We start from the raw sequence: 472,464 nt of genomic DNA, 5'->3' as shown, positions 1-472,464 counted from the left end.
CCCTAGAGATATTCCATTTGCTGTTGAGTTCACAGATAACCCAGTAGGCAAGACACAATCATAGCACTCAGCAAGGGTTACTCTGAGTAAACTGGAGAATGAGTAACTAGGCTGCTTCCTTAGATATCCTACTACATCTTAGAAGCCAGAGTCTCCATGAGTTAAAGACCAGAATCTCAGTCAGTTATAAAGTTCACCACTTTTAGGTTGTTTAAAATGAATTAAATCATCACAGACAAGTGCTTTTCAGCAGCTTAGATGAAAGATCCAGAAAATGTCAGTGCTTAAAGATCTTATTTGTTTTTAATCTTAAATATGCAAGGACATGTATTAATAGGCAAGATGCTAATAGTTCTTTTCTTGAGATTTTGCCAGAAAGGAGATTTTTCACTAAGGACAAATTGCACTATTTTGATAATATTGATTGGTCTCAGTTTAAGACTAAGTTGAAGCTCCTTTGTTCCTTTCAATTAAGCTGACTGCACTGTTCCATGACTACAAAAGCCAGACATGAAGTGTAAAATTAAGGAAAAAGCTGAGAAGTTATAAAAAGATGTAAGTAGTGTAGACAGAATTAACACAAATAGTGCAGGCCTACATAATGTAACCTGCCTTTAATGGCTTCTATTTTCCTTGAGTTATTTGGCTAACTACAGAAGATAAACCTGATCTCATAAACCTCACAAGTAAGATCCACTGACTCATTCCATGGCATCAAAAGGTCACTTTTTAGGAGGATTATGTCAAGTTCTGTTTTTTTCTATTTTGGAAAAAGTACTGCAGAGTAAAATGAAAACTCATAATGCAAATTAAAGCAATCAAATAAGCAACCTCTCCCTAAGTTTATGGGAAAAGTGTTTTATTTTTTCATAATAGATTGATTTAATTTATTCATTAAATTCATAAGATAATTGCTCAGTTCTTTTGGAAAGAAGTCAAACAAAAAGGTATAAAGAGGTTAAGTAAGTATAATCTAATAATTCGATAACATAACATGCAGGGGAAGACTGGATTGAGAAATAATCCCTATTATAAAATAATGCTATTTTCTTATAAGTGGAAAATATGCCTAAGTAACTCTCAGGAGAATATTATATATATATATATATATATATATATATATATATTATACATATATATATATATTATACATATATATATAATTATACATATAATATATATTATACATATATATATAATATATATATATATATTATACCTCAAACACCAACAGAAAAACTGGGTTCTTAGTTTAGATTGGTTCTTTTATACATAAATCATTAAAATCCCCATTTTAGCTAGCTAGATTCATAAGTTATTTCCCAAACAGGTGCAAGATGATGTAGGAGAAAGACCACTTAATCAGAACGTTGCAGGTCTGTCACTATGAAACAGCCTTACAATAAGTGAATTGGGGCACAGTTTATTGGGCAGGAGAGTAGTGAACAAGATAAACATAAACACTTAAATGATATTCTTATCTGTTGCCAAATTGTTTTTGTTTCCACAACTGTGAGAATTGCAGCATGGTGTTTTGCACACTGCCTATAACATGAATGGACAAAAAAGTTGAAGACTATGTGAGTATAAAAACAAGAGTTATTAAGTCTACGATGGTGGTATGATGGAAAAATAACTGTTGATCACATTTAGTTAAAGAGATATGAACAGTATGAAACTACTGTATATTCTGAGCCTCCAGCTAAGAGATCATCAATGCCAATAAATCCATGTTTCTTAATAATTTTGATGCTATTCTCAGTCATATTAAAATTGCATTTTACCTACAGCCATATTTATATTATTTTGAATATTCCAATACCATTTCACAATTTCTTGTTTAGTCTGTATTTGTTAAGGTAACAGAAAATGGCAGTTATCTCTTTGTATCCATGAGAAAACTAGGCATAGGGGTCATGAAGGAGATTACATTAAAGCTGAACTAATTTGATGCAGTTTTTTTCCTAGCCATTAACCAATTTGGTAACCTAAAGAAGATGTTTAATTTCTCCCAATTTCGACTTCCTAAAATTCCAGGTGGGAATAATGCCAAATGTATCTGTCTCTAGAAGGTATCCTGAGTATACTGGGATATACTATTTAAACTTTCATAGAAAGAGTAAAGTGTTACACAACAGATGATCAAATTTATGTGAAGAAAATTAGCAAGGAAATCAGGACAAAACCATCAGGTTTTGACACTTAAATATCTTCAAGGTTACTAATCTTTTGATCAGAATCTTATCAAGTCAACACAAAAACCAGACTTTAAAGTGAAGCTATTTTGTAGACATGTAATTTGCGTACACAGCTTTTGGACAGCCAGATAGGGTTCTTCGCATGCATTTGTAGCAGTGAGTACTCAACCAATTGGAGTACTGGATGGCAACTTTGAGAAAAAAAAAACAGTATGTACTTAAGATAAACATGGCTTTCTCTCTTGTCCTCACAATGTCCTGCTGGTTATTTCTATATAGCTGTCGTGATAGAGATGATGCCAGTGAAAACAAGGTTGCTTTTGAAATATCAAGGTAATGCTGGATCATTGCCAGTTCTTAATAACATATGTGAAACAGGCTCTACTATAATTAATATTTACTCTTGGAGATTTAATAAGACAAAAAAGTAGACTCTGAGTGTTTAAGAGGGGACAAAATTACCACAAAACAGTAGTATTTAAGAGATTGATTGATATATGTGCTTGATGGAGAGCAAATTGTGATTATTTAAAAAATAATATGTTTATTATGTTTTTGTATATATGCTTCTTCTTATGAATGTGAAATAAGACTAACTGGCTAACAGCTTGGTAAAGCCATTGATAATTTATTATTGCTCATTAAGTACAATTCTCAAAGGATTTTAATACAATTTGTTCAAAGCTCCATGTGGATTCTGTAACCATTTAAAATGCCTTCATACTAACAGTTCAGTTGAAAATAGAAATGCAACAGTTGATTAATATGAGTAAGCCTGCTGTTTTAACTGGAGTCCTACTAAGAATGTCTGATGAAGTAGACAGTTTTCTTTGAAATTGGGTTTACCCATAACGCTTTTAGTTTTCAAAGAGAGAAAAATTTTTAGTAATTTATTTAATTATAAATATTTCCTTATATTACCTTAACAAGCACACATTTAAATATGTAATAGTATTTGTGAATTCTTTTTTTTACAATATGTCTTTTACTGCCTTGGGAAGGAGACTCTCCCAGACATTTTATTATTTTTCCTCATTTTATTATTATTATGCCTCAGACTGTGTCATCCTGTTACTTTATCATTTATCATACTTTGTTGTAATATTGGGGAAAGGTTGTGTATTTGTCTCTTTAGATTCTAAGCTACTTTAAAGCGAAACTGTTTTATTCCTTGCTTACTCTTAGTAATTTGCCTAGTACAGAGGAATTGGAAGATGCTAAGTAATCTTTGAAATGTATGCATGAATAAATCTATCAGGTATGTATCTTTAACTTTGATAATAAATTAAACCTGTTAACTGTTTTTCAAACCTATTCTGTTTTTCAAAAATGATATTTCCCGAATGGTAGAAGTTATTCAATGTCTTTTACAGAACCAACATCCAATGATGTTATATAAAATATCCCTCCTTTCTCTTCCCCCACTGTCCCTCTCTGGTTTTCATGTGGGAGGTATTTTTAAATGTCTGCTGTTTTTTTGGACGTCCATTAATAATTAAGACTGGGACACAGAGGCCCTGTATGCTGGGTTGTAACTACCCAAAAATGGACTTCATTAAAATTGATGGGTTGTTGGGCTATATATGCCATGGAAAGAGAATCTGTTTCCTGGAGCTGTTCAATTACTACAGAGAGGACTCTTCCAGTCTGTTTTCTGAAGGCATTCTGGGGATAGTAGGTCATAAGGGAACTAGAACCAGGGATTCCGCTCTTTATTATGTAAATATTCGCTTACTCTTCCTGCACTGTGCCTTGCATCGCTTGTTTCCTATACAGAACATCTCTGGTGTAATTTTCCTGGAGAATAAATCTCCAGTCTCTGTCCTGCAATGAAGACAGAGAAATTATTGCCCGGCTACAGTGGCTAGGTTTGTGGGACCTAACCATACCTTTCTGTTACACTTACAAGACTTACAACCAACACAACTTTTTCAGAACACCTCTAAGATCCTTTGTGCTTTCCAGTTCCGAGCCTCTCATGGGTGTGGAGGGGCCAGCTCCCACTATCTATCTCCACTTCCAGTTTTACCATCTCCTAGTAAAATATTGGAATTTCATGTCTGTTCTCCTGTTGTTTCATTCCTTATGGCTTATCGCCATTTTATTTCTTAACTGCCATTTCAGTGGGGATGTCATGGATAAATGTACAAATACATGTGTTTAATTAACTTCTCAAAGTTAAATGAGATCTCTCTAAAAATAGGCAGATCTTTGGCTCTAATTATTTTGTATTATTATATACTATGGTACTTTACAATATGGTATTGCAATGTACAAAATGTGTATGTCATGGGGCGCCTGGGTGGCTCAGTCAGTTAAGCGTCCAACTTCAGCTCAGGTCACGGTCTCATGGCTTGTGAGCTCAGGCCCTCATCGGGCTCCCTGCTGTCAGTGCAGAGCCCACTTCAGATCCTCTGCCTCACTCTCTCTCTGCCCCTCCCCCACTTGTTCTCTCTCGAAAATAAATAAAAACATTTTTCAATATCTACAAAATTTATGTCATTTTGCCTTTTCTATGTTATTGTCATAACTGAAACTGTCCTTTTTGGTTTTTTGAGAGAGAAAGAGTGCATGTGAGCAGGGAAGGAACAGAGGGGGAAGGAGAGAGAGAATCTTAAGTAGGCTCCATGCCCAGTTTAGAGAATAATGCAGGACTCGATCCCACGACCATGAGATCATGACCTGAGCCCAAATCAAAAGTCAGGTACTTGACTGACTGAGCCCCTAAAACTGTCCATTTTTAAGTTGATGGAATAATAATAAAGAAATATTTGCCCTCAACTGCATATATTTTTCTTGTTTTTCCTCTCCTTTTTGAGACTCCAATTTCTATATGTCTCCTATTTTCTATACCTCTAGCTCCTTTCACTTTAATTTTCCTTTCTAAACGGTGATACCATGATGAGAGAATTATATTATTTTGTAATAATATGGTTGGGTTTCAGACCACTTATTTATGTTTATTCTCTTTTCCCCTATGTTTTCTTCTATACAATGAATAGTATTTGCTTTTCTATAACTTGGATATGAAATAGAAAAGAAAAGAGTTTTTTTTTGCTACATCCTCCTATCAAACATAGAGACAATATTAAGTAACAAAGTTTGGACTATCCTATCACTAAAACTTTGAGTAGAATATGGGAAGCTGGTAGTAATTGTCACTGAATGATAATGATTATACTAGTAATTCTACTAAAAGCCACCATGTATGGAATCCAACACCATGCCAAGCAGAAGTACATTACATGCATTGTAGTATTAAGAGAAATACATTGGTGTAACTATTTTACAAATAGGGAAACTGAGGCTTAGAGAAGCTAAATAACTTTAATAGGCTTAATCATCTGCTAAGTGGCATATGTTGGATTGAATCCATCTGATGACTAATTCCAACGTATGCTTTTCCTCTCAAAACACCATTATTAAAGCACAGTTGTATATATTGATTTAATTTTAAAGTCAAAGGTATTAAGAATAATAGTGTGCTGCTATACAGAAAATATTTTAAGGTCTGATTTTTTTGTTATTTTATTGATTTTTGGTTATTATATTGTTCTTTTTTTCTTCTTTTTTTTTGAGAGAAAGAGAGCGTGTGTGCAAGTGGGGGAGGGGCAGAAGGCGAGGGGGAGCGAGTATCTAAAGCAGGCTCCACATTCAGCACAGAGCCTGATGTGGGGGCTCGATCATGAGATCATGACCTAAGCCAAAATCAAAAGTTGGTTGTTTAACTGACTGAGCCACCCAGATGCCCCTCTTTTTTTTTTAAGGTTTTATTTTTAAGTAATCTTTGCACTCAACATGGGGCTCGAATTTACAACCACAAGATCAAGAATCATACTGTACCAACTGAGCCAGCCAGGCATCCCTATTTGTTCTTATATATAATACATATATTATAACATACTTTATATTATCATAAAGTATGAGTTACTGTTATTATTTCATTATCTCTGAGGCAATCCTACCAGCTTCAATTCCATCCCTTACCTTATGGCTCAGCCCTGTCCCTAGGCCTCCTCCCTTCCTTTTACGCCTTCCTTGCTTCTTTGCTCTTTTACTAACACAAGATTATACCTTATAGTATTTTTGTTTCACATTTTTATTGAGATGTAATTAATATACCATAAAATTCACCCATTAAAAGTCTATATTCAAGGGTTTTCAGTATATTCAGAGTCATGCAACCAGCACTATAATCAATCTTAGAACATATTCATCATCCCCCAAAGAAATGCCATGCCCATTAACTCTTACTCCTTATTTCCCCACCCCATTCCCTTGTCCTAGGTAACCACTGATTTACTTTCTATCTCTGTAGATTTGCCTATTCTAAACATTAAATGTAAACGAATGTGCAACATGTGGTCTTTTGTGACTGGCTTCTTTCACTTAATATGTTTTCAAAGTGCATCCATGTTGAAACATGTATCAGTGCTTCATTCTTTTTGATTGCAGAAAAGCATTCCATTGTATGAATTCACTACATATATGTAGGAATGGAATTGCTGGTCATATGGTAATTTTACATTAACCTTTTCAGGACGTTCCAGATTGTTTTCCAAGGCCCTACAGCATTTTCATTCAATATGAGGGTTCTAATTTCTCCATATCCTTGTCAACCCTATTTACTATTTGCCTTTTTGATTATAACCTTCCTACTGGGTACAATGTGGTACTTCATTGGTGTTTTGATTTGTATTTTCTCAATGATCAATGGTTCTGAGCATATTTTCATGTGCTTATTAGTCATTTGTATATCTTTGGAGAATTATCTATTCAGATCTTTTGCAAATTAAAAAAAAATTTAATGTTCATTTATTTTGAGAGAGAGAGAGACAGAGCATGAGCAGGGGAAGGGCAGAGAGAGAGAGGGAGACATAGAATCCAAAGCAGTCTCAGGCCTCTGAGCTGTCAGCCCAAAGCCTATGCGGGGCTCAAACCCAGGAGCGAGATCATGACCTGAGCCTAAGTTGGATGCTCAACCAACTGAGCCATCCAGGCACCCCCTTTGCCAATTTTTAGTTGTATTATTTGTTCTTTTATTACTGAGTTTTAAGAGTTTTTATGTATTTTAGATACAAGTTTCTTATTTGATATGTGATTTCCAAATATTTTCTCCCATTTTTGGGGGGTTGTTTTTTAACTTTCTTGGTTGGTATTATCTAAAGTTTCAAATTTGATAAAGTTCAAATTGTCTGTTTTTTCTTTTGTCTCTTGCTTTTGGTATCATATCTAAGAAGGCTTTATCTAATCCATGATCAATGAGATTCCTCCACTATTTTCTTCTACGAGTTTTGCAGTTTTAGCTCTTATATTTAGGTATTTAATCCATTTTGATTAGTCTTCGTATATGGTATTAGAGCAGAGTATGCCTTCCTGTCTCCTCATTCAAAATGAATATTTAATTTTTGAAGCAACAAAGGATTTGAAATAAGTATGTTGTTTAAATATTAATCATTTAAGAAATTTTAGAACAGGATACAGGAGAATATAAAAGTATCTAATGTTGAGGGGTGCCTGGGTGGCTCAGTCAGTTAAGCCTCCAAATGTTGATTTCAGCTCAGGTCATGATCTCACAGTTCTTGGGGTCAAGCCCCGTGTCAGGCTCTGTGCTGACAGTCAGAGTCTGCTTGGGATTCTTTCTCTCCCTGTCTCTGCCCCTCTCCCCCACTCGTATGTGCTCTTTCTCTCTCAAAACAAATAAACATTAAAAAAAGAAAGTATCTAATGTTGAATTTTAAGAAAACACATTTATAACTTCACAAATGAAATAGCTAATAGTTTCATTAGAATGAACTATATGAGACTTACTTTGATATGTTCATTAACATAACATTCAGCTAATTTTCTGAATAAAACATAGAGTTACTCTTCTAAAGAGCAAAAAGCCCACTAAGTTCCAGTATGTTGCATATTACTAATTAAATAAAAACATGGCCATAATATTCATTGTGTCATCCTTCATATAATACTATATAATTAAGAAAACATTTGTTACACAATTAGGGAATTTGGCATTGTAGGACAATTTGTGATTAGCATATACCATTTCAGATGATTAGCACATACCCTTTCGATGGAAATATTAACTTTTTTATCTAGTCTGTGGCAGCTACATATGCAGTTTGGACTGATTTTAAATGAATGCAAAACTGCAGCAATGCTTTTCTATTTTAGACAAAAGTTATTTGCAATTAAGGCAAATAGCCCTGTCTTTGATATTCGCCAGCTGCAGCATAGCTCTGACAGACTTCACCCCAGGTTTAATGTCTATATTATGCATATCAGAATTTAATAGGCAAGTATGTACATAAACTTCCACACATTAATTTTTTATATGCATAATAATTTATGCATAATAAAAGCCAATAACAACCCATGTAATACGGACAGTTTTAAAATTCATAATCATGTTAGCCATTAAGCAAATCAGAGTGGTCAATGAAAATCTGTCAAAATTTGGATTCAGTACACAATTTACATATAAATTTGTGTATATATCTGATGATCATAATCATAAACTCAGGGATAGTCATATTCTTTGCAAAAATTTACAGTATGATGAAATGCATTAATCGCATGCCAGTGGATACCTGAGTTTAGTTTGACCTCTGTCATTTAGTTATATAGCTTTAAATATTTCTTGATTCTTCATTAAAATGAGGAGAGTAGCTTCATTGTTCTCTAAGGTCTTATTGTGCTTTAAATTTTTGTGATCCCATTGAATTTGCCATTACTTGGCTGGTTCGTATTTGTGTAGAATTACAATATTTGTGGTGCCATTTGTTTCCTTTTAGTATTTGCCTTGCAGTTAAAACAGTGGCATACTAGGATGGCGATGTTCCACCAGTATAGCAAGTCTTTTCATGTGTGGTTGAGAATAATAGATTATGGGACACGTTTCAACTTTCTTTTTATGCCCCACTACTGAAATTAAAATCTCTGAAAAATAACTACAAAAAAAGCTTCTCATTTGCACTGTCGACAAGGTTGTGGAACACTTATTTTTATCTATCATAGGCTCATCTAGAGGTCAGCAGAGGATGTGAAACTTTCTTTACTTTTCCTATTAAGATTTTCTTAGTTTGATAGTAGGCAATCTAGGGGCCTTATCTCAGCCTAATAAATGACTCCCTTTTGCCAAACCTGGAAGGTTGAGAAGGAGATTGGGCAATAAAGAAGAGGATTTACAGGAAAAAGAAAATGCTTGCCTGCTTCATGCTATTTAGTACTGCCTAAAAAGATAGAAATATCATTCTGAGTATTATTTAAAGAGCTTCTAATGCCCCTATATAATTAAGATCCTTTTCCATTATACTTTAACTATTATCAAAGAGTATTTAATTGAATTCTGGTTTTATTTTTAAACTTGAGAAGATACACTTAAATCAACAACTTTTTTTCCCCCCCAGGACTTTGGATGATGTTGCATTTCACTCTTGGACCTCTGGTTGCCATTCAAACCCTGACAATATTTTGATATTGATTTCCTTTCTGTTCCTTTCCTTCCCCACCCCCACCCCCCTTGTATGCTTACCCTTTCCCTTTCTTCACCTCTTTCCATTTACTGTGAACATTACTCTGTGGTTCATCCTTAATATACTTGATATCTAAAGAACTCAGCTTCTCCCGTTTGAGAAAGGAAACTGCCTTTAAATATCACATGGCTTTGCAGAAGTCAAAAATATGTAAGAAGAACAAGCTAAGCCCAAAGTTAGTAAAAGGAAGAAAACGAAGATATTAATTTACGATGGGCCAAGAACGTAAAATGGGGAAAAGATGGTCTCTTCACTAAACAGTGTTTGAAAAACAAGACAGCATCATGCAAAAGAATGAAACTGGACCCCTATTTTACAACATATACGTAACTCAACTCAAAATGGATTAGACTTGAATGTAAGACTTGAAACCATAAAACTCCTAGAAGAAAACATAGGGGCTGAGTTCCTTGATATGGCTCTTGGCGATGATTTTTTTTGGGGGGGGGGGGGTTGGCACCAAAAGCAAAGGCACAAAAGCAAAAATAAATAAATGAGACAACATCAAACTAAAAGGTTCTGCATAGTAAAGAAAAGAAAACCATCAACAAAATGAAAAGGAATCTATAGAATGAGACAAAATATTTGCACATCATATATCTGATAAAGGGTTAATGTCCAAAATATATAAAGAACTTATATAATTCAATGAAAAAAAAACCCAAATATGTGATTAAAAAATGGACAGAGGAAATGAATAGACATTTTTCCTGAGAATATATACAGATTGTCAACAGGTACATGGAAAGATGCTCAATATCACTAATTGTCAGGGAAATGCAAATCAAAACCACAATGAGATATAACCTCACACCTGTTAGAATGGTATAAAAAGACAAGAAATAAAGTGTTGACGAGAATGTGGAACAAAGGGAAAATGACAATGTTGGTAAGAATGTAAATTATTGCAGACACTATGGAAAATAGTGTGGAGGTTCCTCAAAAAATCCAAAATAAAACTATGATATGATTCAACAATCCCACTTCTGGGTATACATCTAAAGGAAATGAAAATAGGATCCCAAAGGGATATCTTCACTCTTATGTTTATTGCAACACTTTTCACAACAGCGAGATACGGAAAGAACCAATTGTCTGTGGGTGGATGAATGGATAAAGAAATTGTGACATATATACACAATATTGTTTAGCCATAAAAAGAAGAAAATCCTGACATATGTGACAACATGGTTAGACCTTGATGGCATTATGCTAAGTGGAATGAGTCAAAGAGAGAAAGGCAAATATCACATAATTTAATTTATATGTGGAATCTAAAAAAGCTGAACTCATAGAAACAGACTAGAATGGTGGTTACCAGAGGCTGAAGTGTGGAGGGAAATGGAGAGATGTTGTTCAAAGAGTACAACCTTTTGAATAACTTAAGTTCTGGGGATCTAATGTGCAACACAGTTATTATGCATATACATATATATTATATATTTGAAAGTTGCTACCAGAGTAAGTCTTAAAAAAAGAAATAGTAGCTATGAGGTGTTAGTTAATATGATAGTAGCAATCACCTTGCCATATATAAGTGAATCAAATCAGTATGTTGCACACCTTAAATTTACACAATGTTACATCAAAATCAAGCTGGAAAAATATATTAAATTAAAAGGTTAAAAACATGAAAAGATCATGACTATACAATATATCATAAAATATTCAATATAATTTTAGTATTGAATGATGCTATGGTACTCAAGTTTTTGAAAATCAATAATTCACACATGGGTTTGCTCATCCATTCATTTGTTTATGCATCTAATCAGAATTGTGTATTGGATATCTGCTATGTCAGTTATTGTATCTGTGTCACAGCAAAGTAGAGGAAATCACAGTCCCTGCTCTTGAGATTATAGTAGATTTGTTGCTACCTAAACTCTTTTTTTAACTAGAGAAAGTAAGAAAAAGTAAAATTGTGTTGTCCAAACATTCTAGGCAATAGACTTTATTATGTACTGTGGCAGACATGTCTATCCCAACTCCATATTCTCCTTTTTTTCTGTGATTGTTCTTTTATTTTGTTCAAGATCACAGTGAGCACAGCCCTTGGCAATGCATAATGTTTGGTTTAATTCAATTTCTAGAATCCTGTTCTCTGCTTTCCTGGTTTTTCTTTCAGCTAAGAGTGGCTGATGAGACCAAAATGATAGTATATGGAGGAATTTCTGCAAAGGCTCTTCCTTTCTTGAAGTAAGGAACAGTGGTAGCCCACATCTTTTGTCCCTATTTTTTTCCACCTTAAAATGGACAGGTATGCAGACCTGCAACAAACATATTGTTGTCATAATCTGGTATTCATGAGAAACAAGTTAACACACTAAAGATGGCACAGCAGACAGATAGAAAGAGCAATTCCCTGACAATGTTATTGAGGAGATGAAGCAACTATAGCCACTTCCTACTTTCAAGATTCTTATGTGAGAAAAATAAACCCTTATTAGTATAAGTCATCATAAATTGGGTTTTCTGCCATAGTGGAACAAATTCCTAATAGATACACATTTACAAAAGGATAAATAGGGCTGTCACAGAGTAACATATATTAGAACCAAGACTTACAGAGCAAGTTTTTGTATTCTTAACAACCATTGAATTAAGTGAATCATCGGTTAAGGGCTTAGAAATCATTACCACATTAATTTTTGGTTGTAATTGGATTTGAGATGTTGTACAAAATGTCGAGAATTTATTCTTAACAGAGGATGTAATCTCTTCAGTAGAGGGCAGTGATAGTGGTTGCATATTCATATTTTATTTCTTACTGTCCTGTCTTTCAGAACCAAAAACAAGTTTATCAACTATGGTTGAAGAAAGTTCACTCACTTCAACTTTGAAGGTGTTTGAAATCTTTCTGAAATGGGATTTTTGAAAGTAAGGCATTTTATCCTTATTCACTGGGTCATGAACTATTTGTTGTTCACATGATTAGAGACATTTGGGGAAGAAAGACAGGGCAGGAATGGTGATTGCAGTAGTGTGCTTAGTTGTATGAAGGGAGACCCAATTTTGATTTTAATTATTCTTTCCTAAAGAACTATCTGAGTCATTAGAGAACCCTTACTTAACTAAAAAAACAGTTCTGATTTTATCATCAATACCAATTACTCTATGGGATTTCTGTTTATTTATGCTTTGGGTAGAACAGTGGTCTATAGTACTAAGTTATAGTGTTAATTCTGAAGTCTCATGACATAAGTACTTTCACATTTTTAAAAGAGTTAACTGCAGATAAGCCGTTTCCATTTGAAGGACCTTTAGTCAGTGAAGATAGATGACAGTGTCATGGGTCATTGAATGCATATGGAGTTGTTTATATATTTATTTACAGCTATGATGGCAGAAAGTTTAGTAAGAATCAGAAAGAAAACCCCACTATAAACTTGAAGCGTTTTATTTTATTTACTGACTCACGAGGACTAATGGAAATAAAGTGAGAACTAATTGAAGTTATTTGGAAATTCCTTTACCTTTAAGTAAATATATAGTCCTTTAAGTCAAGAATGCTCACTCCCGATCTAGGAGCATTCTGTTAACACACACATTTGTTAGGCATGTGCTACATTCCAGGCACTGCTCTCATTATTGAATAGATGATACACACCATTGACATTTGCACAGAGCTCAAGCTCATCAGGGAGAAAAGCACTTAAAAAGAATCACAACAGTAAAATAGAGGTGTGTGCATGACTCTGCAAGACAATGGAGCAGAGCCCCATACGCCATCTGGAGAGGTCAAAAATGGCCAAGCACCACCTTGCTTTTGCATCTTCTTTTTATTCGAGCCTGATTTTGCCATCTGTGCTCTTGATTCAAACTCATCCCGCCTCTTCTAGGACCTTGTAAGCAATAATTACTGTTTCCTTTCTTATCTTTATACCACAACCTAAACATGCTCATTGTCATCTTACAAATCAAAGATGGACTGTGATTGGACACTCCAGAACTAGTTATTCTTTCTGATCCCTGCTTCATGACCATGCTTCTCAACATTTCAGACTACAATGGAGGGATTTGATTCTTTTCATTCCACTCAGTTTTCCACATGTGTAATTTGAATTTTGCCCTGACCACTGCTCTGAAATCGCTTTGTCCAAGGTGAGAAATGACTCACAGAGATTGTAAACTCAATGAGAGTGTGTGTTTTATCTGCCTGTTGAATTGTGTATTTCAGCACTCAGAACTCCATCTGGCACAAAGGCAGAGTGTGATAACATTTGTAAATGAATGAGTGATATTTTTTCTTACTTACTGTGGTATTTCTAACACCTCTGACCTTCTCTTTTGGTCATTTTTTCCCTCTCTGGTTCCTGTCCCTTCTTTCCTTCCTTCCTTCCTTCCTTCCTTCCTTCCTTCCTTCCTTCCTTCCTTCCTTCCTTCCTTCTTTATTTCCTTTGTTCTTTCCCCCTCATTGTTATTATTATCTCCTATCTATCTATCATCTATCTATCTATCTATTTATCTATCTTTCATCTATCTATCATCTATCTACAATCTATCTTTCAGTATAGTTAGTATCAGTATTATATTAGTTCCAGGTATACAGTATAGTGATTCCAAAATTTTATACATTGCTAAGTGCTCAACATGATAAGTGTACCCTTCACCTGTATTACCTATCCCCAGCACCGCCCCCCCCCCCCACCTCTCCTCTGGTAACTATCGGTTTTTTCTCTATAGATAAGAGTCTGTTTTTGTTTGTCTCTTGCTTTGTTCACTTGTTTTGTTTCTCTTTTTTCTTTCCTTTCCTTTCCTTTCCTTTCCTTTCCTTTCCTTTCCTTTCCTTTCCTTTCCTTTCCTTTCCTTTCCTTTCCTTTCCTTTTCTTGTCTTTTTTGAGAGAAAGAGAGAGGGTGCAAGTGACCAAGGGGCAGAGAGAGAGAGAATCCCAGGAGGGGCTCACCCAAAGTGGGGCTCGTGTTCACCCTAAGCGGGCCTGGAGCTCACCTGACACAGGGCTCATGCTCACTTGAAACAGAGCATGAGCTCACCCAATGCAGGGCTTGAGCTCATGAGCTCACCCAAAGCCAGGCATGAGCTCACCTGAAGTGGGGCATGGACTCACTCTCATCCTATGTGGGACTCAAACTCATAAACCTGTGAAATCATGACCTGAGCCAAAATCAGATGCTTCATGACTGAGCCACCCAGGAGCCCCCATTTGTTTTGTTTCTTAAATTCCACATATACATGAAAAACTATGGTATTTGTTTTTCTCTGATTGACTTACTTTGCTTAGCATAATACACTCTAGCTACATCCATGTTGTTGCAAATGGCAAGATTTCATTCCTTTTTATGACTGAATTATATTCCATTGTATGTATATGTACCATTTCTTCTTTATCCATTCATCTATCAATGCATCTATCAAAGCACTTGAAGGCTTCCATAATACAGCTTTTGTAAATAATGATGCAGTAAACATAAGCATACATTTATCTTTTTGAATTAGTGTTTTCATTTTCTTTAGGTATATACCCAGTAATGGAATTACTGGATCATATGGTAATGCTATTTTTAATTTTTTGAGGACCATCATATTGTTTGCCAGTGTCTGCACTAGTTTGCCTTCCCACCAATAGTGCATGAGGATTCCTTTTTCTTCTCATCCTCCCCAGCACCTATTGTCTCTTGTGTTCTTGATTTTAACTTTTCTGACAGGTCTGTGGTGAGATCTAATTGTGGTTTTGATTTGCATTTCCCTGCTGATGAATGATGTTGAGAATATTTTCATATGTCTGTTGGCTATCTGTATGTCTTCTTTGGAAAAATATCTATTTAAGTCCTCTGCCCATTTTTTAATTGGATTATTTGTGTTTTTGGTATTGAGTTGTATACGTTCTTTATATATTTGGAATAATAACCATTTATCAGATGTGTCATTTGCAAATATCTTCTCCCGTTCAGTAGGTTTTGGTTGTTTCCTTTGCTGTGTAGAACTTTTTTATTTTGATGTAGTCCCTATAGTTGATTTTTGCTTTTATTTCCCTTGCCTCAGGAAACATGTCTAGAAAAATGTTGCTATGGCCAATGTCAGAGAAATGATTGCCTGCTCCCTTGTCTAGGATTTTTATGTTTTCAGTTTTCACATTTAAGTTCTTAATTTATTTTGAGTTTATTTTGTATATGGTATAAGAAAGTGGTCTAGTTTCCTTCTTTTGCTTGTAACTGTACAGTTTCCCCAACACAGTTTGTTGAAGAGACTTTTCCCCATTGCATATTCTTGCCTCTTTTGTCATAGATTAATTGACCATGTAATTGCGGTGTATTTCTGGGTTTTCTACTCTGTTCTATTGATCCATGTCTATTTTTTTGCCAGTACCATACAGCTTTGTAGTATATCTTGAAATCTGGGATTGTGACACCTCCAGCTTTGTTCTTTTTTTTTTTTTTTCAAGGCAACTTTGCCTTTCGGGGTCTTTTTGGTTCCATACAAAGTTTAGGATTATTTTTTCTAGTTCTGTGAAAAATGCTATCAGTATTTTGATAGAGATTGCACTGAATCTATAGATTTGTTTGGATGGTATGAACATTTTAGCAATATATGTTTTTCCAATCCATAAGCATGGCATATCTTTCTATTTGTTTGTGTTGTCTTCAATTTCTCTTAGCAATGTTTTATAATTTTCAAAGTACAGGTTTTTCACCTATGTGGGTAAGTTTATTCCTAGGTGTCTTTGTGTGTGTGTGTGTGTGTGTGTGTGTGTGTGTGTGTGTTTTGATGTAATTGCAAATGGGATTGTTTTCTTATTTCTCTTTCTGTTTCTTATTTCTTATTAGTGTATAGAAATCCAACAGATTTTGTATATTGATTTTGTGGCCTGTATTCTGCAACTTTAACTGAATTCGTTTATCAGTTCTAGTAGTTTTTTAGTGGAGTCTATGGTTTTCTGTGTAGAGTATCATGTCATCTGCAAATAGTGAAAGTTTGACTTCTTCCTTACCAATTTGGATGCCTTTTATTTATTTTTCTTACCTGATTGCTATAGCTAGGACTTCCAGTACTATGTTGAATAAAAGTGGTGAGAGCAGACATCCTTGTCTTGTTCTTGACCTTGGAAGAAAAGATCTCAATTTTTTGCCATTAAGTGTGATGTTAGCTGTGGGTTTTTCACATATGGCCTTTATTATGTTAGGGTATGATCCCTCTAAAGCTACCTTTGAGGGCTTTTATCATGGGAAGATGCTGTACTTTGTCAAATGCTTTTTGTGCACCTATTGAAATGATCATATGGGTTTTATCCTTTCTCTTGTTGATGTGATGTATTACACTGATTGATTTGCAAATACTGAACCACACTTGCATGCCTGGAATAAATCCCAATTGATCATGGTCAATAATTTTATTAATGTTTCATTGGATTTGGCTTTCTAATATTTTGTTGATATTTTGTTGAGCATCTATATTCATCAGAGATGTTGGCCTATAGTTTTATTTTTCTATTTTTTTGTGGTGTTTTTTTTTTACTGTGTGTTGTGTTTTTGTTTGTTTGTTTGTTTGTTTGTTTGTTTTTTATCAGGGCAATGCTGGCCACATAGAATGAATTTGATGCTTTCTTTCCTTTTCTATACTTTGGAATAGTTTGAGAAGAGTAAGTATTAACCCTTCTTTAAATGATTGGTAGAATTCACCTGTGAAGTTGTTTGGTCCTGGAGTTTTGTTTTTTGGGACTTTTTGATTACTGATTCAATTTTATTGCTGTTAATTTTTCTGCTCAAATTTCTTATTCCTTCCTGATTTAGTTTGGGAGGTTATATATTTCTAGAAATTCATCCATTTCTTCTTAGTTGCCCAATTTGTTGGCATATAATTTTTCATAGCATTCTCTTATAATCCTTTATATTTCTGTAATGTCAGTTGTTATTTCTCCTCTCTCATTTGTAATTTTTATTTGAATCCTCCCTTTTTTTGTTTGTTGTTATGAGTCTGGCTAAAGGTTTATCAGTTTTGTCCATCTTTTCAAAGAACCAGCTCTTGGTTTCATTGATCTCTTCTATTGTTTTTGTTGTTGTTTCTGTTTGTTTATTTCTGCCCTAATCTTTACTATTATTTTTTTTTTCTTCTACTGGTTTTGGGATTTCTTTGTTTTCCTTTCTCTAGCTCCTTTAGTTGTAAGGTTACATTGTTTATTTGAGATTTTTTTATTTTTATTTTTTTGCTTTTGATTCAGGCTTGTATGGCTATAAACTTCCCTCTTAGAACAACGTTTGTTACATCTAAATATTTTGGATCATTGTGTTTTAATTTCCATTTGTCTCCATTAAAAAAAATGTCCCCTTTGATTTCTCGGTTGAATCATTCATTGTTTAGTAGCGTGTTACTTAACCTCCACGTATTTGTGTACTTTCCCTATTTTTTCTTGTGATTTATTTCTAGTTTCATAATATTGTGGTTGAAAAGATGCATGGTATAACTTCAATCTTTTTGAATTTATTGTGACTTGTTTTGTGGCCTAATATGTGATCGGTTCTGGAGGATGTTCCATGTGGACTTGCAAACAATGTGTATTCTGTTTTAGGATGGGATATTCTAGATATATCTGTTAGATCCATCTGGTTCCATGTGACATTCAAAGATATTATTTTCTTGTTGATTTTCTGTTTATATGATCTATCCATTGATATAGCAGGTGTTAAAGTCCTTTATTGTTATTGTATTACTATTGATTACTTCATTTGTATTTGTTAATAGCTGCTTTATATATTTGGGTGTTCCATGTTGGGTGCATTATATCTTCTTGTTGGATTGTTCACGTTATGATTATATAGTGTTCTTCTTTGTCTCTTGTTATAGTCTTTGTTCTAATGTCTATTTGGTCTGATATAAGTATAGCACCCAGCTTTCTTTTTACTTCCATTTGCAGGATAAATGCTTTTCCATCTTTTCAGTTTTAGTCTGCTTGTGTCTTTAGGTCTGAAATGAATCTTTTGTAAGCAGCACATAGATGGGTCTTGCTTTTTTATTCATTCCACCACCCTATGTCCTTTTACTGGAATGTTTAGTCTGTTTATACTCAAAGTAGTTATTGATATGTATGTACTTATTGCTATTTTGTTACTTGTTTGCAGTTGTTTTTGAATTTCCTCTCTGTTCCTTTCTTTTCTTGCTCTTTTCTCTCAGGGTTTGCTGGCTTTCTTTAGTGGCATACTTGGATTCTTTTCTTTTTATCATTTGTGTATCTATTACTGGTTTGTGGTTACCATTGGGTTAACATGTACCCTCTTCTGCATACAGCAGTTTATACCAAGCTGATGGTCGCTTAAGTTTGAACCCATTCTTTACTTCTCTCCCCCTCACATTTTAGGTATATGGTGTCATACTTTACATCTTTTCATTTTGTGAAACTCTTAATAATTTTTATAGATATACTTTGAGCTTCCTACTTTATTTACTCTTATTAATGGTCTTTTGTTTCCACTTAAAGAGTCCCTTTTAACACTTATTGTAGAACTGGTTGAGTGATCATGAATTCCTTTTGTCTGAGAAACTCTTTATCTCTCCTTTTATTGTGAATGAGAACCTTGAAAAAATCTTCAGGTTTTTTTCCTCTCATCACTTTAAATATATGATACCACTCCCTTCTGTCCTGAAATATTTCTGCTGAAAAATCAGCTCACAGCTTTATGGGGTTTCCTTTGTATATAACTATTTTCTGTTCTTTTGCTGCTTTAAAATTTCTTTCTTTGTCATTACTTTTTGCCATATTAATTACTATGTGTCCTGGTGTAGACCTCCCTGGGTTGATTTGTTGGGGGCTCTCTGTGCCTCCTGGATCTGGATTTTTGTTTATTTACCCAGATTTGGGAAGTTTCCAGCTATTATTTCTTGAAATAAATTTTCTGCCCCTTCTCTCTCTCTTTTTCTGAGATCCCTATAATGTGAATGTTATTACACTTGATGATGTCTCTGAGTTCCCTTAATATATTTTCATTTTTAGTTTTTTTTTTTCTTTTTTCTCCTCTTATGTTCAGCTTGATTGCTTTTCATTATTCTGTCCTCCAGGTTGCTAATTCATTCTTTTGTTTCTTCTAGTCTATGATTGATTCTCTCTAGTATTTTTTTATTGTTATCCATCTGTTGCTTTTATTGAAATAAGAAAACTAGCATTCTCATTACAGTAGAGCCACTTTAGTTTATATTTACTATTTATTTATTTATTTATTTATTTATTTATTTATTTATTTAAATTATTTATTTAAATTCCAGTTAGCTAACATATAGTGTGATATTAATTTCAGGTGCAGAAGTTAGTGATTCATCACTTACATACAACACCAAATGCTCATCACAATAAGTGCCCTCCTTAATTCCCATCACCCATTTAACCTATGTCCCCCCACTTCCCCTCCAGCAATTCTCTGTTTGTTCTCTATAGTTAAGAGTCTGTTTTCTGGTTTGCATCTTTCTTTTCCTCCTACATTCATTTGTTTTGTTTCTTAAATTCCACATATGAGTGAAATCATATGGTATTTGTCTTTCTCTGACTGACTTATTTCACATAGCATAATACACTCTAGTTTTATCCATGCCATTGCAAAATGGCAAGATTTTATTCTTTTTGATGGCTGAGTAATATTATATTGTATCTCTATCTCTATCTATCTATCTATCTATCTATCCATCCATCCATCCATCTACCACATCTTCTTTATCCATTCATCAGTCAATGGGCATTTGGGCTCTTTCCACAATTTGGCTATTGTTGATAATGCTACTATAAACATTGGGGTGCATGTATCCTTTTAAATCATCATTTTTTATCCTTGGGATAAATACCTAGTAGTGCAATTGCTGAATCATCGGCAGTTCTATTTTTAACTTTTTGAGAAATGTCCATGCTGTTTTCCAGAGTGGCTGCACCAGTTTGCATTCCCACCCACAGTGTAAGAAGGTCTTTCTTTCTCCTAATCCTTGCCAACATTTGTTGTTTCCTGTGTTGTTAATTTTAGCCATTCTGACAGGTGTGAGGTGATATCCCATTGTAGTTTTGATTTGTATTTCCCTGATGATGAGCGATGTTGAGCATCTTTTCATGTGTCTGTTAGTCATCTGTATGTTTTCTTTGAAAAAAATGTCTATTCATGTCTTCTGCTTCTTTTGTTCTTTCTTTCTTTTTTTTTTCTCTTTCTTTCTTTCTTTCTTTCTTTCTTTCTTTCTTTCTTTCTTCCTTCCTTCCTTCCTTCCTTCCTTCCTTCCTTCCTTCCTTCCTTTCTTTTTTTATCTTAGGTAGAGATAGTGAGAGTGGGGGAGAAGGGCAGAGGGAGAGGGAGAGAGACTCTTAAGCAGGCTCCACACTCATCATGGAGCCCAACACAAGGCTCAATCATGACCCTGGGATCATGATTTGAGCCAAAACCAAGAGTCAGATGCTCAATTGACTGAGCCACCCAGGCACTCCTTCTGCCCATTTCTTAACTGGATTATTTTTTGGCTGTTGAGTTTGATAAATTATTTATACATTTTGGATACTAACCCTTTATCAGATATGTCATTTGCAAATATTTTCCCCCATTCTGAAGGTTGCCTTTTAATTTTGTTGATTGTTTCCTTCTCTGTGCAGAAGATTTTTATTTCAATGAAACCCCAATAATTTGTTTTTGCTTCTGTTCTCCTCTAGTGTATTTTTAATTTCAGTTATTGAGTTCTTCATCTCTGATTAGTTTTTTTAATGTTTTTTTATCTCTCTGATGAGAGTCTCACTGAGGTCCTACACACTTTTTGCAAATCCAGCAAGTATCTTTATGACAATTACTTTAAATTCTCTATCAGGCATATTATTTATCTATGTTTCATTTACCTTTCTTGCTATGATTTTGTTCTGTTCTTTCATTTGGAACATATTCCTCTGTATCCTCATTTTATCTAACTCTCTGTGTCTGTTACTATGTGTTAGGAGAGTCAGCTACACTTCCTGCTCTTGAAAGTGGGGGTCTTATGAAGAAGAGTACCTATAGTGCCCTGCAGTGCCATATCCCCAGTTCACAAGAACTTGGAGCTTTAGGGGTGTCTCCTATGTGTGTTGTGTGTGCCCTATTGTTGTTGCTGAGTTGCTTTTGCCTTAAGTCCAGTCATTTATAATGGTTTTCTGTCTGTTGTGGGCAGAGTTTGGTCCCCATGTTGTTAGTGGGCCATTCTGGGGGCTGCCTTGGGCTTCAGTTGAATCAGACCAGGCATTTGCTAGACATGCAGTAGCACCACACTTCTGGGCACTTTCCCTGATTGTCTTTTGAGATGCTTTCATTAGTGGGCAGGGCCTGCAGTCAGACCAGATGTCTGCCTCCAGCCCACTGCTGGGGCTTCAGATTGGTGTGTGTGGTTATCTTACCCTTTCCGCATGGTAGGAGTTCTTGTTGGGGCTGCTTGCCAGGCTTGTGGTACCACTTTGGATAAGGTCTGGCCAAGGGCATTTTGAAGGGGGAAGATCTACAGAAGCAGGTGGCATTAGCAAGGTTTGCCTGGGTCTGCTGTAGGAGAGAACCTAAAGCTGAGGCTGGGCTGGAGAGCATGTGTCTGTAGGAGAGCTTAGGGGTAGGGCATGCTGTTAGCAAGTTAGGTTGCCAGTGTTATGGCTTGTGCTTTTCAAATTATTTCTACACACATGGCTTGAATGGTCTCTCTAAAACATAAAACTGGTGATATTATATCTGTAACTAAAATGTTCTAATGGCTCCTAAAGTGTGGTGTATTAGAAATTTAACACTAATTCTGTCTCAATGATAAAGTCAATTGACTTTTATTGACTGGATCATCTCACTAAAATTAAGGCTGTGCCTCATGCACATTTTTTCCACTTTTCTTTTGATCCTCTCTTCCACTCATTAGCTTCATTTGTTTAGCTGCAAATGGGACAAGGAGCTTCCTTCTTCAGAGAAAGGGCAGTTGCAATCAATTCTCACAAACATTAAAAAAATAAAAAAAGCTTTTAGCTTTGTGCTGATTGGATGTTCTTTGAACAAATCCCTTGGGAAATTGTAGTGCAGTGACTTATTTAGGTCTTGGTTAGTGTCTTTCAGTGTGGATGGGGTGTGGAATTACCTTGATGGTTGAGACTGATCATGGCCCACCTCTGAACTTGCACTGGTGCAAATCCTATTCAAACTGCATAGCTTCCACATAATAGAGATTGGGGGTAGGTGGGTGTAGGACAGACAATCACAAAGCCCCTAGAAATGTCATATGTCTTCTATAAAGGGCATCCTGCCTGCCTATCCATTTTTTTTTTATCTCTTATAGAATACTTGTCTGCACAGTTGTTTTATACATGCTGATCTGTTTGACATTCTTTGAGCACATGAGTTTGTTTGCTGCTTCTATACTTACACTCACCTACTCTCTCTGCATGGAATGCAAACTCCTATTATTTGTTCAAAAGTAGGTAGATGTATCACCTCTGTGAAGCCATTTGTGATGCTTCATTTCCTAGGTAGAATTTGTTGATTCATTGCATTCTTCTCCCTTCCTCTTTACCATATACCTGCCATATTGTATGGCATTAATTGTTTTGCATGTTTAAATTGTAAGCTTTTGGAGGCAGAGAGGTTTTCTTGGTTGGTTGGTTTGAATGCACCCCCCTCCCCCCCATACTAGTACAATGTCTGGCATCATAGTGGATAGAGTTTATCAGAGTCATGAACAAGAAATGCCATTTCCTTGAACACTTTGGGCATAAACACATTTCAAAAAAGAATATGTTTTCAAGGGAGAAGCTTTCAAGTTTCGAGTTTCAAGTATATAAGATAATATCTTAAGAAAAATCTACCTTTAGGTGAGGTAGCACGAACAGAAAAACATCTAAACTATCTTGGAAAATAATGAAGAAAGTACTCTAAAATAGATGGAACTTGGAATGGGTCATTAAGAAAGTGCTGATTTATCACTTTCAGTTTCTCTATTGTTGGGGAAGAACAACAGAAACCCCAATATGTTCCAGAACTCAAGCTGGCAACAAACTTTTCAGTTTGTGCAGCAAACTCTTCAGAAATTGTGCAGCAGATGATCCTTACTTGTAGAAATAAATAAATATACTACCTCCATTTCTGCTGGTAACCAAAGTCTCCTCATTCTTCTTATCTTAATACTGTCATCTCCCTTGCCCCCAATATCAAATAAGTCATTAGGTCCCATTCACTCTTCCTTAGAACTGTCTCTCATATTTGTACTCGACAAACAAGGCTCTCTGAAGGAATAGTGAAGGCAGTAAGTAAACTTTATGCAGAGAAAGTAAATTATAAAAGGAGGAAAATTCATAGAAATATCTTGGGAGTCACAGGTGGAGAAAGTAGCCAGGATTGTAAGTAGTAGTTAGAGTTTAAAGGGAAGAAATGTAATAAATGCCTTATCAATAACTTCCTCAATTCACAGAAACTCTTTTACTATTTATATTAAGAAAATAAGACTTTAGAATTTTTCCTAGAGAAAGTAATGTACCTATTTTCCAGGGTATTTGAGACATTTGGAAATATTATATTAGGAAGTCTAGAGCACTTCCTTCAAATTCTTATTGATGGTCTGCTGCTTACTAAAATGTAATTTCTATGCAAAACAAAGCCACCACTACCAATACAACTGGCTTGTAGCCCACTCTCCAAGTGTCCTTTAGTGAGCGTTCACAAATAAAAACAAAGAAGTGATCCATTAAAGAAATGCTTTTGATTACATGCCTGCTTTGTTATTTTAAGTGGACATCTTTCAGCAAAATGATTCAAATAATTTGAGGTTCTAGAATTAAATTGTGTACTCTTTAATGAAAGAGTGACACATAATTTCACCACTTTAGATGAAGAAAATTTTCTGTTTCATACAGTTAGGGAGTTAGGAAGATACAATTATAGTTTTTATTAATGAGGACCAAATAAACCACTAAAATAGGTGATTCCCACAGTGACTGACTGACTAAGGAGGTGTGAGTGAAAAAATGCCTTCAGCTCCATAAGAAAAGATACTACATAGAGATTATCAATAAGCACTTATCCTGCCACATATGTTTAATAAAATAGTATTAGTTTCCAATTTCAACATTGAAAATTTCCATCTAAAAATTAATTTTCTTTGTGCTGCTCAGCGTGTGTCCAGGGTGTGTCATTGAAATCTTTGTATTTTCCCTTTACCAAATCCATTTCCCTTTATCATGTCAGGGCTCAATCCTATCAGTATACCCTGATATAGGCAGAAAAGCAGAGTTTAGGTCACTGTGATCTGAAAAAGGTTTTGCCATCCTGGACAGTCTCTCAGATGTCACCCTCATGGCAATTAGATGTTCTATTTTAAGAAACGTGATTATTAGCTTCTAAATGAACCTGAATAATCAGGAAGTAAAAATGAGGTAATGGACTCAAATGATGTGGCATACAATATCCATCTTTTCTTCCTCCTCACCAACCCCCCATTCAAAGCTCCAACACAGCCCCTAGATGCTAATTTCATTCTTTGGCCATGTGTCTAAAAAGAACTGGCAGAATACCCTTCAATTGGAGGAATTAATTTTTGAAAATCTATGTATGGAGCCTGAACTGGCAGTGAGCTGCAGTAACGCTTAGACCACATTCACTTCGCCGTCAGGGACCTAACACTGTCCAGAATCTCATCTAGTGCTCATGTTGTAGAGCTCTGTCACCAGGAATCCCATTGTTGTTTTCTGCAGATACTTTAAAACACCAAGGATAGTGCCTAATAATGAGTTGGGATGCAAATTGTTTCTATGAATAAATTTAATAATGTGGGAAATCTTTTTTTTAATGTTTATTTTGAAAGAGAGAGAGAGAGTGGGGGAGGGGCAAAGAGAGGGAGAAAGAGAATCCCAAACAGGCTCCACGTTGTCAGTGCAGATCCCAACATGGGGCTCGATCCCATGAACCATGAGATCATGACCTGACCCGAAATCAGGAGTCAGATGCTTACCCAACTGAGCCACCCAGGATCCCCAATAAGGCAGGAAATCTTACTGATATTGTTAACCCTTGAACAATACAGGTTTGAACTGTGCAGTTCCACTTAATGTGGATTTTTTTTTTTTGATAAATCCAACATGGTACTGTAAATGCATTTTCTCTTTCTTGCGCTTTTTAAAATTACATTTTCTTTTCTCTAGCTTACTTTATTGTATGAATACAGTATAAAATACATACAACACACAATATGTATATTAATTGACTGTTTATGTTGTCAATAAGTCTTCTAGTCAACAGTAGGCTATTAATTGTTAAGTTTTGGGGGGAGCTAAAAATTATACATAGTTTTTGACTGTGTAGGGGTCAGTGCCCCTAACCCTTGTGTTGTTCAAGGGTCAACCATATATTCAGATAGAGTCTTTACCTAGGATAAACACATAGCCTGTCTTATTTATTTTTCACTTGAAAGGAAAAACAAAATTTGACTATTTTTCTGACTTTGTTTTTAAAGATAAGAGTTTCTGTTTTTCAGATTTTGGAAGGGTATTGCCATATATCTGAAGCTCTAAATCTAAAAATCATGAGGCATGAATATTTTTACTGTTCAGTGTAACAGCACATTGTGATATTTAATAATCTTAATAGTAATCTTGATAAGTCAAGATTTATCAATACATGATTAAATGTATTCTGAATACTTTTTTAAAGAAGGTAGAACATATGGAATGCATTTTTAAAAGATGACCCTTCCAAATCCTTAAAACATAAGTTTCAATGGTCTTAAAAGATATTTTAGTAATTTCACACAGTATTCAAAAAGACATTATTCTCTTAGAAATTTGTAGCACAGTAGTGATAATTAGTTTAAATCTCTAATTTTTTAGGTCCAGGAATTTAAAGTGACTTTCTGAAGCTTACACTGATAAAGACTGATAGCATCTCAATTTATATCTAGATTTATAGATTCTGAAGTCCAATTTATTTTCAGCACTTCATATAGTATAGGCAAATCGTTTTTTTTTCTTAAAGACAGTCAGTAACTTAAAGTCTCAAATAATAAATGACTGAAGAAAAGTAATAAAAAATTTCAATTTTATCATTAAAGATTTTACATGAAACAAGAAAAAGAAGAGAACCTTCATTTATCTGAGTCTCTATTATATGGCAGTAACTGTGCCAGACAAATTTATGTAATTTGTCAATTTTGGTCATATCATCCATATTTCCAGAGATAAAATGAATCCAAAACCCTGAAGTGTCCTAATTTTCTCAAGGTCACTCCATTCCTAAGTGGCACATGTGGAATTTGGAACCATGTGTTTCAGAGAGACTGAGTGCCAAGCCCATATTCATGAATGGACACAATTAATGGTGACTTGCATTACGAAGAGTTTATGAGGAGATATAAACAACCCTACACACAGTAGTTTAATTTTACAAATTTGTATCCTATTTTCTGTATCATATTTACCTCTCATTCTAGGTAAAGCTGCCCACTTAGTACTTATAAATCATGAGTCAGCTCTCTTTCTGGGAAGTTCCCATAGGGAATTGAGAGTAGCCATTCTGAAGAGATCTCCACATCATCTGTGGGCTATAACAACTATTGGTTGAGCTTCCTCAAATACTTGTAGGAGTGAGGAAAGTTAATGGTGGCTTCTGTATGAAAGATCCATCCGGTACATGTGAATCTTCAGACTAAAGTATTGTTTACACTTGTATCAATTCCCCAAGTGGAAACAAAAAGATTAAGCTATTGAGAGTACACCAAAATAAAAGGCTTTTGGACAGTGAAGGAAACCATCAACAAAACAAAAAGACAGCCTACCAGATGGGAGAAGATACTTGCAAATGACATATCCAATAAGGGGTTAATATCCAAAATATGTAAAGGACTTATACAACTCTAACACAAAAACCACAAATAATCCAATTAAAAATGGGCATAAGACACGAATAGACATTTTTCCAAAGAAAACATACAGATGGCCAACAGACATATGAAAAGATGTTCAACGTCACTAATCATCAGAGAAATGCAAATCAAAACCATATTGAGATATCACCTCACACTTGTCAAAATGGCTAGAGTCAAACAAACAAACAAAAATAACAGGTATGGCAATGATGTGGAAAAACAACAACTCTCATGCACTGTTGGTGGGAATGCAAGGTAGTATAGTCACTATGGAAAACAGTATGGACATTCCTCAAAAAATTAAAGGTAGAATTCCATATGATCCAATAATGACACTACTGGGTATTTAGCCAAAGAAAATAAAAAGACTAATTTGAAAAGATGCATGCACCCCTATGTTTATTGTAGCATTATTTACAATAGCCAAATTATGGAAGCAACCCAAATGTCCATTGACAGATGAATGGATAAAGAAGTAGTACATATATAAAATGGAATATCACTCAGCCATAAAAAAAGAATGAAATCTTGCCATTTGAGACAACATAAATGGACCTAGAGGGTATAATGTTAAGTGAAATAAGTCAGTCTGAGAAAGACAAATACCATATGATTTCACACATATGTGGACTTTAAGAACAAAATCAATGAACAAAATAAAAAGAGACAACCAAAAACAGGCTCTTAACTATAGAGAACAAACTAGAGGTTGCCAGAAGGGAAGTAGGTGGGGGATGGGTGAGATAGGTAAAGGGGATTAGGAGTACATTTACCATGATGAGCACTGAGTAATATATAGAATTGTTGAATCATTATATTGTACACCTGAAACTAATATAACACTATGTTAGTTATACTTGAATTTTAAAAAATAAAAATTTTAAAGTTAACTTAAAAGAAATAATAATAATAATTAAGGAAAAGAATCCCCCAAGTGGGACCTATATTGGTCAGGAGACAAAAGTTTACAGTGTCTCTAACAGCATCTCTCAGACAGCTGGTGTAGTTCCCTGTTCAGTCTGAATAGTTGAATCTAATTCTTGTTTTTAGAAAGATTGCCTGAAGGCAGTTTGGCTGATCTGTCTGGTTCTCACATGCCACCAGCTGGGGGATATTTGTCTGTCCAGTGGAGCAGCAAAGCAACAGCTATGAGAATAAGGGTGGGAAAGACATCCAGAAGTATTGACAAGTGTCTTATTAGATGTGAGAAATGGGGCCTTCCTTTTCTATTTCCAAAAGACTTCTTGGCTGGTTAAGACGAATGGTGATCAAATCATTGTCTGGGCCCTCTTATAGGGGATAGAGAATTCAGCAGCCAGGTAAATTCGAGGTGCCTGCAACCATCTGGGAGCATTATGGCAGGACTTTTCTTTCACAGAGAAGGCTTCCAGGGAAATTCTAAAATGTGAAAGTCATTAAGATCCCTCCCTCTCTTGCACCTCCTGAGTCTAAGGTATGTATTTCTTCTAAGGTGTCAGTGTTGTTGCTCTCTCTCCACTACTACAAAACCTGTAGGTCCTATTACAGTACTTATAACGTCACCTTTTCCCAACTATCCTCTGCTGTCATCTAAACCTTTCATCCAGAAGGTGCAAGAGGGATAAGGACATTCTTATGAAATCTTCAGAGACTTAGTGTATCCCCTATTTTGACAAGGTAGATTACTGTAGGGAGTTTGTTGTAAAGTATATCAAAGAGTCTTTATTCTTACATTCTAATGCCATGTGTATTCAACCAGAGAACTCAGGTGGCTGGGCCAGAATGACGTTTGAATCCCCTAAACCCCTTTTGGTTCAGTTGCCACTCAGAGAACATACTAACTCATCAAGCCTGGGATTACTGTTAAGGGAAAGAAAGGACCACAAGACTCAGGATTGGTCAAGTTGGAATACCAAATTTTCAAAATATCCCCCCCACCCCACCTTTTTCATCCTGATCCTTAGGTGCTCTTTGAATGAGCAACCTCCCTTACTTGGGTGTGTGGATTAGGAGGGAGTGAGGGAAGTGGAATAAAAAATCTTTTTGAGTTGATTTTTAGGACACCTTTCCAATGCTCAAAAATACTAGATGCCTGAAGATGGTAAGGATGGTAGGCAGTGTGGACGATCCATCAAATACCTATCAGGACATTGTCAAAATTGTTGAATGACTTTTGTGATAAAAGGAGCACCAATGTCAGACTACAAATGATTCAGAAAGTCAAACACATAATAAAGATTAATTTCAGGTGCCCCAATAGTATGACTGGAGTCAGCTATCTGGATTGGGACAGCAATTGCAGAACCTAAAAATGAGCCCAAGGTACTGAGGGACCATTACCCTCAATGGTAATGGCCTCGATAAGAGTATCAGGGGCTAGAGGCACCAGGGTGGCTCAGTCAGTTGAGCATATGACTCTTGATTTTGGCTCAGGTCATGATCTTATGATTCATGAGATTGAGCCCCACATTGGGCTCTGCTCTGACAGCGTGGAGCCTGTCTGGAATTCTCTTTCTCCTCTCTCTGTGCCTCCCCCTCTCACACTCTTTCTGTCTGTCTGTCTCTCTCAAAATGGATAAACATTGTTTACCTTTTGTGGGTTTTGTTTTTTTGTTTTTTTTTTAAGGAGTGTCAGGGGCTAATATAATCAATCTGTAAGCACTGAGTGGGGGCCAAGTCCCTTAATTTGGTTCCTCCCCCCTTGAGACAACAGGCCAACTTTTGGTAGGAGTCTGGCATCTAGTGGGAGCCTCTGCATCAGGAATACAGAGTCCTTTACCCTGTGCCCAGCCTATGATGTTGGATAGATTGCCATTTCCTATAATGGTGATGAATCTATACAGTGACTGTGGCAATCTGTGCAATGGCAGGCTCAATCAGCAGTGTGATTCTAGCTGGCCTCGTCAGAGAATAAATGTTTATCATGGCCATCTGGACAAGTGGCTCAGATAGTTTGGTTAGTAGCCTCATTTTCACCCTCCACGGCCCCAAAGAAAGGTGTCTTTAATCTAATAGTCCATAGCTTTCCATGTGGCTGACCAAACCTCTAGGCCTTTTGCAACAACTCGAGAGTCAGGGAAAACATAACAAAGTTCATCAAGAGGAATATTTGTCTAAGTTAGGAGAACAGTTTGAGATCTGCCCACGCAGTAGAGTAAACACAGTGCTGAGGCCGAACCTGCAGGAGCCCTGCGCACACCATCAGGGTTCAGTTTAGCAGAGCGTCAGTAAGGCGGGCCCTTCTGGGAGAATCTCTGTGACCTGATGGGAGGACTCATTGAGCAGACAGTTCTGCTTCAGGCAGTGGAGTGGGGAATGAAGTGTCCTTCACAGGTACAGATGCCCCTTTCTCAGGTAAAGCTAAGATGCTGCTGGGGCCAAAATGCACATGCTGTTTCTACTTGAAAAGTGAGCCTTGTGCACATGCTTTGTCTCGTTAGGTCTGGTCTTCATTTGTTTTTCATCTTATCAGACTGTAACTAAACTGCCCTCTTTATATTCCCTGCCCATAAATACAGCCCATCCCAAACCCATAGCAGGCTTGCTTGTAGCTTGCTGCAGTTTGCTTGTCCCAAATTGCAATTCCTCTGCTATTCCTGAATAAATTCTTTTCTTTTCTTTCCTTTTTTCTTTTTTTTTTTTTTTTTTAGCTTTACTCAATTAACCTCCTTATTTAGGTTGGCAAGTCTCACAAGTCTCCCCACTTCGGATACAAATCCATGTTGCCACCCGTGCTTCTTCTGACTATATGATCAGAGGTTTCTGTGATCCACCCCTCCTTGATTTTGATTAATTTGCTCAAGTGGCTCACAGAACTCAGGAAACCTGTTTACTGACTGAATTACCAGTTTATTATAAAAGCTTATAACTCGGGAACAGCTAGATGGAGAGGTGCATAGGATAGGTATGCGGAAGGGGAGTGGAACTTCCATTGCACTCAACAAAAGCACCACTCTCTCGCATCTCCGAGTGTTCACCAACCCAGAAGCTCTCCAAACCCCATCCTTCTGGGTTTTGTGGAGGCTTCATTTCATAGGCATGATTGATTAAATCATTGGTCACTGTTGATTGATTCAACCTTTAGCCTCTCCCTCCCTGGACTCAGGGGGTGGGATGGAAAGATCCAGCCTTCCAAGCACAGGGTTGGTTTCCTTGGTGACCAGCCCCCACCCTTAGAGGCTTCCCAAAGGCACTGCATTAACATAATAAAAGGCACTTTTTTGTGGGTCTCATCACTTAGAAAATTCCAAGCTTTTTAGGAGTACTGCAAAGACCAAATATATGTTCCTTATTATAAATCACAATATTACACTGCCCCTGGGCCCTGACCCTAGGCTGCTCCTTGCTTTCCCCAGGATAACTGCTCTCACTCCTGAACTTACCCATCCCGGGAGGTAACAGTGGGAAAGGCAGGTGATAAGAGTTAGACTCCTAGCTGCACTATTAATTGCTTTGCCAACTTGAGCACTGCCCTGGTCCTCTCTGGGCCCAAATCTCCAAAATTTATTACCCTCCAGGAGGGTAATAAAGGAGGCATACAGTCAGCCTGTTCCAAGCCCCTTTTGCTTGTGCTATTCAGAATCCAAGGCACCAGTAGTATATGGCCTAGGTGAATAAGCCAACACATACCTTGTGACCCAAGATCACCCTACAGTGTTGATTTATTTTAAAAATCATGCTTATAACAGGGATGCCTAGGTGGCTCAGTAGATTAAGCTTCCAACTCTTGATTTCTGCTCAGATCATGATATCACGGTTTATGAAATTGAGTCCTGCCTTGAGCTCTAAATCAGGGGCTCAGTGAGGACAGCACAGAGCCTGCTTGGGATGCTTTTTCTCCCTCTCTCTCTCTGCCCCTTTACTGCTTGTGCTGGTGCTCTCTCTCAGAATAAATAAATAAACATTTTTAAAACAATTATTCTTGCAACAAAAATTATAAGCAGCATTTATAATAGAATTTTTAAAGTTTATTTATTTATTTTGAAAGAGAGAGAGAGAGGGGGGAGAGAGCATGAGTGGGGTTGGGAGTTGAGAGGCAAGGCACAAAGAAGAGATGTAGAAAATCCCAAGCAGGTTCCATGCTGTCAGCATGGAGCCTAATGCACTGCTCAATCTCAGAACTTCAAGATCATGACCTGAGCTAAGATCAAGAGTCAGACATTTAACCAACTGAGTCACCCAAGGCTCCCCTTACTAAGAATAAGTTTTCAAAAAATGTCTTCTCACATATTGACTAGCAATTTAGCTTCTAAGATTATGAAAATAAAGTATTACTGAGCCCATAATTAATGTTTGACCATGTAAATTAGACATAATTGTTATTGCCATTGATTTCTTTATGAGCAAATCATGAGGGCTTTTTTTTTTATGTCTTCTGGGGCTTTGATTTTATGGAAATAATGTATTCATATTATTCTATAATGACTAAAACCTAAAATAGGGTTTTGGCACAAAATTGCAGTATTATAATAACCTGGCCACATTTGGAATTTTGTCATTTAAATGATTTCAGTTCAACACAGTTGAAAACTCTGTATGTGACTCTGATGTTTGATTTAGTTATTTTCAAATCCTATCAAGAGGGGAGAATACCTGCTTTGCTATCACATATAGAGTTATTCTCCACATCTGCTAGCTTGAAGTCTGGCTTTTGCTGTTGGATATCACAGTTTCCAGGGGGGAAAACAAATCTTTGAAGAGGAAAGTATTTTTTCTAGGAAGACCTCCAAAGATGATGGCAAGGATTATCTCCTGATATCATACTCCTAACTATGATCTTTCTGTCACAGTCATAGAGCTGTGGCACAGTTGTCATATATATGTGACATATATATCGCATGCCGTAAGTCATATATGTATATCACATAGGAATATATGTACATTAATGTGTGTATGACATTTATGTGTATATATGCCATATATATATGACAACTATGACAGCTCCATGAGTTACTCACACACAGACACACATAGGCACACACATACACATAGCTTTCAAGATAAAATTAATACACAATGAACTGCACGTTTTCAAAGGGTACAGAGTGGTCAGTTTTGACATATGTATATATCTGTGAAATTCACAATCAAGGTAATGAACTCATCCCTAATCCCTAAAAATTTCCTCCTGTTCCTTGGTAATTTTTCCCTGATCCTCCTCTCCACTCCTTTCCCTGGCTTATCGTGAATTTGCTTTCTATCACTATATTCACTTCCATTTCCCAGAAATTAATAGAATGTTTTGTCTGGCATCTTTCACTCAGCATAATTATTTCAAGGTGTATCATGTTGCATTGCGTATGAATAGTTTATTCACTTTAATGCTGAGTAGCATTCTATTATATGAAATTACTACAATTTGTTATTCTTTGCTTATTCAAATGTTGATAGATGGTTTAAATTGTTTCCAGTTTTTGACTATCAAAAATAAAGCTGCCATGAACATTCATGTAAAAGACTTTATATGGCCACATGATGCTTTCATTTCTCTTCTAGGATAATACCTAAATGACTTAATCATAAGGTTAGGTATGTTTTTGAACTTTTTAAAGAAACTGCCATATTGTTTTTCAAAGTGGGTATATCGTTTTCTTCTAAGAGCGGTGTATGAAAGTTCCTGTTGTTCCATATCCGCATGACAATTGATAGAGCAGGACTTTTTAGTAGCTGTGCAGTAGGGTCTCACTATGGTTTCACTTTGCATTTATTTATTTGATATAGCTCTGGTCAGTTTATCTATTTCTTCTTCAGTTAGCTTTGGGATTTTTTTTCTTTTAAGGAATTGTTCCATTTCATCTGAAGTGTCAAATTTATTGACATAAAGATGTTCATAATATTTCTTTTATCACTTTAATCCCTGTAGATTCTGAAGTAATAAGGAGTCTTCCATTTCTGGTATTGCTGTGTCCTTTTATTCCTGACAAATCTGTTGAATGAATAGTTTATCCATTACATTTATCTTTTCAAAGAACCAGTTTTGGGTTCAAAACTGGTTCAAATCATTGATTTCTATATTGTTTTGCTGTTTACTATTTCACTGATTTCTGCTTTAATGTTCATTATTTCTATTCTTCTTACGTTGGATATTTGCTCTTTATTTTCTACTTTCCTAAAGTGGTTGCTGTGGTCACTGATATGTAATCTTCCTTCTTCTCTAATATATCATTTAGTGCTACAAATTCCCCCTCCCCAAGTACTGCTTTAGTAGCATTTCACATATTTTGGTATATTGTGCTTTCATTCTCATTCAGTTCAACATACTTTCTATTTTACCTTTGATATCTCCTCTACCCAAGGGTTATTTCTAAGTATATTATTTAGTTTTCAAATATTTGGGGATTTTCCAGACATATTTGTGCTATTGATTTTAATGTAATTCCATTGTTATTAGATAACATTTGCATAATTTGAATCTCTTTACATTTTTTAGACAAATTTATGGCCTAGAATATGGTCTATCTTGGTAAATGTTCCATACACACTTGAAAAAAAAAGATGTATTCTGCCATTGTTGGGTGGAATATTCTATAGACATCACTAAGTTAGGTTCATTATTAATATTGTTCAAGTCTTCTGTAACTTATTGATTTTCTGTCTACTTATTTCAATTATTGAGAAAGGAGTATTGACATCTCTGACTACAGTTATGGATTAATCTATTTTTCCTTGAAGTTTTGACAGTTTTTGCTTCATGTATTTTGAAGCATTATTATTAGGCATGTAAATGTATGCAAATATTATATACTACTGATAAATTGATATCTTAGGATTCTGAAATGACTCCCTTGATTCTGGTAATATTCTTTGCTCTGAATCAGCCTTGATATTTATATTACTCTAAATACAAAATAAAGTTCTTCTTCCAAAATTATCTTGTTATAAGCCCATAATATTGCCTAGAATGACTGTGATACAATTTATAATAATTATTCTTTAATCGTTAGGCTTTCAAGATTTTTTTTTCACCACAGAACTAGTTCTGCAAATATGCTTGTAGATATATTCTGAAGCATGTGTTTTTATTTCTGAGTTGTTTGATTAAAAGATAATACATATTCTCCAAAAAAAGTGTATCACTTTGGAGTCCCACCAGTGAGGTATGAGAAAGCAATTTTCATCCCACACATTTGTCAGCATTAAATGCAATTGTACTTCCATTTTTCTAAATTGATAACTGAAATATGATATACATATGTTGCTTTAATTTGCATTTCCCTGAATAATACCAATGTGGAGCATCTTGCCCTATTTTTATTATTAGTTGTTTGGGTTTCTATTTCTTGAGTGGCCTATTCTCTTTATAGATAAATCATAATATCAGTTTGATTTTTTTTCTTTTTAAGGTTGGTTTCTAAGCTAGTGTTCCTTTAAAAAAAAAGATAGTGTTCCTTAATGTCTAAGTATTTTGCTAATATTTTGCTATTTTTTCCTTAATAAGTGAAACAAAATGTAGTCCATCCACATACAATGGAATACTATTGTCTGGATAAATAAATACTGAGAAGTAGGATTGCCACATCACGTGGCAAATCTATAATTTTTTAATATAATTTATTGTCAAGTTAGCTAATATACAGTGTATATAGTGTGCTCTTGGCTTCAGGAATAGATTACCGTGATTCATAGCTTACATACAACACCCAGTGCTCATTCCAACAAGTGCCCTCCTCAATGCCCATCATCCATTTTCCCCATTCCACCACCCTTCCACCCCCATCCACCCTCAGTTTGTTCTCTGTATTTAAAATTCTCTTATGGTTTGCCTCCCTCTCTGTTTGGAACTATTTTTTTTCTTTCCCTTCCCCCATAGTCTTATGTTAAGAAGTGAAACATGAATGAAACATATGAGTGAAAACATGTGTTATCTGTGTTTCTCTGATTGACTTATTTCTCTTAGCATAATACACTCCAGTTCCACCCACTGTTTTTAATTTTTTGAGGAAACACCATACTGTTTTCCATAATGGCTGCACCAGTTTACATTCCCACCAATAGAACACACAGGATTCCAATTTATCCACATCCTTGCCAACACTTGTTATCTTTTAGTTTTCAGATAATAGCCATTATTGAGAAACCTAGTTCTAAGAAATATAGATGAAAAATTTGTTGGAAATTCTCCATACATGCCTTTTTAGGTCTTTTCTTTTGAGTTTATCAGATTTCCCAGAGAAGAATTTCCCAATATTCTATGTAGAGACTGTTTAAATATCAGACTTTTGAGAGTCAAGTTGTAGAAAGGATATAGGGTCAAATGTCATATGTTCGCTAGTTCTATTTTTGGTATAGAATGCAGATCCTCAACTGTATCTAGCATAATTTACCACAGAAACTCTTCATTATATCTTCTCTAATGAATATATTTCCAGAAAAAATAGTGGGGGTGAAGGAATGGGGGGGGGTCTCATCTAAGAGTATGAAATGGCAATCTGAATGCTACTCGAACAACTTTCACTTATTTTGCTTCTCTGCCTCCCCAGTTATAGAGGTATCTGGTGCTATTGATACATGAAATTTTTGAGCATTCTGTGGTGTAAACTTTTTCACTTGCTGAATTAAGGTTTGGTTTTCTTAGATATTCTGTATCAACCATCTGTTTTCACCTTTGTCTTCTGTTGTATCCTTTGCTGTCCCTCTATGTTTAGCAGGTTATGTCTTTAAAATCTCTTTACTGTAAATTTATTGGATTTTCAGGAGAAAGTGCCATTATATTGCCATTTAGTGCAAAATTCAAAGTTCAATTTAAATGCCAGAGTGTTATCCAAGGAAATCTAGAGGACATTAGTTCCCTCCAATTTGCTCTGAAAAATGTCTGCTGCATGTTTCACAGTGTTGACTTTATCTCTGTTTATGCATATCAAGAGTGCTGTCTTTTCCCTTTATCTAAGCACTCAGTGACCCTTGTACTGCCTCTGCATTCTGCCCATGTTGGGGAGTTGAGCAGAACTGTGTTCTACCAGCATGCAGGAAGAGTCTCCTGACTTAGCTTTGAAGAGCAAAAGAATTTCTCTTTGAACTAACACATGGCTGACATCACTCTTTCTGTGTAAGTCCTGGCCACAGTAGCTCAGGGTATTGTTAATCAATCACTTCCTGTCCATGTAACATGAATGCACAAGCTTAGGACACATAAGTCTAAATGCCAATGCCTTCAGACATTGGTTTGAGGGGAAATTGTGGTTTGAAAGTCATAGCAATTTCTAGCAACTTATGGAATACAAGTGACAATGAAGTCTTTTTATAAGAACATCTGTCTGACAAGTGTGTGTTTGTGTGTGTGTGTGTGTGTGTGTGTGTGTGTGTGTGTGTGCAGGTGTGTACATTTCTGCCTAAGTGAGAAGGTTTCCCTTTCTACTTGTATGAGCTTTTGGATATCAATACAAATTTGTTAATTAAAAACATTCTGCTATAGTAGTTTCATGAAATACCATGTCTCATACACACATACATAACATATATCATATATAATATCACGTATATTTATATATAATCTGCCTATTCAACTGGACATACATAGGGAAAATTGTGGGTGATTATCAAGATGTATCACAATAGTTAACTGAGATATTGGTTTCTATTATTTAGATTTGTTTTCAGACTCATCCCCAACTGAGTCCTATAAAGCACAGAAGAGTTATAACTAATCCTCTCAAAACTTTTGATGCATAACCATCAAAGTTTTGAGATCTTAGCGGAGTGGAAAACAGAGGTCAGAGAGGAGTTCTTCCATGATTGAGCACAAGGTCTTCCTGGTGTCTCTGGAAGTGCCTTTGCAGAATTGGGGCACAGCTTGGGAGAGTAATGGCAGCACCTAGCAGGACTGTATAATGATTGTGATGTCTCTGTTCACTGACAGAATAATTGAGCTGGTGGAGGGAATGGGGATGAGACATTTTCAAATTGCTGAAATTCTCATATTACCGGGTAAGGGTAAGAACCAGTGAAATTTGAATTACAGTTAGAAGTGTAATATCATCTATATGAGTAGGTTGAGGAAGTTTTAGTTATGCTAAAGGAAAATAAGTTTATTAGTTGTAAGAACCTTTTTCCTTGGATGACAATACTTCTATCAATAGGGGAGCTCTTACATGATAAGGTATCATTCTATAGGGTTACAAACAATTTTTTTCCCTATTGAGGGGGAGTTCTTTTTACCTTACTTTTATCACTACATAAGAATGATTATTAGAAGATTCTTCTAGCATTATCCTTTTTAACCTGCATCAACTGCCATGGGATCTTTGATATACTTCTCTCTTGAATGCAACTCAGAAACATTATCACATTTGCCATGTATATAGTAACCCAGGTGCTTATACTAGATCCATATTTGCTTTGAATATTTTTGTAATAGTAGATCTTTTAATTTTTATAAAATGGAATGTAGCTTAAAAACAAGCAATTTGTAGTGATTTATCTACCTGGATTCTTCTATTATGAGAAATTATGAACGCCACATGTGATTAATTTGTTTGGGAAATTTTGTAGACTGTCTAATGGCATACATTATTTGACAATTCAAACAAGAGGAATTTACAACATATGTGGTAAGGTTTGATTTTTAATAACGAGACACATTATTTGCTGTTCAGCTCAGTTCTTCAGCCTAATAAACACATCCTTTCCCCAGCAGTTTCCAAACTAACTGCCCATGAGCACCAGGACAGAAGTGATTAGTAATTGTTTTCTTTCTTTGTTTTAAAATTAAAGAAAAATGTTTATTCATTTTTGAAAAAGAGAGAGAGTGAGAGAGAGAGAGAGAGAGAGAGCAGGGGAGGGGCAGAGAGAGAGAGGGAGACAGAGAATAGGAAGCAGGCTCCTCAATGTCAGCCCAAAGCCCTACACGGGGCTCAAACCTAGGAACCTTGAGATCATGACTGGAGTCGAAGTCAGTCACTCAACTTATAGCTACCCAGGGACCACATCTTTCTTTTTATTTTTTTAAGATTATTTATTTTGAGAGGGAGAGAGCGAGAGTGAGAGCAAGAGAGAGAGAGAGAGAGAGAGAGAGAGAGAGAGAGACTGGAAGGGGCAGAGAGAGAGGGAGAGAGAGAATCCCAAGCAGGCTCTGCACTGTCAACCAAAATCAAGAGTCAGATGCTTAACCAACTGAGCCACCCAGGAGCCCCAGCAATTGTTTTCTTTCCATATGGGATTATGAATGTTTTCTTTATTTCTTGATTCAAATGTTGACAGTTTATTTACTCTTGATGCTTTGCCCTAACTCCTCCAAATAAGTGTTTACATTACTTTGGGGATGAGAAAAAGATTATCTAAAAAAGAAACAAAATGAAAAATTCCACTGACAGTTAAATTCGTAACACATAATTTCTTTGGTTGGTTGGGATTCTGGAAGTTGTATTTTCTTTCAGGAATACTTTATCAACAAGGAAGAAAATACTATTTAAAAAGTATTGATTCATTACTCAAACTTGAGAGAGAAAACACAAGAGGGAATAGGAAATATGTTATTCAATCATTATATTCTGTATCAATTCTCTTACACTATATAATTGTACTTAATTTTACTTGGTAAACAAATTCATATTCTGGCTATTTCATTTAGATGACTCACCATGCTATACTGTTATATTATTAGTATCAACATCTGTGGCCATTGTAATCCCACCAGACAAATTAAGCATCCAGGTTTTTTTTTCTCTTTAGGTCCTAGAATAAACAAATAGTGAGGATTACAAATTGTCATATTGTGAAGAATATCTCATAAATGGAAAACAATAGCATTTAATACTTTCGGTTTTAAATGCTTTTAGTTTTTTGAGGGATGAATTTGGAGGAATTGATGTTCTTTAAAGGGAATTATATAGGAAAGGCAATTACATATTTTTATTACAGATAGGTATTTTTTATTATTATAAAGGAAGTAAACATTGAGGAAACCTTCCTGTGTGTGAGTATAAGTACACAAGGCATGCTAAGTACATTGCAAATCTCATATTTGGTGACTGGTGATTAACAAATCTTCACTTTAAAAAGTGAGGAATACATATATAGAATACATTGTTTTCCAGCAGAGACAAAATGGATCATAGATAACTTATATGAGTTTTTACTATATTTGTAGAAAAATAAGGTTATAATTGGTATCTGTTAAACTTTATTTTTTTAAAGTTTATTTTGAGACAGCAAGAGAGTGGGGGGTGGGCAGAGAGATGGAGAGAGGGAATCCCAAGCAGGCTGCACACTGTCAGCACAGAGTCAACATGGGGCTTGATCTCACGAACCATTAGACCATGACGTGAGCTGAAATCAAGAGTTAGATGCCTAACTGAATAAGTCACCCAGGTGCTCCGGTATCTATTAAACTTTCTAGCAAATGTATGTTAAACTTGGCTTTATGTAGCAGACATCAGAGTACAGAACAGTGCATCTTACATTTTATCCTCCTTTCAGCTCAGTCCAGCATGTTGTAAGGACCTTGTTGATTTAAAGTTCCTATTCTAGATGAGAACTATGAAACTATCTCTGATGAACTCAAGCCCTCTCTTATGAAAGTCAGTCATCCCATCCCCAAACACAGTAAGAGGATATAGTTCTTCCCTCAAATATAGATAGAGGAAGTCCCCGATAATTTGGATTATTTCTGTTTTGTAAATCTGAGCTGTTGTAACCATAGCCTTTTAGTATCATATAATTCTTTCCAGAAACACACATGACACAACAACCAGACTAGAAGTATTTGATTGTAAAACTTCACAGAAGTATAACTACTTGTCCCAGCTATTTAAACCAAATGAATCTTTTTCTGTCAAGTTTTTGGTATGACCCAGTTTTAGTCTCTCTCTCATGAGGTCATTCGTTAGAACACTCTTCCTGTTTCTATCCCTATCTAATACCTCCAGCCTCTAATTCCCAGTCCCCTCATTGTCTGCTCCAGTCATGGCACCAATTTAAATTTCACTTTGCCACTCTCTCTGGATTTCTTTGCTAAGATAATTTATTAGAGGATACGATGTGGCACTTGTTTATATATATATTTTTCAATCAGTCTGATGTGTCTGGCAGAGATATTTCATCTGTGGTGGCAATGTGGATCATTTGGAAAGCTGCTAAAAATCTTAGACATATTTTTGGATGACAAAGCTATATGTCATCTAACCAAACTCCCAGTTCCTATTAGGTGAGGTCCTAGAGACTTGTTTCTGATCTGCAGGTGTTAGGTTGACATTCCTGCATTCATTTAGTCCCATTTCTTCATTTCTCAAAGAACATGATATGGGGGGGGTATTTGGTTGTGGTTGTGTTGGCAATTTTTTAGTGGAAATATTAGAAGCGCTGCACAACTTTTCCTTGAAAAGAAGTGGGTGATATACAGAGATAAGTGATGTCTGTGACAATTTCTTCTCTCTATAAATGTAATGAAATGAGTTTAGTTCCACTCCTCAATTGTGGGTTCTCAGCTAATTGAGATGACTATAATTTGTAGAGAAATGAATTATTTTTGAATAAAGAGAGATTTGAAGAAGTTCTATTTTAAGTATTTATCTACAGTTCACTAAATGTAAAGTAAAAGCTTTTAATATCACTGACCTTCAAAACTGGAAGGTTAACTGAGTAATGTAATACTCTCTGTAATACTATCTGAGCCCGACTTTATAGATACATGATATCTGTCTTCAACAAACTCAACAAGTAGTCAACTAGTTTTGTCCTGAGTACCTTCAGCAGAGGGAGACTTGTGAAATACATGCTTTGTATAGAATATTATTTATCACATAGGTACAACAATTACTTTTAGTGTAAGCTGTCAGGCGCTATTGTCATGGTAAAGCCATGGTTTTCAAACCATAGCTTGCCGCAGATCACCTACACGCAACTTAGCCAAAAGGCTAAAAAGCAATTGGAAATCGCTAAAAGATTTCCTAAAACATACAGAACTCCGGTGTTTTTGATTTTTGTAGTCCTCAGGTGTGGCTGATAATTTGAATTTCTAACAAGTGCCCAAGTGATGCTGATCCTGCTGGCTCTGGACTACACTTTGAGAACCCCTACTCTGAAAGTAACTTCCATGTCTATACTCTTCTAGTATCTCTTACCTGACTCCCATGTCAGGCTTTTCTATGACAGATCTGTTGGGCTTTAAGTAATTTACCCAGTTTCTTCTACTCCACCTCATCTCCCTGCTTCCCCCCTCCTTATTCTTCATCTCCTCCTCCCCCTCCTCCTTCTTTTTTGTTTGTTTTTTGTTTTTGCTTTAATCACACTCTATTGGACTATCCCAATCTTCAACTTTTGAGAATGGTTTATTAGGATGAAGAAATAACATTTATTCATTTAACAAGTATAGCATGTACTAAACATTGTTTTGCGAACGGTGGTGGGAAAGATAGACAAGGTATCTACTCTCCTAAATTATATAAATTAGTGATGTTGGAGAGATAGGAAACAAGTGAATTAACCAGATAATTTCAAATATAGAGTGGGATAAAATAGGGCAATGGTCAGGGAGATGGGGTGGTGAGTATGGAATATGCCACTTTAGCGTGTGGTATTTTATTTTTTTTTTTAATTTTTTTTCAACGTTTATTTATTTTTGGGACAGAGAGAGACAGAGCTTGAACGGGGGAGGGGCAGAGAGAGAGGGAGACACAGAATCGGAAACAGGCTCCAGGCTCCAAGCCATCAGCCCAGAGCCCGACGCGGGGCTCGAACTCACGGACCGCCCGGTCGTGACCTGGCTGAAGTTGGACGCTTAACCGACTGCGCCACCCAGGCGCCCCTAGCGTGTGATATTTTAAACTAGTACCTGAATTATAGGAACATAATGTCTTTTTTGGAGTAGAAAAAATAATGCAAATGAATCACAATTGGCCTCTCCTATTGCAAACATCTCTATTTCAAATTCTCTAAATTCCTCAATCTTGTAATGTTTACATTTTTATCTTTATCCTTTCCAGGTGTCCTCCCGTTGTACTTTGTTAAGAATCTGTGAACCTATTTATCTGCCTATCCATCTAGTATTTCTATCCATCCTGCCTTTGAACTTGTTACATTTGGTTACCACGGTATCACCCTTTCCCCCCTTCCTCTAAAGCATTTGGGAAGTGGAAGAATAGAAAGAGAAAATTTTGGAGTCAGGAGGACCAGTGTTTAGAATCCCCCCTCTGGCACAGATTAGCAGTAGGAATTCAGGCAAGATAGTTTCTAGATTAAACTTCCCTAAAACATGGACATTATTATATTTCTCCTCTGTTAACTATTAATTAGCACTCCATGTCTTATAATAAATGTCCAGTGCACTCAGTTACACCCTTCACTATTTATCTGAACATTTTTCCCATCTTACTTTCTTCTTTCCCATTTTCAAAATCTATGATGGAGCAATCAACTATTCTGTTTTCTAGTCTTCTAATTCTCTTAGTTTATAGTCAATGATTCTTTCCCCCAAGAATGCCTTTTCCCCCAAATTCTTGTAATCCAAATTCTATGAGCAGTTTGTTACAAGCACATTGGCTCCTCTCCAAATTCCACTTCTATTTTTCAGCTGGAAGTGAGTATGCCCCTGTTCTGAATACTGGTAGTATTTATTTTGTAACTCATTTTGGATGATCACTTTGTACTTTACACATATTTGTGTAGTTATTGTAGCTGTCCTACATAAGTTTAGGTGTCTAAGAAAGAAACAGTATCTCATCATCATTATAATCATCCAAATACCTAGTATAATGCCTAGCATCTCCAAAGCCAGTGGTTCTCAAAGTGCAGGCCTTGGACTAGAAGCATCAGCATCACCTCAGTACTTGTTAGAAATGTACAGCAACAGAAACTCTAGGGGTGGGGGCTAGCAATTTGTTTTTAACAAGCCCTCCAGGTGATTCTGATGCTGGTGAAATTTGGGACCCATTCTTGTATGCATTCAGTAGATACTTGTTGAGTGGGCGAATGAATAAACAAATGTGAATATATTTAGTTTTTTTTTAAATAAAACATCCTACAGTTATTTTAATTATTTCTGCTGGAAAATGCATTCAGCTGAGATTTGTGGACACTACATTATGAAACACTTTTGAATTTTGACTAGGACTGATCTGATATGCCTTTCTTCCTAGCCATGTTCTCCAACATGCTGCTTCTCTCGAACACTTTCTTTTAATTTTTACATTACTTATACACCTGAAAGTGTGAATGCTGAAATATTTTTTAAAATGTTTTCAAGTAAGTCACTGATTTTAATTCACTGGAAAGATAAAGGATTTCCAAAAGGGTCTCTCGAATTGTTTTCAATGACATAGAATGTTGTGTAGAGCTTTGTGAATAGAATGTGCATACGACTCCTATGAGAAGCTTGTTAAAATGAAGATTTGATCCAGTAGGTCTAGGGTGGTGTGTGACATTTACAAGCTCCCAAATGAAGTCATTACTGCTGGTCCAGGGATCATCTTACAAGGAGAAGGGTTGGAGTGTAACGTGATTTCCCATTTAGCAGACCAATTCAAATCACAGTGTAGATGGAAAAGGGCTTGAGGATTTGGGTAGATTATTTATCTCCTATCAGCTTCACTTTATTCATCTATGAATCATAAATAACATATAAAACCTATAGTATGATGCCTGACACACAGTAAGACCTCGATAAAAGGAAACTATTGTTATTTAAATAAAATTAATGCCAAAAATGAAAAGGAGTATCAAAATATTATGCCTCCATCTGGTAGTAGTGTCTACATCATGGGATGCAATCGGTTAACCCTATTCCTGTTATGCTCGCTCTGGAATGTGAAGGCAATAAAATTGAGTTCTGCTGTCAACAGCTTTATAGCTTCTGCAATTTCAGCTGGAGTGTCTGCCATTGACCTGCAGCAGCTGAAATCACAGGTGCAACTTCCTGAATATTGAATCCTCCTTCTGGCACCACCCTGATTATCAGTTATTCCTAATAATAATAAAGAAAGCTGCAACCCACTGAAAAAAACATTTTGATCTCTTTGTTGTATACTTGAGGACTTTTTCCCCCCACACTGGTATCTATATTGTTGCACATGAAGGTTAGCAAGTGAGATTGAAATAACAGATCTATTGTTAAGAAATTTCTCATTAGCATCAGGCATTAGTCAAGAGTTTGGCACACTTATCACATACTAATTAGCATACTATTGAAAAACTGGTTCTTTAAATTATATAGCTTAATAGGACAGACTTTTCAGTTTGTAGAATCAAAAGCAATAAATCCAACAGATTATTTTATTGTTCACTGAAGGAGAGTTACGACTCATAATGATGAATTTCTGAGTGGTTGTCAAGTTAGATCATATCCTAAGGAGCTCTTTGGAACTTCTTTAGGAAATTATAGACATTTAAATACACCAGCTAAATACTCAGTTTAAGCTAAAGTGATTCATCAGAAAAATATATGCTTCAGATCCAAAGAAGAATAGATTTATCCCCAAAGGCTAATTGGAAAGACATTGTGTTAAATATTTAAGGAAAGATGCATCATCTAATGCCATCTTATTATCTTATGAAAATGGAGAAAGAATAGAAAAACAAATACAGTCTTCTGGATTTGGGATGGGGATGGGGGATTTAGAAACAGAAGCAGAGGATAAATAGAATGTTAAAGATGATTTTAGGTTTGATACTCATAGTCAAAGTAGTACCGATTATTATGGAATGCTTTGGCTGTGTATTGAATTTTACAGATTTTTATTTTGAGATTTTAAATTTGTTTTTCCATTAAAATATTATTATTAATATAATTATTATTATATTATTATTATACCTCCTCATGTTAGGTATAATTAAAGGTGGCTTTGATAATGATAAGTGTTCAGTTGAAATTCAGCAACAATTTCATAAGTAGTCAGTGCCCACCATGTCTAGATTAATAAGAGCTAATTTGCCACATTGGTGGCAAATTGGTGGCAAATTGGTTTCCACCTTCAGATGTCAGCAGACAATGGTTTTCTGATAGTAGGGCAATTGGTGGTATTAAAAAAAAATAGGGCACATTTCACCTCTCTGTATAACTTACTGAAAAAGAAAAAGGAAAATCAAAGAAGACAGGTTTTTTTCTTCACTTTCACTACCTTCACTTGACTTCAGCAACATGAGGATTAAAATGAGAGTTCAAAGTTTTTCTTTGGTCATTGCATCTCCATAACTCTGTGTCATTCATACTGAGAATATTTTCATTCTTTAGTTTTCAGGTAGTTCCAACATACTTTTAAATTAATTCTTTGAGTTTTCAGAAAGGGGGTGCATTTCGAAAGGCAGTGAGAGTTTAAAAGCTCATTATGGTGTCTCTAAGATAAACTTTATTCTTGTACTTCGATTGATTTCTCCCTTAAAAAAAAAGTCTTATCCCAAATCATTTCCTTACTTTTTATACTTTTCCTGACTCTCTCCCCTAATCAATCCTCTGTATCCTCAATTCAACTTTTCTGACATATTCTTCCTGTTTAGCAGAAGTGAAGAGGGAAATATGGCTGGCTAAATTCCCAAGGGAAAGAATATGTGGTCTCAGTGCCAGACAACTTTTAATGTCATCATAGAGTTACTGGCCATGTCTAGGCAAGTGCTTGACGAATTGGCACTTCTGTTAGATCTCTGTCACCGATGAGTAAGCCCATCAGCTATTTAATGGGCCAAGATTTAGTGTAGCTCAGTTAGGTTCTGCACCTCATCTCCCTGAAGCTACAAACCAGGAAGCTCTAAGCCCTCATTTTTGACAGAAAGTATGAATGCTGCTGTCTGGGAGGCAGAGAGAGTTTCAGAAGCTTATAAAATTTCAAGGGCCTTCTTTAAGAAAAAATAATACAATTTTTCCCCCAAAATATTACAAAAAACATTTGACCAAAAGAACACATTGTTAGGGTCTCTTCTATGGGGCTGTTGCAAATAAGGAGCCCTGAGTCATTGTAAGCTTTGTTAGCTTCATTGTAAATGATTCTGGAGGAAGTGGATAGAAAATAAAACTCCTGGGGTGCCTGGGTGCCTCAGTCGATTAACCATCCGACTCTTGATTTCAGCTCAGGTCATGGTCTCACTGTGAGTTCATCTCTGTGCTGACAGTGTGGAACCTGCTTGGGATTCTCTCCCCCACCTCCTCTCTTCCCCTCTCCTGCTCATGTGCGTGCTCTCTCTCAAAATAAATAAATAAACAAAAATAAAATTCCTCATTCTATCTCAAAAAGAATACCCAAATATTTTCTGATGGTCTATCGTTGGCCAGCCTGATTCCATAAATACAATTTATAGTTTGGCATTTGCTCATTCACCCACTTATTTACCCATTAGTTCAATGTTTAGTCAATGAGGAGGCAAATGCCTCTTCTAGGATTAAGTTGAATAATTGTGTAAATTCCTTACAACCAGTTACAGTTGTGCTTTTTGAAATTGCTCAGCAAAAGCCAATACAAGGCAATGTGACTAGTGAATTTTGGTTTCCCTTTTACTTACTCTCTAATGATATGTTTACCAGTTAGTTCTCAAATGTGCTTTCAGTGGTATTGAGGCGATTGAGTGGATTGAGGTATTGAGATGGAAAGTTTAAAGTGGTGCAGAGGACTATCTAAATACCAACTACTTCGGTTGTATAGTCTTTGCAGTTGCTATTCTACCATTTCTAATTATAAACGAACACTGTCAGCTAATGGAAGGGAAGCTGGAGAAAAGAGGAACTAATAATAGTCCTTATTTTGAATTATTGAGAAACTTCACACATGCTCACTTTTTTTTTTTCCTCCTAGAATACTAATGTCTCCTCTGGCTCCATTTTTGTGTATTAGATTCAGCACTCAATTTCAGAATCTGCTTCCATGGACTATCAGCAGCAAAGCCTGCTTTGCAATAAATGTCCTTCTAATAGAAAGATGACAACAAGTTAAATTTTGTGAGTGTTTCTGTTTGCTATGGCTGCTGTAACAAAGTACCAAAACCAAGTGGCTTAAGCAGCAGAAATTTGTTGCCTCAGAGTTCTGGAGGCTATATCTGAGATCAAAGTGCCACAAAGTTATTCTTTCTAAGGACTGTGCCTCTCTACTAGCTTCTGGTGGTTCCTTGGCTTGTGGCAGCATAACTGCACATGGCTTTTTTTTCCGTGAGGAAGATTTTCACACGTCTTTCTCCATATGTGTGTTTTTCTGTGCCCAATTTCCCTTTTTATGTTGGATAGAGGCCTACCCATCTCCACTATGACCTCATCTTAACTAATTATATCTGCCATGGCCCTATTTCCACATAAGGTCACATTCTAAGGTACTGAGGGTTGGGACTTTAACATATGAATTTGGGGTGGAGGGACAATTCAACCCATAAGAGTGAGATTAGATGAAATGCTTTTTATAAGATTCATTCATTTAATATCTTTCATTTAAGTATATTGACTACTTTTGTAGACCTATGGAAATGTGATGCATATTAGTGATGTGATTTAGATGTGTATTAGTTTGCTACAGCTTCCATAACAAAGTACCACAGATTGGGTGGCTTAAACAACAGAAATTTACTGTCTCACTTCTGTAGGCCAGAAGTCCAAGGTTGAGGTGCCAACAGGATTAGTTTCCTCTAAGGCCTCTTCTCTTGGCTTGCAGATAGCTGCCCTCTAACTACTTTGTCCTCACATGGTTATCCCTTTGTGTGCACACATCACTCTTTCACTTATAAAAACACCAGTCATATTGGATTAGGGGTCACCCATGTGACTTCATTTAACCTTAATTATCTCTTTAAAGGCCCTACCTTGAAACAAGATCCCACTCTGAGGCATTGAGGAATAGGACTTCAACATGTGAATTTTGGGGGAACACAATTCAGTCCATAACAGAGGCCTGACACGTTTTTTTCCTTATTAAAACCTGCTCCCTACCAGTGAAAATTTGGTTCCACTATTGTTTTCACTTACTATTCCTTAAAGTCAAGTGTTTTAATTATACTAAGCATAAAATCCTCCTACTGAGCACCTTCAGTGGACAAAATTTTGTTCATTAAATGACAACTCATTATTATAAGAAATACAAAAATGAGATAGGAGGTAATTGTTGACCCCAGAGAATTGTCTAATCAAGTTAGGAGAAAAAAGGGAAGAGAAAAATGAATGAAACCATTGAGTGAATATATTTTTTTTCCTAATGGTTAGGAATGACATCGTGCTACTGATGGTGGTTGGGGTGGGTGTTGGAGTTGAAAGCATAAAGGACTCATGGAAGAGGTAGCATTTAGGTGCACCTAGAAGGGTGTGGAGATTTTAAATATGCAAAGATCATGTGTTCGTGAAACCAAACATCATAGAAATACTCATAGCATTGAAAGCAAAGCAAAAATTCTGTCTGTTAAACTGATAGACCACAAAATAATTACAAATATTTCAATGAAAATTCTATACAATTACTTATATGCATATCGTAATGTAGAAGTTTGGGATCTATTTAATCAGCATTTGATGCACCATCATAAATTGTAGCTACTTCTTATGGAAAGAGTTACTACGTGTCCAAAACTGCTTTGAACACTTCATAGTTATTAACTTACTTAATCCTTATAATAAATATATGAAGTAGGTACTGTAATTGTTCCTCTTTTGCAGAATGTACACACACACACACACACACACACACACAGACACACACACACACAATTTCTTTTGGATCCCAGTGAACAGCTTCCTGCATATAGAGTGATGTTCATAACTTAGGTTATATAAATAATTCTTAACTACTCATTTATGAAGAAAATAAGTGCTTGTCTGTGGGCTGGAATTAAAAGTATTTACACTTCTATTTGTTGTGGATTTAAGTTTAGTCCCAATAACTTCTTTTCTTTTGGTGTCTATTGATCTTTTTCTCAATTATATACCATTTCTGAAACATTATAACATGATGTTATTACTTTTGCTAATTATGGTGGTAAAGTCTACTTAGGGGAAAATTCTAATCTATGGAATTAATCAGCGTATTCTACAATATTGTCTGGCTGTAGCAGAATATTCTCTTCTTAATTGAAACACTTTGCTGCTTTCAAAATGTTTTCTTGGGTTTTTGCATATGTCTGAAATCCTCTTTCCCAAATCTGACTTTTGCTATTGCCACCACAAGCATCATCATCCCAATACCTTTAATGCATTGGTCTTAGGGACAAATGGGCCAGACAGTGAGCAAAGTACTCCACAGATATTATATTGTTTTAATCCTCAAGCAAGTCTATGATGTACGTATTATCATCTTCATTTTACGAAACAAATGCTTTAAACACTATACATACCATTTCTGTTCCCACCTCCTCGTAAAGCTTTCCTAATTCTTTTTTATGCTTCCATAATTTTTTGATTACATAGTTAAAAATATTTTTTATTTGAGTATAGTTGACATACAATGTTACATTAGTTTCAGGTGTACACCATAATGATTCAACATATACATTATGCTATGCTCATCACAAGTGTAGCTACCATCTGTCACTATACAATGCTATTATCATATCATTGATTATGTCCCCTATGCTGTGCCTTTTATTCCCATGGCTCATCATCCTATAACTTGAAGGCAATATTTTCCATTCCTTTTCACACAATTTTGCCCATCTCACCCCCTTCCCTTTGGCAACCATCAGTTTGTTCTCTGTATTTATAGGTCTGTTTCTACTTTTTGTTTGTTTATTTGTTTGTTTTGTTTTGTTTTTAGATTCTACATATGAGGTGAAATCTTATAATATTTATCTTTTCAGTGTAACTTATTCCACTTACCATAAAACCCTCTAGGTCCATCCTATTGTTGCAAATCGCAAGATCTCTAGATATGTGTCCTAAGGCAAGTCCCAAAAATAAACTATTGGAACTACATAGAAATAAAAAAGTTTCTGCACATCAAAGGAAACAATCAAGAAAACAAAAGGACAACCTACTAAATGGGAGATGATATTCTCAAATGACCTGTCTGATAAAGGGTTATGTTCTAAAATATATAAAGAACTTATACAACTCAACACCAAAAAAACTATCTGATTAAAAAATGGACAGAGGACCTGGATAGACATTTTTCCAAAGATGACCTACAGATGGCCAACAGACACATGAAAAGAGGCTCAACATCACTCATCATCAGAGAAATACAAGTCAAAACCACAACGAGATATCACCTCACACCTATCAGAATGGCTAAAGTGAAAAACACAAGAGATAATAAGTGTAAGTGAGAATGTGGAGAAAAAGGAACCCTCATGCACTGTTCGTGGGAATATACATTGGTGCAGCTGCTGTGGAAAACAGTATGGGTGTTCCTCAAAAAGTTACAAATCGAAATACCATACAGCCCAATAATTCCACTGTTGGGTATTTACCTAAGGAAAATGAAAATAATAATTCATATATATATATGTACATAATGAAATTAATACATAGGTTTAAAAACTAGATTCACATTGCAATTTTTATTAGATACATTGATATGTGTGATTCCACAACAATATGGGAATAATGAAGAAGGATATTAAAACAAAAAGAAATTTATCACCTACTTTTTATTAAAAATATAGTTTATTTTTCCCAGAATATATATTGGTAGCAAAGTAATGCCAGAGAAGGGAAAATAAGAATAACTGGTTTGGAGAAGGGATTGCTATAAGCTTGTAAATGACTAACAAGGAATCCTTCATTTAGAATAAGAGTCATGAAAGGTATATTAAAAACAAAACAAAACAAAACAAAACAAAACAGGGGCGCCTGGGTGGCGCAGTCGGTTAAGCGTCCGACTTCAGCCAGGTCACGATCTCGCGGTCCGTGAGTTCGAGCCCCGCGTCGGGCTCTGGGCTGATGGCTTGGAGCCTGGAGCCTGTTTCCGATTCTGTGTCTCCCTCTCTCTCTGCCCCTCCCCCGTTCATGCTCTGTCTCTCTCTGTCCCAAAAATAAATAAACATTGAAAAAAAAATTAAAAAAAAACCCAAAAAACAAAACACCTCTAAGAAGAATAAACCTAAGCTCTAAATAGTAGAATGAAGGTTTCATTCAGCTTTCAAAGGCAAGTTAACCAACTAAAATGGGAGTGTAAACTGATGGAATGGGTTAATAAACTTTTTTCCTAAAAAGTGGAATACAGAAAGAATAACTTGACTTTAAAAGGATAGCAATCAAGAGAAACTGGGATATGCATGACTCAAAATGTTGATTTCAGAGAGGACAGCTAGCCAGTCTTCTACTTCCAACAGTGTTAAAAGATAGCAAGAATATTTCAATTATTATGAAAGGTAATATTATGAAAGGCAAAGATACAAATAATAAATGATAAAAGACCCTTGCTTTCAAGAAAATTATGCTCTAGGGATAGATATATGAGAGTAAATCAATATGACGATTTCCCTAGTTGGATAGAGAACTTACATTCATTTGTTATTTTTCTAAACCAACACTGAAACAAAATTTTCAAAACATTGATTAGCTTAGTCATTAGTGTTATTTAAATTAATTATTTTTGAACTTTTCTGAATGCATTCTTGGTGTTCTTTAGGAGAATGTTTTTTACTGTTTAGTATTATATTCTTAAATATTTTGTTTGACATCTTTTTAACTGTACCTCTTAATATAAATGTTTAAACATAGTCATTAATTTTAGCTTAATTTTATTCTTTTTTAATGATTATGTTACAAAACTTTTTATCTTTGTCCAACAACTGAATTAATAGTTTAATGTTACAATTTTTCTTCAGCAACATAGTTATTAATTCCAAACTCATTTGTCTGTTCAAACTCCTATTTTGTAGACTTTCATTAGATTATTTCTGTATTTATCATCAGAAAGACTGCTACTAGACTTTTATGTGCATTTACTGATAAGAATATGGATTTAAAATACATTAATGTACATAAAATTTTAGACATTTCAACCTATTTCAGTCTTTAGATCCAAAAGCATATGATGAGTACACAGAGATGACAAAAATGGAATGAACATCAACCACAGTCAGCAAATACATTCTGCTCTTACCGTGTAGTTATTCAAGGGATGATTTATAAGTGCCTGAATGAGGGGCACCTGGGTGGCTCAGTCAGTTAAGCTCCCGACTTCGGCTCAGGTCATGATCTCACAGCCCGTGGGTTAGAGCTCCTCATTGGGCTCTGTGCTGACAGCTCAGAACCTGGAGCCTGCTGCAGATTCTGTGTCTCCCTCTCTCTGCTCCTCCCCTGTTCATGCTTTGTCTCTCAAAAACAAACAAACATTAAAAATTAAAAAGATGCCTGAATTAAATGATCTCATGTTTACATTAGTATGATCAGTGTCTTCTTTTCAGTTTAATTACTTTTATGAGGTCTCATAATTAGATTTATGTAGAATGGGAAACAAAATTTATAGCAAAATACACAGTATCAGCACAAGAACCAAATATTAAATCCCAGAAGAGGGAAATACTGCTCATTCCAGTAATCTAAAATACAAATTTGAGGACAGCACACTGCTGTTACTGTTGTCAGCTCACTTAGAGTCCATAGGACCACTTCTATTAAAAATAATTATCTGTTCATGGGGGTGACCATCCAAACAAGTTAGAGACTCTTTCGTGTGATGAGTGGATAAATCTTAGAACTACTTATTACCTTGATCCTTATTAGCCTTCAACTTATGTCATGATATTTAAGACATTAGTGTTCTAAATCTTTAAATATTAGGCATCTTTCATACTTTTTTGGGCAATTATCTAAATGTATGAGCAAACTTCTGAAAATTATATTGCTAAGCCTCAAAATAATACCCTGTTCCAAGAATAAATCTTGGAAACATAAAGGTTTTTTTTAAATGTAGGAAACTGGATTTTTCATGTAGGGAAGATATTTGATTAATATTCAACATTTGTAACAATGTTTTGGTTTACATGTTTATAGCAATGTTTAAACATAAGATAAATGGCCTGTTGTATTTAAGTGTGTGTGAGTGTGTATAGCTTATATTTTCCCAAGTTTACTTGTTGTTATATAATGTCTGAACTTCTTTGACCACGACAGATAGGATGTCAATAAAAAAAAAATAAATTACATCATTACAAGGTGGTGCCAGTTGGCTCAAACAATCAAATGTTCATTCCACTTCTTAACAGTAGAACAACAAAAGACATAGGATAGTAATAGCTCAATAGCCACATCAAATACATGTTTTTGTCATTTTATTGGGGTATACAGGCTGGCATATTGACTAGCTACTTCCTATATCATGTTCAATCTGAAACTTTAATTAACTTTACTGTAGAAATCCACGCTTGAGGCTTAATACCTTAGTTCTTCAGTGTCCATCATATTCACCGACAACCACCCACCCAACCAACCAATCAAATAAATAAACACACGGTATAACTTTTGGTATCAAGTAACAAGATAAAACAGGCCTAGGAAAATTGTGGGCACAGTCTGAGGAAGTAACAGAAATTTGCAGTATAAAGTCAAAACTACTTCTACCTACTATTAGAAATTATGGCAGGATTCCTTTTACACACGGTTATCACTAGGAAGCAGGACCCTATACTAATGAAAACTGGTTCCTGTGCCATTTCAGGATATTTATAGCCAATGTCTTAAGAAGCGCATATTCTCGGGGCGCCTGGGTGGCGCAGTCGGTTAAGCGTCCGACTTCAGCCAGGTCACGATCTCGCGGTCCGTGAGTTCGAGCCCCGCGTCAGGCTCTGGGCTGATGGCTCAGAGCCTGGAGCCTGCTTCCGATTCTGTGTCTCCCTCTCTCTCTGCCCCTCCCCCGTTCATGCTCTGTCTCTCTCTGTCCCAAAAATAAATAAACGTTGAAAAAAAAATTAAAAAAAAAAAAAAAAGAAGCACATATTCTTTTGAAATGGCTACATCTTATATCTGGAACAATCAATCTCTAAGTGCACAGAAAAAAAAAAAACAGATCTTAGATTAATTTCCAGTACATAATTAGTATTTTCTTAGTTAATAAGTTGAAAGACATAAATAATTTTTTGTCAAGGTATTTGAATTTTAGTTTTAAACTCTTTTGTGCTAAGACTAAGTCCTTATTTATTGTTTGGTACTAAATGAGCTTTTAAAAGGAATTGAAAGTAGTAATAATGGTTAGTTTGTAAAAATTTCTGAGCAGAAATGAGGTGATGTTTAGAAATTATATTTTAGCTCTCTGAAGAAGTGATATTTAAACTGGACTGTGGAAAAATGTGGCAAAAGAAGGGAAGAACATTTTCATGTGGAGGACTCGTCATGTGCACAGATCTTGAGCAGAAGTGACGAGAACAATGGTGTGTGGATGGAGATAGTCTGGGATGCCAGCCTGGGGGCCAGACTCTACAGGGCCTATGAGACCATATTAAGTATTTGAGACTTCATCTTGAGAGGACTGGATGCCAGTGAGCAGGACAGTTAAATGACAAACATGCATTCTTGAAAATAAAATATCTCAATTGGCAAAATAAAAAATTAACCAAATCTATGCTTCTTCTCCATATTTTCTCCTCCCAGCAATCTCATTCCAAGACTCTGCATTCCAAATGTCTTGAACTATATTCTGATACCACAGAGAGCTTTCAGAAGCAAAGACTGAGTCATCAAGGATGTTCCTACCTTAATGATCTACAGCCATATAAGCATTCATTTCATGATAGAAAGGTCCCACTGGGGATCCGATGGTCTCCTTGGGTCACATAGATCCAAAAAATCCAATGATATATGACATTTTCTAGGAATCAGTTTTATCAACCCAGTGGTGTCAGAGGCAGTGGAGTGGCTTACAGTGTAACAGTATTGGGGGTTACAACAAATTAAAAGTTGGGGAGGGTTTATTGGGCTCCTGAGCTTGATGAATGGTAATCAATGAAGAACATATGAGCACTTTTGGCCAAGCAGGAAACAAGAGAATCTCAAGAAAAAAATGTCTGGACTTGGAAATCAAAGTAATCTGGCCTAGAGTCAGGACATGTTGGGTGACATGAGAAGGAAACCAGGCTTCTTTGATGGACATGGGTAAGAAGATCAGTAGCTCCTCTTGCATCTATAAACCCACCCTGGCCCGGATACCTGGGAGAATCATGATTTTCCTTGTGGTGGTGTTTATTTTTCTCTCCTCAAACACGGCTGTCTTCCAAAGACCCTCTATATCTAGTTCTTTTTCCCTCCAGTCATCTGATTATTTCCTGTCACTCATTTTCTTTTCTCTTTTTAATCTCTTATGCTTCATTTTTAAATTTAATCTCCCCATCTGTCATCCCCATTACTCCTTCCTTTCCTTTCTTTTTCTTAACTGACCATGATATAGAACAGAGGTGAGTGCTTGCAATATTTGCTATAGTTTTTAAAAACAAGTTTCATAGTTTCTATACATCACTTGTAATTTATCAAAAACTGTCCTTCCACATAACTAACATCAATTACAAATTTCTATACTTGGGTATAATTTATTTTTCTTGTAAGTCAGAGTTCCTTGATAGAAAACATAGAAGGTTCTTTCCTGGAACAGTGATATTCTGCTGAAATCTAAAGAACAGGAGATGCTCTGTGATGCCATCTTCCAATAACAAAAACTTGGATCAACACTGTCTTTTATTTAGAGTGGGGAGTTTTAGTTGTTATCCAGGTAGTAGATGAATGATAATGCTGATTGATGAATCCTTAGAAGAAACAAGTTGACCGAGGATTGGTGGGAAACTATACTGATTATACTAATAGTAGTGCATACCTAAAAAGTACTGGGTTTAGGGTTTTGCGCGGGTTAATCTCATTAATGTTTCACAGTAATCTTACAAGAGAGGAACTGGCATGTTACAATTTACAAGCTGTCAAACTAAAGTTTAAAAAGTTTAAGTCAATTATCTAAGTTTCTGGATAGGCCAATGGGGAGCTAGGATTCAAACCCAGGTAGTCTTACTCCAGGACTGGAGCCAAATTTCTTTGCTAATCTGGCTCAACTGCCTCTTACTACTATTATACCTGTAACGTTGCATCAACTCTGCAAAATAGTGATTATTAGGAATTTGCAGATAAAAAATTCTCAAGTTATAAATTACATCGCACTTTCTTTGGAATAACTACCATGTTCATTCTTAAACAATCTTTCTCTTTTTATGTTTTTAGCAAAAATATCTTTGTACATTATACAAAACTTGTGAAACATGAAATTCTAGCCAAAAACAGTGTTTTAAATTAAATAAATAATTTGAGAATAAATACCAAAAGCAAAGCAACATTCAAATTTGATGTTCGTTGTCACATTTCTTTAGAATTTCCTAAAGTATACGAAGGGGTTGTAAATATTTTTTGTATGTATTCGTAGTAAGCACAACATATATTTGCAGAAACAGTACCTGCTCTTGGTGATGTACTTGCTCATTTATTTATTATTGTCTGGCTTTTAGCATAAGGTGTACTATTAGTTTACATGATTGGTAAATTGTCAGGAGTGAGCCAGTTCTCACTCAGAACTTGCCAAAACATCTAAACTGGCAATGGGGTTTCAGGTTTCTAAAAGCTTCAATACCTTGCAGATTGGCTGTTGTCCAATACCCCTGCAGAGCTTGAATTAAAAGAACCAATATGCCTGAAAAGAAACATAGGGTCTGTTGTGGGAGAAATTTTAGGAGCCTGCAGGCCAAAAAAGGTAGGGGGTCTTTGATCTCTTACTCCAGTACAGCAGGCATGCTGGCCCAGATGGGTCATGCTGTTGTAGAGAGTGAACTCTCATTTGCCATTCTGCTTTGGGTTCTTTCTCATCTCTAGATATCATTTATTCTATGGGTTTTCATATATCTATCATATTGTGGAGGAAGCATCAAGAAGTAAAGAGAACTGGGGTGCCTGGGTGGCTTAGTCATTTAAGTGACTGACTCTTAATTTTGGCACAGATTACGATCTCAGGGTCTTGGGATTGAGCCCTGTGTCAGACTCCATGCTGAGTATGAAGCCTGCTTAGGATTCTTTCTCTCCCTCTGTCCCTCTCCCCTGCTTGAGTGCGCGCTCTCTCTCTCTCTCTCTCTCTCTCTCTCTCAAATTAAAAAAAAAAGTAAAAAGAAACAATTAAACCCAAGATAAGAGTACTTTGAGTCTAATTCCACTTCAGTTTACTAATATTGATGAGCTAGTATTATAATCTCTCTGATTCTCAGCTAGCACATTTATAAAATAGGGCCTGTAGGTGGTTCAGGAGCAAAAAAACATATGAAATATACCTTACTATGAATCCATTTGTCACTCAAAAAAAAGTATCTGGGACATGTTTAAGATAAACACATAAGATATCAGAATAGCAATTGACAGTCATCTTACGAAAACTGAATGCTTCTCAGGATAAAGACCCACCTGAAATATCAAGTAACCTATAGAAGTAACATGTCATCAGTAAGGAGTGTCGACAGCTGTAGAATACAAGAAAAGGAAAAGATCACAGAGGCACACTTTTTCAAGGTGTGCATTTTTACAGGTGGGTGGGCCAATGACTTAAAGTGGATGCATCAGACATTCCCTATTTTCCCACCCCAAATGTGTGGTTTGAAAGAAGTAATTTTAGCTTGAAATAAAGAGTCTGTATGTAGCTCTGTCCCATGATAAACAGGAAGAGTTTCTCTGACAGGCTATAGCAGAAAGTTTTGGGTCTACTTGATTGAACTTTGTAAACTTGCCTATCTAGGAAGTGCTAACAGGGCAGCATGAATGCATGGTCTTTCATCTCATTTTAAATTATTGATTGAAAATTTGGATTTATCTATCAATCTATGATTAGATGGGTCAGCCCCAATCAGCATCTTGAAGCCCAATAATACAGCATTAAATTGTCAGCAAAAGGATAATACCAGGCACATAGTAGACGATATGTAAATATTTGTTGAATGAATAAATGAGTTAATCTAAATTCTTGGATTGAATCAAGGCTATAGAATATGGCTGCTAAAAAATCTTAATAGTTATGGTTTGTCTCAAAGTATTTGAAAAGATAAGGTATTTTAAAGTAAGGAATTAATGCCTTATAGGTTAGAATTGTTCATACAAATATATTCTTTTTTTCTGTGTGAATAATCTAAAAAACGTATCCATTCTTGAGGAAATTTTCTTGGAACAATGTACAGCTGGAAAATAATTTTTATAAAATGGGCACTTCTAAAATGAACTTATTTCTTCTTTATGTCTTTCTTCTTTAAAAATAAAATATTGTTTATCTATTTCCCCCCGTATTTTCTCATAGAAGAAGGAAGCAGTACATATTAGCACTGAACTTCAAATGTGCTATTAAATAACTCTTCACATCTAAATGTGTCCCAAGGTTTTGCTCTCATATTCTTATACTTGTGCTTTCGTTTTTGATGAAAACATGAGTTCAGAGCACAACACATTTTGTTAATGAGCTCAGAATGTCAATATATTAAAATGGAAGAAATAATTTCTGCCTAAACATTATATTTTATTAATAGGAAAAATAAATCACAATTTAACTACTAGTGTAGTAAAATCATAAGTTGTTTATGATATATCTATATTTATCTGACTCCTTGGAATGTGCATTATCTCAATTCATGACATGAGTTGAAATGTGTTAGACTATTTCATTATTTATTGTGTTCTAACAAAAATAAATGGGTAAATGATTGAATCCTATGTTTTATGTAGCAGGCCAGGGTTTTTTATCTTGCTTTGCAGGTCTGGGCACTAACTAAGCTAGGATAAAAGAAGGGACTTGTTTTTAATTCACCTCACACTGGAGAAATGAAATAATAATTTATAGTAATTCTGCAAGAAAGGGTCATCTTATACAGGGCAAAACAGATTCTGTAGATATTGAACTTAGAACCAAGCTGATGAATGTGGCCACTGTTGCTTTTCCTCATCTCTTGAAACTAGAAACCATGGAATAACAGTAGGGAGCTGGAGGTAACCCGTGGGAAACGGGTGCAAAGGAGGGATATTCACCAGATGGACTTAGCCCTGGAGAGTAGGGATCTGTGTTGTAAGGAATAATTATGCTACTTAACCATGGGGTTGTTTGATCAGCAGTCTTGTGCAGACATGAAATAACACCATAGAAAAGCAATGAAAATGAAAAGATTTATTATACATACTCCTTAGAAGAGGGAGGTGCAGCACATCATGTAGGGGGCCATTTGGGGGGAGCTTCAAGGAACTCAAGAGATAGTACAGACCCATGGGCAAGTGCTGTTGTGGGGGTCAGGGTGGAGTACAAAAGCAAAATGCACGAGGGTGTTTTATTGGTATATTTGAATGTCACTAGGATGCAGGAGAGGGCAAGAAGGGGAACTTCTGGCAAGGTAAAGCCTTATCACATTGCTGTCTCTGGTCACCTGGTGGGGGGGGGGTCCTCACAGCCTGTTTTGGGGGATGTTGAGATATCACATAATAGGAAGTTTTAAAAATTTGCAATACAGAATCATGCAACTAGATTCCTGAGCTTTTATTCTCAGATTTTAAGAAGAAGGCCCATGTGCCTGTGAGGGGTGGATGATAGTTTTGCACCCAAAGTAGATCTATACAAATTGAAATAGGCCATTTGAGCTTGAAGGACAGAATGTTCTGCATGTACCTCAGATCACCAGGTGTGACTGATAGGCAAACCGTACGATTTTTTTCATAATTAAAAATCCTCCCATATGTCTGATTGCTTTCTTAGTTTGAGCAAAATAAGGTGATAGTTCTTCTTCTATCTATAATATATTCCTTATATATTTACTCGAAGATATAGACAATTCTGTGATTAGACACTAAAGACTGAACCTGTATTTTTTTTTCCTAAAAAATAATAAAACCTGAACATATACTCTCTAAGAACCCTGACTATAGAAAAAACAACCACAGCATTCAAAGTGTCTTTAATGCCTTGGAGTCATGAATTGAGCAATAGCTTATGAAATTTTAAACTTATTAGCATTTTTTTGTTTTATTTCTTATTTGATTTTTGGTCTTTTTATTCCCAAGAAAGGAATAGACTTAGAGACATATTCAAGATAATAAAAGGAGATTGGAGCTATGTCTTTATACCACTTTAATCCTCAGATATTCTTAAATTTTAAAACTTTATTTGTGTAGAAATAACAGGAGGTAGGTCTATTATTTCCCTCACTTAACAGATAAGGGATAAGTTAAAATGAGTTGAAAGAAAGAAAGAAAGAAAGAAAGAAAGAAAGAAAGAAAGAAAGAACGAACGAGCAGTTCTGGAATTCAAATTCAGATATTCTGGACTCCAGAGATTGCACTCTTAGGTTCTACATTATTCTGCTGCATAAATGGCCAAAACTACAAAGAAGTCAAGGCTGTGTTTTTAGGGGAATTCTTCAATCCTCTGGATTTTATTCTAGTTGTGGATTCCTCCACTGCAGACAATACCATTTTTTTAAATGTTTTATTTATTTTTTTAATGTTTACTTATTTTTGAGAGAGAGAGAGACAGATGTGAGTGAGGAAGGAACAGAGAGAGAGAGGGAGACACAAAGTCTGAAGCAGGCTCCAGGCTCTCAGCTGTTAGCACAGAGGCCCCACATGGGGCTCAAACCCATGAGCTGTGAGATCGCGACTTGAACCGAAGTCAGACACTTAACCGACTGAGCCTCCCAGGCACCCTTTATTTATTTATTTATTTATTTATTTATTTATTTATTTACTTGAGAGAGAGAGGGAGAGAAAGAGGGAGATAGAGAGGGAGAGAGAGACAGTATGTGCAGGCACACAAGTGGGGGAAGGGCAGAGGAGATAGAGGCTCTATGCTCACAGGCTGACAGCAGTGAGCCCACTGTGGGGCTCAATCTTGAACTGTTAAACCATGACATCAGCCAAAGTCAGACACTCAACCGACTGAGCCACCCAGTGCCCTGACAATACCATTTTCTAATTAACATGCTGCTCTGCCTCAAATCTATCTCTTTGCCTACTTTGAAGGTCTATTTTAGTAATCCTTCTCCTATAGAATGAATTCCTGCAACCCACCCCTTGTCTTATGTAGACCTGGTAGCTTGGTTTCTGCTATATATACATACAATTTCCATAATTAACTGTCTGTTTTGAATTACAAATATCACACTCAGAAATCCCTCATCATTCTTTTTGTACTTCTTTTGTTCTGCTGTCACAATAGCTCATCTTTATACCTTATTTGCTTCCTACCAAATATGCATTTGGAGAGTTTTTACTTTAGACTTTTCCAGATATCCTTGTCTGGTTGGATTTCCACTGTTATCCCAACCTTGAGGTCTCATTGTACATTGTCTGTCATACAATGTTTATGATTTTGCCATAAGTTGTCTAAATTATGAATTGGGGATATAATGGTATCCTCTCTTATTAGTTTTCATTCTAGAAAATGCTAGAAAATATACTCAGGAAATGGGATGGTCAAAAAAAAAGTCAAAAAGGATCCACTATGTTTTTTAAATGTAGCACTGTATAGTCAGCTGAAATATTGAAAGAGAAAGGCCAGTCTCACCTTAGAACAATTAAGAAAGCCTAAAACCTACAACTCCAGGTCAAAGTTTACTTCTCTGAGAGACAAGGCAATCCTAATCTAAAGAGATGAGGACACAATTCTTTGAATTTTCTAGTGGTAGCTGTCATTTGTTGCACTTAATCTGTCAAGGACAAATCTATGAGGGTAAAATGATCAGAACAGAGCTCAGGAGGTCTTAAGTCAAGGTGTACTTTAGGTTCTCTTCCAAAGATCCTGATTTAATTTGTCTGTGAGATGGGACACAGACAATGGTATTGTTTTTAAAAGCCTCCCAGGTGACTGTATTATACAATTATAGTTGAAAACGTGTAATGAGCCCTTGGCTAACTTACTGAAGAAATCCAGTGTGTTTCATTTCCCATACTCTTCCCCGTGCTCCTCTCTGATGTGTAGCAATCTGTCTGCTGGAGTCATGTTGCTCCAAGAGCCCCTGGCCTCAGTCCTTCGTGTGTCTGGCCACTTTTCTTTTCTTTTTCTTTTTTTTAATTTTTTTTAATGTTTATTTATTTTTGAGACAGAGGGAGACAGAGCATGAGTGGGGGAGGGGCAGAGAGAGAGGGAGACACAGAATCCGAAACAGGCTCCAGGCTCTGAGCTGTCAGCACAGATCCCGACGTGGGGCTCGAGCCCATGAACCATGAGAGCATGACCTGAGCTGAAGCCGGACACTTAACCAACTGAGCCACCCAGGCGCCCCTGTCTGGCCATTTTTCAATCTCAGCCTCTCTCAAGTCATGAACGCTTGTCTCTCTGCACTTGCAAATGGCAGGAAAACTGGTTCCTGAACCAAGATGTTTAAGATGTGAATAATAATTATGATCTCACATGGTTAGTAGTGTTGTAGGATATTCTTCTCTTCATCCCAAATAAAAGCCCCTTTATGGGGATTTGAGTAAATTTGGAGACAGGAGTGATTATCTAGTGCTTCTCTACCTCTTGTGTCATGGATAACTTCTTCTTTGTTCAACAGTCTGTCTCTGAAACCTGGGAGTGGGTTGCCTGTTTCTCCCAAAGAGCTCACTTACTTCTACTGATATTAGCTGTGGAAAAGCAGCCATATTTTCTATCCCCTTGATGCTTCTGGGGTTGCATTTATTAGGAAGGAATATAAAAACAACGACACCAACAATGTAACAGTTCAACTATGATTTGGAAAAATACCAAATAGAAATATATTCTCCATAATAAAACTTTTCCCTTATGTCAAAGAAAGCAAGATAAGATTTACAATTTTAGGACACCTGGATGAATTTTTAAAGCATGTGTCATTAGATAAGAGACTTAATTTTTTGAGATTCTAAAGATTAATGCTTTAGCTATTCTTTTATTCTGATTACACTTCTCAGAACCTAACAAAACTTGCAATTCAATAGAGTATTTATGTTAAGAATCAGTACTCTTGAAACATCTAAAAGAAAAGAAAATGAGGGGAAGCTGTTTGCTGTTTGTTTTTAAGCAAATAGAATTACTTTTGACAAAGCTTTGTGTTCTTAGGATGAATCTGCTATGAGTGAGTATGTATGTCTATAGTTGTGGGGGAAGATATCTTTTTAAAACTATCAATTCAACATTGATCTCATGGGTGATAGTTGTAATATTAATATTGTAGAAGATAATATTCATAAAATAGGCATTTAACTGGGAAATTGGAAGGTAGGCAAAACCTAACTGTTAAGAATACATGATATAAGAAACAGAAAAATACCCTGCAGTTGAGTCAAAAATACAAAGACCTAGAAATTCAAAGGTTTGGTATAAGCTGGCTTTATGACCTTTAGCAAAATGACTTCTTTGTCCTCTATTCCTTTAAAAGTGGCACTGAAAGAAATCATGCATTAAAAAAAAATGAAGCTCTTTTAAGAAGTAAAGAGTATGAAAATTCTTTGAGGAGTTATAATATGTTTTATAACATTTCTTGTTAAATGGAAACTTAAAACTGAAACAACAATATATTTAGAAACCTGTTTTATTTAGCTTGAATTGGAGATCAAGTCTTAAACTTTTTAAAACAAATAAAAAATAGAAACACAAACTAAATGATTTCAAGATTAGAAACAAAAAAAGCAGCAAAATCAACCAAAGATAGGAGAAATTAACCTAGAAGCAGAACTTATGAGACAGAATTGTAAACACCACACAACAAAGTAACTGTCTCTCACTCTGGTAGAATTTATAAATATAAGAATGGATTCATTCAAGAGTATCATACAGGGGCTCCTGGGTGGCTCAGTCGGTTAAGTGACCAACTTCAGCTCAGGTCATGATCTTGCAATCTGTGAGTTGCAGCCCCACATTGGGCTCTCTGCTGTCAGCTCTGAGCCCACTTCGGATTCTCTGTCTCCCTCTCTCTCTGTCCCTCCCTACCACCTCTCCCTCTCTCACAAAAATAAATAAATATTAAAAAAAAGAGTATCATACAGAAAAACCTCTGAAAACTTTGATCAAGGCTTGGTAAAGGATAAGTCCTACCATTAGGAAGGAGAGAGGGGGAAGAAAGGAGATATCACCCTAGAATGTAGGTGAGTACAACAACAAAGGGATAACAAACGAGATAAAGAAATATTGTAGAAGTAGAACAACAACAACAAAAAAAGGAAATAAATGGCAAGGGTAATAGTGCATATCAAAATGTATGAGTCTAAAGCAATATCAAGAGGGAAACCAGTAACATGAACATCTGTGTTAAATCTGAACAAGGAGGACAAACACAAACAAATAATTTTAAAAATAAAGAACATGCTCACACTTAGCATATTCAATTAAACAAGAATGAATCATGTACAAAAATTAAAATTCTAAGTAGAATAGAATGTGAGTTTTTCTAGGAAATGAGTAAAGAATGTTGGAACATTAATCAAATGGAACTAAGAACTGAAATTGAACATTTTATGCTCCATTACACCTGGGACGGGGGGGTCTCTTTCCCTTGTTGATAGCATTGCAAATGAAGTTAGCTTGAAATTAGAAGCTTACCCATATTTAATCTAATTAACTCTACTTTGGGGGAAAAAAAACTATGGAGGACTTGGGAGGGGTTTGAATATTGACCAAGGAAAAGAGTTTTAATCAGATAGGAAAGGATTGGCTTGGGTCTATCACTCACAGCTGCTAGACCCTACAGTTCTGGTGCTCTGAAATCTCTGATCAGGTGGGTTTTGGAAATAAACTGGTATGATGTTTCACCCACTCTACTCGTTAAAAGTTCTGCTTTGAAAAAACAGAAAACAAGCAGGAAACAACAGAATTTCACTTTTCAGGTATCCTCTGTAAGAAGGCTTGGGTTCAGAGAAATCTAGGTTATGTGTAATACAGATTGCTCTCTGTACATTACTGTCACTTCAGTCCTTGAGAATGATACTGATTATTGAAATCCCTTAAGAAATATAGTAGGGGCACCTAGATGGCTCAGTTAATTAATCATCCAACTCTCCATTGCGGCTCAGGTCATGATCTCACAGTTCTTGAGTCTGAACTAGCAGTGAGGAACCTGCTTGGGATTCTTTCACTCTCTCTCTCTCTCTCTGGCCCCTCCCCCCAGTTTGTGCTCGCACATACTCTCTCTTTCTCTCTAAATATATATACACACACACACACACACACACACACACTATATATATTTATATATACATATATATACATATATATATATGTATATATGTATATGTATATTTATATATACATATATATACACACACTATATATACTATAGTACACACACTATATATACTATATATATATATATATGTATATATATAGTATATATAGTATATATATAGTATGCTTATTCCAATTTTGTATTCCAAATCAGAAGAGATCACCACATGATGGTTTTGAGGACACACTGGGCTTATTGAACCATAACTCCATTGATGTCTTGACCTCCTAGTCCTTATTCTGACTGTTGGACCACAGTAGTGTTTTGAGTCTCCAGGAAATTAGTGTCAGTTCAGAATCAGTGGCCAACAGGCTGAAAATGTTGATTATTCCATCTCTCTAATGTGCAGCTACCCCAGTGACTTTGGGAGAGTTAAAAAAAAAATTTACAGTACAAATTTTTGGCATTGTAGTAGAATATCCTCAAGTGGACCCTGGATCCCTTTCACTTATAGGGCTCTAGATCTGTAAACTGCTAACGTCTATGGGAATTGGGGAAGGACTGTGACTTTCTAGTGTGGTGATACAAATCTCTTCACAAGATGTAGGCCTTTCTCTCTCAACATATATATATATATATATATATATATATATATATATATATATATTATATATACATACTGTGTATGTATATATATGTATATATATATAATAAGACTTTATTAGATTGCCTGTCTATTTCAGTTCTAGAGAAATTATGATCAATTGGTCAAAGCTAAAGATCTATGACGGTCAAAATATTCTGATACTGACCTCAATTTTGGTGCTGTTATGATAACCATGTTCATCTTTTTAGGCAATTAAGTGTTGCCATACAGTTCTTGCCACTTTTGAATCCCATCATCCCCAATGAGTTCAAGGAGGCTATTTTGATGACACCAGCTTCCTGTCATTTCTGGCATACAGAGAATAAATGGCTACCATGGAGCTTTGCAAGGTATCCCCTCACAAATGTATTTCTCATAGTTGTATGTAGCAAAGAGAGTTTCTTCTGGACCTTTCCAGGGCATAGACTTAGTGATTGGGTGAACGGTCCTTCCATGATAAATCTAATGTCTAACATTCTAATCTTAAGCCTTTGAATAATTTCCATTACAGCAGAGTTTCCTCAAATTTAAACTATTGGAATTTTGGATTCTTAAGATTTAAGATTCCTAAATTCTTTATTCGCACAGAAGCTGTATCTGTGGGACACAACTTTGGGAAAGAATAAAGTGGAACAGTTTCCTATGCTGAAGCAAGTTACTAAAAATAAAATGGTAGTCTGAACTTATGTCCAAATGATGCCTAGTAGACTGAATTAAAAAAAATACTTCGATTTTTTTAATTATGTGCAAAAAAAATAACATTATTCAATTAATCCTTTTACTCTTATTTACTATTTAATGTGTACATAGAGCTTCAAAGAAGTTATTGGACAAAGTCGGAATCCTAGAATTCTACAGATATCTCCAGGATGGCTCTTAAAATTTTATTAGATTTACATTTGTTTATAATTGTGAACAAATATCTTCTATAACTAAACTGAATAACATTAAATACTGTATATTTATATATGCACAAATATGCATATATTTAGGACATAAGGATTTAAAAGAAAATATAAAATTGTCTCTGTCACATGAGATTGTTTACATGGCAACCAAAAAATTAACTACAAACAATTTTTAGAACTAATAAATATTTAGCAAGGTCTCAAGATATAAGGTGTGTATTTAAAATCAAATGTATTTCTATATACAAGTAGGAAACAATTGAAAATGAAAATTATAAAAGCTAAAATGATAAAGCTTTTAGGGAGAAACCTAGGATAATTTTCTGTTTTAATTTGCTAAAGATTTCTTAAACAGTGCACAGAAAAAGAAAAACTTCCTTATAGTTGTTTGTTTGATTGTCAAAAGACACCATTAAGAGAAAAATGAATAGGCTAGTCAAAGACTGAAAGAAAATGTTTGCAAAACATATCTGACAAAGGACTTGTATCCACAGTATATATATTAAAAACTTCCTTAGCGAAATGATAGTGTAATAGAAAAATGCAAATAAAAATTGGCAAATATTTGAACAGATATTTCCCAAAGGAAATAAAAATGGCCAAAATGCATGAGAAAAATTGTGTATCATTTGCTAAGAAAATGCAAACTAAGATCACAATGAGATACCACTATACACCTATCAAAATGGCTAAAAATAAAAAGACTAACCACATTAAATGTCGGTGAAAAAGTGGAAAACCCAGTATCTCATTGATTACAAATAAAATGACATAATAACATGAAAGAAAAATTTGATAGTTTCATAATAAGTTAAATATACCCCTACTTTTGACCCAATAATTCCAGTTTTAATTATCTATCCAAGAAAAATAAAAACGTGTTCACAAAAAGACTTGTTCATAAATGTTCATAGTAGTTTTATACACAGCTGAAAACTGGAAACACCCCAAATAGCTACCAATAAAAGAGATAATTAAATTTATTTTTGTGTACTTATAAAATGGAATACTACTCAGCAATAACAAAGAATGAACTACTGATGCACATCAACATAGATGAATCTCACAGACAAAATGCTAGAGAAAAAAGCCATATGCAAAAGAGTACATAATGTATAATTCCATTTATGTGGACAATATCCATTATCTAGACAATAATAATCTGATTTGAAGAAAATTTGAAGAGTGGCTACCTCTGATGGCTCTATTGACTGAGAAAGGATACTGGAGAAATTTCTGGAAAGAAATATGATAGAGGTATGTTCTTTATGGTGGGACCCAGTTTTCAAAATTGTACATTTAAGATTTGTGCATTTCGATGGATGTAAATGCTATCCCTCCCCCTCAAGATCACTGTAATCATCATCATTATTATCAGTGTTGCCATGTTAGGATTGCAAGGTGGGAGGAGTTACAGATGAACAAGAACAGTAGAACAGAGACAATTTTTGCATTTAGGGGAAGGAACTTGTTATGTTATTTAATTTACTCTATACCTGTTTAAGTCCTCTGTAATAGAATATAAAATACAAGGCCAAATAATATAAATCCATAAGACAGGTACAAAGAAGCTTGGAAGCAATCTCAATGGTGAAAGAAATATGCTTGAGGAAATAATGGAAAAATACCAGGGCAAAACATTAATTTGAAAAATAATTTTGATTGTATTCTTGTTTTCTCATTTTGTCATTAAGAAAGAAATTCTTTTTTATTTTATTTTTTTTATTATATATGAAATTTATTGACAAATTGGTTTCCATACAACACCCAGTGCTCATCCCAAAAGGTGCCCTCCTCAATACCCATCACCCACCCTCTCCTCCCTCCCACCCCCCCATCAACCCTCAGTTTGTTCTCAGTTTTTAACAGTCTCTTATGCTTTGGCTCTCTCCCACTCTAACCTCTTTTTTTTTTTTTTTTCCTTCCCCTCCCCCATGGGTTCCTGTTAAGTTTCTCAGGATCCACATAAGAGTGAAAACATATGGTATCTGTCTTTCTCTGTATGGCTTATTTCACTTAGCATCACACTCTCCAGTTCCATCCACGTTGCTACAAAATGCCATATTTCGTTCTTTCTCATTGCCACGTAATATTCCATTGTGTATATAAACCACAATTTCTTTATCCATTCATCAGTTGATGGACATTTAGGCTCTTTCCATAATTTGGCTATTGTTGAGAGTGCTGCTATGAACATTGGGGTACAAGTGGCCCTATGCATCAGTACTCCTGTATCCCTTGGATAAATTCCTAGCAGTGCTATTGCTGGGTCATAGGGTAGGTCTATTTTTAATTTTCTGAGGAACCTCCACACTGCTTTCCAGAGCGGCTACACCAATTTGCATTCCCACCAACAGTGCAAGAGGGTTCCCGTTTCTCCACATCCTCTCCAGCATCTATAGTCTCCTGATTTGTTCATTTTGGCCACTCTGACTGGCGTGAGGTGATATCTGAGTGTGGTTTTGATTTGTATTTCCCTGATAAGGAGCGACGCTGAACATCTTTTCATGTGCCTGTTGGCCATCCGGATGTCTTCTTTAGAGAAGTGTCTATTCATGTTTTCTGCCCATTTCTTCACTGGGTTATTTGTTTTTCGGGTGTGGAGTTTGGTGAGCTCTTTATAGATTTTGGAAACTAGCCCTTTGTCCGATATGTCATTTGCGAATATCTTTTCCCATTCCGTTGGTTGCCTTTTAGTTTTGTTGGTTGTTTCCTTTGCTGTGCAGAAGCTTTTTATCTTCATAAGGTCCCAGTAATTCACTTTTGCTTTTAATTCCCTTGCCTTTGGGGATGTGTCGAGTAAGAGATTGCTACGGCTGAGGTCAGAGAGGTCTTTTCCTGCTTTCTCCTCTAAGGTTTTGATGGTTTCCTGTCTCACATTTAGGTCCTTTATCCATTGGGAGTTTATTTTTGTGAATGGTGTGAGAAAGTGGTCTAGTTTCAACCTTCTGCATGTTGCTGTCCAGTTCTCCCAGCACCATTTGTTAAAGAGGCTGTCTTTTTTCCATTGGATGTTCTTTCCTGCTTTGTCAAAGATGAGTTGGCCATACGTTTGTGGGTCTAGTTCTGGGGTTTCTATTCTATTCCATTGGTCCATGTGTCTGTTTTTGTGCCAATACCATGCTGTCTTGATGATGACAGCTTTGTAGTAGAGGCTAAAGTCTGGGATTGTGATGCCTCCTGCTTTGGTCTTCTTCAAAATTCCTTTGGCTATTCGGGGCCTTTTGTGGTTCCATATGAATTGTAGGATTGCTTGTTCTAGTTTCGAGAAGAATGCTGGTGTAATTTTGATTGGGATTGCATTGAATGTGTAGATAGCTTTGGGTAGTATTGACATTTTGACAACATTTATTCTTCCAATCCATGAGCAGGGAATGTCTTTCCATTTCTTTAAATCTTCTTCAATTTCTTTCATAAGCTTTCTATAGTTTTCAGCATACAGATCCTTTACCTCTTTGGTTAGATTTATTCCTAGGTATTTTATGCTTCTTGGTGCAATTGTGAATGGGATCAGTTTCTTTATTTGTCTTTCTGTTGCTTCATTGTTAGTGTATAAGAATGCAACTGATTTCTGTACATTGATTTTGTATCCTGCAACTTTGCTGAATTCCTGTATCAGTTCTAGCAGACTTTTGGTGGAGTCTATCGGATTTTCCATGTATAATATCATGTCATCTGCAAAAAGCGAAAGCTTGACTTCATCTTTGCCAATTTTGATGCCTTTGATTTCCTTTTGTTGTCTGATTGCTGATGCTAGAACTTCCAGCACTATGTTAAACAGCAGCGGTGAGAGTGGGCATCCTTGTCGTGTTCCTGATCTCAGGGAAAAAGCTCTCAGTTTTTCCCCGTTGAGGATGATGTTAGCTGTGGCCTTTTCATAAATGGCTTTGATGATCTTTAAGTATGTTCCTTCTATCCCGACTTTCTCAAGGGTTTTTATTAAGAAAGGGTGCTGGATTTTGTCAAAGGCCTTTTCTGCATCGATTGACAGGATCATATGGTTCTTCTCTTTTTTTTTGTTAATGTGATGTATCACGTTGATTGATTTGCGAATGTTGAACCAGCCCTGCACCCCAGGAATGAATCCCACTTGATCATGGTGAATAATTCTTTTTATATGCCGTTGAATTCGATTTGCTAGTATCTTATTGAGAATTTTTGCATCCATATTCATCAGGGATATTGGCCTGTAGTTCTCTTTTTTTACTGGGTCTCTGTCTGGTTTAGGAATCAAAGTAATACTGGCTTCATAGAATGAGTCTGGAAGTTTTCCTTCCCTTTCTATTTCTTGGAATGGCTTGAGAAGGATCGGTATTATCTCTGCTTTAAATGTCTGGTAGAACTCCCCTGGGAAGCCATCTGGTCCTGGACTCTTATTTGTTGGGAGATTTTTGATAACCGATTCAATTTCTTCGCTGGTTATGGGTCTGTTCAAGCTTTCTATTTCCTCCTGATTGAGTTTTGGAAGAGTGTGGGTGTTCAGGAATTTGTCCATTTCTTCCAGTTTGTCCAATTTGTTGGCATATAATTTTTCATAGTATTCCCTGATAATTGTTTGTATCTCTGAGGGATTGGTTGTAATCATTCCATTTTCATTCATGATTTTATCTATTTGGGTCATCTCCCTTTTCTTTTTGAGAAGCCTGGCTAGAGGTTTGTCAATTTTGTTTATTTTTTTCAAAAAACCAACTCTTGGTTTCGTTGATCTGCTCTACAGTTTTTTTAGATTCTATATTGTTTATTTCTGCTCTGATCTTTATTATTTCTCTTCTTCTGCTGGGTTTAGGCTGCCTTTGCTGTTCTGCTTCTAGTTCCTTTAGGTGTGCTGTTAGATTTTGTATTTGGGATTTTTCTTGTTTCTTGAGATAGGCCTGGATTGCAATGTATTTTCCTCTCAGGACTGCCTTCGCTGCGTCCCAAAGCGTTTGGATGGTTGTATTTTCATTTTCGTTTGTTTCCATATATTTTTTAATTTCTTCTCTAATTGCCTGGTTGACCCACTCATTCGTTAGTAGGGTGTTCTTTAACCTCCATGCTTTTGGAGGTTTTCCAGACTTTTTCCTGTGGTTGATTTCAAGCTTCATAGCATTGTGGTCTGAAAGTATGCATGGTATAATTTCAATCCTTGTAAACTTATGAAGGGCTGTTTTGTGACCCAGTATATGATCTATCTTGGAGAATGTTCCATGTGCACTCGAGAAGAAAGTATATTCTGTTGCTTTGTGATGCAGAGTTCTAAATATATCTGTCAAGTCCATCTGATCCAATGTCTCATTCAGGGCCCTTGTTTCTTTATTGACCGTGTGTCTAGATGATCTGTCCATTTCTGTAAGTGGGGTGTTAAAGTCCCCTGCCATTACCACATTCTTACCAATAAGTTTGCTTATGTTTATGAGTAATTGTTTTATATATTTGGGGGCTCCGGTATTCGGCGCATAGGCATTTGTAATTGTTAGCTCTTCCTGATGGATAGACCCTGTAACTATTATATAATGTCCTTCTTCATCTCTTGTTACAGCCTTTACTTTAAAGTCTAGTTTGTCTGATATAAGTATGGCTACTCCAGCTTTCTTTTGGCTTCCAGTAGCATGATAAATAGTTCTCCATCCCCTCACTCTCAATCTAAAGGTGTCCTCAGGTCTAAAATGAGTCTCTTGTAGACAGCAAATAGATGGGTCTTGGTTTTTTATCCATTCTGATACCCTATGTCTTTTGGTTGGCGCATTTAATCCATTTACATTCAGTGTTATTATAGAAAGATATGGGTTTAGAGTCATTGTGATGTCTGTATGCTTTATGCTTGTAGTGATGTCTCTTTGTCTCACAGGGTCCCCCTTAGGATCTCTTGTAGGGCTGGTTTAGTGGTGACAAATTCCTTCAGTTTTTGTTTGTTTGGGAAGACCTTTATCTCTCCTTCTATTCTAAATGACAGACTTGCTGGATAAAGGATTCTTGGCTGCATATTTTTTCTGTCTAGCACCCTGAAAATCTCGTGCCAATTCTTTCTGGCCTGCCATGTTTCAAAAGAGAGATCAGTCACGAGTCTTATAGGTCTCCCTTTATATGTGAGGGCACGTTTACCCCTTGCTGCTTTCAGAATTTTCTCTTTATCCTTGTATTTTGCCAGTTTCACTATGATATGTCGTGCAGAAGATCGATTCAAGTTACGTCTGAAGGGAGTTCTCTGTGCCTCTTGGATTTCAATGCCTTTTTCCTTCCCCAGTTCAGCGAAGTTCTCAGCTATTATTTCTTCAAGTACCCCTTCAGCACCTTTCCCTCTCTCTTCCTCCTCTGGGATACCAATTATGCGTATATTATTTCTTTTTAGTGTATCGCTTAGTTCTCTAATTTTCCCTCCTACTCCTGGATTTTTTTATCTCTCTTTTTCTCAGCTTCCTCTTTTTCCATAACTTTATCTTCTAGTTCACCTATTCTCTCCTCTACCTCTTCAAGCCGAGCTGTGGTGGTTTCCATTTTGTTATGCATTTCGTTTGAAGCATTTTTCAGCTCCTCGTGACTGTTCTTTAGTCCCTTGATCTCTGTAGCAAGAGATTCTCTGCTGTCCTGTATACTGTTTTCAAGCCCAGCGATTAATTTTATGACTATTATTCTAAATTCACTTTCTGTTATATTATTTAAATCCTTTTTGATCAGCTCATTAGCTGTTGTTATTTCCTGGAGATTCTTCTGAGGGGAATTCTTCCGCTTGGTCATTTTGGATAGTCCCTGGTATGGTGAGGACCTGCAGGGCACTTCCCCTGTGCTGTGGTGTATAACTGGAGTTGGTGGGTGGGGCCGCAGTCAGACCTGATGTCTGCCCCCAGCCCACCGCTGGGGCCACAGTCAGACTGGTGTGTGCCTTCTCTTCCCCTCTCCTAGGGGCGGGATTCACTGTGGGGTGGTGTGGCCCGTCTGGGCTACTTGCACACTGCGAGGCTTGTGATGCTGGGGATCTGGCGTATTAGCTAGGGTGGGTAGGCAAGGTGCACGGGGGCAGGAGGGGCAGGCTTAGCTCGCTTCTCCTTAGGTGATCCACTTCAGGAGGGGCCCTGTGGCAGCGGGAGGGAGTCAGATCCGCTGCAGGAGCACAGAGTTGGGTGTTTATGGGGAGCGAGCAATTTCCCTGGCAGGAACCGGTTCTCTTTGGGATTTTGGCTGGGGGATGGGTGGGGGAGATGGCGCTGGCGAGCGCCTTTGTTCCCCACCAAACTGAGCTCTGTTGTCAGGGGGATCAGCAGCTCTCCCTCCCTTTGTCTTCCAGCCTTCCCGCTTTCCGAGCAGAGCTGTTAACTTATGACCTCCCAGACGCTAAGTCGCGCTTGTTGTGGGAACACAGTCCGTCAGGCCCCTCCGCTTTTGCAAGCCAGACTCGGTGGCTCTGTTTGGCCGGCGAGCCGCCCCTCTGCCCCGGTTCCCTCCCGCCAGTCCGTGGAGCGCGCACCGCCTCGCCACCCTTCCTACTCTCTTCCGTGGGCCTCTCGTCTGCGTTTGGCTCCGGCGACTCCATTCTGCTAATCCTCTGGCGGTTTTCTGGGTTATTTAGGCAGGTGTAGGTGGAATCTAAGTGATCAGCAGGAGGTGTGGTGAGCCCCGCGTCCTCCTAAGCCGCCATCTTGCCGAATCCAGAAATTCTTTTTTTTAATGTTTTATTTTATTTTTGAGAGAGAGAGAGAAAGAGTGTGAGTGGGGAAGGGGCAGAGAGAGAAGGAGACAGAATCTGAAGCAGGCTCCAGGCTCTGAGCTGTTAGCACAGAGCCTGATGTGGTGCCACACATAAGGTGTGAGATCATGATCTGAGCTGAAGTCAGATGCCTAACCAACTGAGCCACCCTGGCACCCTGAAAGTGATTCTTAATTACTAAATTAAGAATTTATTAATTACAAAATTAATAAAGTAATTCTTTGTTTTTAAATTTTTTCTTAATGTTTATTCATTTCTGAGAGAGAGACAGTACGAGTCAGGGAGATTCAGAGAGAGAGAGAGCAGGGGGAGACACAGAATCCAAAGCAAGCTCCAGGCTCTAAGCTGTCAGCACAGAGCCTGATGTGGGGCTCGAACTCACGAACCATGTGATCATGACCTGAGACGAAGTTGGATGTTTAATGACTGAGCCACCCAGACATCCCAATAAAGTAATTCTTAATTTAGAATTTAATTCCAAAAAATTAAGAATAATTATTTCATACAATTAACTTATTCCTGAGGCATATGTTGTTTCTTAGCATAGGTATTTATGGCAAAATAAGGTTTCTTTCCTAACTATCAAGCCAAAAAGATACCATTCATTGTCTAAAATATAGAGGAAGTTTAGAAGTAGAATATCCCAGAAACAAATATTCATGTTTCACAGAAAATATTAATGTTTACATGAAAGACGAATTGCTAATTATTCTCTAGTAAAATATTAATAGAGTTTAGCAATGATGCAAACAGATCCACTTGTATTTTGAAAAGAAACTGAATTAGATCTTATGTATACCAATTTTCTATAGGTTCCTATTAAATAATACATTGTTTTTAATTTATAAGGCAGCTGGATCTTACCTACTGTTTAAATTTGGTTATGAATAGTGAGCCAATATAAAGACTATGATATGAGAAACATCTTGTCAATACTCTTTAACGTAATTGCCTTGAACATTATCATGACACCTAGATGACATTAATTGTTAAATAAGATGAACTATGTACATTTTGTGATACCAGACAGGGAAATAATCATTTTGGTGTAAAGATCAATAAAATGCAATTAAAGTTAAATCACATCTTCTATTTTTTTTTGAAAATTTATCCCCATATCATAACAATAAAATCATGGTACACTCCCCATGTGTTGAAATGGGTCTTTGTGTGTGTAGGTGTGTATGTTTGTTTTAGACATTCTGCTTATATATGCCTTTTTGTACTTTAAGAATATTGAATTGTAACATGAATATCAATGTTATTGGCAAGTTGGAAAATAATGCTAAAATGTTCTAATGACAATTTGCTGGAATTTGTTGGTGAATTCAGCATAGGGAATATAGCATTGTGATTTTCTTCTTACCAACTTTTCTTTCTTCTTCTTGGGTTGTGTTCTTATGTTCTTATTTCTTATTTCTTGTTTTATTATCCTTCATTATACTTTTTGTACTTTCTTTAAATCATGGACTCATGTTGTAGAGAAATGATTCTCCTCATGGTTCCACTTTCAAGTGAATGCTTTTCATTCAAATTAATTTAAGTCAGTTTAATAAAGACATACCATGAGGCAGGCATTTCACTGTTTGGAAAAGGAGGGTAAACCTTTAGACCCACACTTTACTTTAAGAGCTTACAGTCTTGCAGGAAAGACAGATTTTTAAATAGTAAATATTGCAGAAAGTACAATAAAAGCATATTGCAAAAGAAAGGGACTAATCAAATAGATTAGGGATGATCACCCTAAAAAGATGTTTTTCAAACTGATTTACAATTTGCTGGAGGAGAAGGAGGAAAGCTGATTTAGATGTGTTTGTGTAACTTCAGGTGCCTCTGTGACATCTATGTGGAGATGTTAGCAGATAAGTACACATGTGTTTTGAGATCAGGAGAGAGGCCTTAACTAAAGATATGAATGTACTGAGCAAGAGAAGAAAATTTGGTTAAAAGGAAGATGTTAAACATGATGGCTGTCCAAGTCTTAACTCAGTCTTTTGTTCATTGCTTATTTTCCTGTATAGTCTCAAATATCTTCATATTTTGCCTAGTTTTCGTACGTCTAGCCAGACACATAAACTTCTGGCTTAATATGTTTCATTTTTGTTAATGATACACACAAAAGATCTCCAAAATATTGTGTCACACCCTGATGTCTCTTACAAACACACTTCATAGTTTAATAATTTCTCTTTTTTTTTTTTACTACATTTTCCTTCTGGTTGGCACTAGCCATTATACATTAGAAAGACAACAAAATGGTTCAAATAAAAAAATGTAAGAGTTAAAATTGGTTGATTTAGATTTTCTAGAAAATTAATGCTATTTAATATTTCATTTACTTGAAAAAAATAGACTAAAATGGTATTCTACTTAGAAGGATGAAATAAGAAGAAATACATTCCTGAAACAATTGGGTGACAGATTTAGCACTCAAAATCTGATGATTTGTTAAGTATCTTTTTCTAATATGGGCAAGTGTCTTAGAAATTTTTTTTGCTATTTCTCCATTTCACAAAAGGTAGTCATTTTGTATCTAATAGAGAAGAAAAAAAATCACATTGTTGTAACCCTCAATGCTGTTATTATCTATTTTAAAATTCCAGCCAAACCAGCTGAAAGATATTAAAAATAAATCACCAGCATGCAATTACCATAGGTAGATATTGGGTTGTCACCAAAAAATAATGGGTGAATGGCAGATGAAATGCCTGGTTGATGAGGTACTTTTCGTAAACCAGAACGTGGTTCCTGATATATTGTAAACTGTATAATTAAGACAACAGGAATACACACATTGAGAGGTAGGCTTGTCTAATATTCATCACATGAGGATGGAAATTATTTGGTTTAACATGCCTTTACTAAATAATTGAACTATTTCAGTTTTAAATAATGCTTGTACCTTTCGATGAAGGCAATGGAGTATATTGCTATGCTTCCAGTTGTGAAAGCAGCTATGGGATTGTGTGCAGAGGGTAGTGGCTGAGGCTTTAGGCTGTATCAGCCCAACTTCTCTGACATCTCCACCACCTATCTTTACCTTCTCGGCCCTGTGCATCACATTCCTTTCTTAGATATCATTTCTGTGCCTCTGTAGGAGTCAACCTGGAAGTTTTCCAGCTTTGTTTTTAATTTGTTTAACTTTTTAAAAAATTTATTTTTGAGAGAGAGAGAGAGAGAGAGAGAGCACGCACAGGTGGAAGAGGGTAGAGATAAAGTGAGACATAGAATCTGAAGCAGGCTCCAGGCTCTGAGCTGTTAGCACAGAACCTCAAGTGGGGCTTGAACTCACAAGCCAAGCGATCATAATCTACTGAGCCACTCAGGCACCCCAGCTTTGTTTTTAAAACCCAAATTCTGATAGAATTATTTTTCTAAAATTTTTCTCTCTCAAGTCTCATTAGACATAATACAGTTTCATAAAACACTTCATGTCTCTTTTCTCAAAGCTGGATTCTTGGGGGCAATTCTTATTCAGACCAGAATAATTTAACATCAGATCCTAGTAGTCTTCCTACTTTTAAGTTTGCAACCAAAAATAGAGTGAATCATATGAAGTATTTTTCAGTCCACTTGTCTGCCTAAGAATTTTGACCCAACAGGAATGGTGATACAATGCTATTCCTGTCCTCTACCTTCTCTGTGTCTTCTCCCCACTGAAACTAACTAATCTCATGTTCCCATGAGTATATTATCAGCCACATACAAGGGTGAAAAAATGTGTGGGAAGGAAGTCTGAGTATCCCAGCTTTCTTATGCATGTAGTCTTTTGAAAGATACGGTGTTGGTAGACATTGGTCAGTTCAGGCTTTTAATGTATGATTCCCATCTTTCTACTAGGTTGAGATTCCAACCTAATGGAACAGGGCAATAGTCAGTTCTTAGTATTAAACTTCCTAGAAAACAGAAGTCTTATATTTTGTTTAAAAGTATCTATATTTTTTCTTAATTATTGAAATTTATTTTGAACATAACATCTGAGAATAATTTAAATTCACTGCAAAGGATACACACACACACACACACACACACACACACACACACACACACAATGTCAAAGTTGGGTAAGGCCAACACATTTTAGTTGAATATATCTGACATCTACTCTGTTCTTTATTAAAATGATGAGCAGTGTAGTATAGTCCCTTTGTACAAATCTTTGGTTTTGATTACGTTGAAAATGACCTCGAAGCTATATGGGACTATTGTTAAAAATGCACATATTTTATTACCTCTTCTGTCTTACTGAATCTTAAAAGCTCAGGGTGGAACATAGGCATCTACTTTATTTTTAGTAAGATCTGTCTGTAATTTTCTAGTATTTCTTAGTATTTCCAAGTCTTTAGTCCCCCTCTGCAAAGTCCAAAATTGCATCACCATTTGTACACTAATCAATATGTAGTGTTGATCAGAATTTTTCCTAGTCACCCAGTTCATTCAGCACAAATAATAGATGTCTTCTAATTGTGGCCATTATACTAAATCCTGTACACATGATCAAATGAAGGTCTCAGCTCTTGGGGTGAGATAGTAACTTAGATGTATAGAATAGAAGGGCATTAATGAGTTATTCTGGCAATTTAACATGATTTATATAAGCGAATTAATTAAGTACTCCATTGTGTACTTTATGAAGTTCTGAAAAATGAGATAATGCATATCCACAAGAATTACAAATTCATATACTTCTAAAGCTCTAGGTTACACAGGTAAAAATTGCTGTTCTTTAGATTGAAACCCTAGCTGAACAAATAGTGCATTTTTATCTGCTTTGTACACTTTCCAGGTCAACTCAGAAGGCCAAATCTCACTAATGAGTGAGCATTTTTTTTTTTTTTTAATTTTTTTTTCAACTTTTTTTTTTTTTATTTATTTTTGGGACAGAGAGAGACAGAGCATGAACGGGGGAGGGGCAGAGAGAGAGGGAGACACAGAACCGGAAACAGGCTCCAGGCTCCGAGCCATCAGCCCAGAGCCTGACGCGGGGCTCGAACTCACGGACCGCGAGATCGTGACCTGGCTGAAGTCAGACGTTTAACCGACTGCGCCACCCAGGCGCCCCATCATTTTTTATTATTCATATGTAAGGCTACCAATATATTCCATTTTATTTTGATGACAAAGCAATTTGATTCCAACTACCGAACTGATAAATTTGCCTCTGCCATTTTCATTTCCTCTGCAATTTAGGGATTGTGAATAATAATTAGCAAAGTTGAAGAGGCCCTTGAAAGGGCCCACAGGTACTGTTCAGTCAGATATATTTTTTTCCTTATTTCTGGAGATAGAGTTTCTCTATCATAGCAAAACGTACCTTAGGTATTTCTGATTTTAAATACTTTCTTTTAGAGGAAAAATAAAAAGTAAAGCAAAGTAAAACATACTTTTTTCTATGTTGTCTTGTACATGTGAAGTTCTTTGTGAAAACAATAAATTTTCACTGTACAACTATTTCTTGATTGTAATATCTATGTGTATTCATATGCACATATACATATGTATAAAAGCTGAAATGAACTACGTATCTATATCTATTCATACTACAACTTTTATTAAAGAATATTCAAAGTAGAATGTTTCTTTGAATAGAAAAGTTTGGCAAATTCCATCACTTTCAAATCCTCTCTCTCTCTTTTTTTTTCTGATTTCCTTTTTAAGCTTACCTCTTAAATAGCTATTTGCTGTGGAGACTGTTTTAGAATCAGTTCAGCATTACCTATTTACTGCCAACCAGTCAGTTCCATGAATACCAAGAAAAGTAAACGCCTTTTTATTTATATGTGTACTATGTGATATTTACTAATATCTGATATTAGTATACAATTGATGGTTTCTTAAAAAAAAAAAGAAAGAAAGAAGACTGGGGCCCTGTTAGTGGCTTAGTCAGTTAAATCCGGCTTTGGCTCAGGTCATGATCTAACAGTTCATGGGTTCCAGCCCTGCCTTGGGCTCTGTGCTGACAGCTCAGAGCCTGGAGCCTGTTTCAGATTCTGTGTCTCCATCTCTCTCTGGCCTCCCATGCTTGCTCTCTGTCTCTTTCTTTCTTAAAAATAAATAAATATTTTAAAAGTTAAAAAAAATAAAAAAGCAAACCAAATTAAATAAAACTTAAAAAAAGTGTTGCTTGTTCCTATAGTTTAATTTATGTCTTTCAGAAATGTTTTTGATGATGAAGAGTTTTTATTAGGTCACACATTTCAATAAATATTGTACCATTTAGTATCAACCTAAAAGAATTGATAATTCATTCTTTTATATGAACTGCATTATTATAACATCTACTACAAGGAGAGTTAATATATTTTGTAAGTGTTAAAGTTTGCATTGTTGATTACTGTGGGAATAATTTCATAATAAAAATTCAGAAAATTGATCTGGTTAGAACATTTTAGCTTATATAAATCAACCTGGTTTTTATTTTTTTAATTAATTTATTTTTTTTTAACGTTTATTTATTTTTGAGACAGGGAGAGACAGAGCATGAACGGGGGAGGGTCAGAGAGAGAGGGAGACACAGAATCTGAAACAGGCTCCAGGCTCTGAGCTGTCAGCACAGAGCCCGACGCGGGGCTTGAACTCATGGACCGCGAGATCATGACCTGAGCCGAAGCCAATGCGACTGAGCCACCCACGATTGAGCCACCCACGACTGAGCCACCCAGGTGCCCCTCAACCTTGGTTTTTAGAACTCAGTAAATGAATATGTCTTGTGTATTCATTATATGTATTCAAAATATATGTATACTTATGTCTTATATAAATATATTTAATAAACATATAACATAAATAAATAGAATTGGATGTATATATATCATTATTTTTAACCCAAAAGGTAACTTTTTCTTTCATCTTTAAATATATCAGTTATTATCTTTTGAATTTAAAATTGAGTTTAAAATTATATATAGAAAATTTGATCATAATATTAAACACAGCCTACTGGCTTTAGAATATATGAACACATCTTATTCTAATTTCATTATTCTTACATGACTATATAAGAAAAAAGAACTGGCTTTATCTTTTTTAAGTGATAAAATATTAAATTTCCAGTTTTTTGGGATTTTACCAAACAAACTTAAGTTCCTCTGGTTTCTTTTTTAAACTTGAAGTCAAAGAATGAAATATTTTTCATAAAAAATGTTTTCAGTGTACTTGGTATGCCTTTGAAGTACTCTCTGGGTCTGTGGACTCTAGTCATTACTCAGCAGGTGTTTGCATTTGTCTTTAACAGGTAACAGCGACTTGACAAGGGCTTTGAGGCAAAAGGGGGGAAGAAAAAACCTTTTCTATTGAAAATAGTCTTGAATAAAACAATAAAATGCACCAAATAATTCTGTATGGATCTTGATATCAAAAGATACTGTTTTTTTTCCACTTTGGACCTCTAAGTATTCTTGGGGTGAGGGGATGGGGTTTTTTCAGTCTTCAAACTCTCCGTCAAATCTCTCCCCCTTTTTTTTCTTTTTTGGTAGAGGGGCATATATTCTTTAAAATGGGGTCTGTTGGGAAGCATTGAAGAAACAGTTCAATTTGTGGCATAAATTCCACTGAAGAATATTTTTATTTTCAATTGTTTCTTGCAGAGATGTCTTATTGGAGAACTGGCAGTTTATTTAACACATCCTTTATATTCTGGTTTTGAAAAGCTCTTTCTCCAGGAAGCAAATGACTATGGAAGTAATTTTCTGTGTTTCTAGAAAAGTTTAAGAGAAGCCACTAAATCATTTTGAGTAAGCAGGAAATGACTTTTATGTTTACAAATTGGTTTCTCTCCTCTAAAATCAGTATCAGTTGGAAAAACTCTTAAACTTTCTTGATAAAAATTAGAATAAAAATATACAATACTAAAATTAATAAAAAGCAGACACTTCTCTGCTTGTTTGCAATCTTATTGGGAGCATCCCAGGTGAAATCTGAAACCAGTCCCATACTCAGAAGACAGGAAGAGACCTAAGAAAGAAGGAAGCTGCTCCAGATTTTTTTATTAATAAAATTTTTAAAGTTTATTTTTACTTATTTTGAGAGATAAAGAGCAAACAGGGGAGGGACAGAGAGAGAGAGAGAGAGAGAGAGAGAGAGAGAGAGAGAGAGAGAATCCCAAGCAGGCTCCATGCTATCAGAAACTGAGCCTGACGTGGGGCTCGATCCCATGACCCTGGGACCATAACCTGAGCCAAAATCAAGAGTCAGAGGCTTAACCGACTGAGCATCCAGGCACCCCAAACCCCCTCATATTTTTAGGTGGCAGTTTTCATAAGCAAGGGAACTTAGGAGGCTTGTTTTGAGCAGCCGCAAGACAGGTAGATCTCGTCTGCCTGTAAAATCTTAAACGTTTATATAGAGGCTTTAACTGAGTTCAGTCACATGCAGCCTCTAGATGTTCTCAGCACCATATCACTATGTCAAGGCTATGTCCTTGGGACAGGTCCTGGAGTAGGGAAAGCAAGCAGAATGTACATTCCAAAGACAGGGGAGGAAGTGAGGATCCTCCCGCTGTAGCAAGGTCCTTCTTATTGGGTGGGTAGGAGGTCACGTCCTCTCCATGACCTCCCCCAACATTCTCAAATTTTGAAACTTCTTCAGTGAATGTCTTATGGATTTAAAAAATGATCTGCACAAAAGCAGGTCCTATCATGATTCCTATGGTTAAATACCGTTGTTTGCTCTTTCTTTCTTTCTTTCTTTCTTTCTTTCTTTCTTTCTTTCTTTCCTTCTTTCTTTTTCTTTCTTTCTTTCTTTTTTTTGTCCTGTAAATGTTCTCCTGGAGTTGCCAGGAGAGCTATAGAATGCAGATTATTTTAATTGTCCTTTTCAGCCTTATGAAGCATAACATTTATAAAATGATTTTTTATGGTGAACATGGTTTTCTTTTTATTAGCTTCCAAAATTTCTCCAAGAAGTTACGGATACTTTTGTGGTTAAAAGAGAGATAAGAAAGAGAGAGGAAAAAGAGAGTAATGACTCTATGGCTTGCTTTTATAACTTAATATGTCTTTGTGGTTTTTTTTTCTTGTCAGTACATACAGTTCTATCTCATGTGTCTCAAAATTCGATAGCATGGCTGTATCATGTTTTAACCACTGATCTATTAATGGACAAAAAGCTACTTTTGTTTTTTCTCCACAATTTTCAAAGAGTATTGCAATAAATATTCTCCTCTTGGATAAATGCACATTTCTTAGTCTTCCATTCAAGTTTTTTCATGCTTGCCACCATACCTTTACTGACTTAATTATCCCTGTTCACTTATATACACCAAATGTTCTAGTTAAGCTGATTTAATCATCATCACGATGCACATTCTATTATCCCAGGTCACTGCTTGCACCCAATACTCCATTGATCTGGAATTGCCTCCCCATATACCTCTCTGCATTTACTCTATGCGACTAACTCTGAAAACAACCTGAAGACTGGCAGAACGGATCTTCCACAGCTAGTCATAGAGAAAAGACATCAGAAAGAGTAGGAGGAGTGGAGATGCCTTGGGATCGAAACCCTCAGTACAACTAACCACAAACAGGAGGGACACCACAAGCACAGAGAATTTGATCTCATTTCTTTTGGCCAGCGGTTATTCATTGCTACCTTTTCTATAACACATAGTTCTTTGTACCATGCTTGGCTCAGTTATATAAGACACCTTGTTTTACTTTATGGGCATAAATGTGTTATTTTGCCTGCTAGATACATACACTTTAAAAACATCTGATTATACCCTGAATTTCTAGCATAATTGCGTAGTTTCTTATGCATGGGCAACACTCTATAAAAACTTGAGAGATTATCAATTCCTAGCTTTCCTTTTTAGTCAGAAGTAATATTAAAGAAAACTTAAAAGGTGAAACATCACACAGGCACCAACAAATCAGAATCAATGGTGCCCCATAGTGTTGGGGCAAATTCTTGCAACTCCCCTGGGATATCAGGTACTTCTCTTTTAAGAAGAACCTTGGCATCTGTGATCATTGGGAAGATTCTGGAGGATTCATGGCACTGGTTAAATAATTTCCAGCCAGAAAGAAACTATTTTAACACTATTAACTATTTTAACAAGAGGCCATACAGGTGTTAGAGGAGGTCATCCAGAGGACATGACCACCAGCTGACCTGGGAGCTGGAATGAGGCAATCAGGGACCCGTTTCCCCTCACCATCCTTGGAATGTACCTTTCTGCCCACCATTTCCACAGCGAGGCCACTTTAAGGAGGATGTAGCCTTGAGAGAGTAATGCGTTATTGAGATCATCTGGACTAAGCCCCATTAAGGCCTCTATATAAAGCCAAGATTCTGAGGGAGGGGTGTGTGTGTGGGTTTGCTGGTCTTGCAGTTATCGGAGAAAAGCCGTACATGTAAGTTCTCATGCTCTTTAAAACTGCCACTTTCTTTGGCTTCTCCTTGCCCTCTGAGTGCAAGTGCAGTAACCGAGTTTAGGCTTTCACCTGCAGAACTCTCAAAATTAAGAACCAGCAATAGGTGACATTTTATCGTTAACCCTATTTTTGTATGTAAAAAATCACCATTGCCGATAAGTACTGATGGAGTAGATATCATTGAGTAAGAGGTATTCGAATTGTTTACTGAAAGACGAACAGGAGCTTATCCTTAAACGAGAAGAACAAATAGCAGATAGTGTTGTGTGTTCCAAGTTGGAAATCCATGAACGAGACAGTCTGGAATTCTTAGGCAATAGTGTAAGCCCCTGTTTTGCTGGAGGTGGTGGGTGGCAGGGGGAGTTGGAGGTTTTGAATGTTGTAAGGAATAATTTGGATTTTGGCCGATGCATGTGGAATCCTTCTAAGTCAGGGAATGGAATGAGTGGCTCTGTATTTTGGAAAGGGGTCCGTAATCACTGGCTGTGTTCAGGAAGTCCTGGGTCCTTCTGGGAGCTAGGAATCTCAGGTTGTCTTTGGCATTTGGGTAAGAGGTGATGGGTATCTGAAGAAGCCATGGGGGAAATAAGGGTGACAGCTGGGGAGAATGTAATGGATTCAAGGGACGTTTAAAAGGTAAAATGCATAGGATTCTATAAATGGATGCTGAGCAGGGGAAAGTAGGGGAATGAAACGGCGGATTTGCAGTTTTTAAGGATGATGTCCTTAACCAAGGTAAGGAATATGAGAGGAACAGATTTGAACCCCAGCAGCATTTAGTACTCTTTGATGAAAGAAGAAAAGAAAATTGATAGGATATAGTTATAAAGACACATAAATAAAAACAGGAAAAAATCATCGTTTGTGTATATATAGAGGTATGTGTTTCTATGTGGATTTTTTTTACAACGTGGGAATGTTTTAATTTCAGTTGCTTATCGACTTACTGTATAAAATAATGTTCATATGGTAATTACTATGCTGAAGGTGTATTTTATTTTGGTCTCAACTTATTTGTCTGATAAAAGCTGTTTCTGCCCGTTTCCTAATTAGTTAAAACAACTGCTGCTAACTAAGTAGGCGTCAAATAACAGGTGCAAACTATTTTCATTCAAGAGAACTCCTGTAAGATGAATACAGGGTTACCTGGTCTGATTGGCAAAGAGAAATTCATGACAACAAATCAGTGTAGTGGGCTACACTGTGGACCTCCCCCAAATCTAGCCATATCCTCTCTGGGGAGAGCCTGTGAATGGGGAAAAGTCTGCGCTTGCAATTATGTTAAGGATTTTGAGATGATGTGAGAAGACCCTGTGTTATGCAGGTGGCCCTAATTCCAATAGCAGGGTCCCTCTATGAGATGGAAGAGGTGGTAATGCTATCAGGGAGGAAGAGATCAGGGAGATGTGACCACGAGTCTGTGAATACGGACAGCCACCAGAAAGAGGGAAGAACTCGATTCTCCCCTGTATTCTAGGAGATAGGACAGCCCTGCTGAGTCCTTAATTTCTGACTTTTGGCCTCCACAGCTGTGAGAATAAATTTGTTATTGTAAGTGACCAAGTTGATTGTAATTAACCAGTTACAGGGACCTTATACCTCAACCTTTCTGGGTAAAGATCTGAATATCTAATATCAAGATAAAATTAGAACAATTATCCTGTGGCCAATAGAAAAACCAGAGTTACTTCAACAAATCAGAGGTTCATTGCATGTTATCCAAAGAATTACTTTGACAAATGCATAATTGTCTTACGATCTCACTTTGCTTAAGCTGGCTCTGAATGAAAGTTTCTGTTTGGGATTTTTCTATTAGACCCTAAGAATGTGGTTCCTCTAATGCTGAGTGGTCATGAGGGATTTTCATGAGCAGGAGTTCTGTAAAATAAACAAGATTGTGCTGAAATATTCATGAAAGTTTGGCTTTAGAAAAGCACATGAATAATTAGAATAAAAAACAGGTCTAAAAAGCAAAGCAAAGAAAAATACATCTTACATGCGTTTCTTGTTTTCTTTCTTTTTAAGTCCTTGGTGCCAATACAATAACTTAAAGAATAGAGCCTAATGAGTTACACATATTACCTTTGGACCTGATCTTTTCACTTCCAAATTAAGCTCTATTCCTCTTTTTTCTTTACTTTTTTTTTTTTTTTGTGCTTGCTGTTCAGAGTACATCATAATATTTTCTTTTGAAACATTTTTTTAAACATCTCGTATTAGTTTCCTAGGGCTACTGTAACCAAGTACCACAAACCAGATGGCTAAAACAGAAATGTATTCTTTCACAGTTCTGGTGGCTACAAGTCTGAAATGATGGTGTTAACAGGGTTGGTTTTTCCCTGACTTTCTGATGAGAAATATTTGCCTTTCCTTGGCTCATAGATGGATCACTCCAATCTCTGCCTCAACCTCCATATCCCATGGCCTTCTCCCTGTTTTCTCTGTGTGCAAATTTCCTGCTTTTTATCAAAATACCAGTCATTAGATGAGGGCTCACTTTAATCTAGTATATCATTTTAACTTGATTACATCTGCAAAGACCGTATTTACAAATGTATTTGGGTTCTCTAGAAGAACAGAACCAATAGAATGTGTATATATAGGGACAAGATTTATTTTAAAGACTTGGCTCATGAAATCCTACCTGGAAATCTAAAACCTACAGGGTAAACCAGCAGGCTGGAGATCCAGGGAAAAGCCAATACTACTGTTCAAGTTAGAAGGTTGTCTGGTAAAATTTCTTCTTGCTCAGGGAGAGTTTACTCTTCCCCATACCCCCAACTGCCTCTGCCCCCAATCCAAGCCGTCAGCTCACCAGATTAGGCATATACCCTAAGTACTGAGTACAGTTTACTCAGTGGTCACCAATTTAAATGATGAGCTTATCCAAAAACACCTTCACAGAAACATTCAAAATGTATGGCCACCTATCTGGGCCTGTGCCACAGCCAAGCTGACACGTAAAATGAACCAGAACAAATAAGGTCCTATTCCTAAATCCTGTGGAATTATGACTTGACTCTATTTTTGGAAGGATGTAATTCAACCCATAACACTTCCTGTATATTTATATGTAAGGTCAATAACCTTTTCTTTAATCTTGTTATAAAATATTCCTTCACAGTTGGAAATAGAGATAAAAGTAAACTGTAACACTTCTGGATTTTAAAAGAAAAGGAATTTAAAGATTCTGATTATTTTCAGATAAGCAATCAAGTTGTAGTTCTTAGTGTGGGAAGAAAATATTCACTTGCTGTGTCAGTGTCCTCATGATAGCCTTATTTGGAGTTTGTATCAGTTCTGCTATTTTCTCCCTACTGATGTCCACACTGCTTCTACTCAAAATCAGTTTGTGTTTTGTGTTTCTAATCCTTTTATTTATTGATTAAATGATTATTTTTTACTTGGGGAAAAGGAAGGTAGGTAAGCCTTGATCTCATGGAACTTCTGTCCTCCTAGAGGTAGATGATAAACAGAAGATAAATTCATAGTGTAATTTCTGATAGCCATCAAGAACTAGGGAAGAACAAAAAGTGTGGGTTGATAAGAGTGCATTGAGTGGGAGTCTTTAGATCAATATTACATTGTGATACCTGCAGAAGGTTTTCTGAACTGGAGACTGACCTGTCAGTCAAAAGATGAATGACAGGAAAGAGCACTGATCTAATGTTTAAGGGCAGTGTCTTTGAATTAGATACTGGCAACTACTTTCATCCTAAGGGGTGAAAGAACTTGGTGAGCATGGGGAACAGAAGGACCACAAATAGGGCTGGGACATAGTGAGTGAAGGGGGGAGGGGGCGTTGATAGGAAGACAAATTCAGGCAAAGGTGAGAATTAGCAGGGTTTTTTTTTCCCCCTACATTCATTAGGATTTTATTTGGAAGCTTAAAGCAGAAGAAACAGCATTATTTGATTTATGTTCTAAAATATGTGCTCTAAAAAATCCTACCCTTTTGGATAGAGACAGGAGTGAAGGGACAACGATATCTACAGAAAGATTAGTGCAAATTTGCATTAACTTGGGAATGTGCTGATGATACAAAATAAGGTGGTTACAATAGAAGTGTTTGGTCACCTTAAGGTAATGAAAACTCAGGAGAAAGAACGTGGATCCAGGTAGGTGAAAGTCTTTCCCACAACAAACTCTATACACTTAATGACCTCTTAGCTGTAACTCTTGTGGAAATCCCAATACAGGCTTTGTTTTTCCTATTAAAAAGATAAAAATGTAACCAATATTGGAGGTAGTTACCTGCATTTCATTGTATGATCATTACATGCCATTTGCCAATATTTAACCTATGGATTTGATTAAAAGTATACTTGGAACTGCTTTTCTTGATAGAAAATTATAAAATGTGTAATTTACTCTAAAGGGCAAACTTAGAATAATCACTTTATTTCCCCAAGTGTCATATTGGGCAAGAATCCTCTTGCCCAGTAGGTTGGGTATAAACTGCTTGAAAGTTAAAAATGGTAATCAGGTTGGAATATGTTGACCCTTCCCAAATGTCTCTTATGCTGATTGTTTTTTACCCATTTTTTTAAAATTATTCTGAGAGGAACTTACAGAATGATGGGTTTTACAATAAAATATAAAATTGGGTGTGGGACATTTTCTCAGGAGTATTTTTAATATGCATCCCCCACCCCCATACTTGAGTACAAGGCCATAAATGCAACAGCAGTGTTTACAGTAATAAAGTTTATTAGAAATACCTTGTATGGTTTGTAGTTCATTAGAAACCACTAAGCATTCTTGACACATTGATAAAATTGGATTAATCGAAGTTAAAAGTTGAGACTTTAAAAAGCTACTACCTCTGTTCCAGTTATTGCCATGGAACAAATTCCTCACACTTCACAGTTTATTTTTTTATTTTTATTTTTGGGACAGAGAGAGACAGAGCATGAACGGGGGAGGGGCAGAGAGAGAGGGAGACACAGAATCGGAAACAGGCTCCAGGCTCTGAGCCATCAGCACAGAGTCTGACGCGGGGCTCAAACTCACGGACCGCGAGATCGTGACCTGGCTGAAGTCGGACGCTTAACCGACTGCGCCACCCAGGCGCCCCATCACACTTCAGTTTAAAACAACATTGTTATGCTCACAGATCCAGTGGCCAGGAGTTAGAACACAGCATGGCAGGAGAGACCTGTTTGCCTCACAAACAGCGGCTGAGGAGACTCAGGAGAGGAATCCATAATGAAGGGTGGACTCCTCTGTAAAGACCTACTCACTCACATACCTGGCACCTTGAGCTGGGTGACTAGAAGTCTAGGCAATATTGTGTTAGGTTGAAAATAAACCTATTCCATGCCACAGGGAAACTACTTCAAGCTGTGTCTTCAGTAAGTCCTGTAAAGAACCCATATGTAGGGATGCTTACTGCTTCATTGCTTATAATAAGAGGAAGAAGTGGAGACCAAGTTCTCCAGGGATTATATTTTTAAAAATCCTAGTATACTCATTTGATGTTGAATATATAAAATATGGAATTAAAGCTATTTGCAGAAAAATATTAGCAATAAAATGTATATTTTGTATTACAGCCTAACATAGAAGCATACATGTAACATACATACAAAACCTACTTGAGCACAAGTCTAAGTCTTAGTGCTTAAGAAACGGAAGGAATAGACTATTGAAGGAAATTTGGGGTTATATCTGTGTCTAATTATAGCAACATTTTGAAGTATGACAAAGAGTAATCTCTAACTTGTCCAGCACATCACTACTTGTTATCATAGTTGTCTGTATTAAAAGTGAAAATGGTATTGGTTCAGGGGGAAAATAACACATAAATTGTTTTCTTATTCTGACATAATTGTAATTAAGATGGAGAACTTCTGACACCTAATTTTTAATCCTTTGTTTTAAGGGTATTGAAGATTTCTTTACTTTGGGAGAGCAGGGGAGGGACAGTGAGGGGGGAGAGGGCGAGCAAGCAAGAGAGAATGAGGAGGAGAGAGGTAGAGAAAGAGAATCCCAAGCAGGTTCCATACTGTCAGCACAGAGCCCAATGTGGGGCTTGAACTCATGAACCATGAGATCATGACCTGTGATGAAACTCCGAGCCTGCTTAAATGAATGAGCCACCCAGACACCCTGTATTGATGTGTTTTGTTTTTGTTTATGATTTTACTAGGAGTATTTTAACTGTTAAGAAACTTGAATGGGGGTAAACTAGCACTGCCTTATTCTTTTTAATCGTGGCCTGAAGGATTCTATGTGACTGTATGCCAAATTTGTATACTTCACAATTCTAAAGGCTGTAGGATACCTACTACAAAAAGTTTATCCCTGGAGACCCATGGTAAGCAGAATAGAAAAAAATTCCTGGAAAATTGAAAGAGCTTGTGAAATACTAAGCGATAGATACAAAATGTCACGTGGTTTTTAAATGATTAGTGTGAAATATTAATCTTCTTTATATAAGTCATGTAAATATGGAATTTCTCCAGTAAAGCTACTTCTGCTTTGCACTTGATCTAAGTCCAAAAGCTGAGAAGCAATATTCTGCTTTGCTATTAGTTGGGCAAGGTATGGTGTATTTTGTGTGTCCTTCAGCCTTTGTCCTTTGAAAAAAAATCCTAATCAAAGGGTAAGACACAGACTGTTAGCCACTTGACCACCACTGTACAACAGGATGAGGAATTGCTACCAGAATCTAAATCATGACCCTGAGCACATGGTTTATGCTTTTTTTAAGAAAATCTTTTAAAGAAGGAAGCATTGCATTGAATATTTTTTTTTCATTCTGATATGGATTATGAACAAACACTTGGAGTAGAAAAAGAAAAGAGGAACTTGAGACCAGGATAAAATTCCCCTCCATTATTTGGGAAGAGCATGTTCAGGGCAGTGAGAAGTGTAAAGGAAGAAGTAACCTAACTTAATGTATGTTATTATGTTTGACACTCACAAGGAGCCCCAAAGAGCTACAGCAGTTCACTTTGCACTTGGTCATAGTACCTTCCTGGAAGACCTGCAAGGGGGTACTGCCCCTTAAAATGACCTCCCTGGGGCAAGAGTGGAAGAATTGATCTTTCCAGGTTGTTCCCATCTTGCATTAATCAAAGATTACCCCCACGGATAGCTAAAACTACCTTCCCCTTCCATTTCTCGTCGAATCTCTTGGTGGTGTGTGGGGAAACCCCAAAAGGTTTGCATCCAAACCAGCTTATGTGCATGTGTGCTTGTTTAAATATGCATGTAAGCATGTATACATGTAGGTGTTTGAGCTATGCAAATAAAACCTTGATCTGAAAAATCAGAATTCAGACAGTAACTTGTCCTGCACTATGACCTCCAAAATAGCACTATAAAGTTACTTATGGTTGTAGCTGACATTTCAGCACAGTGCGGGCAGGAAAACAGATATTTACAAATACTTGACATTTCATGAACTAGGAAGAACATCAGGAGAACTCTCCTCTAAACCCATTACTAATCTTCCCAGTTTCTTCCATACTAATAAAGGACAAGGTCTCCTGAGTCAAGTATATTAGGATATATCCAAAAGTTGTACTTGAGCACAATAATGGACACTGGTGCCCCATCCGAATGTAAGTTACTGCGTGGAAGCACTCGTCCCCGACCAGTGTGTTGGCTGCCAATGACCCACAGCTGCTGCCTTCTCAGAATTGTTCTTAGTGGAATAGAAGCTTCCTTGCCAAGAGCTTATGTGCCCTTCCATATGACCAGTGACTGATCTAGGAGATCGAAGGCAGGCCCTTTGCTTTAAGCTGGGGCCAATTCTGTGCCTCCACACCTGCTCCAGAGGTGACCTGGGATCAGGGTTGAAGCTAGACCTTAGAAATCTTCTTTAGCTCCTTCCCCAGCTTTTTGGGCTTCCTTTGCTGCCTTTGTCCTGAGAGTGCTGCCAGCATAAATCATGTGTGACCAAATGTCTCTGGTTCTGCTTCCAGGGAAACCAACCTAAGACAGGTAGTTGGGAGAGGGCTTTTGAATGAGCAGTAATGGTTTATTGGCTGGATACTGAGAAGTGGATTGATTTATAAGTGAGCCTGAAGTTTAAATTTTGGTAACAAGAGCATGTTTGATACCTCTGTGGAGAGAAACACTACAATAGGTTGCAATGTTAGGTATCCTGCATTTGAGATAATGAAACCTCAAATGGAAAAGATTGAACAGAATACTTAGCATTTAGGTTTCCAGGACTTTTAGATCTGTGAATAGGACTGAACATTATCAGCAAGAAAGTGACTTTTGAAGACCTAAGAATGCACAGTGCTAAGAGGAAAAATTCTTAACATAGGACAAATGAATATTCCTTTAAAAATAGAAAAGGTCAAAAGTTTTTACTGAAATAATTCCTGTGAAATCCATATGTCCTTTGGATTGTGAGTCTTATTTGGACTTTGAATTGGAAGCCTATTTTCTGTTGGTAAACTCTGAGTTCAGCTTTCAAATCTGTAATATCGTGGATCTGGATCCTGTATTAACCAGAAAGCCTTGAAGACATCTTGAGTTTTAAAATCTTGATAAGTTTAATTGCCGCTTTTGTTTTTTTGAATAAAATCTTGCTTTTGAGGTTTAACTGAGGATGGATGAAAGACTCAGTAGTGGGAGGGAGTCTTCGTGGCCTCATCCACTTTATTGAATAGTGTTCACAGCACAGTTTGGCTCCGCAAACATCAGAATTCTCTCAAGATGTCCGCTCCGCACAAAGGTTCTGATCTTTCTCAAGGGCTGCATGAGTGTTTAGTTTGTCAGGAAAAAAAATACTAGCTGAAAAAACTTGATACGTGTCCATTTCCTTAAATGTTTCTAGTCAGCTTTCATATTTAGAGATCTCCTCCATAGATGATGCTTTTTAAACATAGCATGGAAAAGACACAAGTGTAATAACGATGATGTGAAATTAGGGTATAATTGGATACCCTAAGGGAAATGATTAATGGACAAATTTGCCCTGCACTAACAAGTGGCATGACATGGTGAATAAGAGCTGTGATCGATCACAAAACTATCTTTCATAAATGTCTTAACAAATTCTACAATAAGAGCTATTAAACACGAAGAGTCAAGGGGAGAAATCTGAATTACAGAAAGGTCAAATCTAAGACCTTCATACTTTGCTTACTTTGTTGATTCTTTGTTAAATATCACACACAGAAAGCTTCACAGAATAAAGTCGTTACATGAACAATTTAGGTAAGATCCTCTACCCTTCTACTAGGTGATTAGAAAGAAATGAGTTACAGGTGGTTCTTAGAACCAGTAGAACAGGGCAGCCTTAGAATGGGAAATAGGAAAAGAACTCCAGGATCTGGAAAAAGAAGGAAATGTGGTATAATGCAGTATATGAATTTTTAGTCTTCGAAGATCATGGTTTTACTTTATGTGGATTGTTAAGATGACAAGCAAATCATAAATTTTAGAATAAAATATATTCTGAAACCACAATACCTAGGACCTCCTAAATTTCCCTTTCAGAGGAATAGACTTGATGGAAGAAAAATGCTCAGAATTCCTGTGAGCTAACTTGGCGATTGAACTTTTTACCCTGGCTCACAGGGCAAAAGATTTCTTTCAGTCCTTTAGTAAACCATATTTAAGCAAGGATCCACCTTTTGATATCCTTGTTCCTTTTTGAGACTACTGTGGCCTGACAAAAAACCCAACTGTGCTTCATGCGCAGTCTGTGCAAACCAGCTATATTCTTGATGTTTTAAAGAATTGCATGCTTCAAGAGCAATTTTTCATCATGGGCATTTATGACTTTTGATGCAAGCGGAAACTCATTACTGACCATAGAATCAACATAAATTGTTTGCTTGCTTAAATGTGGTTTACTAAAGGACTGAAAGAAATTTTGTTAACCACAGATGGCTGAAAACTGTTCTTATTGTCTTGGGTGGGATGACCTATAGTTAAGACTTCCCTAATTAGATGTTAAAGTGGAATTTGAGCAGAAAGGATTTAAATGAGTCACTGAAGAAGTTTTAGGACCACATTACAAGTTAACCAAGGTCATAGCATGTGTGGAAGTTCTGTTTTTTTTGTGGGATTTTTTCTTGGGGGGCGTTAGATGAAATATCTAAAATTATTAAACTGAAGGAATTTGCAGTCAGGAAAACTGTATTTTAATAAAGTGAGTCACACTTCATTGATCATGCCCTTTATATGCCCCTAGGAAGTCATGTAATGAATTAGTGGTCTAGGATAACCGATGAGAATGTGAAAGTTTTTGAGTGCCCAGGTGGCTCAGTCCATTGAGCGTCCAACTCTTGAATTCGGCTCAGGTCACGATCTCAGGGTTCGTGGGTTTGAGCCCTGCGTTCGCCTCCACACTGGAAGTGTGTGTCCGCTTGGGAACCTTGCCACCCCCTGCTCCTTCCATGCATGATTTCTCTCAAAATGAATAAACTTAAAATTTTTTCTTCTATAGGAAGAGCCGTATATGAACCCATAAGAGATTTATTCTCCTTTTCTTTAAATTAGCATGCTAGACAGTGTTAGCAAGCATATGCCTGATAAGACACTGCAGTTATTCTAGCTGTAGGGTCAGAAGTGCCAGATACCTAGCAAGTTAGATGAATATCTTTCACCTTAGATCCTATTTCAACATTTAATTAGGAAATGTTATCTAAGAGGCAGCTATCAGGGTTTTGTCTGATACTTTCTAAAGTGAATATATGTCACGGATAAAAATGGGATAGTCAGGAGAAATGACAGGTGAACTCACAGGTAGACAAGGAGAGCTCTTACAATTTGTAAGTTCAAAAAGAAAATGAGTTTTTATAAGGCCATGGTGATCTAATTCGGGCAGAAATGGAGTCTTAAAACATATGTCCTATGGTAACTAAAAGTAGTTATCAAGGGAAGGCTATTGGATCATGTCTTTTCAACAGTTCGATGTTTTTTGTATTTGTGCAATGCCAGCTTCATTGAGGGCTCATGTATTCAACTTTTAAGTCTTATTTTTTTAAAAATATTTGACAGGATATATTGTGAAAGTAAAGTGTGCCCAAAAATATGCATTCAGTATATGCATTATATATGCAAAAATATGCATCATAAGAATGAAATTTTAATGTTTTTTAATCTGTTTTTTTCCACAATGAAAATACCTTTAAGGATAATAATCCATTGTTGTATACATAGACCTGTCTTGGATTTTACTTTTATTGAAGTCTAGTTGATATACAAAGTTAAACGAGTTTCGGGTGTACAATGTAGTAGTAATCTGAGAAGTCTATATGTTATGCTCTACTCCCCGTGAGTACAGTTACTATGTCACCATGCAACTCTATTAGAATATCATTGGTTACATTCTCCATGCTGTACCTTTCATTCCCATGACTGACTTGTTCTGAGGTTGGAAGCCTGTGCCTCCCAGTCCTTCACCCATTTTGCCCATCCCCCTTCCGCTGAATCCTATATTTCTGTGAAGGAATCTTATTTTCAATAGGGACCAATTTTTTATTCTCCTGGCAGGAGGAAAGTTCTGATAACTTTGGAAATTATCTCTTCCATTCTAACTTCTATTAACACCTAACAGAAATAGACTATTAAATGTAAAAGAACAGCAAATGCCTGGCTAATGCCTTTGTCCTCTCCTTTCCTCCAGAGGCCTCTCTGATCTCCCTCTGCTCCGTGGTTGCAAGGGGGAAATCAGTTTTTGCACAGATTGTAGTTAATCGCTTAACTACAAACCCCAATGAAGCTTTGCAGTTATGGTTTTATTTATAATATATAAATACATTCTCACATGGGACTAAAATAATGGCTCAAGAATATTTTCTGCTTTGTGAGGTGATATTTCCAAAAGTTATTGGCTGGTTGAGTATAAATACTATAAATAGTAAAAATTTTCCCCATTCCAGTGAACAACACCTGTAATATTCATAGATAGATTCATCCATAAAAGAATAACTACACAAATCAAAGCCACACTGAGATACCACCTCACATTGGTCAGAATGGCTAAAATTAACAACTCAGGAAACTACAGATGTTGGTGAGGATGTGGAGAAATGGGAACCCTCTTGCACTGTTGGTGGCAATGCAAACTGTTGCAGCCGAACTGGAAAAGAGTATGGAGATTCCTCAACAAATTAAAAGTAGAACTATCCTGTGACCCAGCAATAGCACTACCAGGAATTTATCCAAGGATACAGGAGTGCTGATTGATAGGGGCACATGTACTCTAATATTTATAGCAGCACTTTCAACAATAGCCAAATTATGGAAAGAGCCTAAATGCCATCAACTGATGAATGGGTAAAGAAGATGTGGTTTATATATACAATGGAATACTACTTGGCAATGAGGAAGAATGAAATCCTGCCATTTGCAGCAACTGTATTACTTGATGCACTGTATGTTAACCAGTTTGACAATAAATTTATATTTAAAAAATGGTCTGTGCAAAAAAATAACAATTAGTATAGCATCAAAGGGAAGAAAAATATTTTTCCACCAAATAGATTTTTGAGCAACTGATATATGCAAGCGCTGTTATAGGCTCTGGAAATTAACAAAACATAAAAAATTACCACGAACACATGAAGCTTAAAATCAATGTTACATACGGTTTGGGTACTACATACTTCCAGTGGACCCTGTCCAGACCAAGTTCTCCTGAAACAAACACTGGATTAGGAATCTTTCTTCCTCATTCTCAAGGCATCTTGGATTCTACTCCTTGAATTTGTCAAGTTGGTCTCAAATGGTTATCTCCTATACTATGTAGGTAAGAGTCCTTTCCAAATCTCCATTAGTATTCCTTAGTGTAGCACCTAGAATAAAGGGTTCCATATTTTTAAAGTTGAGTAAGTGTTACTACTTTAAGTGCTTATGGTTACTGCTCAATTATATGACCTTTTAAAAACAACTAAAAATCAGGGCACCTTGGGTGGCCTCAGTCAGTTGAGCATCTGACTTTGGCTCAGCTTAAGATCTTGGGGTTTGTGAGTTGGAGCCCTGTAACAGGCTGTCTGCTGTCAGCACATGCTCCATTTCAGATCTTCTGTTCTCTCTCTCTCTGCCCCATCAAAGCTTGTGTGCGTGCTCTCTCTCTCAAAAATAATGAACATTTAAAAATGATTGTTTTTGGTTAAACTTGAGTGTGTGCAAGTGGGGGAGGAGACAGGGAAAGAGAATCCCAAGCAGGCTCCACCCTGTCTTGGCAGAGCCCAATGCAGGGTCCATTGCCACGAATTGCTCATGACCTAAAATCAAGAGTTGATCAACTGACTGAGCTACCCAGGGGTCATGAAACAGCTAAAATTCTAATGCCTCTTCAAGAAACTTTGCCACCCCCAGTCACTGTTGCCATGTGAAACCCAGTCTGCTATCCACTCTTTTACCTTAGGGAGAGTTCTTACATAACTAATGATTTTAGGTATCTTTGGGACTTTTTAGAAAACATAAATACTGTTGCTGTAGGTTATTAGAACTATCATTTTCATGAGCTATCAGTGATAATGAATCTTTAGGTAAACTACATTTTTCTTTGAATAATTCATCTAACTTACATTTGTGACTTTGAAAGCATGGAATGTTAATATTACAAGCTAAGTAAAATATAAAATAGCAATGAACAACTTAGACTCTATGCTTAATAAAAAGTGAAGATTAAAAAGGTTTTTGTAATATTTACCTGTTACTGTGGAAACCAATGTATTAGTAAGTTATAGTATTCTTTTGCTGGGGCTTGCATTTTCATGTAACAAGAGACTCAAATGCTCTTATAATTTTACATTAAGCAGAAAAGCTAGAAAGAAATTTGTAAAATATCGTAAAACTTTAAGGTAAAAAAACATTAAGCTTCACAAACAGGAACAATCTTCCAGACAGTAAGTCTGAGGAGAAGATCACTGATTTGAACCTCATTTTGAAGACCTGCTAACCTCTAATCCATCCATATAAAGAATTCTATTCTGTACATGACTCCAGGATCCACAAATGGAAGTATAAAACTAATTTTAGAGAACACTGGCTGGACCAACTCTAAGCCAATATTTGAAGGATATTTTTTGTTAGTAATCCCAAAGGCCCTGATCCCTTAGGCCCTTATTTTTATTCATCTATTGTTGACCATCTCTTCCGAAGGTTTTGTGTTCTTTATCTTGATGCCTTTGTTTTCTACTTTTGACTCTTAGTGTCTCATTTTAGAAGCATTAACAAACAAAAAGCACATCAGAAGCAGACTTGCTGAAGGGTAAGAAATCTCATTCTAAGAGAGGAATGGGGAGGATTGGTCTCAAGATTTACAATGCCTGCAAATAAAGGGCTTTTCATGGAAAAGGAAAGTTAGTGTGATTTAGAGTGGTCTCTAAGGACTGGAACCAGATTAAACCTGGGAGGAAACTACAGGTGTACAATACTGGGCCTTCATAACTGGCAAAACTTTAGAAATACCTGATCATTTCTTGGAATTTCAGTATTGAATATTTGAATCCAAAATACTACGCTGAAAAGACCACTGTGTCCTCAGCTTCACCTCTTAAGAGTTGTTGGCTAGGTCTCTGAAAAGAGATCTTGGATAAGTTATTTACTCTTTAAAAAAAATCTCCCTGTCCCCATATATAAAATAATGTAATGATAGCTATATCAGACAACTGAGTAAATGAAAACATTATTTTTTTGCACAGTGAATAGTATATAGAGACTATAAATACTTTATGATCATTGTTATAACTTTTCTAAGGAAAAAATTCTGTCACACAGGTCTGAGATAGTTAAACCTGGTGACTAAGATTCTTTTAATGTCTTTAAATGTTTTATTATTTTTGTGTTTTTTTTAAAGGTTTTATTTTTTTGATTTACATCCAAGGTACTTAGAATATAGTGCAACAATGATTTCAGGAGTAGATTCCCTAATGCCCCTTACTCATCTAGCCCATATCTCCTCCCACAATCCCTCCAGTAACCCTCTGTGTTCATATTTAAGAGTCTCTTATGTTTTGTCCCCCTCCCTGTTTTTATATTCTTGCTTCCCTTATGTTCATTTGTCTTGTATCTTAAATTCCACATGAGTGAAGTCATATGATATTTGTCTTTCTCTAATTTCGCTTAGCATAATACTCTGTAGTTCCATCTATGTAGTTGCAAATGGCAAGCTTTCATTCTTTGGGATTGCCAAGTAAAACTCCATTGTGTATATATATACCACATCGTCTTTATCCACATCCATTCATCCATTGATGGACATTTGGGCTCTTTCCATACTTTGGCTACTGTTGATAGTGCTGCTGTAAACATTGGGGTGCATGTGCCCCTTTGAAACAGCACACCTGTATCCCTTGGATAAATACCTAGTAGTGCTATTGCTGGGTCGCAGGGTAGTCCTATTTTTAATTTGTTGAGGAACCTCCATACTGTTTTCCAGAGTGGCTGTACCAGTTTGCATTCCCACCAGCAGTGCAAAAGAGATCCCTTTCTCCTCATCCTCGCCAACATCTGTTGCCTGAGTTGCTAATGTTAGCCATTCTGACAGGTGTGAGGTGGTAACTCATTGTGGTTTTGATTTGTATTTCCCTGATGAGTGATGTTGAGAATTTTATATGCTGGTTGGCCATCTGGATGTCTTCTTTGGAGAAGTGTCTATTCATGTCTTTTGCCCATTGCTTCGCTGGATTATTTGGGGTTTTTTGGGTGTTGAATTTGGTAACTTCTTTATAGATTTCGGATACTAACCCTTTATCTGCTACGTCGTTTGCAACTACCTTCTCCCATTCTGTCGGTTGCCTTTTAGTTTTTCTGATTGTTTCCTTCACTGTGCAGAAGCTTTTTATTTTGATGAAGTCCCAATAGTTCTTTTTTGCTTTTATTTCCCTTGCCTTTGGAGACGTGTTAAGTTGCTGTGGCCTAGGTCAAAGAGGTTTTTGCCTGCTTTCTCATCGAGGATTTTGATGGCTTCCTGTCTTACCTTGAGGTCTTTCATCCATTTTGAGTTTATTTTTGTGTATGGTGTAAGAAAGTGGTCCAGGTTCATTCTTCATGTCGCTGTCCAGTTTTCCCAGCACCACTTGCTGAAGAGACGGTCTTTATTCCTTTGTATATTCTTTTCTGCTTTGTCAAAGATTAGTTGCCCATATGTTTGTGGGTCCATTTCTGGGTTCTCTATTCTGTTCCATTGATCTGAGTGTTCTTGTGCCAGTACCATACTGTCTTTGTTTTATAGCTTTGTGATAAAGCTTGAAGTCTGGGATTGTGATGCCTCCTGCTTTGGTTTTCTTTTACACAATTGCTTTGGCTATTCAGGGTCTTTTCCGGTTCCATACAAATTTTAGAATTGTTTGTTCTAGCTCTGTGAAGAATGCTGGTGTTATTTTGATAGGGATTACATTGACTGTGTAGATTGCTTTGGGTAGTATTGACACTTTAACAATATTTGTTCTTCCTATCCAGGAGCATGGATTGCTTTTCCTTGTGTGTGTGTGTGTGTGTGTGTGTGTGTGTGTGTGTGTGTGTGTGTTCAATTTTCTTTCATAAGGTTTCTATAGTTTTTAGTGTATAGATTTTTCAGCTATTTGGTTAGATTTATTCCTAGGTATTTCATGGTTTTTGGTCCAATTGTAAATGGGATCGATTCCTTGATTTCTTTCTGTTGCTTCATTGTTGGTGTATAAGAATGCAACCGATTTCTGTGCATTGATTTCATATCCTGCAACTTTGATGAATTCATGAGTCAGTTCTAGCAGTTGTTTGGAATCTTCTGGGTTTTCCATATAGAGTATCATGTCATCTGCAAAGAATGAGCTCCTCTTGGCTGATTTGGATGTCTTTTCTTTGTTTTCTTATTGCTCAGGCTAAGATTTCTGATAATAGGTCAAATGACACTGGTGAGAGTGGACATCCCTGTCTTATTCCTGACCTTAAGGGAAAAGCTCTTTTTTTTTTTCATTGAGGATGATATTAGTGTTGAGTCTTTCATATATATGGCTTTTATGATCTCTAGGCATTGTCCTTCTATCCCTACTTTATTAAGAGTTTTTATCAAAAAAGGATGCTGTATTTTGTCAAATGCTTTCTCTGCATCTATTGAGAAGATTATGTGTCTTGTCCTTTCTTTTATTGATGTGATGAATCACATCGATTGCTTTGCAGATAGTGAAGCAGCCCTGCATCCCAGGTATAAATCCCACTTGGTCGTAGTGAATAATTTTTTTAATGTATTATTGGACCTGGTTGGATAGTATCTTGAGGATTTTAGCATCCATGTTCATTGGGGAAAATTGGTCTATAGTTCTTTTTAGTGGAGTCTCAGTCTGGTTTTGGAAGCAAGGTAATGCTGGCTTCATATAAAGAGTTTGGTAGTTTTCCTTCCATTTCTATTTTTTTGGAACAGCTTCAAGAGAATAGGTGTTAACTCTTCTTTTAAATGTTGGGTAGAATTCCCTTGGAAAGCCATCTGGCCCTGGACTCTTGTTTTTGTTTACTAATTCGATTTCTTTACTGGTTATGGGTCTGTTCAAATTTTCTATTTGATGTTTCAGTTTTGGTAGTGTATATCTTTCTAGGAATTTGTCTATTTCTTCCAGATTGCCCATTTTATTGGTGTATAATTGCTGCTAATATTCTCTTAATGTTTTTATTTCTGCTGTATTTCTTGTGATCTCTGCTCTTTCATTCTTGATTTTATTTATTTGGGTCTTTTTTCTTTTTGATCAAACTGGCTAGTGGTTTATCAATTTTGTTAATTCTTTCAAAGAACCAACTTTTGGTTTCATTGATCTGTAATACTGTTTTCTTGGTTTTGATAGCATTAATTTCTGCTCTAATCTTTATTATTTCCTGTCTTCTGCTGGGTTTGGGTTTTATTTGCTGTTCTTTTTCCAGCTCTTTAAGGTGTAAGGTTAGGTTGTGTATCTGAGGTCTTTCTTCCTTTAGAAAGGCCTGGATTGCTATATACTTTCCTCTTATGACTGCCTTTCCTGTGTCCCAGAGGTTTTGGGTTATGGTGTTATCATTTTCACTGGCTTCCATGTACTTTTTAATTTCCTCTTTAACTTCTTGGTTAGCCCACTCATTCTTTAGTAGGATGTTCTTTAGTCTCCAAGTATTTGTTACCTTTCCAAATTTTTTCTTGTGGTTGATTTCGAGTTTCATAGTGTTGTGGTCTGAAAATATGCACGGTATGATCTGGATCTTCTTGTCGAGGGCTGATTTGTGTCCCAATATCTGGTCTATTCTGGAGAATGTTCCATGTGCACTGGAGAATAAAGTATGTTTCATTGCTTTAGAATGAAATGTTCTGAATATATCTGTTAAGTCCATCTGGTCCAGTGTGTCATTCAAAGCCATTGTTTTCTTGTTGATCTTCTGTTTAGATGATCTGTTCATTGCTATAAGTGAGATGTTGAAGTTCCCTACTATTATGGTATTATTAGTAATGAACTTCTTTGTGATTAATTTATATATTTGGGTGCTTCTACATTTGGTGCATAAATGTTTACAATTGTTAGGTCTTCTTGGTGGAAAGACCCCTTAATTATGATATAATGCCCTTCATCTCTTGTTACAGTCTTTATTTTAAAGTCTAGATTATCTGAGATAAGTAAGGCTACTCTGGCCTTCTTTTATCAACCATTAGCAATGATAGATGGTTCTCCACCCCCTTTCAATCTGAAGGTGACTTTAGGTCTAAAGTGGGTCTCTTGTAAACAGCATATAGGTGGGTCTTGTTTTCTCATCCATTCTGTTACCCTATGTCTTTTGATTGGAGCATTGAGTCCATTGATGTAGAGTGAGTGCTGAAAGATACCAATTTATTGCCATTATGTTGCCTGTAGTGTTGGACTTTCTGGTGGCCTCTGGTCCTTTCTGGTCTTTATTGCTTTTGGTCTTTTTTTTTTTTTTTTTTTTTTGAGTACTCCTTAAAATTTCTTGCAGGGCTGCTTTAGGGCTCACAAACTCCTTTAATTTTTTGTTTGGGAAACTTTTTATCTCTCCTATTTTGAATGACAGATTTGATGGATAAAGAATTCTTGGACACATATTTTTCTGATTCAGCACATTGAATATATTCTGCCACTCCTTTCTGGCCTGTCAAGTTTCTGTGGATAGGTCTGCTGCAAACCTGATCTGTCTTCCCTTGTAGGTTAAGGACTTTTTTCCCTTGCTGCTTTCATGATTCTTTCCTTGCCTGAGTATTTTGTGAATTTGACTATGATATGCCTTGTTGATGGTCAGCTTTTGTTGACTCTAATGGGAGTCCTCTGTGCTTTCTGTATTTTTGATGTCTGTGTCTTTCCCCAGGTTAGGAAAGTTTTCTATGATTTGCTCACATAACCCTTCTACCCCTTTCTCTCTTCCTCTTCTGGGACCCCTATGATTCTGATGTTTCTTTCAAATGAGTCACTGATGTCTCTAATTCTTAAATTGTGCTCTTTTGCCTTAGTCTCCCTTTTTTTTCTGCTTCATTGTCCATAAGTTTATCCTCTGTATCACTGATTTGCTGCTCTGCCTCATCCATCCTTTCTGCCATGACTAATATTCAAGTTTGCTTCTCAGTTATAGCATGTTTTATTTCATCGTGACTAGCTTTAACTTCTTTTATCTCCTCAGAGAGGAATTCTAATCTATTTTCGACCCCATGTTTTATTAAAAAAAATTTAATGTTTATTTACTTTGGAGAGACTGAGAAACAGTGAGTTGGGGAGATGCAAAGAGAGAAGGATACACAGAATCTGAAGCAGGCTCCAGTTTCTGAGCTGTCAGCACAGAGCCTGACATGGGGCTTGAACCTCCTGAACTGTCACATCATGACCTGAGCCGAAGTTGGACACTTAACCGACTGAGTCAGCCAGGGGCCCCCAATTTTTTTATTTTTGAGAGAGTACAAGCAGGGGAAGGGTAGGGAGGTTGGGGGGAGGTGGGGAGGGAAAGGACAGAGGACCTGAAACAGCTCTGTGCTGACAGCAGTAAGCCTGATGTGGGGCTTGAACTCATGAACCAAGAGATCATGACCTGAGCCACCCAGGAGCCCTTGATGACTAAGATTCTTTAAGATACCTCACTTATACAATGCCTAATATGCTAAGTCTTCACAATTTACCAAACCTGGAAACAAGAGCTTACAAAGATTTTGGTGAAAACTTTTGTTCTCTGGATCTTAGTATGCAAAGCTGAAGACCTTTCTATACAATCTAAACTGTCTAACTTATGGTTATGTCTAAACCTAGAAATAAATATGAACAATTTTACTTTTGGATCTTACATTAAAATTAAATACTAACTTAATATCAAAATTATTACATATATGGAGTTTAAAAGCTTATGTGCTATTTTCTGCAATTGCATTAACATCAGAAAACAAAATTGTGAAGTGGAAATTCTGTGGGAATGTAAAGTTTACACATAAGAATGGTAAAATATAAAAAAGGTATTCTAGATGCTTACAAAAGTATAAAATATCTTAAGTTGTGTATATATACAAGGAAACCAAAATCCAGGTAAATAATACCTATAGTATTCCTTTTTAGGAAGTATTTGTTAGTCATAAATAACAGTAATCTTGAAGGAAGACTTTGAAACTTCAACTACTGAACACACAGTCCCGGGTAGATTTTTACCTCTCATTGGCTGGGTTTCTACCTACCATAGGTAAATAGATTAAAGGAAGAAAGGCAATATTCTAACAAAGTTGTATATTTGAGAAAAGCTATTTTTACACACAAATAATTTGTTCTCTAATTTTCCCGTAGTATTATTAGTATTTAGTATTACTAGCACATGGGAAATTCTAAAAATATCGAGGACAATTAAATGAAGGTATAATCTGAACCATTTCTTGTAAATGCAGTATTGATCCTTTAAATAGACCTTATTTATGGCTGCAGTACATTTACTGGTATAAGCACTTAACATGAGATCTAGGTTTGTTTTTTGAAGTATAATTATATAATATTATATAGTTTCAGGCATATAACCTGATTTTTGTATAAAATCACCCAAAATCACCACTATTAAGTGTAGTTACTATCATCATCATACAAAGTAACTTTTTTAAATTTATGAGAACTTTTAAGATTTACTCTTAACTTTAAATTTGCAGTAAAGCATTGTTGACTGCAGTTGTCCTGCTGTACATTACATCCCCATGACTTACTCCTTTTATAACTGCAAGTTTATGCCTCTTGATATCTTTTACCCATTGTGCCCATCTCTTAATCTCTCAACCTCTGGCAATTACCATTCTATTAACTGTATTCAAGTTTGGCTTTGTTTACTTGTTTTGCTTTTTAAATTTCACTTAAAAATGAAATCTTATGGTATTCGTCTCCATCTGATTTACTTCATTCAACATAATACTTGCTAGGTCCATCCATGTTGTCACAAATGACAAAATTTCTTTTTTTTATGGCTGAATAATTGTGTGTGTACCACATATCCATTTATTCATTTATGAACACTTAGGTTGTTTTCATATCTTGGCTACCATAAATAATGCTACAATAAATATGGGGGTGCAGGTATCTTTTTGAGTAGGTGTTTTTGTTGTGTTTTTGTTTTGTTTTTCAGATAAATATCCCAAAGTGGAATTTCTGGATCATCTGGTAATTTCATTTAATTTTTTGAGGAACCTCCATACTATTTTCCATCATGGTCATTCCAAGTTACATGCCATCAACACTGTACAAAGTTTCTCTTTTCTCTGTAACCTCATCAATTATTTCTTCTTGATAATAGCCGTTCTAATATGTGTGAGGTGATATCTTAGTGTTTCAAAGTTTATTTTGAGGGAGAGCACATATGACCTGGGGAGGGGCAGAAAGAGATGGAAAGAGAATCTCAAGCAGGCCCCATGCTGTCAGCACAGAGTCCCATATAGGGCTTGATCTCCTGAACCATGAGGTGATGAAGAGGCTGAAACCAAGAGTCAGACACTTAACCAGCTGAGTCACCCAGGTGCCCCTCATTGTGTTTTGATTTGCATTTCCCTCCTCAGTGATGTTGAGTACTTTTTAGGTATCTGGCCATCTGTATGTCTTTGGAGAAATATTGAGTCAGGTTTTCTGACTATTTTTTTGGATTGAATTGTAGGTCTTTGGTCTTGTTTTCTTTAATCGATTTTGTGTGAGTTTTTCATATATTTTGGGATCCCTTATCAGATATGATAATGCTTCATGCATTATCATGAGTATTATCTCATTGTGGTTTTGATTTGCATTTCCCTAATGATTGAAGCTCAGCATTTTTTTTCATGTATCCGTCAGCATTTGTATGTCTTTTTTTGAAGAATGTCTCTTCAGTCCTTTCTCCACCTTTTAATTGGATTATTTGTGTTTTTACTATTGAGTTGTGGGAATTTTTTTACGTGCTTTAGATGTTTATCACTTATCAGACATATGGTTTGCAAATGTTTTATTCTGCAGGTTGCTGCTTGGGATTCTTTGTCTCCCTCTCTCTCTGCCCCTCCCCTGCTCACACTGTCTCTCTAGCTCTAAAAAATAAACAATAAAAATTAAAAAATCAGTTGGCCATATATGTATGGATTGACTGCTGGGCTCTCTAATGTTCTATACATGTTTGGTCATATATATACTCTACATGTTTTTCTGCCAGTATCATTCTGTATTAATTTATGGCTTTGAAATATAATTTGAAATAGAAGTGTGATGACTCTAGATTTGTTTCTAAGATTACTTTGGCAATTTGGGGTCTTCTATTGTTCCATATGAATTTTGCTGTTTTTACTATTTCTATAAAAAATACCATTGGTACTTTAACAGGGATTGCATTGAATCTGTAGATTGCTTGTGTAGTATGGACATTCTAACAATACTAAGTCTTACAATTCACAAATGCAAGAGGTCTTTCCAGGTATTTCTGTCTTTAACTTCTTTCACCAATGATTTGTAGTTCTCAGTGTAGCATTCTTTCACCTCCTTAGGCTAATTCATTCTTAAGGGCTTTTTTTGATGCTATTGTGATGGGATTGTTTTCTTTATCTCCTTGCTGAATAGTTAGCATGTATAAGTAGATCTGGGTCCACATCCCCAGTAAATGCACCCAACAAACAATGACGGATCAAGGCAGAACAACTGCAATAAACCTTTTTATCCAGAAAAGGGAAGAATGGTCATGGCATTGGATAAATAATGTGAGAAGAACCTCTTACCCTGATGCTGGCAGATATTCTTTAATTAAGCTAGATTCTTTTCCTTGAGAAGAACTCCCTAGTTCATTAAAGTCCTTGGCTCCTGGATCCACTCTGAAAAGCACTCTGTTTGCAGTTTCTTTTCTGGCCACAACTGGCAAAGACTTTGGGCAATAGATTCTCTGAGGGAATAAGGAACTTTCCCAGCCTGCTTCCTGCCCCAGAAAAATGCCAAAGATCATTTTACAAGCCTAGCAATCAGTTTTTCACCTAGGCTGATAGCAATGGAAATCTCTAAAAAGAGATTTTTTTTAAAAGTCTCTTTGATCCCATAGAACTATGTGCCCATAGCCATAATAATTTTGAGAATCATGTTACTCTGAAGACATAATTAGATATATTTTGAACTTTAACTTCTGACATTGCCTCCTGTGGGACTAGGCACTTTGTTTCTCTTCCCTGAGCTATTTTAGCCAACGGGAAGCTTTCACTAGAGCCACCTTAAAACAGATTTTGACAGTCTTTTTTTTTTTTTTTGATTGTTTTTAATGTTTATTTTTGAGAGAGAGTAGTGGAGTGGCAGAGAGTGAGGGAGACAGAATCTGAAGCAAGCTCTAGGCTCTGAGCTGGCAGCACAGAGCCTAACGCAGGGCTCGAACTCATGAACTATGAGATTATAGTCCCATCAATTATGGAAATGACCAATTTATGCTAGGAACATTCTGTTTCAAACCTGTGTGCCCAAAGTCAAAATTTCATTTAAGTCTGCCTTCCAGATTAGCATAGGAAAGAGTTAAACACTGAATAGTAACGTTTGCCTTTTTTCTTGTAACCTACAGCCAGCACCACTTTCTGTGTTTTGTGTTTAATAGTAAAATTCCAGTGTTACATACCAATTCTAATGGTTTTGCTCTGGTAATGACTGTAAAATCTCCATGGCTTACAAGAGTGGAATATCTCTTTAAAAAAACTTTTTTCAAATATTTGAGACAGATCATGAGAGGGGGAGGGGCAGAGAGAGAGAGATACAGAATCTGAAGCAGGCTGCAGGCTCCAGTCTCTGAGCTGTCAGCACAGAGCCTGATGCGGGGGCTCCAACTCACGAACCACAAGATCACGACCTGAAGTTGGTCGCTCAACCGACCCAGCCACGCAGGTGCCCCAAGAATGGAGAATTTCTTGCCTTTCTAGGAGGGCTCCAGTCAGGTCCACTGGTCTTCAAGAATCCAGCCTGAGGCAACAGCTCTTCTTTACCCTCATGAAAGAAGGAAGAAGCCAGGGAGCAAGCTGAACTATAAAGTTCTAGTCAAAAGTTCAAGTTTAGGGGACACCTGGGTGGTTCAGTCAGTTGAGTGTCTGACTCGAGCTTAGTCATGAACTGGCAGTTGGTGAGTTCGAGCCCGGTTCACTACTGTCAGCCTGTCAGCACAGAGTCCTCTTCAGATCCTCTGTCTCCCGCTGCCTGCCCCTCCCCCACTTGCACTCCTTCAAAAATAAATATTAAAAAGTTCAATTTAGAAACATGTGGCATTATATATTTGTGCACATTTCATCAGTCAAAGCAATTGATGTGGCCAAGCCTGACACTGGTAGGGGAAGTTTATGCAAAGGCAAGAGCAGAGGTGAATATTTGGGAACTGTTATGCCCAGAATTCATGATCCCCAAAGACCACTAGGGAGCCAAGTCCGATGCAAAAGCAAGAGAGCCTTTATTCGAGCTAGCTCCAGCTCAATCCCCTACCTGCACCAAAGCAGCGGTGAGATACCAGGGAGAGAGAGCGAGTCTCAAAAGGACAAAGGTTTTATTGGGGCCTAGGGGCAGTTGGTGAGGTAATGGCTGTGGCCTCAGCCGTGGCTGGGGAAGGGTCCTAGTCCTGTTAGGCAGGTGAGCGGGAGGTTACTCAAGGGGAGGAGGCGTGGTCAAGGTGAAGGACACAGAACAAGATGGAGTCCACAGGCATAGGCCTACCCTTTCAGGAACAGTAGTACAATCATAACTCCATTATGTTAACTTGCATTGTGAGAAATGTTTTTGTAGACCTGCAGACAGGAATGTTGTCGAGAGACCAATATATTGAGTGGGAAGAAGGCTATTCAGATCTGTAAGATCCAGTTTGAAATACTTTATATTGGTATCTGTGTTGCTAAATAGGTTAGGTAGTTTAAACTTGGCAATGGCCTGGGTGCTTTTTTTTTTAACCACCTTTTTTCAGATTGATACTAGAGAAAAATCTTTACAAGCAATTCTGTTGGCTTTCAGAGTTTTGGCAGACTAAGGATTGTCTCCTATGGGAGAAAGAGGAGAGAATTTGTCTTTTTTTTTTTTTTTCCTCCAGGAGTTGAAAGATTTTTCTTAAAAATCCCAACTATAGTCTTTTGGGCACCAAAAACAAAAAACCCAGGAGAGGATAAAGAATAAAATATTAATAACTAAAGGATTTGTGATATGCACCAAAATACAGTTACTGTACCAGTGACCATATATGTGTTAAAATACGTGATATTGGTTTTCTAACACTATAGGCTGTTCTTGTTGAAGGAAGAAAATTCTAGGACACTATACAAACATGTACAGGAAGAAGTGAATATACTTGTTCTTCGGATTTAGAGATGGGGAGCTCAATCATTTCTGCAGCTCCTACTGTTCCTTTCAACTTCTAGTTAGTACTGCTTCCATTATATGAAAAGAATGGCATTTTCCCTGTTTTTTAAGGGACTATTAATGCTTAATGCTCTGTATGGAAACACCATCTTGACTCTGAAGATAAATTAAGAAAATAGATAAATGAATGTATATAATAAATTCATTGATGCTAAAAGCTGTTTCCTAGGAAAATGAATATTTGTGCCTGCTTAATGAGATTTTGATTGAAAAACATTATGATCACCAGTTATCACCCAAATTAGATGAACTGATTTTTGTCATTAAGACACTATCCAATTTTATACGTTATGCTTTCTATACTCTTTTTCTGTATTAATAACTATTTTTGGAATGTTGCTTGCTCTAATCAAGAAAACAAAAAAACTTTAGAAACAAATGGCAGATCTTTCAGGAACTGGTTGGGGGGGGGATGTAGCAATTCCTTTCTTAATTTGCTTTTATTTTTTTAATATCTTATTTGAGAGAGAACACGAGTGGGGGAGGGGGGAAGACAGACGCACGCACAGACACGCACGCACAGACACGCACGCACAGACACGCACGCACAGACACGCACGCACAGACACGCACGCACAGACACGCACGCACAGACACGCACGCACAGACCCACACACAGACACGCACAATCTGAAGCAGGCTTCAGGCTCCAAGCTGTCAGCACAGAGCCCAACGCAGGGCTTGAACTCAAGCTGTGAGATGACCTGAGCCAAAGTCTGATGCTTAACTGAGCCACCCAAGCACTCCAACTATTTTATTCTTGATATAGGTGAATGGATTTCATCTGCCATTTCTTGTGGGAAAGAATTACAGACTCACAATACTTTGAGGATAGATCTTAATTTTCTATCTTTGTAAATGGTCTTTTGATAACATGAGAACAGAAATGGTACCAAATTACCCCCCCCCCCCTTTTTTTTTGACAAGCTAAAGACTATAATAACATGATTCTACTTTGTTCCTGGTTCAGAGTTTATTATCCAACCCCTCCAAACATCAGAAAAGTAAAGGCTGTACTGTAATTATGTTGTAATTTATTTAAATCATAAGAAAAACAGGCTTAAACACTGTTAGATCAAAAGCTGATCTCAACATCTCCAGTAAAAATTGAATAATCTCTTAATTTTCTTAAAAAAATGAGATCATAACGAGATCTTAACCTAATTAGATTACATTGGAAAAGTTATTGTTAAGACATTTCCAGTATGTGGATGATTTCTAGTTGAAGGTATTTAGGTTTTCGTAGCAAATTAAAGGAAATGCCAAACTATGATGCAAGTTTCATTTCATAGCCAGTATGGATGGGAGATTTATTAAGAGAAGGTTAAAAAAAAATGCAGACATGAGTTTAGAACTCAAATTAGATCCCATGTAATTATTCCTTAATGAGCCAGATTCTGTCAAAGCCTGGTTGCTTTCTAGTAGAAAAGGAGAAGCTTATTAACCACTACAATAATTCTCTCAGGCTTGTGAGAAGGATCTATTTTAAAATGCATGACTTGGGTTCAATTCAGAAAACATTAAGAATCTGGGACACCTGTTATTCGGTAGAAGAGTGCCCTTTTCAGTTTCATTTCTTATAATGCCAGTGGGAACTCTAAATGTAATTTTATCTCCATGACTGACCAACTCCATAATTTATGTGGAATCAAGCTGGAGTTCTATGTTTAACTTGCACTGACTTTATAGGAAAATGCTTTGAAAACATGGTCTTCAGAATGTCACAATAATAGTCTTCTGACATCATACACACAACTTGTAATTATCCAACGCTTATTGTATCTCCATATATATAATGTTGCACAGAGATTCATGTGGAGATGGAAACATTTAGTGTCATTTGGGCTTCTATAAAAGCATTGCTTTTTACCAGCTTGGTGAAGATAACTATAAGGCGGAAGTCCAAATGAAATGTCTTCTAGATGGGGGTAGGAAGAGAGGACATATGTATGCAGAAAATTGGCTGTAAAATTTGATGTAATTGATATATGATCTAGTCAGGGCAGTGTACTCTGTTCCTTGAGATCAATCTCCTTTGTCAGTAGATGAGACCTACTAAAGCCATTAAATTGGGTCTAATTTGGAATTTTGTTGATGTGAAGTTTTAGAACTACAAATATTCTGATAAAATTTGAGTACATCTTTTTTTTTTTTTTTTTAAATCTCTACCTTTATAGAATGTTTAAAGAAGGGAAAGGGCAAAGAAGTCAGGTGTCTAAAATCTCACGGCCAGTGAGTGAGTGAACCTGGATGGAAGCCTGGGGTAGTGAGAATGAGAATTCGCTTTCCCTCTGTCACTTATTCTTTGATTTACTGAATTCAGAGTCTTGATTTTTTTTTTTTCCTCCAACTCGTGATGTTCAAAATCACGTGATTATTAGTACCTTGAATTTGCCCATGCTGTTTTTATTTACCTTTCAGCTCCAGGTATTCTAATCTATCCACCTCCCCAACCCCTCCCTCAATTCCACCCTGCCCCCACCCCAGTCCTATGAAAAGTCCCAGATCTCTACCAGGAAAACTTCATTATTTTGAGTGAGCTCTAGAGTCCGATTAGTCCCATTGAATCACCTCCCATTTAATAGCTGTGGGGCCTTGGTATGTTAATAAACCACTCTGTGGCTCCGTTTTTCTCCTATAAATTGTTAATAATTATCCTATGCTAAGGATGTGGCAATTAATATATGTAAAATGTTCATAATAGTGCTTGGTGCATAGTAAGTGCTTGTACTAATATGAACTATCAACCCGAATAACTATTAGCTTCTTCATCTATTGGAAATTACCTGCTAAACATAGAATACACAGTAGTTACTCCTACTATTCTATTCATGCAGAAATAAATTCTGTTGGAATTTAAAAATATTTTTTCCACACAATTTATCATGTACTTGGTGCCTTCATTAGGTTATTGTCGTATACTATTAAATATTGTCAAAATTTCAATAGATTTGTCATAATTAGATCTATAATTCTTAGAATAGAAGTTTCTTGGTACATCTTAATATATTTAAAAGAATTCTAGATCATTATCATCCCCAAAGCCCAGCTTAACACATTGCTCATTTCAAGTGCTGAACATCCATTTTGTTAACCCTGAACTATACAATTAAAAGTTTTTAATACAAATATCGTAAAGTATTAAGAAAAAATTGAAGAGAATCCACTGAATAACTTATTCATTCTTCCAGAAAATTATACAGTTTCTTCCAGATGTGCAGGTGTAAGGTTAAAAACCATGAATAACTGAGAATTTTTTTTTCTCATGAAATTTAGAATAAGAATAGGGCTTCCTTAATGTGCTCGTGAATCACCTGGGGATCTTGTTAAAATGCAGATTCGGGTTCAGTATTCCTGAGTTGGAGCTTGAGTATCTGTATTATTAACAAGCTCTTGGGGAGCGTTGATACTGCTGGTCCTAGGAACGCATAATGAACAGCAAGCACTTCAACTCTCCCTAGCTAAATATCTTCTGGAATACTCTACATTGGACCATTTTGAATTCCTCCTAGAAACAGGAGAATGTGATTTGAAACACTCTTAACATATCCTCCCAGTATAAGTCAACACCTCAATATGAGGACTGGCCAAGTGAGGTGTGTGAGAAAGGCTTGTGTGAGAAAGGGTGACTCCAGTTACTAAGAAGGACGTGGCTCACTTTGGACAGTTCTGTTGTAAGCTAAGTGTTAACAGTCATGCTTATGCAAAGGATTTCACTGAGAAGAGTTTAGTCAGAATACCATAGTTTTGCCTCTTGACTAATGCCTCTTTTACATTGGTGAGTTTTAGTTTTAGTCCCATTACTTCCTCCATTCTGGTTGTGTGATTAAAAGCCTGTTGTGGGGGCACCTGGGTGGCTCAGTCGGCTAAGTGTCCGACTTCAGCTCAGGTCAGGATCTCGCAGTTCGTGGGTTCGAGCCCCGTGTCGGGCTCTGTGCTGACAGCTCAGAGCCTGGAGCCTGTTTCAGATTCTGTGTCTCCCTCTCTCTCTGACCCTCCCCCGTTCATGCTCTATCTTTCTCTGTCTCAAAAATAAATAAACGTTAAAAAAAAATTTAAAACCCTGTTGTGCAGTCACACCAGCTTCTGATATTCTAGGGCCTAGGCCCTGATAGAATATAAGCACTGATGCTTTACTGTTCTAGCTCAGCTTTTGATTTCTCTACCATTCAGAAAGCACAAGAATGTGAGTCATCAATAGAATGACATGAAGTGATTTTTCATTTGTCCAATTTTATACAATTTATTTGTCTAATTTAGATTGGCCACAGCTGACTGATAATTTTAAGGTACATCAAGCATACATAGAATCCTATTTAACATACAGTGTTCACACCTAATCTTAAGAGCTGACTCTGCTCTCCTAGTCATGCTCTGAGTTTTCACATGAAGTGCCAATCCCACACAGTCCTCTTAAGCCATTACCAATTTTTCCCATTTCCCATTGTTGGAGAGAAAATGTTCCTTTACCCCTCTGTTTTTCTGGCTGATCGAATAAACAAATGTAATTATATATATTATATACATATATAATATATGTATTATATATTATATAAAATACATGCACAAAATACATGCACAAAATACATGCACAAAATACATACATATATATATATATATATATATATATATATATATATATATATATATATATATATGGGCCATAAGACTGGGAGACCCCCCAGGTAGTCAGGAAAATGAGGCATATATGTTACCCTGAGCTAAGGAGAGGGGTAGGGGTTTAGGACTTTAAAGGGAAGGAAGACCTTTCACAAGATGCTGGGAAGAGCAAATGTTTGGTGGTGCCATGCAGAGAAACATTTCTTTGTTTTATGTAAGAGTTATCTTTGGTAGGGACCCTGCACCAAAAAGAGCTATCTAAATTCTTTCAGGACGTAAAAAAAAAAAAAAAATCAGTCTTCTGTTTCTTAAAAATAACCAGCCTAAATGGATTCTCATGCCAAAGAGACACAATTTGTGTTGACAAATTTTGCTTCCCTATACCACTTGTTATTAACTTTGGAATATTCCTTAAGTTCCATCTTTCTATTTCTCCTATAGGAACTTCTCAGTAAGATTTTCTCAGTAATTCCTTATTATCATGGTTACTGTTTCAAATTGCCCCTGCCCTACCATGCCCTTGAGAAGTGATTGTTTTAGAGCAGATTCCTCTTTGTATATTTTTTTTAGTCTTATAATATTCTCCATATCAAGATTAAAAGAAAAATTATACTGCTATCATAGTCTTGAGTTGCTTTTGGCAGCTAGCTCCTAGTGACTCATGCTCAGTAAGTAGCAACATGACCATGAAATACGCATGGTTTCTTCATTAAAATGCAGAATGAGAAACGAACTATGCTATGTGAGGACACAAAACACATAATTGTGATGATGTTCTGAGTGGGATTTTGAAATATGGTAGTGGGTCTCCTCACAGGGGCTGTGACTTAACAATTCAGGGGACAAAAAAATATAGGCGATTCCTCTTGTATTGAAGACCCATGAGTATTGAAGACCCATGTGTAAGTAAACTAGAAAACTCCGTTAACCTCTTTTTATCCTTATCAGAATTTCTGTGAAGTTCAATTGCTGTTCATTTTCCATTTATTTTTTTCTTACCCTTTAAAAATTAGTCTTTTAAAATTACCATACCTTTAATATATAAAAGTAATAATTGAATCTTCCCTCCCTCCCTCAACCTTGGTTTGGAATTTGAGATTGTCATGTTTAGACACATGATAGGTTTAGGTGTTAATGAGTGCATATGGTAACTAAATTTATAGATGTATTGTGAGTTTTGAATTAAAACTTGTATATTTGTCCCATTGGCAGTCCCATTAGCCACCTCATTTCTGGGAGAATAACTGTCACTGTCATAGGCCTACTGTCCCCAAAACTTGATCAAGAGCACTTTACACCCAGAAAATCCTTATTTTAGACTAAAGCAAATGAACCACCCAATTTCTGTATCTAGCCACATTTGTTTGTAATCTATTCAAATTTTTACACCTGAGTGCAGTTGCTTCTACTGCAACTTTTTTTTTTTTTTTTTTTTTTTTTTTTTGGTTCAGCTTTAGGGTCAGTGTATCTAATGACTATTGAACTAAAGGTAAAGCTTGTTAACTTCTTTCAGTCTAGTTGGGAATTAAAGTTATAATACAGTTGTCAGGTGAACTGGAAATCTTTCTATCACTTTATAATGCTCTGGGAAGAAGAAACAGAAAACAACATTTCTGGGGCACCTGGGTGACTCAGTCGTTTAAGTGTCCAACTCTTGGTTTTGGCTCAGGTCATGATCTCACAGTTTGTGGGTTCAAGAACCATGTTGGGCTCTGCACTGGCAGCACGGAGTCTGCTTGGGATTCTGTTTTCCTCTCTGTTTGCACATGTGTGTGCTCTGTCTCTCAAAATAGACATTTTAAGAAACATTTCTATTGGAGATTTGGTAAAATCCATTGTTATAACTACAGGTACCTTTTGAATATTGTTTACATTTCTTGTATATTGAGTTTTTCATGTTTTCTATCACTGCTTGAGTCCATTCTGGCAACTTTAATTTCAATAGATAAATTCTCTTTTGCATCGAGACTTTTGCTTCTAGAACATTTACCTGTCTACAGTTAAGCACCCTTTTCCTTCCTAATGCTGTCTGAATGCCGTCTGTTTTCCTTGATCACACTTTTTTTTGATCCAAGATTGTGCATATCATTCACTTCTTAAAGATCAGATTTAAAAACTTACCTTTAAATTGCTATTGTGGTAAGTCCTGTCCCTCTTTTTTTTTTTATCTTTTATACTTTTCAAATATTTTTTGCTTCTTTAATTAAGGACTTCATTCTTTCCCCCAACTTTTCTAACGTACCAATTAGAAAATGCTTATACTTAAGTAAACTCTAAACAGTGTTGTAGTGCTGCTTTGGTGGCATTCTTTTAGGGATTGATTTATGTTCACAGTTAATTTCTAGACAATTAGTGAATTTGTTTCATAGAGCTGCAATAACAAAGTGTCACAAACTGGGTGGCTTAACCAAGAGATATATATTTTCCCATAGTTGCAGAGGCTAGAAGTCCAAAATCAAGGTGCTAGCAAGGTTGATTTCTTCTGATTCTGTGAACAAAGGATCTGTTGCAGGCCTCTCTCCTTGGTTTGTAAATGGCCATTTCCCCATGTCTTTTCACGAAGTATTTGTATACATGTCTGTCTCTAAATTTCTTCTTTTTGTAGGGAATTTTGTTAGATTGGATTAGGGACCTACCCTATTTCAGTATGGGCTCCTCTAGCTTAACGAGTTGCATCTCCAATGACCCTCTTTCCAGAGTCACAAAAAATCTAAGGTACTGGGGGTTACGACTACTGCATAGGAATTTTGAGGAACACCATTCTACCCACAACAGTTATTTAACCCTAAATTGTTCAGCATATTCTTTACTTTTTAACAGGAAAATTTTTGTGTACTTGTGGGTTTTTGCCATCGTTTTTCTGATCAGCAAATGTAGCCTGAATAAATGATATAAAATTTCTTCTTGAAACTCTAACTGGTTTTGGTTTATATATGTCAAATCCCACTTGTTGGTTAAATCTTATAGTTGAATCCTTGTCAGGAAGCGGATATTTTTAGTTTATCCACAGGTAAGGCTTTCTGAGCCAAAAAAAATGAGAACCTTGGTTCTTAGGAGGAGGCTTAGAAGTTTAAGGATGAATGGATATAGGGCCAGAAGATCTCCTGAGAGACCTAGAGATTCATGTCAAATATGTTTATATTTCAACTGAGAAAGAAACCCTGGGGTGGCATTTACATTCCAAAGAATTATAAACCACTAGGGGAATGGGTTTCTGTTTGGCTCTCAGGAGGGGAGAGGTGCAGCACTAAACTCCTTAATTCATAATTTTAGGGTTCCTCTTCTGTTATACAAGAACCCTGTGTTTGTGCATGTGCTTAAGTCAAATTACTCCAGAAAAGGAAAGAATTTAAGGCATAGGGCATTAATGTTGCTGTTGTAGAGGATAATGAAAATCTGCCTTAACCTAAGACAAGACAGTATAAACATCAATTTTTAAAACTTACCAATTGTACGTTTTACAAGTACTACTTTGTCAGGAGATTTCTTAGAAGGAATATCAGATTAACCAGGTTTTTAATATTAAAATACTAAAAATCCCATTTTTTCATAAATGTTCTGAATATTCCTTTTTATGGTTTTTACATATTTTGCTCTGTTGTCTAATTAAGCAGTTACCTGCTGACATAGTTTATTGAGTTTTTTCCCCCTTGCATGCTACCTTCTACCAACTCCATATATTTTTGTCATGACTGTGTCAAAAGGCAAGTATATAAATGGTTTTGCTTTTGAAGATTGAGTGCCAATACTTATAGATTCCCTTGCCAACCCAGAACCTAATCTCTTTAATGATATTTTTCTCTATGCCTGAAAGGTTGCAATATTTTAAATAAAGAACAAATCTTTAACGTTTTCCTATTGCAGGTCAGCATAACGCAACCATGTCGGTATCCAGGCTAACAGTTTTGGCATCATGATTACGGTTTTCCTGGACATTTTCCCCACTGGTTTCCAAGACCTGGCATTTAGGGGACTTGTTTCTCTTTATCTAAGGATTGGGCTGCCTGACATGGAACACAAACCTTTCACTCCTCAGGGAAAAGTTTTGTGTTTTTGAGATCCTTTCTGATTGTATATTGCTATGTTTGGGTTGGGGTGGGGTTGTTTGTTTTTTGGCTAGATGATGTCTTTGCCTCTCCTACAAACCTGATGTCCATTTTTGTCCTTTGTTTTAGTTGATCATCCTATTTTTCAGATTTTTTTTTACCCAGAAAAATTATTCCATATGTAGTTGTATATTGTATCTGTGGGAGGGAGTGAGTACAGGATCTTCCCATGCTGCCATCTTGAACCCAACCCCAACTTCATTTTTGAAGTGAGATACAATCCAATTTATTCCACCTGTTCTGTGTTCTTGGACAGATGAATCTTCCTAAACCAGTTTCCTCATTTTGTTTTAAATTGAAGTAGAGTTGACATACATTAGTCTCAGGTGTACCTCAGTGATTTGACAACTGTATATGTTAGGAGGTGCTCATCAGAAGTGTAGTTACCCTCTGTCATCAGTTATTACAATATTTCCTATGCTTCAGTTTTTTTCATCTTCAAAACGCAAATATCTGTTTGCCTCAGGATATTTAATTTACATGTATTACCTCATTTAAACTTATGTAGTCCAGTGCCTGATACTAAGCATTCAGGGAATCAGTATTGTTATTACTAATTTAAAATGGAAAAAGTTATCCTAAAGATCTAAAAGTCCTCTACATGCTAATCTATCTGTCTTTGTTGTGGACTAGGCATTATTACAGGTGCTTGAGAGAAATTGGTAAACAAGACAGACAGGATCCCTGTTTTCAAGGAATTCATGTATTGTGGATATGAGCATTCTAGGTATAGAGAAACACCATAAACATGTAAACTAATAAAAGTAAAATTTATATCCTGAAAAAAATATAATTGGGTAAAGAACTAGGGACTAGGGTGATAAAGTCCACCTTAAAAGGTGACATTTGATTTGAAAATGGCAAGAAAGTAAGTGCAAAGTAAGGTGCTAAGAAGCTTGTTATTTCAAGAGGCAGCAAGGCCAGTTACATGGAGGAGTAAATGGGAGGTGAGGGGGTCATGAAAAGTGTGTGTGATAATACATAGGCAGGAATGGATCATGGAAAACTTTAGAGACCATAGTTAAAGAATTTGGAAATGGTTTTTTATAATGGGAAGTCACTGAAAGGTTTTAAGCAAGGAAGTGACATGGCCTCGTTTATATTTTAGAAAGATATTTTTGGCTTCTTTGTGGGTATTGGATTTAGAAACGCAAGAGTTAAAGCTGGCAGAACAATTAGGAGGTTACTAGAGTAATCACCCATGGTGGGGAGGTAGACTTGAATTCAGCTTTTGCAGTGAGGATACTGAAAAACTGTTGGATTTGGAATATATCTTGAGTCAGAGGCCACAGAATGATGTGGATGGGAGGTCTGAACAAAAAAAAGAGGGTATAATGACCTTAGAGTTTTGTCTGTTGAAGCGAACCGAGTGATGTATTCATGTTTTCTTCCTTGATTAAGCAGAATAGGTACTAGACTATAAGGACATAATACTCTGCACACAGAGAGAAGGAACCAACTCTAAAACAAGAAGGAACCAACCAGATTATTAATGTAGAAACTCTGCCATCTAAGAAGTCCTTGAAATATTTGCTTTCTCTCCTACCATTGTGAGTGGCTTTCTTAAGCAAATGCATCTCTATTTCTTAGCATTCTAGACAACATTCCCATCTCCTCTTGAAAAAAATGGATAAGATGAAGGATGTTTTTGCCTTATCTATTCTGCTTATGAAATGTTTGCCTTAATTATTTGTATAACTTATGAAAAGTTATAGTGAAAAGGTGAGATAAAAATATAACTTTATAGTGTTGAATTTCAGAATATTATAAAATCTGTCAGTGTACTATTGGGTTATGTTTTATCCCCTCTTTTATGAGCTTTCTTATAATTAATGCCCCTCCCCAAATAGGAACAAAAACTTAAGATAGCTTTCAATTTAGATTGAGCAGATCTATTCAAAGGGCAAAAATTACAAACTCATGTTTCCTTTGGCTGGAGTCAGAGATTCTGAAGCTTGAGAGACACTCAACTCCGTTCAGGGAGGGATGGCCACATGGAAGATGAAAGAAGGAATTCAGGGAAACTCTAGGACCAATCCCTGTCCCCAGTTGACAGCCAGTAAAGAAACAAGGCCTAGGTCATAGCAACACAAAGAATGAATCCAGAGAACAACCTGAAAGAATTTGGAAACAAATATCTCCTCAGAGCCTCTGGCAAGGAATGCAGTCTTGCTGACACTTTGATTTTTGGCCTCATGAGACTCTAAACAGAAGGGATAATTAAATTACAGTGTAGTTGGATTTCTGATGAACAAAATCGTGAGATAAATGGATGTTGATGTAAGCTGCTAAATATGTGGTAATTTGTTATGGTCAGAACAGAAAATCCAACTGATGAACGGAGGAGGTAGAGTAAAACACAAAAAAGACCATTCTTTTAAAATATTTGTTTATATAAAATCACTGTCTATTCTGTATACTCTTGATTGTGTGAAGTAATTTGCCTTTATTTTGATATTAAGATACTTTCGAAGTGAGGAAAAAGAAAATTCTTCCTGGAGAGCAATCTTATTTCAAAATAAATTTCATTTATTTCCTGAGTAACTTTAACCTGGAAAGCTTAATTATATTTTCTACTTATACTCTACTATTGACTAAAGCTGAAACTAGTAAAACTAAAAGATTTTTAATAGTAAGAAACCAAAGAAACGTTAGAAATGGTTTTGTTGATCTTTAAAGATAATAGGATTTTTACCTAGATGGAATATAAAATGTTTCTGTAATATTTCAGTTATTTTATATGACCCTGGACAAGTCCCTAAACCTCACTGTGACATATCTTCCTTATCTTCTAATATGAATATTAATAAAAACTACCTCCTAAGGTTGTTGGAACAAAATTTTTGTATTTCATTTCTGTATGAAAGGTGGAATATTAGATATGCATCTATAGCTCTATATTTATATTTTAAAAACCTATCTGCATAAGAGAAACTCACCTGTTTGATTATTTGTAGCTACTAGTCAAGATAAATGACCTGTCTTTTCTATTTTCTCCAACTCTATCATTAGATCTATTGCCCATCATTAGGATAAGTTAAGTTTCACAAAGCTGCTGTGTTGCAAGATAACCAACAGAAGTCCATACATAACAATATTGGAACCCTAGTCTACTGCATTGCAGGAGAAATGCCTGCATTGAAGTCAATCACCTTGCAAGCTTGGGGTGCAAGAACTACAGCCTATTCAGCTGAAAAGATGTTGATTGCAGTTCCTGGCATATAGTACAGGCATACATTTTTTTTTCAAATTGTACTTTGATTTATTGTGTGTGTGTTTCACAAATTGAAGGGTTGTAGCAGAAGTGTGTTGAGCCAATTAATTGGCATTTTTCTGACAGCATTTATTCACTCTGTGTCTGTGTCACATTTCAGTAATTCTCACAATAGTTCCATCTTTTTCATTATATTCACTGTAGTGATCAACGATCTTTGTTCCTATTATAATTATTTTGGGGTTCACAAACCACACCAATATAAGACCATGAACTTAACCCATAAATGCTGTATGTTGTGACTGTCCCATGGTCAGCTGTTTCTTTCCCTCTCTGTGGGCCACCCTATTCCCTGAGACATAAGAATATTGAAATAAGGCCAATTAAGAACCCTACAATGGCCTGTTAGTGCTCAAGCAGAAGGAAGAGGGACACATTTCTCACTTGAAATTAAGAACTAAAAATGACTAAACTTAATGAGAAAGTATGTCAAAAACCAAGAATGGCTGAAAGCTAATCCTCTTGTGCCAGTTAGCCAAATTATTAATGCAAACAAAATGTCTAGAAAGAAATTAAAAGGGCTACTCTAGTGAACACATGATAGGAAAGGAAAACAGCCTTATTGCTGAGATGAATACTTTAATGGTCTGGATAGAAGATCAAACCAGTCATGAAGTTCCCTTAGTCCAAAGCCTGATCCAAAGCAAGGCTCTAACTCGTTTCATTTCTATGAAGGCTGAGAGAGGTGAGAAAGCTGCAGAAGAAAAGTTTGAAGCCAGAAGAGGTTGTTTCATAAGGTTTCAGAATCAATCTCCATAACACAGAAGTGCAAAGTGAAGCAGCAAGTTCTCCAGAAGATCTAAGCTAAACTGATTTTCAGTGTAGATGAAACAACCTTCTATTGGAAGAAGATGCCACCTAGGACTTCCACAGATAGAAAGCAGTCCATGCCTAGATTCAAAGCATTAAAGGACAGGCTGACTCTTGTTAGGGCCCAGTGTAGCTTGTGACTTTCAGTTGAAGCCATTTACCATTTCAAAATATCTGAGGGCCCTTAAGAATTATAATAAATCTGTTCAATGGAACAGCAAAGCCCAGATGATAGCATATCTGTCCACCACATGATTTACTGAGTACTTTTAGGCCAGTGTTGAGACATGCTGTACAAAAAAGGGTTTCTTTCAAAATATTACTGCCCATTGACAACACAGCTGTCACCCAAGAACCCTGATGTAAATGTACAATGCGATTCATGTTCTTCTCATGCCTGCTAACACAGCATCCATTCTATAGCCCATGGATCAAGGAGTAATTTTGACTTTCAAGCCTTATTATTCAGGAAGTACATTTCGTTAGATTGTAGCTTCCATAGTGAGTGATTCCTACGATGGATCTGAGCGAAGTAAATTGAAAACCTTCTGGAAAGGATTCACCATTCTAGATGCCATTAAAGACGTTCATGATTCATGGGAAGAGGTCAAAATACCACCTCTCCAAAATATTAATAGGATTTTAGAAGAAGTCTAATCCTCATGGATGATTTTGAGGAGTTCAAGACCTCAGTGAGGAGGTAGCTGCAGATGTGGTGGAAATAGTATGAGAACTAGAGTTAGAAGTGGAGCCTGAAGATAAGACTGAATTGCAGCAATCTCATGATAAAACTGGAGTAGATAGGGAGTTGCTGCTTATGAATGGGCAAGGAAAGTGGTTTCTTGATACAGAATCTACTCCCTGTGAAGATGCTGTGAAAATTGTTGAAATGACAACAAAGGATTTAGAATATTGCGTAAACATAATTGATAAAGCAGTGGCAGTGTTTGAAAGGATTGACTCCATTTTTGAAGTTCTATGGGTAAAATGCTATCAAACAGCATTGCATGCCACAGAGGAATTGTAAATGAAAGGATGAATCAACCAATGTGACAAACTTCATTGTTTTAAGAAATTGCCACAGGCACCCTATCCTTCAGCAACTGCCACCCTAGGTCAGTCAGCAGCCATGAACATTGAGGCAATGACCCTCCACCCGCAGAAAGACGGACTCTGAAAGGTCAGGAGATGGTTAGCATTTTTTATCAAAGTATTTTTAAATTAAGTCCTGTAGTTTTTTGTAGACCTAATACTATTGCACACTTAATAAACTATAGAAAAACAGAAAAATAACTCTTATGTGTACTGGGAAACCAAAAATTTCACTTGACCAATTTCATTACAATATTCCCTTCATTGTGGTGGTCTGGAAATGAACCCACGATATCTCTGAAGTATGCCAAAAGTACTAAACAGACACTTAATAAATACATGATGTTAGACCTTGTTAATATTAGAATTCATTGTTATCAACAGAATTTAACTTTATTACACTGGTAGAGCCAGAAAGAACTGGAAAAATCAAAGTACGTAAATCTAGGTACTATTTTTTGGCTCTTGATTACCCTTATCTTAATTCAGAGCACCTCTCATGTTGACTTTAAGATACTCGAGCTGTTTACCAGTTATGTGCTTTCCTTATAACCTTTAAAATTTGTTTCTTAACCCTGAGCATTCCCTGCTTTGCAGTTTTTGCTAGGACAAAAAGCTTTTCATCTTTGATAGTTCATTATCTCTTGAACTTAGAGCCTCTGCTCTAATGCTATCAGATTTGTTATTAGCCTTGTAATGACCTTTCTCCTACTAGCAGAGACAGGATTCAATGAATTCCTTCTCTTTTTAAATGTGAGTTTACTAGAGAAGAAAATGAGAAGAGCCAAGTAAAGAGATACAATGCAATCAACATCATTGTCTATCTGAAGAGATACCACCTAAGTTGTTGTCTTAGATGTGACTTGAAGATGAACATCTGTGTCAGGAATCTCTTTATAACACTAAGTGGTGTCTTTTGAAAGCACTAAATGTACTTCCTTCTGACCAAGAAGGAAAGTTGAAACCACTGACTCCTGAAACCCCAGACAATTACTCCACATCTCTATAGTTCCACAACCTTGTCTGAAATAAGGGAGTGCTAAATTTCTAGCTTAATGCAGCTTCTGCCCCCTCCCTTCTCCCACCCCTGTTGATTTCAGAGCAAGGTAATATGTAACCTCAGTTACTACAAGTGCTATTCTGGGTCTGTAAAGTCAGTGTTGCAAAAAAGTCAAATTACAGTTATGGTTCATTAAAGTGGACTCTTTCACATCAATTTGGCTGGACAAATAGATGCCATTGATGATCTGTGTTTTCATTTTTTCCCCTAACGTTTTTCTTGGGGAGTTAAACAAAGGCATTCTTTTAAACTTGGTATTGGGTTTCTTTAGGCAGTAGAAACTAGGCCACTATTCACCAAAAGAATGTCACTATAGATTCCTTGCATCAAATGCCTCCTTGCTTTTGACCACTTTATTTTTGTTAATAACTGATCTCTTTATTTGTCTTTTTTTTTTCCCCTAAGATCAAGCAAAGGTAGATAAGTGTCCTAGTGAGGCAGAGATGACCAATTGCCTCTGTCTCCTCTCACAATTCCCTTCTTTCTGAACTGCTAAGAACTACCCTGTGCCCAGGCAGCATTTGAATTCGGCAGGTGACCATTCTGTTGGAGACTGTTTTCCAGGCTCTCTTGCATCTAGGTATGTTTTCTTGGGTTTAGCCAATGAAAGTAAACAAGCAATGTGACCATTTCTAGTTCTTGACCTTAAGATACTGGGTATGTGCTTGTTTTGCCCTTTCCACAGGCTATAATAAAGATGTGGTAGCCTCCCTGCTGTAAGTAAGATTTTCCCTTGCTTGGTAGAGTAATGAGATGAAGGATCCTGAGTTTCTCAATGCATAGTAGAGGCACGTGAACTTTTTTTTAAGATTATTTTGAGACAGCATGCATGAGAGCCAGTGGGGGGGGGGCAGAGAGAATCCCAAACAGGCTTCTCACTATCTGAGCACACCCACAGAGCCAGACTGCATGACTCACTGCGGAGCTGTAAGTCAACAACTGTGAGATCATTACCTGAGCCGAAATCAAGAGTTGGTTGCTTAACTGACCGAGCCTCCCAGGTGCCCTACATTGTGAACTGTCTTGGGGGAAATTCTATCTTAACTAAGCCACTGTACGTTTGGCCCATACTTGTTATAGAAACGGAACAATTTACCTTCACCTATAGACTGTTGCCCAATGGCAACCCTGATTAATAACTTTAGTTCTGTAAAAATATAACTTGACTTAGAGATAGGAATATAACTACTAATACTGGACTGAGACCCAAGAAGCCACCGCTCAAGTTCATCCCTGCAACTAGTATGAACTTGAGTGATTATTTGAAATGATCTTATAATTATCACTATCCTGAGCTCTTACTTGTTTGTTCCCCTCCCAGAATGTAAGCTGTGCAAATACAATTAATACAAGTACTTTTTAACAAATCCTCTATCTCTGGCACAAATAATAGGTCTTGACATTTGGTACGTATGCCATAAATATTTGTTGAATCAGTAGAACTTTTCTGGCCTTTTATTTATGTAAACTATAAAAATTAGATAAAATTCAAAAGGACCTTTGAGAATATCTTAACATGACCAGTTTTTAAAACAAAAATAGGGAAATTCTGCTACTCATGATGGCCTTATTAGTATAAAAATTGGATCTATACTAACATCGAGTTAATAGCTAATATGTAATAGGTTCTCAACTAAGCCATGGGAATGAAAAGGCATTGGGGATAATACTGTTGGTCAAGGGAATGAGTGGAGCAGGGAAATGGTGGTGATAGACTACAAAACACTTCATCTCTTGGAATTAAGATGCAACATACTATCATAAATTATTAGAAACATGTAAAAAGTACTGTAAGAACAGAAAGGAGTGGATCTTTTTTGCCCTTTGGGAATGAGAATCAGGAAACTTGGTCATATTTAAGCTATCCTATGACTTGAAAGAAGAATTCCCTGGACAAAGATATTAAAAAAGGTATTTTGGTATTTTATGAGTGAAATATACTCCAAAGATAAGAAGCAGGTGTTTAATGTGCCTGGGTGGCTCAGTCAGTTAAGTGTCTGACTCTTGACTTAAGCTCATGATCTCACAGTTCCTGAGTTCAAGCGCCACATGGGGCTTTGCGCTGATAGCCCCTTCTCTCTTAGGATTCTGGTTCTGTCTCCCTCTCTCTCTGCCCCTCCCCTGCTTGCTCTCTTTCTCTCTCTCTCAAAATAAAAACTTACAAAAAAGAAAGTTGTTTGGTTAGGGTGCAAGTTGAAAAGAGTAAAATGCGTGGATAGAGATAAACTAATTTTGATAAATCTGACTTCATTTTGTAGCAATCTGTTTTCCCCTTGTCTTGAGGGCAATGGCATAATAAATGTTCTGGAAAAATTACTATGGCAGCATGGTTATGAGTAGGAAAAGGAAGGCAGAGGGAGTAACATAGAGACATTGGGGTGTGAAAAGTGTGCTGAAGAGAATTAGCCAGGGCTGGTTCTTGAAAAGCAATGATCACATACATAAAAATGGTCCTAGATTGATCATATTCTTTTAATGGTACATTTTTATTTTTTAAAGGTTCATGTATTTTGAGATACAGAGCGTGCATGCACAAGTAGGGGGAGGAGCAGGGAGAGAGGGAATCCTAAGCCAGCTCCCTGCTGTTAGCACAGAGCTAATTGGGGGGGGGGGGCTGGATCTCACAAACCATGAGATCCTGACCTGAGGTGAAATCAAGACCTGGATGCTTAGCCCACTGAGCCACCAAAGTTCCCTGATCATATTTTTGAAATCAATGTACAGAATTTCTGTCACCTTCTAAAAGGTTAAGCCATGGAATGCATAACTTCCAAATGTTAGACGCTCAAATGTGTTTTATATCTATGTTGCTGTATGGTCTTAAGCCTTCATATCATCAGCTGTACATATAAAGGGTTTTATATTGAGTCAGTTGCTTATTCCTTTTCGTATTATATAACATATAATACTGATTTGTTCTCTTCTACTTTGAGATTCTATAATATTATAAATCCCCAAATGTAGTTAAACTATTTTCCTAACTGCTCTATTAAACTCTGTATTTTGAAATTTGGTGCACAGGATTGGAATGTGCTCCATTTTGTAAAATACTTGTAATAATAAAACTTCAATCAAAATCTTCTAAAGGGCATTACCATATATTAACTATTGAGTGAGTGGGAATGAGGATAGGAGACAAATTTAAATATTTTTCTCTTGTGTTTCTTCATTTTTCCTCTAAAGTATTGAGGCTGTAGTCTCAGAGGAAAATTTGTCCCAACTTTTTCTTTTTTTTTTTTTAATTTTTTTTTTCAACGTTTATTTATTTTTGGGACAGAGAGAAACAGAGCATGAACGGGGGAGGGGCAGAGAGAGAGGGAGACACAGAATCGGAAACAGGCTCCAGGCTCTGAGCCATCAGCCCAGAGACCGACGCGGGGCTCGAACTCACGGACCGCGAGATCGTGACCTGGCTGAAGTCGGACGCTTAACCGACTGCGCCACCCAGGCGCCCCCCCAACTTTTATTTTTCAATTAATGTTTCTAAATCTGATGGGAAACTCTAGACCAAAAAAAAAAAAAAAAACAAAAACAAAAAAAACAAAAACAAAAAAACCAAAAAAAAACTAGCTGAGAAAAGGCAAGATGAGAATAGGCTGTCATAGTATCTTCTGATTTTTTTCTTCCAGACACTGAGATTGGCATAGGAAGATTGCAGAATTCCTCCCAAGAAATGACTACAGCGTAATATCTCCCCATGCAGGGAAGAAGGATAATATAAGGCAATTGCTATCAGTACAGAGAACACCAGAATCTTCTAGCAAAGTCATGATTTTTACAAAGTGAAACAGGAATAGGTTTGAGGAATCATTCTTAAGGAATCTCTAATATTTCTCTCTCCACATCTGGAGATTTGGAGAAAACCATTTTCAATCTTTATACTTAAAGGTGCTGAAATCTATCTAATAGATTAGTTACATGAAAAGTCAAGGTTTCCACAAGGTCTGCCTTATAAAATATGTTACAGTGAACTGAATTTTTTTTTTTCATTTTCATATTGGCTCTCTGAAATCTAGGATGAGAAATCGATGGCTCTTGAAATAAGTTTTTTGTTTGTTTTTGGTAAACTAAGAACTAGTTGTTTAGGCAACACAGTTTGCTACTAATGGAGGGGTTGGTTTTAAAATGATGCCTTTCTGGGGTGCCTGGGTGGCTCAGTTGATTAAGCATGGACTCTTGATCTCAGCTCAGGCCATGGTTTCTTGATTGTAGGAGTGAGCATCTCTTGGGGCTCTGCATTGAGTGGAGACTGCTTGGGATTCTCTCTCCCCCTCTCCCCTGCACTTGTGGAGGCATGCACATGCACCTGTACAGTCTCTCCCTCCCCTCCCCCTTTCCCTCCCCCCTCCCTGCCTCCCCCCTCCCTGCCTCCCCCCTTTTTCCCTGTCTCTCTCAAAATAAATTAAAAAAAAATGCCATTCTCAAATCACTTGGTTTGTGACAATATTCAAAGCTCTTACTGGAAAAAACTGAGAGCAAGCAGTTTTCAATATCATAAAGAAAATTTAAGCTTTTATATTTTGAGCATTTAGTGGTTGGGCACTCGAAATGGAATATGAGGGTAACAAGTGATTTTTTTTAAATCTCAGTAATTTCAAAACACAGTGGTTTCATTGTATTGTTGAATTGCAGAAGTATGATAATGTTTATGTACCTTGTCACTAGTCTAACCCTATCTCTGAATAAATCCTTCCCACAGATTCGCTATCAGTGTTTTTCAGCCTATACATAAATAACTCTTCTGATCAATGATTGGCACCTCATTGAATTCTCAAAGGCAGACTCTTAGAAACCTTTTAAAAAATTTTTAGCTCACAGTGTGCCTTCTGCTAAGTACATGCAGGTCTTTTTATGGCATTTTGATTACACTGTAATTCTCTTTCCACTTTTCTTTCAGTTTTTCCACATGTGGTATGGTTGGTTATTCCCTGCTGAATACAGTTTGTTTGGTTACTATTATTTAACACAATTATGCATGTTTACTAACAAATTGAAGTGTTTTTTTCCGAACTTAATACTGGAAGTTTTATTTAGTAACTAAGATATTGAGCAGAATGACTTCCTCAATTCTGGACCCTTCTTTTAATTCAGACTAAAAGTTAATTAACTTTCATAGAATTTATATATGGACTGCTGCATATCTTTCAGTCAAATCAAATTTTGTCATTAATGATTATAAACTAACCCCCTCCCCTTCTTTCACCTAATTCCCCTCAGATACTTTTTTAAAAATTTTTTTTTCAACGTTTATTTATTTTTGGGACAGAGAGAGACAGAGCATGAACGGGGGAGGGGCAGAGAGAGAGGGAGACACAGAATTGGAAACAGGCTCCAGGCTCTGAGCCATCAGCCCAGAGCCCGACGCAGGGCTCGAACTCCCGGACCACGAGATCGTGACCTGGCTGAAGTCGGACGCTTAACCGACTGCGCCACCCAGGCGCCCCACCTCAGATACTTTTGTAGTTGTCTGGGGACCTAAAAAGCCTACCTTTTTCCCCCCTTATGCCACTGTTCTATCTCCCTCTGTCATTGCAGTCTTCTAATCTGAATTTATGTAAACTGAAATGTAACACTTGAAAGTTCAAGACACATTTATATCACATCACTAGTTGTAGTCCTTTTTAAACTTAAAGAGTAAGACACTAAAAGATCACTTGAAAATAATTCTGCCTTGAATAATCAGAAGAAATGGCAAATGATTTAGAGGCACTTTAAAAGAATCAGTAATAATGCTTCTTGGAGTTTCACTAAGTTGCAAAGATCATCTGCTGGGCTAATAATAGTGGTAAATACAGTGTGTGGGTGGTTAACATTAAATCACTCAAATGCCCTTTAGAAAGCTTCAGATATAAGAAAAGCCTGAAAGAAATGGATGAAAGAGAAAACTATGAAATTGTTAGACTAATGGGAGATGGTGGTTTGAATCTTTACCCCAGGAAGCTAAATTACTATCATAGAAGCAATTGTGTTTTGTGGCTTCATCTTTGCACGTGCTCTTCCTGAAATAATTACATCTATCACACAGCTGGGAGTGGGGTGGTAACCCACTTTCCTACATAGCCTCTCTCCTGGCTTAGGTACAGTTGGAAAACCCTTGAAAAGTGCTTGACTCAAACAAATCTTCATGAAAATTACACAGGTAGTTAATGAGACTAGAGTAACTAAACTTCTTTAAACATAAGACCTTGTAAAGCACATTCTTTGTATCATAAAAAGTCAAATTGATGGAAAAGAGCATTTTAACTTTGCATCAGATGGTTATGCCTAGGTATCACCCAGGGAATTAAAAGCCATTGGAATTACTGGTGAAGTAAAAAGTAACAATGTCCAGGATCTTCCCCAGACTAAGTCACGCTGTTCAGGACAGTGGGTAACTTTCCCAAAGTGGGGAACTTTTAAAAAAAATCCTAGTGCCAAGGCCATATTTCAAACCAATTAAACCAATTAAAACCAGTCTTTGTAGGATGGGGTAGAGGTAACACAATTTTAAAAATCTTCCTGATGACTTTACTATCCAGACCTGTTTAATAACCAGGTGTAGGAGTACACTTGTTTTTAAAAGCTTTCCAGAAAATTCTAATTGAGGTCCTATTTGGGGATCTTTGATAAAAATAATTACTTCCCCAAACAAGCAAATTATCCAACCTCAGGCAATTAGATCACCTCAAGCAGTACTGGTAGATCTGATTTCTGGGTCCAATGTTCTCTCTACTGTTTGGTCTCTAAGTTCTATCAATATTCTAATATATGGGGTGCCAACATTCTTACATTTTAAGAGGAAAAGACCCCAGAGTCTTAATGAGCTTCTGTAAAACTTAAGCAAGCTGAGGAAGGCACGTGAGGCAATTCAAATGTTTGTTGAACGAGTGCAATTGTGAGGGTTGCTCATAGGAAGAGATGTCACCATGGCCTTGCCCTTGACATCCCACCATGGGAAGTCCTGCTGGGTCAGTCCTCCACCTGCCATTTCAGTCATATTGATGTGGGTCATCTCGAATTACACGACATATGGAAAAAAAAGTCATTTGCTTCCAAATATATTCACAATCACATTACAAAAGAATTATTTTCTTGGGCTGACATAACAAAGTACCACAAACTGGGGGTGATTTAACAACAGATTTATCTGGAAGTGTGATGTGAAGGCATTGGCCAAGATGGTTTCTTCTGAGGCCTCTCTCTTTGGCTTGTAGATGACCACCTTCCCCATGTGTCTTCACATGGTCTTCTGTCTGTACATGCACATGTTTGTGTCATAATTTCTTAAAAGGACACCAGTCCGATTGAGTTAGGGTCTACCCTAGTGACCTCAGCTGAATTTAGAGTGTTGAAAGAGGTAAAATTGAAAGAGGTGACTGGATATAGAGATAACTGTGAAGTACTAAGGATTAGGACTTCAACATATGAATTTGGGGAGGTGGACGCAATTCAGCCCATAACAGGTGAAAAGAACACAATTTTGTCATGTTCAAATGTCTGTTTTAAAAATACATAGCAAAAAACCCCACTGGTAGTAGTGACATCTGGAGTATGTGTTTTGATCACAGAATAATCACAAAGATGAGAATCCATTCAAGTTTATGGGCCCTATGGATGTAGGATGATTGTGCCTTTTATCTGCATGAAAAGCAGTGCTCACACAAAGCTGTATGAAAATATTTCCAAGTTGAACGTGATCACTTTCGATTGTTAACTTCTCTGCTCAAAACTAAATAATGATCTGTCAATCTGTGTCCTTCTGACACTGAAGGTTTTTCTTTGCATGTTTTTGACAGCATCAGCCTCTTTATTCTATGTAAAAGAAGTTCAACAGTTCTGACTCAATGGCTCAAACTTAGCCAAAATAGGGGTGTGTGTGTTTTTTTAAGAAGTTTGATTTTTTTTTGTCAACATTCATGTGTATGTTGCTAACACATACATGAGCTTTTTTAGCATTCCCTTAGAAACTACAGAGAAGCAGGGATAATCTGAGGTTGATGGCATAGCACTAAGTGAGAAATCCCAGTGTGATTTTTTTTCTTTATAAAGTAGAGCTGTTGCCGGCCTCATGCTATTTGGAAACCATAACATATGGTAAATCTATAAGTGCTCCATTTTTTCCCACAACTTTTAAACTATAACACATACCAGTATTATGTATTAGGAATACATAATAAATTTGATATTTTAAGTTTTTTGATACATTTAATTTGATAAATTAAGTTTTTTTAATGAGGTTCAATTTTTCTGCAACTAAAATTACACATCTTAAGTGTACCATTTTAACAAATGGTTACACTGAAATCCTTATGGTCCTGCAAAGGTGTACAATGTTTCTTCATCCTGGAAAACGTTCCCTGTCCCTTCCTAGTCAACTCCTCCATACCTCTACCAAGGCAACCACTTTCTACAGCCTGTGTTGTTTGAGGCCAGCTTTTTTCTAATTGTTCCAGTGGTATATTTCCAGTAAAAATTTTCTCACTTTTTCCAGCCTTCACTAACACTTCAAGAACTCTGGCTCCTGTCTGCTGCCCACGGTCAAAACCAGTAACACATGTCTTTATTTTCTTACACATCATCAACCCACTTGCAGTAATGATCTTGACTTCAACAACCAAAGAGTTTTGCCTGTTTTTTTTTTTTTTTTTAACTTCCTATAAATGGAATGATGCAGTATGGATGCTACAGTAACTGGATTCTTTTGCTCAACATAACATGTGAGACTGATCAGTACTTTGCTCTTTTATTGCACTGTAGGATTCCATTGCATAATCTCCCCTACTTATTATGATGAACATTTAGTGTGTTTCTCGTTTGGGGATCTTATGATTATAGTCTCTACTAATTTTTTTTTCTTTTTTGACTTTTGGTGAAATTGTGCCCTCATTTCTCTTGGGTATATACCGAAGAGTGAAATTACTGGGTCATATGAAGGCCTGTATTTCATTTGGGTACATACTTGTAGATAGTTACCCAAAGTGGCTTAATGGCTTAACCAGTTTCTATTCCCTCTTACAATGTATAAGAGTCACAGTTGGTTCACACACCTAATTGCCCATATAGCCACACAAAAAGCCCAGCTATTGCATTTTTAAAACTTTATTTATTTTGAGAGACCATGGGAATGAGCAGGGGAGGGGCAGAGAGAGAATCCCAAGCAGGCTCCATGCTGTCAGCACAGAGCCTAATGCAGGGTTTGAACCCATGAACCATGAGATCATGATCTGAGCTGAAGCCTAGAGTTAGACACAACCAAGTCCCTGAGGTCCCCAAAAAGCCCAGTTATTATATTTTAAACTGCCAATATGTGGTGCTTGAACAAATGTTAAGATTTGATGAATAAAGCATGAATCAAGTCTTTTAGGTAAAAGTGAGAAAATACATTTGAAGTATTTTGCTATATTTAAACTGTGTTACTTTCTTGTTGCAATAAGTAGTCACAATTACTGAATTTTGTTTATGGAAACATGGGCAGTGGTTTTTCAATAATATAATAGTTTGACTCTTATCCCTATACATTAATAAAATAGACTAGACTGTTTTATTAAGGCTCTTAACAGTCACATTAATTAACCCCCTCTTTTTATAGATGATATAAACTAGTAATGTATATTAAAAAGAGAGATTTAAATGTATATATTTTTTCAGTGAACTTTTATATATAAACTTAATTTAAACTTAACCATTCCCCTGAAGATGATGGTATTTCCTTTTGGCAGAAGAAACCAGATTTTATAGAGATTTAAGTTGCTCAAGCTCATAGCAATTTAATAACATGTGGAACTTAAATCTAGCATTTCTGGCTACAGATTCAAAGACTTCTCGTTTATCTCTCTGTAAACAATAAGCACATATTTAAAGCCTGAATTCAATTATTCTCAAGTAGAATATGGTAATTTCTGGATTGAAATAAGTCGTATTTATGACCGTGCATTAAATATTAAAGAACATAGCCTTACTTGCAAAATAAGATCCTAATATTAATTTAACTTAAAACTTCTGTTTTGAGGGGCTCCTGGGTGGCTCAGTCAGACGTCTGACTAAGGCTCAGGTCATGATGGCTCAGGTCATGATCTTATGGTCCGTGGGTTCAAGCACCGTGTCCCGCTCTGTGCTGACCGTTTGGAGTCTGGAGCCTGGAGCCTGCTTTGAATTCTGTGTCTCCCTCTCTGTACCTGCCCCTACTCATGCGTGCATGTGTGCATGCACTCTTTATCTCTCTCTTTCTCTCTCAAAAAATAAACATTAAAAAAATTTTTAAAAACTTACATTTTGAAATGTAAATGTTTACAGTAATCCTACCATAACTTTTCATAAAAATTTTAATATTTCTAAGGTGAAAGGATATTTCATGTATATTTCCATTCTACTTTGGTTGTCTACAAAATATATTGCAGACATCAGGATAACTCCTCCGTTATCTGTGGGTGTCTCATGCTCCATGGCTTTAGGAATGTTCTTTAGTATCTTTGAAGGAATAATAAAGCATTTACAGGAAATTTCTTCCTGTTACACTAAATTGCTTTGTCTTGCTAGAATGTTCACTTAGTCTGTAGAAGTGATTCTAGACTAGGACATTTACTGGCTTTTTCTTTTAAGCTTGAGTATACCAAATTGATATGTTTCAATATTTTCCCCCCAATCCTATGAAAATATATAAATATCACATCATTGAGGCATTTTTTTTTTTATTTTAAATTTTGAAAGGTATCCTGCCAAAGTAGACTGGCAGTTAAAAGCTCTGGGCTCCAGGCTCATAATCTGAAGCTGAATAATCATTAGCAAATCTCATTGTTTCCAACTGTAAAATGAGAGGTTTGGACTAAGTGAGGCTCAAAGATCCTTAAAACTCTAAAAATATATGTATTCATTTTATGAATAGTTTTCTTTGGCTTTTTTAAAAAAAAATTAATGTTTTTATTTATTTATTTTTGAAAGAGAAAGAACACAAGCAGGGGAGGGGCAGAGAAAGGGAGACATGGAATCCTGACCAGGCTCGGAGCTGTTAGCACATAGCCCAATGCAAGGCTCCAGCTCATGAACCACAAGATCATGACCTGAGCCAGAGTCAGACACCCAACCAACTGAGCCACCCAGGTAACCCTCTTTGCCACCTTAAATCATCACAACTTTACCTGCTATTGTAGCTCTTGTTTTGAAACTGGGATTTCTTTTTTCCCTCTTTTTTTTAACTGAGGGGAAAATCCCTCTTGCTAGATTGCCATGCTTCTGTGATTAAAAGCTGTTGCTGGGACCATACATTGGTATCAGATTCTTTGTTTCAGATCCTGGGCAGAGGCATTGCCTTGCTTTTGAATAGACTGCCTTTCTTAGAGAAAACTCCTTTTGAAGAACAGGATGTTTCTAGCTCTCCAGTTTTTTCATTTCCTCTAAATACAATGAAATGTTTATTTCATATTTCAGTTGAGTTGAATATTGAACAATGCACTTTGTTCACATGATTCCACAAAAAATTAGGCGTTTTGAGGTTTTCTTCCATTTAATATCTTGGAATTCATTAAAACATCAGTTATACCTCATACACAATTTATGACATGTAGTAGGGATTCAAACATTATTTTAGTTGAATTGGCCTCAGTTGAATTACCAAGAAGTGTTCCAAGTGTGTGGAATCTGGTTCCTTTTCCCAAACTTTAAAAATTTTCATTATTATACCAAGAGTAAATTCCTTATAATAGATAAACCTGATTTGTGAATTCTTAAAGATTGTATTAAATAGTTGACCCCCTCACTCCCCACCTGGAAGACCAGAGTATCCCCATTTTGGTCACAAAGTATTATCCTGTACGTAATAAAGCTTCCTAAATGATACATTCTATCAAGTTATCCTTGGATAACTCTACATTTTATATTTCTCTAGCCTTCACGTTGTGTCTGTTTTTCACATTTGAACCTTTGACTCTTAGCTAGGAGAGTTAAGTAACTACACTTAGTAGGATAATGTGTTAAGAAAGTGGCTTTTTGCCCATATGAAACAGTGCTTTCTGTTTCCCAAAAGCTTGGACCAATTTTATTTGCTTTAGAGGTCTTGTTTGTATGTTGGTTTCAGATTGAGTTTTAGGTAGTTTATATTACATATTATCTTCTGATTAGGGGCATTGCTACATTGTTTTTTAAAAAAATATGAGACCAGCAACATGAGTTTAGGTTATGTGCTACTGTGCATATTCTGAAGTATTAATACTGCCTTCTGTCCCATGGATTTTTAAGTTGTGAAATATTTCAAACATGTAAAGAAGGGGAAAGTATAACATTATCAACACTTTGATCCAGTACCCATGAAGCTTTATCAAATCTTAATTTTTCATGTCTTCATAGCTCTTTGAAATAAGTCAGTCAGAGACAAGTTTTCACTCATCTGTGAAATTTGAGAAACTTAACAGAAGACCATGGGGGAAGGGAAGGGGAAAAAATAGTTACAGAGAGGGAGGGAGACAAACCATAAGAGACTCTGAAATACAGAGAACAAACCGAGGGTTGATGGGGGGGGGGGGTTGGGGGAGAGGGGAAAATGCATGATTGGCATTGAGGGAGGGCATTTGATAGGATGAGCACTGGGCATTGTATGTAAGTGATGAATAATGGGAATCTACCTCCAAAACCAAGAGCACACTGTACACACTGTATGTTAGCTAACTTGACAAATATATATATAACACTTTACAGATATAATGGAAGTATGGTTTCCATTTCTAGTCTAATCATTAAAAACGTATTACTATTGGGTTGATTTCTATTTTTACCTTTATTTTGTTTAAACTAGAATACTTATTCACCCATCCATTTAAAAAAGAAACATTTAAGTACTGTGCAGCACTGAAAGATAGGGGGAAGAATAATGCCTTCCTTGCAGATTAATCAGGTGAGTTTTAGGGATAGGGTGAGGTCAGATAACACACACACACACACACATCACTATAATATAATGATAATGACAAGTGGCATGAAAATAGCCAAGTGGGATCTGGAGGTTGAAGCAAAAGAAAGAATATCTAACTGGAAAGATCAGCTGATGCTTTGAGAAAGAGACACCTTTTAAAATAAAGTTTGAATTTGGTTTTATAGAGAGTTTTATGGTTTTCATCTATCACTTGGTAAAAGATGAATTCAGTCAAACTGTTGCACCTATATGTTTTACCTGGTATTTATATCATTGAAGTGTTAGGAAGTGGGGTCATTGGATATCTATGAATGGTAGACTCCATATGGCTCTTTAATCATCTGATCAGATATGCTGTTGCCATGGAGCTGACATTTTTGAACGGAACAATTTTCTTACCGGGTGTATTATGCAATGTCCTATCGTAAAGATACAGGAGTGTAGATTTCAGTTTACTACAGCGATGCCTTAGGAAAACTCCTGTTCTTCTTTTTCTCACTCATCTGAGAAAGTTGGACACGATTTAGTTCTGTCATTTCTTAAATTCCATAACCATTATGTGCTGACCAATCACTGCTTTCTATTTTCTCTTTGGTATTCCTCTTTGTTAATGTTCATTTTATACAGTTCATATAGTTTTGTACTGTATTGGAGTAAAATGAAAGAATTGCCTAATTTTTATTTGAAAATATTTACACTGGATTGGGCTTTGAATTCAAGTATTTGAGGATGGATGTTTAGGTGTGTGGCTGCAGTTTAGAAATGAAATAGACATGCTGATTTCTAAGTAATAGGTTATAGTTCAGATTCAAAATCTATAAATACATATGGTCTTACTGTATGACATGATGCTTGTCTTGATTTCTTGTTTTGATGCATTTTGGGGGTCAATTGATCTTTATCATAAAAAGTGTGACACTTTCATGTATAAGAATTGTCTCTGGCAGTGTAGTCACCTTTAGATGCATTTTGCTATTTTAACAAACTTCACCTATCTGGATCAACATCTATTGAAGGTCAAGAATACCTTACAGGTCACAAAATCCACCACTTATAATTTTTTTAAATGACTTATGTAACATGTAGGGATTAAATCACTTCTCTAAAGTCACTCAATGATAAAGCCCACAGTAGAATTCAGGTGTCCTAACTCATTGTGTGTGTGTGTGTGTGTGTGTGTGTGTGTGTGTGTGTGTGTGTATGTATGTATTACCCCATTGTGACAAATTGCCATATTTAACAATGTTGAAAAGGAAAAGCAAGTTACAGATAACTAAGTCAAAAGTAGTCTTTTTTAAAGGTTTTTCCACTAAAACAATTTAAGGTGAAACTTGAATTGACTAGATTATGAGTTGATCAGGAAAATTTGGTCCCATACAGTCAGACCTGATTTTATTGTACTTTTCTTTATTGTGTTTCACAAATACGGTGTTTTTCAGAAACTGAAGGTTTGTAGCAACCCTGTTGCAAGCAAATCTGTGAGTGCCATTTTTTCCAATAGTACTTGCTCACTTGGTGTTTCTGTATCACATTTTGGTAATTCTTGAAATATTTCAATTTTCATTATGATAGTTATGATCTGTGATCATTGCTCTTTGAAGTTGCTACTATAATTGTTGTCAGGGCACCACAAACTGTGCCTTTACAAGACCATGAACTTAATTTATAAATATTGTGTGTGTTTTGACTGTTCCACTGTCTTTTCCATAATCTTTCCCCCTCTCCTTGGGCCTTCCTATTCCCCAAGACACAATATTAACTCTACAAAGTCTAAGTGTTCAAGTGAAAGGAGGAGTCCATCAATGTGATCAACTTTGTAATTGTCTTATTTTGAAATTGCCACAGCCACACCAACCTTTAGTAAACCCTACCCTGATCAATGAGCAACCATCCACATCAAAGCAAGATCCTCCATCAGCAATAATATTGGCTCACTGACATCTGAGATGATGCTTAGCATTTTTAAGGAACAATATTTTTTAAAATTGAAGTATGGCTAACGTAGTGTTATATTTGTTTCAGGTGTACAATATGATTCAATTCTGTACATTACTCCATTTTCATCAAGAGGAGTATACTCTTAATTCCCTTTATTCGTATCCCCCACCTCCCCTCTAGCAACCACCAGTTCTCTGTATTTAAGAGTCTGTTTTGTTTTTTTCTCTGTTCATTTGTTTCTTAAATTCCACATAGGAGTGAAATCCTATGGTATTTGTCTTTCTGCAACCTATTTCATTTAACATAATACACTCTGGGTCCATCCATGTTGTTGCAAATGGAAAGATCTCATCCTATTTCATGGCTGAGTGTAATTCCATTATGTGTATTATTCCATTACACATATATAATATTCCATTATATATAATATCCCATTACACACACATACACACAAAACACTTCTTTATTCATTCATGTACTGATGGACACTTGGGTTACCTCCATATCTTGGCTATTGTAAATGATGCAATAAACACAGAACTGTGCATGTCTTTTCTATTGAGTGTTTTTATTTTCTTTGATTAAGTACTCAGCAGTGGAATTACTGGATCATATGACAATACAATTTTTAATTTTTTGAGGCACCTCCATTTTGTTTTCCACAGTGGTCGCACCAATTTGCATTTTTACTAACAGTGCATTAGGGTTTCTTTTTTCTCCACATCCTCACCCACACTTGTCATCTCTTGTCTTTTTGATTCTAGCCATCCTGACAGGTGTAAATTCATATCTCATTGTAGCTTTAATTTGTATTTCTCTGAGGAATGTTGAGCATCTTCTCATGTGTCTTGGCCATATGTATGTCTTCTTTGGAAAAATATCTATTTTAATCCTCTATTTGTTCATCGGAGTATTCTTGTGTTGAGTTGTATAAGTTCTTTACATATTTTGATTATTAAGTCCTTATCAGAGATATATTGGCAAATATCTTTTCCCATTCAATAGGTTGCTCTCTTGTTTTGCTGATGGTTTCTTATGCTATGCAAAAGCTTTTTATTTTGGTGTGGTCCTAATAGTTTAATTTTGCTATTGTTTCCCTTGTGTGAGAAGACCCATCTAGAAAAATGTTTCTGTGACCAATGTCAAAGAAATTACTGCCTATGTTTTCTTCTAGGAATTTTATGATTTTGGGTTTCACATTAGGTTTAGCAATAAAGTATTTTTAAATTAAGGCATGTACTATTTTCTTTATTTTTTTGAGACCTAATGCTATTGTACATTTAATAGACCATAGTGTAAACATAACTTTTGCATTCAATGGGAAATTTAAAAAGTTCATTTCTCTGTATTGAAATAATTGCTTTATTGATCTGGTCTGGAGCTGAACTCACAATGCCTGAGTTACTACTATAAACATATAATAATTTATGAAAACAGTTTACTTTATAAAGCACTTCTTATAGTAAAAGTGTTCACCCATGAACAAACATGACCATCTGGAGCATAGGATTATTTGAAACTCACACAAGTGAATTAATTATAAATTACCCATCTCTTTAAAATACATTTCAATGTAAGGCATAACAACACTTGAGCAGGGAGGAAAAACCTAAACCTACAGTTCTTGAAAAGTCATTAGACTATCCTTTATTCGAGTAAAAAAAAAAAAAAAAGATGATGCTGTGGTATTTTTCCAGATGAAATTTAACTCAGTGTTACATACTTTTGTTTAAAGCTGTGGATACTTAATGTAAAAACGAAAATTATCCCCCTTTAAAAAAAGGAGGGAGATGGGGTGCTTCGGTGGCTCAGTCTGTTGGGCATCCGACTTTGGCTCAGGTCATGATCTCACGGCTTGTGAGTTGAAGCTCTATGTTGGGATTTGTGCTGACAGCTCAGAGTCTGGAGACTGCTTCAGATTCTGTGTCTCCCTCTCTCTCTGCCCCTTACTCACGGTCTGTCTCTTTCTAAAAAATAAATACTAAAGGCTTTTAAAGGGAGGAAGAAACAAAAATGTATAATTTATAGTTCTACATTAGACTTTGCTGATGAATATTTTAAATCTTTTTAATTGAAATATATAAGAAAGTACAAATATCAGAAGTATATAGATTGATACATTTTTATAAATTGAACACACCCATGTAGGCATCAACCAGATAAAAAGAAATAACAACACCCAAAAAAACTTCTAGTTATCCTTCCCACTTCCAAAGTCAACCACTGTTCTGACTTCTATCACCATGCATTCTTTGGCCTGTTTTGAACTTTATTTATTTTTTTTGGACTTTAATGGAATCCTACGTATGTACGTTTTTGGAGTCTGGCTTTTTACTCAATATCATACCTCGAAAACTTAGCCATGTTATTGAATGTATCAGTAGTTAATATTGCTGTGGAAAATTCCATGTATGAATATAACATTTACTTATTTATAGTACTATTGATGGACTTACTTTGCTTCAAGTTTTGGACTATTAAAATAGCACTATAAAAATTCTGTACATGTCTGATACACAAACGAACATCTCTATCTAATGTATTTATATATTCTAGAACCAGATTTGATGGCTTATATATGGTGTGTATATATATGTTCTGATTCCATGGATACTGGCAAATGTATATACTTTTACCAGCAGTGGTTAAATGTTGGCCATTCTGGTAGATTGGTATTGATGCCTCATTTAGTTTGTATTTCCCTAATGAGTATGATGTTGAGCAACTTCTTATGTGATTGTCATCATATATCTTGTTTTGTCAAATGGGCTTTTTTGTCTTAGCATTGGCATATCAGAGTTCTTTAAATATTCTGGAGACAGATGTGTGTTTTGTAAACACTTCCAATTTGGGGCTTATCTTTTCATTTCTGAAATAGTGTTTTTAAAAAAGCAGAAGTGTTAATTTTTATGAAGTCCAACCTATGAATTTTATCTTAATTTATTTTTAAATTTACATCCAAGTTAGTTAGCATATAGTGCAATAATGATTTCAGGAGTAGTATCCAGTGATTCATCCCCTACATATAACACCCAGTACTCATCCCAACAAGTGTCTTCCTTAATGCCCCTTGCCCATGTAGCCCACAACTCCTCCAGCAATCCTTAGTTTGTTCTCTATAGTTAAGTCTCTTAAGTTTTGTCCCCCTCCCCATCTTTATATTTTTGCTTCTGTTCCCTTATGTTCCTCTGTTTTGTATCTTAAATTCCACATATGAGTGAAGTCATATGATGTTTGTCTTTCTCTGACTAATTTCGCTTAGCATAATACACTGTAGTTCGATCCACATTGTTGCAAATGGCAAGATTTCATTCTTGTTAGCAGAGTGTGTGTGTGTGTGTGTGTGTGTGTGTGTGTGTGTGTATACACACACACACACACACGTATACACACACCACATCGTCTTTATTCGTTCATCTGTTGATGGACACTTGGGCTCTTTCCATATTTAGGCTATTGTTGATAGCACTGCTATAAACATTGGTGTGCATGTGCCCCTGTGAAAAGAAGTGGGTGCATTTCTTTAGTCACTTGGAGATTATCATAATGAGCTCGTCTATTAGGCTGTCAATTGATTAAAAACATCTATAAAAAGCACAATAGGAGAATGTCACACTTTTATTTTTGTTATGTCACTCTTGGGGTTTTTTTGGATAAAATATATCAGAGCTATAACATCTGTTATATGCTAGTTCTAAAGGTATTCAGTTGGCAATGCCAGATGTTGTCCCCAAATATGATTTGGATTGACTAGTTAGAATCTTCTTTCCACTTTCAAACATTCATATTTCTTCCCTCCAAAAATGGAATATTGTTTTGAGTCCCTGACAGTTATTGTGGGTGTATTCTTCTTTCAAATAAATTCTTTGTCATTATTTAGATCTAGTGAGTCATTAAGAATACCACGCAAATCTGATTTGTATCACAGTTGATATTTAGTTAATAGTTTAAGGATTTTCCAAATTTTATCTTTTTCTATTCAGAGAGCACCTTTTATTTATTTATTTATTTATTTATTTATTTATTTGGTAATTTGTGTTGTATTACATAAATAGGTGGTAAAAATACAAGGTACAAAATTTTAAGGCCTATGTATTCAATAGTACATTCTCTTTCCCCTGTCCCTAGCCACTCACATTCCAGCAAAGATAGCCATTATTTTCTATAATTTCTAAAGATGCAAGTATTAGCACATAAACTGATGCATGTAAAATGGATATAGATATATTTTACTAGTGATTATATAGTATACCTGCTGCTCTGTATTTTGATATATTTTATGATATATCTTGGATTATTTTCCATATTTATCCCTGAAGAGTTTCTTTAATAGCTTTAATGGTATTGTGTTCCCTTAAATTAAATTGTATTTAAGCCAACATTAAATATTTTATTCAGTCCTTCAACTTGTTGGACGTTAAGGTGGTTTATAACATTTTGTGTAACAAAACATGTTGCAATGAAAATAATTCTGTTAGTTTGCTTACAGTCACAAGTTCCAATTACCCACCTCCATTAATATGTAACTGTTTCTTTCCACACATCTCTCCAGCATAGTGTCACAAATGTTTTCATTAATTCAAGTAAAAATAAAATCCTACCCTGGCTTTAATTTGTGTGTGTGTTAATCTGAATGAAGTTGAATTTTTCTTACATTTAAGAGTCCTTTATATTTTTTTAAGTTGTATGCAAATATACAGTCTAATAACCACATAACCCCAAATATAATTCAATTTAAAACTTTGTTCCTCCTGCAGATGGTATCTGTTCTAGATTGGCCAGTTTTTCATGTATTGTTTACTCCATTTTCTCGCTTGCTAAATTGCATCATCTAGTTATTTTGGGATTGGGCTAGAGAGGCAAGTGAACCAAAGACCAGGAAAATTTACTTCACTTGTGCCCCCTTAATATATCCTTGGAGTTTCTAGGTTTGAGCATGCCAATTTCTGACTTTCTCCACTTCTGGTATATTTTTGTGTATTTCCCTGGATAACTTCCTTTGGGAACCTCTGGGTGTACTTCCCTTGATGAGTGTCATGCTTTCTTTGCTTGGGGCTGCTTTTAATTCCAACCCAGCCTCTTGGGTTCTTCCAATCAACCTTCTGTTAGTGGCCTTTTGCTTCTTCAAGTATCCTCGAACACAAAGAGTCTGCCACTTGGGATGAACCAGCCAATAGCCCAGCCCAAGTCTTTTTTGTTTGTTTGTTTGTTTTTTATTAATTACTTGGAGCAAGCAAGGAGACATTGTTTTCAAAGCAGTCTTCCCTTGGGGTTAAGGCAGGAAGCTTTTGTTGAGTATGCCAGGGAGCAGGGGAAGGAAGCTCGCATATTTATTAGGGAATTCATACATATTCTATTAACTATCTAAGTTAAATGCACATGTTTAGCATGTTAACATGCTAGTGCATATGTCTTATGCTAAAAAAATGGCAGAACACCCCAACCCTGGGAGGAGACTTTAGATTTAAAGTGCACTAAAGGTAACTGAGAGCAGTTAGAGGGCTTCTGCACGGGTCTTCTGCTCTGGTCCAGGTCAAACTGGTTCTGTGTTTCTGCATCTGCCCCCCTCGGGGGTGTTTCACTCTTCCAGTGGTTTTGGTGGTGCTGAGCTTTTCATGTGTCTCTTCTATTGGGATTCTGCAAAACGTTTCATGGAAACTACTTTTAAACTACCTTGTAGATTGTTATGCCTTCAATGATACAAATGGTTTTCTTGGATGGACTATTTTGTAAGATGACACAATGTTGGTTTTCTTGAGTTCATGCCTAGTTTCATGGCATCAGACATCTTTGAATGTGTAGCAAATCCTCCAAGCAGCCCTCTTTGTGTCCAGACCTCGGTCCATTTCTTTCCTTCAGACTTAAGCTGGTAACAGTTTTATACCAAACCTTGCCTGGTTTGTCTCACTTAGCCTGGGACAAAGAGAAGTCAAAATTCTACTCCAGCAATTTCATACCAAGTTGGTACTGTTACTCCCATCTTGTAGATGAGGAAATTAGGACTGAAAAATTAGTTTGTCTGAGATCACACATCCAGTTCTTGGGCCCAGATTTGGAACTAAGTCTGGCCTCAGTCTGGAGTCTGTGCTCTACTTAATCACTATATTGGCTCCTATTATATTATGCTGTTTTGTTTTCAGGGAAACAAAATTAAATCTAAAGATCAATTACCCTCCTTTCTGATTGCCTTAATATCTTTGGCTGGCAACTGAACTGTTCTGGATGTGTACTCCTATTTTTTACTAAACCAGGTATCTTCTCAAATTATATAAGGAATTCAAAGGAATCTCAAGGGAAATTTAATTCAGGACCTTAATTCCACTTCAAGATTATTTAGATAAAATAGCAAGACAAAGAAATGAATAAAGTCAACTTGCAGTCCCAGGTTAAAAATGTATCACCGACCAGTGTATCTTATAAGCGTTAACTTATAAATTATTGATACCAAGGATGATTATAGAGAAGAGAAACCCAGGGGAAAATGTATTATTTGAGTATTCATAATCTGAGGCCTTAGTTATACATTTGCTTAAGGGACTGAAACTTCTCATCATTGATCACTTGTAAACATTTCTCTTCACTTAATGTCTACTCCTGCTCCTGATATAAAGTTTCAGATCACTGACTATTTAAAAAATATAAGTACATGTAGGTATAACCATAAAGTGAACATGAAATGCAAAATGAAATTGAAAATCTTGTAAAGGATAAAGAATTTCACAAAGTCAATCTCGATGTGTCAAACTCTTTGACTCATATTCAATGTCCTGGATAAAGCAGTAGAAGAAATTCTCCTTATCAGTGCTTTTTCAAAGAAATTAAGCTTCATGTTGTGTTTGCATTAGATTTGTTGGGGGTAATATTAATCTCTACAGCTAAAATAAGGAGCCTGCTAAAGTTCTCTTGAAAGAATACCAAATAACTTTGGTAGGTTAAGAATATTAAACAAGTTGGCAAATTTCTACTCCTTATAACTTAAAAAACAATTTCCTATAAAATGTTTTATAACCCATGTGATTAAGCTATCAAGTTTGTGGTCAAAAAACATTTACAAGACTTGTTAGGCAAACATTTATACCCTTCTCATTAACTATGAGTAAAAATAGGGAGAAGATACGTAAACTTGATAACCCACAGTGAAGGAACACACACATCTCTCACCTGTACTGAGTTTTTTTTTAATCAATGTGGCTTTATTACTCACATTCCACCTCTCATTCAGTTATTGCTATTACTATTTGTAGGTATATACATAAATTGAATTGTACATATCTTAGATACAGGTTTTTGACAAGCATACAGTGTGTAATCTACAGATTCCATCACAATATGAAACATTTGTATCTTCTCCAAAATTCCCTTTATCCCTTTCTAGTCTCATCCTGTCCCCATTCCTACCTCCAACTGAAAAAACCTTAGCCTAATTTTTCTTTAACCTTGGATTAAGTTTTGCCTGTTTCAGAACTTACAGGATTGACTCTTCTATATGCACTCCTTTGTTTCTGGCTTTTGTTCAGCTTATTTGTGAGATTCATCCATGTTGTTGAGCCTACCAATACTTTCCTCTGCTGTATTGCTAAGCAGCATTCTATTGTATGAATTTATTACAATTTGTTATCCATTCTTTTGTCAAGAGACATTTTGGTTGTTTCTAATTTTGTGCTGTTGTGAATGAAGTTGCTGTAAACATTCTTGGATACATTGTTTTATAAAGACATTTTCATTTCTGTTGGATAAACCTCTAGGAATGGAATTACTGGATCTAAAGATAGGTATGTTGAGCTTTATAAAGAAATGGCTAAACAGCTTTCCAAAGTGATTGTACCAACAGTGTATGAGAGTTATGGATGCTCTACATCCTGCTAACATTTGAAATTATTTCTTTATTTTAGCCATTCTCATGAGTATGTACTAGTATCACCTGTGTGTGTATGTTTTGTTGAACTATAGTTGACATGCAATGTTACATTAGTTTGAGGTTCACACTATAGTGACAAATCTATACTTCATGTAGTACTCATACAAGTGTAACTACCATCTCCATACAATGCTATTACAATACTATTGATGATATTCCTATATTGTGCCTTTTATCCCTATGACTCACTCATTCCCTAACTGGAAGCCTGTATCTCCGATTCCCCTTCATCCATTTTGCTCATCCTCCCCGCTCCCCTCCTTCGGACAACCATTAGTTCTCTGTATTTATGGGTCTGTTTCTGCTTTTTGTTCATTTGTTTTGTGTTTTAGATTCCACATATAAATGAAATAATATGGTATTTGTCTTTCTCAGCGTGACTCTTTTAACTCTAGGTCCAAATCCCTGTTCTTGCAAATGGCAAGATCTCATTCTTTTTATGGCTAAGTAATATTGCACTGTGTGTGTGTGTGTGTGTGTGTGTGTGTGTGTGTGTGTGTGTAACATCTTCTTGATCTGTTTATCTATCAATAAACACATAGGTTGATTCCACATCTTGGTTATTGTAAATAACCAATAAACATAGAAGTGCATATCTGTCTTTGAATTAGTATTTTCATTTTCTTTGGGTAAATACCCAGTAGTGGAATTACTGGGTCATATGGTGTCTTTATTTTTAATTTTTTGAGGAAATTTCATACTGTTTTCCACAGTGGCTGCACCAATTTGCATTTCCACCAAAAGTGCAAGAGGATTCCTTTTTCTCCACATCCTTGCTAATGGTTGTTTCTTGTGTTTATTTCAGCCATTCTGACAGGTGAGGTGTTATCTTATGACGGTTATGATTTGCATTTCCCTGATGAGTGATGCTGAATATCTTTTTATGTGTCTGTTAGCCATCTGTATGTCTTTGGAAAAAAATTCTCTGCCCATTTTTTAGTTTGGTTGTTTTTTCTTTTTTTTTTGGTGTTGTATAATTTCTTTATATATTTTGGATATTAACTCTTATCAGATATGTCATTGGTAAATACCTTTCCCCATTCAGTAAGTTGCCCTTTTGCTTTGCTGATGGTTTTCTTTGTGCAAAAGCTTTATTTAATGTTGTCCTACATTTTTTAATTTTTTTTTTTTAGAGATCAAGAACATGTGAGCTAGGGAGAGGGAGAATCTTAAACAGGCTCTACTTAAAGCACAGAGCCTGATGTGGGGTTTGATCCCATGACCCTGGGATCATGACCTGAGCTGAAATAATTGGAGGCTCAACTGACTGAGCCACCCAGGTGCCTCTAGAACTTTTCTATGGCCAATGTCAAAGAAATTACTGTCTGTGTTTTCTTCTAGTTTTGTGGTGTTACACGTTTATATCTTTAATCCATTTTAGGGTTTTTTTTTTGTGTGTGTATGGCATAAGAAAGTTGTCCAGGGTCATTCTTTTGCTTCTAGCTATACAGTTTTCTCAGCACTGTTTAATGAAGGGATTATATTTCCCCCATTGTATGTTTTTGCATCCTTTGTTGAAGATTGACCACACAAGGTGAGTTTATTTATGGGCTTTCTATTCTGTTTCATTGATTTATAGGTCTATTTTTGTGTCTGTACCATACTGTTTTGATTACTACCACTTTCTACTATATCTTGAAATCAGATTGAGATACCTTCAACTTTGTTTTTAAGATTGCTTTGGCCATTTGGGGTCTTGTGTTATTTCACACAAATTTTAGTATTCTAGTTGAAAAATATCTGTGTTTTGATAAGGGTTTCATTAAATCTGTACATTTCTTGGGTAGAATGGAATGTGTTGTGGTTTGTGTTGTCTTCAATTTCTTTCATCAGTGTCATATAGTCTTGAGAGAACAGATCTTTCACATCCTTGGTTAAGTTTATTTCTAGGTATTTCATCCTTTTTTGGTACAGTTGTAAATGGAATTGTTAGTTTCCCTTTTTGCTACTTCACTATTAAATATATAGAAACACAACTGATTGCTGTGTATTTTGTATCCTGCAGCTTCACTGAACTTAAGTATTCTAATAGTTCTTTTGGTGGAGTCTTTAGGGTATTCTGTGTATAGTATCCTGTCTTGTGCAAATAGTGACAGTTTAACTTTTTCCTTCCCAATTTGGATGCCTTTTATTACTTGCCTGATCGCTGTGGCCAGGACTTCTAGTACTATATTGAATGAAAGTAGTAAAAGTGGACATTCTTGTCTTATTCCTGATCTTAGAGAAAAAACTGTTTTTCACCATTGAGTATGATGTTAGTGGTGGGCTATTCCTATATGGTTTTTATTGTGTGAAGGTATGTTCTCTCTAAACCCACTTTGTTGAGAGTTTTACTGAGACTTTTAATTCAATCAGCTAAACTCCAATAGCGTCCTAGAATTTTAGTTCCTTTAATGACACAAGGATAAATATTTCATGAGATTTTTTTCGTTCCCATGGTATGAAAGGTGGTTTCACGTATGTAACACTTAAATTTTCCATGAGTACTCAGGTTCACCAGTTTTTGTAACAAATACAATTTAAATTTATGCTTTACAACACTGTGCAATCAAAGTCTACAATTGATGATTCCACAAATTGAAGAGAAAATTGGCAAGAATTATGACAACATAGAACCTTTAAAAAAGACTTATTTGAATATCAAATGATTCAAAGAAAAGATCAATGAAGGATTTGGCGATTTTTACTATTTTTCTTTTTCAGTTCATGCTATAAAAGTCAAATGTAAAGCAAAAGCTGTTCAATCACAATATCACACAATTTTCCAGAATTATCCTAAAAAGTCAACACTTGATTTATCCTTTGTTTTAAGAATTAGCTTAGTTGAAATGCTAATGCGTCTTAGCTAAATGCTATACGTTTGGATGAAATAGAAAAGTACACACAATATATAAGCATCATCATAACTGAGTTATTAAAAGTAATGTAAAAAAATAGGTGACTACAAAAAAACCAGATGACTACATAGATGAATTTTGTTATAGCTAGTCAGGAAGTAGTAATACATTGAACCACTAGTAATTAGGAATCATAGTTACTGAGAAAGGAACTATGTATATTGTTGAGTGCTAATAAGCAGTTGGCTGGGGTTATGATCCTGCTAATATAATGACTAACATACTTTTGTACCTGTTGGAAACCGCTACAAATTCTGAATAGAAATTTGAAAAACAGACACTTTGAAAGCCTCAAACACTGACAATATAGTGAAAAATCACCAGACTAACTTTAAATGGAAACTAGAGTATGAACGTTTAGATAGGTGCCAAAGTCATGTTTTCCCTGAGGCATTTAGCAAACTAGGTAGGTACAAACTGGCTCCGGAAGTCTGGGTGGAACCAGCAGGAAAATAGTCAAAACTCCAAAATTTACATAAAATGGGCCACAGAGGGTTGCACAGTTATGGTAATGCTGAACCAGAAATACATTGAACCACCTGCTTGGCCAAGGTTGTGTGAATAAAGTTGCTTTGTCATTGAACAGAGCATGAAAACAAAACAAATAGAAAACAAATTGACTAGGATCTGCTTTTTTTTTCCCCTCAAGCAAAGGGTCTCTCTCAGTGATTTTCCCATGTGTATTTGAAAAGCTTGGGTGCAGTGTTACGTCATGTCAAGTCCACTTGGTTGACAGTGTTGTTCAAGAATTCTGTATCCTGACTGATTTACTGTCTTATTATTCTAACAATTATTGGGACAAGAGGTTTTAAGTCTTTAAAGTGGATTTCTTGTAGACAATGACTGTTGGATCTTTTTTTTTTCTCCAATTCCACAATCTTTTAATTGTAGTTGATAGATACATTTAATCTAATTATCAGTGGAGCTGGATTTAATCTACAGTCTTATTATTTGTACTGTATTTTTTGGAGAGACTAGTAACCTGATAATCCTGTAGTGAGACAAATCCAGAGGAAGTCAACAATCACCATTACCTGTCATGGAAACTGATGATAAATTGCAGACTTTAAATTATAATAAAATATCTCATAAACAACTTTAGGCCCAGGTTTGACCTGAGGCCATTTTTTTACATCCTCAAGATAAGAATGACTTATATATTACTAAAGGGCTGTAAAAAGAAAGCAAAAAAAAAAAAAAACAAACGTAATATATATATCATTTGTGCTCCGCAAATTCAAATATTTACTTATCTGGCCCTTAAAAAAAGTTTGACCCCTGCAAATTTAAAGACTTTGACATACTGGATAAAAGTGTAGAAAAACATTATTTACCATGTGCAGGTTTGGCTTTCAGCTTTGTCCAGCAAAGCTGACCATGGCAGAAAGGGATTACTCAAGACTGCATGCAAGTCAAGAGAGGTGAGAGGGAGGCCAAGGGAAATCTCCCTAAGCTGCTCTCAAGCTCCTATATTTTGAGCATACATTTAGGGAAACATTGCGCAATACTTCAGTGGGCTACTTACCAGTAAGAATGTGTAGAAAGCACACAGAGAAAGAAGTTAAGACAGTGTAAAATATTCCATGCATTAACATGCTCTAAGGAATTTATGAGCATAGGCAAGACCTAACCCCTAGATATACATTAACTAGATAAGTGAAGTGTGGTCTGCTGTTCTCAGCAAGGCCAGAAAGCAGTTTTCTGCTTTACAGTGTGTTCCCTATAATCTCCTAACCCAGGACATAGCTATTTGATTTCCCACAACCAAGGTGCCTGGGTAACTCAGTTGACTGAGCATTAGACTCTTGATTTCGGCTCAGGTCATGATTCCAGAGTTGTGGGATTGAGCCCTGCATTAGGCTCCATACTCAGTGTAGAGGTTCTCTCTCTCTCCCTTTGCCCCTTTGCCCTGCTCATGCTCTCTCTAAAAAAAAAAAATTTATCAAACTAAGAGGAAACAGAATATTTGTATGCTCTAAAACCAGTAGCCAAGTTCAGTTAGAGGCAAAAAACGAAAACTAGCCAAATGAAAACTAGCCCAGATGGCCTCATCAATGAGTTCTACCAAACATATTATTGAAAGACTCTTCCAGAAAATAGAAACAATGTAAATAACATACTCTTCATCTCATTATATGAAGCTAGCATAATTTTGATACCCAAAATGGTAAGCACAATGCAAACAAAACAACTTCATGGGCCAATCTCTGTTATGAACATAGAGACCAATTCAGCAAAGCAATGACTAAATCTAGCAATGCTCTAAAAAAAAAAAAAAAAAAAAAAAAAGCATCATCACCAAGTTAGATTTATCCCAGGAAAGCAAGGAAGGTTTATCACCAGGAACTAAATTTGACCACAGTAACATGTTAAAGGAACAAAGTCACATGATTTCAATAAATGCAGGGGGAAAAGCCACATTAGATTTATTAAAAAAAAAAAAAAAAAAACAACAACAACAACAAAAACAAACGAGGCTCGAAGTAGAGCACCTTGTGCTAAGTCCAGTCACCAAACTGAGACAACACCTAACCTAATTACAGTTTCATCCTCTTTCAGGAATGTACTCTTAACCAGTCAGTCTAGAATATTCTTGTCAGCACTAGTGAGGTAATCTGTCAGATGCACTCCTGACATCAACCAAAGGAAATCTCCTGCTCTGGTAGAATAACTTTCTTTCCCTGCCTCTTTCCATCTATAAAAGGCTTTGATTTCTGTGCAGTCCTCAGAGATTCTTTCTATTTGCTAGATAGGATGATGCCCAATTCATGAATCATTGAATAAAGCCAATTAGATTTTTAAATTTACTCAGATGAAATTCACAAATCTTCATAACAAAAAAATTCTTTGTTTATAGCTTTCAAAACCAATCTCTACAGTAACACCTGAAAGTTGAAAACCTTTTGTGTAAAATCAGGACTGAGAGGATCTATTGTAATAATACTGGTATTCAGTACTTCATTTGAAAGTCCAGTCGCCACCACAAGACCAAGATAAATAAACAAATTGCAAACAATGACACAACTGGTCATTATCAGTTGCTTATGAGATTATCTGCTCAAAATCTAAGATAACGACATATATACCTTTAGGGACTTCTCCAAAATCTTCCCAAAAGCACTAATAAATGGACAACATAGAAAGAAATTATTAGACCAAGATCTAAATGGAAAGAGGAACCCAGAGTTAATAGATGGTTCAAACCAGATTCCAATAGAAGTAAGATGTGAATTTGAGCTGTGAGCTTGATGACTGCCCTTCAGAATAATACTCTCTGCCCTTTTGAAATAATAGTCTGCACTCTTATCTTCATATCTTAAACTTCCATTTACTCCCAGGTAATTGCAGTCTGATTCCCACTTAGTGTCACTGAAATTACTCTTAAGCAACACAGTCTGTATGTCTAACTGCCTGTTAGAATATGCCTATGAATGCCCATTTCTTTTTTTCTTTTTCCCCCTCCATTTTTCTCCATTTCCTTTTTTCTTTTTTCTGAGTTAAAAACAACCATTAATAACTTTGTCTTCAAAGGTAGAAGAGATCATTATGGAATATATCTTGCTTGAAACAATAAAGGGTCTATTTTAGTTATGCAGACAAACAAGTCAGAACAAAGGATGCTTAGACTTGAATTTAACTTTGATTCTAATATTTTTGACTCGTAATGAATGTATATTTTAATATCAGAATTACATTAACATTGATACATTTTCATCAAGAACATGTCTTCTGATATAAGTAACATGAAGCAAATTTACTAGCTTTCCTCATTTTCTTTTTTAATATTCATTTATTTTTTATTTTTTTACTTTAGAGAGGCAGGGAGGAGCAGAGGGGGAGAGAGAATTGGAAGCAGTCTCCACGGTCAGTGTGGAGTCTGACGCAGGGCTCAATCCCATGACCTTGGGATCACGACCTGAGCTGAAATCAAGAGTCAGATGTTCAAACAACTGAGCCACCTAGGAGCCCCACCTCATTTTCTATATAGCAAAATTAAACTGCTTCCCATTATTTTTTATTTTAATTTTATTGCAATTATTTTCAGAAAATCATTTTTGTGCCATTGTTTCAAAGAATGTTGGGCCTCTCTGTCAACTGTATCAAATTGTATTCCTCATGTTGGGCTTATCTGGCAAATGTAATATATGTAAAACTAGATTTTTTTTTCTTCAGTATTAGGCAGTTACAAATTTTCCATCTGCAATTTTAGATGCTAACTTCAAATTTTGTTGATTAGTTCTATGAAATACATTATAAAAACTTCCATTTAAAGTCTTTAAGCAGTAGGAATGCCTAGGTGGCTGGGTCGGTTAAGCATCCAACTTCAGCTCAGGTCATGATCTCACAGCTTGTGGGTTTGAGCCCTGCATCAGGCCCTGCACTGACAGCTCAGAGACTGTAACCTGCTTCAGATTCTGTCTCCCTCTCTCTCAACCCCTCCCCCACCCCTTTCTTAAGAGTAAACATTAAAAAAAAATTAAAAGATTTAAACAGTAAACATTATTTTCTACAAATCAATTTTTAAATCAAATATCCATTACTAGGTCAATGGAAATCTTCCCTTCAGTTCTTCCTGAGACTCTATTCTCCTCCTTAATATTTCATCTCCATTTAACACAGTGTGTATGAATGCACAGAGATTTATGAGTGCAGGTTCACTCAGGTTGATACAGAAGCCTGATTCCTATCTGTATGTTCCTCCAGTAGTAGCACATCTCTTCTGATTCCTTTCAGTAAAGAAACCACCAGTGAGACCCCCTATATTTGTTTTCATCTGTTCATATGCAATGCAAACATTGCTCTTTGGTAGCTATCTACTCCTCTTCCTTGAGGTGCTGCTAATAAGCCAAGTGTGGGTTCTCTTTGCCCTCAGGACCTAAAGATAGGTTTGGCTCTACTGTCAAGAGAAAAAAGTGCTTAGGGGAGCTTGAGTGGCTCAGTCGGTTAAGCAAACAACTTCAGCTCAGGTCATGATCTCATGGTCCATGAGTTCGAGCCCCGCATCGGGCTTTGTGCTGAACAGCTCAGAGCCTGGAGCCTGCTTAGAGTTCTGTGTTTCCTTCTCTCTCTGCTCCTCCCCTGCCTGCGGTGTGTGTGTGTGTGTGTGTGTGTGTGTGTGTGTGTGTGTGTGTGTGTGTGTCAGTCACTCTCAAAAAATAAACACTAAAAAAATTAAAAGACAAAAAATGCTTTTTTCTTTGAAGGTACCTGGAAGGCTATGCTTTATTTAAGTATAATGACCATACAGTATTACATTAGTTTCATGTATACAATACGATTCAAGAATTCTATATATTAAATGATCATTGGGATAAGTGTACACTCTATCACCTTTATCTGTTTCACTCATCCCTCCCCGCCCCCTTTCCCTCTGGCAACCACCAGTTTGTTCTCTGTACTTAGAAGTCTTTTTTTTTTTTTTTTTTGGTTTCCTTTTTTTTGTTTGTCCTGTTTCTTAAATTCCACGTATGAGTAAAATCATGGTATGTATTTTTCTCTGACTTATTTCACTCAGCATTATACCCATGTTGTTGCAAATGACAAGATTTCATTTTTTTTTTTTTATGGCTGAGAAGTCATTCCAGTTTTCCATTCATCTGTCAATAAACACATTGGTTGCTCCATGTCTTGGCTATTGTCAATGCTGCCATAAACATAGAGGTGTTTGTATCTTTTGAAATTAGTATTTTCTTTTTTTTTTTTTTTTTTTTGGTAACTAGCCAGTAGTAGAATTGTTGGATCATATATCTTTATTTTTAACTTCTTGAGGAAACTCCATACTGTTTTCTAGAGTGTCTGCATCAATTTGCATTCCTACCAACAGAGCATGAAGGTTCTTTTTTCTCCATATAATTTTTTCAACACTTGCTCTTTCTTTTTAATTCTAGCCATCCTGACAGCTATAAAGTGGTATCTAATTGTGATTCTAACTTGCATTTCCCTGATTGGTGATGTTGAGAATCTTTTCATGTGTCTGTTGGTCATTTCTAGGTCTTCTTTGGAAATAGGTCTATTCAGGCCCTCTGCCCATTTATTATTATTATTTTTTAATTTTCATGTTTTTCTTTCTTTTTTTGGTGCTAAGTTGTAGATGTTCTCTATATATTTTCAATATTAGCCCCCTGATCTATCAATCAGATAGATCATTGGCAAAACTCTTGCCCCATTCACGAGGTTGTTGATGGTTTTTTCTGTGCAAAAGCTTTTTATTTTGGTGTAGTCTCAATAGTTTTATTTTGCTTTTATTTCTCTTAAGGGACATATCTAGAGAGAAGTTGCTATGGCTGATGTCAAAGAAATTACTACCTATGCTCTTCTTTAGGATTTTAATGGTTTCCTGCCTCCCATAGGTCTTCAATCCATTTTGGGTGTCTTTTTGTGTGTAATGTAAGAAAATGATCCAGGTTAATTCTTCTGCATGTAGCTATCTGGTTTTCCCAACACTGCTTGTTGAAGAAACTGTTTTCCCTATTATATATTCTTGCTTTCTTTGCCATAGATTAATTGACAATAAAAAGGTCTATTTGGGGACTCAACCATTCTGTTATGTTGATCTATGTGTCCATTTTGGTGCCAGTACCATACTGCTTTGATAACTACAGCTTTGCGTAGTATGTCTTGAAATATAAAATGGCGATACTTCTTTCTTTCTCAAGATTGCTTTTTTCTTTTTTTCCTCAAGATTGCTTTGGCTATATGGGTCTTTTGTGGTTCCATATAAATTTTAGGATTATTTGTTCGAGTTCTGTTAAAAAACATACTCTCACTATTTTGACAGGAATCACATTAAATCTGTATGTTGTTTAGTAGTATGGACATTTTACAAATACTCTTCCAAGCCATGAGTATGGACTGTCGTTCCATTTGTTCATGTCCTCTTCAATTTCTTTCATCAATGTTTTATCGTTCTTGGAGAACAGTTCTTTGACCTCCTTGGTTAACTTTATTCCTAAGTATTTTATTCTTTTTAGTGCAATTGTAACTGGGATTGTTAATTTCTCTTCAACTTCATTATTAGTGTCTAGACATGCAATAAATTTTGGTGTATTAATTTTGAATCCTGCAACTTTACTGACTTACTGCTTCTGATAGTTTTTGGTGGAGTCTTTAAGGTTTTCTATGTATAGTATCATGTCATCTGCAAAGAGTAAAAATTGTACTTCTGTAACAGCTTGGATGCCTATTCTTTTTTTTTTTTTTTTTTGGTCTGATTGCTGAGGCTAGGAATTCCAGTACTATGTTGAATAAAGTGGTGAGAATGCACATCCTTGTCTTATTCCTGATCCTTGAGAAAAAGCTGTTTTTCACCTTTGAGTATGATGATAGTTGTGGGTTTTTCATATATGGCCTTTATTATGTTCAGGTATGTTCTCTCTACTTCTACTTGGTTGAGGATTTTTATTACGAATGGGTGTTGCACTTTGTCAAATTCTTTTTCTGCATCTCTTGAGATGATACAGTTTTTATTCTTGTTAATGTGATGTATCATGTTGATTGATTACTGAATATTGCATCCCAGGAATAAATCCCACTGGATTTGTGGTGAATGATTTTTTTAAATGTATTGTTGGATTCGGTTTGCTAGTATTTTGTTGGGGACTTTTTTGTTGATATTCATCAGAGATACTGGCCTGTAGTTTTCTTTTTTGTATATGTATTTATCTGGTTTAAGCATCAGGGTAATGTTGGCCTCATAGAGTGAATTTGGAAATTGTCCTTCCTGTTTTGTGTTTTGGAATAGTTTGAGAAAAGTAGATATTAACTTTTCTTTCAATGTTTGGTAAAATTTACTTGCAAAACCATCTGGTCCTAGACTTTTATTGGTTGGGAATTTTTTGATTACTGATTCAATTTCATTGCTAGTAATTGTTCACATTTTCTTTTTTCCTAATTCAGTTTTTGGAGTTTGTTTTTTGGGAGTTTATCCATTTCTTCTAGATTGTCCACTTTGTTGGCCTGTAATTTTTTTTATAATAGTCTTATATCTCTGTGTGTTGATTTTTCTTCCATTTCTGATATTGTTTGAGTCCTCTCTTTGTTTTGATGAATCTGGCTAAAGGTTTATAGATCTTTAAAAGTCTTTTCAAAGAACCAGCTTCTGGCTTTATTAATCTGTCTGTTTGTTGTTGTTTTCATTGTTGTGAGGGTTTTTCCCCCAGTTTGTATTTTGTTTCTGCTTGAATTTTTATTATCCTTCCTTGTGCTGGTTTTGGGCTTTTTCTTTTTCTAGTTCCTTTATGTGTAAAGTTATGCTATTTGACATTTTTCTTCTTGAGACTGCTTATATGGCTATAATATTCCCTTTTAGAATAGCTTTTGCTGCATCCAGATTTTAGATCATTGTGTTTTCATTTTCATTGCTTGCCATCTATATTTTTTGATTTCCACTTTGACTTATTGATCAGTTTATAGTTTAATAGCATGTTATTTAGCTTCTATGTACTTGTGCTCTTTCCAGACACTTTTCTGTGTATGTGTGTTTTAGTTTATTTGTTTTGATAAAGAGAGAGAGTGCGGAAGGGGCAGAGAGAGAGGGAGACAGAATCACAAGCAGGGTCTGTGCTGTTAACACATATCCCAACACCGGGAATGAACTCATGAACCATGAGATCATGACCTGAACCAAAATCGAGTCCAATGCTTAACAAACTGGGCCACCCAGGTTTCCCCAGGCTTTTTTCTTATGATTGATTTCTACTTTTATATCAATGAGGTAACAAAAAACGCATGATGTAATTTTAATCTCTTTGAATTTGACACTTCATTTATGGCCTAACACATGGTCTTTTCTAGAGAATGTTACACATGCACTTAAAGCATATACATTCTCTTGTTTTTGAATGGAATGTACTGAATATATCTGTTAGGTCCGTCTGGTCTAATGTGTCACTCAAAACCACTGTTTTCTTAATGATTTTTCTGTCTGGATTACCTATTCATTGATTTCTGTGTTAAAGTCCCCAACTATTGTATTGCTGTCATTTTCTTCCTTTATATCTCTGTTAATACTTTTTTATATATTCAGGTGCCTCTATGTTGGGTGCATAAATATTTAGAATTGTTACATACTCCCATTGGATCGGTCCTTTACCATCATGTAGTTTTTCTTTGTCTCTTGTTAAAATTTTTGTCTTAAAGTGCATTTTGTCTGATAGAAGTATTGCTATGCTAGCCACCTTTTTCACTTCCATTTGCATGATAAATGTTTGTCCATCCCCTCACTTTCAGCCTGTATGTGTATTTAGGTCTGAAGTGAATCTCTTGTAGGCAGCATATATTTGGATCTTCCTTTGTTGTGTATCCAGTCACCCTCTATCTTTTCTTTCAAGCACTTGATCCATTTACATGCAAAGTAATTATTTATAAGTATGTACTTACTGTCATTTTGTTAGTTGTTTTATTGCTATTTTTGTAGTTCTCCTCTGTTCCTTTCTTCTCTTGATTTATTCCCTTGTGGTTTGATGATTTTCTTTAGGGATATGCTTGAATCCTTACTTACTTATTTATTTAGTATCTTCTACATGTTTTTGTGGTTGCCATTAGGCTCATATATAACATCCTCTGTGTATAGCAATTTATATTGATGGTTGCTTAAGTTTGAACCCATTCTAAAAGCACTAAATTCTATTCCTCCTTAACTTATGTTTTATTTATATGATGTCCTACTTTACATCCTTTTTAAATTTCTGTGAATCCCTTGATTGGGTTTTAACTTTGATATTGGTTTTATAAGTGATTAATATATTTTTATTATATTTGTATATACCTGTGAAATTTTTCCATTTATAATTTTCCTATCCCTGATCATGGTCTTTTCTTTCCACTCAAGAATTACCTTTAACCTTTTTATAAGGCTGGCTTAATGGTGACTAACTCCTTCACCTTTTGCTTATCTGGGAAACTTTTTATTTCTTATTCTATTCTGATTAACACACTTGCTGAGTAGAGTATTGTTGGTTGCAGGTTTTTCCTTTCAGTATTTTGAATATATCCTAGTACTCCCTTCTAGCCTATAAAGTTTCTGCTGAAAAATTACCTGATAGCCTTAAGGGGGGGGGTCCCTTGTATGTAACTTTTTTATTTATCTTCTGCTTTTAGTATTCTCTTTATCACTACCTTTTACCATTTCAATTATTTTGCGTTTTAGTGTAGACCTCCTTGAGTTGATTTTGTTGGGGACTTTCTGTGCCTCCTGGATCTTAATATGTTTTCTTCCCTGGATTAGGGAAGTTTCCAACTATTTCTCCAAAAAAATATTTCTGCCCTCCTTTTCTCTTCTTCTCATATCCCTAAATGTTGTTTTGTTATGCTTAATGATATCCCTGAGTTCCCTATGCCCATTGTCATTTTTTTATGCTTTTTGCTGTTTAGCCATTCAGCTTTTTGTTGAGAGCTCTCTATTTCCATCTTTCATCTTACTGATCCATTCTCCTACCTTCTCTAATCTACTGATTACCTCTAGTGTATTCTTAATTTCAGTTATTTACTTCTTCATCTCTGAATGGTTCTTTTTAAGGTTTTCTATCTCTCTGTAGAAAGCTCCACTAGGATCCTCCACTTTTTTCAAGTCCAGTAAGTATTTTTATGATCATTATTTTGAATTCTTTATTAGGCATATTTCTTCATTTACTTCTTTTGCTGTGTTTTCGTCCTGATATTTTTTTAAAACTTTTTTAACGTTTATTTATTATTGAAAGACAGAGTCAGAGCATGAGCAAGGGAGGGGCAGAGGGAGAAGGAGACACAGAATCCAAAGCAGGCCCCAGGCTCTGAGCTGTCAGCACAGAGCCCCACACAGGGCTCAGACTCAAACCGTGACCTGAGCTGAAGTTGGATGCTTACCCGACTGAGCCACTCGGGCACCCCAACGTCCTGTTTTGTTTTGTTTTTGTTTTTTTCATTTGGGACATATTTCTCTAACAAAGTCAGTTATATCTCCTGATCTTGAAAGTAGTGGCCTTATGAAAAAGAGGTCTTATGGTGTCCTGTAGTGCAATTTTCCTTGTTCACCAGAACCAGGTACTTCAGGGGTGTCTCCTATGTGTGTTGTGTGTTCTTTCTCTACTTGTGGCTGAGCCTCATTTATCTTCAGTCAGCTGCAATGGCCCACTTTGCCAATTGTGAGCTGGCTTTGGTCTCTGTACTATTAAGGGCCCAGTCTGGGACCACTGTGGACTTCTAGTTGGATGGTGTCAGCAGTCAGACCAGATGTCTACCTTCTGCCTGTTTGCCAGGGTGTTCTCCCTGCATTGCCCCCTGGGAGGCTTTCATTGGTGGGGAGGGCTGGCAGTCAGGCCAGATGCTTGCCAGGGCTGCAGAGGCACTTAGAGGTGGGGTACTTTCTCTGTACTGCTAGTGATAAGGTTGAGCTGCTGGGGCTGCAGTCAAACCGGTATGTGAGGTATCTTCTCTCTCTAGGACAGGAGTCACTTTGGGGTGATGCTGGTCCTTTGCTTTGGAGGGACTCCTGCTGAGTGGAGTGGAGTGGGGTGGGTACTCAGAAGAATAATGTGGGGGCAGGGCATGTGGTGTTAGCAAGGTAGGGGGAGAGTGTTGGTGCTATTTTCTGCAAGTGTCTGGCTATTTAGGTTAGGGGAGGGTGGGACAGAAAAATATTGCCTGCTACCTTTTATTGTTTTTGGAAAAGTCTTCTAACGATCCATGTCCCTCCAGCACATGTTCTGAGATTAGTAAGTAAATCACCGTGTATATCACAGGTGCATTTCAAACTGTTTACATGCTATGTTTCAGTGGGTTTATCTGTTATGCTGTTTCTTTAAAGGCAAGGACTCTGTTTTCTTTTGCTTTCAGGCTCTCCGAGAGCTTGCTGATTTTTAAAGTATTCAGAGTTAAGCCCTGCTGCTTATAAAAACTTGCAAAATTAAGTCTCCGTGTTTTTAAAAGCCAAATGTTATGGGGATTTATCTTCCCACTGTAGGTCCCCCATGTCTGGAGTGTGCCTAGTGCGGGCTCTACTCCTTTCTTTTCTCCATTCATATGTTACCCATTCTCTTTGCAGTTAGTCTCTCCAGGAGTTGGGTTTTTGTTTTTCTGACCACTTCATTGCCTTTCCTAATTCTTATGTGTCCTTCTCTCTATGTAGAAAGTCTGTTCTGCCTATTTTTTGGGTCATTTTATGGGTTGGTTGCACTGATGGGGCTATTATCTAGGTGTGTCTGTGGAACAAGGTGAACCGAAAATTCACCTACTCCACTATCTTCCCAGGACCCTCTAAAAGTATTTTTTTCATCTTTGGGGCAGGGATCCCACCTTTTCCCTTCACTAGAACACAGTCTTTACCCAGAGATTTATCTATTTTTCTTTTATTTATTCTTTCCTTTTCATTAGTTTATTTTACCTCTAAATTCTTCTAAGGTTTAAAATGTGTAAAAACGAAAACTTAAGGCTACTTCGATAGATTTTGCTCCTACAAATTTTTCCTAAGGCATGAAAATAAAGTATAAGCTGTTTGCTTGAGTGAGATCCAACCTCTCTGCTAACCCCCCCCCCGAAGAAAAACCCAACAAAACAAGAAACAGGAGGAATATTATTTCAAAATATTATAAAGCCATGTTACATAATTTTTATGTAATCAATTGTCACATTTCCCAGTGCTATCAATAAAATGTTATTCTTCAGTTATGCTTCGTTTTAAAACTTTCTCTTGGGATGTTTTAGCTGCTATGAGCTTTAGTTTGTGTTTATTTTCTAGCAGTCAAATTAATTGGTGTAGAAAGTTCAAAGTATGTATTCCTTTTAGCAAGGAGGTAAGGGCTTTCATAGGACAGATGTTTGTTGACTAAGTTTTAGGCAAGATTAAAATAGTCAGCATCTGGGTCAGAGTGGCTAAAATGAATAAATCAGGAAACTACAGATGCTGGTGAGGATGTGGAGAAATGGGAACCTTTTTGCACTGTTGGTGGGAATGCAAGCTGGGGCAGCCGCTCTGGAAAACAGTGTGGAGGTTCCTCAAAAAAAAAAAAAAAAAAATAGAACTTCGCTACAACCCAGCAATAGCACTAGGAATTTATCCAAGGGACACAGGAGTGCTGATGCATAGGAGCATGTGTACCCCAATGTTTATAGCAGTGCTTTCAACAATAGGCAAAATATGAAAAGAACCTAAATATCCATCAACTGATGAATGGATAAAGATGTGTTTTATATATACAGTGGAATACTACTTGACAATGAGAAAGAATGAAATCCTGCCATTTGCAGCAACATGGATGGAACTGGAACGTATTATGCTAAGTGAAATAAGTCAGGCAGAGAAAGATATCATATGTTTTCACTCATGTGGAACTTGAGAAACGTAACAGAAGACAATGAGGGAAGGGAAGGGGTAAAAAATAGTTACAAACAGGGTGCTGGGCAGGGGGGAGAGAAGGAAGCAAACCATAAGAGACTCCTAAATACAAAGAACAAACTGAGGGTTGATGGGGGGTGGGGGAGAGGGGGAAAATAGGTGATGGGTATTGAGGAGGACATTTGTTGGGATGAGCACTGGGTGTCATATGTAAGTGATGAACCATGGGAAGCTACCACCAAAACCAAGAATACACTGTAAACACTTTATGTTAGCTAATTTGACAATAAATTATATTTTAAAAAATTGTTGGCTTCTGGCAAAAAGGTACTCATTACACTGGGGAAGAGTTCTGTAACATAGGATGTGGTTTAGCTTCGTAAAAACTTCTCCCCATTTTTACTCTTTGCTTTGTGTTTTAATTTTTGCTGGGGAGAAAAAAGCAAATTTAGACATGTGTGAGGATACTTTCTAGGATAGAGGAGGCATACCATTGAAACCTTCATTCATTTTGCTTTGAAATCTACTGAGAAAGGAACCATTCTGATGTTCTGGGATTGCCTTGCCTTGTAACATGTGGCAACAGAAAGCCACAACAGAGTAGACAGTTGATCTGCTGAAATTGCCCAGACTTTTCAATTTCTTTTCCATTAAGTGATTGGAACAGACAGATTGTTTTGAACAATTGACACCTTGAACAGTTCTTGGATTTTTCCCAGTAGAATATTCTGCCATAGAAACAAGAAAATATTTTAAACAGGGAAATAGGACTGATGGTATTTAACTTGAATATTAAAAATAAATTTTAGACAACAATGTTCAGCAAAATGAATATTTATCAGATGTCTTTTTCAAATATTCATTAGGTGATTGCTAATTACATAGCAATGAGATACTACTACATACTTAGTAGAATGGCTCAAATTCTAAACCTCAGCAACACCAAAGGCTGTCAGGGATCTAGGGCAACAGCAACTCTTATTTACTATTGGTAGGAATACGAGATGGCTTAACCACTTTGGAATTCTAAGTTCTGATAAATTTTTCTGTAAATCGAAAATTGCTTTAGAAACTAAAGTTTATGAAAAAAATATTTACAAAATTCCACTCTGTAAAATAAAACGAAGTTGTATACGTAACTTATGAGCAGATAAGAAAATTACATGACATATGAGGCACAGAAAGATTAATTTCCAGTGGTCAGTTTGAGGCTATTTTGGCCCCAGATGTGGTTCTGATTCAGATCGTTAGTTATCATTCTTTTATCACCTACTTTCACACATAGAATCTCTGCTTTGTACTACATTAGTCTGTTTTATCACACTGCCACTTTCTAATTAAAAAACAAAACAAAACAAAAATGGTGGGCGCCTGGGTGGCTCAGTTGGTTGAATGTCTTGACTCTTGATTTTGTTGCAGGTCATTATCTCAGAGTCAGGGGATTGAGCCCCACATGGGGCTCTGCTGAGAGTGTAATCTGCTTAAGGGTCTCTCTCTCTCTCCCTCTGTCCCTCTCCCCCACTTATGTGCTTGCTTTCTCTCTCTCTCTCTCTCTCTCTGTCTCTCTCTCTCTCTCTCTCTTAAATCAAAACAAATATTTGCAAACATAACAGTCTCTTGTAGAAAGTTAGAGGTCACTGAGAGAGGCAACACCAAAGAACAAACATAAAAACCTCAAATAGCATGTCTAATTTCTATACATTTTAAAGTCTCATAAGCTACTTGCCACTGGGATTTCTCCTTGACTCATTATCTTTTTTTTCTAATTTAAACTTTAGTTAACCTACAGTGTAATATTGGTTTTATGAGTAGAATTTAATGATTCACCACTTACATATGACACCCAGCTTTCATCACAATAACTGCCCTCCTTAATACCCATCACACATCTAGCCCATCTCCTACCCACCTCCTCTATCAACCCTCAGTTTGTTTTCTATCATTAAGAGTCTCTTGTGGTTTGTTTCCCTCTCCTCTTTTTTCCTACCTTCCTATATGTTGATCTGTTTTCATTCTTAAATTCTACATGAGTCAAATCATATGGGATTTGTCTTTCTCTGACTTATTTCCCTTAGCAGAATACATTCTAGCTCCATCCACATCATTTCAAATGGCAATATTTCATTCTTTCTGATGGCTGAGTAATATTCCACTGTGTGAGTGTGAGTGTGTGAGTGTGTGTGTGTGTGTGTATGTATACCACATCTATATCCATTCATCAGCCAATGGATATTTGGGTTCTCTCTCTAATTTGGCTATTGTTGATAATGCTGCTATAAACATTGGGGTGACCATACCCCTTTGAATCTGTATTTTTGTGTCCATTGGGTGAATACTTAATAGTATAATTGCAGTATGGTAATGTAGTTCCATTTTTAGTTTCTTGAGGAACTTCTGTATTGTTCTCTAGAGTGACTGTACCAGTTTTTATTTCCACCAGCAGTGCAGGAGGGTCCCCTTTCTCTACATCCTTGCCAACGCATTTTGTTGTTAGTTTTAACCATTCTGACAGGTATAAGGTGATAGCTCATCGTGGTTTTGATTTGTATTTTCCTGATGAGTGACATTAAGCATCTGTTCATGTGTCTGTTGGCCATCTGGATGTCTTCTTTGGAAAAGTGTCTATTCATGTCTTCTGCCCATTTCTTAACTGGGTTGTTTGTTTTTTGGGTTTTGAGTTTGGTAAGTTCTTTGTAGATTTTGGATATTAACCCTTTATCTGATATGTCATTTGCAAATATCTTCTCCCATTCTGTCGGTTGCCTTTTAGTTTTTATTTCACTGTGCAAAATCCTTTTATCTTGATGTTGTCCCAATAGCTCATGTTTGCTTCTGTCTCCCTTGCCTTTGGAGATGTGTTTAGTAAAAATTTGCTGTGGCTGAGGTCAGAAAAGTTGCTGCCTGTGTTCTACTCTAGCATTTTGATGGTTTCCTGTCTCACATTTAGGTCTTTCATCCATTTCAAATTTATTTTTGTATATGGTGTATGTGGATGTCCTCCAGTTTTTTTTTTCTTTTTCAAGATTGCTTTGACTATTCCAGGTCTTTTGTGGTTCCATACAAATATTAGGATTGTTCTAGCTCTGTGAAAAATACTGGTGGTATTTTGATAGTTATTAAGTGTGGACTTCTTTGGGTAGTATAAACATTTTAACAATATTTGTTCTTCCAGTTCATGAACTTTTCCATTTCTTTGTATCCTATTCAATTTCTATCTTTTTAAAAATATTTTCATGTTTATTTTTGAGAGAGAGCACGAGTGGGGCTCGTGAGAGAATAAGAGAATAAGAGAAAGAGAATAAGAGAGAGAGAGAGAGAGAGAGAGAGAGAGAGAGAGAGAGAGAGAGAGAGAGAGAGAGAGAATCCAAAGCAGACTCCGGGCTCTGAGCCTGACATGGGGCTAGAACTCATGGACTGCAAGATGATGACCTGAGCTGAAGTCAGACGCTCAATTGTCTGAGCCACCCAGGCGTCCCTCCTCTTCAATTTTTTTTTTTTTTTACGCATTGTACAGTTTTCAGAATATAGATCTTTTACCTCTTTAGTTAGGTTTGTTGCCAGCTGTTATGTCGTTTTTGGTACAGTTTCAAATGGAATTGATTCCTTGATTTCTTTTTCTGCTGCTTCATTATTGGTGCATAGAAATGCAACAGATTTCTGCACTTTGATTTTATATCCTGGGACTTTGGTGAATTCATGTATTCTAACAATTTTTTGGTGGAGCCTTTTGGGTTTTCTACATAGAAGATCGTGTCATCTGCACATAGTGAAAGTTAGGTTTCTTGCCAATTAGTATGCTCTTTATTTCTGTTGCCTGATTGTGGAGCTCCTTGAGCCATTATCCTAAGAAGAATCCAACTTTTTTGGCTATTACCTTGTTCTTCAATCATTTCTCTCCTCTCTTTTGCCTCAACAGGTCTAAATGGAGAAAAAAATGGGGGATTGAAAAGTACCCAATTTTATTTCTCTCATGTTATCATGAAAAACATCCCAATCATTTCTTTGCTATTGTTTTCCCACCAAGTAATCTCACCCACTCACCCAAGTAGCTCATCAATTCATTACCACCCCTGTTATGACAATTACTTTCCAAAGAGGATTATTGGTGGCTTTTCTTGGGCCACACTGTGTACATAATAACATCTTGCACTTTCATAAAAATCTCCAAATCAACGTCATTCATAACTCCTGTTTAGATATGTTGAATACAAAACTACTACTTACCAGCTATGCAACTTTGGGCATATTACATAAGTTTTAAGGATTCTCTTTCTTTACCTGTAAGATGGATATGATAATAATGATTATTTAATAAGGTCATTGTTAAAAAATGAGTTAACATGTGAAATAAACTCAGATATATGTATCAATTAATTTCATTACATTATAACTAATACTATTTAGTTTTATTTTATTAGCAGTGACCTAAAAAATCTCTTAATTTAAAATATGCTTAATATTGTAATTATTTTATGAAAACCTCATTTTTAAACTATTCGCTTAAGGTCCAGGTTCAACATATATCCCCTAATTACAGCTTTGTGCTTGTGATGTCAATACGATTGTCCATCTCAGAAGGATGTTAGAAGTTATATTGATGATCAAAACTACTCAGTGCTATCTTAGAGTACAAAAATAATCAAAATCCAGGATAAGTCCCATTCCATCTAAATCAGATATGAAGATAGTCACTATATTATGAAGGTAAATTATGCTGGGAGCTGAGAAATGAAGTGAAATAAGAATTTAATTGTCTTTTAAGAACTCCCAGGCTATCATAAGTTCTATATATAGAGAGATATTTAAATGGCTTTAGATGCTGAATCCTAGCAATAATGGACTCTGGGAGTGTTGGGAAACAGGGAAAGTAAATATAAATCTTGTTCAGAGAAATATTTTCATAAAGAAAAGTAACTTCATAGAAAGGATTTTTAAATTTTTTTTAAATGTTCATTTTTGAGGGGGGGGGAGAGAGAGAGAGATTGTGAATGAGGGAGGGGCAGAGAGAGAGGGAGACAGAAAATCTAAAGCAAGCTCCAGGCTCTGAGCAGTCAGCACAGAGCCTGATGTGGGGCTCAAACCCACAAACTGCAAGATCATGACCTGAGCCTAAGTCGGACGCTTAACCGACTGAGCCACCCAGGCACTCTGAAAAGACTTTTAGTCTCAAATTCATCACAAATGTATGTTTTGTCCTATGTTGATACAGCCACAAAAACCTTTCTTTATTAGTGTCCAAGGAGATGACAGGATTTTGGCGTCTTCTATTTTTTTTTTTTTTAACATTGAGCAAAAAGCCACCTCTGGATATTTTCTAACCATATCATACATTAAGAGCCAAGACAGCATTTTGTTTTTGAAGATACCAAATTGTTGAATATTATATATACCAGAATCTAACTTCCTCCCAAATCCATAATGTGTAAGCAGTACTGAAGGGGAAAAGGGTAGAAAACTTGTAAGAATGACCCCAAATAATTAGCCAAATCAGATTTGGATCTGGGATGCATCCACATCACTCAGGAAAACTTGTTAAAATACAGATGACAAGACTCCATCTGCTGAGATTCTATTTCAGCTGATATGTGATGGCAGATATTTGTATCTAACAAGCTCTTCTGATGACCCTAAAGCACACTAAAATGGCGGCTCCTCTGAATAAGACTAGTGGAAGGAACAAAAGGAATGTCTAGTGGACAGTCAGGCTTTAAACTCAAATCTCTGGTGTACGTAGGAGAGGGGATGGACTGTTCTAACTTTTTTATTTAGTTTACTTGATTTTAATATGTTTCTATAGTCTTATATTAGCATTAGTTAGAGACTAATAAGCTTAGTTCTGTCAAAGTGATACGGAAACTATCATCTATTTATCTACCACCATGTATATACATAGATAGTATGTACACACACACACACACACACACACACACACACACCTATGCAGTAAAAATATATTCTCAACATTATTTTTCTTTCCTTAAAAATAATTTGGAAGTTAAAAAGAAAAATAACATCTACCCCAAAAAGTATTTACCTTTTTTCCAAAGACTTGTTTTTTATTTGTACTGATTCTTGCCATAGTATGTAATGCTAAAAATAAAGAGTAAATAGAATTAAAAATTTTTTAAAAAAAGGAGTACTGTCTCCTAAAAAAACAAAAATAAAAATACAAAAAACAAATAACTAAAACGTTATAAAGCAAGGTTTTTAAAACTGGTTCATAAGAAAGGAGTATGAATAAATATTTGACAGAAAGAGAAATTATCATAAATTATTTCACTATATCTCTCACACTATATACTAAAATAGACTCCAGATATATTAAGCAGATATTTTGAAGTTACAGAAAAATTTAACAGAATATTTTATTTGACGAGTTGATAAATATTTGAAGGAAGTAGAAAAAATGGCAAGGAAAAATTGAGATGAGTGTAAAACGTAAAATACACAATGAAATATAATGCTAAAAATTGAAGTATGGTAACAGTTTAAAGTTGTGTATTCCTATTCTCATAAAATGGCTAAGTAAGTAGCTCTAAAAAAATAAAAAGCTGAGTATAAGAAAGTCAAGATTCTAATAGATGAGTGAACCAAGGATCTGAAAATAAATTTACACAAGAGAAAACATGAAAAAAAACAGTTATGTTTATTTATGGAATTTAATTTTCATGTTATCCTACTGTGAAAAAGATTTGTAGAATAAAGAGTAGATAGGAATTTTTCATTCTCTTTAGTGATAAAATAAAACTTATTTCAATTATAGTAAATTCCACAAAAACTTTCCTTAAAATCTGACACCAAGTGTATATCTGCTTCACAATTAATTGTTAAGGTTTTTGTCTTTTTTCTTTTCTTTTTTTTTTTTTAAAGCCTCATTTGCAAGCAAACTCTACACCCAGTGTGGGGCTTGAACTCTTAATCTTGAGATCAAGAGTTGAATGTTCTAATGACTGGGTAAGCCAGAAACCCTTAGATATAATTTTATAGTGCTAATGCTATTTATAACCGACACAATCTTTTGGAAAGCAACATGACAATAGATAGCATGAACCATAAAGATACATACCATTTGAATGAGTAGTAATTTCAGTCATTAGCTGTTTTCAAAACAGCAAAGTATTGGCAGATGGATTTATATCATAGCATAATCTTTTCAAATAAAAAATTTTAAATGTTTATTGTTGAGACAGAGTGCAAGCAGGGGGGTGGGGAGAGCAGAGAGAGAGGGAGACATAGAATCTGAAGCAGGCTACAGTCCCTCACTCTGTCAGCACAGAGCCTGACACTGGGCTCAAACCCATGAACTATGATATCACGATCTGAGCTGAAGTCGGGTGCTCAACCAACTGAGCCACCCAGACACTCCTATCATAACATAATCTTTAGCTTCAACAAAAAATATTATCTCTATTTTTGTTCAAAATAGTAGAAATGAGTAGGTAAATTTGAAAAAAGAACATAATCTGGAGCTTCTCATAAAATAGGCTATGGAGAAACAAAATTCTGAAACAATAAGAAATGTAACGGTATAAATTAGGATGCCTACCTATTGCATCTTCTGAAAAGTTATTCATTGAAAACAGATTCGATTATGCATTTGAGCTTCATCCACAGTGTTTTGAGTATCTGTAGTTCATTTTTTCTTATGGTGAAATAGCATTTAATTGTGTAGTTATACCAGACATGGTGTATTTGCCAGTACAGGTTTTTGTGTGGTAAAAGAAGTCTAAAGACTATATACCATATCATTCTGTTTGTGACTTTTGGGAAGGAGACAAAACTATACTGAGAGAAAACAGAGTCGTGGTTGGCAGGGTTTGGAGGTAGGGAGAAGAATGGATTTCAAAGGGATGTGCATTAGTTTCCTGGGCCTGCTGTAACAAAATACCACAACCTAGATTATTTAAAACATTAAACTGTAAGTATTAAAAGTGTTTCTGGTGAAGTCTAAGATGGAAATCAGGGACATGTTATTAGACACTAGTGAAAAGACAATCCTTATTTTAAAGCAATTAGCAAACTGTCTGAATTGCATTCACTGGAAAGTAGAACTTAGAAATAATACGAGGATACCTACACGAAGTGTTGAAGGCATGGCCTAGTTTTTCCTTTCTGCTTATAACTGAGTGAAAGCAAAATGAAATAAAGTGTGGAGGGCACTGTTAAAGGATCTGGAAATTGATGATTTGGTAAAACCTCAGATATTCACATTGTTGAAGGTGAGAAACTCTGCCCTGGACTGAAATTTGCTCCAGGATGGACCATCCCCAGTCTTACCCTTACCTGATTTAGATGACTTTAGAAGATGATATTGGGACTTTTTTAGATCAACTTTTTAGTTGATCATATTGAATCAGTGAGATTTAGAGATTTAGAGTTGACCTTGGAAGGAGGCAAGATTTAGGGGGAAGTTAGGATTGGGTTAATGCATTCTGCATGAGTTTGGGGGGACCAGAGGGCAGACTGTTGGTCGAACTGTGTCCTCCAACAAGATATGTTCAAGTCCTAACCCCTGGTGTCCATGAACGTGACCTTATTTGGAAGTAGGGTCTCTGTAGATATAATCAATACTCAATAGGATCATTCTGGATTAGGGCAGGACTTAAATCCAAGGACTGGTGTCTTTTTGAGAGAGAGGGAGATTTTAGATCTACAGAGACACAGATGCACAGGGAGAACTCCATGGGGAGATAGAGGAAAAGATACAGTGATGTGTCATCAAGGAAATGGGTGCCAAAGATTGCTAGCAATCACCAGAAACTAGGAGACAAACATGCACTGATTTCTCCCTCAGAGTCTTCAAAAGGAACCAAACTTACTAATATGTTGGCTTTGGACTTCTAGTCTTCAGAACTGTGAGAGAATAAATTTCTGTTGCTTTAGGCAGTGAAATTTATGGTAATTTGTTATGGCATCCTTAGGAAGTTTATATAGGGCATGAGAAACAAATTTAGGAATGATAGCCCTGTTGTAGATCTTGATTACAATATTTAGCACACAATTGTATGCATGTACAATTGGGCACACAAAAAAGAATTTTCCTAACCTAGATGAAGAAAGGAATTTTAATAAACTGGAGGATAAAATAATGATGTGAGTATAAAATAATTACTTGAGATTTTTGGCTAACTTGAGAAGAATGAGGGATTGTACATTTCTTCCAGGAGAATTGGAAAATTTAAATTTGTAATACGGAACAGAGCCTTGATGTCAGGAAGTAGGAGTAAGGAGACTGAAGTGAAAAGCTGTATTAACATTCTTCTTGGTTCCTTTTACTAGTTGGTAGGTACAACAGAAACCGACATGGAAGAGATAAGTGGAAACTGTGCCATAAGGTCAGAGATAAGTGTCTTTCTAATTTTAGTGTGGGGAAATCAGGGAAACGTTTTGGAGATGACTTCCAAGAAAATAATTTTCCAGTTGACATTCTAGGATGTGCTGTCAGGAAGCAGTGGAAAGGAAAGCATGAAGAAAGGAAACTACATATAAGATTGAACACTGAACTTCAAGTAACTTAAGAAGTCTGAATCTAGATTTGTTGGCAAGGTGGGTCCGTGGCTTGTTTTGTGGCCTACTAGCAATTATTAGGGTCAACTGTTATAGCCCTGTTGTGATGACAAAATGTAGATGCAAGGGTTAGACTTGTTTCAGTCCCAAAGCACTATGAGAATTTTATGGTTTGTAAATTATTAATGTATAAAATTAAAGTGAACTATTTACATTTAATCTAAATTTATAGTTAAAAAATCTGAATGAATGCATATCAATCAAAGCTGGTAGTACAGTTTTAAAATTTACTTTCATTTTGTAGAAAATGGTGTTATGGAGCATTAGGAAAGTGATGGAAAATATAGAAAAAGAGACTTTGGGTGCATTGCTAAGGCTCTGGCTTGATAATATTTTGTCATTCTATTTGTGGCTATTAGTTGCAAATAATCTATTTATTCACTAAAGCACAATGACAGTGAAGTTACCTACCTGTAGAGGATCTTAAAAGTAATTCTAGCTTACTGATCCATGAAAAATATTTCAAACCATTTGCACCATCTATTGAGCTGGAATACAATGATAGCTAGAATCTTTGAGTCTAATGTGTACTTCATCTCTTGGTCCCATTGACCTGGTTCTGTCTAATTTAAGCAGATGCAGTAGAAGTTATATAAATAGTGAATGCATATGTGTACACATTCCAATGATTGTGGAAAAGTTGCCATGCAGTTGAGATACACTATAAATGATGAATGTGCACTCAGCTAGTAAGAGTATTGGTTTGCAGCTCTTCTCTGGGTGTACTGTCCCACATATAACTCTTTGGCTCTTGGGTAGATGATTGACTTTATAAGGATAACTAACCATACTATTTCTAGTCCATACCCTCCTGTGTTCAAATATCTTCCCTTGATTGTATTTCAGGCAAATTGCTATTCAAAGAAAAGTTCAGCTATGATCTCAGCTTTAACACGTCTAAACTACAAACATCAGTTTCTGATTTTGTGTATCTCCCTCCTCTACATATAAATCTGTTTTGACTCCTCCCCTTTTTTTCTTTCTTATACTATCATGGAAAATTCACTATATAATTTTTAGTTGTATCATCATCTTTTCACCATTTGCAGCTTTCTTTCCCCATGGCAACCAGGCTAATTCTATTTCTCACAACATTGCTATAAGATAACAAAAGTAACCTGTCTTGGTGCTTATGTCATCCTTACTCCTGCTCATTCATTTTCTTTAGTACATTTGAGATGAAAAATTTTACATTCATAGAAATAGAATTAACAGCTGTGCTAACTTGAAACTAAATAAAATATAGGAGTTTATTTTATTTTTTTCAATATATGAAATTTATTGTCAAATTGGTTTCCATACAACACCCAGTGCTCATCCCAAAAGGTGCCCTCCTCAATACCCATCACCCACACTCCCTCCTACCCCCCATCAAGCCTCAGTTTGTTCTCAGTTTTTGAGTCTCTTATGCTTTGGCTCTCTCCTACTCTAACCTCTTTTTTTTTCCTTCCCCTCCCCCATGGGTTCCTGTTAAGTTTCTCAGGATCCACAGAAGAGTGAAACCATATGGTATCTGTCTTTCTCTGTATGGCTTATTTCACTTAGCATCACACTCTCCAGTTCCATCCACGTTGCTACAAAGGGCCATATTTAATTCTTTCTCATTGCCATATAGTATTCCATTGTGTATGTAAACCACAATTTCTTTATCCATTCATCAATTGATGGACATTTAGGCTCTTTCCGTAATTTGGCTATTGTTGAGAGTGCTGCTATAAACATTGGGGTACAAGTGTCCCTATGCATCAGTACTCCTGTATCCCTTGGGTAAATTCCTAGCAGTGCTATTGCTGGGTCATAGGGTAGGTCTATTAATTTTTTGAGGAACCTCCACACTGTTTTTCAGAGTACAGCACCAATTTGCATTCCCACCAACAGTGCAAGAGGGTTCCCGTTTCTCCACATCCTCTCCAGCATCTATAGTCTCCTGATTTGTTCATTTTGGCCACTCTGACTGGCATGAGGTGATATCTGAGTGTGGTTTTGATTTGTATTTCCCTGATAAGGAGCGACGTTGAGCATCTTTTCATGTGCCTGTTGGCCATCCAGATGTCTTCATCTGGAAGTTCTCCTTCCCTTTCTATTTTTTGGAATAGCTTGAGAAGGATAGGTATTATCTCTGCTTTAAACGTCTGGTAGAACTCCCCTGGGAAGCCATCTGGTCCTGGACTCTTATTTGTTGGGAGATTTTTGATGACTGATTCAATTTCTTTGCTGGTTATGGGTCTGTTCAGGCTTTCTGTTTCCTCCTGATTGAGTTTTGGAAGCGTGTGGGTGTTTAGGAATTTGTCCATTTCTTCCAGGTTGTCCAGTTTGTTGGCATATAATTTTTCATAGTATTCCCTGATAATTGCTTGTATCTCTGAGGGATTGGTTGTAATAATTCCATTTTCACTCATGATTTTATCTATTTGGGTCATCTCCCTTTTCTTTTTGAGAAGCCTGGCTAGAGTTTTATCAATTTCACTTATTTTTTTCAAAAAACCAACTCTTGGTTTTGTTCATCTGCTCTACAGTTTTTTTTAGATTCTGTATTGTTTATTTCTGCTCTGATCTTTATTATTTCTCTTCTCTTGGGTTTAGGCTGTCTTTGCTGTTCTGCTTCTAGTTCCTTTAGGTGTGCTGTTAGATTTTGTATTTGGGATTTTTCTTGTTTCTTGAGATAGGCCTGGATTGCAATGTCTTTTCCTCTCAGGACTGCCTTCGCTGCATCCCAAAGCGTTTGGATTGTTGTATTTTCATTTTTGTTTGTTTCCATATATTATTTAAATTCTTCTCTAATTGCCTGGTTGACCCATTCATTCTTTAGTAGGGTGTTCTTTAACCTCGATGCTTTTGGAGGTTTTCCAGTCTTTTTCCTGTGGTTGATTTCAAGCTTCATAGCATTGTGGTCTGAAAGTATGCATGGTATGATTTCAATTCTTGTATACTTCTGAAGGGCTGTTTTGTGACCCAGTATGTGATCTATCTTGGAGAATGTTCCATGTGCACTCGAGAAGAAAGTATATTCTGTTGCTTTGTGATGCAGAGTTCTAAATATATCTGTCAGGTCCATCTGATCCAATGTATCATTCAGGGCCCTTGTTTCTTTATTAACTATCTAGATGATCTATCCATTTCTGTAAGTGGAATGTTAAAGTCCCCTGCAATGACCACATTCTTATCAATAAGGTTGCTTATATTTGTGAGTAATTGTTTTATATATTTGGGGGCTCCTGTATTCGGCACATAGACATTTATAATTGTTAGCTCTTCCTGATGGATAGACCCTGTGATTATTATATAATGCCCTTCTTCATCTCTTGTTTCAGCCTTTAAAGTCTAGTTTGTCTGATATAAGTATGGCTACTCCAGCTTTCTTTTGACTTCCAGTGGCATGATAAATAGTTCTCCATCCCCTCACTCTCAATCTGAAGGTGTCCTCAGGTCTAAAATGAGTCTCTTGTAGACAGCAAATAGATGGGTCTTGTTTTTTTTATCCATTCTGATACCCTATGTCTTTTGCTTGGTGCGTTTAGTCCATTTACATTCAGTGTTATTATAGAAAGATACAGGTTTAGAGTCATTGTGATGTCTGTAGGTTTCATGCTTTTAGCGATGTCTCTGGTACTTTGTCTCACAGGATGCCCCTTAGGATCTCTTGTAGGGCTGGGTTAGTGGTGACGAATTCCTTCAGTTTTTGTTTGTTTGGGAAGACCTTTATCTCTCCTTCTAATCTAAATGACCGACTTGCTGGATAAAGGATTCTCAGCTGCATATTTTTTCTGTTCATCACATTGAAGACCTCCTGCCAGTCCTTTCTGGCCTGCCAAGTTTCAGTAGAGAGATCAGTCACAAGTCTTATAGGTCTCCCTTTATATGTGAGGGCACGTTTACCCCTTGCTGCTTTCAGAATTTTCTCTTTATCCTTGTATTTTGCCAGTTTCACTATGATATGTCGTGCAGAAGATCGATTCAAGTTAGGTCTGAAGGGAGTTCTCTGTGCCTCTTGGATTTCAATGCCTTTTTCCTTCCCCAGATCAGGGAGGTTCTCAGCTATTATTTCTTCAAGTACCCCTTCAGCACCTTTCCCTCTCTCTTCCTCCTCTGGAATACCAATTATGCATATATTATTTCTTTTTAGTGTATCACTTAGTTCTCTAATTTTCCCCTCATACTCCTGGATTTTTTATCTATCTTTTTCTCAGCTCTTTTTCCATAATTTTATCTTCTAGTCCACCTATTCTCTCCTCTGCCTCTTCAAGCCGTGGTTGTGTCCATTTTATTTTGCAGCTCATTGATAGCATTTTTTTGCTCCTCCTTGCTGTTCCTTAGTCCCTTGATCTCTGTAGCAAGAGGTTATCTGCTGTTCTTTATACTGTTTTCAAGCCCAGTGATTAATTTTATGACTATTATTCTAAATTCACTTTCTGTTATATTGTTTAAATCGTTTTGGATCAGTACGTTAGCTGTCGTTATTTCCTGGATGTTTTTTTTGAGGGGAATTCTTCTGTTTTCTCATTTTGGATAGTCCCTGGAGTGGTGTGGAACTGTGGGGAACTTCCCCTGTGCTGTCTTGAATAACTTGCGTTGGTGGGCGGGGCCACAGTCAGACCTGATATCTGCCCCCAGCCCACACGCTGGGGCCACAGTCAGACTGGTGTGTGCCTTCTCTTTCCCTCTTCTAGGGGTGGGATTCACTGTGGGGTGTCATGGCCCGTCTGGGCTACTTGCGCACTGCCAGGCTTGTGGTGCTGGGGATCTGGTGTATTAGCTGGGGTGGATCAGCAAGGTGCATAGGGGCGGGAGGGGCTGGCTCAGCTCACTTTTCCTTCAGAGATCTGCTTCGGGAGGGGGCCCTCTTCTGTGGACCTCTTGTCTACACTTTGCTCCGGAGAATCCATTCTGCTAGTGTTCTGGCGATTTTCTGGGTTATTTAGGCAGGTGTGGGTGGAATCTAAGTGATCCGCAGGTCGCGGTGAGATCAGTGTCCTCCTACACTGCCATCTTCCCCTATAGGAGTTTATAATAAGTCAAGGCTAATAAAAGTTAAATTTCTATTTAAAAATCAAACTAAAAATCCTTCAAACATGATCTGTTTCTCTTTTGGGCTGAATTTTTTTCATTAAGTAAAATATGGTTAACTTATAATGGTGGACTTTAAAAAAAAAATGAATGGAAAATTCCATGACCACCTATAATACTGTACAGAGAAGAGAGATGACATTGGAAGAACCAGAGAGAAGTGGTAATATGAGTGATGTCTATTTTTCCAGTCACCATACTTTCCGTTTACCATTATTTACAAACATAAACACGTGGCCATCCCAGAGGATATTCCACAGTATGTAGCTGTGAGTTTTTGCTAATGATAACCTTTCCAAATTAAGAGATTGATCTATTATAATTTTAGAGTGGGATTATTTTAACAAATGTTTCTAGTTCTTTTTATGTCTAAAATTTGGAGTCAAGGTTTGTTTTTATAGAAAATTTTTCATTTTTGAGCTAATTTGAATTTATTGACATAAAATTTTAACTATAAAAAATACTTTATTGACTTTCCCTCTTAACCCCTTTTTATTCTACTATTGAAACTTCTGTCATTTTATGTTTCATTTTTAAAATCTTGATTTTTTGAGAGTGGTTAATTCTATTAGTCTATGTTAAAGATTATTTAAGTTATGCTGATGAGATTCAGTTTGATTTTCTTGAATTTTTACTCAATTTCTGCTTTTTTATTCATTTCTACTTTGAGTCTAGTCCATCATTGATGTACATTCTGATTTGAATGCCCTTTTGTTTTCAATCTTTCCTGCAGTTATAATGCCCTGCATACCACTCATTTCGAAGTACAAATTTTGAAGCATCCCATTTAATCCCAAACATTTTATAATTTCCTTTTTGAGCTTTTCTTTCCCCTTCCCCCCTTCCCTTCCCCCATCTCTTTCCTTTCACCAGGTAAAAGATAGAATGGGAGGCACCAAGGTGTGGTGGCTGAGGCTGGGCTCTGGCACCATACTTCTGTGTTCATCCAAGTCTCTGTGTTTACTAGCTCTCAGAAGGTAGGGAAGTTAATTAGCATCTCTGTGTGTCAGTGCTCTGATCTAGAAAAAGAAGATAAGAAGGAATTCCCTTCCATGGTTGTTCGGGGACTAATTGAAGTGGTATCTGGCCAGCACTTGGAACAGAGTCAATGAGAAAAGAACTCCTAATTGTCCCTGCCGGCCTCCACACCACTTAACTATTTCAGTCACCTTTGTCTTTGTCTTTTTTTCATGATGAAGTATTTGATTCTCAAACACATGACATGTGCATTCACATGGAAGCACACACTCTTTTTATATTGGTTGTTTTGTTTTTGGAAAAGAGAACGTCCTTAAAGCTTAACTTAAAACCTAAAAAAAAATTATTATCAGAAATCCACAAAAAGGACTCTTAGAACTTCAGCATTCTAAGTTAGCTTTCTCAGAATTTTCTGACTTTGGAGAGAGAGAGGGAGGGAGGGAGGGATGGTAGGTGATGACCATGAAAGTTTGGTAACTGTTTTTGTTTTTGAAGAAATTAAGAATTCTTGCATAGAAAAAATTGCTCAAGTGTATCATTACCTATTTCCTGAACAAAGAGTTAATGTACATTAGGAATGGTTGTCTTAAAATTTAGACGTGGTTAGGTTTGACTTTGTATTTTATAAGGGAAAAATTGGATTTGCCATTTCAAGTAAACAGTTGCATTTCTTACATTTTATTTCAGAGGGTGAAAAGCCAGCATTGTTATTTATGGTCATAAAAGTCTTTTCAAAATGTTTTAAAAAAAGAAATGTTTATGATGCTTAAGTGGAAACAAATATATGCTCATGTGGCATGCAGAAAAAAATCTCAATATGAAAATACCTAAAAGTGCTACTTGTCAGGTTTATCACAGATTATAACAACAACGTTAGTTTTATCCTCTCAAATCAGAACTGGGGTGATGGGATTTTGTATTCTTAAAATAAAAGGTTGAAAGCCTGTGAAAGGAAAAAGTCATCACACCAAAACCCAAAAATTAATGCTGTCTGTCTTTACTTATATTGTGTTCTGTGAGAGGTGGAACTAAGTTTAGAATTGGCACTCTGTTAGAAAAATCAAAATTGCAAAGGGCTGATAGGTTTGTGGTTTCCTTTAATATATAGAAAAATTTTTTTTGCATTATCAAAATAATGCAATAACTCTCCATAATGCTACCTGTAAGTGAATTAAAAAGCATGAAAAACAGCTGATTCCATCCTGAGACTAATGAGGCTGCTGGAGTTTAAGAAGCAGGTGCTGGGTATGAGCAGATGTGATAGTTCCCTTAGGTTCTTCTTTTCCCATAAAGGAAGGGATTTGGTGGGGAGATTTGAATCTTAAGCTGGACTCGAGAAATGAATTCAAGTTCAATATCCCAAAAGTTGGCAGAAGAAACTGAGCTGGACCGTGTTGGTTGATGGTGTGGAATAGAGCAAAGAATGGATAGGGTAGCTCCCCTTGAACACGTTCTTCACAAATGGCCCATTTTAAAAGTGCTTAGAAGTCATACTGATGATAGTTAAACCTATTATTAACAAGTCTTTTAAGGAAGCAGTGTTGAAAATTGAATTAAAACAGCAAAGGTCAGATAGTGAATGGTCATGAGAGTAGTAAGGAAGAAATTTTCTTTCATTTGTTTATTTTCCTGTCAACCAAAAATTCAGGTCCACTCCAGAACGTGTGCTCTCGCTAGCCAATGTTAGAATCTGTCTAGGTCACTCATTACCACGTTGATTGCCACCCAGACTCTGAGCTAATAGATTTCTTTATATTCTTCTTCCCACCCCTTTCTGAATTTTTCTCCCATTTCTAGTTATCCCCTCCCTTTTCACCAACCCACTTTCAATCTTCACCAGCAATTCAACGCACTAACATTGATTTACCTTTTGGCCAAATTTCCCCAACTCCACACAGATCTGCCTGCTCTTTAGAATTTTCCTTTGTCTCCTTAAGCTCTAAGTGACATACTTAGCCTTTCTAGTTAGAGTAGAGCTAAATTCTAATTTGATTTTCTAAAGCAGACAAGGTGAATTTATTTGTTTAAAGGCTTTGTATTTAAAAAGGAGTACTCTCTTGTCAAATAATGGATGGACTTTGGGAGGTTCTTAAGAATTATGATGAGTTTATGAAACTCAGCAGTGAGGGGGCACCTGGCTGTCTCAGTCCATAGAACATGTGACTCTGATCTCCTAGTTGTAGGTTCAAGCCGACAACTAGGCATATAGAGATCTTCTTGGGCATAGATATTTGTTAAATAAATCTTAAAAACAAAAAAAAAATCGGCCATTGCAAGCCCATGCCCCACGCCACTCTTGATCTCTGTAAGTGAAACTCACAGGTCTCCATAAGACAAAGCTTTGTAAAGTGGAAATGAAGTTGAGAATCACAATTTAATGTTGATGAGCTGCTATAATTTAAAATTTATTCCAGCATATCAAATCAAATACCAATTTACAAATTCTTTACAAAAATTTCAGATTAAAATAATTTTGGGGGGGGGGTTTTAAATTCCCAATTTAAAAAGAATCTGTAGAGAACAAACAAGAGTTCATCAAGTTTAAAAAACAAAAACAAAAAAGTTTTCTTAAATATTTAAAATTTACCAAAGTCATACTTAACTGCCTTTGAAACAAAGTGTGGAAACTCAGAGGGAATCAAATTCTTACTGGACTCAAGGAAACCAAAACTCCAATACTGTATCCTAGTGCTGCCTGGTTACATGATATTAAATAGAAGGGAGGAAATCTGATCTCAAAGTAAGAGAAAGAGGATTAGTTTTCTTCCTGAGTTAAAGCTTCTTTTTTACTTTTTATTTTTTTAATATTTCTTTATTTTTGAGAGGGAGAAACAGAGCATGAGTAGGGGAGGGGCAGAGAGAGGGAGACAGAGTCTGAAACAGGCTCTGAGTTGTCAGCATAGAGCCCATTGCGGGGCTAGAACCCACCAACCAGGAGATGGTGACCTGAGCCAACCCAGGAGCCTCCAGGAAAGCTTTAATGAAAGAAACCGAATAAGTTTTAAGAAGCTTTGAAGGCCAAGATGTCTTGATATCATTATCTTCACTTGTTATTTGCATTTTAGAAATAAGAGAATACCCTCCACATGGGTAATTAATGATCATTTGTGGAAACAAAAACCTCATGGAAACAAAATAAAGGATCAGTTAATGGAAAAGAAAAAATATTCATGATAATAACACTAAAATTTTACTGTATTGTGCTATTAAAGTTAACAAAAACCAACTGGCTACATTAACCTTCTCAATATCCCTGTTTTTTAAGGATTGGAGACATCTTTATATTGTTAGTAGTGACAAGGTTGAGAGTCATCTACATAAATTCTCCATAACTTTAAAATAAACATAGAATGTTAGCGATTAAAATATATTTAAGAGTCAGAATTCCTAGCTTCTCATCAAAGATCTTAATGACCTGTAAACTCTGAACCATCAGAACAAGCTGATTGTTCTTTAATTGTAATTATACTTCTCAGTCAGCTTCCCTTAGGTGCTCAGATTTGCCTTTTGTAACCTTTTCTTCAACTATGAAATGTTTATTAGAGATCAAGCAAGTTCACAGGCATGACTCATTAGTTGCAATAAAAAAAAAAAAAAACACACAGGAATTCAGGAATTCAAAAAAATCCAGCAAAGCTGAAGGAGTACAATTAGAGGATTTTACAGTGAAATAATTTTCAAAGGAATAAAGAATGCTGAAAAAGTAAAATGCAGGCATTAGAACTGCACTCCTGCAGCAGGAAGGAAGTAGGTGCGACATCTAAGAGATACTGGCAGAGCCAGACCAAAGTTCTCCAGTGTTTGGTGGGTGATGGCATGAATCATAGTGGACATTAAATGGAAATACCATTTTGAAATTAATATGTGACTATTGGATTTGCTTCAATGAATATTACTCAGCTTTTGCCCTCTGAAGCACCCCAATTCAAGCATGCCTTATATAGAGATGACAGTGGGGTGCTGGAACCAGGCAAAAGGAACTGAGGTTCTTCTATTAGGAAACCATGCAGGTGGCTTTCTCTCTCCCTCAGCTTCCCTCTCTTTTACTCATGAACACAATAATCAATTATAAACTTAATGTTTTAATTATCAATAACAAAGCAATGTTTCAAATATCAGCAACAAAGCAAGACATTTTATAAACATTTCATGAAAAAAAGGACAATGAAAAAATAAGTTTCCAGCAAGTGAGAATTCCATTATTATGAAGTCGAGCTGTTATTATTTAAATAGAACCCATCTATTCCACAAAGTAATGGAAGACTCTAATTTAAGGTGTGTTCTTTCTTTAACATACCATACTTTACACTTTTGTTAAAGTTCTTAAAAACATAATTTTGTAATTTCTTCCTTCACTCGTCAGACTCTCAGTCTTTTTTTTTTAATTTTAATTTTTATTTTTATTTACTTTCTAAAGGTTTATTTGTTTTTAAGACAGAGAGAGTGAGCACACAAGCAGGGGAGGGGACAGAGAGAGAGAGAGACAGAATCTGAAACAGGCTCCAGGCTCTGAACTGTCAGCACAGAGTCCGACATGGAGCTCTAACCCACGAACTGTCAGATCATGACCTGAGCTGAAGTAGGATGCTCAACCTACTGAGCCACCCAGGTGCTCTTTCAGTTTTTTTTTAAACAAGATCTGAAGTATTTTAATTTCATGATAATAGAAACGTATTACAAGTTAAAAATAAAATACTATCTGTGGCAATGTTTTTCCCAAATTACCTGACACATCAAGGACTGTGAATTAGTATCACTTATTAGAACTGAAAATAGAAATTCTAACAAAACTATATTTCTTGGGAAGAGGATATTTGACACATGACTGCCACATGACTCCAACTTTTCAGCCCCAGTGTGAGGGATAGTTGGAGATGTTCTTTGTCATCAGTGGGCAACACAGTACTCAGACAAAAAGCACTGGACCAGGAGGTAGAAAGCCAGTAAAGCATGTGAATATGGCTGATGATAATACTGGAAAAGGCGTATAGTGACTTTGCATAAATTTTGAGGCTGAATATAATACAGGAAGGAAAACTGGTCAATTTCTTCGTTGACTATACTTTTAGGATTTGTATTATGTTCCTTATTTCTATTGTCTTAAGCATGTAACAGGAGATCATTTGAAAATAGCTTTGGTTGATAATCCAAGAGCTTTAATGAAAAGTAGGAATTTTCTTCTTTCTCAAATTCCTGATCAAAGAATCTGTGGCTATTCTGTAACTTATGAAAAGCAATGCCATCAAGTGCCCACATTGTGCCTAAATGTAATTTCCCAGTACGAGGAACAGGGCTCCTTTGGAGATAAAGCTGAATTCAGAACTGGTGCAGGAAATGGGCAAAATAAGCCTGTATGATATCAGAAACCAAGAGGTCATGCCCAAAATGTACATATGAAGAAGATTTCACTGGTTAAAAATTGGACCATTAGATTATCAAAAAAGATAGTAATCACAAAAGATTGGGTCATCTCAAATATGTTTAGGTTCATAGTGATACTAAAATATTAACTAGCTCATTATTAACTAATAGTTCATTATTATTAGATTATGTCAGCAGACTAACTTATTAATGTGAAAACTGTTAGACAAGCAAGTATATATGAAGGGCTGCCTATATCACAGAAAGAGAGACAACCAGGTAAGTGTTTCAGGGTAGAGAAGATAACATTATCCTTGAAGTAGTCTTGTAAAAAAAGAAGAAAATAAAAAGTTAATGTAAATTTGACACTGACCAATTTGAAACTATTTCTTCAACAAATAAAGTTCATGGGGGAGAAAGGAGATAGAGAATAAGCTTCTAGATTAGAAGAGAAGTAATTGTAATATGTGTACTTTTGGGTCGATGCACATTACATGGGATAGCTCTAGAAATCTCCCACTGTTCCTGGAATGTAGAGGGTGTGCTACAGTTATTATTTCTTCATAGAGAAAAAGATCATTCTTCTCTATTTTTATGTTCTAGAGGTATTTAAAGGTAACTTAGAATATTTTCAATGAATTGTGTAGAATGTTATTTTGAAGTGTGTATTGTTTTTTCTCTAAAATCTGTTTTTAGTTCTTCATATTTTTGGACTCAGCAATACTTCAAATAGCGTCTTGAATTTAGCAATAAAGAAGGTCGTGTTTCTTCAGGAATCTAAAAGGAGCATGAGAACAGATAGCATGTGACTTTTTCTGACTTGTTTATTATGACATTTAGTAAAGGAACTATTTTAAATCTTGAAACTTTCCCAGTGTCCTTTTCCATTTTGTTAAAATATTCAACTTTCTATAAGCAACATCTTTCAATATTCCTGGTGACCTTGATTTTTTTTGTCAGCTCTTTGGTTATTTGCTTTTTTCTTTTTAACTTGTTCAGAATTGATTTCTCTTGAGGATTAGAAGAACTTTTTATCATTAGTCTCAATATCTGTGAAAGTGTTTTTCAAAACAGTAGGAAAGAGGGCTATGTCTGAGTTGCAATACAGTATAGTTAACTGAAAATGAATTTATGACAATATCCTCAGAGTATATATGATCTTCCAGGTAGAATATAATTAATCAAAGTAGGCTAGGGAAGCAGAGGAAGACAAATTGTAATTCTGAAAATGCTTTTAGCAGACCAGTGTGAGAATTTCTTCAGATGCCTCTTGGTGACCTAAATATTTCAAACCTCTATTACAAACATGTGCATACATACCATGTTCATACACACACATACATATATGTGCAAATATATGTATGTATATATGTATATATGTATACATATGTATATTGTATATACACATATATGATACACATACATATGCATTTGTCTATGTATATATATATGCTTAGACAACACATACATGTAAATTTGAGTTGGAAGGATAGAGAAACTTTCAATATCACTATCTCTATTCTCTGTTCAGTGGCAATCTTCCTACCAAGTTCTCTGGTTAGGAGAAGTCTTACTTAACTTCAGGAATAATTCAGAACTCCAGTGTGTATAATTTGTAGAGTCCCTCAGGACATTTTTAACAGTATATCACCCTTAGAGTGTGAATTGCTCAAGTAACTCTAGAAATGTTGGTGCTAGCCCCTGAAGTGTATGTAACCTAGTAACCTGACCAGGTTTCTTCTATGTGTCTGTTACAGCAACAGGCCCTTTCCAGATTATATTCAAAAAAGAAAATTTCAGAAAGTTTTATTTCCAGTCTGATCAGAATCAGCATCCCCCAAAAATGGAAACTTCTTAGAAAATTAAAGTAAGGCCATCACTGATTGCCTTCTTCCAAATTTTCTGGGTCTTCCTTCACTTCCTGTAAATCCAGCCACATGCTTTACTTGTTCAAACTTTACTTTCTTTTTAGTGTTAAACCTCACTGAAAAGTAGATCCTAAGGCTTTTGAGATCTCATTCTTGAGTACCCCCAGTAACCTGTCATTCTATATGAACTGTGTGGTTGCAAAAATGAGCAAGAATACACATGACCACATAGTTCATGTATCTTAAGGTCTACTGCAGGAAATGGGTGTTAATCATAAAAGTGAATATAAGATTATAAATACAATAAGTGGCAAAAAGGAAGTTATATGTGCTATCAGGATATAAGAGGATCATTTACCTTAGTGTGTAGGGCCTTTCCTGGGTAAGTGATACCGACCTGCGATATGAATGATTTTTAAGAAGTAGGCAAAGAGGGAGGAAAGAACATATAGAGAGATCCTTCAGTGGGGAGAAGTATCATAAGAAATTTTAGGAAATGAAGCTGGGGAGATCAGTAAAGTCTTACTAGGTGCTCTGAATGCCATAGTAGTTGATGTCGGCATTTATTTTGCTGATCACCATCCCCCTTCATTTCATAGTTTGAAGGAATTTCCCTGGTGTCGTCTTGGGTGGGATGCTGGGCTCATCCTTTCCTTACATAAAATGAAGGGGGCTGAGCATTTCCTCTCCACACCCTCTGGCACTGGTTAACTGGATGCTTCCACATGAGACTTTGTTTGGGGTGAATAAAACTAAGAATTTACGACAGCTAAAGAACATTCACTGTGGCCACAACAAGAGTCACAAGTGCAGTGATGATCACAGTAAATAATCATTTTTACGGTGGTATGGTAGGAGAGGCATGTGTCCACGGGTCAGAATACCTGTAGTGGTACCTTAACCACACTTCGTGTGGTATGACCTTGGCTGAATTCTCTGCTACTTAGCCTTCTGTACGAGTCTGAGTTCTCTAGGAAGGCAGAACCAATAGGATACATATATATCCTATATATTTGTTTTCCAGAAGAAAAGTGACATACTGGTATTAAAATTATCTTTAAGTTTAGTTTAGAAAAAGCTTTAATATTAAGTAAGCAAATGTTCATCTACTTCTCATTTTTGTTTCCAGTGTAATTTTGCATACTATTTATATAATTTTCTAGGGTTTTTACTTTTTTTTATTTGTAATAGCAAATGGCATACCAATAAAAAAGCTTTGTTCAAACTTTCATTATCATGGAGAATGTGTCCGTGAGAACCACCATCTACTAATTAAGATTAGGCTGGTTTATTCTCTCCTAATACAACATTTGCCAGGACTAGCTTACTTTATTTAATTGTACAATTTGTCTAAATAAACAAGTAGGTATAGGTCGAGGCTATGAGCAATGCTGGAGGGCATATGACTTGACATAAACTTCACACTGTTGAATAGGAAATAAATAGCATAACTTTTCTGGAAAGCAATTTGGCTGTATGTAGTAAGAGCCCAAATACTTTTATCTAATTTGTACTTAAAAGCATTTCCCCATATTTCACTTCTAAAGAAAATAGAAAAATATTATGGCAAAAAATTATGTTCAAGTTAATCTATAGTGAGAAATACTTGAAAATATTCTAAACTTTCTATATTTTTAAAAGGAGCCTGCTCTGGCTTGGATTGTCTCCCCAAAAAGCCTGATCCCTCCCCAGAACCTATGAATGTGATCTTCTTTGGGAGTAGTCTTTGTGTATGTCATCAAGTTATGATGAGGTCCTTAGGGTGGACCCTCAACCAGTGTAATTGGTGGTGTTGTAAGAAGAGAAGGCAAAGTAATGGGAGATCTTCATGTGAAGACAAGGCACGTTTATGCTGCCATAAACCAGAGTATGCCTGGGGTTACCAAAAGCTGGAAGAGGCAAAGATTTTTTCCTAGATGTTCCTTGAAGGACTATAGCCATGCCACCACTCAGATTTCAGACTTCTCTCCTCTAGAACTGTGAAATAAGTTTTTTTTAATTCATATTCTTAAAATTTATATCCAAATTAGTTAGCATATAATGCAACAATGATTTCAGGAGTAAATTCCTTAATGCTCCTTACCCATTTAGCCCATCACCCCTCCCACAACCCCTCCAGTAACTGTTTTCCTTATTTAAAGGTCCTTTATGTTTTGTCCTCCTCCATGTTTTTATATTATTTTTGCTTCCTTTCCCTTATTTTCATCTGTTCTGTGTCTTAAAGTCCTCATATGAGTGAAGTCATATGACTTTTGTCTTTCTTTAATTTTGCTTTGCATAATACTCTCTAGTTCCATCCAGTTGTAGTTCCATCTGGTCGTAAATGGCAAGATTTCATTCTTTCTGATTGCTGAGTAATACTCCACTGTATATATGTACCACATCTTCTTTATCCATTCACCCATCGATGGCCATTTGGGCTCTTTCCATACTTTGGCTATTGTTGATAGTGCTGCTGTAAACGTTGGGGTGCATGTGTCCCTTCGAAACAGCACACCTGGATCCCTTGGGTAAATGCCTAGTAGTGTAATTGTTGAGTTGTAGGGTAGTTCTATTTTTAATTTTTTGAGGAACCTCCATACTGTTTACCAGAGTGGCTGCACCAGTTTGCATTTCCACCAGCAGTGCAAAAAGATCCTCTTTCTCTGCATCCTTGCCAACATCTGTTGTTGCCTCAGTTACTAACTTTAGCCATTCTGACAGGTGTGAGGTGGTATCTCATTGTGGTTTTGATTTGTATTTCCCTGATGATGAGTGATGATGAGCATTTTGTCCTGTGTCAGTTGGCCATCTGGATGTCTTCTTTGGAGAAGTGGTAGTCATGTCTTTTGCCCATTTCTTCACTGGATTATTTGTTTTTTGGGTGTTGAGTTTGATAAATTCTTTATAGATTTTTGGATACTAATCCTTTATCTGATATGTTGTTTGCAAATATCTTCTCCCATTCCATCAGTTGCCTTTTAGTTTTGCTGATTGTTTCCTTCGCTGTGCAGAGGCTTTTTATTTATGGTCCTTTTTTTTTTTTTAAACAACAGCCCTAGGAAACTAGTACAAAGGCTATATGACTTTCATAACCAGAAAATTTGTTAAAAATTTTTAATGTTTGTTTTTGAGAGAGTGTGTGAGTCAGTGGGAGAAAGGGGGGAGACAGAGAATCTGAAGCAGGTTCCAGACTCCGAGCTGTCAGCACAGAGCCCTACATGGGGCTGGAACTCAGGAACTGCGAGATCATGACCTGGGCCTAAGTCAGATGCTTAACCAACAGAGCCACCCAGGCAACCAGTTTAGCAGTAATTATATCTGGTTCTCTTTGGGACAGTAGTTCTCAGCCATACCAATTCTTTTTTTTTTTTTTTTTCGTAACAAAGATTTTGTAATTCCCTTTTGGCTATCCTGAAAGGAAATTCATCGATAATACAACCCACCTATATAATTTCCAAATGCCATTATTATGCCTTGATTGTAATCCAATCAACATAAGATATTAATTTGTAAATAAATAATAAGTATTTAAATATCTAAATGTCTTAGGGAGACTTTATTAGAAGACATAGTGAAATAGTTGCATGTTTGTGCCACAAGTGAAACATACAGATTGAATGCATGATTCAAATACCATGTGTAGTGTTAATGTTTGTTATGATTTTCTGAAATAGTTAACAACTTCTACTGATTTCCAACAAGCAAAATAGGATTCATTTTTGGGATTAATTTCATGATAGTGTTATTTACTTTATGAAGCCAAGCTAAATTATCAAAACTCAAATTATCCCTTTCTCCTTAGAAATACTAATATTTTATTCCCTTACATCTGAACCTGCTCATTTTTATATGTATGGGCATGTGTATATATGTACAGCCTGATGCTCAAAGTGCTTTAGTACAAAGGTACCAAGTGCTTTTTGCTCAGGAAGAGTGACAAGATCATATTATAGAAAATATGGAAGACATTTCTTAGATAATAGAGGTAGTCAGAAGGCAGGTCTCTGCTTTGGAAACCCTTTATTTAGCTGAGTGGGAGTTGACTGTGACTCCCAACTCTATGGTCCCAGTCAAAGCCAATTGGTAGGAAAAGGCCAGGGAGCATTAAAAATTGTATGACCACAAAAGTAAAGGAAAACAAAATCAGTGGGTTAATGATGGCATTAGCCTGGAGAGAAAATGAGCTGAATGGTAGTTTAGGTCTTGTGAAGGAGTAGGTACCACACTTATTCCCCTTCAGCTCAACTAAGTTTATTTGATGCCCTGGGAAACAGCAGTGTTTGTGTACTGTGTAGTGATTTAGTCGTCTCTAAAAGCTATAGTACAGGAGGCCTCTTCATGTAGGAGGAGTGCTACATCCAGCAGGATGTGTCTATTACAGCATGACTCTGTGTAAAGGAACTGAGAAAACCTTAACTTTTAAGAATCCTGGCTCTGGTCTCCTTGTCAGGATCACTTCACATCAGAGGGAGTCAAATCCCCTTTCAGAATTGTCAACTGCACTGTAAACCAGTAGTCACCATTTGAGCAGCGGGTCAAGAACAGCTTTTGCAGAGGGGACAGCCAGCTCCCTGAAATAGAACCAAATCAGGCAGACATTTCTCCCTTTCCTGATTATTGGTAACTACAGGGGCAGAGCTGGGGGGAATGTTACAGCACATAAAAAAAAATCAGAAGTGAACTCTGAAGAAGTTGGGCAAGACTTCCCGCTGATACAAGATGTGGGAACCCTAGGATGGGAGCCCTGCTCAGGGTGTAGTTTTGCCCTTAAATTCTCAAGGTCCCTGACTTGTTGAGATATCTTTAAATTCTAGTTTCCTTCTTTTGCTCTGTGTTTATTCCTGCTTCCATTTTCTTAAATCCTTTTGTATAAGGCATGGTGTTTCATTGTTACTTCATCTATACAATTCTCAGATTGCTCTATTCCTCCCCTTTCAATTGTTTAAACATAAATGTAACTCTGAAATTTCGGCACCCAAGTACAGCGTGTTAAGCTTTGAGTTAATGGTAATAAGACCTAATATTTATTAAGTACTTGGTATGTAGAAGTAATGTGGTGAGTCCTTCCTATAAGCCCTCTCCTCCCAGTCGTGAAGCCAGGATTGAATCCAGATTTGTTAAGTTCTTAAACTCATAACCATTTATATTGCACTGCTTCCTTGAGATGAAGGAGTCTCACTAGTAAAAAATATGAGAATAAAGGTGAAGATGAGAGTTCTAGTCCTAAGCCTGACATTATTTAACTCTGTGTCTTTAATGTCTTCATAAAATGATGGGATTCCATGGTTTTCAAACCATGTTCATGAAATCTATAGAATTTGGACAGTTCTCCAGGTTGATACATAGTGATCTAGAACTTGTAACTACTTGTAGAAGGGGTTTCAAATAAGAGTTGGTTTTATTGCTTAACGACCTTTTAAATCATGAGATCTGTAAAAAACTATCCTTGCTTAAACTGTGAATGATGAATATATCCTTTTTTAAAATTTTGTTTTTGGACGCTTAACCAACTGAGCCACCCAGGTGCCCCTATAAAGTATTCTTATCTGGTCTTAGATGAGTAATGCTGAATTGATAATTTTAAATTTATTTTTTTAGCGTTTTGTCTCCACTCTTGGAGGCTTCTAATGTTTATCAATGTCAAAAGTTAGAGTCCTCTGTGGATGAGGTAAAATATGATTTTTAATTAAGAAGCTTAAGCCTAAATAAGGGAAGCCAAGTCACTGACTATATATTGGTTTATACATTGAAAGCTCCGACCACAGTGTGATTGTTTTTTTTCTTTGTAAATATTTGCTAAAAGAGGACAAAGAGAAATTGCATTTAGAAAGGGGTTTGCTTTTATTAACCTTCTGGGTGTTGAATGAACAATTATGGAAAAATAAGCACCAATTAAAACTGATGCTTGACGATCAATTTCTCAAGATTTATTTAAAAAGTTTAAAGTAATTTGATGTTGGGCACCTGGGTGGCTCAGTTGGTTAAGTGTCTGACTTTGGCTCAGGTCATGATCTCATGGTTCATAGTTTTGAGCCCCACATCAGGCTCTATGCTGACAGCTCAGAGCCTGGAGCCTGCTTAGCATTCTGTGTCTCCCTCTCTCTCTGCCCCTCCCCCACTAGTGCTCTTTCTCTTTCAAAAATAAACATTAAATTTTTTTTTTTAATTTGCTTTAAGACTTCACAATTTCTGACAAATTAAAGAATAGCTTACTGTATTGTATTTTATTATATTAATCACATTAGACCAATTAATCAGTAACCAAAGCACTAAAAGGAATCAAACATTACTGCTAATATGATTTTAAAGGCCAGCTAAGATAAATATGCATTCACATTGTTTCAGCAGTTTGAACATTTTAACATGTTCTGCTTCGTAACTAAATTTCCAATTTCTCTGAACAGTAAAAATTAATCTCTAGAGGCATTACTTAGTTTTGCCAGAAATCTAGTTTTGATACAAATTAGGAGCAGCAACATCTTTAAGTCCAGCATCGTTTTAAGAGAGACTGTTTTCCAGTAAAGAAATTGGTACCAAATTTATATAAAGTTCTCAAAATCATTTATTTTAAACCAGAGCATTTAAAAAATCAAGTATTGGGGCGCCTGGGTGGCTCAGTCGGTTGAGCGTCGGACTTCGCTCAGGTCACGATCTCACAGTCTGTGAGTTCGAGCCCCGCATCGGGCTCTGTGCTGACAGCTCAGAGCCTGGAGCCTGCTTCAGATTCTGTGTCTCCCTCTCTCTCTGGCCCTCCCCCTGTTCATGCTCTGTCTCTCTCTGTCTCAACAATAAATAAATGTTAAAAAAAAATTAAAAAAAAATCAAGTATTTTGTCAGGCTTATATGATTTCCAGAGGCATATCTAACAATTCTAGCTCCTAATACATAAAAAAAAAAAAGAATATATTCTAATCAGGTCAATAGCTATCTTAATTTTGTTGAATTTAGTAACCCACAAAAGTTTTACAGTATTTTATTTCTTCTTTAAAAATAAGAACTTAAGGTGTAGCAATTAATCTAACAAAAAGTAAACTAGCTTTACTAATCTGAGAAGCAAAATACTTATAAATCCATTTCCCTATGCTAGAAACAGATACTTTAATTTTAAAGATAGGAATACTGGTAGGGTAGAATAACCATCATTGCATAAAAGTTATTTCATAATTAATCAGGCCATTAAAAATTATTGAAAAGATACTAAGAAATCGGTGCTTTCAATCAGTAAGAGTTATTATATTGAAAAAATTAAATTTTTATTAGTTGGTACCTAGCTTGACATTATTAGAAAACTGCAATACCAAGTAATAAAATTGTCATGTATTTTATTCATGCATTTTTCATTTTAAAGGTGTGCTTTGTGTCCTGGATTTTTTAATTTTACCCTTAGATTTATTTCACTGCTTTTAAAAATCATAGTTTGTTACTTTAATATCACCAGAATCTTTTTATCAATACTTTATTTTCTGAACCAATAATAGGAATTATCACTGGAACTTGATGTTAATTAGAATACATTGGTATAAAACTTAGAGATCTCTGTTGTCAATCAAATATAACTTTTGCAAATGTGGTATAAAATTTGGTATAAAACTCTAGAAAGTAATACAATTAATAATTTTAGTAGGAAGATTAAGAACAAAAACAAAAGTGATACTATAGCTAATGGTATCACTTTGAGCTAATACATTTTGAGCTATAACTTTTATTCTTGCTATTAAACTTGAATTGTGTCAGCCATTCTCAAATATTCATTAAAAAATTTTTTTTAATGTTTATTTTTGAGAGAGAGACAGACAGTGCAAATGAAGGGGCTGAGAGAGAAGGAGACACAGAACTCGAAGCCAGCTCCACGCTCTGAGCTGTCAGCAAAGAGCCCATTGTGGGGCTTGAACTCATGAACTGCGAGATCATGACCTGAGCCTAAGTTGGACACGTAACTGACTGAGCCACCCAAGCACTCCTCAAATATTCATTTAAAAAATATTTACTGAATATGTTACTTACTAGAATTTAAATTTTGAAATAATAAAAATAAAAATAAAATTAAAACATTTATTGAGTAACCACCATATGCTAAGATTAAGACTATAGTTAATAATGTATCACATATTTGAAGGTTGCTAAGAGAGCAGATCTTAAAAGTTCTCATCTCAGGTGCACCTGGGTGGCTCAGTCGGTTAAGGGTACAACTTTTGATATTGACTCAGGCTATGATCTCTTAGTCAAGCATGGAGCTTGCTTGAGATCTCTCTGCCCCTCCCCAACTTGCCTGTGTGTGTGTGTGTGGGGGGGGTGTATGTGTGCACACGGTTATTCTATTTTTTTTTTAAGTTCTCATCACAGGAAAACAATTCTTTTGTAACTATGGTGATGGATCTTAACTGATTATGGTGATCATTTTTGCAATATATACAAATGTCAAATCATGTTGTATACCTAAAACTAATACAATGTTATAGGCCAATTATAGCTTGACAACAAAAAGTATAGCATACCAGAACTAAAAGAAAATTTAAAATAATCATTTATTTATGCTATAATTTATTTTTAAATTTAAGTAAAATTTAATGCTACCTAACTTTGATGTCATTTAAATAATGTCAACTGGAGTTACTACATTTATTTTGTTAAATATCTTATATAGAATTGTTTATTGACTAGCTGAATGTGGAGCAGTTTTAAACTTAAATATGGTCAAATTTATTGGTCTGTCTATTCCCCTCAAAATGCTTTATAATTTCATGATTCTGGCATCTTCCTTAATTTTAGAATTTTTCTTTCACCTTTAATTTTCATCAATGCCCTAAATTAGTTATTAGTATTGTTACTATTATCATTCTCATTTTAATTGTTACTTTTATAGTCAATGTTTATTTAGATGTACATAAGTATTCATTTCTTTGTTCGTTGTTGTTTCTGATGTATTACTCTTCCCTTCTGGAAATTTATTCCATGCTGAACTTATGTCCCTTAATAGTTATTTTAGTAAAGATCAAGACCTTTAAATCGTCAAAGTTGCCTTTTATTCTGTTTAATCCTATTTAAGCTAAATACAGACTATTTTTTCTGAGTTACTGTTCCTCTACACTTTGAAGATACTATTCCATTGTTTTCTACTAGTTATTAGTATTGTCATTCTATTCTTTCTATTTTGGCGATCTCTTTTCTCCACAATAGATTTTGAAGTTTTCTCTTTGTCTTTGGTATTCTGCACTTCAACTACAGTCCATCTAGTATGGATTTCTTTAGTTTTTCTGTGTAGGACTTGTTCTTTTTCAAGTTGAATATTTCTTTTCTTCAAACCTGGGGAAACACTTAAAATATTTTTTTCTACACTCTTTATTTTCCTTCTAGAACTTCAGTTAAATGTACTTTGGAATTTTCATCTCCACCAGGTCTCTGAGCAGCTCTTTCACACCTTTTTTCTCTTTTTGTTGTATTCTGGGTATTTTTCTCAACTTTATTTCCCAGCTTTTCTAATTCTCTAATGATGTAAAAGCACTGTTCCTCACAGATGTAATTCAGGAACTTGTTTAATAAGTGGACTTTTTATGGATTGATCCGAGTTATCAATAAAGAAATCCATCATATGGGAGTCCTGAACAAGTCATCTTTATTTCATACTTCTTAAAATTTCCCTGTACCTTATTGTTTGAGTTTCACTTTTTCTGTATGGTCATTCAACCTGCTTTTCATTTACATAAGCGTGCCATTGATCTAGTCCATATTTCTCTGCCAACCGAAACAAACATAAATGATTATAATTAAAGGAAAAATCATGTCAATGCCTTTAAGTTCAGATAACTTCTATCTTCTGCATCTCTTTGACCAACAACTAAACTGATCGAAAAAAGAAATAGAATCGGTGTGGTTTATTTGGTTCAGTGGATACATGTTAACTTTTATTAAATGTACACTGTTTTCATAAGCTTTAAGAGATTACTGTGTTTTTCATCCATTTTGGGTATCAAAGGAAATTTTTTGCCCTGTAATTTACAGGATTTTTTTTAAAATAAGAACTTTATTTACTTTTCACTGTCATCATTTTCTTTCATCCTTATTCTAAAAGACTGTGGGATTCACTTTATTTTCTAATCTCAAGGTTTTCTATTACATGTATGGTAATGTGCCCAGACCTAGATAAATACACTTAAAAAAGCAAGAGAAATATATTTAATTTCCATTTTCAAATTTCTCAATCTTAAATGTTTTGATGAAGAGAGGAGGATTGTGTCAATATGAATATGATAGCTCTGTGAAGAAATTGAAATGCTAGGCTTCATGAGTTTCATTAAGATTTGATTACCTCATTCGTAGAATCAAATGGAGCCACGAAAGCTTGTCAGGTAAAAAAGTTGTGTAATCATACTTGGTTTTGGAAAGGTTATTAGGATTCAGTTTAGAACATGGGTGATAAAGCTTGATGACTAGAGACAGGGAAAAGTGGTTTAAGATTTACATAGAATATATTTACACAGTAGGTCGTGATTAGTTGTATAGGAGTCAAAGGTCATGCTCATGGTGTCATAGTAACACATAACAAAGGTCAGGTGTGCACAAGAAACATCCAGTTTTGAGCAAGATATAAATATGCTGCCAGTAGGATATCTGAGTGGAATTGTCCAGTTGCAGGTCTATAGTTCAGGAGGAAACTTTGGCCAACTTGTAATCAAAATCAGGAAAATGTATGCAGTCGTCGAAGGGAGGGTCAAAATGAGAAGACAAAAAGGGATCTGGGAAACCCAGGAGAGAGTGGGTATCAAAAAATTGAAGAGAAGAGAGTGTTTTAAAAAACAGGGTGTGATTAACACTTTCTCAAGATGCTGAGAGTTAAGGCTGAGGAATATAAGGGGAGATAGAACCAAGGTCAGGTTGTGACAGCACTTTCAGGAAAGAAATGAATAAATATGGTGTATACACAAAGTAGCATATAATAAACCTTTTGCAATGTATGGCCTGCATGCATTAAGTGGGAAATATTGAAAGAAAAAAGTGACCTGTATGGTAAGACAGTATTCATGTGATTTTTTTTTTTAATTTGGGTGTAGTTGACATGCTATGTTACATTAGTTTTAGGTGTACCATTTAGTGATTTGACATGTTTATACATTATGCTTTGTTTACTACAAGCGTAGTTACCATCTGTCCTACTACATCACCGTTTCAACCTTATTGACTATATTCCTTATGCTGTGCCTTTTATTCCTGTGACTTCATTCATTACATAAGTGGAAGCCAGTATCTCTCTCTCCCTTCACACGTTTTTCCGATCCCCTACATGATCTACCCTCTGGCAACCATCAGTTTGTTCTCTGTATTTATAGGTCTGATTCTGCATTTCACTTAGTTGTTTTTTATTCCACTTATGAGTGGAATTATATGGTATTTGTCTTTCTTATTCTAACTTATTTCACTTAGCATAATACCCTCTAGGTCCATCCATGTTGTCTCAAATGACATTATCTTATCCTTTTTCACGGTTGTGTGATATTCCACATTTTCTTTACACATTCATCTAAGGATGGACACTTAAGGTGCTTCCATATCCTTGTAAATAATTCTGCCATGAATATCAGGGTTTATGTATCTTTTCAAATTAGTGTCTCACTTTCTTTGGGTAAATATCCAATAGTGTAATTATTGGATACTTGATTGTTTTTTAAGTGTTAAGTTATATAAGTTCTTTATATATTTTTAGATGCTAACCCTTTATCACATATCTCATTTTCAAGATCTTTTCCCATTCAGTAGTCTGTCTTTCTGTACTGTTGATGGTTTCTTTTGCTTAGCAAAAGTTATTATTTTGATGAAGTCCTAATAGTTTATTTTTGCTTTTGTTTCCCTAGCCTTAGGAGACATATCTAGAAAAATGTTGTTATGGCTGACATCAGAGAAATTACTGCCTGTGTTCTCTGCTGCGATTTTTATGGTTTGGGTCTCACATTTAATCTATTTTGAGTTTATCTTTTCATCCATATACAGTAAGTCATGATTCATGTGAATTTTAAAATATAAAAATACATAATGCATGCTGTCATACAGATACACATGTACATATAAATATGTAAATATAAATATAGCAAGTTTGAAAAAAGATTGGAAGTTTACATATCAACTTCAAGAAAATTTTTTTCTATAAAGATATTGACAGTAATGGGTGGATTAGGTGTGCATTTTAATTACATTGGTAAAGTTTTACATATTTTAACCCCCTCCCCCCCAAAAAAGTGACCTAAAGCAAAGAATGACATGCATTAACTTTTGGTGGTAAGGGAGTCTTATTCTCTCTCAGAGCTCTTTGTATGTTAACAGTATTTCATAATTCTGTACAATAATTCATAGGCTTGTATTAGATTTGCCCAAGACATATAGGTAAGAAATATGGTCAAACTTACTAGAAGTCAAATTTTCTGGATATTTAAGAAAACCACATTGAGCATGAGAGGTACAGCAATGGAGGCAGCAAATATTTGCCATTGTTTCAAGAAAGATATTAGCCAAATATTCAATTAATACTTAATTTTTTTTAAGTTTATTTTTGAGAGAGACAGAGCACAAGCAGGGGAGGGGCAAAGAGAGAGGGAGACACAGAATCCGAAGCAGGCTCCAGGCTCTGAGCTGACAGAACAGAGCCTGATGCACAGCTTGAACCCCCAGTCTGTGAGATCATGACCTGAGCTGAACTCGACACTTATCTGACTGAACCACCCAGGCACCCCCCCCATACTTATTCTCAAATTAAGAATAAAACTATGCAATTTTTATTCAGCCATAAGATGTTACTCTTTGCCAAACAAGTTGACATATATAGTAATAGCTCATCATGGCCTATTAAAAATACCTTGAATAGGAAAATAAGATACTGTGTATTAATTTAAATCTACTTAGTATTTTTCTTTAACATGGATACTTAGCTATGGACACAGATATTCTCCTAACATTAATAACGTATATAATTTGTTCCATAATTTTTTTATAAAGATGTTTGATCATTTAAATTGATGGCATAATCAAATAAAGTCCAAGTTTAAAAACAAAATGTTGACTTGTTAGAGAAATGTAAAATCTCTTAGCATATCTAATTTTACTTGAAATATCCAAAGAAAAGAGCTATGCAATTTTCCAGATAATAACTATATCAAATAAATTTTTCTTTAATTATGTATAATGCATATCTTAGTTCTTTATTTCCTATAAGCTGTTTTTATGCCGTTCCCAGTTGTCATTTGAACTTATCAAAGTTAAGATTTGTCAAAAATTTTAAAAAATCTAAATATCTCCCATATATAGAAATCATATTCCTTGAATATACTGACAAAAGAAAAACAATAAAATTCTAACAGGATAAATTTTAAAAAAATGCCCTCAGAGAACTTAGTGAATCTTGGCCTCCCTAAGAATTATTTTTATCAACATCTGTTGACCAGTTTTAATTACATGGTTATGCCAAAATAAAGCTTGTAAAGGACCTCTGCTTATCTACATTAGACTTTGACTCAGGTTCTAATAGTTATAATAACAGCAAAGCTGAAAAATCTCAGAACAGAAGTCTGAATGAGACTGTCAGTAATTTCAGATATTTTTTTGATTCTGGTTTCTGATCTCACAGTGTTAGATTCTTGCCTATTTTGAATTCTGGTGTCAGTACTGTGAAATTTCATGTGTTGCAATGGGAAAATTATGAAGTTAAATTCAAGTTCACCTATAGGTATTGTTACTTACAGAAAATATTAACAACTTGTACTGACCAATGAATGATAAAATAAGACAAAACATTATTCTCATAAACTTAGAGTAAGTTGGGGACATAGTTTTATAAATAACATCTATATTAATCTCAGGTCCCCCGAATTTGAAACTGTTGTGTTTTTAGTCAACTATTCCCATATGATATTAAACTATTAAAATCTTAAAACTGAGAAGGTCTTGTTTTTCCCATCCACCATGAATTAATGGAGATCAGTTTCATCTTAGACGATTCATTCTCCGAAATGAACCCTTTTCTGTGACATACAAACTCTATTTGGAAAACAAACTTAATTACAAAGCACCAATTTGTCTTCGATATTCATTATCTGTGAGTGTTTATTACTGTTCTAGAAAATTAGATTACAATTTTCTTTTAATTATCTTCCTGAGGATGCACCTCATTTCCTGATGACAACTGGAAAATATCCAAATGACTACCAGCCATAATTAAGATAAGTTTCTTCTCCAGAAGCTTCAGGAACTATTCAGTCATTGCGTGTTTATTAAGTTGACTTTAAATCCTGGAATTTACCTAACCTTGGCCATAAAATATTAGAGTGTGTCATTTGTGAAAATTAATTTTTTGGTTGTTTTGTATAAAATTGTTTTAGAAAAATTATTTTTCAATAGACTTCCAATATGTGTGAATAATATATATATGTACATATATTATATATGTATACTATATATTGTGTATATATAATCTTATATATAATATGATATAGATAATATATATGTATACAATATATATTGTGTATATACATCTTATATATAGTATGATATAGATATGGAATGAGAGTCTGGCTATGGCATTTCAATTTTTAGAAGGTATTATAGGAAAATAAGCATTAACTGGTTAAAGAAAAAAGGCCTCCAGAGGACAATGAAGGTTTCTGTGTTTGGGAGAAAAGAAATATTAAATAAATGCTATAGGAAGAAAAATGACCTGATATTTAGAAAAGAAACATAAGAATTTCTCTTTGAGAAATTAGAGATTCTGCATGTGATTGTGGGTTTTGAGAGTAATCAGAACATGTGGGCACATATTGAAGATAGATAGGCCAGAGGCCAACAGAGTATTTCTCAAATATTATAGTATCCAGCCATATTACTTCATGGGATTGAGGGTGTCATTACATGTGCTGCGGTCAGAGAGAGCCCAGAAAGTATCAAAGGAACATCTTCAGGAGTTGTAAGCAAGATTTAGTCATAATAAGGAGGGACGAGTCAATTTAGTATCATTTTCATATACAAATCCATTTACTGAACACACAAAAAACGTTAGCTTTTACTGTCATTGTTGATGATTTCATTGTGAATTTCTGGAGTAGGTGTAGCTATTGGATGCTTCCAGCAGGGGGAAGCAGACCCCTTCATAGTGGGGTGGCTGATTTCAAAGGCATCCCATTTGCAACTAAGAATTACCAGGGAGTTGGTTTGTTGGTATCTGGTCATTACCAAAACAGGACTGTGTAACCCATCTTCATCTTGACTGTTCTGTTGGCATTAATTCCTTCAACCTGCATTTCTTTCTTTCTTTCTGTCTTTCTTTCTTTCTTTCTTTCTTTCTTTCTTTCTTTCTTTCTTTCTTTCTTTCTTTCTTTCTTTCTTTCTTTCTTTCTTAGTTGAATCTGATGGTGACAGTACATATTTTAGGAGCAAGCACAGGAAGGTACACAAAGTACTTCATATATTGTATACATTGATAAATGTAACACTATAGTCCAGTCTGTAACACAGTCCCGAAGATTTATGCTCAGTAGAGAGTCTGAAGTCTAGAACCACAGACTACTTGGCAGGTACTGCTCAAATTTGGGCACAGCCACAGACAAATGGGAGGTTCAAACATAATAGATCTCACAACTTTGCCACCCCAGGTTGTCTTTGGCTATGCTCTAGGTTTTTCTTTTTCCTGTCCAATTGCAAGGAGGAGAGCTGGAAAAGATTACCTAACAATATTTATTCATGAGGAATTCTAAGCCTATTGTTAAGCCCCCACAGACAAATGGGATTGCTGTTCTCCACATGTTCTTGTCTTGCTCTACTTGTTGGAATTTTCTTCAAGGTAAACTGAGATGATTGGACTATATAACACCATGTGTGATAAGGACCTGAAGTATCTGGTTTGGATAATAACAGAATGACTACAAAGTACTAGAAATTTCAGAGTGGTGAAACACCCATATAGTTTAAAGGAATTTTTGCTATAACACAGCCAAAGCTTGAGGTGCTCTTTGTCCTATCCACTAAGATTTTTTCCTCCATCTGCTTACCTTGCAATTTTGCAGTCAGAGCTGATCTCATTTTTCCATTGCCTTGGGGGTAAAAACATCTATTAGTTTCACATATATTTTTCTTGCTGTCTCTGGATTTCTGTGGCCTACCCCTTTTACTATTCCTTTAAAATAATACTTACATTTTCTTCTTATCCCCTTAGGCCATCCTTCAAGCCTTGTACTCAATTCCATAGTTTAATCACATTCAACACAGAAGATGTGTAATCACAAAAAGTGCATCGAGAGATAATATATTTTCAGGAAGCACTTGCTGTCTACTTACCATTAGGTAGGAAAACCACTCTTCTCTAAGTTGGTTGTCTCTTCAATGTAAATTTTATTCTCTCTCATAATAAACAATAAAAGGGGGATTCCTGCCCCCCACCCTGTATTGATCTAATTTAAGAGTATTATGCTTCTCCTTCTCAAAGAATATCTCAGTCTTTGTGATATGAATGGAAAGGAGCTGGAAGTGCCCAAATCTTTGTCAAATGATCAGCGTTTCAACAAATGGTTGACAGGCTGTCTATTTTACCAAGTCTCCTACCTAGAAGGGATAATACATTGGCAGAATTCATTTTACTGATATGGCATGTTTCTGGATTGTTGAAAGTCTTATCTTTTAAGACATGGCTGAGGCATCATCTCCTCCATGAAGGCAAAAGCATTAATTACTTTTTTCTTCTGTACATGAGCCTCTATGTATGTCTTCTCATGGTTCATATTACCTGTTTTGGAAATGAATGTTTACTATAGTGTTTGTAATGGCTTGAGGACATTGACCTGAGGTTACCCACCACAGTGCTTAGCAAACACCTGGCAGGTAGAAGTCTGAAATAAATTGTGTGTTTCATACCCAGCACATCTTGTTTTCTAATATTCAAATTTATTCCTCTGCTGAAATAAATTAATATTTTTATCTCCACTGACTCAAAACAAAAAACATCATTTCAAAGTGACCAGGAGGGGCATGGTAAAGGCATTTATAGTTTATTTAAAAAAAAAAAAAGGCTACTTTATTTCCTTCACAAGAAAAGCAAATACTGGCAATATTTACATAGATATTTTCTTACTGGACTGGAAATGATTAAAATAGTTAAAAAAAATTAGTAAGGGGTGCCTGGGTGGCTCAGTCAACTGAGTGTCCAATTCATGGTTTCTGCTCAAGTCATAATCTCAAGGTTCATGAGTTGGGGCCTGCACTGGGCTCTGTGCTGACCATGCGAAGCTTCCTTGAGATTCTCTCTCTTTCTCTGGCCCTCCCCCTCAAAAATAAACATTAAAAAAAGAAAAATAACAAAAAATAGTAACTTATCCTCTTATTTGGTTTAAGCTACTTAGAAGCACCCTTAACACTTTGGTTGGAGAAATAGAGTGTAAAATACATTGTAGATAAAAATATAATATTAAAAGATTTGACGATAGACAGTATTTTATGACTTTCTCTAAAGGAGGGCCCTCAACTGCCATTTCCTAGCACCCTGCATATATCATTCTTTCTTAAAACCAGAGTGGGTAATTATTACAGAACTTCAGATAGATATATACATACAATAAAGAGTAAAAATACTTCAACAAAAAATCTGGCAATGCCAACAAAATAGAAATTGTAGTATATGGAATAGCCACTGCCATTTGAGGCCTCACAAATTGTGTGTATTTTGTTTATTTTTTTTGAGAGAGAGGGTGTGACAATGGGGGAGGAAGGTGTAGAGGGGGAGAAAGAGAATCCCAAGCAGGCTCCATGTCCAGTGTGGAACCCAATTCAGAGCTTGATCCTGCTACCCTGGGGTCATGACCCAAGCAGAAATCAAGACTCAGAGGCTCAACTGACTGAGCCACCCAGATAGTCCTACACACTCTTTTTAAATACTTTCTCCCCATATTTTGACAGTTTCTTTCATCGTTCCTCACATTGTTAGTTACCTTTCCCAAGACAAATATTTTTTTTCCCCTCATTGTCATTGTGTGGGCAGTGTTACTTAGGCCTCACAAAATAGGTCTATTCATGCAAGAGTTTGAATTGGCAGGGAGCTTCATGGGAAATTAGTGGGGTCTCTCTTCTTGCTGCTGGCATGGGTAGAATGCCAGCTACCTCTGGGCTCTGCAGCAGCAGCAGCAGCAGCAACTCCCTTAGCAGGCAATTCTGCAATCAAGTCTGGGGCTTTATTTCTGGAAGCTCCACCTATAGTCTTCCTTCAATACTATGAGGTCTCAACATCCTTTAATAAATCCATTGGAGCTCAAACTAAGTAGAGTAGGCTATTCTATTCTAATAATCTATTCTGTCACCTGAAATTAAGAAACTTGGTCTTATTTTAAAATATTTGATGCCTTCATCTACCCCAAAACCCCATACTTAGCTTCACTCCTGATAAATCCTTGAAAAGTGCTTGATGATGATAAACATTTGCTGAAACATAATTTAATGGGCTTTATTTTGTGCAACATTTGTGCTTTTTGTTTTTCTCACTAAGAATATAAATGCCCTGTACTTACAGATTTCCACCTTGTTGAGAAAGAAGTATGCATTATGGAAGTTATTGTTTTAAATTTTGACTTGAGGGGTATCTGGTTGGCTCACTCTTAAAAACTATGTCAAGAAATGTGTTTTCTGAAACCCCCATGTAGATATATATATGTCAAAAATTTTCCATATCCTTTTGGAACAAGTTCAGAAATATTTCTGCAGCCAATACATCTGTCAGTTTCTTCACTGTAAAGAGCGAAATTTATGAATTTCACCAAATCATTGCACAATAAACGAAAGAAAATAGAGTAACATGAAGTCTAAAATGGTCTTTTATCAATTCAGTTCTCTAAGTATTATCTTCAATTTTGTTTATTTGCATTTAAGAAAGCATATTTTCTGTTTAAGCTTTTGTTCCTAGAACATCTAAGAGTGGGAGAAGATATAGCAGATTCTATACTTATTAGAATATTCATCTTGCTGTCCCAACAAACTAAACTGCTTGAATTCTACCCTTTGCTGCTTTTTTTAGACTCATAAGGAGTTTATAGTTTATTGGTTAATGGGTAAGTTTGACACATCTGACATTTTTCCTCAATACCTCAAGGGCACATAATTGATCATAACCCTTGTTTATAGCACATTCTCAACATTGGTCCATCATTAACCATCTTTTAATTATTCCTTACTCATTGGTTTTTATGACTGAATGGACACCAACGACACTTTCTGGCTGTAGTTTGTTTTCCTTATCTATGCAACATGGACTCTTCACAGAATACCAAACTAACGTGAGGGATGAAACAAACGGGGTCTAGCTTGGGTCCGTCAGTGAATGACTGAGAGTCTTTTATAGAGGAAGAAGATATCACTAAACAGAAACTTGCAATAAAAAATAAATGTTAGTGTAGTACTTCTGGGAAGGTTATTGCTTTGACAAATGAAAACTTCTAGAACTTACAGGAATATTAGCAGATAAGTGATTTGACACCAAGGCTAAGCTGTGTAAGTCCTGCTGCTGTGCTACCTGTATTTAAGCATGATGTGCTTTTTATAGATGGCAGAATGGGGGCTCATACCATGCTGCTCATTTATCCCTGGGCCTGAGCAAGTTACAGGTCACTCTGTAGAAACCTTACCTGGTATAACTCATAGGGAAGCATGATCAAGAACAGAACTCAATCTCCTTCAAACAAATACATTCTAAAGAGTTCTAATAAGCTCATAATTTACATTCTAGAATTAAGCATTATGCAATAGGTCTATAAATATATCTTCATATATATCCCATGACCTCAGATTCAGTTTATGTGTAGATATTTGTGAGATTTCCTTGAGCTAGAAGATTTTTATTGGAGATCTGACCTGGTTGGAGCCATGCTAACTTTGGAGTCCTGTTATGGGTAAAAACAGAGGTGGCAGAATAACCAATAATAACAAGGAAGGAAGTGTTGGGGGTTTTCATGTTAATAACCAGCTAGAATTGAGAGTAAAAGATAGTATGTAAACATGTGACAGCGTTCAAAGGCTAATCAAAGGTAAACAGACATCATTAGTTCTCTATTATATCCCTGTATTAACCTGCTACAGCTTCCATAATAAAATGCCACAATCTGAGTGGCTTAAACAACAGAAATTTACTTTCTTACAGTTGTGTAGGCTGAAAGTCCAAGAGAAGGGGCCAGGAATTTGGTTTCTCCTGAGTCTTGTATCCTTGGTTCACAGATGGCTGCTTTCTCCCTGATTCTTCACATAGCCTTTCCTCTGTGCCCGCAAACCCCCTGGCATCTCATTTGTGTGTCTTAATCTCCTCCTCTTGGAAAGACACCAGTAAGACTGGGTTGGATCTTAAGATCAAGCCTAGTAGCCGGATTTTAACTTACCATATTGAGGCCCTATCTCCAAAAAGTCATATCCTGAAGTACTAGGGGTTAGACTTCACCTATGAATTTTAACAGTACACAATTCAGCCCATAACAATCCTCTTATTTGAAATATCCTCTCCCAGACATCTTATGAGCCCTGTATTCCTACTATAAACTTCTCTTTTCCTGAAAAAGCCAGTATTTTATTCCCACTTTTGTAAAATGTATTCTTTCTCTATTTTTCACTGTCATGAGTTTACTCACCATTCAAGACCCTATCACTTCTTCTGGGGGCATTTTTAATTAACCTAGCTAGAAGCGATCTCTGCCTTTGGGTACTGTTCGTCCTTTGCTGTAGTCTATTAGAACTTTTGTCAGATGAATCTTCTATCAAAATGGATGTATGCATTATTTCCTTTTATACTGTTCCTTATAGAGGTCTTGTTTTATTGTAAATCCCTGTATTACAAGGTGTGCAATGCTTTGTAAACCGTGGGTACTAAATATGTTACTGACTGGTTAAGACTTAATGATGTACAAAGATTGATTATATATTTTTTTTCAGTCTTTTAGCGTTTCTCCTAATGTTTCAGCTTTATCCATGAAGATTTACCATAAAATTTCCCAAAAATAACTCACACTCCACTTTTTTGAAGTTTATTTATTTTGAGTGAGAGAATGAATGAATAAAGGAACGAACGAACAGGGGAGGAGCTGGGGTGGGGGGGTGGGATAGAGGATGGAAGTAGGCTCTGTGCTGACAGCAAACAGCCTGTTACGGGGTTCGAACTCATGAACCAAGAGATCATGACCTGAGCCTAAGTTGGGCACTTAGTTGACTGAGCCAGCCAGGTGCCCCCACGTTGAACTTTTAATTATGTCCTTTTTTAGTATATATTGTGTGTATCTGACCACAATTCTCTGAGTATTGGATAGACACAAAGAACGTGGATAGAGAAGATAGGGAAGAACCAACTAACAAGACTGATCTAAATTAGTTTATATAGAACACAAATAATTATTTACCGGAAATAAAACTGTTTCGATGGTATCCTTAGGGAAGATGGGAAGAGAGTACCACACAGTGAACCTACAAGGAAAAGGAACACATTAACAGTCTAGTTCAGGAGGATTAAAAATGATGTATGGGGGGCGCCTGGTTGGCTCAGTCGGTTCAGCGTCAGACTTTGGTTCAGGTTATGATCTCATGGTTTGTGGGTTCAAGCCCTGCATCCAACTCTGTGCTGACAGCTCAGAGCCTGGAGCTTACTTCAGATGCTATGTTTCCCTCTCTCCCCCACCCCTCCTGACTTGGGTGCATGCTCTCTCTCTCTCTGTCTCTCTCTCTCAAAAATAAACATTAAAAAAAATTTTTTTAAAGTGATGTATGAAAGACTCTAGGGCTTCCATTTTCTCTTTTGGAAACAGTAAGAAGTTATTGGACCAAGAAACATGTAAAATGTGTAGGATTCTTTTATATACATATAAATATATGAAATCTATATGAATCTATTTCCCTATAAAGATTAGTAGCAAAATCATTAAAATGAAAAAAAAAAAGTCTGTGTCTCTGTGTTTGGGAACAGTGATAAATGAGCTGGAATATGATGGCAAGTGTTTGGAAAAGATGACCATTTCCCCAGGCAGGTTTGGGGAGGGGGGGAATGAATGATTTGACCTCTTGAGAAGTGCAAAAGAGGGTTACTGTTGGGGGGTCACTCTAAGATACAAAGAAGATAAAAGGAGATTTTGGAGTGGTAGGACACTCTGTAATGCCATATGTGGGATTCCCACAGACGGGTCTTCAGTTCTGTTTTGTTTTCCCTTATGATGTGTAAGACCAGGAGATTTTCTATATTTCCTAGTTTTTGACAATCCATCCAGGAGGCTGGTCTGTAAACTCCTGCACATCCATTCCCACAGATCTTAAATTTATCTAGGGCACACTTTGGCTCTAAATTCAGAACAGATGGAAAAGGGTGCTATCTAAGAAAAGCCGAAATGACAGAATTACATTTTGCTTGAATGTTCTTCATTAAGATAATTTATTGTGTTAATGCTCTGACTGTATCCTCCTACTCCAAGGGTACCTGTCCTAAGTATGGCCAGAATAGAAGAGCACCATTATTCCATTTTTTCGCCGGTCAGCAATAAATTAAAAAAAAAAAATGGAAAGAGGAGATAAGGCAGGGAAAAGAAAGAGAGGTCTTTCTCTGGAGAGTCCTATTTAGTTGCATAGGTGGGGCAGAGGCTGGTCTGGGGAAGTGCATTTTAGGAAGATGTGTATTTAAACGGGGGTAGACCTTCTAAGCAGGCAATTGGGAAGAACATTGCCAGAATTCTCTTCTCTTTGAAGTCATGGTGATGAAAAGACAAAAATATATAAAAAAACATAGGAGTAAGTGTAGAAATGATCAATTGACATGTACTGGATTAAAAGGAGAAAAGATGGTAGGAATACTATAAGGAAATCTTCATTTTCTGAAATTGAAACTTTCCCGCAGTGAATTCCATTGGTGGGTCAATTCTGATGAGTTCAAGTTTGGATGTGCAACCTCATGAATGGGTAGGTACCTACATGGCTGTTGTAAATCCGAAATTCCCAGAAAATCCTGTGTGTTTCATGAAATTCCTCTGAGTATTTATGGGCATGGTATACTGAGTTAATGAAATCTATGGGCACACTTTTTATTTACATTATAGTAAAATAAAGAGGAATTCTGATTTTCTGTGTTTTCTACCACGCAGGAAACATTTGTATCACATGATGAAACCAGACACGGCCACTCCAGTTCTTACCTTTGGTCCGTGACTGCTTCTCAAACTTAAATAGGATACTAGTCACCTGGGGAATCCTAATAAAATCCTGATTCTGAATCACTGAATCTGGGATGGAATTTCGAATTTTTAATAAGCTCTCAGAGTCTATTGCTGGTTTAAAAACCACACTTTAAGGAGCAAGGCCTTAGTTCACAGAAGATGTACCTCCATGTATCAAATACTCTTCTGATACGTTTCTACATAGCTAGGAATTTTAATCAAATTATTTTTGGAGAAAATACGAAAAACGTGATGTCCTTACGCTGGGGGAGAGACCATAAGTACAATGTGGCATTTTAATTTTTATTTGTATAAATCTTACCATGGAACATCAGAGAAGAATCATATTCACCAAGTATGTATATGAATAGAATTTAATTTTGTATTTAAAATATATAATTATTTACATTAGAAATATTTAAAAATGTTTATTTTGAGAGGTAGAGACTGAGCATGAGTGGGGAAGGGACAGAGAAAGAGGGAGAGGGAGGACACCAAGCAGGCTCTGCACTGTTAGTGCAGAGCTCAACACGGGGCTCCAACCCAGAACCATGAGATCATGACCTGAGGTGGAATCAAGAGTCAGACACTTAACTGACTTAGCAACCCAGGCACCCCTGTAATTATTGTAGTTTAATGTTAATAATTTAGGTCAGTCTGGTCAGTCTTCTCCTCGCATATCAACTTGTTTGAGTACATAGAGTTCCTGTGATTTTTGGCACTTAATAGATATATTCTAAATTAACGAACGAGATAGTGAAGAATATGCTTAGTTTTATTCTTCATGGAAATTATGTATGGTAAATAATTCTTATAAATATCTGGTACTTATACATTTATCCCTGGGAAGAGGACATATCAACTCTTACTTGTCTATTTGTCCAAGACTCATACACATTTACATAAATGTATGCATCTTACGCACCATCTATTATGATTGAGTAAAGGTATTCTGCCCTATTTTTTGTCCCCAGCACTACTTTAGAAACCATCATATAGAGATTCACTGGGACAAAAACGTACCAAATGTTTTAGAAGTGGATATCTCTATAGCTAAGATAATCTATGTTGACTTTGATGTAGGAGTGGGGGCAACCCTGGAAAGTAGAACGTGCTTAATGAGGAGGGGCAGGGAGATATTAAAAAATGGTAGCAAATGTGCCAATGAGTGATATCACAGGGTATGAGAACAAATTATGTAAGGAATGATCATAACTGGTAAATTATACTTATTTTAAAACATTGCCTAGCACCAGTCCTTTTTTTCCTTCCTTAAAATGCAAAAACTTGAACATGAATCTTCTGTCTCAAAGTTTAATCTCTCTTGTCTTCAGGATTCCAAAGAATGTTCACATTTTGTCTTCTTCCAGAAACACCCTGGCCATAATGTGCTGGTTGATTTTAGTTCTAGTGTTATGATTTGTACTATATTTACCACATGGCTTATTGTCTCATCAGGGAAATGTGTGCATCAATAAGAATAATTTATGTGTTAAAAAGGACAGCTGACTATAAGCCAGAAAACTCTGGCTCTGTTCTTGGCATTTCTATCTTTTCTCTGTGTGGCCTAGAGAAAACTACTTAATGTTTCTTGGGTTTCAGAATGACAGCGGGTGGGCTTCCTCAATCTGTCGGATTCTGAACCTCTAGATGTCAATCCCATGAAACACATTTTGATGCAGTTATCTCATTGAAAGTAACCAAAATTACTACAGAATGCAAATCACAAACATTTGGCATCTTTGATTTCTGGTAAAAAAAATCTTTACAGAACTCTTTCATTTGATGATGTGAATATATATTTGACATAATCAAGTTTATGTTTAAATATGCTGTCCCCAGAAACAGTGAAAGTTTCTAATGAAATGGAAACTATCATGTTTTAACATAAGCATTTTTTAAAATAACCATGAAATTATGTTTATGATGTATCTTTATTAACTTCTTGAGCTTTTGAAGTAAATATTAAATCAGAAGTGAATTTTATTGTATAGAGGTGTCAACATTTGCTGCAATGGAAATACCTTAGATATAAATACCTTGGACAAAAATCTATGAGAAATAAATTCAATGTGTGTACATTTGTCATCTATTTCACTACAAATACTTAAATAATTAAGAGTAAATTCAAATTCAGATCCTCTGAGTTTTTCAATATTTGTCAAGTGATTGAACGAGGGCTAATTTCTAGTTCATGTTTATACTATAGGGTATCTCTCTGAATGAAAAAACCCAAAGCAAGTTCACTGCAATTTTAAAATAGTGCAATGAGGAGCATATTTTTTCCCACTTAGCTAAGGTAACCCCATAAACTCTGGGGGGAGAAAAAGGCCAAGATTATCAAGTACTGTAATATAAGAGAGACATAAACTCACCTTATGAGAATTGTCTTGTGTTATCTTTGATTCTTCACTTATCTGAAAACTTCTGATACACGTTTAAAATAGGGATTATGAAAGATATTCATAAGTGTCAACTGAAGGAATCATCATACTTAAAACTCGATGTGTTGATGCAATAATTATAATCCAAATTCTCAATATGTCTTAGAAATAAAAGAAATCTCAGATAATATGAGGTCACCTGTGTTTATGTATTGAACAATCATAAGTGTACATCAATAGTGTTTCAAGTGTTTCAACAGAAATTAACAAAAGTTGGTGAGTTAATAGTAAACATTTTGTCAAGGGCTATTTTAAAGACATGATATTTTGGGATGAGCACTGAGTGTTGTATGGAAACCAATTTGACAATAAACTTCATATATTGAAAAAAATAAAAAAAACATGATACAATATGTAATTCCAACTGATGAATAGGGTACTTTAAAACATTAAGAATAAAAAAATAATAAAACATTAAGAATAACTTTTGTTAAAATTCACTACTAATATAAAATGTTGGAACACTTGTAATATATTCTCAACGTAACTAGTAATATTTCAGCATTTCACATTACATTATCACTCTGTAGCCAGACTCCAAAATTATCTGAGAAAGCTCAGTGTAATTCATAATACTGGTAGATTATGGCAAGGTCTACAATTCAAACATATTTCTATTTTCCAGTCATCTCTACATTCCAACAGTGCTTTCATTTTGTTCACCAATCCTTTTGTTCACCGTTCCACTTGGACTCTTTCTCTAAAGAAGTCCCCCTAAAGTACTAGAAATTTTGTGATTTGCCATTTAATTTAGTTGACTGTGTCTGATGTCCAGTCTTTTTTTTTTTTTAATGTGTGTTTATTTTTGAGGGAGAGAGAGCACGTGAATGCAAGCTCATGAGCAGGGGAAGTGGAGAGAGAGACAGAGAGGGAGACACAGAATCTGAAGCAGGATCTAGGCTCCGAGCTGTCAGCACAGAGCCCAATGGTGGGGCTCGAACTCACGAACGGTGAGATCATGACCTGAGCCAAAGTTGGAGGCTTAACCAACTGAGCCACCCAGACACCCCTCTGATGTTCAGTCTTTAGCAAATATTTAATAACAATTACTGCACTCACAAAAGTAGGTATAAAAGAGTGCTTAGGAGTTCTCATAGCAGAGACAAAAATCTTCTGAAAATTAAGATTAATAAGGGCTGCAGGAACATAAAATGGATTAGCTAAATGACTTTCTTAAACATTTCAAGAGTAGGAACTTTAGGTGGTGTTTGTAAATACTTTTACCATCTGTTTAAGTCATTTTGTTCTTAATTTCATTGTTGCTGTGTTTGACCTTGAGGATAATGTAATTTTAGTAATGGGATTTTACTTATAAAAATATGAATTCAAAGTTTCTTTTAGAGTTAATCTATAGATAGAAAATGGAAGCATTTTTTATGGTACCCTGATGGCTAAATTTCCATTTTCTTGGGCACATTAGGAGCATGAACATTTGGATTAAGAAAATTATATAGTATTAGTCTTTTATTTTTCTGTTTAAAAGAAAATCAGTGCAAACTTAGTCTTTTACAATGAACTTTTATATAATTCATTTAGGAAGTAGTCATCTGTCTATAAGAGGATTGTTAATATATATTTTTCTCTTCCAGAAGGAAAGAATTTTCCAAGGGGAGAAAAGACAAGAAGCTAAACTTCCCTTTTAAAATAGTCAGGATCACACAAATGAATCATTGAGAAATGGAGTTGAGTGTGAAATAGGAGTTTGAATTCCAAAATTCTAACATAATTAGCCTTTTTGGGTTTGAAATGTATTAGATGGTCCCAGCATGGGTTTGAAATATATTAGAAGGTTGCGAGATGTCTGGATGTCCATGCTGAAAATCTACCCTTAGTTGAGGGCTATGGCCTGTCCATGATGGGTTCTGGTAAATTTCATATGGGGTTTTCAATTCCAAGAATGCACTGGTAGTCCAAACCCCTCTTCCCAAACAGTATCAATTGTTTATCTTCTTAACAAAATACTGATGGATTATGTTGAATTAGTATAAGCTTAATAATAAGCTGTCAGTAACAATAACCTATCATTTACTAGAATGATAAAGTATATTGATTTCTGATCCAAAATAGGTGATTCTGTCTGAAGAGTTGCCTCTCATTGACACTTTGAATTGTGTCAACTGGGTTGGAATACTTGCTATTTCATGACTCAAGTAACATCTTAAGTGACACTTCGCCAAAGAGAACACACTATGTTTAATTCGTATGTTGACCAACAGATCCACTCTTTACAGGAGCTTTGACAGGAAGAGGAAGAAGGGAGAAAGACTGCTCTGTGTCAGGGAACAGGAAGAGCAAGGAAATATCACTCAAGTGTTTTGCTGAATGGAACTCCTGTCCCTGTGTAAAATGTGGCCACACTCTGATTGATGGTCCCCTCTTCACCCCAAGCCACTGGATACTCTAGCACCCTAATAACAGATTCAGCACCACAGTGCATTAGCAAGTGATGATATTTTAATGAAATTTTACATAGAAACAGAATAGTGGGAACTCACCACATATCTAAGAGCAAAATTTGATATACTCCCTCAGGATCATGGATCCTTGTCCTGAATTCACCGGCCACCTCATCTCTCCTTTCTTTACTTCACATAGAATCTAAAATAATTTCCCTGGTTCTGAGCCAATCTGTTCTGCCTTCACCTTACAAATTCACTCAACAAGTCCTAGGTTATTATTAGTAGCCTTGCCTCACTCAAGAATCATCAATTATGATTTCATTAGGGAGCATCATTTGTCATTTAAGAGTTCTCTATGTTGCTTATCAAAATTTTTCTTTTACTGGGGCGCCTGGGTGGCTCAGTCGGTTAAGCGTCCGACTTAGGCCCGGGTCACGATCTCGCGGTCTGTGAGTTCGAGCCCCGCGTCGGGCTCTGGGCTGATGGCTCAGAGCCTGGAGCCTGCTTCCGATTCTGTGACTCCCTCTCTCTCTGCCCCTCCCCCGTTCATGCTCTGTCTCTCTCGTCCCAAAAATAAATAAACGTTAAAAAAAAAAAACTTAAAAAATTTTTTTTTTCTTTTACATAAATGGCCTCTTCCTATATGGAGAGTGGAAGTTAGCTTGGGTGAGAGAAGGCTATAGCTAAAAAAAAAAAAAAAAAAAAAAAAAGTGTTTCATATGTATGTGTTTATTCTTAAACCTTCATCACCTACTTTCCTAGTCTGGTGAGAGGGACTGGACAAAGAAAGAAAACCCAGAGGATCCCTTTGTCTCATTCCCTTGGGCATAAGATACTAGCCCAACTTTGCTTCTTTGAGCTGCACTTTCCCCTATCCCCATGCCACATAAAAGGAACTGCCTAAATTCAAAGTCTCCTCATAGAATGTTTCCCATACTATGTCCTTTTGGCTCTCAATAATTTTTACTTCCTTTTCCTCTTCACTGAGGGTTTCATTCCTAGTCTAAAAATGACTGCTTCTAAAAGGGAGGAGAAAGAAAGGGATCCTGCATTATCAGAGTGGGATGTCATTCCCTAGTCCCTGAATCTTTGGGCTCAGTGTTCAAATACACAATGCTTTGAGTTTCAGAGGTATCACAGTTTGTGTTGGTAGTAGTTCTCTCCATGGCATGGAATGTGCTGAGATTTTAATTTCGTTTTTATTTTTAGTCATGTGAAAAAAGGTGATTCTCTGGGAAAAAAACAAAGACTAGCTGCAAAAAGATTTCAGAATCTGCCCCCCCCCCACCTTAGTGTCTCTGGAATGTAAGTGTGGGGACACATTTTAATATGTGGCAGATTTTTACCCAAAGTCCTTCTCTCCTGTGTAACACTTAAATCAATAATCAAATCAAAGAAAGTGCTGTTTAACAACTAGTTGGCTACAGAAAGTTCTTCCTCTAAGGTAGTGGTATAATTTCATGGTCTACTAAATTTCTCAGGGTTACAAAACTGTCTTCTTCTCTGAGCTGTTTTAACACTATATTACTTTATTATAACACCAAAAGATGGACAGACAGGACACCCAACCAAGGCTATATTTGCTCACATGAAATATTGATTATTGATCACTTTCTCTTCTGAGTTAATCTCGTAACTTCCATAAGACAAATAGTGCGTATTGATGATGGCTGGGTCTCCATGTGCCTCTTCACATGGAGACTGACCCTAACCTGAAAAGCTTGAATAAACCACACTCACAGGCGAAGCAGCATGTCAGCAGTGTCCACTTCACCACTAAGGAGCTCCTTCAACATGGGTTGATCACATGTTCATCCTGTGGGTTCATCACACTGTCCAGCTAATCACTCTCAGGTCATGCAAATTTTGATCCGTCATTTGCCTTTTTTACCTTCATTTTTCTTTTCCTTGAAATTGGTATTTTTGAGTAATATATATTTTAAATGCCACAAAAACATTTAAGATGAAGAGTAAAGATTAATATTCCAGTTCCTCTCCATGAAGTTTCACTACCACAGGTGGTACCTACCCTCAGGAGTTTCCTATAGGTCTTTCCAGAAATCTAACCTAAACAAATCCACAATTTATACTGTGTGAAATGTTCCACATGTTGCTTTTTGTTTCACTTCATTTTTGTTACAGCTCAACTTGGTTCTTATATGTCTATAGTAATATGTCGTTTGGATGAGCTATGCCATGAAGATTCCTTCTTTATAATGTTTCTGGTGTTGATAGTTTCCGAGTAACATTGCTTCAAACACTATATCCATTATATACTATATCTTGAAACAGTTGTTTAGTTAAAAAAAAAAAGTGTACGTTTCCAAAGGAGAATTTGGGGGCCAATAGGTTTGAGCGATAAAGGAAATATTCTGGTTGGTAATTCCCTCCAAAAATGTGACACTCAGCCTTCCAGAATGATGTATGAGGCTGTCAAGTATTTCATGTTCTTAGCACAATGAATTTTGTCATTTTCCTTTTTTTAAATCTTGGCCAACTTGAGAGTGAAAAATCATCTTTTACTTGCCTTCTTGAATTTGCAATTTTTAATTTTGAGGTTAAGCTTATGTGAAAATACTTATGGATCCCTAAATTGTAGTTTTTCTGGTGAAATTCACTTGTCATATTATCATATGTTCTGGTAAAGCTTCTCCAGTTGTCTTTTTTTTTTTAAGTTGTGTAATTTTTATGCAAAACCTCTTAATCTTTGTGGGATTAGCTTTATTTATGTACTTAATTTTAATGTATATTTGTTATTTATTTTTTAATGATTTTTTTTCCAGAGGGGGTGCAGCAGGGGAGGGGCAGAGAGAGGGGAACAGAAGATCTGAAGACTCTGAGCTAACAGCAGAGAGCCTGATGTGGGGCTCGAACTCATGAACTGCTAGATCATGACCTGAGTCAAAGCTGGATGTTGAACCAACTGAACCACCAAGGTGCCCCTTAACTTTTTTTTTCCTTTGTAGTTTCTTCATTTTGTATTGCACATAAGTAGTCTCTCACTTAAAAATTGAGTAGGTTCACCAATGATTTATCAGTTTTTCCCATAAGAACAATATTTTAGATGTAGTTTCTGTAAATTATCTTTAATTTTGTCAGTTTCTTCCAACTTCTTTCTTAATGTTATAATTCTTTTTCTAGTATTTAAGTTCTTGATTAATTTATTTTCATTAATTCCAATCTGTGAGTTTTCTTCGATGAATCTAGTTAGAACTATGAATGTAGTTATCTTATGAACTTTTAAATTTTATTTTTATTTTCAGTATATTTATACTTTGAAAGTTGTTCCCCTCTTCCCCAAGAATTGTTGGAGAGGTTTCTAAAATTATTACTGAAGTTTTTATTTTTACTACTTAATTTCTAGATTTAATGCATTATAGTAAAAATGTGGTCAGTGTTATTTTAAATATGTATGGATTTTTTTCTTGTGGCTTAATGTGCATGACTAATGTTTACCTTAATTATGTTTGGCACTTGCAGATAAGTATTTTTTATGTTAAGGTGAATTTTCCCTTCATTGTCTGATTTACAACGGATTTTTAATACTTAAATGAACATAGGTATTTTATGATAATAAATGTTAACATATTCCTCCAAAAGCATGTTTTATATCTCCTAGATTGTCTAGATGTTATGCCTTCAGTACAACTTTTCTAGAGGTTCTCTCATTTCTTTTTAAGTTTTATTCTAATTTTACAGTTTTTGCTAATGTGATTAAAATCATTTATGTGTAATTATAGCATACATTTATATACCTAGGCTTGCTCACAAATTTATCTTTCTGTTCACCTTTTTTTTGTAATCTGATTTTCCATTTGAGAGAATTTTCTTATTCCATAATAACTCCTTTTAGCATTTATTTCTATGAAGGTCTTGATGGTAATGAGTTCTCTCAAGTTTTTGTCTAAAAACATCTTTATTATGGAAATATTTTCTCTTTAATCCATTTAGAGAACTCAGATTTTTTTTTTAACAATCTGTAGCTCAGTTTACTAATCATTGTCTCTAGTAAAGGATCTATACATTTTCAATTTGAAATGTTGTATTTTTAAATTTATATTTGGTATTCTATTTGATTTTTTAATCACAATTCATTAGTAATTAGCTACCCATTTCATCTATTTCATCACACAATTTACTCAACTATTTTAAAGCTTTTGTCTACTAATTTCAATATCCAGATCATCTGATTTCATATTTTTCTTTTGTCCCTTCTTATTTTTTACTCACATAGCACTCTTTTAACATGTCTAGTATGTTTTGAGTGCAAGAAATAGTGTCGAATTATAGCAGGTCCAGAAGATGTTACTTTCTTCTAGAAAGTGTTTACCTTTTTTTTTTTTAATCCTAGACAGAGTGGAGGGTAACTCAAATCTACAGCTGATCTGAATTGGGACTGAGTTGCAATATTGACAAGGCTCAGTCAAATTCTGGTTGGCCTTTGTTTCTGAGATCTATAGACTACCTCAGGTTTTCAGTGGAGATCTTGGTGTGTTCTTTAGAGCTTATTCCCATAGGAGGTCCTATTTAGTCTTTATCTCCTCATCAGAAAACTCTACTGATTACCAGAGGTTATGGTAGGCATATAATATTCCCCAAAAGATGTCCACATCCTAAAAACCAGCATCCATGAATATTATACGTTATATGCAAAGGCAGAAGTAAAATTACAGATGGAATTAAGATTATTAATCAGCTGAATTCAAGATGAGAAAATATCCTGGGTTATCCACATGGACCCAATGTAATAATAAGAGTTTTTAATTGAGGAAGAGGGAAGCAAAAGAGTCAGAACCAAAGTGATAACATCTCAGGGAACACTTAACTGGCCATTGCTGGGTTTGAAGATGGAAGGTGACTATGAACCATGGAATCTAGACAGCCTGTAGAAGCTGGAGAAGACACAGAAATGAATGTCCCTCCTAAAGCTTTTCAAAACTGTCAGCACTACTGACACGTTGATTTTAGCTCAGTGAGATCCACTGCAGATTTCTGACTTCTAGAGCTGTAAGATAATAAATGCATGTTCTAAGCTACTAAGTTTGTGGTAGCCTATTATAGCAGTAATAGAAAACAAGTATGGAAGGTTTTTGGTTATTTCTTTAGCCTCCTACCCATATAGCTTCAGAATTTAGAAAGCATATTGAGGGAAAAAGCCATGGGGATGAGGGCCTCAACGTCCAACTTCAACTCTTGCTTTGTAAAACTACGTACACTTTTGCTGGTTTCTCTCTCCCTTATATGGAACCTCCTGCTTATTAAAAGCCCACATTCTTAGTCTCTTGGTTGCCCCCTAAATTGGAAAATACCTGAGGAAAAGCAGATAAAAGAAGTCCTTTCATTTTTGGAATCAGTTCTATTCTCCAGGCTCATCAGCTGTCCAGTACCTTTAAGTAGATGGCATTTGTACTGGCTTCAGAGTGGTTTCCAGTTGTGCTAAGTCTGTGGCAATTGCTACTCCATTTACAACCTGGAGGCAGATGTCCCTTTCTGAGCCTTTTTGTCTTACATCTCATTTCACCTTAAATGTGTTTTCTTATATTTTTTGAATATACTTCTGTTTGTTCCAATTGTTTCATCAGGAACATTTATTATATTCTTAACATTTAAATTTGTAATACCATATATCCTTTTGGTTTTAAATTCTGGAAGAATTACTTAAGTTGTTCCTCCACAACACTAATATTATTCTAACATACTTGAGCTTTATTGTTTCAAGTACAAATTTTAAATCTACATTTTTCAAAGAAAGTATGAAATTCAAATTAAAGTGCAGCTGTGAGGCTAGGAATTAGAGGATTGCTAAATTATTAATATGAACAGTATTCTTCTCACATAGAGGTATGAATTTGGAATGTATGTATGTATGTATGTATATATATTTTTTTGATCTTATTATTTTATTTCCACACTTCTATCTCTACGTTTGATTGAGGTTTTTCTAAGCATTTAGCAATCTTTAACATTAGTTTAGAGATTATTATAAAGTTATAAACTAAATATTTTAAAATATTATCATTTTACTTACCAAGCAATTCTTCTAAAGCTAGAAACAAGCAAACAATTCCCAACTCATTTGTTAGATCTGGTTGAAAGTAATACCCCACACAACCCCACTCTGTAATTTCCTTTCCCAGAACTTATTTAGAATTTGAGGTAGAGAGACACATGTCCCAGGAGGTATTTCGGTAAGCATGAACACTTTGAGAAAGTCTGGGAGTGCTGGTAACATCCTTTAAGGGCATTGTATGGTATACCTTAGGCAAGCTTTTAGGTCTTTAGTGTACATGAAATAAAACATAACCTACACGAGTAAATTTGCTTTGAGGGGCACCACACACTTACGTTAATTAAAAATGATTAAAGGAATTACATGATGAAATAATACTGAATAGCAATGTAGCTAAAATTTCCATTAGAAGACTTCTAATTTAGCTACAACAGCTTTTAAACCAACCCCAACAAGTGCCTTTTTTTGTACTTGACAATCCTTCTTTATAAGCTTTTGGTGTTTGCTTCCATAAGCTTTCAGGGTGATTTACTAAAGTTTAATTATTCCTCACAACAGGGGATCAGTGTTACCACCAATCTGTAGCAGGCTTAAGTGTTCTGTGCCGTGTTATACATGTTATATGAGTCGAGAGAGGATTATGCATTCTTTCTTTTAAGGTGAACACAGCACAAGTTGATTTAATTATTGCCACCATCACTTTATAGTATTGCATTGCCTGTAATATCTTCTTGTTTGTTTCTTCTGACATTATACAATTTCTTTGTGGGATTTAACTAGCTGATCTATTTAGTTTGTAAATGCATACAATTCTTGTACTGAAATAATGGGAAAACATCACTGCGATTTGGCCACACCGTAGATTTTATACAGAGAAGATAAAAGGTCTCTGGAATCCGGCTGAGAGTTATTGCATTTTCCCATTTTGAAGAAAAAGAGTGTCAGACACAGAGTGACAGACTCTCTGCCCTATGGAGATCTAACAAGTGTCACCCACCACCCCCCCCGCCCCAAAAGATACTTTTGGTTTTGGGGACTGCCACCAAGATTTGCCTTTAATAATGCTTTTTATTTTTTCACTCACTTCAGAAGTGGCTCATATCAAAAAGTTTCCAGCTATCATAATTTTTTTAAATAATACAGTATTAAAACTCTTCTATAACATTTTTTAAGTTACAGATATTTGTAGTGTTCAGTTCTTCCCATAAAATAGAGGATTATAATAAAACAAGAACTTGTAACTCTTACTTTAAGTAAAAACATGTGATCATTTCTTGAGACTTCATTAAAAGCATGAATTTTTTTAACTTGCAAGGTTTTATGATAATTTTCCCCAATTTTTTATCCTCCTCTGGTGAATGGCTTAAACTTTCAGCTATGTTAAGATTTTATGTCACATTTTCTTCCTTCAAGTTATTTTGATTAATTCTGTTATCTGCATATTTTACTTCAACCTGGTAGACCTATTTGAACTCCAAAGTGAAAAAGAAAATCCTGGAGAATTAAAATTCCTTCAGTAGAGGAAGAAGTAATGATGGGCATGTTTGGGTTTAAAGACCTCCATCTCCATTCCAAAATACAGTAAGGAAGTCCCTTACTGGGCCAGGAAGTGGCTAATTATAGCATCTTAGGATAGTGAAAGAGAACATCTGAAAAGGTGATCAGAACCAAATTTACGTCCTCTAACTCTAAACATATATTTCCAATTACTTAGAGTAAGAAGATTCCAAAGGAACATTAATTTAACCTACTCATGATCAAAATTATCATTTCCATCACCCTTAAATTTTCTCATCCTTTATAGAGTCTTTTAGTTTTTCTATTTGAGTACCAATACCAGTCGAGAAACCTGGATGTCCGTCCTTCATGACCCCTCTCTCTCCTACTCTCTATATAGTTCAACCACACCTGCATAGCCTAGCTTCTAAATTTCTTTCCAACATATTCCTTCCTCTCCTCATGCAAATAGCATCTTGTTGAGTCTCAGTGGGTTTTCCCAACATCTTGAAATCATAGGTTTTATAAGATGTGTACTCTTAATTTCTGCTAATACTTCCCTTTAGTAAAGTCAGTGATAGTCTCTAACTGATAAAGAATTCCTTCTTGGAGCAAGTTTTTTGCAGGGGGTGTGCACATTTCTCTGGGATGGATTCCAAGGAATGCTTACTCCCAGAGTCCCTAAAAACAAAGTGTCTCTCTCTCTCTCTCTCTCTCTCTCTCTCTCTCTCTCTCTCTCTCTCTCTCTCACACACACGCACGCACGCACAAATTGTGCGCATGATGCCTTAATTTGGCTGAATACAGATTTTGTAAATCAGTCTTTATAGAGTAGTAAGAACTTATTCTCTTTGACAGAGCTTTCCAATGTCAAGGGATACTTATATCCTGGTACAATTCATTTAAGTATGAGTATGGGTTAACTTAATCTGGTATCATTCTGGTTGGATAATACCCCTGTAAATAAAACCATAGGAAACTGAATGGAAGGACAGAGGCTTCACCTAACTTTGTGTAAAGGCATGACATAGTAGAAAAAGTAGCAACATTCCTGACTAAAAATAATTATAATTAGCTATGGATAACTCATTTTGATTTCATTGTGCCCTTTTGTTTAACCTCATTAAATCCTTAAAATCTTTTTTAATGTATTTATTATTGACAGAGAGGGAGACACAGAATCTGAAGCAGTCTCCAGGCTCTGAGCTGTCAGCACAGAGCCCTACGTGAGGCTCAAACTCACGAATTGTGAGATCATGACCTGAGCTAAAGTCAGACACTTAACCACAGAGCCACTCAGGCACCCCAAATCACTTTCTTTTTTAAAAAAAAGATGGGTGGTTTTTCTTTTTCAGAACTCTGAAGATAAAAATTGGAACTTCTTGGAAAGGGTTGAAATCCCAGCCTTCAGCAGCTATAAGTAGGGGTAGAGGAGCTTGTACTCACTGGAGTTAGTGTCTTAACCTTAAATAAGAGGTCAGAGTCCATATTTAACATCTGAGTAGTTCTGGAGTGCCCAGCCCTTTGCATTCTTGAGAAAGACCTCTGAGGTGCCTTAGGGTGTAAACTGGTCTCACTTGAGCTGGGACTTACCTATTTTCTTTTAGAATTTGGTAGGGCATAATTCTTCTCTCGAGGACCCCAAAACTGTGAGCAGAGCCATGTTGGATATTTCCAGTACATACACTATTAGAAATAGTAGGAGCCACAATAGGTCTCTTCCATGTACCAGGAACATTGTAGGTGTGGATAATCCAGCACAGAAGTGACAACAAACAGGTACTGACAAGTTTTCTATGGAAGCTCACAGTAACCATCTTAACTACAGACCTACTATTCATAAAATTGGTGATCTTCTTAGCATCTACTTGACAGAATTGAATATTTTATGGAGATAAACTTCAGAAATCATGTAGTGCCAGGTAACTAGTATTTGAAAATAAAACCTAGTTATTCTTGTGCCTGCTGTACAATAAGTGTTTATAAACTATTATGTGGTTGTTGGTGGTATTTTTCTTGGACACAGTTGTGGAAATATATTCTCCATTTCCCCAGGATAACTTCCTTCTCAGAATCTTTGTTGACTTTTTGTAATGCAAATAGATGACTGGATATTCCATTCACTAGATAATTGAACTTTAGTATGAAATTAACTTACATCCTCAAACTGAAACACCTCTTAGCTTCTCAGTGCCTCCATTTCCTTTTTTATATAATGGGAATTAAAAGTAGCTGCCTTTTTGCATGTTGTGCCGGGAAATCACTTATTTTTCCATTTATTCTTTTACATGAATTCAGTAAACATTTTCTGAAAGAATATAATGTGCCCAATTATGGGCTGGGTAACAGAAATAAAAAGAACTAGATTCAGTGTTTGTCCTTAAATGGGCAAGTATGAAAGCAACCTGAAATTTATAATACTCTCCAAATGTGGGGCAAAGCAATATAGTAAGATGGGTATTTTAGTGGTTATAACCTCAAATATCTTGAATATGGTGGTTAATTTTAATTTAAAAATGCGTTAATAATTTATGCAGGATTATTGGAATTGATTTTCTATGAACACATCACTTTAAGTATATGGAATAGGATTTTAGCCTTAGAACTAAGTGTTTTTGAATAATTTATAGATTTTAATAAAATAAAATTCATGTCATAAAATAATTTAAATATGATTAATGTATAATGTGTATTTAAATATGCTATGGGTATGAATATTTAAAAATTTTCATAACACATTGTCTAATTGGTATTCTCTTCATGAGAAAGCATGATCATTTAAAGATACAAATTTATTGCTAAAATTGAGTTAGGACTCTAAGATTGCTGTCAATGCTTAGATTGAATTGCAAACTAAATATTTAGAATTTCTAATGCCATATGAATCTGCTATGAAAGAAAAGTCTAGGGTGTTATGCTTAGGTACACAGACCTGTTGGTTAACTCCTATAACATACATTTTCCTAATTTACAAAATAGTTTTTGTTTTTGTTTTTGTTTTTTTAATTTACAAAGTAAATCTAAAAGTCAAGAAAGCTATTTAATTCTTTAATGTGTTTAAGGAACATATTTCTGGGCTACCTCACATCATTTGGAAAAGTTCAATCATGCAATTACATAGCAACATAGGAAAAAAGCCTCACAATAAAATTATGAACTTTAAAGCCTAATATTTTAAGATTAGTATTAAAATAATCTTTGACAAGCTTATAAGCAAAAATTGAATCTCTGTCACAAAGCTCTATTACCCTTTCCATTAATTTATAAAGAAATACATGACAGCCTTTGAAATTGTCACATACTGCTTCCCACAAGCGGTAACTGCTTAACACATTTAAATTCTTGTAGACCTTTGAATAGTACATAAAGAGGAAATAAGAATGGTATTTATAGTGAAAGGTTTTAAAGATAATGTTTTGGAAAGAATGTTAGGAGCATAGACTATATAAACATTAATAATCATCAACTTCAGGGCGCCTGGGTGGTTTGGTGGGTTTCGGCTCAGGTAGTGATCCCAGAGTCATGGGATCAAGGCCTGTATCAGCTCCATGCTGAGTGTAGAGCCTGCTTAAAATTCATTCATTCTCTCTCTCTCTCTCTCTCTCTCTCTCTCTCTCTCTCTCTCTCTCTCTCTCTCTCTCTCTGCCTCTCTCTGTCTCTCTCTGTCTCTCTCTCTCTCTCTCTCTCCCCCCTCACAATTTTTCTCTCTAAAAATAATATAAGTAATCAACTTCAATTTTGAGTAATAAATAATTTAGTGACTTGATTTATTTTTAAATTTTAAGATGATTAATATTAATCTGGAGTAGTTTATGCTACTACTTATAAAATGTGGGAAGTTGGATAAATGAGTGATTTTTTTCATATTCACAAAACATTTTTAGGTATTTGGACAGTCATCTTCAAATTTCATTTTTGAGTGCTCTTTCAACATCAGGCCCTTTAAGCACAGCACAAATGGAGTTTGCACTGAGACAAAACTAAGCAATAATGACCCATAATTTTAAATCTTATGAAAACTACCAACTTATTTTTTCCCTTGAAGATTTCATTCCTACTGACATTTTTTTTAATGCTTGCTTTTTAAATCCAATTTAGTAAGGATTTGTTGAGAATATGCTTTGTTCTTAGTACTGTTTTGGGTGTTGTGTGGGGAAAATGATGTATGAAAAATAAAGCTGTAGTAACAGGGAATAATCCCTGCTTTATATTGTTGCAATTTCCACACTAGTCTTGAACTTGAGATAGTTTTGAATCACTTTCTCTTTTTGCCTTGAACTATCTCATTAAAAGACCTAATCTCCTCAGCTCTTCAATTTGACAGTCATTACTGGAACCACTAGTATTGACTTCCTATTCTCTAGTCCTTCTTTGATTTGTAGACCCTGATGATCTCATGTACTTATTTTTGTTTCTCCTACTTTGTTCAGTGGATATTTTACTTTTAAAACCAAGGAGGGTTGGAGAGAGAAACATGAAGATAAACGTGATTTCAAAAATCTATAGAAGAAAGCCTATTGTCCTATCATTTTGGATGGATTAGACATTTGAATAGAGTTTCAAAACTACAAAAATTTCTCATAAAAATATAATGTATACTTTTCCTTTTGTGCTTACATTACTGAGAAGAGAAAATGGAAATCTTAGCCACTTTTGTTTATAAATCATATGATCCTTATTCAAATCACAAAGGAAGAGAGTCACTGAAATACTAAACATTTGCTCTTTTCAAAATGTAATCAATCTACCAACACCGCATTTGGATTTTCTTTTGCCCTACTTTGAAATTGACCTAAATGGATATGGATATTCCTAAAATGAAAAATGTTAAAATGCAGAATGGCTCTTCTTAGTCACTCTTTGTAGATACTACAGGTTTGTAAAAATTAAATTGTATCAGCATTTATTAACTTAAGTATATTTCTCATATTTGTATTCTATCCTCTCCAGTACTTATTTTTTAGAAAATAAATTTTGATAAAGTGAGCAAGTCATCGGACAAATTTCAATTGTGAAATCTAAATTATTGATGACTAAATAATTGATGAATTACTTTTTTCGTGCATTTTAAGATATTTTTCACTTGGAGTAATACAGAATTGATATTAGTATAGTAAATATACTCAACAGCATTACAAGTCAAAAAATAAAACAGAACAAAGTCAGAAATTTAAAGTGCTCATAACCGTAAACCTATTCCCAGCTAATATTAAACTTTATTTTTACACATCATTGATCTCCTGCTACATGGGCAATACCATTTATTCTATGTTGCTATTCTTCATGGCAACCTTACAAGATGAGCCCTGAAGTTCAGAGACTGATCCAGGACAACATATACACCCAAGTTTTCCAAGTTGTCTCTCTGACTTGAGAAAAAAGGTATCACTATTTCTCATACATATTCCCGTGTACAAATCGTGGCTTTTCTGCTGCCAGTAGGATGCTAAAACAGATCAGGAAGGTAAAGTTGTAGTGCTGACCAGCCCAGCTTTCCCAATGCTTCTTTAAGTCCTGTAAAATGATTTCCAACAGTATCACTTACCTCTTGGCTTCCTTGAATATTACAGAAATAATTTCATAAAGTATCAGTGACTCCCTTGCTTTCTCCAAACATTCATATTAGAAGAGCAAAACATGTTTTTGTATGTCAGTTCTACATAGGGTATAGTTCTAGGTTGTATGTGGTTTAAATGTACCAGTAACAGTTATTATGTCAGTTTTAGGAAACTTAAGGCATAGTTATTCAAGGAAGTAAAGGATAACCATTAAATAAGTAGAGAGATCTGGGTCTTATAGCAGTACTATAAGAATTTAAATGTGGTTTTCAAATACTAACTTGGTAAGGATAGCATCAATTGGCTGAGCTATTCAAGGAAAAGTCCATATAGCAGAATCCAATTCAGAGATTAAAACATATTAAAAGTAGGACCAATGACAGATACAGTCTTCTCTAACTTCCCCATCCTAAAGATGAGCAAAACAGGACCAAACAAGTGAGGTAATTTATCAAAGTCACAGAGAAGAGGTCTTTGACTTTGTCTTTGAGGTTATATTCTTTGTTTTCCTAGTCTGTGAATGCTTCTTAAAATTTCCTCAATGCCGATGTTAAAGACCTCGGAGTCTGGGGCCAGTGCTCTTAATTACACAATTGACTTACAGGTATTTTTTAAATAAGTGAAGAAAAGTAAGGGGTAAGGAAGCAAAGGCAAATGACTTGGAAAAATATATAAGCAAAGGCAAATGACTTGGAAAAATGACTTGGAAAAAGTGTCAGATGAGTTTGTAGTACCATGTAAAGGAAGAAAATGGTGGTGTTGGGGGTGGGGGGGGTGTGCCTGGGTGGCTCAGTCGGTTAAGCATCATACTCTTGATTTCAGCTCAGTTATGATCTCACAATTCATGATTGTACCCCACAAGGGGCTCTGTGCTGTCAGATTCTCTCTCTCTCTGTGCTTGGGATTCTTTCTCTCTCTCTCCCCCCTCCCACCCTCTCTGTCATAATAAATAAACATTAAAAAAATAGACTTAAGTGGAAACTCTGTCCTAGAATATTGATGGAAAAGAGAAAGTTCTATCATTATCATCATTGTAAATGATTGGGTTAAGGAGCTGAAGTTCTACCTTATGGGAAATAAGAATATGAAGTTCTCCAGGTGGGGAAGAGACATAAAAAAAAGTGATTTGCAAATGATAATTTGGTAATGGTGGTCAGGAAGCTGGAGAAATAAAAAATGAGCATGTGGAATGTCATTAACATAGGATACAGTGGAATTCAAGCATAAGGTAGTAAAAGCTCTATTAAATATGTTAAAGAGAAATCAACCCATGGCAATGTGATCTGTGTGTTAAGGAAGAGTGGAACAGTGTGTCAGCCATGCTGCTGAGCCTTAATTTACAAATTTCTGGAGAAACTAAAGTATGTTAAAAAACAAAACATGGTATCAGGAAAAGGGATTTGAGATTATCTGGGGAGTGGGTGCAGGGGGAGTGAAGGCAGAGAGGGTTAGTTTAGCGTAGAAATACTAACCTTGAGAAAATGGAAGTCTGTCCAGAAGCAAATATAAAGTAAATAGAAATAATGACAACGCAGTTGTGAAAACTTTTAAAGGTAAGAGTTACCATTTAACCAAGAATTTGTTTTTGTTGAGAGTTACATACTTATTTAGGTAGCTTTAGATTCCACAGGGTAAGTCTAAAAATGGAGAAAACTAGTGTAGCAGATTACTAAATGTGACTTTTTAAATTTTTCCTGTTGTATCAGAGGAGCTCAAGGGCGGAGAGAACAGAAGTCAGACATGGATATAGGACATTCTCTGGTATTGTGACAGGATTTTTGTCATCTGCAGCTTTTCACCCACTTCCGTGAGGTTAATGGGAAACTGATAGGGAAGTATCTTTAGAGAAAGATTTTGTGTTATAGGGGGTAACACCTCCTCAAAGTAAGTCAAATGAAGGGGCTTCAGGGATCATTTAGATGGTTGGTATGTCTGCCCTGAAAGTCGGCTATTTGTGGATTGATACCTGATTCACACATTAGAAATGTCTAAGGACAAGAGGCTGTGGAAAGGCCAAGACAGCAGAATAGATAGAAGAACAACAGTGAGAACAAGTGGGATCAAACATGTGGTCTAATCCATCTGTTAATCAGCTTTGGAGGAAGAAAGGCAACTCTTTGATTTTTCTTTCTTCAATAGCTTCAATGATTTCCTCTGTATTTCCAGCAATGCAAGATAATTATGCCAGTGAACTTACAAGTGAACAAAACTAAGAATAAAATTTAAACTTGAAGTGAGAGATACACTCACACACATGGTTTTCAGAATACATAAAACTAGAAACTTCTCTAAAACTAGAAGTTCAGGCAGATGTCACAGTTGTCACTAATTTCATTAATGAGCCACTTTATGGAATCTAATAGGTATAAACACCCTTTGTTTAGCCTTTTCTAGAATATTAGTCCCTTATATGAAATTTATTTCCTCCTTTTGTACTGAATAGCATATTTGTACATCTGCACTTTTCCTAAACACTCAATTTCTCTTTAATTTCTTTTACAGTTTTCATTTATTCACGTTATGGCTTCAATATAGGAAAACCCTTTCTACTGTTGAGTGATTTTGCTCATGTTCTTCTGTTTCCTTTCTAAAAAGTGTGAGAGACAAGATAAGTGAAGTCAAGAGAAAAAGGAAAAACATGATATAACCCAAATGCTAGGCCAATGTGAAGTCTGTTTTAAATCCTCCAGAGATTACCGGCCTGAAAATCCCAGTAAGAGTTACAACTTGTAAAAGCAGCATAAATTCATGACTCAACAATGGTCAAACATTAATTAGTTCAATATGCAATTTACAACACTGTTCACATATTTCCTTATTTGTATTTCACAGCAGATTGAGGTAGGTTGGGTAGGAATTGTTGCTTTCATTTCACCTAGAAGAAATTTAGGTTCAGAGAAGCTCAGCGAATTGCTCAAGACCCTAACACATTAAAAAACTCGAGGTACACTGTTGACAATAGCCAAAGGATGGAAAGAGCCCAAATGTTCCTTGACTGATGAATGGCTAAAATATTACTCAGCGATCAAAGAGAATGAAAGCTTGACATTTGCAACAACGTGGTTGGAACTACAGTGTATTATGCTAAGCAAAATAAATCAGTCTGAGAAATACAAATATCCTATGATTTCACTCATAGGTAGAATTTAAGAAACAAAACAGATTAACATAGGATAAGGTAAGGAAAAAAAGGGAGATAAACCATAAGAGAGTCTTAAATACAGAGAACAAACTGAGGGTTGCTAGTGGGGTGTTGGGGGGGATGGGCTAATGAGCCATGGGCATTAAGGAGGGCACTGCTTGGGATAAGCTCTGGGTGTTATATGTAAGTGATGAATCACTAAATTCTATTCCTGAAATCATTATTACACTATATGTTAATTAGATTAAAAAAATAAAAGTCAAAAAGATTGAAATAATTGAAATAATTACACTGCAATATATAAATGCATTAAATCAAAATATTGTATACCTTACATTTATACAATGTTATATGTCAATTATCTCTCAATTTAAAACATTAAAACGTTTTCTGAAACCATATGCTGGTTGAACAGTTATCTATGTGAACAGTGAACTAGTGAACAGTTATCTATGTAATCATTTATACATTTTTTGTAGTTTGGAATAATTTAAAGTGCTAAATTTTTCCAAAATTTAAGTTTATTTACCTGTTATCAACATATATTGGGATAGAAAAACTTTCCTGAAACTATTTCAAATGTTCGTTGGTGGATAGTAAGAATAAAGTACCTTAAAATTAATTTAAATAATATTCATATATTCATAGCTTCTAAAGCTGAAAAGTAAATCCTTGCTTCTGCTCCCAAAATTTAGGATTCAAGAACTGTGAAAATATGACAACACTCACTGATGTTAGCACTGAGAACTGATCCCTGTGATAGCACTATGACAATCCTACTTATTCACTAAAAACAATATTTTAACCAACTACAAGGGAAGTTATTTTTGCCATCATAGGATTTTATTTTTAAACTACAGTTTAAAACTACAGAACTACAGTTCTGGAAATATTAATTATGAATTTTGGAATCTGTGTGGAATTTTCAAGGTATAAACACCTACTACTCCCCTGCTCATCCAAAATCTGTCTTAAACATTCTACTAGGTGTTCAAAGGAAGAGATATAGGGAATAACAAGGAAGGTAGTCTCTTGCCTAGGGCATCAAAATATTTTATTCCTTGCCAAAACAATGCAGAATACATTTGCATGAATAAATGCCAAAATACTGTACTGGGAAATGACCTTGATTGGGTTGATGCTCTGATTTTTTCCCCTGAAACTTAGGTTAGCAAAAAGAAAAATCCCCAACTCCTGAATTACCAACCATCTCATTGGCCTTGTTTCCTTTATCAATTGTATGAATTTTTACTGAGAGGCATCTGAATTAGTTTAGATCTTAATTTGTGTCATTTAAAAATTTACATAATGGCATAATTGACAGTAGTTAAAATATATTTAATTTTTATTTTTTATGCTTTTTCAGTATATTTGCATGTAAAACAAAACTATCATTCGAAAACAAGGCTTAGAGATTATATTCTTTAATAGATATCAAAATAGAACTATTTTTGTTCAATGAATATAAAGTTTCAGTTAAGCTAGGTGAATAAGTTGAAGAGATTTACCATACAATGTACTGCCTATAGTTAACAGTATGGTATCGAGAACTTCAAAATTTAAGAGAATAGGTCTCAAGTTAAATGTGTTTACCACAACAAAACAAAACTCAGAGATGCACAAGGAAACTTCAGGAGGTGATGGATAGATGCATATAATAGATATATATTATCTTAATTGTGATCTATCACTGGTGTTTGTATATGTACAGACTCATCAAATTGTATACCTGAAGTATATACAGTTCTTTGTATATAAATTATTCCTCAATAAAACTGTTGAAAATGTGAACGAAAAAACATATTAATATATTTCAAAATCCTCATTACACAAGCACTGAGTTAGATAAGACAGGTTGTTAAAATATTCCTTGGAGTTAAAATTTACACTGGCTCCAGTATGGATGAGCTCTACAGAAAATGTGAAAGAACCTTATGTCTTCTGGAAGCAACAATCTGGCAAAAACATCATTGGAGCCCATCAGCTCATGATATCAAGTTAGGTTTTGCAATTTATTACTTAGATGATTTAACAGGTCTGAGTCTCGGGTTCCTCTCTGTAAAGTGAATATGAATAGTTCTTGAACAGTGGCTGTAAGGGTACAACAAATTCAATCATGAAAAATGAGGGGAACTGTTACTATGAAGTTGATGAAAATCCTTATTTTTCTCTTGAGGAAAACTGTTGCAGAAGGCATAAAAATGAACACCGTGAAACCCAAATTGCACAGAACTTAGAGTAAATAAAGCTGCAATATTCCCCAGTGATTATGAGGAAGTCTCTTGCTAATCCCATTCTGCAAAGCCCTATGGAACAATTTATTCTCCTGGAGCACCTTCATTTAACTTCATAAAAGTAGGGCACAACCTGGTATAATTCTCATGTTTCCCCAAGGGTATTTCTCCCAAGATGTTGTAATGATGATAAAAACGTTAATTAACGTTCAATTTGATTATCCATTAGTTTTCTTCATAACTTCATATCAGGCAATAAATTTACCAAATAATGAAAAAGCATGTTATTTGCTCTGTAGGATATAACTGTGCACTTCAAAAAATTCATAGTGAAAAAATTGCTTAATTATTTGAAAAAATTTAATAGTTTCTGAAACATGAAATATTAAAAATTATCTGATGGTAGATGCTGTAAGCATAAATTTAAAAGTTATGTCTGGTGTCACTTTATTTTTCCCTCCAGTAGAAACTCTGGCTTATATCTGAGCTCATGGACACCCTGTTTAGGATATTATTTCCCAGTACCTTTGCCTCTAGATGAGGTTAAATAACTAATTTCTAGCAAACAGGATCAAAAGGGAACTTTCATGTGGTAGCTTTAAGAAATCTTTTTTAAAAGGAAGCTACACATAACCATGACAATTTTTTTCTTATTCTATCTCTCTTTGAGGAATTCAGAAACTACCATCTTGTGTCTTAGAAACTAGGGCCACACTGTGGGATTGGGGAAACTTGGACTGGAAAGAGACTGAGGGAACAAAGCTGATTTATCAACCCTAAAATGCTTACTTTAGAATATTTTTTCAGTGAGACAGAAAGAAACTTCTGGTATTAAAGTTCTGTTATAATTTAAACTGTTACTTGTAGTCATTCCTTAAGTAATACAAGTTTATGGTTTTAACTTTTTTTTTTTTTAAATTTTTTAACGTTTATTTATTTTTGAGACAGAGAGAGACAGAGCATGGACGGGGGGAGGGTCAGAGAGAGAGAGGGAGACACAGAATCTGAAACAGGCTCCAGGCTCTGAGCTGTCAGCACAGAGCCCGACACGGGGCTTGAACTCACGAACTGTGAGATCATGACCTGAGCCGAAGTCGGACGCTTAACCAACTGAGCCACCCAGGCACCCCTGGTTTTAACTTATCACACTTTATATCTAATTTTTAATACTTCATTAAGGATTTTGTGAATGCATCTACAAAATAACATATTGGCTTAGTTATACTGAAAAAAAACTATTATGTAACAACACATTTATTGATAATATATCTTATATTTATTTAGCAATCTGATTAGACATTTCAATATTTGTAAAGGAAATCTTCATTTTTACTTTTTAAAGATATTGATGTATATATTTTCATATAACTCATAATGATTTAAATGATGCACTCTTCCACTTGAGAATAGTTACCAATAATTAGCTCTGATTTTGTGCATGTGAATTACTAATATGACAAGATTTCAGTGAAGATGTTTATTGTACTGTATTTCCACAAAGTGGAAAAATGTAATTAAAGTTTATATTTCTACATTAACATTCTTATGAAATTCATACAAATTTATATATATATATTTTTTTTATTTTAGGACATGAGCAGGGAAGAGGGGGAGAGGGCAGAATGAGATAAGGAATCTCAAGTAGGCTCTACGCTCAGTGTGGAACCTGATTCAGGACTCTATCCCACAACCTTGGGATCATGACCTGAGCCAAAATCAAGAGTAGGATGCTCAACGAACTGAGCCACCCAGGCACTCCAATTTATTTATTTTTCATTTTAATTCCAATGTAGTTAACATACAGTGTTATGTTTAGGGTGTACGATATAGTGGTTCAGCAATTCTACATGTTACTCAGTGGCCATCAAGATAAGTGTACTCTTTTTTTTTTTTTTTTTTTTTTTATATGAAATTTATTGACAAATTAGTTTCCATACAACACCCAGTGCTCATCCCAAAAGGTGCCCTCCTCATTACCCATCACCCACCCTCTCCTCCCTCCCACCCCCCATCAACCCTCAGTTTGTTCTCAGTTTTTAAGAGTCTCTTATGCTTTGGCTCTCTCCCACTCTAACCTGTTTTTTTTTTTTTTTCCTTCCCCTCCCCCATGGGTTCCTGTTAATTTCTCAGGGTCCACATAAGAGTGAAACCATATGGTATCTGTCTTTCTCTGTATGGCTTATTTCACTTAGCATCACACTCTCCAGTTCCATCCACGTTGCTACAAAAGGCCATATTTCATTTTTTCTCATTGCCACGTAATATTCCATTGTGTATATAAACCACAATTTCTTTATCCATTCATCAACTGATGGACATTTAGGCTCTTTCCATAATTTGGCTATTGTTGAGAGTGCTGCTATGAACATTGGGGTACAAGTGGCCCTATGCATCAGTACTCCTGTATCCCTTGGATAAATTCCTAGCAGTGCTATTGCTGGGTCATAGGGTAGGTCTATTTTTAATTTTCTGAGGAACCTCCACACTGCTTTCCAGAGCGGCTGCACCAATTTGCATTCCCACCAACAGTGCAAGAGGGTTCCCGTTTCTCCACATCCTCTCCAGCATCTAGAGTCTCCTGATTTGTTCATTTTGGCCACTCTGACTGGCGTGAGGTGATACCTGAGTGTGGTTTTGATTTGTATTTCCCTGATAAGGAGCGACGCTGAACATCTTTTCATGTGCCTGTTGGCCATCCGGATGTCCTCTTTAGAGAAGTGTCTATTCATGTTTTCTGCCCATTTCTTCACTGGGTTATTTGTTTTTCGGGTGTGGAGTTTGGTGAGCTCTTTATAGATTTTGGATACTAGCCCTTTGTCCGATATGTCATTTGCGAATATCTTTTCCCATTCCGTTGGTTGCCTTTTAGTTTTGTTGGTTGTTTCCTTTGCTGTGCAGAAGCTTTTTATCTTCATAAGGTCCCAATAATTCAATTTTGCTTTTAATTCCCTTGCCTTTGGGGATGTGTCGAGTAAGAGATTGCTACGGCTGAGGTCAGAGAGGTCTTTTCCTGCTTTCTCCTCTAAGGTTTTGATGGTTTCCTGTCTCACGTTTAGGTCCTTTATCCATTTGGAGTTTATTTTTGTAAATGGTGTGAGAAAGTGGTCTAGTTTCAACCTTCTGCATGTTGCTGTCCAGTTCTCCCAGCACCATTTGTTAAAGAGGCTGTCTTTTTTCCATTGGATGTTCTTTCCTGCTTTGTCGAAGATGAGTTGGCCATACGTTTGTGGGTCTAGTTCTGGGGTTTCTATTCTATTCCATTGGTCTATGTGTCTGTTTCTGTGCCAATACCATGCTGTCTTGATGATGACAGCTTTGTAGTAGAGGCTAAAGTCTGGGATTGTGATGCCTCCTGCTTTGGTCTTCTTCTTCAAAATTCCTTTGGCTATTCGGGGCCTTTTGTGGTTCCATATGAATTTTAGGATTGCTTGTTCTAGCTTCGAGAAGAATGCTGGTGCAATTTTGATTGGGATTGCATTGAATGTGTAGATAGCTTTGGGTAGTATTGACATTTTGACAATATTTATTTTTCCAATCCATGAGCAGGGAATGTCTTTCCATTTCTTTAAATCTTCTTCAATTTCCTTCATAAGCTTTCTATAGTTTTCAGCATACAGATCCTTTACATCTTTGGTTAGATTTATTCCTAGGTATTTTATGCTTCTTGGTGCAATTGTGAATGGGATCAGTTTCTTTATTTGTCTTTCTGTTGCTTCATTGTTAGTGTATAAGAATGCAACTGATTTCTGTACATTGATTTTGTATCCTGCAACTTTGCTGAATTCATGTATCAGTTCTAGTAGACTTTTGGTGGAGTCTATCGGATTTTCCATGTATAATATCATGTCATCTGCAAAAAGCGAAAGCTTGACTTCGTCTTTGCCAATTTTGATGCCTTTGATTTCCTTTTGTTGTCTGATTGCTGATGCTAGAACTTCCAGCACTATGTTAAACAGCAGCGGTGAGAGTGGGCATCCTTGTCGTGTTCCTGATCTCAGGGAAAAAGCTCTCAGTTTTTCCCCGTTGAGGATGATGTTAGCTGTGGGCTTTTCATAAATGGCTTTTATGATCTTTAAGTATGTTCCTTCTATCCCGACTTTCTCAAGGGTTTTTATTAAGAAAGGGTGCTGGATTTTGTCAAAGGCCTTTTTTGCATCGATTGACAGGATCATATGGTTCTTCTCTTTTTTTTTGTTGATGTGATGTATCACATTGATTGATTTGCGGATGTTGAACCAGCCCTGCATCCCAGGAATGAATCCCACTTGATCATGGTGAATAATTCTTTTTATATGCCGTTGAATTCGATTTGCTAGTATCTTATTGAGAATTTTTGCATCCGTATTCATCAGGGATATTGGCCTGTAGTTCTCTTTTTTGACTGGGTCTCTGTCTGATTTAGGAATCAAAGTAATACTGGCTTCATAGAATGAGTCTGGAAGTTTTCCTTCCCTTTCTATTTCTTGGAATAGCTTGAGAAGGATAGGTATTATCTCTGCTTTAAACGTCTGGTAGAACTCCCCTGGGAAGCCATCTGGTCCTGGACTCTTATTTGTTGGGAGATTTTTGATAACCGATTCAATTTCTTCGCTGGTTATGGGTCTGTTCAAGCTTTCTATTTCCTCCTGATTGAGTTTTGGAAGCGTGTGGGTGTTCAGGAATTTGTCCATTTCTTCCAGGTTGTCCAATTTGTTGGCATATAATTTTTCATAGTATTCCCTGATAATTGTTTGTATCTCTGAGGGATTGGTTGTAATAATTCCATTTTCATTCATGATTTTATCTATTTGGGTCATCTCCCTTTTCTTTTTGAGAAGCCTGGCTAGAGGTTTGTCAATTTTGTTTATTTTTTCAAAAAACCAACTCTTGGTTTCGTTGATCTGCTCTACAGTTTTTTTAGATTCTATATTGTTTATTTCTGCTCTGATCTTTATTATTTCTCTTCTTCTGCTGGGTTTAGGCTGCCTTTGCTGTTCTGCTTCTAGTTCCTTTAGGTGTGCTGTTAGATTTTGTATTTGGGATTTTTCTTGTTTCTTGAGATAGGCCTGGATTGCAATGTATTTTCCTCTCAGGACTGCCTTCGCTGCGTCCCAAAGCGTTTGGATTGTTGTATTTTCATTTTCGTTTGTTTCCATATATTTTTTAATTTCTTCTCTAATTGCCTGGTTGACCCACTCATTCGTTAGTAGGGTGTTCTTTAACCTCCATGCCTTTGGAGGTTTTCCAGACTTTTTCCTGTGGTTGATTTCAAGCTTCATAGCATTGTGGTCTGAAAGTATGCATGGTATAATTTCAATTCTTGTAAACTTATGAAGGGCTGTTTTGTGACCCAGTATATGATCTATCTTGGAGAATGTTCCATGTGCACTCGAGAAGAAAGTATATTCTGTTGCTTTGGGATGTAGAGTTCTAAATATATCTGTCAAGTCCATCTGATCCAATGTCTCATTCAGGGCCCTTGTTTCTTTATTGACCGTGTGTCTAGATGATCTGTCCATTTCTGTGAGTGGGGTGTTAAAGTCCCCTGCAATTACCACATTCTTATCAATAAGGTTGCTTATGTTTATGAGTAATTGTTTTATATATTTGGGGGCTCCGGTATTCGGCGCATAGACATTTATAATTGTTAGCTCTTCCTGATGGATAGACCCTGTAACTATTATATAATGTCCTTCTTCATCTCTTGTTATGGCCTTTAATTTAAAGTCTAGTTTGTCTGATATAAGTATGGCTACTCCAGCTTTCTTTTGGCTTCCAGTCGCATGATAAATAGTTCTCCATCCCCTCACTCTCAATCTAAAGGTGTCCTCAGGTCTAAAATGAGTCTCTTGTAGACAGCAAATAGATGGGTCTTGTTTTTTTATCCATTCTGATACCCTATGTCTTTTGGTTGGTGCATTTAATCCATTTACATTCAGTGTTATTATAGAAAGATACAGGTTGAGAGTCATTGTGATGTCTGTATGTTTTATGCTTGTAGTGATGTCTCTGGGACTTTGTCTCACAGGGTCCCCCTTAGGATCTCTTGTAGGGCTGGTTTAGTGGTGACAAATTCCTTCAGTTTTTGTTTGTTTGGGAAAACCTTTATCTCTCCTTCTATTCTAAATGACAGACTTGCTGGGTAAAGGATTCTCGGCTGCATATTTTTTCTGTCTAGCACCCTGAAAATCTCCTGCCAATTCTTTCTGGCCTGCCAAGTTTCAAAAGAGAGATCAGTCACGAGTCTTATAGGTCTCCCTTTATATGTGAGGGCACGTTTACCCCTTGCTGCTTTCAGAATTTTCTCTTTATCCTTGTATTTTGCCAGTTTCACTATGATATGTCGTGCAGAAGATCGATTCAAGTTACGTCTGAAGGGAGTTCTCTGTGCCTCTTGGATTTCAATGCCTTTTTCCTTCCCCAGTTCAGGGAAGTTCTCAGCTATTATTTCTTCAAGTACCCCTTCAGCACCTTTCCCTCTCTCTTCCTCCTCTGGGATACCAATTATGCGTATATTATTTCTTTTTAGTGTATCACTTAGTTCTCTAATTTTCCCCTCATACTCCTGGATTTTTTTATCTCTCTTTTTCTCAGCTTCCTCTTTTTCCATAACTTTATCCTCTAGTTCACCTATTCTCTCCTCTGCCTCTTCAAGCCGAGCTGTGGTGGTTTCCATTTTGTTATGCATTTCGTTTAAAGCGTTTTTCAGCTCCTCGTGACTGTTCCTTAGTCCCTTGATCTCTGTAGCAAGAGATTCTCTGCTGTCCTGTATACTGTTTTCAAGCCCAGCGATTAATTTTATGACTATTATTCTAAATTCACTTTCTGTTATATTATTTAAATCCTTTTTGATCAGCTCATTAGCTGTTGTTATTTCCTGGAGATTCTTCTGAGGGGAATTCTTCCGCTTGGTCATTTTGGATAGTCCCTGGCGTGGTGAGGACCTGCAGGGCCCTTCCCCTGTGTTGTGGTGTATAACTGGAGTTGGTGGGCGGGGCCGCAGTCAGACCTGATGTCTGCCCCCAGCCCACCGCTGGGGCCACAGTCAGACTGGTGTGTGCCTTCTCTTCCCCTCTCCTAGGGGCAGGATTCACTGTGGGGTGGTGTGGCCCGTCTGGGCTACTTGCACACTGCCGGGCTTGTGATGCTGGGGATCTGGTGTATTAGCTGGGGTGGGTAGGCAAGGTGCACGGGGGCAGGAGGGGCAGGCTTAGCTCGCTTCTCCTTAGGTGATCCACTTCAGGAGGGGCCCTGTGGCAGCGGGAGGGAGTCAGATCCGCTGCCGGAGGTTTGGCTCCACAGAAGCACAGAGTTGGGTGTTTGCGCGGAGCGAGCAAGTTCCCTGGCAGGAACTGGTTCTCTTTGGGATTTTGGCTGGGGGATGGGCGGGGGAGATGGCGCTGGCGAGCGCCTTTGTTCCCCACCAAGCTGAGCTCTGTCGTCAGGGGGCTCAGCAGCTCTCCCTCCCTTTGTCCTCCAGCCTTCCCGCTTTCCAAGCAGAGCTGTTAACTTATGACCTCCCAGACGCTAAGTCGCGCTTGTTGTGGGAACACAGTCCTTCAGGCCCCTCCGCTTTTGCAAGCCAGACTCGGGGGCTCTGCTTGGCCGGCGAGCCGCCCCTCCGCCCCGGCTCCCTCCCGCCAGTCCGTGGAGCGCGCACCGCCTCGCCGCCCTTCCTACCCTCTTCCGTGGGCCTCTCGTCTGCGTTTGGCTCCAGCGACTCCGTTCTGCTAATCCTCTGACGATTTTCTGGGTTATTTAGGCAGGTGTAGGTGGAATCTAAGTGATCAGCAGGACGCGCGGTGAGCCCAGTGTCCTCCTAAGCCGCCATCTTGCCGCTTCTCCCTCAAGATAAGTGTACTCTTAATCCCCTTCACCTATCTCACCAATCCCCCCGCCTAATTCCACTCTGGTAACCATAAATTTGTTCTGTACAGTTAAGTGTTTTTGGTTTATCTCTCTATTTTTTCTTTTGCTCATTTGTTTCTTAAATTCCACATATGAGTAAAATCATATGGTATTTGTCTTTCTGAGTAGTTTTTGCTTAGCATTATACTCTAGTTCTATCCATGTTGTTGCAAATGTCAAGATTTCATTCTTTTTTATGACTGAATAATATTCCTGTGTGTGTGCATATACACACACCACCTCTTTATCCATTTATCTGTTGATGGATATTTAGGCTGCTTCCATATTTTGGGTATTGTATATAATACTGCAATAAACATAGGGGTGTATAGGTATTCCTTTGAATTGGGTTTTTTGTACTCTTGGTAAATATCCAGTAGTGTGATAATTGGATTGTAGGGTAGTTCTATTTTTAACTTTTCGAGGAACACCCATACTGTTTACTCCAATGGCTGAACCGGTTTTCACTCCTACCAATAGTGCAAGAGGGTTCATTTTTCCACATGCTTGCCAACACTTGTGTTTTTGATTTTAGCCATTCTGACAGCTGTGAGGTGATATATCTCCTTAGTTTTGATTTGTATTTCTCTGATGACAAATGATGTTGAGCATGTTTTCATGAGTCTGTTGGCCATTTGTATGTTTGGAAAAATGTCTCTTCATGTCTTTTGCCAATTTTTAAATTGGATTATTTAATTTTGTGTCAAGTTGTGGAAGTTCTTTATATCTTTTGGATACTAACCCTTTATTGGATATGTCATTTGTAAATATCTTCTCCCATTCCATAGGTTGCCTTTTAATTTTGTTGTTTCCTTTGTTGTGCAGATGCTTTTTACTTTGATGTAGTCCCAATAGTTTAGTTTTGCTTTTGTTTCCCTTGCCTCAGGAGACCTATCCAGAAAGAAGCTGGTACAACCAATGTCAAAGAAGTTACTTCCTTTGTTCTTTTCTAGGATTTTTATGGTTTCAGACATCACATTTAGGTCTTTAATCCATTTTGAATTTATTTTTGTGTATGGTGAAAGAAATTGGTTTAGTTTCAATCTTTTGCATGTTGCTGTCCAGTTTTCCTAACACCATTTGTTGAAGAGATTTTTTTCCCACTGCATATTCTTTCCTGTTTTGTCAATTGACCATATAATTGTAGTTTCATTTATAAGCTTTTTACTCTCTTCCATGGATATGTTGTCTATTTTTGTGCCAGTACCATACTGTTTTGATTCCTACAGCTTTGTAATAAAACATGAAGTATGGAATTTTGATTCCTCCAGTTTTATTTTTCTTTTTTGAGATTGCTTTGGCTATTTGGGGTCTTTTGTAGTTCTGTGAAAATTTTAGAATTGTTTATTCTAGTTCTGTGAAAAGTGCTGTTGGTATTTTGATTGAGATTTCACAAGATGGGTAGAATGCTTTGGATGGTATGGACATTTTAACAAAATTTCTTTTTCCAATCCATGAGCATGGAATGTCTTTCACTTGTGTCCTCTTCAGTTTATTTCATAAGTGTTTTATGGTTTTTAGAATACAAGTTTTTACCTCCTTAGTTATATTTATACCTAGGCATTTTATTATTTTTGGTGTAATTGTAAATGGGAATGTTTTCTTAATTTCTCTTTCTGCTGCTTCATTATCGGTGTATAAAAATGCAATGGATTTCTATACATTGATTTCATAAGTTATAACTTTACTGAATTAATTTCAGTTCTAGTAGGTTTTGGTAGAGTGCTTAGGGTTTTCTATATACTGTATAGTATTAAGTCATCAGCAAATAGTGAAAGTTTTACTACTTCTTCCTTACTGATTTGGATGCCTTTTATTTCTTTTGGTTCTGATTGCTGTGACTAGGATTTTTAGTACTTTATTGAATAGAAGTGGTGAGAGTGGATATCCTTGTCTTATTCCTCACCTTCAGGGTAAAACTCTTAGTTTTCCCCTCATTGAGTATGTTAGCTGTGGGTTTTTCATACAAAGACTTTAATATGTTAATATGTTCATGGATAGAATATGTTTAATAGGGTCCTTTGACCCTATTTTGTTGAGGGGTTTTAACATGAATGGATGTTGTTCTTTGCCAAATGCTTTTTCTGCACTTATTGAAATGATCATATGGTTTTTATTTTATTATTGATGTGATATCATGTTGATTGGCGAATATTGAACCACCTTTTCATCCCAGGAATAAATTTCTCTTGATCATGGTGAATGACTTTTTTAATGTATTGTTGGATTTGGCTTGCTAACATTTTGTTGAAGATTTTTTCATCTATATTCATCAGATACATTGGTCTATAGTTCTCCTTTTTTCTTTTCTTTCTTTTTTTTTTTTTTTTGGTGGTATCAGAGTAATGCTGGCCTCATAGAATGAATTTGGACGGTTTCCTTCTTTTATTCCTTTTTGTAAAAGTGAGAATAGGTGTTAACTATTCTTTAAATACTTGGTAGAATTCACCTGTGAAGCCATCTGGTCCTGGGCTTTTGTTCGTCAGAAGTTTTTTGATTATGGATTCAATTTTATTGCTGGTAGTCAGTCTATTCAATTTTCTTTTTTTTTAAATATTTTATTTATTTTTGAGGCAGAGAAAGACAGAGCATGAACGGGGGAGGGTCAGAGAGAGGGAGACCCAGAATCTGAAGCAGGCTCCAGGCTCTGAGCTGTCAGCACAGAGCCCGATGTGGGGCTCGAACTCATGGACCATGAGATCATGACCTGTGCCAAAGTTGGACGCTTAACCAACTGAGCTACCCAGGTGCCCCAGTCTATTCAATTTTCTATTTCTTCCTGTTTCAGTTTTGGTAGGATATACATTTATAGGAATTTATCTGTTTGTTCTATGTTGTCCAATTTGTTAGGATATAATTTTCATAATATTCTCTTACAATCCTTTGTATTTCTGTACTGTTGGTTATTATTTCTCCTCTTTCATTTCTGATTTTGTTATTTTATCCCCCCCCCCCTCCTCTTTTTTGATGAATCTAGCTACAGGTATATGAGTTTTGGTACTTTCAAAGAACTAGTTTCTGGTTTCATGGATTTGTTCTTTTTTGTGATTTGTTTCTGTATAATTTATTCCTGCTCTAATTTATTATTTCTTTCCTTCTGTTTTTGGGCTTTCTTTGTTCTTTTTTGTCTAGCTCCTTTAATTGTAATATTAGGTTGTTTATTTGAAATTTTTCTTCTTTTTTAAAGTTTATTTTCAGAGAAAGAGGGAGAGATAGCATGAGTTGGGGGAGGGGCAGAGTGAGGCAAAGAGACAGAGAATGAGAATCCCAAGCAGGCTCTGCACTGATAAACCTAGGGTTTGATCCCATGAGCCATGAGATCATTAGCTGAACCAAGATCAAGAGTTGGATGCCTATCCAACTGAGCCACCCAGGTGCCCCAAGATTTTTCTTCTTGAGGTACGTCTGTATTGCTATAAACTTCCCTCTTAGAACTGCTTTTGGTTCATCCCAAAGATTTTGAAACATTGTGTTTTCATTTCTATGTAATTTTTTATTTCTTTTTTGATCTCTTGGTCAACTCATTCATTCTTTAGTAGCATGTTATTTAACTTCCATGTACTTGTGATCTTTCTGGATTTTTGTTGTTGTTGTTGTAGTTGATTTCTAGTTTCAATGTTGTGGTCAGAAAAGATGCATGGTCTGACTGATGTTTTTGAATTTGTTGAGGCTTTTTTTTGATGGTCTAATATGTAATCTCTTCTGGAGAATGTTCCATGTGCATTTGAAAAGAATGTGTATTCTGTTTTAGGGTAGAATGTTCTGACTTTATCTGTTAAATTCATCTGGTCCAGTATGTAATTCATAGCCACTGTTTGTTTCCTTGTTGCTTTTATGTTTGGATGACCTGTCCATTCATGTAGTGGGTGTTAAAGTCCCCTACTATTATTGTATTGCTATTGATTTTTATACTTGTTTCTAGCTGCTTTATGTATTTGGGTACTTCCATGTTGGGTGCATATTTACAATTGTTACATCTGTTGGATTTTTTTTTTAATATTGTATATAGTATCCTTCTTCCTTCTTTGTCTCCTTTTGAGTCTTTGTTTTAAAGTCTATTTGTCCAATAAAAGTATTGTTACCCCAGCTTTGTTTTCACATCCGTATGCATGATAAATATTTCTCTATTCCCTCATTTTCAGTCTGCCTGTGACTTTAGGTCTGAAAGAGACTCCTGTAGACAACATATAGTAGATAGGTCTTTTTTTTTTTTTTTTAAACTGTTTCATCATTCCATGTCTTTTGATTGGAATGTTTAGCCTATTTGCATTCAAGGTTATTATGAAACGTATATATTTATTACCATTCTGCTACTTGTTTTGTGCTTGTTTTTGTAGTTCTTATTCTTCTCTTGCTCTCTTCTCTTATGGTTTGCTGGCTTTCTTTAGGCATATACTTAGATTCCTTTCTCTTTATTTTTGGTGTATCTGTTAGTGGTTTTTTGTTTGTGGTTACCATTAGGTTTATATATAACATCTTATGAATCTAGCAGTCTATATTGAGTTTATGGTCACTGAATTTTGAATGCATTCTTTACTCCTTTCTCTCCCTACTCCATGTTTTAGGTATATTGTGTTATACTTTACATTCTTCTGTTTTGTGAGTGAGCCTCTAGGTTGATTTTCACAGACATACTTTTCTTTCTTTATTGATTTTGTACTTCCTACTTTGCTTACTCTTACTAATGGTCTTTGCTTTCCATTAGGATCCACTTTAACATTTCTTGTAGGGCTGGCTGAGTGATCATGAACTCCTTTAGCTTTTGTTCAGTAAATGTGTTATCTCTCCTCCTATTTTGAATGATAGACTTGCTGGATAGATTATTCTTGGTTGCAGGTTTTTCTTTTTTAGCACATTGAATATATTGGACTACTCCTTTCTGGCCTGTAAAGTTTCTGCTGAAAAATTCTGCTGTTAGCCCTATGGGGTTTTCCTTGTATGTAATTATCTTCTTTACTCTTGCTGCTTTTAGAATTCTCTTTGTCACCTACTTTTTGCCATTTTAGTTACAGTGTGTCTGGTTGTGGACCTCCTTGGGTTGATTTTGTTGGGAGATATCTGTGCCCCTTGCATTTGGATATCTGTTTCCTTCCCCAGATTTGGGAAGTTTCCAGCAATTTTTTCTTCTAGTAAGTTTTCTGCCCCTTTTGCTTTCTCTTTCCTTCTTTTTGGATCTATATAAATGCAAACGTTATTATGCTTGATGGAGTCACTGAGTTCCCTAAGGCTCTTCTCATTTTGCATATTTCATTTTCTTTCATCTCAGCTTGATTGTTTTCCATTACTCTGTCCTCCACGTCGCTATTTTGTTCTGCTTCCTCTAGCCTGCTGTTTATTTTTCATTTCATTTCCTGTGTTCTTCTCTGATCAGTTCTTTTATTTTTATCTCCTTGCTAAGGGTCTCCCTGATGTCTTCTACTGTTTTCTGAAGTCTAGTGAGTATCTTTATGGTCATTAATTTAAATTCTCAGGCATATTCTATCCCTTTTGCTTCAGTCTTTCACTGTGGTTTTCCCTGTTCTTTCATTTGGTATGTATTTCTCTGTCTCCTCATTTTGTCTACCTCTATTTCTGCATGTTAGGAAAGTCAGATACATCTCCTGCTCCAGAAAGTAATGGCCTTATGAAGAATAGGTCCTGTTGTGCCCTGCAGTGCAGTGTCCACTGTTCACCAGAACCTGGCATGTCAGGCGTGTGTGTTGTGTGCGATCTGTTATTGTCTCTTGGCCACTTTTTTCCTTCTGCCTAGTTATTTGCTCTCTTTGACCATTGAGGGCAGTATTTGGTCTCTTTGATGATAGTGGATCAGTCTGGGCCTGCCTTGGGCTTGAGTTTAATCAAACTTGTCAGAGATGCACTAGCACCAAACTGCCAGGTGCTTTTTCTGTGTTGTCCCCTGAGAGGTTTTTGTTGGGCCTGCAATTCAGACCCAGGTGTCTGCCTCTAGCCCACTGCTGGGGCCATCCTTGAACTGGTGAGTGTGGTTATCTTCCCCTCTCCCCGGGACAGGAATCACTTTGCAGTGGTGCTGGGCCATTAGGACTGCTTGCATACTTCCAGTCTTGGGGCCCTGGTTTGAATGGAGTCTGGCCAAGACCTTAATCAAGGGGGAGGGCATGTAGTACTGGCAGGGTTTGCACACCTGCAAGGGGGGATATGCCACCACTGCCAGGCCAGCCAGCTAGGGCAGGAATGCAGTTTTAGCAAGGTTCTGCCAGTCTTATGAAATGAGACCTGCAGCCACTGCCACTGGACAGGGGCCAGCCAGTGCAGATGCTACAAAGTGTGCCTGGCAGGGGGATGCAATTTTAAAAAGGTGGGGCCCCTTCCTAGGGAGGGGGCCTGCTGCCATCAGGACCAAGGTCCTGCAAGGCACATAGATTGGGGAGATGAGGTTTTGGCAAGGTTAGCATCAGTCTCCTGGAGGAGGGGACCTGCAGCAATGGGACTGAGGCAGCTTGTCTGGAAGGGGTGGGTGTGTGGAAGCCCAGTGTTGGGAGTGGGCAGACCTGTGTTTATGCTTGGGGTGGGGTGAAGGGACTTGGTGCCTGCCAACTCCTTTGCTCCTGGCGAAGTCCCACAGCAAACCCTGCCCCTATGGACATGCTCTGAGATTAGTAAATAACCCTCCCTCCCATATGCCACAAGCATTTTTCAAACTCCTCCTTCTATGCTGTATCTTCAAAGGCTGTTCTTCTGTTGTCTGTTTAAGGGCAGGGACTTGGCTTCCTATCATCCGCTGGGCTCTCCCAGAACCAAGCCCAAAGATTTTTAAAACTCCAAAACTCAACAAAATCAACCTGTCTAGTTTTCAAAGCCAAATATTGTGGGATTTGTCCTCTCCCTGCAGGCTCCCCTGTGTGATACTCTGTTTCTCTCTCATGTCCATGCGCATAGCTCCTTCCTTCCTGATAGTTCTGGAGGCCCATTTAGCTCCCTATGATATCTCTGCCCTTTTTACCCTCTTTGGTGTGCCCTCTTCTCTACCTTTTGTTGTGGAGTTTCTTCTGTCAGTCTTCGGGTCACTTTCTGAGTTATTTACACCCATGTGAATGTTATCTAGTTGTATCTGTGGGAGGAGGTGACTTAGCATCCTCCTACTTTGCCATCTTCCCAGCCTTTCCATACAACTAATTTTAACAAGCTTAAAAAATCGAAACCATTAAAGAAATAACCACTTATATCAGGTCAAAAGAAAAACAGACTCTTCTGATTTAGAACATTAATTAACCAATATTGGAGTGAAAACAACAGGAGAGAGTCTGCAAGGAAGATATTTTAGAAATGTTTAGTCTCTGACCTGTGCACGTAACATTCGGAAGTGGGGATCATGAAAGTCAAGAGAGAGCAACACAGAGATGCCAGTGGTTTCGTAAACGGGGCTTGAAGAACTTAACATTTTTGAGTTGTCTTTTTCTTTCTTTGACATTTTACAACTACCGTTGAGTGGGAGTATGAAAAGGCATCTTTCCAGTCTACATTTTCTGGCTACCTCAGGAAATTATGAAAATTTCTGTTAGGACAGAGTGGTAGCTCCATCTGTTAGCTTCCTTCATAAAATAAAACCTGAACACACAAGATTGTGATGTCTGAGCAGTGCTAATATTATCTGAGCATGCTCTCTAGAAGAAGCTAGTATAGAACATTTCTAAATATTATTCTTAGATTTTCATGAGGAAGATGTCATCTTATAAATATTTCTTATTACTCTCAAACAAAATATTTTCTAAGAATATATTTCTCTTCTTTGCCAAAGAAGTATGCTGTTATATGCTTTGGGTCAGTTTTGAATATGTGGAAGGTGTAAATTCTCATACCTATAGAGAAAATGTCAATTACCTGAATGTATTTATTTATCGATATGTTGTAAATAAAATCATTGCCCTGAAGAATTTATTATCAATCTTAACACTGTTTGCTGTTACAAATGTAAAATTACATTTTACATCCAAATATAAATTTGGATGTAAAATTGCAAGGCCTTAATTGAAGGCATTAACTGATTTAAATGAATAACAGGTATCCAGGATGATACCTGTGTATATTTTGCACAACAGTGTGGATGATAGTATCAATATGTGAAAGATTCAAGATGTATAGTCCTGGTAGTTAAGATGAGGTGAACTTGTTGATCAGTAAGTATCTGGAGAAAATACAGAGATGTATGTCCATCAGCTACTTTTATATGAAAATATGAAATCCAGATGCCAGGTTAGAGTTATATATACAGATATAGACATTACTAGCATATAGTCTTGGTTAAAAATATGACAGATCACCCAGAAGATAAAGGTAGATTAAAAAAAAAACAAAAACTCAATGAATGGAAATTAGAGTTATAGAAATTCCTAATACCTAACAGGGTGAAGAAGGAAGTTCACTAAAAAAACCAAGAAGAAAAAGATCTGAGGGATTAGGAAAGGAACCAGGAATATGGCATATCACGGATGAAAAGGGAGTAGTTTTCCAGAAGTAAGAAAAGACCGATACTGTGAAATGCATCAATGAGGTCTCTATAGGATGAAGGCTAAAAAGTGTCCAATTTATACGAAAATATGAAGGTTAAAGGTGACAGTTGCCAGAGGAGTTTCACTGAAATGATTAGAGAGTAGAGGGAGTGAATTGGAAGAGAACAGAGTGAACATTGCATTTTCGAGACCATTGGTTAAGACAGAAAAGAAGACAAAAATAGGGTGTCCTGTTATATAATATAGGTTCAGGTGGGAGACCTTACCCTGAATTCAAGTTTGTAATAGTTGCTCTCATTTTCAATTTATGAAATCAATATTTTCATAAAATATCTTCATCATCTTGAATAAACTAAGTACTTTCATTAATTTTTAAATGAATTTTAGTATGAAATAATTAAAGCAATCTTCCAAAACAATATACCATTTTTGTCATGTTTATATTAGAATCTGTTCACTTATAATAGTTTCAGTGATATAATGCTTAACTTTGGAATAGTGACTTACATTTCTGGATGTTTACTTTTAGCACACTGTCCAAGAATGGAATTATTTCAATCAAGATGTTTATTGTACTGCATATACACAAAGTATAGGATTAAGAATATAGTGATTAACTCACGATGTGTATTTTTTTTTACTTGCCCTTATAAGAAACATAAGGGCACCTGTGCGGCTCAGTTGGTTAAGCTTTTGACTTCGGCTCAGGTCATGATCTCACAGGTCTTTGAGTTCGAGCCTGCTTCGAGTTCTGTGTCTCCCTCTCTATCTGCCCCTCCCCTGTCCCTCTGTCTCTGTCTCTCTCAAAAATAAATATTAAAAAATTTAAAACCTTACACAAATAATATTGTAAAAGTATATTTAAGTTGAGATAAGAGAAAATAAAAACATCATTGCTTACATAAATCTCCAAACAATAATATAATTTTATTCATAGTATTACCTAATCAATTTTGGAATGAAAATAAACAAAAGATAAACTGTATGAAAGCCGTTTTAGAAATGATATAGAATGCCTGCCCTTGTCCAGGTAACATTTATAAAAGCAGATGGAAAATTTACAAGAAGAGAGAAGAGATTGTTCTTAAGGATTTGGTAAATAAGGTTTCAAGAAACGAGCATTTTTTGAGCTGCTTTTCTAGATTTTTGTCATTATATAGCATTTATTGCATAGAGAAAACACCTTTCCATTCTATATTTTCTGGCCAGCATTTGTGAATTTAACCAAATTACCCTTAAAACTAATCTGTAGTTTTGCCTGGCAACCTTAAGTTATAGAAACACAGCAAAGTTCTTCCATTTACTTTGTATTTGCTCAGTTCTTCTTTACAGTTAATGTTTTTTTTTTATAAACAACCTCATTGTCTTAAAAATGTAGCGATGGTATGATAACCATTTTTGAAGGTTCTCCAATATCTGGTTTTCCTCCTGTTCTCTGCACAAAACAAATGTACTTCTCAGCACCTCCAGCAGATGGGCAAGGCCTTATGACTAATTTGGGGACATGAAATGAATGCAGATGTAATGTTCATCACCACTTGGCTGAGACCATGAAGAGCTCATGAGCAATTTTTCTGTCTCTTCCCCTGCAGTGGCAATTGTTGAGACAAATTATTAAGATAGTGGGTTCCAAAAGTGGAAACAACCTGAATTGCTGAAGTGCTGCACAGGAACAGTTGTCATGAAGTTGTCCAGACTGTAGCCAACTTCGTGTAAACAAGAAATAAACATTACAGGTGTTGTGCCACAGTGTTTTAGAGATTGTCATTGCAGCATAGATGTGTTTTTAGCTAGAATGTCCTTTTCTGAAGCAAAACTTGGCTCTTAATTACCTTATGCTTTGGGTAGTGTCTGTAAAGTAGAGTTGTGGGGGCGGGGGAAGGAGGGAGAAAATGGAGTGGAGTCAAGTGAGATGTTGGTAAAATCTCCAAGACCATTTAATGGACCACAAATATCCACCCTCTTTTTTTTATAGTTAGCATAAATTTAAATATATTTCTCCTCCTCGCCCTTTCCAAGTCCGTGAAGAAATAACTTGCCATGGTTGTTACAGAAACTTTCTTACTCAGGGCTAATGAGGCAGGAATCTGACATTTCAGCTCTCTCATTGTTTGTATTATTTTGTTCACTCGTGCATCTTCAAAAAAACATTATAAATCAGTGCATTCCTTTTTACTTGCGAATTTTGCCGTGTGATTTCTTCTATACAAGAAGATACTTCTCAGTACTACAATCTTCCTTTTCCTCTATCTTGCCCTGAATGCTTCATCTGGGTATTCCATCAAGTATTCCAAGTCTCCTTGCATCCCTTTGGTTGCTTATAATTACAGAATGAATCAAAGAAGAGTACTGTCTTTGTACATCAAATGATTCTACCTCCTATGAATGAAAAACCAGCCACCTTTCCTTGGAGGTTCACAAATCATCTAAGACCATAAGACTCTTTAATCCTAGATTGTCCCATACATATGTGTATACATGTGCTTCTACATGTGGTTAGCCCTGGGTATGTCAGCGAGTAGAAAGCCAGATTTTCTGTAAGGATTTAGGGGATCCAATGACCCATATTTCTATGTTATTAAAGAGTGAAATTTCATTTTGTAAAGACTGACAAAATGAGATGGGAAACCTGTATACAGAGGAAAAAGCAGCCTGGCAATTGGGTCATAATATGGTCTTTGTCCACTTGGAGGGTTTTGAGTAGTGAGACCAATACCAATACTTCCTGTTTAGGGAGGTAATATTTTCTGTAGGAGAACAGATCTCCTTAAAGGTAGGATTAAGCTAACATGATTCCTTAGGATAAATAGTTATACCTGATTTTTTTTCTTAATACTAACTGAAATGTCATTCAGGTTTTAGAAAGTATACTTGGGCATATTGGCATCATCTCTATGTTAACTCAGGTGCACTACATTTCTGATTGTTCCAAGTATTTTTGGCATTGAACCTTTGGCAATCCCCATGGTGGTTCAGCCCAGCAATCTGTTCACTCTTCCAGGACTGCTGCTTTTCTGTGAGTCTATTATTCTAGACCCTATCAGTGGGTCCTTGGGATGTTGTGTGCATACTGATGATCATAAGCATGCTTAGTCTTTGATTTGCTATTTATTTTTAGATGGTATTGCCTAACAGGTGCAATCCCACTTGCTGTTCATTGTTTTATGTTTTGCTGTTCATCCATTAGTGGATATTATGGCAAACATTCCTTCACTCAAAGAGAGCTGTAGGTGTGCCAAGCCCCATCATACTCTCCTTGTTTTATGAAGCATGTTGAGACCAGATGGTATTCTAACTAGAGTTCTAAAGAGAGCTTTTCAGCATGTCCATGTTTTAGGAGGTATTTTCCCCTCTTCTGGTGAATAGGTGATTTCTTATGGGGAGTATGATCTCCTTGCTCTTTATTTTTCTTCTTCTTCTGGACTCAGATATTTTCATGAAGGAAAGAACTGGAAAGTGTATCTACGGCAAACCTCAAAGCGTTATGAGCAAAAAATGCTTATATTTAAAAGGCTTTTATGTAACATTTACTCTTTTTAGTTTTATAACAACCCTTAAGATATGGTTGAAAAAAAAAACCCTTCACTTTAAGATAGAAAACCTGAGAATTAGAAATGTTAAATGCCTTGACTGCTTTCACAAAGGAAGCCCATCACAGAGCTATGTGAAAATCTTAATATTAGCTATCTTATTTCTTACTCTTTCCAAAGTACTTAAGATCCAAACTGTCACTTCTTGCCAGAAATGATAGATCAGAGAGCATATGTAAGTCCAGTTTTTTTGTTTACTTCAATTTTATTTTTCCAAAACAAAAACATGCGTGTAATAATTTATAATTTATTGATGAGCAGGAAATAATGATTTGGACATCAGTTCCAAATATTTGATGAAGATTAGGAAATAAAAATCATGGAAAAACAATTCTGCCATAAGTACGTTCAGCTTGCATTATATGTCTAACTGAAAATACTTTTGCTCAACCATCTTGTTAATTTGGTGAGTTCTCTTTTCAAAATAAGTCTAAAATGATTTAATTATTAAATCACTTGATCAAGATTGATATATTTGGTAGATACAGATTTTTTATTTCATATATTTTGTTATTTCCCCCTCCTAGACTACATCATACCATTTTTATTTTTGGTCTCTATAATAAGGAATCTATATTTCTTATGACCACAGATAAGAAAAAGGCTTATATCAATGCCTATAAAAAACACAAATTCTCTTCCTGTTTTCACTGGATTTAACTAAAATGATTAAAATTGTTTCTTTTTCAATGTACCTACAGGAATAATAAATAAAATCTATAATTAAAACCCTAATTACAAAACAAAAGTGCAATGATGTAGTTTTAAAATTTTAACCTTAAGTACCTGAATTGTAATAAAGTATCATAAGGGATAATCATTTTACAATAGAAGCTTAAAATTGCATTAGAATAGTCTTAAAAATTAACTAGAGTTTAAGAGTGAATGAAATTTTCTAGAAATGCTTTAGAAATATTTTTACATTTTTTCAGTGAATTTATATTGTCATCATACATTGTTTAACATAAAGTGCTACTTCCCAACTGTATATTTGAACATGACTTGAAATGTTCCAATTTTAAGGAATATGTAAAAAGTTCCTTTAAGTTAAATGGGTAGAAATGTACCTAAAGAGAGTTGGCTATTTTTCAAATTTAAAATAGAGGAGTTAGGGGCGCCTGGGTGGCTCGGGTGAGCGTCTGAGTTTGGCTTAGGTCTTGATTTCGTGGTTTCTGTGAGTTTGAGCCCCGCATAGGGCTCTGCGCTGACAGCTCAGAGCCTGGAGCCTGCTTCAGATCCTGTGTCTCCCTCTCTCTCTCTGCCCCTCCCCTGCTTGTGCTCTGTCTCTGTATCTCAAAGATGAATAAATGTTAAAAAATAATAGAGGATTTATTTTGAAGGATTTAAATTGCCTCCATCATTCTCCTATCTTCAAAGTTTACTTTTTTTCTCCCTCATTTAAAAAGCCATTCTGGGGGCTCCAGGGTGGCTCAGTCAGTTAAGCATCTGACTTTGGCTCAGGTCATGATCTCATGGGTTGTGGGTTTGAGCCCCACGTCAGGCTCTCTGCTGTCAGTGCAGAGCTCGCTTCAGATCCTCTGTCCCTCTCTCTCTGCCCCTCACCCCTGGGTGTGCTCTCTCTCAAACTGACAAACTTAAAAAACACCCTAATGACACATATCAGAACTTCCAATCCTTCAGATCCCCTTTGAGTGGCACACTACCAGAGATGTGACAGCCTAACCAGGCAGTAGCTCTATTCTTCAGTCTTGTATTTCCTTTTCACCAAAAACGAAGATCCATTTTTGTTATTTTTTTTTAATTAAAGCAGAAAGCTACATTTTAAATCTATGGATAAAGCTCACAGCCAGGTGTTAAAACCCAATAATTAAGTACCTTCATGGGGCAAAAGCTTAACAAAAACTCAATTTCTAAAACACAGTTCTGCAAAGTTGTGACACGGACACTTCTTCTCCCCCGCAAATTATATTTTTTTAGACTCACTTTCTCAACTCCTCTCTCCTAGTAACAATCTTAAATAAGAACCTTTTTTTTTTTAAATCAACTGCTGTGGAATCATACACAGCTGATTTCTATTTTTTTTTTTTAAATTTTTCAGAGAGACTCCACATGAGCAGAGTAGAGGCAGAGAGAGGGGGACAGAGGATCTGAAATGGGTTCTGTGCTGACAGCACAGAGCCCAATATGGGGCTCAAAATCAAGAACTGTGAGATCACAACCTGAGCGGAAGTCAGATGCTTAACCAACGGGCCATGCAGGTACCTCTAATAAGGGTCATTTCTACAGTGAGTTGGTGCAGACAGAAACAAATGTAATTCCTTCTATTGTAGATTGATATTTATTTACTTCTCCAAGACAACTAGGTAAATATTTGGCTTTAATTCAATGGATTTGTACCCATAATCAGCAAAACTTTGTTGTGGACTGGCAGAATTCTAGTCTTTGTGGAGCCAAAAGTCTAATGAGTTTAATAATAACAAATTCCCACATTTCATTTATCTCCTATTTGCTACGATAGAAATATAATTCTCAGGTGTCGGCCAAATGCATGTATTCCTGGTCTAGTAGGTGGCCTTTCATGTGGCATGTGCAATTTGTGCCTCTGCCGGCCTCTGTTTCTAGGGACTCCTCTGCATGTATGCCGGCAGATAAGAAAATTGGAACAGAAAAGCCCCACTATCTGTATGTAGGTCCTATCCTGGAAGTGATGCACTTTATTTTGTTCATGTTCACTTACAAAAACTGCATGTCAGGTATTATGGGAAATGAGAAATCAACTCTCAGTGACAAGCTACCACAGAAAAATGGCAACTTATCAACAGACATCAATATAGTGGTCGGGATTAGTATACGATTTAAGAATAGGAAGAGTCAGTCATTGATGTATATTGGAAATAAATTACAGTGTGTATTAATGGGATAATCTTGAGACATGTGAAATTTTTGTATTTTCCAAAATTGTCAATGTTGTCTTCATCTTTAGTTCCTGATCAGGGTGTCTGAAAATTTTAGAGTTACCAGGAACAGAAGTCATCTAAAACTTGTTTCAAAACAAAAATGATTTGAGAACTAACTTAGGAATGTGTGTTAAAGCCCAAGAGCAGAAATACAGCAGTGTGGGAAAGACCTTGGAACCAGGGACAGATGGACTCTGAGGGCTTTAATGGTTCCTTGTCTCTAATGCTTTTGGTATATTTCCATCGTCTCATCTCTCTGAAGACCAATTCTCAGCTTCTCAGTTCACAGACAGTGGCACATCACTTATTATATAGTTCTCAGGTTTGTGCCTCCTACATTCTAGATTACTGAGTGAGTTAGGCTCCCTTGGTCTCAATTGAAAATTCTAGAAGAAAGCATCTGATTGGTCCCATTTGAGTCATTTTTCTACCCCTAAACTACTTCATTGTAGGAAGACAGTAGAAATCTCAGCTCGGCTATTTATATCTGAAAAGTACCCTGATGATATGTGCTTTATGAGATACAGCTAAAGTAAGCAGTGAAAAAGCTTGCAGCTATCAGATCTAAGAACCAGATCAATGGATCTGAATGAGGATACATAGATGGCAATGGGAATAGATGGAAATGATGTAGGTGAGTCTGAGGTGATTGTAAAAAGACTTGGAATGCCACACTAAGCAAAGGCACAATACCATGATCAGTATGATGATTTGCAAAGATCATTCTGAAGGCACTGCAGAATCTGAATTGGAATGAAAAGGTATTCTCAAATTCCTCTCAGTGATTGGCCTGATTGGAATTGCTTAGGGAGAAGTATGACTATTTCAAATATAATAATCATAATGTGACAACTCAGGACAATTTTACTTTTATTTATACTTTATAGTCATAAGCTGAAGAACATGATTAGTCATTTGGGGGTTTATTTAGCATATTACATTAATTACAATATTAAAAAAAACACAATGAATAGTATTTGCAATGTATTTGCTAGTTATTTTAGTGAATAAGATATTTTCTGTATCACATTTTCACAACACAAGAGGTTGCCTTGTTAGGTAGATACTTCTTTACCTAAAATTCATTATTTTACTTTTGACATTTCTAGGACATTCAAGACTCATTTCATACTTTTACATTTAAACATTTAGGAGCCATAGAAGTATGTAAATAAGCAATATGTTCTTAAAAAGTCAAGATTTATAAAATTCATATGTGTGGTATTTTGTTGGAGTAGGGTGCTTTTTTTCCCTCAATAGGAATACTAAAACTACAATAAAAATAACATTTAAAAAATATTTAACCTATATGCCTTTAATTTTTCTATAATCTATGTTTCTCTTCAGCTCTTCTACCACTAAGGCTAAACCACAAAATTTCTCATCTTGGGGAAGGAGAGGAGAGATGCTGTTTTTAAAAAAAGGAGTCATAGATCAGTTCTCAGTCTCAAAGCTCACTCCCTCGATTATATGATGTACATTTTTTTCCAGATTAAAAAATCTCCCTTTATATGTTAAGATTAGAACTTGTTGACTCTTGTTGGGATGAGCACTGGGTATGTAAACCAATTTGACAATAAATTATATTAAATAATAAATTGCCAAACCAACCAAATAAATGAAACCATGTAATTCATACACCAATGTTGGCAATATGTCATAAAACAAGGGATATGATTAATTAAAAAAAAACTGTTGACTCTTCATATTGAGATCTTATATAATGGGAAAAGTCAAGAATGGTTTAGAGTAACCCAAATCAGAGGAAGTGGAAAGATGCCATGGACTCTACTGGGAGAGGGAGCCTAGAGAGTTAAATACAGAAAAAAGGAAAGGACACATGGGGGAGAGGGAGAATTTCACTCTGCCATCACCTGGATTAAACACAGGAGTGAAGGGCACCTGGGTGGCTCAGTCAGTTAAGCATCAGATTTCAGCGCTGGCCATGATCTTAAGGTTCATGAGTTCGAGTCCCATGCCGGGCTTTGTGCTGACAGCTCAGAGCCTGGAGCCTGCTTCAGATTCTGTCTCCCTCTCTTTCTGCCCCTGCCTCACTTGCACTCTCTCTCTTTCTCTCAAAAATAAAATAAACATTAAAATATTTTTAAATATATAAATACAGGAATGAAAGACAGAAAATAAAATAGAAACTCCAGAAAAATAAAGCTTAAAGCACGAGTTCTTTTGTTTTCTCTTCTGTTTTGAACTCTCAGGGGAGAGTTATCACAGGGAAGTGTTAAAAGAGTCCTATATCTTCACTCATATATATTGAAATTAGAAAAAAAAATGCAGTAGGGTTTTGATCCTATTTATTTTAATGCCCTTATATTTAGACTACCTCAAAGCCCTCAATTGATGTTATATTTGATCAGTAAGTTTTGGATGTTCCCATAGTAAAAGTGTTTTTCTCCCCCTTCCAGATCATAAGACTATTTGTAATTTATCTCCTGATAGTTATCTCTGTACATTGTTTTTACAAGGTCAACTCTTCACTATGCCCATCACTACCTTATGCTTAATCAAAATCTTGGTGGTCTGTCATCAGTTATTGATAGTTTTTAAAAATATTTTTCCTTCAATTTCCAGTTTTCCTCTTTGTTCACTCTCCTATGGCAATAGTTTGAGAATGACTCTCAAGGCACCATAATAAAATCTCAGACACATACTATCACATTGAACACAGATCAATATCTTTGAAAATGGCTCATAATAGAATTTCGTTTCAAACATAGACAAACCTGCCAGTTCCTTGATCACATGACAATGAACTTGAGCCTGTCAAGTTTGTGCTGTATTCTGTAATACTATATTTTACAGATGTAACATGCCACAGAATGTGCCTAAAGAAGGCTAATTGCAATGCATTGTACCAATTAATACAAAGTTGGGGCAGGCCTAATGTGCCTGTCTTATATCTAACCTCTTTGATGAGGGAATGGCTCATAATGATTCTCCTTCAGCCAGGAAATTGGTAACTTGTTCCTTCTATCAATCTTTGCGTTTCCCAGACTCCTGTCCATTTTTATCCAACAGTCTATACTGAACTTGGAAAACTATAAAGACAGCTATTTTGTTTATAGGAAGATATTTTATGACCAATGAGGGAGAAACATGACCACGACCAAAGCTTAATTTTTGGCAATAGTTACATGTAGGGAAATGAGGAATGCAAAATTCTCAGTCTTTATAACCCCATTTTATTTCTTTAGATTCTCAAAGAGTGTGATTAGTGTAGGTCCTAAATTATCAGAGTATAATATCTAATCAAATACATGTTCACTACAAAATTAGATTCTTGATTTACTCTCTACTCATCATAAATCCAGTCTTTGAAGAGGCACACCTAAGAAAAGAAGTGACTTCAGGACTTAATCACTAGTAGTAAAATCATCAGCATCAATGGATTTATATTTGTTTGTCTGGAGAGGTATTAAAATGCTCATCAACTTTAAATTGGTATTATTTTGCTTGGTAATGTAATACTCTTAGAGATTCCCAGAGTAAAGACAGTCTTCTGCATTCCAGATTTGCCTGTGACTCATAGATGAATTCAGAAACTTTGGGATGTACTGAACTGTAAACAAGAGATGAATTTGTTAACCTTAACTTCACTGATATTGAGTGTGAAAAGCCATCGATCTCGAACATTAGCCGAAAAGCTAATGTTCACTTTGAGTTCATATAAACTTCAGTGCAAGATGAGGAAAACTGTATTTTCTTTAGGTGAAACTCCTATCTTACAGCTCCCAGAGCATATGTAATGACATTGGAAATGAAAGTTCATGAAAACTTAATAAAACGCACATTAAAGTATTAGTGAGAAGAGTAACATGTTAGCCTAATGAAAAAAAAATATTAAGAGTCTTTACCAGAGAATGTACTGAAGAAATAAAAATTGCCAGAGGATATTTATATCAGAAACTAAAAGAAGTGAGCACATCACATAATAGCAGACAGGTGAGTGATAAACTAATGCTTACAGTTAGCCCTTCTTATTGATGCACTTGAGGCTTTATAATCACGTGATAATCTCCAAGGCTCAGGAGTGGTACCATCAGATGGTTACCATGATTCTGAAACTTGTATCACAAGCCACATTTTTTTTTAAAGTTTATTCATTTATTTTGAGAGAGAAAGCACAAGTTGGGAAGGGTCAGAGAGGGAGAGAGAATCTCAAGCAGGCTCTGCACCACTAACACAGAGCCCCATACTGGGCTCAAAACCATGAAGTGTGAGATCATGACCTGAGCCCAAGTCAGATGCTTAACAGACTGAGCCATCCAGGTGCCCTACAAGGCACTATTAATAACCTAATTGCTATTGAAGTAGCCTTCCCATGAATACTTGACCAGGAAACAATTTTCTACCAAAGAAATTATACAAATTCTTTCAAAACAGGTTAATAAATTTCTCTCTAAATGAATTAAAATAACCAAGCACAATGGAAGATCATTATGGAGAAAAATGACTTCTTCCAAAATTTAATTGCATGCTTGCTTTTGAAACTCATCATGAACAGTCTTAATATGTATTAAGGATCTTTATGGCTCTAGTTAGATTAATGACAAAACAATGGTGAAAAAGTGTCTTTCACTTGAAAAGGAGGATTTCAAGGTGCCTTAGAATGTATGTGGACTTAATTTTATAAATGGTGATGATAAGACAGTTACACATATTTACTGAAGGAAGTTTGATATTAAAAAACTAGGTTTAAATTAAGAACATTTTAATCATTAGCTTTGTCTACTCTAAAGAACTCTTATGGAAATAATGTCACTTTTGAATTAAATATAGTCCAGATTTCCTATGGAAAAAAGGAAAGAGGGAGAATACATAATAATATCCTTTGTTTACACATTCTATGGAAATTACTTTCAGAATTATTAAACCATTGAAAGTAATGCATCAGTTTGATCCATTATGATATAGTATTCTATGAATCAGGTTGACTATTTTTCCAGCTTTGAAAAATAATTGACCTATAACATCCTGTATGTTTAAGGCTTATAACATGTTCATTTGATACACTTATATATTGCAATATGATCGCCACCACAGCAACATTAGCTAATACTTCCTTGACTGCACAGAATTCTCATTTCTTTTTGTGATGAGAACATTTAAGATCTACTCTCCTAGCAATTTTCAAGCATACAATACAGTATTGTTAATTATAATCAAAGTTGCACTGGGTCCTCAGGATGTATTCATCTTATAACTGGATGTTTGTACTCTTTGGCCAACATCTGTAACATTTCCCCCATCCTCCAGCACCTGGTGACCATCATTCTATTCTCTGTACACTGGTGGTGAGAATGTAAATTAGTACAGCCACTATGGAAAACAGTAGGGAGCTTCCTCAAAAAATTAAAAATAGAACTACCATATGATGCAGCAATTTCACTTCTGGATATTACACACCCACCCACACACACACGAAAGAAAAACAGTATATCAGATACCTGTACTCCCATATGTATTGCAGCATTATTCATAGTAGTCAAGAAATAGAAACGATTTATTCATCAGTGAACAAATGGATTAAGAAGATGTAGTATATGCATACAATAGAATATTATATGGCTATGAGAAAGGAGGAAATCCTCCCATCTGCAAAAACATCAATGGGTTTTAAAGACATTATACTAAGTAAAATAAGTCAGAGAAAGACCAACACTGTATACTAGCACATATAAGTGAAACCTAAAAAACTGAATTTGCATACTCAGGTTAAGTTTATGAAAAATAAAGAAATGTGTAAACTTAAACCAGTTTAGGAAAGTTGATTAATTGGTTTAGTAGTAATATTTGACTTATTAGTATAATTTTTATGTTAACATCTGATTTTTAGTTTTATAGACATTTTGAACAAATCTTAAAATGTATATAACTCCTATATTTGCAGCGCCTTTTTCTTCTACCTTCCAATGAATTACAGGATATCTGTAATCTAGGGTAATAGGATTGGTATTGGTATTATTTCTATTCTCTTTCTCCTTTCCCAAGAAGGAGGGCTCATGACTAGATTCATCAGTCTTTGTCAAGGACCTCTGGTTTTCTTGATTGTCTCAAGAAATTTTAGGACATAGTCTATATACTACCTGGAGCCCCTCATTTCCTGGAGTCAGACTACCCTTTCACTTTCCAGAATTAACACTGCCTTTACTAAGACTCATCCATGTTTTACTGAAGTAGGATGGTTTGAGAAGATATCTGTAGAAGGACATGTTACATATTTAGCCACAAGAATTTTCCCTTGCATCTCAGAAGGTTATCCCCAAGTGGAGGGGACTTTTTTAAATTCATTTTTTAAATTAAAGTTTAGTCAACATACTGTGTTACATTAGTTTTAGGTGTACAACATAGCAATTTGACAACTCTATACATATGCTATGCTCACCCCAAGTGTAGCTACCATCTGTCACCATATAACACTATTAAAATTCCATTCGCTATATTTCCTATAGCTTACATTTTATCCCCATGATTTCCTCATTCTATAACTGGAAGCCTGTACCTCCCACTCCTCCCTTTCACCCATTTTACCCATATTCCCACATTCCTCCCCTCTGGCAACAATCAGCTGCTTCTCTGTGCTTATGGGTCTGTTTCTGCTTTTTGTTTGTTGCTCCTTTGTTTTTTAGATTCCACATATAAGTGAAATCTTATGCTGTCTTTCTCTATTGGATTTATTTTTCTTAATACTCTCTAGGCCCATCCATACTATCACAAATGACAAGTTCTCATTCCTTTTATTGCTGAGTAATATTCCTTTGTATATGTATACCACATATCTTTTTACCCATTCACCTATCGATGAACACTTGGGTTGCTTCCATATCTTGGCTATTGTAAATAATGCCACAGTAAAAAAAAAATGTGTATATCTTTTTTGAATTAGTGTTTTGGTTTTATTTGGGTAAATACTCACCAGTGGAATTGCTAGATCATATGGTATTTCTGTTGGGCTGCCATAAAAAAATACCACAGACTGGATGGCTCAAAAAAACCAAAATTAATTTTCTCACAGTTTTGAAGACTAGAAGTCTAATATCAGACTTCTAGCATGGTCATTTTCTATGAAGCCTGTCTTCCTGGCTTATAGTTGGCCATCTTGTTACTGTGTCCTCTTATGGTCTTTTTCTCTGTGCACAGAAGGTGAGATAGCTTTTTTTACCTCTACCTCTCTAACAAGAACACTAATGCCATCAGATTAGGCTTCCACCCTTAGGTGACCTCATTCAACCTTAATTACTTACCCAAAGACCTCATCTTCAAATACCATCACACTGGAGGTTAGGGCTTCAACATGAATTTGGGAGAGAGATACAAATCAGATTATAACAACTACTGACCAAGAAAATGAGTGTACAAGGAGAAGAGTTCCAAAAACGAGCATTGGGGCTCTTCTTTTTTAGAAGTTGAGAAGGTAAATAGGAACTTTAAACATACGGAAAAAGTGTAGCCAGTGAAGGGGCAAGAACACCAAGAGGGTCTGGGTTTTGGAAAGACAAAAGTGTAACAAGGAGAAGAGAGTGATTTATTTGGGAAAAAAATAGGACCGGTAAGCCACGTAAAGTGAGAACTGACAATTGACCATTGCGTTTCATGCAGGCCAGTATTGTTTTTGGCAAATGCAAGGTAATTGAATGGTAGAGGCTAATGCCTAACTGGAATGAGTTAGAAGTGGGAGGAGAGGAATGGCAGATATAAAGTGTGGAAAATGTTTTAAAGACTCTTTCTAAAGAGGAACAGAGAAATAGGCTGATAGTTGGAGGAAGACAGAGAGCTTTATTTATTTATTTTAGACATTATACACCATGTTTGTTTTCTAATTATGAAAAAACACAGAAGAAAATTTTCAGGTGAGAGGAAAAAAATTTCTAGGGGGGTGCAGATGAGATGAAATGAGAACTAATTGCAGTTAACAAGCTTCATAGTGTACAACATAGTGGTGGGGGGGGGGGAGTATTCTCAATAGAGAAGTTAGACTTTCATAAGGCAGAGATTAACCTTTTCATGTTCTGATTGCCAACTAAATTCACTGGTCCTTAAATATTACAAAACATTGGTCTATGTCTCTAAAAATTTGCAGATAGTTGATGTGGTTCAGTGCTGAATTCTTCTTTGAGGTGCATATATATCTAGTAATGTTCTATTTGAATGCTGCAAATGAAGATAATGTATAGAAAGAAAATGTAATTTACTTCCTAAGGAATAATTATGAAGGAGAAAGACAGTCAACTTAGTGAATAAAAGTGAATTGGCAAATTAATTACAAATTAAAGACGACAAATTACAGATTTGTAAATTCTGTTTTTTTCTTTACTGAGGTTATGTGGATTTAGCTATTTAGTTTATTCAGTATTATAAAAGGCAAAATTAAATTTTACTCAAATTTTGTTTTCAGAGTATTAGTGAAGAAAAGAAAAATATTCAAGGGGAAAATATAAATGATGAGTCTGTTGATTATGGAAGAACAGTCAATATTTTATTTCAGAACATTTCTTGTAGTTTTCATGTATTTTATAATGCATTAACACGTACCAGTGAGGATAATTCACTGTAAAATAAAATCCTGTGTGATATACATCCTACCCTTTGGTGATATCCCTTTGCAAATTGTTGCTCAATGGCTATCATTAAGTATTAGCCGGTGTAAAATGTGTTGTTTGTCCCTATTTCACTCTTTTTTTTTTTTTAATTATTTTTTTGCTTAAGTCGGCACTCAAATTTAAATTGGTGGCTATGGGGCCACTATTGACCCTAGAAGGAGCTGTCACAGAAAGATCCAGTAAACCGGTCAACTAATTCTTTACACCTAATGGCAAAATTACAGTCCACATTAAAGGAAAAAAAAATGGGATAAATGGAGATTTTTTTCTGAGAGTGAAAAAGAGCAAGTAAGAGAGAAAATGCGCCTTCAGGGTAAAATTGAAAAAAGAACTATCGGTATTAGGTGCTTGTGAATGTTGCTAAGAAAGAACTGGAGAGAGCTATCATTCAATTAACTGTGCTTAACTTCAAGGGAGGAAGACATCAAGTTGGGGTTTATGAGAGCGTAGACCTTTGGAGCCTGAGAAATGGTGACCTTCAGTAACTTCAGTTATTTTCATGAACAGAAAAATTGGCACATCTTGAATTTAGGCAGAAAGTACTTAAAATCCCCAAATTCTCTGTCCTCAGTGCCTTGAGGAAGAGCATCATACTTTTACTGAGGTAATGAAGATTTGGTGGACAGTAAAGCTTCTCATGGTTGTGGTAAGAAGATACTATGGCAGAAAGCATGGAACATTCTGTTAGAACAGGTAACAGTCAGGTGTGTCTGTTGACACCAGTGTAGAGAGGTGATGAGGACCAAGAATAAGGCAGTATATGTCTCTCAGATACTAGTAAGAGAAGATACTGACCACAGAAAAAACATCTCTCCCTAATGCCTTGACTATATGTAAGCAGCCTGACTTCACTGAGAACTTAGATCATACCCATGTGGGGAAGAGAAAATGGGGAAAATACTTGAGTTGAGAATTGCATTGAAATGACAGTGTTAACTCAAATGACAAAAATTGTTTTCAGCCATTAGGTAGAAGGGGACTCAAGATGAAATTTAGTTATTGAAAAATAAAGAAGGCCTTATTCTTTGTATGTGTAAGCATATGTCTTGTAAATTTAAACCCCATGCATGTAAATGGAATTCTAGAGTCACTGAGTTATTTTAAATTATTATGGGAGGGGCACCTGAGTGGCGCAATCTGATAAGCAACTAACTCTTGATTTTGGCTCAGGTCATGATCTCACAGTTCAAGCCTGCCTGGGATATTCTCTGTCCCTCCCCCTGCTCACGCATACACGTGTTCTCTTTCTCTCTCTCAAATATATATATTAAAGAATATGGGAACACAATTCTTTAGAAATTATCACAAATCATCTAGGTTTTGAAATTCCAGGTCTTAGTTGCTCATATTTATATTTAACATGATGTTGGATGAAATTTTCCTTTGGCTGTGAATTTTAGTCAAAGTACTTATATTTTTGAGGGAAGGTATAGACTTAGCAAAATCATTCCAGTAATGACAACCTCTTATACTGTATAAGAGAAGATCAGGAATGGAAAAATACCCTTTGCAGAGATTTTTAGGAATAGAGAGGATATTGCTTATTCTCTTTCTTCCCTGTAAATGTTAGATACTGGTATCCCTTAGTATGAATAAAGTAAAGCTGCTAGTTTGCATCCTTTAGAAACCAGCTTATTCAATAATAAATAGTTACATAATCTGATCATGTGTTTGGGACCTGCAATGAAAATTAGAGTTTTAACCCCTGAACTAAAAATATTCACTCCAGAAAAATTCAGAAAATCTTGTAAATCAAGGGAGATTTAACTCCCTTAGGATCTGAAGAAGACATATGGGAATGAATAGAAGTTATTGAAAGCCCTTGAACTGTATGTAGCCTGGTTGCCAAACTGTTTGAGTTAAAAAAGGTGAGTCTTTTTTCCAGCCATTTTTTTCAATCTTTTTTCCATTTCTGCCTCCCCAAAATTCCCAATGATCCAACTTACAGGGGTAATGCTGTTTCTCTGATACAATTAAACACGCCTGAGTGCCTATACCAAGTACTGCGGGAGACTCACTCTTTCTTAGTATTTCCAAGGAGGCTTGGCGGAGGTGTGGTCTAACTATATGTTTCCTGGTCCTCTCTGACTCTAATTTCCTGCCTCATTTGAGACCACACTTTTTCTCTGCTCATACAACTTTTTTCTATGCCAGATTTTTATTGGAGTCATAGAAATTGCTTAAAAAAATAAAGATGAGCAAAGTATATGTCACAACTTACAATTGAATGACACATTCCTTGACCAGGATCTATTTATCTCTCATGATGATCTCATTACTCAGAGTTCTACCTGCTTTCTTATTGCCTACTCCTATCCTTCCCCACAGTTTCCTATGCTGAATCCCACCTCTATCTGTAATTCGCTATTCAGACAATAGGTAAGATTAAATTAATGTTTTACTTTTCATTTGTGTATGTGATATGCAAACATACCAATGACATTTATTTATCTAAAAGAGTTAGGGCTCAACTGTTTCAAATTTAGTTTGCATAATCCATGTATTTTACATTTAAATATTATGACCTACCAGTTTAAATAAATTTATCAAATTTGACATCTAACCAGTTCTGGGAAAACATACTTGGTATTCAATTAATTTTAAAGAATTATTTCCTTTTTTTCCGTGGGTTTAAATATATTTGTAACATAGGCTAGTTAATACATCTGCTTTAAAATATTCCTATTTTCATTAATCATTTCCAAGGGTTAAATTCTGAAGCATAAAATTCTGATACCATCTTTTTACATCTGCTTTTACACCAACTTACACAGTCCTGCAATCTTCTCTCCCTACCCATTTATAAGAAAGCTCTCCTTCAAAGTTTATGCCCCTTCATAACTACTTAAACATAAACAAAGAATATGGTACATACTCAGTAAATTTTTGTACAAGTTTCATTGACTATTACCTATAGTGCTGACACTTCACCAGTATTTAAAAACCAAAACTCCAACCTATAATAATATGTTTAATTTACATAAAGTATAAGGATCTTAATTTTGATGAATTTTGACATGTATCATTTCTTATATAATCCATGTCCCTCCCCTATAAAGATACATATTCCCACTCCAGTTTGATTCCCTTAAGCACCATCTCCCCAAGGTAACTACTATTCTTTTTATCACCATGGATTAGTTTTGACTGTTCTAAAACTTCAAACACACAGAATTATAAAGCATGTGCTATTTTGTGTCTGCCTTCTCTCACTCAGCATAATGTATTTTGAGATTTATAACTGTTGTTATGTATAACAGTAATTTGTTCTATTTTATTGATGAGAAGTATTGCATCATATAAATGTATACTACAGTTTGCTTTTCTTTTTTCCTACTGATGTTCATTTGGGCTTTCCAGTTAGGGGCTATTAAGAATGAAGTTACTATTGGGGCACCTGGGTGGCTCAGTCGGTTAAGTGGCCGACTTCAGCTCAGGTCATGATCTCGCGGTCTGTGAGTTCGAGCCCCGCATCGGGCTCTGTGCTGACAGTTCAGAGCCTGGAGCCTGTTTCAGATTCTGTGTCTCCCTCTCTCTCTGACCCTCCCCTGCTCATGCTCTGTCTCTCTCTGTCTCAAAAATAAATAAATGTTTAAAAAAATTTAAGAATGAAGTTGCTATGGACATTTTTGTTACAAGTCATTTGGGGACCTATGGTTTTGTTTAAGATATGCTAGGCATACCTGCAGAGGAATTGCTGGGTCACAGTATAAAATTTAACTATATAAGTATAATTTAACTATATAAGAACCCACCAAGTAGCTTGTAAGTTTCACCATTTTGCACTTTGAAAGCAATGTTAGGGATTTGAATTGTTTGGCATCCTTGCTGTCATTAATTATTGCTAGTCCTTCTAATTTAGCCATTCTTGTGCGTGTGTACCAGTATCTCACTGTGGTTTGAATTTGCCTTTTCTTGATGACTAATGCTGGGTACTTTCATGTACTTACTGGCTATTTTCGCATTTCATATGTGTATGATATCATAGATATCTTTTATAAAGTGTGTTCATGTCTTTTGCTATTTATCTGTTTTTCTTTTGCTTACTTGCTTATGTGAATGTTTGTACTTTCCAGAGACAAGTCTTTCCTTGGATAGATGTTTTACAAATGTTTTGCCCACTTTGTGAGTTGCTTTTCACTCTGTTAATGTGTTTTTTAATCAAATTTCTTAATTTTAATATAACTTATTCTGTTCTTTGATTTGTACTTTGTTCAGAAAATCTTTGTTGATGGTTATGAAGAGTTTCCCCTATGCTTTACTCTAAAGGGTTTTTGTTTTAATTCTCTGCTTGGATCTTCAGTCCATCTGGAATTTATTTTTTTTTAAAGGGTAATATAGGAATCAAGATGAATTGTTTTCCATATGGTATCTGATCATCTTAGCACTATTTGTTGGAAGATTATCATTTTCCTCCTAAATTTCATTGACACCTGTCATAAATTAGGTGATGGTCCATATGTAGATCTACTTCTGGGCTTGCCTTTCTATCCTTTTGGTCATTTTGTCTATTATTTTACTGTTTTAATCACAAAATCTTTTTCATTAGTCTTGCTCTCTAACCTTTTTTTTCTTTCAAATTGACTTGAGTATTCTTACCTTTCACATTTCTTTATGAATTTTTAGAGTCAATTTCAAAAACAAAAATACTTGTTAAAAACCTCATTGGATTTGCACTGAATCTATAGATTATTACCATATTGAGTCTTTCAATCTATGAATAAAATCAACTAACTAGAGCTACAATAATATGTTACAATACCATAACAATTCAGTGGTTAAAAACAACAACAACAACCAATAATGGATTCTTACAGATGTACTTGTTGGGGAAGCTATGATCACTGGAGTGGCTCATCACCACATCAGTGTGCTCCGTATGTCTCTCTAGCTACCTGAGACTGCTCCACATGCCAGGACCAGGACATGGCCTTCTTATAGTCACAGCAGAATTGCAAGAGTGCAAGGCCAATGTCACAAGTAAATTCCATGCTTGAAATCCATCTGCTAATATCATATTGACCCAAATAAATCATTTGGCTGAGCCCAAAGTTTGGAGTCGGGAAGGATGCTCTGTGATTGGTGGAGGTACTGCAAGGAATATAGCAAAGGACTTTGGCATCAGGGTGGGTGAGTAATTGGGCCTAGTCTAGGAAATGCATCACTCCAGGCAAGCGGAGAATCCCATTTCTTTAACTGGTATTTGCTGTTGTCAAAATGACAAAATTCTTGGCATAGCAAAGGTTTCAATATTTTTTTCAGTCCTCCCTGTACCTCCAAACCTGGGTTTCACAACAGAGAGGAAGAGTTTGACATTTCCTCAACCCTGTGCTACTTTGTCACGAGTCCTAAAAATGGTAGAGTGAATGCACCAAGTTTTCTACATTCCAACCCACTTAGCTTTTGCCTGATGATTTTGTCTTCGTACTTAGAATCAAATTGGAGTTTCTTAATTATTGAAATGGGACAAGGTAGCGGACATCCTCAGGCCTTCTTTATTTCCTGTCTACCTCCTCTCTGATTTTAATGCTCATCACAAACCTTTCTCCTTAAAATACTCTTGTCCTCATTCAGGTCACTCATTTAAAGTTACTGAAGACATCAGCGTAGCATTGTTTGTGATAGTAAAATCATGGGATGTATGCAAGCTCTTTTATTTTTTCATACTGAAAAATACTCTTTAGTAATTAAAATATGTACGTGTGTCAACATGTATAAATGCTTAAAACAATGTTGAATGACATAAAAATTAACTATAAAAGTATACAATCAGCATGATGCCATTTAGTCGACTGAATGATGGAAGCATGAAGCATTTTCTTTTAATATTTTAGTTTTTTTTTTTAATTTGTAATGTTTTAGTTTTTAAACAACACGGATAAGAAACAAGATGGTGTTAACATCTTTTAGATGATGGGGATTGGTAGATACATTGGTATTGGTAGATTCTTTGTTATTTTTCATAAATTTATATTTTCTCTAGATTTGAAAGAGTTAAATATTTAAAATTTTGAAACAAAACATTTAAGGCATGGCGTTCCAACTGTGCTTCACTTCCTTTCAAATTCTCTCTCCCAGTAATGAATATTACTCCTGCTTAGATTATATATGCTTAAATTGGATCTCCCCTTATAACCAGAAGGTGGTGAACTGAGTATTCTTCATGGAGAGAGAATAATATAACACTAAAAACTCAAATAACGTTGATGTGCATATCTCAGAAATGGACACGCGACAACACAATAGCCATTGAGAGTCCTGCTTTGAATAGGGCATAAAATATTTTTTCTAGCTGACACTTGATTTGACAGTAATTTTTTTTTTTTTACAATTCTTATAATTCCAGTTAGCTAACATACAGTGTTATATTAGTTTCAGGTATACAAACAGTAATTCAACACTTCCATATGTTACCCAGTGCTCATTACTAAAAGCGCACTACTTAATCTCCATCACCTATTTTACCCATCACCCCATCCACCTCACCTCTGGTAGCCATCAATTTGTTCTCTATAATTCTCATGATTTCTGTCTCATTTTTTCCCTAGCTTGTTTTTTTTTTCCTTAAATTCTGCATATTAGTGAAATCATATATACTCTCTAGCTCCATCCATGTCATTGCAAATGGCAATATTACCTGGTCTTTTTTATGCCTGAATAATATTCCATTATATATAATGCCAACACACACACACACACACACACACACACACACACACACACACACCCCATATATTTTTCTTTATCCATTCATCAATTTATAGACACTTGGACTGCTTCCATATATTCTTGGCTATTGTAAATAAATGCTTCTATAAACATAAGGGTGCATGTATACCTTTGAATTCGTGTTGTCTTATTCTTTTGGTAAATATCTAGTAATGTGATTGCTGGATCATAAGGTAGATTTATTTTTACCTTTTTGAGGAAACTCCATACTGATTTCCAGAGTGTATTCCCAACAACAGTGCAAGAAGCTTCCTTTTTCTCCACATCCTATCAACACCTTATTTCTTGTGTTGTTGATTTTAGCCATTGTGACAGGTGTGAGGTGATAGCTCATTGTAGTTTTGATTTGCATTTCCCTTATAAGTGAGAAGATACCTGGATATCTTCTTTGGAGAAATGTATGTTCATGTATTCTGACTATTTTTCATTGGATTATTTGTTTTTTGGGGTGTTGTAGAATTTCTTTACATATTTTGGGTACTAACCCTTTATTACATATGTCATTTGCAAATATCCCATTGCCAAAGGTTGGATTTTAGTTTTGTTGATTGTCTCCTTTGCTGTTCAGAAGCCTTTTATTTTGTTTTTACTTTTTACTTTTGTTAATTTTTTTTAATAGTTAATTTTTGACTTTTGTTTCCCTTGCCTCAGGGGACATATCTAGAAAGAAGTTGCTACAGCCAATATCAAAGAAGTTACTGCCTGTACTCTATTCTAGTACTTTTATGGTTTCAGGTCTCACATTTAGGTCTTTAATATACTGCAAGTTTATTTTTGTGTATGGTGAAAGAAAGTGATCCAGTTTCATTCTTTTGCATGTAGCTGTCCAGTTTTCCCAGCACCATTTGTTGAAGATACTATCTTTTTCACAGTGCATCTTTTTCCCTGCTTTGTCAAAGAGTAATTGACAATATAATTGTAGATTCTGAGCTTTCTCTTCTGTTCTATTGATCTATGTGTCTATTTTTTTTTTTTGCCAGTACCATACCGTTTTGATTCCTACAGCTTTGTAATGCAACATGAAGTGTGGAATTATGACACCTCCAGTTTTGTTTTTCAAGATTGCTTTGGCTATTTGGAGTCCTTTGTGGTTCTTTGCAAATTTTAGGATTTTTTATTCAAGTTTTGTGAAAAATAATGTTGGTATTTTGATAGGGATGCCATTAAATGTATAGATTGTTTTGGGCGGTTTAGACATTTTAACAATACTTGTTCTAATCCATGAGCATGGAATGTCTTTTCATTTGTGTCATCTTCAATTTCTTTCATCAGTGTTTTATGGTTTTTAGAGTACAGGTCTTTCGCCTCTTCAGTTATGTGTATACCTAGGTATTTTATTATTTTTGGTGTAATTATAAATTAGATTGTTTTCTTAATTTTTGGTTTTGCTGCTTCATTACTGGTGTGTAGAAATACAACAGATTTCTGTACATTGATTTTGTATTCTATAACATTACTGAATTCTTTCATCAATTCTAGTACTTTTTGGATGGAGTCTTTTGGATTTTCTATTTATAGTATCATGGCATCTCACATAGTGAAATTTTTCCTTTTTCCTTACTATATTTCTATGTCTTTTATTTCCTGTTGCGTGATTGCTGTGGCTAGGACTTCAGTATTATGTTGCATAAAAATGGTAAGAGTGGGCATCTTTGTCTTGTTCCTGACTATATGAGAAAAGCTCTCTTTTCTTTCCCATTGAGTATGATATTAGCTGTGGGCTTTTCATATAAGATTTTTAATATGTTGCGCTATGTTCCTTAAATTTACTTTCTTGAAGGTTTTTTTTTTATCATGAATGGATGTCATACCTTGTCAAATGATTTTTTGTATCTATTGAAAGGATCATATGGTTTTTATTTTTTTATTATTGATGTGATATATCACATTGACTTGTGAATATTGAACCACACTTACAACCCAGGAATGAGTCCCACTTGATTGTGGTGAATATTTTCTCTATTGGTGAATTCAGTTGGCTAAAATTTTGTTGAGAATTTTTGCAACTATGTTCAGCAGGGGTAATGGCCTGTACTTCTCTTTTTTAGTGGTGTCTGCTTTTGGTATCCATGTAATAATGGCCTTATAGAATGGATTTGGAATTTTTTTTTTTTTTGTATTTTTGGGAATAGTTTAAGAAGAATAGGTATTAATTCTTCTTTTTAAAAAAATGTTTTTAATGTTTATTTATTTTTGAGACAGAGACAGAGTGCGAGTGGGGGAGGGGCAGAGAGAGAGGGAGACACAGAATCTGAAACAGGCTCCAGGCTCTGAGCTGTCAGCACAGAGCCCGATGTGGGGCTCAAACCCACGAACTGTGAGATCATGACCTGAGCCGAATTCGGATGCTTAACCGACTGAGCCACCCAGGTGCCCTGGTATTAATTCTTCTTTAAGTATTTGGAATTCTCCTGTAAAACCATCTGGTCCTGGATTTTTGTTTGTTGAGAGCTTTTTTGATTACTGAGTCAATTTCTTTGCTGTTCTTTGGTCTGCACAAATTTTCTATTTCTTCCTAGTTCAGTTTTGGCAGTGTATATATTTCTAGTAATTTATCCTTCTAGTTTGTCCAGTTTGTTGGCATATAAATTCTCATAATGATCTCTTGTGATTGTTTGTATTTCTGTGTTGTTGGTTTTTATTTTTCCTATCCCATTTGTGGTTTTATCTGAGTATTTTCTCTTATTTTCTTAATAAGTCTGGCTAGAGATTTACCAGTTTTATTGATTTTTTTTCAAAATACTGGCTCCTGGTTTCATTAATGTGTTCTATTGTGTTTTTTGGTTTTATTTGTTTCTATATCATTTTTTTCAATATATGAAATTTATTGTCAAATTGGTTTCCATACAACACCCAATGCTCATCCCAAAAGGTGCCCTCCTCAATACCCATCACCCACCCTCTCCTCCCTCCCACCCCCCCATCAACCCTCAGTTACTTCTCAGTTTTTAAGAGTCTCTTATGCTTTGGCTCTCTCCCACACTAACCTCTTTTTTTTCTTCCTTCCCCTCCCCCATGGGTTTCTGTTAAGTTTCTCAGGATCCACATAAGAATGAAAACATATGGTATCTGTCTTTCTCTGTATGGCTTATTTCACTTAGCATCACACTCTCCAGTTCCATCCATGTTGCTACAAAGGGCCATATTTCGTTCTTTCTCATTGCCCTGTAGTACTCCATTGTGTATATAAACCACAATTTCTTTATCCATTCATCAGTTGATGGACATTTAGGCTCTTTCCACAATTTAGCTATTGTTGAGAGTGCTGATATAAACATTGGGGTACAAGTGCCCCTATGCATCAGCACTCCTGTATCCCTTGGGTAAATTCCTAGCAGTACTATTGCTGGGTCATAGGGTAGGTCTATTTTTAATTTTCTGAGGAACCTCCACACTGCTTTCCAGAGTGGCAGCACCAATTTGCATTCCCACCAACAGTGCAAGAGAGTTCCCATTTCTCCACATCCTCTCCAGCATCTATAGTCTCCTGATTTGTTCATTTTGGCCACTCTGACTGGCATGAGGTGATATCTGAGTGTGGTTTTGATTTGTATTTCCCTGATGAGGAGGGACGTTGAGCATCTTTTCATGTGCCTGTTGGCCATCCGGATGTCTTCTTTAGAGAAGTGTCTATTCATGTTTTCTGCCCATTTCTTCACTGGGTTATTTGTTTCTTGGGTGTGGAGTTTGGTGAGCTCTTTATAGATTTTGGATACTAGCCCTTTGTCTGATATGTCATTTGCAAATATCTTTTCCCATTCCATTGGTTGCCTTTTAGTTTTGTTGGTTGTTTCCTTTGCTGTGAAGAAGTTTTTTATCTTCATAAAGTCCCAGTAATTCATTTTTGCTTTTAATTCCCTTGCCTTTGGGGATGTGTCGAGTAAGAGGTTGCTACGGCTGAGGTCAGAGAGGTCTTTTCCTGCTTTCTCCTCTAAGGTTTTGATGGTTTCCTGTCCCACATTCAGGGCCTTTATCCATTTTGAGTTTATATTTGTGAATGGTGTGAGAAAGTGGTCTAGTTTCAATCTTCTGCATGTTGCTGTCCAGTTCTCCCAGCACCATTTGTTAAAGAGACTGTCTATTCTCCATTGGATGTTCTTTCCTGCTTTGTCAAAGATGAGTTGGCCATACGTTTGTGGGTCTAGTTCTGGGGTTTCTATTCTATTCCATTGGTCCATGTGTCTGTTTTTGTGCCAATACCATGCTGTCTTGATGATGACATCTTTGTAGTAGAGGCTAAAGTCTGGGATTGTGATGCCTCCTGCTTTGGTCTTCTTCAAAATTACTTTGGCTATTTGGGGCCTTTTGTGGTTCCATATGAATTTTAGGATTGCTTGTTCTAATTTTGAGAAGAATGCTGGTGCAATTTTGATAGGGATTGCATTGAATGTGTAGATAGCTTTGGGTAGTATTGACATTTTGACAACATTTATTCTTCCCTCCATGAGCATGGAATGTCTTTCCATTTCTTTATATCTTCTTCAATTTCCTTCATAAGCTTTCTATAGTTTTCAGCATACAGATCTTTTACATTTTTGGTTAGATTTATTCCTAGGCATTTTATGCTTCTTGGTGCAATTGTGAATGGGATCAGTTTCTTTATTTGTCTTTTTTTTGCTTCATTATTAGTGTATAAGAATGCAACTGATTTCTGTACATTGATTTTGTATCCTGCAACTTTGCTGAATTCATGTATCAGTTCTAGCAGACTTTTGGTGGAGTCTATCAGATTTTCCATGTATAGTATCATGTCATCTGCAAAAAGTGAAAGCTTCACTTCCTCTTTGCCAATTTTGATGCCTTTGATTTCCTTTTGTTGTCTGATTGCTGATGCTAGAACTTCCAACACTATGTTAAACAACAGCGGTGAGAGTGGACATCCTTGTCGTGTTCCTGATCTCAGGGAAAAACTTTCAGTTTTTCCCCATTGAGGATGAAGTTAGCTGTGGGCTTTTCATAAATGGCTTTTATGATGTTTAAGTATGTTCCTTCTATCCCGACTTTCTCGAGGGTTTTTATTAAGAAAGGGTGCTGGATTTTGTCAAAGGCCTTTTCTGCATCAATTGACAGGATCATATGGTTCTTTTCTTTTATTAATGTGATGTATCACATTGATTGATTTGCGAATGTTGAACCAGCCCTGCATCCCAGGAATGAATCCCACTTGATCATGGTGAATAATCCTTTTTATATGCTGTTGAATTCAATTTGCTAGCATCTTATTGAGAATTTTTGCATCCATATTCATCAGGGATATTGGCCTGTAGTTCTCTTTTTTTACTGGGTCTCTGTCTGGTTTGGGAATCAAAGTAATACTGGCTTCATAGAATGAGTCTGGAAGTTTTCCTTCCCTTTCTATTTCTTGGAATAGCTTGAGAAGGTTAGGTATTATCTCTGCTTTAAATGTCTGGTAGAACTCCCTTGGGAAGCCATCTGGTCCTGGACTCTTATTTGTTGGGAGATTTTTGATAACCGATTCAATTTCTTCTCTGGTTATGGGTCTGTTCAAGCTTTCTATTTCCTCCTGATTGAGTTTTGGAAGCGTGTGGGTGTTTAGGAATTTGTCCAGTTCGTCCAGGTTGTCCAATTTGTTGGCATATAATTTTTCATAGTATTCCCTGATAATTGTTTGTATCTCTGAGGGATTGGTTGTAATCATTCCATTTTCATTCATGATTTTATCTATTTGGGTCATCTCCCTTTTCTTTTTGAGAAGTCTGGCTAGAGGTTTGTCAATTTTGTTTATTTTATCAAAAAACCAACTCTTGGTTTCGTTGATCTGCTCTACAGTTTTTTTAGATTCTATATTGTTTATTTCTGCTCTGATCTTTATTATTTCTCTTCTTCTGCTGGTTTAGGCTGCCTTTGCTGTTCTGCTTCTAGTTCCTTTAGGTGTGCTGTTAGATTTTGTATTTGGGATTTTTCTTGTTTCTTGAGATAGGCCTGGATTGCAATGTATTTTCCTCTCAGGACTGCCTTCGCTGCATCCCAAAGCGTTTGGATTGTTGTATTTTCATTTTCGTTTGTTTCCATATATTTTTTAATTTCTTCTCTAATTGCCTGGTTGACCCACTCATTCTTTAGTAGGGTGTTCTTTAACCTCCATGCTTTTGGAGGTTTTCCAGACTTTTTCCTGTGGTTGATTTCAAGCTTCATAGCATTGTGGTCTGAAAGTATGCATGGTACGATTTCAATTCTTGTATACTTATGAAAGGCTGTTTTGTGACCCAGTATGTGATCTATCTTGGAGAATGTTCCATGTGCACTAGAGAAGAAAGTATATTCTGTTGCTTTGGGATGCAGAGTTCTAAATATATCTGTCAAGTCCATCTGATCCAATGTCTCATTCAGGGCCCTTGTTTCTTTATTGACCGTGTGTCTAGTTGATCTATCCATTTCTGTAAGTGGAGTGTTAAAGTCCCCTGCAGTGACCACATTTTTATCAATAAGGTTGCTTATGTTTATGAGTAATTGTTTTATATATTTGGGGGCTCCCATATTCGGCACATAGACATTTATAACTGTTAGCTCTTCCTGGTGGATAGACCCTGTAATTATTATATAATGTCCTTCTTCATCTCTTGTTACAGCCTTTAATTTAAAGTCTAGTTTGTCTGTTATAAGTATGGCTCCTCCAGCTTTCTTTTGGCTTCTAGTAGCATGATAAATAGTTCTCCATCCCCTCACTCTCAATCTGAAGGTGTCCTCAGGTCTAAAATGAGTCTCTTGTAGACAGCAAATAGATGGGTCTTGTTTTTTTTTATCCATTCTGTTACCCTATGTCTTTTGGTTGGTGCATTTACATTCAGTGTTATTATAGAAAGATATGGGTTTAGAGTCATTGTGATGTCTGTATGTTTTATGCTTGTAACCATGTCTCTGGTACTTTGTCTCACAGGATTCCCCTTAGGATCTCTTGTAGGGCTGGTTTAGTGGTGATGAATTCCTTCAGTTTTTGTTTGTTTGGGAAGACCTTTATCTCTCCTTCTATTCTAAATGACAGATTTGCTGGATAGAGGATTCTCAGCTGCATATTTTTTCTGTTCATCACATTGAAGATTTCCTGCCATTCCTTTCTGGCCTGCCAAGTTTCACTAGAGATCTGTCACTAGTCTTATCTGTCTCCCTTTATATGTTAGGGCACGTTTATCCCTTGCTGCTTTCAGAATTTTCTCTTTATCCCTGTATTTTGCCAGTTTCACTATGATATGTCGTGTAGAAGATCGATTCAAGTTACATCTGAAGGGAGTTCTCTGTGCCTCTTGGATTTCAATGCCTTTTTTCTTCTCCAGTTCAGGGAAGTTCTCAGCTATGATTTCTTCAAGTACCCCTTCAGCACCTTTCCCTCTCTCTTCCTCCTCTGGAATACCAATTATGCGTGGATTATTTCTCTTTAGTGCCTCACTTAGTTCTCTAACTTTCCCCTCATACTCCTGGATTTTTTAATCTTTTTCTCAGCTTCTTCTTTTTCCATATTTTTATCTTCTAGTCACCTATTCTCTCCTCTGCCTCTTCAACCCGAGCTGTGGTCGTCTCCGTTTTATTTTGCAGCTCACTGATAGCATTTTTTAGCTCCTCCTGGCTGTTCCTTAGTCCCTTGATCTCTGTAGCAAGAGATTCTCTGCTGTCCTTTATACTGTTTTCAAGCCCAGTGATTAATTTTATGACTATTATTCTAAATTCACTTTCTGTTATATTATTTAAATTCTTTTTGATCAGTTCGTTAGCTGTTGTTATTTCCTGGAGATTCTTTTGAGGGGAATTCTTCCGTTTGGTCATTTTGGATAGTCCCTGGAGTGGTGAGGACCTGCAGGGCACCTCCCCTGAGCTGTGGTGTATAACTGGAGTTGGTGGGCGGGGCCGCAGTCAGACCTGATGTCTGCCCCCAGCCCACTGCTGGGGCCACAGTCAGACTGGTGTGTGCCTTCTCTTCCCCTCTCCTAGGGGCGGGATTCACTGTGGGGTGGTGTGGCTCATCTGGGCTACTTGCACACTGCTAGGCTTGTGGTGCTGGGGATCTGGCGTATTAGCTGGGGTGGGTAGGCAAGGTGCTCAGGGGCAGAAGGGGCAGGCTTAGCTCGCTTCTCCTTAGGTGATCCACTTCAGGAGGGGCCCTGTGGCAGCGGGAGGGAGTCAGACCCACTGCCGGAGAGGTGGCTCCGCAGAAACACAGAGTCAAGTGTTTGCAAGTCCTGCAAGTTCCCTGGCAGGAACCGGTTCCCTTTGGGATTTTGGCTGGGGGATGTGCGAGGGAGATGGCACTGGCGAGTGCCTTTGTTCCCCACCAAACTGAGCTGTGTCGTTGTTTCTATATCATTTATTTCTGCTCTAATCTTTATTATTTCCTTCCTCTGCTGTTTTTAGATTTTGTTGTTCTTTTTCTAGGCCCTTTAGGTACAGGGTTAAGCTATTTATTTTCAGTTTTTTTCTTGCTTCATGAGTAGGCCTGTATTGCCATAAACTTCCATCTTAGAACTGGTTTTGTTGCATCCCAGAAGTTTTGAGCCATTATTTTCTCATTTTCATTTGTTTGAAGTACTTTTTATTTTTTCCCTTTATTTCCTAGTTATCCCATTCATTGGTTAATAGCATGTTATTTAACCTGCATGTATATGTGGTCTTTCCAGGTTTTTGTGTGGTTGAATTCTAGTTTCATAGTGTTGTGGTCAGAAAATTTGCATAGTATGATTTCGATATTCTTGAATTTGTTGAGGTTTGTTTTGTGGACTAATATGTGATCTGGAGAATGTTCTATGTGCCCTTGAAAGAACAAGTCTTCTGCTGTGTTAGGTTGGAATGTTCTGAATATATCTCTTTAATCTGGCCCAGTGTATCATTCGAAGCCATTATTTCTTTGTTGATTTTCTGTTTAGATGATCTGTCTATTGATGTAAGTGGGGTGTTAAAGTTCCCTATTATTCTTGGATTTTTATCAATTAGTTCCTTTACATTTGTTATTAACCCTTTTATGTATTTGCATGCTCCATGTTGGATGCATAAATATTTACAATATTTTATATCTTCTTGTTGGCTTGTTCCCTTGATTATTATATAGCGTCTGTCTTAGTCTCTTATTACAGTCTTTGTTTTAAAGTTTATTTTGTTTGAAATAAGTGTTGCTACACCAGCTTTCTTTTGACGTTTATATGCATGATAAATGTTTCTCCATTTCCTCACTTTCAATCGGCAGATCTCTTTAGGTCTCAAATGGATCTCTTGTAGGTAACATAGATGTGTCTTTTTTTTTTTTAATCCATTCTGTTACCGTATATCTTTTGACTGGACCATTGAGTCCACTTACATTTAAAGTAATTATTGATAGATATGTATCTATTGATAGTTTATTACTTTTTTTAAAGATTTTCTCTTATCCCCTCTTTCTTTCATGGTTTGCTGATTTTCTTTAGTGATATATTTGGATTTCTTTCTCTTTATACTTTGCATATTAGTGTTTTTTTAAATATATGCTTACTATTAGGTTTATACATAACCTCTTCTGCACATAAAAATCTATATTAAGTTGATAGTCATTAAATTTTGAACCCATTCTTTTCTCCTCCCCACATTTTAGGTATATGTTACTATCTTTTACATCTCTTTTGTGAGTTCCTTGGCTGATTTTTTTATAGAAATATTCATTTCTATTGCTTTTGTGTTTCTTACCTCCATACTGTCAGTTTTGATCTCCTTTCCACTCAGAGTCTCTTTAAACATTTCTTGCAGGACTAGTTTAGTGGTCATGAACTCCTTTAGTTTTTGTTTGGGAAATTATTTATCTCTCCTTATATTGTGAATCATAGCCTTGCTCGATAGACTATTCCTGGCTGCATATTTTTCCTATTCAGCACTTTGAATGATATATCATGCTACTCCTTTCCAGCTTGCCAAGTTTTTGTTGAAAAATCTTTTGCTAGCCTTATTGCTTTTCTTATATAAGTTACTGACTTTTGTCTTGCTGCTTTTAAGATTTTTTTTAACCACTAAATTTTATAAATGCAATTATAATATGTCATGTTGGCCTGTTTTTGTTGATTTTGTTGGAGTTTTCTGTGTCTCCTAGATCTGAATATTTCCTTCCCTAGATTAGAGAAGTTTTCAGCTATTATTTTTTTAAATAAAATTTCTGCCTCCTTCTCTCTCTCTCCTTCTGGGACTCCTATATTAAGAATGTTATTAGGTTTAATGGAGTCACTGAATTCCTTGAGTCTATTTTCATTTTGTATAATTCTTTTCTTTCTCTTTTGTTCAGCTTGATTACTTTCCATTACTTTGTCTTCCATGTCATTAATTCATTCCTTTGCTTCTTCCATCCTACTGTTCATTCCTTCAAGCCTTTTCTCATTTTGTTTATCTGTGCCCCTTTATCTCTACTATTTTATTCCTTATCTCTGTGTTAAGGGTTTCACTTATGTCTTCCACTCTTTTCTCAAGTCCATTGAGTGTCCTTACGATCATTGCTTTAAATTTTCTACCAGGCATGTTACTTATGTCTATTTCACTTAGATCTCTGGCTGTGGCCTTGTTTTGTTCTTTGAGGATAAATTTCTCTGCCTCCTCATTTTGTCTGCCTCTCTCTGTTTCTTTGTGCTATGAAAGTCAGCTGTGCCTTCCTCTCTTGGAAATAGTGGCTTTTTGAAGAAGAGTTCCTTGAGTGCCTTGCAGTGTGGTGTCCCCTGTTCACCATAACTTGGCATTTCAGGAGAGTATCCTATGTGTGTTGCTTACATCCTGCTGTTGTGTTTGAGTCACTTTTCTTTTTTGCGCAGTCATCTGCACTGACTTTGACTGTTGTAGTGGCCTGTGCTTGCTCTCTGTGGTGTTAGTAGGACCTAGGTAGATCAGCTCTGTGGGGGCATGCCCACTGGGGAACTTGAGAGTGGCGTGGTGGTGTTAGCAAAATCTGTGCTGGGCCACAAGACCTGTGCCAGGTCTTCTAAAGCAGTGCAGTTACTGGGACCTGCATGCTGGGGCAGCAGGGGTTGTAAGGCTTAGTGCAGCCTGGCTCTATACACAACAACAGTTGAGCACATGAGGGCAGCTAGGAGGCATGTAGTGACAGCTGTGCACTTGATGGTTCGGCCAGGCACATGCATTTGCCCTGAGCCCAGGGCTGAGGCTAACAGGCTTAGAGTAGCAAGCCCTCAGTGGAATTTTTGACATGGCACACAACTAGCAGGTTAAGTAACAAGTGTCTGTGTAGCCCTGCCTACCATAGGTGGCTGTGTTTATGTTGGAAGACAGCATTGGGAAATGGTAACTGGCAGCTCCCTAGTTTTCATAGAAGTCCCCTAAACACTCCAAAACCAGTATGGGCAGATGTATCTCCCCATTTGTCTCTGCATTGTGTGAACTTCTGTTTTTATGTTGCCTTTCTATGAAGGCTACTGTCTCTTTAAGGGCAGCGACTCAACAATCACACATTGTCCCAGCTTGCCCAGTGACTTTTAAAACTCCAGGTTCTAAGTCCCAGTGATTTTACAAACTTACAGAATTCAGCCCCTCTGTTTTTTTAAAGGCAAATGTTCAGGGGAGTAGTCTTCCCTGTGTGAGCTTCCTGGTATGATGACCTATTTCTCTGTCCTATCCATGAATGCAGCTCCCTCCCTTCTGCAAGCAGCCACCTCCTGCCTTTCTGACCTTTTAACCTTTCAGATGCAGCTTCTTTTCTACATGTAGTTATGGAGTTTGTTTTGGCAATCTTCAGATAGCTCTCTGGTTTATTGACTTGGATGTGGGTGATACCTAATGGAAAAGTGAGATGGGGAGAGCTCAGGATCCTCCTCCTCCACCATCTTCCCCCAGACTCCAACAGTCAACTTTTTTTTTTTACAGTTGGATACACAGTATTAATTTTCTTAATAATTTGCTAATGAAATAAATAAATGTGGAGCTTGAATTTTCACTGGATACTGGTAAGTCTTTTCATGAATTGACGGAAGCTTGGCTCTGTATTGGAGCCAGAAAGGTTATTTTGACAATATGAGATGAATATTTAAGAGAGAAATGTATCCACTAACACCATAGCACAAGTATGTGTGCTTATGTCTGTCTGTCTGTCTCTGTCTCTCTGTCTCTCTGTCTGTCTCTCTCTCTCTCTCTCACACACACACACACAGACACACACACACACACACACACACACACACACACACACACACACTATGTAGAGCCATAATTGTGAACATTTCATTCCTTTATAATAGTTATGGATTCACAGATTATAGATTCTTGAGATATATTTTAATGTTAATTTTATATTTTATTGACTTCCTAGATTGGCTAAAATATTAGCTAACCTCCAACTTTTAATTTTCTTTTTTAAATTGCATGCTTTTTAAAAAATACAGTTAGTATTATATCAATGGAATTCAGATATTTATATAAATGAAAATTTACAAATACATGAGGTGTATGCACCCTAGTGTCCACATTTTTTATATTTTATCTGTGTTAAATTAAAATAGTTCTAAAATGTTTTGTGCTCTTTGTATCCTTAAAATTAGTATACTGTACATATTTTCTTGATGATTTCACACATTTTAGGCAGCCATAAATTGTATTGTATAGCTTAACAATTCTGTTCTGCTTTTTAATTTTTTCCTCACTTCTGCCTTTGTCAGCTTCCTATTTGTCACTTTTGATGTGATTGTGTTATTTCTATCCATTGCTACCCATTTCCCTTTCTGTTTGCTTCTAATTTACTTTGGGCTAAAGGAACAGATAGAAAATCTTATCGTGGTTGTACATTAGTAAGTGTCCATATGGCACTGATTGAGGAAGGCTTAAGAAGAAAATATCACAAGATATTTGTCACTATTTTTCAGATGACCTTTCTGACTCATGTTCAGAGATGGCTCTAAAAAAACCTTGAAGAAGTAAGTTTTATGCACTGATAGAAGTTTTTGAAATGGCTTCTTTAAAAAAATTGCAGTGATTCCTCATTCAGTTTGCCCTTTAATAATCATTATACGTCTGTCTATAGTGTGTACAGCTAAATTGTAACATTTCTTATGTTAGTAAAACGTCTTTATAGGAAAATTAACAAGATGCTGTTGACAAGACTTGGTTCTGTTCGTATTAAAAACCTAATTACTATTCTTACATTGTCATGGGCCAAGCAATTTCCAAGAAAATCCATGGTACACTCTGATTGTAAAACACCCTTCAAATTGACTACAGCTCACATTTAATGTATTTTATTCTGTGCTTTCCATGACAATTCCAGAAGTGAGATAATACCAACATAAATATTTCTACCGTGTCAAGCTACAAGCCTAATGATACCTTGGCTTTAATGAGATAGAAGGTATAAACTCATCTAATACAATAAAAGTCTAGGTTTTAAAACATGGTTATAATGGATGCATATAAGACTTTATCTGCTAAAAAATTAGGAACACGTTTTTATGTATTTAGTCAGTGATTTCATGCAGTGTCTTTTGTTTTCTATAAGCAGAATAGGTAGATTACTATTCTGATTCTGAAAATCAGACTGATTCACTTCCTAAACTGTGATACTTATATTTCGTTGAACTTGAAAATATTTTTCAATAACTCTTTAGAATGTCCCCAAACTTCAAGTCAAAAAAAAAGTAAAAAATAAAAACATGTGAGTAGAATACTCTGAAGACATTATTAGCATCTCATTGACATAAGGAAGTCATTATTCTAGATGTAGCTAAGTAAGGTCTTCCACTAAAAGAGAGCTTTTGCTTGGACTGGGGCTGGAGGGGGAGAGAAGGAAGTCAATTTACCATCCTAGATGATTCAAGTGAACACCACAACTTTAAAATCACGTCTTCTTTCTATATAAACTCCTGTCCTATGACTGAAAACTGGAGAATCAAGAAAAAATAAAGAGGAGCCTCATACCAATTACCTTAGTCTCTAAATCCAGAATAAGACTAAATATAAGGGACTATGGTTATTTTTGATGACACTTCTTCCCTCTCTAGTTGTCCTGACTTCCACCAAGAAGTCCACGAAAATCCTCAGACTTACTACTACTTTTCATGTCCCCAATGCTGAGCCCCACCTGGTCTTCCTTTCAAAGTGTCAGATCTTTTCTTGTATCTTCTCCCTTACTTGTAACTTACTCACAGCCTATCATCTTTGGCTAAGGTCATTAGAGTGGATGGACATGAGGTTGTCCATGAATTTTTTAAAATAAAATAAACCGTGCGTATGTGTGTGTGTGTGGGGGGGGGTGCTCGCGTGCGTGCACCTGTGAGTAGATCTATTATTCTAAGAAACTGTTCATACTGTTAATCAGATTTCAGAGAAAACAATAGAGATGAAATGATTGAGATCCCCTCTTAGGTAACCACCAACTATCGTGTGATATGTTAGAGACTGACAAACTGGCATTTAAAGAGGGCCACGTGGAAGAAATCTCTTAATTGTGAGCTAAGAAACTGTAAATGTGCAGATGTCCTTGCAATTTGAAGACATTTACTTCTTATCTACTGCTCCTATTCAACTAATGTAAAATACAGGAAATCCCATCAAAAATGGTACAGTGCATCGCTAAAAAAGGGACAGTAAAATTGTTTTACGCCTGGAGTCAATTCCATTTGAATAGCAATATGACAGTGCACTCAAAGGGCTCAAAACAAAGTTTATACCATTTGAAACTTTCTTTAAAAAACAATTTTTTTAATGTTTATTTATTATTGAGAGACAGAGAGCATGAGCATAGGAGGGGCAGAGAGACAGGGAGACAGAATCCGAAGCAGGATCCAGGCTCTGAGCTGTCAGTAAAGAGCCCAAGGCTGGGCTGGAACTCACAAACCACGAGATCATGACCTGAGCTGAAGTACCTCCAGATTGTGACCTGAGCTGAAGTCGGACGCTCAACCGACTGAGCCACCCAGGCGCCCCACCATTTGAAACTTTCTAGTTCTGGAAATGCCCTTTAAAGAAAAACTCAGATATGTAAAATAAAATATTTACAAGAATACGTTCATTTAGGCATTACGCAGAGAAAACAGAATTTAAATATGCAATAAAAGGGAAATGTTTAAGGTCTATAAAGTATGAGATATTAAAATAATTATGAAAGCTTCAGAGTAACATGAAAATTGTAAGTCACTTCTGAGGGTTTTTGGAGTTGAGCTTCTAATATTTTTCTGTTCTCTGTTGCATTAGAACCAACTGATTCACAATCTATAATCCTTGAATTCTCCATGCATTTCTTACTATGTCATAATGGTAGTCAACTGGATTCCCCAAACCTGGACTTGAGAGGGCACTTTATGTCAGCTAACCCTAGATGTCAGTTTCATTACTTATCTTTTTTTTTTCTTTTTGTAAATATTAGCTGTATTTTTTTTAAAGATGAGACCAGATATTCTTCACACTTGAAGCAAAAATAAATGCAAAGATCTTACACATACCCTCAACCAACATTTTAATTTGCTTATATCCATGAATAAGAATGATAAGCATGAATCAAATTTTAAACTAGTAAATTTTCTCAGTAGCGAAAACTGGAAACAAAAATCACCTCTTGCAGGATGCAAGAGGAATTTCTTAAAGTTGTCTTTGTGTTTTTTGCTTCCTGAAAAATGAGATGCAAACAAGGCTGTTTGTTTATGAACTGTATTTACCGTGATAAGAAAGTACTGCTCATCTGACACCTCGAATGAATTGTTTAGCTCTTGGTTACTAAACATTGTCTCATAGGCAAGATGAATTAGGTGAGCAAATAGTAATTAGAATTCCACTTCTAATGAATGTGTCTTAAGGATAAATAAAGCAGGAAAAAAATACAACATTAAAAAAAGAAGGCTCTAATAGTGTTTGCTTTAATAGACTTGGAGAGATGAACGAAGGTGGTACAGACCTAGTACTGCAAGTGGGATGATAGGGTGTAAGATGGGGAACTGATAAGCAGGAATTTTCTGCTAAACTAGATATCACACTGAGACCTCACTTAACATTTTGGCTTTTGCTGAACGGCCCTTGTACACAGAAATAAACAAGTTATAGTAGAGGTAAATGTTACGTTGCATCTGTCATCAGCTACCTTATCTTCATGGAGAATAGCTAGTACACAGAATTATGTGTTGGGATGAATGTTTGATGCCCCTCCAACCTCCTCTGCCCATCATAACTGCTAAACATGCCTCCTTACCTGAGTGATATTTTAGAGTGTTCAAAAGAGAATGCTAAGAAGTGAGTTAAGTATTTTTTCTGCCCTTAACTTCTTAGCTATTGAAAGATATAAGTTTTATATGTGAAATAGCTTTCCATTTGCTCTATCATACCCAAAGTTAAATTGTGATTTTCTTTCCTATAAGTTCAAGGTAAACATACATAAGAACAGTTGCTTCTCAGGAATCATACATGAACATCAGGGCCCAGGTGAACACTGCAAACTTATTCAGTGTTTTCTTGTGTCAGTATGTGACTTTATTGAGCTGCTGGATGCCCTTCCTCAGGATATTTCTTTAAGGGGAAAAGTAGCCTTCATTTAATTAAGCCACATAGACATGCTTTCTGTTACTTGCATTCAAATAAGATGAAGTCTTTTCTAAATAGATTTAAAAAAATTCTTCATAATTTCTAGATTTTAAATTGGAAAGATATTGCCATTCAAAGAATCCCAAGCCTGCCATGATCCCCAAGAGAAGAGATCTATCAAGGAGAAAATGGCCTTTTCTGAAGCCAAATATTTTAGATACCATCAATGAATATGTATGAAGAAAGCATTGAGATTGTGGCAATACTTAGTCATAACAGAACACAAGGTCACCACCTCCAGCATTTATAACTAAACAAAAGCCTGAGGGAACACAAAGCAAATTGTGTATTTTACGTTCAAGATTGCAGACAATCACAGAGTCTATAAACGTGGATTGGAGCAAGGAAAATCTGGATGCAATCATGTTAGTATAAAAGGTGCTGCTTAGAATTCTTCTTGGGAAGAAAGAAAAGTATATGTATAAGATAAAAGTGTTTTCTTGGAGGAGGTTCACTATGCCATGCCAATTCCATAATAATGCTTTTGGATACCACAGGCTGGAGAAGATACTGCTTAGAATTAAAATTAAAAAAATCAAAAGAGATGTAATTTAGATTCTTTACACATTCATTCATGCCAAATTGTAAAATCCTGAGACTTTTCAAGAGTCTTTGAAAGAATTTATTATTCTATTTTTTCAAAGTAAAGATAATTAAAACTCTCCATTTTCATAAGTAGACATAGAGGCAGTATTTAAATTCTTTTTAATCTACTAAATCATATTTTATTGAAGATCTTGATATCTTGCTCCAACAAATGAGAAATAGAGCTAAAGCATTACATAGTTAGATCAAAAGGAAAACTGTCTTCTATATACAGATGCCAATAACACCTGTATTTTCATGTCATCAAGATGGAATCCTGTATGGAGTTAGCATAGTGACAGAAATAGTCGCATCTTAAAATTTCTTCTCCTGATGGTTGCAGTATCAAAAACTTTAAGAAAAATTCTTTAAAAAATGATCCCATACTTTAAACAAAGAGGTGAAAGGCCTATACTCTGAAGACTATAAAATTCTGATTAAAGAAAATGAGTTGGAAGAACAAATATTGTTAACATGTCTACACTACCCAAAGCAATCTACACATTTAATGCAATTCCTATCAAAATACCAACAGCATTTTTCACAGAACCAGAATAATTCTAAAGTTTGTATGCAACCTTGAAATACCCTGAATATCCAAAGCTATATTGAAAAAGAAAAAACTGGAGGTATCACAATTCCAGACTTTAACTTATATTACAAAGCTGTAGTAATCAAACTAATATGGCATTGACACAAAAAATGGACACATAGATCAATTGAAGAGAATAAAAAAAAATCCATAAACCCACAGTTACATGATCAACTTTTGACAAAAGAGGAAAGACTATACAATGGTAAAAAGATAGTTTCTTCAACAAATCATATTGAGAACACTGGGATAGCCACATACCAAAAAAATTGGATCAATTCCTTACACCATATATATGCATAAACCAAAATGGATTAAATACCTAAATGTGAGACCAGAAACCATGAAAATCCTAGAAGAGAGCATAGGCAGTAATCTCTCTGACACTGGCCATAGCAACATTTTTCTAGGTATGTCTCCTGAGGCAAGGGAAACAAAAGCAAAAATAAACTATTGGGACTTTTTATCAAAATAAAAAGATTCTGCACAATGAAGGAAATAAAACTAAAAGATAACTTATGGAATGGGCAAAGATGTTTGCAAGTAACATATCCAATAAAAAGTTAATATCCAAAATATATAAAGAACTGATACACAAAGAACTTAACATCCAAAACCAAATAACCCAATTAAAAAAATGGGAAGAAGACATGAATAGACATTTCTTCAAAGAAGACATACAGATGGACAATGGACACATGAAAAGATGTTCAACATCACTCATCAGGGAAATGCAAATCAGAACTACCCAATGAGATAAATGGCTAAAATCAATATGTAAATTAAAGGAAAACAACAAGCATTGGTGAGGTTACGCTGTTGCTGTGAATGCAAACTGATGTAGCCACCCTGGAAAATACTATAGAGATTCCTCAAAAAGTTAGTGTATTTCTTTCTTTTTTAAGTTTATTGATCTATTTTGTGAGCAAGAGCATGGTCATGAGTGGAGAAGAGGGCAGAAAGAGAAGGAAGGAGAGAATCCCAAGTAGGCTCCATGCTGTCAGCACAGAGAAAGGGTATTTCTATACCCTAAGATTAAGTAATCACATTAGTGGGTATTTCTCCAAAAAAATATGAAAACACTTATTCTAAGGGATACATGTACCCCTATGTTTACTGCAGCATTATCTACAAAAGCCAAATTATGGAAGCAGTCCAAATGTCCATCAGTAAACGAATGGATAAGAAGATGTGATGTGATACATATGTAGATAGCTGAATATTATTCAGTCATAAAAAAAAGAATGGAATCCTGCCATTTGCATGGATGGAGCTAGATAATATAATGCTAAGTGAAATAAGTCAGAGAAAGACAAATGCCACATGATTTGACTCATGTGGAACTTAACAAAGAAAAAAAGAGTTATACAGAGAGACAAACCAAAAAACGGACTCGTAACCATACAGAAAGGGTTGTGCCTGGGTGGCTCAGTCAGTTAAATGCCAGACTCTTGGGGCGCCTGGGTGGAGCAGTCGGTTAAGCGTCCGACTTCAGCCAGGTCACGATCTCGCGGTCCAGGAGTTCGAGCCCCGCGTCAGGCTCTGGGCTGATGGCTCAGAGCCTGGAGCCTGTTTCCGATTCTGTGTCTCCCTCTCTCTCTGCCCCTCCCCCGTTCATGCTCTGTCTCTCTCTCTCCCAAAAATAAATGTTGAAAAAAAAATTTTTTTAAATAAATGCCAGACTCTTGATTTTGGCTCAGGTCATGATCTCATGGTTCGTGAGTTTGAGCCCCTTACTGGGCTCTGCAGTCAGAGCACAGAGCCTGCTTGGGATTATCTCTTCTTGTTCTCTCTCTCCCCCCCCCCCCCTCTCTGCCCCTTCACCACTCACATGCTCTCTCTCCAATAAATAAACATTTAAGAAAAAAATTGTAGAGAACAAACTGATGGTTACCAGATGGGAGGTGGGTGGAACAATGGGTGAAATAGGTGAAAGAGATTAAGAATACATTTACCGTGATGAGCACTGAGTAATGTATAGAATTGTTGAATCACTATACTATACACCTGAAACTAATATAACACTCGGTGTTAACTATACTGGAATTATGATAAAAATTTAACAAAATAATTAAAAAAATAAGATTGTGAAAAGTTGAGGGTGGCAATCCCATAACAGTACAGGGATATTGTGATCTAGACAGGATATTGTGAGCACAGTGTAACTGAGTCAGTAGCTTTTGTGCCATTGTGCTGACCCAAGACATGAAAAAACTTTGTGACCATATTTTGAAAAAGTCAATAGTAAAACAATATTACAGTTTATCATATCCTTTAAAAGACTCTTATTTCTATGTAAACTTGAACTGAGTGATGAATACAAAGCTTCTATTAGAATTATTTAAAATTACTCTATGGGCAATAACATTTACAAATGAAATACTCTGGATAGTGTTAGACATTGTTGGATATTTAATCATAGTCGCTGCGGTCAAATATATCATCACTAAGAGATGGCAGCTGTGGAAAATTTCTGTGTATTAAAGTTGAAATTTATAACAAACTGATGAGTGAAAGTGTAGGAAAACATAAACTTGACAATTTATTTTTTTTTATTATGAAATTTATTGTCAAATTGGTTTCCATACAACACCCAGTGCTCATACCAACAGGTGCCCTCCTCAGTGCCCATCACCCAGCCACCCCACCCTCCCATCCCCCCATAAACCCTCAGTTTATTCTCAGTTTTTAGGAGTCTCTTATGTTTTGGCTCCCTCCCTCTCTAATCATTTTTTTTTCTTCCCCTCCCCCATGGTCTTCTGTTAATAAACCTAACAATTTAAATGTAAAGAAACAATAATCCATTTTTAGGGAAAAGTCTTCTTTCAAAACTTTTATATGCTAAATCAATAATAAATTGGATTAGCTTTTTTCTCTAACATTAATTTTAATTACCAAATAAAACTCATTTATTACACAAAAATATATAGGGATAAGAACAACTATTAATGTCAACTTTGATAATTGCACTATTATATATTTTATCTATATCATCTTAAAGTAAACTTTTTTTCAAGTTTTTATTTAAATTCCAGTTACTTAAAATACAGTAATATTAGTTTCAGGTGTAGAATTTAGCGATTCAGCACTTACAGCCCCCAGTGCTCATCACAAACGCCCTCATAATACCCATCACTCATTTAACCCATCACTCCACATACCTCCCCTCCAGTAACTCTGTTTGTTCCCTACTGTTTAGAGTCTGTTAGAAAGCCGGTTTGCCTCTCTTTGCACCCACCAACCCCCATGTTCACCTGTTTTGTTTCTTAAATTCCACAAAGGAGTGAAGTCATGTGGTATTTGTCTTTCTCTGACTGACTCATTTCACTTAGCATTATATCTTCTATCCGTGCATGTTGTACATATGTACTACTACTTCTTTATCCATCCATTGATGGACACTTCAGTTGCTTCTACAGTTTGGCTGTTGTCAATAATGCTACAATAAACATAGGGGCGCATGTATCTCTTCAAATTAGTGTTTTCATTTTCTTTGGAGAAATATCCAGTAGCAGATTTATTGAATCATGTGGTAATTCTATTTCTAATTTTTTGAGAAATGCCCATACTGTTTTCCAGAGTAGCTGCACCAGTTTGCGTTTCCACTAACAGTGTAAGAGGGTTCCTTTTTCTCTTCATCTTCACCAACACCTGTTGTTTTTGGTGTTGTTAATGCTAGCCATTCTGACAGGTGTGAAGTGATATCTCACTGTAGTTTTGCTTCACATTTCCCTGATGATGACTGATGTTGAACATCTTTTCATGTGTCTATTAGCCATCTGGATGTCTTCTGTGGAGAAATGTCTGTTCATGTCTTCTGCCCATTTTCCAACTGCATTATTTGTTTTTTAGGGTGTTGAGATTTATAACTTCTTTATATATTTTGGACACTAATCCTGTACCAGATATATCATTTGCAAACATCTTCTCCCATTCCATAGGTTGCCTTTTAGTTTAGTTTTATTGGTTGTTTCCTTTGCTGTGCAGAATGTTTTTATCTTGATGAAGTCCCAATAGTTTATTTTTTTTTGTTTCCCTGGCCTCAGGAGAAATATCTAGTCAGAAGTTGCTATAACTGATGTCAAAGAGGTTACTGCCTCTGTTCTCCTCAAGGATTTTGTTGATTTCACATCTTACATTGAGGTTTTTCATCCATTTTGAATTTATTTTTGTCTATGGTATAAGAAAGTATTCCACTTTCATTCTTTTGTATGTAGTTATCCAGTTTTCCCAGCACCGTTTGTTGAAGAGACTTTTTCCCATTGGATATTCTTTCTGCTTTGTCAAAGAGTAGTTGACCACAGAGTTGTGGGTCCATTTCTGTTTTTTTTTATTCTGTCCCATTGATCTATGTGTCTGTTGTGCCAGTACCACAGTCTTGTCTACAGCTTTGTAATATAGCTTGAAGTCTCAAATTGTGATGCCTCCAGCTCTGTTCTTTTTCAAGATTGCTTTGTCTGTTGGAGGTCTTTTGTGGTTCCATACAAATTTTAGGATTGTTAGGTCTAGCTCTGTGAAAAAATGCTGGTGGTATTTTGATAGCAATTGCTTTAAATGTGTAGATTGCTTTGGGGAGTGTAGACATTTTAACAATGTTTGTTCTTCTAATCCATGAGCATGGAATGCTTTTCCATTTCTTTGTGTCCTCTTCAATTTCTTTCATCAATGGTTTATAGTTTCAGGGTACAGATCTTTCACCTCTTTGGTTATGTTTATAACTCAGTATTTTATTTTTGGTACAATTGTAAATGGGGTTGTTGTCCTAATTTCTTTTTTCCTGCTTTATTATTAGAGTATAGAAATAAATGTAATGAATTTCTTCATATTTATTTTTGTATCTGGGAACTGTACTGAATTCAGTTATCAATTCAAGTAGTATTTTGGTGGAGTTCTTAGGGTTTTCTGTATATAGTGTCATCTCAAATAGTGAAAGTTTTCCTTCTTCTTTACCAACTTTTAGCATATGGTATCTATAACAGAAACTTCTTCAGGAAATTATTTGGGGGTGTGCAAGGAGGAATGCTGAAGAAGAATGGCCCATTGAGGACTTCCAGTGTTAAGATGTGGAAACCATGTCCAAAGAGAGTCTGTATACGCATTATCACTGGTCCAGGCTCTCAGGGTCTCAATTTTGATGGACTGCTGGGCCACCATGAGGGTAGCTGCCACCCTAGCCTACACATCTATAGGAGATCATAACCAAAAATGTAGACATGCATAATGTTGTATGTAATTTCCTCAAGCAAATAAGTCAAAATTGCTGTGTGTTTTTTATATTTTGCACAGAATTCTTAAAAGTAAAATAGAGATCCATAGAGCATAGATAGTATGTTTTCTTGGGCTGAGCAATTCCATTCTGCTACCCAAATTTCCTATAACCATGGAATCATGTGCCGAGGTGATTCATCAGGACTACAATAATTTAGAGTATTTGGCTATAGAAAAATCTCAAACTTAATCCTGATTGTACAAAATATTTTCTCTATATAATATTTTAGAATAATTTCTAACAACTCAGCAACAGAAAAATAGTTTAGTACTTTTATGAAGCTAAGCTTTTCTGCTAAAAGAAAGGAAAAAAATGAGTAAAATTAAAAATTTATAACCTATATTTTAATATTAGACAGCAAAGAATTATAGAAGGTATTAATTAACGGAGGGTAGGAAGGGAAAGATATACCAAATGTATGATAAAAATTTCTAAGAAGGGGCGCCTGGGTGGCTCAGTTGATTGAGCATCCAACTCTCGGTTTCAGCTGGGGTCATGATCGCATGGGTTCATGAATTCAAGCTCCATGTTGGGCTCTGTACTGACAGTGTGAGTCCTGTTTGGGCTTTCTCTCTCTCCCTCTCTCTCTGCCCCTCCTGTACTCACTCTTTCTCAAAATAAATAAATGAACTTCAAGAAAGTTTGAAGAATACAGGAGAAAATGATGAATATATACTTAAAAATGTTTCAGTATTTAACTTTATTTTCATTTAGTTTAAATTATTATAAATGTCAATGATATATTAAATAACTGTTCTTTCTTTGTAAAGCTGGTTATAATCCCCTTTCTCAATTTTAACTCGACTTCAGCTACTACTGATCATCAGAAGACTGCCTGTCTTTCCACCCTAAATGATGCCTCTATGGTGTGTAAGACATTATGGTCTTTACCCCAGCCAAGCTTGCATTAATGAGTAAGCCCTAGAAAACTGGAAAGCCATAGTTCTCTCAGGCCTAATTAACTAAAATAGAAATGGGCATTTGTTTGAGGGTGACCAGTAAAATTCTCACTTTCAAAATTTATCAGGAGGGAGTAAGTTCTGGACTGATAGCCAATAGCTGAAGCTGGAAGAATGCAGGATCCATAGACTCTATGAGAACATATGAGTTAGCTCAAGTTATGAGAATTCATGAGTCAGTCCAATCTATGAGAGCTGTTGAGTTAGATTAAGTTATAAGACTTTGTGGCTAAGTAAACTTAAAAAGGTAGAAGAAACTATGTTGTAACATACAATAGAAGGTAAGGAAGCCATCAATTCATTGTGGGAAAATTAAATGTAGAAAATCATAGAAAACAGTACATTGAAGAATTATCTTAAATCTAGAATGTCAGGACTCTTCTTCAATCCCTCATTTTGATGCTCTTGAGATTCTCTTCCTTCAACTAAATTCTATAAGTGCGACTTGATTGGCCACTCTGAAGCCGTTACCCTCTCAACTGATACTGTGATAAAAGAAACTTTTGAGCCAAGTAAGGAAATCTCTTTCATGTAAACAAAAAGTTTCTAAATAAAATAACTGGAAAGCAAGCCTACAAACTCAAACAGAGGTTCTTTATGCTTTCAAAATGAAATTTGCCATAGAAACCGATTTTTCAGTTGCTCTTGCACAAAGAAAATAACACACAACCAAAATGTCAAGTCACTACCGAAGGAGCCAATGGAAATGCTAAGAATTCCATTTTTAGCCACATTCAGTTTCACATGCTAGCAAGAAACCAAATGAGAGAAGCTGAGACTAGAAAAGGAAATTGAGTCTGTTTTGAAGAAATATGTTTGTAATTACAAAGGAAGCATTTTTTGACCTACCAAAGGGTAGTGACCCATTTTTTCAAAGTTTTAACTTGTTTACAGATTTATCTTCATCAATGCATTAAACATTTCCATATGCCAGGCCCTTATCCTGTTAATTATCATATCATTAATATTTATAGCCATCTCTAGTATATTAGTGATTATCCAGCCAATGCTGTGGATGAAGGAATTAGTTTCTGAGCATCCTTCAAGGTGTTGCATGCTTCCATGCCTTTTATAGGGCTTCCCTAACTACCATAGCCACTTCTTCGTTCTCTAGACTCTTCTTAGTCTGAACTACATATGTCCTCATAAATGTACATTTTGTTTATATAGTTTTCTTTTTTTTTTTTTTTAAACTTTTTTAACGTTTATTTATTTTTGGGAGAGAGAGAGACAGAGCATGAACGGGGGAGGGGCAGAGAGAGAGGGAGACACAGAATCGGAAACAGGCTCCAGGCTCTGAGCCATCAGCCCAGAGCCTGACGCGGGGCTCGAACTCACGGACCACGAGATCGTGACCTGGCTGAAGTCGGACGCTTAACCGACTGCGCCACCCAGGCGCCCCATGTTTATATAGTTTTCTAATTACATTTCTATTTTCTACCAACTAAATTGTTAGACCCTGGCAGAAAAAGACCACATCTTAGAATTTTCTTGATTATTAGTTGATTGATTAAAACTCTAATTGGAAACATTCAGTAAATTCTACCTCTTCTGTCCAAAGTTTGCTAATTTTTCCAGGCTAAGCAGAATAAAACAATTGCCTACTTACTAGCTGCCAAATCACTTAGATTACAATTGCATTTCTTTCTGCTGAGCTTGCTTTTTATTTCCTTGAGAGTGGGTATTTTAGAGAGTAACTCATTGGTAATAAGGGACAAAACCAAACTAGACACAGTTTCAGAGGGAAAAACAACAACAACAATGTATTACAGAATGCTTAAATATCTCACAGGGCCAAAGGGAAGAAATGAAGATGGACTTTAGGAACTGGAATTAAGGTTGTTAAAGCCTACAAAAAAGAAATTTCCAAATGTCAATTTATCTTCTCCTGAATTTCCCTCTGAATATCTTTCTCCCGTTCAACTGCCTCTTTCCTATACTCTAACCTACATGGTATAAATTTGAGTCTGGACATCTCTAAATACCATGATCCCAGTACCACAAAGTTTGGTTTAGGGTGCCTCACCTGGTATCCAATCTAAAATTCCTAAGGAAGGAATTCACTGGCCCCAGTCAATCTTGTTGGGGAGAAAGAATTTCTGTCCCCTTCAAGAGACATTCTAGAGAAACAAATTGACGTGAGACAGATTAATAGAGAAAATCATATTTAATAGCATTTATACAGGGAGTCCACATAGACTTGGAAATACCAAAGACAGGTAAAATGAGGTGTATATGTCATCCTGAACTAAGGAGACAGGGTGTAAAGGTCTGGGACTTCAAAGGAAAGGAATGCACTTCACAGGGCAATAAAAAGAACAGATGTTTGGTAATTAGATGTTTGTCCTGCCATGCAGATGGGCCACTAAGGTAAAATTTATCTGTACTAACAATACTTACTCTTGGAAAGACCCCAAATTTAGATTCTTCTATGTAGCTAAGGGAGGGGTGAAAGCTCTCTTGGGCCAGTAGAGTCTTGATTGCCTTCAGCTCAGAATAATCTTTATGCCAAAGTAACCATCCTAGGCCAGCCTGTCCTTGGATCCTGCAATCTCATTGAGTCAATATATTATGGAGTAGGTGCAGGGTTATACCAGGAAATGACTGTTCCCTCTGGAAGGATTTCCCAGAAGCACGGAACATTGTTGAGCTTAAGAGAGACCTTTTTCTTAACTAGATTTTCCATAGATCCCAATATATTGTTTTACTGGAACTGATCAAAAGCAATTGTCTAAAGGAATAATTTTTGCTCTCTCTGATTCATTTAAATTTCTTTATCTGAATTCTTCTAATTTTTTTCTTCTGTTACGTGTATAATTTTTATTGAGGTATAATTAACACATTAGTTTCAGGTATACAATATAATTCAGTGTTTCTATGAATGATTTCCAAATATATAGTAAGAATTTTACAGTAAAAATATTTGTAGGTTTGTACTTAGAAATTACTCAACAGCATTTATACCAATCTCCAAATTTGAAAAAATGTCATTACGTTTTAAAAACTAAAAATGACCCCTCAAAATTTCCACAAAACTATTGGCAGTTAACATCTGTAATATAATTCTATTTACAAGGACTTTGAATTTTCTGTAAAATTCCAATTCTGTTCTACTTCAAATGGGCTCTAAGATAACCCCAAAAACATAAAACCAGGAGTTCTCCATTTTAGTTCTCTTTTCTTTCATATATGTGTTTAGAGTGATTGAACTGATACTTGTGTCCAGTTTGAATTTTAGGAAAAATAAGAGGCAAGTTAAAGCAACCTAGAAGAAAAAAAAAATAGGGGCTTTCCTGAAAAAGGAAACACATCATGGAAATAAACAACAGCTGAGCAGCTGAAGGAAGTGAGACATGCTGAGGTGGCCAAATCAATCCCTGGTGTAATCCATGGATTTTTATTTTGTCCTTGCCTTTTTCACTTATTAATTGGTTGTGACTCACCTCCCAGCTGAGGCTGTAAGGTAGCAAGGAGAAAATTTCTATTTTGTTCACAAACCAAAATTTCATTGTTCAAGTGGAGGAGGAAATACGTTTTGACCTATTGAGAAGCTTTAATTAATTCTGAAGAACAGTAATCACAGTGATGCAAACATGAAGTAAAGTGTCGAAGACTTCCTCCCATGCACAGGTAATGACCTTACTTCCTATTTCACTGAAAAAATAGAAGTAATCAGAAGAGGATATATACAACTTCCCATCGTCAAATACTTACCTACATCAAAGCTGCCATATATTTACATCACCTCCTGGTACATTGGATTGGATACAACCTCTGCATTATGAACAAACCAAACCCTTCTCTTAAATATTAGATGCTATCTTCTCCAGCCCACTCAAAGACACGCTCTAGCAACTCCCTCCTCTCTCCTGCATCGGGTTTTCCTTGTTAGCCAACCATTCTCCTCAGCATTCAAACAGATATTTAAATACCCTCCAGTTACCCACATCCTCCTGCTTCCCTTCCCTTTCTCTGGTTCTGTTTAATAATAGTTCAAAATTACATAGCATTAACTATGTGTCAGACATTGCCAGGATACCTTTACATATTTTGACTCAGTTAACTCATTTGGTTTCCTGATATTCTTATGAGAAAAGTTCATTTTACAGATGAGAAAACCAAGGTAAAGATGCAATGAATAATTTAGGCAACATCACACAGCTAGCAGGTCGTGGATGCAGAATTTAAATCTTTGTATCCTGGCTCCCCAAGTTTATTTTCCTTTCTATATTATACTATTTTTTATTTTAATTCAACTTTTTATTTAAATTCTAGTTAGTTAACATGTATGGTAAAATTGGTTTCCAGTGTAGAATTTAATGATTCATCACTTACAATACCCAGTGCCCATCACAATAAGTGCCCTCAATATTCATCATCCATTTGACCTATCCCCCACCCACCTCCTTCCATCAACCCTCAGTGTGTACTGTATAGTTAAGAGTCTCTTATGGTTTGCTTTCCCCTCTTTCCCCCCCCCCTTCCATATGTTCATCTGTTTTCTTTCTTAAATTCTACATATGAGTGAAATCATATGGTATTTGTCTCTCTCTGATTTCACTTAGCATAATAGACTCTACATCTATCCACATTGTTGCAAATGTATATTACCCTACTTTTAAGCAAAATTCCTAGAAAAAAATTATACATACTGGCTATCTTAAATATCTCTTTCTGAGCTCTCTTAAAACTGTTCCAATCAAGCTTTGTCCTCATTACTCCATTGAAATAGTTTCTAACCAATGACTTAAATGTTGAAAAATCCAATGGTCCATACTCAGTCCTCATCTTTTGTGATCTCCTAATACTATTTAACACAAGTGGTGTTCCTTCTCCTTTGGAAACTTCTTTTCATTTGGCCTCTAGGATTTCCCATTTACCTAGTCTTATTCCTTTCACTGTTCCCCTCAGCTCCCAGACCTCTGAAGGTCAAGTGCCCAAGACCTTTGGTCCTTGAATCACTTCTGTATCCTCACTGGCCACATTCAGTGTCATGACTTGAAATACTACTAAATAACTATTTAGTAGTATATGTGCTCAGTTTCATGGTTTGTATTTTTAAAGACTTTACAAAATAATGATTTGGAGAAATTATTTTCTAATTTAAAGTTAGACTTCTTTATTTTTGTTACTTTGTGAAAATATATACCAGTGCAATATAGATTTTGAAATGTGATCCTTCAAAGGACAATCAAACCTGCTTTGATTTATTTACTCAAAATTATTAAGAAATAATCTTATCCTTTGTCTAAACAAATCAGAAATCTGAGATACTTTCCAAAGAGCTAGTTTGTATAATAAATATTATATATTTAATTATCCATGTATGGCAAAGGAAATACAAGTTAGTAACTGTTATGGATCATAAAATCAATGTTACTAAACTCCAGGAAATGAAAAGAAAAAAAAAAGGAAAGAAAACAAAAAACAAGCAAATGTAACTAAAAACTAAACCAAGATTGCAAAATGAAAGATGAATTTATGCAAATAGAAATTGTACCTCCACATTTGCATAGACTATGGATATGAAAATAAAGATACTACTTTATTTTTAAATTCTAATATAATTAGCATTCAGTGCTAACTTCAGGTGTACGGTATAATGATTCAGTAATTCTATACATTATTCAGTATTCATCATGGTAAGTGTATTCTTAATCCCCTCCACCTATTTCACTCACCGCCACCCACCCATCTACCTCCCCACTGGTAACCATCAGTTACTACCCTGTAGTTAACAGTCTATGGGGTGCCTGGGTTGAGCACCAGACTCTTGATGGCTCAGGTCATGATCTCAGGGCTGCAGGAATAAGCACCGCCTCAAGCCCTGCATCAAGCACTGTGCTGGGAGTGGAGTCTGCTTAAGATTCTCTTTCCCCTTCTCTCTCTTCCCTTCCTGCTACTTGCATGCGTGCGTGCGCACTCTCTCTCTCAAAAGAAAAAAAAAAGTCTGTTTTTTGGTTTGTCTCTTTTTTCTTTATTTTTTTCTTAAATTCTACATATGAGTGTAATCATATTTTGTCTTTCTCTGACTTACTTCACTTAGCATTATATCCTCTAGATCTGTCTATGCTGTTGCAAATGACAAGATTTCATTCTTGTAGCTGAGTAATATTCTTTTGTATATATATATACTACATATTCTTTATCCATTCATCAATCAGTGGACACTTGGGCTGCTTTCATAATTTGACTATTGTAAATAACGGTTCAATAAATATAGGGGTGCATATATCTTTTAAAATTAATGTTTTTAGGGGCGCCTGGGTGGCGCAGTCGGTTAAGCGTCCGACTTCAGCCAGGTCACGATCTCGCGGTGCGTGAGTTCCAGCCCCGCGTCAGGCTCTGGGCTGATGGCTCAGAACCTGGAGCCTGTTTCCGATTCTGTGTCTCCCTCTCTCTTTGCCCCTCCCCCGTTCATGCTCTGTCTCTCTCTGTCCCAAAAATAAATAAAAACGTTGAAAAAAAATTAAAAAAAAATTAAATTAATGTTTTTATACTCACTGGGTAAATACCCACTTGTGGAATTACTGATTAATGTAGTAGTTTCTATTTTAAATTTTTTGAGGAAACTCCATAGTGTTTTCCAGAGTGGCTGTACAGTTTGCATTCCCACCAACAGTTGCATGAGCATCCCACTTTCTTGATGTCCTTGTCAATACTTGTTGTTTGTGTTTTTGATTTTAGTCATTCTGCTAGGTGTGAATGATATCTCATTGTGGTTTTGATTGCAATTCTCTGATGATTAGTAATGTTGATCTTTTCATGTGTCTGTTGGTCATCCATATGTCATCTTTTGAGAAATGTCTGTTTACATCTTCTATTTTTAATTGGATTCTTTGTTGATTTGATGTTGAGTTATAGAAGATCTTTATATATTTTGGATGTTAACCTTTTATCAGATATGTCACTTGCATGTATATTTTCCCAGTCAGTACACTGCCTTTAGTTTTGTTGATTGTTTCCTTCATTGTGCAGAAGCTTTTTATTTTGATGTAGTCCCAATACTTTACTTTTGTGTCTGTTTCCCTCACCTCGTTCTCCTTATTTTATCTAACTCTCTGGGCTTGTTTCTATTTATTAGGAAAGTCAGCTACATCTCCTGTTTTTCAAGTAATGGCCTTATACGGAAGAGGTCCCATGGAGCCCTGTCGTGCAATGTCCCCTGTTCACCAGAACCTGGAGCTTTAGGGGTGTCTCCTATGTGTGTTGCATGGGCCTTACTTTTGTGGCTGAGCCATGTTTGCCTTCGGTTTAGTCATCTGCAATGGTTCTCTTTGCCTGTTGTGGGTTTGGTTTCTTTGTTGTTAATAAGCCAGCCCTGGGCTGCCTTGAGCTTGAGTTGGGTCAGACTGTGGTTTTGCCAGAAATATGGTTAGACTGAACTTCAGGGAATTCTCCCTACCTTGTCCCCATGGAGGCTTTCATTGGTGAGTGGGGCCTGCAGTCAGACAAGATCTCTGTCCTCAAGTCCACGGCTGGGCTTTAGTTGAGCTGGTGTATATATCTTTTCCTCTCACTGGGGAAAGAGTCACTTTAGAGTGATGCTGCCCATGTCAGGATTGCTTGCACAATGCCATGCTTGTGGCACTGGTTTGGATGGGCTTTTTCTGATGGCAGGCTGGAGTGGGTGGGCCATTCTGTTAGCAAGCTAGTTGTCCTGTGCTAGAAGTATCCCTATGTCTAGGTTGGGGTCAGAGGAGAGAAATGGTTCCTGCTGAATATAAAAATTTTCAATGCACCTATTTTAAAATATGAACAGAAATAACATGATTTCTGAATGTTAAACCCATATTTAAAAGTAGAGAAATATGAAGTATTACAAATATATAACATTTAAAATATTTTAGGACAGTCACAAAATAATAGAATGGAAACTGAATACAGAATCTAGAAACAGATTAGTAAATAAATGGGGTAGTATGTCATTACCAATTAATGGAGAAAGGATGTACTTAGTAGGTGACATTAGGAGGCTTGGCTCAATATGTGAAGGAAAACAGAGTTGGATCCATAACTCACACCAAAAATAAGTAAATGAATTTGAAGTGAATTAAAGGTCTAAATTTTAAAGTTAAATTTATAAAATAAAGAGGAGAATGAATATATAAATGTTTTTGTGACCTTGCAGAATAGTTGATTTCTTAACATTGATGAAGTGCAAACATTGCACGAAAAGTATTAATGTATATGATTACATTAAAATTAATGATTTGTGTTTAGTGAAAGACTACAGGGGAAAAGTTGACAAATGGGAAACATGGAAGACATTTGCAATAATATTGCTAAGGGATCATAATATCTAGGAAACAGAAGGACTCCCTACAATTCAGGGGGAGTCGAAAAAAACCAGGTTCTCCTTGTAGAAGCAAGAACCGTAACTTTTCAGCAAACTTTCAGTATTTAGTGAAATTGAATAGTTAAATAATAGTCGGCACCCCAACAATGCCATCGTTTGATATATGCACTAAAGAACTACTCACACAGGTCTTCAAGTAAACATCATTAAGGATATTTATTGCAATTTACTTTATAACCTAAATGACTGTTAGCAAGAATTAAGACTATTCCTCATTAGGGGGATGAATATGTAATTGCAATATATATAATATGTATATGTCATATATATACAAATATATGGTGGAAGAATGTACTCTCATAAACACTAGATTTCTCTATAACAAGCAGATTTTTAAAAAGGAAAACATAAATTGGGAGTGATAAATTGGGAAATATCATGAAATAAAATGTCTTGTATAGGCAGCTAATGGTAGGCTGCTTTATGCAAGAGAGTATAATAAACTCAATTCTGGACCCCTGATGTTTCAAAACACCTTGTTAATTTCTCTTGCCCATATTTTCAAATGCCTTTCCAGGTCCTCGTAACAGATCCTAAGACACCATGCAGTTATCTTCAAACCAATAACTGCTATTATTAGTTAAATTGAAAGATATAATGAGAAATTTTCCACTTTTAAAAGTTAAAAGTGGAAGGAAATGGTATAGTTTTTCGTTTTATTTTTGTTCAATAATCAAAATAGCACATTCATTAAATTTTATTAACAAGGACCATTACATAAGGAATTATTGACACAAATTCAAGAAAAAGAAACTTACTCTAAATACCTTTGTGTAACTCTTAATAGTTTCGTACTGGAAATTTATACTAAGAAACATCATTTGCATACCAAACCCAGACCAACATTACAAGAAATGAAAATAAGAGACCAATACCTTCCATGAACAAAGAAGGAAAAGTCCTCAGCCAATTGAATTCCCCAGTGTTTTAAAAGATAAATGCAAGATCACATGTGATTTATCTCAAGAATGTAAGACTGGTTTATTGTTCAAAAACAATCAATTTAGTCAGCAAAGCTATATGATCGTTGCTTTGATGAAGGAAAAGCATTTGAGAAAATTCACTTGTTCATGATCTAAAAAAATTCTCAGCAAACTAGAAATAATATGACAGGTAAATTGCATCTACCTGCCTCCCCCGCACCCCCCCCCCCACCAAAAACAAAACAAAACAAAACAGTGCCTTCAGCTAATTGCATACTTTCATACACACTGTCTTGGTAACACCAGCTCTAGTTTGTATAAAATATTGCCAGGTGACTACTCTAAATTTTAAAATATCCTCTGGAATCTGATCTACCTTCATGGGCATTTCATGTTGTTTTTTTCCAGATGAAAATTACTGCCTTATTATGGGTCACTTTATCAAAGTTGCATGGTTTTAGAGTGGTATGTTCTATATTTTTTCCATTAGACCTATTATTTTTATTGTACAATTTTGTAGAACTTGAGGTTTTTCACCAACGCAGATGCTATGCTACATTAGATACACCACTAGTTACATATCTCTGCACTGTCCAAAAGTATAGCCACTGAATACATGTGGCCCTTGAACTTTTGCAATGTGACTAGTCCAAACCCAGTTGCCCTGTAAGGGAAAAGAAAATATACCATATTTCAAATATATAAGATGAAAAGAGAATGTAAAATATCTAAACAATTTTTGTATTGATTACACATTGAAGTGATCATGTTTTTAAAATATCAGGCTAAATAAGACCATTATTAAATTTAATTTCATCTGTTTTTTTTTCTCCTAATAAGGCTACTGGAAAATACAAACTTGTAAACATTAGGTATCTATTGGACAGTATTGCTATAGACTATCACTCTAAGTAGCAATCAATTTCTTTCTTTCATTTTCAAAATTTTAAATTGTAAAAAACCTTCTTAAAACTCTGGTACAAATTTGTTTGCAAAATATGACCTGAAGTGAAGCTATTTATAGAGCTACTGGCTACAGGCTGCTGTCCCAGAATACTCTGGGGATGTGATATCATACAGCCCCACAGTCACTTAAACAATACTCTGGGGACAGATACCTTTTCATAATTCAAATGTTAAGTGCTATGTACATAGCACAGTATATTATATAAAAACCACTGTCTGCAGAAGCACCCTAAAATCACTGTCTGAAGTGCTGAAGCACAAGGTTTTAATATTCACTCCAAGTGGAATAATTAAAGACTATTAATACTATCTCGGGTTACATAGTAATAAAGTAGTAAATAGTGGTGTAAATATAATCTGTAAATGATTTTGTGTTGATTTTTTTTCTAATGAAAACACACTTCAAGTATATGCAATTCTAAGATAGGCTGAATTGTTGGACCTATATGTGCAATAAATCATGATTAAACCTGAGAATCTTGGAGAATTGTGTATACTACTTTCATTATCATTTTGTTGGAACTGGACCTCTGAGAACATGGCTAAGAAGGAATGATTCAGAGATGAAGATGAACTAGGACTTGGCCTTTCTTTTTAATAGCTTTATTGAAATACAATTCACTCATGTAAAAATTTACAATTCAGTGGTTTGGGGTATATTCACAGATACATGCAACCATCATCACAATTTTTTAGCATTTTCATCATGTCAAAGAAACTGAATACCTTAGCTATCACCCTTACCCACCCGTCTCACCTAACCCTAAGCAACCAGGAATCTACCTTCTGTCTCTATGGGTTTCCTTACTCTGGACTTTGAAGTCAATAGAATAATGTAGTATGTGGTCTTCTGGGATAGACTTCTTTCACAGCATAATGTTTTCAAAGAACATAGTCTTAGAAAGCATCTTTCAATGTCATCTGAGCTATTAACATGGATACCTACTCAAGCAGATTTTCTTTAATTGATGCAACTGCTCTGACCTCTTGTGTTTTGTTCAAGGTCACCAATTAACTGATTAGTTTCACCATATCATCCAGAGAATTTTTTTTTCCCACAGTCAGCATCTTCCTCACAATTATCCACCTGCTTCACTATATTTTAAGCTATTTCGGTAATATTCCCATTGCAGAATTTTCCCTTGAAGGAATGTACAACAGGCACATCATCGTTAATGTTCAGCATTTCTTCAATGTGAGGCTTTTTCTAGCTTAATTGCACTTCTACTGATGCATATTTGGTGAACTAATAAGGTTTAATGTAGTCTTTTCATTAGTATGAGGAAATCCTTTAAAGTCTCCAACTGCATGCTTGTTTTGAAGCCTCTGTAATATCTTCACTTTGTGCCCTCTAGATATTGGCAGATGCCTGTTTTTCTATTTCTCTGTTACCTACAGGGGCATCTTTAGCTCTTTCAAACTGTTCATGGTGTAGTTAATTACAAAACTATAAAATAAACAATGAAACATCAGTGAATTGCAGCATCGCTTATGGTTACAAGGAAGCTGAGATACAACCCATGTTCCATGTCAGGTCAGATTCTGCTTCCAAAGAAGCTTTGATGACTCCAAGCTGACCAAAAATTTGGTTTTCAGAGCTTTTTGGGTAATTATGGAAAAGAGAATGTGGACCTGAATATTATGTGTACTAAGTAATCTTTCTAAAAATGCAAATAATTCTGGATTCCAAAGTGCATCTGTCCCCAAGAGATTAAAATAATCGACTGGTTTGGTGTCCTGTTCTATAAATGTCAGTTGGGTCAAGTTGGTTGATAGGTTGTATCTGTCTCCCATAGCCTTACTGGATGTTCTGTTACCAAAAAAAGGGTATTAAGAATTTTTTTTACTGTATTTGCATATTTCTCTGTTACTAGGTGTAGATACATTTAGAATTCTAATATCTTCCAGAATGATTTTTTAAATTGAGAGCTCATTTACGTTTAACAGTGTGTAAACCTAAAGTGTACAACATGTTGCTGGGAAGATGGCAGCATAGGAGGATGCTGGGCTCACTGCGTCCTGCAGATCACTTAGATTCCACCTACACCTGCCTAAATAACCCAGAAAATCACCAGAAGACTAGCAGAATGGATTCTCAGGAGCCAAGCGTAGACAAGAGGCCCACGGAAGAGGGTAGGAAGGGAGGAGAGGCCGTGCCCACTACACGGACTGGCGGGAGGGAGCCAGGGTGGAGGGGTGGCCTGCCGGCCAAGCAGAGCCCCTGAGTCTGGCTGGCAAAAGCAGAGGGGCCAGACGAGTGTGTTCTGACAGCAAGCGGGACTTAGCATCTGGGAGGTCATAAGTTAACAGCTCTGCTCGGAAAACAGGAGGGCTGGAGGACAATGGGAGGGAGAGTTGCTGAGCCCCGGGAGAACAGAGCTCAGTTTGGCGGGGAGCAAAGGCGCTCACCAGCGCCATCTCCCTCGCCCATCCCCCAGCCAAAATCCCAAGGGGAACCAGTTCCTGCCAGGGAACTTGCTTGCACAGTGCAAACACCCAACGCTGTGCTTCTGCGGAGCCACCCCTCCGGCAGCGGGTCTGACTCCCTCCTGCTGCCACAGGGCCCCTCCTGAAGTGGATCACCTAAGGAGAAGCGAGCTAAGCCTACCCCTCCTGCCCCCATGCACCTTGCCTACCCACCCCAGCTAATACCCCGGATCCCCAGCACCACAAGCCTGGCAGTGTGCAAGTAGCCCAGACGGGCCACACCACCCCACAGTGAATCCCACCCCTAGGAGAGGGGAAGAGAAGGCACACACCAGTCTGACTGTGGCCCCAGCAGTGGGCTGGGGGCAGACATCAGGTCTGACTGCAGCCCCGCCCACCAACTCCAGTTATACACCACAGCACAGGGGAAGTGCCCTGCAGGTCCACCACTCTAGGGACTATCCAAAATGACCAAACGGAAGAATTCCCCTCAAAAGAATCTCCAGGAAATAACAACAGCTAACGAACTGATCAAAAAGGATTTAAACAATATAACAGAAAGTGAATTTAGAATAATAGTCATAAAATTAATCACTGGGCTTGAAAACAGTGTAAAGGACAGCAGAGAATCTCTTGCTACAGAGATCAAGGGACTAAGGAACAGGCAGAAGGAGCTAAAAAATGCTATCAGTGAGCTGCAAAATAAAACGGAGACGACCACAGCTCGGGTTGAAGAGGCAGAGGAGAGAATAGGTGAATTAGAAGATAAAAATATGGAAAAAGAAGAAGCTGAGAAAAAGATTAAAAAATCCAGGAGTATGAGGGGAAAATTAGAGAACTAAGTGAGGCACTAAAGAGAAATAATCCACGCATAATTGGTATTCCAGAGGAGGAAGAGAGAGGGAAAGGTGCTGAAGGGGTACTTGAAGAAATAATAGCTGAGAACTTCCCGGATCTGGGGAAGGAAAAAGGCATTGAAATCCAAGAGGCACAGAGAACTCCTTTCAGATGTAACTTGAATCGATCTTCTGCACAACATATCATAGTGAAACTGGCAAAATACAGGGATAAAGAGAAAATTCTGAAAGCAGCTAGGGATAAATGTGCTCTAACATATAAAGGGAGACAGATAAGACTAGTGACAGATCTCTACTGAAACTTGGCAGGCCAGAAAGGAATGGCAGGAAATCTTCAATGTGATGAACAGAAAAAATATGCAGCTGAGAATCCTCTATCCAGCAAATCTGTCATTTAGAATAGAAGGAGAGATAAAGGTCTTCCCAAACAAACAAAAACTGAAGGAATTCGTTACCACTAAACCAGCCCTACAAGAGATCCTAAGGGGGATCCTGTGAGACAAAGTACCAGAGACATGGCTACAAGCATGAAACCTACAGACATCACAATGACTCTAAACCCATATCTTTCTATAATAACACTGAATGTAAATGGACTAAATGCACCAACCAGAAGACATAGGGTATCAGAATGGATAAAAAAACAAGACCCATCTATTTGCTGTCTACAAGAGACTCGTTTTAGACCTGAGGATACTTTCAGATTGAAAATGAGGGGATGGAGAACTATTTATCATGCTACTGGAAGTCAAAAGAAAACTGGAGGAGCCATACTTATACCAGACAAACTAGACTTTAAATTAAAGGCTGTAACAAGAGATGAAGAAGGGCATTATATAATAATTACAGGGTCTATCCATCAGAAAAACTAACAATTATAAATGTCTATGTGACGAATACGGGAGCCCCCAAATATATAAAATAATTACTCACAAACATAAGCAACCTTATTGACAAGAATGTGGTCATTGCAGGGGACTTTAATACCCACTTACAACAATGGATAGATCATCTAGACACATGGTCAATAAAGTGTACAACACGTTGACTTGATACATGGATATATTGCAATATGATTACTGTTGTACTTTTAGCTAACACATTGATCATGCCACAAAAGTATTTCTTTTTATGTGGCAAGAATATTTAAGATTTAGTCTCTGCAGTTTTGAAGTATATAATACAGCATTGTTGCCTATAATTACTATGCTGTGCTGTTTTTATCATGTTGAAATGCCTCTGTTTATTTATGGTAAGGTTTCTTATTTAAAACCTCCTGTGTCTAGGGGAGCCTGGGTGGCTCAGTTGGTTAAGCATCTGACTTTGGTTCAACTCATGATCTCATGGTCCTTGGTTTCAAGGTCTGAGTTGGTTCTGTGCTGACAGCCCAAAGCCGGGACCCTGCATCAGATTCTGTCTCCGTCTCTCTCTGCCCCTCCCCCACTCACATACTGTCTATCTCTCAAAAATGAATAAACATTAAAAAAATTTAAAGCCTGTATCCAATATTAACATAGCTTATACAAGCTTTATTATGTTTGGTGTTTGCCTGGTATATCTTCTGGATGGGATATCAAGAACCTGTTTGTGTCTTAATGTATAAAGCATCCCTTGTAAACAGCATAGAATTGTATCTTTTTATTTTTTATTTTTATTTACTTATTAATTTTTTATTTGTTAAAATTTTAATTCCAGTATAATTAACATACAGCATTCTATTACTTTCAGTTGTATAATGACTCAACAGTTCTACACATTATTCAGTGCTCATCATGATAAGTATACTTTAAATCCCCTTCACCTGTTTTATTCATCCACCCATCCCCCTCCTCTCTTGTAATCATCAGTTCTCTATAGTTCAGAGTTTGTTTTTGTCTCCTTTTTTCTTCATTTATCTGTTTCTTAGATTGCACATATGAATGAAATCACTTGGTATTTGTCTTTCTCTGACTGGCTTATTTCACTTAGCATAGTAGTCTTTAGATCCATCCATGTTGTTGCAAATGGAAAGATTTCATTCTTTGAAATGAATGGTACTTGTGTCCAACATGCCAGTCTCTGCCTTTTGATTAGACATTTTCTTCTGTTTACCTTCTTGCTACTTGTTTTCTACCTGTGCCCTCTGTTCTTGTTTGTTTCTCCTTTCCTGTCTTCTTATGGAATGATTTAATATTTTAGTATTCTATGCCCTAAATTGTTTAAAATCTTATTACTTTTAAGTAAATTTCTCTAGGGATTCCAGTGTTCTTATTTAACATAATATATTCTAGTTAAAATTAATTTTATACTACTTCATGTATAACATAATGCACTTACAAAAATATAATTCTATTTAAATCTGTCCCCATCTGTTGTGCTATTGTTATTTATTTTTCTTCCACTTATGTTATAAACCTCATAAACATTGTCATGTTTTTTCTTTAAGTAATCAATTGACTTTCGGGGAATTTAAGAAAAGAAAGATGACCTTTCATATTTAATCATTTATTTACCATTTCCAGGGCTTTTTCTGACTCCCTATAAATCTGAGTTTCTATCTGGTATAATTTCCCTTCAGCCTAAATAACTTCCTTTACTGGTAACAAAATCTCCCAATTTTGCTTATCTGGAAATATCTTTACTTCAACCTTCATTTTTTCAAGATATTTTCATGACATACAGAATTTTACATTGGCAGGTGTTTTCCTTTTCACCAAGCATTTTAAAGGTGTCATTATTATCTTTTTTTTTTTTTGGGGGGGACAGAGAGAGACAGAGCATGAACGGGGGAGGGGCAGAGAGAGAGGGAGACACAGAATCGGAAACAGGTTCCAGGCTCTGAGCCATCAGCCCAGAGCCTGACGCGGGGCTCGAACTCACGGACCGCGAGATCGTGACCTGACTGAAGTCGGACGCTTAACCGACTGCGCCACCCAGGCGCCCCAAAGGTGTCATTATTATCTTGACCTCCGCTTTTTCTGATGAGAAGTCAGTTGCCATTCTTTTATTGTTGTTCCCATATATGCAATGTGGGTTTTTCTCCCCTAGTTTTTTCTTTGGTTGAGAAGAAGTGGTGCAATATGAGAATATGGATAGTTTCTTTTAAATATCTTCTTTACCTGTGGATTTCAGCCATTTGACTGATGGGCTTAGTTCTGATTTTATTTGTATTTTTCCCTTCTATAGTTGGCCAAACTTCTGCTTTCATAGCTTGTTATCTATAAACAAATTTGGAAAAATTTTAACCATACCTTTCAGATAGTCTTTTCTGTCTCATTCTCTCTCCTCTCCTGGGACTCTGATTACATATTTGTTAGATTGCTTGACATGTTCTCTCAAGTCATTGAGGTTCTTTATAATTTTTCAAAATTTTCCTCTCAATGCTTCAATATAGGAAATAGATTTACATGTGTTCAAGACAGCTGATCTTTTTAATTGTGTCCAGTGTGCTATAAAAATTATCCAATAAATTTACTTTATATTTTTCCATTCTATTATTTCCATTTAGTCCCTTTGTTATAATTTCCAAAGATTCTAAAATTACCCATCTTGTCACCCATTATATCCATTTTGTCTTTTAAGATCTTAAAATATTTATTGCAGTTAACTTTTGGTGCTTATGGATTTGGGGATAACTATCAGATCCATTGGTGCAGGGGGTATAATTGATTGATGGCCCTCCCTACTATATACTGAAAAGTCATTGCCTTATTCACACTGAAGGCACGGATCCTATGGGAAACATTGTATAATAAAAGTTAAACAGGAGGAAAACAGACCAAACCTGATTTACAGATGGATTCCTTGGCACATGGCTACAAGGCTAAAACTGACATGTTTCATCATAGCCACATTTAAGAGCTGCTGTGAAAAGACATTGGAGAGGGAAAATCTTCCTGATGAGCAGAAATACAAGTGTGTACCTCGTCATCCACTTTGGTTGAAGAAATGACCCAATATGAGAATATAGATACTTCCTGGTTAGGGGGTTTAAAGGAAAATGATTAGAATATTGGCAATGAGAAGATATAGAGTATATAGAGTCATTTGAATGGACACATGGGGTGGTCGCAAAAAGAGGAGATTTTTGTTATCATGTGTGAATATCTCCTGGAAAGCACCTATTGCTGAAGAAGCACTGATCAAGGATATAAATCAGTTGATGGTAGCCAGCCTTCATCATTAGTTCAAACCAGCATAATGGGCACACGAATGTGGAGTCATAGTAGTAGACACAGAAACTGTTTTGAACCCGATGCTATGGGTTCTCACTAAGATCTTCTAGCTGCTTCTGCCTGTGAATGTTTATATCAGCAACAGAGACCCATATGGCACCCCACATAGGACACAATTCCTCAAGGATACCAGCTGGCCACTGGTGGCAACTCAAATACACAAGCCCCTTGTATTTGGGAAGTACCAGCGGTTCATTGTCAACAGAATAGATTGTTTCAGACATGAATTTTCTTCTCCTGTCTGTAGAACTTCAGTCTATGCAGGGGCTTATCAATATTCACACAGCATAACACATGACCCAGGTAACACACTTCAAAGTAAATGAGATATAGAAATGGATATAGGACCATGGGATTCACTGATTATAATATTTATAGCACCACCCAGAGGCATTGATCCTTATAGTATGTTGGAGCAGTCTTCTTAAGGTACAACTATAGCACCATCTGAATGACCGCAATATGGAGAGGCAGCTTGCTATGACACTGTGTCCCTAATAAAATAATATGTGGTTTCAGATACATTATAACAGATGAAAGCAAGAGGAGTCTTTCTTACCAACACTCTCCGTGCTTCACTGGGGAATCTATGCTTCCTATCCTGATTATTCTGGGTTTTGTAGGATTAGAGGTTTTGTTTCCAAAGGAATTATACTCTTGGCAGAGGATGTAGCACAGATTTTATTGAACAAGTTAGACTACCAATAGGGCACCTTGCAATTTCTTGTACCCAGGCACCACCAGGTAAGAAGTCACCATAATACTAGAGGACATTGACTTTGATTGGCAGAAGGTGGGACTGCTTTTATACAAGGACAGAAAAGAATAAGTGTGCAACATAGGTGATTAATTTGTGTGTGTTTTGGCATTTCTTTGTCCAAATGACGCTGTGAATCAATACGTATAGTAACCTCAGATTGAGAAAAGTTATTTTAGATGGTTCAAACACCTTAGGATTGAAAGTTTGGATCACATGATCAGTTAAGCCAGTTAGACTTGTCAAAGTGATAGCTGAGCATCAGAGGAATTTCAAATGTTAGTGTAAAAGGCAGAAGATGAATACTAGTTACAGGAATAAATCACCTGCACCGATAGAGACTGTAGTTTGTCCTGCTAACTTTCTCCTCAAAAAAAAAAAGTATGTTAGGGGGCACCGGGGTGGATCAGTCAATTAAGCGTCTCAATTGGGCTCAGGTCATGATCTCCTGGTTCACAAGCTCAAGCCCCGAGTTGGGTTCTGAGATAACTGCTCAGAGCCTGGAGCCTGCCTTAGATTCTGTGTCTCTTTCTTTCTCTTCCCCTCCCCCATGATTCATATCATTCATATTCATATTCTCTCTCTCTCTCCCTCTCTCAAAAATAAATAAAATATTTAAAAATTTTTAAAAAGTGGTATGTTAGAACCACAAAGGAGCTGCTCTTCACACCTATGTGGAGAAGTAAATCTCTGTGGTGGAAGAGTGGACTGTGGCAGCCATAAGGATTTGCTACCCAGATCTCTGTGTAGAGAGTGTAATTGATTTCCTACAAGTGGCTCCCACCCAAAGACCAAGCATGACCGAGATGCTCAAGGATAACTTCCGGCGTGTGCAAGGCTCCTCTAAAGGGAAAATATGGCCTGAGGACAGTCTTCCTTAGAACTTCACTTCAATGTAAAATACTGTCACCCAATCTTTCCTTCTCTCTCCCTGACTCAGAGTCAGACCTGCATCATACTCTGATGACTCTCCTATTTTTTCCTCATATGCCTTTCCCTGAACAAATTCCTTGCTCATCGAAGTTCTTCCTGGTGTTTGCTTCATAGAGGACCCAGGCAATCATTTTATAGTGCTTGTATGCTTGTTCTAATATCTGGATTATTTGTGGATTTTGAAAAATTGATTCTTCCCTTAATGATGTGTCATATTTTCTTCTTAGTCACATAACTAGTAATTATTATTATATTTGTACATTCCTGACAGACTGTAAATACTCTGGATTCTTATATTTTGCTCTGGAGAATGTTTAATTTTATTCAGCAGGCTAGGTAAGCCAATTTGGTTTTTCTCTTAGTCTTAAGCTGAATCCTTTAGTCCTGAGAAATCATTCTGGAATATCAGTGGAAAACTTGAGGTGTTTATAGGGTTTCTCTAATTTGGCAGGACTTGAACTCAATACTTTTGTCACCCTTGTGGTAGGGAGTAGCTAAATTCTCTTCTCATCTCCATCAGTCTCTCCTCTTACTGTTTTTTCAAGATTGATTGATTGTGAGAAAGCAAGCATGAGTGGGGTAGGGACAGAGAGAGATGGATAGAGAATTCCAAGCAGGTTCCACACTGACCCAGCACAGAACCTGATGCATGGCTCGAAATCAAGACCTGTGAAATCATGACCTGAGCCAAAATCAAGACTTGGATGCTTAACCGACTTTGAGCCACCTAGGCTACCCTCATCTCCATCAGTCTTAAAGTTGTTGGTTTCTACTGGACTCCTTGGAGTTTTGTCTGCATACACAGAACAGCTCTGGAGTTAGCAAAGAATTTGAGGAGATTTATATGCAGAATTTGGGACTCCTTCCATATAGTTCTCTTTTGTTCTAGGATTTTGCCCTTCAATTTTTGTCATTCTAGCACTCCTGAACTCATACTCTGTATAATCTGTTCAATAAAAGTATGATTTTCTACTTAAACTTGATTAGCTATTGCTGGTAAGAGTACTTAGGTGAAAATCTCCCCCATTGTGTTTCCCTTATTTCCAAGGTTGGATTCTCTCCAGTTTCTGGCAGATTTTGGTCACTCTCCAGGTCTTTCAGTTTATATTATTTATAGAGTTGAATATTACTATTTGTTAGAGAGTTAGTCCAATAACAGAAATTCCACAATTACTAGCAGCCAGAACTCCCAATCAGCTTGTTAATACCTAAATCCTAGGGGAATGCTTTTTTGGGTCAATGCTCTATCTTGTAGAACAAAGTTGTTTGGTATGTAGTAGGTGCTCCATAAATATTTGTTGAATTAATACATATGACTGGATATTCGCGGATCATTAAGCAATTCTTTTAAACACCTAAAACATGAAAGAAAGATCAATGCAAAAACAAGAAAAGAGCCAGGGGAACAATACAGGTTGCCAAAAGATAAAGAGAGATATTGTATCTGTAAAACAAGAAAAGCTATATATGGAATCAGTAAATAACAAGATAATAAGAAAGAACTTTTGGAAATTTAAAATAGATAAGGGGTGACTGGATGGCTCAGTCAGCTGAGCGTCTGAGTTTGTATTACTATATACTTCCCTGTTATGACTGCTTTTGTTGCATCCCAAGGGTTTTGGATTATCATATTTTCATTTTCATACATTTCCATGCATCTTTTAATTTCTTCATTGATTTTCTGGTTGACACCTTCCTTCTGTAGTAGCAGGTTTTTAACTTCCATGTATTTGTGGTCTTTCCAAATTTTTTGTTGTGGTTGACTTCATGTTTCATAGTTGTAATGAGAAGATATACATGGCATGATCTCAATCTTTTTGTACTTGTTGAGGTCTGATTTGTGACCTAGTATGTGATCTACTCTGAAGAATGTTTCATGTGCAATTGAAAAGAAAGTGCTTTCTGCTGTTTTAAGACAGAATGTTCTGAATATGTCTGTTAAGTTCATCTGGCCCAGTGTGTCATTCAAAGCCATTGTTTCTTTGTTGATTTTCTGTTTAGATGATCTGTCCATTGATGTAAGGAGGGCATTAAAGTCCCATACCATTCTTTTATTATTATCAGTTCCTTTATGTTTGTTATTTTATATATTTGGATTCTTTCGTGTTGGAGGTATAAATATTTACGACTGCTAGATCTTCTTGTTAGACTGTTCCCTTTACTATTGTATATTGCCCTTCTTCATCTCTTCTGTTTATTTTAAGGTCTAGTTTGTCCAATATAAGTGTTGCTACTCTGGCTTTCTTTTGGCATCCAGTTGCATCATAAATGTCTCTCCATGCCCACTTTCAATCTGAAGGTGTCTTTAGATCTGAAATGAGTTTCGGTGTGTTTAGATCAAAAATAAGTTTCTTGTAGGTAGCATACAGATAGGTCTTGAACTAAGACTTAGTTCTAAGAACTAAGAACTTCTTTTGCCCTGTTGCTTCTATGATTTTTTTTTCATTATCACATATTTTACAAATCTAATTACAATATATCTTCGTGTTGGCCTGCTTTTGTTGATTTTGATGGGAGTTCTCTGTGCCTCCTGGATCTGATGTCTGTTTCCTTCCCCAGATTAGGGAAGTTTCTATTATTTCCTTGAATACATTTTCTTCCCCCTTTTCTCTTTCTTCTCCTTGTGTTCATTGCATCAAGGCTGTTTCTAATCTCAGTTACTTTTTTTTTTTTTATTTCAGACTGATTCTTTTTTTAACTCCTTTATCTCTCTGTTAAGTTCTGAGACTTGAAGTCTTCCATTCTTTCCTCAAGCCCAGCAAGTATTCTTATGATGGTAGCTTTAAATTCTCCATCAGATGTATTACTTAATATCTGTTTTGCTTATATCTGACAGTGTCCTTATCTTGTTGTGTCCCTTGGAGATGAATTCCTCCATCTTGGCATTTTATCTAAGCCTCTGCCTCATTCTCTGTGTTAGAAAAGTCCACTATATTTCTTGCTTTCTGAGAATAATGACTTTATGAAGAAGATGTCATATAGCGTCCAGGGCCTGGAGCTTCAGGGAATATCTCAGATGTGTGCCGCGTTCACTCTAATGTTGTTTTGGCTGCTCTGTCCTTCAGGACAATCAACTGCAGAGGCTGTCCTTGCTTGCAGTGGGCAGTGTTTGGTACTTGGCCAGTATGTGGCAGATTTTAACTAGGTATGCTCTGGTCTGCTTATGAAATTAGACTAGCACTGAAGCCCTGCAGAACTCTGGTTGGGAGATATGGTGTCGGCAGGGGTTTCTCTGGTCTTCTGGGGAAGGTGCTCACTGCATGGGGACTGAGACAAGCTTAACTAAGAAAGGTAGTCCTAGAGTGCAGGGGTGTGGGGCTTGGTGTAAGCAAATTAGGCAGCCAGTGTGGGTAGTGTGCTGCTTCCTGTAGGTGGCTCTGTTTTTATGCTGAGAGGCAAGGTAGGCAAATGGCACCAGCCAGCTTCTTTGTCCCTGGAGAAGCATCTCCATGAATTCTGCCTCTCAGAGACATGCCTCAAGAAGAGCAAGTAATCTCTCCTGGTGTGTCCCAGGGGTTCTTTAAAACACTATTTCCCACACAGTCTGTCCCTGGGTTGCTTACAAGCCTTCTCTCCAGGAGCAGGGCAGTGCCCTCAGGGCTCTATCCCAGCCAAACCTGCTGACCTTTAATACTCCAGACTTTGAGACCCACTAATTGTAACAACTCACAAAAATCAGCCCTTCTCGTTTTCCTGGCAAATGGCTTTGGGGAAATGGTCTCTTTATGTGTTCCCTTGTGTGCTTCTCTCTCTCTCCCTCTCTCTCCCTCTCTCTCCCTCCCTCTCTCTCCCTCTCTCTCCCTCTCTCTCCCTCTCTCTCCCTCTCTCTCCCTCTCTCCCACCATCCCTCCCTTTCCCTCTCTCTCTCTTTCCCTCTCTCTCCCTGTTTCTCTCCCTCTCTCCCCAATTCTCTCTCTCCCTGTTTCTCTCCCTCTCTCCCCACTTCTCTCTCTCTCTCTCTCCCCCCCTCCCTCCTTCCCTCCCTCTACTTTCTCTGTGATTCTAGCTCCCTTCTTTCTGCAGCACCTATGATATGTTTCTCCCTTGAACCACATGTTCACACTTCCTACCTTCTTTGGTATGGCTTCTTCTCTTACTTCAGTTGTGGAGTCTGTTCTGTCAGTCTTCAGGTTGGTTTCTGGGGTGTGTAGAATGATTTTGATAGTTCCCTAGTTGTATCTGTGGGAGAAGATGACCATAGGGTCCTCCTACTCCACTGGCAACTTCCTCTTGGAATCAAGGTTCCTGCTTTAATAATCTCAGTGAAGTTATCTTCAACCTAGAATTCTATACTTGTCAATCAAGTATGAAGAGTAAAGCATCCAGATGTGATGACTCAAAAATGTTCATTTTTTAAAAATCTCTTTATTGGGAACCTATTGGACAGTGTGAATCATAAAATGAGGGTGTAAAATTTAGGATGGCAAGAAAAGGAATCTTTCACAGGGGCAAAGATAGTATTCAGATGATTGATGGCAATTGAACAAGACTAAAAAGTAACCAGTTTAGATTGGAACTGAAGAAAAGAAGACCATGGGAATGATGGCTCCAAGACAAGAAACTGCAATTGGAAGATGGCATATGGAAAATACCATAGTTTGATATTTCCACATTTTATGTTCTTTAGCAATATTTTAACTGCATTACGTTGATAAAAAATGTGTACTAAAAATTTTTTTTAATTAAAAGAATCGGAGGAAAGGAATAACTGCCAAGTATTTAGATAGGGAAAGAACATTTAAAAAGGCAATGAAGATACAAGTCTGATAGGAGTAGTAGATTTTTATTGTGAAATAGAACATTGTGTTGGAAAAGATATCGAGGTTTCCCTTGCCAAGATGAACTTCATCCTGTAGCTTATGGGCAGCTAGTGACCATTTCTGATCAGAGGAGTTGTTGGGTGAATTTAAATTGGCAGCACTGTGAAATAAGAATAGACTGTAGGCAAATAGGTGTAAGGTCATTGAATGAAAAGCCTAGATTTGGATTCGGAAAGGAAGAAGTGGGTGTCAGAAAGTCTGAATGAATAACCATTAGACAGGGTTTCAAAGACAGGTTGACTATTCAATCTAAAGCATGAGCAAAGAAGATTCAGAAATCTAAGTTTGAAGCAAAAATACAAATACACCTGCATATATCATACATACAAAAACTCCTGGTCTTGGATATAGCAGATTTTGTTTGGGTTTTCAGAGTTTGAGGTGGGGTAACAGTACTATTCAAAGAAGCATTTGCTTTAACAGCTATATGCATACTAAAAACAATGAGGTGACTTAATATAACAACTTGATTGAATATTTTTAAAAAGCAAAAAAAAAAAGCTAATGGATTCAGTTATTTCTCTTTCTAACCTTCCCTGTCTTTATATTTACTGATGTAAAATCTTTTTTATTCTCTCATTGAAAATATGGAGACGAGTTCTACACAAATATAAAAGGTTCTTTCAAGAGAAAAGAGCATCCTAAGAAGTATTTTTATTGCTAAGAGAGACAGTCTACCTTTAAACCAATAAAAAATGAGATAAGTTTAGTCACTAAGTGAATTTGTAAACATGAGCTATTCCTAAATGGAGTAGCTAACACTCCATAACTATCACAGGTCCATCAAATGCTACAGTCTCAGATAAACCTGGAGTTATCAGAGCACAGAAAAGATCCATTTCTTTCCTTTTTTATTTTTCTTCCAAAGTGAGATAAGAGTGTATCTGATTGTTCACAAGGAGGTCAGGAGCCAGTGAAATCTGATATGCCTTTTTTTTTTTTTATTTAGACAGATTAGTCTACTTAAATTCCAAGAGGGTGCTCTGAACCAAAATGGCAAGGCATGGAGTCAGGTAACATTAGCTATTTATCCTCTTAAAGTGAAGGCACTCCTGAAAAGTGAATGATGCATGACAGAAATGAAAGTATTAAAAAAAAAACATAAAGGAAATGGAAAATGGATTTTTCAATAATTGCCTGAGAGAATACTGAGAATAGAAATAACATGTAATGGCGAAGTCAGGCTTGATGAAGGACCAGGAAAAAAATTGTCCTGCATCCCTGGGTTACTTGAATATCTACAATGAATTTCAGAAGGAAAACAAAAACAATAGCTGTGCAGGGCCCTCAGTACTGTTAGAAGACTATATACGAACAAATAAAAGACAATTTTTGAAAGAAAAAGAAAAGACTATAAGCAAAATATAAAGGAGTACCTTCCACTGGTTGCTCAAGCTTTTCACAGAGCAGTCATTCCATAATTTTTATTGTCTGCCAAGTCCTACATCATTTTTAAGGACGTTATGATTGCTAGGATCATATTATTTTCTGTTCAAATGGCACTCCTGGTCATGTTACTATCTGTGAGCACATGGATCTTGAATAAAGGAGTCTTATGTTAGAGAATTAAACGAATTTGTTTCTCCCTTTAAATTACTTAGAATTTCATTCTACCTACCCATATATCTGGAACTCCATAAAATATTGTTTTGGCATTTTTCAAATTGCAAATGAGATAATATAAAAAAAACAGAGAAGAATAGTAAAGTACTAACCATAAATTTCTACAAAGGAAGAAGCACACATGTATTTCTTTTATGTTGACTTTATTGTCTAAAACAGAGCTATTTAACTGATAGTAATATCCAAGACAATAAACAATGCTATGAAAAAAATCATTTCTATAAAACATTCAAATAGAAGGTGTTAATAATCTACCAACCTATAAATAACTTGATTTGGAAAACAAGCTTATGATTTTCTGTGTTCAATAATAAATATTCAATCAGTTTTAAACGCTGTAAGAAAAGAGCTATTGGGCCTATTTTGAAGGAATCCTCTACAAATTATTACACGGAAGAGTGACCGGCATTTAGGAGATGTATCAAAAAGAAACAAATCTTTTTGTTTTTTTAAATTTTTTTTTAATGTTTATTTTTGAGAGAGAGAGAGAATGGGGAGAACGGGGAGGAGAAGGGCAGAGAGGGAGGGAGACACAGAATCTGAAGCAGGCTCCAGTCTCTAAACTGTCAGCACAGAACCTGACGCGGGGCTCAGGCTCACTAACTGTGAGATCATGACCTGGGCCGAAGTCCGACGCTTAACCTACTGAGCCACCCAGGTGCCCCCAAAAAAGAAACAAATTTTCACTCAGAGATCCAGTTCTTTTTCTATTGAGCTACCCTCAAAGATACTGTCTGTTACACCCTGGTATACAGAATATGAAGATCTAAACCTTAAAAGCATCATGCAATACGCAGGACAAGGAAGCAGAAAGTCCAGATTTAGCAGATCGTTCGATGTCAGGAGCATGGAAGATCAGAATCAGGAGGGCCAAAGGGAGCTATACTGGCCAAAGTTTACCAATTCTCAATACTGCAGAATCATTTGGCAATGCAAGACCTTGGCTTGTAAGTGCAAAAATAAGCCACCGAAGGAATTAAAGTAAGGAAGTGTTATAGGGTGATTTGCAAAGAAACTCACTCTTGCTGCTTTGGGAAATATGGGTTGAAAGTGTGAGTATGGAAGGGGTAGAAACATTTCATTGTGGTCATCCAGATGAAATGGACAGTGGTTCTTTCACTCTAGTGTCTGTATGTTTTCATTCTCCCTTTCTGGTGCTCCCTCTTTACTCTGCCTTTTGGAGGACTCTATGACTTAGTCATTACGTTTTTAATTTACACTCAGTCTTTTGATCATGTAATCAAGCCCCAACATTTTAACTATTAAATATTTTCTAATAATTCCCACATGAATACCTTCAATGCAGACCTTTCACCTAAACTTCAAGCTCATCCATCCAAGTGCCTACTTGATATTTTTGCTTGGAGGTCTAACCAATGCCTCAAATCTAAATGCAACTCCAGGGGAAGGGACAGTCTCTTCAAGGAATGTTGCTGGGAAAACTAGACAGCCATATGCAAAAGAATGAATCTGGATCATTGTCTTACACCATACACAAAAAATAACTCAAAATGAGTTGACTCAAATGTAAGACCTAAAGCCATAAACTCCTAGAAAAAAATATAGGTGGTAAGCACCTTGACATAGGTCTTGGAGACTATGTTTTTGGATTTGACACCAACATCAAAGACAACAAAAGCAAAACTAAACAAGTGAGACTACATCAAACTAAACAGCTTCTGTGCAGCAAAGGAAACTATCAACAAAATGAAAATAAGAGAAAATATTTGCAAACTGTATATCTGATATAGGTTTATATCCAAAATATTTAAAGAACTTGTACAACTTAATAGCAACAAAACAATCTGATTAAAAAATGTGAAGAGGCTCTGAATAGACATTTTTTTAAGAAGATGTACAGATGTCCAGCAGACACATGAAAATAGGCTCAATATCACTAATCATCAGGGAAGTGCAAAACAAAACCACAATGAGGTGTCACCTCACACCTTTCAGATTGGCTTGTATCAAAAAGACAAGATATAACAAGTGTTGCTGAGAAAGTAGAGAAAAAGGAATACTTGCACAATGTTTCTATGAATGTAAACTGGTGCTGCCTCTATAGAAAACAGCATAGAGTTTCCTCAAAAAATTAAAAGTAGTGCTACCATATCCAGCGATGCCAATTTTGAGTGTTTATCCAAAGAAAACAAAAACACTAACTCAAAAAGCTACATGTACCATCATGTTCATTGCAGCATTATTTGTCATAGCCACGATACAGAAACAACCAAAGTGTCCACCAGTAGATGAATGTATAAAGAGAATGCTGCATATGCATACAATGGAATATTATTCAGCCATAAAAAAGAATGAAATCTTGCTCTTTGTGACAACATAGATCCAGAGGGTACTATGCTAAGTGGAATAAGACAAAGAAAAATGCCATATAATGTCACTTATATGTGGAATCTAAAAAAAAAAAACAAAAACAAAAACAAAAGACAACCCCAAGCTCATAAATACAGAGAATAGTTTGTTTGCTGCCAGAGGCAGGGGATGGGTTATGGGCAAAATGGGTAAAGGGGGTCAAAAGGATACAAACCTTCAGTTATGAAATAAATAAGTCATGGTAATGTAATGTACAGCATGGCAGTTATTGTTAGTAATACTCTATTGCATATGTGGAAGTTGTTCAAAGAGTAAATCTTGGAAGTTCTCATCATAAGAAAAAATATTCCAGGGGTACCTGGCTGGCTCAGTCAGAACAGTATGTGACTCTTGATCTCTGGGTCATGAGTTTGAGTCCCATGTTAGGGGTAGAGATTACTTAAATAAATATTTTTTTAAAAAATCCATAAATGCTCATGGTGACAGATGTTAACTAGACTTATTGTAGTGATCATTTCACAATATATACAAACACTGAATGTTGTGTACCTGTAACTGATAATATTGTATACAACATATATCTCAACTGCAAAAAAAGATTACTTGCATCCCAGTAGATGCATCTCAGTAGATGATAACTCCATGTGTTCAGTTGCTCAGGTGAAAATGTGGAGCATTTTTAATTCCTCTTTTTTTCTCAACCCATGCTGAATCTATTTCAAAATCCTGTTGATTCTACTTCCAAATATATCCCAGATCCAACTATTCCTCCTACTTGTATTTATTTATTTTTCTTTTTTTTTCAAGGATTTTATTTTTAAATAATCTCTGTACCCAATGTGGGCTCAAACTTACAACCCTGGGATCAAGAGTCGCATGCTTTACCAACTGAGCCAGCCATGCACCCCTCATACCTGTCTTTCTTGAATTACTTACATGAGTTTTTCTCATTCACTGTTAACACCCTAGTCAGAAACACCAACATCTTCACCTGATTATTACAAAAGTTTTATAACTTGTCTCTGATTTACTGTCCCATAGCCTATTCTCAGCTCAGCAACCAGAGTAGTGCTTCTAAACATAAATTAGATCATGTCACTATTCTGCAGAAAACTGTATATAATAGCTCCCTGTTTCACTCCAAGTAAACGCAGTATTTTCAGTGATCCATAAGATCCTCCTATGCAATATGATCTTTTCTTGTGCTGTACACAGTTGAAGATAAAATGCCACAAGTCTTCAATCCCTGATGAATTTTGATACTGGTTAGTATTAGTAATCTGTGGCTACATAATTAAATAACCAAATCTTAATAGATTTAAACAACAGCCATTTATTATCTCATAGGTTTTGTCTCTCAGGGATCTGGAGACTGCTTAGCTGGGATATTCTGGCTGAAAATCTTTCCTGGGGTGGTGGTGAAGCTGTCAACTCTGGCTGCAGACTCCTCTGAAGAGCCAACTGAAGAGGGATCCATTTCCAAGATCACACATGGCTTGGTTGGGAGACCTCAGTTCCTTGCTGATTGTTTTCCAGAGTTTTCATTTCCTTACCATATGAATCTCTTAATAGGTTTCCGTAAGTGCCCTAGTAAGATGGCATATGGCTTCCCAAAGGCAAATGTTCAAAGAGACAGGGAAGGTGCAAGAATTCCCAAGACGGAAGCTTTAGTCTCTTTATAACCTACTCTTGGAAGTGACATAACATTAATTCTGTTGTATTCCATACTAGAAGCAGGTCACTATAGCCAGCTCACATTGAAGGAGAGGGGAATTAAGCACCATTTCCTGAAGGGAGGAGTACCACATTGGCTAGGTGGCAGTCTCAACTTTAATGGAAGCATTGTTTTGTTCCATTGGTGAAAGTAGTCTGCCTTTTAGAATTATTTCTCTGTATCTCGGCTAAGTCTGAAGTAGCAGGGGCAGGAAACAAGTTGTTATTAGTGGAGCAGCAAAGTTAACAGAGGAATCAGCTCCATTACCACATTTTATTTTTTTATTTTTATTTTTTTTTTAACGTTTATTTATTTTTGAGACAGAGACAGAGCATGAATGGGGGAGGGGCAGAGAGCGAGGGAGACACAGAATCAGAAGCAGGTTCCAGGCTCTGAGCCATCAGCCAAGAGCCCAACACGGGGCTTGAACTCACAGACCGCGAGATCGTGACCTGAGCTGAAGTCGGATGCTTAACCAGGCGCCCCATCCATTACCACATTTTAACTAGGAACCTATGAATGCTGGTTATGGAAATAGATCTTAGTAGACATTGAATTCTTGACCAAGGGGAACAAAATTGTCATAAGAGCTTCCCATCATGAACTTGGTGTTTATCTGTCTCATTGGACCATAAAGTGGCATGAGGAAGTGTCTCAAATACCTTTGGCCCCTTATTGAGGTACACACATTACCTTACCTTTTCAATGCTCTCTGATTACCTTATGAGGAATTCTTGACAACCAGTGACTGAGGAAGCAATTACTCAGGCTTGGTTTGCAGATGGTTCTATACAGTGTGTCAAAACCGTCTAATAATGGATAGGTGCTTCATTACAGTCCTAATTTGAATTGGCCCCGAATGACAGGAATGAAAGGGAATATTCACTGGGAAGAACTTTGAGCAGAGCATCTGGTTGTTTATTTTGCTGGGAGGGAGACATGGCCAGACATAGGAATCTACATTAAATTATGAACAATCGCTAACCTTTGGCTGCAAAGTCAGGGACTTAGAAGGAACATGTTTGGACAACTAGCAACAAGTAGATTTAAGAAGGAGATACATGGATAAATGTCTCAAAATGGTACATGATGTGAAGATTGTGTGTCCCTTGTGAATGTTCAGCAGAGGAGGATTATAATAAGGTGGGCAGGATGGCTCATTCTGTGGATGTCAATCAGGCATTTTCCCCACCTACTCCTGTCATTGAGCAATAGTCTTATGAATAAAATGGCCATAATGCCAGGATAGATGTTATGCATGAGCCCAGTAACCTAAACTTCCATTCACCAGGACTAGTCTGACTACAGCCACTGCTGAATATCGAATTTGCTAACAGCAGAGGCTAACACTGAATTCCTAGTATGGCGCCATTACCCATATGGATCAGCCAGCTACCCGATGTCAGGTTGATTAAAATTGATTGCTTCCATCATGGAAGGAGAAGCACTTTTTTTTTCTTAGATTGGTAGATTTATTCTGGAAATGGTTTACTTTTCTTGACCACCAACTACTTTACCAAAACTTTACTTAAGTATGTTACCAAAACTTTACTATCCATGAGTTACAGAATACCTTATCCACCATCAGAGTATTCAATTCAACATCATTTCTGGTCAAAGAACCAATTCCAGTATAAATGAAATGCAGTATTAGGCTATACTAATAGGATTCACTGGTATTACCTTGTCCTGTCATTCTAAAATAGCTAGATTGACAGAATGGTGGATGGCCTTTTGAAAACTCCATTACACTGATAGCTAGGTGGCAAGACCTTACAGTGCCAGAACAATGTCCTCTAGGATGTGGTCAGCATATGCTTTAAATTAGCCTGGCATATATGATTGTCCCTTGGCCAACATTCATGAGCTGGGGAATAAAGGAGTAGAAATGGGAGGGACTCACCTCAGTTACAACTGGTGAGCCACTGGCAACAGTTTTGCTTTGAGTCCCCACTAGATCTATATATAGCTACACACCTATATGCATAAAGATTCCTAAATACTGAATATATCTTATACAGAAGCCAGTGCACCAATAGAATTTGGAGTCTCTTGATTCTTAGGAAGTGATGGGTGATTTCTAGCAGCTATGAGTATTCTGGGTCTAGGATATTTCGTGTGTACCTCACCCCATGTATTCACAGGGATTAGTTTAGTTTGAGTCTTACATTTTCTTGAGATTCATTTCCCAGACAAAACTATGGTAGTGTATCACTACTATACCTAGAGTCTACTGTACTTATTTTTATTAAGTATAATTTTGGTATAATGATATCCTGTGGCTGGTCAGGGTCCTGTGTCTTCCTTCAAGACTTAAAACAGACGTCGTGGCAGTTGACAAGTAACGACTTATTACACATTCAAGGTTGTAACACAAATGTGTACTCAATCTCCTCTTGGTTAATTCATTTTGTTTCTGGTTCATCCCATTCATATTCTCCTGGATTAGGGAGGAAGCATTGATTCACTCAATTTCAGTCCTCCTGGTATCAGTGGTATCTAGGATTGTGACCTCAGCAAGGGCAACTTTGGTTAATTCCTTGTTTGCCATGTTTCCATGTTCAGGCAATCTGCCCACAGCCCCAAGTTCCCTGCACATCTACCATAATAAAATGTATTAATGCCCTTTCTCTTTGATCATATGTTTGCAAAATTTAGGTTTCCAAGCACAGCTTCTCAGCTTCTCCCATTGGCCATCTGTTTCCTCATATTTGCTTGTTCAATACTCTTATGATATTCTCCCTGGGGATAGTTACCTCTCTACCTGTTTTCCTTTCTTCTGGCTTCAGACAACCTAACTGCTGAGATTACCTGAAAGGGCCTTATGTTTGTTGCTATCAATGGATGGCTGATATTAGGCCACTGTGAAATTCAAGATCTCATATATACTTCCCTTTTTAGTTTGTGAGCTTTTGCATCAATTTTCAAAACTAGTATCTGCCAGTATCTTGTTTCAGACACAAATGAATGAGACTCACTGTTGATGGTAAGGAGACTGGACATAATTAACATTTACCTCACAAAACTTATTTAAATTACATCTCTATATGAACAGTAAGTTCAAAGGAATCTTATTTCAGTAAAAGATTTTAAAAATGATATGGGCTAATAGATGTTTAGTTGGTCGCAAATATTGCTTTGTTGAGCCACGTTACCCAACTCTAACTTCTTGGTTGTTGACATTTTTGTTACTTAATTATCCAGTGCCATATTGCTAGTTATCTGCAGGTTATATGGTAATTTCCAGACATCACAAATAGCTGCTAGTTTTGGAACTGTAAAATCATCATCTGTCTGTACAGTCATTTGTCTTCAGAGCCTAGGACAGGACACAGCTGACCTAGTCTTGACCAACCACAGAATGTGTACATTCAGAATTGATTTTCTGCTGTAGATATGTACATATCACCAAAATGTTAATAGAGGTCACTTTTGAAATATTAAATCACTTTTATTCCTTGAAAAAAGATATTTGTGACACATTTTCATTTAACAAATACATAGCGAATGGCTTCTAAGTAACCAGCACTGTGTTAGAGGTAGGAGTGGAGGAGTTGAGGGGACAGTTAAATGATAGCTACTCTCAGCCTCCATGAACTTTACTTTAGCTGGAAAGAATAGAAGCAAATAGGCAAACTACAGTGATGAATGGTGATTTCAAGATCTTGGCTTCCTGCTACCAGGAGCACATCTGTAGCCACAACTTCCTGTTCCCCTTGAAAATATCTCATAAAAATACCTCATGTTTTCAAGATACGTAAAGATAAAAAAAAATATGTGATATAATACTGAAGGAAAATCAGGGTGGCATAATAGATTAGACATCAGGAGAACTGTGTCCCAAAACCGTTTTCTCCTTTCATCTCATTGAGCATCCCTCCTTTCTTTTTATCATTTTTAATGGATAAAATAGAATCTTAACTTTTTGAAATTTTCATTCTGATGAAATTTTGTGGCTAGGGAAGCATGAAAAAATGAATTAGTAATGAGTTAATTCAGATATTGATGCCATTTACAAGTAACCACAAATTTAGTGACCTTAAATAGCACAAATATACCATTTTGCATTTCTGTAAATCTGAATTCCACCATGGGTCTCAGGAATAAAATCAAAGTGTTACCAGAGTTGCATCTCTTTCTATAAGGTCTAGAGGAGAATCTGTTACCCTGCCTCTTTCAGCCTTTAGAGGCCTTTCTGTGTTTTTATATATAAATCCCTCCTTTCAGAACCAGCAATGAGCTATCAAATCCTTCTCATGCTAACAGCTCACAGCTAGAAATGTTCTTTTAGGGGCTTATGTGATTAGATTGAGTCTACCCAGATAATCCAGGACAGCCTCCTTATCTCAAGGTCCTTAACCTTAATCGTATTGACAAAATCTCTTCGGCCATGCAAAATAAACTGTTGATAGGTTACAAGGATTAGAGTCTGTGTATCTTTGGAGTCATTATCCACCCCCCCCCCATAGACATTTTAAAAACAAACATCCATTCGTCAGTTGATGGACATTTAGGCTCTTCCCATAATTTGGCTATTGTTGAGAGTGCTGCTATAAACATTGGGGTACAGGTGCCCCTAGGTATCAGCACTCCTGTATCCCTTGGGTAAATTCCTAGCAGTGCTATTGCCGGGTCATAGGGTAGATCTATTTTTAATTTTTTGAGGAACCTCCACACTGTTTTCCAGAGCGGCTGCACCAGTTTGCATTGTATGGAAACCAATTTGACAATACATTTCATACTTAAAAAATAAATAAATAAAAATAAAACAAACATTGAAATTTGGGGATAAATTAATCAATAGATACAGAAATACAGGGATATTTTAAAATAACTCTTCCCAGAACATATAGTCCCTGTGATAGGCTAGTAATCGCTCTGCGAATATGTCCGCATCCTCATGTCAACTCCAATTTGGCCATGTACTCTATGTGTCCCTGGCAATGGATTAGTACCACATGCCCAGACATCCATTCCTAACAGTCTTCTGATATGAGTGTCTAAATAGAAGCAAATAAAGGTAATATTAATATTTACCAATTTTTAAGTATGAGAAGTATTAATTGTTGAGATTGTCTGTCTGTAATACTCTATCCCAGAGAGCTGCCAAATATACCGGCTCATTCTAACTTTTGACAGGAATGGTGACATAAATAAATAAATCAGTCGCTTTCTCTTAATTCTCTAAATCACAAAGTATATGGTACTCTTTTTTTTATATAAAATATTGAAAACTGAATCTGAAATTTAACTTTTACCTGGTAATGGAATTTAAGTCAAATTAGCAAATGTTTATTGAAGCTCTACTACAAGGCACTTGCTTGGTAGTTAAGAGCAAACAACCATATTATGTGTCACATTTAGAACCTGTAATTAAACATGTGCATATAGTACATGTTTTATTAATAATAAACTGCCTTTTCAAACTCTTGAGTCCTCTTCATTCCACAAGATGAATGTAGAAAACATGATGATAGTTGACACTAAGAAATTTGCTGGTATTTGATGCATAGCTGTCTATAATTCTGAGGACGAATGGATGCCATATGCAAGGTTAATTGAAGTAAGCAAACCACGGATGAATGACCTGGATTTTCTTTGTTTCTGAATCCTAATGACTCACAGACGGAGGTAATCTTTAGGCCCTGCTTTTTATATAGAATGTGAAGAAAGCAGAAGAGCAAATTCCTTTCATCCTCTTTTACCCACCTAGACTCACTTGTTGGTAGAGTTCCATATCTTGTATATTTTGGTCAGAAACAAAATGTCTGTGTGAAATAAAAGCTAGCTTTGCATAAGCAATATGGCCACCAAATGATTCTCCATATGCTTGCTAGTTTTGTGGTAAGTCTGCTTGTCCTAGGGAAGGTAAAATTCATGCAAGGCTACCAAGGGAGCTCATCAAGCTGTGATCACTACAACTTTCGGCATTTTAAGGTCCCTGCATTGGAAATAATCCGTCTAAAGTTTCCCATCAATGCTTATAAGGTTGCCAATGAAGAAAAGGAAATTGGGCAGTAGATGTGAAAACTGGAGGTATGATTATTCCTAATATTCTGACTGCTCTAATCTGTTGTCCCAGGAGATGAAAATAAATGAACATACTAGATCATAAAGCATTATTTTTTGTTGGCTTTAATTTTCTATGTGGCCAGTAAATCAGTTGCCTAAAATCAGAGTTTTAATTCTAAAAACAGTAGTTTGTTGATTGGGGAACTGTCCTGACAATATGTTATGAATTGCAAAAGCTAAGAAAACCTTAGCAATAAATGGGGCATGAGAAAGAATAGTTAAGTGATGTAATTAGGAAATGCACTTTAGAAACATATTAACGACATCACCCAACTTGATATTTTGAAACTCAAACTTCTAATATTTCAGTAAAAGTGCAATTTGGAATCTAAAGATCTATTTTTTTGTAATGAATGTGTTCAGTTGTCCTTCTGATTTTGAGAGCAACTTATACTTGTTGAACTTTTTTTTTAACATTTATTTTTTTTGGAGTGAGAACATGCATATGCAAGCGGGGGAGGGGCAGAGAGAGACAGAGAGGAGATCCCAAGAGGGCTCTGCACTGACAGCAACGAAGCCTGATGTGGGGCTCAAACTCATGAACTGTGAGATCATGACCTGAACAGAAGTTGGACCCTCAACCAGCTGAGCCACCCAGGTGCTCATACTTGTTGAACTTTTAATTAAATGGACTTAAGTTACTAACTATTCTAGGACAGTAGTTTAGCATGAGACACAGATCGTGTCACTCTACGTACTAAAATATGCCAATGATTCTGCAATGCTTAGTGTGAAAGTTTTCTACATCATTTGTATCCAAACTGAAGAGAGGTGGGATGCATGTGGCTCAGTTCTACACTGGTGTTGGGCCTATTTGTCCCCGGAAACTTTCATCATGTTTTTCCTGCTGTGGTGGCTTCCACATTCCACTGCACTGTCACATCACAGGGAGCATTTCCTAGACTCCAAAATCAGCTGCCTCCTGGTGACTTTTGGTCTGTTGGAAGCACTGCCTGCATCTTCTGGCAAAGGCAGTCCATTGCAAAGACTACATTTTTTTTTTTTTAGTTTCAGGTCCAACAGAACAGATTCATCTGGCTTCACATTCTCCTTGTAGTGCTGTCTCCTTCGTGCCAAGTAACCCCTTCTCCTGTTTTTCTCCAGGTCTTGGTCCTAGATGCAATCATGGTTTCCAGATAATTTCCAGGTGCCTCTCCATCCCCTGTGTTTCATCACCTGTGTTTCAAATCCCTGAACCGTATTTTCTCTGTCACAAATATTTGTAGTGATTTCCCTTCCCTGGGTAGCCTTTGGCTGATAGAGGACCCTCACCTGTTTTTTTTTTTTAAATTTTTTTTTCAACGTTTATTTACTTTTGGGACAGAGAGAGACAGAGCATGAACGGGGGAGGGGCAGAGAGAGGGGGAGACACAGAATCGGAAACAGACTCCAGGCTCCGAGCCATCAGCCCAGAGCCTGACGCAGGGCTCGAACTCACGGAGCACGAGATCCTGACCTGGCTGAAGTCGGACGTTTAACCGACTGCACCACCCAGGCGCCCCTCCTATTTTGTAACCAGATCTGCTCCTTGTTGATACATTGTGATGCTGCATTTCTAAGAAATCCATCCTTTGGATGAAGAGAGGATTCTGAATCCACATAAAAGGTTTGAAATCCAGTCTGGTTTAAAAATCCATATTCCCCAGGAATTCAACCCTTATAGACTCTATCTCCATCCTGATTTGCCCTTCTTATTCCTAGTTTCTGCCTGAAACTAGGCACTAGTACACTAGGGTGTACTCCAGGCACCCTAGCCATATACTTGCCCATGATCATACTTTTGGTGATAGCATTGTCTCTTACCACATACCTTTCCTTCTCAACTCTCCAAGTTAAAATCCTACCCAAAATTCAAGGGCATGAATAAACATTATAGTTTCTCATTATTTGCAGAGTTCATATTTGCAAATTTTCCTCCTGACTATAATTTATTTATAATCCCCAAGTCAATACTCCTAGCATTCTCATGGTCATTTGCAAATGTAGGTGGAATGGGGAAAATTTTCCTATTATCTCCTAAAGGCAGTGTTCCTAGCAGAGGTAGAACAAACATGGTGTTCTGCCTTCTTATTTCATCTCTCCTACTATAAACAAAGTCCTTTTCATAGTCTACTTTGAACCAAGCTTTTCAGATTTGTGCTTTTTCTTGGTGATTTTAAAATGGCCCCCAGGTATAGTGCTGAAGCACTGTCTGGTGTTCCTAAGTGCAAGAAAGCTGGGGTGTGACTTAGAAAATGTGAGTTCTGTGAGTTTCCTTCAGGCATGAGTTATATGCTGTTGACCATGAATTCCATGTTGATGAATCAACAGTGTATATTAAATAAGGTGTCTTTAAAAAGAAAAAAACACATGGGGGCACCTGGGTGGCTCAGTCAGTTAAGCCTCTGACTTCAGCTCAGGTCATGGTCTCACAGCTTGTGAGTTCGAGCCCCACGTTGGGCTCTGTGCTGACAGCTCAGAGCCTGGAGCCTACTTTGGATTCTGTGTGTGTGTGTCTCTCTCTCTGCCACTCCCCTGCTTGCTGTCTTTCTCTCAAACAAATGAATAAATGTTAAAAAAAATTAAAAACACATAAAACATGATTATGTATTGATTGGTTGACAAAAATGACATGAATAGATGCTCCTAGTAAACTGGCCGTGTTTACTGTGTTTACTGACCCTAGTAAACTGACCCTCCTATAAGCAATGGTTTAATATCTGGAAATCCATTGCTTATGGTGACTTCATAGGACATAACAGGAATAATGTGGATCTACTGTACTCTCCTGTCTAGGGAGCTTCCTCCGATCTCGCTTCCTTCGAGTTTTCTCAGCTTTAATTTCCTATAACCCACTTTCTGAAATTACTTCCCCTCCTCTAAATCATGCTTAAATATTCAGGGTGAGCAGTAGAAATGTCTTTTAACAGAACAAATTCAAAGATGAAAGCAAGCCAAGAATAAGTGAGTAGCCAAAGTCAGTAAGCCAGAAAAAGCTTAAGTACTGTGTCAAACCAGGGAGGCACAATGGAAGATTGAAAAACTATTTGCAGCCAGAATTAAGGAAAGCTCAGAGCCAATAGCAAACAAGGATTCTAGAAAAAAGCCTCCAGTTGGTGGTGTTATGTATGACCAGCTTTTATGTACTCACCATAAAATGGTTTTGAGGAAGAGTGGCTGCATCGAAAGTGCCAGAAATTAGGCAGACAGCTGTCATCATTTTGTGCCTTCTATTACAGCCCTTTATCGGCATGTCCTTTCTAATGACTATAAGCTTAGGATCTCAGTATGGATTCATTTGTATTAATGTCTAACGATCTCCCACATACTCACTATAAACATTTCTCAAATAGGTACATGCAAGAATATGTACCTTTTGTACTGTTTTATACTCCAGGAGTGTAAAAACTGCAACTTTTGCTAGTTAATAATCTGATTCTCGGGGTGAACTTTATATTGTTTAAGTGTCAGTCACAGGGCTCATAATTAGTTTTCTTCTGGCTTTTAAAAAGCTAGACAAACTCCTTCTGTACCTTAATATAAATCAAGTGGAATACCACTAGGATGAGTATTAACTAACTTGCAGCAGTTGTGTTATCAGTTTTATGTGATTTTTGCAACAAGTTTAGTAAATATAAAAAATATTTTTAGTAGATAAAACTTTTTTATCAAAATTATCAGTTTAAAGATGAAATGGACTTCAAATAACTAACATATTTGTAAGGACATGGACACTTTTCTGTTGGCCAGCACCATTATTTGATATCTATCACATTTTCTCAAAAGTATTTTTGGCTTTAGAGAATATAAAATATTAGGTAGAGATTGAATTTTAGCTCACAGGTGACCGATAACTAAGAAGGTTATTGCTTTGGTTTTAGTCATTGTACACATCTCATGTAATATAATGGTAACAGCATTAATCTAAGTCTATGCTTTGTAAAATTTTTTTTCTAAAATTAGAAAGAATCTTAAATGTTTGGGCTAATATATTATTTTTTTTATATATGAAATTTATTGACAAATTGGTTTCCATACAACACCCAGTGCTCATCCCAAAAGGTGCCCTCCTCAATACCCATCACCCACCCTCTCCTCCCTTCCACCCCCCATCAACCGTCAGTTTGTTCTCAGTTTTTAACAGTCTCTTATGCTTTGGCTCTCTCCCACTCTAACCTCTTTTTTTTTTTTCTCCTTCCCCTCCCCCATGGGTTCCTGTTAAGTTTCTCAGGATCCACATAAGAGTGAAACCATATGGTATCTGTCTTTCTCTGTATGGCTTATTTCACTTAGCATCACACTCTCCAGTTCCATCCACGTTGCTACAAAAGGCCATATTTCATTTTTTCTCATTGCCACGTAGTATTCCATTGTGTATATAAACCACAATTTCTTTATCCATTCATCAGTTGATGGACATTTAGGCTCTTTCCATAATTTGGCTATTGTTGAGAGTGCTGCTATGAACATTGGGGTACAAGTGGCCCTTGCATCAGTACTCCTGTATCCCTTGGATAAATTCCTAGCAGTGCTATTGCTGGGTCATAGGGTAGGTCTATTTTTAATTTTCTGAGGAACCTCCACACTGCTTTCCAGAGTGGCTGCACCAATCTGCATTCCCACCAACAGTGCAAGAGGGTTCCCGTTTCTCCACATCCTCTCCAGCATCTATAGTCTCCTGATTTGTTCATTTTGGCCACTCTGACTGGCGTGAGGTGATACCTGAGTGTGGTTTTGATTTGTATTTCCCTGATAAGGAGCGACGCTGAACATCTTTTCATGTGCCTGTTGGCCATCCGGATGTCTTCTTTAGAGAAGTGTCTATTCATGTTTTCTGCCCATTTCTTCACTGGGTTATTTGTTTTTCGGGTGTGGAGTTTGGTGAGCTCTTTATAGATTTTGGATACTAGCCCTTTGTCCGATATGTCATTTGCGAATATCTTTTCCCATTCCGTTGGTTGCCTTTTAGTTTTGTTGGTTGTTACCTTTGCTGTGCAGAAGCTTTTTATCTTCATAAGGTCCCAGTAATTCACTTTTGCTTTTAATTCCCTTGCCTTTGGGGATGTGTCGAGTAAGAGATTGCTACGGCTGAGGTCAGAGAGGTCTTTTCCTGCTTTCTCCTCTAAGGTTTTGGTGGTTTCCTGTCTCACATTTAGGTCCTTTATCCATTTGGAGTTTATTTTTGTGAATGGTGTGAGAAAGTGGTCTAGTTTCAACCTTCTGCATGTTGCTGTCCAGTTCTCCCAGCACCATTTGTTAAAGAGGCTGTCTTTTTTCCATTGGATGTTCTTTCCTGCTTTGTCAAAGATGAGTTGGCCATACATTTGTGGGTCTAGTTCTGGGGTTTCTATTCTATTCCATTGGTCTATGTGTCTGTTTTTGTGCCAATACCATGCTGTCTTGATGATGACAGCTTTGTAGTAGAGGCTAAAGTCTGGGATTGTGATGCCTCCTGCTTTGGTCTTCTTCTTCAAAATTCCTTTGGCTATTCGGAGCCTTTTGTGGTTCCATATGAATTTTAGGATTGCTTGTTCTAGTTTCGAGAAGAATTCTGGTACAATTTTGATTGGGATTGCATTGAATGTGTAGGTAGCTTTGGATAGTATTGACATTTTGACAATATTTATTTTTCCAATCCATGAGCAGGGAATGTCTTTCCATTTCTTTAAATCTTCTTCAATTTCCTTCATAGGCTTTCTATAGTTTTCAGCATACAGATCCTTTACATCTTTGGTTAGATTTATTCCTAGGTATTTTATGGTTCTTGGTGCAATTGTGAATGGGATCAGTGTCTTCATTTGTCTTTCTGTTGCTTCATTGTTAGTGTATAAGAATGCAACTGATTTCTGTACATTGATTTTGTATCCTGCAACTTTAATGAATTCCTGTATCAGTTCTAGCAGACTTTTGGTGGAGTCTATCGGATTTTCCATGTATAATATCATGTCATCTGCAAAAAGCGAAAGCTTGACTTCATCTTTGCCAATTTTGATGCCTTTGATTTCCTTTTGTTGTCTGATTGCTGATGCTAGAACTTCCAACACTATGTTAAACAGCAGCGGTGAGAGTGGGCATCCCTGTCGTGTTCCTGATCTAAGCGAAAAAGCTCTCAGTTTTTCCCCGTTGAGGATGATGTTAGCTGTGGGCTTTTCATAAATGGCTTTGATGATGTTTAAGTATGTTCCTTCTATCCCGACTTTCTCGAGGGTTTTTATTAAGAAAAGGTGCTGGATTTTGTCAAAGGCCTTTTCTGCATCGATTGACAGGATCATATGGTTCTTCTCTTTTCTTTTATTAATGTGATGTATCACGTTGATTGATTTGCGAATGTTGAACCAGCCCTGCATCCCAGGAATGAATCCCACTTGATCATGGTGAATAATTCTTTTTATATGCCGTTGAATTCGATTTGCTAGTATCTTATTGAGAATTTTTGCATCCGTATTCATCAGGGATATTGGCCTGTAGTTCTCTTTTTTGACTGGGTCTCTGTCTGGTTTAGGAATCAAAGTAATACTGGCTTCATAGAATGAGTCTGGAAGTTTTCCTTCCGTTTCTATTTCTTGGAATAGCTTGAGAAGGATAGGTATTATCTCTGCGTTAAACGTCTGGTAGAACTCCCCTGGGAAGCCATCTGGTCCTGGACTCTTATTTGTTGGGAGATTTTGGATAACCGATTCAATTTCTTCGCTGGTTATGGGTCTGTTCAAGCTTTCTATTTTCTCCTGGTTGAGTTTTGGAAGAGTGTGGGTGTTCAGGAATTTGTCCATTTCTTCCAGGCTGTCCAGTTTGTTGGCATATAATTTTTCATAGTATTCCCTGATAATTGTTTGTATCTCTGAGGGATTGGTTGTAATCATTCCATTTTCATTCATGATTTTATCTATTTGGGTCATCTCCCTTTTCTTTTTGAGAAGCCTGGCTAGAGGTTTGTCAATTTTGTTTATTTTTTCAAAAAACCAACTCTTGGTTTCGTTGATCTGCTCTACAGTTTTTTTTAGATTCTATATTGTTTATTTCTGCTCTGATCTTTATTATTTCTCTTCTTCTGCTGGGTTTAGGCTGCCTTTGCTGTTCTGCTTCTAGTTCCTTTAGGTGTGCTGTTAGATTTTGTATTTGGGATTTTTCTTGTTTCTTGAGATAGGCCTGGACTGCAATGTATTTTCCTCTCAGGACTGCCTTCGCTGCATCCCAAAGCGTTTGGATTGTTGTATTTTCATTTTCGTTTGTTTCCATATATTTTTAAATTTCTTCTCTAATTGCCTGGTTGACCCACTCATTCGTTAGTAGGGTGTTCTTTAACCTCCATGCTTTTGGAGGTTTTCCAGACTTTTTCCTGTGGTTGATTTCAAGCTTCATAGCATTGTGGTCTGAAAGTATGCATGGTATAATTTCAATTCTTGTAAACTTATGAAGGGCTGTTTTGTGACCCAGTATGTGATCTATCTTGGAGAATGTTCCATGTGCACTCGAGAAGAAAGTATATTCTGTTGCTTTGGGATGCAGAGTTCTAAATATATCTGTCAAGTCCATCTGATCCAATGTCTCATTCAGGGCCCTTGTTTCTTTATTGACCATGTGTCTAGATGATCTATCCATTTCTGTAAGTGGGGTGTTAAAGTCCCCTGCGATTACCACAGTCTTATCAATAAGGTTGCTTATGTTTATGAGTAATTGTTTTATATATTTGGGGGCTCCGGTATTCGGCGCATAGACATTTATAATTGTTAGCTCTTCCTGATGGATAGACCCTGTAACTATTATATAATGTCCTTCTTCATCTCTTGTTACAGCCTTTAATTTAAAGTCTAGTTTGTCTGATATAAGTATGGCTACTCCAGCTTTCTTTTGGCTTCTAGTAGCATGATAAATAGTTCTCCATCCCCTCACTCTCAATCTAAAGGTGTCCTCAGGTCTAAAATGAGTCTCTTGTAGACATCAAATAGATGGGTCTTGTTTTTTTATCCATTCTGATACCCTATGTCTTTTGGTTGGCGCATTTAGTCCATTTACATTCAGTGTTATTATAGAAAGATACGGGTTTAGAGTCATTGTGATGTCTGTATGTTTTATGCTTGTAGTGATGTCTCTGGGACTTTGTCTCACAGGGTCCCCCTTAGGATCTCTCGTAGGGCTGGTTTAGTGGTGACAAATTCCTTCAGTTTTTGTTTGCTTGGGAAATCCTTTATCTCTCCTTCTATTCTAAATGACAGACTTGCTGGATAAAGGATTCTTGGCTGCATATTTTTTCTGTCTAGCACCCTGAAAATCTCGTGCCAATTCTTTCTGGCCTGCCAAGTTTCAAAAGAGAGATCAGTCACGAGTCTTATAGGTCTCCCTTTATATGTGAGGGCACGTTTACCCCTTGCTGCTTTCAGAATTTTCTCTTTATCCTTGTATTTTGCCAGTTTCACTATGGTATGTCGTGCAGAAGATCGATTCAAGTTACGTCTGAAGGGAGTTCTCTGTGCCTCTTGGATTTCAATGCCTTTTTCCTTCCCCAGTTCAGGGAAGTTCTCAGCTATGATTTCTTCAAGTACCCCTTCAGCACCTTTCCCTCTCTCTTCCTCCTCTGGGATACCAATTATGCATATATTATTTCTTTTTAGTGTATCACTTAGTTTTCTAATTTTCCCCTCATACTCCTGGATTTTTTTATCTCTCTTTTTCTCAGCTTCCTCTTTTTCCATAACTTTATCTTCTAGTTCACCTATTCTCTCCTCTGCCTCTTCAAGCCGAGCTGTGGTGGTTTCCATTTTGTTATGCATTTCGTTTAAAGCGTTTTTCAGCTCCTCGTGACTGTTCCTTAGTCCCTTGATCTCTGTAGCAAGAGATTCTCTGCTGTCCTGTATATGGTTTTCAAGCCCAGCGATTAATTTTATGACTATTATTCTAAATTCACTTTCTGTTATATTATTTAAATCCTTTTTGATCAGCTCATTAGCTGTTGTTATTTCCTGGAGATTCTTCTGAGGGGAATTCTTCCGCTTGGTCATTTTGGATAGTCCCTGGCGTGGTGAGGACCTGCAGGGCACTTCCCCTGTGCTGTGGTGTATAACTGGAGTTGGTGGGCGGGGCCGCAGTCAGACCTGATGTCTGCCCCCAGCCCACCGCTGGGGCCACAGTCAGACTGGTGTGTGCCTTCTCTTCCCCTCTCTTAGGGCGGGATCCACTGTGGGGTGGCGTGGCCTGTCTGGGCTACTTGCACACTGCCAGGCTTGTGGTGCTGGGGATCTGGCGTATTAGCTGGGGTGGGTAGGCAAGGTGCACGGGGGCAGGAGGGGCAGGCTTAGCTCGCTTCTCCTTAGGTGATCCACTTCAGGAGGGGCCCTGTGACAGCGGGAGGGAGTCAGATCCACTGCGGGAGGTTTGGCTCCACAGAAGCGCAGAGTTGGGTGTTGCGCAGAGCGAGCAAGTTCCCTGGCAGGAACTGGTTCTCTTTGGGATTTTGGCTGGGGGATGGGCGGGGGAGATGGCGCTGGCGAGCGCCTTTGTTCCCCACCAAACTGAGCTCTGTTGTCAGGGGGCTCAGCAGCTCTCCCTCCCTTTGTCCTCCAGCCTTCCCGCTTTCTGAGCAGAGCTGCTAACTTATGACCTCCCAGACGCTAAGTTGCGCTTGTTGTCGGAACACAGTCTGTCAGGCCCCTCCGCTTTTGCCAGCCAGACTCGGGGGCTCTGCTTGGCCGAGGAGCCGCCCCTCCGCCCCGGCTCCCTCCCGCCAGTCCGTGGAGCGCGCACCGCCTCGCCGCCCTTCCTACCCTCTTCCGTGGGCCTCTCGTCTGCGCTTGGCTCCGGCGACTCCGTTCTGCTAATCCTCTAGCGGTTTTCTGGGTTATTTAGGCAGGTGTAGGTGGAATCTAAGTGATCAGCAGGATGTGCAGTGAGCCCAGCGTCCTCCTAAGCCGCCATCTTGCTGAAAATCTCCTCCCCAAATCTTTGGGCTAATAGATTATTATTCCTCAGACATTTCCTGGGGAAAAGGATGCCAAATTGGTTTGAAAACAATAATTCTCATAGAAGTTTGTGGAATTGACATAGTCAAATATTATTTTCTCATTCATTTTTACTTTGTATAATTCAGTTAAAAGCTGTTGTGTAGTAACTCCATCTGCTTATTTTAGTTCTAATTGTATTGGTAGAAGCTAAAAGTTGGGAATTAACCATTTCAATATTTTTATATCTAACCATCATTTTCTTGGTCTAAATAATAAGGCTTTCCACAGTAGAAAAGCTATAAGCCATGCTCAAAAAGCTCTTATCTAGCGTTCTTCTGGTTTCAAAAGTTATGATTGGATCTTTTTTTTTTTCAATTCCAACTTCAATGGGCCCTTTCCATGAAATTGCTGCGTTCAATAGCATAGAAAGAAATAGCTTCATCAAGGAGATCTTTTGATGTTCATTCACTGAAAAGCTACATTGTGTCTTATTGCTACTTAGATTTGCTGAGCAACTAAATGGATTGTAAGGTGATGATCTGGAGAGATTAGAAAACTTAAAAATAGTTCTTTCCCATTATAGAATAGCAGAACATGAATTTATTTGGCATTTCTACCAAGACAAATTATGTGTAGTTTTACTTCTGGCAGCCATACATATTTTCGCAACGGTAACCATATTCTCCACTGGGCAGTATTGTCAAATATTTCACTGAATCATTCTTAATTCTGGGAATGAGTCAAAATGTTCAGTGAAAAAGACTGTTCACTGCAAAGCACAGATATTATTAAATAAACTTCATCAAATCATCTGATATTAGAGATCCAAAACTTATAACAGATTCAACTATTATTGGTTCTAAATCTCTTTCACACATAGCTACACGCACACGCGCGTGCGCACACACACAGGTTCATTGTTCTTACGTCTCTTTAATGATTCCAGCAAATAATAAGATTTAGTGGAATGTGGAGATAGGCCTGCCTTTCTTCGCATTTCCCACCCAAGAACCTAGAAATAAGAGGAACGTAGCCAACTTTTGAGGAATGAACAGCAAAGTTTGAATTCCTAATAACAGAAGACTCAAACCTTGGAACTATAACATCCATCTTTAATCCTAGATCTGTCAGTGATGTGTTTAAAGAGAAGGAACCAGAAAGAAACAGTAGGGGCGGTAAGATAAAATGTGATGGTGTAGATCAAGCACTGGCCACAGTGGCATGAGGACACAATCAACTACCTCACAAGAAGGACTTCCATGTGGTGAAACAAGAATATTTTATCAGGTTTCATCCTGGCCTTGATAAGTAGCCCACAATTCAATCCATTTACCTTTGCTTTAATTCTATGCTTATTATTAAACAAACTTCTCACCTATAAGGCGGATTGTCAGGCATATGATAGAAGAAAAAGGAGAAATGTTGTACTATAGAAAATGGATGCAAGCAATGCAGTGACTAGAAAGCTTTAGTCCCCATTATAAATTAAGAAAGACATCAGTGGGTATTCTACACTGGCATCAGGTGAATATAATTATTACTGGCTTCTCTCCATAATAACCAAAACTATTTCTAGCCATATTGGTAAAAGTTCTATTTCCCACCTACAAGGATGAAGACCACACATTAAACCTTGGTAAATTTAGCATTATAATGCCATTCTCTGAGGTCTCCTGACTTAGATAAATCATAGCATAGCTATATGACTCTCTGCCAGACATTAATGACAAAAATAGTACTAATAGTAAATTATACAAGTTATTTCTTAATGTATGCAATAATTATATAGTTATTTTGTTTACGTTAACGTGAAAAAACTGCTCTTAGTTTTAACTCTACGATTCTTCCAATAGTAGATATTTTTAACCTACAAATAGGCAATTTCAGATGATTTAACTTAAAATTTAGCCTCATTTTATTTATTAATCTCACTCTATGTGTTTTCTAATGACCATTTTATATATTCTCTTTTCTCCTTAAACTTCTCCCTTCTACTCACTTGTCCTTCTCCTCAGTTTATACCAATGGGATAATTTTACACTGTGGGTGCCTGGGCCTTGTTTGTTCTAAGTTCTATTTTCTCCCTAATTTCATTCTGGTGGCAAAGAAATGATTCCTGAACCCCGATTTCCCCAGGCTCCCTTCTCGCCTGATTGCTTGATGGGTTTGCGAGTGGGAGGCACTAGTGGAAGGGTGAAAGAGCAGGAAAGAAGAAGCCAGAGCTGTTCTGCTCCCCTGTGTCCGTGTTTTTGGGTGTCTCTGGCAGCAACTGCTTCTCCTCCTGCCCCCATTGGACAGGCTTGCTCTATTTCTAGCTTCCATGGGATGACCTCAGCCTGGAATCAGTAACACCTCTTCTTCCCCATGACCTTCCAATTTAGGGTATAAAAACAGCAAAGGAAACCTCACTTAAAATGAAAACGGGAAGCCCTGAAGGGGGGTCCTTTCACACCCCCTGACTTGCTGCTGTTCACAATGTCCAGCATGAAGAAGTATACATCCCATTCCCCAATAGGAAGAAGCTTACTTTACCTACTCCAACAGAAGAAAGGAAGCTTTTCTCCTGGCCCAGTAATAGCTCAGCTAATGATAGACCACCACACTCAGCAAGAGAGAAGCCAACACCACTGGAAATTCTCATTCTCCTCAAGGGGCTTTCATTCTAAATGGTTCCTCTCAACTTCCCCGCTTTCTCTATAAAAGAATGCTCCTCTCCTTTGTCTTTCAGACTTGCCTATGGCTCGCCAGAATTTGCTTGTCCTGAATTGCAATTTCTCTCCTATTCCCACTCTCTGAGAATCCCTAGGTGGGTGCTCTGCTGCTCAGACCCACAAACTGTGAGATCATGACCTGGGCCGAAGTTAGAGGCTTAAGTGACCGAGACACCCAGGAGCCCTAATTATTTATTTCTTGAGTTTAAATTATTTAATTATGCATGCAGTTCATAAATATAATCAGATTCTAGTAGAACAATTTCTCAAAAAGCCTTTCCTTGGCTCCAAATTCCTACCCAGCAACTGCCTCAATTTCTTTCTTGCTGAGCAAATTTAACCAAAAAGTTGTCTAAACTGATTTTGTCTACTTCTTCACTTTCCAGTCTGTTTCAAACTGATGTCCATCCTTATCACTCTACCCTAAACCTGTTGTCAAGTTGGATCAACCTTTATATGAGGAAAAGTGAACACTTCTGTTGTCCTCATTTCAATTGCCTACACAGTAGCTTTTAACAAATAGCCGGTCTCTTTTTCCTGAAAGCTTTGATCTCTCACACACTTGAAGATTCCACACTCTTCTGAGTCTCTTATTTGTTTGCTTTGCTCTTTTCATTATCTTTGTTTCATTTGCTAGCTCTAGCTCCTCAAGTTAACCTCAAAGTTTAGGATTTCTTAAAAACTTACAACAGGTTCCCTAAATGTCTCTCACCTCATTTTCTTGCGGGGTGATTTAATTTCTTTTTAAGGTTTTAAGAATGATCTCTATAGTGATGTCTCTGAAAATTTTAACTCAGTCAAGTCCGCTTTTCTGAGACTCTTCTCCAAGTCCTAATTGAAATCTCTACTTCTATAACTCATGGACATTTTATATTTAACCTGTAACAATTTAAATTTAAATTTTCCCAGTCTTACCCTGTCTTACTTATTTCATGAAATAAGATCAACATAAACCTCGTAGCCCTACCCAGAATTTTAAGAGACATATTTGAGAACTTTATAACTTCAAGCCATTAGCCATAAAAGTGAAATGTATATAATGTGTTAGGCATCATAATAGATTCATGATAAACATTAATTATTTAATTCTCATAATCTACAAACGAGGCATACACTATTATTTACTCCCTTTTTTATGGATGAAGAAATTACAGCAGAGTAAGCATCAGTGATGTACTGAAAGATTTGTAGCTCGTAAGTGATACAGCCAGGATTTCAGGACAGACTGTTCTTTTTTAGAGCTACCGTTTATAAATATCACTGTATATCTCAAATTATGATAAAACCATAGTTAGCATATTCATAGCACTTCTTATGGACCAAGCATAGTTGTAAGTGTGTTAGGTATATTAAATCATTTATGAGGAGCATACTCTTACTATGCCCATTTTTTTATGTTTCATTTTTTTCTAGTTTTATTTTATTTTATTAAATATAAGTTATTGTTAAATTGGTTTTCGTACAACACCCAGTGCTCATCCTAACAGGTGCTCCACTGAATGCCCATCACCACGTTCCCCTCTCCTCCACCCCCATTAACCCTCAGTTTGTTCTCAGTATTTAAGAGTCTTTTATGCTTTGCCTCCCTCCCTCTCTGTATCTTTTTTCCCCCTTCCCCTCCCCCATGGTCTTCTGTTACGTTTCTCAGGATCCACATATGATTGAAAACATATGGTGTCTGTCTTCCTCTGCCTGACTTATGTCACTTAGCATAATACCCTCCAGTTCCACCCATGTTACTATAAATGGCCAGATTTCATTCTTTCTCATTGCCAAGTAGTATTCCATTGTATATATAAGCCACATCTTCTTTATCCATTCATCAGTTGATGGACATTTAGGCTTTTTCCATAATTTGTCTATTGTTGAAAGTGCTGCTATAAAGATTGGGGTACATGTGCACCTATGCATCAGGATTCCTATATCACTTGGGTAAATTCCTAGCAGTGCTATCACTGGGTCATAGGGTAGATCTATTTTTATTTTTTTTAAATAGGAAATTTATTGTCAAATTGGTTTCCGTACAACACCCAGTGCTCATCCCAAAAGGTGCCCTCCTCAATACCCATCACCCACCCTCCCCTCCCTCCCACCCCCCCATCAACCCTCAGTTTGTTCTCAGTTTTTAACAGTCTCTTATGCTTTGGCTCTCTTCTACTCTAACCCCCCCTTTTTTTCCTTCCCCTCCCCCATGGGTTTCTGTTAAGTTTCTCAGGATCCACATAAAAGTGAAACCATATGGTATCTGTCTTTCTCTGTATGGCTTATTTCACTTAGCATCACACTCTCCAGTTCCATCCATGTTGCTACAAAGGGCCATATTTCATTCTTTCTCATTGCCACGTAGAATTCCATTGTGTATATAAACCACAATTTCTTTATCCATTCATCAGTTGATGGACATTTAGGCTTTTCCACAATTTGGCCATTGTTGAGAGTGCTGCTATAAACATTGGGGTACAAGTGCCCCTATGCATCAGCACTCCTGTATCCCTTGGATAAATTCCTAGCAGTGCTATTGCTGGGTCATAGGGTAGGTCTATTTTTAATTTTCTGAGGAACCTCCACACTGTTTTCCAGAGTGGCTGCACCAATTTGCATTCCCACCAACAGTGCAAGAGGGTTCCCGTTTCTCCACATCCTCTCCAGCATCTATAGTCTCCTGATTTGTTCATTTTGGCCACTCTGACTGGCGTGAGGTGATACCTGAGTGTGGTTTTGGTTTGTATTTCCCTGATGAGGAGTGACATTGAGCATCTTTTCATGTGCCTGTTGGCCATCCGGATGTCTTCTTTAGAGAAGTGTCTATTCATGTGTTCTACCCATTTCTTCACTGGGTTATTTGTTTTTCGGGTGTGGAGTTTGGTGAGCTCTTTATAGATTTTGGATACTAGCCCTTTGTCCGATATGTCATTTGCGAATATCTTTTCCCATTCCGTTGGTTGCCTTTTAGTTTTGTTGGTTGTTTCCTTTGCTGTGCAGAAGCTTTTTATATCCATGAGGTCCCAGTAATTCATTTTTGCTTTTAGTTCCCTTGCCTTTGGGGATGTGTGAAGTAAGAAATTGCTGTGGCTGAGGTCAGAGAGGTCTTTTCCTGCTTTCTCCTCTAGGGTTTTGATGGTTTCCTGTCTCACATTCAGGTCCTTTATCCATTTTGAGTTTATTTTTGTGAATGGTGTGAGAAAGTGGTCTAGCTTCAACCTTCTGCATGTTGCTGTCCAGTTCTCCCAGCACCATTTGTTAAAGAGACTGTCTTTTTTCCATTGGATATTCTTTCCTGCCTTGTCAAAGATTAGTTGGCCATACTTTTGTGGGTCTAATTCTGGGGTTTACTATGCCTATATTGTAGATCAGGAAAAACGCCTAGAGGTTAAAAATTTTCCCAAAGCCAGTAAAGTATAGAAAAATAATTTAGTAGTGGCTAATCTGGCTCCAGAATCTGTTCTCTTAATTACTATGATATACTTCCTCTTAATCATCCTGTGTCTTCTACCTGCAAAATACATTTTTGTGTTTCTTCATGGCTAAGGAACAAAACCATGCTAAGATTCTTAGGAAGGAAGCCAAAACGAAGGACTTGTTAGGGAACTGGGATGACAAGTAGAATATTCTAAATTGGACAGGCTCGGGTTACAGAATGCAGGGAAACATTTAGGACTGTGTTAAGGTGTTTGGATCCAGCCATTTGACAAACATAGGCCTTCTCTTAGGAAAACCCATCACTAATTCTTCCAGCAAGCAAGCTAAACATTACAGTTAAGCAGGAAACAAGCAGAATGTCTCTTTTAACCACTAGGAGAATGTGCTATGGATATGGCAGACAAAAACACCCATAATTTTAGACTTACTAGAACCAAAGAAGCTAAAGGAGGCATCTATTTTGTTAAAGTAATTTGCAAGTGATCTGAGACTAACACTGAGGTCTTCTGATTCATACTCAAATGATCTTAATATGCCTTGTGGACTTTCCTGTGGTTCCTTATTGGGATTTCTATAGTAAGCCAAGAAATAGACAGTAGGTTTGAGAGCAACAAAAATACACGAAAAAGCAATTCCAGGTGTCAAGAAACAAAGAAATTAGTATCTGGTGAGCATCCTACCAGGGAGGAAATTTTAAGGGTGAATGTCAGTACCCATAGATTTGTGAAGATACTCTTTCAAAATAAGTTCATATAATTTGAGAGAAAGGAAGAAAGAAGTAGTGACAGAATTAACTTTAAAAAATGTATCTTTATGTCCTGTTTAGCTAAAATATTTTAAACCAGGATACTGATAAGAGCTACCAAAGATATTTCTACAATTATAAAAATACATAATACGTGGGACCAACTCATTTACATATGGTTTAAATATGTTTCATGAGAGAGATGAACAACAGAAGCCTTTAAATAGAAGGATCAGTCATAGTAGTACCTAATTACAACTTGAAGATTTAGACAGAAAAACTTAAGTATCTTTGTACATAGACCACAGTTTGTAACCAGTTAAAGTTTAGCACAAGGTACATATGTTCTCAAAGTTTAATTTTTACATTGCCACATATTGTGAATGTTATAAGAGTAAAGTTCTTGGCACCAGAATTACATGCAGCTGCTTTGTGCAAAGATGAATGGTTTTGGAGCTATCATGAATGTGCAGAGCATGATTTAACGAATGTTTTATTATCACTATCATCGTCATATTTCATAAAAATAATGAAGGGAGTGCTGTTGCAGGACAAGAATCATCTATCCATAACTATTGGGTCAAGACAGGGAAAGACAAATACTGTATGGTTTCCCTTATATGTGGAATCTAAAAAAGAAGGCTGATTTCATAGCAACAGAGAATTGAATAGTGGTTGCCAGGGGCTGGGGGGAGGGGAAAATAAGGAGATGTAGGTCAGAGGGTACAAACGTTCAGTTATAAGATGAATAAGTTCTGAGGATCCAGCGTGCAGCACAGCATGATGACGATAGTTAATGATACAGTATTATGTACTTGAAACTTAAATCTTAAGTGTTCTCACCATACACACAAAGAGGTAACTATGTGAGATGGCGAATGTGCTAACTATCTTGATCTTGGTAGTCATGCCACAGTGTACATGTGTATCAAATCATCATGTACATTTTAAATACATACGATTCATATTTGCCAATTATTTCTCAAAGCAGAGAAAAAAATAAGATGGTCTTAAAAAATTATTGGGTCAGATGTTTTCCAAAAATCATAGCTTTGAAAAATGTAATTTGAAGCATATTTAAAATATTGCAAATGTTTACATAACCCACCGAAAGGGGTTTGCGTTATACCCTGTAATCAATCACTGATACTTACACTAAGGGGAAAAAAGCAGACTATAAATAGTCTATTGTCAAATCAAGTCTAATTTTGTCACAAAATAAGTTCGGGCCAAGTCAGGTTTTGCCTTTCCGGAATATATTTAAGGTAAGTCTTGGTTTTCTGAGGTTTTGGATTTCAAAATTGTACATAAGGCTTTGTGGACTTATCCGAGTATCATGGTGATTAAGAGCGACATCTAGTGGCAAATACATTGATCTGCATGAAAATATTTTTTGATTATAATAAGGCTGGTAAATCTTAAATTCAATCAAGCGTACAATCAAGTATTATGGGTCTAGGCATATGAAAATAGATAAAAAATTTTACTCACATGGAAGAATTCTTAGCCTACTATTGTATGGAGTAAAGTACACATCATGTCAATACAACATGATCAGTGTAAGGAAGCAGATCACAGAAGACAGACCTTAGGCATAGTGGTCAAAGAAGCCTTTCTGGAAGAGTAGACACCTGAGTAAGGTCTTAAGAAAAGGGATAAGTCTGTTTCTACAAAGAAAATGCACAGAGGAAATCAAAAGACAGAAGTGGAAGTTGGTATAGGTACCGATACAAAATGAAGTTAAATAGGCCAAGAGGAATGATTCATTATTCATTTATAGTAACATCTTGAATACTAAATGGTAAACATGTTTGTTTATTTCTATTTTTGAGTATTTAGCCTAATTTCATTGCTCTTTATTATCCACCCTTCATATAAAATAAAATTAAAACCACATATTATGTTCTATAAGACAACCTCAAAGGTTTTGGAAACAGCTATTATTTAGAAATAATACAAATAATGTAAAGTAATATTTTAAATACTTATTTTCCACAAATAATAATACACACTTTAAAATAGAGTCAATAGTCCAAGCATGAGGGTTAAATGGCACTCACTAACAGTAGCCAGATTATTGTATCATGACAAATTACCATTAAGCTAATTCCACTACTAAAAAGTACTATATATACACCTATTTCATAACTTAAAAGTACACCTCTTTTTCCATTTCCTACCACTCTTACTGAAACTCATTTTACCCTCATTTTGAGATGTTATAATATTTAGACATTCTGGCCTGGATTTCCCAAATTATAGCTTTATTTTCCATTTTCAGTGTAATAGGAATATTTCTTGTTCTACTTGATTGAAAAGATCATTGCTCATGGAACTTTGGTTTTCTCAGATACCTGTGTGGATCAAACCAGAATGACCCCGAGTCATTGCAACTCAATGGACCCTTAAGACAGAAAAGTAATTACTCACCAACCTGTATGCAGACATTCACACACCCGCCCAACCCACACGCACACTCACAAAAGCAATCTTAGTGTGATCAACCAACATTCACACTTACTAGATGCATCACAGTTTGATGTATTATACTCTATTTTTCCTTTTTGACTTTTTCCTTTTATTTGTACTTGGTTACTTAATGTGAGTCACAATTCTCTCTGTTGATTTCATGATCCACTCAAAGATCTTGACTGGGAAACTAGTGCTTCAGAAGAAATGTTAACTTGCTTGAAAAGATTATATATACACATTAAACAATTGAGTAATAGGACAAAGCTATGTATGATATGTATGTATGGGGTTCACAAGAGAGAGGTCAGAAAAGGTTTTCATTGGAGAAAATAAATCTTGACATTAGCCTTGAAGGAGGGCTGAGAACTGGATGCAAAGAGAGCAGGGTAACATTGAAGGAAGGACCAACCTCTTCTGAGTGAAGACTCAGTTGGGTTGAATTGGTATGCACAGGGGGCCAAAAGCAGATCAGTCTAGATAAGTGTCAAGATATCTAGCAGGACTGGGTATCAGGAATCATGACAACTATTCTTTTTGATTGCTTTTCTAGTGATTGGGATTTTGAAAAATACATTAATTTATCTTTGCATCCACCTTGTGGGGTAGGTGTTCTTGGCCTCAGTTTACATATAGGAGAAATAAGACATTTAGAAGTTAACTTACTTGAACTCAGATCTAGTAAGTGATAGACTGCTGTTTAAGGTCATTCTGTGATCCTAAAGTCTGTAATCCTAATGACTGAAATACAGGTATATTAGGAAAAGTGAGCTGCTCTGTAGAATATCTCAAATTCTGACATGAGTAGTTTATAGTTTTATTTTATGGTCAATTGGGGATTAATAGCATTTAATCGCAGAATGATGTGTGAATATTTTTAAAATATGCATTCATCAAAACAATGAATTAGGGTATGAGCCTAATTTTAATAAGGCAGTATTAGATATTCTGTAATCATGGACAGGCAAAGCATTATCAAGAAAAACACCAAACCAGAACTGGCTACAGGAAGAAAGGAAAAGTATTAGAGCTTTTTAAGTCTTACAAAGGGCTAAAAACAGATGCCAAGGGCTGGGATTTGAAGACTTAAGTTTCTGGTTTCTACTTTTTTTAAGTATAATATGTCCATACTATTAGAGCTAAAACAAAAGAAAGAAGATTCAGATTTTCAGTTTTTGCATGAAATTATAAATGGCAGAAAATTTAAAAGACAAAGGGTTACTTATTAATATTAAACAGATAATATTATTTAGCATATAGATTTTTAATAAATACTTGAATGAATAAACAAGTGGATATTCACATTTTTAGTGTTAATTTTTAAGAATTTAAGTGATAGAGGAGCGCCTGGGTGGCTCAGTCGGTTAAGCGTCTGACTTCGGCTCAGGTCATGATCTCACGGTCCGTGAGTTCGAGCCCGCGTCAGGCTCTGGGCTGATGGCTCAGAGCCTGGAGCCTGCTTCAGATTCTGTGCCTCCCTCTCTCTCTGACCCTCCCCGTTCATGCTCTGTCTCTGTCTCAAAAATAAATAAACATTAAAAAAAAAAAAAGAATTTAAGTGATAGAGAAAAGTCACATATGTGTATGTACTCCCACAAAATTCCAATGTAAATAATTGAGTTCCATCTCTGGCCTACCTACAATTTGTATGTGTATGTTTCACAAAATGTGCAATCATTGGAAAGAAACATAAACCTTAAAACAAATTTTCAAAGAGGAAGACAGATTTTGCTTGACTTAATTCTTGATTAGGGAGAATGAAGATACTCCAAAAGGGAGGAAAAAATTGCATTTCACTCTACTTATTAACAGACCATCAGAATCTTTTTTTTTTCCATTTATTTTTGGGAGACGGCAGTCAGGGGAAACACAGTGAGAGGGGGACAGGCGATCTGAGGCTGGCTTGCATTGACAGGCTGACAACAGTGAGCCCAACGTGGGACTCAATCTCATGAACCTAATGGCAAGATCATGACCTGAGCCACAAGTCAGATGTTCAACCAACTGAGCCACTCAGGTGCCCCCAGACCATCAAAGTCTTAGTGAGATGAACCCTTCCTTGAGGAAAGCATTCTTCTGAAATATGAGCATTTTTATCTCTTGGTGTAAGAATTTTGTAGATTCCTAGAATTTTAACTAAAAGACTGCTTTTATTATTAGTTTTCATTGCTTTCAGTAATAATTAATCCAAGATGACACTGAGATTTGGAATTTGAGTAAACTTCCACTATGGATTCTTGGCAAACTTTTTTTTTCTGGTAATATCTGGACAAATTTTAAATGACCAACAATTTCAATTTCAATTTTTCAATTTGAAAATTCAGGTCTAGATCTCAAATACGTTTTGCACCTATCTCTGCCATAGTCAAGTTAAACAGTGACTCTATGAATTGAAACGTTACATCCATTTTATTAACACGGTTCTGCCATTTTCTACCTGTTGAAATTCTAATTAAGCTTCAAGAGCTGCCTTAATGACATTCATGAAGCTCTTGCATACCATATCTAGACTTTTACAACAGTTTACTCTGCTTCCACTCAATCCATCCTCCCCCAAACCACTATAATATGATAGTGTGATATCTAGACAGTGCAAGTTTGGGAATGAGATTGGAGGAATATCCAGTTAAAAGGCAAAAGAAGGGAGGAGCAGCCAGAGGAGTGGGATCTAAAAGGAAACCAAGGATTGCTAAATAACCCAGGGAGGAAGACATTTCTTACAGCACGTGATACAAAGAATGTCATGCACTTTGAACAAAGAATGTTTAGTAGACAAGTAGGAATGAAAGGTAGTTCAATGACAGTTACCTATTCACGGGTTTTTCTTTTCATGAGACTATGAGGCTTTATGGAAAGCCCACCCATTGTTTACTTTTGTTCCCTAGTGTATGGCATAGTACAAATGTATTTCATTTCTTTGGATTTATGTTAACTTCAGATCATCTCTTTATTATTTTGCGCATTCACTCATTTCACCCCATTAATGACTCTCACACCCAAGAAGCTTCGATAATGCTGCTGTGCATGGTAGAGGAAGCCCAGCCCAGAGGCTGTAGCAATTCTATCACAGCTCTCTGATTGCTTTTTTCCATCACTAAGTCCCTCATATAAGATACAATAAAAAAACAAAGAATTTTTTTACTACATCTGCCACTACTCAGTAGCTTTTATTCATGATTTATTTAATTTGCATCCAAGTTAGCATATAGTGCGATAATTTCAGTAGAACCCAGAGATTGATCCCCTGTGTATAACACCCAGTGCTCATCCCAACAAGAATCGTCCTTAATGCCCCTTGCCCATTGAGTCCATCCCCCCACCCACAACTTCTCCGGGAACCCTCAGTTTGTTCTCTATATGTAAGTGTCTCTCATGTTTTGTCCCCCTCCCTGTTTTTATGTTATTTTTGCTTCCCTTCCCTTATGTTCTTCTGTTTGTTTCCAAATTCCACATATGAGTGAAGTTGTATGATATTTATCTTTCTCTGACTAATTTCGTTTAGCATATACTCATTGGTTTTTATTAAAAATTATTTCATTAGTGGAATCGTCAAAACTACAAATTTACCCAATATGTTAAAGCTTTATCAACTTTTTTTTTTGATCCTTTGTTTTTATGTGTTTTTCAATATATGAAGTTTACTGTCAAATTGGTTTCCATACAACACCCAGTGCTCATCCCAAAAGGTGCCCTCCTCAATACCCATCACCCACCCTCCCCTCCCTCCCACCCCCCATCAACCCTCAGTTTGTTCTCAGTTTTTAAGAGTCTCTTATGCTTTGGCTCTCTTCTACTCTAAACACCCTTTTTTTTCCCTTCCCCTCCCCCATAGGTTTCTGTTAAGTTTCTCAGGACCCCATAAGAGTGAAACCATATGGTATCTGTCTTTCTCTGAATGGCTTATTTCACTTAGCGTAACACTCTCCAGTTCCATCCATGTTGCTACAAAGAGCCATATTTCATTCTTTCTCATTGCCATGTAGTACTACATTGTGCATATATGGTTTCCTGCCTCATAGTCAGGTCCTTTATCCATTTTGAGTTTATTTTTGTGAAGGATGTAATAAAGTGGTCTAGTTTCATCCTTCTGCATGTTGCTGTCCAGTTCTCCCAGCACCATTTGTTAAAGAGGCTGTCTTTTCTCCATTGGATGTTTTTTCCTGCTTTGTCAAAGATAAGTTGGCCATACGTTTGTGGGTCTAGTTCTGGGGTTTCCATTCTATTCCATTGGTCTATGTGTCTGTTTTTGTGCCAATACCATGCTGTCTTGATGATTACAGGTTTGTAGTAGAGGCTAAAGTCTGGGATTGTGATGCCTCCTGCTTTGGTCTTCTTCAAAATTACTTTGGCTATTCGAGGCCTTTTGTGGTTCCATATGAATTTTAGGATTGCTTGTTCTAGCTTTGAGAATAATGCTTGTGCAATTTTGATTGGGATTGCATTGAATGTGTAGATAGCTTTGGGTAGTATTGACATTTTAACAATATTTATTCTTCCAATCCATGAGCATGGAATGTTTTTCCATTTCTTTAAATCTTCTTCAATTTCCGTCAAAAGCTTTCTATAATTTTCAGCATACAGATCTTTTACATCTTGGGTTAGATTTATTCCGAGATATTTTATGCTTCTTGGTGCAATTGTGAATGGGATCAGTCTCTTTGTCTTTCTGTTGCTTCATTATTAGTGTATAAGAATGCAACTGATTTCTGTACATTAATTTTGTATCCTGCAACTTTGCTAAATTCACGTATCAGTTCTAGCAGACTTCTGGTGGAATCTATCAGATTTTCCATGTATAATATCATGTCATTTGCAAAAAGTGAAAGCTTAACTTCATCTTTGCCAATTTTGATGCCTTTGATTTCCTTTTGTTGTCTGATTGCTGATGCTAGAACTTCCAACACTATGTTAAACAACAGCGGTGAGAGTGGGCATCCCTGTCGTGTTCCTGATCTCAGGGAAAAACTTTCAGTTTTTCCCCATTGAGGATGATGTTAGCTGTGGGCTTTTCATAAATGGCTTTTATGATGTTTAAGTATGTTCCTTCTATCCCGACTTTCTCGAGGGTTTTTATTGAGAAAGTTGCTGAATTTTGTCAAAGGCCTTTTCTGCATCGATTGACAGGATCATATGGTTCTTCTCTTTTTTTTTTTGTTAATGTGATGTATCACGTTGATTGATTTGCGAATGTTGAACCAGCCCTGCATCCCAGGAATGAATCCCACTTGATCATGGTGAATAATTCTTTTTATATGCCGTTGAATTCGATTTGCTAGTATCTTATTGAGAATTTTTGCATCCATATTCATCAGGGATATTGGCCTGTAGTTCTCTTTTTTGACTGGGTCTCTGTCTGGTTTAGGAATCAAAGTAATACTGGCTTCATAGAATGAGTCTGGAAGTTTTCCTTCCCTTTCTATTTTTTGGAACAGCTTGACAAGGATAGGTATTATCTCCGCTTTAAACGTCTAGTAGAACTCCCCTGGGAAGCCATCTGGTCCTGGACTCTTATTTGTTGGGAGATTTTTGATGACTGATTCAATTTCTTCGCTGGTCATGGGTCTGTTCAAGCTTTCTATTTCCTCCTGGTTGAGTTTTGGAAGCGTGTGGGTGTTTAGGAATCTGTCCATTTCTTCCAGGTTGTCCAGTTTGATGGCATTTAATTTTTCATAGTATTCCCTGATAATTGCTTGTATCTCTGAGGGATTGGTTGTAATAATTCCATTTTCATTTATGATTTTATCTATTTGAGTCATCTCCCTTTTCTTTTTGAGAAGCCTGGCTAGAGGTTTATCAATTTTGTTTTTTCAGAAAACCAACTCTTGGTTTCATTGATCTGCTCTACAGTTTTTTTAGATTCTATATTGTTTATTTCTGCTCTGATCTTTATGATTTCTCTTCTTCTGCTGGGTTTAGGCTGCCTTTGCTGTTCTGCTTCTATTTCCTTTAGGTGTGCTGTTAGATTTTGTATTTGGGATTTTTCTTGTTTCTTGAGATAGGCCTGGATTGCAATGTATTTTCCAGTCAGGACTGCCTTCGCTGCATCCCAAAGCGTTTGGATTGTTGTATTTTCATTTTCATTTGTTTCCATATATTTTTTAATTTCTTCTCTAATTGCCTGGTTGACCCACTCATTCGTTAGTAGGGTGTTCTTTAACCTCCATGCTTTTGGAGGTTTTCCAGACTTTTTCCTGTGGTTGATTTCAAGCTTCATAGCATTGTGGTCTGAAAGTATGCATGATATGATTTCAATTCTTGTATACTTATGAAGGGCTGTTTTGTGACTCAGTACGTGATCTATCTTGGAGAATGTTCCATGTGCACTCGAGAAGAAAGTATATTCTGTTGCTTTGGGATGCAGAGTTCTAAATATATCTGTCAAGTCCATCTGATCCAATGTATCCTTCAGGGCCCTTGTTTCTTTATAGACCGTGTGTCTAGATGATCTATCCATTTCTGTAAGTGGAGTGTTAAAGTCCCCTGCAATTGCCACATTCTTATCAATAAGGTTGCTTATGTTTGTAATTGTTTTTTTATATGAAATTTATTGACAAATTGGTTTCCATACAACACCCAGTGCTCATCCCAAAAGGTACCCTCCTCAATACCCGTCAACCACACTCTCCTCCCTCCCACCCCCCATCAGCCCTCAGTTTGTTCTCAGTTTTTATCAGTCTCTTATGCTTTGGCTCTCTCCCACTCTAACCTCTTTTTTTTTTTCTCCTTCCCCTCCCCCATGGGTTCCTGTTAAGTTTCTCAGGATCCACATAAGAGTGAAACCATATGGTATCTGTCTTTCTCTGTATGGCTTATTTCACTTAGCATCACACTCTCCAGTTCCATCCACGTTGCTACAAAAGGCCATATTTCATTTTTTCTCATTGTCACGTAATATTCCATTGTGTATATAAACCACAATTTCTTTATCCATTCATCAGTTGATGGACATTTAGGCTCTTTCCATAATTTGGCTATTGTTGAGAGTGCTGCTGTGAACATTGGGGTACAAGTGGCCCTATGCATCAGTACTCCTGTATCCCTTGGATAAATTCCTAGCAGTGCTATTGCTGGGTCATAGGGTAGGTCTATTTTTAATTTTCTGAGGAACCTCCACACTGCTTTCCAGAGCGGCTGCACCAATTTGCATTCCCACCAACAGTGCAAGAGGGTTCCCGTTTCTCCACATCCTCTCCAGCATCTATAGTCTCCTGATTTGTTCATTTTGGCCACTCTGACTGGCGTGAGGTGATACCTGAGTGTGGTTTTGATTTGTATTTCCCTGATAAGGAGCGACGCTGGACATCTTTCCATGTGCCTGTTGGCCATCCGGATGTCTTCTTTAGAGAAGTGTCTATTCATGTTTTCTGCCCATTTCTTCACTGGGTTATTTGTTTTTCGGGTGTGGAGTTTGGTGAGCTCTTTATAGATTTTGGATACTAGCCCTTTGTCCGATGTGTCATTTGCGAATATCTTTTCCCATTCCGTTGGTTGCCTTTTAGTTTTGTTGGTTGTTTCCTTTGCTGTGCAGAAGCTTTTTATCTTCATAAGGTCCCAGTAATTCACTTTTGCTTTTAATTCCCTTGCCTTTGGGGATGTGTCGAGTAAGAGATTGCTACGGCTGAGGTCAGAGAGGTGTTTTCCTGCTTTCTCCTCTAAGGTTTTGATGGTTTCCTGTCTCACATTTAGGTCCTTTATCCATTTTGAGTTTATTTTTGTGAATGGTGTGAGAAAGTGGTCTAGTTTCAACCTTCTGCATGTTGCTGTCCAGTTCTCCCAGCACCATTTGTTAAAGAGGCTGTCTTTTTTCCATTGGATGTTCTTTCCTGCTTTGTCAGAGTTGGCCATACGTTTGTGGGTCTAGTTCTGGGGTTTCCATTCTATTCCATTGGTCTATGTGTCTATTTTTGTGCCAATACCATGCTGTCTTGATGATGACAGCTTTGTAGTAGAGGCTAAAGTCTGGGATTGTGATGCCTCCTGCTTTGGTCTTCTTCTTCAAAATTCCTTTGGCTATTCGGGGCCTTTTGTGGTTCCATATGAATTTTAGGATTGCTTGTTCTAGTTTCGAGAAGAATGCTGGTGCAATTTTGATTGGGATTGCATTGAATGTGTAGATAGCTTTGGGTAGTATTGACATTTTGACAATATTTATTCTTCCAAACCATGAGCAGGGAATGTCTTTCCATTTCTTTAAATCTTCTTCAATTTCCTTCATAGGCTTTCTATAGTTTTCAGCATACAGATCCTTTACATCTTTGGTTAGATTTATTCCTAGGTATTTTATGGTTCTTGGTGCAATTGTGAATGGGATCAGTTTCTTTATTTGTCTTTCTGTTGCTTCATTGTTAGTGTATAAGAATGCAACTGATTTCTGTACATTGATTTTGTATCCTGCAACTTTGCTGAATTACTGTATCCGTTCTAGCAGACTTTTGGTGGAGTCTATCGGATTTTCCATGTATAATATCATGTCATCTGCAAAAAGCGAAAGCTTGACTTCATCTTTGCCAATTTGGATGCCTTTGATTTCCTTTTGTTGTCTGATTGCTGATGCTAGAACTTCCAGCACTATGTTAAACAGCAGCGGTGAGAGTGGGCATCCTTGTCGTGTTCCTGATCTCAGGGAAAAAGCTCTCAGTTTTTCCCCGTTGAGGATGATGTTAGCTGTGGGCTTTTCATATATGGCTTTTATGATCTTTAAGTATGTTCCTTCTATCCCGACTTTCTCGAGGGTTTTTATTAAGAAAGGGTGCTGGATTTTGTCAAAGGCCTTTTCTGCATCGATTGACAGGATCATATGGTTCTTCTCTTTTTTTTTGTTAATGTGATGTATCACGTTGATTGATTTGCGAATGTTGAACCAGCCCTGCATCCCAGGAATGAATCCCACTTGATCATGGTGAATAATTCTTTTTATATGCCGTTGAATTCGATTTGCTAGTATCTTATTGAGAATTTTTACATCCATATTCATCAGGGATATTGGCCTGTAGTTCTCTTTTTTGACTGGGTCTCTGTCTGGTTTAGGAACCAAAGTAATACTGGCTTCATAGAATGAGTCTGGAAGTTTTCCTTCCCTTTCTATTTCTTGGAATAGCTTGAGAAGGATAGGTATTATCTCTGCGTTAAACGTCTGGTAGAACTCCCCTGGGAAGCCATCTGGTCCTGGACTCTTATTTGTTGGGAGATTTTTGATAACCGATTCAATTTCTTCGCTGGTTATGGGTCTGTTCAAGCTTTCTATTTCCTCCTGGTTGAGTTTTGGAAGCGTGTGGGTGTTCAGGAATCTGTCCATTTCTTCCAGGTTGTCCAATTTGTTGGCATATAATTTTTCATAGTATTCGCTGATAATTGTTTGTATGTCTGAGGGATTGGTTGTAATAATTCCATTTTCATTCATGATTTTATCTCTTTGGGTCATCTCCCTTTTCTTTTTGAGAAGCCTTCTAGAGGTTTGTCAATTTTGTTTATTTTTTCAGAAAACCAACTCTTGGTTTCATTGATCTGCTCTACAGTTTTTTTAGATTCTATATTGTTTATTTCTGCTCTGATCTTTATGATTTCTCTTCTTCTGCTGGGTTTAGGCTGCCTTTGCTGTTCTGCTTCTAGTTCCTTTAGGTGTGCTGTTAGATTTTGTATTTGGGATTTTTCTTGTTTCTTGAGATAGGCCTGGATTGCAATGTCTTTTCCTCTCAGGACTGCCTTCGCTGCATCCCAAAGCGTTTGGATTGTTGTATTTTCATTTTCGTTTGTTTCCATATATTTTTAAATTTCTTCTCTAATTGCCTGGTTGACCCACTCATTCGTTAGTAGGGTGTTCTTTAACCTCCATGCTTTTGGAGGTTTTCCAGACTTTTTTCTGTGGTTGATTTCAAGCTTCATAGCATTGTGGTCTGAAAGTATGCATGGTATAATTTCAATTCTTGTAAACTTATGAAGGGCTGTTTTGTGACCCAGTATATGATCTATCTTGGAGAATGTTCCATGTGCACTCGAGAAGAAAGTATATTCTGTTGCTTTGGGATGTAGAGTTCTAAATATATCTGTCAAGTCCATCTGATCCAATGTCTCATTCAGGGCCGTGTTTCTTTATTGACCGTGTGTCTAGATGATCTATCCATTTCTGTAAGTGGGGTGTTAAAGTCCCCTGCCATTACCACATTCTTATCAATAAGGTTGCTTATGTTTATGAGTAATTGTTTTATATATTTGGGGTTCCGGTATTCGGCGCATAGACATTTATAATTGTTAGCTCTTCCTGATGGATAGACCCTGTAACTATTATATAATGTCCTTCTTCATCTCTTGTTACAGCCTTTAATTTAAAGTCTAGTTTGTCTGATATAAGTATGGCTACTCCAGCTTTCTTAATAGTTCTCCATCCCCTCACTCTCAATCTAAAGGTGTCCTCAGGTCTAAAATGAGTCTCTTGTAGACAGCAAATAGATGGGTCTTGTTTTTTTATCCATTCTGATACCCTATGTCTTTTGGTTGGCGCATTTAATCCATTTACATTCAGTGTTATTATAGAAAGATACGGGTTTAGAGTCATTGTGATGTCTGTATGTTTTATGCTTGTAGTGATGTCTCTGGTACTTTGTCTCACAGGATCCCCCTTAAGATCTCTTGTAGGGCTGGTTTAAGTGGTGACAAATTCCTTCAGTTTTTGTTTGCTTGGGAAATCCTTTATCTCTCCTTCTATTCCAAATTGCAGACTTGCTGGATAAAGGATTCTCGGCTGCATATTTTTTCTGTCTAGCACCCTGAAAATCTCGTGCCAATTCTTTCTGGCCTGCCAAGTTTCAAAAGAGAGATCAGTCACGAGTCTTATAGGTCTCCCTTTATATGTGAGGGCACGTTTACCCCTTGCTGCTTTCAGAATTTTCTCTTTATCTTTGTATTTTGCCAGTTTCACTATGATATGCCGTGCCGAAGATCGATTCAAGTTACGTCTGAAGGGAGTTCTCTGTGCCTCTTGGATTTCAATGCCTTTTTCCTTCCCCAGTTCAGGGAAGTTCTCAGCTATTATTTCTTCAAGTACCCCTTCAGCACCTTTCCCTCTCTCTTCCTCCTCTGGGATACCAATTATGCGTATATTATTTCTTTTTAGTGTATCACTTAGTTCTCTAACTTTCCCCTCATACTCCTGGATTTTTTTATCTCTCTTTTTCTCAGCTTCCTCTTTTTCCATAACTTTATCTTCTAGTTCACCTATTCTCTCCTCTGCCTCTTCAAGCCAAGCTGTGGTGGTTTCCATTTTGTTATGCATTTCGTTTAAAGCGTTTTTCAGCTCCTCGTGACTGTTCCTTAGTCCCTTGATCTCTGTAGCAAGAGATTCTCTGCTGTCCTGTATACTGTTTTCAAGCCCAGCGATTAATTTTATGACTATTATTCTAAATTCAGTTTCTGTTATATTATTTAAATCCTTTTTGATCAGCTCATTAGCTGTTGTTATTTCCTGGAGATTCTTCTGAGGGGAATTCTTCCACTTGGTCATTTTGGATAGTCCCTGGCGTGGTGAGGACCTGCAGGGCACTTCCCCTGTGCTGTGATGTATAACTGGAGTTGGTGGGCGGGGCCGCAGTCAGACCTGATGTCTGCCCCCAGCCCACCTCTGGGGCCACAGTCAGACTGGTGTGTGCCTTCTCTTCCCCTCTCCCAGGGGTGGGATTCACTGTGGGGTGGCGTGGCCTGTCTGGGCTACTTGCACACTGCCAGGCTTGTGATGCTGGGGATCTGGCATATTAGCTGGGGTGGGTAGGCAAGGTGCATGGGGGCAGGAGGGGCAGGCTTAGCTCGCTTCTCCTTAGGTGATCCACATCAGGAGGGGCCCTGTGACAGCGGGAGGGAGTCAGATCCGCTGCGGGAGGTTTGGCTCCACAGAAGCGCAGAGTTGGGTGTTGCGCGGAGCGAGCAAGTTCCCTGGCAGGAACTGGTTCTCTTTGGGATTTTGGCTGGGGGATGGGCAGGGGAGATGGCGCTGGCGAGCGCCTTTGTTCCCCACCAAACTGAGCTCTGTCGTCCGGGGGCTCAGCAGCTCTCCCTCCCTTTGTCCTCCAGCCTTCCCGCTTTCCGAGCAGAGCTGTTAACTTATGACCTCCCAGATGTTAAGTCGCGCTTGCTGTCGGAACACAGTCCGTCAGGCCCCTCCGCTTTTGCAAGCCAGACTCGGGGGCTCTGCTTGGCCGGCGAGCCGCCCCTCCGCCCCGGCTCCCTCCCGCCAGTCCGTGGAGCGCGCACCGCCTCGCCGCCCTTCCTGCCCTCTTCCGTGGGCCTCTCATCTGCGTTTGGCTCCGGCGACTCCGTTCTGCTAATCCTCTGGCGGTTTTCTGGGTTATTTAGGCAAGTGTAGATGGAATCTAAGTGATCAGCAGGACGCGCAGTGAGCCCAGCGTCCTCCTACGCCGCCATCTTCCGAGAGCTCTGTGAGTAATTGTTTTATATATTTGGGGGCTCCGGTATTTGGCGCATAGACATTTATAATTGTTAGCTCTTCCTGATGGATAGACCCTGTGATTATCATATAATGCCCTTCTTCATCTCTTGTTACAGCCTTTAATTTAAAGTCTAGTTTGTCTGATATAAGTATGGCTACTCCAGCTTTCTTAATAGTTCTCCATCCCCTCAGTCTCAATCTGAAGGGGTCGTCAGGTCTAATGAGTCTCTTGTAGACAGCAAATAGATGGGTCTAGTTTTTTTTTATCCATTCTGATACCCTATGTCTTTTGGTTGGCGCATTTAGTCCATTTACATTCAGTGTTATTATAGAAAGATACGGGTTTAGAGTCATTGTGATGTCTGTAGGTTTCACGCTTGTAGCGATGTCTCTGGTACTTTGTCTCACAGGATCCCCCTTAGGATCTCTTGTAGGGCTGGTTTAGTGGTGATGAATTCCTTCAGTTTTTGTTTGTTTGGGAAGACCTTTATCTCTTTCTATTCTAAATGACAGACTTGCTGGATAAAGGATTCTCGGCTGCATATTTTTTCTGTTCATCACATTGAAGATCTCCTGCCATTCCTTTGTGGCCTGCCAAGTTTCAGTAAAGAGATCGGTCACGAGTCTTATAGGTCTCCCTTTACATGTTAGAGCATGTTTATCTCTAGCTGCTTTTGGAATTTTCTCTTTATCCTTGTATTTGCCAGTTTCACTATGATATGCCGTGCCGAAGATCGATTCAAGTTACGTCTGAAGGGAGTTCTCTGTGCCTCTTGGATTTCAATGCCTTTTTCCTTCCCCAGATCTGGGAAGTTATCAGCTATTATTTCTTCAAGTACACCTTCAACACCTTTCCCTCTCTCTTCCTCCTCTGGGATACCAATTATGCATATATTATTTCTCTTTAGTCACTTAGTTCTCTAATTTTCCCCTCATACTCCTGGATTTTTTTATCTATCTTTTTCTCAGCTTCTTTTTCCATAATTTTATCTTCTAGTCCACCTATTCTCTCCTCTGCCTCTTCAATCCGAGTCGTGGTTGTGTCCATTTTATTTTGCAGCTCACTGATAGCATTTTTTAGCTCCTTCTGCCTGTTCCTTAGTCCCTTGATCTCTGTAGCAATAGATTCTCTGCTGTCCTTTATACTGTTTTCAAGCCCAGCGATTAATTTTATGACTATTATTCTAAATTCACTTTCTGTTATATTGTTTAAATCATTTTTGATCAGTTCGTTAGCTGTTGTTATTTCCTGGACATTTTTCTGAGGGGAATTCTTCCGTTTCGTCATTTTGGATAGTCCCTGGAGTGGTGAGGGACTGCGGGGCACTTCCCCTGTGCTGTCTTGAATAACTTGCGATGGTGGGCTGGGCCGCAGTCAGACCTGATGTCTGCCTCCAGCCCACCGCTGGGGCCAGTGTCTGACTGGTGTGTGCTTCTCTTCCCCTCTCCTAGGGGTGGGATTCACTGTGGGGTGGTGTGACCCGACTGGGCTACTTGCATACTGCCAGGCTTGTGGTGTTGGGGATCTGGCGTATTAGCTGGGGTGGATCAGCAATGTGCACAGGGGCGGGAGGGGCAGGCTCAGCTCACTTTTCCTTCCGAGATCCGCTTCGGGAGGGGCCCTTTGGCACCGGGATGGACTCAGACCTGCCGAGGGATGGATCCGCAGAAGCACAGCATTGGGTGTTTGCACTGTGCAAGCAAGTTCCCTGGCAGGAACTGGTTCCCTTTGGGATTTTGGCTGGGGGATGGGCGAGGGAGATGGCGCTGGTGAGTGCCTTTGTTCCCCTCCAAGCTGAGCTCTGTCTTCCCGGGCTCAACAACTCTCCCTCCTGTTGTCCTCCAGCCCTTCCGTTCTCTGAGCAGAGCTGTTAGCTTATACCCTTCCAGATGTCAAGTCCCGCTTGCTGTCGGAACACGCTCCCTCCAGCCCCTCCACTTTTGCCACCCAGACTTGGGGGCTCTGCTTGGCCGGCGGCTGCCCCTCCGCACCGGCTCCCTCCCGCCAGTCCGTGGAGTGCACACCGCCTCTCTGCCCCTCCTACCCTCTTCTGTGGGCCTCTTGTCTATGCTTGGCTCCGGAGAATCCGTTCTGCGAGTCTTCTGGAGGTTTTCTGGGTTATTTAGACAGGTGTAGGTGGAATCTAAGTGATCAGCAGGACGTGCGGTGAGCCCAGCATCCTCCTATGCCACCATCTTCCCAGGATCCTCTCAACTTTTCTTTTTAATTTCCACCTTGCAGTGACAGGATGCGATGCTATTCAACTCGTCTATAACTGAGATAATCCTTCATAATAATTTTAATTGAAAAACATAAGTTGGCTATCAGCATAATGAAGAGAGCAGTGAAATATTTTACAAAATATTTATTATGGATTTGAAGAAATAAAGCATGGTTATCCAAAGCTGTGAGTTAAATAGAAGGGAAAAAAAAGGAAACAAAAAAAAAAAATTAGGCGAAACTAGGAGTGAAATAATTTCAATTGTTTTTTAACGTTTATTTATTTTTGAGAGAGAGAGCATGAGCACAGGAGGGGTAGAGAGAGAGGGAGACACAGAATCTGAAGCAGGCTCTAGGCTCTGAGCTGTCAGAACAAAGCCTGACCTGGGTCTCGAACTAACAAGCCCTGAGATAATGACCTGAGCTAAAGTCAGACGTTCAACTGTTGGAGCCAGCCAGGTGCCCCAAGAGAGAAATAATTTTAGATGAAAGAGTCTTGCATGTTCTGTGGGTATATAATTTGTATAAAGTATGAGGCAGGCTCTATAGGAAAATCCATAGAATCTCAAATGTTTTACAATTTAGAGAAGTTCTTAAAACATTTTTCCTCTGGGTGCCAAGATTTTCTTAAACTTTCTTTACAAGTAAGCTTCTTTGAAATGCTGATTAATAAGGCAGAAATGCGATTTTATTAGTCTTTCGATTTCTCCAGTTTGTTTCTCATTTGATGAAAAGAGGAATATGATTCACTCCCTAATCAGCTTCTCTTACATTGATTAACGTGCAGCATCATGTCGTTCCCTTGACTCGGGTCATGGTTGTCCTGATGCTTGTGATTTCTCTGGTTTTTCCTTTAGGCAAAGCTTCTATGTAGCGATAGCTTGCCACTTATCTTTTTATATTCTCTGCCAAGTGTAAATCACACAGCTTACATCCACCTTTTTCATTTTCTTTGCCTTGGCACCTCTTCATCCACCCTTTCATTGTACTTTATATTGATTTTATAGCATCTTTTATCTTTGTTTTCCTTACAGCTTTTTTTTTGTTTTTATACGTGCAAGCATATAATGAGGCTCACTTTCCATCAATCTTGTGACAGTCCATTCAATAATTCAACAAATCCTCTGAGGACTTCTTGAGTATGGCTTATATGAATCACCAGATCTCATATCTTCTGAATGTGCCTTTTCTGTCATTTCCTTTTAGTTCCTATGAATTTGCTTCCCATTGATTTGTCACTTTTTAATATTTTAAAGAAATAGTCATTGTTTTACTGGTATTAAAGTCTGTGTGTATTCAATTAATCTTTCCTGAGTCCTTGTCCTTTTTTGCCATGTTCTTATTAAGTGATAAAACACAAAAATTATATATTCATGTAAAAATCATGATCTTCCTTCAGTGAAAGATGTATTAGATATATTTGTCTTATCATAAAAAATCTCTATAATTACACAATCTAAGTAAATCGAATAACTAATATATAGGTGGACACATAATCCAAAATCATTATATATTAAAAATCTAGAAATTCAGAAAAAGTAAACATTTACCCATACCGTTAGCTCTCTTAAAAAGTACATAAGGAGGGGCGCCTGGGTGGCGCAGTCGGTTAAACGTCCGACTTCAGCCAGGTCACGATCTCGCGGTCTGTGAGTTCGAGCCCCGCGTCGGGCTCTGGGCTTATGGCTCAGAGCCTGGAGCCTGTTTCCGATTCTGTGTCTCCCTCTCTCTCTGCCCCTCCCCCGTTCATGCTCTGTCTCTCTCTGTCCCCAAAATAAATAAACGTTGAAAAAAAAAAAGTACATAAGGAAATGAAATCTCTTGCTTTTGCCCCTTCACTGCCATCTTTGAAGCTAACAACTGGTAAGAGTTGTACATCCTTCCCCATTTGCTCCTCCACTTACACAGATACAGCAATATGCATATCAATGTGCATATCTATTTTTACAAATCTTTATGTGCATAAAAATGTATATACGTTTTTATTTCATGTCAGCGTGCAATTTGCTTTTTTTTTTACTTAAATTAGTTTATTACATCTGATACATTTCCTTTAAAAAGATGTATGACATTGATACTTCAGATTATTTCAAGTTTTGGCTAATACAAATAATACTGCAATGAAATCCAGATATATAAGTACATCAGTATATATTTTGTATATACAGATATATACCTATATATAAAGCATGTATATACCCTGATATATACATACATTCATACCTATTATTTGTATAGAAAATTATAAGAATTGTGGTATATGTATATTTTTATATTTCTATTTTTATATCCAATATTTGCTGATTTTATAAACAAATGATTGTAATTTTGCTTTTCTTGCATTATTGTTTCCCAACTCATTTCTTACTCTCTAAACTCTTAATGTACACAAAGAATTCCCACCAGCTTTGTCCCCGTATTGATTTGTGCTAACGCCCCTCTTTTTACAAGAATTTTAATATCATGCCATGCTTTATTGACTCTTGTGGCAATTGCCTTGGCATAGTCCCTGCATATTAAAATTTAATCCTTGTCTTTTCTCACTTTCTATTACTGTCAGTGTGATATTGTCAGTGAAGGCCATATGTAACCTCAGTCTCTGTATTCTCCCCCTTTCATATTTATCCTTCATTTTTACTCTCGCATATTTGTCCAAGAATGATTCTCATACAGCTAAGAATTACACAAACAGGCTTGTTTCTTTAATTTCCTTCATCTGTCTGCACACATACCCAGCAGCTTGTGTTCATGTTTGATCAGCCATTTAGTGAAGAAAGCATTTGGAAAATGAGGATTATAATTAAACGTTTCACTTTACCTGACATAGCCATGATTACACTGGGCCTTTGTCCAAATCACCTTCATGATCTTGGCTTTTGGCAGTAATAGGAAGGTGATGTCTGTGGAACAGAAATGAAACTATAGCTTTTCCTTAGTGCCCTTGAAAGTTCAGCCCTGTAAACCACCCAAATGGAGCTTAATGTCCTGTTAAAGAAAAAACAAACAAACAAACAAAACAACCGTGTGTGAAGCTGGCTAAGATTCAGGTCAATATATACTATTTTTTTTGTTCACTGCACATATGTATGTCATTTCCCAGAAATTTCCCACCACGTTGGATTTTATATCTTATCAACAAACCAAAACTGTTTCTCACAGGTTCATCTTGAAGAATTTTAGTTCTAATGCTTGGGCAGCATGTATTTACTTTCCAAGTCTACATTTTGTACTCTCTGGGTTATTATGTTTTTATTAACACGTGCACCATGCTGCCCAAAGTTGATAGGTGGAAGTACTTAGGGAAGGATACAAATAAGTTCCTATCTTTTTTTTTTTTTTTATCATGTGGTTGTTACCTTACCACTTGCACACCTGCCATTTAAAGTGCATGACTCTCGCTTTAATCAAGAACACAAAATGTTTGAACTCCAGACGCTCATAAAGAGATTAACTGTCTTATTGGATAATGGTAGGGACCATCCATTCAAGTCCAAATTAGGAGCCAAGTTTATTTTTGAGAAAGGTGAAACAAAATGCATGTCAAGCAACCATCCCTTAGATTTTTCCAACTTTTATGTTTATATAACGGCAAAGCTGCATATAAGATTGCTGATTTGTGTTACCCAAGAAATGATGTCTATAAATAGCAATTTAAATATTATAAAATAAAGAGGCAGTCATGTAAGAATATATTTCTGCATCAGTCACCAATCTTATTTCTATCTGATCCAAGGCATATTGCTTTACCTTGCGAAGACACAAATTTCTAGGGGTCAAATCTTAGATGACATTTTTTTGAGTTTTCTAATGTTCGCTTTTGATAATTCTATAAGGGAATATATGAAAGAACTTCCATTCAGACTTAAAAATCAGGAGGGATATTGCCTCTTTTAAAGAATGGGGTGCTTTTTTAAATCAGAAGATGTGTAGAAAATCATTCTTGTGCTTTCTCTCCCCCTTGACTGCTAGGAAACTGAAATTTTATGTTCAGTTGCCATGGTTTTCTTATTCTAGGTTCCTGGCATGATATCTACCAACTCTATAATTGGCGTAATTTTTATTTTTTGAAATGAATTTTGGCTACAATGTATGTATTTTACTCTAAGCCACCTCAAATCTTTTGGGACTTAGATACATTATAAATATGTATAATGCATTTTCACTTTGACCACCTAGGTATATTGCTTGATTTTTAAATTTTTTCCTTGCATATTTCTTAAACTTTTAAATGAAAGTCATTTTGCTTGATTATAAAAGTTCTATATCTTTAATATAAAATTTGGGGTGCTTCAAAAAATACACAGAAGAAAATTAAAATTATTCACCGTCTTTTTGTAAATTGGTTGTAAGAAACCTAAGCCTACTGAAACAGCCTAATGCCAGAAGGGGCACTGATCGAACAGATGCAGGTACTTTTATGAAACCCACAGCCAGCAAAGACAGAAGATGCTTAAAAGAGAACAATCGAGAGCTATAGAGCTATCATTTCTCCTTTTCTGTTGCCAGTTTTATTTCCTTTCTCTGTAAATTTGTTCTTGCTGCTTTAATGCTAAAGTAAATATACGTAGTAGAAAATGACTGGCCCACTTAGTTTTATCATGAATTCCAGTTTCAAATTCCCAAGGACTGACGATTTGATTGGCTTAGTTTGTACTGGGTGCATACAGACAGAAACGTCTAAAAGCCCACCTCTTCAATAGCAGCTGTGAGTAATGAATAGTTCAAAGAAGAGGCTATGGGAGGTTCATCTTACTCTGCAAAAGAGGAGTACAACCTCTATCTCTTTATTACATAAATCACTGTTTATGTATATTTTTTTGTAAATGTATTTTTATATTTTTCTAGGGTGATGAATATAAATTATATGTGAGGTCTGGATTCTATAATTTCCACTTAACGATAGCATAAACACTTTCTTATTAAAAACTTTTCAAAAACACATTTTAGGCCACAAAGTTTTCTATTACTACATAACAAATCACTGCAAACATGGCAGCTTAAAGCAACAAGCGTTTACTAGCTGATAGTTCTGTAGGTCAGATGGATTCTTTCTTTTAGGGTGTCCGGAGGCTGAAAGCAAGACATGGGCTGGGTTGGGCTCTTATCTGGAGGCTTAGGGGAGAGTCCTTCCAAGTTCATTTGGGCTGTTGGTAGAATTGAGTTCCATGCAGCTGTGGGGCTGTTGTTCCCATTTACTTCCTGGCTCTCAGTCAGGGGACCTCTTTCAGAGACTTAAGACCACCCTCACTTTTTCTTAATGTCCTGCTCAGCTGTCAAAGCCAGGAAGTTGAACCCCGTGTTCTTGAGATCTGACTCTCTCTTCTACTGTAGTAGAAAGCTCTACTTTTCAAAGAGCTCATGTGATTAGATTAGGTTCACCTGAATAATTGCCCTATTTTAAAGTCAAGTGGGCCCCATAACACAGCATAATCATGGGAATGATATTTCATTATAATCAGTTTCCAGGGGCCAGGTATGAAATCTTGAGGGCTCACCACAAAGAGCGTATAGATAGGTTTGTTTAAACAAAAAATCTAGTCAGCTGATTCAAAACCATTTATTGACTATTTCCTTGGTTCCTGATGATTTATAATTACATATTTACAAACTCAACTTATATAAATATTAACAAAGCAGGTTCTATTTCAAGCTAACTATTCCATTGTAGTAGTCTCATGCTTGTTGACATATTTCCTTAGTAAATATATCATCATAATATAATACCTAGATAGGCAAATTTTCCTCAAATTTTATTTGCCAAATTCATTTTGGCAGATTTATTTTTCAAATTATTTTACCTATATATGCTTGGGTACCATGCTAGAAGATTTTATGTATATTTTTATATTTTACAAAATAATCCTGACATTTGGTTGGCATTGTATTAAATTATTATATGGGAGCAAACTTGAAATTTAATCTAGGAACATAGTCAAAGTTCATACTTCTCTTTCAGTGTAATTATAGAAAGCCTCTTAATTTTGTGCATGTTCTCAAAAACATATGCAAAGTCTTATATCTGTAAGTAGGCACTATACCCATAAGTTAAAAGAGAATTCTGAAAACCCCAAAAGAGAATCTCCAAACCTAAAATCTTATTATACAAAATTTTACATAAAACCCTGTTTGGGGTTAAAAAAAATACCAAATTTCCTTGGGATTAATAAATAATCACAGGATTATTTTACAGATGGGAAATTTTGAAAATGATACTACATTTATTAAGGAAAAAAATGCAAGAATTTTCAAAACAATGCTTATAGCTTCATTATAAACTCATAGTTTTAACTCTGAGATCATATTCTATAATGAAGCTGTAAAAATTAACACAGATTTGGCATATTGTCAAATGCAACAGTACAATATATAACAGAGAAATAGATACAATGATGTATCAGGATCAATAAAACAAAAAATCACTTCTGATCTCTGGGTAAAATCTATGCTTTTCAATTAACAGTTTTCTGATGACTGACGAGTCATTTGAAATATTTAATGAATGAAGCTCTGTCCTTACCTCAGTGATTGCATCCAAATAAATCATAAATCGATTCATTTATTCAACACATGTTTTTGAGCACTTTTAGTCCAGGCTCTATTCTAGGCACTTTCAATACAGCAACAAAGATTTAGAGATAAAAGCATTAAAAGTAATTCAATAAAACATTGTTAGATCTTCTTATACTTTAGGAGACAAAAAAAAAAAAAAAAAACTTTCTATGGCTTACATGAATTCAAAAGCCGGGAGGAAAAGGAGAAAACAACAATAACAACAACAACAAAAAAACCCAGTACATTTAACTATACATACAGTTTAAATTTCTGTGGGAAAAAAAGTTTAGGCATATCAGGAATATAATTATAAGACATGAAAAAACAGAATGACAAAAGTGTTTCCAGCATTTATTGCAAAGGAAGAATTTCCTAAATACAAAAGCAAAAACAACAAAATCTTTAACTGAATATGAAAAGACTAACTTTAAATAAAAATGCACAACACCACATTAAGGAAACTCAGGTTCATTTTTGTTTAAATTAATGCAAATTTTTAAACCCACATGCTGCTTTTGCCTGTTTATATTGGCAAAGATTAAAAACTCTTATTGTATTAGTTTTCTGTTGCTGCTGTAACAGATTGTCACAAAGTAAGTGGATTAAAACAACACACATTTATGATGTTACTGTTATGGAAGTTAGAAGTCTGAAATGAGTTTCAGGAGTCTAAGGTCTTAGCAGAATTGTGTTCCTTTTAGAGCCTCTAAGGAAGAATTTGTTTCCTAGTTGCTAGAGGCTGCCATATTGATCCGTGGTCCTCAACCAGCATGTATATCAGTCCAACCTCTTCTCCCTTCATCCCATCCCCTTCTCTGCCTCTTTTACTTATAAGAGGCCCCTTGTGATTACATTGGACCCATCTCAGTATTCTAAAATAATCCTTCCTGTCAAGATCCTTACCTTAATCACACCTACGAAGTCTCTTTTGCAATGTAAGGTAATGTATACACAGGTTCTGAGGATTAGAATGTGGGCATCTTTGGAGAGCCATTATTCTGTCACACTAATGCCCAGAATTGTGAGAAAAAGTTTCTAATGGATTCTTTTCATAGCCTTCAAATTAAAATCTTACATACTCCTTGATCCAATAGTAAATCATACATCCTCCTGGTTGTGAATCATACATCTATACTCTAGGAAGTATTCAAAACGTACGTACAAGGAAGTTTAGGACAGCACTGTTTGCACGAGCAAAAAGTTGTAAGAATTAAATATTTACTTACCAGAATTAATTTGATACATTTTGGTGTTAGAAATAAGCTCATTGACCCAATTAAAGGGGGGACGCAGAGACTCAGAGCACAGTGAAGCAAGGCTTTAATCAATGTGTTTTTGTTTTTGTTTTTTTAATGTTTATTTTTTTGATAGAGTGTGGGCAGAGTGGGGCAGGTACAGAGGGAGACAAAGAATCTGAAGCAGGCTCCATCTGTGCTGACAGCTCAGAGCCAGATGCGGGGCTCAAACTCACTAACTGTGAGATCATGACCTCAGCCAAAGTCCGATGCTTAACCGACTGAGCCACCCAGGCGCCCCTCCAGGTTCTTGAAAGAGCGGGTGTCTGACGGACAGGCATACTGGTAACAGTTACAGCACGCGATTTCTCTCTTAATGTGCAAGTCCCTCCCCTGGTTCCTCATTGGCTGAGTACTACAGAGGTTACAGCCTTACCTGGATGTCAGGTACCTATGACCATGTTAGGCAAAAAGTAGTCTGACTGGAGTAAATGTACATTCCCTGAGATGATACAGAGACTTTCAGTCCCTCCTTCCTTCTTTTCTTTGCTGCCTGCTCATTACAAAGCCCCTGAAAATAAACTGCAGAACTGAGAGGGAAAGAAGAATGAGGAAGTAAGTATCTAAGGGTTTGGGACGCCACTGTGGGCTGGGAGGTGTTCATCTATATTTCCAATAGGTTGTAAACCTATTATTAATTAGCACAGCTTTTATTGGATATTTCTGAAAATGAATCATCTCCCTTCTCATGATGATATATCCATATAATGGTTTTCTGCATTTGTATACAAATATTCAGGTATATCTATATGTCTTAATATAGAAAAATGCTTACACTAAGAATTAATTGCAAAGGACAAGTTAAAGAATTCTACAATCTCAATAGTGTGAAAGTATCTTGTTTATTTTATATATTTTTCTTAAGGTGCTAATTTTTTTTTTTGCCATGAGCATGAATTCTATTACAAAAACCGATTATAGTACAGGGTTATGAGTCTCTCACATTTATTCACATCTAAACAGAGGCACTGACAACTTTTTGTGCCAGACTATCAAGGATGTTTATATAGAGAACAGCCTTGAAGACAAAGTCTCCCTCTAGAGCACAGGGCAGATTTTTTTTTTTTTTTTTTTTTTTTTTTACTAACAGTATAATAAAGATAATGTCTCCCTCTGGTGAGGAGATTGGGCCAATGTGCTTGCAGTTTTCTTAGAAAAGATTGAGCTTTCCTAACCCTGGATTCTCTAGTTGTGACACAAACTCACTGCATGTTCAGCGTCTATCTGTGCTCACCTGCACCTCACCCACATGAGACTTCTTTGGTAGTTTAAAGGGGGGTAGCTTAAGGGGGGGAGCATTAGTTGGAACATAAAGCTCTTATACCTTGTTGTCTCTCAAGCAAAAAACGTCTTGTGTCTCCAACCCAAGAGTATTTTGCCTTCTGCCAGGGTCCATTAAAGTGTCTCTTTAAAAAGGGTAAATTACTAGCTTCCAAATACGATAAAATCTCTCCATGTTTCCTGACCTATGAATTACACAAAAATGTATTTAAAATAAGATACATAAGATAAAATATTGTGTATAATTTTAATTACAATTAAAATTACACAAAAATTTATCAATTAAACAAAATATAATATTTTGACATACACTATTCTGGATGATCACATTTTCCATTAGAAGAAAGAAAGAGAGGGGCACATGGGTGGCTTCAGTTAGTTGAGTGTCAGCCTCTTGATTTTGGCTCCTGTCCTGATTCCAGGGTTGTGGAATCCAGCCCTGCAATGGGCTCCTCGCTGAACATGGAACCTGCTTAAGATTCTTCCTCTCTCCCTCTGCCCCTCCCTCCTCCCTCCCTCTCTCTCCTTCTCCCTCTCCCTCTCTCTCTCTCCCCCTCTCTCTCTGAAATGAAAAAACTAAAAGAAGAAAAGCATTTATCATCCAAGTTATTGTTAATATTCCAAAATAAGTTCAGTTGAAATAGTGCGTACCACAGTGCAGCACATTTTTTTAAGTAGTTAGAAATTGACATTCCTCTCTCTTAGTGTTATACTGAGGAAGTCGTTCTGTTGTAGTAGGATGCAACATTTATCAGTACAGAATTTGAAGATAATAAAATAAGCATCAAGATTTCACCTATTTCTCCAAGAAAAAGCAGTGCATGGTATTTGGAGGTGCTAGCAGCAGATTCTTAAACACTAAGCCTGGGTACCAGTCTATTCTTTAGAAATGATTCCCAGAACTATCAAATAAAAAGCAAGCTTTTTGGTATTAGCATAATTTTGGTGAATGGGTTGCATTCTATGTGTACTGAAAATGCTTTCTGCTTTTATGAATAGTAGTTATACACAGGGGTTGAGAGAATTAAAATTAAATGATCTCATTTACAATCAGCTTAATTCCTCATCCACTCTACAAACCCTCGAGAGTCTACTTAGAATTCTTTCCACTTGGCTCAGAATGTAAGGTTTATGCCAATCTGAGGGAAAAGGCACAATTTTCTTATTTTCCACAAGCAAAAGAGACTGTCAGAATAACTGCTGTGAATCCATTTACAAACCTGTGAGATTGTTGAGATGAAATTATTGAGTTGGTGCTTTTGCATGTGCGGATGCTCTTGGTCACCTAGAGGTCTTTTCTTTTTCAATGAATTAATTTTTTGAGAGTGTGAGCAGGCGAGAGGAGCAGAGGGGGAGAGAGAATCTTAAGCAGGCTCCACGCTCAGCACCACAAGCCTGGGATCACAACCTGAGCTTGAAATCAAGAGTTGGATGCTTAACCAGGAGCCACCCAGGGGCCCCTAGAGTTCTTCTATCTGATTAAGTGAATCCCCTTTCTCTTTTTTCTCAATGTCTACTTTTTTGGAGTCAGAACATCTCACTCTTTGGTCCCAAAACTGCATTTCAAGCCAAAGTCTTACCAGGTCTTAAATAACCTATATGATCTTACTTGACCTGGTCGCTCTGCTCTCTCTTTGCTTCCACTTCCCTAAAAAGTAGAGCCTGAGACAAGTGCTTACAAGCAACAAGTTTATTTCAGAAAGTAATTCTGGAAAACCAGTGTAGAAATTAGAGACAACAAAGTGAGGAGGAGAAATGACCAAGGATGAGCTATTGAGCTGGTTAACTCTGTGGACAGCTATAGCTCAATCCTCAGGACCCCTCTGAGGTCGTGGTCCTCTGTAACTAGACATGATGGGGGAAGCAGTCATCCCCCATTGCTCATGAGCTGCTCTAAGGCATGGTATCCAGGCACTTTCAGGTTTTCTCAGGAGCGAAGAGAACAGAGCAGAACCCATGGGCATCTTCACAGTGCTATACAAACAGCCCTGGGGACACAGTGACGGCAGATCCTGCCTGCCTGCTGAGGCAGCAATGGCTGGAGTGAAGAAGAGGTGAGAAAGAAAGGATGTTAGTTGGCACCTCAACAGATACACACATGATGCCTCTCTGAGCTCCTCTTTTACTACTTCCCTTCTCTTTGATGTCCCTTGACCAGACCAGAAACCCTCTGCTGTAAGGCATTTGCTTCAGCTGTTCTTTGTGTGTGAAATGCTAGTTCCCTAGCATCTCCAAATCTTTGTTCAGACTGTATCTTCTTAAGGATTCAGATATTGATCCCTGTCTTTAACATCATACTGCCCCCTCTTCCCCACAACCCATACTCTCAACCCCACACACATTCAATCCCCCACAAACTCAGTCCTCAAATCCTTCTCTATTCTGTTCTTTCCTTAGCAATTTCCTTAACAATTATCCTTACCTTCAAACCAACGTTATCACTTATTATTTATGTTTATTACTTATAACCTTACTCCTATCCCCAATCTATAGAATGGAAGCTTTAGTGTCTTAATTTGATTTATTCACTGATAAATGTATTTCAAACAGTCTTTGGACCCATCTCAGTTCTTTCCTTTAAATTTTTTTTTATGTGTATGATGTCATGCTTTACATTATTTTATTTTGTGAATCCCTTGACTGATTTTTGTAGATATAATTGATTTTACTGCTTCTGTGCTTTAAACTCCATACTGGTTTTATAAGTGATTTCATAATATGTTTTGAATCAAATAAAAAGTGACACCAATTACATAGGTTCAAAAAATGGAAATCAAGGGACCAAAGGGCTTACCTTCTTTGCAATGACTATTAGATGTCAATGCTCTTAGAGGAGAGTAACTGAAGTATTCAAGGTTAGAAAATGCTAATGTTTGAATTTAAAGCAATTTTCACTTTTATGAACCTTCTAAAGGCATCCGGTGCAAATCTCTTGTACTTTAAATAGTTTTCTCCTTATTATAAACCTTAGGTCAATATGTCCACTTGATGAATATTTAAAAGTAAAAAAGATTACCACATAGGCCATTAATAACTATCAGGAGTAGGGCAACAGTATTTTAAATTTATATTGGAAAGATCTATCACCTGTTTATTTATCTTTTCAAATGCCTTTTGAACTTATGCCACCTTTGACACATGGTTATTGCATATTTTTTTATGATTTTACCATTTTAAATGTTATACTTTAGTTAATATGAATTCCTTTTTTTCTTCAGCTCATTTGAATTAAGTTTCTTTAACTTTCAATTAAAAATCACACAACACATAGAAGGCTAATCATTTCTCCTAATTTTGGATTTGTACATACGAGCTGGGATCTGATATGCAAGTTGTTGAATGAACTAAAATATGTACCAGATAACCATCTTATACAGAATAAAGAGACCCCAAATTGAATTTTTCATATGTGAAGAGTAATTCACATGAATACAATTTCACTTTTAATTTGTATAAGTACACATAATGGTGGGTATATATAAGACATCAATGGCAAAATGAGTATTTGAAGGAATATTCCTATATCACATTATTATTAAAACTGGCCAAAGTATTTTCAAGATTTTAAAGTAGAGGAAAATGTACATCTCAAAAAGGATGAAATATAGCATGTGACTTGTCAGAGATATGCATCATAGGAATGATATAACAAAAGCTTCTTGAGAGCTCAATGTGGGAGAGAGAATTTTTGTTGGGATGATCGGGAAGGTATTTCTGGAGGAAACGTTAGCTAAGATGAGTTTTGATATATTGGGATTTGATAATCTGAACTTGTCTATAAATGTGACATATAGATAGGGAAAATAGCAAGAACAAAGCAAAGAATGCATGGGCATGTTCGGGAGATAGCAAGTACAGAGAGGAAAAACAAAGAATTGCAGTTATTGTTAGGGACTGAATTGTTTTCCCTCAAAATTAACACATTGAAGCTTTAACCACCAATATGACTAGATTTGGTGATAGGGCATTTAAGGAGGTATTTAAATGGGGTCATATGGTGGGGCTTAATCTGAGAGGACTGATATTGTTATAAGAAAAGGAAGAGACACAAAGTTCTCTCTCTCCACATGCACAGAGGAAAAGATATGTGAGGACACAGTGAGAAGACCATCACCCACAACTCAGGAAGAGAGGTCTCACTAGAAACTAACCCCAATGGCATGATATGGACTTCTAACCTCCAGAACTGTGAGAAAATAAATGTCTGTTGCTTAAGCCACCCAGTCTGGGGTATTGGGTAATGGCAGCCGTAAGGCAGGGATGTGACAACTATAATAATAATATTCCATGAGTGTTTATTATTTGCTAACATGCACATTACTTTGCACATAGGACCTCTATTTCTCAAAAATCCCTCAGGGTAAATGTTATTTTATAGTTAGAAAATAAAGAAATGAGAAGATTTGACCCAAGTCACATAATTTGTGAATAGAACTAAACTTCAGACAGATTTCAGTACAACAATGGGTGTGTTGGAGCTGGCTTGCTCCAGATCTTGGGAATGGATTATGGACATCTCTTCTCAAAAGATCATGCTTGAAATCAGCCATAGTTGGAGTACTTACACCACAGAAATTGACAAATCAGGCCTCCCTCCTCCCCAGGAAGCTATTTTTGAAACATTTATCATCATACCACTAATGGCAACATATTACCTTCTGCCAAAAGTAAAGGAAAACAACCCTGCACAGACAGGTTGGAGTTACTGTAGAGGGTTTAAAAGTTGATTATACTTATATATGGTTGCAATTTTTCAAGTTTAGTTCATCTCCAAAATGTTATTAATTGCATTGAAGATTACAGTTCATAAATATTTTTCCCATTGCCTGTCAACAAAGAATATGGAGTAATAGCTTATGTTCTTAGCCAAGAAGAGAACCACCATGGTGGATTTTTCCCAATTTAGTGGCTTTTTACAAGTGCTTTCTTGCTCTAATTTAGTCTCCACCTTTACGTTGCATTCTGGAGAAATGCATGAACTGAAATGGCCAGCAAAGCAGCTCCAACAGATAGTACTAGAGGGATATCAAAAAGTCTAGAAAAATTGTCATACTGGGGGTTAATATGAAAATTTTATGTATGATCAGGGCAGGTGAATATTCCAGGAATTGGTGGAGGAAACAGATGGCAACAATAGCTTATTAGAGAGTACTACTCATTGTCTTAAATTATAAAGGGCGTCATAAAAAGTACTACACTCTGAGCAGAACCCAATAACAATGCATGAGTGGAAGCTGAAGGAAACTATGGCTGAGGGCCAAATTGCAAACTCTGAGGAGTTGATGAGAAGGAAACACCAACTGTCTTGAGCACATCTTCAAAAGGTCTGTAAAGAAATGGACTACTGTCTAGTCCATATTGATCACACCCACCTTTGATGAGCATTATCTGTCTACAATTTTGATGCGAGTGAAGAGATGCTGGTAGGGTTTGTATAAAAAAAATTAAGTTGCTTTGAGTGTTATTTGAGAGAAACAAGTTAAATTTTACTTAATGTTATGAGTAGCTATTTTGTTTTGCCAACACTGTAGGTCTGCGTTGAACTTCACTGAAACAGTCATCTATACAAATTGATAAACATAGCCATAGGATTGCATTTTATGTTAATAAGTTCAACTTCAAATATAGATGAAGCAAGCTGAATATGTCTACTTTACAAGGAACCCAACGGATACAAAAGAATAACTAATAATAGCATCAGGCAACTGTTTAGATTACTACAGCTTTCTAATGTGCCTTGAAATCCAGAATTGTAGTACCTCTAGCTTTGTTATCGTTTCTCAAGATTGTTTCAGGGGCATCTGGGTGGCTGAGTCAATTAAGCATCCGACTCTTGATTTTGGCCCTGGTCATGAACTCACGGTTTGGTTTGTGGGATTGAGCCCCACACCAGGCTCTGAGCTGATAGCACAGAGCCTGGTTGGGTTCTCTCTCTCCTTTTTGATCTCCCCCTCTCCCAGTCATACTCTTTTTCAAAATAAATAAATAAACTAAAAAAACAAGATTGCTTTAGTTATTTAGGGTCTTTTGTGGTTCCCTACAAATTTTAGTATTATTCGTTCTAATTCTGTGAAAAATATTGTTGGTATTTTGCTAGGGATTGCATTAAATTTGTAGATTGCTTTGGGTAATGGACATTTTAACTATTAATTTAATAATCCATGAACGTGGAGTATCTTTCCATTTGTGTTGTCTTCAATTTTTTTCATCGGTGTTTTACAGTTTCAAATTACAAGTCTTTCTTTTTCCTTGGTTAAGTTTATTTCTAAGTGTTTTATTCTTTTGGATACAATAGTGAATGGAGTTTTTTTGAAATTTCTCTGGATGTTAATTTTGTGTCCTGCAGCTTTACTGAATTCATTTTTTTCTAGTAGTTTTTTGCTTGCAGTCTTCAGAGTTTCCTATGTAGAGTATGATGTCATCTTCTTTTTTATTTTTTATTAAAAAATTTTTTTATTGGGGCGCCTGGGTGGCGCAGTCGGTTAAGCGTCCGACTTCAGCCAGGTCACGATCTCGCGGTCTGTGAGTTCGAGCCCCGCGTCGGGCTCTGGGCTGATGGCTCAGAGCCTGGAGCCTGTTTCCGATTCTGTGTCTCCTTCTCTCTCTGCCCCTCACCTGTTCATGCTCTGTCTCTCTCTGTCCCAAAAATAAATAAACGTTGAAAAAAAATTAAAAAAAAAATTTTTTTTTATTAACCTTTTTTCCTTATCAGTTGAGTGCCTCTTCTTTCTCTTATCTGATTGCTGTGGGTAGGGCTTCCAGTACTATGTTGAATAAAAGTGGCAAGAGTGGACATCCTTATCTTGTTCAGACCAATAAATACAGAGAGCAAACTGGTGGTTGCTAGAGGGAAGGGGGTGCGGGGTTGGGCAAAATGGGTGAAACGGAGTGGGAAAGAAACAGTAGAGGAAATACAGTCAGATATTGTTTTTCAAGTTTTTACTTAAATTCCAGTTAATATACAGTGTGATATTAGTTTCAGGTGTACAATATAGGGACTGAATACTTCCATAAAACACCCAGTGCTCATCACAACTAATCAATGATATTGTAATAGGATTGAGTGGTTTCAGATGGTAGCTATACTTGTGGAAAGCATAACGTAACATGTAGAGCTGTTGAAACACTATGTTGTACACCTGAAACAAATGTAAGTGTGTCAACTATACTCAAATAAAATTAATTAAAAAAATATTATCAGGCAATTGAATAACAGCTTCTTAAAGGAAGTTTAAGATATTGTATATTGTCTTAGAATTTATTTAACATATTTTAGTTACAATGAAGACATTTTGGTGGAGAAAAAGCCACTGTGCAAAGAAATAATGGAAATAATGCCATTAATACAAATATAAAAATATTTCAATCACATTGTTTATGGTAATAGTTGAAAATATTTTCTATTATCTCTTTCTGTCCATGTTTCTAAGCAACATGGACATTATAATCCATGTTTATAATGTAGAAATTGTAACAGAGAGAGGAAACACATGTAGAAGTAACTGTCCTGTAATGTTTCATCAATTAAGATATTTTTAACTGGAATACTAATATGGTTATTTTTTAAAGAATATGTGTATGATTTTCAAATGCTAAATAGTTAAATTTTAGAATGTGATGAAAACACATGTGAATACAGTTGACCCTTGAACGGCACAGATTTGAACTGTACTGATCTACTTACATATGGATTTTTTTATAAATATGGTACGATGCTCTAAATGTATTTTTCATCCTTACAATTCTCTTAACATTTTCTTTTCTCTAGCTTACCCCATTGTAAGAATACAGTCTATAATACATATAACATACAAAACGTGTTATTGACTGCTTATGTTATTGGTAAGGCTTCTGATAAACAGTAGACTCTTAGCAGTTGAGTTTTGGAGGAGTCAAAAGTTATGCTCAGTTTTGACTACATGCGGTGTTGGCACCTCTAACTTCCACATGGCTCAAGGACCAACTTTTATATGATTGACCTACAACCAACTCCAGTAATTTGATCCAATGATTTGAACAACAATTTAAAAAAATGTAAATAGGATATGTACAATGGAACAAAAATCAGGTTGCCTTCAAAATGTATCTGTGCAATATCAAATAGGAGAAAATGAAACAATATCTACAGTACTTAGAAATTAAAAAATGAGTGCTCAGTCACACGTTATTTAGGGGTAATAGTTAAATATGCAACCATAGAGATCATCTTAATGGTTAATTACAAAAAGACTTGCTAAAAAAGTGAGAAATGCATAAAAATTAGGAACTCATTATCTGGGCATTATAACTGAAAAGGATTTAACTTTGAGCATTAAATCAAAAATATACAGAGATAACCTAATTTATTGTAAATTTGCATGTCATGTCAAATTAAAAATAATGAAAAAAGGGAAAATTGGATAATAATTAAATCCTGAGTTAAATTAATGAAATTATGTAAAAAGACAGTGGGAATACTGTTTTTTCCAAAAGGTAGAACAAAAATGGTATATTTCTGATGTTTCTTACAAGAGTTTCAAAATGATTGTTATACACTTTTACATTTATGAGAAAAATGGGAACATGAATTTTTAAAGATTTTTATAAGAAATATTGAAATATTTTGACAGTAGAAAAGGGATCTGTGAATTTATCATTAAGAAATAATCCCGTCTGTAGAATAAAATGCATGAATATTTCAGTAGTATATTATTTTTAACAGCAGAAGCTTGAAAATAAACTTTTTAATACTAGGAAAATGGTTACATAAGTATAGTTACCCATAATATAGTTCATAAGTAGACATTAAAAGTAATGGTGAGAAATAATTCATAATACCATGTGAAAATGCTTAAAATTTTGGATGAAAAATTCAAGTGTATATAATCTATATGTGCGTGTTTACACACGCATAGTACAAATTGCTTATATGGTCATGAAACTTTAGGTAATGTTTCTTCTTTAGATAATGTTTAACACACACATGCACAATAATAGTTCAGTTCTATATAGTCATCACAAACATTGAATTAGTGATATTAGGCTATTACTCCCCAGGAAAATACAAAGTTAGGTCCTTTACACTTTGGGTCGCAATATTTTCATCAATTAATGTATACATACCCTTGTTTTTTATGTGTTTCTATTAAAGACATTATTTAATATATATTTCTTACAAGTAATTATGTTCAGTATTTCTTTATAATAAAGACCTAGTCATGAAAGTTTTAACATTTTCCTGATTCTGGGTACATGACTGTAAATTATTTTGGCTTTCAGAACACTGCTTTTAATATCATCATCTCATAAATTCACAAATTTAGCCATTTCCTATTTTTCCCATAACTTCATCAAGCATGACAGGTGTGACTTCACTTTCTAGAGCAGCCTCATGTCCAAATCAATGAATTTTTTCTTCTTTATCATGGATGTGTCATGTTGATTCATTAACATTGGACTCAAGGACAACAACATGAGAGTTCATGCTTGAATGAAACTTTACCCAACACTTGTATTCTGTCCTCCTTAAGACACATCACAGCCTTCTTCTTAGGAACACCAGGCAGCATGTCAGTCCTATACTTGGGACCCATTTTAAACAACAAATCACCAACAAAAAGCACACGAATGCAGAACACATGGTACTAAACTGACTAGGAAAAGGACACTTGTTCACAATATAAGAGCTGAAACAAGGAAGAGTGTGGCCTTCTTTGACCTCAGCTGGTCATGCGTGTCGTAGGGTGAATCAAATTTTCACTGTTTTGTGTATGTCCACAAATGATCTGAAATGATCATGAAAGCATTGGCAGTATTGATTTGAGGATTAAAAATAAATTTCAGTAAGTGAATTTGCGAATGCACAATCTGTGAATAATGAGGGTCAAGTGTGTGTGTGTGTGTACGTGTGTGTGTACATATATATGGCATAGTTTATTGTAGTCACATGTTTTTATACCTAGAAAACTTAATTGGCTGAGAAAAAGTTATTTGTCTACAAAACTTATCAATTATGCTGCATATAAAGAAAAAAATGCATGCATAATGCCAACAATATAATACTTGCATCAATATTCTACAAATAGAAATTCTTAATTTTTAAGTTAATAATTTTCTTTAGTTATAAATTTAATTGGCTGTAAAATTTAATTGGTTAATTATAAATGTAATTGTCAATAATTTTGTTAAGGAAATTTTAAAAATATAAGTAAATCTGGAAAAATATGTAAAAAATAGCCAAGCTGTATTTTTAAAAGAGAAGTACAGGATTTCATAGCAAATATTAAAACAAAATTTAGTCACAGAAGTCTAGACAGGAAAAAAAATGGATCATAATAGATAAACCAGAAACACCTCTTATTACTATGTAAAAGCATTTAATGAGTAATGAAGAGACTTCACACCTTAGAAGAAAAATCAGCAGTAAATACAAGCACACCTCATTTTATTGCACTTCACAGATGCTGCATTTTTTACAAAAGCCACAAAAGTTTGTGGCAATCCTGCATGGAACAAGTATTTTGGTGCCATTTTTCTAACAGCATTTGCTCACTTTGTGTCTTTGTGTCGCAATTTGGTAATTCTTGCAACATTTCAAAACAGTTTTTAAAAGTATTACAGGAGTGCCTGGGTGGCTCATCCCCCTCTTGGGTTTGGGTGGGGTCATCACCTCATGGTTCATGACATGGAGCTCCACATCAGACTCTGTGCTGACAACGCAGAGCCTGCTTGGGAGTCTCTTTCTCCCTCTCTCTCCACCCTTCCCCCACTCGTACTCTCTCTCTCACTCTCTCAAAATAAACATTAAAAAAAAATTTTTTTTTAATGTTTATTTATTTTTGAGACAGAGACAGAGTGTGAGCAGGGGAGGGGCAGAGAGAGAGGGAGACACAGAATCCAAAGCAGGCTCCAGGCTCCGAGCTGTCAGCGCAGACCCCAACGTGGGGCTCAAACTCCTGGACTGCGAGATCATGACCTGAGCTGAAGTCAGACACTCAACCGACTGAGCCACCCAGGCACCCCTAAATAAAACATTTTATTAATTAGAGTGATCTGTGATCAATGATTATGACATGCTAAAAACTCAGATGATGGTTACCATTTTTTAGCAATAAAGTATTATTTTGTTTAATTTTTTTAATCTCAAAAAAATTTTTTTAAGTTTTTATTTATTTTTGACAGAGAGAGAATGAGTGTGAGCTGGGGAGGCGCAGAGAGAGAGGGGGACACAGAATCTGAAGCAGGCTCCAGGTTCCGAGCTGTCAGCACAGAGCCGACGCAGGGCTGGAGCTCACAAGCCTGAGATCATGACCTGGGCCGAAGTCAGATGCCCAACCTACCAAACCATCATGGCGCCCCAGCAAAAAGTACTTTTAAATTAAGGTATATACATTGTTCTTTAAACATAATGGTATTGTACAGTTAATAGACTATAGTGTAAAACTGAAAAACCAAAAAATTTATTTGGCTTGCTTTACTGAGATAGTTGCTTTATTGCTGTGATCTGGAACTGAACCTACAATAATATCTCTGCAGTATGCCTGTAGTGTTAGGTTAACTGAGACCCTTGTTTTTTTTTTTTTTTTAAATTTTTAATGTTTTTATTTTATTTTTGAGAGAGAGTTTGAGCAGGGGAGGGGCAGAGAGAGAGGGAGACACAGAATCGGAAGCAGGCTCCAGGCTCTGAACTGTCAGCACAGAGCCCCACGTGGGGCTCAAACTCACCGGCGGTGAGGTCATGACCTGGTTCAACCGACTGAGTCACCAAGGCACCTGGAGACCTCATTTATTAATGTGTGTATGTATGTGTGTTTACACATGTTTTCACATAAATTAAAACTGTTGTTTTACTAAGCTTTTTTTTTATCTAAAACCAGTCACTCAAATCCTCTGCATCTCGAATTCTTCATTTATACAATGAGGTAATAGATCTATAATTCTGTAATGAATGTTTGATAGCCTTAATATTCAGTGGGTCCTGGAGCAGGCCATCAGGTGCATGAAAGCTGCTTGAACACATCTTTTCCCAATTCAATTTTTAGTGACAGCAAGTTGGTAGCTTGTAATTGACCATGGTGGGAATACTTACAATATAAAACATTTATTATTCCAAAATAATTTCTAATGAGTAAGAATTTCAATAGCATGAAGGATGAAAACCTGAATGCTGTGAAATTGTATTTGTGATAATAATTTTGGTATAAACATAAAATAGACATTGAGAATAATATGGAGATATTTGGGATATAAAATCTAGGTGTTGCCATTTCAGGCATGCGAATGATTTAGAGTACTGATGCGTGGTTCTGACTATATAGTTGAATCACATGAGGCACTTGCTGGGGACTCTGTCCCCAACATTTTATGATTAATTGATTTGGAATGGGGCCCAGGCATTACTGCTTATTTAAAAGTTCCTCAAGTGAATCTACTGTGTGGTCAGATTGTCCTAAGGTAATTATATAGTGATAAGGTAATGATAAGGTAATTATATAGTGTTCTCTAACTACATAATTAGAGAGCTTCACCTTCCAAGTTCCCATTTATGCCAAGATGTGCTTGAGTATAAAGTTTTGTGTAATTTGAAAAGTTGCAATTAAAAATTTCACTTTTTGTACCTCTGCCTTTAGAGACTGACAAGCGAGAATATGGTAAATGAGCTCAGAGCTAGTTTCTTTGGCTTAAAAAAATTTTGTTGCTTAGACTAGCAAATTAAGCTATGAATAGAATGTCTGGAAGTCTAAGGCTGGCATATAATTTTTAAATCAGCAGGGAAGTAAACTGGAAATAAGGAAAATTCAGCAATCTAACAGAAAACAAAGGAGTAAAGCATATGATGTAGAAAAATAGCATTTCCAAAACTATTAAGATGGTAGAAATAACATCAATTACCATAAATATAAAGGAACTAAACATGGCAATGAAAAGATGAGAAAGCCTTTGTTAAAGAATATCCCGATTATATGTTATATTTGCATATGAGAGATACATCAGAAACATGAGGAAAAGCAAAAGCTATAGTCACTTTCTCATTTTTTCATTTAGCCCCCAATTTTTTTTTTGAGTACCTGCTCTGCTGGACGATCTTCCGTGTTCTAACAGTGTAGCCATAAAACAAATCCCTGCCCTCTTGGAGAATAAGGATGAGGTCAAGGCAAGGGATAACAGACTCGAACCAAAGTAACTGCTCTATACTCTGTTAGTAGGGGTGAGTACTTTATGAGGAAAAATCAGAAAAAGATGATAGAAAATGTGAAGAGAGTGCAATTTAAAATAGAACGACCAGGGGGGCAGGACAGGAAATAAAATTTGAGTAAATTCAAAAAGGGCTGCTAAGTTTCAGCAGCATGGGGTTGGGGAGCTCGAGCCCTGGAAGGAAATGGCCACTTGGGGGCCTGCCTGGATGTTCAAGAACTAGCAAGGAAGCCTGAATGAGCAAAGGAAGAGTGGAGGAAATGAGGACAGGAAGGTCATGTCCGGATTGCACAGAACTTCTTGAATCATATAAGCATTTTGCCTTTAATGCTGAGTGGAATTAAAAGCTACCGAAGCTTTACCAAGAGTGGATGAAACTGGCTTTTAATTTAAAAGAAACCTAACTGGTTGGTCCATAATGAGGAAGGGACCAACCTGTTAGGAGGATGTTGGATTAATCTGCGCAAGAGAAGATGGTGATTTAGCCCAGGATGGTAGCAATGGAGGTGCTAGGAGGTAGAGCCTGTGGGATTCTCTCATGATTGCATAAGAACAAAGAGAAATCGGAGTTGACTCCAGTAGTTCTGGCCTGAGTAACTGGATATATGAAATTTACCTGATCTCAGGTAGGGTTTTTAAGGGTTGCAGATAGGAGAGGGAGAAGGTAGGAGTTTGAATTCAACTGGCTGACAAAAGCAGTGACACTGGAGATTAAGGCTGAATATAGTGAATTCGAAAAGAATGGGAGAGGAGGAAATAGAGTGAGTTCAAATAGTTTTACAGTTAAAAAAAATGGGGCAAAGTAGTGCCAAGAATTTTTAATCATGGGATATTTAAGAACACGTTTGTTTGATGGGTTAAATCTCAGGTAGGGAAATATTTTTAAAATATTTTATATGTATTGACAATAATCCCCAAAGTTACATGACATTACCAGTATTCAAGTTGAAATAAACTTTTCTAAACTATCAATAATATAAAATACATCATTTCCCCCCAAATTTCTTATACTTGAAATCTATGGTGATTTATTTTGTTTTAAATAAATTCTATTTTTTACCTAATTTTATAATTATTTTGTACTCTTTTCCTAAAGAGGGCCCTTAAAATTTGTAAGCTCTGGCCCCATAAAACCTGGACCTGTCCTGTTGGCAAGATGTCCTTGGGAGGTTAAAACTAATAGGATTTAGAATGCAAAAGGAGGTACCACTCATCGAAATTGAAGATGAGGTAGAAGACATGGATGAATATGCAGGTAAGTGGGAGAGAAGGTAGTGGGAGCTTCTGGAAGCTTTCTGATTATGCGTTCTCAGTGAAATAGGAAGCCAGGTAGTTATCAGAGAATAAAGATGAGAGAGGACAAGTTAGAAATTTAAGGAATGAGGAAATGGCATGAAATCAATGTGAAACAGAAGGAGAGAATGAGTGGATTGGGGAAATACATGATTCTTGAGCAGCATTCAGAGCCCACTTGAGGCTGGTGATCATGGGTGTCAGGTATCACTTAGCCTGGCCTTTCAAGAGGCCTTTCCCTCTCTGTAGGAAGATGCACAAAACAGGCAAAATGGCTTTACCTATATAATTTCATCATACTAAGAGAGAAGGGCAAGGGCGTTGAAGAAGTATGCCAGAGAGTATCAGAATACATGATAAGAAAGTGCATTCACATGAGGAGAATGAGAACACAAGAGAGCAACAATAAGAAGTAGAGATATCGGGGCCCCTGGGTGGCTCAGTCGGTTAAGCGTCCGACTTCAGCTCAGGTCACAATCTCGCGGTCCATGAGTTCGAGCCCTGCATCAGGCTCTGGGCTGATGGCTCAGAGCCTGGAGCCTGCTTCCGATTCTGTGTTTCCCTCTCTCTCTGCCCCTCCCCCGTTCATGCTGTGTCTCTCTCTGTCCCAAAAATAAATAAACGCTAAAAAAAAAAATAATAAGTAGAGATATCAATGGGTTATAAGTCCTTGTGGGGCTTAAATAATGTCAGAGTTATCAAATATATATATATATATATATATATATATAGTTGATGATGTATGGAAAGCTGGATATTTCCATAGACATAATTGAAAATGTCACCATTATGAGTAATAACATAGTCTAACATATGCCCACTAGTGGTGGAGGTAGGATGGAGGAGAAATCAAGGAACTAAGTGACCAGTATCCTAGAATTATTAATCAAATAGACATTGAAATCAACAAGAATTAGGTCACGAATAATGCTGTAGAGAGTGGCAATGAATCCAGATTCCATTGGTGAGAGCAATCAAAAGGGAGTGTAGATGATGTAGTTAGATGATATGACATTTAAAGCTGAGGAGGTTTTGAGATGAGTGGGTGGTGAATAACCTTAAAGGCAGAATGAGGAACAAACAAGGTGAAAATCTTCCTTTCCCTCTAGTCCAATGGCACTTGAGGATGGAAAACAGAACTTCTTTTTTTTCTCTTGTTTATTTATTTTGAGAGAGAGAGCATGGGAGGGGCAGAAATAAAGGAGGAGAGAGAGAACCCCAAGCAGAATCCTCACTGTCAGTGCAGAGCCCAATGTGGGGCTTGAATCCACGAACCATGAGATCATGACCTGAGCTGAAACCAAGAGTCAGCTGCTTAAATGACTGAGCCAGCCAGCCACCCCAAGGATGGAAAAGAGGACTTCTAAACTGCAGAGGAAAAACTGTTCCCATGGGATATCAGTAGAGAGTGAGAGGCACATTGAAAGAAGTAAAATTATGTAACAAAAAAAATTAAAACAAATTGATGGCACTATATTAATTCAGCCAAAACTGATTACGGCAAATGAATGTTAGAGGTGATCTCTAACCTCGCCAGGTCCATCAGTTCCTGTGGACATTTCCATGATGATTGCTCCATGCAGGGTTTGAAACTAGTGTCCAAGTCCTCACAAGAATCTACTTGGCACCCACCAAGTAGAAAAAGTGTGAAGGAGTTAACACTGGTGAATCCATTCTTCACCAAGGAGGATGGGAGTGCTTTTGTTTCCTGGGCAAATAGTTATGAAATGCATTTGTAAGGTAACTAAGAACATCCTCTGGAACTTAGCGTTAGGTGCCGACAGTGACGACCAATTCCATAAGGCAACCTTGACGGGCTTTCCTTCCTTCTTTATTCCACTTGGCTTGTCCCTCCCTCTTGCTCCCCAGCATTGTCTCCAGATAAACCACCTGCCTACAAGCCTTTGTCTCAGGTTCTGCTTTTGAAGGAAGCCAAGCTAAGTATGTAATTATAATATTTACAATATTTTGTGGCCAGTTTACATACATGTGTTTGTGATTAGAAATAGATCTTAGGATAGTTCATATTGTGATGATTTCTGTGCAGTTTGTATACCTCTATAGGTTCCAAAAACTTAAGAGAACCTGATGTATTAGTCATGTGGTTTCAACTGAATAGGAGAATTTGATTATGTTTAATGGATTTATAAAATCAAGTTCTTGTAATTTTTTTTTTTAACGTTTATTTATTTTTGGGACAGAGAGAGACAGAGCATGAACGGGGGAGGGGCAGAGAGAGAGGGAGACACAGAATCGGAAACAGGCTCCAGGCTCCGAGCCATCAGCCCAGAGCCTGACGCGGGGCTCGAACTTCCGGACCGCGAGATCGTGACCTGGCTGAAGTCGGACGCTCAACCGACTGCGCCACCCAGGCGCCCCAAAATCAAGTTCTTAAACACGAAGTGAGACTCTGACAGTTCCTCTTTGTGCAAAAGATTTCTCAAGTACTGAAGATGTTGCAACAACTCTAACCACTTATGAAAGAGGCACAGAGAACTTTCAGCCTTCCTTGGGAATTTTTAAGAACTTTGGAAATAAGTAATCTGGGAAACTGAGGGTAATGGGTTCTGAGCCTCAGAACAGCAGACCTCAAGTCCGTAGGAATCCTGAGGAGGGGGTGTGGTCTTTCTGTGGCTCCCAGTCAGTCTCATTTAAACATAGTCTGCAGCAACCCCCCTTCCAATCCAGGAACGTATGCACACTTCATTGATCCCTGGCCCTTTCTTAGTCTTTTGGAAGTCTAATGTCTCCATGTCCCTGGAGCTTGTCAGCGAATCTCCAACTTCAGTAGCATCATGTTGCTTATTTTCTGCCAAAAGCTGGACGTTCCTCTTTATTCAATTTGCTCTCTCTCGCATAAGGAAGCTCAGAACAAATATTCCAAAACCTGGTTGTGCTTTTTTTAGAGAAAGTAGAGACAGGCTTAAACAAACAAACAAAAAAAAGCTGATTAGTTCATAACGGCAAAATAACTAAAAAAATATCGGGTAGGGGGGACTCATTAATCGATTAGCCAACGTGTTATTCAATAAATGTTTTCTTCTATTTTGAAGTATTTCTTGAGAAGAGATTCCCAGAAGTTCAATACCTAAGCAAAATCACATATACCATTTACATATATAAGTGCACTCTATTTGATCCTCACTAGCAAACTGAACCCCCTACATTACAGAGACCGGTAAACACACCAGTTTTCCTTCATTATAGCTGACATTGTTTTTAAGAATTTGCTGAGTTAATAGTAAAAATGAAAAGAAAAACTGACCACATACCCATTAGCATTCTCTGTTACAACTGCTACTTTTTGGTAATTAAATTCTGTAATTTTTCTAAATTATTTTATCAGCAAGCAAGTGGAAGCAGCCCACTGTTTGTGTACAGTTTTTATTTAAAACAAAAATTGTTTAATTATGTCATCATCCATTGAGAATAATCATCTGAGCAATTTACGACCAAGGATCCTCACTATCTGTAAATGCTGAGTGTAATCAATTAAGCTAAATGCTTCAGTGAAGCAGAAAGAATTGCCCCCTAAATATTTATTCTGATTACCTGCCATGAGTCTAATGTATCCATAGCTAAGGCATGAGCTTCAGAATGATGGCCCCATGCAGATTGGTCTCTCTAAACCTTAGCATTAACCAGTTAACTATGACCACAACATTTATTTAGTATCAGCCAGTATTGACTGATAATATGAACCACAGACTAAAATGATTGAACATGTTGGGTAATTGGTAGCAGGAAGTCTCCTTCCAAACCACAAGGTGTGTTCAATCCGGGCAAAGTTAAGTCCATGGGAATTATAGCTGACACCACTTAACCTGTTAGTTCAGTATTTAAGTAACAATGTTTTTGTGAGCACCCTAGTTTGTCTTCATCTGGCCAAGATATAATTGGGATACATACAAAGTGTGTCTCTGAATTGTTGTAGCCTATATCTATAAAAAAAAAAAAAAAGAAATCTGTATATCTAATTTTAATCTCTTCTTGAACTTCAAGTTTCTATATTCAATTACCTACTGGCTGTTCCTAACAGACTCAACTTCAAAATATGCAAAATTAAATTTTCGTCTTTCTACCCATACATTTGCCTATGCCTAGTGTTCCCTGTCTCATTGAATGGCTCCACCCCCCCTGCCCCATTGCCTAAACCGGAAATTCCATTACTACCCTTGGCTTCTCTCTACCTCCATCTATATGTTCAGCTAAGTACCATCTTCTATCCAAACTTTATGCTGTCATCCAATATTTATTGAAAAGCTAAAAGTGTGATAGGCCAGTGCTTCATAGACTTTAATGTGTATACTAATCACTTGGGTCTTGTTTGGCTACTAATGTAGTAGTTCTAGAATTCTGCATTTTTAATAATCTCCCAGGTGATGCGCATGCTGCTTGGTCCCCAGATCATACTTTGAGCAGCAAAGTGTTATGAAATTTTCTAAGAACCAGGGATAGTACGGTCATACAAAGTTCCTGGCCTCAGGCATCTTATATACTAATGACGGGAGACAGAAAATACACAAAATATCAGAGGAAGATTAGCCCTGTGAAAAAGTAAAGCACAGTAAAGGGGTCCAGTATGAAGGTGAAGCTGTTATAGTGTGAGAACATGCATAGATAACACACAAACAAATGAGAATAACTATGTTCCAATAAAATGTATTTACCAAAACTGATGATGAGCCAGATTTGGCTGCCCACATCTAGAAGGCTTTTCTACTATGTTTTCCTAGAGTATTGACGAGGATATATTAAACAGAAAAAAGCATGCATTTTATTTCATTTATAATTAGGGATACAGAGTAAATCAGTATTCACTCAGTAGATTTTATTTTCTTCACATACTTTGTGATATTTGGCAAGTTTTATGCTAGCAGACGAGTTTAATGTGGGCTTTGATACTGCAAATTTAGAAGATAGTTTGTATCAGAGCATAACTTTAGTTTTTTTAAAAAATGTTATTTCATTCCCTCATGTATCTATGGTTTCAGTGGTAAGATTATTTAAATAGAATAAAATGTTACATTTTTCTTCTTGAGAACTGAAACAAAATAATTGTCACTTACCTATGATTCAGAATTCATTCCAGTTTCATCATGGAGTATTTTTCTTAATCAATAAATTCAGTACATTTGGGAATCCCCTGAAAATGCCACTTGAAGGGCCTTCCAGGCACCAGGCAAAACTACAAAATGATCTGCTCTCTTTCTATTTGTCCTAGAAACACATTCAGTGTGCATTCTAGGTGCTTCCCTGTCTCTATGTATCTTTGATCATCTCTGTATAATTCATAAACGTGCTAAGAAGTCAAGCTTTGACTTTTCATTATAGGTATTACTTAAAAAATAATAGACTTGTTTTTAAGAAGTCTATTTTCCTGATAGTAATCAACACTCTCAGATAAATCTTAATTCCTTTTGTTTTCTTGGCTCTAGGTGTGTGTAGTGCCACCTGCTGGTGTACATGAAGCAAATGTCAGTATCATGAATAAAAGCAATCCATGTTGAACAGAATAAAAGTGGATTGTGAGGAGCTAGAAAATTAAATAACGTTGAGCACTATTCAAGGTGCATAAGGTTGTTTTGCCTAAACTGAATTTCATTTTCTAAAGGTTCATTTTTAAATGCAGTGAAATTATCAATCTCAGACTTTTAATGACCTTTTTTGTGACAATAAAACTTTTTAAACTTTCTAATGAAGATTTATAAGTTTAGGCATCAAAATTTGGTTTCCTTTCAACTTTTTTTTTTGAAATTTTAATAAAATGTCTTTATACGTCTTAGTTTTCTTGAACAGGATATTAAGAAAACAATTTATCTGATGTATTCAAGAAAACAACCTAAACAATTAACAAAACTTAAAGCTGCTTTTAAAATAACATTTAAAAATAATCAGAATGGAAAGATTAGTGTCAGTTTGCAAAAAGGCTTGCAATTTATTGCTAGAGTGTGTTTTGCGGGAGGAGGAGAGAAGACCAATCCCTACCTTAGAAAGTTTGTTTTTTAGGGGCAGCTTGGTGGCTCAGTTGGTTAAGCGTCTGACTTCGGTTTAGGTCATGATCTTGCAGTTCGTAGGTTCAAGCCCTGCATCAGGCTCTGACTCATCAGGTTCTGTGCTGACAGCTCAGAGACCAGATCCTGTTTTGAATTCTGTGTCTCTCTCTTTCTCTCTGCCCTGCTTGCACGTGCTGTCTCTCTCTCTCTGTCTCAAAAATAAACGTTAAAAAAAATTTTTTTAAGACAGTTTTTTTTTAACTTTTAGTTATTTAGAGAGAGAGTGAGAGAGCATGGGGCAGAGACGAGAGAGAGCGAGAATCCCAGGCAGGCTCCTTGCTGTAAGCACGAGCTGGATGCAGGACTCCATCTCACAAACCATGAGATCATGATCTGAGCCGAAATCTAGAGTTGGTTGCTTGCTTAACTGACTGAACCACCCAGGAGCCCCTAGAAAGTTTTGTGTTTTGTTTTTTAATAAATGAGTGAACCAAAAGGGTTAGCACCATGTATTAACTCTCAGAAACTGGCTAACTTTGATTTACCCCATTCCTCCAACATCTTTTGAGCAACAGTTAACTACTATTTTCCTAGGGCAGAAAAATAAGGAGAGAAATGGCAAAGCAGAGTCACCCTGAAGGTAAAGTTGTGTAGTAGACAAAATGCATATAAATGTAGTAGTTTCCTCATGTCAACTTTCTGGGCATTTCTAGAATCTTCTCTGGCAACCGTCCCCCATTTAATATCTGTGTCTTCATGCTACACTCCGTTTACACAGTGATTGCCACTATAAGACTAATTCTTGGGATATTTACTGTCTCCCTTAGTGCAGGACCTGGACCAAAGTCTACAGTACCACTCTCTGCTTCCCTTTGGATAGATAACTTTTGATATTTCTTTTTTTAGTCCATTTTTAATTGTCAAATTATAAGTGCTTTTGCAGTAAATGACCTCAAATTCCTTTCCAAAACAGTGTGGGCATTCTTTAAACGTATTCAATAAATACCTATCATAGGCTTTTTTTTTTTTTTTTTTTTTTTTTTTACCGCAAACCAGAGTGGCCCCTATGGGAATTTAACAGTGAAGGTGTGTGGACAGCTCTTGCCCTAGTTTCTGTTCACATTACAGCCCAACTTGACAAAACAAACAGAATTTCGAAAACTTTTGTGGGCTTGCTAGTGTAAAACAAATCTAATGTGATTTCCATACAAAAATATTGAGTGCTTGCATATTCTAACAAAATGCAGCAAAGCCATGTATTATCACCTATCATTGTGGGCACACATTACTTGACCTGAATAAAAAATACTGTATTAATTCAAAGTATTAATCTCCTTTTGAGGATAAAATTCATTGCTGTATCACTAAATGATAGTCAATGCCAAGCTTCTGCTTGTATAAGCAACAAGAAAAGTAACTAATTCCATTTGGTGCTAATTTATTGAGGATTTGAGTTGACATACCTTTGAAGAAACCCTCTTTTGTTCTCTTAAACAACTTCTGTCTTTATGTCAGTTGACTGAAAGTATCCTCTCTGCCTCTATGGAACTTTTTAAGAGTTTCAGTCTGAATAAGAAAACTTCAACTTATCCCATTACACTTAAAATCCTCAAACTATACTTGGAGACTGCCTGGCCCATCCTTGACACCTCACAATGTACAGTCTCTTGTCAATAAACCACTCTGTAAGCATAAGTTGGATAACTTTGAATATGCAAAAGCTAATAGAATGAAAAATAAATCCTAATTTTGTGAAAAGTGACTGCTTTTATGATAGATGATTATTTGCCATTAGAAGATGATGACAAATTATCTCCCCCTGTGTTATTAACGCTTATCATGATTAACAAGTGGTAACAGACTAATTCTAAGACTGAAAGTTCTGGCTGTGATTTGCTTACGTGCAAGAGTGTCTACAGTATTGGTGAATGTGAATGCCCAGTAAATGTCCTGATGGTCAAATGCCAAAACCTGGGACCTAGAAAAGTACATGAAGTATTTCCTAAGTCATAAGGATCCTGGGAAATACAGGGACTCGGGTATTAATTAGTCTATTTGCTTATCTAAACTCAGCGCTGGTATAATTTGCTATTCTTATTACCAACGTGGTAGATAAAGTTGGTTTTTTTTTCTTTTTTATATCGTATTCAATTTTTTATCATGATATGTGTACTTTTTAATTCCCAACCCCTATTTCTTCATCTTCCCACCCATCTCCCTTCTGGTAACCATCAGTTTGTTCTCTATAGTTGAGTCTGTTTCTGGATTTGTCTGTCTCTCACTTTTTCTTTATTTCTTAAATTCCACCTATGAGTGATATCATATGTGTTTCTCTTTTTCTGACTTATTTCACTTAGTATTATATGCTCTAGTTCCACCCATGTTGCAAATGGCAAGATTTCATTCTTTTTAAGACTGAATAATATTCCAGTGTGTGTGTGCGCGCATGTGTGTGCGCATGCACACACGCGCGTGCACACGCACACACCACCTCTTCTTGATCCATTCTTCTATTGAGGGACACTTAGGCTTCTTCTGTAGTTGACTATTGTAGATAATGCTGCAATAGACATGGGGGTGTGTGTATCCCTTCAAATTAGTGTTTTTGTATTTTTTTGGTAAATACCCAGTAGTGCGATTACTGGGCTTTACGTTTTTTTTGTGGAAAATCCATACTGTTTTCCAGAGTGGCTGCATCATTTTGCATTCCCACCAACAGTGCAAGAGGGTTCCTTTTTCTCCAATCCTTGCCAACACTCATTATTTCTTGTTTTTTTTTTTTTTTTTTTTTTTTTTTAGCCATTCTGACAGGTGTGAGGTGATATATCATTGTGGTTTTGATATGCATGTCCCTGATCAGTGATGTTGAGTATCTTTTCATGTGTCTGTGGCCATTTGGATGTCTTCTTTGAAGAAAATATGTTCATTCCTTCTGCCCATTTCTAATTGGATTATTCATTTTTGGGGTATTGAGCTGTATCAGTTCTTTATATATTTTGGATATTAACTCTATCGGATATGTCATCTGCAAATATCTTCTCCTATTCAGGTTACCTTTTAGTTTTGTTGATTGTTTCCTTTGCTGTGCAGAAAATTTTTATTTTGATGAAGTCCCAATAGTGTATTTTTGCTTTTATTTCCCTTGTCCCAGGAGACAGATCTAGAAAAATGTTTTGACCGATGTCAGAGACATTAACTGCCTGTGCTCTCTTCTGGGATTTTTATGGTTTTGGATTTCACATTTAGGTCTTTAATCCATTTTGAGTTTATCTTTGTGTTGGTGAAAGAAAATGTTCCAGTTTCATTCTTTTGCATGTGACTGTCCTGTTTTCCCAATACCATTTGTTGAAGAGACTATCTTTTTCCCACTGGATATTCATTCCTCCTTTGTCAAAGATTAATTGACCATATAATTGTGGGTATATTTGTGTTTCCTGTTCTAGGTATATAAATTTTGAACACCCAGTTATATCACTTGCTATTAAGATTATAGTAATATAGACAATGCAAAATTTAAATGCAGGCTATGTATGACATTGTGGTAAGCAACCCTTGATTTAGAAATAATTTAAGTGTTTTCTCAAGTGTTTAACCTGTTTGCTTAAATCTGCCAGTATACCTAGGTAGATATGTACGTTAAGAATAATAAATATTTTTTTCACTATGGGAGGAAATATTTATCAACTTTCTTATTAATAGTTATTTAAAAGTATATTGATACTTTGCAAGATGTAGAAATATGACAATATTAACTGATTCTTCCCTCAATAGCAATGCATTCTATAAATATATTTATCCTCTTTTTAACATCTTCTGTATCCACAAAATCTGACATTTCTTGAGTTACATTTGACATATGGCAATGCTTTGGCAATATTTGCCATTTGAGAAGAAACTGCAAAAATGTTTCAAGTAAACATGTAGAGGGCTTGAGTCATAGCTTATGAAAAAGGTTTAAATACTAGCTCTGGAGAATGCTTCATTAGGCACATATTTGTAGGGTCAGGTTGTAGGATATCATGATATCATTGGTGCCCTGATAGTTTTACTTCAAATCCTTTTTCACAGTAATATTTCACAATATTTTATTGTCTTATTCCACTATAAAATTTGCAGTTCTCTAGACTGTGATACTAGATAGGATATTGACAGCACCAGAAATAATCATTTACCTGACCATCTGGAATGTCACTATCCATGCTAGTGTATGAAGTTGGAAACCACTTATAAACAGGTCATGGAGATTTTTCTATCGTCAATACAATACAATTTACCATTTATTTAATGTATGCTGCTAGCACATTCAGTTTTACATTTATACCTGACTAATTTTAGTTATAATTTTACCTTAAAACATACTTTAAACTCTTTTAAATTCTGAAATCCCCGCATATTCTGGTATAATCTCATGGATTGTGTTTTTCTGTGCATTTCACGTCTCTTCCAGTTCTGATTAGAATTGCTACTTTAAGCAAGGTATTGTTGTTAACAATAGTAAGGATAATTCAGCCAGCTGATAATCTTGAACACTAATGTGATTAATAGCTGTATCAGGTTTTTCCTGAGAAATAGACACATAGAATCATAGAATGTGTGTGTGCATGTGTGCGTACATGCATGCATATACTTACAGGAATTGGCTCATGTTTGTGGAGGCTAGCAAGTTGGAAATCTTTAGGGCAGTCAACCTATTGGAAACTCAGAAGTTGATGTTGTACACTTGAGGTAGAATTTCTTCTTGTCTGTGAAATCTCAATTTTTGCTCTTTTATAAAAGCCTTTGACTAATTGGATCAGGTCGATAATATTATTGAGGGTCATCTCCTTTTCTGAAGGTCAACTGCTTGTAGATATTAACTACATCTGCAAAATACCTTCATAGCAACACCTATGTTAGTGTTTGATTAAATCACTGGTGACTACAACCTAGCCAAGTTAACATAGAAAAATTAACATCACAGCGGCTAATGGAATTGATTTCTCCTTGTTACCATTTTTTTTTCTCTATTACTTTTCCAAAGCCTTTGAGTGAAAGGATGGAATGTTACAGTCATGAGGGTGGTACTATTTTGGAAAAGTCGCTACACTTAAAGTGCTGTTAAAATGAAATTACTCACATTAAAGAATTAATTGTATTTGTATTTGTTGAACAGACTGATTTGGGAAGACTCAGAGAGGAGTAAATGTTCTAAAAATGGAATGACTAATGCAAAAGACACCACTATGGAAAGAAAAAAAGACTATGTTTTTAACAAGGCCAATAAATGGAAGCTTTAAATGAGCAATTATTCAAATGAAGGAAACAAACTGGTTGAATTATGAATTATAATACACCCTGTTCTTTTTCTTATCTATATTTTCTCTTATTGGGACAACCTAGATGAGGGAATATTTAGTGAGACCAAACACTTGAGAAATATGTATGTTTGTTTCACTTTCTAAATAAGGACGTCTAATTCCTACACTGCACAGATGGAATATTCCTTACACCTGCTCTGTATTATCATGGCAGCTTAGTTCACTGGGCACTTGGAACATGTGCATGCCTCCTCAAGATTTACCAGTGCGAAGTCCCTGAGATGCAAATATCGTGAGCTTTTATCAGCATCCCCAGATGGCAGATGGGTTTATTGTTACAAAACTTGGAAGAGAATATTTCTGATGCTATCCACAATTAAGACTGCCAGGAACAGACAGAAAACTACCAGCTCTCCCTGGATCCCTGCTGCAACCCCACCTGCCCACCATCTCTTCTTTCATAACTCGATGCTGCAACCAAGCAGTCAGGTGGTAATGACAAGCCAGTTAATGTCTGTAGGTCCTTTTCATAAAAAGAACTGTGGGACTAGGTTGGAAGACTTCTTTTGAAAAGCCTTCCAGAACTGACCACTTGTCGCCTAAGTAATTTGCTAAATTCTTGGAGGTGTAGATAACTTCCAAAGTCTTTTCTGGCTTTCATATTCTTAAGCAATGCTAGCATGACTGTGCCTGTTAGTCATTTTTAATATTTCCTTCCTGTATGCCAGTCTTCAAAATTAGTCAAGTATAATGGTATCAATGGAAAGGGAAGACTGCTGAAATTATATATATATAATAATATTGACAGTGCATTCAATATTCTTCCATATTAGTGTTTCCGATAAAAAACTTAAGACCGAACAGGGGCACCTGGGTGGCTCATTTAAACATCCAACTCTTGACTTCCACTCAAGTCATAATCTCACGGTTTGCAGGTTCAAGCTCCATGTCAGGCTCTGCGCTAACAGTTTGGAGCCTGCTTGTGATTCTGTCTCTTCCTCTCTCTCTACCCCTCCTCCATTTGCATACTCTGCCTCTTTAAATAAATAAACAAATAAGACAGGACCAAACAAAACTATGTAGTTGAAAATCAGATACCATATTCTTTCTATCCACATACTGTTGTTCAATACTTCGAGGGCATGTTGACAACTTCATATTCCAGAGTAGCTGGTAAGAGTACAAACTTAAAGGTCCTCTATAGAAGGTAATTTGGCAGTATGTATCTCAGCTCTTAACATTGTTCCTATCTTTTCAACAATCCATTTTCATTTTCATAACAATTCATTTTTAGGAGTCTAAGGAAGTAACCACAGGTATTAGCACATATTTATAAAAAAATTTTCATGAGTGCATGTGTAGTCAAATATTGAAATTGTCCTAACTATTCAGCAATAAGTTAACATTAAATGAATACACCAATATATAATGAAATATGTAGACAGTTAAAATATATTAGACTTTTTAAACACATGCAAAAATACCTATGCTATGAAATGAAAATGATATGAATATATATTGATAGAAATTATTAACCAAATTTTATATGGCTTCTTAAACACATATGTCCTAGTGGGTTTTTTTCTTTTTTTTTTTTTTTTGTAATTGGCTTAAAATTGACATATAGCATTATATTAGTTTCAGGTGGTGTACAACATAATGCTCTGATATTTGAATATATTGTAAAATGAACACCAAGGTAAGTCTATTTAACATCCCCTCCCACACTAGTTACAGTGTTTTTTATTCTTGGGATAAGATCTTTTAAGGTTTACTCTCTTAGCAACTTTCAAATATGCAATACAGAATTATTAACTATAACCACCATGATTTACCTTACTTCCTCTGATTTATTTATTTTATAACTGAAAGTTTGTACTTTTTTTTTAACCCCTTCACCCATTTTGCCCACCTGCACCCCCACCTTGTGACAACCATTAATCTGTTCTCTGTGTCTATGAACATGTTTTTTTTTCTTTTTTAATTACACATATAAGTGAGGTCATACAATATTTGTCTTTGACTTACTCCACTTAGCATAATGCTTTTGAGGTCCATCCGATGAAAAAATCAATTAAAAATTGTAGGCCTTAAATTAGAGCTCAAATATTAAATTCAATAAAATTTTAGATAGCAGTCATAATCTAGTTGATAAAAGGAAGAAAGTCATATTTTTAATCAATATTTTTAACAATATTTAAAAAATACTCCCTAAGTCACTGTAGCAAATCTGGATAGTGGATAGTTGGTTTTTATTTTATTCCCATTAATCTATGGAAAGTGAATGTCCTTGCCCTCTACTATATTTTATATATATTTTTGGCCCCTCAGTTACAAGCTATCCCGCCAGGATGCCCAAATTAAATATTCCCACCATCTGTTTCTAAACCCCCTATCAAAATATACTTCCTTTTTTTTTAATGTTTGTTTATTTTTTGAAAGTGTCTGTGTGTGAGTTGGGGGAGGGGCAAAGAAGGAGGAAGAAAGAGGATCCGAAGTGGGTTCTGTGCTGACAGCAGAAAACCCTGTGTGGGGCTTGAACTCACAAACCGTGAAGTTATGCCCTGAGACAAAGTTAGCTGCCTGACTGACTGAGCCAACCAGGCACCCCCAAAATATACTCCTTACATGTCCATTTGGGTTTCTGCTTTGGGCTATATAAATCTTACAAGTAACAGTCATGATGAGCCATAACTGCTTCCTCAACCATGCCAGACACACATCATATGGAGCCCTATCTATATCCAGTTCCCAGTTCACACAGTAAAAATTGTTCCACAGTACAACTTTTAAAATAACACGTTTCTTCTAAAAGCTATCCATATTTGGATAATAAACTATATGGTCACCCTAATCATAAGAGAAGGGGACTAGTCTAGTAAAGCGATAACCAGTGGTCATCATCAAAGACCTGTGAGTGAAGATATCCAGGGAGTAAGAAGGGCATGTTCAGGGGTCACTGGGTGGCTCAATCAGTTAAGCCTCTGACTCTTGATTTTGGCTCAGGTCATGGTCTCATGGTTTGTGGGATTGAGCCCTGTTTGCTTGGGATTCTCTCACTCACTCACTCTGCCTCTCCCGCTCTCACATATCATGTGCGCATCTGTGAATTAGCCTTAATGTAGGACTAGTCCTGTTCTTGACTTAGTGTCAGAAATGAATTTTCTCAGTGCTTTACAATCATTGATTAATTCTATTTTTGCCACTGATTAATTTTTTGAAACTTGATTCCCTCATTGTAAACTGGTATCTACCATACTAATTGCAAAAATGGATTGCATAATTTGATCAAACTATCTTAAATTCACTGGAAAAAATATATGCCACATTATTTTACAAAGATCTGCCTCTTTTTTGTCACATCTATTTTGCTTACTTCTGTTTTTTAATTAATGTGTCTCATTTATGTGTACTTTCGTAAGGTATTATAACTTATTCCATATCCTCATAAGAAGCCTGATTCCTTCTAGCCAAATGGGTTAAGTTTGATTTATTTTTTTTTAATGTTTGTTTGTTTTTGAGAGAGAGAGAGAGAGAGAGAGAGAGAGAGAGAGAGAACAAACTAGTGGAGGAGGGGCAGAGGGAGAGACACAGATACAGAATCCAAAGCAGGCTCCAGGCTCTGATCTGTCAGCACAGGGGCACCTGGTTGGCTCATTTGGTTAAGCATCCAACTTCAGCTCAGGTTATTATCTCATGGTTCATAGGTGTGGGCCCCATGTGGGGCTCTGTGCTGACATTTCAGAGCCTGGAGCCTGCTTCAGATTCTGTGTCTCCCTCTCTCTCTGCCCCTCCCCACTCACGCTATCCTTGTCTCTCAAAAATAAATAAACATTGATCTGTCTGCACAGAGCTGGACTTGGGGCTTGAACTCACAAACCACAAGATCATGACCTGAGCCAAATTCGGGTGCTTACCAGACTAAGCCACACAGGCACCCGTGATTTTTTTTAAACTTCCCATGAAAGTATTCATTTCATTTTCAAAAATCATCTTTTAGATTTTAATACTCAATGTTAATTGAAGAAGGCACTGATGCTCTGTCTCCAAGGCTATGATTTCAGTAAGTGGGATAATACAGCACTGCAAATCATCATTTAAAATCAACAGATGTACGTATTCCAAAATCTAGTTTCTCCAATAGTGGTGGATGAGGCCAGGAAGTACGTGGACACATACATGATTCTTACTCATCTCAAATATGTAATTTTTAAAAATGTAGTAAAGATCATTATACTGGAGAGACCCACATATGAAGAGATTTGGCGAGGTTTTATGGTAGTTATATTCTTTTTGTTCCTTTTAATTATTATTATTCAACAAGTTCCAGCTCCTCTCCACATCCAAGATTATTTATTTATTTGGATAAAGTGAGATTTGGATTTTTTTTAATTTAAAGTCAGTGTTTGAAAATGGTAGTGTAATTAGGATATTGTCCTGGTGGCCATGAAAACTGGCAAGAAAACGGTCCAGTTGCTTACTGTTTCCTCCAACGCCTCTCTGCAGCTTTTAATTATGTCTTATAGTTGTGCCAGCCTCTAATGTCTTTCCTTCAGTTGAATTACTACTCATTCTTCACAGCTGGATTCCAGCCTCAAGCTCTCCATAAATAATTTTCATAATGACTTCCACTGGCACAGTATTTTCTATTTGCAATCTCCTTTAAATAAGTCTTAGAATGTCGGGTAAAATACTTTCTGGAAACGTTCATTTATATTTTCTCTTTTCGTTCCCCGTCTTTTCTTTCCATATCTTAAAGTGTTTCCATGACTTTTGGGGCAAGGCTTCCTAGATTATATTTCCAGAAGTCTAAAGACCTGAGGAAAGGGAGATGTGTGCCCTCAAACTCTCCAGGCTGAGAACAGAGTGCTGTTGGCACAGGGAGACAGGGGACATGCAAACTACTCCCTGGCAGGACCCAAGGAACTCAGGGTGGACACGAGTGCTTGAAAAGGTTCGATCCTTGTGCAGACGTCTGTGCCAGAGATTTCTGTGTCTCAAACATGGCAGAAACATAAAAATCACGGTTTGAAGTGACCATACCAGCAACCCAGATGTGGTATTGATTCATTAATATATTTACCCCTATTTGTTTCTATTATCTAGAGATTCCCTTCCTTCCCTCCTTCCTGTACTCCCTCCCTCCCTCTCTCCTTCCTTCCTTCCTTCCTTCCTTCCTTCCTTCCTTCCTTCTTTCCTTTCCTTTCCTTTCCTTTCCTTTCCTTTCCTTTCCTTTCCTTTCCTTTCCTTTCCTTTCCTTTCCTTTCCTTTCCTTTCCTTTCCTTCCATGTATAGCTCAGCTACACATACTAAAAAACTTGATTTCATGCAGCATTTCTATTGTGACAGAAAGTTTTCTAGGTTATAGGAGTGCCATTGTTCCAGATTTCAAAGTATCAACTTAGTGTCTTTATGGTGATTTTGATATAAAGACCTTTTAAAATATGTATATATGTAGCCAAATCTGCATGCCTTTTCCTTAAATTAAAAAAAAAATTAAAGTTGGGGTGCCTGGGTGGTTCAGTTGGTTGAGCGTCCAACTTCAGCTCAGGTCATGATCTTGCAGTTCATGAGTTCAAGCCCCACATGGGGCTCTGTGCTGACAGCTCAGAGCCTGGAGCCTGCCTTGGATTCTGTGTCTCCCTCTCTATCTGCCCCTTCCCCTCTCACACTCCATCTCTCTCTCTCTCTCTCTCTCTCTCTCTCTCTCTCTCTCTCAAAAATAAACATTAAAAGAAATGTTTTTAAGTCAATTTATATCATGAGTTAATCACCTATAAATTTTGTTTGGAAGATTGCTTTTTTTTAAATAACACACTTCAATCCATGTGTACTTATTTGAAATATGCTCAGAAGCAAACGTCTTATTCCAGTGTTTTTCAAAAATAAGCCAAGTGTCACAGGACCACTTATTAAATAACACTTTCTTTTCTCACTGATTATTAAAAACATTTTCACCAGAAACAAAATTCTCACATTGACATTTGTATAAATGATTTTGAAATTATTAGAATTTGACAAGTTGTAAATATGAAATATTAAAAACTATTTTGTTAGAAAACAATTCCACTGTAATGTTTTTAGGTTCAAGTCTTCTGTATCTTCTGTTTCAAAGTGTTACAAGTGACCTTTTACAGGTGCTGGGCATTGATTTGAATATGCTGATGAAATCACTTGGCTTGCAAGATGTTTGATAGAAAAATGAAACCTTAAACTACCAAGTGTGTTTGAACAGATGATGTTTTTCTGCTTAATACACCAATATTCATTAAACAGAAGTATGTGTCCAAAGTTCAGGTATGAATAAAAATGAAATGGCTTTTCTGGGTGCTTACATGTTAATCTCCATTAGGTCATTATTTCTCAATACCATTATGATTTGTACTTTGCTCTTCAATATAAAAGAAGCAATTAAAATATTACAAAGCCCCTATGAACTCCAAAGAACTTTTGTTCTCATTACTAACCATTTGTAAACTGAAATTCTGTAGTTAGCTTTACAAACTTGCGTAATTGACTAATTCTAGGAACTTGTTCTACTCCTATTTTCATCCTTATTTCCCTAAATTTTCTCTCCAAATTATGGGCATCAAGTACCAGTAGAGGAACTACTGAGAATAATAATTTAAGAAGACAAAATTCTTCATGATATTTTATATTGTTCTTACTACCTTTATCATAATGAACTGAATCATATGATGGTATAATTTGCTTTTCTGTCATATGTGAAACATAGGTAGCATTCTCTGCTATATATGTTCCATGCACCTGTTCCTACCTACCATAAAACAGGATTCTCAAGGGTCTTGAAATAAGTCGTATATGATTAATCCTCTTCAGTCCCTCCATCTCACTTCCTCTAACTCCCTTCCCCCGTCTCCCTCTAAGTTGCCCTCTTTCCTTCTCCCCTTACCCTTTCCAATCTATTTGACTTCTTGGAAAATACATAGAGTTAAAGTAAATACAAGTAAGAAACATGTTCATTTCACTGTATATCAACAAGTCAATACATATATTTATTAAAGGGAAATCTATTTGGAAAAGTAATTGTCATGCATTTTTTACATTTTGTAAATATCAGTATTTTAATTCATCATTTATGACTTCTGAATCACTGATTCAATTTTTCGTTAGAAACATTATATTCAATTTAATACATAATGTACTCTTAAGTCATCTTATTTCATAGTGTGAAGTGATTAAGTGATTCTGGTCAGATTCAACTTTATGTTTCATTAGATGACTTTATTAAAACTCACATTTTAATTTTCATGTATCCATGTTTCTTAATATCAATGCCATTGGTTTTATGACACTTACTGGTTTTATTTCTTTTATGTGTTCAGTTTTGTCATAAACACGTCCAGTTGAGTTCATTGTTTTACTTAGACGATCATCCTTTATAATTCAAAATTTAGCTTACCTAGTTTTTTAAAAATTGTGTCAAGACACTTTGTTTACACCCTACATGTTCTCTGAGAACCGTGGGAAGAACAGCTTTATCCTCAGAGATAGTTCCTTTCTTCAGGGTAAAACAGAGTGGTTTTGATTTGCAGACTCAATCTAGTGCAAGGCAGGTGTCTCAGTGAAAGAAATTCTAATTTTATTTACCCTTTATTGAACCCTTCATTTTTTATTAAACTTCTGGGTTTCTGTCAAGAATAATGTAATTATGTTTGTTTTTATTCAGAGACCTAAGATCTAGACAGTTGATTAATTACAAATATATATAAATGTGTGTGTGTGTATACAGACAGACACACACACTCTTACAACATACTTATATGTTAATTGCTGTTATTCAGAGCATGAGGAAGTATTCTCCTTAAATTGTCTTACTCTATTCTCTCCATTTTTCCTTGCAGAGACAAACTGAATCTACTTCTTAAATGACTAAACTTGAATTTTTCTCCATAGACTTGTCCAGTTACTACTTCAAAAGACTTCTAGTACTTGGAGAGATTACTATTTTCAAAGTAAAGTGCAAATGTTTGGATATTTCTGTGATAGTAACACTACAAGAAATATAAAAGAAGCAATTTCAAGTAAAGATACAAATACTGATATTTACAACATGTAAAAAATGCATGGCAATATTTAATGAAACATATCTAACAATGTTGAGAAAATAAAGGACAGAGATTAGCATAAAGCCCCTTGGAGATCATTAGAATTACATTCATTTAAATAAAATGATGAAATAACATATTTCAAAGCACTTAGGGCAAGTGGGTCACAGAGTAGATGTTCAGTAAACAGTTAATTGAATATGAATTCATATGTTAGAAAGAAATCTTATTAAAAATAAAAACGTTCTTTTCTAATAATTGGGCACTACATAGTACTATGTGCCTATGTGCCAAGAATTGGCCTCAGCATTATTTTTGAATAATGTCTCTCAATCACTGGAATTTTTCAATACATTTAGTCTACTGGCACTTAGTTCTCCCACATCCATCAAGCCATTCATTTTCTCCATTTGAATTATTGAGAGAGATTTAGCCATATCTGATTCAGGGTAGTAAGGACTTGTGAAAATTTAGGTTATTAGATCTTCTGTTCCTCAAATGATGACACAGAAATTTACAAAGATTTCATCTGCTTATGACATTCCTGCAATATAAGTAGGAAATATAAAAGCATAAATTATACTTTTAAACATGGTAATAAAAAGTAAGTAGAAGAGGATATAAATGGTATAGATAACATTTTAGGGTGGATAGTGTTAAGGCAGAACATAGTATGACTCTGCTGAAAGCTTTCTATTTCTTCACTATAATCTGCAGTAAGTCTTGCTTAAATTCACTTTTATAATTTTTTTTAACGTGGTGAATTACACAGAAATGACTGATTTTTTTAGTTGACATATTCTGCCCCCCTCAAAAACAACAAAACACCGAGACAATCCCAAATAATCAAACTTAGCCTTTGATCTCTATCAGAGGAAATGAAACACCTTTCTTTCTCCCACTTTGCACCCCTGTTTACCTTGTCTCCCTTCTACAACCCCCTACATTAGATTATCTTGTATCATGAACTAAGCCATAGCCAGATGATTATAATTAAATAACCTCATTGCAGTAACTAAGGAAAACATTCTGCTTCTTTCATCTTCAGAGATGCCTAAATGAAAAAAGGAGGCAGACTCACCCAGCATAGTATCAATTAATTTGCTGTGTTCTGTATTTATTTCTTGTTACACCATATGATATGCCTGTGTCACTCAGTAAGACTACTAAAGAGTAATCTTTTTTTTTTTTCATCATGAGGTTAAGAAATACAAATGTAACTTCTAATTCAGGTTCAAATTGAAAACATCTCTTGTCAAAGATTTATACACTTCAGAATGTACCTCTATGCATCGTATATTAATGCTGTCTAATAAAATTCAGAGCAAAGAGGTTTCCCAACTAAATTAACTCAGGCACAGCAGTCCATTGTTTAGACAAGACTTATTCTATTTAAGTGAGACAAATGATAAATCTATCCATGAACTGTATAGTACAATGGGGATATGGCCCTTATGGGTGAGCATCATTCCTAAGTCAGTGTCTCACCTTGACATTTATTTTCCATAAGTAATGAGTTTACCCTTTAGACAGCCTTAAGACAGCATTCATCTTCAGGAAGGTTGCAAGCCATTGACATTATCTCTTCCTTGGGCAATAAAGAACCTTGATTTCTGGATATGAAAGAATTTACGTAAGAAAGAACTGAATAATGCACACATTCAAAGCTGTTTTCACAATCAATAAAGAGCCAAACATGGCATGCATGACTGATGTGCACTTTAAATAATGTCTGCTTCCAATGTGACAGAGTTCCTTTTCAGGCCATATGGCTGTATAATCTTTTCCCTAAAAAACTGCTTTGAGTAAAATTCATCATCTTTTCAAAAGTTATGAGTTGTGGGAATACTACATTTTATTGCCACTTAGAGTATCTGAATAAATTAATTTAGATTCATTTTCATATCCTAATGGGAATCCCCCATCTTAATTCCTTTTCTCTCCTTCTCTTTCTATATGTATGTAAATATAAGTATATAGTTACAGATGTAGATAGATTTATATATATATGTATGTATATGTGTGTATATATATATAATATATATATTATATATATTATAACATATATAAATATATGTGTGTATATATAATATATATATATACACACACACATATTTAAAATTTTTTTAATATTTATTTAAATTTGAGAGAGAGGGACAGTGCATGAGCAGGGGAGGGGCAGAGAGAGACAGAATCTGAAGCAGGCTCCAGGCTCTGAGTTGTCAGCACAGAGCCCAGCACGGGGCTTGAGCTCATGAGCTGTGACATCATGACCTGAGCCAAAGTCAGATGCTTAACCGACTGAGCCACCCAGGTACCCCATATATTTAAAATACCCACAAATTTGAATCAGTATGAAATGCTTTGAACTGCAAGTTGGTGAAGAAATAATAACATCAATTGAATGAATTATTTGATAGGGTTAAATTATTCAGCAGTGCCAGTCCATTGCCCCACGAGAGGTAATGTCTATGTTTTTCATGTAATATACCTGTATATTCCTTATTGGTGGATATAGCAATCCAGATGCTGAAAATATAGGACACTACATATCTTGGAAAGTTATCTTTTTTGCCATGTTTTCTCTCTGAAGCCATGTGACAAACAAAAAGTCTACCTATAGAGGTGCATAGAGATATGGAATGGAGTTAGATAAATCTCAATATCCACATAATTTTTTCTTATACAATAAAAGGCAGTAAGTATTATGTGGCTTGCTTGGGCTTTAAACTACTTGAATTCCTATACCAGCTCCACTATTTACTGTATGACTTTTGGTAAGTCTTTATCCTCTCCACGCCTCAGTTTCCCAGTCTGTACAGTAGAGCCTACCTCATTGGATTAATGTCAGGATTAAATGGAATACTCATAAAGAATGTAGATTTAATAAACATAAACATTAATATAAAAGGGCACTTATTAATAATTGCTAATATTTATTGAGAGTTTGTTCATTTGTTTGTTTGAGGCATTGTCCTAAATGGAATGAGTATTTTTAAGTATTATCTCCATTTTTTTGGATAAGATAAAGTGAGACACTGAAAGGTGAAGTTAATTGCCAATCATTACATAGCTGCGAAGGCGTAAAACTTGAGTTAAAGATCACACAGTTTGGCTCCGGAATCTATCTACATGCTGAATCATTATAGTTTTCTTTTTTTAAATTTTTTTAGTGTTTACTTTTGAGACAGAAACAGAACATGAGTCGGGGAGGGGCAGAGAGAGAGAGTGGGAGACACAGAATCCTTAGTAGGCTCCAGGCTCTGAGCTGTCAGATCATGACCCGAGCTGAAGTCAGACGCTTCACCAACTGAGCCACCCAAGCATCCCTACACTATCGTTTTCAACACAAACAAACACATGGAGAAATTAGAAAACATAGATATGAAAAAAATAAAAGTTCTCAATTCTCTTACCTGGAGATAGATTTGAGTATTATTTCTTAATAGCATGTTTTCTAGATTTGTAGGTTTTTCGCACAATATTATCATTCTGTCAAAATTTAGATACTGTATTTAAGAAAAACTCCTTGGTTTAATTGAAGACAAGATACGATGAATGAGGCTACTAAATTTGCCCAAGACTTCTGCTATATTTTCCTTTATTAGCTTAACCTGATTAGATTTTTCTTTTTATTTATCAGATAGTTTTCAAATTGCGCTATAATATTCATTAGTATCTAAACAATTATAAAGAAACTCTAGAAATATAATGAATATAGCAGCTTATGTCAAGAGGAATTTTTTAAAAAAATTTTAATGTATGTTTATTTTTGAGAGACCAAGACACAGCAGGAGCAGGGGAGGGGCAGAGAGAGAGGGAGACAGAACCCGAAGCAGGCTCCAGGCTCTGAGCCATCAGCACAGAGCCCGATGCAGGGCTCAAACCCACAAACTGCGAGATCACAACCTGAGCTGAAGTTGGATGCTTAACTGACTGGGCCACCTGGGTGCCCCAAAGGGAATTTTTAAGTCTCCAAAATAACAAAACACAAAGCAAAAATAAATAAATATAATTTCTGAGTAAGAGAAAATTTAAAACCTTAAAATTAAGAAATGCACAAAAGGTCAACTAATTTAGCTCCTACCTAAAATATTATGTATGTCGGTGTCCAACATAAATTTAAAAGACAAACAAGAAATTAGAAAATTTTTAACCATAAAATGAAAACACCAAAAATATTAATATACTTTAAAATAAATAAATTGATAATAAAACAAAAGGATATTCAATAAGAGGGTGAATGGGGCACTTGGTGGCTCAATCAGGTATCCAACTCTTGATTTTGTCTCAGGTCATGACCTTACAGTTTGTGGGTTCGAGCCCTGCATCAGGCTTTGTGTTGACAGTTCGAAGCCTGCTTGGGATTCTCTCTTTCTCTATCTCTCACTCTCAAAATAAATCCACATTAAAAGTTAAAAAATAAATTTATAAAAGGTGAAATATACCGTCTGCTAACAAAACTAAACACAAATAACATATATATGAAAAGATAGCATATTAGCAATCAAAAATGCAATTTCTATTAATAAGATGTCATTGTCTTAACGGACTAATAAAGCCTAAGTATTTAGTTTTATTATTGACATTGGGAATGCAAGAGAATTGTCAGTTTTACTCTACTGGTGCCTTTGTAAAATGGTGGAACAGGATCTGTCGCATTTTATGAATGTCTTCCCAGATAACAATCTATCACTTATTGTCTACGAATGCCTGAGTGCTTCCAGTGCAAACCAATCCATTCATAAGTGTGGGTACCAGGAACAGTGTTTTACCTCTAGAACACATCCACAGCCGTGGCCAATCAGAATGTAAACTGAGCAGTAGCAAGGTAATCTTTTTGCCTGGCTAAAAGCTTAAGTCATGGGGCAACTGGGTGGCTCAGTCGGTTAGGCGTCTGACTCTTGATTTCCGCGTAGGTCATGATCTCACAGTTTGTGGGTTTGAGCCCTGTATGGGGCTCTGTGATGATGGCATGGAATCTGGTTGGAATTCTCTCTCTCCCTTTCTCTCTGCCCCTCTGCACTTGTGATTTTTCTCTCTCAAAATAAATAAACATTAAAAAAAATCTTAAGGCATGATATGATCTGGAGATATGTGAAGTGGCCATAGATGGAGAATCAGCCAGACTGTTTTGCAGAGATTGAGAAAAGTGAGAGACACAGAGAAAAGGAGATAGGTGAGTCAGATTTAGCAGATGGCTTTCTAATTTCTATTCAGTCTCTCCCAATGGCCTGATTTCCATGAGTTCCAGGAAGCCCCATGTCTCCTAATAACAAACAACTATTTTTCGTTCAACTTGTTCTTGATATTTGAAACCAAATAATAATAGAATAAATTGCTTGAAAAATTAATTCATAATGTAAGCCAAAGACTGGAAGAAAATATTTGAAAAAGACATATCTGATAATGGATTATTACCCAAAATATAAAAAGAGCACATAAAACTCAACACCCAATTAAACCCAATTAAAAATGATTAAATGACCTGAATAAGCACCTCACTAAAGAAGATATATAGATAGTAAATAAGCATATTAAAAGATGCTCAATGACATATGCTATCATGGAATTAAAAAATTAACACAGTGAGATACCACTGCACACCTACCTGAATGGCTAAGACCCAAAATAGTGACAACACTAAATGTTGACAAGGATATGGAGCAACAGAAACTCTCTCTTTCATACATTCCTAGTGGGAATACAAAATGGTACAACCACTTTGGATGGCATTTTGGTAGTTTCTTACAAAACTGAACATACATTAACCATACAATCCAACAGTCATGTTCCTTCGTATTTATCCAAAGGGGTTGGAAACTTATATCTACACGAAAATCTGCAGACAAATGTTTTTAGCATCCTTATCCATAATGCATAAGACTTGGAAGCAACAAAATATTCTTCAGTAAGTGAATGGATAAATCAACTGGTGCATCCAGACAATGGAATATTTTTCAGTGCTAAAAAGAAATGAGCTATCAAGCCTTGAAAGACCAGGAGGAATCTTAAATGCATATTACTAAGCAAAAGATGTCAATCTGAAAAGGCTACATTCTACGAAATTCAAACTATGACATTCTGGAAAAGGCAAAAACATCGTAGACAATAAAAAGGGTAAGTGGTACCAGAGGTTAGACGGGAGAAATGAATAGAGAACAGAGGATGTGTTGGGCAGTGAAACTATTCTGTATTTTCTTGATACTATAATGGTAGACACAAGTCATTATACATTTGTCAAAACCCATAGAATATTTAACAACAGTGAACTTTGAAATAATTGACTTAGGGTGATAATGCTGTGTCAATGTGGATTCAATTGTAACAAATATACCATTCTGGTGGGTGGTTTTGATAGTGGAGAGGACTGTGCACTTTTGAGGGCAGGGAGTATATGGGAACTCTCGTACTTTCTGCTCAATTATGCTGTGAACCTAAAACTACTCTTAAGTTTTGTTTTTTTTAAGCAATTTGGGAATGTTTTTTAAGAACTTTAAAAATCTTTTGTTTTCAGAGCTTTTATTTTTTTAATGTATTTCTTTTTTATTTAAATCCAAGTTAATATATAGTGCAATAATGGTTTGTGGAGTAGAATTTAGTGATTCATCACTTACATTTAACACCCAGTGCTCATCCCAACAAATGCCCTCCTTAATGCCCATCACTCATTTAGCTATCCCACCACTCAATACCCCTCCAGCAACCCTGTTTGTTCTCTACAGTCTCTTATGGTTTTCCTCCGTCTCTGTTTTTATCTTATTTTTCCTTCCCTTCCCCTATGTCATCTGTTTTGTTTCTTAAATTCCACATAGGAGTGATATCCTATGATATTTGTCTCTGACTGACTTATTTCACTTAATATATTCTAGTTCCAACCACGTAGTTGCAAAAGGCAAGGTTTCATTCTTTTTGATCACCAAGCAATATTCCATTATATTGCATATAATATATATATGGAATATATAATATATATATATCATATATACCACATATATGATATATATATTTATATATATATATGTGCATGCCACACATTCTTTATCCATTCATCAGTCTATGGACATTTTAGCTCTTTCCATAATTTGGCTATTATTGATAGTGCTGCTATAAACATTGTGGTGCATGTGCCCCTTCAAATAAGCCCTTTAAAAATAAGATAAACCCAATAATCCCACTTCTGAAAACCTGTCCTATGGGAGGATATTTAGATAATACTGTAAAATACAGATTATATTGTGAAAATGCTTTGTGTAAAAAAAAGTTCAGAATGAAAACATTTATTGCATTGTTATTTATAAAAGTAAAAAGCAGAAAGTGATTATAAATACCCAACAATAAAGAAATGGTCAAATTGTAATAGATCTATACAACTCAATATAATACAATATTAAAACCGCTTACAAAACTGATAAATTTACAGTTGGAAACATCTATTTTTTGGTTTTATACAAACCAAAACATCCAGTTTTTAGTTTTATACAAACCAAACATCTATTTTTTGGTTTTGTTTTATTTTTGAGAGAGAGCACAAGCCAGGAAGGGGCAGAGAGACAGAGGGAGACCCAGAATATGAAGCAGACTCCAGGCTTTGAGCTGTCAGCACAGATCCCGACACAGGGCTCAAACTCACGGACTCTGAGATCATGACCTAAGCTGATGTTGGACACTTAATCCACTGAGCTACCCAGGTGCCCCTGGTTTTATCCAATTTTAACGGGGGCATTCTGGTTTGCATTTCACACCGCAGTTAAAAATTTTTAAACTTCATTGAAGAAATGCTGTCTAAGATGGCAACTGTAGAATTTTAGATAGCATGGCAAACTGCTGAGAAAGCTTTTTCTTGTTGTCCAGGGAGGTTTTCCAGTGCTCCTCACTATCTACCACTGGGTTAATATACTTACCAGCATATTCCAATGACTCTTTCGTTTAGCTTATTTTTTTAAAATATTCTTTGTCCAAGGAACTTATTTTTATTTAAATTTCTCTATAATTTTAATTTTTCTAGTAAATTCTCTTCATAAACACATTGAAAACCATTTTTTTTATGTGGTTTGAAAAAATAAAAACTAAACTCTGCAAGAGTGTAATAAATACTTTTGATTACTTCTGACTTTCTCTCCTTGGAGAAAACTAAGAGAGCTTCAAAGATGCAGAATTCAGAATGAAAAAATATGTCACGCAATAAATATTTTTCAGTCAGTATCTAATGATTTGAATAACCTTATATTTTCCTATAAAATATCAGTTGGTTAGTACCAAAGTGTCCAAGTTGCAAGGTTTTTGAAAAAGTATCTTGTCAATGTTAAGTTTAGCACAAAACAACCAATTTCAAGTTACCTTGAAACATTCCATAATACAAAATTTCAAAAAAAAATCTTATGAAGTATGGCCATCGCTTATGTCAGTAATATCTATGGCTCTCAGGTTAGTTATGTTTGCTACAGTATCCCCAGCATGGTTTTCATAGTTTTTCAAAATTGCACTGTTGAGTCTGAATCAGTAGTTGGAAATATATTTGTTCATTAGTTTTCTCTAGACCTTTTGATTTAAACTTTTAATATTTATAGTTTCTTAAAATTTTGTATGTTTTATTTTCAAGATCTAGTGAGAAGTCATCAAAAAAAAAAAAAAAACCTCTCACATATAAACATTTGTTACTGTATTAGTAGCAAAAAGACACCTAGTATTTTTCAATTCACTTTAGGATTATTTCTTTGAGGGACACTTATTTTTGAAGTTCTTGATTCCTTTCTAAAATGTCTGAATTACTGAAGTTGTCAAAGTTTCAGATTTCTCCCTTTCCGTCCATCTATACCCCAGAACCAGGTTCCCTCTTGCGCACGGATTATGTGTGGGTGAGGAGGAAGATGGTTCAGATTGATAAAGCAATACCCCTGGGAAAAAGACGATTAACATGTAGAAAGGGATTTCCCTGCAGTATAAATACCAGCACGCGCCCTCCTGGTTGCTTCAGAGCCTTCCTGATGTATATATGCAGGTAGTGAGATTTGAAACGCCCTTTGAAACAGTAATATAATCAAACTCTGATTTGGGGAGCAGCAGTTCTCCTCCTTTTTCTACTCTCTTGTGGGAATGAGTTGCCAACCTTTTACTTCGGCTGATACCTTTATACCTCTGAATTCCGAGTCTTCTGCAACTCTGCCTCTGATAATGCATCACAGCGCTGCCGAGTGCCTCCCGGTCTCCAACCACGCCACCAATGTGATGTCTACAGGTACTGACTCCCATCCGGGTCTCCGTGCGGCTGGGCCTAAAGGTTTCAGGATGGATCCTTTGGATCTTGTTAGCTTAGAATCTCCTCGCTTCTTTTATTTTCTCCTTTAATTTAAGTTAAATATTAAGTACATTTAAAAAGCCAAAGTACCTAAGAAATTGTTAAAGAACTATTAGTAAGCGTTGTAATTTCAATTGTTGGTTTTATTATAAAGAGGATTTTCTACATAGTGAGTCTGGGTGTTTTTAATCCAAAAAGCATTTTTATGTAAGCATTTATGGATCAAGAGCAAACTAAAGCAATAGCCTAAATAGTGTTTAAAAGGTGTTACTTCTTTATCTTAAAGATGTATTTGGTTTTACCATGTCCAAAAACAGCCATATACCTCACAGTAAACACAACTGAATGATTCCCAATACCAAAAGCTACGGATTTCAAAGAATAAAATAATTAAATGATTTTAACAAACATATTTTTAGCATAATTCAAAATTCAAAAATCAAAACTAGAAGACACATGTAACATTTAGAACCCATAAAACTGAGTTAAAATCTCTCAAAACTGAGTTCTGAAGAGACTTCAATCTCTAACGAAATTTTAATATTTTCTTACAGAACTTTCTTATGTAAAAATTAAACTTGAAAATTTGAATATATTGTCTCAAATACAAATAGGTATGTTTTGCTAATGCACCCTTTCTTTATGCAGTAACAAAGTTTTTAAAGTAGATTTATAAGCGGACAAAGTTTTGAATTAAGTAAATTTCTTTCATAAGTAAGTTTGGGATTAATCTGCAGCTGAATTTTTTTTTTAATCTGGAGAGTATGTATCTGGATTGTGGTAAAATTATTAATGTAGAGGGTTTTTTTTTTTCATCTACCAAAGATTCTCATAATTTAAATAAAAAGGCAATAATGGAAGTCTCCCAAACATATTTTTTGGAAAATATAATAAAGTATTTTAACCAAAAATATGTGCTATAATTAAATGTAAGCAGTTATCACAGTTAATTGTATATTTTAAATAATAGCTATATCTATTCTAAGTATATATTTAAATAATATTTAAATACATGATTATAGCATTTGATTTTATAATTTTTCCATCAGATCAAATTATAATATACTAGGTAAGGAAGTAGAAATAATGATATAACATGGGTTTCATGTTTGCTTAATTTTGGATTGCATAGTGAGATTTTTTATATTTGATCATTATAATATAAAACATTATAATGTAAAATTACTTCAGTTCTTTTACATGTCAATTTTAAAATGAAAATTTGAAGATTTATCAATAGTAAGAGAAAATGTTGCTTTCTGAAGTGACCTCATATCTCTAATCACTAGATTGTATCTCAGAATTTTCAAAGGATTCTAATTCTGTACTTAATAATATCTTATATTTATTCAAGAATTTATAATCATATTTATGCAAACCTATCACTATGTTCAGGATATGAAGGAAAAATGAGGAAATACATAAGGAGTGGTTTTATTGTCAATACCCATACTTTTAGTCAACTTGGTGATTCATGCTTAAAGCTTGATTAAAGTTTAGCAATTCAAATTTATTTTCATAATACACATTGATTCCACAAGACAAGTAAAACTATGAATGAGGTAATATTTATATACTGCTTTCAAACTTTATAGATTTCAAGTCACTCAACAATTTTTTTTGACCAGCTTTATTATTAGAATTTTTGCATTGATTGTGGGCATCCAGAAAACTTCTTGATTTCAACATCAACATAAAGACATCATCCACTGTCATGGATTTTTCATCAACATCTGCATTTAGTGGGGTTTTTATGATTGTATCCAAATAGAGACCAGTTGCTTGGCCATTTTCTATTTGATGGAAGAAATTGTTAGGAGAATAGAGATAATGACTGTTCAAGAGTTGGTTTATGTATCCATTCTTCTAGAGAAAGACCACTATATACAACCATATTATACAAGAATTTTACGAGATTATTCCTCCAGTTTATTGTAATGTGTATATGAGATGGAACCTACAAGAATTCTGCAACTCCCAATTGGCCAATGTCCAAACCGGTCAGTCACCCCTCATAGAGCACAACATAATTAAAGATTGTTATCATCCACATTGATAATTTATGATCTGGTTACCTAAGACAAAATTTGATTTCTGCTTTTAGCCTCCTCAGCAGAGAATTTCCCCCAAGTGAAAACAAATTATTGCCATATAACTTTAAGAATCCCATAAATGTGTCTTTTTGCAATGAAATGACTGTGTCTTGAATCCTCATACATTTTCTTACCAGTCCCATCTATTTTGTCTTTGATCCAAACTCCTAAATGTTTGTGTGCATATTTCCTGGTGACATCGTTGGGAAACACAGCAACAGGACTTCATTATTCTGTTCCTTCCTGTCATTATGGAAACCAGCCATCGACCTATGGAGTGATGGCAGGTAAGAAAAATTGTCTGCATATGTGAGGTTGAGTCTGGGGACACTAAGATGGATTTCTTGGGTCTGAGAGAATCTTATTATTTTTTATTCTCAACTTAGTTAACATACAGCGTAGTCTTGGCTTCAGGAGGGTCTGAGGGAACGTTTTAGCAGAACGTGTCATGAAATTCTTATCGCTTAACCTTGGAAATTGCTGGTAAACCACTACTTACTGAAATGTTCCCTAATATGTGATACCTTCAGAGATCATAATGGTTACACCTGATTGCCCTTATTCTACATAACCCTGAACTTCTGTGCTTAACTCTTTTGTTTGCTTTGTATGAATTTTACTCTAATTCATTACTGCCAAACTGCAGATTGTCACTTGATGTTATTGATGTTACTTATGTCACCAGTTATAATATGGTTGTGACTAGCCTCTCGTGCTTATTTAAGTTTAAACATAAACTAGCTAAAATAAGGTCAAATTTAAAATTTAGTTCTTCGGTTGCAGTAGCCACATTTCAAGTGTTAATAAACTCATGTGGCTACCAAAGCAGACAGCACAGACTTCTACAACATCTCCCTCATTGCAGTATTTCTTCTGGACATTTGGCCCGTGAAGGTAAATAAGACATTGAAAGCTAAGAGTGAATCGTAGCGGCTTTAGTGATAGTTGTTTAAAGCTGTGGCAGCTCTGAGTTGTTAGTCTTAAATGAGATTGAAATAGTTGAAGTTACTTTTGTTTTTCCTCTGGACAAAAAAGCATCACTAGATCAAGGTTAATTATTTATTGATGCTTGTATGAAAGCACTGATAACACATTTCTTAACAGGAAAATCTGACCTAATCTATTCATAACAAACCTTATGACTTAATTTTAAGATATGGCCAGACAAAAGATTTTAAGGGTTTAATAAAGTACACAATTTTGTATACATATTTTTTGGGTATTCTTTGACCTTTTATATTGGTTACTACAGGGAGAGAAACCTTATGGGTGACAATAAACTACTGAGGTTCTATGTGAGAAAATAAGAGAGAGAGTATGTGTGATACTGAGGGAGAAGCTTTAGATAAATGAATCCTATATTAAGGAAATCTTTTCTTTTTTTAAGTTTATTTATTTTGATAGGAAGAGAGAGAATCCCAAGCAGGCTCCATGCTGTCAGCTCGAGCCCCATGTGGAGCTTGATCTCAGGAAAAATGAGATCATGATCTAAGCAGAAATCAAGAGTCAGACACTTAACTGACTGAGCCACCCAAGCACTCTTGAGAAAATCTTTTCTAACTGCTGTGTCTTGTTATCAGCCCTAATAAGTGATGGGGTGGGGGGAACCCATGGATTTACAACTATAAATTTGAAATAAAATTTAACAAGTATTTTAGTTTAACACTTAATTTCTCCAATTTTTTTCATGTTGAGACTAAATAAAACATTAAAACTTAAAGCTATTCCAGAAACGATGTTCTCCACTTACATTCCGTCAATGAGCATTCTACATAAACTAGTATCCTCACCTTTATGGTAAGATGAAGACTAATGAAGACCTGTAAGTCCTAGTATCTTTTTTTAGTAATTATGAAATGGGGACGGCCATATTTTTCCCCTTGGAAGACTGATTATTTATGATTCATATATTTAGTAGTTAGTATTCATGGTTAATGAGAACAGCCCTTGTTGATGATAAGCTACTCTCATTATAAACATAGTAGAATGTGCATTGAGCCACTAGAGGTGTAGGCAGAATGCTTTGTATGGCCCACACAACACTGGGATCTTGAAGACCAGATGTGACCAGCACATGGCTGTACGCGACTGTCTCTTGGAGGAGCAGCCTTGCTGACCACAAAGCCAGGTCCAACTTGAGATGCCTTCGAAACTAGCAACAGGTGGCAGAGGATGGAGGTTCACCACAGACCAAACACTGAGATGGTTTTTGCTACCACCTCCCTACCCCTTGAGGCTACTGCCCTAGTGGGTTTGCAGCTGGCCTGAGAATTCTAACCCGTTTCTAGTTTCCAGGCCCAGGCTCACAATGAGAGTCCACAGGCAGCGGGGTCTGTACTGACAAGCCCCTCGGCAGGCACTCAGCAAACCCTCTTCCTCACTGCAGTTGAAAAGGAGAGTTTCCAGAAAAGCCCTTTAAAATGATCCAAAGCCTGCGTTAGTGACATGAACAGCAACATGGTCATGCTAAGACTTGAATGTATCGCTAGAGTCTTAAAAGTTATTTATATTTAGTCACCGAAAGAAAAACTCACCGTGGCAAGCATCGAGATTATATTTGAATATCTTTTGAGAGTGATATGCTTTATTATTGGAATGTCATTATTTTGACGTATAGTTAGTATTGGTTTTTGCATCATGGATTAAACCCCAGAGAATCTGAACTCTTCTGTCTTTATCCCCAGAGAAGCTACACAAATTGAGTTATAAAACGCAGGAATTCAAAAATAAGAGTGCAGAGATATAAAATACACCAGAGAAACCTGGCTATGTCATTGGAATTTTCTGAGAAGCCTCAGAGCATTCATCAAATCAGCCACTTGCTCACACTCCGCAGAAGAGTCTTATTATCTACAATAAAGACAGGTTTATTGTCATGTATGCGATATGAAAGGAATCTAGAGAAAGACATATATTTCAAAGGATGTGAAATTGCTTTATTTTACTGTGGTACTCTTATACCCATACTCTGATGCTTACATTTAGTTTGAATGTTTTGTTAAATTAATAACCCACTGGAAGGGAAGAGCTATAGCTAATATTTGTTAAGGTTAGTAGGGAGGATTTTTTAAATTATGAAATGAATCCACCATGCCTTATCCATATGTGGGCACACCAAAGAGAAAGATTCATTGGGAATGATGAATTAGCCACACCATGAACTAATTACAAACCTGTTCAAGTCACTTAGCCTCTCTGAGTTTCAATCTCTTCCTATCTGAGTTGTGGTGAGAGCTACAACTTTATTGAGGTTGAATTGTGGCAAATTTGTACCAACTTGACCTGGCTTTCCCATGATCTTCTCTTTAGATACTGTTGCAGCTAAATGCCTTCTTCTGTCCCTTCATCCCTGAGAATTTAGATTATTCAACAGCCTACAACATGGATAACAGGAAACAGTGAATTAAAATTGCTCTTTAAGGGGAGGCTGGTGGCTCAGTAGGTTGAGCGTCCAACTCTTGACTTTGGCTCTGGTCATGATCCCAGAATCATGGGATTGAGCCCTATGTGGGATTCCGCACGAGCAAGGAGCCTGCTTAAGATTCTCTCTCTCTTCCTCTGCCCCTCTCCCCTACTCTCTTTATTTAAAATAAAAAAAATTTTCAATGTCAATTTAAAAAATTTTAAAAAAGCTCTTCAAAGTCTCTTCTAGATGAACACAACACAACACAAAAGAACAACAAAAAGACCTCAAATGCTAATTCTTGAGTATTTGAAATTGTTTCTCTTCTCCAGTTTCTGACAGGGGGTGAAAGCTAAGCAACACACTCAGTGGGCTGTCCGCCCTGCCCACCATCCTGGGGAAACTGAGCAAATCAGCAGCACAGTAATGTGTGTTAAACACAGCAAGGTCATATTATATAACAGCCAAGCCAAAATGAGGTATGAGAGTCCTCATTTAAAAATTAATTTCAAGAGGGGGGCTCCTGGGTGGCTCAGTCAGTTGGGCGTCTGACTTCGGCTCAGGTCATGATCTCACAGTTCGTGAGTTCGAGCCCCGTGTCGGGCTCTGTGCTGACAGCTCAGAGCCTGGAGCCTGCTTCAGATTCTGTGTCTCCCCCTCTCTCTGCCCCTCCCCTGCTCATGCTCACTCCCTCTCTCTCTCAAAAATAAATAAAACATTAAAAAAAATTAATTTCAAGAGAAAAGTAAAATAGCTGAGGTTTGGAAAGATGAATTTTTTTTTTAAGTTTATTTTTGAGAAAGAAAGAAAATGGGGGAGGGGCAGAGAGAGAGGGAGATGCAGAATCCAAAGCAGGCTCCAGGCTCTGAGCTGTCAGCACAAAGCCTGACACGGGGCTAGAACCTGTGAGCACGAACTGTGAGATTATGACCTGAGCTGAAGTTGGAAGCGTAACTGACTGAACCATCCAGGCACCTGCATTGTTTTGTTTTGTTTCTTTTTAATAATAAGTGAATAAGAAAAGATAATCATGACCGAAAATGCCCTCTCTAACTGCTCGTATGCAATAGACAACAGAAATCAGTTTGATGGTTGACATAGAGAAATAGTCAACTTTGGAGCCCAGCTCTCATTCTGAAGTTGTTTTCTTTCCTCTTCTCCTCCTTTGTCTCCCCCTCTGCCGATCCTCGTTCCTCCCCCACTCCTTCCTTCCTCTTCCTTTCTCTTCTTCCTTCTTTCTCCTCCTTTTTTCTACTTCTCCTTTTTTATTTTGTTTCTCCCTAACTTGTTCTGGTGGTGTTGACTCTGAGGGAGGAAGTAATTCTGAAGCTTTGGGGTTTTTGTTTGTTTGTTTGTTTTTTAACCTCTGAATCAGAAAAAAAACTGTTTCGTAGCAGTAACATGAGGCATTTTCCCTAAGTTTTCTTAGTCTCTCAACTGCTCAGTTTGATCACTGTAGCAGGAAAGTATTCCCAGGCCACGTGGAAACAAATGGGCATGGCTGTGTTCCAAATAAATCACAAAACCATGCAGAGGATCCCTGCTGTATATGGATAAGATTTTCCCCGTGCATAGAAAAGATCACAATTCACACTTCTGGTTTGCCTCACTTGGTCAGGTGTGAAGAAAAACAAACAAATAAATAAATAAATGAATGGAAACATTGAAATACACATTCCTTTGCATGTCTCCAGCAAAATGGTGAATTTTACTGTGTCCCTCTGGTTCCCCTGTGTGTTCTTGTAAGGCTTCAAGTCCGGACCCTCAGAGACATTGTCAGCATCCAGAGCCACGTGCTCCGGAAGAGCAATTCGCCCCATACCATAGTGTGTTGAACCAGCCACCTCAGCCTCCCCATTGCTAGCTTTAAAACATTTACCTCTTTTCTTCTCCCACATCCGCCACATGGAAATATATGACCCGGCAATTTAAGAAAGCTTTTGTGAGGAGCACCTGGGTGGCTCTGTCCATTAAGCATTCTGCTCAGGTCTTGATCTCACAGTTTGTGAGTTCAAGCCCCACATCTGGCTGAGCACTGATGGTACAAGATTCTCTCTCTCCCTCCCTCTCCTCCCCTTCCCTGCTCGTGCCCTCTCCCTCTCTCAACACAAATAAAAGAAAGGGTTGGGTGGATTAATCTACAACATGAAAATATACTTCAGACTGTAAAGAAGGTACAAACACTTCCAAGAGGTTTAGCTGTGTGCTTCTCTAGGCTCACACTGCTTTATCCGTGTTTTGGAAATTGTTTATGAGACTCTGGCTACAGAGGATTCATTGCTTCTTTTATCTTCTTCCCATTTTTTAAAATTTTTTTATGACATCTCTTTTTTAACATTTATTTACTTTTGAGAGAGACAGAGCATGAGCAGGGGAGGGGCAGAGAGAGAGGAGACAAAATCCGAAGCAGGCTCCAGGCTCTGAGCTGTCAGGACAGAGCCTCACACGGGCCCAAACCCACGAACCGTGAGATCATGACCTGAGTCGAAGTTGGACGCTTAGCCAACTTACCCAGGTGCCCCGTTTTTGTTTTTGTTTTTAATCAGTGCTTCAGAAAGATTTAATATCTTTCCATACATACCCTACCAGTCACTGTCCACTCTCCCCCAAATATAGGATCATATGAGACACACAGCACTTTGCCTTTGCTTATGACTGTCATGAATTTCTGTTTAAAGTTAATTCCAGGAGAAATGTGTCTGTGCAGATAACTGTGGATATATTCACTTAATGAAAAATGCAAACATATCACACATTGTGTTTTCCTTTGCTCTGGATGCCAAACCTTTGAACATAGTATCTCCTGTGTACTTTTCATGGACTCACGTTCAAATTTATATTTTAAATGTTGATTTTCCCAGAATATCTTTTAAGTTTATTTATTTATTTTGAGAGAGGGTGAGAGACAACACAGGGGAGAGGCAGAGAGAGAATCCCAAGCAGGGTCTGAACTGTCAGATGCAGGGCTCAAACTCATGGATTGTGAGATCATGACGTGAGCCGAAATCAAGAGTCAGATGCTTAAGGGACTCAGCCACTCAGGCACCCCTTTCCAGGGTATTTATAATGTATAAACTACCTCTATAATTTTCCAGAATTAGAGGTGGCTCTCTTCTAATATTTTAATAAGCTATATTTTCGTCTGAAAGTATATGTTTAATGTAGCCAAATATATTTAAACTGCAGATGTCTTTAAAGGAAAGTACAGATTGCCTAAAAATTGAATGAGGTGATTATTTCAGTGTGGTTTATTACAGTGCTCATTGGACTTTAGATCTGGTTTTAGGTGTATAGTTGATTCATTGTAGCATCCAATGGAGGTTGTTTAACTTCCTTTTACTTAAATTTTCTAACTTTTAAATTGTGAATAAAATTTGTTTCTATTTCACTTATATAAAGACAAGATGACAAGTGTGAAATGGACACAGCACAAAATATCACGTAGATTTGTAGCAGTGTGTGACTATGGTCAGCAAGAAAAATCAAAAACGATGACCACAAAGGCTAATAAATTCAGACCTTATGGCAGAGCATATAAAAGATATGTAACAAATTATTTATGGAAAATAAAAATTTGACTTAGGTAAAATGAGTTATCTGAAGTGCTTTAAAATACATTAAATGTGTAAAATCACACAGCAGATGGCACATATACATACACAGTGGGATATTACTCTGCCTTAAAGAATGAGATGGCCATTTGTCATGGATGGAGCTAGAGAGTATTATGCTAAGTGAAATAAGTCAAAGAAAGACAAATACCAAATGAGTTTACTTATATGTGGAATCTAAAAAAACAAATGAACAAACAAAGCAGAAACAGACCCATAAATACAAAGAAAAAACTGATGGTTGCCAAAGGAAAAAGGGAGAGACATGGGCAAAATGGGTGAGGGGGAGTAGGAGATACAGGCTTCCAGGTATGGAATGAGTAAGCCACAGGGATGAAAGGTAGAGCACAAGGAATGTGGTCAATGATATTGCTTAAAATTTTTTTTTAATGTTTATTTTTGAGACAGCATGAACAGGGGAGGGTCAGAGAGAGAGGGAGACACAGAATCTGAAGCAGGCTCCAGGCTCTGAGCTGTCAGCACAGAGCCCGACGTGGGGCTCGAACTCACGGACTGTGAGATCATGACCTGAGCCGAAGTCGGACGCTCAACCGACTGAGCCACCCAGGCGCCCCTGTGGTCAATGATATTGTAACAGCATCATCTGGTGACAGACGGCAGTAGCTATACTTAGAGCAAGCACAGCAAACAGAGTCGTCCAATCACTATGGCGTATACCTGAACTAACGTAACATTGAGTGTCAAATACACTTCAATACAAAAAATAATAAAATAGTAAGGTAGAGAGAAAAACCTCAGCAGCTTATTTTTTTCTCTCTGCTTTTATTCTTTCTCATAGTACTTCATCATTAAGTGTCTTGAGTGACATTTGGTGTTTCTGAATGATACAAGAAGTGAAGATTGTTTTCACATATCTGAGTACCAACTCTTAAAGCCTAAGTGGAAGCAAAGTCTTGAGATAAATATTAAGCAAATCCTAAAATAAACGTGATCGGTTTCCTTTTATGTAATTTCTTTTACTTCAACTAGCAGAAATGCAAAGCTAATAGAAATTAGTAAACATTGGGACACCTGGGTGGCTCAGTCAGTTGAGTGTCCGACTTCGGCTCAGGTCATAATCTCATGGTTCATGAGTTAAAGCCCCACATCGACCTCTGACCACTCAGAGCCTGGAGGCTGCTTCAGATTCTGTGTCTCCCTAGCTCTCTGCCCCTCCACCACTCACTCACTCTTTCTCTCTCTCAAAAATAAACATGAGAAAAAAAGAAATTAATAAACATTTTAAAAATTGATAGAACTGCTTTTGAAAATTTTATCTTGTCTGATCAATATACCACCCGCTAAAGCATAGAGTGGACAATTAACTGACTTTAAAAAGTAAAACTGGGTAATTTGGGTTTGTAAAAGAAGCATGAATTTTTTTAGACAGGAATAGTTTCTTTCAAATATATTTCACAGCAGCTAAATTTATCTTATGCTATTTTTGTTTAACTCCTCACTTGTGTATTACTTTGCTCCCAAAAAGGACATAGTCTATGGAAAGGGGCACACTTTATAATTACATATTGTCATATAAATAATGCAAGTCGATCATTTGCTGACTTACACTATTCTTTGGTTATTAATATTGATATATTAATATAAGATTTATAGATTCTAGAAAATTACATTATTACTCATGTCTTTGATTTGTGAATGTATTTATAGAAAAATAATAGGTAGCATAAACTTGATATATTTTTTCAGTGTTTCCAAGAACGATTATTGCATACATTCTATAGTAATTTATTTTTAGCTTAAATATTTATTTATACTCATAAGAAAAATGATAAATTACCAAGTATTTTATTTGTATAAAATGTCTTGCTTATCCAAGTGTCATTAACTATAAATTGAAGTGAAATCTCTACCAGTAAAAACAATGTATTGATGAGGAAAACAGAAATAAAATGTGTCGAAATTTGGCTGATGCTGACCTGTCATCCACCCGTGCTCCCCAACTGACAGTGACTCCCCTTTCCTAGGACAGAATGAGATGTGGAAGAAGTTTTTAAAAAATCACATCTTTTAGTGTTTTTGTGATTTATTATCTAGCTCAATCAGTTGATCTAATGCTTCATCATTTATGGGCGATTGCCTATCGTATCCAGAATTGCACCCTTCCTTGTCATTAGTTTTGCTCCTTCAGTCATAATCAAGAAATGATTCCATTATATTGTATACTTTTCAAGAAATCTTGATGCTGCCTTTTAATAGAACTTTAAAAATTACCTTTTTTCCTTTCACTCCTTGAATCTATTTAACCATATTAATGTATTTCATGTTCTCATTATTTTCTTTTCACCTGCCTTTGTTAAATTAAAAAAAGAGACACGATTATTTTCCCTTGAAATTAAGCATTGACTGATAAAACAGGGGAGTTTCTTAATATTGTAAAATTAATTTTCTAATACTAAGAAAACTTCCCAGCACAGCACTTTAAGCATATGCCTTGTTTATAATAAACATGACAGATTATTTGTGTAATGAATTAAAATAACAGAGATTGAAATCTACATTCCAGTTTTAGTTGAACCTCAGATTCACAGAAACAGGTGTCTTTTAAGAGAAAAATGAAATAATGGGAAACATACTTCTGAGAGTATTTGCTTATTTCTATTTTAATTATTTGCAATTCCCTGCTTTTTTCCTTTGGCATTATTTTTGTTTTCGCTGCTCTGGGGAAGGTGGAAAAGAAACATCATTTTTACTAAGCTACTCTGACTGCTATTTTAGAAGGCTGAATGTTACTTAACCTTTCAGAACTGTGATAGCTAGGGGCGCCTGATTGGCTCAGTCAGTTAAGCATCCAACTCGATTTCGGCTCAGGTCATGATCTCACAGTTTCTGAGATCAAGCCCTATGTTGGGCTCTGGGCTGACAGCATGGAGGTGGTTGGGATTCCCTGTCTCCCTCTCTCTCTCTGCTCCTCCCCCTCTCTCTCTTTCTCAAATAAATATGAAAAAAAATCTTTTTTTAATTTTGACAGCTGTAGGGAAATAATGGTTTCAAAGGTGCAAAACTTTTGCTTGTATAGAAATGGCGGACAATTACAAATCCCTTTCCTTTCCTCTCTTTGTTTATTCACAGGTAGCTTAGCCCCTTGTCTTTACAAGTTTCCTGACCACACCTTGAGTCATGGCTTTCCTCCCATGCACCAGCCTCTTCTGGCAGAAGACCCCACCGTCACTGATTTCAAGCAGGAACTCAGGCGGAAAAGTAAATTGATTGAAGAGCCCATAGACATGGATTCTCCGGAAATCCGAGAACTTGAGAAGTTTGCCAATGAATTTAAAGTGAGAAGAATTAAGTTAGGTATGCACTTTTTAAGAGTAACAGGCATACACCTTAGTCTGCAAATCCTTACTATATTACTGTTCAGTCTCTTATACTCAGAAGTCTAAGACAGTTCTCATTCTACATCTCTGCTGTGGATATAAGTTACTCCAATTATGGAAATCCTACAAAAACCTTTATCTCCTTGTTAATTCTTAATATCCTAAATACATAGGTTTTTAAATTAATGCTATTTTTTCCCACTTACCTACCTCAAAATTTGTCTAGAAGTACTTGTTTTTCTATTTTATTTGAACTTAGGAATAGATAAATCATTCATATGATTTGAAGGCATAAAGGGCGTAAGTGAAATATATCCTTTCTGTTTGTCTTTCCTGTTTATCAGGTTTCTTTGCATCCTTCCAGAGATACCTTATGTACATATAAGCAACTATAGAGACCTTTCAATATAGATTTTTTTCAAAATATTTTTTATGTTTATTTATTTAGAAGAGGGCTGGACAAAGAGGGAGACAGAGAATCCCGAGCAGGCTCCACGATCAGCAGAGCCTGACATGGAACTCGAACCTATAAACCATGAGATCATGATCTAAACCAAAATCAAGAGTCAGATGCTCAACCAACTGAACCACTCAGGTGCCCCCAGATATTTTTTATTTAACTGTTTATTTTAGAGAGCTTTCCTAATAGTTTTTTTTTAAAGGGTCTATCAAATTCCGTCACATGAATTTATTATTTAATCAGTCCCTATTGATGGTAAATTCAGGTCATCTCCAATCGTACATTGTTAAACAGTCCTCCTACAGGGGCATCTGAGTGGCTCATTCGGTTGAGCATCCGACTTTTGATTTTGACTCCAGTCACAATCTCGCGGTGCATGAGTTTGAGCCCCACTTTGGGCTCCATGCTGACAGTGCAGAGCCCACTTGGGATTCTCTCTCTCTCTCTCTCTCTCTGTCTGCCCCTCCCCTGCTTTCACGCTATGTCTCTCTCTAAAACTCATTTTTTAAAAAAATCCTATGATGATTCACATCATAAATGCCATTTTGTACCTACATAAATTTATATGTAGGACAAGTGTTAAAAACACAATTTCTTGGGGCGCCTGGGTGGCGCAGTCGGTTAAGCGTCCGACTTCAGCCAGGTCACGATCTCGCGGTCCGTGAGTTCAAGCCCCGCGTCGGGCTCTGGGCTGATGGCTCAGAGCCTGGAGCCTGTTTCCGAATCTGTGTCTCCCTCTCTCTCTGCCCCTCCCCCGTTCATGCTCGGTCTCTCTCTGTCCCAAAAAAAAAAAAAAAAAAAAAAAAAAAAAGTTGGAAAAACACAATTTCTTAAAGTGTGTGTATTTGTAATTTTGATAGATGTTGTCAAATTGGTCTGTATAGAGGTTGTACCAAATTTTACCACCACGAGTGTCTCTTGGCAAACTGCTCAGAATATAATCTTTATGAAGGCAGGAATTTTTTATTTTTATTTTTCCTTAAAAGCATATCCTTGGCACTTAGAACAGTGACTGACAGCACACAGAATAAAATTGTTGAAGAAAAATGTGGTTTAATCTTTTGGGTCTTTGCAATCAGGTAAATCAGATAGGTCAAAGTGGTACCTCACGGTACTTTCATTTTAAATTTGAGTGAAGATTGAAAAGCGGTACTTCATGTGTTTTATAGTCATTTGGAATTCTTTCTCTGTGAACTGTAGATAGCCTTTGCATGCTTTCTATTCAATAGTGTTTTTTAACATAAAATAACTATAAAAATTAACCTTGATTTAAATTCATGAAGTAGTGTATCTTTTAAATGGATTGAAAATGATAGTTCCACCCTCCGCACCTGTGGAATGAACCACAGATAATTTTGTAATATTTATTGATGGGCATTGTATGTAACCATTTTATGCTTACAGATATATAGCTATAGGCCCTGAATTAATATGCAATGACTATATATGATAAACACAGCAATAGGCATCTTTACAACAACCATTTTCAATGAGCTATTTATATTGCTGTTAATATTTCAAATTCAATGCTGATGGTTGATATCAACTTGTACTCTAAAAATGTTTTGGGACAATCGATGAGGATCTTTGGCCTGAAGCATTACCAAATGATATAATAAATGTCCTCGAAGATACATGTAAAATACTGGGTGATCACGGTCTTGTAATAAACATGTTTTTAGGGAAAGGAAACATAATTTTTAGTTTTACTTGGTACCCTTTAGCAATATAGTTGAAAATTTTATAGTTGAGATAAAAATATTTGTGATATATCATACATTTTATGCATCATACAAAAATACACTGTATTTTTTAGCATATATCATCAGACATTTAATAAAGACAGCAAAAATGTTTTAGTGTCTTATGTTTGACACCTCTATCCAATGTCACTAAGTACTGTGAATGGCAGACATTCCTGTCTGAATTGTTTTGCCTTCTAGAAAAAATTAACTAAGAGTATTTTTTGAAGTACTTGACAATTCTACATGGAACTTACTAAACAGTTCTAAATTGCCAATGCATATGCTTAAAAGAAATACTTCATAAAGACCAAAAGAAAGACCAAAGTGAATCTTTCTTGAACAGCTGGAGCTAATGGGTCTTTATTGTCCTCTCACAGGATACACCCAAACCAATGTTGGGGAAGCCCTGGCAGCTGTGCATGGCTCAGAATTCAGTCAAACGACTATCTGCCGATTTGAAAACCTGCAGCTCAGCTTTAAAAATGCATGCAAACTAAAAGCAATATTATCAAAATGGCTGGAGGAAGCAGAGCAAGTCGGAGGTACTGAATTTAGATCTCTGAGGGCTGTGTGATGTTTTAACCTAGAAACAATGGTAGGGAAAGACAGATACCATGTTTTCACTCTTATGTGGATCCTGAGAAACTTAACAGAAGACCATGGGGGAGGGGAAGGAAAAAAAAAAAAAAAAGGTTAGAGAGGGAGGGAGCCAAAGCATAAGAGACTCTTAAAAAGGAGAATGAGCTGAGGGTTGATGGGGGGTGGGAGGGAGGGGATGTGGGTGGGTGGTGGGCATTGAGGAGGGCACCTATTGGGATGAGCACTGGGTGTTGTATGGAAGCCAATTTGACAATAAATTTCATATTACAAAAAATGTTTCATAATACTAAAAAAAGGAAGGATAAAGCATAGGAATAAGTTTACTGAGAAGGGTAAACCGAGTGAGAAGATAAGCTGTAAAAGAACAGGTTTCTAGATAACGTGGCACAGGCATGAGGTGGTGACATGACTTTTTTTTTTTTTTAAACACATCCAGATTTTTTGCCTCTGTGCTATACCATAGTGATCGTACAGGAATTTTTATAACCTAATATTACCGTAGGCAGAGAATTTGTACACACCAGTCTTCCAAATAAGTACGTAAGCAATTGCTAATGTAATAAAATTACCTACTCATACTACCATCAAAGCTGGATAAAGAGCAAAGTTTGAGAGCATTTCAATAAAATGTTCTAAGGAAACTATGGTAGGGTCATCATTTATAGACGTTTGTCTTTGCAGAGTTAGTATTTCTGCCTTAACATTTTTGTGTTGGGTCTTGTACTATAAAATAACACAGAATGCAAAACTGTAAAACAAAAATGTATAGACTTTATTTTGCATTGTTTTATAAAGAAAACTTGAAACTCAAATCTGACAGTTTTTTAAAACCTACTTTGTTTTTGCAATTGTTTCTCTTTTCCCCATTACAGCTTTATACAATGAAAAAGTGGGAGCAAATGAAAGGAAAAGGAAGCGAAGAACAACTATAAGGTATTCTTTTGAGACATTAAAAGGTATAGAGGAAATGGAATATATACATATATATAGTATATCTATGTATATGTTCATATAGATATATATATAGTGTGTGTGTATATATATATATGGAAAAGTATTTGAGGATAATATAGGTGCAACATAACACAAATGCATGGTGAATAGAGTCCATTGAAAAAACAAGATTGGTAGAAAAGCATAATTTAATAACCTAGAGCTAGTAATTTTTTAACATTTGATGGAAAAGTATGTTATTTGATTCAAGAACACTCCACAAGTTTTTGGCTAAAACAAGAATTAATTACTTATACAAAGTGTTTATTTCTGCTGTCCTTTCAGATATGTCTTGCTCTGGCAATATGGTATCTATGTTATTAAAAATAGCAAAAGTAGCAATCAGTATTTCAGTCTCTTAAAGTCCAACATGATTCCTTGCATTTCAAGCTAGAAAGACTGTTGGCTCATCTTTTGGTAATTTGTGTGAAAATTACAGAGGAAATGCTAAAATATACATTTTGTTTTGGTCGATGAGTTATTCACTAAACATCTCACCTATTATAAATAACTTAAATGATTTCTGAGGGACATTTAGAAATGCCCACAGAAATGTTCATTTCCTTTTCAGGAAGTCAGTGCCCTCTAGTGGCACAAAGTTGGATAAACATAGAAAGTCTAAATTCCCTTGTTTCTTCCTGTGACTCTGCTTATGGTACCCTGTGTAACACAAGCATCTAAATGTTCTACAGGCTACACACTTGTCTTTGTTGAAGCTTTGGAAATGTTTTCAGAGTCTTTAAATATTTTCACGTTGATATTTATGAAATTCAACATTATTGAATTTTGATCTGCCAAAACATCATTAAAACACCTTAATCTCACCCTTCTCTATACCCCTCCCTACTCAGTATCGCTGCTAAAGATGCTCTGGAGAGACACTTTGGAGAACAGAATAAACCTTCCTCTCAAGAGATCATGCGAATGGCTGAAGAACTGAATCTTGAGAAAGAAGTAGTAAGAGTTTGGTTTTGCAATAGAAGGCAGAGAGAAAAACGGGTGAAAACAAGTCTGAATCAGAGTTTATTTACTATTTCTAAGGAGCACCTTGAATGCAGATAAAATTTACTATTGTGTAACATCCAATTTTTCTGTTTTTCTTTCCTTTCTCTTCCCCAACAAAAATAGAAATTAGTTATTTGGTTGGCTTCAAAAATTTTGTATCAACAACTTTTGCAGACACTTTTCTACTTTAAAAAATTAATACACTTTAAATATTGGTGACTTATTTTCTTTAAAATATTCTCAGAAGCCAAACTGTATATTTTTAAGCCAAAGATACCAATAGGAATAAAACAATAATTCTTTCAAAGTCTTTCTCACTCCCTCTTTATCTACACACGCACACATGGAGTGTGCACATGGGTCTTTCAAGATTCCTTTTCCCAAGGCTGTTTATTAGCTTTTTAATATTTCAGTCATAATGCTAAATAAAGAATATCACCATAGAAAATACAATTAGAAAATTGTGACCAATGTCCTGTTTACCATCAGCACTAATAGTTTGTTTGAACTAAATTGTTTGCACTTAAGAGCTGGAGGTGCGTTAGAATTTTATTAGTGCTTTTAGGAATAAATCTTAATTAGAAGTGACACTTTTGATCTTTTTATTCTTCCCAAAGATTTAGCTTTTTTGATGTTTATTTATAGAAAATAGGCTTTATGGATTCTGAACCCAAACTATTTTGTAAGCTGCAACAGTGCAGGAATGATGTCTGGCTTATTTACTGTTGTTTGTCCAGTGCCTAGGAAAGTGCTTGTAGTGAGCACGCGAGCTTCGTTAAATGAAGAAATGTGCTGTTGTGATATTACCAATGAAGGAGTGTGCTGTTAACAATTGCTACAAACTTGAAGGGTGCGTAATTTAATAACACTATTATTTAAGTCTCACAACCCAGAAAATCATCAGGATCCTATGAAAAAGACTATCACTTTGTTTTAATTGGCTAGAATATGATTTGTTATTGATGAAAAAGTTTGACAATCGAGTATTTTAATTTAGCGATTTATATCTAAGGAACATATTTAATTTATAAGAATGAACTTCTTTGAAACTTGCAAATAGAAGCAAATGGTAACATAATAGCAATCTAAGTGATTTTTTTTTGCATTGAAAATATAAATCTGCTGGCAATGTTTATTTTATATAACAAAAATGGAAACAATTAGACCAAATTTTATTAATGATTTAGAATGCTTAATAAATTACACTGTCCAGTCTGCTTTTAGTGATACTAATAAAGATCAAACATTATTTAATATCTCTATAGATCATATATGTTTATGCACACAGAATCACCATTAATTGGATTGCTAGAAACTTTGATATATTAACAACAAGAGATTGTTTTCAGTGGCTTAATCATCTATGCTTAAGTACACATCTAGCACCCAGGAGGTGTTGAACAAAATATACATACAAGGACTTTTATTTTTCAAGAGTAAATTCCATATTATTGAGCCATGTAGATATTTAAGTTCTTCTCTGTATAATTCACCTGCTTACCACATACGTTAATTGGGAAGGGATTCTTGAGTTTGTAAAAGGCAGAAATAGGATGTATATACATACATATACATACACAAAAATGCATATATGCATGTCTGAAAGTTGCAAATAGAAAAAAAATAATGCAATATAAATCTAGAATAGTGACTTTTTTGCACTTTAAATATAAATCTGAGAATGTTTCATCTGACTTTATACAACAAAAATAAGCATGTATAAATGCTTATATCATCCTCACACATATATGATAATATCAGACATTCATCCATAAAGTCATTCAGGTTTAGATACAGCTAGCATTGGGAAATAATTTTTCTCCCTAAAAGGAGTTATTTTGAATCAATACTTAATATCAAAATAACAAATCTATAGTTATTCACATTAGTTGTAAATGCATTAGTATTTAGAATTAATTTATTTGTATTAAAAAGTTTTTGAGACTATTCTAACTACATTGAGATATTTTAGGGGCGCCTGGGTGGCTCAGTCGGTTAAGCATCTGACTTTGGCTCAGGTCATGATCTCGCACTCCATGAGTTCGAGCCCCGCGTTGGGCTCTGTGCTGACAACTCAGAGCCTGGAGCCTGTTTCGGATTCTGTGTCTCCCTCTCTCTCTGACCCTCCCCTGTTCATGCTCTGTCTCTCCCTGTCTCAAAAATAAACGTTAAAATATATATATATATAAAGAGATATTTTAATATAGATTGATCTTTTTATAAAAATAGAAAATGGTTAATGCTATTTAGAATCCTAAACTGCAATTAAATAAATGACAAATGTAATTTGCTATGCAGTTATCTATGTGTTCATACTTTCAGGAATAAATGGCAAAACCTGACTTTAGCAATAGTCTTTCCATCTAAAGTTCTTGTGAACTCTTCAGTGGTAAATCTTTAGGAATTCAGAATAGTCCATTAAAATGGAAAGATCTGTCACTTATACCAATTGGTACATTCAATTTTATCTTGCACAGATGGTTGACATTCATCCATTGACCCTTCCATCTCTAATGGTGGAAAAATTGATCTAGTAAAAAATATTTTCAGTGTTTTGGGGATGGGAGCAATGTGTCTTTGTGCACCTGCTCTCAACTCCTGGGGGAGATGGGGGTGGGGGAAGGGGAGTGTGTGTTGTGTGTTGTCCCAACAATTAGAGTCCCTTGTATCAGCCGTCACATTCATCAGGCTTCCTCTAAGGTAAATTCAATCCAGTTGACTCAAAGGAACTAAGTTTAGAAGAATGGTGTCAAGTCCCTTTATGGGAGACTCAATTTCTACAGAGAGGAAATTGGAAAGTTGATCTGTTTTTCTACAGCTGCAAAAAACCTATTCCTGCAAAATAATGGTAATCAAAGGAGAAAGTTATTATCAGTCTCTCTTCAGATCTGGACACACACCTAGTTTTAATATAAGAGTATCTAAAATAGGAGTGCACAAAAAAAATAAAATAGGAGTGCACATATTTAAATTAGGTCCACAGGGATCAGGCTAGAAGTGTGGCCACTGGGTAGTAAGGAATGTACTTGTGGCTGAGGGGAGAATGCACTTTTCTCCTAAAGGCAATCAGATGCAAATAATAAAATATACATCACTGTGCAGGTTGAATAAAGCCCAAGGCTGCCAGATTCCCTGTGTCTACAGAGACACAATCTTGAACCCCTTTCCACTGGCCCCTGCCTTACCCAGGTACTCCTCTCCGAGCATGGAATATAATCTATGCAACGCAGTCACCTGACAAATGATTTTATTTTCTAACCACATTCTACTTCTCTGGTATTCTGAGATCTCTTCCACCCGTGACTTTTACATCCCAACAGAATGTGACATTGGACTGCATCCTTCTTGGTAAAACAGGTATTGCTATACTTTTCCATTCTCTATTGGCAACCTCTTGTCTGAATACAGTTGTTAAAGTAATCCTTTCACCGAAAAAAGAGAAATTAGGGAAACAAACAAAAAATACAGTTGACCATTGAACAACATGGGTTTACCCTGTGCAGGGTCCACATATTTATATGTGGATTTTTTTCAATAAATACAGTACAGTACCATAAATGTATTTTCTCTTATGATTTTCTTAACATTTTATTGTCCCTAAACTTACTCTATAGGATACAATATATTATACAGTTAACATACAAAATGTGTGTTAATTGGTATGTTATTGGTAAGGCTACTGGCTATTAGTAAAGTTTTGGGGAGGTCAAAAGTTATATGCAGACTTGTGACTGCATGAGGTCACTGCCCCAATACCCACATTGTTGAAAGATCAACTCTATTTTCATTAAACTCAATGTATAAGAATCCTTGTTTCCGAATCTTAAGTGTGGAGAATAAGTTTCATTTTTAGTCGAGGATAGTGTAACATAATTTTACAACGATTGTGAAAATTGCTACAAGAGCATTTTATAAATATAACCAAATCAGAATGGCTCTTCTCTCTACTTTGAGTCCCAAAGCCTTCCGTAGTATCCAGGTTTGCCTGAAAATAAAGGAAATCACTAAGACTTATCTGCTTAAAAATAGTATTTAAAAATGTTTATCCCCTACAAGTTCTAGAAAAGGAATCATCAGATGAATTACACGTGAAACCAATTCTTAGACTTATTCCATTCACAAACATCAATCCTGTACCAACTGCTAATTCTTAGGAAAGACATTTGTTAAAATTTAAGAAGCAGAGTTACCTATTTTCCTTCCAGAAAAATAATAAAAATCATTCTTTTGAAAAATTACCAGATATGCATAAAAATGTTAACTTTAGCAGAAGCCAAAAACAGAGTAAAAGGGGAAAAAAGCATAATAGCAATAAATCTTTATTGGAATCTTTTTAACAAAATAATTTTTAAAAACAAAAGCCCCCCGCATGTAAACAAGAAAGTAAATAAAGTTAGCATTATTATGTACATCCAAGAATCAAAACAAATTCTGGGTTAACATTCCATAATCCAGTAAAATGTTTTGACCCATCAATGTTCAGGGAAACTAATACTGTAAACAATGCAACCTTATCTATGAACATCATACAATGCTTCATGAATTATAAATTAAATAGTTTAACTTTTCATTTGTCCCACCAATCCATATGCCATATGGATACTAGCCCTAAAATGGATTTACCTTGTCAACATTAGACCAAAATGTCCATCATCAGATGTTGATCTGGTCACACCTAACTGATCTCTCCTCCAACGTTTATGGTGGGATGTGCTAGAACCTATATATTACAACAGAACTTTTTCAAACTAACCTAATCCTAAATTCTCTAATCTGCCACTTTACTTTTTCCTCACTTTCTATACATACATTAAATACCATAGCAACTTCACCTTAAAAAATACTGCTAATACATTAATACACATTTAGGAAATAATTTCTGACAAAGTTGTAGTTTATTTACCAAGGAAAAAATGCTAATTTTTATTTTAAAATTTAGGTTAAGTATTGTCATAGTAGTCTTAAACTAAAGATGGCTTCCATTTAGAGTGTTCAATATACACAATAAAGATCAAAATTAAACATATTAAATAGTATCTCACATGGGGAAAATTTCCTCAGTTCTTGGAAGAAAGACCAAAATGTAGTTTTATTACTATAAAATGTTATTAATTCAGTGTCTGTTTTTGCTAATTATTTTCATTTTTATAAGCTTTTACAAAAGAGAACCAGGATAATTTTTCTAAGAGACCTCAATATTAATTTAAAATGTAATTTTTTCTGTCAGTTAAAATAATTTAAAGATGTGCACAATATATTTGTTCTGTTTAAGGCAGGTGCCAAGCACATTTTGAAAGGTAATAAACTTACCAACTAGAATGTTCTCCCAAAGGAAAAAAAAGGAAAAAGGAAAAACCCATGGCAGTTTTTAAGACAAATGTTTATATAGCACTCTTCTTTTGGCTCATTTAAAAATAATTTGGCAGCTGAACCGCCTATGGTCATAACACATATCACTCACAAAGGACAAGCAACAGATACAGAATTAATGATATATTTTTAATATTTTTTACAAGTCTCTTTAGTTGGTGCCTAGTGGCATTTAACAAGATTTTTGTATTCCGTGTAAAAACACATAGAACGTAAACACTACGTAATGAATATAATTTCTCTATGCCATGCAAAAAAGAAGTCAACTTTTTACACGTCCTCGCTCCTAAATAGTTCTCATTAAAATCCAACTGTTCCCATTTTTGCATCCTTGTCATTCTTTGGTAAAAGATTCAAAATAGCCATAGGTTAGGAAACAACTGTTTGCTCGTGGTCTTCATTTTTGCAAATAAATGTGTTTTGTAAAAGGAATCTGCACTGTGCCTGATTTATACTAAATAATTGTAAGTAAGCAAAATATGGTTTTTCTGACTAATCTACTCCTAAAGCTTTGAGTTGCCGTTCAATCTCTTCATCGGAGATCGTAGCCTTTGAAGTAGAGGCAGATGGTAAGCTTCGAGCAGCTGATGGAGCTTTGGCCATCTATATTAAAGGTAAAGGGGAAAAAATGTGCATTACCAAATGTGGGGCAAGGACACAAAGGATGTGCTTCAAAGATGTTTACTTTACATTCAAACAAATATAAAATCACGCATCTAACAGGAAAGGGTAACTTACAGTGACAAAAGTGGTAGAAACGATTTCTAACTGAGAGAAGAAGACATTCATACCTTTCCAGAGATTTCAATTCCGATTTCATCAAGAACTTGATTCACAATATCTTGGCTTTCTTCTTCATCATCAGAGCCATCAAAGATGTCATCAAGTGTGTCATTGACTTGGGGGGAAGGGGAGAAACAAAGCAATTACTTTCAAACCGATTTCAAGTTAGATTTACAGTTTTAGAAGGTGGTCCAACTATGTGCACATATTTGTGTATTACATAAGGGCAAACTTAACCAACAAACTACAGAAGTCCTTTTTAAATGTTCGTGAAGTTCACTTATACATTTTTGAGTTACTAAATCTGGAGTAATTTTCGTTGCAACACAAATTTTCCTATAATAAAACAAGTCTACCCTGATTTTTTTAAATGTGTATTTAATAAACAACAACTATATGAAATTCACAGCTAACGGCTTGAAGTGTTTTTTTTTTTTTTTTTTTTTTTTTTTGAGTGAGAGAAAGTTATGGAGGGGCAGAAAGAGAGGGGGAGAGAGAATTCCAAGCAGGCTCCATGCTGTCAGCAAAGAGCCCGAAATGGGGCTTGATGTCACAAACCATGAAATCATGACCTGAGCCGAAACCAAGAGTCAGATGATCAACCGAATTAGCCACCCAGGCACCCCTAAAGTTTTAAAATATGATTCCACAAATTGTATTCATTGAGCTAGTAGCTGTTAAATCTGACCATGGAAGAATATTTAGGAATCAAGTATCTTATAAATATTTGGGAGACAACTTGCTCTGTTTATACCTATAATTATTTTTCAACTTAAATTTATATTCAACATGTAGGTAGAATACTCTAACAAAATCTAAGGTTCAATATTTTATTAAACTTGTGTAAAGAATGATGTCCAATTTAACTTTGCAAAGATTATTACTGCTATATCCCTCTCTTCCTCCCTTCTCTTCCCAAACTATTTATGGAAAGCCTTCTGTACAGAACGTATCATGTTAGGATTATGCCTTGTTTATTATCCCTGAATCAAAGGGCCTAGCATGTAGTACAAATACAATTAATGGATAGAGGGAGAAAAATGAAGACTTTAAGTAGTTTACACTTAAAATAGAAAAGAAAAAATCAGATTGTGGTAACTAAGATAAAATGATTATAAAAAGGGAAGAGATTACATCCAACTGGGAGGAAGTAACATGTGAGGTGGTCCTTGAAGGCTGCAAAGCATTTGATCAAACAGGTGGAATAGGATGAGCAAAGACTTGGTGGAAGACAATAGGGATATATTCAAGGAAGATTAAGTCCTTCTGTTGTGTGCATGAGTGGAAAATGCTTAGGAGGGAAAGAATTAAAGCAGATAGACCATAATCATTCTCCTGATCACTGGGGGATGCCCCCAAAGGAAAAAAGGTAACAAAGTCTATCTCCTTGTAAGTACGCTGCTAATTGTACTCCTGGTAAACAGACTAATATTTGCCAGTAAGAGTGTCCTTGTCTATGGAATGTTGTTAGCAGAATGTCCTTGGTTTAGGAGTGCTATAGTAAACAAACCTACAATGTAGGAGTTTATGTGCGATGACTTCCTAGGAAATATCAGCTAAGACAGATAACCATCTGAGGGATAAATTTAAGATGTTTCATAACCTAAATGTTTCCTTCAACATGAGATGATATGCAAACCTCATTAGCCACATCATCTATTATTCTGGGTCAAAGAGCTTATGTCTGATATGGGAGAAAAAGATCTGGGGAATAATTTGAGATGTCCCAGCCCTCTCCCTGTTTCACATGTGCATCTTAATTGCTTGTATCCTTGACAATATTAATAAAGCTCTCTGGTTGGTATGAGCATGATTTGACAATTTGATTTTTTGTGTTAGCTCAAAAAGTAAATTTGGAAAAGGTTATATTAAATTTAAGGACAAAAAATGAAACATCATCTCTGAAGAAATAAAGCAAATGTCAAGACTTCAATTAGAGTCTCAATTCTTCCATTTAGCACCTATTCAACTTGTGGAGACCGTCCTTTTACCTCTGCTCACTGGCAAAATAAAGGGGCATGAGTTGAAAATTGTTTTTGATTTACATCTGAGAATTTTATTTTGAAGTCAGCAAGAAGCAACTAAAGGAATCTCACTGGCATGCTCAGAGATAAGTTTCTGGAAAAATAATTTAGCGGCTGTAATAATCCAATGCTAGTGAAGTAATGATGGAGGTGGGGAATCCAGGTCAAAGTCTGTAAGTGCCTCAAGAAGTAGTGCAGAAAAAAAATGAAAGAAGGGAATAGATGAGAAAGAACAGAAAGGTATAATCCGGGATTAAAAAGAATGCTTTCAGAAAAACTGTAATTAACCATTTATAAATATATGTATACATACATATATATAAAATATGGTTATGTAATATATACATATGTATGTGTGTATATGTGTGTGTGTATATATACATAATATATATATATATATATATATATATATATATATATATATATATAAAATACAGACTTCTCAAAGAACCTGTTTCCAAAACTTGAATGTGAACAAGATCTGGAGCAGCAGTGAACATAAATATCAATTGGAAAAAAGATCTATCAATTTAAACCTTGAATCCTTGACGTTACCTTTAAATGAAACACTGTTAATGTAATTTAGTAGGTTATAGAAGAAATGAGTAATCACCAACAATTACTATTCTTTCAGACTCATTTGCCAAGTACTAAAACATAAATGAAAACTATGATAAGAGTTGTAAGTATGAGCTTATTGATTCTCTTCATTATAGCTTAATGGAAAAGTTAATTCCTCTAAGATCTCACACCTGTGCCATCACTGGAAGCCACATAAACATGATACTGCAATCATTATATAAATGACAATTCTCACAGTCATTAAAAATTCATGAATGATTCAAAAAGTCATAAAGATTCAAAGTGAATGCTAAAAAAATTTTTGAACTATCAAAGATACACATACAATTTCATTATCTCCTAAAAGGAAAATAGATATTCTGAAATTGAATACTTGAACAGTTGTGAGTTTAGTAATTTAATCTGGTAATTTAATCTGATACTATTTTATACACTACATGCCATTAAATTAAAATTCTAGTAACTATGCAGAACTAATCTGGCATAGCTGTACATAATTGTAAAACAATTAGGAAATATCTTTGCAAAATAATGATATCAGTTTGACATATCATTTCAGGTAATTATTCAATGTTGACCAGATGCTGTAACTGGCAAAATAAAGATTGGTATTGTCTTTCTGGGAAGAATTTGGTAGTATAAACCAAAAGCCTTATAAATGTTAATACTCTGAGATTCAGAAAAGTAGACAAAAATAATATAGAAACATTTATCAAAGGATTATCAAATACAAATTTTAAAATTTTTTTTTTTCAACGTTTTTATTTTATTTCTGGGACAGAGAGAGACAGAGCATGAACGGGGGAGGGGCAGAGAGAGAGGGAGACACAGAATCGGAAACAGGCTCCAGGCTCCGAGCCGTCAGCTCAGAGCCCGACGCGGGGCTCGAACTCCCGGACCGCGAGATCATGGCCTGAGTCGAAGTCGGACGCTTAACCGACTGCGCCACCCAGGCGCCCCTCAAATACAAATTTTAAAACAGTCTTATTGACCAGTGTAAGAATGGTTCAATAAATTAAGATGGATATTATTTAATATTGATGTTATGCAGTATTTTTTTTTAGTGTTTATTTTTGAGAGATACAGAGACAGAATGCGAGTGGGTTAGGGGCAGAGAGAGAGGGAGACACAGAATCTGAAGCAGGCTCCAGGCTCTGAGCTGTCAGCACAGAGCCTGACGCGGGGCTCGAACTCACAAGCTGTGAGATCACGACCTGGACCGAAGTTGGACACTCAACCCACTGAGCCACCCAGGAGCTCCAATGTTATGCAGTATTAACACCATTTAAAAAAAAGACTTCAGAGAAGACTTAAGGTCATAAGTACATGCGTATGTCATACTAGTATGTTTTTTAAAAGCAGAATAAGGTTCAAAATTACACATATAATAGGATTAACTACTATAAGATGGAAAAATATAGGAAAGAAACATACCATATTAACAGTAACTATATCTGTGAGATGTGATAATAGATTTTCATAAATTTCATTCCTTTGTATTCCCTATATTTCCACTACAACATGCAATTAGCTTATAGTCAAAAAGAAGAAAACTAAGTATTAAGTAACTCTGGGAAGGAAAAGAAAAAAATAACAGAAGAGCTCCATTATCTCTACCTCCAATAAAAACAGACATCTTCTACAGTATGAAAGAATCAACACAACTCTGAAACTATCAAATTCATATCAGGAAGAGTTATTTTATTCACAAGTTGGTTTTGCTGCACTAATCAATAAAGTAAAACTGCTGTGGCCAATGTGGCATAGAAATATGGCATATCATATTTTATATTTTTCCTTCCACTAAAGTTGGATAGAATTTTGAGCCTTATACATTGCCAATTTAAAAATGCATTAGGAGTGCCTGGGTGGCTTAGTCGTTTAAGCGTCCAACTTCAGCTCAGGTCATGATCTCACGGTTTGTGAGTTTGAGCTGAGTTTGAGCCCCCCAAACCCCCATCAAGCTTTGTGCTGATAGCTCAGAGCCTGGAGCCTGCTTCAGATTCTGTGTTTTACTCTTTTGCTCCTCCCCTGCTCTCTCTCTCTTAAAAACAAACATTTAAAATTTTTTTTAATTAAATAAAAATTATTAGAGTTACAATACAGACATCTATTCAGAAGGGTGCTATATCATTTTTTTCAACATTTGTCCTTTTATGGATTAGAATATAAGGCTGCTAGTAAATAAACTTGGCTAACTCAAAGATGAAAAAACTGCAAATTTCATTATAAGTTATTAAACTTACTCATTTCTTCAGTCATTTCCATTTTCATGTTCTCCTTCTGGAAGTTCTGCATTGTTTGTAACGTCTTTTGTGGATCCATCTTCTTGTTAACTGCTTGCATTGTCTTTAAATATATGAAAAGATTCGTGTTGGCTACATAATTGGAAAAATTTTACTATGAAATAAGTTCAGAGGGAACACATCAAATCAGATACAGGGTTTCTAAAAATATACATTCTGTCATCATCAAATATAAGAGTACAAAGTATTCTAGAAAAAAATGAAATATTTGGATAGCATCTGCTTAACTGTTGTATAATAAAGACCAGGTGAAAAACTCATATGAACAGTAGGCAAAATAAATAAATAAATAAATAAATAAATAAATAAATAAATAAATAAAGTAATTAAAAAACATTGTCAGCAACAACAAAAAATCCAATGCTATTCAAATGGGAAAACTACATTTGCCTATTATGTGCCAAGCAGTTAATGTCTAAATTGAAAATAATTGTAATATAAATTTTACAAAATTTGTCACTTAGCTTTTGATGTCTAAATGAGAAAGGATACACAGCATGAATACTTAAACCGTTGACATATTTTAAATCACGGTTTGGAGAAATGAACAGAACAAGTTTTGCAAAAAAATGTGAAAAGAATTCTTACATTTTATATTCACAAGTTATTTCATTAAAAGAGATTAATGCTATCTAGTATGGGCAAATATTTTATACATATTATATACAAAATTTACATATGTATTACACAGTTAGTTCAGTATTGAAAGATACTATACAATATAAAACACATCAGTTTCAAAGATACCAAGCAGTCTTTTCTCAATCTGTATGTAATGCTGCAGCCAAAGTAACTAGTAACACTGGATTTCCCCCATCCCCCTCCAGCACATACCTCTCAAGTGGCTTTCCATTGCTCTTAGTAGTAAAAGCCAAATTCCAGAATTCTCTGAGACCAAACACCACCAAACTCTGAACAAGCTAGTCTTATTTTTACCGCTGCCCTCTAGCCACACTGATCTCACTTGTTATAAATGAAATTCTCTATTTATTGATGTAAATTATATTACTTGCAACTTAATACTAACAACAATGATGATAATGATGATAAAGCAGTAAATGCTTATATAGCCTTAACTATGTGCCAGGCCCTGTACCTAAAGCATAATTATTTATATATAACATTTAAAGTTAAAAGACATTTAGACCTAACAAATGTTTATGTACTAGGCACCACCATTTTCCCTACACTATAAATGGAGAATGAAGGCACAGAAAGGCAAATTCACTTGCCACAAGTCCTAAAGCTACTGAATAGAAGTGAGATTTGAACTCAAGTAATCTGGTTCAAAATGTATGCTCCTAATCACTACACTGAGCCACCTCTTCGAGTGAGCTGTTTTTGGAATAGACTGTCCATTTTAAGCCCCTGCCTGGTTTTGCTGTCTACTTCATCCCCATCATTTGTTATAGTTCCTACTCTAGGGTCTAAACAAGTATTTGCGGAATTAAGACATTTCTAAGATAATTAAGTGAAAATTCCAGTTCAGCCATCTCTGCATGGCAGGACCATATTCAGTACCTTCTCCTAACCTACTACCTGTAAAAGAAAAAACTGCAAAGTAGATGGTTTTTCCCTTATTACTGAAAGGTTACCCAGCTCAACTGTGTGATCATCACATATGATCTTTTCCCAAATTAGATGTTTAGTCCTGTCCACTTGTGAAAACAAAAAAGGAAAACGAAAGTTTTTGCTCTTAACTGTGTATTTTTTACTGTAAAATGACAAAGATCCATCAAGAGTAAATTAACAGAACAAACTTACATTGAAATTTCCTCCATTTTTTTTAAGAACATAATGTGTCACTATACTTACTGCACCTGAGAAAGGCAAATTCTATTTTCGTGTGCTCTGTAATCTAAAAAACAATTATAGTTGCTCCTCATTATTTCTGGATTCCATATGTGTGGATATGCCTACTCACTAAATTTATTTGTAACTGCAGACCAATACTCACAGTGTTTTTCTGTTCTTTGTGGACACACAGGGAATGGCAAAAAAATTGAGTTATCCAACATGGTTGTTTCCAGCTGAGGTCAAACAAGGTGACCTCTGCTTCTTGTCTCAACTCTCATACTGTACACAAGTGTCCTTATTGTGGTCTATTTAGTGCCACATTTTTGTAACTTTTGTTGATGACTTTGCCATTTAAAATGGCCCCAACCATAGTACTAAAGTGTTGTGTAGTGCTCCTAAGTGTAGGAAACTATAATGTGTTTGTGGAAAAATACATATTAGCTCTGATTAGGCATGAATTCAATGTTAATGAATCAATAATACTTATTAAATATGGAGTCCTTCAACAGAAACACACATTAAACAATGTTAGCGTATAAGTTGGTTGACAAAAATGTTGTCACCAAAGGCTCACAGGAACCTAACCTTGTATTTCCCTAGGAGCAATGATTCGATATTCACTAACTCAGTGTTCCCAACTACAGAACATTAACTACTTCAAGTAACAAGAATCCACTGTACATACCATTTTTCTAATATGAACCTCATACTTGCTCTTCCTCTGTGGCTTTCTTTTCTTTTGGTCTCCATATTCAAATACTCCTCCTTCCTTATATTTAACAACTAGTGATATTTTTCACACCTAGGTCTTCTAAAAGTCTTTCAGATCACTCAATTCAAAGATCTGAACAGTTCACTGAAATTTAGCACACACTGATGTATAGTGGGTAGTTTCCCCATTAGAAATAGTTTAACCTCCCTGTTCCTTACTCCCACCCCATCCTCAACTGAACAATAAAATCTGTGAGAGCAGCACCTTGGTCTTAAAAGTCTTCTTATTCTTCACAGTACTTCATACACATCAAGGGGCTCATTATTTATTAAAAAGTCAAAAAGCTCAAAGTCCCTTAAACTCCATAGTGAAAACATTTATTTTTTTATACAAAGGGTGTAAGTTAAACATAATTTTCTGACAAAATTAACTGGTAAATCCTTCTGACAGAAATCACATGTCCTTCTGACATATACATGAAAATGGATCAAGAGGAAATTACTACTCAGAAGTAATCAAAACTTACAGCTTAATGAAATAACAAGACCAAAAATCTTCTGACAATTTAAGGGAAAAATCAAATAATACTTTAGGTCGATTTAAAAAATTTAGAAGCTAAATGTGACCTTGGGACAATCAACATGTCCTAACAAAGAAATTTTATAGTAAAACAAATCAGTAAAGAATCTATGTACACCTGAATCTAATATAATATTGTCAGTTAACTATATTTCAATGAAAAAAATCTAGAAGTATTTATTTAGATTATCTAGTCTTATAACTTCTTTTACTAAATATTACACAGATTCTGTACCCCATATACATCAGGAGGTACTTTTAAATGATTTGAATACTGACATTTAAATATCTTAGATAAAATTATAAATGTATGGATAAAAAGGTCCCCACTTACTTTTGCTGTAGTAGACATTGCTCCTGCCATCTTCATCTGGGAATTCATCACTTTTGTTTGTGTGGACATAGAAGTGACTTTAGAACTTACAGCAAAAGTTCTTGTTTTCTGTTTCCGTAGATGTACAAGCTGTTTCGCTAAAACTCTGCAAGCTTCTTTATTACCAATCTTAGCCATTTTCTTAATTTCTAATTCCTAAGAAAGGAAATAAAAACGTGGAAAAATCATTGATAGGTAGTTCCCAATGATTTATTTCAGAAGAAAAATCAAACACACATCATATACCCTTTTCTCCCTGATCACGAAGACAGGAAGAGGCGGTCATAAGGTCAGAGAAAAAGAGTAATTGGACAGGGCAATTTATTCCATATGTTTACATGGGAAAGACAGAACTAGTACCTTCATCCACAAATACAAAGCAAGTCTACAAAATAGTATTCACAAAAAGCCCCAGAAGAAAAGGAAAAAGCTCAACCCAAAAGTCAGTAGGATAAAGAAAAACAAAAAACAAAAAACAAAGAGTTTGTGGGACAGAGAAAAAAGCACAAGGGTAGATTTAAGGCTAATTATATAGACAATTACATTAAGTAGCTTCATCCAACACCTTAATAAAAGGCAAGTTGTCATTTTAGATAATATAAACCCAAATATATGCTATATCAAGAAACCAACTTTAATTACAAAAAACAAAACTAAGTAAAAGGATAGGAAATATACTCTATAATTATTTATTAAATTCTGAAAATCTGGAATGGCTACATTAATATCAGATTTAAAAAAACTTGAGAAAGGAATCTCATAGGAAATAAAAAGGGGCATTTCATAATAAAGATATATTTCATAATATAAAGATACTAAAACAATCCTATATGTGCATGCATCTAAGAACAGTGCTTCAAACTGTGAAGCACAGGGGCGCCTGCGTGGCTTAGTCGGTTAAGTGTCCAACTTCAGCTCAGGTCATGATCTCACAGTTCATGAGTGAGTCCAAGCCCCGCATCGGGCCCTGTGCTGACAGCTCAGAGCCTGGAGCCTGCTTCAGATTCTGTGTCTCCCTCTCTTTCTGCCTCCCCCCTGCTCACGCTCTGTCTGTCTCTCTCTCTCAAAAATAAATAAACATTAAAAAAAAAATATGTGAAGCACAACTGAAAGAACTGAAAAGAGAAACAAATACACAATTAGTATGAGGAATATCAACAACTTCTCTCTTAAGTACACTGCTATAATTGTTAGAACATGTAAACAGAGACTATGTAATGCTATAGATTTACAAAAACACTATCACCAACTTGACCTAAACAACATTTTTATTTTTAAAATAACAGCAGAACACTCTTTTTACAAGTGTACACTAAAAAAGAAGAAAAATCACCAAAATATACCACATTTTGTATCAGAAAACAAGGCTCAATAAATTTACAAGGACTGAAATCATACAAACTGTGTTCTCTAACCACATGAAATAAAACTGGAAACGTGGAAAACTGGAAGGAATATCATAAATAAGCAGAAATTAAACAACATGGTTCTAAATAAGTCATGGGTTGGAAAGATCTCAGGAGAAATAAGATAATATTTTGAACTTGGAACAAAAAGGAAAATGCAACATATCAAAATGTGTGGGCTATAGTTAAAACAGTTCTTAGAGGGAACTTTATAGCATTAAAGCTTATATTAGAAAAAAATGAATATCTCCTAAGCTTCAAAATAGAGAAAGTAAACAAAAAAGTAAAACACTAAGTAAACAAGGAAAAATATAAAGAATAAAAGAAATCTAGATAATCGGAAAGAAAAAACAATATAGAAAATTAATGAAATCAAAAGCCATTTTTTATAAGAGATTGACCATTGGCATTGATAGACCGTTAGCCAGATAGATGAGGGGAAAAAGTGATACAAAGAGAGCATAAAAATTACAAAGATGAGGAATGCAAAGGGGGGCATCACTTCATATCCTAAAGATGTTAAAGGACAATATGGGAACATTATGAATAACAGGTCATTACATTTTAACATTTAGTAAACAAGGATCTTGACAGATGCTAACTACCAAAGCTCATTTAAAAAGACAGATTATTGGGGCACCTGGGTGGCTCAGTCGGTTGAGCGTCTGACTTCGGCTCAGGTCATGATCTCACGGTTTGTGAGTTCGAGCCCCACGTCGGGCTCTGTGCTGACAGCTAGGAGCCTGGAGCCTGCTTCAGATTCTGTGTCTCCTCTCTCTGCCCCTCTCCCACTGTGCTCTGTCTCTCTCTGTCTCTCAAAAATAAATAAATGTAAAAAAAAAATTAAAATAAAATAAAATAAAAAGATTATCTGATGATCCATTCTGAAGCTGTTTTTTCTAAAAACTGAACTGGTAGTTTAAGAACCTATCCACAAAGACAGCTTTACTGATGAATCTTCTCAAATATTTAAGGAAGAAATACAGTAAAGAAATTCCAGTAAGGAAATAAGAGAAACCAACTCATGCTTTAAAGTCAGCATCACTCAGACATCAAAACCAAATAAAGACACTGCATGAAAAGATAACTACAAATCAGTATCTTTCACAAACACAGATACAAATATTCTTTACTTTTTCTTTGTGAGAGACAGAGGGGTAACACATACAGGAGGGGCAGAAGAGGGGTAGGAGAGAGAGAATCTCAAGCAGGTTCCATATGCAACACAGGTTTGATCCCACAACCATGATATCACGACCTGAGCCAAAATGAAGAGTTGGACACTTAACTGACTGAGTCACCCAGCACCCCTAGATGCAAATACAGTAAAACCTTGGACTGCAAGTGCTCTGCAAGACAAGCAAACATTTCTAATAATTTTTAACTTGATAAACAAGCGATGTCTTGCAATATGAGTAGTATGTGATGCTGAACGTCACATGATCACAACTGAGCCAATGGTTCTTCTCTCTCTCTCTCCATATCACTGTGGAATTGTGAGTGATCGTCTCCCATGCTCAGATGCTCGATCTTAGACCGAGATGTTTGGCAGAAATTGGTGATTTTTCAGAATGTTGGAAGGTGCCCACAACTGGCACTAGTGTATTTTTTGTCACTTGAAAGCACCAATGGATGGTTTTTTGCTTTTCCAAACAAGAGTAAGCTTAGGAATGTTCTGCTTCATTCCAAGTCAGGCTGCCTTCATATAGAGACCCTTTCCCCTGCTGCCTTATTGTCAGTTACATTAAATACAGTATATGACAAAAGTTTATAAATACTGTACTGTAGTCAACATCTGTGTGAGTGTACCCCCACACAGGAAAAGGTTGAAAAGAAAGGCGGTAAGATGAAGGAAATGATTATGGTGAAAGTTAAGGAAATTATCGAGAAGTACAAACAAGGTATGCAAGTGGCTGAAACTGCAAGATTTTATAAGCAGTCTATGTCTGCATCTTGTCTGCAGTGAAGGAGGAGGAAAAGGCAGAGGAATCCCTCACTTCAAATGAGATTAGGGAGATGTGTAAAATGTGAGATATAGCGCAAAATTTTGTAGAAAAGCACCACCCGAATAAGGCTGTGGCAGTTGAAACAACAAATCTGTTTAACGACAGTGCAATGTCACACTTAACGTGAAATCCTCAAAAGGAAGCAAAAGCAAGTATCATTGGATAGGTTCTTTGTAAAGCTGCATGAAAAGAAAAAGATTCCATTGAGCCAATAGATAGTATTGATTGTTAGTGACAGTGAAAGTTGTCCTACACAATAACCCTCCTCTCTCTCGTCTCTCACATACCAGCCACAAAGGTTTTCAAAGGTAAGTGCAGGCTAATTTGCTTATTTTCCTTTATATTTTGTATTTTCCTTATTATTTTGTATTGTATTACAATATTGTAATCATTTTTATATTAATATTTTGGGGTTGTGGAACGAATCGTGTGAGTTTCCATTATTTCTTATGAGGCAATTTGCTTTGATATACAAGTGCTTTGGTTACTAGCATGTTTCTGGAATGAACTGTGCTCGCAAACCAAGGTTTTACTGTATTCTTAACAAATTTCAGCTTACTGAAAATAGTATCTCAAAAAAACAGGTCATTACCAATGTAACTTATCCCAGGAGCAAAAGCCTGATTTTAACTTTAATAAATCAATAAATGGCAGTTCACTAGGTTAACAGACTAAAGAAGAAAAACTGCATGACCATCATCTCAAAAGATGCAGAAGTGAACCTCCATGTTCACCTGATAACACAGTGAAACTTAATTCAATATGGTTCAGTGTCCTAAATGTAACAACTAAAACTATAATTCTTCTAGGAGAAAACAGAAGGGAAAATATTAGCGACTTTGGGTTAGAGAAAGATTTCTTAGGACACTAAAAGTACTAGTCATAGAAGAAGAAATTTCACTTGATTAAAATAAAAATCTTCTGTTCCACAAAAGACACTATTCGGAAAATAAAAGAGGCAAGGCCAATAACTGGAGAAGATATTTACCAAATATATATTTAATAAAGTACTTATATTTGAAATATATAAAAAGCTCTTACAAATAAACAAAAGGAAACAACATGATGAAAAAAATGGGTAAAATATTTCAATAGACACTTTTGGCAAAAAGATATGTAAATGGCAAACAGGCACATGAAAAGATGCTGAACGTCATTAGCAATAAGTGAAATGCAATTTAAAATGACCATCTACTATACACCACTAGAATGACTAATATGTAAAGACTGTTGACTCCAACTATTAGCCAGGTTGTGGAACAACTTTACTTTCACATCTAGCTGGTGGGAACAGAAAACATTACAGCTGATTTGAAAAATTGTCTAGTAGTTTCTTACACAGTTAAACATACACTTACCCCATAATCTAGCAATCCCAATCCTAGGGATATACCCAAGAGAAACGAAAATATATGTTCACACAAAGACTCCAATTGTATCTTAATAGCAACTTCATTCAAAATAGCCCAAACCTGGAAATAACCCAAATATCCACTGGCTGCTGAACAGATAAATAAACTATGAAAACACCCATACAATAAAGTAATATTCATCAATTAAAAAACTAATACTGATTATATAACATTGATTAATCTCAAAATAATTACGACTGAAGGAAGCCACATTAAAAAAAAGTATTCATAGGGGCGCCTGGGTGACTAAGTTGGTTAAGAATCCAACTTCGGCTCAGGTCATGATCTCACAGTTTGTGGGTCCGAGCCCTGCCATCGGGCTCTGTGCTGCCAGCTCAGGGCATGGAGCCTGCTTCAGATTCTGTCTCCCTTTCTCTCTGCCTCTCCCCCACTGTGCTCTGTCTGTCTCTCAAAGGTGAATGTTAAAAAAAAAAAAAAATTTAAAGTATTCATATTATATGATTTCATTTAGATAAAGTCTAGAAAATGTAAACTAACCTACAGTGACAGATCAGTATTTACTGCAAAGGAGGGTGTCAGGGAGGGATGGATAGGTAAAAGTAATTGCGAAGGGAATAAGGAAACTTTTCAGGATGGTGGGGATGTTCATTATTATCTTGATTGTAGTAAAGGTTTCATCATATATATATATATATATATATATATGTATATGCATATACATATATATATGCTGAAATGTATCAAATTATATGCTTTAAATAATGGAGTTTACTGCATGTCAATAACACCTCAATCATGCTGTTTGTTTAAAAGATTTAAAGCAACATATAAAAACATAACATAAAAATATTTAAAGACAAGCAAGACAGTCTATTTAAAAAAAAGGACATTCATTATCACAGACATAATGATCACTAAAACATCAAGTAAGATATCTCTGAGTTAACATAATTATTTCCTGTAACTTTTTGTTATTCAGGACCATTTAATCTTTGTTGTTAACTGACAATAAAGTAGCTGTGTTTTGAGAAATATTTCCTCCTGGGCATTCATGAGTTCTACAAACTGAAGAATAATTTGATTTTATAATCAGCAGAATACACAGAATCCTGATAAAAGTCAGCAGAATGACACAATAAACGAAGGTAAGCAGAAAATTCAGGAAGACATAAAATGCCATTTCTTAGTAAATCACTTACCACCTGCCATGTGTCTTTTTCTTAGTTAGCTAATTATTCTAACACTAATTTCCAAATTTGTTTGAAAAGTTAAGCTGAAATTTAATGTTCTACTTACCAGCTGTTTTTCTTGTTTTTCTAAAGCTGCTCGATCTCTGATTATAGCCCTCTGCGTACCTCGTAATTCTCGATTCTGTTCCTTTATTACATCTAGGAGAATCACAAAAGAAACTTAAATGTAATTTTCTTCAATACCATTTAAAATATCAGACTTGGAGACTTTATTAAAAAAAAAAAAGAAACCATGTTTTACTAGATGTTAATTTTTTTATTAAATATAGTACATATATATATATATAAAGTCAAATATATTAAAACTTGAATTATAAATATTAATTAAAGAACTACAAAAGATAACTGCAGATCTGCTATAGTATCCAAAAGTGTATATACATCACAATAAAAGATTCTCTTAGAGAACTGATACTATACAATGTTTTATATAGCACATAAATATGTCACAAACACATTCTTCATCTCTTCTTACCCCAGTATTATATGAAATTCCAGGAAGGAAGACAGGTCACTAAGTCATCATATCATCATAACAGAAATAGTAGACCTTCCAATGAGGCAGTCCTGGATTTGAATCCTCCCTCTGCCACCTGATCATTATATGATGATATCTTGGGAAAGTTAGTTAATATTCTAAACCTCAGGTTGCTTATTCATAAAATAAGGATAACTGTTAAGGAGTAAATAACACACAATGTCCTGATACACTATTAAAGTTCCACTCAATCTTGAAGTTTTTCTAATTTATTCATTTGGATCCATCAGGTCCCATCTTTTGAAGAATTAAAGTGCTAGTCTAGGTCCAAGGGACTATAATTTGGGTTAGCTGTTACTAAATAGTAATTTCTTCAAAGATCACAGATATTGATGGTAATTCTTGCCAAAACTGATCTTTCATTACCAGGAACCTTGCGAAGTGTTGTACATATATTATGCAATATAATATCGACAATAATGCTATGGAGTTGATTTTTCTATTATTTTAATTTAAATTTTTTTTAAACATTTATTCATTTTTGAGAGACAGAGAAAGAGTGTGAGTGGGGGAGGGGCAGACAGAGGAGAAAGAGGGAGAAACAGCATCGAAAGCAGGCTCCAGGCTCCAAGCTGTTAGCACACAGCCCGATGCGGGGCTCGAACTCATGAACCCGAGAGATCATGACCTGAGCAGAAGTCGCGCGGGCTCTTAAATGACCGAGCCACCTAGGGGCCCCTTATTTTACATTTAAAGAAAACTGAGAGTTGGGAAGTTTCAATAACTTGCCCAAGGTCACAAGATAGTATGCAGTAATGCCAGATTTGGATCCAAGTGTTCTGTCTCCTGAATCAGTAATCTTAATCACTTCACTAGAGTACCTTTCTAGTCAAGAAGTAGATTTAAAAACAATGGTAACAGAAAGAATAGTCTCTTTATCAAATGGCATTGGGACAATAGGATGTCTACATGAAAAAGAATGAAATTGGGCCCCTACCTCACAATGTATATGAAAATTAACTAAAAAAAGATTAATGACCCAAATGTAAGAACTGAAATTACATAATTCTTAGAAGAATACATAGGAGTAAATCTGCATGATCTAGGACTTAGCAATAGATTCTTAGATATGACACTAAAAGCATGAACAACAAAAGAAAAAAAAAGATAAATTGGACTTTGTTAAAATTAAAGGCTGTGCACCAAAGGAAAGACATCCCACAGAAAAGGAAAAAATATATACAAACTATATATACATATACATATGTGTATATATATATATATATACATATGTATATGTATATATATATACACACACATGTATATATATGTATATACATATGTATGTATATATATACACACATAAAAATTATTAATATTAGAGTCTAGTATTCAGAATATATAAATAACTCTTAAAATCCCAAAACAAGACTACACACACACACACACACACACATATATGTCAAGAGTCTAGTATCCAGAATATATAAATAACTTAAAACTCAAAAACAAGACAATCTAATTAAAAATGGTTGAAGGACCTGAATAGACACTTATACAAAGGAGATACAGAAATGGACAATAAACACAAAAAGAAGATGCTCAACATCATTAGTCATAAGGGAAATGAGAGACATTTCACATCCACCAGAATGACTATAATCAAAAACAAAAAAGGAAAATAACAAGTGTTAATGAGAATGTGAAGACTGGTACCCTTATATATTGGTAGTAAGAATGTAAATTGTTTCAGCCACTGTGGACAAAAATTTGGTGGTTCCTTAAAAAGTTAAACATAAAATTACCATATGATCTTACCAACTCCACTTCTAGGTATGAGAGCTGGAGTATAATAAGAAATGAAGTCCTAATACATACTACAACATGAATAAACCATTAATATATTATACTAAGTGAAAGATGCCAGATACAAATGGTAACATTTTATGATTATACTCAGATGAGATATCAGAATAGATTGATCATAGGGGCGCTTGGGTGGCTCAGTCGGTTAAGTGTCCGACTTCGTTTCAGGTCATGATCTCACAGCTCCCAGGTTCAAGCCCTGTGTCGGGTTCTGTGCTGTCAGCTCAGAGCCGGGAGCCTGCTTTGGATTCTGTGTCTCCCTCTCTCTCTGCCCCTCCCCTGCTCATGCTCTGTCTCTGTGCCTCAAAAATGAATAAACGTTAAAAAAAATTAAAAAAAAGAAAAAAGAATAGACAAATCACAAAGACAGAAAGCAGACTGGTATTTGCCAGGGGTTGGGGAGAGAGAATGCGGAGTCACTGCTTATCATGTACAGGATTTTAGTGTGAGGTGATGAAATGTTTTAGAACTAGAGATGGTGGTTACACCCCATTGTGAAAGTACTAATGCCACTGAACTGCTGTTCACTTTACAATGGTTAACGTTATGTGAATTTCACCTCAAATAAAACGACAGAGCCAACACTCGTTATCCTTTTACTGATGGAACACCAAACTTATACATTTCTGTGTATAATGTATAACTTTACTCATAATAAAAATAACTACGGTCACCTGGGTGGCTCAGTTGGTTAAGTGCCCACTCTTGATCTTGGCTCAGGTCATGATCTCATGGTTTGTGAGCTGAGTCTCACATCAGGCTCTGCGCTGATAGCGTGCAGCTTGCTTGAGATTCTCTCTCCCCATCTCTCTGCCCCTCTGCCCCTAATAGTTGAATAGGTTTCTTTGCTCCAAGACCTCTAAGACTATTTAGTATATGAATATGCAGTCAATTCTTAAGTGGAGAACATATTATAGATTATTTCCTACATTTGTTAAGTCAAGAATTCCTTTTAAGAATCTCTATTAACATTTCCTAGATGTTAATGTTCCATGGAGCACTGGTTGGGATTCTGTTCTAAAATAACACAATTTATTAGTTTCCTACAGCTGCTATAACAAATACCACAGACTGGGTAGCTTAAAAAACAGAAAACTAATTTTCTCACAGTTCTGGAAGCTTAAAGTCCAAGGTCAAGGTATTGGCAGGTATGATTTTTCCTGAGGTCTCTCTCTTTAGCCTGCAGATGTCTGCCTTCTTTGCTGTGTTCTCATATGGCCTTTTCTCTGTGTGTGCCCATCCCTGGTACCTCTTTCTCTTCTTATAAGGTCACCCTCATCCTGAATTAGGGCCACATCTTCATAACCTTTTAACCTCAATTACCTCTTTACAACCCTATCTCCAAATACAGTCACATTAGGGGTTAGGACTTAGCATGAATTTTGCAGGGGTGCCTGGGTGGCTCAGTCAGTTAAGCATCCAACTCTTGATTTCAGCTCAGGTCATGATCTCATGGTTCATGGGATCAAGCCCCAAGTCCATGCTGTGCTGCTTGAAGCCTGCTTAGAATTCTCTCTCTCCTTCTTTCTCTGCCCCTCCCCTACTTGCACTTTTTCTCTCTCCCCACCCTACCCCACACCCTTCCCCAGCTTACTAGCTCACATGTGTTCTCTCTCTCCCTCTCAAAATGAATAAACTTAAAAACAAAAAACAAAAAAACATGAATTTTGTGGGCATACAATTCAGTCCACAGCACACAATATCTTTCCTCTGACAGGTGCAGACAGACACTAAGTGGCAAAGCTCTTATTTCCCTATCTTTAAAAGCGATCATGAGCCTTTTCATCCTCAACACTCAAATACTCCTAATTTTCTTCTTTTGAACTTAGCACCCTATCTTGCCAAAGCCAACGAATTGGTATAAAAACATTCACCACTTACCCTACTGTTTCAACAGAAAATATGTTCTAAATTTAAAACTATGAAATTACAAATAAACTTTTGGAGTATAACATCTTTGTGTACTGAAAAGTCCCTAAACTCAACTAATATAAAATGAAATGGTAATACTGAGATAGTGATGAGAGTCTTCTAAAGCCACAAGAGTACAGAGATGAAAGAGAAGCCACCATATTGACAAATTAAATTGTGGCCGGATAACTGACACAGATGCAAAGCAATTGCTGAAAGCCTTGATGGAGAAGATCCAGAATTCTATCAATATATACTTTTTCATTATTAGGGTGATATAATAAAAAGCATATATTTGATCTTTGTCTGGAGTTCCTGGCACAGAGCTCCTAAAACCCTTAGTGAGCTTCCTTAGTGATAGCAATATCTTTTAACTCAAGAAAGGGGACCCCTAGATAGCTCCTGGAGGGGACTGGTCACCAGAAAGACCAAATACTTGATTAGAGAATGGGAAGTTCAGCCCCAGCCCTCGGACCTCAGGAGAAGGGAGTGGGGCTGAAGACTAGGTTATAAAAAACTCTTGAACAAAGAGATTAGGAGAGCTGCTGGGTTGGTGAACACACTGATATGCTGGGAGGGCAGCATGCCCCAAAAAAGGGCAGGGAAGATCTTGTGCCGCTTACAGTCCCCAAAACTTTGCTTCCATTTGGCTGTTCCTAGGTAAAGCACTTTTCTGAGTTCTACGACTTGTTCTAGCAAATTATCACACTGTGGGAAGAGTTATGAGGACTCTAGAATTTGTAGCTGGTTAGTCAGAAGTATTGGTGGCAACCTGGGACTTGTGACTGGCATCTAAAATGAGGACAGTCTTGTAGGACTGAGCCTTGAACCAGTGGGCTCTGTGCTAACTCCAGCGAGTGTTAAGACTGATCAACTTTTTGGAGACACCCCATTGGTATCAGACAACCATAGAGTAGAAAATAGATATAGCTATCTCTGTTGGCAAAACACATTATTATGACAGGAAATTTTACCAAAACATATAACTTAATCAAAACAGTTTTACTTCAATTTTATGTATCTATGTGTACCATAACTGTCACTGTATATTAGAGAAAGAAAAATAAAGAAAATTAACTACTGCATATTCCATAGCCTCATATCATAGTTAATACACCTATTAATATTTAAACAGTTCTAAGCTATAAACTGAGAACATCTAATGTTGCATACTAAAATATAGTCATAACACTTTAAACCATATTATCATGAGAAAAAGATAGTAAAACATTTTCTTCATATGAGATGATAGGCATATCCTATAAAACTTATCCTTTACCTTTTAGAAAAAAAAAAAAAAGAAAAAAAAAAAAAAAAAACTCCTATCCTAAACCCACATTTAATGATTTGGTCTTCTAGATAATTCAGAAGGAATAATTTGAATATGGTTCTGAGAAACTTATAATGTTTTTTTAGGCCAAGTTTATTTCCCATTCTATTTATTTTCTGGTAGGTCTGATTTCCTCCCAAGCTCTTTCAGAGCAAGGAACACAAGTATTTTATTTATTTATCTATTTGTATCCTGACTGCACTTTATGCCAACTACTGTCCCAATATAGTATAGTTAGCAGTGACCTAAGGGAGTACAAAGATATTTGAAATGTAAAAGAATGTGCCTCATAGGCATAGTTAACACATTCCTTTAAGATGTATAATAAACTCTATTTGTTACCAAGAAAGATGGTTGATACTTTAACAATAACAAAACTATGATAGATCTCTTTTACCAAACTATGATAGATCTCTTTGTACTGTGGAAAAATAGAGCACTGACATAACCAGATATTTCCCTTACAATTTCCTACTGCCTCTTTTCATTCTGAGTCAAGACAATAATAGAAACATGTACTGGGTGTTGCTGACATCTAGGAGATGGAGCAGCGCTGGACTCCTGTCCATAGTGTGCTTCCTTCTCCAGGCAAAAACAAACAAACAGTCCCAGTTTTTAGATTCCAGCACTTCATCTGCCTTGTGGGGTTGTTGTGAAGCACTTCTTAACAGGTAGTAATAAAAACTTCCACATTGTTAAAATGGCAATGCTACATGGCTGTGACTACAGTATGTTCTCTTTGTGGTATGTTCTGAGAGATAAAAAGGGTCTGGAGCCACCCCACCCATCACCCTTTTTACCCACCCATACCCAGCACAACACTTAGAGAAGGCCACCCAAGTCAATTCCACTGTAGGTATTAAAAGCTTATCTCAAGCCTTTCAGGCTCTTTTTACTGAATGAAATATACATGTATGCACTAGAATGATCACAGACTTAAATTCTGGACTCAAGATACAGACAGAAAAGGTCATTCGGCGCTTCTCGGTTCTGAGTCAATAAGGTGTATCTGCTTACAGAAAAAAAAGTCGAAAATAAAAACAAAACAAAGGGGTCTCCATAATGTAGTCCAGCCTAGTTTACTAGAATTCTCTACAGGGATTTGAGTCCAGGCCCCAACTTGAATTACGACTGTCCTTCTAGATCCTGCTTATTTATATACAATTTATACATTTCAGGATTAAAGCAAAAAAAAAAAAACAAAAAAAACTTTAAATACAGGCATTCATTAATTTGTGAGTTATATTTTAAACATTTTTAAAGTGCCCTTCTTCTGGGGAGAAGGGGGGAGCCTATCTCAAGTTTACAGGGTAGTTGAGAATTATTGCCCTAGGAGCCCCGAGGCACAACATGCAGATGTTTTCCATTCAGTGGGATTCAAGTTGGTCTACTGGACAGCATCCTCCCTACTGTATACAGGATTTGTGCTTTACTACAAGGTCATGTTTACTATAAGGTCATAACAAAATCTTAATCTAATACACCATATTTTCTGCTTTAAATGTATTTCTTTAAAGAAAAAAAATAGTTTTGATCTAAGCAATTTTATTGCTTATCAGTCGTCCTAAATTTAGCCATCACATGGATTGAAATAGGAGCACAAAATGTTCCCACATCCTGCTTTACCATTTTTTTTTCAACATTTATTTATTTTTGGGACAGAGAGAGACAGAGCATGAACAGGGGAGGGAAAGAGAGAGAGAGAGACACAGAATCGGAAACAGGCTCCAGGCTCTGAGCCATCAGCCCAGAGCCTGACGCGGGGCTCGAACTCACGGACCGCGAGATCGTGACCTGGCTGAAGTCGGACGCTTAACCGACTGCGCCACCCAGGCGCCCCCCTGCTTTACCATTTTTACTAACTTGCTCTGGAGATCAAGAGCTGAGACGAGAGGGCACGTCCACTTTAGATCTCATCTACCATCTCTGCAGCAGCTGTGAGTGAAGTGGTGATGGGCCTGCGGCCCTGGTATAGCAGGGTAATGGGCATTAGATACACCCTGATCATGACTGAACAGAAGAACCACCAGTGTAAAGGAGGTGTGGTGGATCGCACCCAACAATAAAGAGGAAAGTAGTCCTGGCTATGCAGGGATGTACCACCTTCTTGGGTTGATGAGGAGAAAATAACTGCAAAAATGCTACAAACTCAAAAGTTAAGGGATAAGAAAGAAATGTTAAAGGTCAGTTCCTGGAAATGCTGGCTCTGGGAACCAAATTTACTGGGAGGCAGAAGGAAAATGACAATGAGGGACTGGGTAGGGAGGAATCAGAATTCGACATGCAAGGAAATCTGTTTCTTAGGCTTTGGAAATGGTAAACCAAAAAAATCAGGGAGGAATGGTATCAGTTTAATTAACCAGTTTTGATACATAGTAAAGAAAAAATAAGAACAAAAAATAAAACAGAAAACAACTATGGGAAAGAGAAAGGACTGTGGAGGATTGTGCTAACAGATTTCTTCTACATTTGGTCCAGGGAGACAAGGATCTATTTAAAAACTAGGTTGAAGTTGAAACTCTCAGCAGGTCTTTCTTGGAAGGAAGAGTTGGAATACTAAAGAGAAAATAGGAGGGGTACCTGGGTGGTTCAGTCAGTTGGATGATCAATTCTTGATTTTGGCTCAGGTCATGATTTCCAAGGTTCCTGGGATTGAGCCCTGCATCTGGTTGACAGCCCACTTGGGATTCTCTCTCTCTCTCTCTCTCTCTCTCTCTCTCTCTCTCTCTGCCCCCCTCTCCTACTCATGCTCTCTCTTTATAAATGAACAAATAAACTTAAAGAGAAAACAGGAGAGTCTAGCCCTATGGTAGCATAAAAGGAATGCTTCCCCACCTCTCACCCCCAGTAAACTCTCAACTCACTCAGCCCTAAGAAATTCATTCATATTAATTTATTATTAGTAAAATATCAGTGTTTTTCAAGGGCTGAAGGAAGGTTTTCAGATGGGCTATGTGTCAGTAGATCTTTAGGTCTCAATTGGTCCTCAAAGACACAGGCTTCAGTACCATTATCAATAACAGCTTCAGTTCAGTAAATTGTGAAAGAGCATTTTCTTGCTTTAGGCAAGTGAGGGAATGACCAGGAAAGCTCCTATGAAAGGGAAGTTTTACAGACTTAATGGACTTGGAAGGTAGAAAACAGTAGCATGAAAAGAAATACTAGTCTTTGGGGTCATGCTAGGGATGGAGAAATACAAGAGGAAGACATGTTCCTACAGAAATAACCATACTACAAGTATGGAGAACATTTACTGAGAAAAATGCTCAGAAGAGAGTACTGTGCTCCTGAATCCCATGTTCAGTTATTTTTCTTTGTTGTGCCAAGAACATAGGGGCCAAACAGAAAGTAAAATTTGAGTTTTTAAATATCCAGAACAACAAGCACTAAGGGAACACACAGCATACTAGGAAAGATCTAGGTATTGTAGACAGCACCAGAAGGATCTACCTTATTTGGTAGAAAGCAGAAAAGTTCTGGATAGAATTCAGTTTATATAGATGGTGGGTTTTATTTTCTCTTAAGGTATCACAAATGTGGCATCACAACCTACCTTTTGACAGGAGATTCATCCCAAGTTAGTCAAAATGTCACAGATTCTGAACTCTGGACTATTAGCGTACATGGATACAATCCCAATAAGGTAAAAACCAAGAAGCTTCCTCCTCTTCTGTCAGTAGGGTTCCTCAATTACGTCTGAACTTGTAGGTGGTGACAATGGTAAATGGATGTAGACTATAGTAAGCTCTGGATTTTGGAAACACTACTTTTGGTTAGTAAATACTGTTATTTTGAAAATGTGTCTCTAAATTTAATCTGCTACAGAGATACTTCCATGTATTCTGAAGCCTCTGCTACCTTGCATATATGGAAAGTAGGAAAAACTCAGAAAAAGCATAATCCAACTTTGGAAGGACATAAGGATCTACTCTAGTTCCAATGAATGCAGGTCAGGAAGCAGAGATTAAAAAAAATGAGAATACAGGAGTGAGGTACTTAACGTAGTCTGAGATGGCATCAGAGAAAAGTTCTCGGGGAAGAAAAACACCCAAGACAGTGCAGGTTAGCCAGAGAAAGGAAAAAGAGGATCCTATGCATAAGGACATCATAAGCAAAAATACGTCAGAGTGAGAAAGAGTATTTATGGTATGTTCTGACAAATATAAGAACAATACTGCTGGACAGTAAAATGTTCAGAGTTATGACAAGAAAGACAAGGGCCAAATCAAGGAGGACCATATATGCCTTATCAAAGAGCTCTCACTGATCCTGTTGGTACCAGTGATATAAAAAAGGAGTTCACACTGGGGAGTAGCATAGTCTGATTCGGATTTCAGGTGGATCAAATCACAAGGCAACTCTGTAGATAAACAATTAAAGAGCTATGAAGTTATAGAGAAGAAAAGCAGAAAGGTGATGTAATAAAGTACAAGGTAAATGGGATCTGAATTAGAGCAGAAGTTGCAGGCACACAGTGAAAAATCATGTGTGTCAAATATTTAAGAGGCAAAAGGAGCAAAACTTAGTAATAATTAAAGGGAGGAGGCAAAATCAGGACCTGGCAACACTGGAGGAGGAGACTCAGGAAAGGAACTGACTTCAAGGAGATGGTGATGAATTGTTTGGAGTCCCTTTAATTTCAGGTACTTTGAGACATCTAGGTGGAGATACTCAGTAAGTCGTTGGTCTAAAACTTAGAAAAATATAACTAGAGATTCAAATTTGTGATCCATCAGCACTTAGGTAATAACTAAAATAATAGGAGTTTGGATAATATCATGCAGGGAGAGAGTGTACAATTAGCATAGTGGTAGCCCAAGATAGAACCAACAAGAACACTAACATTTAAGGACCAAGTTTAAAAAAAAAAAAAATGAAGAAAGGAAAGAAGAGAGGGAGGGAGGAAGAAGGGAAAAAAAAGAAAAGAAAAATGTGTAAGAAAAAAAAGAAAAAACAGTGGTCAGAGGAATTTGGGGAAAATATTAAGAGTTTCATGGAAGCCAAAAGAGAATTTCAATAAAGAAATTATTCAATAAAGAAATTATTCAATAAAGAAATGCAAAACGTAGACCCAAGAGATGATTACTAAAAAATGGTCATTTGGCAGTCTAGGAGTCATTGATGATCTTAGCAAGATCTTATCACTTAAGATGTAAAGCAAACTGCTATAGAACGGGCGGGGGGGGGGGGGGGGGGGAGTGTCTGAGAAATACAGGGGTGGAGATAGAAGACAACACTACTCCTTCAAGAAGTGTACGTGTAGAGCAGAAAGAGATTGGAAAATACTTCCTCAGAAATGCTGGCTCAAAGGAGAGTCAGCAAAAGGAGGTTGTTTCTAGTTCTAACACTGTTAAAAATAGAGTTCTACCAGTAATTCCAAGAGAAAAAGAGACTGATTCCCAGACAAAAGGTTATCATTACATGGTGCCTACTAAAAGTTGAGAATTTCATACACTAGCAAGAACAGCAAAATTAAATTGTGCCATAGGATCTCTAATAAGAAAATACCAATGATAATACTCAAGGGATGAGGTCCTGGTTTTGCCACTAAGTTGTGTGACCATGGGCAAATTACTTAGTTTTTTGTATCTCAATTTCCTCACCTATAAAGTGAGAATAATAATAATACTTAAAAGTTTTGGGAGAATTAAATAAGATGCTGTATACGAAATGCCAACACAATGCTGGCTTAGAGTAGGACCTCAAATTTGTCTTTATTGAAGGTAACAGACAAAAATTATGCACACCACACTCACACAAACATATGGCTTAAAGAATTTCACTTTTTAAAAGACACACTTAGTTGTCCATTTATGACAAATCCTCAATGCATCCTGATTTACAGGTTCATAATTAGTTTCAATAAATAGGTCACTATTAGTCCACATAGGGGGGAAAAACACTGTACACACATTACCCTATGTATATACCTTAAAAATCAGTGAAAGGAAAACCAAATACTCAATTGTAATTTCAAGTTCAAAGGAATCTTTCTCTTCTATAGCACTGAGGTACAATTCTCATTAATTTCTGTAACAAAGTATACACTACAGAGACTTGTTCATCTTTGTGTCAAAAATGAATTAAACATAACTCTGAATAGTAATAAGTGCTGTAATGTTGTCTCCCTTTTTAATTTACAAGTGCAGTAGTCTTTAATGATATAGTATGCAACTCTTCCAGCCAATCCAAAGAGACAAAAAGATTCAATTATTCTCCAGATCTATAAGCAGTTACATATTTCCCTTATATATCAGAATTTCATTACTGCTGAAACAGATAAAAAGGCAGCATACAGCAAAAGATCTTATGATCAATAATCAACGAGTCCAAGGATCTGGGAGAAATGCATAAAAATACATTACATTTTATAATATATAGCCTCATTACTGCTAAGAAGAATGCTGTCACCTTTTAAACAAAACAAAACCCCTTTTTAATAAAACAAGGAGTAAAAATATCAACAAAGCTCTATATCAAAGTAATGAAAGCACAAATATATAATTAAAAAGTCATTAAGTGATTTGAATTGACGTGATAATGTAAAAAAAAAAACAAGTATGCAGTTATAGTAAGTAGTAGCAGTAGTTATAGTAAATGTGCATGGTGGGCAAATTTGCATTCAGAATTTCACATAAATCTTTAAATCAGTAGTATAGCTCCTGGCTAAAGTCCTTAAGGCTTTATTTTCACAAATAAGTCTCTTTAGCAAAAAACATTATTTCTTGGATGAATTAACCCAACTGCAAATGAGTATACAGTTAAATACCTTCACTGCGCATCCTCACTGTGTGTTTTTTTTTTTTATTCTGCTCTATATACTTCAAGCACAATAGTCACTAGGCTGCCAAAAGCACCAAGAAGCACAGAAATGAGAATACAGAACTGATATTTTTGTCTTTGAAAATATTTGACAGGTATTAGGCAATTAAAGCTGTTTGGCCTTTAACATTAAAATGTTTTTTAAAAATATAATTGGTAACATCACAGTAACAAAGGTATAACTCCTTTCCTCTGCTTAGTCAATTCTCACTGCATAAAACTGAAACAAAAAACCTTTTCTCCCCTGAAGTACTATACAATAACTGGAAACCACAATATTGGTGCTGAAACAGTGTGTGTGTGGGGGGGGGGGGGGTGGGAAGTACCCCATTAAAGATTAGACAGCATTCTCAAATAAAATCCATCCTTCATAATTGTACTACATCCTATACCTACTTGGAATGTGTTCCAGGTACTGTAAATGGTACTTCTTAGTTACTAAAAAGTCCATAAATTGAAGAAAAAAAATTTTTTTTTTACCCACTCAGGTTAAGCAAAAATGTATTATGCTGTGTGCTAAATGAGGGCTAAAATGACATTATGTGTTGAAGTGATGGGTAGAGTGGCAAAGTAAAAATGATGTCTTTGTTATCCTCACCAAAATAATGTTGTTGGCACTGGAACAGTCAATACAAAGGAAAGGAGTTACCCCAGGTCTGGACTCAGCACCCTGTTTGTACCAATCACTGTCTAGCTACCACTGCTCCTTTTGTGGCAGAGTTAGACCCTTACAAAGAAGTGATTCTTTAGTTGAACCAGCAGCAACCTAGACTCAACATGTAATAGGAAACACGATTTTTAAATAGCTTGAATGAGTTTGATTCCTGGTGGCAGTCAATGAAAATATCAAGAGTAACTAATCAGTGTTATATAAATATACATTACAGCAATTGCTAATAAACACCATTTTGTATATTTCTATACATTCATTTTTTTCCTCTTAAGATGATGTGGAGCTAAATGTCCAAAACAATGCGAGTATCTTAAAATGGAAACTTTTATGCAGATAATACATATCACATCTCTTACTTTAGACAGTAAAAGACAAGCAAAGGGAAGGAAAAATACATTATGAAAACTAAACCTAAGGCACATTCCTTAGGTTCCTTTTATATTTTTACTGGAGCCAGTAAAGCATTTGTTTCACATCTCTTTGATGGGATATTCTTAGGGCCAAACGACCCAGACCCAGGTTCATTTTGGAACTGGAGCCTGTTACACCATCCTCCAGCTCAGTACAGGTTTCCTGTTCATACGTCTGTAAATAGTACAGCTACAAACTGAAGGAGCAACAAACCAACAGATCAAACCAACAAGGAACTGACCAAATCACAGTCTAACAGTTAAGGCCAGCTGAATCCTGTCTCCTGAAAATGCTCAACACCTCGCTAAAGGAAAAACCGGGCGGGGGTGGGGGTGGTGAAGGTGGTGTGTGTCGTGTTATCAGAGAGAAGCCAGACTGCCCAGGTGAGGTTGAGGTGTGGCGAGTCAGAAGAGATGAGGAAGCAGAGAAGTGACGCACGAGGGCGGTCACCTGTGGGGCCACTAGATCCAGCCCCGCCCCTAGGGACAGCAGAAAGAATCGTGGCCGGAAGCCCCCAAAACACGCCAGGGAAACGCCGAGCTGGGCCTCTTCGGCCCGGCCTGAACTCACCATCCACGGTTTTCTTCTTGAAGAGAGACGCCATGGTCGGAGACCGCGCCCAGGCTGCCCGGCTCGGCCCGGTCCGACCCGCGACTGGGAAAAGGCAGAACGGAAAGGACAGGCCCTTGGAGGGTTTGGGGTGGTGGAGCGATGGGCAGGAGAAGAGGGAGGGGTCACCAGGCAGGACCCGCGGAGGGCGGGTAGCTGCGAAGCCTACCGCAGCCGAGTCACCCCCGAGCTCAGGTGACCGAGAACTAAGACACTTTTTGGAGAAGTCACTTCTAGGCGGCGCCTGCGCATTAGACGCGCGCGCTTGCGCACTGGGGCGCCTGAAGCTGCTGCCTCTGCCCACACCTCAGCTGCTGCCGGCTTTTCCCGCTGGCGGGGTCGCCGCGTGGCGTGTCAGGAGGGGCTTGCGGTGGTATCAGAGCGCGGGAGACCGTGAGCGGTGCCGGGAAGCTTCTGTGCCTGGGTTCCCTGCCGAATACAGAGAGAGATGAGCCTTAATTAGCCCTTTCCTCCCTGCTTCGGGGGAAGCTGGAAGTGGGGCTCCTCAGCGTTTTAGGACAAGTGTGGGTCGTCCCGGAACCAGTTGGTTTACGACCATCCCGTTGCTGTCAGTATCAGTACTCTCATAAGTGCAGGGGCTGGTTGCACTGCTGTGGTCCGTGCCCCAGCGGTGTTTGTCCCCGAAGTTCACGTTCTTTCCCGCCCTGAGGGGCCGGCGATCTCCGTGGCGCTGGCCGGCGAAGCCCCCCATGGGTCTCGAGGCGTTTCACCTGCAGTCCTGGGCCCATGGATCTGACCACCCGGCGTGTCTCTGGGTACACTGTTCCTAAGCTTGAGGATGACGGGGCAGGAAGGGAATAAGGAGCAACTTTTTTAATGCAACACTTGGTATTTACAATTCTTGGCTGGAAACATTAAAAAAAAATAAATCCACACGTTTGCCTACCGGTTTAAACGTCTCCAATTCTATTTCTTAAAATCTCGATTTCTTGCCATTGCGTGAAAAAAAATCATGGCTGTACTGTGAACCTATTAGAATGCTATATAACTGCATATTAGTGCTTAATGTGGGTGGGAAGAGCCCCTAAAGGAAAAGCATAATAAATTATTCAAAGAATACTTATGTGTATAAGCATAAATATGGAAAATACAATCTTAGGATCAAGACCTTAAATTCATTGTTTTACTTAAGCATGTGTGTGTGTGTGTGTGTGTGTGCGCGCGCGCGCGCATATT

The 472,464-nt window shown here is 36.4% G+C and overlaps 2 protein-coding genes and 2 long non-coding RNA genes across 7 annotated transcripts; 2 read left to right on the top strand and 2 right to left on the bottom strand.

The window, feature by feature from the left end:
- Positions 1–169,323: 169,323 nt before the first annotated feature.
- LOC109503395 lies at positions 169,324–374,617 on the bottom strand. 2 transcript variants are annotated; one of them, XR_006584960.1, is made up of 7 exons: positions 374,560–374,617; positions 369,923–370,004; positions 209,979–210,042; positions 204,615–204,656; positions 171,807–171,862; positions 169,997–170,050; positions 169,324–169,690 (listed from the first exon to the last, which is right to left on the bottom strand). It is a non-coding gene; the product is annotated as an uncharacterized LOC109503395 (long non-coding RNA). The 2 variants fall into 2 exon arrangements; XR_002162343.3 differs by lacking the exon at positions 374,560–374,617 and adding an exon at positions 373,622–373,763.
- Positions 374,618–387,425: 12,808 nt separating this feature from the next.
- On the top strand, positions 387,426–392,957 carry LOC123379917. Its single transcript, XR_006584959.1, has 3 exons — positions 387,426–387,593; positions 390,502–390,660; positions 392,900–392,957. It is a non-coding gene; the product is annotated as an uncharacterized LOC123379917 (long non-coding RNA).
- Positions 392,958–418,641: 25,684 nt separating this feature from the next.
- POU1F1 (POU class 1 homeobox 1) lies at positions 418,642–437,862 on the top strand. 3 transcript variants are annotated; one of them, XM_023238868.2, is made up of 6 exons: positions 418,642–419,298; positions 421,667–421,738; positions 431,556–431,780; positions 434,386–434,550; positions 435,481–435,541; positions 436,453–437,862. In XM_023238868.2, the coding sequence occupies exons 1-6, from the start codon at positions 419,157–419,159 to the stop codon at positions 436,661–436,663; spliced, it is 876 nt and encodes a 291-aa protein (XP_023094636.1). In that variant the 5' UTR covers positions 418,642–419,156; the 3' UTR covers positions 436,664–437,862. The 3 variants fall into 3 exon arrangements, with proteins under 3 accessions (XP_023094636.1, XP_044892702.1, XP_044892701.1); XM_045036767.1 differs by having other exon boundaries at positions 419,123–419,298; positions 421,589–421,738; XM_045036766.1 differs by lacking the exon at positions 418,642–419,298 and adding an exon at positions 420,683–421,358.
- A 4,222-nt stretch (positions 437,863–442,084) lies between these two features.
- CHMP2B (charged multivesicular body protein 2B) lies at positions 442,085–471,567 on the bottom strand. The gene is made up of 6 exons (XM_003991539.6): positions 471,229–471,567; positions 457,214–457,305; positions 451,094–451,288; positions 447,612–447,714; positions 442,768–442,874; positions 442,085–442,579 (listed from the first exon to the last, which is right to left on the bottom strand). Exons 1-6 carry the CDS (start codon positions 471,260–471,262, stop codon positions 442,469–442,471), a joined length of 642 nt encoding a protein of 213 aa, XP_003991588.1. The 5' UTR covers positions 471,263–471,567; the 3' UTR covers positions 442,085–442,468.
- Between the last annotated feature and the right edge of the window lie 897 nt (positions 471,568–472,464).

The sequence above is a fragment of the Felis catus genome, chromosome C2 (genome assembly GCF_018350175.1).
Source record: "Felis catus isolate Fca126 chromosome C2, F.catus_Fca126_mat1.0, whole genome shotgun sequence".
Lineage (NCBI taxonomy): Eukaryota > Metazoa > Chordata > Mammalia > Carnivora > Felidae > Felis > Felis catus.
Note: the sequence above shows the minus strand (reverse complement) of the source record. Positions and strands in the feature narration are given on the sequence as shown.

Excerpts from the sequence above, each read along its gene's own strand:
- POU1F1 (XM_045036767.1), top strand. The coding sequence starts at position 419,157 with ATGAGTTGCCAACCTTTTACTTCGGCTGATACCTTTATACCTCTGAAT. Across the intron at positions 419,299-421,588 it reads CACCAATGTGATGTCTACAG|TCCCATCTATTTTGTCTTTG; the intron begins GTACTGACTCCC and ends TTTTCTTACCAG. Across the intron at positions 434,551-435,480 it reads GGAAGCAGAGCAAGTCGGAG|CTTTATACAATGAAAAAGTG; the intron begins GTACTGAATTTA and ends TCCCCATTACAG.
- CHMP2B (XM_003991539.6), bottom strand. The coding sequence starts at position 471,262 with ATGGCGTCTCTCTTCAAGAAGAAAACCGTGGATG. Across the intron at positions 457,306-471,228 it reads CAAGAAGAAAACCGTGGATG|ATGTAATAAAGGAACAGAAT; the intron begins GTGAGTTCAGGC and ends TGATTCTCCTAG. Across the intron at positions 442,875-447,611 it reads GGAAATGACTGAAGAAATGA|TCAATGACACACTTGATGAC; the intron begins GTAAGTTTAATA and ends CTTCCCCCCAAG.